Source organism: Vipera berus (genome assembly GCF_964194415.1).
Source record: "Vipera berus genome assembly, chromosome: W".
NCBI classification, from domain to species: domain Eukaryota; kingdom Metazoa; phylum Chordata; class Lepidosauria; order Squamata; family Viperidae; genus Vipera; species Vipera berus.
Window position 1 is genome coordinate 45,386,793 of NC_138210.1, and position 576,716 is coordinate 45,963,508.

At 45.6% G+C, this 576,716-nt stretch overlaps 1 protein-coding gene and 1 long non-coding RNA gene across 2 annotated transcripts; both read right to left on the minus strand.

Moving 5' to 3' along the window:
• Positions 1-71,194: 71,194 nt before the first annotated feature.
• Positions 71,195-472,561, minus strand: LOC308676264 (zinc finger E-box-binding homeobox 1-like; the record flags this gene model as incomplete). Its single annotated transcript, XM_081342078.1, has 8 exons — positions 71,195-71,706; positions 73,997-74,174; positions 118,157-119,952; positions 120,554-120,659; positions 139,185-139,387; positions 215,146-215,304; positions 222,193-222,251; positions 472,500-472,561. The coding sequence occupies 8 exons, from the start codon at positions 472,559-472,561 to the stop codon at positions 71,195-71,197; spliced, it is 3,075 nt and encodes a 1,024-aa protein (XP_081198204.1).
• On the minus strand, positions 444,387-446,230 carry LOC308676590. The gene is made up of 2 exons (XR_014028326.1): positions 446,145-446,230; positions 444,387-444,747 (listed from the first exon to the last, which is right to left on the minus strand). It is a non-coding gene; the product is annotated as an uncharacterized lncRNA (long non-coding RNA).
• Positions 472,562-576,716: the final 104,155 nt, after the last annotated feature.

Here is a 576,716-nt window from a genome sequence, read left to right on the forward strand (position 1 = left end):
GGGGGTCAACCTATTTTACAAAGCAGCAGAAGGCAAGACAAGAAATGATGAAAACTAATCAAGGAGAGAAACAACCTGGAATTAAGGAGAAACCACCTAACAGTTAACCAGTGGAACAGCTTGCCGTCATAATTTGTGGGTGCTTCAACACTGGAGGCTTTTAAGATGAGATTGGAGAGCCACCTTTCTGAAATGGTATAGGGTCTCCTGCTTGAGCAGGGGGTTGGACTAGAACAGAGTTCCCCAACCCCCCAGTCCATGGACCAGTACCGGGCCGTGGCATGCCAGCAACTGGTCCACACAAAAAAGGAAAGCCCCATCAACAGGATGCAGGCAGCACACAAAACCACACATTCTCCGGTACACGGAAAAACCTCTCTCCACGCAACCAGTCCCTGGTGCCCAAAAGGTTGGGGACCTCTGGACTAGAAGACCTCCAAGTTCCCTTCCAGCTCTATTCTGATTGATTGTAAAGATACAAAGGGCTACTCTGCATACCCAAACACCTTTGGGTCTTACATTTGGTAACCTGGTTCTTAAAATCCTGATCTCTGTCTACTTTAAGAGTAGCTAATATAAAGTAATATTGTCACTTCCAGTTCCCATTGTAGTGAGACGAGCGTAGGGAAGTGGGGCTCTGCCTCCCACATCTGATTTCGCCTTGCTGGGGGTCCAAAAAGGGCCTAAAGTCATCCCAGAGATGCGACGAAGAAGGAGGGGACCCTCGTCAATCATGGTGAGGCGGCGGCTGAACCGCTTGATACAAGGAAGCCCTCTGAACCAACAGGTGAAAGACTGGCTGCAAGCAAGCAGCCAGTCGGAAGCTACTGACAGCCGGGAAAAAAATGCACGACCAAGCAGAAAAGCATCGCCTCTGGAACTGGGTGAGATCAACCTTCCTGCTCTATAATTGTAAAAACCTTCTTTTTAAAAAAAAAAATCCCCAAAGCAAGGCTCCCAGAAGCAAGAAGGTGGGGGGGATTTCCCTTCTGGTACCCCTCCTATTAGAAGAATAGAGGCGGCTCAAAACTTTTGGGAGAAAAGAAGATACATCACAAAACTAACTTGGAAACAATTTAAAGTTGTAAGGTTGAAAAATTTGGGTGATCTAAAAGACTTTGAAAACTTTATTATTTTCTTTTTCCTTTTTTTGGAAAAAGTATCAAACAGAGCTTTCAAGAAATAAGTCCTGGTTGAAGATAGACCTTTCATGACATCTAGTGGTGGAAAAAAGGAACAGCACCAAGATTTTGTTTTTTATTCGGCCTGGAAGAAATGACCTTGGCTTGAAGTCCAGACAGAGATAGCATACTAGACTCTTTGATGTGTCTGAACTTCTCAGCCTTGCAATTGCAGCTGGAAAAGGGAGAAAAAAACCTCTTTGGCCTGTTTTTCTGCATGATGGATTATAACTATAAACTATTTTAAAGCCATCCAGCTTTCCTGGATTACAAATACTATTTGTGCTGCAGTGTGAAGAATTACCTAGAGACAGAGGAAATTGGATTTTTGGATATTTTCTTTGGAAGAGGCCATGTGGATTACTAATTTGGAATCTCAAAACCTTGAGGAGTACAAGCTTTGGCTGTTTTGGATTATTGGACTTTTGGGCAACTGTGTGGAGTTGGTGTTGAAAGACAAAGTCAAAAGAGGATTATAAACTGTTTTCTGCTATTGCCTTCCTTTTTTGGGGGGGAGTGTACTGTATAATAGATCCTTACATTCAAGAACTATTCAGAGACAGTGGAAATTTTACTCTTGGCAACCCCATTTGGGGGAGCGTTTATGGATTATTAAGCCTATATTCAGGACCTTTTGGATTACAAATCTGGGCAGAGTGACAACTTTGGACCTTTGGACAATTGTTTGAAGCTGGGACTGAAAGACAGAAGTGGACTAGAAGGTTTTCTTCCTCCTGCTTCCCCCTGTATGGGGGAGTCTATTGGATTATAAGAGGCTACAGACAAAGACTACAAGACTTATTGGAGATGAACTTAAAGGTTATATGGTAATATTGATTGTAAGATTGGAGGGTATAAAGTTGATAATAGGGGTATATATTAGAACTGAGAAAGCTTTGGAGGGTGGGAACAAAACTGAGTGTTTCTAACTTAGCTAAAGCTAGCAAAAAAAACCATCCTCAGCTCCATCTTCTACTACCCCCAGTCCTGTGTATCAGAGATCAATTGATGCAATGTTACAGCAAGAAAAAAACACTTTTCAGAAGGAAATGCAAACCACATTACAATTAATTCATGAGGCAATTACTTCACATAAAGAAGATACAAAGAGAAATCATGAAGAAACAAAAGATAAATTTGATAAAATGAAGGAAGAAATCCACAATTTGAAATCCCAACTGGAACTTTCAACAGAAGATTTCAAAGAATGAGCAAACGATCCAGACAACTGAAGACAAATCAGTAGAAACCGATCAAAACATGGAAGAAATAAAAGATGAAAACCAAAAATTGATGCAGGCAAATAGAGAATTAGAGAATTCAGTAGCAGTTTTAGAAATGGAAAAGGCATCTTATTTTTTAAGATTTCAGAATATAATGGAAGACAAGGAAGAGGACCTTGCTGATCTGATGATAGAACTGTTGGCCGGAGCGCTGTAAGTGGGGAAGCAGGAAATGGAGGGAGAGATAGACCAAATATTTAGAGTTAATTCAAGTTACACAAGAAGAAATAAAGTCCCAGACCAGGTGGCAACTAATTTAAGATATGCTAAACATAACATTTTTAATAACGCAAATAAACCTGGTAGTTGGTTAGCTTATTTATTAAGGAAAAAACAAAGATCTCGTCATATAGATAAGATAAAATATAGGGGTAAAGAAGTATTTCAGCAAAATCTCATTAAAAAGGCCTTTGTTGAATTTTATTCTAAGCTGTATGCAAGGGATAAAAGTCAAGGTTTAGACATAGATAGTTATTTGCAAGGAGTGAAGATCCCGGCGCTCACACAAGAGCAACGGGAAGAGATGAATCAATTGATAACCACTGAAGAAATTATTCTAGCAATTAAACAATTAAAAGTAGGAAAGGCACCTGGGACAGATGGATTGACTGCTACTTATTATAAAAATTTACAATTAGAGATGGTGGAACCTTTAAAAGAATTGTTTAGAATAATTCAATCCGGAGGGGAGGTACCTCCATCATGGAAAACAGCATTTATAACATTGATTCCAAAGGAAGATCAAGATCCTGTACAAACCAAAAATTATAGACCTATATCGTTGTTAAATACTGATTACAAGATATTTGCAAAAATTTTAGCAAATAGATTGATGAAGGTTATGCAACAAATGATTTATACTGATCAAACAGGATTTATAAGCGGTAGGCAAATGAAAAATAACGTGAGACACATTGTAAATATATTAGAATATTTAAAAAGAAATAACCAAGTCCCTGCAGCGCTGATTTTCTTGGACGCTGAAAAAGCTTTCAATCAATTGGATTGGCAATTCTTATTTAAGGTGTTAGAGAAGATGCAGTTTGGGGATAAGTTTTTACAACCTATTAGGGCTATATATCAAAAACAAACAGCACAAATAATAATTAATGGTAGCTTATCAGAAGTTTGTAAAATTGAAAAGGGTACAAGACAGGGTTGTCCATTATCACCATTGTTGTTTGTTTTAACATTGGAAATATTATTGATTAAAATACGTGACTCAAAGAAAATACAGGGAATCAAAATTAGAGATCAAGATCATAGATTGAGGGCGTTTGCAGATGACTTGGTTATTACGTTAAGTCAACCAATTCAATCAGTTTTGGATTTAATGGAAATAATTTTACAATATGGACAAGTTTCTGGATTTAAGGTAAATAGACAAAAAACTAAGATATTGTCTAAAAATATGACCATAGAACAAAAGGTAGCTTTAGAAAAGTTAACGGGATTTGAAATAGTTAAAAAGGTTAAATATTTGGGGGTACATCTTTCAGCTTCAAATACTAAACTATACAAGAATAATTATGAATTTTTATGGTCAAAAATACAAAAAGAGCTTGATAGCTGGAGAAAATTACAACTGTCTTTATTGGGAAGAATTGCAGCTGTGAAAATGAATGTTTTACCTAAATTTTTATTTTTATTTCAAATGATACCTATACTTAAAAAAGATTCAAATTCAGAGGAATGGCAGAGAGGTATTAATAAATTTATTTGGGCTGGGAAGAGACCGAGAGTTAAATTTAAGATAATGCAAGATGTACATGAAAGAGGTGGTCTCAAAGTGCCCAATCTTAAATTATATTATGAGGCGGCAGCATTATCGTCAATTAGTGATTGGTTTAATTTAACACAAAGGAGTTTATTGAATATTGAAGGGTGTGATTTGTTATATGGGTGGCATGCTTATTTATTGTATGATAAAAAAGTGGACAAAGTTTTTAAAACACATATATTAAGGTCTGCCTTGTTGAGAGTTTGGAAAAAATATCGATACAAGCTGAATTATAAAATTCCTATTTGGGCAATACCTAAACATGCAATAGAAAACATAAATGTGGGATTTAAACATGATGTGATAACATATAAAGAAATTCTTAGATTGGAAAAGAATGAATGGCAATTGAAGTCTTTCAATATTTTAAAAGAAGAAAAAATAGTACAAACTTGGTTTCAGTATGGGCAGTTACAGGCTAGATGGAAAGAAGATCAGAAAATTGGTATTTCAATATCAGATGGGAATTTGGTAAAGCAAATTAGAGATCAAAGTCGAGCGCATATAAGAAGGACATATAATGCATTGATAGAAATTGACTCAGAAGCGGAACTGGTTAAGGATTGTATGATAAAATGGGCCCAGAACTTTCAAGAACCAATAATAATGGATACTTGGGAGAAAATATGGGTTAGGAATGTTAAATTCACACAGGCACAAAATCTAAGGGAGAATTTTTACAAAATGTTTTATAGATGACATTTAGATCCCAAAAAATTAGCATGTATGTATCCAAATTGTCAGCCAAAATGTTGGAGATGTGGTTGTGATGATACAACATATTATCATGTATGGTGGACTTGTAAAAAAGTTAAAGCTTTTTGGATTAAAATTTGGTGGAACATGCAGAAGATTTTTAAGAAAAAGATAAGATTTTTACCACAATTGTTTTTGTTGGGTATTATCACTGATTGTACTGCTATAGAAACTAAATTGATGCTGAACTTAATAACAGCTGCAAGACTTTTGGTAGCGCAATACTGGAAGAAGGAGGACCTGCCTACAATTGAAGAATGGACTTTGAAAGTTTCGAACTTGGCAGAAATGGCTAAAATCTCGGCATATGTGAAAGATCACTCGCAACAGAGATATATAGTGGAATGGAGAAGATGGATTGATTATATTCAGAACAAATATGGGACTACAAAGTATCATTTAGTATTTGAATAGTTATTAGTTATTGTAATTAGAGGCTATATTATTTTTCTTTTCTATGGATAAGGAGAGTTAAAGTGCGATAGGGTTTAAAGAGTAATTATAGTAATTAGAATATTTTAGAGTAAGATTGTATGATGTAATACCCTGTATTCGGCTCTGGGAAGTCAGGGGGGGTGTTGGGATGGGAGGGATGGGGAGGGGGGTGGGGTAGATGGGGTATATGTTTCAAAAATGTATTTTAAAAGAAGAAATAAAGTCCCCAGAGAGATTCATGTTAGATTTGTCAAACGATCAATAAGAGATGAGGTATTGAGAAGAGTGAGAGATGACCCATTGCAATATAAAGGAAAAGAAATCCTGATTTTGAAGCAGATACCTAGGAGGATAAGGGATTCAGGAAGAGAATATCAATTTTTGACCAAAAAACTAATTAAGAATGTAGTGACTTTTAGATGGCTGATGCCGGAAGTGATACTAATCAATTGGGACACAAAAAGATACAGATTGGATTCCATCTTTAAAGCAAGAGAATTTTACGACAGATATAGAGCTTTTCTCAAAGAAGGAAACCCAGAACTTCAAGCAGAAGTGGAATTAGAAGGGGCAGCCAAACAAAGAGAAGATGAAGAAATAGAAATTACAAATTAAAAAGAAGGGGCTAAAGGGAAAGAACAGAGACAGACTAGAACAACTAGGAGAATAAAACCTAAATATATCTGAAGAAGATGGAAAAAGATAATGGGATGCTCTTAATGAATATAAATCAGACATGTCAAACACAAGGCCCGCGGGCCGGATCCGGCCCGGGGAGTGCCAAGATTTGGCTCCCAGGGGCTGTCCCAGAAATGGCAAGGAACTGGCCCGCGCTGCCTCATCCCTGGCCCACCGCAAGCCAACTGGGTGCCCTGAAACATGTACACGGAAATGGTGAGCGGTCAGGGGCTGGTGGTGTGCAGCAGCAGCTACAGCTCATTTGCCTCAGCCCGCCCCTCCCCTCCCAGCTTAACCCTGTCATACCCAGCCACGCTCCACTTTGCCGGGCTTCTCCTCCAGTCGCTCTGCTTTGCCAGGCAGCCTCCCCATGCCTGGCCCCCTTTTGCAGGGCCTTTCCTCGTTTGCCTAGCACCCCAGAGCACACCCAGCCTGTGGGATGAAAGGCGCGGAGATGTGAGCGCGCAGCTGCCGGCTCCCAGTCGCTCTTTCGACCACGTGGTAGGGCCGGAGAGGGAAATACAACAGACATGCAGCAACCTGGAACTCTGTGGTGGCTGGAGAGAGAGGGTGAGAAGAAGGAGAAAGCAGGAAGGGTTTCTGTGTGTGTTTGTGTGTGTGTGTGTGTGTGTTTGTGTTTGTGTTTGTGAGAGAAAGACAGAAAGAAAGAGCTTGGAGAAAAGGGGGAGGAGAAAGCCGTGTTACAAAAAAGGGGATTTTTCACCTTTCTTCCACCCCCTTCTCTCTTTTTTAAATCTCCTCCTGCTCCGTTCAGGAAGGGTTTCTCTCTCTCTCTCTCTCTCTCTCTCTCTCTCTCTCTCTCTCTCTCTCTCTCTCTCTCTGAGTGAGTGAGTGAGTGAGTGAGTGAGAGAGCCAGCAGGGAAGCGAAAGTGTGGAGAAGGGGAGTGTTGCAGAGTAAGCAAACTTACAAAAAGAGGGGATCTCTCTCTCTCTGTCTCTCACACACATACATACACATGCTGTGTGGGGAAGGTGGTGTGCAGACAGTGGAGAGAGCAAACTCACAGATTGGCTTTGTGGTCTATTCCTGCCTCTTTCCTTCCCTAAAATCCAGGCAATAATAGAACTCTTTGGATTGAATGGGAAGTTAAAAGGAATTGGTGTGAGCTGAAATTAAAAGGCCGAGTCAACTCCCCCTCAAAAAGTATTTTGTCAGAGACTGGAAAGTGTTTCTTGCTTCTACTTCTCCTCATCTTCTCTTTTATAATTTAATCCAGCCTTGCCCAAACTAATATCTTTTGGATGTCATGGACCACAGTTCCCATCAGCTGATCTGTATGCCCTCAGGGGGGTTTTTCCCTCCTGGGCACGACCTACCGCCTGTTTCCACACTCCCCTTAATGACGAGCCCAATTGTTGGGACTCCGAGAGGTGGCTGGGCTTAGATAGGGGCCTCGAGTTGAGACGCGCTAAGAGGCCCCTGATACATTTTTTAGCCGGTTATTTTAAAAGGTTAGGGAGGGGGAGGGATAGGAGGGTGGGGAGGGAATCTTTAACCGGCACTCAGTCTGGGCCTGTTAGGGGTCCTGACGGGATGGGGTTGGGGGAGGTGGTTGCTGGTTCTGTGAATGTTGGGGTGGGGCTTCAAACGACGATAGGGAATGGCAGCAGGTGGTTGCACGGAGGGCCATATCAACATCTGGGATCGCGCCCCCGCTGTCTCCGAGCGGTGGCGCGCTCCGACCCTCCGGTTAGCACCCTTTTACCCGGGGATGAGGGTGATCAGGTCCCTGAGCTTAGGCTGGTTTATTTTAACGCCAGATCCGTCGTTAACAAGGCTCCCCTCATTCATGATTTGATTGAGGAGGAATGTGCAGATCTGGTGTGCATTACGGAGACTTGGTTGGGCTCGGAGGGAGGGGTTCCTCTGACCGAGTTATGCCCTCCAGGTTTCCGTGTGCTACACCAGCCACGGGCTCAGGGCAGGGGTGGTGGGGTGGCGGTGGTTGTCCGGGAGACTTTATGCCCGCGGGAGGCTACCATTGTCCAGATGGCCGGGAGTGAATCCCTCCTCTTGAGACGTGGTCCTTGGGCTCAGTTGGGCTTGTTGCTCACATACCTGGCACCCAGCTGTGTGGCAACATCCCTGCCCGAGCTGCTCGACACTCTCTCAGGGTTGGCGGTGGAGTTCCCCAGGCTTATAGTTCTGGGTGACTTCAACCTGCCTTCACTGGGAGGGTCGTCTGAGTTAGCTCGGGAGTTCATGGCCTCCATGACGGCCATAGGCCTGACCCAAGTTATTGAGGGCCCGACTCATGTGGGGGATCATACTCTCGACCTGGTGTTCCTATCCGGACAGTGGTTGGATGATCTGGGAGGGGATTCACCAACCATTGCTCCCCTGTCATGGTCAGATCATTACCTCCTGCGGCTGGTCTTCCGTTATGCCACCCCCCGCCGCTGGGCTGCGGAACCGACCAGGTGGTTCCGCCCCAGGCGCCTAATGGACCCGTAACGGTTCCAGAGGGCGCTTGGGTCTATACCCATCACCCTTACCCACAGCCCAGTCGATGCCCTGGTGGCTGCCTGGGAAAGGGCGGCCGCCGGGGCACTTGACTGTGTTGTACCCTTGCGACCTGTGACCCGGCGCAGATCCCGTTGGGCTCCGTGGTTCTCTGCGGAGCTCCGTGAGATGAAGCGTCGGAGACGGGGTCTAGAGAGCGGTTGGAGGTCCAGCCGATCCGAATCTGACCGATTGCAGTTAAGAACCTTTATAAGGTCTTATCTTGCGGCGATCAGGACGGCGAAGTCTAACTACTTCGCTGCCCTCATCGCGTCCGCAGATAATCGCCCGGCCGCCCTGTTTAGGGTAACTCGCTCCCTCCTTAATCAGGAGGTGAGGGAGGATCCCTTACGGGGACGAGCTGAGGAGTTTAGTCATCATCTGGCGGACAAAATCGCTCAGATCCGGATCGGTCTAGACTCTGGGCAGAGTCTGACGTGGAGGAATCGGACGGTCTTGAGCATGTTATCTGGACTGAGTTCGATCCTGTTTCCCCTGATGATGTGGACAGGATCATGGGGAGGCTGAGCACCACCACCTGTTTGTTGGATCCGTGCCCCTCCTGGCTAGTTTATGCGGCCCGGGAGGAGACACGAGGCTGGTTCCAGGCAGTAATAACTGCTTCTTTGAAGGAGGGTGTCTTCCCTGCCGCCTTGAAGGAGGCGGTGGTGAGACCCCTCCTCAAGAAGCCTGCCCTGGACCCGGCTGTTTTAAATAACTATCGTCCAGTCTCCAACCTTCGCTTTTTGGCGAAGGTTGTTGAGAGTGTGGTGGCGCATCAGCTTCCTCTGTTCCTGGAGGAAACTGATTATCTGGACCCGTACCAATCGGGTTTCAGGCCCGGATACAGCACGGAGACGGCATTGGTCGCGCTGGTGAATGATCTCTGGTGGGCTCGGGACAGGGGTTGTTCCTCTGTCCTGGTCCTATTAGATCTCTCAGCGGCTTTTGATACCATCAACCATGGTATCCTACTGCGGCGTCTCAGGGGGTTGGGAGTGGGAGGCATCATTTTACGGTGGTTCTCCTCCTATCTCCTGGGCCGTTCGCAGTCGGTGTTGACGGGAGGGCAGAGATCTGCCCCGAGGCCTCTCATTTGTGGAGTTCCTCAGGGGTCGGTTCTCTCGCCCCTCCTGTTCAACATCTATATGAAGCCGCTGGGTGAGATCATTCGTGGTTTCGGGGTGGGGTATCATCAGTACGCTGATGATACCCAACTTTTTCTTTCCACCCCGAACCAACCCAGCGATGCCCTCGCCGTGATGTCCCGTTGCCTGGAGGCGGTCCAGGTCTGGATGGGGAGAAACAGGCTTTGTCTCAATCCCGCCAAGACTGAGTGGCTGTGCATACCGGCATCTCGGGTCAACCAGACTATTCCATCTCTAACGATGGGGGGTGAGGTGTTACCCCCCGTTGATAGGGCTCGCAACTTGGGCGTCCTCCTGGATTCACGACTCAATTTTGAAGACCATATAGGAGCCGTGACCAGGGGGGCTTTTGCCCAGGTTCGCCTGGTGCGCCAGTTGCAACCCTATCTGGACCGAGATGCCCTACGCACAGTCACTCATGCGCTCGTGACCTCTCGTTTAGACTACTGCAACGCTCACTACATGGGGCTGCCCTTGAGGACCACTCGGAGGCTTCAGCTGGTGCAGAATGCGGCCGCGCGAGTTGTGATGGGGGTTTCGCGATACTCCCATGTAACACCTCTACTCCGCGAGCTGCATTGGCTCCCGGTTGCCCTCCGGGTGAGATTCAAGGTGCTGGTGATGACCTATAAAGCCCTAAATGGCTTGGGTCCGGGATATCTGAGGGAACACCTGCTGCCGGCATCAAGTTCCCTTCGTCCAGTGCGCTCCCACAGGGAGGGTCTTCTCAGGGTGCCACCGGTAAGAGATTGCCGGCGGACGACACCCAGGGATAGGGCCTTCTCAGTGGGTGCGCCTGCCCTTTGGAACCAGCTGCCAGTGGAGCTGAGGACTGCCCCCGACCTCCGTTCATTCTGCCGGGACCTGAAGACCTGGTTCTTCGAGCTCTCTGGCCCAGGCTGAGAATTCTAATTTTAGCTCTAATCTTAATTTTAACTGGGGTTTTATTTATGCAGGGACGAATATAATTTTTTTAATCTGTTTTTAACTTTTGTATCTTTGTTTTTTAATCACCCTGTAAACCGCCCTGAGTCCTTCGGGAAAGGGCGGTATATAAATGTAATAAAATAAAAATAAATAAATAAATCATCCTGTGGCTATGTTGGCTAGAAATGCAATGCCTTATTTTCTCTGTAGTATGCGCCTAGGAGGCAGTAGGTCTGTGGGATTTAGATGTATGTAAACATTTGTTTCTTCTGCCTAATTTATTAAATCTACAAATCCAGGGTGGTTAAAAGAAAACTCTCAAAGACAACTATTGTAAAGCATCACTGACACTGCTTAAAACAATATTAAAATGTGTATATAAAGAAAGAAAAATATTTGTAGTAATGTACTTAGTGCTGTTTGACCATAAAATGTGTTGTTATTCTACATATGCCTGGCTGAACAATGTGTTTGGAGTTGCCTCTAAAAGGGTGAGGGATGCACTGTTCATATTTTCCTTGGGAGAAAGTTCTATAATTGGGGTGCTGTCTCTGAGAAGGCTCTGCTTGTGGCCACTGTTCTATAAACCAAACCAGGGGGACCATCTGGTCTAAATGGATGGTAAACAAAGATGATTAGGGAGCTGGAGGCTAAACATATCATAAATGTTTGTGGGAATTGGATATGTCTAGCTTAGTGTAAAGGACTAGGGGTGGTGACATAATAGCAGTGTTCCAATATTCGATGGGCTGCCACAGAGAAGAAGGGGTCAACGTATTTTCCAAAGCATCAGAAAGCAAAATGGAAACTAATCAAGAAGAAAAGCAGCCTAGAACTAAGGACTTGTGAAAACAACTAACCAGTGAAAAGGCTTGCCTTCAGAAGTTGTGGATGCTCCATCACTGGAGGCTTTTAAGTAGAGATTGGATATTCCATTGTCTGGAATGGTAATGAGCAGGGGCTTGGACTAAAGACCTCAAAGGGCTCTTCCAACTCTTTTTCTTTGAGAGAAGTGCTGCCAACCTCTCCCCCTCCCCTCATCCCTTCCTGGGCACAGAGAGAAGGAGGGAAGGAGGGGAGGAGAGGAGGGAAACAAGAAGAAAGAAAGGGAAGGAAGGAGATGGGAATAAAAAGGAGGGAGGGAGGGAAGGAGGGGAGGGAGGAAAGAAGGAAGGAAGAAAAGAAAGGGAAGGAAGGAAGGAAGGAAGGAAGGAAGGAAGGAAGGAGATTGGAATAAGAGGGAGGGAGGGTCTGAGGGAATTCCTGCTTTAGCACTTGGCCACCAGCAGCCCTGTTGCCCTTTCACCATCCCCTGGTGGTCTCCCATCCTATTGCTGAGGATGCTTTGGTTACAAAGCCAGGTCTCCTCGCATGGAGAGGGAGTGGACCTCCCTTTGACCCATGCACTTTGTCCTCCTGTACACACCATGAGCAACCTGGCCAAGGAGAGGGAGGACAGCAGCAGCAGCCTTGAGGAGGTAAGCACAGGTGGGCGCCCCCTTGGGGAAGTGCGGCTAGGCAAGGCAGGGCTGTGGGGTCCTGGTGCCATGGGAGCTCAAGGGTCGGGCTGGGCTCTTGACCTTCGCTGCCTGGGGCTCTGGGCAGTTCGTGCCACCGTCCAGGGGCCCCGTGCACAGCCTGAGGTTCAGTGAGCTCCTCCAATGGACCATGCCCCGATGCTCGCCCCGGTCCCACCCCACCTTCCGCCGGAGACCCTTGGATCTGCCCCAGTCCTGCCCAGGCCCGCACAGGTGCCCCCGACGTGAGTGATGTCAAGCTGGCCACGCCCCACTCAATAAGCCACGGCCATGCTGGCCACACCCACCCGGCCCCCCAATGGCAACCACAATGCTGATGTGGCCCTCAATGAAATTGAGTTTGACACCCCTGATCTAAAGTGAGAGTGTCAGAGATGGTTGAGCTGAGGTACACAAAGTCATGGATGACCTCCAGTTCTTGTGCAGAGATTGTAATACAGGGAGGTGAATCCACGTCCTGACCCATGACTTGTGTTTTTTTCAGGCTGATTGTTAGTCCAAAGTCTTGGCAGGCCTTGCTAAAACAGTCCATAAGTTGTTGAAGGTCTTTGGCAGAGCGAGCAGTAACAGCACCATCGTCAGTGAAGAGGATATCCCATAGGCATTTCAGCTGGACTTTAGACTTTGCTCTCAATCTAGAGAGATTAAAGAGCTTTCCATCTGATCTGGTCCGGAGATAAATACCATCTGTTGCAGTTCCAAAAGCATGTTTCAGCATGACAGCAAAAAAGATCCCGAATAAAGTTGGTGCGAGGACACAGCAAACTTTTGCATACTTCCCTTCATGTAGATACAGTTCCATTAAGAACTACACATTGAGTGTGGTTGGTCAGCCAGTTATGAATCCATCTGGTGGTGATGTTGCCTAACTCACATTTTTCTATCTTATCACTGCAGAAACAATTGTTGAATAGACCATAATATCTGCATATTATACCAAACCATAATCTGGTTTGTTTGATTTATGGTTTAATATGTAAAGTTTGTCAATTGTTTGTTATTCAATAAATGATATTTAGCATAGGGTTGGATGGACTTCAACTCACAGAATTGCTGGCTGGGGAACTGTGGGTGTTGGACTCCCCCCCCATCTTAAAGTTGGTAACATTGAGAAACACTGACTTAAGGGCCCCAGCAGGCTTTCTGTGTATGCTGTGTGGTGCACTCCAAAATGCACAGGGCCACAGCTCAATTTGATTTAAGGTATACAGTATCTGTTTCATGTAGTTACATTGAAAGCAATATATCTAAAGACTGGATTCTTCTGTGAAACAGCTTGGAATTCAGCATGTTCTGATGATTGAGGTGGAACACCCTGAATGAATTCATACATTTTTACATCAATGTTCCTCTTAAATACTAAAGCAATTTTCCTATTTAAACAGACAATGGCTCCTCTTGAATTGCTAAGAAAAAAGAGGACACCCACCCAATTCTCTCTCTCTCTCCCCCCACCCCACCCCAGCTTTATTTAGTTTCCCTGAGGTTAATGAGTTTCCTAACAGCAGGTCAAATCCTCTCACATGTTATTCTGATATTTTTTCCTGTCTGAGTGCAGAAAATAAGCTTCATATTGTCATGGCATTCCTTTATGTTCACATATGAATGTGAATCATTCCAAACTTTAGATTTATTTTATCTTGCTTTCACTTGTTCTTGCATCACTGAACAAGTTATAAGACAGTACTGACCGAATACAATTTATTGTAAGTTTGATAGACACATAGACAAGGGCTTTTCAACCTTTTCACACATTGTACCACTTTTAGGACAAAGCAATATCTGAGTACCACCAGTTGCCCAGCAAGGTGTCAAAAACTTGACCAAAAAAAAGGAAAAAATGATAAAGTACAGGTAGTCCTCAACTTACAACAATTCGCTTAGTGACTGTTTGAAGTTACAACGGCACTGAAAAAGTGACTTATGACCATTTTTCACACTTATGACTGTTGCAGCATCCCCAAGGTCATGTGATTTACATTCGGATGCTTGGCAACTGATTCATATTTATGACGTTCTGTGTCCCAGGGTCATGTGATCAACTTTTGCAACTTTTTGACAAGTGAAGTCAATGGCTGGGGGGAGGGGGCATGGCCAGCTCATCACTCAGGTTGCAGGGTGCTTGTGTGTGGGGGGGAAATCCATGGGTCTCTGATAGAGAGGGGTGGGACTGGGGTGGGTGCCTTCCTTCCCTCCCTCTCTCGCATTGTCCCTACATTTCTTCTTTCCTTCCTTCCTTCCTTCCTTCCTTCCTCCCTCCCTCCCTCCCTCCCTCCTGATCTGCAGGTTCGGAGGTTTTGCTTGATAACAAAATACAGGAAACCAGAATTTGCCTTCAAAAAATACATGTTTAGTCAGCTGAATAGAGACGGGCTTTTCCAAAACAAATGCAAAAAGCATCACATAGCAAAGATGTCTTATTTGTTAGATATTTAATGCCAGCCATGGCAGTTACCCAAAAGGGTCATCAGATGGAAGCAAAGAGGCTTCTTTGCTTCCACTGATGAGCCAGGGGTCTCAGACCCCTACAGCCCCATTGGCGAGAGAGTTTTATGGTCAGGGAGGGACCAAGACCCCCCATAAATACCTCTGCATGAGGGGCTGCTCTTTGTTCTAGTCTCTCTTCAGTTTAGTTCTTGTTTTGTTCCAGTTATGCTATGCTAGCTTGCTTTCTTTTCTTTTGTTCTCTCTCACATGCAGGCATGAGTGCCTTCATGCCAAGTATTTCTTTCTCTTTAATCTATCATTGAATAAAGCTAATATTATTGCATCTCTGCGTGATGCCTTTTACTTGGAAGCACTTTAACGATCCATCGACCTCATGAGAACATCTCACACGTTGGTAGCAAGAGGATGGTTTAAGGGAACGCTTCCAAGCCAGCCAGCGGCTATACTACAAGATGTCTGGAAGATCCAGCACAAATCCATTTAAAACAGATGGCAGGAGATCTCCGATTGTGACCAGAAGTCTTCAATCAAAGACCGCATCCCTGCCTACAGCCAAGCCTCCAGCCCCTGAAGCAAACTCCGTTCCAGGTGAGAGCACAGATGACCTCCATTCTCTCAGAGGATCCAGCAGAGCATCTAGGACCCTTTCACATGCCTCTCTACTCCTGAACGCCACAGAGGAAAGCATGGAAGGCTTGCAGACTGCCCAAGACTGCTCAGATGCTGCAGAAACAGACCTGGCTGAAGCCAAACGCCGCGTGGGCAAGATGACTGCACAGGAACATGAAGAGCTGCTTGTAAAGCTCCTTACAATGCAAAAGAGGGGGACACCAGCCCAAGAAACCTCTGAACACCTGGTGAGTCTTTCCCAAGCGACCATGAGGCCCCCAAATATGGCGCCCGCCACCCTTAGTGACCCCGGGACCCCAGGGCTTTTGGCGCGAAGCCCCCCGCCCAGCTGTGAGCTACAGCTTCCTGGGGCAAGCGGAAACAAGATGGCTGCTCCCAGAGCGCCCACATGGTCTGGCACAGGAAACAAGATGGCGGTCCCCAGTAACCCCACATGGTCTAATAAAGACAGGCCTCAATTAAGCCTGGAGGCCCAGCAATCCCTGGCATCCAGCCGATATAGCATGCAATCCCTGGCATCCAGCCGAAATATCATGCAATCCCTGGCATCCGGCCAAAGTAGCATGCAAATTCCTGGGTCCTCCCCACCACAAAGCCTAAAGTCCTATGATGGCAATGAGGTCTGTCCAGCCGAGGCTGATACAAATACAGCAGCACTTGAGACAGCCATCCAGGTCCTGACTGCAACCCTGGAGGCCAAAAAGACATCGGGAGTGACCAGCCTCCCTCCAAAGCCTCCTACCCTCTCCCCAGGGCCCAACTGCTGGGAGGGGTCCAGCCTGGAGCCTCCCAACAATCAACCCCCGCGGCCTCCCACCTTCTCTTCAGGTCTTCAGGACCAGCGATGGGCTTCTCAAGGCAAATCAGGCAATCCAGGCAATCCATGTGCCATCCAGCCTCCATCCTGCCGGGAGGCATCTTACAATCCTCAGGAAAAATCTTTGGAGCAAATGCAGGCTGGCAAATCTGGGCTCCGCCCCCCCCCCCATGCCTCATGGGAAGAAGAGAAAAATCCCGAGCATGCTCAGATGGATTTGCCAAATAATCAAGGAAAAATTCCCCCCACGACCACTAGAGGGATTCCTTTACCTTTTATGTCAATGGACAGCTCTGAAATGTATGCTAACGGAACTGAAAAGGATTTTTCTCCAGCATCTAATCTTCCGAATGACTTTAAAAAACTGCAACTTGGGGGGGAGAGTTACAACAGTTGGAGTAGAGATGTACAGGTATATCTCTTAAAGAATGGGACTCTAGAAATGGTTCAGAAACCACCTCCTCTCCCGTGGGGACCCCGAGAAGAGTGGAGACACCGGCAGGCTTACTCCACTCTGCTCAGTTCGCTGGACAACAACTTGTTCTCCAGCATTCCAGAAGGACTCAGAGCTGGTGAAGTTTGGCAGTTATTATACAATTTATTCAACAGCGATACCATTGGTTCGATCACCAGGCACACAACTGAGTTTTATACAGCCAGACTGAGGTTTGGTGCCAGCATGCCTGAACATCTTGCAAAATTAAAGGCACTCAGGGCAGAATTGATGTCCAGAAATTACCCAGTGACTGATGCGAACATGGTCACGGTCATTCTGGCTTCCCTGGACAGGAGTTGGAGCAATTTCATTGTTTCACTGGAAGCGGCCAGAAGGGAAGACATAAATCTGTCCTACCTCACAGGGAGACTCATCGAGGAAGATAGAAGGAGAAGAGATGCAGGAGAATACGCCAGAGTCACCACTCAGCAAGCCAGAAGGGGGCGCCACAACTCAGAGCAAATTAATGCACTACTTAAGTGTTTCATCTGTGGCTCTGAGCAGCACCTCAAGAAAGACTGCCCCCATCAACAACAAGCCCCCAAACGTGGTCCCAATCAAGTAAGGGGCAAAGGGCAAGAAAGGGGGCATGGCAGGGGCAAAGGAAATACCAAGGGAAATTTTCTGCATACTTGTTCCCTCACCCCCACAACAAAGGCTGATAGCTCCACTGACTTATGGTTACTGGACTCTGGAGCTTCTTCTCACATTACTAATATGAGTCAAGGTTTTAAAAGGTTAAAGAAAATTAACTCATCTGTCAAAGTGGCAAATGGCGATAAAGCTTTAGTTGTTGGTGAGGGCATTGTTTCTGTACCCGGACTTGGAAAAGTTGAAGGTGTTTTGCATGCTTCCTCCATTGCCAACAACCTATTAAGCATTATCAAATTATGTGACGATGACAAGGTGGAAGTTTTATTTCGCAAGGGGGGAGGTCATGTCACCCGGAACCAGAGGGTCATTGGAAATATCGCCATCATAAATGGTTTACCATATTTCTCCCCTGAGAGCCCACCCACCTCAGAAGGGGCCTCACAGCCAGCCCCAAGGCTGTTTAAAGAGCGCAAGGCTGAAGCAGTTGCACCCAAGCCCCCACAGCCTGCCCCAAGGCTTTCCAAAGGCAGTGTGGGCAAGGAACCTGAATCTCAGCAGGCACCTACAGCACCACTCAAAGCAACTAGAGCCAAGAGGGTGTCAGTGGGGAAGCCGCTCCACGATAAGTGTGCCCATCTCTTACACAGAAGATTAGGTCATGCGAGCTTCCCTGTAGTTAAAAAGATGGGAGAATTTGCTGAGGGAGTCCAGCTCAAGGATTGTGACGTGTTCCTGGACTGTGCCATTTGCAAGAAAACAAAGAGGAAGGCTGCCCCTATCCCAAAGGTGTCATTGCGTAAGGCTCAGTACCCGTACCAACTAGTACATGTTGATCTGGTTGGGCCTTTTACACCATCCCTAGGAAAGAAACAGTATTTTCTCACTGCCGTTGATGATTTTGTGTATACCCTCACAGAAAAATCCGAAGCCTTTGACGCCATAAAGTCACTGTACAACTTTGTAGAGACCCAGTACAAGACCAAGATCGCACAACTGCAGAGCGATCGCGGGGCTGAGTTCATGTCCCGAAAGTTCCAGGACTGGGTAAGGCGTAAGGGCATCCGCCATTTTCTTACTGCACCATTCACCCCCTCTCAGAATGGCGTAGCTGAGAAAAGAAATGGAATCCTGCAAACCATGATGCGTAGTCTGATTGCAGACGCTGGAGTCGCAGAATCATACTGGGGGGAGGCAGTCCACTACGCCAATTACACTTTAAACCGCACCTGGAGCAGTGTTGTGAACCAGACCCCATATTTCCTGGTTCACGGTAGGAAACCAAATCTGGGACATTTGCGTGTGTTTGGTTCCTACGCATGGGTGCACATCCCCAAGCAGCTGCGGAAGAAGGGGAGATCTGTCTCCCAGAGACTAAGGTTCTTGGGCTATGCTCCTGGCTCCAAGGCCTATCGTTTCCTGGGAGAAGGGGGCAGGCCTGTGACTTCCCAATCTGCCTCTTTCGAAGAGGGCTCCAATTGGACCCAGATCCACTCGAATGATCTGAGCCCATATGCCAACCGACCCAGCAAGGACACACCGACCACGACATCACCTGAGACGACCACATACCCTGCCACCGACGAAAGTGAGGAACAAGACGAAGATGCGTCCAGTCCCATGGAGGAAGACACGCCGTCTTCACCCCCAGCGATGCCTCAGAGACCCACGGAAGAAAAGGGCGGTGAGTGGCAGAAGGTAAGGAGGTCAAAGCGGTCCAACAAAGGAATCCCGCCAAAGAGAATTGACATTGGCCACATCGTGTCTGTCAACAGCGTTGTGGTCACCCCAAAAACCTTTTCTGACATCCAGGAGCTGCCCATCGAAGAGCAGGAGAAATGGCAGCTCGCGATGGAGGAGATGCAGAGCTTAAAGAAACTCAAAGTCTTCACCCCCCAGCAACCACCAAAGGAGAGGAAAGTCATTGGCACAAGGTGGGTTTACAAGGCCAAACCACTTGCCAATGGCCTCTACCTGTATAAGGCCCGTTTGGTAGCTCAGGGCTTCGCTCAGTGCTACATGGAGGACTACTCGGAGACCTACTCTCCAACCGTCTGGGCAGAGAGCGTCAAGGCCGCCCTCGTGACTGCAGCCACTCTGGGAGAAGAAGTCTTCCAATTCGACATCCAGACGGCTTACCTCCACGCCAACTTGGACCGGCAGATCTACGTGAGGGCTCCTCCTGGCTACCAGCAAGAAGGGGGAAATACATGGTTGCTCCACAAAGGGTTATATGGCCTCAAGCAGTCAGGGAAATTATGGTATGACTGTCTTAGAAAGAGTTTAGAACGAGTTGGTTTCACTGCATCCCATGCAGATGAATGTGTCTTCACACGCAACTCCAAGGGTACCACAGAACGGGTGTTAGTTTATGTGGACGACCTATTATATGTAGGGCCTGACAAGGAAGGGTGTGATGAATTTGCCAAGGCCCTGGAAGAAAAGTTTACTCTGAAGTCTTTGGGGGCGGGTTCACAAGTACTTGGGTGTGCATATTTTGGCCACTAAGGGGGGGTTCGCTCTATCTCAAAAAGAAAAGATAGAGGAATTATTGGCCAAATGCAAAATGACAGAATCTAATCCTACGCATAGCCCAATGCAAAGTGACTTTTACAACCACACTCATAAGGACGGTCCTGAGTTCACAGATAACACGCTTTACAGATCTGTGATTGGCTCCTTGCTATACATCAGCAATTGGAGCAGACCTGACATAGCTTTAGCTGTGAATCTATTGTCCAGGCACGTGGAACACCCAAAGGAATTCCACTGGACTGCTGTTAAAAGGGTACTTAGATACCTTAGGGGCACGGCTGATGCTCTCCTTATGCTAGAACCAGAGAAGGGGAAGACGGCCCAGCTCTCCGCTTACTCAGACGCAGACTGGGCTGACGACACCAAAAGTAGACGGAGCACCTCTGGTTTCCTCATATTGCTAAATGGCTGCCCAATACATTGGCATGTTAGGCAACAAAAATTTATTTCTTGCTCCACGGCCGAGGCTGAATATGCCAGCCTGTCAGACACGGCCAATGATTTGATTTGGTTCAATGATCTGATAACAAGTATCTGGGCATCTCCTCCTCTGCCCATCCAAATTCTAGAGGATAACACAGCCGCAATTGCAATCTCGGGTGCTTATGCAGTAGGATCTAGGTCTCGCCACATAGACATACGCTATAAAAATGTCAGGCAGCTTGCCAAAGAGGGTTTCATTCATGTTGAGCACTGTAACACAGCTGACCAGATAGCTGATCTGTTCACCAAACCTGTTCCCATTGACCGGCACAACCTTCTGTGTAAGCGTTTGTGTTTGGCCTTCTGAATGTTTTTATGCATGTCTATGACACCTGCTCGCCCCTCACACACATTCACTGGTCCCTGTCATTGGCAGGCAAGAAGGGGAATTGTTAGATGTTTAATGCCAGCCATGGCAGTTACCCAAAAGGGTCATCAGATGGAAGCAAAGAGGCTTCTTTGCTTCCACTGATGAGCCAGGGGTCTCAGACCCCTACAGCCCCATTGGCGAGAGAGTTTTATGGTCAGGGAGGGACCAAGACCCCCCATAAATACCTCTGCATGAGGGGCTGCTCTTTGTTCTAGTCTCTCTTCAGTTTAGTTCTTGTTCTGTTCCAGTTATGCTATGCTAGCTTGCTTTCTTTTCTTTTGTTCTCTCTCACATGCAGGCATGAGTGCCTTCATGCCAAGTATTTCTTTCTCTTTAATCTATCATTGAATAAAGCTAATATGATTGCATCTCTGCGTGATGCCTTTTACTTGGAAGCACCTTAACGATCCATCGACCTCATGAGATCATCTCACATTATTTTTATACTATTTTGGTTATATAAGCACTTCAACCAGCAAAGCTGGCACTCAGTAGATTAAGACTTCACCCCTTAGGGATGGCACACTATAGATAAGAAACTAGAAAGCAGAAGTAGCTAGCAGGTTCCCTTTTGGGTGTTTCCCCAGGACACCATCTGTTCACTTTGGGTGTTTCCCCAGGACACCATCTGTTCACTCTGGGTGTTTCCCCAAGACTCTATCTGTCCCCGAGTGAGTTAGAACATTGGGTGTTTCCTTTGCTGTCCTTTCATGACCCAGCATTCAGAGGCCTGCAAGTGACCAGAGAAAGAGGGGCCATCTGGACACATTCACTGTTCCCTATGTCCTGGTCATCAAACTCCCCCCTTTCATGCTGCAAGCAATGTGGAGGAGCATGACCTCCAATCTGAAGGCACAGAGGATAAACTTTTGTATTACATTGTCCACATTGCTTAGAGCAGGGGTGTCAAACTTAATTTCATTGAGGGCCGCATCAGCATTGCGGTTGCCCTCAGGGGGCCAGGTCGGTATGGCCTGGGTGGGCGTGGCCTACTGGGTGGGTGTGGCTAGAGTGCATATGGCCTACTGGGTGCGCATGGCCAGCTCTACATCGTTCGCATCAAGGGTGCCTATGGGGGTCTGGGCAGGAGTGGGACAGATCTGAGGGTCTCTGGCAGAAGTAGGGTCTCTGGGCCAGGGCCAAGGCAGTGGGGGCTGTTCCCTCACTGTTTCCAGGATGGCTTCGTGGGCCACATGAAACCACTTCACGGGCCGGATCTGGCCCCCGGGCCTTGTGTTTGACATGTCTGGCTTAGAGCAAACAGAGATAATTAGGGGCAAGCAGTGAAGGACACAGCAGGAAAGAAGAACAAGAAATACTATAAAGAGAAGACCAAGGAATAATCCCTTAATCCATCCCCATTCTGGGAGCCAGCTGGTAAGAAATGAGAACATACCATGGAAGACTGCCCATATAGCATTAGTAGAAATCTTCAAATCTTTACGGTAATTCCTAATGCCTTCTTCCATGAGATAGATAGTATGACTAATGTTAACTTGATAATTAGTTATAAATGTACAGCAGTGTGAGTGGACTAAAGCACACACCCCACCTTTTGCAGCCAGTACCATATCCAATGCTTGACGATTTTGTACCACCACTTCCCTTATTTCCCCTTGTTCCTTATTCAGTTGTGTAAATGCTTGTATGGTGTGAATAAGCATTTCCTCTGTCCAGTCACCCAATTCTACAATAGAGTTATAATTCAAACCAACTCCTATAGCTGGAATCAATGCTCGTGCAATGGCATTTCCCAGTCCATGAGGTACTGGATGGTGTTCAATATGTTGTTCATGCTCAAGGTGGTCTTCGTCCCGTTGACTGCGGATACGAAAGTTCCAATCATGATGTGGGATAACACAAACAGAGGGAAAGATAATTCCTATGGTACATGTACCAGACCAGTAAGCTGGCAGAGATTTATAGGCAAACCGACCACAAAGAAACCACCAATCTGGATGGTTAGCAAGATAAATGCCTGGTTTGCCTTCCAACCGCTCAGGCATATAGGCTCTGATACCAGACATATAAGCCATGAGTCCCATTGCTGCGAACAAACTACAGAGAACAGAGGGGTCCTTCTTATGATCGAGGCCAAAGGTCTGATGACATCTATACCAATCATCCCACATATTAGTACTGACCTTTCATGTGACTATGCAAGGTGCATAGACCCCCAATTTATATCTGGTAGAGAAATTAAAATGACTAAGGCAGGCTGCTGCAGGGTGCTGGATACGTGCCCCTAATTTAGCAATCCACAGCTTTCCTGCCCCAAACACAGGAAGTGTCCAACCCCTAATGACATTGTTCATGCTGAACATAAAAGCCCCTAAGGGTGTAGCCTCCATGACCAACCCATGTGTACCAGTGGGAGGTATATGTGTACAGATCCAACAATTGTTGGATCTGTACACATATTGTTACATTCAAAAGCTTAACCCATGCTTGCATATTCTGTATATGAGTGTTGGAGCCCCAAATCCCCAAAGAGGGACTGGGAAATTGGGGACCACCTTGGCCTTCTATTTTACTGGGAAGGACAGGAAATGATGTTTGTAATTCTCCATGTAATTCAGGCACAGGCCTAAGATCCCCAGGATCAGAGGGAGGTGGCTGCTTTGCCAAGATGTCATCACCTGGAAATGGCAGAACCCCCTCCTGATGTCTTGTTTCTTCTGGAGGCAAAATATCAGATGTCTTACTTACTTTGTTGTGCAAAGTACCCTTTTTAGGTCCAACCACATCATTATGGAAAACATCTGGCTGAAGTCCTGAAACTGACCTGCCAGAGTGGGAAACATGGGACGGGGCCTTTGGGTTGTCTTTGCCAACTTCTGGACTCTCCTGATTATGAGACCTTCTTCTCCAAAACATAATGAAAGGCCTCGAGTGTGGTAAAATATTACAGGAGTCCATGTCTGCCTGGTCTGTGCCTCCAACTGTATCACACACCTCAACCATGGCCAGAACCTGACCACCCCTGCCAAACTCCCCCAGGTAGGGGTAAATCAGGCTCCATAAAAAGAAAGAAAAACATAAAGAAAGCATGGAGTAGGGTAAGAAAAACAAGATAGAACAACAAAAAAGAAAAGACAAACAACCCAAACAAAACACCAGATGTCAACCAAGGAAGATGGGAGTGATGCCTGTGATGCGAGGAAGCAGAAAGCCAGTGAGAGGAAACCGCCAGTGTAGAAGCCCGGCGGGCACAGGTATCACAATGACCAAAATGTCCCGGCATGCAGATCAGTGTGGGCCTTCAAACAGAAGCTTCAGCCCAAGGTCTTCCTCAGCACCAGGGGCCACAGTCCCAGCAACTTGGTCCTCAGGGTCAGAAGGTGGCGAGGAAGAGCAAAGACGAGTGTGATGAATCCAAGCACAAATTCCAGCAACCTTGATCACCATGGGAGTAGTGAGAAGAACAACAAAAGGTCCTTTTCAGCGTTCAGTCAAAGGGCCAGGGTCAGTCCAGGACTTGACAAGCACCCAATCACCAGGAAGGAAAGGATGGAGTGGATGATCCAATCCAGGATGATGGAGGGCCTGAACAGCTTGAGAAATGTAATAAACATTATTAGCAAGAGAGTGCATATATTCCCTGAGGGTCTGGTCTCCAAAAACAGTGAGGGAAGTGGACAAGGAAGAATGATAAAGAAAGGGCCTACCATACATGATTTCAAAAGGAGATAGGCCAAGAGGTTGTCGGGGGGGGCAGTCCTCACACGCAAAAGAGTTGAGGGGTAGTGCCTGAACCTAAGTAAGATAAGTCTCCTATGCTAGCTTAGCAAGATGACGTTTAAGAATGCCATTAGCCTTCTCCACGCGCCCCGATGATTGGGGTCTGTAAGTGGAATGAAGCTGCCAATCAATACCGAGGGTCGTGACACCTGCTTGGTAACATCAGAGATAAAGTGGGGCCCATCATCAGAACCAATGCCCTGGTAAGGGAAGGAAAAACGTGGAATAATTTCCTTAAGAAGGGCTTTGACCACCTCACTTGCTTTGTTAGTACAACAAGGAAAAGCCTCAACCCATCCAGAGAAAGCATCCACAAAAACAAGCTAACATTGAAAACCCTGTTTCCTTGGCAACTCAGTAAAATCAACTTCCCAAAAACTGGCAGGAGCATGACCAGCCCTAAGCTTCCCCAAAGGAAACTTAATAGTCTTTACTGGATTATTACATTGACAAATGATACATTGTTTGATAGTTGTGAGGGCCTTGTCATATATCCCAGGACAAACATAATCCTTGATAAGAAATTCAGCCATGGCCCTGCAACCCCAGTGAGTGCTGGCATGCGATTCTCGTAAGAGGGCTCATAATTCATGATCTGGGAGAAGGCGTTTCCCATCTTTCACCAGCCATTCTCCCTGATAGACAGCATCCATTTTATAAGATCTGTGCCTATCCTGTAAAGTATACGTTGGAGCCGGCACAGGCAAAAGTGAAGGTACAAGTGCACCCACATACCAAGGGGACAGGGGACATGTTGCGGCAGACTTGGTACTATCATCTATAGCATTCCCCTTTCCATGTTTAGTATCATCCTTACCATGGGCCCTCACATGCATGACAGCCACCTTCCATGGGAGCAAAACAGCATCCAGAAGCCTCAAAATCTCTTGTCCATATTTTACAGGGTTACCTCGAGCAGTGAGTAAACCATGTTCTTTCCACAAGGCCCCATGTACATGTAGAACACTAAAAGTAAATTTACTATCTGTAAAAATATTAACAAACACACCTTCTGACAATTCCAAGGCCCTCGTCAAGGCAATGACTTCAGCTTTTTGAGCCGAGGTACCTGCAGGGAGAGCTGCAGCTTCCACCACCTGATCCAATGTGACCACAGCATAGCCAGCCAGCCATTCTCCCTGACTTATAAAACTGCTGCTGTCTGTATACAGGTCCCTGTCCGCGTCCTCCAATGGCCGGTCAGTTAGATCTGGTCGTCCAGAAAACACTTCCGTAATAGTTTGTACACAATCATGATCACTATCCTGTTCCAGTTGGGGAAGAAAGGTTGCTGGATTAAGCCTGCCACTGCGCTTAACATGAACTTGTGGGTTGTCAAGGAGTGCAATCTGATACTGCTCTAGTCGGGAGGCCGTAAGCCAATGGCCCCCTTGCATGCTAACAAATCTTGGATGGAATGGGGTGATTCCACCATGATAGGAGCCCCAAAGGTTAATTGTTCAGCAGCCCCCAAAAGAAGAACAACAGCTGCAGCAGCCTGAAGACATGCTGGCCATCCTTCAGCAACAGAATCCAGTTGCTTGGAAAAATAGGCTACAGGGTGAGACCAAGTACCAAGGGTTTGAGTAAGGACCCCAGCAGCCACTCCTCTACTTTCAGCCACATACAAGGTAAATGGCTTAGTAACATCAGGAATGCCAAGGGCTGGAGCATTGACTAAAGCAGTTTTAATGTTATTAAATGCCACTTGACAATCCTTGGTTCATTCAAAACTTTTTTTATCTGTGACTGTAGTGGCTTGATACAAAGGCTTAGCCATTAAAGCAAAATTTGGAATCCAAATGCAACAGAAACCTGCCATTCCCAAGAAACCCCTAAGCTGACGCTTGGTACCAGGTGGTTTAAGGAGGCACACAGCTTTGATTCTCTCTGGGGATAATTTCCTAGTCCCTTGTGACAGAATATAACCTAAATATCGAACCTCTTGTCTAACAAGTTGAGCTTTAGAATGGGAAACTTTATAGCCCCAATAACAAAGGGAATTTAACAAAGAAACTGAATTCAAAAGACAATCACCCTCAGTGGCAGCAGCTACCAATAAGTCATCAACATATTTTTTTTCCACAGGCTGCCATGTGGCCAAATCAGAGGTCAGGACAGTACCAAAAATAGTAGGGCTATTTTAAATCCTTGAGGAAGAACAGTCCAGCAAAACTGCCTATGCTGCCATTCAAAAGCAAAGAGAGGCTGGCTGACACGAGCTAAGGGGATACAAAAGAAAGTGTCTTTCAGATCAACAACAATGTACCAAGTAAGATGTGGACCCAGTTGAGAAATCACCGTATAGGAGTTAGGCACCATTTGATGCAATGTCACAGTGATAGTATTGATAACTCTCAAATCCTGACAGAAGCAGAAGGAACCATCCAGCTTTCTAACAGGCCATATTGGTGTATTATAAGGACTGACAATTTCCCTTATAAGCCCATAAACCGGACTTCCGGGTGGCAAGGCTCCGTCGATGGCGGCCGTTTCAGCCGTAAGCCCCGTTGCTTTTTGTTTGAACCGCTAAAACAGCGACGATCAGCTGTTTTGCGGTTCGGAAACCCTCTCCTCGGGAGAAGAGGGGAGGGTGAGCGTTCGGGTAGGGGTAGAGCTCCCCTAGACCCCCAGAGTTTAAATTCTGGGGGTTGAAGGGTGAGAGCCCCCCGTAGCCTGAATTTGCTCTGGACTCGGGGACTCCTCTGCTCCAAGGCTTTGGAGCGGAGCAGGACGCTGCAACCATCCCTGCAATCAACAATTAACTTTGGATTACTTGGATGCAGGTAGAGCTGTGCAGGAGAATATTGAAACAGCAAGTATTTGAACTTTAACTCTGGTTTACTTTGAAAGAAAAAGTTGTAAGTGGTGTGGAAAGTGAAAGTGTGCAACGGAAAGTAACTGGGTGTTAAGATGGCTTCTAAATCAACCAAAGCTTCAGTTCCTAGAAGTGCTGGTGCTTCACCAGTTCAGCATTCTTCATTACAGGCTTTGATGCCTCCTCCTGTGGCACCCACACCCGCATTAACATTAAAAGATTTACAAGATGCTTTAAAAATACAATCCCAGCAAATAGCTGAACTTATTGAGGAGAAGAATACTGAAATAAGAGCAGACATTTTAGCTGCATTTCAGGGGCTTGCAGTCTGTATTGAGCGCCTGGATGATCGTGTGGAAGAGCTGAATCAAAATAATTTGAGATTGGACGCTAAAATGTTGGAAGCGGAAAATAAGATGGAAAAGATTGATGATGTAGTCATGATACAATATAGAGATATGGAGTTTGCTTTGAGGATTAGAGGATTGAAAGAGGACCCAAAGGAAAATTTGAAAGAGTTATTGGCACAAGCCCTTGAAGTGATCTTGGAGCATCAAGCAGAAGATATTATGGGGGATATTGACAAAATATTTTGTGTTAATTCTTGGATTGCCAGACAAAGAAAATTACCTAGAGATGTGGTGGTTTATTTTACAAAGAGATCGATCAGAAATGTGATTATCCAAGCCTTTTATAATAATAGATTTAAAGTTGCTGAGCAAGAAGTTTTACTTTTGAAAGAGATTCCTCCAAGAATTTTAAGGAAAAGAAAAGAATTTGCTTTTTTGGCAGATGAATTAAAGAAATGGCAGCTTCAGTTTAGATGGGAGATACCAGTAGGCTTGGTGGTGAATTATGCTGGCACGAGATATCGTCTTAATACAGTTTTGAAGGCACGAGATTTTTATTCTAACATATTGAAGGCAGGTCCTCCGCCATCTCCAGAATTCAAAGGAAGAAAGGAAGAAGGAGAGCGTCAGACTCAAGTGGAGACTAAACAAGGAGATGAAGGAGTTACTTCGCAGATGGTTAAAGAATCTCAGCTAATTGTAGAAGTTGAGCAGCCCCAGACGTCGACAGAAGAGGTTAAAGAACAAAGAATGACAAGGGCTGCAATTAGACGAATGAGACAAGAACAAGAACAACAAAAAGCTGCAATCATATCTCAAGAATTTACTTATAGTGAAGCTGTGGGAGGAGCGAGACCAAAGAGGCAGGTCCAGGTGGTTCTGCAAGAGGCGCTCCGAAAGCTTCAGGTCGCAAAAGATGGCGACAAAGTTTCTAACCTGGAATGTTAATGGATTAAATTCCCCGCACAAGAGAAAGAAAGTTTTTCAGTATTTGAAACAATTTAAAAATGATGTTATTTGTTTATAAGAAACGCATATTCGTGCAGTTGATCAAAAATATCTGATAAACTCTAGATTGGGTATACAGTTTAGTGCGTCTGCTCCAGATAAGAAAAATGGAGTAGTCATTTACGTGAAGAATTTAACAGCTAATTTAATTGAAACAGATAAACAAGGAAGATATATTATAATTGAACTTTTAATAGAAGGCAAGAAAATACTTTTGGTTGGATTATATGCTCCTAATCAACAGCAAGGAGAATTTTATAAACTTTTACATAGTAAGATAATTCAATGGGATTATAAATCGTGTATTTTGATGGGAGATTGGAATGGTGTCCTGGACACACAGAAAGACAAAAAAGGTCTTTTCAAAAGCATACCAAATCATGCTAGATTGCCTAAATCTTTTTTTGAGATGAAAGATGACTTGGAATTGAGAGATGTTTGGAGAGAAAGAAATTTGGAAGAAAAAGATTTTACCTTTTTTCTGATAGACATCAATCCTTTTCCAGGATTGACTTTGTATTAACTACTAATGATTTTTTTTCTAGGATCAAGAAGATTAAGATATGTCCAAGAACTTTATCAGATCATAGTCCAGTATGGTTGGAATTAGAAAAAGAGAGTGGAGAGAGGAGGTCTTGGAGGTTGAATGAAAATCTGTTTAGATATCAAGAAAATGTGGATGAATGTAAAAAACAGATGAAAGAATTTTTTAATACAAATATGTATAAGAGTACTTCTATTGAAATGGTTTGGGATGCAAGTAAAGCTTATATGAGAGGAGTGTTAATATATTTGAATAATAAATATAGGTGTAAATTGGAATATAAGCGAAAAGAGTTAGAGGAGGAAATTAAGAGGAAAGAGAAGGCTCTAATTTTGAATCCATCTGATAAGAGGATCAAAGAAGTAATTACTTTGTTAAGAGGTCAGTTTAATATGTTGATGGCAGATCAAGTGGCAACCAATTTACGGTATGTTAAACATAATACTTTTTGTAATGCTAATAAGCCGGGTAGGTGGTTAGCTTATTTGTTAAGGAAGAAACAAAGGTCACGTAACATAGATACAATAGTATATAAGGGAAAAGAGGTGTTTCAGCAAAATCTTATTAAAAAGGCTTTTGTTGAATTCTATTCTAAGTTATATGTTAGGGATAAGATTCAAGGTATAGATATAGATAGATATTTACAAGAAGTGAATATCCCTGTTCTTACACAAGAGCAAAGGGAAGGGATGAATCAACTGATAAATGCTGAAGAAATTATTTTAGCAATTAAACAATTAAAGGTGGGGAAAGCACCAGGAACAGATGGCTTGACTGCCGTTTATTATAAAGATTTACAGTTAGAAATGGTGGAACCTTTAAAAGAATTATTTAGAACAATTCAATCTGGAGGAGAAGTTCCTCCATCGTGGAAAACAGCTTTTATATCGCTGATTCCGAAGGAAGATCAAGATCTTACCCAAACCAAAAATTATAGGCCAATATCGCTCTTAAATACTGATTAAAAGATATTTGCAAAAAATTTAGCAAATAGATTAATGAAGGTAATGCAGCAAATGATTCATAGTGACCAAACAGGATTTATAAGTGGTAGACAAATGAAAAATAATGTGAGACATATTGTAGATTTATTGGAATTTTAGGAAAGAAATAACCAGGACTCTGCAGCACTGATTTTTTTTGGATGCTGAAAAAGCTTTTGATCAATTGGACTGGCAATTTTTATTTAAGGTACTGGAGAAAATGGAGTTTGGGGATAACTTTTTGCAACCTATTAGGGCAATATATCAGAAGCAAACAGCTCAAATAATAATTAATGGTAGTTTGACAGAAGCATGTAACATTGAAAAGGGGACAAGACAGGGGTGTCTGTTGTCACCTTTGTTGTTTGTTTTAACATTGGAAATATTATTGATTAAGATAAGAGACTGAAATAAAATTAAGGGAATTAAAATAAGAGGTCAAGATTATAGATTGAGAGCGTTTGCGGATGACTTGGTTATTACATTAAGTCAACCGACTTACTCAGTTGTAGATTTGATGGAGATAATATTGTTATATGGAAAAGTTTCTGGATTTAAGATAAATACGCAAAAAACTAAAATATTGTCTAAAAATATGACTACAGAACAAAAGGTTGTTTTAGAAGAACTAACTGGATTTGAAATAGTTAAAAAGACTAAATATTTGGGGGTATATCTTTCAGCTTCAAATGTGAAATTATGTAAAAATAATTATGAATTGTTATGGTTAAAAATACAAAAAGAGTTAGATAGTTGGAAAAAATTACAATTATCTTTATTGGGAAGAATTGCAGCAGTGAAAATGAATGTTTTGCCAAAGTTTTTATTTTTGTTTCAAATGATACCTATACTTAAAAAGGATTCAAATTTGGAGGAATGGCAGAAAGGTATTAATAAATTTGTTTGGGCAGGGAAAAGACCGAGAGTAAAATTTAAGATAATGCAAGATGTACGTGAAAGAGGTGGTCTTAAAATGCCCATTTTTAAATTATATTATGAGGCTGCTGCTTTATCATCAATTAGTGACTGGTGTAATTCAACACAAGGGAGATTATTGAATATTGAGGGTTGTGATTTGTTATTTGGTTGGCATGCATATTTATTGTATGACAAGAAGGTGGATAATGTTTTTAAGACACATATATTAAGGTATGCTCTGTTGCAAGTTTGGAAAAAATATCGATATAAGTTAAATTATAAAATACCAATTTGGGCAATACCTAAACATGCAATAGAAAATGTAAATGTGGGATTTAAACATGATGTGACTACATATAAAGAAATTCTTAGGATGGAAAGGAATGTATGGCAATTGAAGCCATATAATATTTTAAAAGAAGGGAAAATAGTACAAACTTGGTTCCAGTATGGGCAGTTACAAGCTAGATGGAAGGAAGATCAGAAAGTTGGTATTTCAATAACTGATGAAAATTTGGTAAAACAAATTAGAGATCAAGGTCAAGCACATATAAGAAGGATATATAATGCATTGATAGAAATAGACTCAGAAACGGAACTTGTTAAAGACTGTATGATAAAATGGGCCCAGAATTTTCAGGAGGTTGTAACAATGGATATCTGGGAAAAGATATGGGTTAGAAATGTAAAATTTACACATGCTCAAAATTTAAGAGAGAATTTTTATAAAATGTTTTATAGATGGCATTTAGATCCTAAAATTTAGCAAGTTTGTATCCGAACTGTCAGCCTAAATGTTGGAGGTGTGATTGTGATGATGCAACGTATTATCATATATGGTGGACTTGCAAAAAAGTCAAAGCTTTTTGGATTAAAATTTGGTGGAACATGCAGAAGATATTTAAGAAAAAGATAAGGTTTTCTCCACAGTTATTTCTTTTGGGTATTATTACAGATTATACTGTTATAGATACTAAATTGATGTTGAATTTAATTACGGCAGCAAGACTTTTAGTAGCGCAATATTGGAAGAAGGAGGAACTGCCTACTATAGAAGAGTGGACTTTGAAAGTTTCAAACCTGGCGGAAATGGCAAAGATTTCAGCATATATTTTTTTTAATTCCATTTATATCCCGCCCTTCTCCGAAGACTCAGGGCGGCTTACAAGCTTAGCAGTAGCCTTCAGCCTTCGTATATGCCTGCTTATTAGGGCTTTCACACACACCCCAGAGGCATTATTACAAAGTCAGCTTAATTGCCCCCAACAATCTGGGTCCTCATTTTACCTACCTTGGAAGGATGGAAGGCTGAGTCAACCTTGAGCCTGGTGGGATGCGAATCTGCACTAATTGCAGGCAGCTGTTGTTACTTAAGGAGGCATTAGCCCACTGCTCCACCAAGGAGAACAATCGCAACAGAGATATATTGTGTAATGGAAAAGATGGATTGAGTATATTCAGAATAAATATGGGACTAAAAAGTTTCATTTAGCATATGAATAAGTATTAGTTTTATATGATGTATTATTAGGTATTCATTATTAGTTAGTTATTTAGTTATGTTGAAGGGGAGTTAAAGTGTGATAGAATTTAATGTTTTTTTTAGTTAGTTAGCATATTTTAGCTTAAGTTTGTAAAAGTTAATACCCTGTATTCAGCTCTGGGAAGTCGGGGGGGGAGGGTGAGGGAGGGTAAGTGGGGGGGAGGGTGAGGGAGGGAGTTTATGTTTTTAAAATGTATTCTAAAACTTTTCAATAAAAAAGAAGCCCATAAACCAAGAAACTAGAGATAAGGGGTTCTAATCCTTGTAAAGCCTTCAAGCTAATTGGATATTGACAAATGGAGACTGGCTGTGCATCAGGGTGCAAGGCTACTTCCACTGGAACTGCATTAACAGCAAAGCCAGGGACCCCTGAATACCATACATTAGGGTCAACAAAGCAATCTAACAGACCAGAACACTCATGTGTATCCTCAGATGAGGATAGTTGAAGGGTCAGGAGATGCCAGGCTTGTTCAGGAGGAACTGTCAATTCAACCTGGTCCCCTTTGAAAGAGATAGTTGCCTGTAACATAGCAAGCAAATCACACCCTAAAAGAGGCATAGGGCAATCTGGAAGGTAGAGAAATTGATGAGTAAGGCGAGTATCACCTAAAGAACACTCCAAAGGATCCAGTATTGCTGCTGACATAGGTTGACCACTAGCCCCAATAACCTGAAAGGTTTGTGAAGAAGAATTTCCAAGGGGTTTATTTAATACTGAACATGATGCCCCTGTATCTATCAAAAAAGGTATTGTTTTCCCTCCGACTTTAAACTTTACCAGGGGTGCAGAGGGAGAAGCATTTGAAAGGGCAGGGAGACAAAGGCCCCCCAGCCCCTGACCCCCCTAGTATTTAAAGCGTGGTTGTGGAGCAACATGCCCTATTGGACAGCTGGGAAGGGAATGTAAAGGACATTCCCTTCCCCAGTGGCCAAATTTCTTACATATACGACATTGGTCCTGTCTTATGGCAAAAGACTGCATTGGATGTTCCAGGGGTGCTTGGAATCTTGGTGGCATCATTCTACTCTTTTCCCCAGGAAACCCTACTGCTCCTCGCCCTCCTCTTCCACGAGTCCCACTTCTTCCCCCACCCACTAGGGGCGCCCTTTGTAGAGCTTGAGCCAGTAAAACAACACTCCATTTGTCATCCTTTTTAACCCCCTTGGCTGTTACCTCTGATCTGGAAACATAGGTTCTATAAGCTACTTCCAACAATTTTCCAATTGTGTCAGCTGAAGCTCCCTCCAACTTCTGCAATTTGCGCCTAATATCTGGGGCACTCTGTCCAATAAAGAGCATATTCACCAAACAGGAATTTTCTGGAGCTTCTGGATCCAAATCACTGTATTTTCTGAAGGCTTGGTAGACGTGCACAAGGAAGTCACTGGGGCTCTCAGATGCCAATTGATGAACCTCATAGATTTTGCCCAATTTCTTCTGTTTAGGGATAGCAGTCTGCAATGCAGTGACAAGAAGGTCTTGAATGTTAGATGTTTTTGTGCCAGCCATGGCAGACCGATGGTTCGTTGAGGTGCTTCCAAGCAAAAGGCAGCACACAGGGATGCAATCAGATAAAGCTTTATTTAAAGATAGAGTAAAGAGAAAGAGTTCCCTGGCATGGAGGCATCCATGCCTGGATTGAGCTCATGGATCATTCCCAGAGGGAGCTTGAACAAGAAAGCAACAAGAGAGGAACAAGAGGGAGAGAGCAGCCCCTAAGCAGAGGTTTTTATGGGGGTCCTCAGCCCCTCCCTTACCAATGAGAGTGAGGGGGCTGGAGGGCCATTAACTCTCTCCAATGGGGCTGCAGGGGCCGGAGACCCCTGACCCACCAGTGGGAGCAAAGATGCCTCTTGTTCCTCTATTGTTGCTTTCTTGTTCAAGCTCCCTCTGGGAATGATCCATGAGCTCAATCCAGGCATGGATGCCCCTGTGCCAGGGAACTCTTTCTCTTTACTCTATCTTTAAATAAAGCTTCATCTGATTTCATCCCTGCGTGCTGCCTTTTGCTTGGAAGCACCTCAACGAACCATCGGTCTCGTGAGGCCATTTCACAAATTGGTAGCAGAGGATGGTTTAAGGCAACGCTTCCAAGCCAGCAACTAGAAGCAAGATGCCTGGAGGTTCCAGCAAGAACCCATTTGAGACGGATGGCAGGAGATCCCCGATTGTGACCAGGAGTCTTCAATCAAGGACGGCAGCCCTGCATCCAGCCCCTGACGCAAGCTTTGCTCCAGGTGAGAATACAGATGACCTCTATTCCCCCAGAGGAGTGACAGGGACCCCTTCGCATGCCTCCCTACAGCTGCAAGCGACAGAGGGAAGCATGGAAGGCTTACAGTCCACCCAAGACTGCCCAGACACCGGGGAAGCGGCCCGGGCCCAGGCCAAGCGCAGCATGGACCAGATGACTAACCAGGAATGCAGGGAGCTGCTCCAAACATTCCTTGCAGCACAAAGGACGCCACAAGCCTCTCCACGAGGGATACCAGAGCAGGGGGCCTCTGGACACCGGGTAAGTCCTTCCCCAGCACCCACGAGGCCCCCTAACATGGCACCGGCCACCCTGGGGGACCCCGGGGACCCGGAGCTTTTGGCGGGAAATTTCCCGCCAAACTGTGATCTGCAGCTTCCGGGGCCAACCGGAAGCAAGATGGCGGCCCCCAGGACACCAACGTGGTTTGATAGGCCTCAGCCAAGCCTCGAGGCCCAGCAATCAGTGGCATCCAGCCGAAGCGGCACAGAAACCGCCCGGTCTTCCCCACCGGAAAGCCTCAAGGCCTATGATGGCATTGAAGCCTGTCCAGCCGAGACTGCTACAGCAGGGCTTAAAGCAGCCATCCAGGTCCTGGTTGCGGCCCTGGAGGCCAAAACGACCGCGGCCTCGACATCGGGGGTAGCCAGCCTCCCTCGCTACCCCCAGGAGCCTCCCAGAGGAGCTCTGGGGCCTCCAACCCTCTCCCTGGGGCCTAACTGCCGGGAGGCGTCTGGCCTGGAGCCTCCCAGCTACGTCTTGCAACGCCAGAGGGCCCCCATTGAACCCCCGGGTCCTCCGACCTACTTTTCGCCACCGCCCAGACGCCCTGCTTGCCAGATGGTCTTCGGGGGGCCTCTGGACGAAGCCCCCTCCTCCAGCGCCGTCTTCAGCCGCCTCCAGGGTCTACAGGACCAGCGATGGGCTCCTCCGGGCGATCCTGGGCGTCTCTGTGCCATCCCGGCCCCATCCTGCAGTCTTCGCCCCCCAGTGAGTGTTCCAGTGCCGGGGGGGCTTCAGGAGGAATCTTCGGGGCTTCTGCGGCCTTCAGCCCCTCTTCAGGTCCAAATCCCGGCCTGCAGGCCTAGGCCTGGGCCTGGCCCAGAGGCAGAGAGAGAGACATCCGCTCCCTCCGCCTCCTGGGCTCAAATGAATTCTGAGCATGCCCAGTCGGGGCCATCCAAAAATCAGAGAAAAATACCACCACCTGCCAGCAGAGGGATCCCTTTTCCATTCACCTCAATGGAGAACTCACAGATGTATAGAAATCGACAAAGAGCTAAGGAAAATTCCCTTTCATCTGCTTCTGCCCTCCCAAATAATTTTGCAAAACTGCATCTTGGAAGGGAGAATTTCAACAGTTGGAGTAAAGAAGTGCAGATATGTCTATTAAAGGAAGGGACTCTAGAGATTGTTCTGGATCCCCCACCTCTTCCCTGGGAACCCCAAGAAGAGTGGTATCATAGACAAGCATATACCACTCTACTGAGCTCACTGGATGCTAACGTGTACCCCAGCATTCCAGATGGGCTCACAGCTGGCGAAGTTTGGGGGTTATTATACAATTTATTCAACAGCGACAGCATTGGTTCGATCACCAGACTCACAACTGAGTTTTACACCACCAGACTGAGGTTTGGGGCTAACATGGCCGAGCACCTGGGAAAATTGAAGGCGCTCAGGGCAGAACTTATGTTCAGAGACTACCTTGTACCTGAGGCGAACATGGTCGCTGTCATTCTGGCTTCCCTGGAGAAAAATTGGAGCAGTTTCATTGTTTCACTGGAGGGGACAATGAAGGAAGCCATGACTCTGTCCTACGTCACAGGGAGGCTCATTGAAGAGGACAGGAGGCGAAGAGATGCAGGAGAATACGCCAGAGCCACCACCCAGCGAGCCAGCAGGAGGCACCACAACTCAGAGCAGGTTAATGCTCTACTTAAGTGTTTCATCTGTGGCTCTGAGGGGCATCTGAAGTAGGACTGCCCCCATCACCAACAAGGCCCCAAGCGTGGTCCCAATCAAGGAAGGGGCAAGGGGCAAGGAAGGGGGCGTGGTGGGGGCAAAGGTAGTGCCAAGGGCAATTTTGTGTGTACTTGTGCTCTCACCCCCACCACAAAGGCTGATAGCCCCACTGGCTTATGGTTACTGGACTCTGGAGCTTCATCTCACTTTTTTTTTCCTGCCCAAGATGGCAGCAGCTGCAGTTTGAGCTTCAGATGTCGCCGGCCTGCCGGCCTGCTGGCCTGGAGAGCAATGCTGGAATGCTGTGGAATGCTGCGGGCGTCCTTTGCTTGCCTTCCTTTTCCTGTCCTCTCGTCGTGGATACCCTCTGCTTGTTCGGAGGGGCAGCGACGACGATTCCACCGGCTGGAGATTCCATCAGGAGTCAGGATTGCTATCAGCTGGCAGGCGCCGTCTTCGGCGGCGCGGAGCCTCCCCCTCTCCTCCCGGATGGCGGCAGTGGATTGTGGGCCTGGACATCGGCCTCAGCGGATTTGTTGGTGAATGCCCGGATACTAGATTGCTGCCTTTGTTCACCGCTGGAATATCGTTTGGATTGGCGGGTGGACGCTTGGGGGAGAGGATGTTTTTGCCCTCCCCCCCAGACTGGCGGCAGTGGCCGGCGATCCAAAGATCAGCTTGCTTTCTGTGCTGGCAGGCAGGTACTATGGCTATCTCTGTCACTGCACGATTTTTTTTTGTTCGTCAGAAAGTTAATTTCTAACTGTACATTTCCCCTGCTCTCTGCACCTGTTGTGATAACTTATCTGGTAACCATAGTGAATCCCATATGACTAGTTATGTTATGGTTTCAGTCTGTTTAGTGCGCATGTCTAGAAAAAGTTCTCACAGTGTTTTCTTTATTGTCTTTCACTTTGCTGTTACTGTCTGTTACGTTAGGATATAGTCAGCTAGCTCTCTTTATAATATATATTTAGTTTTTATATTTTAGTTTTTATATTTTTGTAATTAAAAGGTATTTAGTAAGATTATGCGTCGTGTTTTATTTCCTTCCTTCATGCACATCATGCATTCTCTGAAGCACGGTCCTTCGCCCTCTACTAAGGTGATTTATACCTTAACATTTTGGTATCGAGGATGGTTTGATTTATGTTTTTAGAGATGCATGTTTCTGCGGCTGTTATCAGTTAGTTAGTGCTAGCGAGGCAGCGGTGATTAACTGCTGAAACATGTCAGGAAGGAAGCCACGGCTGAAACGGGAGGCCAGGAGCTTGTCTGTGGGGCATCTCCCTTCAACTTTAAGAACTCTGATCGCTTCAGCCACACACCTTGGAGAAGACGCACCTGCTCCTGTCGACGATGCAAGGTCAGTCACTCCTTTTTCTACTTTTCCAAGCTCCCTGGCAGCTGCTTTTGAAAATGTTCACACTCCAGGGGCTCAAGATGAATTTCAAAGGCTTGGAGCGAAACCTAACGTTAAGCCGAAGAAAATTCCTTCTGCTCCTTCAAGCCCCAAGCAAACTATGCGAGATAGGGCTATGCAAGGCTACTGTGAGCAAATTGGGGTTTTTGAAAAGCGTTTGCAGCAGGCAAAGGAATATGTGTCAATGGTTCAGCAATATGAGAGGAATTATGAGCAAGAACCGGCCATATTGCCACACCCACAAGAAGAAGCCATATTGCCTCCTTCTTCCCCAAAGCCAAAGTCACGCCCATCATTGAGTGTCATGCAAGACGAATGGGAACCGGAGGCTCCTATGTCACATGATTATGGGCTGTCCCAAAGGCCATACAGAGCTACAGTGATGCCTGAAGCAAATGTTATAGCACCATCTACTGGTGAAGCTGCATTAAGACATGAATTGGAGCTCTCACTCTCGCAACTGTCCATGCAGGAGTCTTTGCTCAGAGATACAAGATTTCTGCCGTTATCTGAGGCTCCAGCCCCTGATGGTGCTAGGATTCCTGTTACTATTGCTTCTCCTGTTAATATTGCTTCTATGCATGCCCCTCTACCTGGCAGAGCACAGCCATATTTAGCCCACATGCAATTGCCACCGGGTTCTTATATGCGAAGGCCAATGTCATCTGCAGGTTATGCTACTGCACCAGCCCCAGCACCAGTGCCTCCTGCTGGCCAGGGTGGAATAGCAGCTCAAAGACAGTCACAGCCAGCACCAAGACTACCGGCAGCTTCAATGCAACTGCCGCATGTCCAGGCACAGGCACAGACGCCACTGGTGCCCCCTGCAGGTTATGGTCGGATTGCACAACCTGCACAGCCAGTACCTCAATTGTATATTCCTCATCAAACACCTTCCATTGTACCACTGGCTGGTGACTCAAAATTAAAGAAGTCAGGACAGAATTACAGGGCATGGGTCAGTGAGGTTGGACTTTTGCTATGCAGAGAAGGTACTCACATGATGGTGTTTAATCCTCCTGCCCAGCCATGGACTCCTGACATATGGGACTTGGATAATAGAGCATGCACAACATTATTGATGTCAATGGACACTGAATTGCAGCTCACGTTTTCACAAGATGCAACTGCCCAACAAATTTGGACTCAGTTAGAGACATGTTATCGGCCTACATCAATTGAGTCTACATGTTTACTTTTGTCTGAGTTCCATGGTTCCAGATTAAAACCTGGTGCACATATTGGAGCACATTTGACTAAAATGAAAGGTATTAGAAAAGAACTGGGTGAAAAAGGCTATCATATTGATGATTTTCAAATGATCAGCATTATCATCAATTCTTTGAATCATGAGTGGAAAGATGCTATTTCCAAGATTAATCAAGTGCCTATTGCTCAACGCACAGTGGATCATGTATGCAGGATTTTAGCCGAAGAAGAGGCACTTATGCAAGCTGCGCCACATTTAAGGGAACCACCTGCATCAAGAGCTTCAGCGAGGCGTGCCTTCCGTGGAAGGACATACGTTCCAAGGATGCCAAGATGCTACATCTGCAATCGTGTGGGACATGCCACCTGGGATTGTCCCTAACGAGTTCCAGCGCCCGTCACATACCAGCCCAGAGGAACAGATTCTAGAGGAGGCAGAGGTAGAGGCGGACGACAAGGTCATGGTCGTGGTTCCAAGCGTGATCCACAAGCTCCACTTGTCACATTGGTTGTGACCAACGATCCACAGCCTCAACCAGAGTACGACAGACGACTTCTTTGGACTTTGGACAGCGGAGCAGCATTACATGTTACCTACAGAAAAGAGCTTTACACAGAGATGCACGAGCCTGAACCTGAACTTCGTGAACTTTACTCTTTTTCCAATCATCCTGTTCAGGTCATGGGAAAAGGAACTGTTTATATTGAAGAGCTTGGTGCTCTCATTCCAGATGTTTACTATGTTCCGTCTGCCAGTAGTAATTTGCTTAGTCAGAGTCATTTGTCTAGGTTTACTCATTTTCAGGTCCACCATCTTGAAAAAGCAAGTTATATAGTCAAAGACGGAGATATTCTTGCTGAAACCATGTTTATTGGTGGTGTTTATTACTTAAAACCAAAGTGTAAGCAGCAAGAGCAGGCAAGTATACACGTTCCAAAAAGCACAGGCCCAGAGAGAGACATCCCAGAGAGAGATCCTGTTGCTACTCCAAAGGTTCCTAATAATGATAAAAATACAAAAAAGACACAGGTTGCTCACAGCAAGCCTGGGGTTCCTAATAAAAATGCTAATGTTGAGAATTCACTAACAGGTAAACCTTTGCATTCCAGGTGTATCCATAAGTGGCATAGAAGATTGGGTCATGCCAGTTTCCGTGTTCTGAAGAAGATGCCAGAGTTCGCAAGAGGTTTGGATCTAAAGGGGTGTAAGGTGTTCTTGGACTGTGCTGTCTGCAAGAAAGCCAAATCCAAAGCAGCAGCAATTCCAAAACGCGCTACACGCCTGTCAACACACATTTTTGATTTGGTACACACTGACATAGTTGGTCCTTTTGCACCAACACTTGGTGGTAAAAGATATTTCTTGACAATCGTTGATAATTATTCTAGATATGGATATGTATATCCTATGAAAGAAAAATCTGAGACCTTTCAGATCTTTAGAGACTTTGCTAGTCTTGTCTATACCCAATTCGAGGTCAACATTGCCAGAATCCAGAGTGATCGCGGTGCTGAATTCATGTCTCAGCGTTTCCAGGACTGGATGCGTGAGAATGGGATAGTACATCAGACATCTGCTCCTTATACTCCAGCTGAAAATGGAGTGGCAGAACACAGAAATGGGGTTTTGCAAACCATGATGCCTTGCCTTCTTGAAGATGCTAACCTCAGTCTTCCATACTGGGGTGAAGCTATCAAATATGCTAACCATATCATCAACCGCACTTGGAGTAGTGTGATAAATCAGACCCCTTATTTCATGTTGTATGGAAACAAGCCTGATCTCTCACATCTCCATGTTTTTGGTTCCTATGCTATGGTCAATATTCCTTTAGCCCAAAGAAAGAAAGGGGGTCCTGCAGCAAAAAGGATGAGATTTATGGGCATTGATGATAATTCAAAATGGAGCAAATACATTGACTCTCATCATGTTATTGTGGTTTCACAATCTGCTACTTTTGAGGAAGAAGCTGACTGGTCCAGGATTCATTCTAACGATCCTGGAGTTTATTTTCCTAGAGATGATGTTGCTGATGCCACACAACCTGATGATCAAGATTCACAGGATAATGTTCCTTCCACGAGTTCTTCTCAACCTACTGTTCCGTCTTCGCAAGCCGCTGATGTTGCTGCTGGCGACAATGATGAAGACGAGGACGACACGGAAGAAGAATGGACGGTTGGCCCGAGACGTTCCAAGAGGACCACAAAGGGAATCCCTCCAAAACGTTATTCGTGGCAAGTAACAAAAACACCTGTACCTTTGATTTGTAATGTTACACTTCCACCTGAGAAGTTCACACAGATCAAACATCTTCCTGAATCTGAACAAGATAAATGGTTTGAGGCGATGCAGGCTGAAATGGACAGTCTAAAGAAACTTCAAGTGTTTACGCCTGCAAGCCCTCCAGCAAACAAGAAAGTTATTGGTACTCGATGGGTCTACAGGATCAAACAGAAGCCGAATGGTGAGTCGTTGTACAAGGCCAGACTTGTAGCCCAGGGTTTCGCTCAACGTTATCCTGAGGACTATACAAATACATACTCACCCACAGTGCGGACTGAAAGTGTGAAAATTGCTTTAGCCACTGCAACTATCCTTGGCCTGGAAGTTTTCCAGTTCGACGTTGAAACGGCTTATCTACACGCTGATCTTGACGAGGACATCTACGTGAAAGGTCCTCCAGGTTTCAGACAGCAAGAAGGGGATACCTGGTTTCTACACAAAAGTCTTTATGGTCTGAAACAGTCTGGTTTAATGTGGTACTTATGTCTTTCTGACAAACTAAATTCAATGGGCTTTATTAAGTCCGAAACAGATGAATGCGTGTTTACTAAAAGATCCGGTAATAGGTATGAGATAATTCTTGTTTATGTCGATGATATTGTTTATATTGGTCCAAATAAGCAGATGAGGGAGGTTTTTGCTAAAGCTTTACAAAAGTTTTTCACATTGAAGTCTTTAGGATGTATTAACACTTATTTAGGTGTTCAAATTGCCAAAACTCAGAAGGGGTTTAGTCTCACACTAGAAGATAAGATTAAACAACTGTTACATCACTGCAACATGGAGGACGCTAAGCCTGTGAGTATACCCATGCAAACTGACTTTCACATTTTGGCACATGAACCAAGTCCTAAGTTCGAAGATCAAACATTATATCGCTCAGTCATTGGGTCGCTGCTATATATTAGTAGTTGGACTAGACCCAACATTGCACTTAGTGTTAATCTTTTATCACGACATGTAGGCAAGGCAAAACAGTTTCATTGGACATGTGTTAAAATGTTATTGAGGTATCTAAAACACACCAAAGACATGAAGTTGTTGTTGGAACCAACACATACTGACTATGCAGAGTTATGTTGTTATGCAGATTCAGATTGGGCGAGTGATAAGAAGTCACGGAAAAGTACATCAGGTTACATGATGTTCTTAAATGGATGTCCTGTTTACTGGCATGTGCGTAAACAGACTTTTGTTTCTTGTTCCTCTACAGAAGCTGAGTATGCTTGTGTGTCTGATGCATGCAATTCTTTAACCTGGTTTGATGCTTTAGTCACAGATATCTGGACACATCCGATTTGACCGATCACTGTAATGGAAGATAATGAATCTGTGGTTTATATTTCTGAAACACGTTTTACAGGTTCAAGGTCCAGACACATTGACATCCGATATCAAAACATAAGGCAACTGGTTAAACAAGGTTTTGTGATGCCCGGCTGGAATCAAGACCTCCCCATTGACAGTCCAGTTTGGCCTGGGACTTGACCGTGGTGGGAGGACGGTCTTGGACTGGTCATTGACCACCTCACTGGTGTGAGAGACCAGTTGGGGTGGGCTTGGCCTAGGACTCCCTTTTCTCTCCACCCCAGATTGGACTCCTCAGCCGGAGTGAGAGGACGGCTGGGGTTTCCTTTTGATTGCCATCTCAGGTGAGAGCTGAGCTGGCCTAATGGATCGAGAGACATGCCTACTGGACTTAATATCATTTCATCTGTATAACAATACTCCATCGAACTACCCATTGGACATATCTGTAACATCTGCCCTATGTGGACATTTGATTGCTGCATGGTCTGTCTCCATTATTCTGAAGCTGATCTGTATGCCCTCAGGGGGGTTTCTCCCTCCTGGGCACGACCTACCGCCTGTTTCCACACCCCTTAATGACGAGCCCAATTGTTGGGACTCCGAGAGGTTGCTGGGCTTAGATAGGGGCCTTGAGACGCGCTAAGAGGCCCCTGATACATTTTTTAGCCGGTTATTTTAAAAGGTTAGGGAGGGGGAGGGGTAGGAGGGTGGGGAGGGAATCTTTAACCGGCACTCAGTCTGGGCCTTTTAGGGGTCCTGACGGGACGGGGTTGGGGGAGGTGGTTGCTGGTTCTGTGAATGTTGGGGTGGGGCTTCAAATCCCCACGACGATAGGGAATGGCAGCAGGTGGTTGCACGGAGGGCCATAACAACATCTGGGATCGCGCCTCCGCTGTCTCTGAGCGGTAGCGCGCTCCGACCCTCCGGTTTGCACCCTTTTACCCGGGGATGAGGGTGATCAGGTCCCTGAGCTTAGGCTGGTTTATTTTAACGCCAGATCCGTCGTTAACAAGGCTCCCCTCATTCATGATTTGATTGAGGAGGAATGTGCAGATCTGGTGTGCATTACGGAGACTTGGTTGGGCTCGGAGGGAGGGGTTCCTCTGACCGAGTTATGCCTTCCAGGTTTCCGTGTGCTACACCAGCCACGGGCTCAGGGCAGGGGTGGTGGGGTGGCGGTGGTTGTCCGGGAGACTTTATGCCCGCGGGAGGCCACCATTGTCCAGATGGCCGGGAGTGAATCCCTCCTCTTGAGATGTGGTCCTTGGGCTCAGTTGGGCTTGTTGCTCACATACCTGGCACCCAGCTGTGTGGCAACAGCCCTGCCCGAGCTGCTCGACACTCTCTCAGGGTTGGCGGTGGAGTTCCCCAGGCTTATAGTTCTGGGTGACTTCAACCTGCCTTCACTGGGAGGGTCGTCTGAGTTAGCTCGGGAGTTCATGGCCTCCATGACGGCCATGGGCCTGACCCAAGTTATTGAGGGCCCGACTCATGTGGGGGATCATACTCTCGACCTGGTGTTCCTATCCGGACAGTGGTTGGATGATCTGGGAGGGGGTTCACCAACCATTGCTCCCCTGTCATGGTCAGATCATTACCTCCTGCGGCTGGTCTTCCGTTATGCCACCCCCCGCCGCTGGGCTGCGGAACCAACCAGGTGGTTCCACCCAAGGCGCCTAATGGACCCGGAACAGTTCCAGAGGGCGCTTGGGTCTATACCCATCACCCTTACCCACAGCCCAGTCAATGCCCTGGTGCCTGCCTGGGAAAGGGCGGCCGCCGGGGCACTTGACTGTGTTGTACCCTTGCGACCTCTGACCCAGCGCAGATCCCGTTGGGCTCCGTGGTTCTCTGCAGAGCTCCGGGAGATGAAGCGTCGGAGACGGTTGGAGGTCCAGCCGATCCGAATCTGACCGATTGCAGTTAAGAACCTTTATAAGGTCTTATCTTGCGGCGATAAGGACAGCAAAGTCTAACTACTTCGCTGCCCTCATCGCGTCCGCAGATAATCGCCCGGCCGCCCTGTTTAGGGTAACTCGCTCCCTCCTTAATCAGGAGGTGAGGGAGGATCCCTTACGGGGACGGGCCGAGGAGTTTAGTCATCATCTGGCGGACAAAATCGCTCAGATCCGGACCGGTCTGGACTCTGACTGGGCAGAGTCTGACGTGGAGGAATCGGACGGTCTTGAGCATGTTATCTGGACTGAGTTCGATCCTGTTTCCCCTGATGATGTGGACAGGATCATGGGGAGGCTGAGCACCACCACCTGTTTGTTGGATCCGTGCCCCTCCTGGCTAGTTTATGCGGCCCAGGAGGAGACACGAGGCTGGTTCCAGGCAGTAATAACTGCTTCTTTGAAGGAGGGTGTCTTCCCTGCCGCCTTGAAGGAGGCAGTGGTGAGACCCCTCCTCAAGAAGCCTGCCCTGGACCCGGCTGTTTTAAATAACTATCATCCAGTCTCCAACTTCGCTTTTTGGCGAAGGTTGTTGAGAGTGTGGTGGCGCATCAGCTTCCTCTGTTCCTGGAGGAAACTGATTATCTGGACCCGTACCAATCGGGTTTCACGCCTGGGCACAGCACGGAGACGGCATTGGTCGCGCTGGTGAATGATCTCTGGAGGGCTCGGGACAGGGGTTGTTCCTCTGTCCTGGTCCTATTAGATCTCTCAGCGGCTTTTGATACCATCGACCATGGTATCCTACTGCGGCGTCTTAGGGTGTTGGGAGTGGGAGGCACCGTTTTACGGTGGTTCTCCTCCTATCTCCTGGGCCGTTCGCAGTCAGTGTTGACGGGAGGGCAGAGATCCGCCCTAAGGCCTCTCATTTGTGGAGTTCCTCAGGGGTCGGTTCTCTCGCCCCTCCTGTTCAACATCTATATGAAGCCGCTGGGTGAGATCATTCGTGGTTTCGGGGTGGGGTATCATCAGTACACTGATGATACCCAACTTTTTCTTTCCACCCCGAACTAACCCAGCGATGCCCTCGCCGTGATGTCCCGTTGCCTGGAGGCGGTCCAGGTCTGGATGGAGAGAAACAGGCTTCGTCTCAATCCCGCCAAGACTGAGTGGATGTGCATACCGGCATCTCGGGTCAACCAGACTATTCCATCTCTAACGATGGGGGGTGAGGTGTTACCCTCCGTTGATAGGGCTCGCAACTTGGGCGTCCTCCTGGATTCACGACTCAATTTTGAAGACCATATAGGAGCCGTGACCAGGGGGGCTTTTGCCCAGGTTCGCCTGGTGCACCAGTTGCGACCCTATCTGGACCAAGATGCCCTACGCACAGTCACTCATGCGCTCGTGACCTCCCGTTTAGACTACTGCAACACTCTCTACATGGGGCTGCCCTTGAGGACCACTCGGAGGCTTCAGCTGGTGCAGAATGCGGCCGTGCAAGTTGTGATGGGGGTTTCCCGATACTCCCATGTAACACCTCTACTCCGCAAGCTGCATTGGCTCCCGGTTGCCCTCCGGGTGAGATTCAAGGTGCTGGTGATGACCTATAAAGCCCTAAATGGCTTGGGTCCGGGATATCTGAGGGAACACCTGTTGTGACTCAGGGCCAGCCTGTGGGTCCGACAGCCGGCTCTGATGTATCGGATGACTCTGAGGGGGAGGAGGGAAACGAACCGGCTGATGATGGTTTGGAGGAGGGAAACGAACCGGCTGATGATGGTTTGGAGGCTTTGCAGAGTCCTCAGCCGGGGACCTCTTCTCAGCTGCGTGAGCCCGAGAGTGCGGAGGAAGATGACCCACAGCTGGCCCTGTTCAAGGACGCCCGACGCAGGAGGCAGTCAAGCAGGAACAAACAAAGAAAGGCTGCAGGACTCCTCGGGAGGAGGCACAGGGAGACCACGCCCTGAGCTCTCTATAAAAGGAGTGTTTGGGGAGGGGCTGGTTGCTGAAAGCAACTTTTCCGCTTGAGAAGACAAGCTCTAGTGTTTTTGTTAACTGCGTAATTAAATCTTGGCAGAAGCCTTTTAGCCTTGGACGCTTTCCAGTCTCTTCTTTTCGAATAGGGGTTGCGAGAAGAGGGCTGGTTCAGAACAACACCTGCTGCCGGCATCAAGTTCCCTTCGTCCAGTGAGCTCCCACAGGGAGGGTCTTCTCAGGGTGCCACCGGTAAGAGATTGCCGGCGGACGACACCCAGGGATAGGGCCTTCTCAGTGGGTGCGCCTGCCCTTTGGAACCAGCTGCCAGTGGAGCTGAGGACTGCCCCCGACCTCCGTTCATTCCGCCGGGACCTGAAGACCTGCCTCTTCGAGCTCTCTGGCCCAGGCTGAGAATTCTAATTTTAGCTTTAATCTTAATTTTAACTGGGGTTTTATATATGCAGGGACGAATATAATTTTTAAAATCTGTTTTTAACTTTTGTATCTTTGTTTTTTAATCACCCTGTAAACCGCCCTGAGGCCTTCGGGAAAGGGCGGTATATAAATGTAATAAAATAAATAAATAAATAAATAAATAAACTCATCTGTCAAGGTGGCCAATGGTGATAAGGCTTTGGTTGTTGGGGAGGGCACTGTCTCTGTACCGGGGCTGGGAAATGTTGAAGGGGTATTACATGCTCCCTCCATTGCCAACAATCTGTTAAGCATTATCAAATTATGTGACGATGACAGGGTGGATGTTTTATTTCACAAAGGGGGAGGTCATGTCACCCGGAACCAGAGGGTCATTGGAAGTATTGCCATCATAAATGGTTTGCCATACTTCTCCCCTGAGAACCCAACCACAGAGGACAGTCAACCTCAGAAGGGGCCTGCGCACAGAAAGAGAAAAAGCCCTCACGGCCAGCCCCAAGGCTATCTAAGGAGCGCAAGGCCGAAGCGGTTGCACCCAAGCCACCTCAGCCAGCCCCACGGCTTTCCAAGGGCAGTGTGGACAAGAAACCCGAACCTCAGCAAGCACCTAAAGCACCGCTCAAGGCAACCAGAGCCAAGAGGGTGTCAGTGGGGAAGCCACTGCACGATAAGTGTGCCCATCTCTTACACCGAAGATTAGGTCATGCGAGCTTCCCTGTGGTTAAAAAGATGGGAGAGTTTGCTGAGGGAGTCCAGCTCAAGGATTGTGAGGTGTTCCTGGACTGTGCCATCTGTAAGAGGGCAAAGAGGAAGGCTGCCCCATCCCTAAGGTGTCACTGCGTAAGACTCAATACCCGTACCAACTAGTACATGTTGATTTGGTTGCGCCATTCACACCATCCCTAGGGAAAAGACAGTATTTTTTCACTGCCGTTGACGATTTTTCATGGTACCGCCACGTGTATACCCTCACAGAAAAATCCGAAGCCTTTGACGCCATAAGATCATTGTACAACTTTGTAGAGACCCAGTATAAGACCAAGATCGCACAACTGCAGAGCGACCGCGGGGCTGAGTTCATGTCCCGAAAATTCCAGGACTGGGTAAGGCGTAAGGGCATCCGCCATTTTCTTACAGCGCCCTTCACTCCTGCTCAGAACGGCATGGCAGAGAAAAGAAATGGAATCCTGCAAATTATGGTGCGTAGTCTGATTGCGGACGCTGGGGTCGCAGAATCATACTGGGCAGAGGCGGTAAAATAAGCCAATTACACCTTAAACTGCACCTGGAGCAGTGTTGTGGACCAGACCCCATATTTCCTGGTCCACGGTAGGAAACCAAGTCTGGGACACTTGTGTGTGTTTGGCTCCTACGCTTGGGTGCACATCCCCAAGCAGCTGCGGAAGAAGGGGAGATCTGTCTCCCAGAGACTAAGGTTCTTGGGCTATGCTCCTGGCTCCAAGGCCTACCGGTTCCTGGGAGAAGGGGGCAGGACTGTGACTTCCCAATCTGCCTCCTTTGAAGAGGACTCCAATTGGACCCAGATTCACTCAAATGATCTGAGCCCATATGTCAACCGACCCAGCAAGGACACACCGACCACAACATCACCTGAGACGACCACATACCCTGCCACCGACGAAAGTGAGGAACAAGACGAAGATGTCATCCTACCTGGTTCAGATGGGGAGGATGAGCCGTCCAGTCCCAAGCCGTCCAGTCACCCCCAGCGACGCCTCAGAGACCCGCGATACCCAGCACCTGGGACCGAGGGTCCACATGTCCTAATTATGAAATGCCAGTGGACGTGGAACCCGCAGAAGAAAAGGGCCATGAGTGGCAGAAGGTCAGGAGATCAAAGCGGTCCAACAAAGGGGTCCCGCCAAAGAGAATCGACATTGGGCACATCGCGTCCATCAACAGCGTTGTGATCACCCCAAAATCCTTCTCTGACATCCAGGAGCTGCCCATCGAAGAACAGGAGAAATGGCAGCTCGCGATGGAGCAGGAGATGGCGAGCCTGAAAAAGCTCAAGGTCTTCACACCCCAGCAACCACCAAAGGAGAGGAAAATCAATGGCACAAGGTGGGTTTTCAAGGCCTCAAGCAGTCGGGGAAACTATGGTACGACTGCCTTAGGAAAAGTTTAGAACGAGTTGGTTTCAGTGCATCCCATGCAGATGAATGCGTTTTCACACGCAACTCCAAGGGTACCACAGAACGGGTGTTAGTTTATGTGGACGACCTCCTATATGTAGGGCCTGACAAGGAAAGGTGTGATAAATTTGCCAAGGCCCTGGGGGAAAAGTTTACCCTGAAGTCTTTGGGGCGGGTTGACAGGTACTTGGGTGTGCACATCTTGGCCACTAAGGAGGGGTTCGCCCTATCTCAGAAAGAAAAGATTGAGGAGTTATTGGCCAAATGCAAAATGGCAGAAAGGCTCCAATCAGCAAGACTTAGCTACTGTGGCCCTCCACCCACTTCTCCTTAACTTGCAGTTTTGTAGCTTTTCCCAGCAGCCTCTAGCAGTTTAAAAGCAAAGAGGGTCCAATCAGCAAGACTTAGCTTCTGTGCCCTTCCACCCACTTCTCCTTAACTTGCAGTTTTGTAGCTTTTCCCAGCAGCCTCTAGCAGTTTAAAAGCAAAGAGGGTCCTATCGAGGACTTAGCTACTGTGCCCCTCCACCCACTTCTCCTTAACTTGCAGTTTTGTAGCTTTTCCCAGCAGCCTCTAGCAGTTTAAAAGCAAAGAGGGTCCAATCAAGGACTTAGCTACTGTGCCCCTCCACCCACTTCTCCTTAACTTACAGTTGTGTAGCTTTTCCCAGCAGCCTCTGGCACTTTAAAACCAAAGAGGGTCCAATCAGCAAGACTTAGCTTCTGTGCCCCTCCACCCACTTCTCCTTAACTTACAGTTGTGTAGCTTTTCCCAGCAGCCTCTGGCACTTTAAAACCAAAGAGGGTCCAATCAGCAAGACTTAGCTACTGTGCCCCTCCACCCACTTCTCCTTAACTTACAGTTGTATAGCTTTTCCCAGCAGGCTCTGGCAGTTTAAAAGAAAAGAGGGTCCAATCAGCAAGTCTTAGCTACTGTGCCCCTCCACTCACTTCTCCTTAACTTACAGTTTTGTAGCTTTTCCCAGCAGCCTCTAGCAGTTTAAAAGCAAAGAGGGTCCTATAGAGGACGTAGCTACTGTGCCCCTCCACCCACTTGTCCTTAACTTGCAGTTTTGTAGCTTTTCCCAGCAGCCTCTAGCAGTTTAAAAGCAAAGAGGGTCCAATCAGCAAGACTTAGCTTCTGTGCCCCTCCACCCACTTCTCCTTAACTTGCAGTTTTGTAGCTTTTCCCAGCAGCCTCTGGCACTTTAAAACCAAAGAGGGTCCTATCGAGGACTTAGCTACTGTGCCCCTCCACCCACTTCTCCTTAACATACAGTTGTGTAGCTTTTCCCAGCAGCCTCTAGCAGTTTAAAAGAAAAGAGGGTCCAATCAGCAAGTCTTAGCTACTGTGCCCTCCACCCACTTATCCTTAACTTGCAGTTTTGTAGCTTTTCCCAGCAGCCTCTAGCAGTTTAAAAGCAAAGAGGGTCCAATCAAGGACTTAGCTACTGTGCCCCTCCACTCACTTCTCCTTAACTTGCAGTTTTGTAGCTTTTCCCAGCAGCCTCTAGCAGTTTAAAAGCAAAGAGGGTCCTATCAAGGACTTAGCTACTGTGCCCCTCCACCCACTTCTCCTTAACTTGCAGTTGTATAGCTTTTCCCAGCAGGCTCTAGCACTTTAAAACCAAAGAGGGTCCAATCAGCAAGACTTAGCTACTGTGCCCCTCCACCCACTTCTCCTTAACTTGCAGTTTTGTAGCTTTTGACAGCAGCCTCTAGCAGTTTAAAAGCAAAGAGGGTCCAATCAGCAAGACTTAGCTACTGTGCCCCTCCACCCACTTTTCCTTAACTTACAGTTGTGTAGCTTTTCCCAGCAGCCTCTAGCAGTTTAAAAGCAAAGAGGGTCCAATCAAGGACTTAGCTACTGTGCCCTTCCACCCACTTCTCCTTAATTCATTGTTTCCTTTAATTGGAGAATTCAATCCATTTATATTTACTGAAATAATTCCACTTTCTTTATCCATTTCAATTACTTATATTTTGGTCTAACCGATCTGGTAGTTCTTTGTTCTCTAAGAAGTCTTTCATCTTCCCCCTTTTGGAGACCTTCCTCTTTCTGTTCTTTTGTTTGTGCGTTTGCTCCTTGGATCTCCTCCTCTGTTTGTTTCTGTTCTTTACTTTCTTCTTGACCTCTTTTTACTCCTTCATCCAGAGTTGATCTATTCTTCTCTTCAAAGTCTTCTGCTTTCCAAATTGAGTCAAGTCTGTATCTTGTATTGTTCCAGTTTATTAAAATGCCTTCTGGTATCAGCCATCTAAAGTTTATGCCATTAGCCATAAGTTTCGTGGTCAAAAAATGGTATTGTCTTCGAGAATCTCTAACTCTCATGGGTATCTGTTTTAAGACCACAATTTCTTTATTTTTATATTGTATTGGTTCATCTCTTACTTTTCGTAGTATTTCATCTCTTATTGACTTCCTGTTCTGTACCAGCCTGCTACCGGCCCTGCAGAAAAGGCAACCCCTTTACAAACTGCAAGAGGCTGGAATTACGCCTGCCAAATTTATTCCTACAAAAACAAACAAGACACGAACCAAGAAACAGGAGCTTAAGAAACACTATCCTAGCAGTTGCCTTCAGCAAACCAGCCCTCCTAGACATTCCCCTTATATAGAGTTCAGTGCGTGGCTTCTCTCTGCCTCCTTCCGAGAAGCCCCATTGCCTTCCTCTGTTTACTCCTAATTGACTGCCTCCTGCATCGGGCGTCCTTGAACAGGGCCAGCTGTGGGTCATCTTCATCCACACTGTCAGGCTCACATAGCTGGGTCTCCGTGGTGACCAAGTGGGAGGGGCCTGGTTGAGGGCTATCATCAGCAAGTTCTTCAAACCCCTCAGCAAGGTCCTCAACACCCCCCTCCTCCTCTGAGTCGTCCGACCTAACTGCCGAACCCACAGGCTGACCCTGACACCCACTACTGTGCCCCTCCACTCACTTCTCCTTAACATGCAGTTTTGTAGCTTTTAACAGCAGCCTCTAGCAGTTTGAAAGCAAAGAGGGTCCAATCAGCAAGACTTAGCTACTGTGCCCCTCCACCCACTTCTCCTTACCTTGGAGTTTTGTAGCTTTTCCCAGCAGCCTCTAGCAGTTTTAAAGCAAAGAGGGTCCAATCAAGGACTTAGCTACTGTGCCCTTCCACCCACTTCTCCTTAATTCATTGTTTCTTTTAATTGGAGAATTCAATCCATTTATATTTACTGAAATAATTCCACTTTCTTTATCCATTTCAATTACTTATATTTTGGTCTAATCGATCTGGTAGTTCTTTGTTCTCTAAGAAGTCTTTCATCTTTCCCCTTTTGGAGACCTTCCTCTTTCTGTTCTTTTGTTTGTGCGTTTGCTCCTTGGATCTCCTCCTCTGTTTGTTTCTGTTCTTTACTTTCTTCTTGACCTCTTTTTACTCCTTCATCCAGAGTTGATCTATTCTTCTCTTCAAAGTCTTCTGCTTTCCAAATTGAGTCAAGTCTGTATCTTGTATTGTTCCAGTTTATTAAAATGCCTTCTGGTATCAGCCATCTAAAGTTTATGCCATTAGCCATAAGTTTCGTGGTCAAAAAATGGTATTGTCTTCGAGAATCTCTAACTCTCATGGGTATCTGTTTTAAGACCACAATTTCTTTATTTTTATATTGTATTGGTTCATCTCTTACTTTTCGTAGTATTTCATCTCTTATTGACTTCCTGTTCTGTACCAGCCTGCTACCGGCCCTGCAGAAAAGGCAACCCCTTTACAAACTGCAAGAGGCTGGAATTACGCCTGCCAAATTTATTCCTACAAAAACAAACAAGACACGAACCAAGAAACAGGAGCTTAAGAAACACTATCCTAGCAGTTGCCTTCAGCAAACCAGCCCTCCTAGACATTCCCCTTATATAGAGTTCAGTGCGTGTCTTCTCTCTGCCTCCTTCCGAGAAGCCCCATTGCCTTCCTCTGTTTACTCCTAATTGACTGCCTCCTGCATCGGGCGTCCTTGAACAGGGCCAGCTGTGGGTCATCTTCATCCACACTGTCAGGCTCACATAGCTGGGTCTCCGTGGTGACCAAGTGGGAGGGGCCTGGTTGAGGGCTATCATCAGCAAGTTCTTCAAACCCCTCAGCAAGGTCCTCAACACCCCCCTCCTCCTCTGAGTCGTCCGACCTAACTGCCGAACCCACAGGCTGACCCTGACACCCACTACTGTGCCCCTCCACTCACTTCTCCTTAACATGCAGTTTTGTAGCTTTTAACAGCAGCCTCTAGCAGTTTGAAAGCAAAGAGGGTCCAATCAGCAAGACTTAGCTACTGTGCCCCTCCACCCACTTCTCCTTACCTTGGAGTTTTGTAGCTTTTCCCAGCAGCCTCTAGCAGTTTAAAAGCAAAGAGGGTCCAATCAAGGACTTAGCTACTGTGCCCCTCCACCCACTTCTCCTTAACTTGCAGTTTTGTAGGTTATCCCAGCAGCCTCTAGCAGTTTAAAAGCAAAGAGGGTCCAATCAAGGACTTAGCTACTGTGCCCTTCCACCCACTTCTCCTTAATTCATTGTTTCTTTTAATTGGAGAATTCAATCCATTTATATTTACTGAAAAAATTCCACTTTCTTTATCCATTTCAATTACTTATATTTTGGTCTAACCGATCTGGTAGTTCTTTGTTCTCTAAGAAGTCTTTCATCTTCCCCCTTTTGGAGACCTTCCTCTTTCTGTTCTTTTGTTTGTGCGTTTGCTCCTTGGATCTCCTCCTCTGTTTGTTTCTGTTCTTTACTTTCTTCTTGACCTCTTTTTACTCCTTCATCCAGAGTTGATCTATTCTTCTCTTCAAAGTCTTCTGCTTTCCAAATTGAGTCAAGTCTGTATCTTGTATTGTTCCAGTTTATTAAAATGCCTTCTGGTATTACCTTGGAGTTTTGTAGCTTTTCCCAGCAGCCTCTAGCAGTTTAAAAGCAAAGAAGGTCCAATCAAGGACTTAGCTACTGTGCCCCTCCACCCACTTCTCCTTAACATACAGTTGTGTAGCTTCTCCCAGCAGCCTCTAGCAGTTTAAAAGCAAAGAGGGTCCAATCAAGGACTTAGCTACTGTGCCCCTCCACCCACTTATCCTTAACTTGCAGTTTTGTAGCTTTTCCCAGCAGCCTCTAGCAGTTTAAAAGCAAAGAGGGTCCAATCAGCAAGTCTTAGCTACTGTGCCCCTCCACCCACTTTTCCTTAACTTACAGTTGTGTAGCTTTTCCCAGCAGCCTCTAGCAGTTTAAAAGCAAAGAGGGTCCAATCAGCAAGTCTTAGCTACTGTGCCCCTCCACCGACTTATCCTTAACTTGCAGTTTTGTAGCTTTTCCCCGCAGCCTCTAGCAGTTTAAAAGCAAAGAGGGTCCAATCAAGGACTTAGCTACTGTGCCCTTCCACCCACTTCTCCTTAATTCATTGTTTCTTTTAATTGGAGAATTCAATCCATTTATATTTACTGAAATAATTCCACTTTCTTTATCCATTTCAATTACTTATATTTTGGTCTAATCGATCTGGTAGTTCTTTGTTCTCTAAGAAGTCTTTCATCTTTCCCCTTTTGGAGACCTTCCTCTTTCTGTTCTTTTGTTTGTGCGTTTGCTCCTTGGATCTCCTCCTCTGTTTGTTTCTGTTCTTTACTTTCTTCTTGACCTCTTTTTACTCCTTCATCCAGAGTTGATCTATTCTTCTCTTCAAAGTCTTCTGCTTTCCAAATTGAGTCAAGTCTGTATCTTGTATTGTTCCAGTTTATTAAAATGCCTTCTGGTATCAGCCATCTAAAGTTTATGCCATTAGCCATAAGTTTCGTGGTCAAAAAATGGTATTGTCTTCGAGAATCTCTAACTCTCATGGGTATCTGTTTTAAGACCACAATTTCTTTATTTTTATATTGTATTGGTTCATCTCTTACTTTTCGTAGTATTTCATCTCTTATTGACTTCCTGTTCTGTACCAGCCTGCTACCGGCCCTGCAGAAAAGGCAACCCCTTTACAAACTGCAAGAGGCTGGAATTACGCCTGCCAAATTTATTCCTACAAAAACAAACAAGACACGAACCAAGAAACAGGAGCTTAAGAAACACTATCCTAGCAGTTGCCTTCAGCAAACCAGCCCTCCTAGACATTCCCCTTATATAGAGTTCAGTGCGTGGCTTCTCTCTGCCTCCTTCCGAGAAGCCCCATTGCCTTCCTCTGTTTACTCCTAATTGACTGCCTCCTGCATCGGGCGTCCTTGAACAGGGCCAGCTGTGGGTCATCTTCATCCACACTGTCAGGCTCACATAGCTGGGTCTCCGTGGTGACCAAGTGGGAGGGGCCTGGTTGAGGGCTATCATCAGCAAGTTCTTCAAACCCCTCAGCAAGGTCCTCAACACCCCCCTCCTCCTCTGAGTCGTCCGACCTAACTGCCGAACCCACAGGCTGACCCTGACACCCACTACTGTGCCCCTCCACTCACTTCTCCTTAACATGCAGTTTTGTAGCTTTTAACAGCAGCCTCTAGCAGTTTGAAAGCAAAGAGGGTCCAATCAGCAAGACTTAGCTACTGTGCCCCTCCACCCACTTCTCCTTACCTTGGAGTTTTGTAGCTTTTCCCAGCAGCCTCTAGCAGTTTTAAAGCAAAGAGGGTCCAATCAAGGACTTAGCTACTGTGCCCCTCCACCCACTTCTCCTTAACTTGCAGTTTTGTAGGTTATCCCAGCAGCCTCTAGCAGTTTAAAAGCAAAGAGGGTCCAATCAAGGACTTAGCTACTGTGCCCTTCCACCCACTTCTCCTTAATTCATTGTTTCTTTTAATTGGAGAATTCAATCCATTTATATTTACTGAAAAAATTCCACTTTCTTTATCCATTTCAATTACTTATATTTTGGTCTAACCGATCTGGTAGTTCTTTGTTCTCTAAGAAGTCTTTCATCTTCCCCCTTTTGGAGACCTTCCTCTTTCTGTTCTTTTGTTTGTGCGTTTGCTCCTTGGATCTCCTCCTCTGTTTGTTTCTGTTCTTTACTTTCTTCTTGACCTCTTTTTACTCCTTCATCCAGAGTTGATCTATTCTTCTCTTCAAAGTCTTCTGCTTTCCAAATTGAGTCAAGTCTGTATCTTGTATTGTTCCAGTTTATTAAAATGCCTTCTGGTATTACCTTGGAGTTTTGTAGCTTTTCCCAGCAGCCTCTAGCAGTTTAAAAGCAAAGAGGGTCCAATCAGCAAGTCTTAGCTACTGTGCCCCTCCACCGACTTATCCTTACTCGCAGTTGTGGAGCTTTTCCCAGCAGCCTCTAGCAGTTTAAAAGCAAAGAGGGTCCAATCAAGGACATAGCTTCTGTGCCCTTCCACCCACTTCTCCTTAACTTACAGTTGTGTAGCTTTTCCCAGCAGCCTCTGGCAGTTTGAAAGCAAAGAGGGTCTAATGAAGGACTTAGCTACTGTGCCCCTCCACCCACTTTTCCTTAACTTACAGTTGTGCAGCTTTTCCCAGCAGCCTCTAGCAGTTTAAAAGCAAAGAGGGTCCAATCAGCAAGTCTTAGCTACTGTGCCCCTCCACCGACTTATCCTTACTCGCAGTTGTGGAGCTTTTCCCAGCAGCCTCTAGCAGTTTAAAAGCAAAGAGGGTCCAATCAAGGACTTAGCTACTGTGCCCTTCCACCCACTTCTCCTTAATTCATTGTTTCTTTTAATTGGAGAATTCAATCCATTTATATTTACTGAAAAAATTCCACTTTCTTTATCCATTTCAATTACTTATATTTTGGTCTAACCGATCTGGTAGTTCTTTGTTCTCTAAGAAGTCTTTCATCTTCCCCCTTTTGGAGACCTTCCTCTTTCTGTTCTTTTGTTTGTGCGTTTGCTCCTTGGATCTCCTCCTCTGTTTGTTTCTGTTCTTTACTTTCTTCTTGACCTCTTTTTACTCCTTCATCCAGAGTTGATCTATTCTTCTCTTCAAAGTCTTCTGCTTTCCAAATTGAGTCAAGTCTGTATCTTGTATTATTCCAGTTTATTAAAATGCCTTCTGGTATCAGCCATCTAAAGTTTATGCCATTAGCCATAGGTTTCGTGGTCAAAAAATGGTATTGTCTTCGAGAATCTCTAACTCTCTTGGGTATCTGTTTTAAGACCACAATTTCTTTATTTTTATATTGTATTGGTTCATCTCTTACTTTTCGTAGTATTTCATCTCTTATTGACTTCCTGTTCTGTACCAGCCTGCTACCGGCCCTGCAGAAGAGGCAACCCCTTTACAAACGGCAAGAGGCTGGAATTACGCCTGCCAAATTTATTACTACAAAAACAAACAAGACACGAACCAAGAAACAGGAGCTTAAGAAACACTATCCGAGCGGTTGCCTTCAGCAAACCAGCCCTCCCAGATATTCCCCTTATATAGAGTTCAGGGTGTGGCTTCTCTCTGCCTCCTTCCGAGAAGCCCCATTGCCTTCCTCTGTTTACTCCTAATTGACTGCCTCCTGCGTCGGGCGTCCTTGAACAGGGCCAGCTGTGGGTCATCTTCATCCACACTGTCAGGCTCACATAGCTGGGTCTCCGTGGTGACCAAGTGGGAGGGGCCTGGTTGAGGGCTATCATCAGCAAGTTCTTCAACCCCCTCAGCAAGGTCTTCAACACTCCCCTCCTCCTCTGAGACGTCCGACCCAACTGCCGAACACACAGGCTGACCCTGACACCCACTACTGTGCCCCTCCACTCACTTTTCCTTAACATGCAGTTTTGTAGCTTTTCCCAGCAGCCTCTAGCAGTTTGAAAGCAAAGAGGGTCCAATCAGCAAGACTTAGCTACTGTGCCCCTCCACCCACTTCTCCTTAACTTGCAGTTTTGTAGGTTTTCCCAGCAGCCTCTAGCAGTTTAAAAGCAAAGAGGGTCCAATCAAGGACTTAGCTACTGTGCCCCTCCACCCACTTCTCCTTAACTTGCAGTTTTGTAGTTTTTCCAAGCAGCCTCTAGCAGTTTGAAAGCAAAGAGGGTCCAATCAAGGACTTAGCTACTGTGCCCTCCACCCACTTCTCCTTAACTTGCAGTTTTGTAGCTTTTCCCAGCAGCCTCTAGCAGTTTGAAAGCAAAGAGGGTCCAATCAGCAAGACTTAGCTACTGTGCCCCTCCACCCACTTCTCCTTAACTTACAGTTGTGTAGCTTTTCCCAGCAGCCTCTGGCACTTTAAAAGCAAAGAGGGTCCAATCAGAAAGACTTAGCTTCTGTGCCCTTCCACCCACTTCTCCTTAAAATGCTGTTTTGTACCATTTTCCAGCAGCCTCTAGCAGTTTAAAAGCAAAGAGGGTCCAATCAAGGACTTAGCTACTTTGCCCCTCCACCCACTTCGCCTTAACTTGCAGTTTTGTAGCTTTTCCCAGCAGCCTCTAGCAGTTTAAAAGCAAAGAGGGTCCAATCAAGGACTTAGCTACTGTGCCCCTCCACCCACTTCTCCTTAACTTACAGTTGTGTAGCTTTTCCCAGCAGCCTCTAGCAGTTTAAAAGAAAAGAGGGTCCAATCAGCAAGTCTTAGCTACTGTGCCCCTCCACCCACTTATCCTTAACTTGCAGTTTTGTAGGTTTTCCCAGCAGCCTCTAGCAGTTTAAAAGAAAAGAGGGTCCAATCAAGGACTTAGCTACTGTGCCCCTCCACCCACTTCTCCTTAACTCGCAGTTTTGTAGCTTTTCCCAGCAGCCTCTAGCAGTTTAAAAGCAAAGAGGGTCCAATCAAGGACTTAGCTACTGTGCCCCTCCACCCACTTCTCCTTAACTTACAGTTGTGTAGCTTTTCCCAGCAGCCTCTGGCACTTTAAAACCAAAGAGGGTCCAATCAAGGACTTAGCTACTGTGCCCCTCCACTCACTTCTCCTTAACTTGCAGTTTTGTAGCTTTTCCCAGCAGCCTCTAGCAGTTTGAAAGCAAAGAGGGTCCAATCAGCAAGACTTAGCTACTGTGCCCCTCCACCCACTTCTCCTTAACTTACAGTTGTGTAGGTTTTCCCAGCAGCCTCTAGCAGTTTGAAAGCAAAGAGGGTCCAATCAGCAAGACTTAGCTACTGTGCCCCTCCACCCACTTCTCCTTAACTTACAGTTGTGTAGCTTTTCCCAGCAGCCTCTAGCAGTTTAAAAGCAAACAGGGTCCAATCAGCAAGTCTTAGCTACTGTGCCCCTCCACCCACTTATCCTTAACTTGCAGTTTTATATGTTATCCCAGCAGCCTCTAGCAGTTTAAAAGCAAAGAGGGTCCAATCAAGGACTTAGCTACTGTGCCCCTCCACCCACTTCTCCTTAACTTGCAGTTTTGTAGCTTTTCCCAGCAGCCTCTAGCAATTTAAAAGCAAAGAGGGTCCAGTCAAGGACTTAGCTACTGTGCCCCTCCACCCACTTCTCCTTAACTTGCAGTTTTGTAGCTTTTCCCAGCAGCCTCTAGCAGTTTAAAAGCAAAGAGGGTCCAATCATCAAGACTTAGCTACTGTGCCCCTCCACCCACTTATCCTTAAAATGCAGTTTTGTAGCATTTCCCAGCAGCCTCTAGCAGTTTAAAAGCAAAGAGGGTCCAATCAAGGACTTAGCTACTTTGCCCCTCCACCCACTTCGCCTTAACTTGCAGTTTTGTAGCTTTTCCCAGCAGCCTCTAGCAGTTTAAAAGCAAAGAGGGTCCAATCAAGGACTTAGCTACTGTGCCCTTCCACCCACTTCTCCTTAATTCATTGTTTCTTTTAATTGGAGAATTCAATCCATTTATATTTACTGAAAAAATTCCACTTTCTTTATCCATTTCAATTACTTATATTTTGGTCTAACCGATGTGGTAGTTCTTTGTTCTCTAAGAAGTCTTTCATCTTCCCCCTTTTGGAGACCTTCCTCTTTCTGTTCTTTTGTTTGTGCGTTTGCTCCTTGGATCTCCTCCTCTGTTTGTTTCTGTTCTTTACTTTCTTCTTGACCTCTTTTTACTCCTTCATCCAGATTTGATCTATTCTTCTCTTCAAAGTCTTCTGCTTTCCAAATTGAGTCAAGTCTGTATCTTGTATTATTCCAGTTTATTAAAATGCCTTCTGGTATCAGCCATCTAAAGTTTATGCCATTAGCCATAGGTTTCGTGGTCAAAAAATGGTATTGTCTTCGAGAATCTCTAACTCTCTTGGGTATCTGTTTTAAGACCACAATTTCTTTATTTTTATATTGTATTGGTTCATCTCTTACTTTTCGTAGTATTTCATCTCTTATTGACTTCCTGTTCTGTACCAGCCTGCTACCGGCCCTGCAGAAGAGGCAACCCCTTTACAAACGGCAAGAGGCTGGAATTACGCCTGCCAAATTTATTCCTACAAAAACAAACAAGACACGAACCAAGAAACAGGAGCTTAAGAAACACTATCCGAGCAGTTGCCTTCAGCAAACCAGCCCTCCGAGACATTCCTGTTATATAGAGTTCAGGGCGTGGCTTCTCTCTGCCTCCTTCCGAGAAGCCCCATTGCCTTCCTCTGTTTACTCCTAATTGACTGCCTCCTGCGTCGGGCGTCCTTGAACAAGGTCAGCTGTGGGTCATCTTCATCCACACTTTCAGGCTCACACAGCTGGGTCTCCGTGGTGACCAGGTGGGAGAGGCCTGGTTGAGGGCTATCATCAGCAAGATCTTCAACCCCCTCAGCAAGGTCTTCAACACCCCCCTCCTCCTCTGAGTCGTCCGACCCAACTGCCGAACCCACACGCTGACCCTGACACCCACTACTGTGCCCCTCCACTCACTTCTCCTTAACATGCAGTTTTGTAGCTTTTCCCAGCAGCCTCTAGCAGTTTGAAAGCAAAGAGGGTCCAATCAGCAAGACTTAGCTACTGTGCCCCTCCACCCACTTCTTAACTTGCAGTTTTGTAGCATTTCCCAGCAGCCTCTAGCAGTTTAAAAGCAAAGAGGGTCCAATCAAGGACTTAGCTACTGTGCCCTTCCACCCACTTCTCCTTAATTCATTGTTTCTTTTAATTGGAGAATTCAATCCATTTATATTTACTGAAAAAATTCCACTTTCTTTATCCATTTCAATTACTTATATTTTGGTCTAACCGATCTGGTAGTTCTTTGTTCTCTAAGAAGTCTTTCATCTTCCCCCTTTTGGAGACCTTCCTCTTTCTGTTCTTTTGTTTGTGCGTTTGCTCCTTGGATCTCCTCCTCTGTTTGTTTCTGTTCTTTACTTTCTTCTTGACCTCTTTTTACTCCTTCATCCAGAGTTGATCTATTCTTCTCTTCAAAGTCTTCTGCTTTCCAAATTGAGTCAAGTCTGTATCTTGTATTGTTCCAGTTTATTAAAATGCCTTCTGGTATCAGCCATCTAAAGTTTATGCCATTAGACATAAGTTTCGTGGTCAAAAAATGGTATTGTCTTCGAGAATCTCTAACTCTCTTGGGTATCTGTTTTAAGACCACAATTTCTTTATTTTTATATTGTATTGGTTCATCTCTTACTTTTCGTAGTATTTCATCTCTTATTGACTTCCTGTTCTGTACAAGCCTGCTACCGGCCCTGCAGAAAAGGCAACCCCTTTACAAACGGCAAGAGGCTGGAATTACGCCTGCCAAATTTATTACTACAAAAACAAACAAGACATGAACCAAGAAACAGGAGCTTAAGAAACACTATCCGAGCAGTTGCCTTCAGCAAACCAGCCCTCCCAGACATTCCTGTTATATAGAGTTCAGGGCGTGGCTTCTCTCTGCCTCCTTCCGAGAAGCCCCATTGCCTTCCTCTGTTTACTCCTACTTGACTGCCTCCTGCGTCGGGCGTCCTTGAACAGGGCCAGCTGTGGGTCATCTTCATCCACACTGTCAGGCTCACACAGCTGGGTCTCCATGGTGACCAAGTGGGAGGGGCCTGCCTGAGGGCTATCATCAGCAAGGTCTTCAACACCCCCCTCCTCCTCTGAGTCGTCCGACCCAACTGCCGAACCCACAGGCTGACCCTGAATCACAACACTATCCCGCACCGCAGGGCCCTTCCCCCCGGTCTGCCGATCCGGATGCGGTCGGGATGGAAATTGTTCATGAAAAGCGGTCACCAACGCAGGGGCATGAACGGCGGTCGCGTCTTCCCAGGTGAAGTCCTCTGGTCCGTAACCTTTCCATTCAATCAGGTACTGGAAACGACCTTTCAGCCATCGGGAATCCCTGATGCTGGCGACCTCGTACTCGGGGGTGCTGCCTCCATCACGAGGTCCTGATGGGGGAGGTTCCGCTCGGCGGAGTGGACAGGCCGGTTGCTCGGGGACCAACAGAGACCGATGAAAGACTGGGTGCACGTGCAGGGAACGTGGCAGAGTTAAGCGATAGGCGACCAGATTGATGACAGCCTCGACTGGGAACGGTCCTAAATATCGGTGATCTAACTTTCTCACCGGCCGTGTTGACGGTAGGTTCCTGGTGGACAACCAGACCCGATCTCCCACCGATAGTGGAGGCGTATCCCGTCTTGACCAATCAGCCACCGTTTTGTAATCGGCCTTGGCCTTCTCTAACTGACGTCGCACCAATTGATGGATCGCCTGTAACTCTGCCATGAAGTCGTTCGCTGCCGGCTCTGGTGAGTCCATGGGAGAAAGGGGGAAAGGGGGTGATATCCCACATTGGCCAATAACGGTGTCATCTGTGTGGAGGTGTGCTGCGAATTGTTAAATGCAAACTCAGCTATGGCCAGATAGTCCACCCAATTGTTTTGCTGCAGATTGACGTAGCAGCGCAGATATTGTTCCAGGATACCAATGACCTTCTCGGTTCCCCCGTCAGTTTGAGGATGATGCGCGGACGAGAGGCAAATCTTGATATCCAACGCATGCATCAACTCCTGCCAGAAGCGGGCTGTAAACTGGGCCCCCCTATCAGAGACGACTCTATCAGGGAGGCCGTGCAGCCGAAACACCTGCTGAATGAACATACGACTAGTAGCGCGGGCTGACGGTAAGCCGTGACAGGGGATGAAGTGCGCCATCTTGGTCAGCATGTCCACCACCACATACACTGTCGTAAAACCAGAGGATGGGGGTAAATCCGTCAGAAAGTCCATGGACACAGCCCCCCAGGGTCTTTTGGGTGTCGGCAAAGGCTGCAGTAATCCAGGCGGGTCCCCTGTCGCTGACCTGGCCTGCCTGCATGGGATGCAGGAGGTAACATAGGACTGGATGTCGTGTCGGACTCAGGGCCACCAGAAGGTACGGGAGACCAGGTTTAGAGTCTTGAACAGGCCAAAATGCCCCGCTGCCAGGTTATCGTGACACTGGCTGAGGATGAGTCCCCTGAGTGGCCCTCCCGGAACGTAGAGCCGGTCACGATAATACAAGAGTCCATCCGTGACCGTCCAAGGAGAATCTGGCCCCACCTCCTCCTTCCGCTGAGCCACCCACACCTCCTGCTGCTGTGCCTCCCGGATCCGAGCCCGTATATCAACCGGCTCCCGCACCGCAGCAAAAGACTCGACGGGGATCACTGTCCTGGGCAGAAGCTTGTCTTCCACTCGGGAATATTCGGGCTTCCTGGACAGAGCATCCGCTCTTTGATTGTGCCCGCTAGGTATGTACCGAACCCGGAAGTCAAACCTCGCAAAGAAAAGAGACCACCGGATCTGGCGTTGGTTCAAATTCCGAGCGGTCTGCAGGCTTTCCAAATTCTTATGGTCCGTCCGGACCTCGATTTGATGCCGCGCTCCCTCCAGATGATGCCTCCAGGCCTCGAACGCCACTTTGATGGCCAGCAGCTCCTTCTCCCAGATTGTATAATTGCGCTCCGAAGGGTTCAGTTTTCGTGAATGGTACGCGCAAGGGAAGAGGGTACCGCTGGGCGTCGTTGCCTGGAGTAACACCGCCCCAATGGCAATGTCGGAGGCGTCCGCCTCCACAACAAACGGCCGTTGCGGGTCAGGATGCTTCAAGATGGGCTACTTCATGAAGGCTCCCTTCAAAGTCTGGAAAGCCCGTTGTTCTGGAGCGTTCCACTGGAACCGAGTCTTCTTCTGCAGGAGCCGGGTGAGGGGGGCTGTCAAGGCAGCAAACCCAGGGATGAAAGTTCGGTAATAGTTGGCGAACCCAAGAAGTCGCTGAACATCCTTCACGCGACGCGGGGGTTGCCAACTCTGCAAAGACTCAACCTTACTCGGCTCCATGGCGATGCCCTCAGGAGAAATGCGGTGACCCAGGAAATCGATGGTCACCCGGTAGAACTGGCACTTCTCCAACTTGGCAAACAGCCGATGTTCTCGGAGTCGCTGCAGGACCTGATGGAGATGCTGATGGTGCACCTCACGCGACGGGGAGTAGATCAGGATGTCATCCAAGTAGATCACGACAAACTGATCCAACAAATCCCGGAAAATGTCATTCATGAAATGCTGAAACACAGCGGGGGCGTTGGTCAGGCCAAACGGCATCACCGTGTACTCAAAATGTCCATAGCGAGTACCAAACGCCGTCTTCCACTCATCACCCGGCCGAACCCTGACGAGGTTGTAAGCTCCACGCAGGTCCAGTTTCGTGAAGATCTTAGCCTCCCGGAGTCGGTCCAAGAGTTCGGGGATGAGGGGCAGCGGGTAACGATTGCGCAATGTGATGGCTTTGAGTTTCCTATAATCGCAGGAAAGCCGCAATTCACCCAACTTCTTTTTGACGAAGAGCACGGGTGCAGACACTGGCGAGGACGAGGGCCGGATGAAACCGCGAGCCAAATTCTTCTCCAGAAAGTCCCGCAATGCAGCCAACTCGGGGTCCGACATGGAGTACAAACACCCCACTGGGAGAGGCGCATCAGGGACTAAATCAAAGGGGCAGTCATAGGGCCTGTGCGGGGGTAATTGATCCGCCTCTGTCTCGCTGAACACATCAGCAAAGTCGGACAGTTCGGGAGGCAAGGAAACCCCTGGGGAACCCTCCACCTGGCCGGCACAGATATGGCGGGAGTGGTCCACGCACTGCAAGCTTGGGAAGGTGACCAAGTTCTGTGACCAATAGATCTGTGGGTCATGCGCCCAGAGCCACGCCAGTCCCAAGACCACGGGGAAGTGCAGATCTGAGGTGATATAGAACTGGATGGCCTCCACATGGGAACTGATGGCCATACATAATGGTTGCGTGGCGGCCGTAATTGGCCCAGACAGGAGCACTCGACCATCGATAGTCTCCACTAACATGGGCGGATCCACCGGGCACTGGGGAACAGCCCATTTGGCCACAAATGCTGAGTCCATAAAATTTGTGGTGGCCCCAGAGTCAATTAAGGCATGGACTGGAATCCCCTCTGGCTTGCCAGGAAGGATCAGACGTGCCTCCAAAATCAGATGCCGTGGAGGTCCACAGGCAGCATCGGAAAGACATCGCTCAGTGTTGTGGGACGCCCGATCTATCACACCGTCTAGATCGGGCTCGGGGCGTTTCCCGACAGAAAAGTAGGGGACTTTCTCGGGGCAGACTCGGTCACTGATGCCCGCTGTCGCTTCTTTGGGCAAAAAGCAGCCAAATGCCCAGGGTCCCCACAGTAAAAACACAACCCCCCCCGATCGTCGTCTGTTCATTTCAGTCACCGATAGACGAGACCTGGCGGCACCCAGCTCCATTGGCTCCTCCCTTTGAACTGGGGGCTCACGCACAACAGGGGCTGCAGGGGTCTGTGGGGTGGCACGGCGACTCCTTCGCTGCTGCAACCGAGCATCGATCCGCAGGCAGAGATGGATCAGCCCATTCAGGTCTGAGGGAATATCCACACGGGCCAGCTCATCCAACATCTCCTCCGACAATCCATCCTGGAAGGCATCCACGAGCGCAGCCTCATTCCAGGCGGAATCCTGGCTAAGCAGCTGGAAATTGCTGATATAGCCCTGTAGGGGGCGTTGACCCTGCCTCAGAGCTTTCAGGCGTCGAGTAGCAGTCTGCGTCTTAATAGGGTCCTCATACATCAGACGCATATGATCAAAAAACCCCACAAAGTTATCCAACAATGGGCTAGGTTGAGCCAGCAGAGGCGTGCCCCAACGAGCTGCATCACCCGAAAGAAGGCTTAACACAAACCCCACCCTATCCCAGTCAGTGGGGAAATCAGCTGCTCTCACGCTGATAAAGAGCTGGCATTGTCCCAGGAAAGCAGGAAACAGTTCTGGATTGCCAGTAAATTTATTCGGCATTGCAACTTGGCATTTTCTCCTGGGTGGGGGTGATGGTGGGAGTGCAGCATGAACCTGAGCTTGCAGTTGAGCCACCTGAGCTGCCAGCAAAGTGAGTTGCTGGGTGAGCTGGGCATTCTCAGCACGTAGCTGCTCCATAATATTAGTAAGGGGTGGGAGGCTGAAGGCAAACTGTTCTGTACCAGCCTGCTACCGGCCCTGCAGAAAAGGCAACCCCTTTACAAACGGCAAGAGGCTGGAATTACGCCTGCCAAATTTATTACTACAAAAACAAACAAGACACGAACCAAGAAACAGGAGCTTAAGAAACACTATCCGAGCGGTTGCCTTCAGCAAACCAGCCCTCCCAGACATTCCCCTTATATAGAGTTCAGGGCGTGGCTTCTCTCTGCCTCCTTCCGAGAAGCCCCATTGCCTTCCTCTGTTTACTCCTAATTGACTGCCTCCTGCGTCGGGCGTCCTTGAACAGGGCCAGCTGTGGGTCATCTTCATCCACACTGTCAGGCTCACACAGCTGGGTCTCCGTGGTGACCAAGTGGGAGGGGCCTGGTTGAGGGCTATCATCAGCAAGATCTTCAACCCCCTCAGCAAGGTCTTCAACACCCCCCTCCTCCTCTGAGTCGTCCGACCCAACTGCCGAACCCACAGGCTGACCCTGAATCACAACACTTCCTTACAAACCGTACATGTACTTCTCTTGGTAATTTATTTCTTCTTGCATAACTTGAATTGAAACAAAAAGCCCTATCGAGGTCAAGTTGAATTTCTTATCTGTCTGTTTTCAGAACGTCCTCCAGGATATCAATAATAACCTCTTCTATGTTTTCTGCTCTGTCCTCAGGAATATTTTGGAATCTCAAATAATACTCCGCATTTGCCATCTCCAAAATCTTAATTTCATTGTCTAACTTTTCATTTTCTTGCAGTAAAATTTCTATCTTTTTGTCATTATCACCTGTTTTTTCTTCAATCTTATTTATCTTCTGTTGGTTTTGTAATATCATTTGATTTTGAGATTCCAATTTACCCTTTATATCTATCATTTCTTCATTTAACTTCTTCAATGTTGCTTGTGTAATTTTATGATTCCCTTGTGTCTTCAAGCGGTGCTTCTCCACCGTCTCTTGATTCTTCAACATAAGATCCTGAATAAATTTTAATGAGGTCTGTGTTTCACTTTGAACTGTAGTCCTTTCCCTTTGCAACATAGCTTCAATGGATTCCTGTGTTGTAGGACTGGATTGACCAACTGAGGGTGCAGAGGAAGTTTTTTTTGTAAGTCTAGTAATATTAGATGAAGTCATTTTGAAGTTTACAGTCTGTAGCAAAAACAATGTCTGTTTAAACTTATTCAAATTCAACAAAAGTAGCTTAAAGTCTCAGTCTCATAACAAAGCAACTTTATCTTATTGCAGGTGTTCTTTCCAAGGTCACGCAATCAACAGAGGGAATTACAAAGCTTTCATTCTTCTTCTCTTTTTTCACCACTAGATGTCCTCCTTAGTTTATTTATCAATGTCCACTATTTTAAACGAAGAATCAATGTCCAATATTTTAAACAGAGAATCTCTTTTACCCCAAGTAGTTACCCGCCGCTCATAAATCTTCTGGGGGTCTTTGCCTTCCAGCTCTTATCATCAGGGATTCAACATTAATAATCTTCTAAGAGAAGGAAATGAAATGATCTGCTCACCCAGATTCAACACGCTGTTGGAGTTCCTCTGAATTGTGATTCTCTTCTTCCCGTTGGAGACGTCTGTGGCTGATGATAGAAAACAGCCTTTTCTCTTCGTTTAGCAGAGGGTCTTACAGTTTGCTCTGATCGGGCGCCCCCTGATCTGAGCTCCTGAAGTGCCCCTCCTCCTTCATTGCCTCTCCAAGGCAACTTTCGACCCTTTAATGGTTGTTAGACGAAGAAAAAATCAAGCTGGAAAGCCGAGCACTGACTTTTCCAGCTTGTCTCAACGCTACCAAACAGGAAGTCGGGAACATCCAACTTCTTTTGGAATTACCTTTTGAGGCTTTCCCTCCTTATGGAGGGTGTCAATTATGGTTTTTTGCACAACTGTCAGGTCAGCAGTCTTCCCCATGATTGTGATTCCTACTGAACCAGACTGAGAGACCATTTAAAGGCTCAGGAACCCTTTGCAGGTGTTATGGCTTAATTAGCTGATTAGAGTGGGACACTTTGAGCCTAGAATATTGCACCTTTTCACAATATTCTAATTTTCTGAGATTGTGGATTTGAGGTTTTCATGAGCTGTAAGCCATAATCATCACAATTATGACAAATCATGGCTTGAACTATCTTGCTTTGCATGTAATGAGTCTATCTCATATATTACTTTCCCCTTTTAAGTTGCATTACTGAAATAAATGAACTTTTGCACGATATTCTAATTTTTCAAGTTTCACCGGTATTAGTTTCCCCTTTTAAGTTGCATTACTGAAATAAATGAACTTTTCCATGATATTCTAATTTTTCGAGTTTCACCTGTAGTAACCCTTATGTAAGGCAGGAGATTGAGCATCTTGGGGGTGGTAATGGGGAAAGGAATTCTGTGGAGATTATTGTTTGGATAAAACCACAGCGATATCCCATAGAAATATGTCAAAGGATAAACTTTACTACCACAATAATGACAGTAAATCAGGCTTGTTGATGTTTTTTATTGTGAGATGGGGAGTTTGGTAAAAAAATAAATAAACCATGATGTAACAAGGTACTTAAAAAATGAAGCTTCAGATTTGTAACTCACATATATGAATACAGGAACAAATTGGCACAGAAATGTTAAATTGTCCCAACATTGTTTAGAAGAATACTCTAGCTTGGTTTCCTTAAAGAAATGAGTGGTTTTTGGTAAGGTTCATCTCTTAATAAAACTGCAGAGCATCATGCTATTTAGTCATACAGTGAATTTCAAAATTTAAGAGCTTTATATTAAAAACTGGGAAAAGGTAAAATGAATTGATTGCAACTGTAAATTGATACATTCCTGTTTTAATTCTCTTCTATAGTCCAAGGCAAGTATAAATGTTAACATAACACTGTTAAATCAAATCTCAATGCAAGAGAACCAATTGCCTCTCTACTTCGAATCTTATCAACTTTCCAACTTTTCATACTAAAATATATTGTTTTATTAATACAAGCTACAGTATTATACACTACTGTGTAATAAATAAATATAAAAATAAGACATATAAATATAAAAGTTTTCTAAACCTAAAAAGGTAAATATGTCAGTAAGAAATGTATTAATACTGCCAGGTTTGAAAACATACAGTACAAAATGTTGCACAGATCTAAAAACTAAATGAAATAATACTGATAGTTTAAAATCATCTAACATTGTAAATAAATGGAGTCCAGAATAACTAACATTTGGAAACATATGAGCCCAATGACATATCTTGTATTTGTCTGAAATAAAGTGAGCCACTATAATAGATTAGAAATTTCCCTTCATAATTCTCCAAGTAAGTAATTGAAGAAGCAACAACTAAGAGTGAAGAATTGCATTATGAAATGTACTAGTGCTTTTACTTTACTGATGGCTGGATGTTTTTGTCCCATGATTTAGTTTACTGAAATTTAATACAAATCAACAAATGCTAGTTATTGTAGGCCACACATTGGAGAAAGGCTGGTCAAAGCCTTCAAAACATTGAGAAATGGCACTTACAGCACACAGAGTCTTGCATAAGGTCAAAAGAGATTCAAAGCTTCATGTCATATCCTTCATATTTTTACTACACACTCTAGACACAATTACAAACACTGATTTTGACAACTTGGCTGTTCTTACCAGTATTAACACTGTTAGTCCCTGCAATCAGAACCCCACCACAATCTTTTTTTTCCAAACTATATTTTCAACCACATGAGTAAGAAACGTCAGCTGCTCCCTTCAGGCTAACAATACATTTTAAATGAGAATATGTTCTACTAATAACATCTAAATGTTATAAACTGTTTGGAACTGTGTCATATCTTTCTGCTTAAGGGAAGTCTGTAGTGCAGAAATTCTCACATTTTAAAATATAATAAAATACTGAAGCAGAGTTATCAGAATTGTTTCATTGATAAAATATAATAAAGAACATACATTTCTCCTGATTATACAATCAAAATATTAAACAACAAAAATAATACTAAAAGTAACAAATAGATGTCCAACACATACCAAAGAAAACATGTTTCCTACAACTTGTTAATCTATTTGCTTCCAGAGTCATCATGTTCTTCCAATCTGTTTCAAGTCACAAAGTTAAATTTGAAAACTCTGAAAAATTACTACATACATGAGATTCAGGCACACCTGGATATAAATATATCTTTTATAGTTTCTTTTTTTTCATTTTTGTTACACAGTAGCGAACAGGAATCACTGTGCACAGACTACTGTGCTTCCATAAAAACCATCTAGAACAGGAGTCTTCAAACATGGCCCTTTTATGAATTGTGGACTTCAACTCCCAGAATTCCTCAGCCAGGCATGCTGGCTGAGGAATTCTGGGAGTTGAAGTCCACAAGTTATAAAATGGCCACGTTTGAAGACCCGTGATCTAGAATATACATAGAACAACTTTCATTACTAGTTGAGATTCTTTCCCCTTGTACAAAACTTCCTCATCAATTAAATTTTATTTGTTGCTGCTTCTGACATTAGCTCCTCTTTTAATATGACTTCTGGTTTAATACTGTTTCCTTCATCTATGGCTTCTTTGTGCTTCATGCTATCTTCAGTTATTTCCTCCTCTTCCTGCTCCTCCTCCTCTTTTTCTGATCCCTGCATGTCTTTGTTTTCATCTTCTTCCTCTTTTTCACTGTCTTCCTCCTGTCTTGTGATGCTTTCTCTCTCAACAGAGTCAAGCTGTGAGGGAGAAACTGTGGCCCTTGTGTACTCATTCCCCAAGTGTTCCTGTGTGGCTCCTTCGGGTTCTGTGCTTTCATGTTCTTCAGCTTCCCTTTTACAATAGGAGTAGCGATGATTCATGTGCTGAGAGTAAGACCCTGAGTGAGAAAAGCGCTTGCCACATTTGTCACATTGATAGGGCTTCTCTCCAGAGTGCAGACGCATGTGTTCAATTAAATGATGCTTATGTTTAAATGCCTTTTTGCAGATTCCACACTCATGAGGTCTTTTACCTGAAAAATAGAAATAAGATTATTTCCAAACTCTCCAAGGTATATTTTGCTTGAACTAGATCTTGCTTACTGCATCTATACTGCTGAATTTTTTAGGGGAAATCTGAAAGACAAATTGGTTCATCAGAAGTCAAAAGTGGGGTACCATTCTCAGCAATTATTACAAGAGGTCCCTTCTAGATTTCTCATCACAAACATCAGAACTCGGTGAAAATTTACAGAATGTAAATAGGGTTTGGTGATTTGTAATTCCATCACATTTGGAAGGTACCACACTGAGATTAGCAGACTTTGTTTTCCAGAAGTTCTAAATAAGAATCTGTGAGGGTGCATATCTTATATGAACAGCTATACAACAGTTAGCAAGTTATTGACTCTGTTTTCAGACAAGACACAGTAAGTTCAGGATTGCATGTCTTTTAAAAATATAGCTGAGAGATAACCTCTTATAATTAATACTGGCATGAACTAATCATTGGCAATTAATGATAAAAGGTAACGGTTTCCCCTGTCCATTCGTATCTGACTCTAGGAGGTGGTGCTCATCTCTGTTTCTTAACCTAGGGAGCCAGCATTGTCCAAAGACATTTCTGTGGTCATGTGGCCAGCATGACTATACGCTATGGTGCATGGAATGCTACCTTCCCACCAAAGTGGCACGTATTCATCTACTCACATTTGCACTGCTATATTTGAAGGCTCAAGGTTGACTCAGCCTTCCATCCTTCTGTTCTGAACCAGCCCTCCTCTGGCCTTGTAAAGGCAAACCCCTATTTAGAAAGAAGAGACTGGAGAGCGTCCAAGGCTAAAAGGCATCCGCCAAGATTTATTACGCAGTTAACAAAAACACTAGAGCTTGTCTTCTCAAGCGGAAAAGTTGCTTTCAGCAACCAGCCCCTCCCCAAACACTCCTTTTATAGAGAGCTCAGGGCGTGGTCTCCCTGTGCCTCCTCCCGAGGAGTCCCACATTCTTTCTTTGTTTGTTCCTGCTCGACTGCCTCCTGCGTCGGGCGTCCTTGAACAGGGCCAGCTGTGGGTCATCATCTTCCGCACTATCGGGCTCACGCAGCTGAGAAGAGGGCCCCGGCTGGGAACTCTGCCAAGCCTCCACGCCATCATCAACCGGTTCGTCTCCCACACGGTCCTCCTCCCCCTCATCTGAGTCATCCGACACATCTGAGCCGGCTGCCGAAACCACAGGCTGGCCCTGAGTCACAACACCTTCCGAGGTTGGTAAAATGAGGAACCAGATTGTTGGGGGCAATATGCTGACTCTGTAAACCTCATAGAGAGTGCTGTAAAGCACTATGAAGCAGCATATAAGCCTAAAGTGTTATTGCTAGGTTTGCAGGAGCTGGGGCAAGTAACGGGAGCTCACCCCATTTCACGGTGCACGGATCTCGAACCCAGGCTGTGGGCTGTCCAGCTGACAAGCTCAGCTTATGCTGATATCTAATATGAAACTGGGTGTTACACTACACTTCATACTCCTGTGCAGAATTCAGACAAAAATTAGAATTGTGCCATGGTCCACCTTTTACAAAAGGAAGTCCATGTGAGCAAGGAGAGATGCTTCTACTCTTTGTTTTGTTGCTTCTGACATTTTAGGCTCATTTTCCTAATCCTTTCCTTGCTTTAGATGTGAATGGGTCAGACATGTGAACCACAAATGTGGATGTCCAAGTCACATCTCTGTTATCCACAACAGCTCAAAAGTTGCTTCATTTCTGTCTTACCCTCCTTAATAGAGAAATTACTTGCAATATTCTATCTCTAAAATGTAATTTAAATTGATGAATTACAGTAGATACAACATGTTCCATTTTTGAAAATGTTTCAGACCAGTAAGGAAAATCTTTGCAGCCCTCTGTATCTATCATCAATACAAATGTGTATCTGGCAAAGTCCTGCTCAACTGAGCCCAATGTGGAATAGCAGAAACTATTTTTTGACACAGAGATGCACGTTCCCATTTGAGGTTACCACCTGTTACACATGCTTATAGCAATAGCACTTAGACTTATATACCGCTTCACAGTGCTTTACAGCCCTCTCTAAGCAGTTTACAAAGTCAGCATATTGCCCCCAACAATCTGGGTCCTCATTTTACCAACCTCGGAAGGATGGAAGTCTGAGTCAACCTTGAGCTGATCAGGATCGAACTGCTGGCAGTTGGCAGAGTCAGACTGCAATACTGCATTCTAACCACTGCACCACCACAGCTCTTATATTATGCCTGCTGTTGTAATTGGACCTTAAATTGTGGTGACTTAATTTTGTGTTCACATACCTGTATGTTCATATTTATGCCTTAAAAGTGAACTACTCTTCTGGAATATTTTGTCACACAAATCACATCCATACATTCCATTTTCTGTCTTTGTCATCTTCTTCGGTGGTGTAGAATCAGAATCATTTTGATCCTCTATGTTTGATATTCTTTCTGAGCTAGTGTCTTGTCTTTTATCCTAAGAAATCAAGGAACAAAATTCTTAATCTGTTAAAATATAATGTTGGTAATAGGATGTAAAATAAAAAGCATAATCAATGTTTACTGCACATTGGTAACTCATTTAATCTCAACTGTGACATATTTTTTGAAGGCTGCAAGGCCATGAATATATGCATCTCAGAATAAGAAATGCTTATGTTCAAGATTAGCCCAATATACAGACCACTCATTAGCATAAAGAATGCTAGTGTAAAATTTAAAAAACTAAGATTTTGTAAGAAAAAATATCTAGACTGAAAAATGATGTAGGCAGCTTCACTAAATCCTCATAAAAATTCATAATATTCATGCTACAAAGATCATGAGTATGACAGGGGGTCCTCAGTTAGCAACTGCCTTGTTAAACGACCATTCATAAATACAATGATGATAAAAGGTGCATAGTAAAAAATAATTTTCCCACGAATGTGTGCAATTACACTCAAATTTCTGTGTCTGAGAACAATGCACATCAGAGTGAGAGTAATGCTAGTGTTACTGCACTTTATCTAAACCAAGTATCTTTGCAGCCCCCATCATGTGCTTTGCTTAGCCTCTGTGTTGCTTAGCAACCATTTTGCCAGAACCAATTGTTGCTAAATGAGGAGTAACTATTTTTTATCAGCTTTTTCTAATCTATTGTAAGAATTACAGTTTAACTCAAAAGTTTAGGCACCCCTGGTCAAATTGCAAGTTTCAACAAACCTCTAAGGTACCACAACCTTTTGCAAATTTGAATTCATACTTACTAATCATATGCATTTTTTATAAATTCAAAATAAGAATACTCATTATGGTAGGCACAGAAGTTTGAACATATTTTCAGTCAATATTTAGTAATAATTATTTAGCAAAACAACAACAACAACAACCCAGCACCCAAATGTTTCTTGTAGGTGTGTGTCTTTCTGTTCCTGCTTTTTGATTTTTTTTCCTCACACTTCCTTGCAGAAGTCTTTTAGCTCAGAAGTATTCTTAAGTCTCTTTGCCTGCACTGTATATTGAGATCTCTCCACAGATTTTTGGTAGTATTCATGTCTGGGTTGTGAAAACATTTACCTTTTTTTCTGCAAGTAGTTGATGGTTGATTTAGAGATATATTTTGGACTGTTGTGTTGCTGAAATAATCCATTTTTAAAAACTAAATAAAATAAATATCCAACTTCTTTTTAACTTCATTCTTCTTACCAAATAGGGAACATTTAGCTTCCATGATATGCTAATATTCTTCCTTCCATGTGTACAATATTTCCTATGCCACTAGCAACCACACAATTTCAAAGTACCTCTGTGCTTAATGTTTTGTAATGTGTTATTTTCTTCAAGCACTTTGTCTTTTTCCACCAAAGTATCTTGCATTTAAACTGCCCAGAGGTTGCTGGGAAGAGCTACAATCTGTGAGTTAAGAAGGAGGAGGGTGGAGGAGGAAAGTAGCTGAGCCCCTGCTGATTGGACCTCCATTGCATTTAAACTGCCCAGAGCTTGCTGGGAAGAGCTACAATCTGTGAATTAAGAAGGAGGTGGGTGGAGGAGGAAAGTAGCTGAGCCCCTGCTGATTGGACCTCCATTGCATTTAAACTGCCCAGAGGTTGCTGGGAAGAGCTACAATCTCTGAGTTAAGAAGGAGTAGGGTGGAGGAGGAAAGTAGCTGAGCCCCTGCTGATTGGAGCTCCATTGGACCTCCACTGCAATTAAACTGTCCAGAGGTTGCTGGGAAGAGCTACAATCTGTGAATTAAGAAGGAGGAGGGTGGAGGAGGAAAGTAGCTGAGCCCCTGCTGATTGGAACCTAGCAGGATAGGCTGTAGGCTTACTTTTTCAGAGGGTTTACCAGTGTATAAGGAGCAAAATGGAAAAGGCCAGCGTATAGCAGAATTCAGTATGTGGCTAAAGGAGTGGTGTAAAGGGAAAGGCTTTGGTTATATTAGTCATGATGTCTGTAGCTGGTCCAATGAAAAAATGTACAAAAGAGATGGTTTGCATCCATCCAAGAAAGGGACTGAGTTACTTGGCAATAAATTCACAGATTTTCTGGAGGAATATTTAAACTAAACAATGGGGACAGTGAGTTAATTGATACAGAACATCCCTGTCCCCGGCAACCTAAAAATTATAGGGTTGTCAGTGCATTTAACATAGATGTGTGTGCGGACAAGAAAATTAACCTTGCTGTCAAGCAAAATCAAGCTTTGAATAATGAGTGCCACACAAAGTGCACTAACCAAACAGGTGGCAAGAAAATAGGGGAACTCAGGCACCACACAGCTTATGTAGAAAGTAAACACAGGGTCAGTCATAAAGGACTCAAATGTCTATACACCAAAGCACAGAGTATGAACAGTAAACAGGGTGAACTAGAAATTCAGGTAAATGAGGGCAGATATGACATTGTTGCCATTACGGAAATATGGTGGGATGAAACCCACAAATGGAACACCCAGCTAGAGAGATTTAAATTATTTAAAAGAAACAGACCAAACAAAAGAGGAGGTGGAGTTGCTCTGTCTATAAGAAATAACTACATCACTACAGAAATAGAGCACAACAATGATGAAAACTGTCTTGAATGCATTTGGATCAATATAAAATGGGGAAAAATGACATTGCCATAGGTGTATACTATAGGCCGCCCAACCAAACAGAGGAAATAGATGAACTTTTTGCTAGTCAGCTAACTAAGGTATGTAGGAAGCACATCACAATAGTAATGGGAGACTTTAATTACCCTGACATCAACTGGGAGACAAACTCTGAACCAAGTGGAAGATCAAACAGATTCCTGACAAACCTAGCAGACAACTTTGTCTCCCAAAAAGTAGAGAAGGGAACTAGGGGATTAGCCATATTGGATCTAATCCTCACTAACAGAGATGAAATGATAGAAGGTGTTGAAGCCACAGGAACCTTGGGGGGGAGGGACCATGCAATATTGGAATTCAACATTATGCAAGCACAAGCAATAGAACATAGTCAAACTAGAGTCTTGGACTTTAAGAGAGCTGATTTCAATAAACTTAGAGCTTGGGAAGGATTCAATTGGTGAGAATCCTCAAGGAGAAAACAACTCAAGAAGCTTGGGAAATTTTGAAAAGTGAGATAATACAAGCCCAGTCTAGCACAATACCAACAAAGAAGAAATATAACAGCTCTCAAAAAAACCCAGCATGGCTGCATAAAGAACTCTCTGATAAATTGAAAGATAAATAGTACAAGTATAAAAAGTGGAAAGAGGGGCACATAGCTAAGGCAGAATATCAGCAAATAGCCCAAGCCTGCAAAGATGAAGTGAGGAAAGCTAATGCTCAAAATGAACTAAGGCTTGCGACCAAAGTCAAAAATAACAAAAAATGCTTCTTTCAACATGTAAAAAAGAAAAAAAAGTGAAGGAAATTATTGGTCCATTAGTGGGGGAAAGTGGCAAGAAGGTGACAAGCAACAGGGAGAAAGCAGAACTATTTAACTCATTTTTTATCTGTCTTTACACAAAGGGGAAAAAACAGTCCAACCTATCAAAAACAGTACCATAAAAACAGATTAGAAACACAAGTTAAGATAGGTAAGAAAATGGTAAGTGAACACCTGTCCACCCTAGACGAGTTCAAATCACCAAGACCAGATGGATTACACCCCAAGGTTCTCAAGGAACTGGGAGATGTGATCTCAGAACCACTGAACTATATTTTTCAAAGATCCTGGAGCACTGGGGAACTACCAGAGGACTGGAAGAGAGCTGATGTAGTTCCCATCTTCAAAAAAGGGAAAAAAATAGATCCAAGAAACTACAGACCTATCAGCCTGACCTCAATACCTGGGAAGATTCTGGAAAATATAATCAAACAACAAATCAGCAAACACTTATAGGCAAACAAAGTCATTACTAAAAGCCAACGTGGGTTTGTCAAAAACAGATCATGCCAGACAAATCTTATTGCATTCTTTGACCAAGTGACAAAATTAGTGGACCAGAGGAATGATGTGGATATATCTTACTTGGACTTCAATAAGGCATTTGATAAAGTAGACCACATCCTACTACTTGATAAGATAGAAAAATGTGGGTTAGACAGCATCGCCACCAGATGGATTCGTAGCTGGCTGACCGGCCGTACTCAGCATGTAGTCCTCAATGGAACTGCATCTACATGGAAGGAAGTGAGTAGTGGGGTGCCCCAGGGCACTGTTCTGGGCCCAGTGCTCTTCAACATCTTCATCAACGATTTGGATGAGGGGATAGATGGGGAACTCATGAAATTTTCAGACGACACCAAGCTGGCAGGAATAGCCAACACTCCGAAAGATAGGCTTAAGATACAGGAGGATCTGGACAGACTTGAACACTGGGCGCTATCTAACAAAATGAAATTCAATGGTGAAGAAATTAAGGTTCTACATTTAGGCAAGAAAAACCAAATGTACAGGTATAGTATAGGGGGTACCTTGCTCAATAGTAGTAACTGTGAGAGGGATCTCGGAGTCCTAGTAGACAATCAGTTAAATATGAGCCAGCAGTGTGCTGCAGCTGCCAAAAAAGCCAACACAGTGCTAGGCTGCATTAACAGTGAGATAGACTCAAGTTCACGTGAAGTATTAATACCACTTTACAATGCCTTGGTAAGGCCACACTTGGAATACTGCATCCAGTTTTGGTCACCACAATGTAAAAAAAGATGTTGATACTCTAGAAAGAGTACAGAGAAGAGCAACAAAGATGATCAGGAGACTGGAGGCTAAAAGATATAAGGAACGGTTGCTGGAATTGGATATGTCTACTTTCATGAAAAGAAGGATGAGGGGATGACATGATACCAGTATTCCAATATCTCAGCGGTTGCCACAAAGAAGAGGGAGTCAAGCTATTCTCCAAAGCACCTGAAGGGAGGACAAGAAGCAACAGATGGAAATTAATCAAGGAGAGAAGCAACCTAGAACTAAGGAGAAACTTCCTGACAGTTAGAACAATTAATCAGTTGAACAACCTGCTTCCAGAAGCAGTGAATGCTCCAACACTGGAAGTTTTTAAGAAGAGGTTGGACAGCCATTTGTCTGAAATGGTATAGGGTTTCCTGCCTGAGCAGGGGGTTGGACTAGATGACCTCCAAGGTACCTTCCAAGTTGTTGTTGTTGTTGTTATATTATTATTATTATTATTATTATTATTATTATTATTATTATTATTATTATTATTATTATTATTATTATTATTATTATTATTATTATTATTATTATTATTATTATTATTATTATTATTATTATTATTATTATTATTATTATTATTATTATTATTATTATTATTATTATGCATAGTTGTGGCCAAACAGATCAGTTTTTGCTTCATCAGTTCAAAGCACTTTGTTCCAAAATGTTTCAAGCTTATCAATGTTTTCTTTTGCATACAGGTGAAACTCAAAAAATTAGAATATCGTGCAAAAGTTCATTTATTTCAGTAATGCAACTTAAAAGGGGAAACTAATATATGAGATAGACTCTTTACATGCAAAGCAAGATAGTTCAAGCCGTGATTTGTCATAATTGTGATGATTATGGCGTACAGCTCATGAAAACCCCAAATCCACAATGTCAGAAAATTAGAATATTGTGAAAAGGTGCAATATTCTAGGCTCAAAGTGTCCCACTCTAATCAGCTAATTAAGCCATAACACCTGCAAAGGGTTCCTGAGCCTTTAAATGGTCTCTCAGTTTGGTTCAGTAGGAATCACAATCATGGGGAAGACTGCTGACCTGACAGTTGTGCAGAAAACCACCATTGACACCCTCCATAAGGAGGGAAAGCCTCAAAAGGTAATTGCAAAAGAAGTTGGATGTTCCCCAAGTGCTGTATCAAAGCACATTAATAGAAAGTTATGTGGAAGGGAAAAGTGTGGAAGAAAAAGGTGCACAAGCAGCAGGGATGACCGCAGCCTGGAGAGGATTGTCAGGAAAAGGCCATTCAAAAGTGGTGGGGACTTTCACAAGGAGTGGACTGAGGCTGGAGAAGAAGAAGAAGAAGAAGAAGAAGAAGAAGAAGAAGAAGAAGAAGAAGAAGAAGAAGAAGAAGAAGAAGAAGAAGAAGAAGAAGAAGAAGAAGAAGAAGAAGAAGAAGAAGAAGAAGAAGAAGAAGAAGAAGAAGAAGTTGGAAGGGACCTTGGAGGTCATCTACTCCAACCCCCTGCTCAGGCAAGAAACCTTATACCATTTCAGGCAAATGGCTGTCCAGTCTCTTCTTAAAAACCTCCAGTGTTGGAGCATTCACCACCTCTGGAGGCAGGTTGTTCCACTGGTTAATTGTTCTAACTGTCTGGAAGTTTTTCCTTAGTTCTAGGTTGCTTCTCTCCTTGACTAGTTTCCATCCGTTGCTTCTTGTCCTGCTTTCAGGTGCCTTGGAGAATAGCCTGACTCCCTCTTCTTTGTGGTAGCCCCTGAGATATTGGAACACTGCTATCATGTCACCCCTCACCCTTCTCTTCGTTAAACTACACATACCCAATTCCAGCAACCGTTCCCTATATGTTTTGGCCTCCAGCCCCCTAATCATCTTTGTTGCTCTTCTCTGTACCCTTTCTAGAGTCTCGACATCTTTTTTACATCGTGGTGCCTAAAACTGGATGCAGTATTTCAGGTGTGGCCTTACCAAAGCATTGTAAAGTGGTATTAGTACTTCACTGGATCTTGATTCTATCCCTCTGTTAATGCAGCCTAGCACTGTGTTGGCTTTTTTGGCAGCTGCAGCACACTGCTGGCTCATATTTAAGTGATTGTCTACTAGGACTCCGAGATCCCTCTCACAGTTACTACTATCGAGCAAGGTACCACCTATACTATACCTGTGCATTTGATTTTTCCTGCCTAAATGTAGAACCTTACTTTTTTCACCATTGAATTTCATTTTGTTAGATAGTGCCCAGTGTTCGAGTCTGTCCAGATCCTTCTGTATCTTAAGCCTATCTTCTGGAGTATTGGCTATTCCTGCCAGCTTGGTGTCATCTGCAAATTTTATGAGTTCCCCATCTATCCCCTCATCCAAATCGTTGATGAAGATATTGAAGAGCACTGGGCCCAGAACAGTGCCCTGGGGCACCCCAAGACACACTTCCTTCGATGTAGATGCAGTTCCATTGAGGACCACACACTGAGTACGGCCTGTCAGCCAGCTACGAATCCATCTGGTGGTGATGCTATCTAACCCACATTTTTCTATCTTATCAAGTAGTAGGTTGTGATCTACTTTATCAAATGCCTTACTGAAGTGCAAGTAAATTATATCTACAGCATTCCTCTGGTCCACTAATTTTGTCACTTGGTCAAAGAATGCAATAAGATTTGTCTGGCATGATCTGTTTTTGACAAACCTATGTTGACTTTTAATGATTACTTTGTTTGAATCAAGGTGTTCGCTGATTTGTTGTTTGATTATCTTTTCCAGAATCTTCCCAGGTATTGAGGTCAGGCTGATAGGTCTGTAGTTTCCTGGATCTATTTTTTTCCCTTTTTTGAAGATGGGAACTACATCAGCTCTCTTCCAGTCCTCTGGTAGTTCCCCAGTGCTCCAGGATCTATGAAAAATATAGTTCAGTGGTTCTGAGATCACGTCTGCCAGTTCCTTGAGAACTTTGGGATGTAATCCATCTGGCCCTGGTGATTTGAACTCGTCTAGGCTGGACAGGTGTTCACTTACCATTTTTTTGCCTATCTTAACTTGCGTTTCTATTCTTTTTTTTATGGCACTGGTTTTGGTAGGTTGGACTGTTTTTTCCCTTTGTGTAAAGACAGATGCAAAAAACGAGTTAAATAGTTCTGCTTTCTCCCTATTGCTTGTCACTGTCAAAGCTCGTCCTGCAGCAAGCAGGGCAGAGTGCCGAACACAGGAACGAGAGACCTCCGCTGCGATCTGCAAGCACTTTATTCTCCAAGGCAACAGCCGCAACAAGAAACAAAGCCAGCGTTGGCCGCTACCTGCAGCCAACGCTGTTATATACACACCCAAAACACCCACCCAGACTCCACCCAAACACGTCCACACCCTCCCATTCCCTATAACTTTCCCACCCCTCCCCTACAAGTCCCTTCGCCCGTCGCCCAACCAGGTAAGCCTCCTCCCGCGCGCTGCCGCCACCGTGCTCCACCCCCTCACCACCTCCCTGCCGCGCCCAACTCCGAAACCCCCTGTGGTCGTTCACGCCCGAGGCTCCCAGCCACCCAGGCACCGCGGCGGGAAGGGACCTGTCCCCCAACGGATCCGCCGGCTCCCAGGCCATACAGCCCTGCGCCCGACTGTCCAGTGCCCCGGCCTGCCTTGCCAAACGCAGTCCCGGTAGCCAAAGCCGGGGAAGGGCCGGCATCGTGCTGCGGGCTCCCGAAACGGCAGTCCCGCCACCAGCCGTAGCTCTTGTACCCTTCCAGGCCGCCGTGAGTGGGCCCGAGCCTCCGCCGGTCAGCTGTGGCGCGGAAGAAGACAACCGAAGCGGCGGCGCGGCCTCCTGGGCCTTCCGGGCCGCCGACACGCCGCCAGGCGAGGACAGCTGCTGTGCGGTGGTGGAGGAAGACGGCCGAAGCGGCGGCGCGGCCTCAGGAGCCTCGCGGACTGCTGGGGAGGCAGGCAAGTCCGGCGGGTGGCAGGCGGGGGTTGCTGGGGGGGTGGAGGGGCCCCCCCTCGAGTGTCGGGCTCCCGAGGCCCGACATGCTGCCCCCTCTACCAGGGGCCCACCTGGAATGCAAGGAGAGAGGGGTGAGTGCTCCGTTATGTGACCTGCAGTCTCCCCCTGGGTCCCTCCCGGCTTCCCTGGATGTTTTCGGTGGAACGCGCGGAGAAGGCGTGGTGCACACACATCCCCATCCCGCACCCAGGTGGCCTCCTCCATGGGGTATCCCTTCCAGAGCACCAAGTATTGCACCCGCCCCCTCCGTTTTCGGGAGTCCAGGATCTCTTGTACCTCATAGTGGTCGCCGTGTACAGGCCCTGGGCCGCCCTCCCCCACCGCCGCAGAGGCAGTTGTAGCAGGCTTCAGCAGGCTACTGTGGAAGACGGGGTGTATCTTCCCAAGGAGGGGGGGTAGCCGAAGCCTGACGGTGACAGGGTTTACCACCTGTATAACCCGGAACGGCCCGAGATACTTGGGCCCTAACTTCTTACAGGGCACCTGTAACCGCAGGTACTCCGTGGAGAGGTATACAAGATCACCTACTTTAGGGAGTGCAAATGGTCGTCTCTTTCTGTCTGCCTGCTCTTTGTATGTCCCTGCAGCCCGCTCTAACGCCTTCTTTGCCATCCCCCATACTTCCTCCAACCGGTGCATCCACTCCCCGGGTGTGCAGGATGCAGGGGCACCCTGGTCACAACCTGCGATGGGGACGAATTCATAACCCGAGACTACTTTAAAGGGGGAGAACCCAGTGCTGCTATGCACCGCGTTGTTGTAGGTTACTTCCGCAAAGGCTAGCAGATCCACCCATGCAGACTGCTGGTATGAGACGTAGCAACGCAGGTATCGCTCCACTGCCGCGTTCGCACGTTCCGCAGCCCCATTTGTGCTTGGGTGGTACGCCGAGCTCAGGCCCTGTGTTGCTCCGATGTAACGCACGAAGTCCTTCCAGAACCGGGCCGTGAACTGCACCCCTCGGTCCGAGATGATACGTCGTGGCACCCCGTGGAGACGGTAAATGTGTTGGACAAACAGCCAGGCCAACCGACGGGCCGAAGGCAACCCCTTGCAGGGGATAAAATGGGCCTGTTTCGAGAATAAGTCTACTACTGTCCACAAAACGTTGTACCCCTTGCTTTCCGGTAGTTCGACCACAAAGTCCATGGCAATGTCCTGCCAAGGCCGTATGGGGTCCGCCACCTGTTGCAGAAGGCCTGCCGGTTTGTGGGTGGAGGGCTTGGTGGTCGCGCAAACGCGGCATCTCTGCACGTAGCTCTCGATGTCTCGCCTCATGGTTGGCCACCAGAACTGGCGGCGAGCCAAATGTAGGGTTTTTACGAATCCGTAATGGCCTGCCTGCCTGGCGTCATGGCACTGATAGAGCGCTCGATCCCGTACCGCCGCAGGCACATACAGTCTGACCCCGTGCCAAGCTAAGCCATCCCGCAACGTGAGTGTACCGGGGTGCGCCTGCATCCACTCATCAGTTGCCAGTGCCCCCTCGCAGGCCTGCAGGAAGTTGTCTGTTAAGGCGTTGGCCTTGTGCTCCGCCCCCTCCACCGGGCGGGGTGGCGGTACCAATGCCTGCACCACCTCCTCTTTCCGGCAATCATATTGAGCTAGCCGTGACAAGGCGTCTGCCAGGAAGTTCCTACCCCCGGGCACATACTTGAGCCGGAACCGGAAGCGCCGAAAGTACTGGGCCCACCGCACGTGCTTCGGGGACAGCCGGCGAGGCGTTTGTAAGGCTTCCAGATTTTTATGGTCCGTCCATACCTCGAACTCTTGGCTAGCCCCTTCAAGCAGATGTCTCCACGTCCCCAAGGCCCAGTGGACCGCGAAAGCCTCTTTCTCCCAGATAGCCCAAGCCCTCTCCGCAGTGGTCAGTTTCTTGGAAGCATAAGCACAGGGCCGCAGCTCCCCCGTCGCATGCCGCTGCAGTAGGACAGCTCCAACAGCCACGTCACTCGCATCGGCCTGCACTACGTAGGGCAGGTCAGGGTTCGGGTGTCGTAGGACGGGCTCCTTAGCAAATTGTGCCTTGAGCATCTCAAAAGCCTGCTGGCACGCTGTGGTCCACGCCAGCTTTTGCCCTGGCCGCGGGGGTGTTGCTGAGTGCTTTGTCCGCAGCAAATCTGTGAGCGGCAAGGCGATGGAAGCTAAGTTTGGGATGAACTGGCGGTAAAAATTAGCGAAACCCAGGAAACTCTGCAACTGTTTCCGGGTTCGTGGGGCCTGCCATTGTTGGATGGCTTCCACCTTCCCTGGGTCCATCTCCACCCCGTTTGAGGACACCCGATATCCCAAATAGTCCAGCCGGGACTTGTGAAACTCACATTTAGAGAGTTTCACATATAATTGGGCGTCCCTCAGTTTGGTTAGTACACACCGAACCAGGGCGACATGCTCCTCCAGCGTTGACGTGTATATGAGGATGTCATCAAGGTAGACCAGGACCCCCCGGTACAAATGTTCATGCAGGACTTGGTTAATCAATTGCATGAAGACCGCGGGGGCTCCCTGCAGACCAAACGGCATTACCCTGAACTGGAAACTCCCCAACGGGCAATTGAAAGCCGTCTTCCATTCGTCGCCGGCTTTGATCCGGACACGGTAGTACGCCTCCCTGAGGTCTAATTTGGTGAACACCCGGCCCGTAGCCAAATGGGCCAAAAGGTCCTTCACCAGAGGGAGGGGGTACAAGTGGTCCACACACACCGCGTTAACCCCCCGGTAATCCACGCACAGTCTTAGGGTCCCGTCCTTCTTCTCCCTGAATAGGACAGGGGCCGCCATCTTGGACCGGGCAGGATGGATGAACCCCCTCCGCAGGTTCTTATCTATGTATTGTCGAAGCTCCTGCATCTCCCGGGGTGCCATTGCGTACATGCGGGGTTTCGGCAGTTTCGCCCCTGGCTCCAGTTCAATGGCACAGTCTGTGGGGCGGTGGGGCGGCAGGGCATCACACTCTTTCTCGTCGAAGAAGTCTGCTAGATCGCCGTACTCCCGTGGCACCTGTATCTCACGCCCAGCTCCCACCCCCGCGGCCCTTTCAGGCCCACCGACCCCCTTGGGACCCATGAAGGTATGCTTTGCAGGGGGCTGGGGCCCCGTCCCTAGACGAAGGTGTCGGCACCCCCCCTCCCACCAGACCGTGGGACCCCATCTGTCCAACCATGTGAGTCCCAGGATGACCGCCTCCGTCATGGACGGCACCACGACAAACCGTAGGGTCTCCCAGTGTGTACCTAACTCTATCCTCACCGGTGCCGTCACATGCGTGATGGGTGCCCCGCCCAGAAGGGACCCGTCCACCTGCTGGAACCGGAGAGGTTTGGGGAGCCGCTGAAGGGGGATGCCAGCCTCCCTTGCCGTTACCAGGCTGATAAGGCAGCACGTGCTACCTGTATCGATCAAAGCTTTACATTCCCTCCTTTCGCCTGTTTGTGGGCTTATCAACGTCACAGGCAACACAAAAGGGCACACTGGAGCACTTACCATCGGGTCCTCCTCGTACTCATGGTCCTCAGACCCGTCGGATGTATCGGTCCGCCCATCCGCCGGCCCCTCTGGGCGCGTCGGGGTTGACGTTCGGGGTGTCTTGTCGGCCACCTGGTACGCCGTTCTGGAGCGCTCTGCGGTTCTCCTGGGAGTTGGGACCCGTGCCACCGGAGGGTTGGGCCCTGGCCGGGGCGGTGGTAATGGGCAGTCCACTGCCCGGTGGCCCGGTTGGTCACATCGGAAGCAGCGAAACGTTGGACGGGGCGCCGGTAGGGGGGCGGGTTGTGACACCACCGGCCCGGGCTTCCGGCCCTCGGCTTCCGGCTCTCCCGCGGCCCTCCATGCTCCAGGGCCCGCTTCAGGCCTGCCCCGGGTGTCCTGCAAACCAATATCTAGCTCCACCGCCACCCTGAACCAGTCCTGAAGCCATGCCGGGACCCCCCTCACCACACATGCCTGCCGGAGAGCTCCATCAAGGCCGGCCCGAAAGTGGTGCACCAGCAAGCGCTCAGGCCACGAGCGCAACCTGCCCGCAACCCTGCGGAACTCGTGCACGTACTCCTCCGCTGGCCGTCCTCGCTGCCTGATGGTTAGGACCTCGGCTTCCGCACGGTGCATACGGGAAACATCTTCGAACTGGACGCGCAGGGCATCCAGGAATAGCCCAACGTCGCCGAGTTCACGGGCGTGGTCACTGTAAAGATCCGCTGCCCAGGTCGCAGCCTCTCCCTGAAGGCATGCGGTGACCGCCACCACCATCGCCCACTGTGATGTGTAGGCCTGGGCATACCCGTCCAGATGGTTAATCACCTGACCCAGGAACATAGCCAGGCGGTCGGGGTGGCCATCGTAGGTTGCGGTGAGCGGTGGGGGTCCCCATACCACACCCGGACCCCAATACCCAACAGATGAAGGGGCTTGGGCCTGGGACGCCCCCGCCAACCTGGGTGCCGGACGTCCAGGGGCCCGGTCAGGTGTTGGCCACACTTCTCGCCCCCCTTGTGCTCGTGTGGATGAGGGCCGAACGCCACCCTCCCCGGGCACCTTGAACTTCGGGCTGGCCAGTCGGAAACGAGACGTTGCTGGCTGACTGGGTGCCCCCCCAAGAGACCACTGGCCTGTGTCTCCTTCAGGGCCCATGGCCGCCCAGGAACCGCTGTCACGTGCCCCGACCTCTCCGAACCTATCCCGTAGCACGTCCATAGTCCGGCTACCCGGGGCGGTTGAATAGCTCCATTCCTCGCCGTCGTCATCGGTCAGCCGGCGCTCCCTCCAACCCAGTGGAGCCCCACTGGGCCGGCCCGTTCGCCCTTGCTCGTGTCCCGTGCGGCCCAGGACCGAGCTCAGCCACAACTCCCCCCCCAGGGTCTGGCTGCTAGCACCCTGGGACTCCACCGCGGGGTCTGCTGGTGGTGCTTCCCGCACCTTAGGCCGCACAGCTGGCTGGGCGTCCTCCACTTCCCTCTCCTCGGGTGGTGTTGCCTCCGCCCCGGCCACGCCGGCCTCCTCCAATCCAGTCTCCAAGGCGGCTCCTTGCAAGCCCTCTGCCATGGCACTCAAAGTGAAACACAGCAGAAAGGCAGAAAGGCCCCAATGCTATGGAAAACGCTGGCTTTCTGTCAAAGCTCGTCCTGCAGCAAGCAGGGCAGAGTGCCGAACACAGGAACGAGAGACCTCCGCTGCGATCTGCAAGCACTTTATTCTCCAAGGCAACAGCCACAACAAGAAACAAAGCCAGCGTTGGCCACTACCTGCAGCCAACGCTGTTATATACACACCCAAAACACCCACCCAGACTCCACCCAAACACGTCCACACCCTCCCATTCCCTATAACTTTCCCACCCCTCCCCTACAAGTCCCTTCGCCCGTCGCCCAACCAGGTAAGCCTCCTCCCACGCGCTGCCGCCACCGTGCTCCACCCCCTCACCACCTCCCTGCCGCGCCCAACTCCGAAACCCCCTGTGGTCGTTCACGCCCGAGGCTCCCAGCCACCCAGGCACCGCGGCGAGAAGGGACCTGTCCCCCAACGGATCCGCCGGCTCCCAGGCCATACAGCCCTGCGCCCGACTGTCCAGTGCCCCGGCCTGCCTTGCCAAACGCAGTCCCGGTAGCCAAAGCCGGGGAAGGGCCGGTGTCGTGCTGCGGGCTCCCGAAACGGCAGTCCCGCCACCAGCCGTAGCTCTTGTACCCTCCCAGGCCGCCGTGAGTGGGCCCGAGCCTCCGCCGAAGCGGCGGCGCGGCCTCCTGGGCCTTCCGGGCCGCCGACGTGCCGCCAGGCGAAGACAGCTGCTGTGCCGCGGAGGAAGACGTCCAAAGCGGCGGCGCGGCCTCCGGAGCCTTCCGGGCCGCCGACGCGCCGCCAGGCGAGGACAGCTGCTGTGCGGTGGTGGAGGAAGACGGCCGAAGCGGCGGCGCGGCCTCCGGAGCCTTCCGGGCCGCCGACGCGCCGCCAGGCGAGGACAGCTGCTGTGCGGTGGTGGAGGAAGACAGCCGAAGCGGCGGCGCGGCCTCAGGAGCCTTGCGGACTGCTGGGGAGACAGGCAAGTCCGGCGGGCGGCAGGCGGGGGTTGCTGGGGGGGTGGAGGGGCCCCCCCTCGAGTGTCGGGCTCCCGAGGCCCGACAGTCACCTTCTTGCCACTTTCCCCCACTAATGGACCAATCATTTCCTTAACTTTTTTCTTGTTTTTTATATGTTGAAAGAAGCATTTTTTGTTATTTTTGACTTTGGTCGTAAGCCTTAGTTCATTTTGAGCCTTAGCTTTCCTCACTTCATCTTTGCAGGCACGGGCTATTTGCTGATATTCTGACTTAGTTATGTGCCCCTCTTTCCAATTCTTATACTTGTCCTTTTTATCTTTCAATTTATCAGAGAGTTCTTTATGCAGCCATGCTGGTTTCTTTTGAGAGCTGTTATATTTCTTCTTTGTTGGTATTATGCTAGACTGGGCCTTTATTATCTCACTTTTCAAAATTTCCCAAGCTTCTTGAGTTGTTTTCCCCTTTAGGATTCTCATCCATGGAATTCTTCCCATGGTCTCTCTAAGTTTATTGAAATTAGCTCTTTTAAAGTCCAAGACTGTAGTTTGGCTGTGTTCTATTGCTTGTTCCTCCAGAATGTTGAATTCCAATATTGCATGATCACTTCCCCCCAAGTTTCCTGTGGCTTCGACACCTTCTATCATTTCATCTCTGTTTGTGAGAATTAAATCCAATATGGCTAATCCCCTAGTTCCCTTGTCTACTTTTTGGGAGAGAAAGCTGTCTGCTAGGTTTGACAGGAATCTGTTTGATCTTCCACTTGGTGCAGAGTTTGTCTCTTTTGGAGCACTTCATGCTTCCTTCCGCAGACGAGCTTTATGGGGATGCTGACTTCATTTTCCAGCAGGACCTGGCACCTGCCCACACTGCCAAAAGCACCAAAACCTGATTCAATGACCATGGGATTACTGTGCTTGATTGGCCAGCAAACTCACCTGACCTGAACCCCATAGAGAATCTATGGGGCATTGCCAAGAGAAAGATGAGAGACATGAGACCAAACAATGCAGAAGAGCTGAAGGCCGCAATTGAAGCATCCTGGTCTTCCATAACACCTCAGCAGTGCCACAGGCTGATAGCTTCCATGCCAAGCCGCATTGAGGCAGTAATTGCTGCAAAAGGGGCCCAAACCAAGTACTGAGTACATATGCATGCTTATACTTTTCAGAGGTCCGATATTGTTCTATGTACACTCCTTGTTTTATTGATTGCATGTAATATTCTAATTTTCTGAGATTGTGGATTTGGGGTTTTCATGAGCTGTACGCCATAATCATCACAATTATGAAAAATCACGGCTTGAACTATCTTGCTTTGCATGTAAGGAGTTTATCTCATATATTAGTTCCCCCTTTTAAGTTGCATTACTGAAATAAATGAACTTTTGCACGATATTCTAATTTTTCGAGTTTCACCTGTACTTTTAACAATGATCTGGGTTTTGAAGTTTCCTTCTGACAATTCCCCCATAGAGTTCACTATTGTATAAGCAACTCTACACTGTGGACAACTATCAATTAAACTTCAGAAGTTTGTCTGCAATGATCTTTCAGTTCTGTTTTGTAGTTTGGGGTGAATTCTAACCAAGTCTTCTAGAAGATCTTACCTTGACTTCAACCGTTCCAAATAATGTCAATTTCTTAGCAATATTTCACACTGAGAGAACTGCTAGCTGCAAGTGGTTAGAGATTTTTATAGCCTTCCCCTGCTTTCTTAGAATGAATTATCTCTATTTTCAAGCTCAGAAGATGCTAAGAAGAACAAATGATTGCTTGAAAAGGGACAGAACAACAATCACAACCTAAGAAGTCAGAAGTGTCAGAGTAAATTTTACCTGTATAATCATCTTCTCCTAGCTAATCATAGGCCTGTGTCAGTCACCTTTTGGGGCCTTATTAACAACTTTACAATCAAAGAAAAAGTAGAACTGAATCAGCGAGAAGGATGTTCAAACTTCTGCATCTGCCATATTCACTGCTTTTTGTATTTTGAATGTTTAAACAATTGCATATAAATACTAAGTACGTATTCAAATTTTTGGAAATATATATTTATGCCATATTTATTTTTTTATTAAACTTGTATGCTGCCCATCTTGCCTAGAGATGACTCTAGGCAGCTTATAGACATTCAATTAAAATGCACTATAAAACATTAAAATGAATAAAGATCACAAATTTAAAATTTAATTAAAAGTTTGTAAAAATATTAAGGTTGTGTCAGCTTCTGTTCATTAAGGGATTCATTCAAACAATTTGATCAAACATACAATTTGATCATATACATGTGTATTAAATTATTTACTATGTCTCTGATAAATTTATTTATAATGTTCCTATGCAAATTCATATTCAACTACTACTGTAGATTTTTTAAAGTGATTTAATTCTCTCCTATGGAAGTTTTTTTAAATACAGGGATCAGCAACCTGTGACTCCAGTCTGCATGCACTTCTGAATCCTTTTTCTTTGCCCCTCAAAGCTGTTCTGATCATGAATTCTGAGAGTTTAAAGCAATTTCTTGGCAGTTTGAGGTTGGGGAAAAATGTAATTCATGCCCTAGAGCAGTGTTTTTCAACCTTTTTTGGGCAAAGGCACACTTGTTTCATGAAAAAAATCACGAGGCACTCCACCATTAGAAAATGTTAAAAAATTTAACCGTTAATGGTTCCTGAAAATTTTACCGTTAATGGTTCCTGAAACCATAAAAGAAAATAATTCTTCTCACCAGTAATTTTCGAGCACTTCTGGGAGTTGAAGTCCATGAGTCATAAAAGAGCCAAGGTTGCCTACCCCTGCTTTAAGGCCAAGCAGAGGGAAGTTAAGAGAGGTTCCTTTTCGTTATAAACAGAAATACTGTATCTTCCCAAACAGCCCTGAGAACAAGGAAGCCCTAGTTTGCTAGCTAATCATTTTTTTAAAAAAAAAATCTAATGTAATCATTTATCATTATTATGGCGGCCTAAAGCTTTATTAGCGCTTGCGGGCGCTAATGTCATCCCGAAGCCCATCCGCCTTTCTCGGCCAGAAAAAAGTCAGCCTGGGGAAACGGAGACCATCTCCCCCTTTCCCCCCCACCACTTTCTCCCGCCCTTTTCTTCAGCGCTGAATGGGAAAGGAGGTCGATGACGTCTTCCGCCACCAGGGAAGGATTCGAGCAGAGTTCGGAGAAGCCTCGAACGATCCCACCGCCTCGCCCGATCCGTCGCGGCCGTCCTCCAGGGGGTGTTGTGGTAGTGAGCAACGGTGCCCCCTCCCCTTTTCTCCCCGGGAGCTCGAGAGAGAGTTGGGCAGAGAGGAAGGTGGCTGCAAGGTGAGAGACGCAAACAACTTTTTTTTTTTGCTTCCAGCGAGTTGCGGGCACCCGGCCCCGCCGTCCGCGGGACTTGTAACTTGAGCCTGCAAAACTGACTGGAGCGCGGCACTGCGAGGCGAGAGGGAGCTGAAAGCTGCCTGGGCAGCGGAGAGACCGAACTGAAAAGCCCGCTCGGGGAGGCAACGGCGGTGGCGGGGAGTGGGGTGCTTCCTTTCCCCGGGTCCTAGGCTCACCCCAACGCTGGGCAAGCCGGCAATGGGTAGGAGAGAAAGCTCGTGAACCTCGGGCGAACTTTTCCCCTCCAACGTGCAGGGCAGGCGGAGCGGGGCAGGCGGATGGAGGATGCGCTCTGCCCGGCGAGCTGTCTAAGAAGAAGGAGGCGGCGGTGAAGGCGGCGGCGGCGGTGAGGGAAGCACTGGGGAGGACGATGATGAAGCAGCAGCAGCAGCAGCTGCAACTGCAACTGCCGGCCTTGCCGCCTCCGAAGCACTACGGTGCGGGCTGTCCGGAGCCCCGGCCTCATGTGGCCCCGGCTTCTTCGGGCGGACATTTTTTTAAAAAATCTTTCGCATTTTTCCCACGGCACACCAGGCAACATCTCGCGGCACACTAGTGTGCCGCGGAACAGTGGTTGAAAAACACTGCCCTAGAGTACATCACAATTTTAAAAAAACAAATAATCTCCTCAGAACTCTTTCATAAGGAGATTTGTCATATGTGATGTGACTTCACCCACTTTGTGACTGTTGGAATTAAAAAAAAAGTTAAGTGAGGCCCTTGGTCAGCTCAACATTGCCAGACTCTATTCTAACAATACCAACAAGCTTAAAAAAACTTTGCAATAGTTTTTGAAGTAATGTGACCAAAGCAATTTACAAACTGAATTTTCCTTAATAAATAACTTCACATTTAGATTTATATTAGCTACATAGACTGTCAATAGACTGTCAAAAAGAGCATATGAAAATGATAAAGACATCATGAAAAACAAAAATAAAGAGTGATAAGCTATTAGAGGAGAACAGCAATTTTGAGATTAATCTATCAAATTACTTTGCTCTATTGCAAGATTTGGAAGAGATGAACATTACAGACCAAAATGAACAAATAGTCAAAAACATCCTTGAATCTACTACATCTATAGCACCACTGGAAAAGAACTTTGTATAGTCAAAAATCTCTGATGAAACTATTGATTTAATGAAAAAACAATGGACAATGAAGAATATTGGAAGTTTCACTAATAAACTGGAGTACATTGAACTTTGCAAGATCATAAGAAAATGTATCAAAGAAATGCATCCGTTTAATGTGAAGCTTGTGAAAAAGGCAATTGAAGAAAACAAAGGGATTAACAGAGCAAAATGCAAGCTTATAAACATAAGAAAGAAGGTTTTTGCATTAAAATGTGAAGATGGCTCTGTGTATAGAACAAGACAGGAAATGTTAGAAATAATTGGAAAATTCTATTCAGAGCTATACAAAGATCAAGATCACTCAAAAGTAACAACACCCATGAAAGAGGAAATGCCAGATATCCTAGTGGATGAAGTATCACATGCCATAAAATCAATGAAAAATGGCAAAGCTTCAGGAAATGACTGTGTTACAGTTGAAATGCTGAAAGCTGGTAGTCACAGTTTACTCAAGATACTAGCAAAATTATACTCGAGATGCCTCAGAAAAGAAAAAAATACCCAATGCATGGAAAAATGCTGAAGTGATTCTTATACACAAGAAAGGGGGCCAATATGATTTAAAGAACTATCACCCAATAAGCCTTCTTTCAGTCATCTACAAGGTTTTCACCAAGATAATAGCAAAAAGAATATTGAGAACATTAAATGATGCACAGCCAAAGGATGAGGCAGGGTTCAGAAGTGGCTACAGCACAATGGATCACATCCAGGTTGTTCAGCAAATCATTGAAAGGCACAACGAGTACATCATGCCTCTGTGCATGGCTTTCATTGACAACAAAAAGGCGTTTGACTCAGTATTCCAGCAAGCAATAATTAATGCATTGTTCATCCAAGGTGTAGACACTGCTTACATAAACTTACTACAATCAATATATGAAAAAACAATGGCGACAATTTGCCTTAATGGTCTTAAAGTGGAAATCAACAGAGAACGAAGTGTATGACAAGGTGATACAATATCACCTATCCTTTTCTCAGCCTGCCTTGAAGAAGTATTTTGCAAACTAGACTGGGCAAAAGATGGAATAAAAATCAATGGCACCTATTTAAATCACTTAAGATTTGCAGATGATGTTGTTATCTTCTCACAAGACCCAGAAGAGCTACAAAGACACATACAAGAGCTACACAAAGCAGGAGAACCATTTGGCTGAAAAATAAACCTGAAAAAGAGCCAGGTTATGTTTAATAAATTCACCAAAGAAAGAAACATTTTCTTATCTGGAGAAGAACTAGACATAGTAGACCACTACATATACCTCAGCCAATGGATCTCAATGGAAATTGAATAGCATGTTAAATGTGGCTGGCAGGCATTCAACAAGCTAAGTGTAATTTTCAAGGGGTCTACAGTATAACGACTCACTGCAGCCAAGTAGGCATGACTGGGTAGTTATGGCCATCTGAGTGCCGCCAGGAGGACATGGGTGAGTGGGCATGGCCAGGTCGACGCGAAGGATTAGGTGCAGCCCACTCGGGGTGGATGACTTGGGGCAGCTGACTAGAAGTGGGTGGGTAGGCATGGCCAAGTGGATGCAACCATGTTAGTGTGGCTGGCTAGGGGGCCCCAGGTGGGCATAGAACAAGTCACCGTGGGCAACTGGATGTGGAGCCAACTCGGCACCCAGCCAAAACAAAAATCACCCAGAGATGTGCTGGCAAACAGGAAGCAGGGAAGTGGCAAAATTTGAAAGGCAAAGGGTGGATTCCACCCCCCCCCTTTTAGAGAAACGCTCCTTTTTTCTTGCTGCTTCCTGAGCAGAGATTTCTCTACTATGTTTGGGGGTTGGTTCAGAACATGGAGCACGTGAGGATGATCAGTACTGGATGTAACTTCTACATTTCTTTAGAGTTATAAATCCAGAAATCTCACTGAATCAAGGAAGGGATTCATCACTCCCCATTTGGTGAAATCCACAGAAATTGGGAAGGGGAAGGTGGAAATGGAGAAGGAGGAGATAAACAGAAGGAGGGGAGGGTAGATATTTTATATTTTCAGTAGTTTGACATAGATTTTGCTGTGAGTCTTCCCCCTCCCCCCAAAAAACAAAAAAACCCACAACCCCTAACAATTTGATTTTGGATACCATCGTCCATCTCTACGTTCTAGTATTATTTTTGGAATATGAGGCAAACTAGTTTTACAGTTATATACTATGTGTTATTCTTTATCTGGGTACTAAATTTTTAGATTATCACAGTGCATTTAATAAAAGGCAATTTTTTTTCCTGGTTCTTATTTCAGCCGTTTATTTCTCTTGCCCTGCTTCCACAGGTAGTGTTGGGAAAGTCACAGTGCCTAGGAGATGTACCAGTTTCTTCTGATTTCCTGACTTTATTGGTGTATGTCTTCCTATGCACATCATTCCTTTGGACCTATCAGGCAAGAGATACTTATCTGACCATCCTGCCAAAATTACAAGCAAGAGTAGCATAAGAACATAAATCATAAGAATATAAAAAAAACAGTGATAGCCCAAGCCTTGTCCTATCCTGCATTCTAAGAGACTGGACAGTCACTTATCTTAAATGGTATAGGGTCTCCTGCTGGAGCAGGGGGTTGGACCAGAACAGGGCTTTTCAACTTTTTCACCCATTGGGGGGGTTGGGGAGAGGGGAGGGGGAGGGGGGTTTGTATTCAAAAATGTACTGTAAAACTTTTCAATAAAAAAAGGATATGGCAACATCTGAGTACCACCAGTTGCCTAGCAAGGTGTCAAAAACTTGATGACCAAAAAAAGGAAAAAAGTGATGAAGTACAGGTAGTCCTCGACTTACAACAGTTCACTTAGTGACTGTTTGAGGTTACAATGGCACTGAAAAAAGTGCCCCCCAATCCACAGCCGAGCAAGACACCTGCCTGCCTGCCTGCCTGGCAGCGCTCTTCCTCCTGTCCGAGGTTTTCATTGTTGTGAGCATTTCTGTTGAGGATTGGCAGCGGGGGTGGAGTGGGGGTGTTTGGTTTTTATTCTCCTCCCCCCCCTCTGCTGGGTGGTTGCAGCAGGTTTTGGTCACTTCACATGACCCTGGGACACTGTGACCGTCATAAATATGAATCAATTGCCAAGCAACTGTATGCAAATCACAAGATCCTGGAGATGCTGCAACATTCCAGCTGATCGGTGCTTCTTCTGGGCTCAGCAGAAGCGTCAGGATCAGAGCCAAGCTCCAGCTGGAGCCTGGAGCTGATCCTAGCGCTTCCACTGAGCCCTGACAGCCCTGCAGCTCCAGCCATCTCTCGCTCAGGCTTGTGTGGTGCTACCACCAGTTCAGCTCATTCCCCTCCCCCGCTACCACTTTTCTAGGATGGTCGTGTACCACCTGCTAGGTGCTAATGTACCACAGGTGGTACCCGTACCACTGGTTGAAAAGCCCTGGACTAGAAGACCTCCAAGGTCCCTTCCAGCTCTATTCTGATTGATTGATAAAGTGAGAACTTGGTATCTATGAGAAGGCTAGATGGCTGAATGTTTAACCATCCTTACTAACAAATATAGATAAATAAAAGCTATCTTATGTGAAGTTGGCTAGTTCCTTTTATGGCTGTTTGCTGATGGGATTTGCCACATTTTTGTTACCAGATTTCATTGTCTAACCATGCACAGTATGTGAAGAGGTACTTGCTTATGAGGGTTTTTTGGGTGGGCAGGGGAAGAAAGAATCTACCTTAATTCTTTTTAATCATATGAACTCAATTCCAGAAATAGTAAAGAGTTATCTATCAGCTGTCTCCTACATACTTGCCTAACTGAAAATGACAGAAACTTGGAGGCCTTCAGTTTAGAAAAATGGCAAACAATGGGAATATAAAAATGTATGGTTGCTTCAGCTTCTCGGTCATTTTTGCTGTCCTTTAAAAAGTTTCAGTATATAGGCAATATTATTTATCAGGTGTTGGCCATTGGAGCATGACCTAGCACCCCAATGTCAAATCTGAAAGTAACAGTTTTGGGGGGGTATATCTTAAGTTTCTTAAAATTCACTACTGGGAATTTTGTGGAAGATTAGAATATATGCTTTCAGTGAGAAAGCACAGAAACCTGTGCCTGGCAATGGGTCATTTACGTACAAGGATGTAGGCCTCATTTTCTGCAGTTGTTAGACTTGCCCTGTATGCATTTTTTCTCATCCCTGGTGAGAGGCAAACCCAGTGTCTTGCAACCTTGGCCATTTTAAGATGTGTGACCTGCAACACCCAGAATTCTGACTGAGGAATTCTGACAGTGGTCATCAGCACATCTTAAAGGGGGCAAGGTTGAGAAACACAGGAATAAACATCCAACTACTACACTGGCTCAGCAACTTGGAAAACAGAATGTTCCAGGACCAGATACTGTAATGTTTACAGTACTGTAGTAATTGAAATGCACTACTCAAATGGATCAAGGCAAAAATCTATCCATTTCTGCTATTGTCCTGCTGTACGTGCACCTGCCATAAATACTAAATACAAAAGGAAGAAAGTATGCATATTAAAAAAATCTGGGCAATGGATCCAGCTCCATTCTCTCGGCTTTCACAGTGCTCAGGCATACACACACACACACACACACACACACACACAAACTTAAGTTATTGGACAGTATATAAATATGGTATACTAACTACATTTATCAAAAGAGATCATCCTCACTACCAGAAGGAATCTGGATGTTCACATTGAGAAAAGACTTACATGCCTGTAAAATAGCTACAACCACCACCACCACCACCCCTGCCAAAGATTCTATTGTGCAACCAGGTAAAATGCTCTTCTATAGTATTTAATATGTACAGCTACATAGTACTTTGGATTGAGTTACAAAGTAGTGCTCTGAAGAATGTTAAACATGGAAATATAATACCTATAGGCAACTCTTCAAAATAGCCATGTGTTCTGGTTGCATATGGCAGTCTCAAAAAGTAGCCATCATAAATACTGGATTCTGGATTTTGATAATGTGATGACATGGATGCTGCAATGGTCATAACTGTGAAAAATGTAGTGTCGTTTGTTTTATGTAGTGAGTTGCTTCGACAGGCAAGGAACGACACAGCGTCATAGCATAGCTTTATTGTAACAGAAAGAGAACTGGCCGAACGACAGGTAATGGCCGGTACTTATACCCTTAAGCCCTCAGGTGTTCACCCAATTACCTGCCTGGAATCTCCCGCCCAAATACGAATGTTCCTGCCAAAATGGTTGGGACTAACCGTCAGGGTCCCCAGAGGGCTAGCCTTGGCTTGGCAGGAAATACTCACTTAGCTTCTCCACAATAGGCGGGGGTCCAGTGGCTTAGCATATTTACAATGCAGTACATAACACCCCTCCCCCCCTTTGATGGCCATCACCCTCAGTCTGTTCAGCACTCATAGTCCTTGAGGTAGACTGGGGGACCTCACATCCTGGTGGACCAGTGCAACGTCTGTGATGCATCCGTCTCGGGGGGTATGATCCTGTTCCAGTCTAATGTCCGTTCACGTTGCCCGCAGCTGCCAGTGACTCTCCCAGCCTTCATGCCTCCATCTCGCTGGAGGCGGCTGCGGTAGACCGGCACAGACTTGGGTAAACATCGTCACCCTGCGTGTCTGAGGAAATATCTGGTACTTCCTTGGAGTCCACCCCCTGCGCGGTCTCTATTTGCTGACGCTGTAACTGGTCAATGTGGCATCTAATCATGTGCTCATCACCTAACATGACCTTGTACAACAAGGGCCCCTTTATCTTGGTCACCCTGGCCACCACCCAAAGCACCCTGCCCCCATAGTTCCTGGCCAAGACAAAGTCACCTAGCTGCAAGTTTCTGGGTGGCTTGGGTTGAGCCATCTCTGCCGCTACTCTATCTGGATGAAGTCAGTTGAGCTTCGTCATGAGCTGGCAACCCCATCTCAGCTCCACTGGACTGCAACCCATCGCGGTGCAGGGGGTTGTGTCTTGGCACAGTAGGAAGTTCGCCAGGCGCTGATTCCAGTCCCCCGTGGTTATCCGCTTGAGCGACTCCTTTGTCATCCTGACCATCTGTTCTGCCTGGCCGTTGGAAGTGGGGTGGAATGGAGTGGATGTTGCTGGATCATGTTGGCATTTAGGAAAGCCTGAAACTCTCCTGCTGTGAATTGTGCCCTGTTGTCAGACACAATCACATCTGGCAGACCATGCGTTGCGAACAGTCGGCGCAACTCATGGATGACTCTGGTCATTGTCATCGATGAGACTGGTACCACTTCCAGCCACTTTGAGTAGCTGTCCACTACGATGAGGAATACCTGACCTTGGAACGGGCCCGCTAAGTCAATGTGCACGTGAGACCATGGGGTATGTGTGGTCTCCCAGCGATGCACTGGTGCATGTGACATCTCTGGTCGGGTTTCTTGGCATGCCTGGCAACTCCTAACTCGGTCCTCAATGTTCTTGTCCAGGCCTGGCCACCACAAGTAGCTCCTGGCTAACACCTTCATCCTCACGATTCCAGGGTGCCTTTTGTGTAAGGAATCCAGTACCCTGGAGTGCAGGCTGGGTGGAACAATGACCCTGCTCCCCCACAGCATGCAACCCTTCTGGGCTGAAAGTTTGTCTTTCCTGCACGTGTAGTGCTGGAACTCAGGGCCTGGCCAGGTTTCTGGCCATCCCTTCAACACCCAGTTGAGAACGCAACTGAGTGTTCTGTCAGTGGCGGTGTCAGCTGCTACATCCCCTGCATGTAACGGGGTTTCTGGTAAGTCCTGGATTGCCAGGATACGCAATGCCAGAGCTGGGTCTGGATCCGTCTGTGGTAGGGGCAGTCAGCTGAGTGCATCGGTTTGACCATCGCAGCATCCGCAGGGACAGGATCTGTGGAGTCTGCTTGTCAGGTGTGAAAAGACCAAGCAGCGGTTTGTAATCTGTGTAACTGGTGAAGGGTCGCCCATATAAGAAGTCATGGAACTTCTTAATACCTGCAACAATGGCGAGAGATTCTTTGTCGATTTTTGCGTAGTTCCTCTCAGCCGATGATAAGGTTCTGGAATAGTATGCAATGGGGGCCTCATGACCATCTGACGTCTGATGGTTTAGCACTGCCCCGATGCCATATGGCGAAGCGTCGTAGGCTAACGTTACTGGCAGCTTCTTGTTGACGTGGGCCAGCATGGAGCTGGAGGATAGCAGTGACTTAACCGCTTTAAATGCCCTATCATGGGTCCTCGACCAGACCCAGGGTGCCTTTTTGTCCAATAGGTGGTGAAGTGGTTCTGCCAACGCAGCCTTGTGTGGCAAGAACGAATGGTAGAAATTCAGCAAGCCCAGGAATACTTGCAGTTCCCCCTTGGATTTGGGTCTGGGGGTTTGTTGAATCGCCTTCAGCTTTGCCTCTGATGGGTGGATTCCGGCACCATCTATCCAGAATCCCAGGAACTCTGTGGATTCCACACTGATTTGGCACTTGTCCTTTTTTAGCCTTAAGCCTGCCTCACGGAGACGTTGAAGAACAGCCCTAAGCTGTTCTGCCAGGACCGCCGCTGATTCTCCTGTGATCAGGACATCGTCAAAGTATGGGCAGACGCCGGGTATGTTTTTAAGTGTCCATTCCATGATGCTCTGGAAAAACCCGGGGGCTATGCTTACCCCAAACTGCAGGCGGCGCACCTGGAACGCCCCTCTGTGTGTGACTATGGTTTGTGCCTTGGTGGTAGCGTTATCAACTGGCAGCTGTTGGTATGCCTGGGTGAGGTCTAGCTTTGCAAAGATTTGACCTCCTTGCAGTGAGTATATGGCTTACCACCAGGACTGGGTAAGCATGCTGTTACAGTGCCTTGCTTATGGTGCATTTATAATCTGCAAATATGTGCACGTCCCCATTGGGCTTGACTGGGGTCACTATTGGAGTCTCCCACTGGTTGCTGTCCACAGGCTGGAGGACTCCTTGCTGCACTAGCTTGTCGAGTTCCGCGTCTATCTTCGGCTTCAATGCGAAGGGAACTCTGCGTGGTTTTAGTCGGATGGGCGTTACCATCTGGTCAAGATTGAGGGAAATGGGTGCCCCCTTGTACTGCCCCAGCTCCAAACTGAATACGTCAGCATATTGCTGGCATACTCTGTCTAGCTCATCTATTTGGGTTCGATGGATGCCGGTCACGCTGATGCCCAGGGCATCTAACCAGTCCAGCCCCATGAGGCTGGTGCATTTTCCCTCCACAAGCACTATGCTGAGGAGACCCTCAAATCCCTTGAATTGCACGCTGATGATGGCCTCCCCTCTTATGGGGACACAACAGTGCTGAAAGTCCGTTAACACCAAACTGGATGTTTTAAGTGGGACTTGCCATCTGCTTTGCTTGCGGATGTGGTCAAAGGTTTTGGAGGAGAAAATGGACAGTGCTGATCCAGTATCTAGCTCCATGGGGCATGGGACACCTTGCAGCCTTGGCTGTAATCTGATTTATTGCTTGAGGGTGCATTTACCGTATTTTCCGGCGTATAAGACGACTGGGCGTATAAGACGACCCCCTACATTTCCTGTTAAATTATAGGGTTTGGGGTATACTCGCCGTATAAGACTACCCCTCTTCCAACGCACACCAAATAAAAATTAAAAAACATCAGATTTGATTTTAATATGGTAATTTTAATTCAAATGCTTATGACATGCAGGTACTTAGTAGGAAAACTGTCACTTATAAACATAAGGCTGTTTGTCATCAAACATGTAAACATAAAACAGTGCAAGTGGAATAATAATAATAATAATAATAATAATAATAATAATAATAATAATAATAATAATAATAATAATAAGTTGGAAGGGACCTTGGAGGTCATCTAGTCCAACCCCCTGCTAAGGCAGGAAACCCTATACCATTTCAGACAAATGGCTGTCCAGTCTCTTCTTAAAAACTTCCAGTGTTGGAGCATTCACCACTTCTGGAGGCAGGTTGTTCCACAGGTTAATTGTTCTAACTGTCAGGAAGTTTCTCCTTAGTTCTAGGTTGCTTCTCTCCTTGACTAGTTTCCATCCATTGCTTCTTGTCCTGCTTTCAGGTGCTTTGGAGAATAGCTTGGCTCCCTCTTCTTTGTGGCAGCCCCTGAGATATTGGATCACTGCTATCATGTCACCCCTCACCCTTCTCTTCGTTAAACTACACATACCCAATTCCAGCAACCGTTTCCTATTTTCCTAATTCACTTTTTCACTTTTCCTAATTCACTCTAAAGCTTTCCCTGCGCAGAGCCTTAAGTAACACCAGCTGCCTGCAATTAGTGCAGGTTCTCATCCCACCAGGCTCAAGGTTGAGTCAGCCTTCCATCCTTCCGAGGTAGGTAAAATGAGGACTCAGATTGTTGGGAGCAATAAGCTGACTTTGTAATAATGCTGCTTGTGGGGGGTGTGTGAAAGCTCTAATAAGCAGGCATATACATAGAATGAAGGCTATTGCTAAGCACATTGATTTGTGCTTTAAATTGTAAGCCGCCCTGAGTCTTCGGAGAAGGACGGGATATAAATGGGATTAAAAAAAAAAGACCAAATGGGAGATCCGCTCCAGGTTTTCCAGCCAGCCCGCCCAGTTCCTGAGTCAAATGTGTCCTTAGAGCTGGCTACGGCATTCCCCACCTGCCTTTCAAGTTGCTCTTGCATTCCCCACCTGCCTACAGCTGCTCTTCAACTTTAGAAGGAAAGATGCCCAGACCCCAGCCTGTAAAAATTCACAGACTGCAGCTTCTACTCCAATTGGTCCCGCTTTCCCTGCGCAGACTAAATGGAAGATCCGCTCCAGGTTTTCCAGCCAGCCCTGTCCCTAAAGTTTCAGCACCCGGCGTATAAGACGACCCCTGACTTTTGAGAAGATTTTCATGGCTTAAAAAGTCGTCTTATACGCCGGAAACTATGGTAGCTCCTGTGCGTTGGATCCACTGTCTTCCCAAGCAGTATTCATGTCAACGCTGCTAACATCGGACGTTCTTGCTTTGACAAAAGATGAAGAAGCAGCTATTTCATATTTCTACTTGTGTATCACTTTTAGAGTTAAAGTTAGTTGAAGAAGGGAGGGGGAAGGAAGAATGTATGAGAAATTAGTTAGACATAAACAACAGTAGCGGTATAGTTTCAAGGTTGAATGTAACAAGAGACGATAAGAAAGAACTGGGGGGTTACGCTAAGAAGGGAGAACTAACTCTGCAAACTAATTGGAGAATGTGAGTAATGACAGCAACGAAAGGAGGAGAATTGTGTTTAATATTATTGTGCTAAGGGGAGGGGAATTCAGATTCCAGCTTCTCACAAGCATTGCCGATGTTATAGGGCTCTAATAAAAGACTTTTAAGGTAAACAATGCGTCAGAGTTCTTTGAAGAGCTCATCCGTCGGAAACTTGACAAGCTGGAATCCACCAACTTTACAAACTAACTAGGGGGTCCCAAACTCCTGTCGCTGTCTCCAAGTTTGGGAGACAGGCTGACAAAGAGTTGGGGAAGATCCCATCTTGGAAGATGAAAAATTGCCTGAAGCCAGTGTTGTGATTCAGGGTCAGCCTGTGGGTTCGGCAGTTGGGTCAGACGACTCAGAGGAGGAGGAGGAGGGGGGTGTTGAAGAGCTTGCTGAGGGGATTGGACAGCTTGATGAGAGCCCTCAGCCAGGCCCCTCTCATCTGGTCACGACGCAGACCCAGCTGTGTGAGCCTGACAGCGTGGATGAAGATGACCCACAGCTGGCCCTGTTCAAGGACGCCCGACGCAGGAGGCAGTCAATCAGGAGTAAACAGAGGAAGGCAATGGGGCTCCTCGGAAGGAGGCAGAGAGAAGCCACGCCCTGAACTGTATTTAAGGGGGAATGCGTGGGAGGGCTGGTTTGCTGAAGGCAACCGCTTGAAAAGCTCCTGTTTCTTGGTTCGTGTCTAGTTCTATTTGTTTTTGTAGCAATAAATTTGGCAGGCGTAATTCCAGCCTCTTGCCTTCTTGTAAAAGGGGTTGTCCCTGCCTTTTCTGCAGGGCCGGTAGCAGGCTGGTACAGAACAGCCAGCTCCCCCAGCAGCAGCAGCCACACCAGGGTTGGAAGGGCCAGCGAAGAAGCTGGTAGGAAAAGGGATTCAGCAATCCTCCCAGCTGGGAGCTAGACCCAAACAACCAGGAGAATTAGTCTGGTCGTCAGAGTGGATTAAGCCCAGTGGAGACTCCAGATGCCTCGAAGCAGCCTTGCCATCCCCAAGGGCTTCAAAGGCAGAGGAGGTGGAGCAACAACAAAGAGAATCCTGCACATCACTTTCCCCAGACCGGTGGGGAGGTGCCAGGCCATCTGAGACTGAATACTCAGGTGAGTGGAAATATTCGTCTGCAGCCCATAGCCAATCAACTGACTATCTAGCAGAAAAGTTTGAAGAGCTAGAAGTGAGGAGCACAGAAAAGGTCCTGGCGAGAGAGGCCCCCAGCCCCCATTTTGCAGACCTAACAGCCCTACAAGCCCTGGAGTCCCCTGCTAGGGCCTTCAGTCCCACAGAGGAAGAGAACCTAGGATCCCCGCAGCAGTGGGGAGTATGGCAACCCCGACCGAAGGAGGGGTAACAACCTCTGGGCCTAAATCAGCTAATAGAGGCCTTGCAACAGCTTGGGGTGATCCAGAAGCCTGGAGAGCAACAGCTAGTTGGAGGACAACAACTCCATGGAGGCTGGTCACCACCCCCGAGCGTCAAGCAACCACTGAGGGGCCTGCAATTGAGGGAGGCGCCACAGCAATTGAGGCTAACATGTCTCCTAGTACAGGTGAAACTCGAAAAATTAGAATATCGTGCAAAAGTTCATTTATTTCAGTAATGCAACTTAAAAGGGGAAACTAATATATGAGATAGACTCATTACATGCAAAGCAAGATAGTTCAAGCCCTGATTTGTCGTAATTGTGATGATTATGGCTTACAGCTCATGAAAACCCCAAATCCACAATCTCAGAAAATTAGAATATTGTGAAAAGGTGCAATATTCTAGGCTCAAAGTGTCCCACTCTAATCAGCTAATTAAGCCATAACACCTGCAAAGGGTTCCTGAGCCTTTAAATGGTCTCTCAGTCTGGTTCAGTAGGAATCACAATCATGGGGAAGACTGCTGACCTGACAGTTGTGCAGAAAACCATCATTGACATCCTCCATAAGGAGGGAAAGCCTCAAAAGGTAATTGCAAAAGAAGTTGGATGTTCCCAAAGTGCTGTATCAAAGCACATTAATAGAAAGTTTTGTGGAAGGGAAAAGTGTAGAAGAAAAACGTGCACAAGCAGCAGGGATGACCGCAGCCTGGAGAGGATTGTCAGGAAAAGGCCATTCAAAAGTGTTGGGGACTTTCACAAGGAGTGGACTGAGGCTGGAGTCAGTGCATCAAGAGCCACCACACACAGACGGATCCTGGACATGGGCTTCAAAAGTCGTATTCCTCTTGTCAAGCCGCTCCTGAACAACAAACAAAGTCAGAAGCGTCTTACCTGGGCTAAAGAAAAACAGACCTGGTCTGTTGGTCACTGGTCCAAAGTCCTCTTTTCTGATGAGGGCAACTTTTGCATCTCATTTGGAAACCAAGGACCCAGAGTCTGGAGGAAGAATGGAGAGGCACACACTGCAAGATGCTTGAAGTCCAGTGTGAAGTTTCCACAGTCTGTGTTCATTTGGGGAGCCATATCATCTGCTGGTGTTGGTCCACTGTGCTTCATGAAGTCCAGGGTCAACGCAGCCGTCTACCAGGAGATTTTGGAGCACTTCATGCTTCCTTCCGCAGATGAGCTTTATGGGGATGCAGACTTCATTTTCCAGCAGGACTTGGCACCTGCCCACACGGCCAAAAGCAACAAAAACTGGTTCAATGACAGTGGAATTACTGTGCTTGATTGGCCAGCAAACTCGCCTGACCTGAACCCCATAGAGAATCTATGGGGCATTGCCAAGAGAAAGATGAGAGACATGAGACCGAACAATGCAGAAGAGCTGAAGGCTGCAATTGAAGCATCCTGGTCTTCCATAACACCTCAGCAGTGCCACAGGCTGATAGCTTCCATGCCAGGCTGCATTGAGGCAGTAATTGCTGCAAAAGGGGCCCAAACCAAGTACTGAGTACATATGCATGCTTATACTTTTCAGAGGTACATATTCTTCTATGTACACTCCTTGTTTTATTGATTGCATGTAATATTCTAATTTTCTGAGATTGTGGATTTGGGGTTTTCATGAGCTGTACGCCATAATCATCACAATTATGACAAATCACGGCTTGAACTATCTTGCTTTGCATGTAATGAGTCTATCTCATATATTAGTTTCCCCTTTTAAGTTGCATTACTGAAATAAATGAACTTTTGCACGATATTCTAATTTTTCGAGTTTCACCTGTAGATCAGCAGCAGAGGGCGCCACAATTCCCTGCAGTCCAACAACAGAGTAGACGACAGGAACCCCCATCTATGCAACAACCATTGATGGGCCTACAGCAGCAGGTGGTGCCACGACTTCCCACTGGCCGGCCTGCCCTGGAGTATGTGTGGGAGTTTTGCAAGATTGCTGGTCGGATGGAGAGATGGCCTGAGCAATCCATAATTCATCATTTCAGAGAACGGTTGGATGACCACCTTTCTCAGGCATGCATCTACTGAGCTGTACCTGGCCATCTGCAAGAATGGTAACAGGCAGCGGTAAAATTAGATGTCCAGCTCGCCTGCTATAAGAAGCCTCTCCCACCTGAAGCTGCGTCAAAGCCAGAACCCAAACGGAAACCACCACCCCGAAAACCTCCAACTACTGCTACTGCCGAAAGACCTAGGCCACCTACAGGCCTGCCAATCAAGTGCTTTCGATGCAGACAGCAAGGACATCGAGCAGCGAACTGTCAAGTCCCCTACCCGCAACAGCAGAGTACACCGGAACCAGCAACAAGGAGGAGACCTGCACAGCAGCCACCGAGAGAAAAGTCCAACTGGACTACCCAGGAGCCCGTTACCCAGGTTAAATCCCCCATCCAAGAGGATACTGGCCCACCAACTGGACCCACCCCCACTCTACCCACCTTTGACAGCAACGATGAAGGGGAGAACGACCCGACAGTGAGTCGACACGTCCCACTTTTTTCATTGCCTGCTAAACTCATAATCCCTAAATCATTAAATCAAGGGCACAAGTAGACTTGAAAGTACTAGTCGATACTGGCTGCTCCTGATGCATCATTAGCCTGTCATGTGCCCTGAGACTGGGCATAAGTGCTAAACCACTCTCCAAACCTGTGAGGTTTGAGCAAGCCGATGGCTCCCTAATGGGAAGGACTTTACTCACACTGTCAAGTTTCCGACGTATGGGCTTTTACCTTAAAAGTCCTTTATTTAGCTTAATGCTTGCTTGAAGGAAGCTGGAATCTGAAATCTCTGCCCCCTTGCACCATATATTAAACACAATTCTCCACCTTTCTAATTTTGTCATTAATCATATTCTCCAATTAATTTAAAGAATCAGTTTTCCTTCCAATAGAAAACCTGCCAAGTTCTTATCTTCTTTAATTTCATGGCCTTGAGGTACAATTTATTATTTATTTATTTATTAATTTAATTTCTATACCGCCCTTCTCCCGAAGGACTCAGGGCGGTGTACAGGGCAATAAAAATACAATATACAAAAGTTAAAAATGTGATTAAATAGAGTTAGCCCATTACAATAAATAATTAAAAATTACAAATTAAAATACCCCAAACCCATTAGACCAGGCCGGCTTGTTCAAATAGGTGAGTTTTCAGATCACGGCGGAAAGAGCGAAGGTCAGGAGCCATCCGGAGTTCAACCGGTAATTGATTCCAAAGGGCTGGCGCGCCCACAGAGAATGCTTTCCCCCTGGGGGCCGCCAGCCGACACTCTCTGACCGATGGCACCCTGAGGAGGCCCTCTCTGTGGGAGCGCACAGGACGAAGGGAAGTTGACGCCGGCAGCAGGTGCTCCCGTAAGTAATCCGGACCCATGCCATTTAGGGCTTTATAGGTAATCACCAGCACCTTGAATCTCACCCGGAGGGCAACTGGAAGCCAATGCAGCTCGCTGAGTAGAGGTGTTACATGGGAGTATTGGGAGACCCCCATCACAACTCACGTGGCCGCATTCTGCACCAGCTGGAGCCTCTGAGTGGTCCTCAAGGGCAGCCCCATGTACAGAGCATTGCAGTAGTCTATATGAGAGGTCACGAGCGCATGAGTGACTGTACGCAGGGCATCCCGGTCCAGATAGGGTCGCAACTGGCGCACCAGGCGAACCTGGGCAAAGGCCCCCCTGGTCAAAGCTCCTATATGATCTTCCAGGGAGAACTGTGAATCGAGGAGGACACCCAAGTTGCGAGCCCTATCTACGAGGGGTAACACCTCACCCCCCATGGTTAAAGATGGAATAACCTGAATTTCTCGAGATGCCGGCACGTACAACCACTCAGTCTTGTCGGGATTGAGCCGAAGCCTGTTCCTCCCCATCCAGACCCGAACCGCCTCTAGGCAACAGGACATCACGTCGAGGGCATCACTGGGGTGGTTTGGGGTGGAGATGAAAAGCTGGGTATCATCAGCATACTGATGATACCCGACCCCAAAACCACGAATGATCTCACCCAGTGGCTTCATATAGATGTTGAACAGGAGAGGCGAGAGGACCGATCCCTGAGGAACTCCACAAATGAGAGGCCTCGAGGCCGACCTCTGCCCTCCTGCCAGCACCGACTGCGAACGTCCCAGGAGGTAGGAGGAGAACCACTGCAGAACAGTGCCTCCTACTCCCAACCCCGAGACGCCGCAGTAAGATACCATGGTCGATGGTATTGAAAGCCGCTGAGAGGTCTAATAGGACTAGGACAGAGGAACAACCCCTGTCCCGAGCCCGCCAGAGATCATTCACCAGCGTGACCAATGCCGTCTCCGTGCTGTACCCGGGCCTAAAGCTCGATTGGTACGGGTCCAGACAATCAGCTTCCTCCAGGAACAGAGGGAGCTGATGTGCCACCACGCTCTCAACAACCTTCGCAAGAAAGCGAAGGTTGGAGACCGGACGATAGTTGTTCAAAATAGCCGGGTCCAGGGCAGGCTTCTTGAGGAGGGGCCTCACCACCACCTCCTTCAAGGCGGCGGGAAAGCTACCCTCACTCAAAGAAGCAGTTATCACTGCCTGGAGCCAGCCTCGTGTCCCCTCCCGAGCCGCATAAACCAGCCAGGAGGGGCACGGGTCCAATAAACACGTGGTGGAGCTCAGCCTCCCCATGATCCTGTCCACATCTTCCAGAGTCACAGGGTCAAACTCTTCCCAGATAACATCACCAAGACCGCTCGTGTCACCTCCGTCAGACTCTGCCCAGTCGGAGTCCAGACCAGTCTGAATTCGAGCAATTTTGTCCGACAGATGTTGGCTAAACTCCTCGGCACGACCCTGCAAGGGCTCCTCCCTCACCTCCTGATTGAGGAGGGAGCGGGTCACCCTAAACAGGGCGGCCGGGTGATTATCTGCGGACGCGATGAGGGTAGCAAAGTAGTTAGACCTTGCCGCCCTCATCGCCATGAGATAAGACCTCGTAGAGGACCCTAGTCACAATCGGTCGGATTCAGACCGGCTGGATCTCCAACAGCTCTCTAGGCCCCGTCTCCGACACTTCATCTCCCGGAGCTCCGCAGAAAACCATGGAGCCCATTGAGATTTGCGCTGGGTCAGGGGCCGCATGGGTACAACGCGGTCGAGTGCCTCCGTGGCTGCCTTTTCCCAGGCTTCCACCAAGGCATCGGCCGTGCTGTGAGCGAAGGAGGCAGGCGGGGACCCGAGCGCCATCTGAAACCACTCAGGGTCTATTAAGCGCCTGGGACAGAACCATGTTGTTGGTTCCGTAACTCTGCAATGGGGAGTGGCGAAACGGAAGGCCAGCCGCAGGAGAAGATGATCGGTCCATGACAGGGGAATAATAATTGGAGAACCCCCACCCAGATCATCTAACCACCGTCCAGATAGAAAAACAAAATCAAGCGTGTGACCCCCCCATGAGTCGGGCCCTGAATTACTTGCATCAGGTCCATGGCCGTCATGGAAGCCATGAACTCCCGAGCCAACTCTGATGATCCCCCCAGGGATGGCAGATTGAAGTCCCCCAAAATCATAAGTTTGGGGAACTCAATCGCCAACCCCGAGAGGATATCGAGAAGGTCAGGCAGGGCTGCTGCTACGCGACTAGGCGAAAGGTACACCAGCAGCAAGCCCAACTGAGCCCTAGGGCCACATCTCAGGAGGAGTGACTCACACCCGGATATCTGGACAACGGTGGCCTCCCATGGACATAAGGTCTCCCTCATAACCACCGCCACACCCCCGCTCCTACCCTGAGCCCGAGGCCGGTGAAGCACCCGAAAACCTGGTGCGCAGAGTTCAGTCAGAGGAACACCACCCTCTGGGCCCAACCAGGTCTCTGTAATGCAAGCCAGGTCCGCACGCTCCTCCTCAACCAAATCACAGATGAGAGGAGCCTTATTAACTACGGACCTGGCGTTAAAATACACAAGCCTGAGCTCAGGTGGCTGCTCACCCTCGTTCCCGGAACCACGGGTTGAAACCAGAGAGTCAGAGCTCTCCTCCTCTTCCCTCCTCCCAGCCTTAATCGTATCTCTTAAAGCAATACACAAGTTTAACATATGAAATAGCTGCTTCTTCATCTCTTGTCAAAGTAAGAACATCCAATGTTAGCAGCGTTGACACACGCAATTAACAGAGCCCTTACCCCTAGAAATAGGGAAGCACTGGGAGTTTATTTGCTTCCTGGTGGCTCCAAAAATGACTGAGGCTGTGATCCTAGGACTAGCCTGGTTAGACAAATGGAAGCCATTTATCTGGTGGGAGAAAGGAATGAGAACTGTGAGACTACCCATAGGGCCCAATCCCTCCATTGATTCAACAGATGTTACAGGGGATTTTAGCCCACCCAATGAACGAGCGCACATGGCTGCCTTATGGCCACTAGGTGAGCCGCTCATCCTCAGTGAGTATCGGGACCTAGCGGAGGCATTTAGTGAGAAAGAATGTGATACCTTGCCTCCTCACTGGCCCAATGATTGTTCCATTGAACTGTTGCTGGGGGCCAAACTTCCATGACCAAGAATGCACGCTATGTCCCCCCTTGAAATGGAGGAGATGCAGCGATATGTGGATACAAACCTAGCGAGGGGATTCATTAAGCGGGCCAAATCAACAATGGGTGCCCCTGTGTTGTTCAAAGAAAAAATAGAATGGTCTCTCCATCTCTGCATAGACTATAAGGGCCTTAACACTGTGAGTGTGGAAAATAAATACCCTATTCCCCTCCTGAAAGACTTACTAACCCACCTGGCGAAGGGGAGTGTCTTCACTAAATTAGACCTGAGAGAAGCATATTACCGGGTGAGAATAAAGGAGGGGGATGAGTGGAAAACTGCCTTCAACTGCCCCTTGGGAAGATACCAATTCAAAGTCATGCCATTTGGACTGCAGGGGGCCACAGCCGTATTTATGCAGCTGATTAATGAGGTCCTACTTGGTCATTTATACAAAGGGGTTCTGGTGTATCTTGATAACATCCTGATATACAGTACGATTATGACTGACCACATAAGACTGGTCAGAGAAGTGTTAAAGAAAATATTGAAGGCCAAACTTTATGTCAAATTGTCGAAATGTGAATTTCACCAAACCCGATTAGATTATCTCGGCTATAGAATTTCCAATGAGAGCATTGAAATGGACCCAGGCAAAGTGAAAGCTATAATTGAATCGCAGCCCCTGAATACTCGCAAACAGCTCCAGAGCTTCCTAGGGTTTGCCAACTTCTACCGCCAATTTATTCCCTCTTTTGCCGAGATTGCTCTACCCCTTACAGAACTACTCAAAGGTAAGGGAGGGGGAAAACCACAACCTGGCCAACCACTAGCATGGACTATGAGTTGTCAGACAGCTTTTGAGAATTTAAAAAGACTATTTGCTGCTGAACCGGTTCTAAAGCACCCCTGCCCCGGGGAGCCCTTAGTAATTCAAGCTGACACCAGCAACGTGGCAGTCGGAGCTGTGTTACTGCAAAACAATAAAAGTGCGGTCCTGCAACCTTGTGCCTACACCTCTAAGAAATTCACTGAAAGCGAGAGAAGATGGGCAGTCTGGGAGAAGGAGGCCTTCGCAATTGGGTGGGGGCGATTAAACTAGCAACACTATCTAGAAGGGAGCAAGATGCCTTTTGAAATATGAACAGATCACAAAAATTTAGAGGCACTAAAAACTCCCCTCAAATTGTTCCCAAAGCAAGTGCGATGGGCACAGTACTTTAGCCGTTTTAATTTTACTCTAAAGTACATACCAGAAGGAAAAAACTTCCTAGCTGATGCACTATCAAGATTGCCCCAGTACAAAAATGAATGCAAAGAAGTTAACGAGGCAATTATCTCCAGTCCACAAACTGCTGCCCAACTCACGCCTCACAGGACCCCTAATCCTGATGACCCTGGGGTAAAGAAAATAAAATGAGAACTCCTCACCGATCAATGGTTCAAAGTCAATCAGACGTCCCTAACATGCAGGGATGGTCTGGCTTACAAGGGGGGGAAATTGTACTTGCCTGAAGCCCTCCATCTTAACTCTCTCAAACACAGCCATGATGTCAAACAGGCTGGACATTTTGGTTATCTAAAAACTCTACATCTCATTCGCTGGCAATTCGCTGGATTGTGGATTTGGGGTTTTCATGAGCTGTAAGCCATAATCATCACAATTACGACAAATCACGGCTTGAACTAACTTGCTTTGCATGTAATGAGTCTATCTCATATATTAGTTTCCCCTTTTAAGTTGCATTACTGAAATAAATGAACTTTTGCATGATATTCTAATTTTTTGAGTTTCACCTGTAAGCTAATTTAGTCCCAGAATTTAAAAGGCCACAAATTTCTCACCTGGCTATAGAGATTTCATGAAGATGGCAGCTTAACTATACCCCAAATCAGTCTAAATGGGGGGGCATACTCAGTGGTGGGATTCAGCCAGTTCGCACCAGTTCTGCAGAACTGGTAGCTAATTTTTTGTTGCCCAGGCCCAGAATGGACTTCTGGAAGTGGCATCCACACAGAGAACTGGTTGTTCACATATTTAAATCCCACCACTGGGCATACTTCACCAACGTACACCATATTGGGATATCTATGACACATCTTACCAATCATCTTGTTACATCCCATTTAACACAATTACATTTACTGGTCCCTACATTTGATTTAATTCAGCCTTATTGACATGTTTTTATCTGATTGGGAAGACTAGAACACAGTGTTGTTGGTAAAATCACAATGCTAAGCCTACTGTGAAAACACTGTATTTTTTAATGTTCAATAATGAGGCCTACTGAAAAGTATTAAAGGGCAATATATGGTACATATAGCAATGGAAGCAAAGAATAATAAAGGGGAAGATGAAGGAGAGAACTCTGAGCAGAGAAAAACAGCAACTAAAGGATTATTACACTACCGAAAAGGTGTTAATACACTGCAACTATTCAAATGGAAATACCTTCCAATCATTTGTTCCAGTAGGACAAATAGGCAATATTTGTGATAAATATCTTTAAAAATATTAAATATAGTCTTAACTGGTACATCACTTGCATAAAGATCAAAAAAGTAATAGCATGCATCCTCAAAGTTTCATTTATATCCTTTCAAAAATATATTACAATGCATTCCAAACAGCATTCGGAAGGTTCAGGTGGTGTAGACTGCAGCAGTGTGGGCAGTCTTTGGGGCCCCTAGACTGGCCCATGTTACACCACTGTTCCATGAGCTGCACTGGCTGCCAGTTTGCTTCCAGGTGCAATTCAAGGTGTTGGTGATCACCTTTAAAGCCCTGCATGGCATGGGTACAGGTTACTTGAGAAATCGTCTTACCCCTATGGGACTGGCCCGCCCCACCCATGCTGGCAGAGAAGGCATGCTGCACATCCCATCAGTGAAGGAATTCCAGTTGACGGGGTTCAGGAGAAGAGCCTTCTCTGCTGTGGCCCTGGCTCGTTGGGACATCTTGCCCCAAGGTGAGATTGGTTCCCACCCTCCTGACCTTCTGCAAAAGCCTGAAGACCTGGCTCTGCCAGATGGCTTGGGGCCCCAATGGGAGAGTACCACAGTGGAGGTAGTTGATCAACTAATAGCAGTTCCCACTTCTCCCCCCCAATACAGTATGCTCCTTTCCTCCTTGTCTTTTAGTTTTAGTTATAATTTGTATTTTTATTACTATTTTATTGTGATTTTATATGTTTATACAGTATATATATTTATGATTTTATTTTGATGTTGTAAGCCGCCCAGCCCCTTCATGGATTACTACCTTGTCGTGGCGAAGGGGCTTGCGTAATTCAATGAAGCTATGAGCTATGCCGTGCAGGGCCACCCAAGACGGAAAGGTCATAGCAGAGAGTTCTGACAAAACGTGATCCACTGGAGAAGGAAATGGCAAACCACTCCAGTATCTTTGCCATGAAAACCCTATGGACAGTACCAAAAGGCAAAACGATATGACGCTGGAAGATGAGCCCCTCAGGTCGGAAGGCGTCCAATATGCTACTGGGGAAGAGCAGAGGGCTAGTACTAGTAGCGCCAGAAAGAATGAAGCGACTGGGCCAAAGCCGAAAGGACGCTCAGCTGTGGATATGTCTGGTGGTGAAAGGAAAGTCCGATGCTGTAAAGATTCTTTCTCCATAGGAACCTGGAATGTAAGATCCATGAATCAAGGAAAGCTGGACGTGGTCAAACAAGAGATGACAAGACTAAACATCGACATCTTAGGTATCAGCGAACTAAAATGGACAGGAATGGGTGAATTTAATTCAGATGACCATCAGGTATACTACTGCGGGCAAGAATCCCTCAGAAGAAATGGAGTAGCCTTCATAGTCAATAAAAAAGTAGGAAAAGCAATACTGGGATACAACCCTCAAAATGACAGAATGATCTCAGTTCGAATCCAAGGCAAACCATTCAATATCACAGTAGTCCAAGTCTATGCCCCAACCACCAGTGCTGAAGAGGATGAAGGCTACTGCTAAGCTTGTAAGCCGCCCTGAGTCTTCGGAGAAGGGCGGGATATAAATGGAATTAAAATAAATAAATAAATAAATAAATAAATAAATAAATAAATAAATAAATAAATAAATAAATAAATTGACCGGTTCTATGAAGCCCTACAGCACCTTATAGAACTAACACCCAAAAATGATGTCCTTATCATCATGGGAGATTGGAATGCTAAAGTAGGAAGCCAAAAGATAACTGGAATAACAGGCAAGTTTGGCCTTGGAGTACAAAATGAAGCAGGGCACAGGCTGATAGAATTTTCTCAAGAGAATACGATGGTCATAGCAAACACTCTTTTCCAACAACCCAAGAGACGGCTTTACACATGGACATCACCAGACGGTCAACACAGAAATCAGATTGACTAGATGCTCTGCAGCCAAAGATGGAGAAGCTCTATACAGTCAGTAAAAGCAAGACCAGGAGCTGACTGTGGCTCAGACCATGAGCTTCTTGTTGCAAAGTTTAGGCTTAAATTAAAGAAAGTAGGGAAAAGTGCTAGGCCAGTCAGGTATGAATTAAATCATATCCCTGTTCAATATACAGTAGAGGTGACAAATAGATTTAAGGAATTAGATCTGATAGACAGAGTGCCTGAAGAACTATGGACAGAGGTTCGCAACATTGTACAACAGGTAGCAACCAAAACCATCCCAAAGAAAAATAAATGCAAGAAAGCAAAATGGCTGTCTGAGGAAGCTTTGCAAATAGCTGAGGAAAGGAGGGAAGCGAAAGGCAAGGGAGAAAAAGAAAGATATGCCCAATTAAATGCAGAATTCCAAAGAATAGCTAGAAGAGATAAGAATGCCTTCTTAAATGAACAATGCAAAGAAATAGAAAAAAATAATAGAATAGGGAGGACCAGAGATCTTTTCAAGAAAATTGGAGAGATGAAGGGAACGTTTCATGCAAAAATGGGCATGATAAAGGACCAAAATGGCAGGGACCTAACAGAGACAGAAGAGATTAAGAAGAGGTGGCAAAATTACACAGAAGAACTATACAAGAATGAGCTTAATGTCCCTGATAATCACAATGAGGTGGTCACTGACCTCGAGCCAGACATCCTAGAATGTGAAGTGAAGTGGGCCTTAGAAAAGCTGAGCAACAACAAAGCTAGTGGAGGTGACAGTATTCCAGCTGAGCTATTCAAAATCTTAAAAGACGATGCAGTAAAAATGCTACACTCAATTTGCCAGCAAATTTGGAAAACTCAACAGTGGCCACAGGATTGGAAAAGATCAGTTTACATTCCAATTCCAAAGAAAGGCACTGCCAAAGAATGTTCAAACTATCGCACCATTGCACTCATTTCTCATGCTAGTAAAGTTATGCTTAAAATTCTACAAGCTAGATTCCAGCAGTATGTGGATCGAGAACTACCAGAAGTACAGGCAGGATTTCGAAGAGGCAGAGGAACTAGAGATCAAATTGCTAACATATGCTGGATCATGGAGAAAGCTAGAGAGTTCCAGAAAAACATCTACTTCTGCTTCATTGACTATGCTAAAGCCTTTGATTGTGTGCTGAAAGTGAAGAGGAACTAAAGAGCCTCTTGTTGCGAGTGAAGAAGGAGAGTGCAAAACTTGGGTTGAAACTAAACATTAAGAAAACCAACATCATGGCATCCGGCCCTCTCAATTCCTGGCAAATAGATGGGGAAGAAATGGAGGTAGTGACAGATTTTATTTTCCTGGGCTCCAAGATCACTGCAGATGGGGACTGTAGCCAAGAAATTAAAAGACGCTTGCTCCTGGGGAGGAAAGCCATGGCAAATTTAGACAGCACACTAAAAAGCAGAGACATCACCCTGTCAACAAAAGTGCGTATAGTCAAGGCTATGGTCTTCCCAGTTGCAATGTATGGCAGTGAAAGCTGGACCATAAGAAAGGCTGAGCGCCAAAGAATTGAAGCCTTTGAACTATGGTGCTGGAGAAGACTCCTGCGAGTCCCTTGGACTGCAAGGCGATCAAACCGGTCAGTCCTAGAGGAGATCAACCCTGACTGCTCTTTAGAAGGCCAGATCCTGAAGCTAAAACTCAAATACTTTGGCCATCTAATGAGAAGGAAGGACTCAATGGAGAAGAGCCTAATGCTGGGAAAGATTGAGGGCAATAGAAGAAGGGGACGACAGAGAATGAGGTGGCTGGATGGAGTCACTGAAGCAGTAGGCGTGAGCTTAAATGGACTCCAGATGATGGTAGAGGACAGGAAGGCCTGGAGGAACATTGTCCATAGGGTCGCGATGGGTCGGACACGACTTCGCAACTAACAACAACAAAGCCACCCAGAGTCACCTTGCAGCGAGATGGGTGGCAAACAAATTTAATAAATAATAATAAAATGCATGCTAGACATGTGTAATATACTATTAAATACCACACATTAGACAAGTCCATAGACAGAACTGAAACAATGGCAACACCACTCACAGATTTCTGACTTGAGCTGTCTGCTCTTGGTACTAGGCTATGTGATATAATTAAAGAACATCTAGGAAGTGATATGAAAGACCCTTGCTTATACAGTATTCAGTATGAAAAAATACACAGCAATTAAAAAATGTTTTAAATTTAATCAGCCACATATGATCACTCAAAGTGACATATAATATTAGCAAAACTAACATTACATTTTCCACATCATATCTGGTATTTTTTTAATGACACTACTTCATATACTGAAATATTCAAACATAAATGGTTATAAGTTTAGATACCTGACTTCCATTGGCCTGCATCTGTTTCGGTGTTTCTTGAATTGTAGGGTTAACTGTGGCTGAATAAGTATAAGCTACCTGTGGGATAAGAATGGTTTGCTTTTTGGCAGCAAGAGCTCTTAAGCATGGAACAGTCTTTTGGTTAGCAATGGCGAGAATTGTAGGTAACTGGGCAGTAACTGTAGGAATAGCAATATTAATAGGATTGGCATTTGGTGGGATTACATTTACAACTGGTTCAGAGTCTGTAATACTGCTGTCCTTTTGTGGTTCTTTTTTTGCATAAGTTAAGTTCAAAGGTTCTTCCTGAACAGAATATGCACTGTTCTGGTAAACACTAGATCGTTCCAATGATTCTCCATGTTGCTTTGGTAATGACAGGTCAAGAGGTTCTATTTGTGGCTCTTCCTGGACACCCTCATTAAGGTACAAGAAACCCTGTGCATTTATAGATGAAGAGAGGTTAAGGGGTGATTGGGGTGGTATGTTATGCTGCAAGCCATTGTGAGCTGATCCTGTTGATACAGTCAGTGGTTTATCAGTCTTAAGAGGACTTACAGCTTTAGACTGGTTCTCTTGGTGTTCATATGCAGTTGTAGGTCCAGTGTGGTCATCATCATTATTAATAGAGTTTTTTAATTTGTCAGGTTCGGGGGAAGCTAGTCCAGATGATGTTATAGAAATCTGGCCAGTCTGCATTTTTTCAAACCACTTTTTAACTGCATCCAATGGCAAATTTACTGAATCAGCAATTTTTGAGAGCTTGTCTGAGCTTGGTTGTGCATTTAATGCGTAATAGGTTTTAAGGAGGGATAAAAGGCTTTTTAAAGGAGGTTGACCATGAGATGGGTTAACCTTCCCTGCTTCTGATAAAACAGAGGATTCAGACTTCTTAACTTCTGCACCACTGAGCTGAGGTGGCTGAGTTGAATTTTTGATATCATGGTGCTTTGATTCTTGCAGTGCATTAGGTTCCCCTGGACAGTCATCACAAAGAAGGCAAGTGCTATTATTGGTCTTTCCTTCAAAACATTTTTCTTTTTCAGATTTCACTCTGAGATCTAGTAGTTTCTCAGTTTTGCAGCTGTTATTTGGGGCAGAGTTTTCTTTTTTCAGATTCTGTGGTACAACCTGAAGAGGGCTAGGTTGCTCCAAACTATAATTAATGATAATTTTGGTTGTCCCTTCTTGATCAATCAAAGGAAGACTAATAGCTGAAATGAGGGAATGTGCAGCTTGTTGTAGAGGTGCAGTGTTGATTGTTTCTTGTTCTTTGGATGTAAGATTGGTGTGACTGTTCTCCAATACTTGCCTTATAACATTACCATCCACTGCAACTTCAAGTACATTTTGAATATCACTTAAGTTGATGCTTATTGGAGATACCAAACCAACAGTTGGCAAAACAACAGCTTGCACCACGCCCTGAGTAGAACTGGTTGCCTGTAATGGGCTACCACCACTAAATACCCCATTTTGCAAAGGGTCTGAACAGTTGATTCCTGATGCAACCACTATAGGCTTGAATTCATAATCCACAGGTTCAGTTTTGATTTGGTTTACAGGGAGCTGTTCTTCTAAGGACTTATTTTCTATCTTTTGTTGTACTTGTGGTCTTGTTGTGCTACCAGGAGATGCAGAACAAGGAGAAGAGCACTGAGATGTCTTGATCCCTGATCGTGCTCGGCCATTCACAGCCACCATACCAATACATTTCTTACTGCTTATGTGGGAGCTGTAGGAACCAGAATGGGAAAAACGTTTCTTGCAGTTTGGGCACTCGTATGGCTTCTCTCCTGGATACATACATATATAGAAAAGAAACATCATTATAATGTAGAAATCTTACAAGAGGTTATAGAGTGGATTTACAAGACCAACACTGAAATAGTTCTATGAATAAAAGATAGAAGGAAACCTCTGTCCACCCTGATACCTATAAAACAACTTGTTCAGATTTCCAGATACAAAATTAATATAGACTTATTGATATGTTTGTAATGGACACTGTTTGTTTTGTAATGGACACAATCGAACTCCCACCCTCTGAAAGGAATGGTATTTATACATTCATGGTTCACCCTCTTTCTACTGACTATGAAAGGGTTCCCATTTTTTCTGCAAATGATCTTGATTTCTTGTGTACATACAATTTGTACATTGCATAGAATATTTTCAATGCAATTGCCACTTCACAATTTAACCTATAGCGTAGTTATAAGGTTGAACTGCTTCAGTATTGTTCAGTGAATCTGAACACTAACACCCTGCTTAGTTTTGTTTATGGAATGTACTTACTGAGAAATCATATTCAATATCTCAAAATAGACAAAATTTATACTATGACCAAAAAGTAAAAAACATGTACACTGACAAGCAAAATACTAGGATACTTACCACTGTGGATTCTTAAGTGTTCCTTTAAGTGATGTTTATATTTGAAAGCTTTTCCACATTCAGTGCACTTGAATTTTCGATGTCCACTAGATTGTGCCACATGTCTCTATACGACAAACATGAAGATTAATGAGAAGACTGAACAGGAATAATGAAGCTTGTATGTGTGAGAAATTTCTTATTTTTAATAAGACACAGTGAAAATTAACACAGCTAAAAATCATTAGATGATTGAAGAGATTGTGAAAAAAGGAAGAAAAGAAGGAAAATAGGTGAGACATATTAGAAAAAAGTCACAAAAATCACTTTATCCTCTATCTGAATTTCAGGCAGAGACGGTTTTGCAATTTTACCTACCTAGGAAATTCCATAAGGGATTCTGTTATATACAGGTGAAACTCGAAAAATTAGAATATCGTGCAAAAGTTCATTTATTTCAGTAATGCAACTTAAAAGGGGAAACTAATATATGAGATAGACTCATTACATGCAAAGCAAGATAGTTCAAGCCGTGATTTGTCATAATTGTGATGATTATGGCGTACAGCTCATGAAAACCCCAAATCCACAATCTCAGAAAATTAGAATATTACATGCAATCAATAAAACAAGGAGTGTACATAGAACAATATCGGACCTCTGAAAAGTATAAGCATGCATATGTACTCAGTACTTGGTTTGGGCGCCTTTTGCAGCAATTACTGCCTCAATGCGGCGTGGCATGGAAGTTATTAGCCTGTGGCACTGCTGAGCTGTTATGGAAGACCAGAATGTTTCAATAGCGGCCTTCAGCTCTTCTGCATTGTTTGGTCTCATGTCTCTCATCTTTCTCTTGGCAATGCCCCATAGATTCTCTATGGGGTTCAGGTCAGGCGAGTTTGCTGGCCAATCAAGCACAGTAATCCCACTGTCATTGAACCAGTTTTTGGTGCTTTTGGCCGTGTGGGCAGGTGCCAAGTCCTGCTGGAAAATGAAGTCAGCATCCCCATAAAGCTCGTCTGCAGAAGGAAGCATGAAGTGCTCCAAAATCTCCTGGTAGACGGCTGCGTTTACCCTGGACTTCATGAAGCACAGTGGACCAACACCAGCAGATGACATGGCTCCCCAAATCAACACAGACTGTGGAAACCTCACACTGGACTTCAAGCATCTTGCAGTGTGTGCCTCTCCATTCTTCCTCCAGACTCTGGGTCCTTGGTTTCCAAATGAGATGCAAAAGTTGCTCTCATCAGAAAAGAGGACTTTGGAGCAGTGAGCAACAGACCAGATCTGTTTTTCTTTAGCCCAGGTAAGACGCTTCTGACGTTGTTTGTTGTTCAGGAGCGGCTTGACAAGAGGAATATGACATTTGAAGCCCATGTCCAGGATCCGTCTGTGTGTGGTGGCTCTTGATGCACTGACTCCAGCCTCAGTCCACTCCTTGTGAAAGTCCCCAACACTTTTGAATGGCCTTTTCCTGACAATCCTCTCCAGGCTGCAGTCATCCCTGCTGCTTGTGCACCTTTTTCTTCCACACTTTTCCCTTCCACATAACTTTCTATTAATGTGCTTTGATACAGCACTTGGGGAACATCCAACTTCTTTTGCAATTACCTTTTGAGGCTTTCCCTCCTTATGGAGGGTGTCAATGATGGTTTTCTGCACAACTGTCAGGTCAGCAGTCTTCCCCATGATTGTGATTCCTACTGAACCAGACTGAGAGACCATTTAAAGGCTCAGGAACCCTTTGCAGGTGTTATGGCTTAATTAGCTGATTAGAGTGGGACACTGAGCCTAGAATATTGCACCTTTTCACAATATTCTAATTTTCTGAGATTGTGGATTTGGGGTTTTCATGAGCTGTACGCCATAATCATCACAAGATGATGGTAAACTCGCCCTTATGCTGTGAGTGACAAAAAAGACTTGCAGGCAGCAGACATCAGAAACAAACATACACAGAGGCGATCTGTTGGCTTGGTCTCTTGCTAGTTCTCCCAGGGGTTGCCAAACCCTCCACCTAAAACCTGCTGCTCACTCCTCCCCACACCTTATGACGCAAGTTGACTAGAGAGGCTGCCACCAGGTACTTCACTTGAGAAAAGTCTTCTCTGCCACTGATTTACTAGGGAGAAGGTAAGTGGCAATCTCCTTCCTCCAGTAACCTGAACACTCAGTGTACTTAGAGGCTAGATCCCTTAACCAGCACCAGCACCTCATTAAGAATTTAGCTTGCTACCCGTACCTCAATTCACCAGATTTCAGCCTGGCTGCTGTTGGCTGAGGCTTTGCCCTTACATGGTTTTTATAACCTTGAAAGAGAAAAGACAAATGTACAACAACAAAGATAAAATGGGGCCCAGCCTGCACTCTTATCAACATTCATCTGCGAGGTGAAACCCACCTCCTGATTGTGTCTTCATTGCTTGCTTTTCCCAGACTTCTCTGCCAGTTTTCTTAATTAACCTTTGCATTTCTGAACATCCTAAAATGGAACACCTTAACATTCACTATAGAAGTGTACTCCTTTCTAGGGCTGTATGGTATCGTTTATATCTGTATCACATTATCCCAGTGTAAATTTGTATTTTACATTTTAGTGTATTGCCTCTCTCCCTATATTTTAAACTACTCCAATGTTATTCAAATTTGTTAGTCTCTCTTGTGTATATTGGTACAGTACACAAGACCAATAATATTAATTGTTCTTGGTAATAATATTACTAAATATCTAGTAGAACTATCATAGTTTGCCATTTCTGGATTGTCTGGTTTATGTTCTATGTTCTAACCGTGTTTTATTTTTTTATTTTTTTCTTAGTTTATAATATAAAATACAAAAATACAACTGGTGGACTTATGGTCAAATAATATATTTGAATTTTGGTGATCCTATCCTCAAATCTAAAGGGGAGTTAGAATCAGAAGGACGTATCTGCCATTAGTTTACATATTTACAATTGAAAGAAAGATTTAAATCAGACAAAAAGAGTTATGGGTTTGACTTTGTGAAAAATGAATTAGAAATGCTATTGCGTGGTAGTGATGAATATATTATTGCTAGGTCTATAAATTATTGAATTTGAATTTGGAAAATGAATATGTAAAGCATTGTATGATTCAGTGGGTAAAGAACTTTGAATATAATGTAATGCTTGAACAATGGGAGAATATGTGGATGAAAGGTTTTAAAATTTACACCAAATTATAATTTAAGAGAAAACTTCTATAAGATGATGTATCATTGGTATTTAACACCAGATAAAGTGTCAAGAATGTATAAAGGTATTTCAAATGAACATTGGAAATGCAAATGTAAACAAGGGACCTTTTATCATTTATGGTGGACATGTGACAAAGCAAATAAATATTGGAGTAGGATCCGCATCCTAATACAGAAGATTCTCAAAGTGAATATAAAGATAAAACCAGAAACTTTTCTTTTGGTTTTAATGGAAAAAGACTTGGGAAAAATCGGAACTTTGATGCTATACTGTATATGTTGATGGCAGCAAGATTACTTTATGCACAAAAATGGAAGGACACTTTGATTCTCACAATGGATGAATGGCTGCAAAAATTGATGGAGTTAGCAGAGATGGTTAAATTGACTGCTTTGATTAAGGAAATTACATAGAAACAGCTTCTGGACTTTGTGCTTGAGGTGGAAAAAATGAAACTTTGATTTGGGGTTTTACTGATTAGATAGGTTTGCTGTTATAGAAATGGCTAGTTTATAGTATTATCTGAAAATAAAATAGGTTTGATGTTATCTTATTCTACTGCACCAAAGGTATTCATAAGTCAACGCCTTTTCTTTCTTTTTCCCCTTTTCCCTACTCTAACCCTGTCCTAGACCTTCTGGGATACAGATCAACTTGACTTATCAGAAAATGTACTAGGGTGTATAGATCAGTAAACTTCTCTTCAAAAATTAGCAACAGTTGATTAATTTGGATTACAGCTATTGAGCAAGTTTCTTCCTAATTTACCTTCCATAGGAATATCTAAAATGTTATTCTCAGAATACTTTGACCGGTGAGACTGAAAATACAGGTGAAACTCGAAAAATTAGAATATTGTGCAAAAGTTCATTTATTTCAGTAATGCAACTTAAAAGGGGAAACTAATATATGAGATAGACTCATTACATGCAAAGCAAGATAGTTCAAGCCGTGATTTGTCATAATTGTGATGATTATGGCGTACAGCTCATAAAAACCCCAAATCCACAATCTCAGAAAATTAGAATATTGTGAAAAGGTGCAATATTCTAGGCTCAAAGTGTCCCACTCTAATCAGCTAATTAAGCAATATCACCTGCAAAGGGTTCCTGAGCCTTTAAATGGTCTCTCAGTCTGGTTCAGTAGGAATCACAATCATGGGGAAGACTGCTGACCTGACAGTTGTGCAGAAAACCATCATTGACACCCTCCATAAGGAGGGAAAGCCTCAAAAGGTAATTGCAAAAGAAGTTGGATGTTCCCAAAGTGCTGTATCAAAGCACATTAATAGAAAGTTATGTGGAAGGGAAAAGTGTGGAAGAAAAAGGTGCACAAGCAGCAGGGATGACTGCAGCCTGGAGAGGATTGTCAGGAAAAGGCCATTCAAAAGTGTTGGGGACTTTCACAAGGAGTGGACTGAGGCTGGAGTCAGTGCATCAAGAGCCACCACACACAGACGGATCCTGGACATGGGCTTCAAATGTCGTATTCCTCTTGTCAAGCCGCTCCTGAACAACAAACAACGTCAGAAGCGTCTTACCTGGGCTAAAGAAAAACAGACCTGGTGTGTTGCTCAGTGGTCCAAAGTCCTCTTTTCTGATGAGAGCAACTTTTGCATCTCATTTGGAAACCAAGGACCCAGAGTCTGGAGGAAGAATGGAGAGGCACACACTGCAAGATGCTTGAAGTCCATTGTGAAGTTTCCACAGTCTGTGTTGATTTGGGGAGCCATGTCATCTGCTGGTGTTGGTCCACTGTGCTTCATGAAGTCCAGGGTCAACGCAGCCGTCTACCAGGAGATTTTGGAGCACTTCATGCTTCCTTCCGCAGACGAGCTTTATGGGGATGCTGACTTCATTTTCCAGCAGGACTTGGCACCTGCCCACACTGCCAAAAGCACCAAAACCTGGTTCAATGACCGTGGGATTACTGTGCTTGATTGGTCAGCAAACTCGCCTGACCTGAACCCCATAGAGAATCTATGGGGCATTGCCAAGAGAAAGATGAGAGACATGAGACCGAACAATGCAGAAGAGCTGAAGGCCGCTATTGAAGCATCCTGGTCTTCCATAACACCTCAGCAGTGCCACAGGCTGATAGCTTCCGTGCCAGGCCGCATTGAGGCAGTAATTGCTGCAAAAGGGGCCCAAACCAAGTACTGAGTACGTATGCATGCTTATACTTTTCAGAGGCCCGATATTGTTCTAGCTACACTCCTTGTTTTATTGATTGCATGTAATATTCTAATTTTCTGAGATTGTGGATTTGGGGTTTTCATGAGCTGTACGCCATAATCATCACAATTATGACAAATCACGGCTTGAACTATCTTGCTTTGTATGTAATGAGTCTATCTCATATATTAGTTTCCCCTTTTAAGTTGCATTACTGAAATAAATGAACTTTTGCTCGATATTCTAATTTTTTGAGTTTCACCTGTAAACCTACTATAGATATTCAATTTTAGATCAGATTTACTATGTCCCCCCATATTCATATGTGTGCATTACATGACTGACTCTTATGCATGTGAATATTTGTATTAAACTTGCTATACTTATTATTGTATGAAAATGTAATTATCTTCTATTTTAAGACATTTCTTTAAACATATTGAAATGCATTTAACTAAATTCATTGTATTCTAACAATTATTCCATAAACCATCTTTATTCTTTATATCTGAAGAAAATGACAACAATGTATCAAGTGGCTTTCCAGCTCAAAAATTCATTATTATCTTAATCAATAAACTTAGCGTTTCTCCAAATGCAAAGATCCCCCCAGGGATCAGATATGTATTTTCTGTGGTCTGATATATATTAGAATGAAGGACTGCATGAAGTCCATGCACTAGATGCAGTTTTATTTTCCAGTGTATGGCAATTACACTCCAACTGCAGGATATACTCAAAAAGATCTATTTGTAGAGAGAGTAATGGAGTACTACATAAAGAAAAGCTATTCAATTCATGTCAGTAGTCAGAAACAGATTGCACTTAAATGTTCATATAGCAGTGATGGTGAACCTTTTAGACACCGAGTGCCCAAACTGCAACCCAAAACCCAGTTATGTATCGTCAGGCGCCAGGTGGTCGTGGCCAATTGCGTGGGTGTGGCCAATTGCATGGGTGTTGTCCATTGGTGGGCATGGCTGCAGTGGTAACAGCAGACTGGGTGGGACTAAAAAGTTCAATCAATCAATTCCAACTTTGTGAGATCTTTTTTTCCCACCAGAAGTTGAAATTAATTGATTGATTGAACCTTTTTTTGCACACGGTGGCGGAGTCCTAAAGTGAAAAGTTTTTATAAAACCCAGCTGAAGGCCTAGGACTGGGGCGACGGCGCATGTGCCCACAGAGAGGGCTCGGCGTGCCACCTGTGGCACCCGTGCCATAGGTTCGCCACCAGGGATATAGGGGAATAATATGGATAACTGTTGGTTACAGTAATTACTTTTCTTATACAGATACATTTAGTTCCTCTAGTTAATATGTAGTAGAAGTTCAAATTGGTACGACATTTTAACTGATTAGTTATTCTCTTCAACGAAACCTCTCAATTCATATGATGATTTCAAACAACGGATATTTTGAATAAGTCTTCATGTGAAGATGGGCATTTGCTTCTTCCAGTCCTGCCTAGGATGTGTATACAAATCTGGACACTGGGGCCAGAGGGCACTGGCAAGGTTTTTTTTTATTGAAAAGTTTTATTGAAGTTACAATATTATCCCCTCCCCAACCCACTCCAGAGCCCCCCTCCCCCTCCCCCACTTCCCAAAGCTGAATACAGGGTTACAAATACAAAATAAACATAATCTATCTAACATTAACCAACTATGTAAATAACCAAATACATAATGCACTTTAACCCATCTATGACATCATTACAAACAATCTACAAGTATCCAACTTATACTAATACAATAACAATACCATATGATATATGCATTATTGTAAGTAATAATAATAATAAAAAAGACTTAAGTTATAGCAATCTTACTCATAGGCTAAATGGAACTTTTTGGTCTCATACTTTTTCTGAATATAATCTATCCATCTTCTCCAAACCGAAATGTATCTTTCTTGTGAGTGATCCTTCAGGTAAGCCGAGATCTTAGCCATTTCTGCTAAGTTTGACACCTTAAGCGTCCATTCTTCTATAGTAGGCAGGCAGTCCTTCTTCCAATATTGCCCTACCAATAACCTCGCTGCTGTTATGAGGTTCAACATCAAGTTAATTTCTTTAGTGTCACCATCTGTAATAACACCCAGTAAAAATAATTGTGGGGTAAACTTTATCTTTCTCTTAAAAATCTTTTGCATGTTCCACCAAATTTTGATCCAAAAAGCTTTTATGTTTCTACAAGTCCACCAAATATGAAAGTAGGTAGCATCCAAACTACCACATCTCCAACATTTGGGCTGTAAATTAGGATACATGCAAGACACTTTTTAGGGTCCAAATGCCATCTAAAAACATTTTGTAGAAATTTTCTCTTAAATTTTGGGCTTGAGTAAATTTCACATTTCTAACCCAAATTACCTCCCACACAGCCAATGGAATCGGCTCTTGAATACTTTGAGCCCATTTCACCATGCAATCTTTGACCAATTCCGTTTCCGAATCTAATTCTATTAAGGCATTATAAATTCTCTTTATATGCACTCGAGTTTGATCTTTAATCTGTTTTACCAAATTTTCATCCATCAGCGTCAAACCAACCTTCTGGTCCTATTAGACCTCTCGGCAGCTTTCGATACCATCGACCATGGTATCTTGCTGCGGCGTCTCAGGGGATTGGGAGTGGGAGGCACAGTTCTTCAGTGGTTCTCCTCCTATCTCCTGGGACGCTCACAGTCGGTGTTGGCAGGGGGGCAGAGATCGGCCCCTAGGTCTCTCGTTTGTGGAGTTCCTCAGGGGTCGGTTCTCTCGCCTCTCCTGTTCAACATCTACATGAAACCGCTGGGTGAGATCATTCGTGGTTTTGGAGTTGGGTATCATCAATATGCTGATGATACCCAACTTTTCCTTTCGACCCCAAACCACCCCAGTGATGCCCTCGCTGTGATGTCCCGTTGCCTGGAGGCGGTTCGGGCTGGATGGGGAGGAACAGACTTCAACTCAACCCTGACAAGACTGAGTGGCTGTACATCCCGGCATCCCGGGACATTCAAAATGTTCCATCTCTTTCTATGGGGGGTGAGCTCTTACCCCCCGTGGATAGGGCTCGCAACTTGGGAGTCCTCCTAGATTCACGGCTTACCCTGGAAGATCATATAGTGGCCGTGACTAGGGGGGCTTTCGCCCAGGTTCGCCTGGTGCGCCAGTTGCGGCCCTATCTGGACCGGGATGCCCTGTGTACGGTCACTCATGCGCTCGTGACCTCTCGCCTGGACTACTGTAATGCTCTCTACATGGGGCTTCCCTTGAAGACCACTCGGAGGCTCCAACTGGTACAGAATGCGGCCGCGAGAGTTGTCTTGGGAGTTTCCCGGTGCTCCCATGTTACACCCTTGCTCCGCGAGCTGCATTGGCTACCAGTTGTCTTCCAGGTGAGGTTCAAGGTCTTGGTTATGATCTTTAAGTCCTTACATGGCATGGGTCCGGGTTACCTCAGGGACCACCTGCTGCCAGCGTCAACTTCCCTCCACCCAGTACGTGCCCACAGAGAGGGCCTCCTCAGGGTGCCTCCGATCAGGGAATGCCGACTGGTGGCCCCCAGGGGGAGGGCCTTCTCTGTGGGCGCTCCGGCATTATGGAACCAACTGCCGGTGGAGCTCCGGATGACATCAGACCTCCGAACCTTCCGTCGCGGCCTGAAGACCCACTTGTTTGAATTAGCTGGTCTGGCCTGATGGGGGATTATGGGTTTTTTAAATTGGTGTTCTTAGTATTGTATTATTGTTTTTTAACTGGGCATTGGTTTAATTTCTTTTTAACTTTTGTATCGTTATTTATATATGCCCTGTGAACCGCCCTGAGTCCCTAGGGAGAAGGGCGGTATACAAATCAAATAAAAACTAAACTAAACTAAACTAACTTCCACCTGGCTTGCAATTGAGTGTACTGAAACCAGGATTGTACAATATTTTCTTGTTTTAGCTCAACTAGCGACCTTAATTGCCAGTCGCTCCCTTCCAATCTAAGTAGTTGCTTGTAAGAAATCACATCCAAATTCACACCCATAGATATCCCCTCTATTGCGTGTCCAGGAATCCCCCAAATTGGTATTTTATAATTTAACTTGTAATAATACTTTTTCCAAACACGCAATATAGCACTTCTTAAAATGTGGGATTTAAAAGTCCTATCAACTTTTTTATCATAAATCAAATATGCATGCCACCCATATAATAAATCCCATCCCTCAAGATAAAGTATACTTTTATTAGTTAAATTAAGCCAATCACTAACCAATGTTAAGACCACTGCATCATAATATAATTTCAAATTAGGCACCTTAAGTCCTCCTCTTTCCCAAGCGTCTTGCAAAATCTTAAGTTTAACTCTCGGTTTTTTCCCCGCCCAAATAAATTTATTAATACCCTTCTGCCACTCATCCAAATTGGCATCTTTTTTCAAAACAGGTATCATTTGAAACAGAAAGAGAAACTTTGGTAAAACATTCATCTTAACAGCTGCAATTTTTCCCAACAAAGATAATTGTAGTTTTTTCCAATTATTTAAATCCTTTTGTACTTTTAACCATAACGTCTCATAATTATTCTTGTATAATTTCACATTAGAAGCTGTAATATATACCCCCAAATATTTAACCTTTTTCACAATTTCATAGCCCGTCAGTTTTACTAACATATCCTTCTCCTTCATCGTCATATTTTTAGATAATATTTTAGTCTTATTATTGTTCACTTTAAAGCCCGACACTTTCCCATATTGTTCTATAATTCCTATCAAATCTGTAACCGATTGAATCGGTTGAGATAATGTAACAACCAAGTCATCTGCAAACGCTCTTAATCTATAATCATTCTGTTTTATTTTTATTCCCTGAATTTTAGTTGATTCCCGAATTTTAATCAATAAAATCTCCAATGTTAAAACAAACAATAATGGTGACAGAGGACACCCTTGTCTTGTACCTTTTTCAATTTTAAAAGCATCTGTTAGTCCCCCATTAATTATAATTTGTGCTGATTGTTGTTGATATATAGCCTTAATAGATTGAAAAAATTCATCCCCAAAATTCATTTTCTCCACAACTTTCAATAAAAATTGCCAATTCAGTTGATCAAAGGCTTTTTCAGCATCCAAAAATATCAACGCCGCGGAGACTTGGTTGTTCTTATCCAAATACTCAATTAGATTAACTAGTTGTCTTACATTGTATTTCATATATCTTCCAGTTATAAATCCAGACTGATCTGTATGAACCATCTGTTTCAAGACTGACATTAATCTGTTAGCTAATATTTTGGCAAAAATCTTGTAATCTGTATTTAAAAGTGATATGGGTCTATAGTTCTTAGGCTGAGTAAGATCTTGTTCCTCCTTTGGAATCAATGATATAAAAGCCCTTCTCCAAGATGGAGGCACCTCTCCTCCAGCCTGGATAGCTCCTTTAAAGGTTCAACCATCTCTATAGATAAAGTTTTATAATAAATTGCTGTTAAGCCATCTGTACCCGGAGCCTTACCCACTTTTAGCTAAACAATTGCTGAGAAAATTTCTTCAGAAGTAATTAAACAACTCATCCCTGCCCTTTGCTCATGTGAGAGCTTAGGAATATTCACTTCTTGTAAATATTTATCTATGTCTAAGGTTTGTACATTCTCACTAGCATATAACTTTTGATAAAAATCCAAAAAACCCTTTTTGATCAAATTTCGTTGATACGTTTCTTTACCCTTATATTCTATTTTCTCTATTGTACGTAACCTCTGTTTTTTCCTTAGTTGATAGGCTAACCACCTCCCAGGCTTATTTGCATTACAAAAAGTATTATGCTTCGCATATCTCAAATTAGTTGCAACCTGATCCGCCATTAACATATTAAATTGTTCTTTCAACAAATTTATTGAGGTCCTTAATCTCTTATCCAATGGGTTCAAAATAAAAGCTTTCTCCTTCAATTTAATCTCTTCTTCCAATTCTTTACGTTTTTGCATCTGCTTACATCTATGACCATTATTCATATGAATCATAATCCCCCTCATATATGCTTTACTGGCATCCCAAACCATATTAATCGGTGTTCCTTTATGCATATTCAGAACAAAAAAACTCTCTCAAATAATCTTTACATTTTTCTGAAAGTACATCATATCTAAATAAATTTTCGTTCAGTCTCCAAGATCTTCTTATTCCATCTTCACTAAATAATTCCATCCATACAGGACTATGGTCTGATAACGTTCTTGGAAAAATCTTGACATTCTTAACCCTGGAAATAAGATCACCAGTAACCAAAAAGAAATCAATTCTAGAAAACGACTGATGCCTATCTGAGAAGAAAGTAAAATCTCTATCCTCCGAGTTCCGCTCCCACCAGATGTCTCTTAGTTCAAAGTCTTCTTTCAAATAAAAAAAACTTTTAGGCAATCTAGAATAGATAGGAGAGTCTTTAGATGACCTCTTCTTATCCTTATTTGAGTCCAAGACACCATTCCAATCACCCATCAAAATAACTGATTTGTAGTCCAATTGAGTTAGCCTATCGTGTAAAAACTTGTAGAATTTTCCTTGCTGCTGGTTAGGAGCGTATAATCCAATAATGAGAATCTTCTTACCTTGTAATAATAATTCAATAATAACATATCTTCCCTGTGGGTCAGATTCAATTAACGTAGCAGATAAGTCTCTTCTCAAATAGATAACCACTCCACTCTTTTTATCTTGAGCAGATGCTATAAAATGAGGTCCCAATTGGGAGTTAATCAAGTATTTTTGATCTTTTGCACAAATTTGAGTTTCTTGCAGACAAACAATAACATTTTTATGTTGCTTCAGATAATGAAACACTTTCCTTCTTTTTTGTGGTGAATTCAAGCCATTAACATTCCATGTCAAAAGCTTTATCACCATCCTCAGCGACCTGGAACCTCTGGAACGCCACCTGGAGGTCCGCAGTTGGTCTCTTCGGTCGCGCCCCTCCCACTAACAGGGCCTTGTATTATAGGCTCAGAATCCATCTTCTGTTTCTGTTGTCCCTTTTCTCTCCGTTTGTGTGCCGCACGTGTCATTCTCTGATCTTTTGGATCAGCCTTTAACATCAATCTCTGTTCAGTAGATTCAGCCAATTGTGCCTCACCAACAAGCTGTGCTGATACACCTTCAACTTGTTGCTTATCTTCTTCCACTCTCTTAAGCGATGGAGATGGTGGTGAACCTGCTTTCAGGACATACATATAAAATTCCTTAGCCTTGGCAATCGTATTAAGCCTGTATCGTGTCCCTGCATGACTCACCACTATTCCAATAGGGATCTCCCATCTGAATTGTATTTGTTGATTTTTAAGTTCATCAGACAAGAAACCAAACTCCTTCCTTTTTCTCAGCATCTTAGGAGGTATTTCTTTCAAAATCATAATATCTTGTCCCGCAATTTGAAATTTCTGGTGATAAAAGGCCTGGATGATCTCATTTCGAAGTGACCTCTTAGAAAAATAAATCACCACATCCCTGGGTAAGTTCTTCTGTCTCGCTATCCAGGAGTTAACCCTGAAAATTTTTTCCACCTCTCTTGATAACTCTTTAGGGTCCCATCCCAAGATGGGAGCAGTAACCTTGATCACCTCTTCCAGTAAGTCCTCACGTGGGTTTTGTCTCAACCCCCTTATTCTCAGAGCAAATTCCATCTCTTTAAACTGAGAAACCATCAACTCTTCCTCAGTTTTATCAATTTTATTTTCTACTGTAGTAATTCTATTTTCAAGTTTGTCAGTCTTTTCCACAACCTCATCCACGCGATCATCTAGACGTTCAACATGTGCAGCCAGCCCTTGAAATGCAAACAAAATGTCTTCTCTCATCTCTCTATTTTTAAGTTCAAGAAGATCAGCTACCTCTTCCTTTATTTGTAAAGTAATTTCTTTCAAAGCATCCTGCAGGTCTTTAAGTGTAAGTGCTGGTGGTGGAGGAGAAGGTGGAGGGGATCTGGGTTTTACATTAGACTGAGTGACAGGAGAGGAAATTGAAGTTTTAGAAACAGAAGGAACTGCCTGCCTTCTTGAAGCCATTTTCACTTGCTACAAATCACTTTCTCTTATCACTTTCGCTTTCCCTCTGTACTCCGGAGGAAAAAGAAAGGGGTAAAAATAGAATCCAAAAAAAGAAAAGGAAATAATCTTAATAATAAAAAAGGGAGAAAGAAATTCCAATATATTAGTTAAATTGTAACAAAGTCCTTGTACTTATTCTTTTAGAAAAAAAAACATTTCAGCGCCATTTTCTTTTCCTTCTTCAAAGTCTGATTTATAAATGGAGAAGATTAATGCAGCTCGGGTTAAAGTTCTAAATACTTGCAGCTTAACTCCTCCTGGTCAGCTCTGTCTGCTTTAAAGGTACACATAAGTCAATATAATCCGCAGATGTGGTTGCCACGTCTAGCTTCTCTCCTACATGGAGAGAAGATGTCCTGGGCTTGGAGAAGCCTCGGACTCCGTGGGAGCTCTCACCCTCCGATCCCCAGATAATTCTGGGATATTGGGGAGCTCTACCACTAACCGAGGGGACTCACCTCCCCTTCTTCTCCCGAAGGGAAAGTCTACGAGCTGCGGAACAGCTGATTTTTACAGTCTCTGTGGCTCCAACAAAGCCTCAGGGCGAGCGGCTAGGAAAAAGCCACCATTTGGCACGGCGGAGCCACCGGAAGTGGCAAGGTTACAGTATAGTGAAAGAAGGAAGTGAAGCAGTGAAGTGGAAAAGTAGGACAGAGGCTTTCGAGGCTGGTGGTAAATTGGGGAAGGAATAAAGGGGGTGTGTTTGGATCAGAGACTATTGTGATTTTGAGGATGAGGCAAGAGATTGGAATTTGGAAGGCAAGGCCGGAGTCCAGACATTGAGGGAGAGGCTGTGGTGGAATGGATAAGAACACCAAAGCTGGGAATTTGGGAAAAAATGAAAAGAATGTGAGGATGGAGTGGGAAAGGCAGATGGATGGAGGAACGTGGAAGAAAGTTATTGAAGGTTATAAGAAGTAGTAGTGTAGGAAGCATAAGATGTAGGATTCATTTAATTAAGTGGAGGAGTGGAAGTGTAATTGTGTAGTGAAGAGCACAGTAATGAAGGTGTAGACAAGATTAAAGGCATTCAAATGTGGTTACTGGGAGTGAATTCATCTTTTTTATTTATTTATTAAATTTTTATGCTGCCCATTGTCCCTATAAGGTGACTCTGGGCAGCTTGCAAGTTATAAAAGAGGTAGAAAAATAATTAAAATATTAAAACATTAAAACTACACAAAACTACACATGGGTATGAGGTCTTCTTACCCTGTCCACCACCTCCAGCAGTGAATGCCCCCCTTGGCCCCCAAGCCAACTGGCAAAGCCATGTTTTAATACCCTTCTGGCAGACCAAAAGAGTGGGAGCAGTTCTCACCTCTGATGGTAGAGTCTTCCACAGGGTTGGGGCCACAGTGAAAAAGGCTCTTCTCCTTGAACACACCTGCAGGAATTCTTTAGTAGACAGGATCCATAGCAGGCCTCTTCTGCTAGCACAAGTGGGGTGGGCTTGTCCCATTGGGGAGAGACAGCTCCTCAGATACCATGGACCCATGCCATGTAGGGCTTTAAAGGTAACAACCAACACCTTGAATTGGATCCAGAAGCAAACTGGTAACCAATGTAGCTCACACAGTAGTGGTTTAATATGTGCAGCTCTAGGGGCTGCCAGGACTGTGTGCACCACTAGATTCTGCACCAGCTGCAGCTTCTGAATACTCTTCAAGGGTAGCTCCATGTAGATCGTGTTGACTAGGGCATGAGTGACCATGCGCAGGGACTCACGATCCAGGTAAGGGTGCAACTGGTGCACAACATGAAGTTGCACAAAGACGCTCCTACCCATGACTACCACCTGCTCTTTAAGCAGAAGCTGTGACTCCAGGAGGACCCCCAAGTTACACACCAGATCTGTCTGGGGTACTGCATCCCCATAGAGAGTTAACAATGATGAACAACCAGATCCTGAGGTCCCTTGCACCCACAACCACTCTATCTTGCTTGGGTTCATCTGAAACCTGTTGTCCCCCAACCAGATCCCTACAGCCTCCAGGCACACAGAGAGGGCAGCCACAGGATTGCTTAGATCAGCAGGGATGGAGATGTAAAGCTGTGTATCATCAGCATACTGATGATATTTCATCCCATGGTGTTGGATGATCTCATCCAGCAGTTTCATGTAGATGTTAAAAAGGAATGGAGAAACTACAGACCCCTGTGGTACCCCACAAAAGAGTGGCCATGAGCTGGACCTCTCACTCCCTATTAACACTAACTGGAATCAGCCTTGGAGAAAGGAGCTGAACCAGCACAATACTGTGCTACCCAGTCCCAAACCCCATAGCTGCCCCAAAAGGAAACCATGGTCTATGGTATCAAAAGCTGCTGAGAGGTCAAGGACAGCAAGAATGGATGCATTACTCCTATCTCACTCTTGCCAGAGATCATCCACAAGCACAACCAATGCTGTTTCTGTCTCATAACCTGGCCTGAAACCGGACTGAAAGGGGTCCAGGAAATCGGTTTCTTCCAGGACCCTCTGAAGCTGCAAGACAACATTTTCCACCACCTTCCCTAGAAAGGGGAGGTGGGAAACTGGACAAAAATTGTCCAGAGAGCTTGGGTCCAATGATGGTTTCTTGAAGAGGGGGTGCACCACAGCCTCCTTAAATGGTGCCAGAAACACCCCTTCCTGTAGTGATGCATTAATCACTGTTTGGACCCACCTGCAGGTCACTGTCCTGGAGGTTCCTGTCTACTTCCTCAGGTCCAACAGAATCAAACCGTTCCCAAATAATCTGGCAAGTCTGTTCCTCAGGCATCTCCAATGGACCTGCTCCACACTTTGATTCAAACTGGAGCATAGTGGGCTGGTGGACAGGGTGAGCAGCAGTCAGAGCCAAGCCATTTGGCCAGAATGATAGTGATGGATGGGTATGGGAACTGAGGAGCTTAAAGGAGGCACCCTGTGGCCAGAAAGACTCCTAATGAGAATCTTGTTGGCTGCATATGGCACAATGCAGCCTCAGGATAGCTGCCTGGACTATTGCCTTGGACCAGATCTGAGTCATTCACTGGGTTTATTGGAGATGTGCACCCTTAGTGAGTTTCAGCCCCACTAGATAGACCAGATCAGGAAATCTATTCCACAGGAAGGCTAAAACTACTTTTATTGAGATTGGCTGTAATAACACACTTGTATGTTTTTATTATATGATCTTCCATGACTACAGAGCATCTCAAGGCTTCCAGATCAACAACTACTGTCATTTCTTTACAAAAGATCTGCATACCAATATTTGAGGCCAGGTCTATTTATACACCATAATTCCTCTTGAACCCTGAATTAACCTGCACAATCACTAAACCAGTTGAAAGGGTCAATGAAGTAGAGACAAGTCACTAAATCATCGGCCACTTTGCTCCTTTCCTGCTCTTTCCACATATACCCCCCCTCCAATATGGAGGAATCCATGGCATGTGCATATATCAAATTTTAGAGATGCTCTGGCAGTGTATAAAAATAGAAACAATATACAATGTTATTCAGATTATGTAAACTTGTGCACATTGCTATCCATTCAACATTTCCACTGTTTATTAAAATAGTCATATTCTGTCTTTCATGGCAAAGCCTTTTTAGTGGACATTTCGCTTCTAAAAGGTAATAGTTTAGAGCAATTATGAAATACTGTACGTGAAGACCACTGGACTCCTGTGACAGGATATTTGAAATTCTATACTCATGATTACAAGCAATATTACAAGCCATTATAATCTGCCATGTGTGTTTTACTCTTCATCTTGCCATTTCAATTGTTTCTGCTTCACAAAATGTAAACTTCTAACTGAAAAATAAAATTCATCAATACTGCAACGTTAAATGGCAATAGCACTTAGACTTATATACTGCTCCTTAGTGCTTTACAGCTTTATAGCAGTCTCTGACCGGTTTACAAAATCATTACAAAATCAGCATATTGCCCCCAACAATCTGGGTCTGCATTTTACCAACTTCAGAAGATAGAAGGCTAAGTCAACCTCAAGCTCATCGGGATCAAACTCCAGACTGTGGGCAGAGTTAGCCTGCAATACTGCATTCTAACCACTGTGCCACCAGGCTTAAAAATGGACTAATTAATAATTGTTCCAAAATATTTCATCAATAAGAAAATACAATATGTAATATGTAAAGTTATGGGAAGAACCAGAATACATAATACAGATTTCCCTTGTTTTATGCTAGGGATACATTCTCTGAAAATCTTGCATGAAGTGAATTCAAATAAAGGAAGAAACTGATCCAGAGGACAAAAAGGAAGGTTTGGGGGTATAGCATCAAATTTTATAATCCAAACACTTTGACAAATATGCTCATACATTTAGAGCCTTGCTCTTAAACATTACATTATTCAAACAAGTTTTCTTCCTTGTTTCATGACCTACTGTATGTAAAGTGAAAGCATTTTCTTCATCTTTTCTATAGCTGGATTTCTAATGTTAACATAGTAGACAAAGGTAGAATGTATCACAGCACTACAAATTTTATTAGCATTCTTTGTGATGTTGCACAGGTTAAATATTTTCCCAAGTTAAGAGCTCATCTGTAGGGCTCAGTGTATTGAGCCCTAGATGAGCTCTCAATATTATGTCCACCTTTGTTTTTACTGTTAAGAGGTCTTCTTCCTTTTGGATAAGGACATTGGACAAGATGTTGATGGTCATTTTGGACCCATAGTAACAGTGGTAACTACTGTAGGTAGAGAAGTAAGTAGAAAATAGATAAAACAACCACACAACAATGTGGTAAATGTGTGAGTGCAGACAGAAGGGTTTTGGTAGGGACTGTTCAAGCAGTTTTGGTGGCAAGAAGACTTGGCATATTTCCAGACCTTTAGTACAAAATGATTATGCTGGGATAAATCAAGCAATAGTGACTTTTTTTGTTTGCCTAAAGCAAATTCTTGGATGAAAATGGTTAATCAAATAATAGTGATTTCATAGAAAGCAAGATAAACTTTTACAGTATAGTGAATTGGCTCAGTGGATTTACATTGACTGAAGCTTGGCAGCTGAAAAAGTTGGCATATCACTGACTGAAAACACCTGTGCATAAAATATAAAATATTGTAAGAAAAAACCTTTTTGTAAGAAGTAAAATTCAAATGTAAACAAAATGAAATTTATCTAAAGCAATTAATAGTATTGAACAGAATGATCACAGAATTCATTACTCACTTGATCTCTTCCTGATTTATGTGATGTCATATGGTGTTCAAGTTGTGTTTTATATGCAAATGTGTAACTGCATAAGGAGCAACCAAAGTTATCTTCATTTTTTTCATGGCGATATTTTATGTGTTCTTTCAGAGAGGAAAAGCGTTTATACCCTCTATCACAGTAAGGGCATGTCAGTAGCTGCGAAAATGCATCTGGTGTGCCTGAGTGAGAATAAGAAAGTATTATTTTGTTGGTCATTATTAAAGCATTGTATTTTGAAATTGGCTTTTTCTTTTCATTAGTACACCTCCAGTCAGTTTATAAGATGGTAAGCATATCTATTCATGTTACACAGATATACTAAAGCCCCCTGCCATTTATTTCAGTTTAAAAGCCTAAACCAATCTTTTGCAAATAAAATAGCAAAATCAGTGACAGCTAATGCCTGATAGAATATAAGTGAATAACTGCCTGATTAGCCTCTTTGGTCACCAGTCTCAATTTCTTCTCTAACAGCTGAACAGATTGATTTGAACTACTTTCCATGCTGTTCCGAAGAAAACTATAAGATTATCTGCTTGTCACCAGTGGTCAAAATTGACTTAACATGAAATCCCCCAAGATGGCTGCTGAACAGTAGGAATTTTTCCCTTTCCTGCCAACAAGCTGCTGATTCTGCTGCCAGAGCTGACTCTCTGGCAGTGCTGCTCCCTGGATTTCAATGGGAGCACTCACAAATGACCCAAAGCAACTTTTGGACAGCTGTGGACCCATTTGGGGAGTCTTGAATATTCCAGTTCCCTCTGGAAGTGGTAGGAAAGTCACTGAGTGTATCCATCTTCCTGTCAGCATTTTGTTTTCTTAAGCATGCATGGGCTTTTAACTTTCACTTTTTGAATGTATTGTTTTACTTTGTTTTTTGTTCTTAAAAGTTGAATGCTGATTTATTTCAACCCCTTTCTGGACTCTGGTTTGTTTTTTTCCCTTTTTCTTTCCCTTTGAGTTATGCTGCTTTCAATAACCATTGTTCTTTCCATATGGAAGCACAGCTGTGTTTCTGGATGGTGAAGTGCTTTCATTTGATTTAAATTAATAGCAGACTCTTACCACAGGATTTTTGTACTTTTTGAATTTGCAAAATATTTGGAGTTTATCTCTTTTAAATTTTTCTTCTAACCTTGGATTGAAATATCCAGAAAATATTTTGTTACCTTTTGCTTCAGTGTTTTGTTCCCTGATCAAGTTACACAAAGTAACAATGTATATGTCATTTTCAATAAAGTTTTACAAAAGAAACTTGATAAGACAGTTGCAGACCAAAGAGATATCCCCAGAGGTGGAGAACTGACTGAGTTGATCCCATGTATTTCTCTGAAATTCAAGTCTGCATATCCTTGCAATACTAGGAGCCTGACGGAATGGGGAAGTGATTCCTACAAAGACTGAGGGAGATTCAAGAATGGATTTATTACATCTACAGTAACTGGAAACCACTTCTATTTGGACTTTGTTATGTAGACTAAATTTATTATATTTAATTATACAACAATTGATAAGAGATGGCATTAAGAAAAAATGTGGATATTTGATCCAGGATGAATTACTTTTAACTTTTGGGGTGATTTGGGATAGACAGGATGCTATGGCAAACTTTCTATGAGTGGATTACAATAATAGCTTGTTAACAGTTTTGAAATCTTGTCTTTTCTTCTTCTTCCTGTTAACTATCTTGTCATTAATATAATATATAGAAGACAGGTCATTAATTTGCGAGGGCTAATTACTTCGCTGCCCTCATCGCGTCCGCAGATAATCGCCCGGCCGCCCTGTTTAGGGTGACTCGCTCCCTTCTTAATCAGGAGGTAAGGGAGGATCCCTTACAGGGACGGGCCGAGGAGTTTAGTCATCATCTGACGGACAAAATCACTCAGATCCGGGCTGGCTTGGACTCTGACTGGGCGGAGTCTGACGTGGTGGAATCGGACGGTCTTGAGCATGTTATCTGGACTGAGTTCGATCCTGTTTCCCCTGATGATGTGGACAGGATCATGGGGAGGCTGAGCTCCACCACCTGTTTGTTGGATCCGTGCCCCTCCTGGCTGGTTTATGCAGCTCGGGAGGGGACACGAGGCTGGTTCCAGGCAGTAATAACTGCTTCTTTGAAGGAGGGTGTCTTCCCCGCCGCCTTGAAGGAGGCGGTGGTGAGACCCCTTCTCAAGAAGCCTGTCTTGGACCCGGCTGTTTTAAATAACTATCGTCCAGTCTCCAACCTTCGCTTTTTGGCGAAGGTTGTTGAGAGTGTGGTGGCGCATCAGCTTCCTCTGTTCCTGGAGGAAACTGATTATCTCGACCCGTACCAATCAGGTTTCAGGCCCGGATACAGCACGGAGACGGCATTGGTCGCGCTGGTGAATGATCTCTGGCGGGCTCGGGACAGGGGTTGCTCCTCTGTCCTAGTCCTATTAGATCTCTCAGCGGCTTTCGATACCATCGACCATGGTATCCTTCTGCGGCGTCTCAGGGGGTTGGGAGTGGGAGGCACCGTTTTACGGTGGTTCTCCTCCTATCTCCTGGGCCGCTCGCAATCGGTGTTGACTGGAGGGCAGAGATCCACCCCGAGGCCTCTCGCTTGTGGAGTCCCTCAGGGGTCAGTTCTCTCTCCCCTCCTGTTCAACATCTACATGAAGCCGCTGGGTGAGATCATTCATGGTTTCGGGGTGGGGTATCATCAGTACGCTGATGATACCCAACTGTTTTTCTCCACCCTGAACCAACCCAGCGATGCCCTCGCCGTGATGTCCCGTTGCCTGGAGGCGGTTCAGGTCTGGATGGGGAGAAACAGGCTTCGTCTCAATCCTGCCAAGACTGAGTGGCTGTGCGTATCGGCATCTTGGGCTAACCAGATTATTCCACCTTTAACGATGGGGGGTGAGGTGTTACCCCCCGTTGATAGGGCTCGCAATTTGGGCATCCTCCTGGATTCACGGCTCAATTTTGAAGATCATATAGGAGCCATGACCAGGGGGGCTTTTGCCCAGGTTCGCCTGGTGCGCCAGTTGCGACCCTATCTGGACCGAGATGCCCTACGCACAGTCACTCATGCGCTCGTGATCTCCCGTCTAGACTACTGCAATGCTCTCTACATGGGGCTGCCCTTGAGGACCACTCGGAGGCTTCAACTGGTGCAGAATGCGGCCGCACGAGTTGTGATGGGGGTTTCCCGATACTCCCATGTAACACCTCTACTCCGCGAGCTGCATTGGCTTCCGGTTGCCCTCTGGGTGAGATTCAAGGTGGTGGTGATGACCTATAAAGCCCTGAATGGCTTGGGTCCGGGATATCTGAGGGAACACCTGCTGCCGGCATCAAGCTCCCTTCGTCCAGTGCGCTCCCACAGGAAGGGTCTTCTCAGGGTGCCACCGATAAAAGATTGTCGGTGGATAACAACCAGGGGAAGGGCCTTCTCTGTGGGTGCGCCTGCCCTCTGGAACCAGCTGCCCGTGGAGCTTAGGACTGCCCCCGAACTCCGCACATTTCGCCGGGACCTGAAAACCTGGCTCTTTGAGCTTTCCGGCCCAGGCTGAGAATTTTTAACGGGGGTTTTTAATTCTAGGGATGATTTAATCTTTTTTAATTTGTTTTTAACTTTTGTATTGGTTGTTTTAAATGCCCTGTAAACCGCCCTGAGTCCTTCGGGAAAGGGCGGTATATAAATTTAATAAAATAAAAATAAAAAAAAAATAGATTTACTACCCCCCAAAATAGATTTTTGGGGGGCCTGTTTCGCAAGGGTTGGGAACCAACATTTTAATAATGTATTAATCAGTATTCAATTAGGGGATAATATGTATATATATATGTGTTGGATTTTCTTTTTCTTTTTGATGCACTTTTTAAATGTCTTGATTGTTTTGTATTTTTTGTTGTCCTTTTTTGGATTCTTTTGGAGTTTTGTATTTTTATTTTGAATAAAATAAACATTATAGGAAAAATATTGACTTAACATGCTACTTTTTGATATATACTTGGGGCAAAGCTCAAGGCTACCACTGTACCTGGATCATGATGCTCTGTACACAGTAACTCTTGTCCTGGCCATCTCCCAGTTGGGTTACTGCAACACACTCTACATGGGCCTACCTTTGAAGAGTGTTTGGAAGGTATTACTGGTACAGAATGCAACAACATGGACAATTCTGGAGGCACCTTGGGTGATACATGTGACACTGCTGTTATGTGAGCTGCACTGGCTGCCAGTTTGATTCCAGGTCCAATTCAAGGTGTTGGTCATCACCTTTAAAGCTCTTTATGGCAGGAGTCCAGGGTATCCGAGAAGCCTCCTTATCCTGATGGGACTAACCCAGCCCACTCGTTCCAGCATAAAAGGCCTATTTTAGATCCTGTTGGCCAAGGAATTTCACCTGGTAAGATCCAGGAGAAGAGTCTTTTCTGCTGCGGCACCCACCCTCTGGGATATTCTCCCATCAGAGGTGAGATCTGCCCCCACACTCCTGGCCTTCTGCAAGAGCCTAAAAACCTGGCTCTGTTACTTGGCCTGGGGCCCCAATAGGGGCCTGCTACATTGGGAGCACCTGACAGGGTAGAGAAGATTCTCATCTCCCCAGGCTGCCCATCATCTTGGTTCTTAACTTTTTATCTTTTTATTCTAATGCAGGGGTGTCAAACTGCCAGCCCGCAGGCCGGACACGTCACCAGAAAACCGCACCCACCCCATTGCTGGCAATGGGGAAAAAGCTCTGATACGTTGCGCAACGTCATGTGGCATTGCGAGTTTGACATGTCTGTTCTAATGTAATTTTTTTAGCACTTTTAAACTTCATATATATACAGATTTTCTTTATATGCAGTTGACATTGTCAATTTATAATTTCTCTCCCATATTTTTTGCTATTCTTCTAACTCTATAGTATAACCAAAATTCTCCGCCCATCTTGTCATTGTCCCTTTAATTTGTTTACTTTCTATCTCTAAAGTTAACAAAAAATTATACAAGTTTTTAATTAATTTCTCATCAGACGTTAGTAATATCTTATCAAACATGTTTTGTTCTTTATAAAATCCATACATTTTCATATCTTTTTCATATCTATTTTGTATTTGTAAACGTACCCACCATGACATGTTGATACCCTGATGTTCCAGTTCTTGCTTCGATTTTAATGTCCCATCAATATTTAAAATATCTTTATATGTCCACTTTTTTCAAAATCTAACAAGTTTACATGTGAAAAAGCTTCAATTGTTGATAACCACCCTGGAATTTTTACATATATTTTCATTTTGATTTTTTCCCATACAGTTATCAAAGCATTTCTAATACAGTGGTTTTGAAAATATCTATGAATTTTGTTTTTCCCATACCATAAAAATGCGTGCCATCCCGAGTGTAAGTCATGTCCCTCCAAGCATAACAACCTTTTATTCCTAAGCATTATCCATTCTTTCGCCCATGTCAATACTGATGCTTGATAATACAAAGTCCACTTAGGTAAACCAAAACCCCCATTTTCTTTAGTATCTTGCAAAGTTTTCTTTTTTATTCTAGCTTTTTTTCCCTGCCAAATAAATTTCAAAACTAAAGAGTCCAACTCTTTAAAAAAAAGTCCCCCAAGTTTTATCGGGATTGTCTGAAACAAAAATAGAATCTTAGGCAATATATTCATTTTAATTGTAGCTATCCTTCCTAGTAAGGACAATTTTAAATTCTTCCATTTTTCCAGGTCTAACTTTATTTGTTTCAATAGTCTTATATAGTTGTCTTCTTTTAATGTTGAACATTTAGCTGATAAATATATACCCAAATATTTTACCTTTTTCACTATCTGTACCTCTATCACCTCTGATATTCGATTTTTTTGCTTATCCGTAACATTTTTCACTATTATTTTAGTTTTTTCCTTATTAATTTTTAATCCCGCTACTTCACCATATTGTTCCAATTTCTTCCACAATTTTGGAATCTTCTTCAAAGGATCTTCCAAAATGAATACCAAATCATCAGCAAATGCTTGTAATTTATATGTTTCACCTTTTAACTCCAAACCTCTAATTTCTGTATCTTGTCTTATATTTCAATTTAAAACCTCCAAAGTAAAAATGAATAGCAGAGGGGACAGAGGAGGACATCCTTGCCTTGTGCCTTTCCTTATTTCAAAACTTTCAGTACAATCTCCATTCACAATTACTTTGGCAGTTTTTTACTATATATTGTTTTTACCATATTTATGAAGTTCTGTCCGAAATCCATTGCTTGTAATTGATAAATTAAAAACTGCCATGAAAGATTATCAAATGCCTTTTGAGCATCTAAAAATACTAATGCCATTTGTTTCCCTGGATGTAATTCGTAGTATGCTGATCTCACCCAGTGGCTTCATATAGATGTTGAACAGGAGAGGCGAGAGGACCGACCCCTGAGGAACTCCACAGACGAGAGGCCTCGAGGCCGACCTCTGCTCTCCTGTCAGCACCGACTGCGAACGTCCCAGGAGGTAGGAGGAGAACCACTGCAGAACAGTGCCTCCCACTCCCAACCCCGAGACGCCGCAGTAAGATACCATGTGTTGTGACTCAGGGCCAGCCTGTGGGTCCGGCAGCCGGCTCAGATGTCTCGGATGACTCAGATGAGGGGGAGGAGGTGTGTGTGGAAGACGAACCGGCTGATGATGGTTTGGAGGCTTCGCAGAGCCCCCAGCCGGGGCCCTCTTCTCAGCTGCGTGAGCCCGATAGTGCGGAGGATGATGACCCACAGCTGGCCCTGTTCAAGGACGCCCGGCGCAGGAGGCAGTCGAGCAGGACCAAACAGAGAAAGGCTGTGGGACTCCTCGGGAGGAGGCACAGGGAGGCCACGCCCTGATCTCTAAATAAAAGGAGTGTTTGGGGAAGGGCTGGTTGCTGAAAGCAACCCTTCCGTTTGAGGATTCAAGTTCCAGTGTTTTTGTTTCTTGTTCTGTTATTTGAGTAATAAATCTTGGTAGACGCTTTCCAGCCTCAGACGCTCTCCAGTCTCTACTGTTTGAACAGGGGTTTGCCTTATTGCAAGGCCGGTAGCAGGCTGGTTCAGAACACCATGGTCGATGGTATCGAAAGCTGCTGAGAGGTCTAATAGGACTAGGACAGAGGAACAACCCCTGTCCCGAGCCCGCCAGAGATCATTCACCAGCGTGACCAATGCCGTCTCCGTGCTGTACCCGGGCCTAAAGCCCGATTGGTACGGGTCCAGATAATCAGCTTCGTCCAGGAACAGAGGGAGCTGATGCGCCACCACGCTCTCAACAACCTTCACAAGAAAGCGAAGGTTGGAGACCGGACGATAGTTGTTCAAAATAGCCGGGTCCAGGGCAGGCTTCTTGAGGAGGGGCCTCACCACCACCTCCTTCAAGGCAGTGGGAAAGCTACCCTCACTCAAAGAAGCAGTTATCACTGCCTGGAGCCAGCCTCGTGTCCCCCTCCTGAGCCGCATAAACCAGCCAGGAGGGGCACGGGTCCAATAAACACGTGGTGGAGCTCAGCCTCCCCATGATCCTGTCCACATCTTCCGGAGTCACAGGGTCAAACTCTTCCCAGATAACATCACCAAGACCGCCCGTGTCACCTCCGTCAGACTCTGCCCAGTTGGAGTCCAGGTCGGTCCGGATCTGAGCGATTTTGTCCGACAGATGTTGGCTAAACTCCTCGGCATGACCCTGCAAGGGCTCCTCCCTCACCTCCTGATTGAGGAGGGAGCGGGTCACCCTAAACAGGGCAGCCGGGCGATTATCTGCAGACGCGATGAGGGTAGCAAAGTAGTTAGACCTTGCCGTCCTCATCGCCACAAGATAAGACCTCATAGAGGACCTTAGTCGCAATCGGTCAGATTCAGACTGGCTGGATCTCCAACAGCTCTCTAGGCCCCGTCTCCGACGCTTCATCTCCCGGAGCTCCGCAGAGAACCATGGAGCCCACTGGGATCTGCGCCGGGTCAGGGGCCGCATGGGTACAATGCGGTCGAGTGCCTCCGTGGCTGCCTTTTCCCAGGCTTCCACCAAGGCATCGGCCGAGCTGTGAGCGAAGGCGGCAGGCGGGGACCCGAGCGCCACCTGAAACCGCTCAGGGTCCATTAAGCGCCTGGGGCGGAACCATCTTGTTGGTTCCGTAACCCCGCGATGGGGAGTGGCGAAACGGAAGACCAGCCGCAGGAGATGATGATCGGTCCATGACAGGGGCATAATAATTGGAGAACCCCCACCCAGATCATCTAACCACCGTCCAGATAGAAAAACAAAATCAAGCGTGTGACCCCCCCCATGAGTCGGGCCCTGAATTACTTGCATCAGGTCCATGGCCGTCATGGAAGCCATGAACTCCCGAGCCAACTCTGATGATCCCCCTAGGGATGGCAGATTGACGTCCCCCAAAATCATAATTTTGGGGAACTCAATCACCAACCCCGAGAGGATATTGAGAAGTTCAGGCAGGGCTGCTGCTACGCGACTAGGCGAAAGGTACACCAGCAGCAGGCCCAACTGAGCCCTAGGGCCACATCTCAGGAGGAGAGACTCACACCCGGATATCTGAACAACAGTGGCCTCCCGCAGGCATAAGGTCTCCCTCACAACCACCGCCACACCCCCGCCCCTATCCTGAGCCCGAGGCCGGTGAAGCACCCGAAAACCTGGTGCGCAGAGTTCAGTCAGAGGAACACCACCCTCTGGGCCCAACCAGGTCTCCGTAATGCAAGCCAGGTCCGCACGCTCCTCCTCAACCAAATCTCGGATGAGAGGAGCCTTATTAACTACAGACCTGGCGTTAAAATACACAAGCCTGAGCTAAGGTGGCTGCTCACCCTCGTTCCCAGAACCATGGGTCGAAACCAGAGAGTCGGAGCACATCACCGCTTGAAGACAGCGGGGGCGCGCTCCCGGGTATCGATACGGCCCTCTGTTCGATCGCCTGCTGCCATTCCCAAACGTCATGGGGATAGATAATCCCACACCCCGCTCTGGGGCCCCGGAGGCACCCAGCCCAGGCCCCATCCCACCGTGATCTGTCCCGAGCCTGGACTGAAAAGCGGTTGGTGGATACCCCCCAAATTCCAACCAAGACCGCAATCACTCCCCCCTCCCTAACCCTTTAAAATGTTTGCATAGAAAACAAACCAGGGGCCTCTTATTAAATTTATATCGAAGGCTCCTATCCCTGCCCGACCATCTCTCAGGGTCCCAATAATTGGGCCCATCATCAAGAGGAGAGATAAAAACAAAGCCGGGTCGCACCCAGGAAGGGGGGGCACCCCTGACAGCGAATAAGTCCGTGCTAGAATAAAAAAGGCGAGCCATTGTCCAAGTAGGTCCAGCAAAGGCAGTCCCATAATCAATAAGGAGGATCTAAAAACCGAAGGTAAATGAATATCCAGTCCGCCAGCTCATCTGCCACTTGAGCTGGGTAACCTCCTGGGTAACCTTCGAAACAGGTCGGCCACCGCCCTCTCACGGCGGTCACAGGCCTATCAGGGAGCGGAACAAGATACACACCCTGGGTAAAGCATACCCCCCATAGATCTCTCACCTCTAGGGAGGATAGCAGGTGGTATAACTGAGCCACTCTCTCACAGTGACTCAACACCCGGGACCTTCTGAGTCCTTTGGGGTCATGGAAGAAAGGAGGAGTTGAGCAGCAATTAACCACAGGCATAAAAAGCCTGCTGGATAACATGATAAAGAGATGTTCCGGCTGCAGAAATTCTTCTCCATAACAAGAAAGGGTTAGATAACAAACGGGTCCAGCACCAGCCGGCGAAGTACCAACAGCTCGAGTGGGTCCAGCTGGCCTCACGAAACACGGGCGACACGAAGGTGACCTGTGCCGCCCGCCGGTCAGCGACATGAACCGCCAGCACTCTGACTCCAGGCCGTGGGTCCCCATGTCGGAACGGCCACGGAACGGCTGCAGAACAGCCGCAGCACTCCAGCTCACCTCCCCGCCAGTCGCTCCAAACATTAACGCCATTCTTCCTCCATTTGCCGATCTTCCGCCATTCCAGAAACCGTTCTAAGCCGCAGCTCTATCAGCTCTGAAAATCAGCTGATCGGAGCCCTGCAAGCCATGGCTCTTCTGGCCTCAACAGAGGCCCTTCCGAAGGTTGCCGGAACTCACAAGGCCCGTTTCAGGAAAGGAGGGCTGTGCCGCTAAGAACAGCGTCAGCAGCCTTTCTTCTATCCATCCGACCCAGCCCCAACACAGAGGGCAAAGCATCAGCGCCAGAACCTCTGTAGGTGTTGTGTACCAGCCTACTACCGGCCCTGCAGAAAAGGCAGGGACAACCCCTTTACAAAAAGGCAAGAGGCTGGAACTAAGCCTGCCAAATTTATTGACACAAAACAGAGCAAACAGAGCAAAACAAAAACACGAACCATGAAACAGGAGCTATTCAAATGGTTGCCTTCAGCAAACCAGCCCTCCCACACATTCCCCTTTTAAACAGTTCAAGGTGTGGCTTCCTCTGTTTACTCCTGATTGACTGCCTCCTGCGTCGGGCGTCCTTGAACAGGGCCAGCTGTGGGTCATCTTCATCCACGCTGTCAGGCTCACACAGCTGGGTCTTCCTCGTAACCAGATGGGAGGGGCCTGGCTGAGGGCTCTGCGAAGCCTCAGAGCTGTTCTCTGCAGGCTCTCCAACACCCCCCTCCTCCTCCTCTGAATCGTCCGACCCAACTGCCGAACCCACAGGCTGACCCTGAATCACAACAGTAGGACTCCCGAAGACTCCAGGGATGCCACAATAGCTGAACTCTTCGCGGAGCTCAGCCGAGCACATCCGCCATCTTGGGCATGCGCAGTACAAATTGTAAACTGCTTAGAGCTGCTGTATTAGAGATATGGGTAGCATAGAAATTTAATAGAACAAAATAGTATTGGATTAAAGGTAATGCTAACCCTAACCCTTGCTTAATGACTGGTCTCTTAGAAACCACTCAGAACTATGATAGACTCCCCCCCCAAAAGATACTTACAACCCAGATTTAAAGTTCCTATGGCCAGCTCCTGCCCCCCAGTCACATGTTCATGCAGTATTTTGGGCACTTGGCAACTGGCCAACATTTATGGCCATTTGCAGTGTCCTGCAGTCACATGAGCACAATTTATGACATTGTTTTGCCAGGAACCAGCATTTACTTCCTTAACGACCATAGTATTTGCTTGACCACCACAAAAAATGTCATTAAATCAGGTTGGTCACATGATCACCTGCTTAACAACTGGCATGACTTATGACTGTAATTCCAGGCTGAATTATGGTTGTAAGTTGATGACTACCTGTAGCTGGCTGGTAATGTTGCCAGTACTTCTATTGTCCATGCTAGTTTTGTGCAAAACTACAAAAGTATAACAGTTCAATGACAGGACAAAACCTTCTCTCAGGAAATATGGCAAATGACCCAGTTCTTTTTTTAAAAAATCCTTATCTGGTTTTTGAAAACGTATATCTGTGTTAAACCATAATGCTGTGTGGGAGCACAAGGACACTAAATAGCTTAGAGCCATGCTTTTCAACCTTTTCACAGATTGTACCACTTTTAGGACATGACAATATTCAAGTACCACCAGTGCTTAGCAAGGTGTCAAAAACTTGATGACCAAAAAAAAGGGAAAAAATACCGGTTTTAATTTTTTCAGTGGCGGTTCCTTTGCTGAACCACTTTCCCTTTGCACTGATGAACGTATGACAAATTTATCCATATTTATTAATGTGCACCACTACCTTGGTGGTCAGGTGGCTGGTTGGCCCTTCTTCCTCTCTCCCTCTCCTCTCTTTCTGTCACAGTCTGCACTCCTTCGTTGATCCCTCTACTTATCTCACAGAAGCCTCTCCTCTTCTCTCTCTTTCTCCTCACTGCTAGTCTCACAAAAGCCTCTCCTCTTCTCCTCTCTTTCTCCTCTACTTGTCTCACAAAAGCCTCTCCTCTTCTCCCTCTCTCTTTCTCCATCCCCTTCTCTTTCCCCGTCATCTTTTTTTCTCTCCCTCTCCCACCAAAACCTCCTCCTTTTTTATATCTTCTCCTCTCTTTCATCTCCTCCTCCTTTTCTCTTCTGGGTGCGCCACTCTCTAAGGCTCAGGGAGAGCTCCAGCATCGGTCGCTACCCCAGTCTCGCTCCCCCATGCAGTCACCCACTCCCTGGCTTGCTATTGCACACAGCACTGATCAGCTGGAGCTGTGCACGCCGATCCTGGGGCTTCTGCAGCTCCAGATGACTCTCTCACCCCAAGGCCTGTCAGCTGCTCCCAGTGATAGCAGAGGCTGCCAGAAGTGCCAATCAGCTGGAGCCACACGCACCAATCCTGGGCCCTCAGAAGAGCCCCAGCAACACCACAGCTCCACCTGACTCTCTGCCCAAAGATTGCATGTGGCTGCCAGCCACCCCCCAGGCCGCCAGAAGTGCCAGTCAGCTGGAGCGGCATGGGCCAATCCTGACCCCTCAACAGAGGCCCAGCAACACCAGAGCCTATAGGCCAGTGATGGTGAACCTTTTAGAGACCAAGTGCCCAAACTGCAACCCAAACCCCACTTATTTATTGTCAGGTGCCGGGTGAGCAGGGCCACTGGGTGGGCGTGGATGCAGTGGTCATGGCAGACTGGGTGGGCGTGGCCACCTCGATGTTGCTCATGGGGAGGGAAACCGGTATACCGCTTTCTTACCGCCGCCTGGCTTGTTCTGCGGCCTCATGGCAGCGGCATTGGGCAGAAGGCGGCAAACGGCCAGTTTTAGTGTGACACGGTTGTTTGCCGCCTTATGTATTGCGCCCAATGCTGCTGTCGAACAAGTGGGGCAGGTTCCCTCCTCACCTGCCCATTCAGCTTTAGCAGGGGTCATCAAACTTTTTAAACATGGGGCCAGTTCATTGCCCCTCAGACTGTTGGGGGGGGCAGACTATAGTTTGAAAAAAATAATGACTATAGAACAATGTAAAATCAAGTATAAAATGAAAAAATGAAACAAGAAAAATGAATTGGTTAATTATTTGAATGAGTTTTTAAGTGAAGAAAATATACAACATTTCCAGTGAATTCACACATGTTTTGTTTGGGAATGTAACTGCTGGTTTTTCCACAAATAGCTTTTGAGTTGTGGGAAGATGGCAGTTTTCCTCCCTCACTTGTTTAATGAGTATGTCCAATTTTACTTCAAATGCTTTCACATGTGAATGCATATCACAGATGAGCTTCTCCTTTCCTTGAAGTTGCACATTGAAACTGTTGAGTAGCTCTGTTACATCTGTCAGAAAGGCAAGGTGCCATTTCCATTCAGCATTTCTTGCAGACGTCTCATGACCCAAACTAGGTAGCATCAGCAATGCCAGAAGAGAGGGGGGTTGTGGAATAAATGAGGAGAAGAGGAGAAGAGGAGGAGGAGGGTGGTTGTGGGTTCCTTGGTCCTCTCTGAGCTTTGTGGCTTTCTTGTAGACGTCTCATGACCCAAACTAGGTAACATCATTAGTTCACTTATTATCCCACTTTGGGTCCTGAAACATCTGCAAGAAAACCACCAGATAAGGCAGGCCAGATTAAAAGACAGGTTGGGCCGCCTATGGCCTGCGGGCCATAGTTTGAGGACCCCTGAGCTACAGCTTTGGTGGCTCTGTAAGCAGAGCTGCAAAGTTCTCTTTCCTTACCTGACTCCCAGCCCCATGCCGTTTCTCCTTTACGATCCGCCACCACCGTGTGCAAGGAAACAAAGGAAGTTTTGTTTTGGGGGGGGAAGGTCAATCAATCAATTCCAACTTCACGATCTTTCATGACAAGTTGGTATTGATTGATTCACCTTTTTCCCCCAAAAAAACTTCCTTTGTTTCCTTGCACGTGGCAGCGGTGGATCGCAAAGGAGCAATGGCACAGGGCTGAGAGTCAAGTAAGGAAAGAAAGGCAATTTCTGGAGGCAGCGAGGATTTCTTTCCTTACTTGCCCCACTTGTTCCAAGGCGCTTTCTGCTCAGACGTGTTGCTCTTGCCAATGGCTTAACTGTCCACTTCAGCACCCTCCCTCCCCGAGCCTCCAGCACTTCACATGCTGCTTTGGTAGGCCTGCACGACTGCCCTGGGGCTGCAGGGGCTGGACTGGCACAGGAAGGACACACGCCCCACCCTCCTGCCACCATACAGGGTAAGGTTGTCACGCTCGCCCTGGCCCAGATGCCCTCGCCTCCCCCAAGCATTTTTTTACTAACCTGCCTTTCAGATGCATTTCGTTTCTGCGTTCGCTTCTCAGCCTTCACCGTGTGTAGTTAGAAAGTCTGATGATTTTTTTTTTACCGAAAGGCCCACAAACATGTGGCGAAGGCTGAGAAGCGGAGAAACAGAATGCAGCTGAAAGGCAGGTTAGTAAAAAAAACACTTGGGGTAGGCGAGGGCATCTGGGTGGGGGCGGGCATGGCAACCTTACCCTGCATGGCTTCGGCAGGTGTCTGGCAAGGGGACGGAAGCAACTGGTCTACCACCATGCTATTGCTGCTGCGTTGCACAGGCCCTACCCCACCCCTTGCATGGAACACCCTGCTCTCGTCACTCCGCTCCATGCCCCCGCACGGAGCGCCCTGCTACTACTGCCCCACCCCACCGCACAGAGCCCCCTGCTCCCGCACGGAGAGCCCTTCTCCCGCTGCTCCCCCCCACCCCCATGCGGCACCTTCTTTCCAGCTCCGATGCGTCACTTCCTCTGCCCCTGTGTGGGACTAAAAATAAAGTTCAATCAATCAATTCCAACTTGGCAAGATCTTTTTTTTCCCTGCGAGAAATTGAAATTGATTGATTGAACTTTTTTTTTTTGCACACGGCAGCGGAGGCCTAAAGCAAAAAGGGTTTATAAAACCCAGTTTAAAAAGCCACTTGCGGACTTCCGGTGGCGGCGGAGCGCCGGAGACAGCCTTTTCGGGCTGCCCGCGGCTCAGCTGTGTAGATTTCACCCAAAACAGCGCCGATCAGCTGTTCGGGTGAATTTGAAGCCCCCTCCTCGGGAGAAGAGGAGGGGGTGAGGCCCCAGGTAGGGGTCGAGTTCTCCGGGGCCGCCTGAGTTTAAAGCTTGGGCGGCTGAAGGATCGAACTCCCCCGTAGCCTGGGTTGCTCCCAGCTGGTCAGCGTCTCTGCTCCGGATTTCTTGGAGCAGAGCCAGGCGTTTACGACCACCCCTGCCAAAAGGAAAGACCCTGGAATAAAAGGAGCAGGCAGAGCGGTACAAGAGGAAAAGGTGAAGAGGATCTTTATTTTTACTCTCGAGCTTAATGGACTTTTTAAACTTAAAGTGAAAGTGCGTCACAAGTGAAAGTAAAAGATGGCGGCTAAACCTCCCTCAAAAACTCTTCGGAGTGCTGGAACTTCTCCGGTGCAACAGACATCGTTGCAAACCTTGCTTCCTCCTGCTGCATTGACATCGAAGGATTTACAAGATGCCCTTGAAAAACATGCCCAGGTAATTTTAGTAACATTGGGTGATAAATTGGCAAAAATGGAGGAGAGAATAGAAGAGAGGATGGAAGAGAAATTTAGTGCGATGAGGGTAGACATTTTGTCTACAGTGGAAAGTGTGGCTGAATGTGTGCAAGGTCTGGAAGAAAAAGTGGAAGATTTGACTCAAAAAAATGCTGTACTAGAAGTAAAGGTATTGGAGAATGAAGACTTAAGAGACAAAATGGACAGAGAGTTAAGCCTTGTTCAGTTTCACCAGATGCAGTATGCTGTTAGAATCAGAGGCTTAAAAGAAAATATTAAAGAAGATTTAAAGCAGCTGATTTCTGAAGCCCTGGAAGCAGTATTGGGTCAGCCAGCATCTGAAATAAAGGGATGTATGGATAAAGTTTTTCGTGTTAACTCATGGATTGCCAGACAGAGGAAGTTACCTAGAGATGTGGTGGTTTACTTTACAAAGAGAGAAATCAGAGATGAAGTTATTCAAGCTGCCTACGATACTAAAGTAGTGGTTGCTGACCAAGAAGTTTTGGTCCTAAAGGAAATTCCTCCAAAGATTTTAAGGAGAAGAAAGGACTTTGCATTTATTGTGCAGGAACTTAAGCAACGTGATATAAGGTTCAGATGGGAGATTCCAGTTGGGCTGGTGGCGATGTATGAAGGTAAAAGATACCGCCTGGTTACTGTGGCACAGGCGCGTGATTTCTACAACAATGTTTTAAAAGCAACCCCACTATCACTTTTGGAAGCGGCAAAGGGATCTGGTGAAGAAAAACCTCATGAGGCTGAAGATGGTCAGACAGAGGAGGATGGTGCTGGAAGGGATCAATTCACAACTTTGTTGGCTGATGCTGGAGAGCTAAGGGTGACGCGTGCTGCTTTAAAAAGAGCAAAACAAATAAAAGAACAAGACCAGCAGAAGTTTATGGAACTTTCAAAGCGTACTTACAGCGAGGCAGTGGGAGGAGCGCGGCCCAAAGAAGATAGGGCCATTGGAGAGGTGCTCCAGAAGCTTCGGGGGGACAAGAATGGCGACTAAATTCTTAACTTGGAATGTTAATGGACTAAATTCGCCTCAGAAGAGGAAGAAAGTTTTTCAATACTTAAAACAATTTAAGACTGATGTTATATGTTTGCAAGAAACGCATATTAGGGCTATGGACCAAAGGTTTTTACTGAATTCAAGATTGGGTACGCAATTTGTTGCCTCTGCAATGAATAAGAAAAATGGAGTGGTTGTTTATGTTAAAAGTGCTATAACAGCGGACTTAATTGAAGCAGATAAGCATGGAAGATACGTAATGATAGATTTGTTGTTAGAAGGTAAAAAAACGCTTTTAGTTGGACTGTATGCTCCTAATCAACAACAACAACAGGCTGACTTTTTTAGCTCACTTCATACAAAGCTTACTCAGTTGGATTACAAATCGTTTATTTTTATGGGGGATTGGAATGGCGTTTTGGACGTACAGATGGATAAGGCTGGTTTTTTTAAGCGTATTCCGTGCCATGCCAGATTGCCTAAGTCTTTTTTTGAAATGAAGGACGATTTGGAATTGCGAGACATTTGGCGTGACACACACCTGCATGAAAAGGATTATACTTTTTTTTCTGATAGACATCAATCTTTTTCTAGGATTGACTTCATTTTGCTGACTAATGACTTTTTTTCTAGGATTAAGAAGGTAAAGATCTGTGCAAGAGCTATTTCTGACCATAGTCCAGTATGGTTAGAGATCAATAAGGACAATAGAGATAGGCGCTCGTGGCGCGTAAATGAGAACTTGTTTAGAAATCAGAAAAATGTGGAAGAATGTAAACAACGGATGAAGGATTTTTTTGAAATTAATATGAATAAGGATACGTCTATGGACATGGTTTGGGATGCTAGCAAGGCATATATGAGAGGGGTGCTGATATACATGAATAATAAACACAGACGTACTTTGGAAGCTAGAAGGAAAGAATTGGAGAATGAAATTAAGGAAAAAGAGAAGGCCTTGATTTTGAATCCATTGGATGTGAAGACTAAGGAGGCTATCAAGCTATTAAGAGGACAATTTGATAAATTAATGGCTGATCAAGTGGCAACTAACTTGAGGTTTGCCAGGCATAATACTTTTTGCAATGCTAATAAGCCAGGTAGATGGCTGGCTTATAGACTAAGGAAAAAGCAGAGGGCTTCTAACATAGACAAAATTGAACATAAGGGGAAGGTAGTGTTTCAACAGGATTTTATTAAGGAAGCCTTTGTGGATTTTTATTCTAAATTATATGCTAAGGAGAAGATTAATGAAAAAGATATTGATGAGTATTTGGAGAATGCTAGCATCCCGGTTCTTACGCAAGTACAAAAAGAGGAGATTAATCAATTGATTACAGAAGAAGAAATATTTACAGCAATTAAGGAGTTGAAGGTCGACAAAGCGCCAGGTACAGATGGTTTGACTGCGGCTTACTACAAAAATTTACAATTAGAGATGGTTAAACCGTTAAAGCAATTGTTCCAGACAATCCAGAGAGGGGGAAAGGTGCCTCCATCTTGGAGAACTGCTTTCATCTCTCTGATCCCGAAGGAAGACCAAGATGCTACTCAAGTAAAAAACTATAGACCGATATCACTATTAAATACAGACTATAAGATATTTGCTAAGGTGCTGGCTAATAGACTGATGAGGGTTCTGCAACGGGTGATTCATGGGGATCAAACTGGGTTTATTAGTGGTAGGCAAATGAAAAATAACGTGAGGCATATAGTTGATGTGTTGGAATTTTTGGAAAGGAACAACCAGATCCCTGCGGCGCTAATTTTTTTAGATGCTGAAAAAGCTTTTGATCAATTGAATTGGCAATTTTTGATGAAAGTTTTAGATAAAATGAACTTTGGGGATAAATTTTTGCAACCAATTAGGGCATTATATCAAAAACAAACAGCTCGAATAATAGTTAACAATAGTTTGTCAGAAGTATGTAGTATTGAGAAGGGTACAAGGCAAGGGTGCCCGCTATCGCCTTTACTATTTGTGTTAACATTGGAGATATTATTGGTAAAAATACGAAATTCGGAAAGAATTAAGGGTATACGGATTAGAGATCAGGATTATAGATTGAGAGCGTTTGCAGATGATCTGGTTGTTACAGTGACCCAGCCGGAGAGCTCTGTTGTGGACCTGATGGAGATAATAATGCAATATGGGAAGGTTTCTGGATTTAAAGTTAATGTACAAAAAACTAAAATCTTGGCCAAAAACATGACAGCATCGCAAAAGGCCCTTCTAGAAGGGTTAACTGGATTTGAGATTGTCAAAAGGGTCAAATATTTGGGGGTGCTTTTGTCGCCCTCGAGTACAAAATTATATAAAAATAATTATGAAAAATTATGGGGAAAAATTCAAAAAGAAATGGAGAGTTGGGAAAAATTGCAATTGTCTTTACTGGGAAGAATTGCAGCAGTGAAAATGAATGTCCTGCCTAAATTTTTGTTTTTATTTCAAATGATACCGATTCTTAAGAAAGATTCTAACTTGGAGGAATGGCAGAGAGGTATCAATAAATTTGTTTGGGCAGGGAAAAGACCACGAGTCAAACTTAAGATTATGCAGGATACTCGTGAAAGAGGTGGTCTTAAAATGCCTAATCTTAAATTATATTATGAAGCTGCTGCGTTAGTAGGTATTAGTGATTGGATTAATTTGACACAAGACAGATTATTAAATCTTGAGGGCCACGACTTGTTGTTTGGTTGGCATGCATATTTGTTGTATGATAAGAAGGTAGATAATGTGTTTAGAGTGCATATTTTAAGACAGGCATTGCTGAGAGTTTGGAAGAAGTACAGACATAAGCTAGACTGCAAGATACCATTGTGGGCAATTCCAAAACACGCAATAGAAAATATACATGCTGGTTTCAAACATGATGTGACTACGTACAAGGAGATTCTAAACTTGGAAAGAAATGTCTGGTGTTTGAAACCATATAGTCTCTTGCGAGATGAGAAGATTGTTCAGAATTGGTTTCAATATACTCAGCTACGGGCCAGGTGGAAAGAAGATCAGAAAAATGGTTTTACAATGACTGATGAAAATCTGATAAAGCAAATCAGAAATCAGGGTCCAGCACATATTAAACGGATATATCTTGCATTGATAGAGATTGACTCAGAAACAGAACTTGTTAAGGATTGTATGATAAAATGGGCCCAAAATATTCAAGAAGTTATTACAATGGACATGTGGGAAAAGATTTGGGTGAGGAATGTAAAATTTACACAAGCTCAAAATCTAAGAGAGAACTTTTATAAAATGTTTTATAGATGGCATTTAGATCCTAAAAAGCTGGCAAGTATGTATCCGAATTATCAACCAAAATGTTGGAGGTGTGGTGATGAAGATGCAACATATTTTCATGTATGGTGGACTTGTAAAAAGGTTAAGGCCTTTTGGATAAAAATTTGGTGGAATATGCAGAAGATTTTCAAGCAAAGGATAAAGTTTTGTCCGCAACTCTTCTTGCTGGGAATAATTACAGATGCTACGGTTGTGGACACTAAGCTGATGTTGAATTTAATCACGGCAGCAAGACTTTTAATAGGTCAGTATTGGAAGAAAGAGGAACTGCCGACTATAGAAGAATGGACTTTAAAGGTTTCCGACCTGGCAGAGATGGCAAAGATTTCGGCTTACTTGAAAGATCACTCGCAAGAACGTTATATTATGGAATGGAGAAAATGGGTTGAGTACATTCAGAACAAATATAGGGTTAAAAAGTTTCATGTAGCATTTGAATAAGTCTTCCTTCGTTTTTTTCTTTCTTTATTTCCTTTTTTTCCTTTCTTTTTTCTTTTCTATATATATTTAATATCATTAAGATTTGTATTATCCTGTATAAGCTAGAGAGTGATGGATTTTAGAGTTTATGGTTGTTAGTATATGGTTGCTTATGATTGGTTTTCTTTTCTATACCTTGTATTTAGCTCTGGGAAGTCGGGGGGGGAGGGGGGAGGGGTAGGGAGGGAGGGAGAGGGGAGGGGGAGGGGGGACTGTTAAAGATAAACTGTATGTTAAAACTTTTCAATAAAAAAAAAAAGCCACTTGCCCGGGGAGATTTTGATGCAGGTTGCTCATGGACGGGACTGAAGGCCTAGGTTTGGGGCAAAGGCGCACATGCCCACAGAGAGGGCTCTGCGTGCCACCTGTGGCACACGTAGGTTCGCCATCACGGCTATAGGGCATCTTGATTCCTTCAGTTTTCACAATTTTTCCACATTTGATTGCAAGCATGGCATATCTTGGCTGTATATACATGAAGTGGGTTAGTCTGGCAGATGTGTTTGATGTTTTTTTTGGTTTTTTTTTAAAAACAAGTTTTATTAGTTATTCAAATTACAACCTATACATTTAGAAAGCATCATGATACCTGGGTAGTCATCAATTGAGTAACAGAGTTTTCAATACATAGTTCAGGTTACATTATCATAGCATCCTTCTCTATTTCCCTCAACATTCGATACAACGTATTTAAACTAACAAATTTCTAGGAATAGCATACTGAATTAAAGAAGATTTTGTCAATCCAATTTTGATAAGATATATCTATATCCTGTTATTAAATTTTATCTAATTTTGGTGTTAATTATAGTATCCAAGTTTAACCTTTAACATCTCAAATAGTATTCACAACCCAAAGTTCCCTTATCTTATTACACCAAAAATTGTATCATCTAACATACACCCAATATTTAAATAGCTAGCTTCTACCTAACAAACATTGTTTATTTCATATCCTAATATATCACAAGTTACCAATCAGAGAGTCTATATTTATCAATCTACTTCTACTTATATATAACCAAAATTTTAACATCAAACATAGGATCCATAAGCCAAATTTTCATTATATCAATATATAAATTTATAATATTTGAAATAAGCTTAGTAAATACTTAAACACATTTTAATTCTATCTCATAAATATTTTCTATTTCAGATGCTAATAAGTCACTAATTGCTAACAAAATGACCTACGATAATTCTCTAGGAATTCATATTTTAAATCTAACTCTAGGTTTCTTTTTTTGCCAGTCGGGTTTCCAGACCCAGGGCTTTAAATTGCCATGTAGGTCTTCATTTGCTCGCATGTATATTATTTGCAGCAGAGGAGGCCATCCAACCATCAGCAATATACAAAGGCTGAACCATTTATAGTCATTATATTGTTGCCATGTTAATTCCACTCTTTTTATTTGCTCTGACATCTCTGTCTGCAGTTCAGTTTGGATTCTTCTTCCATCTGGGTTGATATGTTTTGACTAGAAAATCTTATCCAGTTTTATAGTTAGTAGTTGACTGTCCAAGCTTTCCACAGGTTGTCTTTGTTGGTCTTCGGCTTCCTCTATACTGGTATCACTGTCTTGCATGTAGTGTACTTCTGAAATTGTAGGCTCCTTAGAGAGGGTCAGAAGTTGAGTATTAAATTTTTCCCTAGTTTGTAGTTGGTCTTTAAGATTGTCTGTCATAGTAGTGGTTCCTTGTACTTTAAAAATTGTAGGTTCTTTGAGTAAAGTCAGGTTTTGGATATTAGTTTTTTCAGTACTTTGTTGTTGTTGCTTATATTCCTCTGTCTCACTAGTAATATTTTCCAATTTTGTTGTATTCTGAAGTGTAAATTCTTTAGTTGCAGTCTGGGTTTCAATTTGTGAGTTAAGGTTGGCATGTAAATTATTAAATCTGGAGATAGACATCTCAGTAACTCTGAAGATTGTTTCAAGTATAAGGTTATAGTCAAGCGAGGTTTGTGGCTGATCCTTCTGCATTTTGTAATAATTATAAATAGTCCTTGGTGGAGGCTATTTTTCAAACAAAAATCAGTCAGTGTCCACCTCCACAAGTCTAAGCCAAATTCATCTCCAGCTGTTTCAGGTCTTTATCTGAATGCCAAGGTCAGTCCAAAATGTAAGCAAGCTTGTTTGCCAATAATATTCACTAGATATCCCCAGAGTACTTCAAATCCTTTTCAGACGGTGTCTTTTTATTTATTTATTTATTTTGTCCCCTTTTTTAGACTAATAGGTAAAATAGTCCATTTCTGTAAATATTTGTCCCAATGTAGACAAAGGCCGCTATTAAGGAGGGTGGGGGAAAAAAATCCCTTCCCTCTCTCCTCATAAGGGGAAGCAAATTCAGAAAGCTTTTGGCAGGGAAAGTAGACGATTAGGAAAAGAAGAAGGCAATTCTCACACAGTTTTCAAGTGCTTTCAAGTGCTTTGTTGTGCCTTTGGCTTTGGCAGGAAATGGCTAAATGATGGGCCATGAGAGTGGCGGATCCTTTCTTCTTTGGTTCGGAGAGTAGCTCCAAGCCGATGGGAGGGCTGCCGCCCTTCTACCGCTGACTGGAGAGACCTCTCCCCCACTCATCGCCCCTCCAGGGCGACTTTCGACCCCTTTACAGGGGGCCCCCGATGAAGAAATCCAGGTAACACAAGGAGTGATTCCCTCGCACATCTGGCTGCACCGAAATCCGGAACTGGAAGCCCAGATGTGTTTGAAGTTTGATAGCCATGGTCTGAGTTATTCAGTATTGTTGACAGAGGAATCAGTGCAATGAAAAACAGTAGTACTGATAGTGAGTTTCTTTGGAAGATTCCTCTCTTGATATTAACATCTCCCATTCTATCAACATTGACCACCAACTGTGTCTTTCATTGATCTTTGCACAAAGCTTCTGATGTTTCTACTGATTCCTGATATTTCTAGGCACTTGACAGGGAGTCAAATGCCTTCTTGTAATCAATCCATGCTACATTGAAGTTGGACTTCCTTCTCTTGCAGTTTTCCAAAATCATATTGTCACTTAGGAGTTGTTCTTTTGTTCCTCTGCTGTTTGGGTGGTTTCCTTTCTGCTCAGGGGGAAAGAGCTTGTTTTCAACTAGATGCTGTTGGACTGCATCAGCTACAACATCAATTAGCAATTTTAAAGTTGTTGATAAGCAGGTAATTGACTTGTAGTTGCCTGATGCTGCCCCTTTTACTGGATCTTTTATCAACAGGTAGGTTTTGCCAAATGTTAGCCACTGTTCAATTTCACCTCCTTGGAGTTGTTGTTGTTGTTAGCTGCGAAGTCGTGTCCGACCCATCGCGACCCTATGGACAACATTCCTCCAGGCCTTTCTGTCCTCTACCATCTTCTGAAGTTCATTTAAGCTCACGCCTACTGCTTCAGTGACTCCATCCAGCCACCTCATTCTCTGTCGTCCCCTTCTTCTATTGCCCTCGATCTTTCCCAGCATTAGGCTTTTCTCCAGTGAGTCCTTCCTTCTCATTAGGTGGCCAAAGTATTTGAGTTTTAGCTTCAGGATCTGGCCTTCTAAAGAGCAGTCAGGATTGATCTCCTCTAGGACTGACCGGTTTGATCGCCTTGCAGTCCAAGGGACTCGCAGGAGTCTTCTCCAGCACCATAGTTCAAAGGCCTCAATTCTTTGGCGCTCAGCCTTTCTTATGGTCCAACTTTCACTGCCATACATTGCAACTGGGAAGACCACAGCCTTGACTATACGCACTTTTGTTGACAGGGTGATGTCTCTGCTTTTTAGTGTGCTGTCTAGATTTGTCATGGCTTTCCTCCCCAGGAGCAAGCGTCTTTTAATTTCTTGGCTACAGTCCCCATCTGCAGTGATCTTGGAGCCCAGGAAAATAAAATCTGTCACTACCTCCATTTCTTCCCCATCTATTTGCCAGGAATTGAGAGGGCCAGATGCCATGATCTTGGTTTTCTTAATGTTAAGTTTCAACCCAAGTTTTGCACTCTCCTTCTTCACCCGCAACAAGAGGCTCTTTAGTTCTTCTTCACTTTCTGCCATTAGAGTGGTATCATCTGCGTATCTTAGGTTGTTGATATTTCTTCCGGCAATCTTAATTCCAACTTTTGATTCATCTAGCCCTGCCTTTCTCATGATGTGCTCTGCATATAAGTTAAATAGGCAGGGCGACAGTATACAGCCTTGCCGGACTCCTTGCCCAATTTTGAACCAATCAGTGGTTCCGTGTCCAGTTCTCACTGTTGCTTCTTGACCCGCATATAGGTTTCTCAAGAGACAAATAAGATGGTCTGGTACTCCCATCTCTTTAAGAACTTGCCACAGTTTGTTATGATCCACACAATCAAAGGCTTTAGCATAGTCAATGAAGCAGAAGTAGATGTTTTTCTGGAACTCCCTAGCTTTCTCCATGATCCAGCGTATGTTGGCAATTTGATCTCTAGTTCCTCTGCCTCTTCGAAATCCTGCCTGTACTTCTGGTAGTTCTCGATCCACATACTGCTGAAGTCTAGCTTGTAGGATTTTAAGCATGACTTTACTAGCATGAGAAATGAGTGCAATGGTGCGATAGTTTGAACATTCTTTGGCACTGCCTTTCTTTGGAATTGGAATGTAAACTGATCTTTTCCAATCCTGTGGCCACTGTTGAGTTTTCCAAATTTGCTGGTAAATTGAGTGTACCACTTTTACTGCACTGTCTTTTAAGATTTTGAATAGCTCAGCTGGAATACTGTCACCTCCACTAGCTTTGTTGTTGCTCAGCTTTTCTAAGGCCCACTTCACTTCACATTCTAGGATGTCTGGCTCGAGGTCAGTGACCACCTCATTGTGATTATCAGGGACATTAAGCTCATTCTTGTATAGTTCTTCTGTGTAATTTTGCCACCTCTTCTTAATCTCTTCTGCCTCTGTTAGGTCCCTGCCATTTTGGTCCTTTATCATGCCCATTTTTGCATTAAACGTTCCCTTCATCTCTCCAATTTTCTTGAAAAGATCTCTGGTCCTCCCTATTCTATTGTTTTCTTCTATTTCTTTGCACTGTTCATTTAAGAAGGCATTCTTATCTCTTCTAGCTATTCTCTGGAATTCTGCATTCAATTGGGCATATCTATGTTTTTCTCCCTTGCCTTTCGCTTCCCTCCTTTCCTTAGCTATTTGCAAAGCTTCCTCAGACAGCCATTTTGCTTTCTTGCATTTCTTTTTCTTTGGGATGGTTTTGGTTGCTACCTGTTGTACAATGTCGCGAACCTCTGTCCATAGTTCTTCAGGCACTCTGTCTATCAGATCTAATTCCTTAAATCTATTTGTCACCTCTACTGTATATTCAACAGGGATATGATTTAATTCAAACCTGAGTGGCCTAGTGCTTTTCCCTACTTTCTTCAGTTTAAGCTTAAACTTTGCAAGGAGAAGCTCATGGTCTGAGCCACAGTCAGCTCCTGGTCTTGTTTTTACTGACTGTATAGAGCTTCTCCATCTTTGGCTGCAGAGCATATAGTCAATCTGATTTCTGTGATGACCGTCTGGTGATGTCCATGTGTAGAGCCGTCTCTTGGGTTGTTGGAAAAGAGTGTTTGCTATGACCATCGTATTCTCTTGACAAAATTCTATCAGCCTGTGCCCTGCTTCATTTTGTACTCCAAGGCCAAACTTGCCTGTTATTCCGGTTATCTTTTGGCTTCCTACTTTAGCATTCCAATCCCCCATGATGATAAGGACATCATTTTTTGGTGTTAGTTCTATAAGGTGCTGTAGGGCTTCATAGAACCGGTCAATTTCATCCTCTTCAGCACTGGTGGTTGGGGCATAGACTTGGACTACTGTGATATTGAATGGTTTGCCTTGGATTCGAACTGAGATCATTCTGTCATTTTGAGGATTGTATCCCAGTATTGCTTTTCCTACTCTTTTATTGACTATGAAGGCTACTCCATTTCTTCTGAGGGATTCTTGCCCGCAGTAGTATACCTGATGGTCATCTGAATTAAATTCACCCATTCCTGTCCATTTTAGTTCGCTGATACCTAAGATGTCGATGTTCAGTCTTGTCATCTCTTGTTTGACCACGTCCAGCTTTCCTTGATTCATGGATCTTACATTCCAGGTTCCTATGGAGAAAAAATCTTTACAGCATCGGACTTTCCTTTCACCACCAGACACATCCACAGCTGAGCGTCCTTTCGGCTTTGGCCCAGTCGCTTCATTCTTTCTGGCGCTACTAGTACTAGCCCTCTGCTCTTCCCCAGTAGCATATTGGACGCCTTCTGACCTGAGGGGCTCATCTTCCAGCGTCATATCGTTTTGCCTTTTGGTACTGTCCATAGGGTTTTCATGGCAAAGATACTGGAGTGGGTTGCCATTTCCTTCTCCAGTGGATCACGTTTTGTCAGAACTCTCGGCTATGACCTGTCCGTCTTGGGTGGCCCTGCACGGCATAGCTCATAGCTTCATTGAATTACGCAAGCCCCTTCGCCACAACAAGGCAGTAATCCATGAAGGGACTCCTTGGAGTATTGTAGGGAAATTATTGCAGGCTGCAGAAGGGCAGCTGAAACAATTGTTTTTCAGTCTCCTGAAAACAAGCCATGATAAACCACCTGTTCAGCACAAGGTCAATCAGTTAATTGTTGGCTATTAAAATGCAGCTGACATAACCAAGCCGGGGGAATATCATGCAGGTTCAGAGCCAATGGGAAGGTGGGATTTTTTGTTGTACACGAGCTCAATCCAATGAGTGTATTTCCTTGTAAATAAAAGAGAGCTTTGGACATTGCTCTGGGCTCTCTCATCCCGAGGCAGGAAAGACTCTGTCTTATTTTCATGAGAGACCACCACATGTGGTGACCCCGACGTGATTCTTTGAGACCCTCAGACTTACGCCTGGCATAGGCATAGTGCACTTCATCGGATCTTGCAGGACGGGACCAAATATTCAGTAGGTATGGGGAATGATTTTTCAGCGTCACAAAAACTCCATGCGAAGGAGTTACGCCAGATCTTAAAGAATACGTTTCCTGCTTTTTGTCAAGTAGGTTTAGGAGACATAGAAAACTTACTCAGGGTTATTTCAGCTCAATGTCCCTGGTATCCTGAACAAGGTACTTTAGAAGTTCAGGATTGGAAAAGGATAGGGAAAATTTTACATGAGGAACCAAGAGCCTCAATTAATCATTTGCTTCTTTGGGGAAAAAATTTGGAAGCTTTAATAGCACATTCTAATCCTTTGTTCCTTTCACCAGAACTGTCCGCTCTGCTACCTTATGTGTTAACTCCGATGCCTCGTTTAGTAACCCCAAAGGCTCCAGAGGAGATTAAGTTAATATCCAAGTCGTATACATCATTACCTGAAATTAACAATTTGGAGGGGTCCAAAAAAGTTGATGAAGCAAGTACAAAAATTTTAAAGTGTCAAGGGGCAGTTGGGGTAGTTAGAGCAGGATTTGACGAAGCTCAAGGGAAAGCGTTATTGTCACCGGAGGAATTGGTAGAAGGTTTGGAGGCTTTTCCCGTAACAGTGGAGATAGATGGTCAAGGAAATAGGCAATATCGTTGGCAGCCATTGCCTTTTTCTATTTTGAGAGAAATTAGGAAAAGTATAACTGAGACAGCATTGCATTCCTCCTTTGTGCAAGGAACTATAGAAGGGATATCTACAGGATATAATATGGTACCACAAAAACCCTATGGACAGTACCAAAAGGCAAAACGATATGACGCTGGAAGATGAGATGAGATGTATAAAAAAAAAAACTAAAATAATAAAAAAAAAAAAACGAAGGAAGACTTATTCAAATGCTACATAAAACTTCTTAACCCTATACTTGTTCTGGATAAAATCAATCCATTTTCTCCATTCCATAATATAGCGTTCTTGCGAATGATCTTTCAAATAGGCCGAAATCTTCGCCATCTCTGCCAGGTCGGAAACCTTTAAAGTCCACTCCTCTATGGTCGGCAGTTCCTCTTTCTTCCAGTATTGGCCTATCAAAAGTCTTGCCGCCGTAATTAAATTCAACATCAACTTGGTGTCCACAACTGTGGCATCTGTAATTATTCCCAACAAAAAAAATTGCGGACAAAACTTTATCCTCTGTTTAAAAATCTTCTGCATGTTCCACCAGACTTTTATCCAAAAAGCCTTAACCTTTTTACAAGTCCACCATATGTGAAAATATGTTGCATCTTCATCACCGCACCTCCAACATTTAGGCTGATAATTCGGATACATACTTGCAAGCTTTTTGGGATCTAAATGCCATCTATAAAACATTTTGTAAAAATTCTCTCTTAAATTTTGAGCTTGTGTAAATTTTACGTTCCTCACCCAAATCTTTTCCCACGTGTCCATTGTGATAACTTCCTGGATATTTTGGGCCCATTTTATCATACAATCCTTAACAAGCTCTGTTTCTGAGTCAATCTCTATCAATGCAAGATATATCCGTTTGATATGTGCTGGTCCCTGATTCCTGATTTGCTTTATCAAATTTTCATCAGTCATTGTAAATCCATTTTTCTGGTCTTCTTTCCACCTGGCCCGTAACTGAGTATATTGAAACCAATTTTGAACAACCTTCTCTTCTCGCAAGAGGCTATATGATTTCAAACACCAAACATTTCTTTCCAAACTGAGAATCTCCTTGTACGTAGTCAAATCATGTTTAAAGCCAGCATGTATATTTTCTATTGCGTGTTTTGGAATTGCCCACAATGGTATCTTGCAACTTAACTTATGTCTGTACTTCTTCCAAACTCTCAGCAATGCCTGTCTTAAAATATGCACCCTAAACACGTTGTCTACCTTCTTATCATACAACAAATATGCATGCCAGCCAAACAACAAATCGTGGCCCTCAAGATTTAATAACCTCCCTTGCGTCAAATTAATCCAGTCACTTATTCCTACTAATGCAGCAGCTTCATAATATAATTTAAAATTAGGCAATTTAAGGCCACCTCTCTCACGAGTATCCTGCATAATCTTAAGTTTAACTCGTGGTTTTTTCCCTGCCCACACAAATTTATTGATACCTCGCTGCCATTCCTCCAGATTGGAATCTTTCTTAAGAATTTGTATCATTTGAAATAAAAATAAAAATTTAGGCAGGACATTCATTTTTACTGCTGCAATCCGTCCCAACAAAGACAATTGCAATTTTTTCCAACTCTCCAATTCTTTTTGAATTTTCCCCCATAATTTTTCATAATTATTTTTATATAGCTTTGTATTAGAGGGCGACAAAATCACCCCCAAATATTTAACCCTTTTAACAATCTCAAATCCAGTTAATCCTTCTAAAAGGGCCTTTTGCGATGTTGTCATATTTTTGGCCAAAATTTTTGTTTTTTGTACATTAACCTTAAATCCAGAAACCTTCCCATATTGTGTTATTATCTCCATCAGGTCCACAACAGAGTTCTCTGGCTGGGTCACTGTAACAACCAGATCGTCTGCGAATGCTCTCAATCTATAGTCCTGATCTCCAATTTGAATCCCCTTAATTTTTTCCGAATTCCGAATTTTAACCAATAATATCTCTAATGTTAACACAAATAACAAGGGCGATAACGGACACCCTTGCCTTGTGCCCTTCTCAATATTACATGCTTCTGTCAAGCTATTATTAACTATAATTCGGGCAGTTTGTTTTTGATATAATGCCCTAATCGGTTGTAAAAATTTTTCCCCAAAATCCATTTTGTCTAAAACTTTCAACAAAAATTTCCAATTCAATTGATCAAAAGCTTTTTCAGCATCTAAAAAAATTAGCACCGCAGCAATCTGGTTGTTCCTTTCCAAAAACTCTAACACATCAACTATATGCCTCACATTATTTTTCATTTGCCTACCACTAATAAACCCTGTTTGATCCCCATGAATCACCTGTTGCAGAACCCTCATCAGTCTATTAGCCAAAACCTTAGCAAATATCTTGTAATCTGTGTTTAAAAGCGATATCGGTCTATAATTTTTAACTTGAGTAACATCTTGGTCTTCCTTCGGAATCAAAGAGATAAAAGCTGTTCTCCAAGACGGTGGCACCTTTCCCCCCCTCTGGATTGTCTGGAACAGTTCCTTTAACGGTTTTATCATTTCTAATTGTAAATTTTTATAATAGGCCGCAGTCAAGCCATCCGTACCTGGTGCTTTATCCACCTTCAATTCCTTAATTGCTATAAAAATTTCTTCTTCTGTGATCAGTTGATTAATCCCTTCTCTTTGTACTTGCGTAAGAACCGGGATGCTAGCATTTTCCAAATATATATCAATGTCCTTTTCATTAATTTTCTCCTTAGCATATAATTTAGAATAAAAATCCACAAAAGCGTCCTTGATAAGGTCCTGTTGAAACACAACCCTTCCTTTATGCTCAATCTTGTCTATATTAGAAGCCCTTTGTTTTTTCCTCAATCTATAAGCTAACCATCTGCCTGGTTTGTTAGCGTTACAAAAAGTGTTATGCCTGGCAAACCGCAGATTGGTTGCCACTTGGTCAGCCATTAATTTATCAAATTGTCCTCTTAACAATTTAATAGCCTCCTTAGTCTTCACATCCTCTGAATTCAAAATCAAAGCCTTTTCTTTTTCCTTTATTTCATTCTCCAGTTCTTTCCTCCTAGCTTCCACAGCACGTCTATGTTTGTTATTCATATATATCAACACCCCTCTCATGTATGCCTTGCTAGCATCCCACACCATGTCCATAGAAGTACCTTTGTTCATATTAGTTTCAAAAAAATCCTTCATCCGCTGTTTGCATTCTTCCACATTTCTCTGATTTCTAAACAAATTCTCATTTACGCGCCACGAGCGCCTGTCTCTTTTCTCCTTATCAATCTCTAACCACACTGGACTATGATCAGAAATAGTTCTTGCACAAATCTTCACCTTTTTAGTCCTCAAAAAAAAGTCATTAGTCACCAAAATAAAATCAATCCTCGAAAAAGATTTATGTCTATCAGAATAAAAAGTATAATCCTTTTCCTGCAGGTGTCTCTCGCGCCAGATATCTCGCAATTCCAAGTCAGCCTTCATTTCAAAAAAAGATTTAGGCAGTCTAGCATGACTTGGAATGCGCTTAAAAGCTCCAGCCTTATCCATCTGTACATCCATAACACCATTCCAGTCCCCCATAAAAATAAAAGATTTATAATCCAATTTGTATAAAGTAAACTAAAAAAGTCAGCCTGTTGTTGTTGTTGATTAGGGGCATACAGTCCAACTAGAAGCGTCTTTTTGCCTTCTAACAACAAGTCTATCAATACGTATCTTCCATGCTTATCTGCTTCAATTAAATCCGCTGTTATGGCACTTTTAATATAAACAACCACTCCATTTTTCTTATTCATTGCAGAGGCAATAAAATGCGTACCCAGTCTTGAGTTCAATAAAAACTTTTGGTCCATAACCCTAATATGCGTTTCTTGCAAACATATAACATCTATCTTAAATTGTTTTAAATATTGAAAAACCTTCTTTCTCTTCTGTGGTGAATTTAGTCCATTAACGTTCCAAGTCAAAAATTTAGTTGCCATGCATATCCTCCCAAAGCTCTTGAAGCACTGCTTTGATAGGACTATCTTCTTTAGGCCGTGCTCCTCCCACTGCTTGGCTATGAGTACGTTGTGAAGATTCTGAAGACTTTTGCTGATCTTGTTCTTTTATTTTCTTTGCTCTTTTTAAAGCAGCACGCGTTACCCTTTGCTCTCTAGGATCATCCAAAGAGGTTGTAGCTTGATCTCCTCCAGCACCATTTTCCTCAGTTTCATCCTCTTGATGTTCTCCTTCTCCTTCTCCCGATCCCTTTGCAGCTTCCAGAAGTGTTAATGGGGTTGCTTTTAAAACAGTATTGTAGAAATCACGCGCTTGCTTCACAGTAATCAACCGGTACCTTTTGCCTTCATACATCACCATCAGCCCGTCTGGAATCTCCCATCTGAACCTTATATCTCGTTGCTTGAGCTCTTGCACAAGAAATGTAAAATCCTTCCTTCTCCTCAAAATCTTTGGAGGGATCTCTTTTAAAACCAAAACTTCTTGATCAGCAATCACAACTTTAGCATCATAGGCAGCTTGTATAACTTCATCTCTGATTTCTCTTTTTGTGAAGTAAACCACCACATCTCTAGGCAACTTTCTCTGTCTGGCAATCCATGAGTTTACACGGAACACTTTATCCATAGCTGCTCTTATTTCAGATGCTGGCTGATTCAATACCACTTCAAAAGCCTCAGAAACCAGCTGCTTTAAATCTTCCTTAATGTTCTCTTTTAAACCTCTGATTCTAACAGCAAACTGCATCTGGTAATATTGGGCAAGGCTTAACTCCCTTTCCATTTTGTCTCTTAAATTTTCATTCTCCCGTACTTTAACTTCTAATATTTGATTCTTTTGAGTCAAATCATCCAATTTTTCATCTAAATCTTCCACACATTCCGCCACTTTATGCACTGAAGACAAAATGTCTACCTTCATAACGCTGAGCTTCTGTTCCATCCTCTCTTCCATTCTCTCCTCCAGTTTCTCCAATTTCTCCTCCATCTGTGCAAATTTATCAGCCATTGATTGATTAATTGATTCCAAAAGTTTATCCAGAGCATCTCGTAAGTCCTTCGGTGTCAATACATCAGGAGGATGCAACGCCTGTAATGATGATTGTTGCACCGGAGAAGATCCACCACTCCGAAGAGTTTTAGGGGGAGGTTTAGCCGCCATCTTTTACTTTTCAATTGTGACGCACTTTCACTAAAAGTTTAAAAAGTCCATCAAGCTCGAGAGTATAATAAAATAATCCTCTTCACCTTTTCCTCTTGTACCGCTCTGCCTGCTCCTTTAATCCATAGTCCTTTCTTCAGGCAGGGGTGGTCGCAGACGCCTGGCTCTGCTCCAAGAAGTCCGGAGCAGAGACGCCAGCCAGCTGGGAGCAACCCAGGCTTCGGGGGAGTTCAATCCTTCAGCCGCCCAAGCTCCAAGCTCAGGCGGCCCCGGAGAACTCTACCCCTACCTGGGGCCTCACCCCCTCCTCTTCTCCCGAGGAGGGGGCTTCAAATTCGCCCGAACAGCTGATCGGCGCTGTTTCGGGCGAAAAAACAACAGCTGAGCCGCGGGCAGCCCGGGAAGGCTGTCTCCGTTGCCGCGGAGCCACCGGAAGTCTCCTCAAATATAAAACTTCTTAACCCTATACTTATTCTGAGTAAACTCAAGCCATTTTCTCCCTTCCATAATATAGCGTTCCTGCGAGTAATCTTTCAAATAGGCCGAAATCTTCACCATTTCGACCAGGTCGGCTTTCCAGTACTATCCTATCAAAAGTCTTGCTGCCGTAATTAAATTCAACATCAACTTAGTATATTCCATCAGACTTTTATCCAAAAAGCCTTAACCTTTTTACAAATCTACCATATATGAAAATATGAAAATATATTACGTCTTTATCACCGCACCTCCAAGATTTAGGCTAATAATTCAGATACATGCTTAGCTTTTTAAAATCTAAATACCATCTATAAAACATTTTATAAAAATTCTCTCTTAGATTTCAAACTTATATAAATTTTACATTCCTCACCCAAATCTTTTCCCACCTCCCACTACTTGGCTGTAAGTACGTTGTAAAAGTTCCATAGACTTCTGCTGATCTTGTTCTTTTATCTTTTTTGATCGTTTTAAAGCAGCACGCGTCACCCTCTGTTCTCTGGGATCATCCAAAAGTGTTATAACTTGATCTCCTGCAGCACCATTCTCCTCTGTCTGTCCACCTTCAGCCTCTTGATATTCTCCTTCTCCAGATCCCTTTGCAGCTTCCAGAAGTGTTAATGGGGTTGCTTTTAAAACATTATTGTAAAAATCACGCGCTAGCATCACAGTAACCAGACGGTACCTTTTACCTTCATGCATCACCATCAACCCAGCTGGAATCTCCCATCTGAACCTTATATCTCGTTGCTTGAGCTCTTGCACAAGAAATGTAAAATCCTTCCTTCTCCTTAAAATCTTTGGAGGAATTTCTTTTAGAACCAGAACTTCTTGATCAGCAATCACGACTTTAGTATCATAGGCAGCTTGTATAACTTCATCTCTAATTTCCCTTTTTAAAAAATAAACCACCACATCTCTAGGCAACTTTCTCTGTCTAGCAATCCATGAGTTCACACGATACACTTTATCCATGCCTCCTTTTATTTCAGATGCTGGCTGATTCAATACCACTTCAAGAGCCTCAGAAACCAGCTGCTTTAGATCTTCCTTAATATTCTCCTTTAAACCTCTGATTCTAATGGCAAACTGCATCTGGAAATATTGAGCAAGACTCAATTCTCTATCCATTTTATCTCTTAAATCTTCATTCTCCAATACTTTTGCTTCTAATATGGCATTCTTTTGAGTCAAATCTTTGACTTTTTCATCCAAATCTTCCACACATTCAGCCACTTTATACACTGAAGACAAAATGTCTACCTTCATCACGCTGAACTTCTGTTCCATCCTCTCTTCCATTCTCTCCTCCAGTTTCTCCAATTTCTCCTCCATCTGTGCAAATTTATCACCCATTGATTGATTAATTGATTCCAAAAGTTTATCCAGAGCATCTCGTAAGTCCTTCGATGTCACTACATCAAGAGGATGTAATGCCTGCAATGATGATTGTTGCACCGGGGAAGTTCCAGCACTCCGAAGAGTTTTAGGGGGAGGTTTAGCCGCCATCTTTTACTTTCAATTGTGACGCACTTTCACTTAGAGTTTAAAAAGTCCATCAAGCTCGAGAGTAGAATAAAATAATCCTCTTCACCTTTTCCTCTTGTACCGCTCTGCCTGCTCTTTTTATTCCATAGTCCTTCCTTCAGGCAGGGGTGGTCGCAGACGCCTGGCTCTGCTCCATAAAGTCAGGAGCAGAGGCGCTGGCCAGCTGGGAGCGACCCAGGCTACGGGGGAGTTCGATCCTTCGGCCGCCCAAGCTGCAAGCTCAGGCGGCCCCGGAGAACTCAACCCCTACCTGGGGCCTCACCCCCTCCTCTTCTCCCGAGGAGGGGGCTTCAAATTCGCCCGAACAGCTGATCGGCGCTGTTTCGGGCGAAAATCACTCAGCTGAGCCGCGGGCAGCCCGGGAAGGCTGTCTCCGTCGCCGCGCAGCCACCGGAAGTCCCCCATTGCACTCATTTCTCATGCTAGTAAAGTCATGCTTAAAATCCTACAAGCTAGACTTCAGCAGTATGTGGATTGAGAACTACCAGAAGTACAGGCAGGATTTTGAAGAGGCAGAGGAACTAGAGATCAAATTGCCAACATACGCTGGATCATGGAGAAAGCTAGGGAGTTCCAGAAAAACATCTACTTCTGCTTCATTGACTATGCTAAAGCCTTTGATTGTGTGGATCATAACAAACTGTGGCAAGTTCTTAAAGAGATGGGAGTACCAGACCATCTTATTTGTCTCTTGAGAAACCTATATGCGGGTCAAGAAGCAACAGTGAGAACTGGACACGGAACCACTGATTGGTTCAAAATTGGGCAAGGAGTCCGGCAAGGCTGTATACTGTCGCCCTGCCTATTTAACTTATATGCAGAGCACATCATGAGAAAGGCAGGGCTAGATGAATCAAAAGTTGGAATTAAGATTGCCGGAAGAAATATCAACAACCTAAGATACGCAGATGATACCACTCTAATGGCAGAAAGTGAAGAAGAACTAAAGAGCCTCTTGTTGCAGGTGAAGAAGGAGAGTGCAAAACTTGGGTTGAAACTTAACATTAAAAAAACCAAGATCATGGCATCTGGCCCTCTCAATTCCTGGCAAATAGACGGGGAAGAAATGGAGGTAGTGACAGATTTTATTTTCCTGGGCTCCAAGATCACTGCAGATGGGGACTGTAGCCAAGAAATTAAAAGACGCTTGCTCCTGAGGAGGAAAGCCATGGCAAATCTAGACAGCACACTAAAAAGCAGAGACATCACCCTGTCAACAAAAGTGCGTATAGTCAAGGCTATGGTCTTCCCAGTTGCAATGTATGGCAGTGAAAGTTGGACCATAAGAAAGGCTGAGCGCCAAAGAATTGAGGCCTTTGAACTGTGGTGCTGGAGAAGACTCCTGCGAGTCCCTTGGACTGCAAGGCGATCAAACCGGTCAGTCCTAGAGGAGATCAATCCTGACTGCTCTTTAGAAGGCCAGATCCTGAAGCTAAAACTCAAATACTTTGGCCACCTAATGAGAAGGAAGGACTCACTGGAGAAGAGCCTAATGCTGGGAAAGATCGAGGGCAATAGAAGAAGCGGACGACAGAGAATGAGGTGGCTGGATGGAGTCACTGAAGCAGTAGGCGTGAGCTTAAATGGACTCCAGAAGATGGTAGAGGACAGGAAGGCCTGGAGGAATGTTGGCCATAGGGTCGCGATGGGTCGGACACGACTTCGCAGCTAACAACAACAACAACAACCACAAGATTGGAAGGATCTGTGGAGAATGCTTTTAACACCTGCAGAGTATGTAGTTTGGGATTCTGAATATCAGCGTAATGCTATTGTAGCTGGAAACAACTCTGGAGGGGCTTATGCTCCAGATCAAGTTTATGGTTCTGGTCAATTTACCACTGTTCTACAACAAGTAGGAGGAATTCCTGATGCCGCTTATCCTGTAATTGGCCGTTGTGTGATAAGCGCGTATAAAAAAGTACCTCAGTCAGGCAAACCCACTAAGTCTTTTACTAATGTCCGACAGGGGCCAACTGAGCCTTATCCAGAATTCATTGATAAATTGAAAGAGGCTATTGAGAAACAAATTGATAATGCAGAAGCAGTTCAAGAACTTTTGTTGAAATTGGCTTATGAAGCTGCAAACGCAGACTGTAAAAAAGCTCTAACTAATATAGTGAGTCAACCAACTTATGGAATAGCAGATATGTTAAGAGCATGTTCCTCTGTGGGAACAGGGGTGTGGAATATGAGTGCTTTAGCTAATGCTTTGCAAAAAGGAAAATTTGATCAACAAACGGGTAATTGTTTCAAATGTGGGAAACCAGGTCATTTTAAGGCACAATGTTGAGCTCCAGGAGGAGGGAATAGTGTTGGAAGTAGACACGGAAATAATAAATCTGGAGTTCGCCCGAAACAGCCTTGTCCAAAATGCAAGAAGGGATTTCATTGGGCAAACCAATGTAGAAATGTTAAGACTTCGGGAAACTGGGATGCGGGCTAGCAGCTAGCCCAGGAAGTAAAGCTGCTTGTTGCCAAAATGAACAAAGTTATAAGGGCAACACTATTTGTGAAAAATTGCCTATTCAGAACGTTCCCACAGCCACCAAGGGTAGTGCAGGTATAAATTTGATTAATCAGCAAGATATTAATTTGGATTTTCCTGACGTTGTGACTTGTATGCCAACTCAACTTTGGGGACCATTGCCTAAAGGAACAGTAGGTTTAATCCTTCCTCATTCCTCAGCAGCAAAAAAAGGGTTTCACATAATTCCTGGAGTAATTGATTCAGACTATTTAGGACAGATTATGATTCAAATAATAGTGAAAATTCCTCAATTGGCAAGAAAAGGGGACGCCGTGGCTCAATTAAAATTACTTTCTTATGTAACACCTGGAGGGAGTTCTGATCGGATTCGAGGAACTGGAGGGTTTGGCTCTACAGATACTGTGGATCCTCAAATCTTAGCTATTATAAAAAATTTACAAAAGGAGAAACCTAGGCAAATTTGTTTTATTAACGGGAGGCCTTTTTCTGGAATTTTAGATTCTGGAGCTGATGTGTCAGTCATAGCTTCATCTGACTGGCCCCCGGAGTGGCCAGCCATTTCTGCACCGTCTGTGTGGGGTATGGGTGGCTCTCAAGCTGCTCGCCAAAGTCAGCGTTGGTTGCAAGTGACAACAGAAAGAGGAAACAGAACAGCTAAATTAAGACCAGTGATTTTGCCAATTCATGTTATGTTAGATTACAGCAATTACTGGGATGTATTAATTGGATTAGGCCTTATTTGGGTCTTCCCACATCTGTATTACAACCGTTGTTTAGTGCCTTGAAACTGGGTAGACAACCAACAGATCAAATAGTTTTAGACGAAGCTCAACTACAGGTGTTTCAAACAGTTTCTAATTCTTTGAGTCAAATTTGGGTTGACCGATGTCAAGATAATATTCCTTTGTCTTTAATTATTTTAAATACCTGTAAATTGCCTACTGGGATTTTATGCCAAGTTTCAGATGTCAATGACAAATTGTTTATTATAGAATGGATTCATTTGAGCAATTCTCAGCCAAAAACGATCAGTTTAATTAACACTTTATATGCTCAACTTATTGTTAGAGGAAGACATCACAGTACGCAAATGTTAGGCTTAGACTTGGTGGTAATAGTAGTTCCTCATTCTTTAAAACAGTGTTTTTCAACCTTTTTTGGGCAAAGGCACACTTGTTTCATGAAAAAAATCACGAGGCACTCCACCATTAGAAAATGTTAAAAAATTTAACTCTGTGCCTATATTGACTATATATAAAGTAATTCTCTTGAATAGGAATCAAATAAACACAAAGAAAGTATTTTATAATTACTTTTCAATTTTTCCCACGGCACACCAGGCAACATCTCGCGGCACACTAGTGTGCCGCGGAACAGTGGTTGAAAAACACTGCTTTAAAAGACTGGGAAAATAGTCTATCTTTTTTGTCTGAATTACAATTAGCGCGGGCAGATTTTGTGGGTAAGTATCGATATCACATTCCAATTGACCCGAGAATATCTTTGTTACAACAAGAGCATTTTTCTTTTCGTTCCTTAATTTCAGTGTGGCCTCTTTCTGATGCTCTTACAGTATTTACTGATGGAGGTAAACAGTGGGGTGCTATAGCCTGGCAAGAAAAAGGTCAATGGAAAACGAAAATTACCCCTCCTCAGAAGTCTGCGCAAAGGGCAGAGTTAGCCGCAGTAATTTTGACTTTGCAATTGTTTAAAGATCAAGCATTTAATTTAATTACTGATAGTTTGTATGTTGCTAATGTTATTCAGAATCTTTCTCATGCTTATGTTTCTCCCAGTGTGGAGGACAATTTATTTTCTCTTTTTCTTACACTGCAGCAGTTATTAGCTAGCCGAAGATATTATTTACATGTGTCTCATATTAGAAGTCATCAACCATTTCCTGGATGGCTTTCAGAAGGCAATGCAGTGGCAGATGCGGCTACAGCAGGAGTTGCTTTGGCGGCCACGATTACGCCATGGGAGAGTCATTCTTATTTTCATCAAAATGTGAAAGCCTTGTGTAAGCAATTTGGAATCTCTATGTCAGAAGCCACAGCCATCATTAAGCAGTGTACATCCTGTGGTCAGAATGTTTTCGGTCCTTCTATGGGTGTCAATCCCAGAGGATTGAAAGCAAATGAAATTTGGCAAATGGATGTTATATATTTACATGTTTCTATTGATACGTGTTCTGGGTATATTTTTGTTTCTCCTCAAAGAGGAGAAAAAGTGAAACATGTGATCAATCATTGTATTAGAAGTTTTTCAATAATGGGAAAACCTGTACAAATTAAAACGGACAATGGATCTGCATATTGCAGTGCGGCTTTTGCGGAATTTTGTAATAAATGGGATATTTTGCATAAATTTGGTATTCCTTACAATTCTCAAGGTCAAGCAATAGTAGAAAGAGCAAATAGGACATTAAAGGAGGCTCTTGACAAACATAAAAACAAAAAAGGAGGAGATGTAGGAAAATTATTGCAGGCTGCAGAAGGGCAGCTGAAACAATTGTTTTTCAGTCTTCTGAAAACAAGCCATGATAAACCACCTGTTCAGCACAAGGTCAATCAGTTAATTGTTGGCTATTAAAATGCAGCTGACATAACCAAGCCGGGGGAATATCATGCAGGTTCAGAGCCAATGGGAAGGTGGGATTTTTTGTTGTACACGAGCTCAATCCAATGAGTGTATTTCCTTGTAAATAAAAGAGAGCTTTGGACATTGCTCTGGGCTCTCTCATCCCGAGGCAGGAAAGACTCTGTCTTATTTTCATGAGAGACCACCACAAGTATGTAGTTAAACTACTTGGCAATGAGTGGGTATAGACAAGTCAGATGTTTCAACCAAAGAGCATGTAGTTCATCTTTATCTGGTGCTGACCAATTCTTAATCTTCCTTGCTCTTTTCTCCACCATTTCTGCTATTATTACAAGTTCTTTCATTTCAACATCTTTTTTATTCTCATCCACCTCTTTAACCAATCTGCATTCTGGTTGTATTTCTTTGGTTTATCCCAGGGGTGTCAAACTGCCAGCCCGCGGGCCAGATGCATCATTCGGAAGCCGCGCCCACACCATTGCCGGCAATGGCGAAAAGGTTCTGATACATTGTGCGACGTCACGTGACGTCGCAAGTTTGACATGTCTGGTTTATCCCATATATATGCCCAGAACTGCACTGTTTCTTCCTTGTCAGGTGTTGACTGATTCATTGCAGTCTCTCTGTTGATGGATTGGTAAAAATGTTTGATTGGATTGGAATTTCTGCCTATAATTTCCAATTTGAGCTTCCTATCTGCTGATCATCTTGGCTATAGCTGTTATTTACTGCTTTATTATTTCCAGTGCTTCCTTGATCCTCCTTGTTTCTAAGTGCTATTTCTTGATTAGCTATTCTTTGGTCTTCTTGTTCAGCTTTTCTTTCATCTGTTCTACCTTGCTTGCATCTGATCTCAGCTATTCTCATTTCTTTTTAAGATACAAACTGGCAGCTCGATAGTACTGTAGCAGCGATGAAATGCCACAACTCAGCCATGTAACTACAATGCTTCTGCAATATACAGTGCAAATCTTATAAACTATTATTTTTATAGTGCATAACAAGAAATGCTACCCTTTAATAGTAAAATTAGTCAATCCATTTAAAAGTAATGTTACTTTCATAATACCTTATGACAGTTAATCACTATTTCATTATGACATCCATACAAAGTGCTGAATTTTTTAGCGAAATGTATTGCCATAAGAAATCATTAATTTTAATAATACCCAAAATATAGTAGATGCAGCATTTGACAAGCACTATGCCTATAATCTTATAGCTAAGAGCCAAAAGATGTGAAACTGAATTTCCTAACAATCTCACCCTTTAAAGTAACAAAGGGAAATAGGAGCTTAGTTTTCACCAGAACATTAGCATTGATGGACATAGTGTTTCCAGAGCTAATTTGACAAATTAAGATATCAATTGTGCTATTTACTATTCAGTGGGGTGAAGAGCAATATCATTGGAACAAGTAAATGAAGCAGTTAAAATAACAAAATAACAGAGTTGGAAGGGACCTTGGAGGTCTTCTAGTCCAACCCTCTGCTTAAGCAGGAAACCCTATACCATTTCGGAACAAATGGTTGTCCAATCTCTTCCTAAAAACCTACAGTATTGGAGCACCCACAACTTCTGGAGGAAAGTCGTTCCATTGATTGTTCTAACTCTCAGGAAATTTCTCCTTAGTTCTAGGTTGCTTCTCTCCTTGATTAGTTTACATCCATTGCTTCTTGTCCTGCCTTAAGGTGCTTTGGAAAATAGGTTGACCCCCTCTTCTTTGTGGCAGCCCCTTAGATATTGGAACACTGCTATCATGTCACCCCTAGTCCTTCTTTTCATTGAACTAGACATACCCAATTACTGCAACTGTTCTTTGTATGTTTTAGCCTCCAGTCCCCTAATCATCATTGTTGCTGTCCCAAACGTGCTGTTCAAAAGGCAACTGTCAACTCTACAATGAACCTGTCTGCAGCCATCTTGCTCGTTCAAGGTTGCCACATGAATGGGAGGGGTGCAGAGCATCTTTGCTACTCTAAACAGTTCTCTGTGTCGTGGGAACCAAGGTCAATCAGTTATGCTAAGGCAGGCATGTCAAACTCGCAACATCATGTAACGTCACGTGACATATTGCGACTTTTCCCCCACTGCCGGCAATGGGGTGGGCGCAGTTTTAGTATGATGCATCTGGCCCGTGGGCCGGCAGTTTGACATGCCTGTGCTAAGGGGTTGGGCAGTATGTTAGAAAGCCCACCAAACTATTCTATTGGGGAATGTAGCTGATTACATAGCACTGGGATGGGAAGTTTAACTTTGTAATAGTGTAACTCTTTGGAGGGACTTTTAGACTTGGTTTCACTTTTGATCATGGCAATATTTTGTATCCAATAAATATGTTCTTTGAGGAAGCTTCTAGCCTTGGAGTTCTGATTTATTTGGCTCTATCTGTTCTGTACCAGCCTGCTACCGGCCCTGCAGAAAAGGCAGGGACAACCCCTTTTACAAGAAGGCAAGAGGCTGGAATTACGCCTGCCAAAATTATTACCACAAAAACAAACGGAACAAGACAAACCAAGAAACAGGAGCTTTAAGAAACAGGAACTATCCAAGCGGTTGCCTTCAGCAAACCAGCCCTCCCACACATTCCCCTTATATAGAGTTCAGGGCGTGGCTTCTCTCTGCCTCCTTCCGAGAAGCCCCATTGCCTTCCTCTGTTTACTCCTAATTGACTGCCTCCTGCGTCGGGCGTCCTTGAACAGGGCCAGCTGTGGGTCATCTTGAAACTAAGGTACCAACTCAGGTGTAACCTTTTTACCCAAAGATTGGACAGAAGGTCCGATGGCCTGATGGATTGTAACTTGGGTTTAGGCTGTGGCAGAGCTCTCAAAGCTAAGGCCTCTGACTTTTGCCCTACTTCCCCTTAACTTGCAAGCTAGCAAGTAAGTAGCTGTGCTAAGCCGTTAGTATTTTTATCTTGACCCAGACATATGCATCCTGTTGTTCTCTTCCTGGGCTGACATTTATCACATGTATACTCCCTTTTGCTGACAACTCCTTTTCTTCTGTTCTAGGCATATTTCACTTCTCTATATGATGTTACTTACATTACCATATATTATTCCTCCCTTTGTAACGCCTATAATATGACGTATGAATACCAGATGAATGTAACTGTATAAATGTATGTTGATTTGAACCTTTCGGGGTTCAGACTCTTTCATGCTAAGTGCAGTCTGAACCTGCGCAAATAAACTTCCTACATTGAAGAGCTTGGCCTGGTCTCTGTCATTTTTTTCCTACTTCAGATGGCGACCGCGGCAGGACTATAGGTCAAGGCAATATTTTGCTGAGGGCCGTTCAACCCCTCGGGCCCATCGGGCAGTCACTCCTGAACATTCTCCAGGCGCCACGGGGGATCCAGCCTCCGGGAGACAGCAGTGACAACTCTTTGGTACCGACGGTGCTCTGATCGAGTCCAAGAACCCTGCAGTGTAGGAACGGTGGTCTGAACAATTCCTGGCCAGGATGGGGAAGTGGACAACGCGTTTCAGGCGAGTATCTGTTAAACTCTGGTGTGCCTGTCTCATTTGAAGACAGAAGAGGGGGACTGATCACCCTCCTGGACTCAGGACAACGTCGTCCCTAAAGCAGTCCGTGTTAGGTTGTGTGGGAGGTTAAGCCATTGCAATTCCTATTGGTGACCGTTGGAACGTCTGGCACCGTAGGTCAGTGGCAGTGTATTAGTATGGGGGGGCATCAGAGTGTGCCCAACACACCGTTGGCATGCATGTTGAAAGGATTTGATGATTATTTTAGTGATCCTAAATATCCAAAGGGGAATAGGATTCAATTGAAATTTCTGTGTGAACAAGCATGGCCTCCACAAGGTTCTTTTAGACGTGAGACTGTGGATGCATTATGAGGAATCCTAGCTGGGGATTGTGGGTTTGAGTCCCATCTGGGTCCTAGCTGGGGATGATAAGAAATATGGTGACCAGTGCATTGTACATTGACCAGTGGGAGAATGCATTGGATGAGAGAAGTGATGATTTGTTACAGTGTCAGGCAGAAATGGTTCGTCTTTGTGTTGCCAGACCTATGGGAAAGAAGTTGAGTGTTGTGTCTAAACGGTTTAAGGATATAAACATATCTGAAACTAAAGTGTCAGATGCTAAGAAAGAAGTGTTATTTGAAGAAGAGGAAGTGATTCTCAGACCCCCTCCCTGTGTGCCTCAACCACCCCCTTTGCCTCCACCAGCAGCTGCGGCTGCAGGCTGCAGCGTCTGGAGAGGCACAGCCTGTAGTGAGAAGAAAGTTTAAAGGAAAAGTGCCGATGGCTCCCAAGGATGAGGAGGAGAGCTCAGTAGCTGAAAGTGGTGAACCAAGTGAAGGTGAGGAGGATGAAAGGGAGGAAGAGTTAGTAGCTGGGGTAGATGTTTCGGTAGGAGTGACAACAAGGTCAGCCGCAGCTGGTGCAGTAGCTGCAAAGCGGGAGTTTTTGGCTCCCTTAAGACAAACTGACTGACTTAGGGAGCAGATGAAAGTCCAGAAGGGTTTTTGCGAAGATTGCTTGACAATGTGTGAATGTTGAATGAGAGGTGCATAGCACAAAGTTATGATGATATTAGAAAGAAGTTGCGGAGGTTGGAAGGTGCTTTGGGGAAGAATTGTAATTCCATTTATTGTAATTCCATTTATATCCCGCCCTTCTCTGAAGACTCAGGGCGGCTTACAAGCTTAGCAATAGCCTTCATTCTATGTATATGCCTGCTTATTAGGGCTTTCACACACCCCAAGCGGCATTATTACAAAGTCAGCTTAATTGCCCCCAACAATCTGGGTCCTCATTTTACCTACCTCGGAAGGATGGAAGGCTGAGTCAACCTTGAGCCTGGTGGGACTCGAACCTGCACTAATTGCAGGCAGCTGGTGTTACTTAAGGAGGCATTAGCCCACTGCTCCACCAAGAATACCAGTGAATTATTGGAGGAAGCATGAAAAGTGTAGGGACAAAGTCAAAAAGAGAGAAAATGCCCGAGGCGAGAGATACGAGGACAAGGCTGGAGGGGCAGACCTGGGTTAGGGTGAGGCAGGTCTGTTAGGATAATGCCTCCCAGGTTCCCCTACAGGGGATGAGGGGCAAGAGGAAATCAAGGGAATGAAGGGGGAAGAGACAGTGTGCGTGACATTGAAGGAATTGGGTTGGCAGGAAAAAGTTGGACTGACTGACGGGGACCAGGCTTGGAGAAGACCCCCCCTGAGCTCTTGGTTACAATGAGTGTTGGGGGTCATCAGACAACGTTTTTGGTAGACACAGGAGCTGGGCGATCTGTTGTAAATAGTCCAGTATCAGCACCTGGACCACATAAAATACAGGTCCAAGGGGTGTCAGGACAAGTATTGGGAAGACAGGTCCTGACACCAGTAACATGTCTGTTTAATGGGACTCAGATCCAACATGAGTTTCTCTATATTCCTGAATGCCCCTCCCCCATGTCCCTGTGTATCACCCTGTGCCTCAAGCCCCACCACCAGTGGTTCCAGTCCAGCAGCCAGTGGTGAGTCCAGTTCAACCCGCAGATGTTGATAATGACACTAATCGAGTTCCAGGGATTAGGAGCCCAAGGAACTCATTGAGAAATCCTATTAAAAGCACTAGAGCATTTTGTTCAAAATATCGAAGTTTTTTACAAATTGGCTATGTCAAGTACTAACCATATATGTTAATAAAAGAAATTTATGTGCCTGATGGATCCTAGACACTATATAGTCCATTTTTGTTAGAGGAGTGTGGAGGTAGTGTCTTGTCTGTGTATCTGTATTGTATCTAGTAATAAAATGAAAAGGCCTTATTATTCAAAGAAAGAAAAAACAACAACCAACAAACAAGGGAGCTCATTGGCTTCTGAACAGCTCCTTGTAATTATAATATCAGTTATTGATTTGTCAGAAGAAAGTATGAAATGAAATATCTGTATGTGAAATTGTTTATGCAAGCAGTTTGAATGGATGTGAATGTATGGATATGCTAATCCTCTGTGGGTGAGAGAGAGTTTCACCCCCACCACAGACTGTGAAGGAAGCAATAGACTGCAGAATTTCTTTTGTTTGTTTATTAAAAAGTAAAGAAATGATATAAGCATTTGCATGAAAAGTTTCATGAAGGATGTGTGAGAGGATTCATAGAAATGTATGTGAAAAAGAGGAAACTATTTTGTTAGTGGTGAGATTTTTGTGTAATTCTTTTTCTGTCTCCTTGCCCTTGCTAATTGTGTTGCTTTAAGAGCGAGAGGGACAGACAGGAAAAGGGGGGGGGTCTAATCTTTTTAACTATTTTTTTCCGGTGTAGAATTCTGGTTTGAGGAAGCTGGGATGCATGTGAAGTTTAATGTTTTAACCTACTTAATGGAAATTTGTTTTCATCTGAATGGAATCTGATTAAATTGGAATTTGACTAAATTTATATTAGGAGCGAAGAGTTGGTATTATTTATTTATTTATTTTATTTATTTTAATTCCATTTATATCCCGCCCTTCTCCGAAGACTCAGGGCGGCTTACAAACTTAGCAGTAGCCTTCATTCTATGTATAAGCCTGCTTATTAGGGCTTTCACACCTCCCCCAAGCGGCATTATTACAAAGTCAGCTTAATTGCCCCCAACAATCTGGGTCCTCATTTTACCTACCTCGGAAGGATGGAAGGCTGAGTCAACCTTGAGCCTGGTGGGATGCGAACCTGCACTAATTGCAGGTAGCTGGTGTTACTTAAGGAGGCATTAGCCCACTGCTCCACCAAGGCTCTTATTAGGTATTAGACTTTGATACGAAACTATTTCAGTAACTCGGAGTATCTTATTAATCTTGTTTATTTTATTTATTTTTCTGGAGTTGCTTTTTGTTGTTGTCATTTTATTTTTTTATTGTTTTTATGCCTGTGTGGGGGACACACTGATAGAAAATAATATCTAGGAGAATTGAAGGAATTGTACTTCAACACTTGAGAAAAGTTTGGGGATTATATATACCGTATATATGAGCTGTGCTGTTTGATTAAGAAAGGTTGTATTGAAACCTGTTAGAAAAGCAGCTTTAACAGAGTTTGGTGAGCGCTCCTTTGTTGGCTTTTCACTAGGTAATTTGTTTGTAAATGTAGTCAGCGAAATGGCATGGAGGAGGTTTTGACCCAGAAGTGGGAAAAAGAGGCAGCCAGTAGTATTTTTGTCTAACATTGACATTTGGGGAAGTCTTGGTGGTTAGCATTTTTTTAATTAAGTGTGGTTAATTTTAAATGGACTCCAGAAGATGGTAGAGGACAGGAAAGCCTGGAGGAACGTTGTCCATAGGGTCGCGATGGGTCGGACACGACTTTGCAACTAACAACAACAACAATTTTGTATCAGAAAGGCGAAAAGAGGTAACCGTTTGTTCATAGCAAAGTGGTTGGGAAAACAAAAAGGACATAATGAAGGTGTGATAGTAGATGGGGAGGGAGAAAATGTGAGTGGAAGTTGGGAGAATTTCCCTCCCTTGGTCAGCATTAACCTGTGAATTTTATGCCGTTCAGCAAGTGCTGCAGTTGTTAATAAGGGAAAAGGAGAATATGCTTATGGAGTCTTCAATACTTTTGGAGAAGAGAAATGTAGAGGACTGGTTAATAACTAAGGGAAACAGTTGGCTCGTGTAAAAAAGACAGACGTTGGGCCAGAGTGACAGAAGGGCAATGAAGGAATGGATAATAGAAGGAAGGTTGCTTTTAAGTTGGTTTGCACAGACTTGTGAATTACATGCATTACTGCTATTAATGGGGTCAGCACAAACGTGTGCACTGTATGCTTTAAAACACGTCTTAGAATGTTGAAGGAACAAGAATGTACAATAAGAAATATGGGAGGAGAGACAAATAGGCAGTAGCAGAAAGTGTGCAGTGAATGTTGCCAGATGGGAGGCAGAAGTTGAATACAGCAATGTGGATACTCATGGTAACTAGGGAAACAATGAGAAGAAATGGAGGAAATTTGAAGTTTCAGGAATATGGGCAGAAAATAACCCTCCCGGATTTGCAACTCATCACCTTCCGATAATAATGGAGGTGAAGCCTTTAGTGATGCCAATTCATATTCGTCAGCACCCATGCTCTAATGAAGCCACCGCTGCGATATATGAAAGCATTCAAAAATATCTTAAAGCAGGGATTTTGCTGCCTGTTCATTTTGGCTTGATTCCGCCGACTGCTAGGTGATTCTCAGTAATAGACTTAAAGGATGTCTTTTTCATGATCCCAATCCACAAGGTTAGTCAGATCTTGAATGCTATGTGCCATGTCAGCAGGGGGATATTATTTTGCAATATGTGGACGATGTGTTGGTTACTGGCAACAGCAAAGATGCCTGTTGGAGTAATACTAGGAGTCTCTTGAACTTACTATTAAGATGTGGATACAGAGTATCCAGGAAAAAGGCTCAATTGGTGCAACCGGGGGTGAGGTATTTAGGATATGACATTCAGACGGGGCGCCGGTCTTTAGGTCCTGAGAGAAAGCAAGCAGTTCTTATGTTGGCAGAGCCTCGCACAAAACGACAACTGAGGGGTTTTCTGGGGATGGCAGGCTTCTGCAGGATTTGGATCCCGAATTTTGCTTTCATGGCTGCCCCTTTATGTGCAGCCACTAAAGGTGCTAATGCTGAACCATTGGAATGGGGAAAGGAACAAAAGAATGCTTTTGTTAATATTAAATTTGCATTGACTCAGGCCCCCGCATTGGCATTACCGAACTTGCAGAAACCTTTCAATTTATATGTAGATACTAGCAAGAACATAGCTCTTGGGGTCCTTAACCCAGCAGTTGGGAGTTGGCTACAACCTGTAGCGTATTTATCTAAGCAATTGGATGGAGTTGCTAAAGGGTGGCCTCATTGTGTAAAGGTTCTGGCAGCTATAGTAGAGCTGATACAGGATTGTAATAAATTGACATTCTCCAGTCCCATTAATGTGCATACTCCTCACTCTGTACAGTCAATGTTAGATACTAAGGGACATCTCTGGATCAGTGGACAGAGATTAGCGAAGTATCAGGCTATTTTAATTGAAAATCCTCAGATCAGGTTGATTGTATTGAATAGGTTGAATCCTGCTACCTTGCTGCCCACAGAGACTGAGGTTGAGCATAATTGCTTGGAAGTGTTGGAAAGTGTGTATTCTAGTAGACCAGACTTGATTGATGTACCTTTGCCTGATGCCATCTCAAATGGGTGGATGCTTTACCTTTGGCTTTATTTGCAATTCGCAATTCACCCTGTGATCGGTATAAACTATCACCATTTGAGTTAATGTTTGCCTGTCCGCCTAATCTACTAAGAAGAAACCTGATGGGGTGGCCTGATTTGGGACATAAGGGGTGTGTGTGTGTGGACCTTGGAGATGGTACAAGACCTAAATAAAGCAGGTTGAAAAGCTTCGCAATTATGTGACTAAGCAAACCCCTCCTAAATTAGAAACATAGTTAACGTTTCCTTTTCAATCTGGAGACAAAGTCCGGGTGAAACATTGGAAGCGGGAACAATTAGAAGACAGATGGAAAGGACTGTATGTTGTTATTATGTTTTCTCCTCTTGCTGTAAAGATTGCAGAATCCAAATCTTGGATCCACTGGACAAGGGTCAAAGCAGCGGATGAACCTGAATGGGTAATGTTTAAAGATCCAGTGGCTCCTGCAAAGTTAATGTTTAAATGAAAATGATATAGGATTTGTTAGTGAAATTGGACTTATTTAAGAAACTTTAGTATATTCACTAAAAGGCTACTCTGCTAGAACCTTACCGGCAATAGGTTCTTCTACGCACAGTAGTGAAGAACCCTTGCTAAGTCACTCTGGAAGCTGACTTTCTACGCACGGGAGAAAAATGGAGAAAAGTTTATTTCTGCTATGGGTGTATTGTGTTGTACCACATGTAACAATGTTTGTATTTACAATTATTGACTTTGGAGTAAGTGAAAGGAAACACTTCAGATTGTTCAATCATTCCTTGTAGGCATTGGAAATTGTAATGGAAATCATCCACTTAGTTTTTATCCTGAATATTGGAATTACAGTTTACCACATCCCTGTCAGTATCCACAGGTGTTTGATAGAATTGCTAAGGATGCTTGTCAAGCCAGGCAACCAGCCACTTTTGAAGCTTGTAAGTATGTGGGTTATGTGTACAGAAAGGGAATGTGTGCAAAAGCCCCATATAATGGAACACCCCCTCCTCTAATTTTGGAGTGTAGTATCCCAGTATTTTCAGGATATGAATGCATAAAAATGATCCCTCAGTGAGGCCTAGAACTTGTGTTTTGTATCTATCGGAGGATGGTTACAGAACACCAATAATTAGGCTGCAGGCTGTTGTGGATTTGGCAGGGCAATGCCTAGATAATGTCTTAAACCTGTTAGCTGAAACTACTGATAAAATCCGGACAGCTGTCTATCAGAACTGATTGGCTTTGGATTACCTATTAGCAAAAGAAGGTGGCGTGTGTGGAAAATTCAATCTTTCAAATTATTGTCTTCAACTTGTTAGAACTGGACAAATAATCAAACAATTAACCTCTGAAATGAGGCAACTAACACACAATGCAGATCAAACCTGGAAGGGTTTTAATTTCCAAAAGATTTTCAGTGGATGGTTTCCCAAGCTTCCAGGGTTACGAGCAATTGTGGCTTGCATAGGACTGATGGCTGCAGGTTGTGTGTTGATTCCTTGTATTTTGCCTATCTTTATTAAAGCAATTTCCAATAGGTTGTCCTTATTGGCAGAACGAAGGGCCATCGCACAGGTAATGGTGATGTGGGACTTTCACAAGGAACAGCTTGACACACAGGGTGGCGAATATGTGGCCCTCCTGGTAGATTCAGAAGGGCCACAAAGGGGGGAATATGAGATAGTGCAAACTAAGGTACCAACTCAGGTGTAACCTTTTTACCCAAAGATTGGACAGAAGGTCCGATGGCCTGATGGATTGTAACTTGGGTTTAGGCTGTGGCAGAGCTCTCAAAGCTAAGGCCTCTGACTTTTGCCCTACTTCCCCTTAACTTGCAAGCTAGCAAGTAAGTAGCTGTGCTAAGCCGTTAGTATTTTTATCTTGACCCAGACATATGCATCCTGTTGTTCTCTTCCTGGGCTGACATTTATCACATGTATACTCCCTTTTGCTGACAACTCCTTTTCTTCTGTTCTAGGCATATTTCACTTCTCTATATGATGTTACTTACATTACCATATATTATTCCTCCCTTTGTAACGCCTATAATATGACGTATGAATACCAGATGAATGTAACTGTATAAATGTATGTTGATTTGAACCTTTCGGGGTTCAGACTCTTTCATGCTAAGTGCAGTCTGAACCTGCGCAAATAAACTTCCTACATTGAAGAGCTTGGCCTGGTCTCTGTCAATTTTTTCCTACTTCATCTTCATCCACACTGTCAGGCATGTCAAACTCGCAACATCATGTAACGTCACGTGACATATTGCGACTTTTCCCCCACTGCCGGCAATGGGGTGGGCGCAGTTTTAGTATGATGCATCTGGCCCGTGGGCCGGCAGTTTGACATGCCTGTGCTAAGGGGTTGGGCAGTATGTTAGAAAGCCCACCAAACTATTCTATTGGGGAATGTAGCTGATTACATAGCACTGGGATGGGAAGTTTAACTTTGTAATAGTGTAACTCTTTGGAGGGACTTTTAGACTTGGTTTCACTTTTGATCATGGCGATATTTTGTATCCAATAAATATGTTCTTTGAGGAAGCTTCTAGCCTTGGAGTTCTGATTTATTTGGCTCTATCTGTTCTGTACCAGCCTGCTACCGGCCCTGCAGAAAAGGCAGGGACAACCCCTTTTACAAGAAGGCAAGAGGCTGGAATTACGCCTGCCAAAATTATTACCACAAAAACAAACGGAACAAGACAAACCAAGAAACAGGAGCTTTAAGAAACAGGAACTATCCAAGCGGTTGCCTTCAGCAAACCAGCCCTCCCACACATTCCCCTTATATAGAGTTCAGGGCGTGGCTTCTCTCTGCCTCCTTCCGAGAAGCCCCATTGCCTTCCTCTGTTTACTCCTAATTGACTGCCTCCTGCATCGGGCGTCCTTGAACAGGGCCAGCTGTGGGTCATCTTGAAACTAAGGTACCAACTCAGGTGTAACCTTTTTACCCAAAGATTGGACAGAAGGTCCGATGGCCTGATGGATTGTAACTTGGGTTTAGGCTGTGGCAGAGCTCTCAAAGCTAAGGCCTCTGACTTTTGCCCTACTTCCCCTTAACTTGCAAGCTAGCAAGTAAGTAGCTGTGCTAAGCCGTTAGTATTTTTATCTTGACCCAGACATATGCATCCTGTTGTTCTCTTCCTGGGCTGACATTTATCACATGTATACTCCCTTTTGCTGACAACTCCTTTTCTTCTGTTCTAGGCATATTTCACTTCTCTATATGATGTTACTTACATTACCATATATTATTCCTCCCTTTGTAACGCCTATAATATGACGTATGAATACCAGATGAATGTAACTGTATAAATGTATGTTGATTTGAACCTTTCGGGGTTCAGACTCTTTCATGCTAAGTGCAGTCTGAACCTGCGCAAATAAACTTCCTACATTGAAGAGCTTGGCCTGGTCTCTGTCAATTTTTTCCTACTTCATCTTCATCCACACTGTCAGGCTCACACAGCTGGGTCTCTGTGGTGACCAAGTGGGAGGGGCCTGGCTGAGGGCTCTCATCAGCAAGATCTTCAACCCCCTCAGCAAGGTCTTCAACACCCCCCTTCTCCTCTGAGTCGTCTGACCCAACTGCCGAACCCACAGGCTGACTCTGAATCACAACACTATCTATTGGAATCATGACATTAAACCAAGTCTCCTAAAAACTTTGTTTTCTCTGGGGTGCTGAACCCCAGCCACCTACCCACTGCCTTTGGGAGGACAGCAAAGACTAAGTGAAGATTTTGAGATGGAGAAGAAAGATGAATCCACCACTGGTCGCAGCAGCTTTTCAGGTGTCAGAGTGCAGGTGGCTGCTCTGGCTACTGAAGAAGTGCTACTGGCGGGGGCTCGGCTGAAGGCCCGGATCATCCAACCTGCAAAGTTGGTACTGCAGGAGGGATCTACAATACTGGCAGACCTCTATCAGCCAGAGGTAGCCCCACAGTGCAGAAGCACCCCTAAGACTGCTGAAGAGAAGCTCTTACTGATTCTGTCCCACGGTACTTCATCCGCAGTGCCTAAGAAGGGGAAGGGGTCGACTGTATGGAATGACTCTGTGGAGTTGGAAGTACCAGATGGCAGTCTACAGCCTCCCAGTGGAACAGCTGAAGGAGAAATTTGATTGTCTGGAAGTCAAAGAAATGGCTCCTACCATACAGTCCATGTGTTCGATGATGGGAAGGCAAAATCCTACCCGTCACTTCAACCCCCTTGCCGGAGCCCCTGTCCCATTCCTGAAGCCCACACTGCGTCTCCCACTCCCCAGTTGGCAGTGATGTTAAGCCCTGGGTCCCAACCAAGCCTTCAGCAGTAGCAGCGGCCTGCGAGCCCAGGGGTCCAGCAGAGAGGATTCCGGAAAGTGGTACGGCCACGGCTCCAGGATCGACAAGCTGCCCCACAACCAGTGTACTTGGCACCGCAGCCTATGGAGCCATTTCCTATCAAGCCCATGTTTGAGGGGGATCCTGAGAAGCTGCCTTTCTTCTTGAATCAAGTGTGGGTCCACTTCGACTGATACACTTATGTGTACCTTGATGATGCCACGATGGTGAAAACAGTGGTGGCCAATTTAGAGGGAAAAGTGGCTGAGTGGCTGACCAACCTTCACGTGTTTCAGATGTGGACAGCAAGGTCACCGTGCCACTGAGTGCCTGGCTCCTGCTCCCCAAGTTAAGAGCACACCTACTTCAATCGTTAAGACCAGGAAACCCCCACAGGCAGGACGAGAAAAGTCAAATTGGGCTCACCAGGAGCAGACCATCCAGATCTCCTCTCCTTTCCAGGCAGAAGCAACAGCTTCGCCTGAACACCTGCCGATGCTGGCTCCTTACGACAGTGATGAGGAAGGCAAAGCCGATCTGATGGCAAGACAAACCATCCCACCATTTGCTATTCCCACCAAGATTATAGTGCCAAAAGCAGGCGCCCAAGAAGATTTAAAAGTTCTAATAGATTCGGGTTGCACCAGGTGCCTAATCAACCTCCCCACAGTACTTAAACTGGGGACTCATGCCAAACTGTTGCCCCTAGCCATAAAATTTGAACAGGTGGATGGGTCTCTTATCGGAGGTTCCCCTACAATGCATCTGACCGAGCCAGTGCAGTTAGAAATGGGACAGCACTGGGAAATCATCTGTTTTGTGATGATCCCCAAAATGACAAGAGACTGTGATTTTAGGTTTGGCTTGGCTCGATAAGTGGCGTCCCACCATTTGGTGGGAGAAAGGTGTGAGAACTTTGAAGTTAGTGATGGGACCCCTTCTACCTACTGAGACCAGTGAGATAAAGGGAGCTGCTGCAATAGGGACCCAGGGGGAACCTCTTGAGATGTTATTCGTCAAGCGAATACCGGGTCTTTAGTGAAAAGGAATGTGACACGCTTCCACCTCACTGAGCCACCGACTGCGCAATTGAGATCCTACCAGATACCAAATTCCCAAAGCCCAAGATGTACTCTATGACACCCAGGGAGATGAATGAACTGACAGAATACATCAACAAGAACCTGGCCAGAGTGTTTATCCAGCCTGCTAAGTTTCATGTGGCTGCCCCAGAAAAGAAAGATGGATCTTTGAGATTGTGTTTGAACTTTAAAGGGTTAAATGATGTCAGCATGGAAAATATGTACCCCCTCCCCCTGATGATAGACATGCTAGCCCACCTAGCAAAAGGGAAGATCTTCTTGAAACTAGACTTAAGGGAGGCTTATTACCATGAATTAAGGAGGGGGATGAATGGAAGACAGCCTTCAATTGCCCATTGGGAAGTTTCCAGTTCAAGGTGATGCCTTTTGGCCCCCAAGGGGCTCCTGCAGTGTTTATGCAGTTGATTAACCAGGTGCTACATGATCACCTATACAAGGGAGTTTTAGTTTACCTTGAGGATCTCCTCATCTACACTGAAACCATGGATGAGCACGTTAAATTAGTTCACAAAGTGCTCAAAAAGCTGCTACATGCTAAACTCTATGCTAAGCTTTCTAAATGCAAATTCCATCAGATGAGCCTCGACTACCTGGGATACCTAATCTCTAGCGAGGGGGTGGAAATGGACCCTGCCAAAGTCAAGGCAGTGCTAGAATGGCAGCCTCCATGGACCTACAAGTTTTTTGGGGTTTGCAAACTTTTACCGGCAGTTCATCCCCTCCTTTGTGAAAATAGCTATGCCAATTACTGAGGGGGGGGGGAGCCCAGACCTTGTCAACATTTACAATGGACCATGGAATGCCAGGTGGCATTTGAGCAACTAAAAAGACTGTTTGCCACTGAACCAGTTCTAAAACACCCTGATCCTGAGGAACAATTCATTCAAGTTGACACAAGTGATGTCGCAGTGAGCACTGTCGTCCTACAAAGGAACAATAAGAGGGACCTACAACCTTGCATCTATACTTCAATAAAGCTCACAGGAGGTGGGCTGTTTGGGAGAAGGAGGCTTTTGCAGTAAGATGGGCATTACTTAACTTGGTGCCATTTCCTGGAGGGGAGCAAAGAGCTTTTTGAAGTATGGACTGGGCATAAGAACTTAGAGGCATTAAAGACCCCTCAAAAGTTATCCACTAAGCAAGTTTGCTGGGCACAGTATTTGAATCGTTTTAATTTTACTCTCAAATACTTCCCTGCGGGGAAAAACCTTCTGGTGGATGCCTTATCTAGAATGCCCCAATATAAGAGTCACGGGGAGGAAGTTATTAATTCCATCATTCCTCTAACACAGTCATCCTTTGAGGTAACCTCAAGATGTCAAACACAGAGGAAATCTGACGAGCCTGATAGTCATTTAATGCAGAAGTTCAAGGAAGAACTAAAAACAGACCCCTGGTTCAGTGACAATAGACCTATCGAGATGGGCTAGCCTGGACAGGGTCTAAGCTGTATCTTCCAATTTCCCTCAGAATTCAAGCACTTCAACATAGTCACAATGCCAAGCAAGCTGGTCATTTTGGTTTTCTAAAAACTTTGCATTTGGTGCGGTGGCAGTTTTGGTGGCCAGGAATGAAAAAAGACATTGAAAATTATGTAAAAAGCTGTGCTACCTGTGCAGCTATGAAAAAAATGCCCTGATAAAAATGCCCTGCAAGTAGTAGATCCTTCCCAACCCTTGGAGGAGACAGCAATGGATTTTATTGTGGAATTGCCTGAGAGCAAGGGAAACACAGTAATTTGGACTGTCATTGACCTTTTTTCAAAGCAAGCCCATTTTGATGCTTCTTTGGGGCTTCCATCTGCCCCAAAACTACTGTGGATATTTTTGAAGCACATCTATTGACTCCATGGAGCCCCAAAAAGAATTATATCAGACAGGGGGTTCACTTTACCACAAAATTCTGGAGTGATTTTGTAAAATTGATTGGGTCCACCCAGGGACTTTCATCTTCTTTTCATCCGAGTACAAATGGATTGGCAGAACGTCCAAATGCAATGATAGAACAATACCTCAGATGCTATGTTAACTACCAACAGACTAACTGGGCGGACCTCCTACCTTTCACCAAAGTGGTGTACAACAATACAGTACACAGTAGCACTGGATTTACTCCATTTAAAATAGCTACTTGTCAGGATTTTGTTCCAATGCCTGAATACCTCCAGTAGCCTCCCACTTCGCAGACCCTTGATCAATGGGTGACCTCTTTGCAGAATCTTTGGGCAAACATAAAAAAAGCTTTAGCCCAAGCCACTAAGACTTATAAAGAGAAAGCTGATAAGAAGCGATCTCCCCAGAGGCCATTTCATGTGGGGAAGAAGGTTTATCTCTCTACTAAATACCTAAGACTAAAATTGCCTAGAAAAAAATTGGGACCTAAGTTTCTTGGTTCTTTCCCTATAGTCAGAATCATAAATCCTGTCACAGTTTAATTAAAGCTCCCACAGCTTTTAGGGAAAGTTCACTCCATTTTCCATTGTACTTTGTTAAAGCCAGTCACAGAGTCATCCTTGAGAACCATTACCAAGAAGGTGCCTGGTCCCATTCTCATAGAAGGAGAAACTCACTATGAGATAAAACACATTCTTGATTCTAGATTGTATAAAAGAAAATTACGGGGGCGCAGCTAGCTTGAATGGACAACGGACGCTGAATTTCTGCCTCCTCTGGACCATTGCAGATAATTAAGAAATATAACACCCAATTAAGGACTATGAAAATTTAAGAGATTATGAAAGATGAGTTACTTCCCATGCTTTCCTCCTGAAGTTTGGATTGTATTTGATTCAGTTTGGGACATTCTCCCAGACAAGCTTTGAATTTGGATGTTTGACTAAGAGACTTGAGAGGCTTTTGAAGGCTGATGGGGAGAGGAGGGGCCCTATGATTGAAGACTGATAGGAGAAAGAATTTGGAGAGAGTTTAAAGGAGTATAGCTGAAAAGATATTTATAAGTGTACAGTGTAAAGGCTCGTTACTCCCTCCTTCCAGTCAAAGTGTTGAGATCTGGAGACAGTGAAAATATTAAACACCTTTAAGACAGAGCCTTGATAAGGCGTGTGTAATAAAGATAGTTGCTGCCTTTGGATTTTTTTATTTCCATCATGCTGCTTTCACAGAGATAAGTTGATAAGGACAAGACAAAGGGAGGAAGTGACATGTATGGACTATAGACAGTGCAAAAATTCTTAGAAGGTTAAGAGCTCTTTTTGGTGGTTGGATGTCAAAACACAGCCAAAGTGCAGAAAGTGTTTGGCAAAGACCCAAAGCAGGCCGTAGACCTTCAGATTTACGTCTGATTCGAGTGGAAAAAGCCTTAGAAATGGATGTGAGGAAAGAATTGCCTGAGAAGTCACTGACACAACCAGATAAACTTGATATTCTCTTACAAGAGTTAAGAGAAATGAAGATAAATAAAAAAGAAATGAAGACAAATATAAAGGAGGATTTGAAGCAAATAAAAGATAAAATGAATAATATGGATGTAACAATAACAGATCTGGCGAAACAAAGTCAGGATATGACACAAAATATTACAGAAGTGAAGACTCAGATGGGAGAACATGATAAGGTATTAAAAAGTCAGACAACTATGATGCATCAGGTGAAAAAGGATTTGATTGAGATATGTGATTGTCAGCACCGATCAAATTTATGTATACGTAGATATCTGGAGAAAAGTGAAGAAAATGAAGCAAAATTGATTCAAGCAGTACTGGATTGGGCTACCTTGATCCTCCCAGATGTCCCCTTTACAAGATATGATATTGATGCAATACATAGAGTCAGCCCAAAAAGGTTGGGAAGAAAATTGCCGAGAGATATTGTGGTGCGACTCTGGTCATACGCAACAAAAGAGCAATTGATGCGCAAATTGTGAAACATGTCATCTATAATGTTTGGGGGGCATCAGATACATGTTTTTCCAGATTTCTGCAATGAGACTTTACAATGGAGGAAAGAGATGCATCACGTTTGTCAAATATTGAAGAAAAATAACATTCACTACAGCTGGGGATATCCGTTTATTTTTTTTAGATTTTCTTATGGTGGAAGGTTTTACAGAGTTGAAACAAAGGAGGAGGTGATGGAGAAATTAAGGGAGCACGGAATCATTAATAAAGATCTACAGGAGAAAGGGAAGTTGGATGAAGCAACAGGAGTTACAAGTTCCTTGTACAGATAGTATATAAGTATTTGTAATTTTACAATATATGTTTGGGTGTAGAAATTAAGGGTAAAGATGGTCAAGGGAGGTGGGGTGTGTGACCAAAGTCCATCCAGGGATGGCTCCTCTTCCCCCCCACCCCCGGAGGCCCAAAGCGGAGGAGAGGAGGAAGATCTCCTGAAGAAGGGAAGGGGGACAATATATATGTATATGGGTGGGTAAGAGGTTATTTATGTTTTGGGACAATATGCTTACTTTGTAGTTTTAGTTTTGTAAGATTTATGTTATCGCACATATGGAGACCAAAGGGAATACAGGTGAAACTCGAAAAATTAGAATATCGTGTAAAAGTTCATTTATTTCAGTAATGCAACTTAAAAGGGGAAACTAATATATGAGATAGACTCATTATTTATTAATTTATTTATTTATTAATTCAATTTGTATACCACCCTATTCCCGAAGGACTCAGGGCAGTTTACAGGGCAAAATTTAAAAACAATACAGTATAAAATTAAGTTAAAATAAAATAAAATTAAATATGGCCCCAAGAATTAAAATCCCAAGTTAAAATCATTAAAACCCCTCAGTCCAGGCCTGATAGCTCAAAGAGCCAGGTTTTTAGGTCCCGGCGAAACGAACGAAGGTCAGGGGCAATCCGGAGTTCCATTGGCAATTGGTTCCATAGGGCAGGCACGCCCACAGAGAATGCCCTCCCCCTGGGGATCGCCAGCCGACAATCCTTGACCGGTGGTACCCTGAGGAGGCCCTCCCTGTGGGAGCGCACAGGACAATAGGAAATTGACGCTGGCAGCAGGTGCTCCCTCAGATAATCCGGGCCCATGCCATTTAGGGCTTTATAGGTCATCACTAGCACCTTGAATCTCACCCGGAGGGCAACTGGAAGCCAATGCAGCTTGCGAAGAAGAGGTGTTACATGGGAGTATCGGGAAACTCCCATCACAACTCACGCGGCTACATTCTGCACCAGCTGAAGCCTCCGTGTGTTCCTCAAGGGCAGCCCCATGTAAACAGCATTGCAGTAGTCTAGCCGGGAGGTCATGAGCGCATGGGTGACTGTGCGTAGGGCATCTCGGTCCAAATAGGGCCGCAACTGGCATGTCGGGCCCGGCACGCCCGACATTCAGAGAGGCCGCGGAGTGACCCACCGGCCCCCGAGACCAGCCGCCGGTGCCCGCCGCCTCCCAAAGAGCCGGTAAAGCGTGCAGCCGCCGTAACAGCCCAGCGGCCGCCCGCCCGACGCCTGGGGAAGCCGCGGAATCCCTTACCGGCCCCCGAGACCAGCCGCCGGTGCCCGCCGCCTCCTGAAGAGCCGGGAAAGCGCGCGGCCGCCGTAACAGCCCAGCGGCCGCCCGCCCGACGCCTGGGGAATCCGCGGAATCCCTTACCGGCGCCAGAGACCAGCTGCCAGCGCCCGCCGCCTCCCGAAGAGCCAGGGAAGAGCGCAGCCGCCGACGAGCCGGAGGAGAGTGCAGCCGGCGAGACGGCCCTGCAACCACCCGCCCATCAGCTGGAGGGGCCGCGGAGTGACTCGCCGGCCCTCGGGAACAGCCACCGGCGCCCACAGCAAGCCGGGGAAGAGCGCAGCCGCCGACGCGGCCCAGCAGCCTCCGGGGCCGTCCGGAAGGCCGGGGTGTGGCCGTACGGTGGCGCGGCCGGCGGATGCCCAGCACCCGAGCAGCCGCCGAGGAGGGGTGCCAGGGTGGACCTGGGGGCGGCAGGACCTACCGGCGGAACGGGGAGGGACTCAGGACAAGCACTGGCGCTGCATTCCCCTGGGAACCCGTTCTCGGTCTCCTCGCCTGCCAGGGGACTGCGTGACAGGCACCAGCGGCGGATGGTCCGAGCGGCGCAACTCACGGCGGTCTGGGGACCTGAGGGGGGAGGCGAGGGTGTGTGGGGCTCTGGGGAAAGGGAGGGCGGCTTGAGCTGGGGGGTGGCTTACCGGCTGCAATGGTGGTGGGATGGGGACAGGGAGGATACATACCTGGGACCGGGTGCCAAAGGGCGGGAGTCACGGGGGGCGGTAGCTAAGTAGGGTGAGGGCGTAGTTAGGCGATTAAGGGTGTGGTGGTGGGTGTCGGCTTTGCCGGCTATTTAGCAGCGTTGATTGTGCTGGGGAATCAACGCTGACTTCGTCTGTCTTCGAGTGACTGTTTGTGAGGATAATAAACGTGACTCAGGAGAACCAGCTCTCGTACCGGACTCATTCTTTTTGGTGATTCGTCGGACGAGGCTGAAAGTAAGTCAGCGTTCCTTTACTTTTGGTGGAGAGCATTCTCTGGGAGATTGCTATGGCGGAAGGCACGGAGGATGCTGCACCGCTGGCGGAAGCGCAGGAGGAGGCTGGAGCTACGGCTGGGCTCCTTGAGTCGGTAGAGGTGGGGGAGGAGGCAGTGCCCTCAGTGCGGCGGAAGGAAAAGCCCCCCCTCTCGAAGGCCCTGGTCTGGGGCCTCAGGAGACTGGAGAGCGGGGCCGCAGCGGCGACTGGTGGACACACTCCGCTGGGGAACACAAAGGACCCAGTCAGGGCCAGACGACCCGGCCCAAAGGTGCGTCTACGGAGTGGAGAGAGCGGTGCTACACGGAGGACAGCGGTGAGGAATGGAGCTACTCCACTGCCCCGGGCAGCCATACCATGGAGGTGCTCAGGGAGCACTTTGGGGAAGTGAGGGGTCGGGAGCCTGGGTTCTGGTCTGTTCCAGACGAGTCAGACCAGGGGCAGTGGTCCCTCCCAGGTGTCCCTCCACGGCGGTCCAGCCCGCCCCGCTTCCGTATGGACAGAACGCCTCCTAGTGCATCACTTCAAGGCCGGGCTCGACAGTGCCCTGCGGCGGGCTTGCGTGGTACGGGGGGTGCCGGCCCGTTTGCAGGACTGGTTCCGGGTGGCTGTCGAGCTGGACATTGGATTACAGGATACTCGAGGAAGGCCTGAGGGGGTGACCGGAGCCCGGCGGCCTGCCGATAGAGCGAAGCTGGAGGAGCGGCCCAGCCTATCGGTGGCCAAAACCCCCTCCGTACAGCCAACACGGCCTGGCATCAGGTGTTTCCGGTGTGACCAGCCGGGTCATCGGGCGGCTGAATGCCCGCTTCCGCCGGCCCGGATGGTTCCCCCCACGACCTCGACACGGGCCTTGTCCGCTAGGAGGACCACGGAGCGGTCCCGAACTGCTTATCAGGCGGCCGATGACACTGGCCGGGTGACGACTTCTCCCTTGGCGACCGGACCAGTAGCCGCCCAGCCCACGCCGACAGAAGACCTCGAGGATCTGGAGCTGGAGGAGGATCCCATGGTAAGCGCCCCGGTGTGTCCCTTTGTGTTCCCAGTGGTACTGGTGAGCCCCCTGTCGGGGCAAAGACGGGTGGTTAGGGCTTTGATCGATTCAGGGAGCACCCGGTGCCTTATCAACCAGGTAACAGCGGCCACAGTGGGTATCCGGTTGCGACGCCTGAGAACCCCTTTTCGCTTCCAGCAAGTGGATGGGTCGCTCCTCGGGGGGGCTCCTATTACTCATGTCACTGAACCAGTCCGGCTGGAGTTGGGGGCCCATTGGGAGACCTTGCGCTTTGTCGTGGTGCCCTCCATGACTGAAGCCGTTATCCTGGGGCTCACCTGGCTGGAAAGATGGGGCCCCACGATTTGGTGGGAGGGGGGGTTGCCGTCATCTTCGCTTGGGCCTGGGCCCCGAGCCCCTTCTCCACCATTCCTTCCTGGGCCCGGATGACACGGGGAAGCGGGAGAAAGCTTGCGGGGTTGTGGAGGATCCGAAGGTGCACGTGCCTCGAGTTTACTCTGACCTAATGGACGTTTTCGACGAGCGGGAATGCGACTCGTTACCGCCCCACCGGCCCACGGATTGTGCCATCGAGTTCGAACCCGGTGCCAGATTGCCTAAGCCCCGCATGTACGCCATGTCTCCAAAAGAGATGCAGGAATTACGGCGGTACATCGATAAAAACCTGGAGAGGGGGTTCATCCAGCCAGCACGGTCTCGAGTGGCAGCACCGGTGCTCTTCCGTGAGAAGAAGGATGGGGGCCTGCGGTTGTGTGTGGACTACCGGGGGGTTAACGCGGTGTGCGTGGAGCACCTCTATCCCCTTCCTCTGATGAAGGACCTGTTGGCCCATTTGGCGACGGGCCGGATATTCACCAAGTTGGACCTGAGGGAGGCCTACTACCGGGTTAGGGTCAGAGCCGGGGACGAGTGGAAGACTGCATTTAATTGTCCCCTTGGTAGTTTCCAGTTCCGAGTGATGCCGTTCGGTTTGCAGGGAGCCCCAGCCGTGTTCATGCAGTTGATCAACCAGGTCCTGCATGAATTCTTGTACCGAGGGGTCTTGGTGTATTTGGACGACATCCTCATTTACTCGGACACCTTGGACGAGCATGTCATCCTTGTGCGACAGGTATTAACAAAACTGCGGGAAGCGCAGCTTTACGTTAAACTATCCAAGTGTGAGTTCCATAGGGCCCAGCTGGACTACCTTGGGTATCGCATATCGGCCGCCGGAGTGGAGATGGACCCCAAAAAGGTACGCGCCATTCAACAGTGGCAGGCTCCACGGACCCGTCGACAGTTGCAAAGTTTCCTCGGCTTTGCCAACTTCTACAGACAGTTCATCCCACGCTTCGCGGCCATCGCCCTGCCGTTAACAGACCTTCTTCGGACACGACAACTGAAGATACACCCACGGCCTGGGCTTATATTGGAATGGTCCACAGCGTGTCAGCGGGCTTTCGAGGAATTGAAGTCCCTCTTCGCTAAGGAGCCCATTTTGGGGCACCCAAACCCCGACCTGGCCTACGTAGTGCAGGCGGATGCGAGCGAGGTTGCTCTTGGCGCCGTCCTCCTTCAGCGGAGCAGTTCCGGGGTTCTGCAGCCGTGCGCTTATGCCTCCAAGAAACTGACTCCCACTGAGCGGGCCTGGGCGGTGTGGGAGAAGGAGGCCTTTGCGGTACGTTGGGCCTTGGAGACTTGGCGGCACCACTTGGAAGGGGCCTCCCATCCATTCGAGGTGTGGACGGACCATAAAAACCTGGAGGCCCTACAGACCCCTCGACGCTTGTCGCCTAAGCACGTCCGATGGGCGTTGTACTTCCGTCACTTTCGGTTTGTGTTGAAGTATGTGCCAGGCGGACGGAACTTTCTGGCAGATGCTTTATCCCGCATGCCGCAGTTTGACAGCAAAAGGGAGGAGGTGGTGCAGGCACTTATCCCAACACTGATGGGAGTTGGAGCAGAGAGCGCTGGACATGTGACGGAGGAGGGTTTGGACCAGGCAATCCAAAGGGCCCTGCAGGAGGACGCTTGGTTGCGGAGTAATCCGGGACTGTTGACTATGCGGGAAGGCCTGGCGTGGCATGGGTCACGATTGTATGTACCCGAAACTGTCCGGCCACGGGTTCTTTTTGGCTGTCACGACGCCAAGCAGGCCGGACATTTCGGGTTCGTGAAGACTTTACATCTGGCACGCCGACAATTCTGGTGGCCCCGCATGAAGAGCGACGTCGAGGAATATGTACGGCGTTGCCATGTTTGTGCTACTACAAAACCCCAGGTTGGAAAGCCATTGGGGCTGCTGCAGCAGGTGGCTGACCCGACTCGACCATGGCAAGACATAGCCATGGACTTTGTCGTGGACCTCCCGGAGAGCAAGGGTCATACAGTCATTTGGACAGTGGTCGACCTGTTTTCCAAACAGGCACATTTTGTTCCTTGTAAGGGATTGCCATCAGCTCGTCGGCTGGCATGGCTGTTTGTTACACAGGTGTACCGATTGCACGGGGTGCCGCGCCGTGTGATCTCGGACAGAGGGGTGCAGTTCACGGCTCGGTTTTGGAGAGAATTCCTGCGTCATATCGGCTCGTCGAAGGGACTGAGTACGGCCTACCACCCCAGCACCAACGGGGCCGCAGAACGAGCCAACGCCGCCGTTGAACGATATCTACGAAGCTACGTTTCTTTCCAGCAGACGGACTGGGTGGACCTGTTGGCGCTTGCTGAAGTGGCGTACAATAATGCGGTTCATAGCAGTACTGGCTTCTCTCCATATCAGGTGGTCACCGGCCACGAATTCGTCCCCTTCGCTGAATGCCCCCAGGAGGAGGGGCCTCCATGCTCACCGCGGGACTGGATGCGACAAATCGCGGCCGCATGGGGGGCAGCGAAAGAAGCATTGGATCGGTCCGCCGTTGCGACCAAAGCACAGGCAGACAAGAAACGAAGGCCCTTTGTTATACCGCGGGTGGGGGACCTGGTTTACTTGTCCACCAAGTATTTACGGTTACAGGTCCCGTGCCGCAAGCTAGGACCCAAGTACCTCGGGCCGTTCCGGGTGCTGCAGGTGGTAAACCCGGTGACGGTGCGACTGCGGTTGCCAAAGTTCTTGGGTAAGGTCCACCCGGTGTTTCACAGTAGCCTGCTAAAACCTGCTCCCGCAGCTACCGCAGCGGCAGGGGAGGGGGGCCCCGGGCCAGTTCACGCCGATCAGTACGAGGTGCAGGAGGTATTGGACTCCAGGGTGCGGAGGGGCACCATACAGTACCTTCTTCGGTGGAAGGGGTACCCGGTGGAGGAGGCAACGTGGGTGTCGGGGAAAGACGTCCACGCTCCACGCTTAGTTCGGGCGTTCCACCGTGCTCACCCTGACAGGCCGGGAGGTCGGGGAAATGGTGGTGTATGCGGGGTGAGTGATTGTGTGATTTTGCCCTCTACATCTACAGGAGGACCCTTGGTAGGGGGGGCGGCATGTCGGGCCCGGCACGCCCGACATTCAGAGAGGCCGCGGAGCGACCCACCGGCCCCCAAGACCAGCCGCCGGTGCCCGCCGCCTCCCAAAGAGCCGGTAAAGCGCGCAGCCACCGTAACAGCCCAGCGGCCACCCGCCCGACGCCTGGGGAAGCCGCGGAATCCCTTACCGGCCCCCGAGACCAGCCGCCGGTGCCCGCCGCCTCCTGAAGAGCCGGGAAAGCGCGCGGCCGCCGTAACAGCCCAGTGGCCGCCCGCCCGACGCCTGGGGAAGCCGCGGAATCCCTTACCGGCGCCCGAGACCAGCTGCCAGCGCCCGCCGCCTCCCGAAGAGCCGGGGAAGAGCGCAGCCGCCGACGAGCCGGAGGAGAGTGCAGCCGGCGAGACGGCCCTGCAACCACCCACCCATCAGCTGGAGGGGCCGCGGAGTGACTCGCCGGCCCTCGGGAACAGCCGCCGGCGCCCACAGCAAGCCGGGGAAGAGCGCAGCCGCCGACGCGGCCCAGCAGACTCCGGGGCCGTCCGGAAGGCCGGGGTGCGCCCGTACGGTGGCGCGGCCGGCGGATGCCCAGCACCCGAGCAGCCGCCGAGGAGGGGTGCCAGGGTGGACCTGGGGGCGGCAGGACCTACCGGCGGAACGGGGAGGGACTCAGGACAAGCACTGGCGCTGCATTCCCCTGGGAACCCGTTCTCGGTCTCCTCGCCTGCCAGGGGACTGCATGACAGGCACCAGCGGCGGATGGTCCGAGCGGCGCAACTCACGGTGGTCTGGGGACCTGAGGGGGGAGGCGAGGGTGTGTGGGGCTCTGGGGAAAGGGAGGGCGGCTTGAGCTGGCGGGTGGCTTACCGGCTGCAATGGTGGTGGGATGGGGACAGGGAGGATACGTACCTGGGACCGGGTGCCAAAGGGCGGGAGTCACGGGGGGCGGTAGCTAAGTAGGGTGAGGGCGTAGTTAGGCGATTAAGGGTGTGGTGGTGGGTGTCGGCTTTGCCGGCTATTTAGCAGCGTTGATTGTGCTGGGGAATCAACGCTGACTTCGTCTGTCTTCGAGTGACTGTTTGTGAGGATAATAAACGTGACTCAGGAGAACCAGCTCTCGTACCGGACTCATTCTTTTTGATGATTCGTCGGATGAGGCTGAAACTGGCACACCAGGCGAACCTGGGCAAAAGCCCCCCCTGGTCAAGGATCCTATATGATCTTCCAAACTGAGCCGTGAATCCAGGAGGACGCCCATGTTGCGAGCCCTATCAACGGGGGGTAACTCCTCACCCCCCATAGTTAACGATGGATGCAGGTACGCACAGCCACTCAGTCTTGGCATGCCGTCTCCGTGCTGTACCCGGGCCTGAAGCCCGATTGGTACGGGTCCAGATAATCAGTTTCCTCCAGGAACAGAGGGAGCTGATGCACCACCACGCTCTCAACAACCTTCACAAAAAAGCGAAGGTTGGAGACCGGACGATAGTTATTCAAAATAGCCTGGCCCAGGGCAGTTTTCTTGAGGAGGGGCCTCACCACCGCCTCCTTAAAGGCGGCAGGAAAGGTACCCTCCCTCAAAGAAGCAGTTATTACTGCCTGGAACCAGCCTCGTGTCTCCTCCCGAGCTGCATATACCAGCCAGGAGGGGCACGGGTCCAATAAACACGTGGTGGAGCTCAGTCTCCTCATGATCCTGTCCACCTCATCAGGGGTCACGGGATCGAATTCACTCCAGATAACATTCTCAAGACTACTCAATTCCTCCCCGCCAGTCTCTGCCCAGTCAGAATCCAAACCGGCCCGAATCTAAGCGATTTTGTCTGCCAGATGATAACTAAACTCCTCGGCCCGCCCCTGCAAGGGCTCCTCCCTCACCCCCTGATTAAGGAGGGAGCGAGTCACCCTAAACAGGGCGGCCGGGCGATTATCTGCGGATGCGATGAGGGCAGCAAAGTAGTTAGACTTCGCTGTCCTCATCGCCGCGAGATAAGGCCTTGTAAAGGTTCTTAACAGCAATCGGTAAGATTCAGACTGGCTGGATCTCCAACAGCTCTCTAGACCCTGTCTCCGACACTTCATCTCCCGGAGCTCCACAGAAAACCATGGAGCCCACCGGGATCTGCGCCGGGTCAGGGGTCGCAAGGGTACAACACGGTTGAGCGCCTCGGTGGCAGCCCTTTCCCAGGCATCCACCAAGGCGTCGGCCAGGCTGTGAGTGAGGGGGATAGGTATAGACCCAAGCGCCGAATGGAACTGTTCCGGATCCATTAGGTGCCTGGGGCAGAACCACCTGGTCGGTTCCGCAGCCTAGCAGCGGAGGGTGGCATAGCGGAAGACCAACCGCAGGAGGTGATGATCGGACCATGACAGGGGGACAATAGTTGGCGAGCCCCCTCCCAGATCATCAAACCACTGCCCAGATAAGAAAACTAGGTCAAGAGTGTGTCCCCCCCCATGAATCGGACCCTGAATTACTTGGGTCAGGTCCATGGCCGTCATGGAGGCAATGAACTCCCGGGCTAACTCAGACAACCCTCCCAGAGAAGGCAGGTTAAAGTTGCCCAGAACTATAAGTCTGGGAAACTCAACCGTCAACCCTGAGAGGGCGTCGAGAAGCTCGGGCAGGGCCGTTGCCACACAGCTGGGCGCCAGGTATGTCAGCAACAAGCCCAACTGAGCCCCAGGGCCACACCTCAGGAGGAGGGACTCACTCCTGCCTATCTGTACAAAAGTGGACTTCCGCAGACATAAGGTCTCCCGTATAACTACCGCCACCCCACCACCCCTGCCCTGAGCCCACGGCCGATGCAACACACAGAAACCTGGAGGGCAAAGCTCAGTCAGAGGGACACCTCCCTCTGAGCCCAACCATACTAGGGGCCTCTTAATACATTTCCACCAGAGGCCCCTATCCATGCTCAACCACCTCTTGGGGTCCCAACAATTGGGCCCGTCATTAAGGGAATTACAGGAAAAGGCGGCAGGTCGTACCCAGGAGGGAGGAGCCCCCCTGAGGGCGTACAGGTCAGCACTAGAGTAACGCAGACAAGCCATATAGTGCTAAAAATATCCACATAGGGCAATTGTAAACAAATGGGTAGTCAGATGGTATTAAATTAATATCAAGATGACATTGATATTGAGTCCGGAAGTACCTCAAGTCCACCAATCCGGCTCCGCTCTCACCCGAGCCGGTAACCAGGCAAAAGAAACCCCAACCGCCCTCTCACTACAGCTGAGGCATCCAACCTGGGGTGGAAAGAGTACAAACTACCGGGGTAAACCTACCCCATCTGGTCTCTCACACCAGTGGGGTGGTTGATGGCCAATCCAGAACCGCCCTCTCACCACGGTCAGGTCCCAGGTCGATTCCGAAGCAAAGCAAGATAGTTCAAGCCGTGATTTGTCATAATTGTGATGATTATGGAGTACAGCTCATGAAAACCCCAAATCCACAATCTCAGAAAATTAGAATATTACATGCAATCAATAAAACAAGGAGTGTACATAGAACAATATCGGACCTCTGAAAAGTATAAGCATGCATATGTACTCAGTACTTGGTTTGGGCCCCTTTTGCAGCAATTACTGCCTCAGTGCGGCGTGGCATGGAAGCGATCAGCCTGTGGCACTGCTAAGGTGTTATGGAAGACCAGGATGCTTCAATAGCGGCCTTCAGCTCTTTTGCATTGTTCGGTCTCATGTCTCTCATCTTTCTCTTGGCAATGCCCCATAGATTCTCTATGGGGTTCAGGTCAGGCGAGTTTGCTGGCCAATCAAGCACAGTAATCCCATGGTCATTGAACCAGGTTTTGGTGCTTTTGGCAGTGTGGGCAGGTGCCACGTCCTGCTGGAAAATGAAGTCAGCATCCCCATAAAGCTCGTCTGCGGAAGGAAGTATGAAGTGCTCCAAAATCTCCTGGTAGACAGCTGCGTTGACCCTGGACTTAATGAAGCACAGTGGACCAACACCAGCAGATGACATGGCTCCCCAAATCAACACAGACTGTGGAAACCTCACACTGGACTTCAAGCATCTTGCAGTGTGTGCCTCTCCATTCTTCCTCCAGACTCTGGGTCCTTGGTTTCCAAATGAGATGCAAAAGTTGCTCTCATCAGAAAAGAGGACTTTGGACCACTGAGCAACAGACCAGGTCTGTTTTTCTTTAGCCCAGGTAAGATGCTTCTGACGTTGTTTGTTGTTCAGCAGTGGCTTGACAAGAGGAATATGACATTTGAAGCCCATGTCCAGGTTCCGTCTGTGTGTGGTGGCTCTTGATGCACTGACTCCAGCCTCAGTCCACTCCTTGTGAAAGTCCCCAACACTTTTGAATGGCCTTTTCCTGACAATCCTCTCCAGGCTGCAGTCATCCCTGCTGCTTGTGCACCTTTTTCTTCCACACTTTTCCCTTCCACATAACTTTCTATTAATGTGCTTTGATACAGCACTTTGGGAACATCCAACTTCTTTTGCAATTACCTTTTGAGGCTTTCCCTCCTTATGGAGGGTGTCAATGACGGTTTTCTGCACAACTGTCAGGTCAGCAGTCTTCCCCATGATTGTGATTCCTACTGAACCAGACTGAGAGACCATTTAAAGGCTCAGGAACCCTTTGCAGGTGTTATGCCTTAATTAGCTGATTAGAGTGGGACACTTTGGGCCTAGAATATTGCACCTTTTCACAATATTCTAATTTACTGAGATTGTGGATTTGGGGTTTTCATGAGCTGTATGCCATAATCATCACAATTATGACAAATCACGGCTTGAACTATCTTGCTTTGCATGTAATGAGTCTATCTCATATATTAGTTTCCCCTTTTAAGTTGCATTACTGAAATAAATGAACTTTTGCACGATATTCTAATTTTTCGAGTTTCACCTGTATATGCAAATACGTTAAGGCTGATGTTCTTGTTTTGTTTGAACTTGCTGTAAATATGTTTCTTGACAGCAACCAGGAATTGGATACCACTCCAATCGAGTTTCTTGGGAGGCATTCTAAATACCTTTGTTATTCTGTGGGGATTATGATCTACCGGGTTCAACACTCGCGTCACACTCCATATGAAGCATTTGTTGTCATTCTTCATGTGTAATGTACAGTTTACCCTTTAGTGGCCTGTAGGTGGCGATGTTTATCTCCAACCTTTGCATGGCCTTTGAGCCTCCAGTTACTACCCTGCATCTGGAACGTCGCCATTGACTCCATCATCTTGTCAACGGCTTTGTCATACACTTCATCAAGGTTGGCCACTTCTAAAATAGGTTCTTATTTTTTTTTATGAAAATGCAAAATCGAGGTTGATAACTTTTCTGCTTTTGATGTCAACGTGCTCCATCCTGTCGTTTCTTCCCTGTCTTAGAAACGTAATAGTGTCTACTCCATTGATGACTTCGATAACATATTGCTTTATGAGTCCTTTGAACCTCGACTTGTTTTCTCTAACTCAAGGTTTGTTTTTGTAATAGCTGTCAAAGATAGGCTTGAGCTCTTCATTCACAACTCTCTTTGGTTCTTCAGGCGTATGGTTAATAATCCAATCAATACATTTGCCAATGGTGGATTTGGGCTTGTCCCAAACATTTTTGGGTGTTGGTTTGTAAGGTGTTGTCGTTAGAGGAGCAACCTGTATGTCTGGAACCAGCTTGTAGAGTAGAGTATCACCAAGTAGAGCAATCAGCTCATCCTTTCTCAGTTTATAGTAGCCCATCACTCCTTGTTGTTTTGCAACGGCATGCAGTTCATGAAGAGTTTTGTTATCCATTTTTTATTGTTATAAGAGAAAATTTTAATATGAATTCACTTTTACATTTTGAAGCTCCACTGTTGCTAATGCTTGTATGTGAAAATGAGTGGGTGTGGGGGATTTCCCATGATGGGTGGGGCTTATACCATGTGACCAATGGGTGGAGCTAATTCTCAAATGGGTGGGTCTAATGTGTGTGTATGGGTGGGGCTGATGCATGTATGGGCAGGGCTAAAGTCTCTTCCCATAGACTTTAATTGAGTGGGTGGGGCTTCCAAACTGTTCCAGAATAGCCATTCCCTATCTACTAGTGTGTGTGTGTAAGAGCAAATAGATACATTTTATGATCAGTAAAGGTTTGCTGTCATTTTAAATTCACTGGGTCTCCATGTAGTTTAAAGAACCATTTGTGCCTCAATGTTCAGTTGAAAGTGATTTGAGTGTGGCAATTTTCCAGGACTGTGTGTGAGTGACTGACCATAAGCTGAACCTGAGAGCACACTTGTGTAATGGCAGCCCCTCAAATACTGGAACACTGATATCATGTCACCTCTAGTCCTTCTTTTCTCTAGAGTAGCCATAGCCAATTCCTGCAACCGTTCTTCATATGTTTTAGTCACCATGCCCTTAATCATCTTAGTTGCTGTTCTCTGCACTTTTTCCAGAGTCTCAATATCTGTTTTGTAATGTGACCAAAACTAGATGCAGTGTTCCAGGTGTGGTCTTACTAAGGCTTTATAAAGCAGTAGTAATACTTCATGTGATCTTGGCCAGGGCTTTTCAACCAGTGGTACGGGTACCACTGTGGTACATTGGCACCTGGCAGGTGGTACGCGACCATCCTAGAAAAGTGGTAGCGGGGGAGGGGAATGAGCTGAACTGGTCACAGCACCGCACAAGCCTGAGCAAGAGATGCCTGGAGCTGCAGGGCTGTCAGAGCTGTCAGTGCCAGGATCAGCACCAGACTCCAGCTGGAGCTCGACGCTGATCCTGATGCTTCTGAGCCCAGAAGAAGTGCCAGTCAGCTGGAATGTTGCAGCATCTCCAGGTTCTTCTGATTTACATTCAGATGCTTGGCAACTGATTCATATTTATGATGGTCACAGTGTCCCAGGATCATGTGAAGTGACCAAAACCTGCTGCAACCACCCAGCAGATGGGGGGAATAAAAACCAAACACCCCCCCACCCCACCCCCGCTGCCAATCCTCAACAGAAATGCTCACAACAATGAAAACCTCGGACAGGAGGAAGAGCGCCGCCAGGCGGGCAGGCAGGTATCTTGCTGTGCTGTGTTTTGGGGAGCAATTTTTTCAGTGCCATTGTAACTTCGAACAATCACTAAGCGAACTGTTGTAAGTCGAGGACTACCTGTACTTCATCACTTTTTTCCTTTTTTGAGGGGTGGGGTGTCATCAAGTTTTTGACACCTTGCTAGGCAACTGGTGGTACTCGGATGTTGCCATATCCTAAAAGTGGTACAATGGGTGAAAATGTTGAAAAGCCCTGATCTTGACTCTATGCTTCTGTTTATGCAACCAAGAATTGCATTAGCTTTTTTGGCTGCTGCCGCACACTGCTAGCTCATGTTTAAGTGATCGTCCACTAGGACTCCAAGGTTCCCCTCACAGTTATTATTTTTGAGCCAGGTTTTACCTAATCTGTACTTGTACCTTTGTTTTTTCCTGCCTAGGTGTAAAACCTTGCTTTTCTCCACATTAAATTTCATGTTGTTGGATAGGGCCCATTGTTCAAGTCTGTCAAGATCCTTTTGGATCCTTAACTTATCTTCTGCGGTATTGGCTATTCCTGCAAGCTTATTGTCATCTGCACATTTGATGAGTTCCCCTTCTAGTCACCCATCTAAGTCATTTATGAAGATATTGAAGAGTACTGGGCTTAAGACAGAACCTTGTGGTACCCCACTGCTTACTTTCCTCCATGTAGATTTAGTACTATTAAGGACTACTCGTTGAGTATGGTTTCTAATCCAGTTACAAATCCATCTGGTGGTGATGCTGTCTATCCCACATTTTTCTGGCTTACTAAGAAGTAGGTTGTGGTCTACTTTGTCGAATGCCTTACTGAAATCTAAGTCGACAGCATTTCGCTGGTCCACTAATTTAGTCACATTGTCAAAGAATGAAATAATATTGGTTTGGCATGATCTGTTTTTGAAAAACCCATGCTGGCTTCTGGTTATAACTTTTATTTGCTTCTAGGTGTTCACAGATGTTTTTTGATTAACTTTTCCAGTGTCTTCCCATGTATTGATGTTAGGCTGATTGGTCTGTAGTTTCCTGGGTCTGTTTTTCCCCCCCTTCTTTGAACCTGGGAACCACATCAGCTCTTTTCCAGTCCTCTGGTAGTTCCCCGGTGCTCCAGGATCTTTGAAAGATATGGTATAATGGTTCTGAGATAACATCTGCCAGCTCCTTCAGAACTTTGGGATGTAATCTATCAGGTCCCAGTGATTTGAACTTGTCAAGTTCAGGCAAGTGTTCTCTTACCATTTTCTTCCTTATTTTAATTTTTATTTCTAGACTGTCTTTTACAGTTATGTTTTTGGTAGGTTGGGCTATAATTTCTTTTTGCATGAAGACTGGTGCAAGAATTAGTTAAGCAGTTCTGCTTTTTCTCTGCTGCCTGTTACTGTCATGGTTCTGACTAATGAGACAGATCAAAGAACATTCAGGCATTGCTTATTCTAAAAAGTCTATAATAATGAGAACGAAATATCGGCAGTCATGGATGGATGCCAGCATCTGAATTCTCCTCCCCTGAATACATCGTATCAAACACAATTCCCTCCCTTAATTTACACGTCATAAATCACATTCTCCAATTAGTTTAACATGCAAAGCTTCACTTCCTTTCTATAGCGCGCCATTCAGGAGCTCAGATCAGGGGGCACCCGATCAAAGCAAACTGTAGGACCCTCTGGAAGAATGAAGGAAAAGGCTGTTAAAATCTACCAGCCATAGTCGTCTCCGGCAGGAAGCAAAAAGGACCATAAATCAGTGGAATTTCAACTGCGTGCTGAAGCTGGGTGAGCAAGATTTTCTCTTTTCTTCTCCTTGAGGATTATAAATGTTGAGCCCCTGATTGGAAAGGGCTGGAAAGTAAAGACCCCCAGAAGATTTACGAGCGACGAGTAATTACAACAGGGGGAGAGACTCTTTGTTAAAAAAATATTGGACATTGATAAATAAGCCAAGGAGGACATCTAGTGGTGAAAGAAGAACGAAATTTCTGATATACTGTTGTTGTTGATTAAAATTAGCCTTGACAAAAGACACCTGCAATGATAAGACTGCCTTGTTGTGAGACTAAGATTCAAAGCTACTTTTATTGACTTTGGCTAAATTTAAACAGACGTTGTTTTGGCTCTAGATTGTAAGCTGTAAAATGACTTCATCGAATATTACTAGACTCATGAAGAAAACTTCTTCTGCACCCTCAGTAGGACAATCCAGTCCTACACCACAGGGATCTATTGAAGCAATGTTGCATAGTTTCACCTGTATATTTCCTCTTGTGAAGTATTCATTGTTTCTTGATAAGTATTTTCTATAAGTCTATGATTTTCCATAATGACCAAAAGTCCAGATTTTTTCCTTTTCCCCCCTTTGGAAATGGCTTTGAAGTCAGAATTAAATAGATGCGTATAGTCCAGAGAGTTCATTTAGAAAAAGGTCTTTTCTTTGTTTCTGTTCCCTCAGATTTGTAAGTCTCACTTTATCTAAACAGCTGTGTTTATTGAGAACTTTGAAGATCAGAGGCAGAAATTTGTCCCCAGATAATCCTCATCCATCAGTAGGTGTCAGCATTGGTTCATTTTTCAGATCTTTCTAATCTTTTCCCTCCCTAAAGGGACTACCTTCCTTCATTGCCACCTCCCCAGGGCGGCTCCTGGCCCATTTAGGGTCCCCAAACAGAAAGAAACTCAGTTGAAGGGCTCGGCATTCTGAATCCCTCAACTGCTTCGCTGCTCAACAGGAAACCAGAAGTCAAGCCCACCAAACTATTCTATTGGGGAACGTAGCTGATTACATAGCACCGGGGTGGGAAGTTTAACTTTGTAATAGTGTAACTCTTTGGAGGGACTTTTAGACTTGGTTTCACTTTTGATTGTGGTGATATTTTGTATCCAATAAACATGTTCTTTGAGAAAGCTTCTAGCCTCGGAGTTCTGATTTATTTGGCTCTATCTACTGGAACCATGACAGCAACTGGACTTTCTTGGGTTTTTTTTCCTTGAAAACGTTTTACTTCTCATTCAAGAAGCTTCTTCAGTTCTGAATTTTGTCACTTTATCAAAGAATCCAATAAGTTTTGTCTGGCATGATCTGTTTTTGACAAACCAATGTTGGCCTTTGGTTATGACTTTGTTTGCCTCTAGGTGTTTGCAGAATCATTGCTTCATTATCTTTAACTTGGCAACTTTAAAATGTGTGGCATACTGGCTGGAGAATTGAAATCCATACATTTTAAAGTTGCTAAGTTTAAAAAACAATGATCTCTACAGCTCCTGCTTCTAATGACTCCATTTTAGAAATTAAAGAAAAAACTGAACAGTGCTTACCATTTTCATCCTGACCACCAGTCTCAGGTGTGCCTTGCTGCTGATTCTCCTCAGGTGCTTCAGGGTAAATAATTGCTGTATCTTCTTGTTGCAGAAATTCTTCAACATTCAGGTCACAATTATCTTCATTTTCTTCATCAGAATCACGTTCATCTTTTACTAGAAATAAGGATTGATAATATTCTTTACTTTATTTGCATTATGCCTTTAAGCTGAGTATGCAAGGTAAAGGTATGCAAGGTAACAAGGTAAAGAAACAACAAAATAGTATTTAACATTAAGCAGGGCTGGCTGTGGGTTGTGTGTCAAAAAAGTAAAGATGTTAGCCTTCATCATGGAATCAAAGTTAAAATGGGGAGGGGCTGTCAAAGATCCAGCTGATGATCCCAACAAAGTAAGCACACCTGAGACATTACACTGTCTAATGCAAAACTTTATTGAGCACAGCATACCGGCACTAATGAATGGAAAACCAGCCTTGGCAATATGGTGCCAGAAAGATAGTTAAAAGAGTAAATCCTTCCCTTCCCTCTCTGACACTTCAGGTCACCTGTGCATTCCATACATTCCCCTCCCCCCTTGGAATTCTTGGCAAGCTAGAAGCAGCATGGCCGTCCTAGCACAAGCAATCTTTGTAGCTTGACAGGCTGGCCCACTTACAGAGTTGGGAGAACCTCCTCCTCTTCTTTTCTTCTCCTCCACTCCACAAACCCCATTCTCTTCTGGCACTGCTGATGTTACCTAGTTTGGGTCATGAAATGTCTTCAAGAAAGCCACCAAGCTCAGAGAGCAGCAAGGACTCCACAGCCGCCCTCCTTCTCCTCTTCTCCATTCTACAAACCACCTCTCTTCTGGCATTGCTGATGCTACCTAGTTTGGGTCATGAGACGTCTGCAAGAAATGCTGAATGGAAATGGCACCTTGCCTTTCTGACAGATGTAACAGAGCTACTCAACAGTTTCAATGTGCAACTTCAAGGAAAGGAGAAGCTCATCTGTGATATGCATTCACATGTGAAAGCATTTGAAGTAAAATTGGACATACTCATTAAACAAGTGAGGGAGGAAAACTTCTGCCATCTTCCCACAACTCAAAAACTATTTGTGGAAAAACCAGCAGTTACATTCCCAAACAAAACATGTGTGGATTCATTGGAAATGTTGTATATTTTCTTCACTTAAAAACTCATTCAAATAATTAACGAATTCATTTTTCTTGTTTCATTTTTTCATTTTATACTTGATTTTACATTGTTCTATAATCATTATTTTTTTCAAACTATAGTCCACCCCCCCCCAACAATCTGAGGGGCAATGAACTGGCCCTCTGTTTAAAAAGTTTGAGGACCCCTGCTGTAGCTGAATGGGCAGGTGAGGAGGGAACCTGCCCCACTTGTTCCATGGCAGCATTGGGTGCAATACGCGAGGTGGCAAACAGCTGTGTCACACCAAAACTGGCCGTTTGCCACCTCCTGCCCAATGCCGCTGCCATGAGGCTGTGGAACAAGCCAAGTGGCGGTAAGAAAGCGGTATACCGGTTTCCCTCCCCACGAGCAACATCGAGGTGGCCACACACCCACAGTCTGCCATAACAACTGCAACTATGCCCACCCAGTGGCCACGCCCACCCAGTAGCACTGTGTTGTGATTCAGGGTCAGCCTGTGGGTTCGGCAGTTGGGTCGGACGATTCAGAGGAGGAGGAGGAGGAGGGGTTTGGAGAGCCTGCAGAGGACAGTTCTGAGGCTTCGCAGAACTCTCAGCCAGGCCCCTCCCATCTGGTCACGACGCAGACCCAGCTGTGTGAGCCTGACAGCGTGGATGAAGATGACCCACAGCTGGCCCTGTTCAAGGACGCCCGACGCAGGAGGCAGTCAATCAGGAGTAAACAGAGGAAGGCAATGGGGCACCTCGGAAGGAGGCAGAGAGAAGCCAAGCCTTGAACTGTTTAAAAGGGGAATGTTGGCAGCTCAGGTGGCTCAACTGCAAGCTCAGGTCCATGCTGCACCCCTACCATCACTACCACCCAGGAGAAAATGCCAAGTTGCGATGCCGGATAAATTTAATGGCACTCCAGAACTGTTTCCTGCTTTCCTGGGACAATGCCAGCTCTTTATCAGCGTGAGAGCAGCTGATTTTCCCACTGACCGGGATAAGGTGGGGTTTGTGTTAAGCCTTCTTTCGGGTGATGCAGCTCGTTGGGGCACGCCTCTGCTGGCTCAACCTAGTCCATTGTTGGACAGCTTTGTGGGGTTTTGTGATCATATGCGTCTGATGTATGAGGACCCTATAAAGACGCAGACCGCTACTCGATGCTTGAAAGCTCTGAGGCAGGGTCAACGCCCACTACAGGGCTATATCAGCGATTTTTGGCTGCTTAGCCAGGATTCCGCCTGGAATGAGGCTGCGCTTGTGGATGCCTTCCAGGATGGATTGTTGGAGGAGATGTTGGATGAGCTGGCCCGTGTGGATATTCCCTCACACCTCAGTGGGCTGATCCATCTCTGCCTGCGGATCGATGCTCGGTTGCAGCAGCAAAGGAGTCGCTGTGCCACCCCACAGACCCCTGCATCCCCTGTTGTGCGTGAGACCCCAGTTCAAAGGGAGGAGCCAATGGAGCAGGGTGCCACTAGGTCTCGTCTCTCGGTGACTGAAATGAACAGACGACGGTCGGGGGGGTTGTGTTTTTACTGTGGGGACCCTGGGCATTTGGCTTACTTCTGTTCTGTACCAGCCTGCTACCGGCCTTGCAGAAAGGCAACCCCTGTACAAACGGCAGAGGCTGGAGAGCGTCTGAGGCTGGAAGGCATCTGCCAAGATTTATTACACAAACAACAGAACAAGAAACAAAACACCGGAACTTTGATCCTCAAACGGAGCGGTTGCTTTCAGCAACCAGCCCTTCCCCAAACACTCCCTTTATTAGAGTTCAGGGCGTGGCCTCCCTGTGCCTCCTTCCGAGGAGTCCCACAGCCTTTCTCTGCTTGTTCCTGCTTGACTGCCTCCTGCGTCGGGCGTCCTTGAACAGGGCCAGCTGTGGGTCATCATCATCCGCACTGTCGGGCTCGCGCAGCTGAGAAGAGGGCCCTGGCTGGGGGCTCTGCGAAGCCTCCAAGCCATCATCAGCAAGTTCGTCTGCAACACCCTCCTCCTCCCCCTCGTCTGAGTCATCCGAGACATCCGAGCCGGCTGCCGGACCCACAGGCTGGCCCTGAATCACAACAACTTCCAGCCTTTTGCCTTTTGTAAAGGGGTTGTCCCTGCCTTTTCTGCAGGGCCGGTAGTAGGCTGGAACAAAACACCCTGCTCACCCGGCACCCGACGATAAATAAGTGGGGTTTGGGTTGCAGTTTGGGCACTCGGTCTCTAAAAGGTTCACCATCACTCTCCTAGAGCTCTGAAATGGTTTCAGTAGGCTGCAGTGGAATATTGGATGTATTTTACCCAGTATTCTGGGCAGTTTGAGTTCTACTGGATTGATGACTTTCACAATAGCAGAAGACCCTATGTACTTTGGACCTAGCTCTTTGCAAGATTGTTTCAACTTGCTGTATTTTGTGGACAGATACATTTTATCTCCTACATGAAACGTCCCTTGGGAAGCTCGCTTTTTATCTGCCTGCTTTTTCTGACTCTCAGCTGCTTTGGCCAATGCTTTCTTCATGTTGTGCCAGACATTCTGGAATGAATCTACCCACTCAGTTAAAGTACCCAAGGAGGGAAACTCCTGAGGGCATTCTGGCATGGGCATGAACTCCACCCCCGTAGCCACCTTAAATGGAGTGAAACCTGTACTGCTGTGTACCATGTTGTTATATGCTACCTCCACAAATGGCAGAAGCCCTGCCCAGTTGGTTTGCTGGTAGTTTACATAGCAATGCAGGTACTGTTCCACCATTGCACTGGCTCGTTCCGCGGCTCTGTTCGTACTTGGATGAAAAGCTGAATTAAGCCCCTGGGACAACCCAATCATCCTGACAAATTCCCTCCAGAACCTAGCAGTAAACTGGTCTGATGCATTTAGCACCCTGTGCAGTCGATACATGTGCTGTAGGAACAGCTTTGCTAGCTAGTGGGCTTGCTTGGAGAATCACGGTGTTCCCCCCACTCTCAGTCAATTCCACGATAAAGTCCATAGCTATCTCCTCCCAGGGTCTGGCTGGGTCAGCAACTTGCTGCAGCAATCCTGGGCTCTTCCCTGGCAGTCTCTTGCTGGCTGCACAAGTTGTACAGCTTTTTACATACTGTAGCTCTCAATATCTTTCTTCATCTTTGGCCACCAGAACTGGCAGTTGGCCAAATGTAGAGTCTTTAAGAACTCAAAGTGGCCAGCTTGCTTGGCATCATGGCTGTGCTGTAAGACTTGCACTTGCAGGCTGTCTGGGACATATAAATTGTCCCCTTTCCATGCCAACCCCCCCCCCAATGTTAAATCTCTTTGGTGAGCTCCAAACCACATGTCAGATTGCAGCTTTTGCTTCAATTGTTGGGCAAAGGCATCCGTGGGGGGTGAACTCCTTTTATTCTCTTGCTGCTTGTTGTCTTGTGGGAACGATGGAACTCGCCACCTCTTCTTCTTTGCTTTTGTACTGGAGCATGCGGGACAGAGCACCTGCCAAGAAATTCTTTCCCCCAGAATGTATTTCAAATCGAACTCAAATCATTTAAAGTACTGCGCCCATTGGACTTGTTTGGGGGAAAGCTTATGGGGAGGTTTCAGGGCTTATAAATTTTTATGGTCAGTCCACACCTCAAACAGGTTTTTACTCCCCTCTAGAAATTGCCTCCAGGTCAATAGCGCCCATCGTACTGCAAAAGCCTCTTTCTCCCACACAGCCCACTGTCATTCAGTCTTGTTCAGCTTACGGGATGTGTATGCACATGGTTGCAGGGTCCCCTCCTTGTTCCTTTTCAGAACTGCTCCCACAGCTACATAACTGGCATCCACTTGAATCATAAACAGTTCCTCTGGGTCTGGATGCTTTAAGACTGGCTTGGCTGCAAACAGTCCCTTCAATTTTTCAAATGCTGCTTGGCATTCCATTGTCTAATTTAAGGGTTGATTTGGCTGGGGCTTTTCTCCCCCTCCCTTCGTTCTCACCAACTCTGTGATTGGTAGGGCAATCTGGGCAAAAGAGGGGATAAATTGCCTCTAAAAGTTCGCGAACCCCAGGAAGCTTTGTAGTTGCTTCTGGGTCTGGGGAGCTTGCCACTCCAACATGGATTTCACCTTTTCTGGATCCATCTCTACTCCTTCACTTGACACTCGGTAGCCCAGGTAATCTAGGCTGAATTTGTGGAACTTGCATTTTGACAGTTTGGCCTATAGCTTAGCGTCCAAAAGTTTTTTCAGCACCTGTTGTATGAGTTTCATGTGTTCGTCCATCGTCTCAGAGTAGATGAGGATGTCATCCAGGTACACTAAGACCCCCTTGTATAAGTGCTCATGCAGCACCTCATTTATGAGGTGCATAAATACAGCTGGGGCTCCTTGCAGTCCAAAAGGCAACACTCTAAATTGATAGCTCCCTAGCTGACAGTTGAAGGCAGTTTTCCACTCATCTTCTTTGATCCTCACTCGATAATATGCCTCCCTCAGGTCTAACTTGGTGAAGACCTTCCCCTTGGCTACGTGTCACAACATATCTTTCATGAGGGGGAAGGGGTACATATTTTCCACACATACTGCATTAATTCCTCTAAAATCCATGCACAATCTCAGTGACCCATCTTTCTTCTCCTTAAACAAGATGGGGGCTGCCACTCAGGATTTTGCTGCTTGGATGAAACCCCTCACCAAGTTCTTGTCTATGTAGTCTCTTAGCTCTTTCATCTCCTTGGGTGTCATGGAATACATTTTCGGCTTTGGGAGTTTAGCTCAGGGCAAAATCTCTATCACACCGTCCGTGGGGTGGTGAGGGGGCAGCACGTCACTCTCTTGCTAAACACCTCCATGAGGTCTCAGTACTCTTTTGGGACGGGCTGCTGCTCCTCCCCCTGCTCTGATGCTGCTTTACTGTGTTGAAGGGGTTTCCTTGCCTCCTCCCCGGCTTGGCCTTTTCTTTCTCCCCCTTTGGGAGGAGAATGGGACAACTCACTGCAGCCAGGTGGGTGTGACCGGGTAGGCATGGCCATCTGAGTGCCACCAGGTGGGTGTGGGTGAGTGGGCGTGGCCGGGTTGACATGAAGGATTAGGTTCAGCCCACTCGGGGCAGATGACTTGGGACAGCTGACTTGGGGCAAGTGGGTGGGCGTGACTAGGTGGATGCAACCACATCAGTGTGGCTGGCTAGGGGGTGCCCGGTGGGCGTGGCCAGATGGGCACAGAACAAGTCGCCGCGGGCAACTGGACGTGGAGCCAACTCGGCAACCTGCCAAAACAAAAGTCACTCAGAGACATGCTGGCAAACAGGAAGCAGGGAAGCGGCAAAATTTGAGAGGCAAAGGGTAGATTCCCCCCCCCTTTAGAGAAATGCTCCTTTTTTATTGCTGCTTTCTGAGCAGAGTTTTCTCTTCTATATCTGGCAGGGAACGGAGGGGCTGAAGGGATTCCCCCCCCAATTTGATTCTATGCCTGTTTACAGTATGCAACCAAGGATTGTATTAGCTATTTTGGCATCATCAGTTAACTGATTTTATGTACATAGCTGAGGACAAATCTAATACAAAAAGAATGCACTGTTACCTCTGCTGTGCCCCATCGTAATCTTGTATTATAATCTTGCAACAGACCCATACTTCATCCACTGTTCTGCTAAGAATAACAGCTAAGAAATTGCGGTGGTACTGCAGTCAGGGGAAGGAGCTGTTGTGCATAATTTATCAGCAACATTTCCATCTATTGTGGTCATTTTCAGTAACCATATAGCCATAGTCTAATACCTTAAGTACAGTGTATGTACAAAGCCACCAGAGAGAAAAAAAGGTTAGAAGTAAGAGATATGGTAGTAGAAAAGGAGTAATTTCCTTTTTCAAGAATGCAGGGTTATACTAACCTGAAGTCTATTCTAAATACTAGAAACACAATTAAGGAATTTGATGACAAATTACCTGGACATCCAGATTCATCTATTTGAGCTTCAGGCCCCAGGATTTCCTTTGCTTCTTTACTACCTAAAATATAATAGGATACAAATGAAGACCATTTGTCTTTAGTTAACCAAACTTTAGTTAACTTATTTAATTGAAACAGTTCAATTTCCTGTCATCTGAGTCATACTGAAAATGTTCATAATATTTTAATATATTATTGTTGCTTGTACTTGAATTGCTATACCACCTTGTAGAATATGATATAAATGCCATATACATTGATAGAAGTAAATGAAAGGTCTCCAAATTTTAATATTGAAAGAGAAATTTAAAACTGAATATGCTGCAGTGGAAATTTACTAGGTGGGTGGAGAAGATGAGAACCAGGAAAGGAGAGCACAAAGAAAGGATGTTAAGTGAAACACGTAGGCAAAAATTAGCTGGGTCTTATGAGTGGGAAAGGAAGAAGACAAGCTATGAAAACGTCTGTAAGAGAAGATAACTAGCAAAAGAGGAAAGAACCTATTTTTTTCTAAGAGGTCACAAAAAGGGGGCTAGAACTCAAGCAACTGCGCATGTGCAATTAGTTGATTAATATTAACTGACACACCTTGCATAAATTATCTCTTAATTTTAATGTACATGGGATGTATAACTTAGTATGTAGCAAGAAATATGTAGGAGGCGGTCGGAAAGAGTGTAACCTTATAGTACCTCAGCCAATGGGGAAAGAGGAGGGATGTGCGGCCAGGGCCAGGGATCTATAAAAATGGGAATATTTTGGGTTGAAACTTTGGAGAGAACCAAGCTTTGATAACTTCTCTCCCCGCTTATTGCAATAAACGAAACAAAAGGCCTTCACTGTGTCTTGGCTGGTTATTGGTCAGGGGAGCTTGCCTCTGGTCATGAAGGAAAGTAGCCAGGAGTGCATAACATACATGATGTGAACAAATTTTACAGTAATGCTAGAGAATGAAATAACACTGAAAATCCCTGTCCTATATACTTATCTCACTTAAAATGGGAGCTATCATGAGGAAGGCTTCTAATGAAGATTGTAATAATTGGCTAAATTTACAAACTAGAAGATTTTCCTTCAGCTACCCCAGTCCCCACCTGTTCAAGTCTTTTATAAACCAAGGAGATTGGCTCATAAATTAAGTACTAGTTGTCAGTCTTCCTACTGACTTCTGAACAACCATGAAAGACATCTTTACATAATGCACTACAGTGTGCCAGTTTGCTCATTAATAACATTAATAACTCCAGCCAGGTTATACATTATTGATAGTGAATTAAAAAAAGAGATCGCTGCAAAAGAGAATATACAGGTGAAACTCGAAAAATTAGAATATCGTGCAAAAGTTCATTTATTTCAGTAATGCAACTTAAAAGGGGAAACTAATATATGAGATAGACTCATTACATGCAAAGCAAGATAGTTCAAGCCGTGATTTGTCATAATTGTGATGATTATGGCGTACAGCTCATGAAAACCCCAAATCCACAATCTCAGAAAATTAGAATATTACATGCAATCAATAAAACAAGGAGTGTACATAGAACAATATCGGACCTCTGAAAAGTATAAGCATGCATATGTACTCAGTACTTGGTTTGGGCCCCTTTTGCAGCAATTACTGCCTCAATGCGGCGTGGCATGGAAGTTATTAGCCTGTGGCACTGCTGAGCTGTTATGGAAGACCAGAATGTTTCAATAGCGGCCTTCAGCTCTTCTGCATTGTTCGGTCTCATGTCTCTCATCTTTCTCTTGGCAATGCCCCATAGATTCTCTATGGGGTTCAGGTCAGGTGAGTTTGCTGGCCAATCAAGCACAGTAATCCCACTGTCATTGAACCAGGTTTTGGTGCTTTTGGCAGTGTGGGCAGGTGCCAAGTCCTGCTGGAAAATGAAGTCAGCATCCCCATAAAGCTCGTCTGCGGAAGGAAGCATGAAGTGCTCCAAAATCTGGTAGACGGCTGCGTTGACCCTGGACTTCATGAAGCACAGTGGACCAACACCAGCAGATGACATGGCTCCCCAAATCAACACAGACTGTGGAAACTTCACACTGGACTTCAAGCATCTTGCAGTGTGTGCCTCTCCATTCTTCCTCCAGACTCTGGGTCCTTGGTTTCTAAATGAGATGCAAAAGTTGCTCTCATCAGAAAAGAGGACTTTGGACCACTGAGCAACAGACCAGGTCTGTTTTTCTTTAGCCCAGGTAAGACGCTTCTGACGTTGTTTGTTGTTCAGGAGCGGTTTGACAAGAGGAATATGACATTTGAAGCCCATGTCCAGGATCCGTCTGTGTGTGGTGGCTCTTGATGCACTGACTCCAGCCTCAGTCCACTCCTTGTGAAAGTCCCCAACACTTTTGAATGGCCTTTTCCTGACAATCCTCTCCAGGCTGCAGTCATCCCTGCTGCTTGTGCACCTTTTTCTTCCACACTTTTCCCTTCCACATAACTTTCTATTAATGTGCTTTGATACAGCACTTGGGGAACATCCAACTTCTTTTGCAATTACCTTTTGAGGCTTTCCCTCCTTATGGAGGGTGTCAATGATGGTTTTCTGCACAACTGTCAGGTCAGCATGATTGTGATTCCTACTGAACCAGACTGAGAGACCATTTAAAGGCTCAGGAACCCTTTGCAGGTGTTATGGCTTAATTAGCTGATTAGAGTGGGACACTTTGAGCCTAGAATATTGCACCTTTTCACAATATTCTAATTTACTGAGATTGTGGATTTGGGGTTTTCATGAGCTGTACGCCATAATCATCACAATTATGACAAATCATGGCTTGAACTATCTTGCTTTGCATGTAATGAGTCTATCTCATATATTAGTTTCCCCTTTTAAGTTGCATTACTGAAATAAATGAACTTTTGCACGATATTCTAATTTTTCGAGTTTCACCTGTACATTGAACAAAGATTGATGTGTGTTTTTTGGTTGGCGACTTCAGGATCATTAACTCCAAACAGTCTAAAAAACACACTAGGATTATAGGAAGCTCTACACCAGGGGTGTCAAACTGCCGGCCCATGGGCCGGATGTGTCATGCCAAAACTGCATCCACCCCTTTGCCGGTAATGGGGGAAAAGTCGCAATATGTTGCGACACATCACGTGATGTCGTGGGTTTGACACCTGTGCTCTAGACCTTGATATTGATGCTGATGTCACTTGGAAGGTTTCATCTAAAAAATTCACAGCCCTTCTATAATAATGTTTACTTTAAAAATACATCTAAAAATTAAGCTAAAGTAAACATCTGAACATACTGAAGACCATTAAATTATTAGATGTGTTCTCTATTGCCAAAGTTCAGATTTCTTTGGAAGATAAACTATCCACTACATGTATGCATACTGTTATGTATTGATGTAAATTACTTGGAAACAGTTATAAATGGGTAACTGCTGTGTCCCTTTAAACTCCAGACTGCCTGTCTGCAGAATTGTTAGTTTGTATTTTGGGCAGGAATAACTGCTTGAATTCCATTGGCAGTCCGTATAAATATCGGCAGTCCGTATAAATAGAAGCTAAGCAGCAGTTAATGCTGCTTCTGTGTTAACCAAATATACGTGTTGTTACTTACTCCTTCGCCTCATCAATGCCTCAAAGATCTCAGTACTTAACACATACTTCTGTTAACCACTGCTTAGAGTTAATTGCAGATGGCATATAAGCAGCAGAAACAAATGCCATTATTGAAATACTGCTTTTTTCACAGAAAATCAAATTATAAAAAGGTAGCATCTGATTTCTCTACTGAAACAGTTAATTTATTACATGTAAAGCAGCATTTGCTTTAGTTGCATATAACACATCTGGCATATTACTGATCGAAAGTTATTTAAAACAATATCTGAAATTAGTAATGGAAATAAGGGTACTTCCGCATTAAGAGTTTTATTCTGCAAACATTTGCTTCATTCAGCAAATTTTATGAAGGGTCTAATCTTCTTGCAATAAGCTCATTCTTACATTTATTCTAACCACACCCAAAAAAAACAGATAAGGAAGCAATGCGTAGAACAGGAGAAATGGATCAGAACATGTATACTTGAAGGAGAATGAGGAGAGTTTTCTCTGAAGAAAGTAGAAGACATATTAGACATCTTCTTTCTTTGGTGCTTGTTACTGTAAGGTTTTCCACTTAGCCTCACAATTGTCCCAGCGCTACTCAGGAATTTAAAAGAGCCAAAAGAAACTCCTGAGCCAAGGTTTCAGCAAAGAATTACAACTTTATTTTGATCAAAACAGAGAGGAGTGGCCTTATTCCTCTTCATGGCTGGTAGAGGAATGAAGCAGCAACCAGGAAAGATGTCTTCCACCTTATATACCTTTTCAGAACAAAAAGATCAGGTCTTTGTATCAGGAATGAAAAGGTACAGAAAAATAATTCCAAGATGATGACTCATACACAGCAACCCAGGCTCCATCCATAACTCCTTTCCCCCCTCCCCTTACCATGCTCTTTTCATGTAAGCAATGCTGTGCATTGATGTGAATTCATAAGAGCAGTTATAAATAGTTAACTGTTGTATTCATTCAAATCCCTAACTGTCTATTACTTTGCAAGCTTGTGTTTTGAGTGGGAACGTTGCTTTAAATTCATTGGCTGCTGCCTATCGGTGGTCCGTATAAATTGATGTCAAGTGGCTGTTAGAGCCGCTTCTGTGTTAACTCAATAAACAAACTGTTACTTGTTAATCTCGCCTCTTCATTGCCTCAACGATCCTAATATATAACAGTGATGACGAAGGTGGGATATGCTGCAAAGAAAGAAAGAGTTAAGAGTCACTAGGGGTAAGACCAGGCATCAGCGTCCTGGTAGGAACAGTGTTCCCCCCTCGGCCTGCCAGCAAGCCACGCTGGAGGCATTCCTATCCTAAGGGATCTGTCCCTAGGATTAGCACAGAAGCCCTTAGCAGCATAAGGCATTGAAAGGCTAGTAACAGTTAGCCATGGCAAAGGTTGGCAAGCTTTCAGAATTCGATGTATCGTACCCAGAGCAATGGAGCTTGTACATCTCACAGGTCGAAAACTACCTGAGAATGAACCAGGTCAGGGAAGATGGCTTAAAGGCTGCCACGTTGCTTTGCGTGTGTGGCCAGGTGACTTTTGACATAGCAGACAATCTAGTTGCCCCAGCAAGTTTGGAGTCAATCACCTACCCTGAGTTGAAGAGGAAACTTAAAGAACACTTTGAACCGAAGCTCTCCATCATTGCCTGGAGACACGCATTTGAACAGAGGGAACAGCAATCTGGAGAGACAGCTGCAGAGTTCATGGCTGCCCTGAGACTGGCGTCCAGGCTCTGTGACTTCCCAGAGTTAGAAGATCGGCTCAGCGACCGACTGGTATGTGGTCTGAGAAACAGAGACTTACAGCAGAGGCTGTTTGCGAAGGAGACCTTGATGTTCCAGGATGCCTTGAAAGAAGCAATGGCAGAAGAGGCCACTGGGGGAGCCGTCAGAGCCTTACGACCCTCAAAGAATTCCCCCAGCCAGGTAGCCATCCACCATGAAGACTCTGAAAGCGCCGATGAACTGGACAAGAACAATGAGATCGACCAGGTGCAGAAGTTCCCATAAAGAGGGCAGTGGCCATTTGAGAAGGGAGTTCCCTTCACTAGCTGTGCGGGCTGTGGAGATTGGCACCGGTGCTCTGAGTCCCGGTTTTGTACGGCAGTGTGCTGAGCGTGAGGCAAACAGGGCCACATCGCCATCATCTGTAAAGGTCGCCGGAGGGAATCTCCACTAGAAGACTTCCCCAGGAAAGGTACAGGGCCCCCGGGGCAAAACAGAGTAGGCTATTGCTCCGGACGAAGGAGCATTCTGAGAACAGGAGCCTATGACCCCCTTAAAGAAAAGCTTAGGCTAAAAGTCAAGCTTCAAGGAATTCCATGCTCAATGGAATTGGACACCGGGTCAGCCCTGTCCATAATTTCCCAAAGAACTTTCAATTACATTTGCAGTCGCGGCAGAAAGAGTTAAACTCAAGCCGTCAAATCTAATTTTGACAGATTTTCAAAACTCTCACGTAGAGGTTAAAGGGGAAGCTACACTAAAAGTACAATTCAAAGAGTTTGAGGGTCCCCTCAACATCGTAGTAGTCAAGGGCCAGCGCACAAGCCTCATCGGCTTAGACTGGTTTGATGCCCTGGGCATCCATGTGACTGGCATTAACAGAATGCAAGCAGTGGACCTGATGACTGTCTGCCAGGAATATGCTGATGTTTTCAGCCCTAGCTTAGGCAATTACAAGGGAGCTCCAATTGCCCTCCACCTTGACCCAACCGTAACCCCAATCAGGATCAAGCCTCACAGAGTGCCTTTTGCCCTTAAACTCAAGATTGATGGAGAGTTAGATTAAATGGTGCAGCAAGGTGTGCTGCAACTGGTAGATAGCAGTTTGTGGGAAACTCCCATAGTCACACCAGTTAAACCCAACGGTGAGGTGCGCATCTGCGCTGATTATAAGTGCACCATTAATAAAGCACTTCAGCAGCATGCATATCCGTTACCTGTAGTTAGCCACATCTTGGCATCACTACAGGGAGGTCACATGTTTGCCAAGTTGGACCTGGCACAGGTATACCAGCAACTGCCTGTGGATGATGCCACAGCACAAGCTGAAACAATAGTGACCCATAGGGGAGCATTCAGGGTTTGTCGCCTGCAGTTTGGGGTCAGTGTGGCCCTAGGTCTTTTCCAGAGCATGATGGAATGCATGCTCAAAAATATTCCAGGTGTGTGCCCTTATTTCAATGACATCCTCATAGCTGGGGAGTCAGCAGAAATATTGGCTGAACGGCTTAGAGTCGTCCTTCAGCGCTTCCGCAAAGCAGGGCTAAAGCTCAAGAGAGACAAATGTCAAATAGATGTGAACTCTACAGAGTACCTTGGATTTCGCATTGACACCGCAGGAATCCACCCTGCTGACTCTAAGCTCAAGGCTATTCAGCAGGCTCCCAGACCTAAGTCAAAGGGGGAGCTGCAGGCATTTTTAGGGATACTCAATTTCTACCATGCATTCCTTCCACATAAGGCTGCATTGGCAGAGCCTTTACTCAGGCTCTTGGATAAGAGGGCACCATGGCAGTGGACGAGTGTCCACGAGAAAAGTTTCAAAGCAGTCAAATCACTGCTGTCTTCAAACTCTGTGTTAACACATTTCAATGAGAAACTGCCTAATCAGTATTGCATGTGATGCTTCATCATACGGGATAGGAGCAGTTTTGAGCCATTTAATGGATGACGGGAGGCAAGCTCCCATAGCATATTATTCAAGGACACGTTCACCGGTGGAAAGGAATTACGCCCAAATTGATAAGGAGGCATTGGCCATTGTGGCAGGAATAAAAAAATTCCCCGATTTCCTTTATGGTCGCCCAGTTACGGTCTTTACAGACCACAAGCCTCTTCTAGGTCTGTTTACTGCAGACAGAAAAACCCCTCAGATCCTCTCTCCCAGGATGCTGAGGTGGTCAATCTTTATGGAAGCCTACAGTTACAGGCTAGTCCATAAGCCGGGCAAGGAAATGGGCCATGCTGACGCACTCAGCAGGCTGCCCCTGTCTCACTCGGGACCAGACCCTGCACCTGCTGCACGCATCCTGGCAATCCAGGTCCTGCCAGAGTCCCCCCTTCATGCGGGGAATGTGGCTGCTGAAACAGCCACTGACAAAACACTCAGTCGTATTTTGAACTGGGTGCTGAGTGGGTGGCCAGAAGCCACACATGGCTTACCCGATGTAATAATGTCAGACAACGGGGCACAATTTACCACTGCTGAATTTCAGTCCTTTTTAAAGGCTAACATGATTAGACATGCCACTTCAGCCCCCTTTCACCCAGCTTCAAATGGCCAAGTGGAGCGCATGGTCAGAACGACCAAGGAATTGCTTAAGAGAATCGTGTCCGGCAATTGGCATCATCGGTTGGCAGACTTTTTGCTCTGCCAGCATACAACCCCATGCACATCTATGGGCTGCAGCCCAGCGGAACTCAGATGGGGATGTTGGCTAACTATGAAGCTGGACTGTCTCCATCCAGACCAAGTTGCGTCAGACACAGCAAAGCCAAAGCCCCCAAGGAACTTGCAGGTTGGCGACCAAGTTTGGGCAAAGAACTATGGTCAAGGGGCACTGTGGGTGGTAGCTGTGGTTTGTAAGGTGTCAGGACCACTGTCATACGAAGTGGTACTGAAAGATGGCCGGGTGATTCATTGACACATCGATCAATTGTGTCGGCAACTGGTGAGTCAGACCCAGGCCACTGACAGAGATGAGAGCCAAGACCAGCTTGACAGCAGCATCGCGATGGAGTCTCAGTGTGCTTGCGAGACTCACGGAGTCGTGGAAGGTGTGTTAGCTGGGAGTGAGTCACCCCTGAGTGGAGAGACTGCACCCACAAAGCTGGACTTGCAGATGGACCTGTTTCCCAGCTTGTCTGGGATGGCTCCATCCACAGACATTGGCACGGGTCTACCCAGCCAGACCAGTCAAAGGAACACTGGTCTACCCAAAGCGAGCGGGTCCAAGAGCCCCGGTCTACCCAGCCAGGCAAGGGAGCTGGTGGTGGCGTGGTGTTTGGAGCAGTCGCAGAAGCCACCAGCATATTTGGAGGACTATGTACATTTTCTTGATATGTGAGCTACCTAGCGGGGAGGGGTGTTGTGTATTGATGTGAATTCATAAGAGCAGTTATAAATAGTTAACTGTTGTATTCATTCAAATCCCTAACTGTCTGTCTATTACTTTGCAAGCTTGTGTTTTCAGCGAGAACGTTGCTGTAAATTCATTGGCTGCCGCCTATTGGCGGTCTGTATAAATTGATGTCAAGCGGCTGTTAGAGCTGCTTCTGTGTTAACTCAATAAATGAGGCCTCTTCAATGCCTCAATGATCCTAGTATATAACAAGGAATCTCCTGTATATAGAGCATGAGACATTTGCTTTTATGTAAATAATTTCCCTATATAAGGCACCTACAAAGCTGCTTGCACATGAACGGAGATATATATAAAATGATTGCAAAGTATCACTGCTAATATCAAGCTTAAGCATAATAAAATCATAAGCATAATAAAATCCCTTCATTACTAATTTCCATATATTGTGTTTTGCATTCTGCAAAATAGTCTCTCACCCCCCCAACACTAAGGCTTTCCTGAGATTACAAACAGAGGAAAGTAGTGATTACTTTTGAATAGCCACTAGAAGGATCAGACTGAAGGCCACAATTTTCTTATTAGTCCAATATAATTCATGCTGTGATTAAGCAGATATTACCTCAAAGAGGTTATCTCTGCAGTAGGTAACTACTCAGTAAATATGCATTCACTGTGAGTATAAAGTCTACCTAAAACATTTGAATTAAAAAATACCTAGTGAGAATAAACTTTAAGGCCAACTCTTCCCAAATGCAATAGCATTAAAAAAGTACCTAGCTAATGACAAGCTTCAAGGCTAGCTCTTTCCAAATGCACTATTTTTAATTTTCTCGTAAGACTTCTGTATCTCTGAAAGCTAGATAGCAGATAAACTACTGGAGCTCTATGAATTAGTACAATGCAGTGAGAGAACTTCATAAGGCCTGTATTTTTCCATCTTTCTTGCCACTAAAGTATTAGTAGGGAAGGGAGGGACACTTACATGTTCAGTGAGTCTTATATTCCCACTACTGTTGCTATTGTAATATTGTGTTAGTGTGTGCTGAGAAACAAATGTCACTGAGCTGAAGGATAAAAGATCCACAAAGAAAAGGTTTGTGCAATCAATTTATGAACAAGAGGCAAAAAGAGTTTGAAAGTAATAGACTAAATCAGGGGTGTCAAACTGGATGTGTCATGGCGAAACCGTGCCCAGCCCATTGCTGGCAAAGGAAAAAAAAGGTGAAGGGATTTTATTATGCTTAAGGTTGATGTTAGTAATATTGATATTAGTAGTGATACTTTGTAATCATCTTTGTTTATGTGCAAGCAGTTTTGTAGGTGCTTTATATTGGGAAATTAGTTATATAAAATCAAATGTTTCATGCTTTAGGTACAGGGGATTGCTTACATGAAAAGAGCATGATAAGGGGAGGGGGGGAAAGGAGCTGTGGTGGAGCCTGGGTTGTTGTGTATGAGTCATCATCTAGAAATTATTTTTCTGTACCTTTTGGTTCCTAGTACCAAGACCAGATCTCTTTGTTCTGAAGGGGTATAAAAGGTGGAAGACATCTTTCCTGGTTGTTGCCTTCATCTCTCTACCAGCCACGAAGAGAGATGTGGTCACCCAACTCTATTTTGATCAAAATAAAAGTTGTTTGCTTGCTGAAACCTCGGCTCAGGAGTTTCTTTTGGCTCTTTTAAATTCCTGAATAATGCTGGGGCAATTGTGAGGCTAAGTGTAAAACCTTACATCCTGGCGCCCAAATGTGGGGGCAAGTTTCAAAGGCTCTCTCTCCCCACATCTGGAGATCCCTGTTAGGATCCCAAAGAAGCTTTCATTTCTCAGAGGGAGGAAACCGACAGCAACTGAAGCGTGAGTCTTAGAGCGCTCCTGGGCATTTGACCTAGAAGACTCCAATGCTTCATCTTTGCCGGTGGATCCATGTCTGAAGAACCTGAATGCCTGAATTCAACGAGGTTTCATGCTTCTCTACTGACGGGAAAAATTGCAACAGGCTCCTTGGTGAGTAAAAGAGATAAAAAAAGCTTTGGAAATCCTGGAATAAGGCAGGAGGTTGATCGCTCCGACTTGTCCTCTAGAGATAAGCATAAAAATAAATGAATACATGAGTAAGAAAAGAGGAAGCTGAGAAACTGCCTTGTAATACAGGATAGAGAGTGATTTAAGGAAAGTAATTGAATTGGAATGTAATTTTTTTGCAGAGGTTTTGGTAATTTTGAAATCTCCCTGACTGGTCCTCCAGAGAAAAAATTAATTACTAAATTACAAATTAACTAAGTGAAAAGGGAGGAAGCTGAGAAAACCATCTTGAAAAGAAAATATATATATATATGGGGAATCGTAATTTAAAGAAATAAATCAAAATGTACTCCTCTGCAATTTTGTTTTGAACAATTCAAGGTTTTAAAACCAAGTGGCTATGTTTAACCCTGTCAGACAAAGTCTGGTGGTGCTTTTTTTTGGTTGTTGTTGTTATTGTTGTTGCTGTATAGCAGTAAAAATCATCTTCAAGAAGGCAACTTTGAAAAACTTTGTAAACCTCTGGTTGGCTAGTTTATCTGATAACAGCTAAAGCCATGGAAGAAAAGAAAAGAAGATTCAAGGAAATGAAAACAAGTTTTTTTCTCTCTCTCTTTTTCTTTTAATCTGGCTCTTTGGACTATTCAATTCCCTTTTGTGGGACGTGAAGAGAGGAGGCTGCTACTTTTCCCATACCTCTTCACACCTGCACAAGACCCCAGGTTCAATATTCCTTTTAGTCTTTCCCCACTGTCTTTTGAAGTTGGTGGGATAAATTGGAAGTAACCATAAATGTCCCCCTCCTTTTTAATTAAAAGGGGAGGCCTGTTTTGGCTTCAAACTCCAAATTGATGTGTGTTTTGTTTTGTTTTATATATGTTTGGACATTTGGAACATTAAGCTTGGACTTGGAATGGTGAGAAAAATGGGAGATAGTTAAAGGGCCTTATAAAACCATGTTTTGGTTGGAATCACCTCCTGATTTTTCTCACTTCTTGCGGGACAAGCCATATTTATTTATTTATTTATTTATTTATTTATTTATTTATTTATTTATTTATTTATTTGCTTTTATATACTGCCCTATTCTCGAAGGACTCAGGGCAGTTTACAGGGCGAATTAAACAATACAAATAAATACAATTAAAATAGAATTAAATTAAGACTAGCCCACAATTAAAACAAATTAAAATTTAAAATTTAAAGTTAAATTAAAACCCCCTCAGTCCAGGCCAGAAAGATCAAATAACCAAGTTTTCAGGTCCCAGCAAAACAAGCGAAGGTCCGGGGCAGTCCGAAGTTCCACCGGCAGTTCATTCCATAGGGCAGGCACGCCCACAGAGAATGCCCTCCCCCTTGGAATCACCCCCCCGGCATTCCCTAACCGGCGGAACCCTAAGGAGGCCCTCCCTGTGGGAGCGCACAGGACAATGGGAGGGTGATGCTGGCAGCAGGTGCTCCCTGAGATAATCTGGACCCATGCCATTTAGGGCTTTATAGGTCATCACCAGCACCTTGAATATCACCCGGAGGGGAACTGGAAGCCAATGCAGCTCACAGAGAAGAGGTGTTACATGAGAGTATCGGGAAACTCCCATTACTACTCACGCGGCAACATTCTGCACCAGCTGAAACCTCCGAGTGGTCCTCAAGGGCAGCCCCATGTAGAGAGCATTGCAGTAGTCTAACCGGGAGGTCACGAGCGCATGAGTGACTATGCGTAGGGCATCTCGGTCCAAATAGGGTTGCAAAAGCCCCCCTGGTCACGGCTCCTATATGATCTTCCAAACTGAGCTGTGAATCCAGGAGGACGCCCAAGTTACGAGCCCTATCAGTGGGGGGTAACACCTCACCCCCCATCGTTAACGATGGACAAAAATGGTTCACCCGAGATGCTGGTATGCACAGCCACTCAGTCTTGGCAGGATTGAGTCGAAGCCTGTTTCTCTCCATCCAAACCCGAACCGCCTCCAGGCAATGGGACATCACGACGAGGGCATCACTGGGTTGGTTCGGAGTGGAAAGAAAAAGCTGGGTATCATCAGCGTACTGATGATACCCCACCCCGAAACCACGAATGATCTCACCCAGCAGCTTCATATAGATGTTGAACAGGAGGGGAGAGAGGACCGACCCCTGAGGAACTCCACAAACGAGAGGCCTCGGGGCGGATCTCTGCCCTCCAGTCAACACCGACTGCGAACGGCCTAGGAGGTAGGAGGAGAACCACTGTAGAACAGTGCCCCCCCACTCCCAGTCCCCTGAGACGTCGCAGTAAGATACCATGGTCGATGGTATCAAAAGCCGCTGAGAGATCTAAAAGGACTAGGACAGAGGAACAACCCCTGTCCCAAGCCCGCCAGAGATCATTCATCAGCGCGACCAATGCCGTCTCCATGCTGTACCTGGGCCTGAAACCCGATTGGTACGGGTCCAGATAATCAGTTTCCTCCAGGAACAGAGGGAGCTGATGCGCCACCACACTCTCAACAACCTTCGCAAGAAAGCGAAGGTTGGAGACCGGACGATAGTTATTCAAAATCGCTGGATCCAGGGCAGGCTTCTTGAGAAGGGGTCTCACCACCGCCTCCTTCAAGGCGGCAGGGAAAACACCCTCCCTCAAAGAAGCAGATATTACTGCCTGGAACCAGCCTCATGTCTCCTCCCGAGCTGAATAAACCAGCCAGGAGGGGCACGGGTCCAATAAACAGGTGGTAGAGCTCAGCCTCCTCATAATCCTGTCCACCTCATCGGGGGTCACAGGATCGAACTCAGTCCATATAACACTCTCAAGACCACTCGCTTCTTCCACGTCAGACTCTGCCCAGTCAGAGTCCAAACCGGCCCGAATCTGAGCGATTTTGTCCACCAGATGATGACTAAACTCCTCGGCCCGCCCCTGTAAGGGCTCCTCCCTCACCTCCTGATTAAGGAGGGAGCGAGTCACCCTAAACAAGGCGGCCGGGCGATTATCTGCGGACGCAATCGGTCAGATTCAGACCAGCTGGATCTCCAACAGTTCTCTAGTCCCCGTCTCCGACGCTTCATCTCCCGGAGCTCCACAGAAAACCATGGGGCCCAGCGGGATCTGCGCCGGGACAGGGGTTGCAAGGGTACAACACGGTCGAGCGCCTCAGTAGCAGCCCTTTCCCAGGCATCCACCAAGGCGTCAGCCGGGCTGTGACTGAGGGAGATAGGTATAGACCCAAGCACCGTCTGGAACCGTTCCAGGTCCATTAGGCACCTGGGGCGGAACCACCTGGTTGGTTCCGTAGCCCAGAAGTGGGGGGTAGCATACCGGAAGACAAGCCGTAGGAGATAATGATCGGACCATGACAGGGGGACAATAGTTGGCAAACCCCCTCCCAGATCATCAAACCACTGCCCAGATAGGAAAACCAGGTCAAGAGTGTGACCCCCTCCATGAGTTGGACCCTGAATTATCTGGGCCAGGTCCATGTCTAAATGAATGTTGTTTTACTAGTATCTGTGTATATATTTATTTTCCTCTGTTCCAAGACTTCTTATTAACTATGGGTCTGCCCTGCTGGACTCTCATAGACGATTACGGCTCGACTACGCTACTCCAGCAAGGATTTGTTTGCTCTCAGGGGTGCCCCCCCCTTCCTGGGAGCGACCCGCCTGTCTTCTGATTTCTCCTCTTGATGACGGGCCCAATTGTTGGGACCCCGAGAGATGGCTGGGCAGGGACAGGAGCCTCTCTTCCAAATTTAACAAGAGGCCCCTGGTGTGTTTTTTAGCCAAATGTTTTGAGGGGTTAGGGAGGGGGGTGGGTTTACCGGTTCGGTTGGAAACTAGGGGGGTTCCACCAACCGTTTCTCAGACCAGGTCAGGGACTGATCGCACCGTGGTGGGGGCTGGGCTGGGGGCCTACGGGGCCCCGGGGCGAGGTGTGGGATTATCTATTCCCACGGCGGTTGGGAATGGCCGCAGGTGTAGGAACAGAGGGCCACATCAATACCCGGGGGTGCGGGTGTGTCTTCAAGCGGTGATGCGCTCCGACCCTCTGATTTCAGCACGTGGTACCGGGAGCGAGGATGAGCAGCCACCTGAGCTCAGGCTCGTGTATTTTAACGCCAGGTCCGTAATGAATAAAGCACCTCTCATTCATGATCTGATTGAGGAGGAGCATGCGGACCTGGCTTGCATTACGGAGACCTGGTTGGGCCCAGAGGGCGGGGTCCCCCTGGTTGATCTTAGCCCATCAGGTTTCCGGGTGCTGCACCAGCCTAGGGCTCAGGGTAGGGGCGGTGGAGTGGCAGTTGTTGTGAGGGAGACCTTATGTCCGCGGGAGGCCACCACAGTCCAGATAACCGGGTGTGAGTCCCTCCTCCTGAGATGTGGTCCCAGAGCTCAGTTGGGCTTGCTGCTGGTGTACGTTTCACCTAGACACGTGGCAGCAGCCCTGCCTGAGCTTCTCGATATCCTCTCAGGGTTGGTGGTTGAGTTCCCCAAACTTATAGTTTTGGGTGACTTCAACCTACCATCCCTGGGGGGATCATCTGAGTTAGCTCGGGAGTTCATGGCTTCCATGACAGCCATGGACCTGAAGCAGGTTATTCTGGGCCCAACTCACGGGGGGGGGGGGTCACACGCTCGATCTGGTTTTTCTATCCGGACGGTGGTTAGATGATCTTGGGGGGGGGTTCCCCAATTAATTCACCCCTGTCATGGACCGATCATCATCTCCTGCGGATGGTCTTCCGTTTTGCCACTCCCTGTCGTGGGGTTGCTGAGCCAACAAGATGGTTCCGCCCTAGACGCCTTATGGACCCTGAGCGGTTCCAAACGGCGCTTGGGCCCCCACCTGCCTCCTTTGCTCACAGCTCGGTCAATGCCCTAGTGGAAGCCTGGGAAAGGGCAGCCACAAAGGCACTCGACCAAGTTGTACCCATGTGGCCCTTGACCCGACGCAGATCCCAACGGGCCCCATGGTTCTCCATGGAGCTCCGCGAGATGAAGCGTCGGAGACGGGGCCTAGAGAGCTGTTGGAGGTCCAGCCGATCCGAATCCGACCGGTTACGACTAAGGTCATTTACGAGAACTTATCTCGCAGCGTTGAGGGTGGCTAGGTCTAACCACTTTGCCACCCTCATCGCGCCCGGCCGCCCTGTTTAGGGTAACTCGCTCTCTTCTTAATCAGGAGGTGAGGGAGGAACCCTTGCAGGGTCGAGCCGAGGAGTTTAGTCGAATTCTGTCGGACAAAATCGCTCGGATCCGGACCGGTTTGGACTCCGACTGGGCAGAGTCTGACGAAGAGGATACGGGCGGCCTTGTCGATTTAATCTGGGAAGAGTTCGATCCTGTGACTCCTGAAGAAGTGGACAAGATCATGGGGAAGCTGACCTCCACCACGTGTTTGTTGGACCCGTGCCCCTCCTGGCTGACTTATGCAGCCCGGGATGGGACACGAGGCTGGCTCCAGGCAGTGATTACTGCCTCTTTGAGTCAGGGTAGTTTTCCCGCCGCCTTGAAGGAGGCGGTGGTGAGACCCCTCCTCAAGAAGCCTGCCTTGGACCCAGCAATTTTAAACAACTATCGTCCGGTCTCCAACCTTCGCTTTTTGGCGAAGGTTGTTGAGAGCGTGGTGGCGCAGCAGCTCCCTTTGTTCTTGGATGAAGCTGACTACCTAGACCCGTACAAATCGGGTTTCAGGCCCGGGTACAGCACGGAGATGGCATTGGTCGCGCTGGTGAATGATCTCTGGCGGGCTCGGGACAGAGGTTGCTCCTCTGTCCTAGTCCTTTTAGACCTCTCAGCGGCTTTTGATACCATCAACCATGGTATCCTGCTGTGACGTCTCAGAGGGTTAGGAGTGGGAGGCACAGTTCTCCAGTGGTTCTCCTCTTACCTTCTGGGACGTTCGCAGTCGGTGTTGGCAGGGGGGCAGAGATCGACCTTGAGACCTCTCATTTGTGGAGTTCCTCAGGGATCGGTTCTCTCGCCTCTCCTGTTCAACATCTATATGAAGCCGCTGGGTGAGATCATTCGTGGTTTTGGAGTTGGGTATCACCAATATGCTGATGATACCCAGCTTTTTATTTCGACCCCAAACCACCCCAGTGATGCCCTCAACGTGATGTCCCGTTGCCTGGAGGCGGTCCGGGTCTGGATGGGGAGGAACAGGCTTCGACTCAACCCTGACAAGATTGAGTGGCTGTTCGTGCCGGCATCCCGGGAAATTCCGATTATTCCATCATTGGCCATGGGGGGTGAGCTATTACCCCCCGTAGATAGGGCCCGCAACTTGGGGGTCCTTCTAGATTCACAGCTCTCTTTGGAAGAGCATATTGGAGCTGTGACTAGGGGGGCCTTTGCCCAGGTTCGCCTGGTGCGCCAGTTGCAGCCCTATCTAGACCGGGATGCCTTGCGCACAGTCACTCATGCGCTAGTGACTTCTCGTCTAGACTACTGTAATGCTCTCTACATGGGGCTGCCCTTGAGGTCCACCCGGAGACTCCAACTGGTGCAGAATGCAGCCGCGCGAGTTGTCTTGGGAGTTTCCCGATACTCCCATGTTACACCTTTGCTCCATGAGCTGCATTGGCTACCGGTTGCTCTCTGGGTGAGGTTCAAGGTGTTAGTGATGACTTACAAAGCCCTTCATGGCATGGGTCCGGATTACCTACGGCAACACCTGCGGCCGGCGTCAACTTCCCTCCGTCCAGTGCGCTCCCACAGAGAGGGCCTCCTCAGGGTGCCGCGGATCAAAGAATGCTGATTGGTGATCCCCAGGGGGAGAGCGTTCTCTGTGGGCACGCCAGACCTTTGGAACCGCTTACCGGTTGAGCTCCGGATGGCCCCCGACCTTCGCTCCTTCCAGCGCGATCTCAAAACTTTCTTTTTCGAACAAGCTGGCCTGGTCTGACGGGATGGGTTTGGGTTTTTATAAATAGTTTTAATTTTAATATGTATTAATTTTATGGGCATAATGTTTAATAGCTTTTTAATTTTTGTATTCTATTTTTACTGTGTATTGCCCTGTTCACCGCCCTGAGTCCTTCGGGAGAAGGGCGGTATACAAATTAAATTATTAAATTAAATTATTAAATATATGTCTGCCTGTGTTTTTCTGTGTTATTCCAAGACTTGGAAGAGGTTCAATACCCCCTCTGATAACACCAAACAAAAAGGCCTTATTTAAAAATGTATGGTTTGCCTGGAGAAAGTATGAAATGAAATTTTTGTATGTGAAATTGTTTGCTTTTTTTGAGTGCCAGTGCCGTGGTGGGACGACATCCTTTGGAAGCTCCCGAAGGATTGTCGCTTTTCAGCTGTTTGGGGGATCTGTCTGAGTTTCAGACAGATCAGAGCTGTCCTGTAGGGATGGTGAAGAAGGGAGGCACAGTTTTGGCAGCACAGGAGAGATCACAACCTCCTGGAGAGCCGACAGAAGCTTCCCGGACCAGCAGCTGTCAGACGGCCATTGTGAGCCATCACAAGCCAGGGCGGCCACTTGGAAGATCTTGAAAGTAAGTTTGGAGGATTGCCTGGGTGAGAAGATTGAGAAGCCTTAAATGCTGGAAAGTGTGAGGGGGGGAAATAAGAAGAATTTGAAGCCGTGGAGAAGTGGGGGAGGGAAGCGGATTTTTTTAAACTGCTCCTCTCCTGGAACTGCAGCAGTGGACAACAATGGAAGGCAAAAGAAGGCAATGAATTAAGTATCTCAGCTGAGAATATCCTTGAAGCTTGAGAAAAAAAGGGAGAGCAAGTGACCTTGAATGACAGCTGCTGAACTCACTGATAAGAAGTTTACAGAGTCTGTTTTTTTTTTAGTTTGCAGAATGGTGGATTGTTTTTTACTTTGATTTTTTTTCTTTTGGACTAAGGCACAGAGACTCTGAAACGAACAAAGAGCATAACCTGGATGGATTAATTTCTTTTTTTTTAGATATAAGGATATTTGGCTTTTTCCTTCTCTTTGTTCTGTACCAGCCTGCTACCGGCCCTGCAGAAAAGGCAGGGACAACCCCTTTTACAAGAAGGCAAGAGGCTGGAACTAAGCCTGCCAAATTTATTAACATAAAAACATAAACAGAGCAAACAGAGCAAAGAGAGCAAACATGAACCATGAAACAGGAGCTATTCAAACGGTTGCCTTCAGCAAACCAGCCCTCCCACACATTCCACTTTTAAACAGTTCAGGGCGTGGCTTCTCTCTGCCTCCGTCCGAGGTGCCCCATTGCCTTCCTCTGTTTACTCCTGATTGACTGCCTCCTGCGTCGGGCGTCTTTGAACAGGGCCAGCTGTGGGTCATCTTCATCCATGCTGTCAGGCTCACACAGCTGGGTCTGCGTCGTGACCAGATGGGAGGGGCCTGGCTGAGGGCTCTGTGGAGCCTCAATATTATTCTCAGCAAGCTCTCCAACACCCCCCTCCTCCTCCTCTGAATCGTCCGACCCAACTGCCGAACCCACAGGCTGACCCTGAATCACAACACTCTTTTTCTTTCCTTTTCCCTTTGTACTCACCTTTACTTGTCGCTGAAATTTTTTGTACTCCTTTTTTTTTAGTACATTTGTATTAAAATACCCCATCAACATTTGGATTACAAACTATTGGAGAAAATGAAGAAGACCACAACACACCCAGCAACAGCTGCCCTAATATCACAGAGTCCAGTGGTACAGAAATCACTGGACAACACAACTCAGCAAGATAGATCCAACATGGAATTGAAAAATATGATACTGGCTCTACACACAGACTTCAAAGAAGGGATTGGCAAACTAGAAGAGGACCTAAAAGAGGTCAAAGAACTGATGGAGAAAAATGAACAAAGATTGCAACAAGCGGAACAAAGAATTGAATTAACAGATAAGAGACTAGAGGAGATTGATAACCGACTTACATTAACAGACAGGAACCAGGAGAAAATGATTATTGCTTTAGAGATGGATAGAGCTGATTATTATTTAAGATTCCAAAATGTTGAAGAAGAAAAGGGAGAGAACCTAGCAGATGTAATGGCGGGAATATTAGCAGAAGCATTGGAGGAAAGCAAGGAAAAGATAATTAACGATATAGATGAGATATTTAGAATATACACTAAATATGCAACAAGAAATACTCTCCCCAGAGAGGTGCATATACGATTTACTAAAAAAGCATTAAGGGTAGATATACTACAGAAGCTGAGAAATGTTAAAATAAAATATAAAGGAAGAGAGATAGTGATGTTAAAACAGATCCCAAGAAGAGTGACAGACCTGAGAAAGGAGTATCAATTTCTGACAAAATGCTTCATTAAAAAAGGGATAAATTTTAGATGGTTAATACCAGAAGGAGTAATGATAAATTGGCAAGAACAGAGACATAGACTGGACACAATAGAGAAAGCAGAACTTTTCTATGATCAATATTTTGGGCAGCAAGAAGAAGAAAGGCTGAGAGGAGAAAGAGTAATCAGACAGCAAGGAGACGAGACAGAGAAGCAACGTAGTAAGTATAGCATAGAACAGGAAGAAAGGATGTTGAGAGAAGGGACAAGAGCAAAAGAGGCAAAAGAGCAAAGAGAGATGAGAATAACGAGAGCAACTAAAACTTCAAATAAATAATCATGGAAGAAGAAATAAAAGCAATTTTGATAAATGTAAATGGACTGAATTCGGCTATAAAAAGAAAAAGAAAACTAAATAAATTGGGGAAATTAAAAATGGATATAATTTGTTTACAAGAAGTTCATATTAAGAAACAACATAACAATCTACTAGAATATCCAAAATTATGAGAATTATATACCTCACTTGCAGATCAGAGTAAAAGAGGTGTGGTATTATATATTCAAAAAAACAATACAAACTACATTGTTATATTCAGATGAAGAAGGGCGAATTTTAATGGTGGAAGTAATTATGAATTGTAAAAAAACTTTATTGGTAGCGATTTACGCCCCAAATGAAAATCAAGAAAATTTTTATTCAAAATTACACCAGAAAATAATAGAATTGGAATTCAAAAGCATATGTATGATTGGAGATTTCAATGCTATTGTAAAGGCCAGGCTGGATTATAATACGACAAAAAAAAAAATAAGACCCTAAGGAGAACACTTCCAAAATCTTTTCATAATATGGTGGACGAATTAAATATACTAGATGTTTGGAGAGAAAAATATCCGGAAAAGAAGCAATATACATTCTATTATAACAGACACCTTACCTGGTCGAGATTAGATATGATATGGACATCAATAGACTTATTTAGAAGTACACAAAATATAAACATAGAAACAAGCACATGGGCTGACCACAACCCAGTCACAATTACATGGAAAGGACAAAAAAAAGAGAACAAGATGGACATTAAATCAAAATGTATTGAATGAAAAAGACTTCCAGCAATATATGGAAAAAGAAATGACTTTCTTCTTTAAGGAAAACAAAACAGAAGATACCTCACTTAAAAATGTTTGGGATGTGGCGAAAGCATACATGAGAGGACTTGCTATATCTTACATGGGGAAAAAGAATAAACAGAAAAGACAAATTAGGGAAAAATTGGAGGAAGAATATAAGACTCTTGAGAAAGAATTACAGAAAGATACACAAAACAAAAAGATTAAAAATTTAATGGAGTTGAACAAGCATAAAATGAACTTAATAAAAAATGAAGAGGTGGCAAGGAAAATAAAGGCAGCTAAACAAACCTTTTTCGAACATGCAAACAAACCAGGCAGATGGTTGACATATAAAGTTAAAAAGGAGAAAGAGAAGAGATGGATTAAACAACTGGAAGATGCCGAGGGGACTTTACAACACCGGAATGAAGAAAAGAAAAAAGTAGCTTGGGAATATTATGAGAATTTATATAAGCAACAAGTAGTTTCAGATGATAGGATAAAACAATTCTTGGAAAAAACAGAGATACCTAAAGTACCAGAGAAATTTAAAAAGCTACTAGAAGAGAAAATAACAATGATGGAATTAACAGAAGAAATTAAAAAACAAAAGAATGGCAAAACACCAGGAGCAGATGGGCTGCCAGCGGAACTACATAGAACATTGCAGGAACTGTTAGGCAATGTAATGCTGGAACTCTATAATGAACTCCTCTCTGAAGATAAGATACCCAATTTGTGGTCAGAAGCACTTATTACCCTGATACCAAAGGAAGAAACAGAGATACAGAAAACAAAGAACTGTAGACCGATTTCCTTGCTGAATGTGGACTATAAAATATCCGCATCAATCATGGCCAAAAGGCTTAAAAAGTTCCTAAATGAATTTATACATATGGATCAAAATGGGTTCCTGCCCAAAAGACAGATTAGAGACAATATGCGAATTATATTAAACACATTAGAATACTATGAAACACATCCCGAAAAACAGATGGCATTGATGTTTTTGGATGCACAGAAAGCATTCGACAATGTGAATTGGCAATTCATGATAAGACAACAACAGATTATGGATTTTGGGGAGAAGTTTATAAATGTAATTAAAGCAATTTACAATAAGCAAATAGCCAAAATAATGATAAATGGAGATATGACTGAAAAGATTAACATTATAAAGGGAACAAGGCAGGGATGCCCTTTATCCCCATTATTGTTTGTATTGACACTAGAGATACTAACTAGAACTATAAGACAGAATAAGGATATAAAAGGTATGAAAGTTAAGAGAGAAGAATATAAGCTACAAGCTTTCACAGATGATTTAGTATTTATCTTGGAGGAGCCACTAGAGACAGGACCTGTATTAATAGAACAAATAGAAAAATATGGTGAGGTAGCAGGTTTGAAGATTAATAAAGATAAAACAAAAATGTTACTGAGAAATATTACTGTAAAACAAAAAGAAGAATTGATGGGAAAGTTAGATATACAGATTATAAAGAAGGTAAAATATCTGGGGCTTCACCTGACAGCAAGATGTACAACAATTAAAGAAGATAACTATTACAAATTGAAAAGACAAATCGAAGTAGATTTGGATAAATGGAAAAAGGTACAAGTATCATTAATGGGCAGGATTGCAATAATAAAAATGAATATATTACCACGATTGTTGTTTTTGTTTTCAACAATACCAATAAGATTGGAAAAGAAATATTTTGAGGGGCTAAATAAAATAATTTTGAAATATATTTGGCAGGGGAAAAAGGCAAGGATTAATTTAAAAATGTTATAGGATGCAAGACTCAGAGGTGGGTTTAGCTTACCTAATTGGGAATTATATTACCAGGCTGCAGTAATGTCATAGATGAGAGAATGGATTTTACTGAGGAATACTAGATTATTGACATTAGAGGGACATGATTTACAGTTGGGATGGCATGCGTTCATATGGTATGGGAAAAATAGAATACACAGCTATTTCCAGAGGAATTCTTTATTGATGGTTTGGGAGAAAATAAAGAGGAAGCATTATTTGAGGATTCCAGATTGGCTCTCAACGATGGAAGCGTTAATACACCCCAATATGTTTAACATGGGAAACATTATAAGATATACAGGTGAAACTTGAAAAATTAGAATATCATGCAAAAGTTCATTTATTTCAGTAATGCAACTTAAAAGGGGAAACTAATATATGAGATAGACTCATTACATGCAAAGCAAGATAGTTCAAGCCATGATTTGTCATAATTGTGATGATTATGGCATACAGCTCATGAAAACCCCAAATCCACAATCTCAGTAAATTAGAATATTGTGAAAAGGTGCAATATTCTAGGCTCAAAGTGTCCCACTCTAATCAGCTAATTAAGCCATAACACCTGCAAAGGGTTCCTGAGCCTTTAAATGGTCTCTCAGTCTGGTTCAGTAGGAATCACAATCATGGGGAAGACTGCTGACCTGACAGTTGTGCAGAAAACCATCATTGACACCCTCCATAAGGAGGGAAAGCCTCAAAAGGTAATTGCAAAAGAAGTTGGATGTTCCCCAAGTGCTGTATCAAAGCACATTAATAGAAAGTTATGTGGAAGGGAAAAGTGTGGAAGAAAAAGGTGCAAAAGCAGCAGGGATGACCGCAGCTTGGAGAGGATTGTCAGGAAAAGGCCATTCAAAACTGTTGGGGACTTTCACAAGGAGTGGACTGAGGCTGGAGTCAGTGCATCAAGAGCCACCACACACAGACGGATCCTGGACACGGGCTTCAAATGTCGTATTCCTCTTGTCAAGCTGCTGCTGAACAACAAACAACGTCAGAAGTGTCTTACCTGGGCTAAAGAAAAACAGACCTGGTCTGTTGCTCAGTGGTCCAAAGTCCTCTTTTCTGATGAGAGCAACTTTTGCATCTCATTTGGAAACCAAGGACCCAGCGTCTGGAAGAAGAATGGAGAGGCACACACTGCAAGATGCTTGAAGTCCAGTGTGAGGTTTCCACAGTCTGTGTTGATTTGGGGAGCCATGTCATCTGCTGGTGTTGGTCCACTGTGCTTCATTAAGTCCAGGGTCAACGCAGCCATCTACCAGGAGATTTTGGAGAACTTCATACTTCCTTCCGCAGACAAGCTTTATGGGGATGCAGACTTCATTTTCCAGCAGGACGTGGCACCTGCCCACACTGCCAAAAGCACCAAAACCTGGTTCAATGACCGTGGAATTACTGTGCTTGATTGGCCAGCAAACTCGCCTGACCTGAACCCCATAGAGAATCTATGGGGCATTGCCAAGAGAAAGATGAGAGACATGAGACCAAACAATGCAGAAGAGCTGAAGGCCGCTATTGAAGCATCCTGGTCTTCCATAACACCTCAGCAGTGCCACAGGCTGATAGCTTCCATGCCACGCCGCATTGAGGCAGTAATTGCTGCAAAAGGGGCCCAAACCAAGTACTGAGTACATATGCATGCTTATACTTTTCAGAGGTCCGATATTGTTCTATGTACACTCCTTGTTTTATTGATTGCATGTAATATTCTAATTTCCTGAGATTGTGGATTTGGGGTTTTCATGAGCTGTATGCCATAATCATCACAATTATGACAAATCACGGCTTGAACTATCTTGCTTTGCATGTAATGAGTCTATCTCATATATTAGTTTCCCCTTTTAAGTTGCATTACTGAAATAAATGAACTTTTGCACAATATTCTAATTTTCCGAGTTTCACCTGTACGATTGAATTAGATAGATGGCAGCAATTGTGGGAATACAGAAAGTGGGGGGCGGGGCTGGTCGTTTTAACTGGTTTTTTTTCTCTGCTTAGAATTCCGGTCTGAGGAAGGGGAGTGGATGTGAAATTTAATACCCACACTTGCAATTTCAGCTTGCAATTTTTTTTTTCTGGAAAGAGGAGACAGTACTTGTTGGACAATTTTTTTTTGAAATCTTTGAGTTTTAAAAGAAATTACTCTGCGTTGTTTTGTTTAGATTTGTAAGTTTTAACCTACTTAATGGAAATTTGTTTCCATCTGATTGGAATCTGATTAAATTGGAATTTGACTAACTTTATATTGAAAGCAATACTAAAGTTTGATATAAAACTGTTTCAGTGGCTCAAAATTTCTCATTAAGCTTTTTGTGGAGTTGCAGGACACATTGATGAAGGGTGATATCTGGGAGAATTGAGAAAATTGTGGTTCGATCCTTGTTTGTAACAAGGAAGGAGTTGAGTAGATTTTTAGGATTGTAAATGGCTATGCTGTTTTGATTAAAGATTTGTATGCAAAACTGTTAGAAAAGGAGCCTAATGTTAACAAGCTCTAACAGAGTTTGGTGAGCACTCCTTTGTTGACTCTTCACTAGGTAATTTGTTTGTAAATATAGGCAAAGGAATGGCTTGGAGGAGGTTTTGATCCAGAAGTGGGGGAAAAGAGGCAGCCAGTAGCATTTTTGTCTAAAATTGAAATTTGGGAAGTCTTGGTGGTTAGCATTTCTTTTTATTATTATTATTAGTTTTCCAATATTACAATAGTATCTTAAAAAAGCAACGTGGTGTCTGGGTTACAATAGTTCCATTTCAGACAAATACATATTATTATTATTATTATTATTATTATTATTATTATTATTATTATTATTATTATTATTATTATTATTATTATTTATTAAATTTATATGCCGCCCTTCTCCCTAGGGACTCAGGGCGGCTCACAACAATAAAAAATTAAAAAACATAGAATACAAAGATTAAAAAAAGAATTAAACAATAAATAAAGAAATAAAGGACAATTTAAGCCAGTAAAAACCAAATTTAAAAACCATGATCAGTCCAGGCCCGCTTGTTGGAACAACCATGTCTTCAGGTCACGGCGGAAGGATCGAAGGTCAGGGGCCATCTGCAGCTCCGGAGGCAGTACATTCCAGAGGGTCGGCAGGCCCACAGAGAAGGCTCTCCCCCTGGGGGTCGCCAGCCGGCATTGCCTGGCCGACGGAACCCTGAGGAGGCCGACTCTGTGGGAGCGAATCGGGCGATGGGAGGTTGACATTGGCAACAGGTGGTCTCGCAAGTACCCCGGGCCTAAGCCATTTAGGGCTTTAAAGGTAATTACCAGCACCTTGAATCGCACCCATAGGGCAACCGGAAGCCAATGCAGCTCACACAGGAGTGGTGTAACATGGGAGTATCGAGATACTCCCATAAGCACCCACGCGGCCGCATTTTGCACCGGTTGAAGCCTCCGGGTGCACCTCAAGGGCAGCCCCATGTAGAGAGCATTGCAGTAATCCAGGTGAGAAGTGACAAGGGCATGGGTGACCGTGCATCTCGGTCCAAAAAGGGGCGCAACTGGCGCACCAGGCGAACCTGTGCAAAGGCCCCCCTGGTCACAGCAGTTAGATGATCCTCCAAATTAAGCCGTGAATCCAGGAGGACACCCAAGTTGCCGGCCCTTTCTGAGGAGGGCAATAGCTCCCCCCCATCAAAAGAGATGGAGCATGTTGGACAATACGAGATGCCGGTATCCACAGCCACTCAGTCTTGGAGGGGTTCAGCCTGAGCCTGTTCCTTCCCATCCAGACCCGCACCGCCTTCAGGCACCAGGACATCACGTCAAGGGCATCACTGGGTTGGCTCGGGGTGGAGATAAACAACTGGGTATCATCGGCATATGGGTGATACCTCACCCCAAAGCCACGGATGATCTCACCCAGCGGCTTCATATAGATGTTAAAAAGGAGGGGGGAGAGAACCGACCCATGAGGTACCCCACAAGAAAGGGGCCTCGGGGTAGATCTCTGCCCCCCTGCCACTACGAACTGCAAACGTCCCAAGAGGTAGGAGGAGAACCACCGTAAAACAGTGCCTCCAACTCCCAACCCCTCGAGCCGTCGCAGCAGGATACCATGGTCGATGGTATCAAAAGCTGCTGAGAGGTCAAGTAGGACCAGGACAGAGGAGCAACCCCTGTCCCGGGCCCGCCAGAGATCATCTACCAGTGCGACCAATGCCGTTTCCGTGCTGTAACCGGGTCTGAAACCGGACTGGTACGGGTCCAGATAGTCCGCTTCATCCAGGAATTGCGGAAGCTGATGCGCCACAACACTCTCAACAAACTTCGCTACAAAGCGAAAGTTGGAGACAGGACGATAGTTATTCAAGGAGGCCGGGTCCAGAGCAGGCTTCTTGAGAAGGGGCCTCACCACCGCCTCTTTTAAGGTGGAGGGGAAGACACCCTCCATCAATGAAGTGTTGACAACTGCCTGGAGCCAGCCCCCTGTCACTTCCCCGGCGGCCGAAACCAGCCAGGAGGGACATGGGTCCAATAGACAAGTTGTAGCGCTCAGTCTACACATAATCCTGTCCACATCATCCAAAGACACAGGGTCAAACTCACCCCAAATGGTATAACCAAGACCTGCCCTCTCCACCCCACCGGATTCCGCCCAGTCGGAGTCCAAACCAGTCCAGATCTGAGCGATTTTGTCCTGCAGATACTGTACAAATCCCTCAGCCCTACCCTGCAAGGGGTCATCCCTCGGTCGCTGGTTGAGCAGTGAGAGGGTCACTCTAAACAGGGCGGCTGGGCGGTTATCTGCGGACGCAATGAGAGCGGAAAAGTAAGCACACGTTGCCGCTTCCATCGCCACTAGGTAAGACTTACGATACTGTAAGTTCTTAGCCATGTTCGATCAGATTCAGATCTGCTGGACCTCCAACAGCTCTCTAGGCGTCTTTTCCGGTGCTTCATCTCTCGGAGTCCCTCGGTAAACCAGGGGGCCACCTGGAATCTGTGCTGGGTCAGAGGCCGCAAAGGCACAACTCGATCCAAGGCCCCAGCAGCAGCCCTATCCCAGGCTACCACTAGGGCCTCGACAGAGTCGTGGGCAAGGGAAGCAGGAAATGTCCCAAGCTCCGTCTGGAACCTCTCAGGGTCCATCAGGCACCTGGGGCGGAACCACCTGGTCGGTTCCACCTCCCAGCGGCAGGGGGTGGCGTACTGAAAGTCTAGCCCGAGAAGAAAATGATCGGACCATGACAGAGGTTGGATAGTTAAATCCCCCCTACCCAGATCATTAATCCACTGCCCAGAGATAAAAACCAGGTCGAGTGTGTGCCCTCCATTATGGATCGGGTCTTGAATTATTTGAGTCAGGTCCATGGCTGTCATGGAGGCCATGAACTCCCGGGCCAACTCAGATGCCTCACCCGCGGACAGATTGAAATCCCCCAGAACTATAAGCCTGGGGAACTCAATTGCCAACCCGGGCAAGACATCGAGGAGCTTGGGCAGGGCTGATGACACGCAGCTGGGAGACAGGTACGTAATCAATAGGCCCAACTGAACTCTAAGACCCAACTTCAAAAGGAGAGACTCACACCTGCCTATCTGAGGGACAGTGGCCACTTGCGGACAAAGACTCTCCCTAATAATAACTGCCACCCCACCACCCCTGCCCTGGACCCGCCGCTGGTGAAGCACCCGGAAGCCCTGGTCTCCGTGATGCAGGCCAGGTCCGCGTTCTCCTCCTCAATAAGATCATATATGAGGGGAGCCTTGTTCACCATGGACCTGGCGTTGAAATAAACCAACCTGAGCCCAGGGTCCTGCAATCCAATGCCCCTGGGGAGGTGAGAAGAGCAACGAGGGCGGGAACAGGCAACCGCTTGAAGACAGCGGTGGCCCGTTCCCTGATAGCGATAGATCCCTCTGCTCCCACACTCTCTGCCCCTCCCAATCACTGTCAGGATAGAGAGACCCTCCGCACTCAGAGCTGAGTCTGTCCTCAAACCCCTACTCCCCCCCGTGACCATCCGATGGTCTGGACTGCTGTCCAGGTCAAACTCCCCCAAGTTCATTCCGGATCCCTAGAGCCTCCCCCCTCCCGGGTCCCCTTAAAATTTTATATAAAAATCTTAATAAAAATCCCCTCAGCCTCTTCTTTGAAGCAAGCCATCTCTCAGGGTCCCACAACCCGTCATCAAGAAAGTTCTTATGTAGGACAGATGGGCATTCCTGCGAGAGGGGGGAATCTCGCAGCAAGTAAAGATCTCCAAAGGTGTACACTGGCATACAAAGGAAAGCGGTGGTATCCGACAATGAAGGGTGCCAGCAGACGAAGTCAATGGAAAATTCAGTAGACATGTGGCAGTTCCCAAAGCCACAATCGTGGTAACAGTGGAGTAGTCTACGGCGGCAACAGGAAAAGCCATAACAGGTGGTGATGATGGGTCCAAAAAAAGGAGGGAGGGTGGCCTGATGACAATGGCGATGGACCCAAAGCAGCAAGATTCAAAGACAGCCATAAGGGCAGCTGCAACCTCCGCAGCGGCAGGGAAAGCAGCAACAACAGCAGACCCCACAGCCGCAGCCACAGCGCCAGCAGGACCAGGTCCACTGCACTCACGGAGCTGAACTCGCCAAGTGGCAGAGGGGGAGGGGGGAAACAACATCGAAGCTCCCTTCCCCCTGCCACAACCCTGGTCTCGATAAAACAAACAGGCACGAGCAGAGCCCAGAAATTCTGACAAAGATCACTTGTCACAGCTCCGCTCGGCTTGGATGAGCAGGGAAACAGTCGAGTTGGCCCCGCCCAGCTGCCAGCGTCCTCTCACCAGTGAGGTAGAAAGTCGGCTTCTCCAGCTTCTCCTCCCCCGTCCTCAGCCATTCCAAGATATATCCCAAGAGGTGAGGGAGTTAACGCTCCACCAGCAGTTCCACCAACGAAACGGGGACCAAAACGATGACAAAAAGCCCCATGGCACCCAGCAGAGCCGAAAAACCGCTCGACACTAAAAGCTCAGAAGCCAGCGAGGAACCATCTTGGACATGCGCAGAAATCTCCAAATCTCCAAATTGTTGTAACCAATACTCCCTCTCTCTTTTTTCCTTTAATACATATTATCTCTTATCTAAATTAACATACTTCTCATTGCTATCCATCAGTCATTTAATAGTTTTCTTATATTTATCAATACTTTAGTATATTTTATATTTTAACATTCCATCTTTAAAACATCAAACACCTTATATATTTTTCTAGCTTTAATTTTACATTGATATTAAAATTAAATGTTTGAAATTTCTCATTTTCATATTGCTAAATAACCTCCTTTCCCTTTACACAATTTTCTACAATACCTAGTAATGTAATGCACTTCTTATTTATCTCATTTCCATATCAATATTAGTAGTACAATATTAGAATAGTAGTCATTAGAATACCAATTGCAAGGAGGAGAAAGAGGAGGAGGACAATATAATATTCTTGTTTCTCATTTATAGTTTCCACATATTAAAAATTAACCAAAATTTCTTCCATTTCAACATTTAATACATCCTCTCATGTCACTACATCCAAGTATATTAGTTACATTCTATCATTTTTAACATATATACATCTTAATCCATATCATTTAAGGAACTCAATATTTCAATGTTAGTATTCATACATCTGTGTTTTATTTTTATTTTTTTTAATTAGTATTTTTATCTACTCATCAAAACAATCTCTCGTAATCCAACTACAATCCTGTCTATTTTGGTATTATCTATTTCAGGCCTCTTAAGAATGTCCATATTTCTTCAATCTTATTCTTGCTTTCTTCCTTTGCCATGTCATTTTTCGCTTCTTTGCCTCAGGATCATCAAAGCATTCTTGTGTTGTTATATCATATTGAAGTGGCCCTAAAGTCTCCACTTTTGAAGGATTGAGGAGTCTGTTAACAGCACCAAATCTTCTCATTATTTTCGCCTCTTGATATAATTGTCCTGGTCTGAATAGATTTTTTTCCACCTATTTTCCATTATAATCTTCAAAAGTCTGTATTTGTTGAATATTTAATTCTTCTGCCAATGTATTTGATTGTTCAATTTCTTCTGTTAAGTTCTGTCCCAATAAAATATTAGTTGTAGTCACAGTTTGAGTTTGTTTCTTCGAGATGCTTTCTAGTTCTTTTCCAAAAGCTCTTATTTCATCGCCAGCTGAAGAAAGGAACTGATAAGTTTGGTAAGATATTTCCCACATAGCATAGATTTGTTTTTGAAACTCTTCCATAGTGAAGTTTCACATCTGGTGTTCAAGGTTAATCTTATCTTGTTTTTCTTAAATATTTTCTTGATTTTTTTAAAGAGAAAGTCAGATTGCAATTTCAGGTTTAGCCACTGGGTGTCCCCCAAGTACTTTGAAAATTCTTTTCTTTTAGTCCATTTCTTTTTTCAATTTTTTAAAAAAAAAACACCACTGGGCTTGCTCGCCGCTTATTTGAAGGGAGGGTTGAATTCCCCCCTCCCTCTCCACAGGGGGAAGGTACTTAGCAGCTTATTTAGGTGAAAAGAAGATTAAGGTATAAGAGAGGAATCTTACCCCTGTCTCTTCCACGCTGCTTTAATGTTGCCTGATGGTAAGTTTGACTTTGGCTGTCTGCAGCCTAGAAACTGGCCATATTACTATGGCCAGTCTTTCATCCACCAGTATGAAGGGAATGCAGGCACTAATGGGGGGGTTGCAGCTCCCCCGTGTTTCTGCAAAAGCCCCTTCTATCTGGTCGCCCCTCCAAGGTGGCTCTTTGGCCCTTTTAGGACCCCCCAGCAATGCAAAACTGGACGTGGAAGATGAGAGCCGTCCTCCAGGTGTCTATGTTGACTGACTTGGCAAACCGGAAGCCGGTAGTTAGCATTTCTTATTAAGTATGGGTAATTTTAAATCAGAAAGCCAAAAGGAGGTAACCACTTGTTCATAGCAAAGAAGTTGGGAAAGAGAAAAAGAGGGACATAACGAAGGTGCGATTGTAGATGGGGAGGAGAAAATGTGAGTGGAAGCTGGGAGAATTTCCCTCCCTTGGTCAGCACTAACCTGTGGATTTTATGCCTTACAGCAGGCTCTGAGGTTGTTAGTAAGGGAGAAGCAGAATATATACACTGACTCCAAGTATGCTTATGGATTCTTGAATACTTTGGAGAAGAGAAATGAAGAAGATTGATTAATAGTAAAGGGAAAGAGTTGGCTTATGTAAAGTTGATAGAAGATGTGTACTTGTGGAAGACGAAAAGACAGAAGTTAGGCCAGAGTGGCAGAACAGAAGGGAAAGAATGGATAATAGAAGGAAGAAACAGGAAAGTTGTTTTTAAGTTGGTTTGCACAGATTTGTGAATTGCATGCATTAAAATTGTTGGCAGCAGGGAGACTGCCACTAACGGAATCAGCACAAATGTGTGAATTGTATGCCTTAACACAAGCCTTAGAATGTTGAAGGAACAAGAATGTACTATAGAAATATGGAGAGAGAGAAACATGGGAAGTAGAAGACAGCAAGAGGTGGATGTTGCATGATGGGAGATGGATGTTGAAAAGACAGACGGAAAGGAAAGAAAGAAAACAAGCAATAGTTAGAACACAGAAGCAGCCACTTACAGGGGGTAGCAAGGGATCAATGCTGATGGTACTAAGCAATGAACACTCAACACCTCATAGGATGTGTAATAAATGAAATACTGGTTTGTTTTATCAGAAATTTCTGGGATTTTTGCCATGAAGAATGTGAATTTCAAATTGTGTTGGAAAAGTGGAAATATCTGTATGATACTTGTCATTCTATTCTTCGTTCACAGTTTCTCTCATTTCTACAATAGAAACGGTGACGCAACTCTTAAAAAAGTATGGTTGTATTTATATTTTAGTTAAACAAATCTGTGATAAATACAAGTAAATAAAAAGCTTTGCAAACTTTGGCGGTGAGGCCATTTCAATATAGGCCTCAACTGGAAAGCTGTCTTTGTCCCTTTCAAATGATGTATGGGAGACTTTTGTTACATGAAGGTTCAAGAATGTCAATGAGGAAGAGTATAAAGTTATTCAATATTTAATCTGGCGCAGGTTTTGTCTTCTATCTCAGTACAGGCCCAGGCTGCCCTACCACCTGTCTCTGCCCATTGTTGTTCCTGGAGAGTGGGTTCAGGTGAAAAGAACTGTCACCTAGAAATACCAGTCCTGAGTGGTCTCAACCATGCCAAGTCGTCCTGATTTAAGGAATCAAGGCGTGAGTCCATGGAAAGTCCCATCATTCCCTCTCCAGTGACAAGCTCCGCAGCTGGACAGCCTGCAAATGAAATTTCAACCTGCCTCACCTGTTGAACTGTTTCCATCTACGTACGAGAAAAACCTCAATGGATTGGACTATCTTGGAAATCGTGTTCCTGGAACCTGGACTATGTATTGCAATATGTTTTTTCTTCTGCTACTGTTGTTTCCCTCGTACCTTCTTTGGTAGAAGGAAGGACCATGGGCCCAATACTTTATGGAAGAAAAGGGAGTTGTGTTTCTAACAAGACTACATATTCCACTTGCAAAGGGGCAACAGGGTCACTTGTTATGCTCCTGTCAATACAGTGCAGCTTTACCTACAACTTTAAATCTGTACATATGGAGGAACATACAGACATTACCTTTTGGGGAAGAATAACATGAGATTTATGGACAAGTGCCAGAAATTTTTTTTTATGCATGTAAAGCTATTGACTGTAATCAAGCTAAATGGACTAAGTGTGGAGACAGGCCTACTCATTAAATGCCAAATATGTTTGCACATCCTACCCAACCTGGCATAATCAAAGGATTCCTGCAACCCGGTGTGCTTCAAGATAACCAGACCAATGGATTTTTCAGCATCATTTGAACTTGCTATCAATTGAACCAGATACAAATATGGGTCCAAGTTGATCTTCCTGAACTGGAAAACACAACTGAGATTCCCTCAGTATTAAAGACACTTTTTTAAATTGATCTGGCCCAAAAGAATTGTTTCATTTTTAAATGTGAAGCTTGAGAGAACATCACTTCTTATTTTCATTTGATTTGGAAAGACAAGGACAGTCCTACCAAGTGGGTCCTCTATTTCATCATTGTGGCCCTACACTGTATTATTAGACCCCAGTCTGACATTACACATAAGGAATATGTCAAAGAAGTCACTGACAAGCTGCGAAAGTTGACTCATGTCCCTGTCCAGACATGGACAGGAGCACTGGTTGTTGGAGGATGGTTTTTGGGAATGTTTGATAACTGGAAAAGAATATTATTCATTGTGGTTTTGCCCTTAGGAGGATTGTTGTGTTTATCCCATTTAGAGAATTGTTAGATCCACTCTATCCAGACCAATTTTTGCTGCCACTTCTATCTATAACGATAAGCCAGCTGAAGCAATGATTTTGAAACCTTTACCTTCTGACTATATTCCCCTCTTCAAGAGTCCCTAAGCCTATTCGGCTTTTATATTAAAAAGGGAGGAATGTGTTCTGTTCCAGCCTACGACCTGCCCTGTTTGTGTGTCAGGGACAACCCCTTTTTCCTTTTTACAGTCAACAGGCTGGAAAAAACCAACCAAATTTATTTACAGTTCAAACAAAAAACCAACAGAATATTTCCTTCAATAAATAAATCAAAATATCAAACAAGAGTCAACAGACAAGAGTTAAACAAAAGTATCAAGAACAGACCAGGACTCTTTCAGAATGTCTTCAAATGGTTGCCTTCAGCAACCAGCCCCGCCCACACCTTCCCCTTTTATTAACAGTCCCAAGGCATGTCTTCTCACTGCCTTCTCCTCCTCTCACTGAGTTGCCTCATTGATTTTCTCTGCTCTGCTCTGCTGGATTGCCTTCTGCTTCTAGCGTCTCGGAACAGATTCAGCTGTGACTCATCTAAGTCAGACACCTCGTGCTCACACAGCTGAGTCTCATGAGGAACATGACTGGAGGGGCCAGGCTGAGAGTCTTGCAGTGCATCAGAGCCTCCGTCTGACACCAAAGGCTCTCCAAACCCCTCCTCCTCCTCCTCAGATTCATCAGACTCAGCTGCTGGGACCACAGGCTGACACTGAATCACAACAGAATGAAGGGATTTTATTATGCTTAAGGTTGATGTTAGTAATATTGATATTAGTAGTGATACTTTGTAATCATCTTTGTTTATGTGCAAGCAGCTTTGTAGGTGCTTTATATTGGGAAATTAGTTATATAAAAGCAAATGTTTCATGCTTTAGGTACAGGGGATTGCTTACATGAAAAGAGCATGGTAAGGGGAGGGGGGAAAAGGAGCTGTGGTGGAGCCTGGGTTGTTGTGTATGAGTCATCATCTAGGAATTATTTTTCTGTACCTTTTGGTTCCTAGTACCAAGACCAGATCTCTTTGTTCTGGAAAGGTATAAAAGGTGGAAGACATTTCGCCTAGTCACGCAGCAGCAGCCCTGCCTGAGCTTCTCAACATCCTCTCGGGGTTGGTGATTGAGTTCCCCAAACTTATAGTTTTGGGTGACTTCAATCTACCATCCCTGGGAGGATCATCTGAGTTAGCTCGGGAGTTCATGGCTTCCATGACGGCCATGGACCTGACGCAAGTAATTCATGGACCGACTCATGTGGGAGGCCACACCCTTGACTTGGTTTTCTTATCTGGACGGTGGTTAGATGATCTTGGTGGGGGCTCCCCAATTGTTATGCCCCTGTCATGGACCGATCATCATCTCCTGCGGCTGGTCTTCCATTTTGCCACTCCCCGCCGTGGGTGTGTGGAGCCAATTAGATGGTACCGCCCCAGGCGCTTAATGGACCCTGAGAGGTTCCAGGCAGCGCTGGGGTCCCCACCTTCCTCCGTTGCTCACAACTCGGCGGATGCCTTAGTGGAAGCCTGGCAAAGGGCAGCCACGGAGGCACTTGACCGAGTTGTACCCTTGCGGCCCCTGACCCGGTGCAGATCCCAGCGAGCTCCATGGTTTTCTGTGGAGCTTTGGGAGATGACGCGTCGGAGACGGGGCCTAGAGAGCTGTTGGAGATCCAGCCGATCCGAATCCGACCGATTGCGACTAAGAACCTATATTAGGTCTTATCTTGCAGCGATAAGGGCGGCGAGGTCTAATCACTTCACTACCCTTATCGCGTCGGCAGATAACCGCCCGGCCGCCCTGTTTAGGGTGACCCGCTCCCTCCTTAATCAGGAGGTGAGGGAGGAACCCTTGCAGGGTCGTGCCGAGGAATTTAGTCAACATCTGTCGGACAAAATCGCTCGGATTCGGACCGGTCTGGACTCCGACTGGGCAGAGTCTGACGATCAGGACGTGGGCGGTCTTGTCGATATTATCTGGGAGGAATTTGATTCTGTGACTCTGGAGGAAGTGGATAGGATTATGGGGAGGTTGAGCTCCACCACATGTTTATTGGACCCGTGCCCTTCCTGGCTGGTTTATGCGGCTCGGGAGGGGACACGAGGCTGGTTCCAGGCGGTTATATCTGCCTCTTTGAGTGAGGGCAGTTTCCCCGCCGTCTTGAAGGAGGCGGTGGTGAGACCTCTCCTCAAGAAGCCTGCCTTGGACCCAACTGTGTTAAATAACTTTCGTCCGGTCTCCAACCTTCGCTTTCTTGCGAAGGTTGTTGAGAGTGTGGTGGCGCATCAGCTCCCTCTGGTCCTGGATGAAGCGGATTATCTAGACCCGTACCAATCAGGTTTCAGGCCCGGGTACAGCACGGAGACGGCATTGGTCGCTCTGGTGAATGATCTCTGGAGGGCCCGGGACAGGGGACATTCCTCTGTCCTAGTCCTATTAGACCTCTCAGCGGCGTTCGATACCATCGACCATGGTATCCTGCTGCGGCGTCTCAGGGGATTGGGAGTGGGAGGCACAGTTTTTCAGTGGTTCTCCTCCTATCTCCTGGGACGTTCGCAGTCGGTGTTGGCAGGGGGGCAGAGGTCGACCTCGAGGCCTCTCGCTTGTGGAGTTCCTCAGGGGTCGGTCCTCTCGCCTCTCCTGTTCAACATCTACATGAAACCGCTGGGTGAGATCATTCGTGGTTTTGGAGTTGGGTATCATCAGTATGCTGATGATACCCAGCTTTTTGTTTCGACCCCAAACCACCCCAGTGATGCCCTCGACGTGATGTCCCATTGCCTGGAAGCGGTTCGGGTCTGGATGGGGAGGAACAGACTTCAACTCAACCCCGACAAGACTGAGTGGCTGTGCATACCGGCATCCCGGGATATTCAGAATATTCCATCTCTTTCTATGGGGGGGTGAGCTATTACCCCCCGTAGATAGGGCTCGCAACTTGGGAGTCCTCCTAGATTCACGGCTTACTTTGGAAGATCACATAGTGGCTGTGACTAGGGGGGCCTTCGCCCAGGTTCGCCTGGTGCGCCAGTTGCGGCCCTATCTAGACCGGGATGCCCTGTGTACAGTCACTCATGCGCTCATGACCTCCCGTTTAGACTACTGCAATGCTCTCTACATGGGGCTGCCCTTGAGGACCACTCGGAGGCTCCAACTGGTACAGAATGCAGCCGCAAGAGTTGTGTTGGGAGTCTCCCGATACTCCCATGTTACACCTCTGCTCCGTGAGCTGCATTGGCTCCCAGTTGTCTTCTGGGTGAGATTCAAGGTACTGGTAATGGTGTTCAAGGTCCTACATGGCATGGGTCCGGAGTACCTCAGGGATCACCTGCTGGCGGCATCAACTTCCCTCCACCCTGTGCATTCCCACAGAGAGGGCCTCCTCAGGGTGCCACCGGTCAGAGAATGTCGTCTGGTGGCCCCCAGGGGGAGGTCCTTCTCTGTGGTCGCCCCGGATTTATGGAATCGGTTGCCGGTCGAGCTCCTTCGCTCCTTCCGACGCGATCTGAACTCACTTATTCGAACAAGCCGGCCTGGCCTGATGGGGGATGGGTTGGGATTTTACTGTTGTTTTTAATATATCTATTTATTGTTTTAGCTTGGGCATTGTGTTTAATTCTTTTTTAACTTTTGTATCTTTGTATTTTTATATGTTTGCCCTGTTCACCTCCCTGAGTCCTTCGGGAGAAGGGCGGTATATAAATAAAATTATTATTATTATTATTATTATTATTATTATTATTATTATTATTATTATTATTATTATTATTATTATTATTATTATTATTATTATTATTATTATTATTATTATTATTATTATTATCTTTCCTGGTTGTTGCCTTCATCTCTCTGTTTTAGTCCCTGGGCTGGGTACCTTAGCATTCCAAACATCGTTGTGGCCTGCCCAGGACGATACATGGTCTTAATTTCTCGGTTTGATAAGTAGTATGAAATCCATTGGAACAGGTGCATTGAACCGTTGTTTGGCAAAGCTACAGCATTGTCGTCTACATATGCTCCATTGTCGTTTTTGTTCAGACATCCCTCAAACAGCCTGCCTTATAACTCGCCATTCATAAACTAAGCATTTCAATCAGCAATTTTGGATCCAAAGGCATCAACTTAATTCCCTTTCCGGTCACTATGAGGCTTTAAAATACTCATTGTATATCGCCTTAATAATTTGCATGTATTTTTCACCAGAACTAGACTTAACCTTTCCAGTGGACAGATTGACGATGGCATTTGTTTCCAGTAAAATGTCCTTGTAGTTTTTCAAGTTCTTCTGAAGTGTATACTCCTCTATAAGGACTCTTTGATGTTATTAATTCCCATAATCCTGGTGTTTGATCCGATGAAGATATCATCCCCCAAAATAACAACTTTGGTGTCACTGATATAGAACTTTCCATCTCTGTTGTACAACCCGAATGTTTTTCCCGTTGCTGCTTTGCTCGCCATTGATCTCAGGTAATGGGTGGCTATTGGTCCTATTTTTAATAGGCTTTCTTCTATGGGCAGACCTTCATCCATTTCTGCTTTTATGCTTGGGTAATTAGGAAATATTACCACCAGCAGTGCCGTCGATGTTAAAGCATTCATTAGTGTCACTGTTTGAGCCGATTGCGACTCGGTTATGGGTTTGTAAAGCTTCGCTAGCTCTCTTTGTAACCCAATATTGCCTAATCTTTCAGATAAAATTTTTTGTTGAATGTTCCTCTTTGTCTTTAGAAACTCCTCCATGATAAAGTCTCTCTTTGACGGATCCGATATATCTAAGAACGACATTTTTAAGTAACATAATGTTTCAACATAACATCATGTTTAACATGTGTTTAATATAGTTTTAACGTCCATCAATGTCATAGTTTTTAACGTTTCATGTTTGCAATCAAACATATTTTGAAACGACGCGATGGCATCTTCATGACCTCGATTGCTTTGTCTCTTCATCGATACCGGTCTTGATTTTAGACCTGATTTCTTCCTTCATTCAGTTAAACTTTTCTAGCTCGCTCAGGATAAGAGTATTCCTCATCTGAAATTAGGGTGTCGTTTAGCGTTTTGGAAATGTGGTTGCTTATCATATTAAGCTTTGCATCTGTGAGCATTTTGATCTTTTTATGCTTTTCTGCCTTTAGTGATAGCTTTTTGTTGACCAGACTTCCTATAATCGCCAACAAACCTGTTCTTAAAGCAACTCCCTCCATCGTAATTGCCACTGCTGTACCAACTGTTGTGCTTAAAAATCCAATGCCTGATGCCCAGACACATCAAAGTCTCAACAAGACCATCGTCTAGTCCATTGATAACTTTAACCACTCTGTGATACTTTTTCAACAATGCCGTGTGCTTTTCTCATTCCGATAGAATCTCTTTTTGGATTTCATTAATCTTTTAAAGTCTGCATGTGTGAGCCATTCCATCCATGTTTTTTATTTACTGGTGAAAAACATAACATAAAGAATCACCCGCGGCAATGTTTACTGCAACTTCTGAGTTGTTTTGAATCATTATAATTATGTTTTTTACAGACTCGGCGACAAAACCATCTTGTAAACTGCAGCACATCTCTTTTATGGCTTGCCTGAGAGAAACTGAGGAAATGCCTCACATCAAGTGAACACCAAATCCTAGCGATAGAGTAACTACCAATCTAGGTTGAATCAACAATGGTTGCTGCATAAAAATCTCCCGTCACCTGTTTAATCGACTCGGCAGATGCCTGCGTCCTTCATGTGGTGGCCATCTGACTGGGGTCAGCAGTGGGCATTTGTTTTTATGAATAAACTTGTGTATTGGCATTTTATTAATATTTTTTAAAAAATATCATTGAAAGCAATGGACCTATCAGCAGCATGTTCAAAATAGCTCTTGAAATTTGTGAATCGCCGGTGATCAAACCAGATGTAGTAACTGGAACAAAACCACTGCTCCCAGATTTGAGGTAGAGTCTGCTGCCTGTTATTCCTGATCCCTTCTGGTACAGCTGAAGATACAATCCAGAACCATGCAGGACAATCTTACATACAGAACCTCCCTTTTTGATGTAAATTGCAGATCCGTTAATGGGTTTATTGCTACTGGCGGCTCCTATACCCGTTAATGCTCTGGTAGCAAGCAACCCTAACCCTAACCCTAACCCTAACTTGCCCACGGTAGCTAGCATAGGTAAAATAGCTCCGATAAATCCTCCTTCAACTTTTGCATTGTGCATTAGCTGCATTTTAGACATTTTAATCATCATGCCTTTGCCAGTTTGTTAACTTGCACTTGAGTTAATGCCAACATACTGTATGCTCTACTGTCAAATCCGAATACGATAGGCAAATAGACACAGCTGATCCTGATTGAATAGCGTGTTTGATCTTATCCTTTTGTCCTTTGCTAACATTTACTTTCACGTTTACATATCAACTCATTTTATATGTGTAAAATATTAAACTTCTCTTATGGATAGTTCTTCACCATGTAGGTTGATGAGTTTCCCATCTTGATCGATGAGCTTTGTTTCCATCGTTGAAATCCTGCTCACGATGATCGGAAGGTATATCAAGTTAGCCGGTTTCTCAATGATATTGTACCCTGGCCCTACATGTGGGAAGAAGCTATATATAATATTTTCTGTTACGCTGTTAGTGTACGATGACCCGATTATATCACTGGTTATTCTCAAGCTGTTTATATTCAGTATGTTAACAATATTCTCTGACTCATGGTAGCCTTCCGCGTACACTCGCGAGTTGAAGCCTAAGATGGTTCTGATTGAATTTGTCATCATAAAGTCGAGTTTGTATCAAGGCGCTATATCGAGAACAGACTTGAGCGTGTTGTTTGGCTCTATGGATATGCAATTCTCATTTACAATAGAGTTATTGTACCTGTTCTCTCTCATAATTCTCTGTATGTAATCATTTATGTCATCGATTTCATACGACCCTTTCGGCAAGTTTATTTCAACCCATGTTGTACCATTGTCTGACAAGTACTTAACGTTGTTGCTTGCGTCGATGTTCAGGAACGAATAGTACATTTCAAGGTTCACTAGAGCCATTTTGTACTTTTTGTTTTTGTCCAACTGGATAAGCAGCCTAAACCTGGTTCTAATTTTAGCCCTTTTTTCACTCAGCAATATGTAGAATGAGGATTTCGGTTCGGTGTTGTGGGCTGTTCTTTCTGTATTCAACGCAATCTTTTTCAGAAGCAAAGTATCCATTTTTATTTTATTTTTTTGTAATATATTTTATTAATTTTTTTAAAAAACATAAGTCACTTAATAATTGGTGAACAGTATGTTGTCTGGGTTACATTTGTAAAACAATCATTAACAATTAATTTCTATAATCCATATTCCATATAATAATTTTAGTTGATTTCCTCTTTCCCCAAAATATCCTCTTTTGCAAACATTGAGTTAATACAATTCTTATTGTTTTCATAAATAACAATTGAATATACAGGTGAAACTCAAAAAATTAGAATATCATGCAAAAGTTCATTTATTTCAGTAATGCAACTTAAAAGGGGAAACTAATATATGAGATAGACTCATTACATGCAAAGCAAGATAGTTCAAGCCGTGGTTTGTCATAATTGTCCTCCTAGACTTTCTTATTCTTTTTAACCATAATTAAGAATATATTTAATCTTTAAACATTCCATTCAATACATCTAGTCATCTAGTCCTTTAACTCTAATTCAAAACATTTTTATCCATTATAATTTTCTTAAATTCAGTCACATTTAAGTATCTAAAAAATTTCCTTTTTTTAAGTCATTTCACCTTTTTTTATTACTCATATCAAGAAAAAGAACACAAAAGAGAAAAAGCATACTATATTATTTAGAGAATTCATCCCTCTTAGAATAGCATATATATTCCATTTTTTATTTCTTTAACCATATTCAAACAAATGTTTCTTTTTAAAGTATTTTCTCTGATAAGTCCCATCATCTATTTTCTTGGTTTCCACCTTAGTCTTTTTCCTTTGCCCTGTATCTTTCTTAATCAATGTATTTTGCTGAATCAAAATGTTTTTCCATATGTTTGTAAATGTTGCTGTAGATATAAAAAGTAAATCAGTATCTTTTTTAGGGGCATTTGCCCACTCATTTTTATTGGGAATCTTTTTCCTTCTTTTTCTCTCTGCTTCTCTTGTCGCTTTTTGTCTCTCCAGTTCCAGTGTTTTCCCTGGTATCTCTGTAGTACGTTTTTATTTATTTATTTATTTATTTATTATTTAATTTAATTTGTATACCGCCCTTCTCCCGAAGGACTCAGGGCGGTGTACAGGGCAATAAATACCAAAAATACAAAATACAAAAGTTAAAAACAAATTAAACAATTATGCCCGAATACAATAAATTAATTAAAAACAGCAATTAAAACCCCAAACCCATCAGGCCAGGCCGGCTTGTTCAAATAAATAAGTTTTTAGATGACGTCGGAAGGAGCAAAGGTCAGGAGCCATCCGGAGCTCAACCGGTAAACGGTTCCAAAGGTCTGGCATGCCCAGAGAGAATGCCCTCCCCCTGGGGGCCATCAATCGGCATTCTCTGACCGGTGGCACCCTGAGGAGGCCCTCTCTGTGGGAGCGCACTGGGCGGAGGGAAGTTGACGCCCGCCGCAGGTGCTCCCTTAGGTACTCCGGACCCATGCCATGTAGGGCTTTATAGGTCATTACCAGCACCTTGAATCTCACCCGGAAGGCAACTGGAAGCCAATGCAGCTCACGGAGCAAAGGTGTAACATGGGAGTATCGGGAGACCCCCAACACAACTCGCGCGGCTGCATTCTGCACCAGTTGGAGCCTCCGAGTGGTCCTCAAGGGCAGCCCCATGTAGAGAGCATTGCAGTAGTCTAACCGAGAGGTCACGAGCGCATGAGTGACTGTACGCAAGGCATCCCGGTCTAGATAGGGCCGCAACTGGTGCACCAGGCGAACCTGGGCGAAGGCCCCCCTAGTCACAGTTACTATATGATCTTCTAAGGAAAGCTGTGAATCTAGGAGGACTCCCAAGTTGCGAGCCCTATCTACGGGGGGTAATAACTCACTTATCTTATCCAGTCTTTTTCTTGTCCTCAAGTTTGTTTTGTAGTGTTGAAATATAAGTTGTCTTTTTCCAAATCTAGTATTTCTTGTAAATTTTTTCCCACTTGGATTAAATCATACTCCTTTGTTTTGTAGAATTCCATCTTTAATTCTCTATCCTCAAATTTATGTTCAGTTATCTGTTTTGTCTGTTCCTTCTCTGTTGTGTTTTCCTGAGGGGTTTTTTGGTATAAAATTGAATTGGTGATGAGTTGATACATATTTTCAAAGTTATTCTGAATTTCTTTGTGATTTGAGATCATTGTTATTTGAATTAGTTGCAACATATCATATATCTCCTCTTGAAAAATATTCATTTTTTCTTGATAAGTATTTCCTATAAAACTCTGATTTTCCCTGATGACCAAAAGTCCAGATTTCCCCCCCCCTCTGGAAATAGCTTTGGAGTCAGAGTTGAATAAATACTTATAGTCCAGAGAGTTCAAAAAAGTTCTCTTTTTTTTGGTTCCCTCAAGTTTGTAAGTCTCACTTTATCTACACAGCTGTTCTCTATTGTTAAAGCTTTGAACGTGACAAGTAGAGATTAGTCCCCCACCCCGATTTTACCATGACTGTCATAATCCTCATCCACCAGTAGGTGTCAGCATTGGTTCATTTTTCAGATTTTATTCCTCCATGAAAGGTTCAATTCGCCACTTCTGTTAGCAAAAGGGTGGGGCAAAAAAAACCTTCTTCACTCGGAGTTTTTTTTTGCTTCTTGGGAATTTCTCCCCTTCAGGAAAGTTGATAGGTAGGATAGAGAAAACCAATGTTCTTACCCAGATTCAAGCACGCTGTTTACATTCAGCTTGAAATAGTGCTTTTGACTTTGGTTGCTCACAGCTTGGGCTAGACTCTGCAGTTAGGCTAGCCTTTCTCCTGTTGGTTTCTGGAAGGCTTCTCCTGGGCCAAACTGGTCAACCGCTGTCTCTCCAAGGTCCCTGGGACTTCCTTCCTTCATTGCCACCTCTCCAGGGTGGCTTCTGGCCCATTTAGGGTCCTCTAACAGGAAGAAACTCAGCTGGAGGGCATGGAGTCCCGAACCCCTCAACTGCTGTGCTGCGCGCAAGACTGGAAGTCACAAAGTATCCATTTTTAATGGGGTATATAAAATGTATTGAATCCCGATCTGTATTTACCCCTGCCTTTCTCAATTGATAAATCTATAACGACAAACCCGTACGGCTGCTCCCACGTGGTTTTACAAAGCCTTCTAAACTCTTCAATAGGCATGTCTGCTGACGCATGACCGTAATAGATATGATTAACATTTTTTCGGTCTTGCGTAAATAGGCAGATGAAATTAGCATTTTCCCTGATGGTCTGCCTCACAGGTTTGAAGTAGTTTGCATGAGGTAAAAGCAGTCTGTGTTGTTGTGTCAACCTCTGGTATAATACGCTTCACACTTGTTTTGCTTTTCCAGCAGAAGATCATCAAATATCATCAGGTTCTTCTTTGCACTGTCTAGGTCTCTCAGGTCTGGCACATCATCTGCCGTTTCAAAGAACTTGCATTCGATGTTGGCCGGGCTACTCATGTCTTTTGCCATTTCTTCAATTAGCCACAATGGGGGTACATTAAGTCTCATGATCTCATCATAGTATGCAAACTATCTAACGATTGGTTCTTTTGGCAGTTTCTTTTCAAACCCTTTCTTAATGATCCTGTACACTGGTTGATATAGAGACTTACCAAATACTTGTACATTGTTGTAGTCTAACCATCAGGGGCATAAGAAAAGATTCAACAAAAGAGTTGTTTTTCCACAACCACAACCGCTCTTTTTGATGATGAGACCTCTTATCGATCCCAGAAGAAGAGGGCTATTAAACCTTTTTGATAATACATCATTCCATGACAGATCTTTTACTTCCATTATTAATATAATTGCATTTAAAATGACAATGTTGTATTGTGTAAGGTGTAAAAGCAAGACCACAACAAATGACATTCAAAATGTTGTGACCAAAACCAAAAGACATATGCTTCGCAGAAAGTGCACTGTGTGCAGCTCGACAAAGACACAGCTAACCCCAACCGGGGCATATAAAGACTGGTCAAAGCCCATTGACAAAGTCACTAAAGCCGCGTATCATCATGACTTGGTGTACCAGCATTTTCCTGATACAGCTTGTAGAAACACTGCTGACTGATGATTGAAAAGATGGATGCAATTAAAGATCCTACTATGCGGAAAAGACCGTGCAATTATCAAACTGATTATAAACATGAAACAGCAATTTGGTTTGGGTTTAAAAAAAGTCTGAGGTGGACGAACGAACTAACTGAAGAACTACATAAAGCGGTTATCCACCGTTTTGCTAAAAGACGCATCGAAGTAAGAGGGATCGACGATACTTGGGCCACTGACTTGATTGGTATGCAAGCGTTTGCTAAAGATAACAAGAATGTTAAATACCTGTTGACAGTCTTCGACTTGTTCTCAAAATACGGTTGGATCATTCCGTTGAAAAATAAAACCAGCAAAAGCATTAGTAGGGCATTTAGGGATATCATTAAAAGAAGCAGTTGTAGATCTGAAAAATGAACGATGGATGAACGAAGAGAATTTCATAACAAGGACATCGGGTCATTGGGATTTGAGATGTATACAACCGAAAATGAGGAAAAGAGTTGTGTAGTAGAAAGGTGGAATAGAATGATGAAAGAAATTATGTTGAAATACTTTACCACTAATAGCACCTGTCGATATATCAATGTGTTGGATCAAATGGTCGATTTGTACAATAACCGTAAACATTCCTCTATAAAGATGATGCTGGTTCAAGCCAGCCTCAAGGAAAAAGAGTGGACAGTCAGCTTAAATTTGTACGGTTCAAAGCTGGCTGTTGAAATAAATCCCATGTTTAAAGTCGGGGTTCGTGTTAGAATTTCCAAATTTAAGAGCCGATTTGAGAAAGGATATACAACGTGATGGCAAAGTGAATTGTTTACTGTATCCAAAGTGCAATATACAGATCTGCCTACCTATAAAATAATCGATGCTAACGGCAAAGAAATCGTCAGCAGCTTCTATGAGCCAGAACTGCAGAAGGCGTCACAACCCTAACCTTTTTTTTTTGGTCATCAAGTTTTTGACACCTTGCTAGGCGACTGGTGGTACTCGGATGTTGCCATATCCTAAAAGTGGTACAATTGGTGAAAACGTTGAAAAGCCCTGACCTACAGCAGGGGTTGGCAACCTTAAACACTCAAAGAGCCACTTGGACCTGTTTCCCAGAAAAAAAAACACTGGGAGCAACACAATGTGTGTGCACGCATGCGAGGGTGGGAACTTGATTGAAGAGGCTGCTGTGCATGAGTTCTTTCTCTTTCTCTCTCTCTCTCTCTCTCTCTCCCTCCCTCCCTCCCTCTCTCTCCCTCTCTTTCTCTCTCCCCCCCTCTCTTCCTCTCCCTCTCTCCGATCTTCTGCTCACCTGGGAATCTGGCTTCACGCTGTTCGTGGACAAGCTGACACACATTCTTATTGGGCTGGCTCTCCTGCCCTGCTTTCTGCTGCTTCCTGCTTCCTGTGGAGATGCAGCAAAGGCAGAAGCCCCACCCAATAAGCTTGTCAGCTTCTCCGAGAACAACGTCAGTTACACAGAGAGAGAGAGAGAGAGAGAGAGTGAGAGAGAGAGAGAGAGGAAGCGCAAGTGCCTCTCTCTGTCTCTGTCTCTCTCTCTTTGCAAACTGGGAACCGAAGGAGAAGCCTGAAAGAGCCGCATGTGGCTCCAGAGCCACGGGTTGCCGACCCGTGCCCTAGGGGCAAACAAAGTCATTACCATAAGACAACATGGGTTTGTCAAAAACAGATCATGCCAGGCAATTTTTTAAAAAATATATTTTATTGATTTTTTTAACATAATCATTAATATTTGGTATTATATTAATATTTAATATATTATATTAATATTAATATTTGTTGTCTAGGTTTATATTTACAATCAATAACAATTAATTTCTATAATTCCATACTTCACATAATAGCTTTCCTTGATTTTATCTTCTTCCAATAATATTTTCTTTTATCAACCTTAAATTATTACATTTCTTAGTAATGTTAGTAGATAAGAATTGAATATAGACATTTTTCTAGTATTTCTACAAGTAACAACCACATCAGTATAAATCTTCTTTTCTAATTAATCATCTTAATCACCTTGTCATAGATCCTGTTTTTAAAGTTCTCATTTAAATTTGTTCCCCCCCAGTGTTCAAAAGACATTTTTCCCTGTTAAAATTTTCTTAGAGTTAATTACACTTAACTCTTTTTCCTCATACAAGCCATTCCAACACTTTTACGTTTCTCATATCTTAAAAAAAAAACAAAAAAGAGAAAAAAGGAATAATATACTATTTGAAAAACATGTCCCTCTTAAGCTAAAATACATTTATGTCCAAAAAATTCTATTATTTTAAAACATATTTAAGCCAATATTTAATCTTTAAGTATTCCATCTAATAAATCCACAGCTAATCTTTTAAAACTATTCAAAGCATTCTTAATTAAAATTTTCTCAAAATCCAATATCCTTAAGTGTTTAAAACATTTCCCTCATATAAATCATCCCAACATTTTTATATTTATCATCTCATAAACAAAGAATACTATATTGCTTAAAAAGCCTATCCCTCTTAAACTAAAATTCATTTATATCCAAAATTTTATTTCTTTAACCATATTCAAACAAGTGCTTAATCTTTAAATATTCCATCTGATAAGTCCCATCATCTAATTTCTTAATTTTAACTTTAGCCTTTTTTTGCCAAGTATCTTTCCTAATCAGTGTGCTCCGCTGAACCAAAGGATCATCCCATAGTTTTGTAAATATTGTTGTTGGTACTAGAGATAAATCAAGTAAGGTGTTTTTGTGGGGATGCTTTGCCCCATCACATTCCTTGAAAATCTTTTTCTTTCTTTCTGCAGTTTTGTGCAGTAGCGCAAGTAGCCAAGGGATTGTGGGGCTCCGCACCCTACGGCTGATTCTTCTCTGTTTGGGGATCCTAAATGGCCCAAAAGTCACCCCAAAGAGGTGGCAAAGAAGGAAGGAAGCCCCACTGACCATGGAGAGATGGCGATCAATCTGGTCGGTTGGGGAAAGCCCTCCAGAAACCAACAGAAGAAAGGCTAGCGTCACTCCAGAGTCTAGCCCAAGCTACAAGCAGCGAAAGCCAAAAAGCACTAAGTTAAGCTTGATCATAAAGAAAATGTCTGGAACTGGGTAAGAATATTGATTCTCTCTCTTCTACCTGATTGATCTCCTGGAAAAAAAACCCAAGAAAACAAAAATCCTCCGAAAGTGGATGCTTCCTGTTCCCGTGTTCAGTGAGCCAGCCGGAGACCTTGATCCTCCGGCTGAAATTTCTTTTTGTTGGGAACCCTAAGGGGCCAGAATCCACCCTGGAGGGGTGGACTGAAGGAAGGAAATTCCAGGGATCTAGGAGAGATGGTAATCTCTCTGAACAACCCAGGAGAACCCTCCCAAAAACCAACAGAAGAAAAGGCTGGCTAACGTCGTGTCCAGTCACAGCTGAAATACCAACAGGGGTCAAAGCGATCAAATAAGCAAATAATAAACAGCACGCTTGAATCTGGGTAAGAATATCGATTTTCTTTATCCTACCTACTTTTCCTGAAGAAGAAATCCCCAAGATAAAATCTCCAAAGAGATTTTGTTCGGGCGGCACTTTTTTTTTTTTTGGAGATGGAACAAACAGAAAGACATGATAACTGAGTAAATGCTGACACCTGCTGGCGGATGAGGATCTCTTTTTTTTCCTTCTCTTCTTTTGTCTTTGAACTCTTAAGCTCTTAAACTGCACCTGTGTAAACAATAACATGGCTGAAACAATGAGTACATTACAAAAAGAAGTATGCGATGAGCAACAACAACTTCAAAGGACAATGACTTTAAACTACATAGAGATGCAGAATAATTTTGAGAGGATGAATCAACTTATTCTCAACTTAATTTCACTTCAAGAAATTTCTGAAAATATAGAAGAAAAGATCAAAATGCTTACTCTACAAAAGATATATAATAAGCAGCAAAGCTTCCAAAGGACAATGACCTTAAACTACAAGATAATGCAGAAGAACCTTGAGAGTATGAACCAAGTTACTTTCAACTTAACTTCATTTCAAGAACTTCCTCAGGGGAAGATAGCAGAGATGATTAAATGTAACCCTGAGGAAAGAGACTGGAGGATGGAACTATATAAAATAAAAAACCATGACTTAATTCAAAAGGGAATATTTTAATATGTCTAAACAAGTTGGAATATAGGGGAAAGAAGATACATATGTTTGAATTTGGCTGAATAACGGGAAAATCTTGAAATATATTACTTTTATAGGGATTTTTTTCTCCTTTTCCTTTTCCTTTTTTGTTTTATTCTTTCATGTTGGAACGATGTAAACAGGAATAAAACTCATTTAAAACATATCTTTTATATTTTATTCCTGTTTACATCGTTCCAACATGAAAGAATAAAACAAAAAAAAGGAAAAGGAAAAGGAGAAAAAAATCCCTTTTATAGGGATTTTTTTCTCCTTTTCCTTTTCCTTTTTTGTTTTATTCTTTCATGTTGGAATGATGTAAACAGGAATAAAATATAAAAGATATGTTTTAAATGAGTTTTAGAGGATTAGATGACTGGAAATATTAAAGGGAATGTTTAAAGTTTAAATAGATTAAATATATTTTTAGTATAGGTTGAGAAGAGTAGAAATTGAGGAAATGGATATATTTTGAACTGGAAGAAATGTATATCTTTTCCTCTTTTTTCTCTTTTTTTTCTTTTCTTTTTTCTTTTTCTTTTTCTTTTTCTTTTTACTTTCCCTCTCTTTAATTTTGTATTTGCCTCTCTTTTGTCTCTTTATTAAGAAATATAAAAGTATAGAGGGTATATATATATATATATATATATATATATATATATATATATATATATATATATATATATATATATATATATATATATATATATATATATATATATATATATATATATATATATATATATATATATATATATATATATATATAAAATTAAATTCATAAATGTAAATATAGCTGAATGTTGAAATGATTGTTATTTGTAAGAACATTTAGAATGTAAAGGGAGAAATAAGTTGTTCTTGTTCTTTGTTTTTTTTCCTTTTTTTCTTTTTTATATTTTTACATTGATTGGAAAATACAAAAGTATGAGAAGGTTTGCATGAAGGGAGAAAAAAAAGATGAAATCCATCAATGTAAATATAGTTGAGTGTTAGAAAAAGACTGTTATTTGTAAATGTTTTTTTCTTTTTGGGGGGGGGAAATAAACTGAAATAAATATAGTGACAGGATTTACGATAAGGCAACTAAAACGATATATAGGACCATTGAGGTTATATATTTAACTGTTGTTAAACAAACAAAATTGACTTCCGGTGGCGACGCGACGCTGAAGACAGCCATCTCCGGGCTGTCCGCTCCACGGCTTCATAGAAGTGCTGAAAACAGCGCCGATCAGCTGTTTCAGCAGTTCGGAAGCCCCCTCCTCGGGAGAAGGGGGTGAGGCCCCAGGTAGGGGTTGAGCTCTCCAAGGCTGCCTGAGCTTCTAGTTCGGGCGGCTGAAGGATCGAGCCCCCCCGAAGCCTGGGTTTGCTCCGAGCTGCGCAGCGTTTCTGCTCCGTGCTTTTGGGAGCAGAACTAAGCGTTAGCAACCACCCCTGCCAGAAGGAAGGACTTTGGAGTGTGAAGAGGCAGGCAGAGCGATACAGGAGGTCAAGGTGAAGTGGATTTTTGTTCTCTAGTTCAAGGGATTTTATGGACTTTAAAAGTGAAACTGCGTAGCAAGTGAAAGTGGGGGAAGATGGCGGCTAAAACTATTAAAGTTCTCCGGAGTGCGGGGGCTTCCCCGGTGCAACAGTCCTCGCTGCAAGCCTTATTGCCACCTGCACCTGCTCCGGCACTGACGGTTAAAGATTTACAGGATGCTTTGGAAAAGCACTCACAACAAATAGCAGATATTATAGATGAAAAGATGGAAAAGCTGGAGGAAAAGCTGGAGGAGAAGATGGAAAAGCTGGAAGAGAAGTTTACAGCAATGAGGGCAGACATTTTGCCTGCACTTCATGGTGTGGCTTCATGTATTCAATGCTTGGACGAAAAAATGGAAGATCTTAGCCAGAAGAATTCCAGATTAGAAGCAAAAGTGTTAGAGAATGAAAATGTGATGGATAAAATGGACGGTGATTTGACTCTGGTCCAGTACCACCAGATGGAGTTTGCTATCAGAATCAGAGGTTTAAAAGAGAATCCTAAAGAAGATTTAAAGCAGATAGTCTCTGAGGCTTTGGAAGTGGTACTGGGACAGTCAGCAGCTGAAATTGAGGGAAATATAGACAAAATCTTTCGTGTGAATTCATGGATTGCAAGACAGAGGACGTTACCTAGAGATGTGGTGGTTTATTTCACAAAGAGAGCAATCAGGAATAAAGTTATCCAAGTTTCTTATGATACTAAGCTTGTGGTTGCTGAGCAAGAAGTTTTGGTTTTAAAAGAGATTCCTCCAAGAATTTTAAGGAGAAGGAAAGATTTTGCTTTTCTGGCACAGGAACTTAAGAAACGCGACATCAAGTTTAGATGGGAGATACCAGTGGGCATGGTGGTGATGCATGAAGGCATAAGACACCGTTTGGTCACAGTGATCCAGGCACGTGATTTTTACAGCAATGTTTTAAAAGCAACCTCTTTACCACCTTTGGAATCTGCAAAGAAAAATGGTGAGGGAAAGCCTCAAGATGCTGAAGGAACACAGACAGATGAGAAAGCTACTGGAGGGGATCAAATTACAGTTTCATCGGAAGATGCCAGAGAGCAGAGGATGACGCGTGCTGCCTTGAGACGAGCGAGACAAGAACAAGAGCAAGACCAGCAGAAAGTTATGGAACCGCCAAAGCGTACCTATAGCGAAGCTGTGGGAGGGGCACGGCCTAAGGAAGTTAAGGGACTCTTGACAGACGTGTTCCAGAAGCTTCAGGCCGCTAAGGATGGCGACTAAGTTTCTAACTTGGAATGTCAATGGCTTAAACTCACCACAGAAGAGAAAGAAAGTTTTTCAATACTTAAAACAATTTAAAACTGATGTTATTTGCTTGCAAGAAACACATATTAGGGTTATGGATCAAAAGTACCTATTGAACTCTAGATTGGGTACACAATTTAGTGCTTCAGCAATGAATAAGAAAAATGGAGTGGTTATTTATGTCAAGAATACTGTGACAGCGGAGCTAATAGAAGCAGATAAAAAAGGAAGATTTGTTATAATAGATTTGCTGTTAGAAGGCAAAAAACGCTTCTGGTTGGATTGTACGCTCCTAATCAACAACAAGCTGACTTTTATAGTTTATTACACAGTAAGATTACTCAGTTGAATTATAAATCTTTTATTTTTATGGGATATTGGAACGGAGTCTTGGACGTACAACTGGACAAGGGTGGCTCTTTTAGTCATATTCCGAGCCACGCTAGATTGCCTAAATCTTTTTTTTAAATGAAGGATGATTTGGAGTTGCGAGACATTTGGAGAGAAATACATTTACAAGAAAAGGATTATACTTTTTTTTCTGATAGACATCAATCTTTTTCCAGGATTGATTTTATATTATTGACTAATGATTTTTTTTCCAGGATTAAAAAGATAAAGCTTTGTCCAAGAGCTATGTCTGATCATAGTCCAGTTTGGTTAGAGATTGACAAGGATAATAGAGATAGGCGCTCTTGGCGCTTAAATGAGAACTTGTTTAGAAATCAGAGAAATGTGGAAGAATGTAAAAAACAGATGAAGGACTTTTTTGAAACTAACATGAATAAGGGCACTTCTATGGACATGGTCTGGGATGCTAGTAAAGCTTATATGAGAGGGGTGTTAATATATATGAATAACAAATACAGACGTAACTTGGAATTTAGGAGGAAGGAATTGGAGAATGAAATTAGAGAAAAAGAAAAGGCCCTAATTCGGAATCCATCGGATGTGAAGATTAAAGAGGTTATTAATCTATTAAGAGGACAATTTGATAAGTTGATGGCTGATCAGGTGGCAATTAATTTACGGTTTGCTAGGCACAATACTTTTTGCAATGCCAATAAACCAGGCAGATGGTTAGCTTACAGGTTAAGGAAGAAGCAAAGGGCTTCTAACATAGATAAAATAGAACATAAGGGTAAGGTTGTGTATCAACAGGATCTTATTAAGGAAGCCTTTCTGGACTTTTATTCTAAATTATATGCTAAAGATAAGATTAATGAAGCAGATATTGATGTATATTTGAGGAATGCTAACATCCCGGTTCTTACACAAGAACAAAATGAAGAGATTAATCAACTGATAACAGAAGAAGAAATCCTTTTAGCAATTAAACAATTGAAGATGGATAAAGCGCCAGGCACGGATGGACTGACTGCGGTGTATTACAAAAACCTACAATTGGAGATGATAAAGCCACTAAGGGAATTGTTTCAGACAATTCAAAGGGGAGGAAGGGTGCCTCCGTCTTGGAGAACTGCCTTTATTTCTTTGATTCCGAAGGAAGATCAGGACGTCACTCAAGTAAGAAATTATAGACCAATATCACTTTTGAATACAGACTACAAGATATTTGCTAAGGTTTTAGCTAACAGATTGATGAGGGTTCTGCAACAGATAATTCATGGGGACCAAACTGGGTTTATCAGTGGTAGACAAATGAAAAATAATGTGAGGCATATAGTAGACTTGTTGGAATTTTTGGAAAGGAACAACCAGATCCCTGCGGCGCTGATCTTTTTAGATGCCGAAAAAGCCTTTGATCAATTGGATTGGCAATTTCTGATGAAAGTTTTAGATAAAATGAATTTTGGGGATAAATTCTTACAACCAATTAGGGCAATATATCAAAAACAAACAGCCCGAATAATAGTAAATAATAGTTTGACTGAAGTATGTAATATTGAAAGGGGCACAAGACAAGGGTGTCCGTTGTCACCTTTATTATTTATCTTAACATTGGAGATATTATTGATTAAAATACGGAATTCGGAAAAAATTAAGGGAATTCAAATTAGAGATCAGGATTATAGACTGAGGGAGTTTGCAGATGATCTGGTTGTTACGGTGACCCAGCCAAAAAAATCTGTTGTGGACCTGATGGAGATAATAATGCAATATGGGAAGGTTTCTGGATTTAAGGTTAATGTACAAAAAACTAAAATATTAGCCAAAAATATGACAGTGTCGCAAAAGGCCCTTCTAGAAGCGTTAACTGGATTTGAGATTGTTAAAAGGGTTAAATATTTGGGGGTGTATTTGTCACCCTCAAATGCAAAGTTATATAAAATAATTATGAAAAATTATGGGGAAAAATTCAAAAAGAATTGGAGAGTTGGAAAAAACTGCAGTTGTCTCTACTGGGAAGAATTGCAGCAGTGAAAATGAATGTTTTGCCTAAATTTCTATTTTTATTTCAAATGATACCTATTCTTAAAAAAGACTCAAATTTGGAGGAATGGCAAAAGGGTATCAATAAATTTGTATGGGCAGGGAAAAGGCCACGAGTCAAATTTAAAATTATGCAGGATATGCGTGAAAGAGGTGGTCTTAAAATGCCCAACTTTAAATTATATTATGAAGCTGCTGCATTGTCAGCGATAAGTGATTGGATTAATTTAACACAAGGGAGATTATTAAATCTTGAAGGCCACGACTTGTTATTTGGCTGGCATGCATATTTATTGTATGATAAGAAGGTAGATAATGTGTTTAAAGTGCATATTTTAAGACAGGCATTGTTGAGAGTTTGGAAAAAGTATAGACATAAGCTAAACTACAAGATACCTTTGTGGGCAATTCCGAAACATGCAATAGAAAACATAAATGTTGGCTTCAAACATGATGTGACTACATATAAGGAGATCTTAAGTTTGGAGAGGAACGTATGGTGTTTGAAGCCGTATAATCTTTTAAGAGATGAGAAGATTGTTCAAACTTGGTTTCAATATGGTCAATTACGGGCCAGGTGGAAAGAAGACCAGAAAATTGGTTTTTCAATGACTGATGAAAATTTGGTAAAGCAAATTAGAAATCAGGGTCCGGCACATATCAAACGGATATATCTTGCATTGATAGAAATTGACTCAGAAACAGAACTTGTTAAAGATTGTATGATAAAGTGGGCTCAGAATATTCAAGAAGTTATCACAATGGACACTTGGGAAAAGATCTGGGTGAGAAACGTAAAATTTACGCAAGCTCAAAATTTAAGAGAGAACTTTTACAAAATGTTTTATAGGTGGCATTTAGATCCTAAAAAGCTTGCAAGTATGTATCCGAACTACCAACCTAAATGTTGGAGATGTGGTGGCGAAGACGCAACGTATTTTCATATATGGTGGACCTGTAAAAAGGTTAAAGCTTTTTGGATTAAAATCTGGTGGAATATGCAGAAGATATTTAAGCAAAGGATAAAGTTTTGTCCGCAGTTGTTCTTATTGGGCATAATTACGGATACTACTGTTGTGGATACCAAGTTGATGCTGAACTTAATTACGGCAGCAAGACTTTTAGTAGGTCAATATTGGAAGAAGGAGGAACTGCCGACTATAGAAGAATGGACTCTAAAAGTTTCTGACCTGGCGGAAATGGCAAAGATTTCGGCCTATTTGAAAGACCATTCGCAACAACATTATATTATGGAGTGGAAAAAGTGGATTGATTATATCCAGAACAAATATGGGACCAAAAAGTTTCATTTAGCATTTGTATAAGTTTTTTTTATATGATATTATTATTGTTTGTAGTCATTTCATATGAGCTAAAGTGCGATAGACTTAATAGTTTATTATTGTTAACATATGGTTGTTTATGATTGTTTTTACTTTTATACCTTGTATTTAGCTCTGGGAAGTCGGGGAGGGGGGAGGGGGGAAGAGGAGGGAGGGTTAGGGAGGGTTAGGAAGGGTTGGGTGGAGGGAGGGGGGAAGGGATTGTTAAAGATAAAATGTATTGTAAAACTTTTCAATAAAAAAACAAACAAACAAACAAACAAAATTGCTTTAATCTAATGTTTTGCAAGGAACGATACGCTAGGGATAGGGGAAATCAAATGAAATTAACAGATGGAATATAGATTATAGAAATTAACTGTTAAGGATTGTTTTATAAATGCCACCCAGATAACATTCTGTTTTATAATGATTTATGTTATGTTAAAGAAAAAAAATTCTAATAAAATATATACAAAAAAAACCCCAAACTCCTCCAAAAATGAGAGGAGGGGGATTTTTGCTCCACCCTCCTACAGACAGAAGCGGCAAATTAAATTTGCATGGGGGAAAGAAACATATTGAAATGAAATAAATATAAGACTTAAAGATGGATAAGTGTGAAATTGGTGGAAATAGTTAAGATTTTCCTGGCAAAAGATAATTAATGAAAATAGAAGACAATTGCCTGTTTTGAAAATTGAAAAATGAACTGGTGCTGACATCTAGTGGTGGATGAAAATACATAATTATGGCTGACCTAAATACAGGAATTGGCAAGCCTATAAAAAGATAACGTGTTATTGTGACCTTCAACGTTTTAACTAAACAAAGAACAGCCATAATAAAGAGAAGAAAACATTTAGAGCTATCTATAAAGCGAGAACTATAAAACTGAAAAAAAATGACCTTCCTGGATTATAAATACTTATTGAACTGTGACTTTAAAGCTGTTTGCAGAGAAAGGAAAACTTTGATTTTTGGCTATCATGGAACATCAGAGGTCTGCAGAAAAAACATATCAAGAAAAGACAAATACTTTTTAGGAGGAAATGTATGCTATGTTACAACTAATACAAATTACAATGACTTCAAATAACGAGGAAATCAAAAATAATTTTGAAAATTTAAATGAACATTTAACTTCACAACAAACAAACTCTCAGAAAACAACAAAAGAGAGCGATCAAGTAAAGCAGATAATTGAGCATAAACCAGAGGAAAGAGGCTTAAAGATTAAATTTAATAATAGAAGGAACTATGATGTAACCCAGGTGGAGAAAAACTTTCAGGAAATATTGGACATGGAAAAGACAACTTATACTTCAAGATTGCAAAATAAGTCTAAGGACAAGAAAAAAGATTCAATAAAATGGATTACAGAGCTTTCAGGAAAACTACGAGAACTGGAGAGACAAAAAATGATAAGAGAAACTATGAGAGAAAAAATGCCAGACAAAACTTATTGCATTCTTTGACCAGGTGACAAAATTAGTGGACCAGAGGAATGCTGTGGATATAATTTACTTGCACTTCAGCAAGGCATTTGATAAATTAGACCACAACCTACTTGATAAGATAAAAAATTTTGGTTAGACAGCATCACCGCCAGATGGATTCATAGCTGGCTGACCGGCCATACTCAGCATGTGGTCCTCAATGGAACTACATCTACATGGAGGGAAGTGTGTAGTGGAGTGCCCCAGGGCTCTGTTCTGGGTCCAGTGCTCTTCAACATATTCATCAATTATTTGGATGAGGGGATAGATGGGCAACTCATCAAATTTGCAGATGACACCAAGCTGGCAGGAATAGCCAACACTCCAGAAGTTAGGCTTAAGATACAGAAGGATCTTGACAGACTGGAACATTGGGTGCTATCTAATAAAATAAAATTCAATGGTGAAAAAAGTAAGGTTCTACATTTAGGCAACAAAAACCAAACACACAGGTATAGTATAGGTTCGTGGTGATGAACCTATGACACGCGTGCCACAGGCGCCACATAGAGCCATCCATGTGGGCACACACGCCATCGCCTTGGAGGGAGGCAGGGACAGGCTGCTCCCCTCTGCCTCTCCACATGGGCCTGAGCTCTCGCTCTCTTTCTGTTGTGATTCTGTGCCAGCCAGTGAACCCGGAAGCTGAGTCTGGAGAATCAGAGGAGGAGAAGGAGGGGCCTGGAGAGCCATCAGAGTCAGAGGAAGGCTTTGATGAGCTCCAGGACTTACAATCTGATGAAGACCCTGGCCCCTCCACTTGTGCTCAGGCTGAGACCCAGCTGTGCTTGGAAGCTGAGTCAGACTCTGAGGACTCACAGCTGGAAGACATCATAGATGCTCGCAAACGCCAACAGGCAACAAGAGTAGGACAGAGGGAAGCAATGGGGTGGCTCCAAGGGCAGAGGATAAGGCATTGAGAAGCCAGGCCTTGGGGCTGCATAATAAAAATGGAAGGTGTGGGCAGTGCTGGTTGCTGAAGGCAACCATTTGCAAAGGACTCAAGTTTCATGGAATCATGTTCTGTTTGCCTTGCCTGTGAACAATTCTCTGTTTGAATCGTGTTCTGTTTGCCTTTGGACAATTCTCCATTTGAATCGTGTTCTGTTTGCCTTTGAACAATTCTCCGTTTGCATCGTGTTTTGTTTGCCTTTGCTTTTGGGACATTTTGCAGGTCTGTAAATAATAATAAAAGGGGTTTGTGTTTCCTGCATTTCTAGCCTACTTGTGAAAAGAGGGGTTTGTCCTTGTGAGTTAACAAGGACTCATATAGGCTGGGACAGAACACTTTCTCTCTGCACTGAGAGTCAGAGAGCAGCTGCAAGAGCTGGGCAGATCTGGGCTGGATGGTGGAGGCAGCGAGTCCAGATATCCCTGCAGAGTGATTTTTGCGGTGCCCCAGTGACCTGATCCGGGCTCCAGAGGTCTGGAAAAGGCCTCTGCCACCCAGATCTATGGCTGCAGAGCACTTTTGCGTGCTCCCCACGGCCAATCCGGGCAGCAGAGGCCTTTTGCAAGCCTGCTGAGCTCAGACCAAGGCCGCGGGATGATTTTGCGGTGCCACAGCGGAGGGCTGGAAAAGGCCTCTGCTGCCTGGATCGGCCATGGGGGGTGCGAAATCACTCTGCAGCCATAGATCCGGGCACCAGATCCGGGCACTTTCCCTTTTCCAAGTGGTGGCAGCAGCAGGGCAATCCATGCGGGGGGTGGGGGGAGAAACAGCGCCGGCGGCAGGGCAATCCGTGCAAGGGGGGGAAACAGCGCTGGTGGCAGGGCGATTGGTGAGGCGGCTCGGCCAGGGCTCGGGGGACCATTCACTCCACTCTTTCCATTCCTTGGGGCACCAATCTTCTCTCCCCCCGCCATGGCAGGCTGCTACTCCCTGTGCTGTGCACTGCCCTTACAGCTCCCAGGAGTCAAAGGCCACCCCCAGTCAGAAGGCGCCGGCCACCCGGACCATGGGGGCAGACGGGGGTTCTGCTCTCCCAAAAGGTCGCCAACTCCTGGCTGACAACCTGCTCGGAAGCCCCGCCCTGTCAGTGCCTGGTCGGGGCTGGAAGCGGAGAGGCCATACCAGGGATCTGGCCATCGCTGCCCAGGCAGCTCTGCTCTGCTCTGCGCAGAGGACGGAGCCCCATCAGAGGCTTCCTGGCCGAGGCTGCGGAGGTGCACCCAGCAGGGCAGGCAGCCACCTGTGCCCGGAACCCCCTGCCTGCCTGCTCTTCCTCCCAACCTGGCATCCTGCTTGCTTCTTTCAGAGCTGGCCCGGCCACAGCCGCCAATGCAGAGCCGGCGAAGCACCGCCTGCCTTGCCCGGAGCCGCACCCAGCCTCTGCCTCGGCCCCTCCACCATGGGAGGCGAGTGCACCACCAGGGTTGAGGCTGGAAGGGGCCAGGTGGGACGGCCATGGGGCAGCCAGCGCTGGAGTTCAGCGACTGCTACCTGGACAGCCCAGGCTTCTGCGAGTGGCTCCAGTGCACCAAGCAGGAGCAGAAACACAACAAATTCCTGAAGGACGTGGTCAAGGATGGCAACATGCTCATCGGGGCCATCAAAATTAAGCAGCAGTCCCACTGCGCAGAACCCCCCTGCCCACTCAGGCTGCAGTGTACCACACGGCAGCGATGGCAGGGCAATCCGTGCGGTGGGTGGGTGGGTGTTCTGAACCAGCCCTCTTCTGGCCTTGTAAAGGCAAACCCCTATTTAAGAAGAAGAGACTGGAGAGCTTCGAAGGCTAAAAGGCATCTGCCAAGATTTAATTACGCAGTTAACAAAAACACAAGAGCTTGTCTTCTCAAGCGGAAAAGTTGCTTTCAGCAACCAGCCCCTCCCCAAACACTCCTTTTATAGAGAGCTCAGGGCGTGGTCTCCCTGTGCCTCCTCCCGAGGAGTCTCACAGCCTTTCTTTGTTTGTTCCTGCTCGACTGCCTCCTGCGTCGGGCGTCCTTGAACAGGGCCAGCTGTGGGTCATCTTCCTCCGCACTCTCGGGCTCACGCAGCTGAGAAGAGGTCCCCGGCTGAGGACTCTGCAAAGCCTCCAAATCATCATCAGCCGGTTCGTTTCCCTCCTCCCCCACATCTGAGTCATCCGATACATCGGAGCCGGCTGTCGGACCCACAGGCTGGCCCTGAGTCACAACACTATCCCGCACCGCAGGGCCCTTCCCCCGGGTCTGCCGATCCGGATGCGGTCGGGATGGGAACTGTTCGTGAAAAGCAGTCACCAACGCAGGGGCATGAACGGCGGTCGCGTCTTCCCATGTGAAGTCCTCCGGCCCGTACCCTTTCCACTCGATCAGGTACTGGAAGCGACCTTTCAGCCAGCGGGAATCCCTGATGCTGGCGACCTCGTACTCGGGGGTGCTGTCGCCATCACGAGGTCCTGATGGGGGAGGTTCCGCTTGGCGAAGTGGACAAGCCGGTTGTTCGGGGACCAACAAGGACCGATGGAAGACGGGGTGCACGCGCAGGGAACGTGGCAGAGTTAAACGATAGGCGACCGGGTTGATGACGGCCTCGACTGGGAACGGTCCAAGGTAACGGTGGTCCAGCTTCCTCGCCGGCCGAGTGGATGGTAGGTTCCTGGTGGACAGCCAGACCCGATCCCCCACCGATAATGGAGGCGTATCCCTTCTCGACCGATCGGCGAACCTCTTGTAGTCGGCCTTGGCCTTCTCCAGCTGCCGTCGCACCAACCGATGGATCGCCTGTAACTCCGCCATGACTTCGTTCGCTGCCGGCTCCGGTGAGTCCACGGGAGAAAGGGGGAAAAACCGGGGGTGATAACCCACGTTGGCCAAGAACGGTGTCATCTGCGTGGAGGTGTGCTGCGAGTTGTTAAAGGCAAACTCGGCTATGGCCAAATAGTCCACCCAATTGTCCTGCTGCAGGTTAACGTAGCAGCGCAGATACTGCTCTAAGATGCCGATGACCTTCTCGGTACCCCCGTCGGTCTGAGGATGATGCGCGGACGAGAGGCAAACCTTAATGTCCAACGCCCGCATCAACTCCTGCCAGAAGCGGGCTGTAAACTGGGCCCCCCTATCGGAGACGACTCTATCGGGAAGGCCGTGCAGCCGGAACACCTGTTGGATGAACATGCGACTAGTGGCGCGAGCTGACGGTAAGCCGCGACAGGGGATGAAGTGCGCCATCTTGGTCAACATGTCCACCACCACAAACACTGTCGTGAAGCCGGAGGATGGGGGTAGATCCATCAGAAAGTCCATGGACACAGCCCCCCAGGGTCTCTTGGGCGTTGGCAAAGGTTGCAGTAAACCAGGCGGGGCCCCTGTCGCTGACTTGGCCTGCCTGCATGGGACGCAGGAGGTGACATAAGACTGGACATCGTGTCGGACTCGGGGCCACCAGAATGTACGGGAGACCAGGTTCAGAGTCTTGAACAGGCCAAAATGCCCCGCAGCCGGGTTATCATGACATTGGCTGAGGACGAGTCCCCTGAGTGGCCCTCCTGGAACATAGAGCCGGTCACGATAATACAGGAGTCCATCCGTGACCGACCAAGGCGAATCTGGCCCCACCTCTTCCTTCCGCTGAGCCACCCACGCCTCCTGCTGCTGCGCCTCCCGGATCCGAGCCCGTATATCCACCGGCTCCCGCACCGCAGCAAAAGACTCGACGGGGATCACTGTCCTGGGCGGAAGCTTGTCTTCCACTCGGGTGTACTCGGGCTTCCTGGACAGAGCATCCGCTCTCTGGTTGTGCCCGCTTGGTATGTACCGCACCCGGAAGTCAAACCTCGCAAAGAAGAGGGACCACCGGATCTGGCGTTGGTTCAAATTCCGAGCGGTCTGCAGGCTTTCCAGATTCTTGTGGTCCGTCCGGACCTCGATTTGATGCCGCGCCCCCTCCAGATGATGCCTCCAAGCCTCGAACGCCGCCTTGATGGCCAGCAGCTCCTTCTCCCAGATGGTATAGTTGCGCTCCGAGGGATTCAATTTCCGAGAGTGATACGCGCAAGGGAAAAGGGTACCGTTGGGCGTCGCTGCCTGGAGTAACACGGCCCCAATGGCAATGTCGGAGGCGTCCGCCTCCACGACAAACGGCCGTTGCGGGTCAGGATGCTTCAAGATGGGCTCCTTCATGAAGGCGTCCTTCAAAGCTTGGAACGCCTGTTGTTCGGGGGCGTTCCACTGGAACCGAGTCTTCTTCTGCAGGAGCCGGGTGAGGGGGGCTGTCAAGGCAGCAAAGCCAGGGATGAATGTCCGATAGTAGTTGGCAAATCCAAGAAGTCGCTGAACATCCTTCACGCGACGCGGGGGTTGCCAACTCTGCAACGACTCAACTTTACTCGGTTCCATGGCGATGCCCTCAGGAGAAATGCGGTGGCCCAAGAAATCAATGGTCACCTGGTAGAACTGGCACTTCTCCAACTTGGCAAACAGCCGATGTTTCCGGAGGCGCTGCAGGACCTGACGGAGATGCTGATGATGCGCTTCACGCGACGGGGAGTAAATCAGGATGTCGTCCAGGTAAATCACAACAAACTGGTCCAACAGATCCCGAAAGATGTCATTCATAAAATGCTGAAACACAGCGGGGGCGTTGGTCAGGCCAAACGGCATCACCGTGTACTCGAAATGTCCATAGCGAGTACCAAACGCCGTCTTCCACTCATCACCCGGCCGAACCCTGACGAGGTTGTAAGCTCCACGCAGGTCCAGTTTCGTGAAGATCTTAGCCTCCCGGAGTCGGTCCAAGAGCTCGGGGATGAGGGGCAGCGGGTAGCGGTTACGCACCGTGATAGCGTTGAGTTTCCGGTAGTCACAGCAAAGCCGTAACTCGCCCGACTTCTTTTTGACGAAGAGCACGGGCGCAGACACTGGCGAGGACGAGGGCCGGATGAAACCACGAGCCAAGTTCTTTGTCAGGAAGTCCCGCAATGCAGCCAACTCGGGCTCCGACATGGAGTACAAACGCCCCACTGGGAGAGGCGCATCAGGGACTAGGTCAATGGAGCAGTCGTAGGGCCTGTGCGGGGGTAATTGGTCCGCCTCTGACTCGCTGAACACGTCAGCAAAGTCGGACAGTTCGGGAGGCAAGGAAACCCCTGGGGAACCCTCCACCTGGCCGGCACAGATATGGCGGGTGTGGTCCACGCACTGCAAACTTGGGAAGGTGACCAAGTTCTGAGACCAATAGATCTGTGGATCATGCGCCCGGAGCCACGCCAGTCCCAAGACCACGGGGAAGTGCAGTTCCGAAGTGACGTAGAACTGAATGGCCTCCACATGGGTACTGATGGCCATACACACGGGTTGCGTGGCGGCCGTAATAGGCCCGGACAGGAGCACTCGACCATCGATGGTCTCCACAAGCATGGGCGGATCCACTGGACACTGGGGAACAGCCCATTTGGCCACAAAGGCCGAATCCATAAAGTTAGTGGTAGCCCCAGAGTCAATTAAGGCATGGACCGGAATCCCCTCTGGCTTGCCAGGAAGGATCAGACGTGCCTCCAAAATCAAATGCCGTGAAGGTTCACAGGCACCGTCGGAACGGCATCGCTCGGCGTGGTCGTTGTGGGTCGCCCGATCTTTCACACCGTCTAGATCGGGCTCGGGCCGTTTCCCGACAGCAAAGCAGGGGACTTTCTCAGGGCCGGCTTGGTCACTGATGCCCGCTGACGCTTCTTTGGACAAGAAGCAGCCAAATGTCCAGGGTCCCCACAGTAAAAACACAACCCCTCCGATCGTCGTCTGTCCATTTCCGTCACCGATAGACGGGACCTGGCGGCACCCAGCTCCATTGGCTCCTCCCTCTGGACTGGGGGCTCACGCACAACAGGGGCGGCAGGGGTCTGTGGGGTGGCACGGCGACTCTTTCGCTGCTGCAACCGGGCATCGATCCGCAGACAAAGATGGATCAGCCCATTCAGATCTGAGGGAATGTCCACGCGGGCCAGCTCATCCAACATCTCCTCTGACAAGCCATCCTGAAAGGCATCCACGAGCGCAGCCTCATTCCAGGCGGAATCCTGGCTAAGCAGCCGGAAATCGCTGATATAGGCCTGTAGAGGGCGCTGACCCTGCCTCAAAACTTTCAGGCGTCGGGTGGCAGTCTGCGCCTTAATCGGGTCCTCGTACATGAGGCGCATATGGTCACAAAACCCCCCAAAGTTATCCAACAAAGGGCTAGGCTGTGCCAACAGAGGCGTGCCCCAACGAGCTGCATCTCCCGACAGAAGGCTCAACACGAATCCCACCTTATCTCGGTCAGTGGGGAAATCAACTGCTCTCACGCTGATAAAAAGCTGGCATTGTCCCAGGAAGGCAGGAAACAGTTCTGGATTACCAGCAAATTTATCCGGCATAGCTATCTGACATTTCCTCCTGGGTGGGGGTGCAGCATGTACCTGAGCTTGCAGTTGAGCCACCTGAGCTGCCAGCAAAGTAAGTTGCTGAGTGAGCTGGGCATTCTCGGCAAGAAGCTGCTCCATCGTAGTAATAAGGGGTGGGGGCTGAAAGCAAACTGTTCTGAACCAGCCCTCTTCTGGCCTTGTAAAGGCAAACCCCTATTTAAGAAGAAGAGACTGGAGAGCTTCCAAGGCTAAAAGGCATCTGCCAAGATTTAATTACGCAGTTAACAAAAACACAAGAGCTTGTCTTCTCAAGCGGAAAAGTTGCTTTCAGCAACCAGCCCCTCCCCAAACACTCCTTTTATAGAGAGCTCAGGGCGTGGTCTCCCTGTGCCTCCTCCCGAGGAGTCTCACAGCCTTTCTTTGTTTGTTCCTGCTCGACTGCCTCCTGCGTCGGGCGTCCTTGAACAGGGCCAGCTGTGGGTCATCTTCCTCCGCACTCTCGGGCTCACGCAGCTGAGAAGAGGTCCCCGGCTGAGGACTCTGCAAAGCCTCCAAATCATCATCAGCCGGTTCGTTTCCCTCCTCCCCCACATCTGAGTCATCCGATACATCGGAGCCGGCTGTCGGACCCACAGGCTGGCCCTGAGTCACAACAGTGGGAAACGGCGGCGATGGCAGGGTGATCTGTGCGGCAGGTGGGGGGGGAAACCTGCCCCACTTGTTCCACGGCTGAGCCGCATTGCAGCAGCATTGGGCACAATACGTGAGGTGGCAAACAGCTGCGTCAAGCCCAAACCGGCCGTTTGCTGCCTCCTGCCCAGTGCCGCTGCCATGAGGCCGTGGAACAAGCTGGGCGGAGGTAAGGAACTGGGTCAGGGCTCTGCAAGGGTTGAGTCAGGGTGGCAGGAGAACAGCACTTTGCGAGGGTTGGGTCGGATGCACGTGGGGCTGCTGCCTCGCTTTCCTTGCCATGCCTGGGCTTGACTGGGCACAGAGCCTCCTCGCTGCTTCTTCCCCCACGGACATCGGGAGCGCCCACCCCACCTACCACTCTTCCTGGGCCACCTGCCACCATCCTGCACTATCCAGCCCGTCACCGGCCAGCCGGGCGCACCGAGCTCGGGCCTCGGGCAGATAGAGGCCAGAAGGGAGTGAGAGCCATGGCTGCTCAGCTCCCCCACCTGAGGACAAGTGCAGGGAAAGGGGCCACCCGGCTCAGTAATCCGCGGTCCACACACTCTGCCATGACCACTGTAGCCACGCCCACCCAACAGGCCACACCCACCCAGCGGGCCACGCTCACCCGGCAACCGGTGAAACATAAGTGGGTTTTGGGTTGCAGTTTGGGCACTTGGTCTCTAAAAGGGTTGCCACTCAATAGCAGTAACTGTGAGAGCAATCTTGGAGTCCTAGTGCAGGGCTTTTCAACATTTTCACCGATTATACCACTTTTAGGATATGGCAACTTCCGAGTACCACCAGTTGCCTAGCTAGCAAGGTGTCAAAAACTTGATGACCAAAAAAAAAAAGGAAAAAAGTGATGAAGTACAGGTAGTCCTTGACTTACAACAGTTCACTTAGTGACTGTTTGAAGTTACAATGGCACTGAAAAAAGTGCCCCCCAAGCCACAGACGAGCAAGACACCTGCCTGCCCACCCGGTGGTGCTCTTCCTCCTGTCCGAGGTTTTCATTGTTGTGAGCATTTCTATTGAGGATTGGCAGCGGGGGTGGGGTGGGGGGTGTTTGGTTTTTATTCCCCCCATCTGCTGGGTGGTTGCAGCAGGTTTTGGTCACTTCACATGACCCTGGGACACTGTGACCGTCATAAATATGAATCAGTTGCCAAGCATCTGAATGTAAATCACAAGACCCTGGAGATGCTGCAACATTCCAGCTGATTGGTGCTTCCTCTGGGCTCAGAAGTGCCAGGATCAGCGCCGAGCTCCAGCTGGACACTGGCGCTGATCCTGGCGCTTCCACTGAGCCCTGACAGCCCTGCAGCTCCAGCCATCTCTCGCTCAGGCTTGTGCACTGCAGCTTATTCCCCTCCCCCGCTACCACTTTTCTAGGATGGTCACGTACCACCTGCCAAGTGCTAATGTACCACAGGTGGTACACGTACCACTGGTTGAAAAGCCCTGCTCTAGATGTTCACTAATTCATTGCTTGATTATCTTTTCCAGAATCTTCCCAGGTATTGAGGTCAGACAGATAGGTCTGTAATTTCCTGCATCCATTTTTTTTCATTTTTGAAGATGGGAACTACATCAGCTCTTTTCCAGTCCTCTGGTAGTTCCCCAGTGCTCCAGGATCTTTGAAAGATATAGTTCAGTGGTTCTGAGATCACATCTGCCAGTTTCTTCAGAACATTGGGGTGTAATCCATCTGGTCTTGGTGATTTGAACTCGTCTAGGGTGGACACGTGCTCACTTACCATTTTCTTGCCTATCTTAACTTGTGTTTCTGATCTGTTTTTTATGGTACTGTTTTTGATAAGTTGGACTGTTTTTTCCCTTTGTGTAAAGACGGATGCAAAAAATGAGTTAAGTAGTTCTGCTTTCTCTCTGTTGCTTGTCACCTTCTTTCCACTTTCTCCCACTAATGGACCAATCATTTCCTTAACTTTTTTCTTTTTTACATGTTGAAAGAAGCTTTTTTGTTATTTTTGACTTTTGTCACAAGACTTAGTTTATTTTGAGCCTTAGCTTTCCTCACTTCATCTTTGCAGGCTCGGGCTATTTGCTGATATTGTGCATTTCCACTTGTTATACTTGTCCTTTTTGTCTTTCAATTTATCAGAGAGTTCTTTATGCAGCCATTCTGGTTGCTTTTGAGAGCTTTTATTTTTCTTCTTCATTGGTATTGTGCTAGACTGGGCTTTTATTATCTCACTTTTCAAAATTTCCCAAGCTTCTTGAGTTGTTTTCCCGTTGAGGATTCTCATCCATGGAATCCTTCCCAAGCTCTCTCTAAGTTTATTGAAATTAACTCTCTTAAAGTCCAAGACTCTAGTTTGACTATGTTCTATTGCTTGTGCTTGCATAATGTTGAATTCCAAAATTGCATGATCACCCCCTCCCAAGGTTCCTGTGGCTTCAACACCTATCATTTCATCCCTGTTAGTGAGAATTAAGTACAATATGGCTGATCCCCTCGTTCCCTTCTCTACTTTTTGGGTGACAAAGTTGTCTCCTAGGTTTGTCAGGAATCTGTCTGATCTTCCACTTGGTGCAGAGTTTGTCTCCCAGTTGATGTCAGGGTAATTAAAGTCCCCCATTACTATTGTGATGTGCTTCCTACATACCTTAGTTAGCTGACTAGCAAAAAGTTCATCTATTTCTTCTGTTTGGTTGGGTGGCCTATAGCAGGGCTTTTCAACCTTTTCACAGATTGTACCACTTTTAGGACATGACAATATTTGAGTACCACCAGTGCTTAGCAAGGTGTCAAAAACTTGATGACTAAAAAAGGGGGGATTTTGGGTTTTACTGATTATGTTCATTTGTTGTTATAGAAATGTCTAGTTTATAATATTATGGAAAAGTAAAAAGTTGAGGTTCAATGTTAATGCTTCCTTCTACTGCAACAGAGGAAGTCTGTTCTTTTTCCCTTCTCCCCCTCACTTTTTCCCCCTATTTCCTGCCCACTGTGTTCTATTACCGTAGTTTCCGGCGTATAAGACTACTTTTTAACCCATGAAAATCTTCTCAAAAGTCAGGGGTCGTCTTATACGCCGGCTGCTGAAAATTTAGGGACAGGGCTGGCTGGAAAACCTGGAGCGGATCTCCCATTTAGTCTACGCAGGGAAAGCAGGACCAATTGGAGAAGAAGCTGCAGTCTGTGATTTTTTACAGGCTGGGGTCTGGGCGTCTTTCCTTCTAAAGTTGAAGAGCAGCTGTAGTATATCCCAACTTGAAAGGCAGGTGGGGAAGGCAGCAGCCAGAGCAGCAGCTTAGCTCTAAGGACACATTTGACTCAGGAACTGGGCGGGCTGGCTGGAAAACCTGGAGCGGATCTCCCATTTGGTCTTTTTTAAAAAAAATCCCATTTATATCCTGCCCTTCTCCGAAGACTCAGGGTGGCTTACAATTTAAACCACAAATCAATGTGCTTAGCAATAGCCTTCATTCTGTGTATATGCCTGTTTATTAGGGCTTTTACCACCCCACCCCCCAAGCAGCATTATTACAAAGTCAGCTTATTGCCCCCAACAATCTGGGTCCTCATTTTACCTACCTTGGAAGGATGGAAAGCTGAGTCAACCTTGAGCCTGGTGGGATGCGAACCTGCACTAATTGCAGGCAGCTGGTGTTACTTAAGGCTCTGCGCAGGGAAAGCTTTAGAGTTAAGTTTAAGTTTAAGTTTATTTGATTTCTATACCGCCCTGCTCCCGAGGGACTCAGGGCGGTTCACAGGGCATATATAAATAGCAATACAAAAATTAAAAAGAAATTAAACCAATGCCCAATTAAAATACAACAACAATAAAATAGTAAAAAACCCATTAAAAAACCCATATTCCCCCATCAGGCCAGACCAGCTAGTTCAAATAAGTGGGTCTTCAGCCCGCGGCGGAAGGAGCGAAGGTCTGATGCCATCCAGAGCTCAACCGGCAGTTGGTTCCATAATGCCGGAGCACCCACAGAGAAGGCCCTCCCCCTGGGGGCCACCAGTCGACATTCCCTGACCGGAGGCACCCTGAGGAGGCCCTCTCTGTGGGCATGCACAGGGCGGAGGGGAGTTGACGCCGGCAGCAGGTGGTCCTCGAAGTATCCCGGACCCGTGCCATGTAAGGACTTAAAGATCATAACCAAAACCTTGAACCTCACCCGGAAGACAACTGTTAACCAATGCAGCTCGCGGAGCAAAGGTGTAACATGGGAGTACCGGGAAACTTCCAAGACAACTCTCGCGGCCGCATTCTGTACCAGTTGGAGCCTCCGAGTGGTCTTCAAGGGAAGCCCCATGTAGAGAGCATTGCAGTAGTCCAGGCGAGAGGTCACGAGCGCATGAGTGACCGTACACAGGGCATCCCGGTCCAGATAGGGCCGCAACTGGCGCACCAGGCGAACCTGGGCAAAAGCCCCCCTAGTCACGGCCACTATATGATCTTCCAGAATAAGTCGTGAATCTAGGAGGACTCCCAAGTTGCGAGCCCTATCCACGGGGGGTAAGGACTCACCCCCCATAAGAAGAGATGGAATATTTTTATTGAAAAGTTTTAAAATACAGTTTTCCTTTAAAAAACCCCCCCTTTCCCCTCCCTCCTCCCCTCCCTACCTCCCCCCTATCTCCCCCCTCCCCCTCTCCCTCCTCCCTCCCCTGCCTCCCCCCCCTACTTCCCCTCCTCCCCCCCTCCCCCCCCCCGACTTCCCAGAGCAAAATACAAGGTATATATCTAAAAAGCAATCATAAACAATCATATACTAACAATTATAAACTCTAAAATCCATCACTCTCTAGCTTATATAGAGTAAACCAATCCTTAATAATACTAAATATGTATAAAAAACTAAAATAAAAGAAAACTAGCGTCATTCCCATCTATGTTCTTCCACAATTCACTATTTCCTAAACATATTCTCATTTACACATCACAAACACCTATCCCTATTAACCTCTCTAGCCAAAATAGGCTATAATAGATAATTCTTACACAAATTAACCCACATTAACCCACAAAACTTTCTTCCTCTTCCTCTGTAGTAAATTGTCCATTAATTCCAAATTAAAGATTCTGTTACCATACATATCATCCCAAAACTCTTAAAAACACAACTACCCCTTGACTATCAGTATGTTGTGGAAGTTCCATAGATTTCTACTAGACCTATCTTCTTTTCTTTTTTGAGCGTTTTAAGGCAGCACGCGTCACCCTCTGTTCTCTAGGATCATCCAAAAGAGTTGCAGCTTGATCTCCTCCTGTACCATTCTCGTCTATCTGTCCATCTTCATCCTCTTGATGTTCTCCTTCTCCAGATCCCTCTGCAGCTTCCAAAAGTGTTGATGGGGTTGCTTTTAAGACATTGTTGTAAAAATCATGCGCTTGCTTCACAGTACCCAAACAGTACCTTTTGCCTTCATACATAAAGCTCAACCCAGCTGGGATCTCCCATCTGAACCTTATATCCCTTTGCTTGAGCTCTTGCACAAGAAATATAAAGTCCTTCCTTCTCTTTAAAATCTTTGGAGGAATTTCTTTTAAAACCAAAACTTCTTGACCAGCAATCACAACTTTAGTATCATAGGCAGCTTGTATAACTTCATCTCTAATTTCCCTTTTTACAAAATAAACCACCACATCTCTAGGCAACTTTCTCTGTTTAGCAATCCACGAGTTCACACGAAACACTTTGTCCATGCCTTGTTTTATTTCAGATGCTGGATGGTTCAATACCACCTCAAAAGCCTCAGAAACCAGCTGCTTTAAATCTTCCTTAATATTCTCTTTTAGGCCTCTAATTCTAACAGCAAACTGCATCTGATAAAATTGGGCCAAACTCAGTTCGCTATCCATTTTGTCTTTGAAATCTTCAATTTCCAATACTTTTGCTTCTAATATAGCATTCTTTTGAGTCAGTTCTGCCACTTTGTCATCCAGCACCTCCACACATTTAGCTATTTTATGCACTGAGGACAAAATGTCTACCTTCATCTCTCCAAGTTTCTGTTCCATCCTTTCTTCCATTCTCTGCTCCAATTTCTCCAATTTCTCCTCCATCTGTGCAAATTTAACACCCATTGACTCCAAAATTAACTGGGTATGTTTTTCAAGATCCTTCGATGTCACTACATCTGGAGAATGCAACACCTGCAGTAATGATTGTTGTTGCACCGGAGAATTTCCAGCACTCCGAAAAGTTCTAGGGGGAGGTTTAGACGCCATCTTTTACTTACAATTGTGTCGCACTTTCACTTTAAGTTTTAAGCAAAGTCCATCAAGCTCGAGAGTAAAATAAAATAATCCTTTTCATCTCTTCATCTTTCCCTCTTGTACTGCTCTGCCTGCTCTTTTCCTTTCATAGTCTCTCCTTCAAGCAGGGATGGTCGCAGACGCCTGGCTCTGCTCCATGAAATCCGGAGCAGAGACGCACGCCAGCTGGGAGCAGCCCAGGCTGCGGGGGAGTTCGATCCTTCAGCCGCCCAAGCTCCAAGCTCAGGCGGCCCCGGAGAACTCAACCCCTACCTGGGGGCTCACCCCCTCCTCTTCTCCCGAGGAGGGGGCTTCAAATTCGCCCGAACAGCTGATCGGCGCTGTTTCGGGCGAAAAATCACACAGCTGGGCGGCGGGCAGCCCGGGAAGGCTGTCTCCGGCGCCACGGAGCCACCGGAAGTCCCAAGAAGAGATGGAATATTTTGAATGTCCCGGGATGCCGGAATGCACAGCCACTCAGTCTTTTCAGGGTTGAGTTGAAGTCTGTTCCTCCCCATCCAGGCCCGAACCGCCTCCAGGCAACGGGACATCACATCGAGGGCATCACTGGGGTGGTTTGGGGTCGAAATAAAAAGTTGGGTATCATCGGCATATTGATGATACCCAACTCCAAAACCACGAATGATCTCACCCAGCGGTTTCATGTAGATGTTGAACAGGAGAGGCGAGAGGACCGACCCCTGAGGAACTCCACAAGCGAGGGTCCTAGGGGTCGACCTCTGTCCTCCTGCCAACACCGACTGCGAGCGTCCCAGGAGATAGGAGGAGAACCACTGAAGAACTGTGCCTCCCACTCCCAATCCCCTGAGACGCCGCAGCAGGATACCATGGTCGATGGTATCGAAAGCCGCCGAGAGGTCTAATAGGACAAGGACAGAGGAATATCCTCTGTCCCGAGCCCTCCAGAGATCATTCACCAGAGCGACCAATGCCGTCTCCGTGCTGTACCCGGGCCTGAAACCCGATTGTGAATTAGGAAAAGTGAAAAAAGTGAATTAGGAAAATAGGGAACGGTTGCTGGAATTGGGTATGTGTAGTTTAACGAAGAGAAGGGTGAGGGGTGACATGATAGCAGTGATCCAATATCTCAGGGGCTGCCACAAAGCAGAGGGAGCCAAGCTATTCTCCAAAGCACCTGAAAGCAGGACAAGAAGCAATGGATGGAAACTAGTCAAGGAGAGAAGCAACCTAGAACTAAGGAGAAACTTCCTGACAGTTAGAACAATTAACCAGTGGAACAACCTGCCTCCAGAGGTGGTGAATGCTCCAACACTGGAAGTTTTTAAGGAGAGACTGGACAGCCATTTGTCTGAAATGGTATAGGGTTTCCTGCCTTAGCAGGGGGTTGGACTAGGTGACCTCCAAGGTCCCCTCCAACCTCTTCTTCTTCTTCTTCTTCTTCTTCTTCTTCTTCTTCTTCTTCTTCTTCTTCTTCTTCTTCTTCTTCTTCTTCTTCTTCTTCTTCTTCTTCTTATTATTATTATTATTATTATTATTATTATTATTATTATTATTATTATTATTACTTAATCCACTTGCACTGTTTTATGTTTACATGTTTGATGACAAACAGCCTTATGTTTATAAGTGACAGTTTTCCTACTAAGCACCTGCATGTCATAAGCATTTGAATTAAAATTACCATATTAAAATCAAATCTGATGTTTTTTAATTTTTATTTGGTGTGCGTTGGAAGAGGGGTAGTCTTATACGGCGAGTATAGCCCAAACCCTATAATTTAACAGGAAATGTAGGGGGTTGTCTTATACGCCCAGTCGTCTTATACGCCGGAAAATACGGTATTTGCTTTTGTATTTTGCATTATATATTTCATTCTATAATCTAATAAAATATTACCAACTATAGCAGGCATGTCAAACTTGCGACATCATGTGATGTCACGCGACGTATCGGAACTTTTTCCCATTGCCGAAAATGGGATGGGCACGGTTTCTCTGTGACGGGCCGGCCCGCGGGCCGGCAGTTTGACACCCCTGAACTATAGGAAAAAAGTAAAAAAGTACCAGTTTTAATTTCTTCGGTGGCTGTTCCTTTGCTGAATCACTTTCCCTTTGCACTGACAAATGTATGATGAATTTATCCATGTTTATTAATATGCACCACTACCAGCTAGCTCAGGGGTCTTCAAACTTGGCACTTTTAAGACTTGTGGACTTCAACTCCCAGAATTCCTCAGCCATCATGGCTGGATGAGGAATTCTGGGAGTAGAAGTCCACAGGTTTAAAGTTGCTAAGTTTGTAGACCCCTGAGCTAGCTGGTCAGCCCTTCTTCCTCTCTCCCTTCTGAGCTCTTTCCACAGTGTAGTAAGAATGCACCCCCCAATCCCTTCCCTGTACCCTTAAAGACACAGGAATCAAGTGCAAAGCAAGAAAGGCTCACAAAATAAAGACATAAACTCCATTTTTTTTCTTTAAACTTCCTCAGGCGTGTCACGGGTCACAATGTTGCAATCCGAGACTGAAAGGCTCCAGCAATTGTGAAAGGCTTTAGCTTTAAATTAAGCCTGTTTACCTTCAAAGAAAACTTTCTAAAAGCCACAGACAGACACAATTAAAGGGGGTAAAACTAATTACATTTGTTTAAAGGGATTAAACCTTTCCCTGCTGTCTTTTTTTCCCTTTCCCGCCCAAACCACCTCCTTTTATACTCTCTCTCTCTCCTCCCCCCCCTTTTTTTCTTCAGTTCACCTCAAGCTCTGAGGTGCTTCCGGAAGCACCAATCAGCTGGAGCCAATCAGCTGGAGCCCTGCCGGCTCCTGGGGCTTCTGCTGAGCCCAGACAGTCCTGCAGCTGCAGCTGCATCTCCCTCAGGCTTCGGTTGCTTCGGCTCATTCCCCTCCCCTGCTACACTTCTCTAGGATGGTTGCGTACCACCTGCCACATGGCAAAGTACCACCATGTACCACCGGTTGAAAAGCCCTGGCCTATAGTATATACACCTATGGCAATGCAATTCCCTCCCCCCCATTTTTACAGGTGAAACTCGAAAAATTAGAATATCGTGCAAAAGTTCATTTATTTCACTAATGCAACTTAAAAGGGGAAACTAATATATGAAATAGACTCATTACATGCAAAGCAAGATAGTTCAAGCCGTGATTTGTCATAATTGTCATGATTATGGCATACAGCTCATGAAAACCCCAAATCCACAATCTCAGAAAATTAGAATATTACATGCAATCAATAAAACAAGGAGTGTACATAGAACAATATCGGACCTCTGAAAAGTATAAGCATGCATATGTACTCAGTACTTGGTTTGGGCTCCTTTCGCAGCAACAATTACTGCCTCAATGCAGCGTGGCATGGAAGCTATCAGCCTGTGGCACTGCTGAGGTGTTATGGAAGACCAGGATGCTTCAATAGCGGCCTTCAGCTCTTCAGCATTGTTCGGTCTCATGTCTCTCATCTTTCTCTTGGCAATGCCCCATAGATTCTCTATGGGGTTCAGGTCAGGCGAGTTTGCTGGCCAATCAAGCACAGTAATCCCACGGTCATTGAACCAGGTTTTGGTGCTTTTGGCAGTGTGGGCAGGTGCCAGGTCCTGCTGGAAAATGTAGTCAGCATCCTCATAAAGCTCATCTGCAGAAGGAAGCATGAAGTGCTCCAAAATCTCCTGGTAGACGGCTGCGTTGACCCTGGACTTAATGAAGCACAGTGGATCAACACCAGCAGATGACATGGCTCCCCAAATGAACACAGACTGTGGAAACTTCACACTGGACTTCAAGCATCTTGCAGTGTGTGCCTCTCCATTCTTCCTCCAGACTCTGGGTCCTTGGTTTCCAAATGAGATGCAAAAGTTGCTTTCATCAGAAAAGAGGACTTTGGACCACTGAGCAACAGACCAGGTCTGTTTTTCTTTAGCCCAGGTAAGACGCTTCTGACGTTGTTTGTTGCTCAGGAGCGGTTTGACAAGAGGAATACGACATTTGAAGCCCGTGTCCAGGATCCGTCTGTGTGTGGTGGCTCTTGATGCACTGACTGCAGCCTCAGTCCACTCCTTGTGAAAGTCCCCAACACTTTTGAATGGCCTTTTCCTGACAATCCTCTCCAGGCTGCGGTCATCCCTGCTGCTTGTGCACCTTTTCCTCCACACTTTTCCCTTCCACATAACTTTCAATTAATGTGCTTTGATACAGCACTTTGGGAACATCCAACTTCTTTTGCAATTACCTTTTGAGGCTTTCCCTCCTTATGGAGGGTGTCAATGATGGTTTTCTGCACAACTGTCAGGTCAGCAGTCTTCCCCATGATTGTGATTCCTACTGAACCAGACTGAGAAACCATTTAAAGGCTCAAGAACCCTTTGCAGGTGTTATGGCTTAATTAGCTGATTAGAGTGGGACACTTTGAGCCTAAAATATTGCACCTTTTCACAATATTCTAATTTTCTGAGATTGTGGATTTGGGGTTTTCATGAGCTGTAAGCCATAATCATCACAATTATGACAAATCACGGCTTGAACTATCTTGCTTTGCATGTAATGAGTCTATCTCATATATTAGTTTCCCCTTTTATGTTGCATTACTGAAATAAATGAACTTTTGCACGATATTCTAATTTTTCGAGTTTCATCTGTATAGTATTTAATTCACAGGAATGCTGGTGTATAAAAAATGACTGTTAGGGTTTGTAATGAATGCCAATCATGTTGACCAGGAATCAGGGGAAATCATAGAAAGCATAAATTGTGAATATGTGGAGATGGCCCTGCTGTCTTTGGGTACTTGCAGAGTCATGGATGCAGAGTCATGGAAGGTCACTTTCAGGCCCCGTCCGACGAGTCACCAAAAAGAATGAATCCGGAACGGGAGCTGGTTCTCCTAAGCCACGTTTATTAGCCCCATAAACAGTTGCTCGAAGACAGACGAAGTCAGCGTTGATTCTACAGCATAATCAACGCTGTTAAATAGCCGGCAAAACCAACACCCTCCACCACACCCTTAATTATTCCACCACGCCCACACCCTACTTGACTACCACCTCCCACGATGTCCACCCTTTGGCACCCGCCCCACCACCATTGCAGCCGGTAAGCCACCCCCCAGCCCAAACCACCCTCCTTCCCCCCAGAGCTCCGCATATTTTCATCTCCCCCCTCAGCTCTCCAGTCCGCCGTGAGCTGTGTCCTGAGCCCCTCCCTGACCCGCTGGCAGTCTCCACCACCCCCTGAGTCATCCTGGCGCCCGTCCTTGTCCTGCCGCTTGAGCGCTGGGTGTCCACCGGCCGCCCCACCGTACAGCCGCTCCCTGGTCCTCTGGTCGGCCTCGGAGGTTGTCAGGCCGCGTCGGCATTTACGCCCTCCCCTCCAGCCCCCGAAAGCCAGCTGGCCGCTCCATGGCCGTACACGCCAGCCGCGCTCCTTCCCGACTCGTTGGTCGCTTTCGGGAGCCGGCAAGAGCGGCGCGGCGCTGTGGGGCGTGTTGGCGGGCGGCTCCCAGGCTGGGAGGCTGCAGTTGGTGCCTCGACGTCGCCGCTCTCCGTTCCGGGCGCCACCGAGGGAGGAAGAGTCCGCAAGAGGCCGGCGGGAGTCCCTGGAGGCCGGTAGGATGCTTTGCTGTTTCTCCGGCTGTTGGGCGAGCGGTTGCTGAGGCGAGGCGACGGCCGAGCATTGTCCCGGCCTTCCAGGAAGACGCGGGCGCCGGCGGGAGTCCCTGGAGGCCGGTAGAATGCTTCGCGGCTTCTCCGGCCGTTGGGCGGGCGGTTGCTGAGGCGAGGCGACGGCCGAGCATTGTCCCGGCCTTCCAGGAAGACGCGGGCGCCGGCGGTTGGGTTCGGGGCCTGGCGGGGCTCTCCGTGGGCGCCGGCAGTGATTTTCGGGGCCTGGCGGGTCGCTCCGCGGCCCCTCTGAATGTCGGGCATGCCAGGCCCGACAGTCACAAGGGAAAACACCCAATGTCCCAGGTCACATGAGAACATGCAGTGTCTTTAGGGAAACACCCACAAGGAACATTTTAGCTATTTCTCCTTTCTTATCTATGGTGTGCCAGCCTTTGTAGGTGAAGTCTTTATCTTATGTGTGTCAGCTTTACTTCTTCTTGGCATCCTTCAGTCTCAAGAGACTATGGTATCGTGCTCTGGAAAGGGGTCCTAAAGCAGCATCTGGTGTGGCTAAAAAGGCCAATTCGAGAGTGGCAGTCCCTTCCACACTGAGGGAAGATACAGTCTGTCCCCTGTCCAGCCCCCAGATTTCACTGGTTCCGGGACTGCCTCTTTGCCTCAGCCTGCCACACAAGTGTCTCTTTGAATTGGAGAAGGCCATGCTGCGTCTTTAGCCTCCAAGCTGAACCATCAGAGGTCAAGGTTTCCCAGCTGTTAATGTCCATTCCCAGGGCCTTTAGATCCCTTTTGCAGATATCCTTTTTTTTTTATTGAAAAGTTTTAACATACAGTTTATCTTTAACAGTCCCCCCTCCCCCTCCCCCCTCCCTCCCTCCCTACCCCTCCCCCCTCCCCCCCCGACTTCCCAGAGCTAAATACAAGGTATAGAAAAAAAAAACAATCATAAACAACCATATGCTAACAACCATAAACTCTAAAATCCATCACTCTCTAGCTTATACAGGATAATACAAACCTTAATGATATTAAATATATATAGAAAAGAAAAAAGAAAAAAAAGGAAATAAAGAAAGAAAAAGCGAAGGAAGACTTATTCAAATGCTACATGAAACTTCTTAACCCTATATTTGTTCTGGATGTACTCAACCCATTTTCTCCATTCCATAATATAACGTTCTTGCGAGTGATCTTTCAAGTAAGCCGAAATCTTTGCCATCTCTGCCAGGTCGGAAACCTTTAAAGTCCATTCTTCTATAGTCGGCAATTCTCTTTCTTCCAATACTGACCTATTAAAAGTCTTGCTGCCGTGATTAAATTCAACATCAGCTTAGTGTCCACAACCGTAGCCTCTGTAATTATTCCCAACAAGAAGAGTTGCGGACAAAACTTTATCCTTTGCTTGAAAATCTTCTGCATATGCCACCAAATTTTTATCCAGAAGGCCTTAACCTTTTTACAAGTCCACCATACATGAAAATATGTTGCATCTTCATCACCACACCTCCAACATTTTGGTTGATAATTCGGATACATGCTTGCAAGCTTTTTAGGATCTAAATGCCATCTATAGAACATTTTATAAAAGTTCTCTCTTAGATTTTGAGCTTGTGTAAATTTTACATTCCTCACCCAGATCTTTTCCCACGTGTCCATTGTAATAACTTCTTGGATATTTTGGGCCCATTTTATCATGCAGTCTTTAACAAGTTCTGTTTCTGAGTCAATTTCTATCAATGCAAGATATATCCGTTTAATATGTGCTGGACCCTGATTTCTGATTTGCTTTATCAGATTTTCATCAGTCATTGTAAAACCATTTTTCTGATCTTCTTTCCACCTGGCCCGTAGCTGAGTATATTGAAACCAATTCTGAACAATCTTCTCATCTCGCAAGAGACTATATGGTTTCAAACACCAGACATTTCTTTCCAAGTTTAGAATCTCCTTGTACGTAGTCACATCATGTTTGAAACCAGCATGTATATTTTCTATTGCGTGTTTTGGAATTGCCCACAATGGTATCTTGCAGTCTAGCTTATGTCTGTACTTCTTCCAAACTCTCAGCAATGCCTGTCTTAAAATATGCACTCTAAACACATTATCTACCTTCTTATCATACAACAAATATGCATGCCAACCAAACAACAAGTCGTGGCCCTCAAGATTTAATAATCTCTCTTGTGTCAAATTAATCCAATCACTTATACCTACTAACGCAGCAGCTTCATAATATAATTTAAGATTAGGCATTTTAAGACCACCTCTTTCACGAGTATCCTGCATGATCTTAAGTTTGACTCGTGGTCTTTTCCCTGCCCAAACAAATTTATTGATACCTCTCTGCCATTCCTCCAAGTTAGAATCTTTCTTAAGAATCGGTATCATTTGAAATAAAAACAAAAATTTAGGCAGGACATTCATTTTCACTGCTGCAATTCTTCCCAGTAAAGACAATTGCAATTTTTCCCAACTCTCCATTTCTTTTTGGATTTTTCCCCATAATTTTTCATAATTATTTTTATATAATTTTGTATTAGAGGGCGACAAAAGCAACCCCAAATATTTGACCCTTTTGACAATCTCAAATCCAGTTAACCCTTCTAGAAGGGCCTTTTGCGATGCTGTCATGTTTTTGGCCAAAATTTTAGTTTTTTGTACATTAACTTTAAATCCAGAAACCTTCCCATATTGCATTATTATCTCCATCAGGTCCACAACAGAGCTCTCCGGCTGGGTCACTGTAACAACCAGATCATCTGCAAACGCTCTCAATCTATAATCCTGATCTTTAATCCGTATACCCTTAATTCTTTCCGAATTTCGTATTTTTACCAATAATATCTCCAATGTTAACACAAATAACAAAGGCGATAGCGGGCACCCTTGCCTTGTACCCTTCTCAATACTACATACTTCTGTCAAACTATTGTTAACTATTATTCGAGCTGTTTGTTTTTGATATAATGCCCTAATTGGTTGCAAAAATTTATCCCCAAAGTTCATTTTATCTAAAACTTTCATCAAAAATTGCCAATTCAATTGATCAAAAGCTTTTTCAGCATCTAAAAAAATTAGCGCCGCAGGGATCTGGTTGTTCCTTTCCAAAAATTCCAACACATCAACTATATGCCTCACGTTATTTTTCATTTGCCTACCACTAATAAACCCAGTTTGATCCCCATGAATCACCCGTTGCAGAACCCTCATCAATCTATTAGCCAACACCTTAGCAAATATCTTGTAGTCTGTATTTAATAGTGATATCGGTCTATAGTTTTTTACTTGAGTAGCATCTTGGTCTTCCTTCGGGATCAGAGAGATAAAAGCAGTTCTCCAAGATGGAGGCACCTTTCCCCCTCTCTGGATTGTCTGGAACAATTCCTTTAACGGTTTAACCATCTCTAATTGTAAATTTTTGTAGTAAGCCGCAGTCAAACCATCTGTACCTGGCGCTTTGTCGACCTTCAACTCCTTAATTGCTGTAAATATTTCTTCTTCTGTAATCAATTGATTAATATCCTCTTTTTGTACTTGCGTAAGAACCGGGATGCTAGCATTCTCCAAATACTCATCAATATCTTTTTCATTAATCTTCTCCTTAGCATATAATTTAGAATAAAAATCCACAAAGGCTTCCTTAATAAAATCCTGTTGAAACACTACCTTCCCCTTATGTTCAATTTTGTCTATGTTAGAAGCCCTCTGCTTTTTCCTTAGTCTATAAGCTAGCCATCTACCTGGCTTATTAGCATTGCAAAAAGTATTATGCCTGGCAAACCTCAAGTTGGTTGCCACTTGATCAGCCATTAATTTATCAATTTGTCCTCTTAATAACTTGATAGCCTCCTTAATCTTCACATCCAATGGATTCAAAATCAAGGCCTTCTCTTTTTCCTTAATTTCATTCTCCAATTCTTTCCTTCTAGCTTCCAAAGTACGTCTGTATTTATTATTCATATATATCAGCACCCCTCTCATATATGCCTTGCTAGCATCCCAAACCATGTCCATAGACGTATCCTTATTCATATTAATTTCAAAAAAATCCTTCATCCGTTGTTTACATTCTTCCACATTTTTCTGACTTCTAAACAAGTTCTCATTTACGCGCCACGAGCGCCTATCTCTATTGTCCTTATTGATCTCTAACCATACTGGGCTATGGTCAGAAATAGCTCTTGCACAGATCTTTACCTTCTTAATCCTAGAAAAAAAATCATTAGTCAGCAAAATGAAGTCAATCCTAGAAAAAGATTGATGTCTATCAGAAAAAAAGGTATAATCCTTTTCATGCAGGTGTGTGTCACGCCAAATGTCTCGCAATTCCAAATCATCCTTCATTTCAAAAAAAGACTTAGGCAGTCTGGCATGGCACGGAATACGCTTAAAAAAACCAGCCTTATCCATCTGTACGTCCAAAACGCCATTCCAATCCCCCATAAAAATAAACGATTTGTAATCCAACTGAGTAAGCTTTGTATGAAGTGAGCTAAAAAAGTCAGCCTGTTGTTGTTGTTGATTAGGAGCATACAGTCCAACTAAAAGCGTTTTTTTACCTTCTAACAACAAATCTATCATTACGTATCTTCCATGCTTATCTGCTTCAATTAAGTCCGCTGTTATAGCACTTTTAACATAAACAACCACTCCGTTTTTCTTATTCATTGCAGAGGCAACAAATTGCGTACCCAATCTTGAATTCAGTAAAAACTTTTGGTCCATAGCCCTAATATGCGTTTCTTGCAAACATATAACATCAGTCTTAAATTGTTTTAAATATTGAAAAACTTTCTTCCTCTTCTGAGGCGAATTTAGTCCATTAACATTCCAAGTTAAGAATTTAGTCGCCATTCTTGTCCCCCCGAAGCTTCTGGAGCACCTCTCCAATGGCCCTATCTTCTTTGGGCCGTGCTCCTCCCACTGCCTCGCTGTAAGTACGCTTTGAAAGTTCCATAAACTTCTGCTGGTCTTGTTCTTTTATTTGTTTTGCTCTTTTTAAAGCAGCACGCGTCACCCTTAGCTCTCCAGCATCAGCCAACAAAGTTGTAATTTGATCCCTTCCAGCACCATCCTCCTCTGTCTGACCATCTTCAGCCTCATGAGGTTTTTCTTCACCAAATCCCTTTGCCGCTTCCAAAAGTGATAGTGGGGTTGCTTTTAAAACATTATTGTAGAAATCACGCGCCTGTGCCACAGTAACCAGGCGGTATCTTTTACCTTCATACATCGCCACCAGCCCAACTGGAATCTCCCATCTGAACCTTATATCACGTTGCTTAAGTTCCTGCACGAGAAATGCAAAGTCCTTTCTTCTCCTTAAAATCTTTGGAGGAATTTCCTTTAAGACCAAAACTTCTTGGTCAGCAACCACTACTTTAGTATCGTAGGCAGCTTGAATAACTTCATCTCTGATTTCTCTCTTTGTAAAGTAAACCACCACATCTCTAGGTAACTTCCTCTGTCTGGCAATCCATGAGTTAACACGAAAAGCTTTATCCATACATCCCTTTATTTCAGATGCTGGCTGACCCAATACTGCTTCCAGGGCTTCAGAAATCAGCTGCTTTAAATCTTCTTTAATATTTTCTTTTAAGCCTCTGATTCTAACAGCATACTGCATCTGGTGAAACTGAACAAGGCTTAACTCTCTGTCCATTTTGTCTCTTAAGTCTTCATTCTCCAATACCTTTACTTCTAGTACAGCATTTTTTTGAGTCAAATCTTCCACTTTTTCTTCCAAACCTTGCACACATTCAGCCACACTTTCCACTGTAGACAAAATGTCTACCCTCATCGCACTAAATTTCTCTTCCATCCTCTCTTCTATTCTCTCCTCCATTTTTGCCAATTTATCACCCAATGTTACTAAAATTACCTGGGCATGTTTTTCAAGGGCATCTTGTAAATCCTTCGATGTCAATGCAGCAGGAGGAAGCAAGGCTTGCAACGGTGTCTGTTGCACCGGAGAAGTTCCAGCACTCCGAAGGGTTTTTGAGGGAGGTTTAGCCGCCATCTTTTACTTTCACTTGTGACGCACTTTCACTTTAAGTTTAAAAAGTCCATTAAGCTCGAGAGTAAAAATAAAGATCCTCTTCACCTTTTTCTCTTGTACCGCTCTGCCTGCTCCTTTTATTCCAGGGTCTTTCCTTCTGGCAGGGGTGGTCGTAAACGCCTGGCTCTGCTCCAAGAAATCCGGAGCAGAGACGCTGACCAGCTGGGAGCAACCCAGGCTACGGGGGAGTTCGATCCTTCAGCCGCCCAAGCTTTGAACTCAGGCGGCCCCGGAGAACTCGACCCCTACCTGGGGCCTCACCCCCTCCTCTTCTCCCGAGGAGGGGGCTTCGAATTCACCTGAACAGCTGATCGGCGCTGTTTCGGGTGAAATCTACACAGCTGAGCCGCGGGCAGCCCGAAAAGGCTGTCTCCGGCGCTCCGCCACCACCGGAAGTCCCTTTTGCAGATATCCTTATATTGCAGCTCTGGTCTCCCTCTGGGGTGCTTTCCCTGCACTAGTTCTCCATACAGGACATCTTTCGGAATCTGACCATCAGCCATTCTCACGACATGCCCAAGCCAGCGTAGACGTCGCTGTTTCAATAGTATATACATGCTAGAAATTCTGGCACATTCCAGGACTGCGCTATTTGGAACTTTGTCATGCCAGGTGATGCCAAGAATATGTCGGACATAGCGCATATGAAAGGTGTTCAACTTTCTCTCCTGCCATACGTGAAGGGTCCAAGACTCACTGCAGTACAAGAGTGTGCTCAAGATGCAGGCTCTATAGACCTGGTTCTTTGTATGTTCTGTCAGCTCCTTATTAACCCATACTCACTTTGTGCATCTGGAAAATGTGGCTGCTTTACCAATACATTTATTCAGCTCAATATCTAAAGAGAGAGGGTCAGATATAGTTCAGCCGAGGTACACAAAGTCATGGACGAACTCCAGATCTTGTGCAGAGATTGTAATACAGGGAGGTGAATCCATGTCCTGACCCATGACTTGTGTTTTTTCAGGCTGATTGTTAGTCTAAAGTCTTGGCAGACCTTGCTAAAACAGTCCATAAGTTGTTGAAGGTCTTCGGCAGAGTGAGCAGTAACGGCAGCATCGTCAGCGAAGACGAAATCCCGTAGGCATTTCAGCTGGACTTTAGACCTTGGTCTCAATCTGGAGAGATTAAAGAGTTTTCCGTCTGATCTGGTCTGGAGATAGATACCATCTGTTGCGGTTCCAAAAGCATGTTTCAGCATGACAGCAAAAAAGATCCCAAATAAAGTTGGCGCGAGGACGCAGCCCTGGTTCACTCCACTTTGAATGTCAAAGGAATCTGATGTTAAGCCATCAAAAACTACAGTGCCCTTCATTTCCTCATGAAAGGACCTGATGATGTTGAGGAGCTGAGGTGGACATCCAATCTTGGGGAGAATTTTATAAAGGCCGTCCCTACTAACCAGGTCAAAAGCCTTTGTAAGATCTATGAAGGCTACAAAAAGTGGCTGTCTTTGTTCCCTGCATTTCTCCTGCAACTGTCTAAGGGAAAATACCATGTCAGTAGTGGACCTGTTGGCTCGGAATCCACACTATGATTCTGGATAGACTCTCTCTGCAAGCACCTGGAGCCTCTTCAGTATGACACGGGCAAGCAGCTTCCCTACAACACTGAGAAGAGAGATGCCACGGTAGTTGTTACAGTCATCCCTGTTGCCTTTGTTCTTATATAGTGTGACGATATTTGCATCCTTCATGTCCTGTGGTATTCCACCTTTCCTCCAAAAAATACAGAAGATTTCATGCAGTTCAGTGGGGATGTTCTCTTTGCAGCACTTCAGAATTTCGGCAGGGATGTTATCTTTCCCGGGTGCCTTGCCGGAGGCAAGGGAATCCAGGGCCACGTTTAGTTCTTCTAAAGTTGGTTCACTATCAAGCTCCTCCAAGACAGGCAGGCACTCAATATTATTTAATGCTTCTTCAGTTACCCCATTTTCTCTTGAATATAACTCAGAGTAGTGCTGCACCCAGTGTGCCATCTGCTGTGCTCGGTCCTGGATAACCTCGCCTGTAGCAGACTTCAGAGGGGCAGATTTCTTCTGTGTTGGACCTAAGGCCTGCTTGATGCCATCATACATCTCCTTGATGTTGCCTGTGTCAGCTGCTATCTGGATCCGAGAGCAAAGCTGCAGCCAATAATCATTAGCACATCTCCTGGCGGTCTGTTGGGCTTTGCTATGAGCAGCTCACAGAACCTGTAGGTTGCGCTCACTGGAACAGGCTTTATATGCAATTAAAGCTGTCCTTTTTTCCTCGATGGCTGGCGTCAGCTCCTCCGAATGGGCTTCAAACCAATCTGCTGTCTTTCTGATCTCTTTACCAAATACTGACAAGGTGGTGTTATAAACAGCATTCTTGAAATATTCCCATCATTCAGATGCATTTGCTTCAGCTGGGCCTGGGAGTTTCCTTGAGTGCTTGTGCAAATTCCTCCACTTTGGCCTGATTGCGGGTCTTGCTGATGTCGATTCATGGTCTTCCTTCCTTCTTCAAGTGATGCAATCTCTTTGTTTTCAGTTTTATTTTGCTGCACAGCAAGGAGTGGTCTGTATCGCAATCAGCACCCTGATAGCTGCATGTGATTGTGATACTTGGAAGGTTGGAGCCAATGCTTCGATCTTTGATGTCTCCAAGACACTCTGTGTTGAGGCTTTGTTTTAAAGAATGTATTGCTAACACAAAAACCATAGTAGCAGCAAAACTCCACCAGGCGTTGGCCATTTTCATTCACCTTCCCAACACTGAACTGACCTAAACAAGTGGGCCAAGAGCTATAATCAGCTCCAACTCTGGCATTAAAATCACCAAGGATAAACAGTAGTTCTTTCTGAGGGATTTTCTTGATAGTAGCAGCCAGATCATCGTAGAATTTGTCTTTGGATTCTACTGAGGCTGATAATGTCGGTGCATATGCGCTAATAAGAGTGACCAGCCCTGCTGATGAGTGGAGCTGCAAGGACAGAATTCTTTCACTTCCTGCAGCAGGTGGAGTAATGAATCCTAGTAGGGTGTTTCTGACCGCAAAGCCAACCTCATATTCCCTAGTCTCATTCGATGGTTTTTCCTGCCAGAAGAACGAGAAGTTTCTCTCCTTAACAGATCCCGAGTCTGACAGCCTTGTCTCTTGAAGGGCAACGATGTCTATCTGCAGTCTGCTCAGCTCCATGTCAATGACAGCTGTCTTACGTACGTCATCTATTTCTTGCAAATCATCAGAAAGGCAGGGGGTCATTGTCCTTTACTGGGACAATGTCCTTTACTGGGTGAATTATTTATGTAACCAACAAATATAAATATAAGGATTTCCTGTCATTCAAGGCTTCTCTCTTTTAGAGGGGCCCGTCTTTGTTCATCTGGATAAAAACGTAATCCTTAAAAAGGCAACTTCTGGTTACCTGTATTTCTTTACCAAGCAACACCTCAGATCCTGCACAATAATCACAAAACAATAATGTGTAAGGAAAGCCTCCTACTTCAGGCTATAATCAGTAAGTAGTATTTACTGTAACGAATGTGAGAAGACAATGCCTCCTTGCTGTACTTTCCTTACAGAATGGTGGAATGGCCAGATGCATGCTAAATTCCCAAGGGCCACTGTTTCACAAGAAGCTCATTGGGGTGGTGAACCACAACCGAACACTACACATGGCACCAGGGAGGAGCAGGAACAGGAAATGGAGCAGCATCCATCCACAACATATGGAACACAAGACAGGGAAATGCAAGGTAGGGCATGTAATTCACATAAATATTGACTATTTTAGAAATCCATGTTAATATGAATTTTGATGAGGTTTGCCCCCAACCCCCTCCAAAATAATTGAAATGTAAGCCTGGCCTCCTTTTTTCAATCTGCATTCAATATGTTCTTTGTACTATAATTAGTAAGAATCCTAACAACAATTTGTTTGTGTACCTTCAGAAGGGGAAGTGACCAGTTGTTTGAGGAATTTCCAATGCCTACTGTTTCACAACAAAGCTCAGCAAAGTATGGAACCTCAACCGTCCATATCATATGATGCACGGGAGGAGCAGGGCCAGGAAATGGAGCCACAACTGTCCACTTCCTGTGACATACATGGGGAGAAAGGAGGAAGCTCCCCTTTTTTGTAACACCTCAGCTTCCTCTTCCTCTTCCCTTTCCCTCCCCTCTCTCTCTCTCTCTCTCTCTCTCTCTCTCACACACACACACACACACACAGAGAGAGAGAGAGAGAGAGAAACCCTTCCTGCTTTCTCCTCCTTCTCACCCTTTTTCTCCAGCTGCCACAGAGGCTCACACGTTGCCAGCCACCGGCAGTTCCAGACTGCGGCTCTGCATCCAGCGTGAGTGCTGCATTCCCCTCTCTGGCCCAGGAGCCGGCCAATGCTTGGCTTGTGCCACTGCATGCTCCCACAGGCTGGCCATGCCCTGGGGCGCTAGGCTTACAGAACGGCATGACCCGAGCAAGGAAAGTCGCGGCCCCGCAAAGCAAAGCCAGACGAGGAGAGGCACAGCAAAGCGGGGTGTGGCCAGGCCTGATGGGGTTAGGCTGGGAGGGGCGAGGTGGGGTGAGGCAAATGAGCTGCAGCTGTTGTTCACCACCAGCCCCTGAGCGCTCTCCATTTCATGAGTTTGTGCCAGGGAGGCACCCAGCCGGGTTGGGGTTGGGCCAGGGCTAGGGGAGTGGGAGCCCTGGCCCAATCAAGATTATGATTATGAGGGACCACTGCCAGATGCCAAGTATTGTAGTCCTGAAACCATGATGCCCGGTGAGACAGAAGAATTTGAGAAATGGTATGCTGCTAATAAAGGTACAGTATTTAAGCTCAAAAAAGACCTTGCTTACTACTGCAAACAAGATGTTAAGATATTGAGAGAAGCCTGTAATCCACTCAGGGAACAAGTGATGCAAATGACAGAACCGGGGTTTTTCACCGGGAAGGGTGGAGAGATTATTGAAGAGTGTGAGATTCGATGCATTGACCCCTTCCAGTATGTTACATTAGCATCTATTTCCATGGGTCAGTACCGTTTCATGTTTTTGAAGAAGGACACAATCGCACTAACTCCTTTGGACAATTACCAGAAGACCCAAGAAAAGCTATTCTGCTTGTGCTATACAGTGGCTGATGTATATAGCACAAACCAAGAAGCTCAATATTCAGTATGCTGTGCAAGGAGGTGAAAAGCAAGTAGGTGTTTACTTTATGGATGGAGTTGCTATCATAAATGATATCCCAATGGCCTTTGAATTTAAGGGTTGTTTTTTTCATGGTTGTCCTATATGCTACAATGCCCATGACTTCAACTCGTGGGGTAAATTTGGACAGTGCACCAATCAATTGACTACATCTGTGGTGATAGAACCTGAGGAATTGTTCATGTATCTTTTTGTACCCTATTATGAAGTATCCTGATGTGAATTTTTGATGAAGCAGCTGTTGTCACATGGAAATCAGCCAAAAGTCAACTTACAAAGTCAATGTGTACTAATGTGTTCATTGCCAGTTTTACAACAGCTTATGCCCAGTTAGAATTATACAGGGTGTTGGATCGGTTGGGGGACAGGTGCCTCTACCATGACACTGATTCTGTCATTTTTATTAGCAGAGAGGGGGCATGGACACCGACCTTAGGTGATTATTTAGGGCAGCTGACAAGTGAGATTCCACCAAACACATCAATCACCAAGTTTGTGGCAGCAGATCCCAAAACATATGGGTATGCTTTGTCAAATGGGATGACGGTGTTAAAAGTGAAGGATATTATGCTAAACAGCGCAAATTGTGTTAAAGTCAACTTTGAAAGCCTGAAAGACTTGGTTGATGAGTACTGTCTATTTGGGGAGGAGGAAAAGAAAGAGATCAAAGTAGAACAGCCAGGTATTGTTAGGATTAAGAAACAATGGGCGCTGGAAAGACGGGTGCTCAGAAAAACTCTAAAAGTGGTCTATAATAAAAGGGTGCTCAAAACTAAAAATTATTGTATGCTACCTTACGGTTATTAAGCATGATAAAAAACAGTGCACAGTTTGTATATCCTTTCTCTTGTATTATAACTGGGCCGTCCAATTCTGGAACATCTTATTTTATAAAGCAAATGTTAAGAACATGGTGAGTCTGCATTATCTCAAATGCCTCAAAACATTGTATGGTTTTATAACTGTTGGCAACCTCTGTACAAAGAATTGCTTAATAAATTTCCTAATATAAAGTTTATGGAGGACCTTCCAGACTCTTTTTGTTGACCTGGAATTAGGAGACAGCATAGGACAGTGATGTCAAAACTTTTAGAGACCAAGTGCCCAAACTGCAACCCAAACGCCACTTATTTATTGATGGGTGCCAGGTGGTCATGGCAGACTGGGTGGTCATGGCCAGGGTGGGCGTGGCCACCTCGATGTTGCTTGTGGGGAGGGACGCCTGTGGCGGCCGGGCATGGTTGGGGGAGATCCAGGGGGTCTCTGGCAGGTGGGATGGTGGGCAGGAGGCTCATCCTGTGGGGTGAGGTGAGGCAAGGCAGGGGCCAAGGCAGGGGTACCATTTCCATTCAACATTTCTTGCAGACGTCTCATGACCCAAACTAGGTAACATCAGCAGTGCCAGAAGAGAATGGGGTTTGTGGAGTGGAGGAGAAGAAAAGAAGAGGACGGTTGTGGGTTCCTTGCTCCTCTCTGAGCTTTGTGGCTTTTTTGTAGACGTCTCATGACCCAAACTAGGTAACATCATTAGTTCACTTATTATCCCACTTTAGGTCCTCAAACATCTGCAAGAAAACCACCATCCTCAGAGACACCCCCCCTCAAGGATCCTTCATTTTAACTCTAAGCCAGAAATATTCTACTTGATTGGCATTCCGGACCATCTCAGGGCAGGAGAATCTGCCTGGCAGGACCTCATTCCTCTTTCCCATGGGGCACATCCCAATGCCCCCATCCTTCCTCCACCATTTCCTGGACCCTAAAGGCCAATGAAGTTTCTCTCAACCACCAGCACTGGCACTTCCGGTTCCTCCGAGCTGCTACACCACCTCCAGCTTTGCCTACCTCTCGGGGCTTCACCTGGATGTGGCACCACGACCCCCATTCATGGATCGGGATGCTCCTCCAAAGGCCGACTGCATCCTCCCTCCCAGTGGCTCCCCTGACCTTTCATCGCCTCAGCTCCACACAACCCCTCACAACCCCGAAATAACCTTCCAGGAGCAAATTCTCCTTTTTGCTTGCTCACCCCAGCCGCCCCTCACAAATACCTCGCCCTTTGCCCGCTCCCCTCAGACCTATAACCAGCATCTGACTCCAGCAGCCCCACTCCAACCGCCGGTGGGGCTGGGTCCCTCGGCGATGGTGGGGGTGATGTTGAGGGCCGGCGGCACCAGTTTCCTTTTGGCCGGCATGGCAGCAGCGGCAGAGGCTGGGGGTCATGTTCCATAGTGCCTAGCGAGGGACCTGCCTCAGAAGCAGCAGCAGTAGTGGCATCGTCATTACCAGGCTTGGCTGCCCTAAGCGAGCCCAAGGCTGCAAGGCCTAAACCTCTCAGCCTGGCCTTGAGGTAAAAACGTGAATAGGTGAGAGGAGGAGAGGAAGGGGCTGTGGCCAAAGCGCTAGCATGCCCTTGGGCACACAAGGGAGAAAATGGGAAAAAAAATCTTCTCCCAACTCGCCATCCCGCCACTGGCTGGGGCTCTCATCACCATCCACCCACACTCTCCTCACGATTGGACGGCTTGCCCAGGAGACAGGCTGGATAAAAAGACCAGTCGGGCCATAATTTGGTGGCACTCTAGGTAGAGCTATGAAGTTCTCTTCTCTGACAGAGAAGAGAACTTCGCAGCTCTGCCTACAGAGTCGCCAAAGCAGCAGGTGGAGCACCCAGCGATCTTTCACAAGAAGTTGGAATTGATTGACTGACCTTTTTTTTCCCCAAAAAAATTTCCTTTGTTTCCTTGCACGCGGCAGCAGCGGCGGATCATGAAGGAGAAATGGCCCGCGCCTGGGAGTCAGGTAAGGAAAGAAAGGCAGTTTCTGGGGGGAGCAAAGATTTCTTTCCTTACCTGCCCCACTTGTTCTGAGGCTGCTTTCCATTCAGATGTGTTGCTTTTGCCAATGGCCTGACCGCCTACTTCAGCACCCTCCCTCCCTGAGCCTCCGCGGTCCAAATTGAAACTCTAATTAAGTACAATGCCCTCTGTCACCAGGACATGCCCACTGTTTGGCCCACAGGGGGATCCATAGATTTAAGAGTTTTTGAAACCATGGGAGACTAGGATTAAAGAGGCATGGATTATGATCAGCAAGCTTAATATGCACTTTTTGGACCTTACAAAAGAATAAGCACGTGCTTAAAGACTGTGGGTTGTGTGACCTTCCCCAGCACCACCTTTTCCTACTTTAGCTTCTCCTCCACCACCCTATAAGGGGACCTACTCCCTCACAGGGCAGGTAGCCATTGGAAGGGGTGACACTAATAAGGTCCTGGTTCATACCCCCTTCTCCACATCTAACCTTTATGCATGGAAGAACCAATTAGGTTCTTACACTGAAACCCCACTCAAATATTCTGAATTGGTTCTGTCCATTATTCAAACTCATAACACTAACTGGGCAGACTTCCAAGCCATGCTGGATGTTTTTTCTTAACATCGGAGGAAAGGTGTATGGTAGAAAATGCTGCTAAAAAGTTAGCTGAAGAAAGGAAGGTCCTTTGTCCTGAAACTGACCCTAGATAGGTTATTGATACTTATGAAAGCAGAGACTATGAACACTTAAAAGGTTTCCAAGACATTATTGTCACTGCATTGCAAACTGCCCTCCCTAAACAGAAAAAACGGGCAAAATTTATGATGTTCATCAGTTGCCAGTTAAAAGCCCCAGTGACTTCCTTGAGCCCTTATGGATGATTCTTCTTCTGCACCCCTGGTAAAGTTCAAAGTCAGAGGAAAACAATACCCTTTTTGATTGTTACAGGGGCATCACATTCAGTATTAAATAAGCACCTTGGAAAACCTTCCTCACAAATGTTCCAGGTCTTTGGAGCCAATGGCCAATCTATGTCAGCTGCAATACTCAACCCTTTGGAATGCTTTATGGGTGGTATTTGCCTTACTCATCAATTTCTTTACCTTCCAGACTGCGCTATGCCCCTTTTAGGATGTGATTTGCTTGCTAAGTTACAAGCAACCATCTTTGCTCTAATGGCTAAGCCCTTGTATCAGGCTACCACAGGAAACCGTTCACCTTATATGTGGCTGAAAGCAAAGGGGTGGCTGCTGGAGTCCTTACTCAGACCCTTGATACTTGATCTCACCCAGTAAACTGTTTCTCCAAACAACTTGATCCTATTGCTCAAGGATGGCCAGCATGCCTTTGGGCTGCAGCAGCTGCTATTTTCCTTTTGGAGGCTGCTGAACAATTAACTTTTGGGGCTCCTATCACAGTGGAAACACCTCATTCCATCCAGTACCTATTAGCATCCAAGGGGGGCCGCCATTGGCTTATAGCCTCCCATCTGGAGCAGTATCAGATTGCTCTCCTTGACAACCCACAAGTTCATATCAAGTGCAGTGGCAGGTTCAATCCAGTGACCCTTCTTCCCGAACTGGAACAGGATGGTGATCATGATTGTGTGCAAACTATTACTGTGGTGTTTACTGGCCAGCTGGATTTAACTGACCAGCTGCTAGAGGATGCGGACAGGGACCTATATACAGATGGCAGAAGTTTTATGACACAGGGAGAAAGGCTAGCTGGCTTGCCATGGACACATTGGATCAGGTAGTGGAAGCCGCAGCTCTCCCTGCAGGTGCCTCAGCTCAGAAAGCGTAACTCATTGTCTTGACAAAGGCTTTGAAAAAGTCAGATGGTGCGGTTGTTAATATATTTACAGACAGTAAATTGTGTTTGTGTGTGTGTGTATGTGTGTGTGTGTTATACATGCACATAGGGCCTTATGGAAGGGGTGTGGTTTGCTCACCACTCAAGGCACTCCTGTTAAATATGGACAGGACATTTTAAGGCTACTGGATGCTGTTTGCTCCTGCATAAGTTGGCTGTCATTAAGGTGTTAAGGTTGATACTAAACATGGAAGGGGAAATGCCTTGGCTGACCGTACCACAAAGTTTGCCACTTCAAGTCCCCTGTCCCCTTGGTATGTGGGTGCACTTGTACCTTCACATTTGCCTGTGGTGGCTCTGACATATATTTCACAGGATGGGCACAGAGTTTATAGACTGGATGCTGTTTATTATGGATGTACAGTTGCAAGAAAAAGTATGTGAACCCTTTGGGATTACGTGGAGTTTTGCATGAATTGGCCATAAAATGCACTCTAAACGTCATGTAAGTCACAACAATAGAAAAACACAGTCTGCTTAAAATAATACTACACAAACATTAGCTGTTGTCATGTTTTAATTGAACATAAGATGGAAACATTCACAGTGCAGGGTGGAAAAAGTATGTGAACCTTTGGACTTAATAACTGGTTGACCCTCCTTTGGCAGCAATAACCTCAACCAAACGTTTCCTGTAGTTGCAGATCAGACCTGCACAACGATCTGGAGTAATTTTGGACCACTACTCTGCACAAAACTGTTTCAGTGTAGCAATATTCTTGGGATGTCTGGTGTGAATCGCTCTCTTAAGGTCATGCCACAGCATTTCAATCGGGTTGAGGTCAGGACTCTGACTGGGCCACTCCAGAAGGCATATTCTGTTCTGTTGAAGCCATTGTTTTGTTGAATTACTTGTATGCTTTGGGTCATTGTCCTGTTGCATCACCCATCCTCTGCAGAGCTTCAGTTGGCGGACAGATGGTCGTACGTTTTCCTGCAAAATGTCCTGATAAACTCTGGAATTCATTTTCCCATCAATGACAACAATCCGTCCAGGCCCTGAGGCAGCAAAGCAGCCCCAAACCATGATGCTCCCTCCGCCATGTTTTATAGTGGGGATGAGGTTTTGATGTTGGTGTGCTGTGCCTTTTTTTCTCCACACATAGTGTTGTGTGTTTTCCCCAAACAACTCAATTTTGGTTTCATCTGTCCACAGTATATTTTGCTGGTAGTGCTCTGGAACATCCAGGTGCTCTTTTGCAAACTTCAAATGTGCTGCAATATTTTTTTTTGGACAGCAATGGCTTCCTCCGTGGTGTCCTCCCATGTACTCCATTCTTGTTTAATGTTTTCCTTATTGTAGATGTGTCAACACAAATGTTAGCATGTGCCAGAGATTTCTGTAGGTCTTTAGCTGACACTCTAGGATTCTTCTTTACCTCATTAAGCATTATGCGCTGTGCTCTTGCAGTCATTTTTACAGGACGACCACGCCTAGGGAGAGTAGCAACACTGCTATACTTTCTCCATTTGTAGACAGTCTGTCTTACCATGGACACATGAACATCAAGGCTTTTGGAGATACTTTTGTAACCCTTTCCAGCTTCATGCAAGTCAAGAATTCTTGATCGTAGGTCTTCTGAGAGCTCTTTTCTGCGAGGCATGGTTCACATCAGACAGTGCTTCTTGAGACCAGTAAACCCAAAACAGGTGTGTGTTTTTAAAGGGCAGGACAGCTGTCAGCAACACATCCAATATCATCACACTGGTTGGAGTCAAGGTTGGCTCACTCCTGGCTCCCATTAGCTCTTGGAGAAGTCATTAGGCTAGGGGTTCACATACTTTTTCCACCCTGCACTGTGAATGTTTCCATCTTATGTTCAATTAAAACATGACAACAGCTAATGTTTGTGTAGTAATATTTTAAGCAGTCTGTGTTTTTCTATTGTTGTGACTTACATGACTTTTAGAGTGCATTTTATGGCCAATTCATGCAAAACTCCACGTAATCCCAAAGGGTTCACATACTTTTTCTTGCAACTGTAGGCTGGAGAAGGACAAGAAATGCCTTCTCCAAAAACATGAATTACGGACCCTCTTACGAAAATTGCATGCCAGCACTCTTTGGTGTTACTAGGCCATGGCTGAGTTTCTTATAAAGGACTATATTTGTCCTCGGATCTATAACAAGGCCCTCATGATGATCAAGCAATGTGTGATTTGTCGATGTAATAATCCTGTGGAAATTATTAAGTTCCCCTTGGGGAGGCTTGGGGCTGGCCAGGCTTCTGCTAGTTTTGGGGAAGTTGATTTTACTGGGTTGCCATGGACGCTGGGTTTTAGGTACTTGCAAGTTTTTGTGGGTTCTTTCTCTGGATAGAATGAGGTCTTTCCCTGTCATACTAACAAGGGACATGAGGTGGTTAAGGCCCTCTTGAAAGAAATTATTCCACATTTTTCCTTCTCATACCAAGGCATTGGCTCTGATGATGGACCCCACATTATCTCTGACATTACCCAGAAGGTGTCTCAGGCCCTAGGTATTGCTTGGCAGCTTCATTTGGCCTACAGGCCTCAATCTTCGGCACACGTGGAAAAGGCCTGTCCCCTTTTGAGATCATGTATGATCGGCCCTTTCTTTACTATTCTTCCTTATCTCTCTTCTCTTTTTGGAGACCAGGCCCTCGGAATATATGCACTCTCTTGCTTGTAATGTTTCTTCCATTTCTCAAGGTGTTCAGGCCCTCCATTATCCAGGATTGGATCATTCACTCCATCCTTTCCTTCCTGGTGGTTGGGTGCTTATCACATCCTGGTCTGATTCTGGCCATTTGGCTGAATGCTGGAAAGGCTCCTTCGTTGTTCTTCTCGTTACTCACACAGTGGTCGGGATTGCTGGGCTTCGTACTTGGATTCATCACACCTGCCTTCACTCTTCTTCCCCACCACCCAATGCTAAGGACCACTGAGTTGCTTGGACTGTTGCCCCTGGTGCTGAGGATGACCTTGGGCTGGAGCATTTGTTTCACGGACTACATTGACCTGAATGCCAGGACATTTTGGTCGCTGCAATACCTGTGCCTTCCAGGCTTCTTCTCCAGCTTTTTTATTTCACCAGCTCCCTGCTTACTTGTGTCGCAGCTGTTGCTCCTCTCTGCCTTGGTTTCCATTTAGTACAAGGGTGTCAAACTCCCAGCCCACAGGCTGGATGCATCATCTGGAAGCCACACCCACCCCATTGCCGGCAATGGCAAAACTGTCCCAATATGTTGCATGACGTCACATGACATCACGAATTTGACATGTCTGATCTAGTACATTGTTTAAATTGTTCATTTCTTTTCTGTTATCCTATGTTGTTTTCCTCTTCATACTCTGAGTTTCTCTTTCTTCCTTTTTTCTTCTGTGAGGCTTGCTCTGCACTTACTGGGGGGGGTTATGGGAAGGGTGGTCAAGTTCATGGTCAGGTTCTGGTCATAGTCAAGGTATGTGACATGACTATGGGGACAGCTGCTGTGGACTGGGATGGGTCAGATTGTACAATCTGACACACCCTCCAAGCATGAACTCTCCTCTTGCTTGGCCATAACCCGTGCCCCCCCACTATATGTCGGCAAGGACAGTTTCTCCTTACCCATTGTTGGGAGAGTCCGAACACTGGACAGGAAAAACCAAAAGCCCCTTCTCGAGTATCCCAACCTGAAAAGACAGCTCTAGGATTTAAGCCAGATGCTCCCCAAAACACTGATGCTGGACCTAGGTTCGTGCCTGAAAAGCCTAAGGAGCTACAGACATCCTTCTCCATCTTTCCTAGTAACATGGAGGGGCAGAATAGTTCCCAATTCCCCACCCCCTCTTTAGGAATTTGGGGTTCCAACACACATATGCAGAATGCACCGGCTTGGGTTAAACTCTTGAATGTAATAAGACTGTTGGATTTCCACCCACATACCCCCAACTGGTACCCATGGATTGGTTATGGAAGGTACACCTCTGGGAGCCTCTATGTTCAGCATGATCATTGTCACAAGGGACTGGGCACTCCCTGGGTTTGGGGACAGGAAAGCTGCAGATTGCTCAACTATACAGCACCCTGCAGCAGCTTGCCTTAGTCATTTTACTTCTTCCACATATAAGTTAGGGATTTATGCACCTTGCATGGTCATATGGAAGGTGAGTACTAGTATGTGGGATGGATGGCATAAATGTCATCAGACCTTTGGTCTTGACTACAAAAAGGACCCCTGAGCTCTTTGTAGTCTGTTTGCAGCAATGGGACTTATAGCTTATATGTCTGGTGTCAGAGCTTCTGTGCCTGAGGGGTTAGAAGGCAAACAAGGCATTTATCTGGCTAACCACCCGGACTAGTGGTTCCTTTGTGGTCTGTTTGCCTACAAGACTTTGCCAGCTTACTGGTCAGTTACATGTACTGTAGGAATGATCTTTTCCTCAGTTTGTATCATCTGACATAATGATTGGAACTTCCGCATCCACATCCGCAATCGATGGGACGAGGACCACCTTGAGCATAAAGAATATATTGAACACCATCCTGTACCTCATGGCCTAGGAAATGCCATTGCCCAAGCAATAATCCCAGATATGGGGGTTGGTTTGAATTGTAAATTTATTATAGATTTAGGTGACTGGACAGAGGAAATGTTTAACCACACCATACAGGCATTTACACATTCCAATAAGGAACAGGGAGAAATAAGGGAAGTAGTGTTACAGAATCGCCAAACGTTAGATATGGCACTAGCAGCAAAAGGAGCGGTGTGTGTGCTTTGGTCCACTCAGATTTTTTTCAATGATTATCAAGTTAATATTAGTCACACCATCCATCTCATGGAAGGAGGAATCAAGAATCGCCCTAAGGATCTGGAGATTTTCACTGATGCTGTATGGGGAGTCTTCAGTAGTATATTCTCATTCCTTACCGGTTGGCTCCCGGGATGGGGATGGTTTAGGGAACTAGTTATTGGTTTTCACTTTGTGGTGTTCCTTATCTTTTTCTGTTATATCTTTCACTACTTGCCCCTACTCACCTCTGCCTGTCCTCAAGAATGTGACCCACATACTGCAGAAGCTTATCTTGTGTCTCTCCAGTTTGATGATCATACTTCTGTGCACTGCTCAAAGTATGAAAGGGGGGATTATGTTGACCCGGAGTTAGGAGACAGCATAGGAAGTATCAATTGTGAATATGTGCAGATGGCCCTGCTGTCTTTGGGCACTTGCAGAGTCATGGATGCAGGGTCATGAAAGGACAGCAAGGAAAACACCCAATGCCCTAACCCACCCGGGAATGTACGATGTCTTTAGGGAAACACCCAAAAGGGAACATTTTTAGCTACTTCTGCTTTCTCCCTTCTTATCTACAGTGTGCCAGACTGACTGGGTGAAATCTTTATTGTATGTGTGTCAGCTTTGCTGGGTGGATTGCTTATGTAATCAGAAAGAATAAATACAAGGATTTCTTGTCATTTGGGGGCTTCTTTCTTTTAGAGGAGCCCATCTTTGTTCAGCTGAATAAAAATGTACAGCTTAAAGGCAACTTCTGGTTTCCTGTATTTTTTATCAAGCAAAACCTCAGAACCTGCACAACATTTTGAAGATACTGACTTGTTTCCTCAGAATCAAAACAATTTAGCAGTGGCAGATGACCTCATTGCTTCTGCCGGTGACAGTGAGCAAATAGAGAAGATCTTTACACAGTATGTTCATCACAGAAATCTCAGCATTATTCTCATACTTCAAAACCTGTTTTTTCAAGGTAAGAAAATGAGAACAATAGGTCTGAATGCTAAATATTTGGTGTTATTCTGATGCCCCCATGACCAGATGCAAATTGTCACACTGGCATGGCAAATGTACCCAAAACCCAGTAATTTTTAGAAGTTTTTCAAGATGCCACTAGCAAGATCCATGGTTACCTTTTGGTTGATCTGGTAGCCACTACTCCAGAAACCTTTAGGTTGAGAACAGGACTCTTATTGGCCAGTAGTTTACAATATAAAAAAGAAGGGTAAAAAGTAGCAGCCTGAACCGCTGTGTGTCAGTTCATCTTCTAGGTTGTCTGAGAGGGTGCACAGAAATTGAGGGGGGGGTTTTAACATTTTTAGTAAAGGCCGGGCCAAAACAGAGAAAAGCCATATTATGCAATGCTAATAATGACCTGGTGGGGGCAATAGCTGAAATAGCCCTGAACACTTTAAAAGGTAACCTGCCTCTGAAGCCTTCACAATACCAGAATTTAAACAGAAAGAAAGACTGTATTAAAAAGCTGAGCGATAGAAAACTCTCACTCAAAAAGAAAAAACAGATTATTCTTCAGTCGGGGAGGGTTATCAGTCCATTACTAGGGGCTGCTGACTAACCTATTAGTCAGGTAACATGAAGCATGTCGAGAAAATGTATTTGGTGTCACGTCATCAGATGGAGCAGTTACAAGACAGGACTCCTACGACAGGGACTACTGCACCTAGCCATTTGGATGATGACATGTGGTCCATTCTTCAGAGATTGGCTCTAAGTGAGGACATCAAGATAAAGTGCTACAATTCGGTGCTGCAGAGGTTTCTAAGGCTGTTCAGACAAAATGAGTCTCAGAAGAACACTCTGAATCTTATTCATCTCCCAGAAGACTTTAGACAGCTCCCCGCGTTAGTGGAACCATCTGTGCAGCCCCCACCATATGTGTTGTGATTCAGGGTCAGCCTGTGGGTTCGGCAGTTGGGTTGGACAACTCAGAGAAGGAGGGGGGTGTTGAAGACCTTGCTGAGGGGGTTGAAGATCTTGCTGATGAGAGCCCTCAGCCAGGCCCCTCCCACTTGGTCACCACGGAGACCCAGCTGTGTGAGCCTGACAGTGTGGATGAAGATGACCCACAGCTGGCCCTGTTCAAGGACGCCCGACGCAGGAGGCAGTCAATTAGGAGTAAACAGAGGAAGGCAATGGGGCTCCTCAGAAGGAGGCAGAGAGAAGCCACGCCCTGAACTCTATATAAGGGGAATGTGTGGGAGGGCTGGTTTGCTGAAGGCAACCGCTTGGATAGTTCCTGTTACTTAAAGCTCCTGTTTTTTGGTTTGTCTTGTTCCGTTTGTTTTTGTGGTAATAAATTTGGCAGGTGTAATTCCAGCCTCTTGCCTTCTTGAAAAAGGGGTTGTCCCTGCCTTTTCTGCAGGGCCGGTAGCAGGCTGGTACAGAACAGTTTGCCTTCAGCCTCCCACCCCTTACTAATATTATGGAGCAGCTACGTGCTGAGAATGCCCAGCTCACCCAGCAACTTACTTTGCTGGCAGCTCAGGTGGCTCAACTGCAAGCTCAGGTTCATGCTGCACCCCCACCATCACCCCCACCCAGGAGAAAATGCCAAGTTGCGATGCCGGATAAATTTACAGGCAATCCAGAACTGTTTCCTGCTTTCCTGGGACAATGCCAGCTCTTTATCAGCGTGAGAGCAGCTGATTTCCCCACTGACCGGGATAAGGTGGGGTTTGTGTTAAGCCTTCTTTCGGGTGATGCAGCTCGTTGGGGCACGCCTCTGCTGGCTCAACCTAGCCCATTGTTGGACAACTTTGTGGGGTTTTGTGATCATATGCGTCTGATGTATGAGGACCCTATTAAGACGCAGACTGCTACTCGACGCCTGAAAGCTCTGAGGCAGGGTCAACGGCCACTACAGGGCTTTATTGGCGATTTCCGGATGCTTAGCCAGGATTCCGCCTGGAATGAGGCTGCACTTGTGGATGCCTTCCAGGATGGATTGTCGGAGGAGATGTTGGATGAGCTGGCCCGTGTGGATATTCCCTCAGACCTTAATGGGCTGATCCATCTCTGCCTGCGGATCGATGCTCGGTTGCAGCAGCGAAGGAGTCGCCGTGCCACCCCACAGACCCCTGCAGCCCCTGTTGTGCGTGAGCCCCCAGTTCAAAGGGAGGAGCCAATGGACCTGGGTGCCGCCAGGTCTCGTCTATCGGTGACTGAGATGAACAGACGACGATCGGGGGGGTTGTGTTTTTACTGTGGAGACCCTGGGCATTTGGCTGCTTTTTGCCCAAAGAAGTGACAGCGGGCATCAGTGACCGAGTCTGTCCCGAGAAAGTCCCCTACTTTTCTGTTGGGAAACGCCCCGAGCCCGATCTAGACGGTGTGATAGATCGGGCGTCCCACAACAACACTGAGCGACGTCTTTCCGATGCTGCCTGTGGACCTCCACGGCATCTGATATTGGAGGCACGTCTGATCCTTCCTGGCAAGCCAGAGGGGATTCCAGTCCATGCCTTAATTGACTCTGGGGCCACCACAAATTTTATGGACTCAGCATTTGTGGCCAAATGGGCTGTTCCCCAGTGCCCGGTGGATCCGCCCATGTTAGTGGAGACTATCGATGGTCGAGTGCTCCTGTCTGGGCCAATTACGGCCGCCACGCAACCATTATGTATGGCCATCAGTTCCCATGTGGAGGCCATCCAGTTCTATATCACCTCAGATCTGCATTTCCCCGTGGTCTTGGGACTGACGTGGCTCCGGGCACATGACCCACAGATCTATTGGTCACAGAACTTGGTCACCTTCCCAAGCTTGCAGTGCGTGGACCACTCCCGCCATATCTGTGCCGGCCAGGTGGAGGGTTCCCCAGGGGTTTCCTTGCCTCCCGAACTGTCCGACTTTGCTGATGTGTTCAGCGAGACAGAGGCGGATCAATTACCCCCACACAGGCCCTATGACTGCCCCATTGATTTAGTCCCTGATGCGCCTCTCCCAGTGGGGCGTTTGTACTCCATGTCGGACCCCGAGTTGGCTGCATTGCGGGACTTTCTGGAGAAGAATTTGGCTCGCGGTTTCATCCGGCCCTCGTCCTCGCCAGTGTCTGCACCCGTGCTCTTCGTCAAAAAGAAGTCGGGCGAATTGCGGCTTTGCTGCGATTATAGGAAACTCAACGCCATCACGGTGCGCAATCGTTACCCGCTGCCCCTCATCCCCGAACTCTTGGACCGATTCCGGGAGGCTAAGATCTTCACGAAACTGGACCTGCGTGGAGCTTACAACCTCGTCAGGGTTCGGCCGGGTGATGAGTGGAAGACGGCGTTTGGTACTCGCTATGGACATTTTGAGTACACGGTGATGCCGTTTGGCCTGACCAACGCCCCCGCCGTGTTTCAGCATTTCATGAACGACATTTTCCGGAATTTGTTGGATCAGTTTGTCGTGATCTACTTGGATGACATCGTGATCTACTCCCCGTCGCGTGAGGTGCACCATCAGCATCTCCATCAGGTCCTGCAGCGACTCCGAGAACATCGGCTGTTTGCCAAGTTGGAGAAGTGCCAGTTCTACCGGGTGACCATCGATTTCCTGGGTCACCGCATTTCTCCTGAGGGCATCGCCATGGAGCCGAGTAAGGTTGAGTCTTTGCAGAGTTGGCAACCCCCGCGTCGCGTGAAGGATGTTCAGCGACTTCTTGGGTTCGCCAACTATTACCGAACTTTCATCCCTGGGTTTGCTGCCTTGACAGCCCCCCTCACCCGGCTCCTGCAGAAGAAGACTCGGTTCCAGTGGAACGCTCCAGAACAACAGGCTTTCCAGACTTTGAAGGAAGCCTTCATGAAGGAGCCCATCTTGAAGCATCCTGACCCGCAACGGCCATTTGTTGCGGAGGCGGACGCCTCCAACATTGCCATTGGGGCGGTGTTATTCCAGGCAACGACGCCCAGCGGTACCCTCTTCCCTTGCGCGTACCATTCACGAAAACTGAACCCTTCGGAGCGCAATTATACAATCTGGGAGAAGGAGCTGCTGGCCACCAAAGCGGCGTTCGAGGCCTGGAGGCATCATCTGGAGGGAGTGCGGCATCAAATCGAGGTCCGGAAAGACCATAAGAATTTGGAAAGCCTGCAGACCGCTCGGAATTTGAACCAACGCCAGATCCGGTGGTCTCTTTTCTTTGCGAGGTTTGACTTCCGGGTTCGGTACATACCTAGCGGGCACAATCAAAGAGCGGATGCTCTGTCCAGGAAGCCCGAATATTCCCGAGTGGAAGACAAGCTTCTGCCCAGGACAGTGATCCCCGTCGCGTCTTTTGCTGCAGTGCGGGAGCCGGTTGATATACGGGCTCGGATCCGGGAGGCACAGCAGCAGGAGGTGTGGGTGGCTCAGCGGAAGGAGGAGGTGGGGCCAGATTCTCCTTGGACGGTCACGGATGGACTCTTGTATTATCGTGACCGGCTCTACATTCCGGGAGGGCCACTCAGGGGACTCATCCTCAGCCAGTGTCACGATAACCCGGCGGCGGGGCATTTTGGCCTGTTCAAGACCCTGAACCTGGTCTCCCGTACCTTCTGGTGGCCCCGAGTCCGACACGACGTCCAGTCCTATGTTACCTCCTGCATCCCATGCAGGCAGGCCAAGTCAGCGACAGGGGCCCCGCCTGGATTACTGCAGCCTTTGCCGACACCCAAAAGGCCCTGGGGGGCTGTGTCCATGGACTTTCTGACGGATTTACCCCCATCCTCTGGTTTTACGACAGTGTATGTGGTGGTGGACATGCTGACCAAGATGGCGCACTTCATCCCCTGTCGCGGCTTACCGTCAGCCCGCGCCACTAGTCGTATGTTCATTCAGCAGGTGTTTCGGCTGCACGGCCTCCCTGATAGAGTCGTCTCTGATAGGGGGCCCCAGTTTACAGCCCGCTGCTGGCAGGAGTTGATGCATGCGTTGGATATCAAGATTTGCCTCTCGTCCGCGCATCATCCTCAAACTGACGGGGGAACCGAGAAGGTCATTGGTATCCTGGAACAATATCTGCGCTGCTACGTCAATCTGCAGCAAAACAATTGGGTGGACTATCTGGCCATAGCTGAGTTTGCATTTAACAATTCGCAGCACACCTCCACACAGATGACACCGTTCTTGGCCAATGTGGAATATCACCCCCGGTTTTTCCCCCTTTCTCCCGTGGACTCACCAGAGCCGGCAGCGAACGACTTCATGGCAGAGTTACAGGCGATCCATCGATTGGTGCGACGTCAGTTAGAGAAGGCCAAGGCCGATTACAAAAGGTTTGCTGATCGGTCAAGACGGGATACGCCTCCACTATCGGTGGGAGATCGGGTCTGGTTGTCAACCAGGAACCTACCGTCAACACGGCCGGTGAGAAAGTTAGATCACCGATATTTAGGACCGTTCCCAGTCGAGGCTGTCATCAATCCGGTCGCCTATCGCTTAACTCTGCCACGTTCCCTGCGCGTGCACCCAGTCTTTCATCGGTCTCTGTTGGTCCCCGAGCAACCGGCCTGTCCACTCCGCCGAGTGGAACCTCCCCCATCAGGACCTCGTGATGGAGGCAGCACCCCCGAGTACGAGGTCGCCAGCATCAGGGATTCCCATTGGCTGAATGGTCGTTTCCAGTACCTGATTGAATGGAAAGGTTACGGAACAGAGGACTTCACCTGGGAAGACGCGACCGCCGTTCATGCCCCTGCGTTGGTGACCGCTTTTCATGAACAATTTCCATCTCGACTGCATCCGGATCGGCAGACCCGGGGGAAGGGCCCTGCGGTGCGGGATAGTGTTGTGATTCAGGGTCAGCCTGTGGGTTCGGCAGTTGGGTCGGATGACTCAGAGGAGGAGGGGGGTGTTGAAGACCTTGCTGAGGGGGTTGAAGATCTTGCTGATGAGAGCCCTCAGCCAGGCCCCTCCCACTTGGTCACCACGGAGACCCAGCTGTGTGAGCCTGACAGTGTGGATGAAGATGACCCACAGCTGGCCCTGTTCAAGGACGCCCGATGCAGGAGGCAGTCAATTAGGAGTAAACAGAGGAAGGCAATGGGGCTCCTCGGAAGGAGGCAGAGAGAAGCCACGCCCTGAACTCTATATAAGGGGAATGTGTGGGAGGGCTGGTTTGCTGAAGGCAACCGCTTGGATAGTTCCTGTTACTTAAAGCTCCTGTTTCTTGGTTTGTCTTGTTCTGTTTGTTTTTGTGGTAATAAATTTGGCAGGCGTAATTCCAGCCTCTTGCCTTCTTGAAAAAGGGGTTGTCCCTGCCTTTTCTGCAGGGCCGGTAGCAGGCTGGTACAGAACAATATGACCCAACAAAACAGGAGATATTAGATGGGGTGAGCACACATTACAAGAAAAATGCTGAACTTTTGTTGAACAAAATGAGACAGCATCGGGACATTTTGGACTGGGATGAACATGGAATGGTTTTATACAAGCGGACCCCAGTTCTTGGAACTAACATTGTAGACCTGGTCAAAGGGGCTTCTCAACACCGAGCACATACTGTGAACCACTATCCTAAAGGCTGGAACAAATTTATGAGTGCTATGGCAGGGATGTATGTTCCAACAGTATTGCTGAGGTCTAACTCTGTTAAAGAGCAATGAGAAAAGCTGAAAGAGGCTGGGAGTTTTAAGGTTGTAAGTGTTACTAGCCTCCTTCTGTTACATCTGCACCTGTTGAGATGCCTATAGTATGTCAACTCCAAAAAGTGTTCTAAAGTTTGGTGACTGGCTCCAATTGTAAATGAATAAAAACACTGTAAAACAGGCAATGAGTTTAACGTTTTGTGTTTATTTTATAATAGGCCATACATGTTTGCATACATTGATAACTGCTACATGTTCTATGACTCCTTCCCTGCATCATATTTACTACAAAATGCTTCACCATTTGATCATTTTTGACATCATTTTCAGAGTACAGCTTTAAAAAATCTTTGTAAAGTAACCATTTAAAACATTTAAGTAGAAAAAAAACACAGTGCTGGCTGCAGATTATTGTCTGGGGATGTTGCAATTGAAGTGGATGAAATGTGTACTTCTTAGCTTGCGGCTCTAAAAATTTCACAATGTCACTGGGAAAGGCAGTTATCCGCAACTCTTCCACAGGAGACAGAAAATTCACCGTTGCTGTGACTTGGAAAGTAGAGTGCCAACCAGTGTTCATGGAGTACAGTATGAGGGTGGGTATTTACCATTAACCCGAAAGGCCTTTTGGGGATTTTTCTCTTGGGCAGCAGATCACAGGGATAGACACCTAGAAAGGCAGCATTTCCAGAGAACACATGGAGTATCTGCATGGTGTCCATTCTCACATATATTCAAACAACACATTCCTTGTGTGACTTATTTCAATAAGGTTTTCAAAGATTGCATAAAGAATCATGTTGACAGTATTGGGGAGGGGCAATGGAAATCTAATTTCTGCCCTGAGGTTGCCATTCCTGATCAGAGAATAGTGCTCAGAGCACCCCTGATTGGGGCTCAAGTCAAAGCAGTATAAATTATAGCCATTGTTAAACTCCTCACGGCTAATTAGCATTGCTTTCATTGCTTTTCCAGACATTTGTAGCATCTGCATATATTTCCTCACAAAGATTATGTTCATAAATCAGGCTGAAGGGGCTTAGCGGGAATCTGCTCGCCATCACAATACAGGGCACAAAAGTTGATATTATAGTGTTGAAAATTGAAAGGGCTTCTTTCATAATCTCAGCTAAAGGCAGTGTTGTCCACAAAACCAATCACTAATTGCTTAGGTAACTGTCCCAGAAATAGGTTTTCCTGATTACACACAAGGCTGCTTGCAGGAATGCTGTAAACCTTCATCCCCACACAGTCAATGGGGTATTTGGCATTGGAGGTAAGCAAAGCTTCTGCATGAGCTAAATGCATACCAGCTGATACTTTTACACGTTTTACAAAGAGAGTCGCTGATAGGATCTGCACTTTGTAATTCTCCTTGTGCTGTCACGTCAGAACTATGTAATGCATATCATGCTGCCACCATGTGGTTGTTTGGGGGAATTGCAACATTATGCTAATGTGGTCAGCCAATCCCTCCCATTTTGTGACGTACTTCCTCCTCTTTCTTAACTCCGTACTTTCACCCCTCCCATTCTGGGATGTACTTCCTGCTTCTCCTTCTTCCATGCTTCACCTCCCACCATAACATGCGGACACAGTAGGTCCCATTACTGTCTTTTGACCTTGGAATACCGTCCATTCATCATCTACCACATCTTGTTTGCTGTAATCTTCTCTGCATGCAAATAAAGGTACTTCTGGATGAAAAAAGGTACTTTCATGAGTTCTGCTATCTGGCAAAGGCTGTTAACAGTGATAGTATCTGCTTATACAGGCCAGGCACAGGGGTATTAGCAAGGGGATAAATCATTAAACGACAGTCAGAGTCAGAATAGTCAAAAGACAGTAGAATTCCTACAGCCTGCAATCCATATGTGTGTGTTTTATCTGCAAGCAATCTCAGTGCAATCCACCATCTTGTGAAAGCACATGGTCGCACAAGCTTACTGAACATCTCCTGTGCATGCTGAAAACTGTTTCTGTACATTGGACTTTGTTATAAACCCTGTCTAAGCTGCATTTGTCTGCTTAAAGAGACAGTACCATTTTTTACAAAACTTGAAAAATGTCTAGACAAGGCTCTGAACACTTTTTTATCGCTGAATCAACACAGATGCATCATGCTTCTGACCACACAGATATACAGGGAGCTGATTCTGCTGTAAAACCCAAGCGCACAATAAGACCAACCCAGAAACTCAGAGAAAACTATGAGGCAATTAGAGATGAATTCTCCAGTAATCTGTCAGACCTATGGGACAGAACTGCACACTGCATGTCAGTTTTGCTGCACTCTAATGATAATCGTGCTGAATTAAGAGACTCTATAGATCGTCTATCTGCAGCTTATGAACGTTACCAGCGGCTGTCTGCAAAATACACAATTTTCTTAAAGGACTCTAATATAGATGACTCCTCAGCAGAACTAACCATAATTGATGCAATAAACCAGCAAAGAGATCTCCTAGTGCAAGATGCAAGGGATAGGGCAGAACTCCATATTGCTGAACTGCAGGAGACCAGATCCCATAGATCCACATCAAGTAAAGTCACAGCACGTTCTTCTAGATCCTCTCGCTCCAGGGCTTCAACATTAAGTGACAAGCTGGTAGAGGCCCGTGCACTTCTAGAAGCAAAGAAAGTGCATGTTTCCTTTGCCAGAAAGGAAGCTGAAATAGAAGCTCAGAGCAAAGCCCGTCAAGCAGAGGTGGAAGCTCAGAGCAAGGCCCGCCAAGCAGAGATGGAAGCTCAGAGCAAGGCCCGCCAAGCAGAGATGGAAGCTCAGAGCAAGGCCCGCCAAGCAGAGATGGAAGCTCAGAGCAAGGCCTGCCAAGCAGAGATGGAAGCTCAGAGCAAAGCCTGCCAAGCAGAGTCGGAATCCAAAATAAAGATTCTGCAAATTGAAAGGGAAGAAGCAGCTGCCCTAGCAAAGCTGAAGGTCTATGAACAAGCAGTGAAGGAAAGCACCGATTCAGATTGTTCCATCCCAATAGAAGTGGAAGATCCAATGGAACACACCAGTAAATATGTGCTAAAGTATAATATTTGCAACGATGCAGAGCCATCTTCTGTACTTCCTACGAACAGCACTGTTCTGACTCTCACCACAGAGACCCCAAACTTGCAAAGGCCTGCACCTCTTCAACACCACAACATGGTGTCAATCCAGTGGTGTTAAAACTGCCATACAACCTGCAGGAGAAATGGACACAGCAAGGCTCAAAAAACAAAAGACGCTATGATGTTTTTCCCCCCCATTCTCATATCTTTGCAGGTTCATCAGCGAACAAGCCTGGACAAGAAATGATCCTAGCTTCAACTTCAGTGAATCCAGTGTGCCTGCTCCATCATCATCACCAAGGTATGATAACACCACAGCTAAACACAGAGACTTACGTGGAGCTGTGTTTACAAAAAAACCAGACATCTCACCTCCTGTACCATCTCCTGCTCAACGGAGTGGTTCAGGTGGTGGAGATGAAGACCCTAATCGTCAGTGTCCTATTCACAAAAAACCTCACCCTCTTAGGAAATGTCAGGAGCTTAGAGCAAAGACTATACAAGAGTGGAAAGAGGTTCTCCAAAAACTTGGAATATGCTACAGGTGCTGTGCTTCACATGACCATTTTGTTGTAAAGCCTTTGTCAAGTGCACAGAATGCAATAGCGACAAGCACGTTACAGCTATGCATCCTGCTCCACTTCCAGGCAATCCACAGCAACCACCTGCATCCAACCCCAAATCATGGCGGGGAGCAACAAAGTCATGCTCCAGTCACAAATGTCTCATCTTCATGTACTGAAGTGTGTGGGAGAGATTTCAGTCACAAATGCTGTGCCAAGATATGTCTAGTCAAAATATATCCAGAGGGTCAGCCTGAAAAGGCTACCAGGATGTATGCCATAATAGATGAGCAGAGCAACAGATCCCTGGTTAAACCCAAATTCTTTGATATCTTTGGCATACAGGGACATGCAACACCATATACGCTCAATACCTGTTCTGGTCGTGTAGAGACCTCTGGCAGAAGAGCTGATGGGTTCATGATCTCTCATATCAAATCAAAGGAGGGCATACCATTGCCATCATTGGTTGAGTGTGACCAAATACCAGACAACAGGGAAGAGATTCCCACTCCAGAAGCTGCATATCACCATCCCCACTTAAGACACCTGGCTACTGAGATTCCTCCAATGGACATGGATGCTGACATCTTAGTTTTGCTGGGAAGAGACATTCTCAGAATTCATAAAATACGCCAGCAGTGCAATGGAACTGATGATGCCCCATATGCACAAAGACTTGACCTAGGGTGGGTAATAGTGGGAGATGTATGCTTAAATAGGACGTGCACACCATCGGAGATCAACTCCTTTAAAACTCACATTTTAAGGAATGGGCGCGCATCTCACTTCAGACAATGTCCTCATCACTATGAAGTAAAGGAGAAGCCTATCGACATCATCCCGAGGGACGTGGTGGCTCAGTGGGTTAGGATGCTGAGCTTGTCAATCAGATGGTCGGCAGTTTGGCTGGTCGAATCCCAAGTGCCGCGTAACAGAGTGAGCGCCTGTTACTCGTCCCAGCTTCTGCCAACCTAGCAGTTCGAAAGCACGTAAAAATTCAAGTAGAAAAATAGGGACCACTATGGTGGGAAGGCAAACAGCGTTCCGTGCGCCTTTGGTGTCTAGTCATGCTGGCCACATGACCACGGAGATGTCCTCGGACAAGCGCTGGCTCTTCGGCTTTGAAATGGAGATGAGCACCGGCCCCTAGAGTTGGAAACGACTAGCATGTGTGGGGGAACCTTTACCTTTACCTTTACCTTTACCTTTACCTTTACCTTTATCGACATCATCCAGGTACCTGATGCTACTCCTGTCACCTGTGATGATAACTTAGGCAGCACAGTGTTTTATACTACACGTGATGACAACAAAATAGCCATGTCAGTTGAAGACAGAGAATTCATCAACACGATGGACACTGAATTCTCCAAAGATATGTCTAACAGCTGGGTTGCACCATTACCTTTTCGTACTACCAGAGCCAGACTCCCAAACAATCGCGATCAAGCTTTATCTAGACTCAACTCACTCCAACGAGCATTAAAGAATAGGTCTGAAATGAAGGACCACTTCATTGCCTTTATGAAAAGGATCTTCGACAATGACCATGCTGAGTCAGCTCCACCTCTTCAAAAACACGATGAGTGCTGGTATCTGCCTTTCTTTGGTGTGTATCATCCACACAAACCAAAACAAATCAGGGTAGTATTTGACTCCAGTGCCAAGCATCAACGTCCCTGAATGACGTTCTCCTCACAGGTCCTAACCTAACCAACAACCTTGTAGGTGTACTCATGAGGTTCAGAAAGGAACCCATTGCCATAACTGCTGACATTGAACAAATGTTTCATTGCTTTAAAGTAAGGGAAGACCATAGGAACTTCCTAAGGTTTCTGTGGCACCATAACAACAACATGGACAATGAAGTGATTGAATACCGCATGAAGGTGCATGTCTTTGGAAACAGTCCCTCACCTGCTGTTGCAACGTATGGTCTGCGAAGGACTGCTCTTGAAGGTGAGGAGTATGGTGCAGATGCTCGACAATTCGTTGAGAGAGACTTCTATGTGGACGACGGACTCAAATCCTTACCCACAGATGAAGAAGCCATAGACCTGCTCCAAAGAACACAAGGTATGTTTTCTGAAGCTAATCTCAGACTCCACAAATTTGCCTCAAACAGTGCTGCAGTTATGAAAGCTTTCCAGCCCGGTGATCATGCCACAGGGTTTAAAGACCTTAATCTGGGAATGGACACGCCCCCTGAACAGAGAAGTTTGGGCCTACGGTGGAATCTATCAAAGGACACCTTTGGCTTTCATGTCAGCTCTGCAGATAAACCATTCACCAAACGTGGTGTTTTGTCAGTTGTGAACAGCCTATATGATCCGCTCGGATTTGTGGCTCCCATCACCATACATGGTAAATCTTTACTAAGACAGCTATCAGAGACTATTAAAGACTGGGATGCCCCACTACCAAAAGATAAGCTCTCAAAATGGGAGTCCTGGAAACAATCTCTACATGCCTTAGATGGGATTGACATACCACGCTGCTATACTCCAGCTTCCCTTGCTGCAAGTCAGACCAGGGAAATTCACATCTTCTCAGATGCATCTACTGAGGCCATAGCAGCTGTTGCCTACCTCAAGGTAAGAGACTCTTTCAATCGGACCCATGTAGGCTTTCTGTTTGGCAAACCCAAGTTGGCACCCAAGCCTGAGCACACAATCCCTAGGCTTGAACTTTGCGGGGCTGTACTGGCTGTAGAGATTGCAGAATTCATATTGCGTGAGCTGGACATTCAGATAGATGACATCAAATTTTACACAGACAGCAAGGTTGTCTTAGGCTACATATACAACAAGACAAAATGTTACTACGTCTGTCAGCAACCGTGTGGAAAAGATCAGGAAATCCTCAAAGCCTGAACAATGGCATTACATTCCATCAGACCTTAATCCTGCAGATCATGCCACAAGGCCACTGTCAGCACGTGCCTTTGCAAATTCCTCTTGGTTAACAATTCCTAAGTTCCTGCTTGATCATGCAGAAGAAAGCGCAGCTGAGGTCTTCAATCTTCAAGATCCCGACAACGATCCAGAGATTCGTCCTGAAGTCAAGACCCTTCTCACCAGATCTGAGCAGAGAACCATCATGGACTGTCAACGCTTTGAATGGTTCTCTAAGTGGACAAGGCTTGTACGCACCATTGCAAGGTTAGTCCACATTGCACAACGCTATCACACCAAGTCTAGTGACACTGAATGTCAAGGCTGGCACTTATGCCAAAACCCTCTATCTGCAAAGGACATTGCTGAAAGTGAGCTGATCATTATACGCAGTGTACAACAGAATGTCTTTGGTACAGAAATCAAATGTATCCATGACAAGCAGAACTTTCCAAAAAACAGCCCAACCTGAACCCATTTATAGACATTCACGGCATGCTAAGGGTTGGTGGACGTTTAAACAAGGCCAAAATGGGAGAGCGAGAACAGAATCCTCTTATTATACCTAGTCGCCATCATCTCTCCACCTTGCTCATACGGCACTACCACAAAAGGCTTAAGCACCAAGGCAGACATTTCACAGAAGGTGCCATAAGAGGGGCAGGCCTTTGGATTGTAGGGGCAAAAGACAGATTATAGCTATACTACACAGCTGTATTCAATGCCGCAAACTAAGAGGAAAGCATCAGCAACAGCAAATGTCAGATTTACCAGCCGACAGGCTAAGTATTGACCCACCATTCACTCATGTTGGTCTGGATGTTTTGGGGCCATGGTCGGTAACAGCATGTAGAACACGTGGTGGCCAAGCAAATAACAAACGTTGGGCAGTGCTATTCACCTGCATGAGTGTGCGTGCAGTACACATTGACGTTTTAGAATCCATGGATGCTTCATGTTTTATTAATGCTCTAAGGCAATTCCTTGCCATCAGAGGACCAGTAGAGTCATTAAGATCTGACTGTGGAACTAACTTCATTGGAGCCTGCAGAGAATTAGAAATCAGTTCTAAGCCAGCCCGGGACTTTTTAGCTGAAAAACGCTGTACGTGGATCTTCAATCCTCCACACTCTTCCCACATGGGTGGCTCTTGGGAGAGAATGATAGGAATTACACGTAGGATATTGCACTCTATGCTAATGGACTTGAACTCTACAAGGCTTACTCATGAGGTCTTAACCACCTTCTTAGCAGAAGTGTCTGCTATAATCAATTCAAGGCCACTTGTTCCAGTGTCTACAGATCCAGAATCCCCAACCATCCTCACTCCAGCTACTCTTCTCACTCAGAAGCTCAGATCTGTTCCTGTTCCACCTGGAGATTTTAAAGCAGGAAATCTACAGTATACCATGATCAGTGGAGGAGAGTACAACACCTCGCCAACTGCTTCTGGAATCGATGGAAGATGGAGTATCTTTCTCTTTTGCAAGGACGCAGAAAATGGCAACATCAGAACCCCAATCTCCAAGTTGGAGACCTTGTTCTGCTCAAGGACCAATAAGCTCAAAGAATTGAATGGCCCAAGGGACTCATTGTGAAAGCCATTCCCAGTGATGATGGGAAGGTACGTAAGGTGGAAGTAAAGGTTGCAAGGCAAGGCACCATAAAAACTTTCATCAGACCCATCACAGAACTTGTCTTGCTTTTTCCCCTTGGAGACTGAACTCTTCGCTTTTCCTGGTTGGATCCTGACTTCAAGAAAAAAAGTTATTTGAACTTTAATCTAGACTATTGAGGCCTGAAATGGCAGTCGTTATTATTGCAATATATATGCATGTTCCTCCTTTATGTCTTTCAGGTCTTGAAGACAACAAGCAAATTACAAACATGTATTTGCATTTGAATAACTACTGTTATATGATTTATAGTGGTATTTCATGATACCAGACGGGGAGTGTACTGTCACGTCAGAACTATGTAATGCATATCGTGCTGCCACCATGTGGTTGTTTGGGGGAATTGCAACATTATGCTAATGTGGTCAGCCAATCCCTCCCATTTTGTGACATACTTCCTCCTCTTTCTTAACTCTGTACTTTCACCCCTCCCATTCTGGGACGTACTTCCTGCTTCTCCTTCTTCCGTGCTTCACCTCCCACCATAACATGCGGACACAGTAGGTCCCATTACTGTCTTTTGACCTTGGAATACCGTCCATTCATCATCTACCACATCTTGTTTGCTGTAATCTTCTCTGCATGCAAATAAATGTACTTCTGGATGAAAAAAGGTACTTTCATGAGTTCTGCTATCTGGCAAAGGCTGTTAACAGTGATAGTATCTGCTTATACAGGCCAGGCACAGGGGTTTTTAGCAAGGGGATAAATCATTAAACAACAGTCAGAGTCAGAATACTCCTTGCCATCCTTCATCAGGCAGAACTCATTTTTGCTTCTTGAGAGTTTGACTTTCACATCCACGCCATTAATCAGTAGTTTGTCTTGAAAAAAAAGATTGCTATGCGAAGGGCCGAGCAGGGTGCTCTCCATGAGTGATGCATCATCTTTGTAAAATCTTCTGGCTGAAAATTGGGTACCCAGGGCATCTCCACCAAAGTTCAGAATCAGTTTAGTAATGGCTCGGTAAGAATAGCAATGGTGGCTCTGTGTAATCACATGATCTCCTAATGTGACATCCACCTGATTAAACAGCAAGACTTGAGGACTCCCACACTTTATCTTCACTTTTCTGTGATCTGAAAGGAAGCTTGACAACCACCTTACCATGGTTAAAAGCAATGTTTTTGTTCTGATCCGATTTGATTTCTATAGTAATTGTGTCAATATAATGTTTGCTGACAGGGATATAATGTGGCTGCTATAGGTTACTGTGATTATTTCATTGTTGTGACCCTGTACAGGTAAACAGCGCAGTAACGGTACATAGAAGTCGCCCACTATCTGCGGACTTATGCTGTATAAATATATAGTGTGTTGAATCCTCCTGTAATGTCTGTGACAAAGTTGACTTTTTTGGTACAGAACTGGTGCTGTATGCCTTATATTCCCAAGCCCTTCAGCGACTAGAATGCTGTATGACCCCTCTCCTTTAAGTCTGATTTTTTGACTAATTGTATCATACTTCAGGACCAGTTCTGGAGGGTCTTTGGTATCTGCCATAAGCTTGTTCATATTTTCTGTCACTTGCTGGATGGCTGCATAGTGTCTAGGTTTTAAAGAAAAATGCCACTTCTTTCTCTCATTAGCAATTTCAAAACATCCCCTTGAAGTTATTGTATTCCAAGTGTGTGGGTACTGTATCTCTACCAGACCCACTTCCCATGATCCAGGAAGCTCCAGTGTCCTTGCTAATAGTAAAGTTGGAACTTTTGTTGTTGGGAAATGCAGCCGCAGATGCATTGCTGGGGAGTGTAGTATAAAACCCTGACATGTCAAAAATGACACATTTTGGCCTCCTTAACCCAACTGCTGAACTTCTCTGGCTAGCCAACCCATTTAAGTAGAAGTTCTCTTTGTTTTCCCCTCCCTCTTTTCCAGAGTACTTTTTCAATTCTATAGACATGTTCTTGGTCACTAGGATTCTTTTGCAGCTCTTCTGGGTAAAAGGTACCCTGTACCGGGTCATCTGCATAATTCTTTAATCTATATACCATTCTTTCACCCCTCCTTCCCAGCTCTTTGATGATAAATATTTCATCTGTAAAGGTTTGTTGATACCCCTTTTCAAACTTTCCCTTCAGTCTGAATATCCTAACATGGACACCCACCTTGAGACTTTTTAACTTTCTGGTAGTTTTTTAGGATTTTTCCATAGAGTCTTGTCCACACATCTCTTTCGTTAGATAGACTTGCAGTATTTGGAGCAACCTGGATGCTGCGATGGTAAGTGCTATTTTAGCCCTGACGGAGAGGTGGTAAAATATCTACATAACAGTGAGTATTTTTAGCTGTAAAATATCTCCAGAGTTTATTTTTCAGAGTGCGATTAAACCTCTCTATAACAGCCACTTTAGTCTCACTATGTGTGACAAAATGGTATATGCCATAACGTGTTAAAAGCTTCTTCAGAGGCTTTTTAAAGAACTCTTTCCCTGCATCTGTCTGTAACTTTCTGGGTGCTCGCTCTGTTTTTAATTCACAGGGCAGACAAAAGGGCCTCTATGATGGCTTCAGAGCATCATAAGATAAGATAGATAAGATAACCTTTATTGTCATTTTTTTTACTGTGGGCACAACGGCACCCATCAAAAATGAAATTTACATGACACACACCTAACCATACTATATACACAAATGTATAGACCCATACCCCTACATATACATACGAAATAAATATTAAATACTGTCCATCTTAAATATATGACAGAAGAAGGAAGCTTGAGAGTTCACCAGGTTAATGCTGTATGGAATTAAACTATGGCTGAATCTGGATGTTCTGCTGCAGATACCACGAAGCCTCCTGCCAGAAGGTAACAAGGAAAACAGGTTGTGAAGAGGATGTGTAGTGTCCCAGATAATCTTACGGACCCTGCTCAAGCAACGTTTCTGTGCTATGTCCTGGATGGAGGGGAGAGAACTGCCAATGATCTTTTCGGCCATCCTTTCCACTCTCTCCACCGCCTTCCTGTCTGAAGCAGTGATGCTTCCAAACCAGACTGTGATACTGTATGACAGGATGCTCTCGATCGTTCCCCTGTAGAAAGTGGTCAGGACAGGGGAAGGAAGATGTGCTTTTCTCATGCAATGCAGAAAATTATTATTATTATTATTATTATTATTATTATTATTATTATTATTATTATTATTATTATTATTATTATTATTATTATTAATTTTATTTGTATACCGCCCTTCTCCCGAAGGACTCAGGGCGGTGAACAGGGCAGTACATGTTAAAAGACAAAATACAAAAATTAAAAGAGATTAAACAAAATGCCCACAACTCTTACAATAAGTTAAAACACATTAAAAATAGGTTAAAACACATTAATAAAACCCAACCCCATCCCATCAGGCCAGGCCAGCTTGTTCTAAGAGGTAAGTCTTTAGATCACGCCGGAAGGAGCGGAGGTCGGGCGCCATCCGGAGCTCAACCGGAAGATGGTTCCATGAATCTGGCGTGCCCACAGAGAACACCCTCCCCCTGGGGGCCAACAATCGACATTCTTTGACCGGTGGCACCCTGAGGAGGCCCTCTCTGTGGGAGCGTACTGGGCGGAGGGAAGTTGACGCCAGCCGCAGGTGCTCCCTAAGGTATTCCGGACCTATGCCATGTAGGGCTTTGTAGGTCATTACCAACACCTTGAATCTCACCTGGAAGACAACTGGAAGCCAATGCAGCTCGCGAAGCAGAGGTGTAACATGGGAGTATCGGGAAACTCCCAACACAACTCTCGCGGCTGCATTCTGTACCAGTTGGAGCCTCCGAGTGGTCTTCAAGGGCAGCCCCATGTAGAGAGCATTGCAGTAGTCCGAACGAGAGGTCACGAGTGCGTGAGTGACCGTACGTAAGGCATCCCGGTCTAAATAGGGCCGCAACTAGCGCACCAGGCAGACCTGGGTAAAGGCCCCCCCTAGTCACAGCTACTATATGGTCTTCTAAAGAAAGCTGTGAATCACTTCCGGGTGGCAAGGCGACGCCGAAGACAGCCATCTCCAGGCTGTCCGCTCCGCGGCTTTGTTGAACCGCCGAAAACAGCGCCGATCAGCTGTTTCGGAGGTTCGGAAGCCCCCTCCTCGGGAGAAGAGGAGGGGGTGAGTACCCAGGTAGGGGTTGAGCTCTCCGGGGCCGCCTGAGCTTAAAGTTCGGGCGGCTGAAGGATCGAGCCCCCACGAAGCCTGGGTTTGCTCCGGGCTGCGCAGCGTTTCTGCTCCGTGCTTTTGGGAGTAGAACAAGGCGTTAGCAACCATCCCTGCCAGCAGGAAAGGATTTTGGAGTGCGAGGATGCAGGCAGAGCGATACAGGAGATCAAGGTGAAAGTGGACTTTTGTTCTTTAGCTCAAAGGACTTTGTAGACTTTGAAAGTGAAAGTGCGTAGCAAGTAATAGTGGGGGAAAATGGCGGCTAAATCTTCCAAAGTTCTCAGGAGTGCGGGGGCTTCCCCGGTGCAGCAATCTTCGTTGCAAGCTTTATTGCCCCCTGCACCTGCACCTACTCCTGCACTGACAATCAAAGATTTGCAAGATGCTTTGGAAAAGCACTCACAGCAAATAGCTGAAATTATAGATGAAAAGCTGGATGAGAAGCTGACAGAAAAGTTAGTTGAAGTTATGGATGAAAAGCTGGATGAGAAGTTAACAGAAATGAGGGCAGACATCTTGCTTGCACTTCAAGGCATGGCTATATGTATTGAACGCTTGGATGAAAGAGTGGAAGATCTTAGTCAAAACAATTTCAGATTAGAAGCAAAAATGTCAGAGACTGAAAATGTGGTGGATAAAATTGACAGCGACTTGACCTTGGTCCAGTACCATGAGATGGAGTTTGCTATCAGGATCAGGGGCTTAAAAGAGAATCCTAAAGAAGATCTGAAGGAAATAGTCTCTGAGGCTTTGGAAGGGGTACTGGGACGGCCAGCAGCTGAAATTGTGGGAGATATAGATAAAATCTTTCGTGTTAATTCGTGGATTGCAAGACAAAGGAAATTACCTAGAGATGTGGTTGTTTATTTTACAAAGAGAGCAATCAGGAATGAAGTCATCCAAGTTTCTTACAATACAAAGCTTGTAGCTGCTGAGCAAGATGTTCTGGTTTTAAAAGAGATCCCTCCGAGAATTTTAAGCAGAAGAAAGGACTTTGCTTTTTTAGCACAAGAGCTCAGGAGACGTGATATTAAGTTTAGATGGGAGATACCAGTGGGTATGGTGGTGATGTATGAAGGCACGAGACATCGTCTTATTACAGTGGCGCAGGCACGTGATTTTTATAGTAATGTCTTAAAAGCAATCCCCTTACCACTTTTGGAATCTACAAAGAAGAATGGCGAGGGAAAGCCTCAAGGTGCTGAAGGAACAACGCAGACAGATGAGAAAGTTACGGGAGTGGATCAAATTACAGTCTCATCGGAAGATGCCAGAGGATGACGCGTGCTGCTTTGAGACGAATGAGACGAGAGCAAGAACAGGACCAGCAGAACGTCATGGAACCTCCAAAGCGTACCTATAGCGAAGCTGTGGGAGGGGCGCGGCCTAAGAACGTCAAAGGGATTCTGGAAGACGCGCTCCAAAAGCTTCGGGTCGCCAAGGATGGTGACTAAGTTTTTAACTTGGAATGTTAATGGTTTAAATTCACCACAGAAGAGAAAGAAAATTTTTCAATATTTAAAACAATTTAAGACTGATGTTATTTGTTTACAAGAAACACATATTAGGGCTATGAACTCTAGACTGGGTACACAATTTATTGCCTCTGCAATGAATAAGAAGAATGGAGTGGTTATTTATGTCAAGAATACTATGATAGCGGAGTTAATAGAAGCAGATAAACAAGGAAGATATGTTATAATAGATTTGCTGATAGAAGGCAAAAAAACGCTTTTGGTTGGACTATACGCTCCTAATCAACAACAAGCAGATTTTTATAGTTTATTACACAGCAAGATCATTCAGTTGGATTATAAATCTTTTATTTTTATGGGAGACTGGAATGGTGTCTTGGATGTACAAATGGACAAGAGTAGCTCTTCTAGGAGTACTCCAAGTCATGCTAGATTGCCTAAATCCTTTTTTGAGATGAAGGATGATTTGGAGTTGCGAGACATCTGGAGAGAAAGAAATTTACAAGAAAAGGATTATCCTTTTTTTCTGATAGACATCAAACTTTTTCCAGGATTGACTTTATATTAATCACTAACGATTTTTTTTCTAGGATTAAGAAGACAAAGATTTGTCCAAGAACTATGTCGGACCATAGTCCAGTTTGGTTAGAGATCGATAAGGATAACAGAGATAGGCGCTCTTGGCGTCTAAATGAGAACCTGTTTAGAAATCTGGAAAATGTGGAAGAATGTAAAAAACAGATGAAGGTCTTTTTTGAAACTAATATGAATAAGGGTACTTCTATGGACATGGTTTGGGATGCTAGCAAGGCTTATATGAGAGGGGTGTTAATATATATGAACAATAAATACAGACGTAATTTGGAACTTAGGAGGAAAGAATTAGAGAATGAAATTAGGGAAAAAGAAAAGGCCCTAATTTTGAATCTATCGGATGCGAAGATTAAAGAGGTTATTAACCTATTAAGGGGACAGTTTGATAAGTTGATGGCTGATCAGGTGGCAATTAACTTACGGTTTGCTAGACATAATACTTTTTGTAATGCCAATAAACCAGGTAGATGGTTAGCTTATATGTTAAGGAAGAAGCAGAGGGCTTCTAATATAGACAAAATAGAACATAAGGGTAAGGTTGTGTATCAACAGAACCTTATTAAGGAAGTTTTTGTTGATTTTTATTCTAAATTATATGCCAGAGATAAGATTAATGAAGTAGATATTGATGCATATTTGAGGAATGCTAATATTCTGGTTCTTACACAAGAGCAAAAGGAAGAGATGAATCAACTGATAACTGAGGAAGAAATTCTTTTGGCAATTAAACAATTGAAAGTGGGATAAAGTTTTGTCCGCAATTGTTTTTACTGGGCATAATTACTGATACTACTGTTGTGGACACTAAGTTGATGTTGAACTTAATTATGGCAGCAAGACTTTTAGTAGGTCAATATTGGAAGAAGGAGGAACTGCCGTGTTGTGATTCAGGGTCAGCCTGTGGGTTCGGCAGTTGGGTCGGACGACTCAGAGGAGGAGGGGGGTGTTGAAGACCTTGCTGAGGGGGTTGAAGATCTTGCTGATGATAGCCCTCAGGCAGGCCCCTCCCACTTGGTCACCATGGAGACCCAGCTGTGTGAGCCTGACAGTGTGGATGAAGATGACCCACAGCTGGCCCTGTTCAAGGACGCCCGACGCAGGAGGCAGTCAAGTAGGAGTAAACAGAGGAAGGCAATGGGGCTTCTCGGAAGGAGGCAGAGAGAAGCCACGCCCTGAACTCTTTATAAAGGGAATGTGTGGGGAGGGCTGGTTTGCTGAAAGCAACCGCTCAGATAGTGTTTCAAAGCTCCTGTATCTTGGTTCGTGTCTTGTTTGTTTTTGTAGTAATAAATTTGGCAGACGTAATTCCAGCCTCTTGCCGTTTGTAAAGGGGTTGCCTTTTCTGCAGGGCCGGTAGCAGGCTGGTACAGAACATGCCGACTATAGAAGAATGGACTTTAAAAGTTTCTAACCTGGCGGGAATGGCAAAGATCTCGGCGTATTTGAAAGACCATTCGCAACAACGTTATATTACAGAGTGGAAAAAATGGATTGATTATATCCAGAATAAATATGGGACTAAAAAGTTTCATTTAGCATTTGAATAAGTATTGATGTGATATTTGTATTGCTTGTAGTCACTCTATAAGAGCTAAAGTGCGATAGACTTAATAGTTCATTGATGTTAGCATATGGTTGTTTATGATTGTTTTTACTTTTATACCTGGTATTTAGCTCTGGGAAGTCGGGGACGGGGAGGGGGGAAGGGGAGGGGGGGAGGGTTGGGTAGGGCTGGGAAGGGGGTGGGTGGGGAGGGGTTGTTAAAGATAAAATGTATTGAAAAACTTTTCAATAAAAAATAAATAAAGAAAGAAAGCTGTGAATTTAGGAGGACTCCCAAGTTGCGAGCCCTATCTACGGGGGGTAATAACTCACCCCCCATAGAAAGAGATGGGATATCCTGAATATCCCGAGATGCCAGTACGCACAGCCACTCAGTCTTGTCAGGGTTGAGTCGAAGCCTGTTCCTCCCCATCCAGACCCGAACTGCCTCCAGGCAGCGGGACATCACGTCGAGGGCATCACTGGGGTGGTTTGGGGTCGAAATGAAAAGCTGGGTATCATCAGCATACTGATGATACCCAACTCCAAAACTACGAATGATCTCACCCAGCGGTTTCATGTAGATGTTGAACAGGAGAGGCGAGAGGACTGACCCCTGAGGGACTCCACAAGCGAGAGGCCTCGAGGTCGACCTCTGCCCCCCTGCCAACACCAACTGCGAACATCCCAGGAGATAGGAGAACCACTGAAAAACCGTGCCTCCCACTCCCAATCCCCTGAGACGCCCCAGCAAGATACCATGGTCGATGGTATCGAAAGCCGCTGAGAGGTCTAATAGGACTAGGACAGAGGAATATCCCCTGTCCCGAGACCTCCAGAGATCATTCACCAGAGCGACCAATGCCGTCTCCGTGCTGTACCCGGGCCTGAAGCCCGATTGGTACGGGTCTAGATAATCCGCTTCATCCAGAACCAGAGGGAGCTGATGCGCTACCACACTCTCAACAACCTTCGCAAGAAAGCGAAGGTTGGAGACCGGACGAAAGTTATTTAACACAGCTGGGTCCAAGGCAGGCTTCTTGAGGAGAGGTCTCACCACCGCCTCCTTCAAGGCGGCAGGGAAACTACCCTCACTCAAAGAGGCAGATATAACCGCCTGGAACCAGCCTCGTGTCCCCTCCCGGGCTGCATAAACCAGCCAGGAAGGGCACGGGTCCAATAAACATGTGGTGGAGCTCAGCCTCCCCATAATCCTGTCCACTTCCTCCGGAGTTACAGGATCGAACTCCTCCCAGATAACATTGACAAGACCACCCGTGTCCTGATCGTCAGACTCTGCCCAGTCGGAGTCCAAACGGGTCCGAATCCGAGCGATTTTGTCCAACAGATGTTGACTAAACTCCTCGGCACGCCCCTGCAAGGGTTCCTCACTCACCTCCTGATTAAGGAGGGAGCGGGTCACCCTAAACAAGGCGGCCAGGCGATTATCTGCGGACGCGATAAGGGTAGCGAAGTAATTAGACCTTGCCACCCTTATCGCCGCGAGATAAGACCTAATATGGGTTCTTAGTCACAATCGGTCGGATTCAGATCGGCTGGATCTCCAACCGCTCTCTAGGCCCCGTCTCCGACGCGTCATCTCCCGGAGCTCCGCGGAGAACCATGGAGCCCACTGGGATCTGCGCCAGGTCAGGGGCCGCAAGGGTACAACTCGGTCAAGTGCCTCTGTGGCCGTCCTTTCCCAGGCTTCCACTAAGGCATCTGCCGAGCTGTGAGCAGAGGAGGCAGGTGGGGACCCCAGCGCTGCCTGGAACCTCTCAGGGTCCATTAAGCGCCTGGGGCGGAACCATCTAATTGGTTCAACACACCCACGGCGAGGAGCAGCAAAGCGGAAGACCAGCCGCAGGAGATGATGATCGGTCCATGACAGGGGCATAGCAATTGGAGAGCCCCCACCAAGATCATCTAACCACCGTCCAGATAGAAAAACCAAATCAAGGGTGTGGCCTCCCACATGAGTCGGTCCATGAATTGCTTGCGTCAGGTCCATGGCCGTCATGGAAGCCATGAACTCCTGAGCTAACTCAGAAGGCTCTCCTGTGCCCGCTTCACCAGTTTCTCACTGTTGAGCGACCAAACCAGCCTACTCGTTAGCTGTACACCCAGGAATTTGATGCTGGTAACCATCTCCACAGGTGAATTATTTATGCACAGAGAAGTGTGGCTGTGCCTTCCTTTTCTGAAATCGACAATGATCTCTTTGGTTTTTCTGGCATTTAAAACTAGGCTGTTTTCCTTACACCAGTTCACCAACCCCTCAACCTACTTGCAGTAAGCTTCCACCTTGTCATCATGAATAAGGCCCACCCCTGTTGTATCATCTGTGAACTTCACAATATGGTTGGTGGCAAACCTAGCACAACAGTCATGGGTCAACAGAGTGAACAGCAGCGGACTTAGGATGCAGCCCTAAGGAGAACCTGTGCTCAAGAAAATGGTATTAGAGGTATTTGTTCCAACTCACACATATTGGGGCCTGTTGGTAAGAAAATCAAGAATCCAGTTGCACAAAGGAGTGTTTAAGCCTAGAAGGCCCAGTTTGTCTACTAGATGCTGGGGAATGATTGTGTTAAATGCCGAACTGAAGTCGACAAACAACAAACACACATATTTCTTTCCTCTAAGTGCTTCAAGCTCAGATGGGGCACAGCTTTCCTAGCAGGAGTGCTATTTGATGCCTCAAATCTTCCAAAAAATGTATTCAGTTTGGTTAGGAAGTCTGTATCATTCTTGCATCTCGATGGAGTCACCTTGCAATCTATAATGGCCTGGATCCCTTGCCACATTCGCCTGGTGTTTGTTGGGTCCTAAAAAAAGTTCTGAATTTTCTGGCAATAGGCTTGCTTAGCACCTTTTATGGCACTTTTCAGATTTGCTCTGGCTGTTCTAAGTGCCAGCATGTCACCAGATTTAAAAGCCAAATTCCGTGCTTTCAGCATCTTGCGGACCCCATAAGTCAGCCATGGTTTTTCATTCGCCCTCACAACAATGCTTTTCAGGACACAGACATCTTCTATGCACTTTTGGATATATGCAGACACTGTGGTGGCATACTCCTCAGCATTTGTATGTTGGTTATCAGTAGCTGCTTCCTTAAACATGCCCCAATATGTGCACTCAAAGCAGTCTTGTAATGCTTCTATAGCTCCCTCTGTCCAAACCCTCACCTGCTTTACTATAGGTTTCACTCTGACTAATAAAGGTTTATATGCTGGAATAAGCAGCACTGAGAAATGGTCAGAGGAGCCCAGGTGAGGGCAGGGGATAGCTTTGAAAGCCTTCTTGATGTTGGAATAAGCAAGATCCAGTGTATTGTCCCCTCTGGTTGCAAAGTCCACATATTGATGGAAATGTGGCAGGGTAGCTTTCAAATCCACTTGGTTAAAGTCACCCACTGCAATAAATGTGCCCTCTTGGTGAGTAGTTTGTAAGTCACTGATGGTATGACAGAGAGCCTTCAGGGCCTGTTCTCTGTTTGTATCAAGGGGGATATACACAGCTGTGATAATGGTAACAGAGAATTCTCTAGGCAGATAGAAGGGTCTGCATTTGGTGGTCAGAAGCTCCACATCTGGGGAGCACAGACTTGAAACCACCTTGGCATTATTATACCATCTGTCATTTATATAAAAACAGACACCCCCTCCCTGGGGTTTGCCACTAAGAGTAAAGCTCCTGTCCAGCCGAAATGTTGAAAATCCCATCAAGTTAACAGCACTATCTGGGACAGAGGGCTTTAACCAAGTTTCTGTTGCAATGATGACACAGCAATTTCTCACCTCCCAGTTAGTTGTTAAATCCAGCCTCAAGTAATCCATTTTGGTTCCAAGGAGTGAGCATTGGCAAACAAAATCGATGAAAGAGACACTCTGTAAGGTCTAGCTTTTAGCCTAGATGTTAGGCCTCCTCGTTTGCCACGCTTCCTCTTACAGTCAAACCTCCTCCTTTTTTTCTTCTGAAGATGGTCAGCAACTGAGGGAAACTTCCCAGCTGCAATGGCTGCTCCTCCATTCTGCCCCTGCAGCCTGAAACACTGCCTTTGCTGCCCAAAACATTGAGCACGCTGCTGTTCTCACCTCCAGCAATTTCCTTTCTTCCTCCCCGCTCCTCCAGACATTGCAGCTGATCTCTCACCCTCCGTGTCAGCAGCCGGCATCTCCGTCCTTGATTTTATCCTCTGAAGTAATCCAAGGCCATGCAGACTCTCCTGAACAGTTTTCTCCACCGTTCATTTCACGCTGAATTTCTTCATCTCCAGTATGGACTGACATTCGTATGAAAGTTTAGCAGCCCAACTCTGCTTAGTTGTCCCTATTTCTGAAAAGTGGTTCAGTCCGGATCGTTCATTTCCCTCCCTAACCTCCACACTTTTGAGAGCTGAAGCAGCCACAGCCAAGCAAGGTGCCGCCATTATCATCATCAGTAAGTATGCTGCAAATACACTTTGTAGGGTACAGATCACTGCCAAAGACATCTGTAGATTCCTCATCACTTGAGATGTATCTTAAAAATAATACATCCATGTCACGGTTATATCCAGAACGGAGTCTGCATAAATATAAAAACATAACCTATTACTGTACTGCAGCCACCAGCAAGTATTTTACTGCTTAATATATACAGTAAAATTATCATCAACATTACCATAATCTTTATTATTAGTAGGTAAAGTAAAAAACATGATGTATTCCTAGATTACCTCCACAGGTGTCTGCAGACTCTTCATCACTTGAGATGTATGTTATTAAGGAGGGATTGATGTTAGGGCCATAGCCCAGAACAGGACCTGTAAAATGTATTAAATCATTACCTGTCACTGGGCTATCAGCATCATCATGTACTTACTGTTGAATGCATAAAAAAAGTTTACTTACTCCTACCAGTTCCTTGGACAGGAGATAAAGACTGTTAAGGAATTTGTTGTGCAGAGGTCTCCTTGTGCTACCAAAGAGTTGCACAGACAAGGAAGGGTACTAAGAGCAGTAAGAGTCACACACAGGAGAACACTGAGTTGTAAAAACAAAAAGTATTTTACTTTGCCAACATACGCTGGATCATGGAGAAAGCTAGGGAGTTCCAGAAAAACATCTACTTCTGCTTCATTGACTATGCTAAAGCCTTTGATTGTGTGGATCATAACAAACTGTGGCAAGTTCTTAAAGAGATGGGAGTACCAGACCATCTTATTTGTCTCTTGAGAAACCTATATGCGGGTCAAGAAGCAACAGTGAGAACTGGACACGGAACCACTGATTGGTTCAAAATTGGGAAAGGAGTCCGGCAAGGCTGTATACTGTCGCCCTGCCTATATAACTTATATGCAGAGCACATCATGAGAAAGGCAGGGCTAGATGAATCAAAAGTTGGAATTAAGATTGCCGGAAGAAATATCAACAACCTAAGATACGCAGATGATACCACTCTAATGGCAGAAAGTGAAGAAGAACTAAAGAGCCTCTTGTTGCAGGTGAAGAAGGAGAGTGCAAAAGTTGGGTTGAAACTTAACACTAAGAAAACCAAGATCATGGCATCTGGCCCTCTCAATTCCTGGCAAATAGATGGGGAAGAAATGGAGGTAGTGACAGATTTTATTTTCCTGGGCTCCAAGATCACTGCAGATGGGGACTGTAGCCAAGAAATTAAAAGACGCTTGCTCCTGGGGAGGAAAGCCATGGCAAATCTAGACAGCACACTAAAAAGCAGAGACATCACCCTGTCAACAAAAGTGCGTATAGTCAAGGCTATGGTCTTCCCAGTTGCAATGTATGGCAGTGAAAGTTGGACCGTAAGAAAGGCTGAGCGCCAAAGAATTGAGGCCTTTGAACTGTGGTGCTGGAGAAGACTCCTGCGAGTCCCTTGGACCGCAAGGCGATCAAACCGGTCAGTCCTAGAGGAGATCAATCCTGACTGCTCTTTAGAAGGCCAGATCCTGAAGCTAAAACTCAAGTACTTTGGCCACCTAATGAGAAGGAAGGACTCACTGGAGAAGAGCCTAATGCTGGGAAAGATCGAGGGCAATAGAAGAAGGGGACGACAGAGAATGAGGTGGCTGGATGGAGTCACTGAAGCAGTAGGCGTGAGCTTAAATGGACTCCAGAAGATGGTAGAGGACAGGAAGGCCTGGAGGAATGTTGTCCATAGGGTCGCGATGGGTCGGACACGACTTCGCAGCTAACAACCACAACATTTTACTTTGAGGTGGTGTAAAAACAAAAATGCACAGTCAAAAATAAACAGTCCAAGTCATACACAATAGCAACAGTCCAAGGAGTAATCCAAAATACAAAGTCTTCTTACTGGTCCAGAGGTCAATACACAGTTCAGGTTTACAACAGTAGTAAACCAACAGCAGAGCAAAAAAAGTAATAGTAGAGATCAGTGAATTCAGAGAGAGAGAGAAGCTACGTTCCTAGCTTCCTCTTATGGCCATGAGAACACTTACACACCCATTGGCCAATTAACTTCTTAAAGTCATAGCATTATGGTTAATATATTTTCAACCCAACATTGTAGGCTAACACCATATGCCTAACAAGTTGATGTTAGGGCCATAGCCCAGAACAGTACCTGTAAAATGTATTAAATCATTACCTGTCACTGGGCTATCAGCATCATCATGTACTTACTGTTGAATGCATAAAAAAAGTTTACTTACTCCTACCAGTTCCTTGGACAGGAGATAAAGACCATCTCTTCACCATCTCACAGGCTGCCTGGTAAGTATTGTCGAGTCCATCCGCATCTCCCCATTCCCCATCATGTACATTACAACAAGGTAGGCAGCATCCAAACAAAATAGGTCTGAAGTAACTCAATTCTTTATCATAAATAAAACAACATGCTTTACTGCAATCTGTCAAAAGAGGTCTTTGTTATGTATCCAGGTGAAGGGAACACAGACACACGTTCATAGCAGTCACCACCAGGGGGTGTTGGACTTTTGGCGGGAACCCAGTGTTGGCGGGAAACAGAGGTTCAAACCGATTGGCTGGCTGCTCACCTGGCCAGATAGACAAGGAGGCCCTGGCAATAGTGGCTGGGGTCAAGAAATTCCACGACTACCTTTATGGTAGGGAATTCACTATATTCACAGATCATAAGCCTCTATTAGGGTTATTCACCACGGACAAACAAAACCCCCAAATTCTCTCCCCAAGGATGCTCAGGTGGTCCATATTCTTATCAGCGTACACCTTTAAGCTGGTTCACAAACCAGGGAAAGAAATGGGCCATGCGGATGGGTTAAGTAGGCTACCCCTGAGTAACACAGAACCTGATCCGGTGCCTGCTGCACAGATACTGACAATCCAAGAGCTATCGGAATGCCCTCTTCATGCTAGGGACATAGCAACTCAGACTGCATCAGATAAAATCCTGAGCAGGGTCCAGTCTTGGGTATTCACAGGGTCGCAAGATAAGAGTCCAGGCCTGGAATTCCAGGCTTATTTCATAAGAAGACATGAATTGTCTGCCCATAAGGGATGCCTGCTGTGGGGTAGTAGGGTCATCATACCAGAAACACTGAGGGATAGAGTCCTGAAATCCTTACATGAGGGACACCCTGGTATAGTGCGAATGAAGGCGTTAGCTAGGAGTTACCTTTGGTGGCCAGAGCTAGATAAGGCAATAGAAGAGCAGGTACACGGGTGTTACAATTGTCAAAGGTCCAGACCTGAGATGCCCCAAGCACCTGTCCACAAATGGGAGGCCACACACACACCCTGGTCCAGGGTCCACATAGACTACGCGGGCCCATTCCAGGGACAGCTCTTCCTATTAGCGGTAGATAGCCACTCCAAATGGTTGGAGGTAGTGCCAGTCCCCAATATGACCACAGCCAGGACAATCCAAATGCTCAGGAGACTTTTTGCCACACATGGCCTGCCTGACGTATTGGTATCAGATAATGGGGCTCAATTTACCGCTGTCGAATTTCAGGCCTTCATGAAAGGGAATCTGATTAGACACATCACATCTGCGCCCTTCCACCCGTCGACTAATGGACAAGCAGAGCGCATGGTGAGAACGACCAAGGACGTACTGGCATCACAGGTTGCAAGACTTCCTATTATCCCAACACACCACACCCTGCACAGCAACGGGGAAGAGCCCGGCGGAACTCCGTTGGGGCAGACACCTCATCACCAAATTGGACAGACTGCGCCCCAACAGAGTGGCTTCGGAGACTGAGCAACCCAAACCCCCTAGGGAGTTACACCCTGGTGACTTGGTCTGGGCCAGGAACTATGGGTCCGGACATTTGTGGATTCCGGGGTTGGTTGTTGACAAAACCGGGCCTTTATCCTTTTTTTTTATTGAAAAGTTTTACAACACATTTTATTTTTAACAAAACAAAACCCCTCCCAACCCCCTCCCCTCTCCCCAACCCTCCCCAACACCTCCCTCCCTTCCCCCTCCCCCCTCCCCGACTTCCCAGAGCTAAATACAGGGTATAAAAATACAAACAATCATAATCTACCTTATGCAAACAACAATAAACTATTAAATCTATCACACTTTAACTCTTATAAAATAACTACAAGCAATATAAATATCACATCAATACTTATTCAAATGCTAGGTGAAACCTTTTAGTCCCATATTTATTCTGAATATAATCAATCCATTTTTTCCACTCCACAATATATCTCTGTTGCGAATGGTCTTTCAAGTACGCTGAGATCTTTGCCATTTCCGCCAGTTGGAAACTTTTAAAGTCCATTCTTCTATAGTTGGCAGTTCTTCCTTCTTCCAATATTGCCCTACTAAAAGTCTTGCTGCCGTAATTAAATTCAACATCAACTTAGTGTCCACAACAGTAGTATCAGTAATAATACCCAGTAAAAACAATTGCGGACAAAACTTTATCCTTTTCTTAAATATCTTTTGCATGTTCCACCATATTTTAATCCAAAAAGCTTTAACCTTTTTACAGGTCCACCATATATGAAAATACGTTGCATCTTCACCACCACACCTCCAACATTTAGGCTGGCCGTTCGGATACATACTTGCTAATTTTTTAGGATCTAAATGCCACCTATAAAACATTTTATAAAAGTTCTCTCTTAAATTTTGAGCTTGCGTAAATTTTACATTTCTCACCCAAATCTTTTCCCAAGTATCCATTGTAATGACTTCTTGAAAATTCTGAGCCCACTTTATCATACAGTCTTTAACAAGTTCTGTCTCTGAATCAATTTCTATCAATGCAAGATATATCCTTTTAATATTTGCTTGACCTTGATCTCTAATTTGCTTTACCAGATTTTCATCAGTCATTGAAAAACCAATTTTCTGGTCTTCTTTCCACCTGGCCTGTAATTGCCCATATTGAAACCAAGTTTGTACAATCTTTTCTTCTCTTAAGATATTATACGGCTTCAAATACCATACATTCCTTTCCAAGCTTAAAATTTCCTTATATGTAGTCACATCATGTTTAAACCCAACACTTATATTTTCTATTGCGTGTTTCGGTATTGCCCATATAGGTATCTTATAATTTAACTTATGTCTATACTTTTTCCAAACTTGCAACAGAGCATGTCTTAAAATATGTACCTTGAACACATTATCCACCTTCTTATCATACAATAAATATGCATGCCAACCAAATAACAAATCATGGCCTTCAAGATTTAATAATCTCACTTGTGTTAAATTAATCCAATCACTTATCGCTGACAAAGCAGCAGCTTCATAGTATAGTTTAAAATTAGGCATTTTAAGACCACCTCTCTCACGCGTATCCTGCATAATCTTAAATTTAACTCGTGGCCTTTTCCCCGCCCAGACAAATTTATTAATACCCTTTTGCCATTCCTCCAAGTTTGAATCCTTTTTAAGAATAGGTATCATTTGAAATAAAAATAAAAATTTCGGCAAAACATTCATTTTCACCGGGCCTTTATCCTACGTAGTAGGGGTGGAGGAGGTTCGCCAGGTCAGACGGCACATAGACCAGGTCAGGAAACGGTTTCCTGAACGGTCACAGAGTGATCACCCGGAAAACTACCCATCATCAAGCTCAAATCATCACTACCAACCCCACCAACAAACAACAGAACCTGAGCCCGAAGAAGACCTATCTGACCTAGTATTGTTGCCAGTAAGCCCTGTTCGACCGGGACAACAACATGACCAGGGCCACAGAGACAACCCTGCCACAAGGTCAGACTCTGGGGAGGGTCAACCAGAAACGGTCAACCAGGACTCAAACACTGACTCTGCCGTCCAAGACATGGGGGAAGTTCCCCTAAGACGTTCATCCCGGGTTCATCGGCCACCTGCGTACCTGTCGGACTATGTGCGTCAATAGGGACCATTGTTGAGGGGATTGTTTTGTCTTTTAAGGGGGAAGGGGCATTATGTATCCAGGTGAAGGGAACACAGACACACGTTCATAGCAGTCACCACCAGGGGGTGTTGGACTTTTGGCGGGAACCCAGTGTTGGCGGGAAACAGAGGTTCAAACCGATTGGTTGGCTGCTCACCTGGCCAGATAGACAAGGAGGCCCTGGCAATAGTGGCTGGGGTCAAGAAATTCCACGACTACCTTTATGGTAGGGAATTCACTATATTCACAGATCATAAGCCTCTATTAGGGTTATTCACCACGGACAAACAAACCCCCCAAATTCTCTCCCCAAGGATGCTCAGGTGGTCCATATTCTTATCAGCGTACACCTTTAAGCTGGTTCACAAACCAGGGAAAGAAATGGGCCATGCGGATGGGTTAAGTAGGCTACCCCTGAGTAACACAGAACCTGATCCGGTGCCTGCTGCACAGATACTGACAATCCAAGAGCTATCGGAATGCCCTCTTCATGCTAGGGACATAGCAACTCAGACTGCATCAGATAAAATCCTGAGCAGGGTCCAGTCTTGGGTATTCACAGGGTCGCAAGATAAGAGTCCAGGCCTGGAATTCCAGGCTTATTTCATAAGAAGACATGAATTGTCTGCCCATAAGGGATGCCTGCTGTGGGGTAGTAGGGTCATCATACCAGAAACACTGAGGGATAGAGTCCTGAAATCCTTACATGAGGGACACCCTGGTATAGTGCGAATGAAGGCGTTAGCTAGGAGTTACCTTTGGTGGCCAGAGCTAGATAAGGCAATAGAAGAGCAGGTACATGGGTGTTACAATTGTCAAAGGTCCAGACCTGAGATGCCCCAAGCACCTGTCCACAAATGGGAGGCCACACACACACCCTGGTCCAGGGTCCACATAGACTACGCGGGCCCATTCCAGGGACAGCTCTTCCTATTAGCGGTAGATAGCCACTCCAAATGGTTGGAGGTAGTGCCAGTCCCCAATATGACCACAGCCAGGACAATCCAAATGCTCAGGAGACTTTTTGCCACACATGGCCTGCCTGACGTATTGGTATCAGATAATGGGGCTCAATTTACCGCTGCGGAATTTCAGGCCTTCATGAAAGGGAATCTGATTAGACACATCACATCTGCGCCCTTCCACCCGTCGACTAATGGACAAGCAGAGCGCATGGTGAGAACGACCAAGGACGTACTGGCATCACAGGTTGACAGACTTCCTATTATCCCAACACACCACACCCTGCACAGCAACGGGGAAGAGCCCGGCGGAACTCCGTTGGGGCAGACACCTCATCACCAAATTGGACAGACTACGCCCCGACAGAGTGGCTTCGGAGACTGAGCAACCCAAACCCCCTAGGGAGTTACACCCTGGTGACTTGGTCTGGGCCAGGAACTATGGGTCCGGACATTTGTGGATTCCGGGGTTGGTTGTTGACAAAACCGGGCCTTTATCCTTTTTTTTATTGAAAAGTTTTACAACACATTTTATTTTTAACAAAACAAAACCCCTCCCAACCCCCTCCCCTCTCCCCAACCCTCCCCAACACCTCCCTCCCTTCCCCCTCCCCCCTCCCCGACTTCCCAGAGCTAAATACAGGGTATAAAAATACAAACAATCATAATCTACCTTATGCAAACAACAATAAACTATTAAATCTATCACACTTTAACTCTTATAAAATAACTACAAGCAATATAAATATCACTGCTGCTCACCTGGCCAGGTATAAAAGGAGGGCAGGTAACCCCTATTCCCCAGTACAGTCACTACCACCGAATAAAGATCTGCCATGCTGTACTCATCGTCTCGGCGTCTTTCCTGCTGCTCAGAACCCACTACACAATAGTCTTGACTTGCCCCATGATGTAGAAAGGTTAGCATCTCTTTTATTAAGCCCTTCTGAGGGATCCATGTTATTATTAAATGGTGGCTAGGCTTTAAACGGCTGAAATTCACAACTGCCTACGGACTCTCCTTTTATCAGACCGTGAAAACCAGGACACACCTGAGACAAGCCCAAACATGCACTGAGCACGCCTGTCACATATGTGGCTACACGCTTCATGAGTATGCATGCTAACACACCTCTACAGCACTTGCTCAGAATGCTATCCTGGGGCAAGTCCAAACATGACCTGTGCACAGTTGTGATAAACACACATGCGTGTAAGTCCCACAGCCCTGCTCTGACATGTATTTATGTCATTTTACGTTTAGCTCCTAGCACCTCAAACCCCTCCCAATAGTCTTTTTTTCTTGTTAAGGGCCTTTTTGGCTGCAGCTGTATTTGATGATTTACTGTGAGCTAGTGTGACAGTGCAGTCACATTCCCTCCCCCCTCCCCCCTCCCCCCTTTATTTTCCTGCCTTTTAATGCTACACCTGAAGCCTTCTGAAAAAGCAAAACACAAAAAGGCTTTTTGCAAAATAGGATTTATTTTTACATCTATTCAGTGTAAAACACCCTAGAAAAGAAGAGGAGACAAGGTTCAAATTCCTTGCATTAGAACAGCAAACAAGGGCCAGGGTTGCTTAGTTTGTTTTGGTATTGCTTAAAAACCTTCCTGGTTTATATAAACAAGCAGGCAGTTTTGGGTCACATATGGCTCCTGCCAGCTGCTGCTCAATAAAAAACACTTCTGGGTTTTGTATTGGGGGACATGTGCTCAGGCTGTCATTCATTTTGATTTAGCCAATGGGAAGCCCTTCTGAGGCAGAGCAATAGCATCATAGTTGGCTGCTGTCAATCATCGCCCCTGCAGATATGGACCAATGAGAAATACTTCAGGTCAATAATCAATATGTGGCAATACTTCTGGGTAAAAGGGCTTGTGGGACAGGGAGGGGTGGAGTGGAATGATGTCACAGTACTTCCAGTGAAAGGGCTTGTGGGACAGGGAGGCTGGAGGGGAGTGACATCACAGTGAAGAGATCTTCTTCTGCTTATGATTTTATTATGCTTAAGCTTGACACTAATAGTGTTATTTTGTAGCCATCTTATATAAAGTAATCATGTTATATTGATATTAGTAGTGTTAGTTTGTAGCTATTTTATATAAATTTTCTTACATGCAAGCAGCCTTACAGGTTGAGCAACAGACCAGGTCTGTTTTTCTTTAGCCCAGGTAAGACGCTTCTGACGTTTGTTGTTCAGGAGCGGCTTGACAAGAGGAATACGACATTTGAAGCCCATGTCCAGGATACGTCTGTGTGTGGTGGCTCTTGATGCACTGACTCCAGCCTCAGTCCACTCCTTGTGAAAGTCCCCAACACTTTTGAATGGCCTTTTCCTGACAATCCTCTCCAGGCTGCGGTCATCCCTGCTGCTTGTGCACCTTTTTCTTCCACACTTTTCCCTTCCACATAACTTTCTATTAATGTGCTTTGATACAGCACTTTGGGAACATCCAACTTCTTTTGCAATTACCTTTTGAGGCTTTCCCTCCTTATGGAGGGTGTCAATGACGGTTTTCTGCACAACTGTCAGGTCAGCAGTCTTCCCCATGATTGTGATTCCGAATGAACCAGACTGAGAGACCATTTAAAGGCTCAGGAACCCTTTGCAGGTGTTATGGCTTAATTAGCTGATTAGAATGGGACACTTTCAGCCTAGAATATTGCACCTTTTCACAATATTCTAATTTACTGAGATTGTGGATTTGGGTTTTTCATGAGCTGTACGCCATAATCATCACAATTATGACAAATCACGGCTTGAACTATCTTGCTTTGCATGTAATGAGTCTATCTCATATATTAGTTTCCCCTTTTAATTTGCGTTACTGAAATAAATGAACTTTTGCACGATATTCTAATTTTTCGAGTTTCACCTGTATATCTAAAGTTTCTTGACCACCGAGTCATGCAATGCTTTACATATTCATTCTCCAAATTCAAATTCAATAACTATTTATAGACCTTAGTAATAATATGTTCATTACTACCACTCAGTAGTATTTCCAATTCATTCTAACTCCTCTTTAGATTTGAGGATAGGATCACCAAAATTAAAAGATCTTATCTGACCATAAATCCACCATTTCCTTCCTAAAAAAAGCTTCCTTGGGGGGACACCCAGAGAGGCATCTTCACAGAGTACCTTGTTTTATATTTATTCCAAACTCTTAGGATGGCACATCTAAAAAAAAATGGTTATTAAAATCAACATTTACTTTAACCTTGTCATACCATAAATAGTGGTGCCATCCAAAACTTATTTCATGGCCCTCTAAATCAAGTAACCTTTTATTCTGGAAATTAATCCACTCTTTTAGCCAGACCAAACAGCAAGCAGCGAAATACAATTTCAAATCTAGTAAACCCAAACCTCTTCTTTCCTTAGCATCTTGCAGTAATTTCTATCTAATTCTTGTTTTTTTCCCTTGCCATATAAACAAGGGAAGTAATGGTAGTAATGGTAACATCTGAAACAGAAAAAGCATATTTGGTAAAAGATTGATCTTAATTACAGAAATTCTACCCATTAATGATATTTGCAGTCCTTTTTGATATCATTCCAAAGAGGCACATAGTTATTTTGAAATAGTTTTGCATTTGTATTTGCCAATATAACCCCCAGCTATTTCACCTTTTTCTCAACCTTAAAGCCAGACTTTTTAGTCAATATGTCACCGTCCTGAGAGGTCATATTGTTAATAAGCATTGTTGTTCTCTATTTATTTTAAAACCTGCTAAAACCTCAAACTCATTTGATTTCCTCATCATTCTATATTATTTGGGGGTCCTGCAAATATATAACCGAGTCATCAGCAAATGCCCTCAGTTTATAAACTTCCTTTTTAATATTTATACCTGTTATTTTCTCATCTTGCCTAATACCTCTATTCAAAACTTCCCACATGATAAATACAGTTGCAAGAAAAAGTATGTGAACCCTTTGGGATTACGTGGAGTTTTGCATGAATTGGCCATAAAATGCACTCTAAACGTCATGTAAGTCACAACAATAGAAAAACACAGTCTGCTTAAAATAATACTACACAAACATTAGCTGTTGTCATGTTTTAATTGAACATAAGATGGAAACATTCACAGTGCAGGGTGGAAAAAGTATGTGAACCTTTGGACTTAATAACTGGTTGACCCTCCTTTGGCAGCAATAACCTCAACCAAACGTTTCCTGTAGTTGCAGATCAGACCTGCACAACGATCTGGAGTAATTTTGGACCACTCCTCTGCACAAAACTGTTTCAGTGTAGCAATATTCTTGGGATGTCTGGTGTGAATCGCTCTCTTAAGGTCATGCCACAGCATTTCAATCGGGTTGAGGTCAGGACTCTGACTGGACCACTCCAGAAGGCGTATTCTGTTCTGTTGAAGCCATTGTTTTGTTGAATTACTTGTATGCTTTGGGTCATTGTCCTGTTGCATCACCCATCCTCTGCAGAGCTTCAGTTGGCGGACAGATGGTCGTACGTTTTCCTGCAAAATGTCCTGATAAACTCTGGAATTCATTTTCCCATAAATGACAACAATCCGTCCAGGCCCTGAGGCAGCAAAGCAGCCCCAAACCATGATGCTCCCTCCACCATGTTTTACAGTGGGGATGAGGTTTTGATGTTGGTGTGCTGTGCCTTTTTTTCTCCACACATAGTGTTGTGTGTTTTTCCCAAACAACTCAAATTTGGTTTCATCTGTCCACAGTATATTTTGCCGGTAGTGCTCCAGGTGCTCTTTTGCAAACTTCAAACGTGCTGCAATATTTTTTTTTGACAGCAATGGCTTCCTCCGTGGTGTCCTCCCATGTACTCCATTCTTGTTTAATGTTTTCCTTATTGTAGATGTGTCAACACAAATGTTAGCATGTGCCAGAGATTTCTGTAGGTCTTTAGCTGACACTCTAGGATTCTTCTTTACCTCATTAAGCATTATGCGCTGTGCTCTTGCAGTCATTTTTACAGGACGACCACGCCTAGGGAGAGTAGCAAAAGTGCTAAACTTTCTCCATTTGTAGACAGTCTGTCTTACCGTGGACACATGAACATCAAGGCTTTTGGAGATACTTTTGTAAACCTTTCTAGCTTCATGCAAGTCAAGAATTCTTGATCGTAGGTCTTCTGAGAGCTCTTTTCTGCGAGGCATGGTTCACATCAGACAGTGCTTCTTGAGACCAGTAAACCCAAAACAGGTGTGTTTTTAAAGGGCAGGACAGCTGTCAGCAACACATCCAATATCATCACACTTGGTTGGAGTCAAGGTTGGCTCACTCCTGGCTCCCATTAGCTCTTGGAGAAGTCATTAGGCTAGGGGTTCACATACTTTTTCCACCCTGCACTGTGAATGTTTCCATCTTATGTTCAATTAAAACATGACAACAGCTAATGTTTGTGTAGTATTATTTTAAGCAGTCTGTGTTTTTCTATTGTTGTGACTTACATGACGTTTAGAGCGCATTTTATGGCCAATTCATGCAAAACTCCATGTAATCCCAAAGGGTTCACATACTTTTTCTTGCAACTGTATGTATCAATATGATGAATCTTCAGAGACAGTTAAATCTATAATACAATGGAAACTAACTGAATAGAAAAACAAGTACAATTCATGGAAATTAGGGAGAGATAACCTAAAAGGAGAAAGTAAGATAAACACATAGGCAAAAATTAGCTGAGTCTTAAGAGTGGGAAAAGGAAGAAAACAAACTATAAAAAAACAGCTGTAAGAGGAAGTGGCTAGCCAAGGAAGGCATGCTGAATTGAAAAACAGGAAAACGAGCTGAATAAGATAAGAGGAAAGGTATCATGAATTGAAAAACAGGAAAGAACCTATTGTTCTTAAAGGGGGACAAAAATATCTACAGAGTTCAAAATAACTATTTAAATGTCTAATTTTTGTCATTATTATTGTATAAGAATATGATTTAATATGTTAGCAGGAAATGTGTAAGAAGCGGACGGAAAGAGTGTAACCTCATAGTACCTCAGCTAATGGGGAAAGAGGAGGGATGTGCAGCTGGGGCAAGGGTTCTATAAAAAACCCCATATTTTGGGTTAGAACTTTGAAGAGAACCAAGCTTTGAAAGCTTCTCTTCCACTTATTGCAATAAACAAAACAAAAAAGGCCTTCACTGTGTCTTGGCTGGTCATTGGTCAGGTGAGATTGCCTCTGGTCACGAAGGAAAGTAGCCAGGAACACATAACACAACACCAATATAAAAAATAAGGGAGATAAGGGACATCCTTGTCTCATATTTTTTTGAATTTCACAGCAGTTGGTTAAGTCCCCATTAATAATAATCTTTGCTTGCTGTGATGTATAAACTGCTTTAATCCCTTAGATAAAATTCTCGTCTTCCAAAACTTTAAGCATAAAAGCCCAATTTACATTGTCAAAGGCCTTCTCTGCATCCAAGAATATTAAAGCTGCCTGTTTCTTTTTGTGATATTGTAAATATTCAATAATGTTCTGAAGGGATTTTATTGTGCTTATGATTTTATTATGCTTAAGCTTGATATTAGTAGTGTTATTTTGTAACCATTTTATATTGATAGTAGTAGTGATACTTTGTAATCATTTTATATATAACTTTGTTTATGTGCAAGCAGCTTTGTAGGTGCCTTATATTGGGAAATTAGTTACATAAAAGCAAATGTCTCGTGAAATATACAGAAGCAAGGTAGGATTCAGTGTGTCAAGCCCCATGGGCTTGCCACTTCAGGGAAGGGAAAGGGAGACAGCTGAGGGAGCCCGCGGTTGGACAGCAAGCTGCTGATGTCATTGCCTGACGACCAGGGAATCCCCCTTTGCCTGGGAATCCCTCCGCCTGACCACCAAGCAGCTGGAGCTCCTGGCTGCATGCTGACTGCTCTCTCTCCGGCCGCCAAACAGCTGAGGCTCCTGGCTGCATTTTGGACTACTGGAGATGACGCTGGAGGGGGGAGGCGGAGGCCAGCAATGCTGGTTTTAGGGACGGGCGCCGGATGCTGGCTGGTTGGATGGGGGGTGGAGCTAAGGGGATTGCCTGTATATAAAGCACTGGGAGCAAGTCACTCCCAGTGCTGACTTTATTTGCTGTTATTTGCCATCAATAAACACTGGTCAGAACCTTCCTGGCTAGCCAGCTACCTTATTGACCATCATTTATCATTTGTGGAACCAGGGCTGGTAAGGACTCTGACAGAAAAGTCAGCACTCCTCTATTTGTTCCTCCCCATTACCCTTGTGCTTCTTTAGGGAATGGCTGAAGGGACACAGGAGGTGGCACCTCTGGGTGACGGAGGAGAGACAGCTGAGGTGGCAGCACCAAGTCCTGCTGAGGGAAATGGAGGTGATGAACCAGTGCTGCGGCCCAAAGTGCGTGAGGCTTGACCTGCAGGTCCGGTGAGCGATACCCAGACATCTGCAGGTGTGGCACAGGATGCAGGGGCCTCAGGGGAATGGTGGCACAGTTCAGCTGTCACTGGCTTGGCTACTGGCCTGGGAAAACCACCAGGTGCTATAGGCCCCATGATGGAATGGAGAGAGAGGCGTTTGACTGAGGATGACAACGATGATTGGAACTATTCCACGGCTCCCGGACGATCCATGCTGGATGCGCTAAGAGACTGGTTTGGTGAGGCTGGGGTTCAGGATCCCCCCTATGGCCAAGGGTGGAGACGGGATCCGAGACAGCTTCGTGGCCACAGATACTGATACAGCCAACCCAGGCAGGGCCAACCCATTTCCGATTGGCTAGTCCAAGGTTGAGAGTAGGGGCCAGCCACACTCCTCAGGGGCCTCTAACCAGGGCATGCAGACAGGACAATCACGGCCACCATGGGATGGCAGGTCACCGATGGCTCCAGGCAGAGCCCCTACCAGGCAACCAGTCCCAGCAGATGGATCCTCAGCCCAGCGTTCTACACCTGCGATGGACCCTCTGCATGGTCCGGGTTGGCCCTTGGGGCCATGGGGTCAAGGGATGGCCTGGGGCCCTCCACCGTTGAAGGCAACCTTTGATGGAGACCCGGATCAGTTGGCCATGTTTCTCTGCCAGGTTATTAGCCATGTGGACCAATATGCCTGCTTTTACCCATCCCACTGGGCATTGGTGGTGGTGATAACAGCAGGGCTACAAGGTGAAGCCACAGAATGGGCAGCGGATCTATATAGCAACCACGCCAGAGAGCTGGCTGATGCCGGTTTATTTCTGGATGCTCTGCGGTCCCGTTTTGAAGACGTCTCACGCACCCAGTGGGCTGAAGGGGAACTGCTGGCGCTGAAGCAGCGGGGCCGGTCAGCAGTCGAGTACGTGTGTGAGTTCCGGAGAGTGGCTGGTAGGCTACGGTCATGGCCTGAACGTTTGCTGATCCACCACTTCTGGGCTGATTTGGACTGAGACCTGAGCCAGGCATGTGTCTTCCAAGGTGTCCCAAGTCGGCTACAGGACTGGTTTCATGTGACGGTGGACCTGGACGCAGGCCTGCGGGAATTCCACGCAAAGGGGGAGGGTCCACCAGCATTGTGTAAGGCTACGGAGAAACCAAGGGATGATGGACGAAGGACCCAGGGTCCTGGTCTGGGTTCCCCTGGGGTCAAATCCTGGCTGTCGATTAGATGTTTTCGTTGCAACCAGCCGGGACATCGGGTAGCGGAGTGCCCTGTCCCCATCAACCAGGGGGCCCCCAGGAAATCCGGGGCCACACCCAAGCGGATCCCAGACAAGCTGCGGGCAGTGCGTCACGCGGAGGGGTCCACCCCTCGAAGGGGTATCCCAGAGGAGGAGGCGACTACTGCCACATGATACCAACTGGTGGCCCATGACAGTGAGGACGAGCCAACGGAGGATCCAATGGTGAGTGAACCCATACGACCATTTGTCATCCCCATCATTTTGACGAGTCCACAAACGGCATCGTGGGGAGTACAGGGCCCTGATAGATTCCAGTTGCACCTGTTGCCTGATCAGCAAATCCATAGTGGTGGAGGTAGGGATCAGAGTAAGGCAGCTGGCCAAACCCGTTCGGTTTGAGCAGGTGGAGCGGCACCGGCTACCCTTATAACAGAGCCAGTAAGGCTAGAGATGGGGGCCCACTGGGAAGTCCCCCGATTCATCGTGGTCCCCTCCATGACTGAGGCTGTTATTTTGGGGCTAGCATGGCTAGACAAGTGGGGTCCCACGATTCGGTGGGAAGGGGGCTACCGTAAGCTACGGATTGGTGTTGGCCCTCAACCAACCGCCTAGGAACAATCAAACAAGGGCGGAGAGAGAGCCAGGGAGGCACCTGACAGGGTTTGTGCAGAATATCTCCTGAGCCAACAAGGAGAATGCACAGAAGTGGTACTGAGAGTAGTCAGGTTTTGCACAGCAACCACACTGATACACTGAGGTGTGTAAAAAAGGAAAAAGTTTACTTTTAGGAGTAGCACAAGTGAAGAATTAACAGTCCAGGTCATACACGGGTACAGAGAAGATATCAACAGTTCAAGAGTTATCCAATACAAAGTCGTCTTACCAGTCCAAAAGTCAAAAACACAGTTCTTCGGGTTTAGCAAACAGTAGCAAAACCACAATCAACAATAATCAGCAAGCAATGTAACAGAGTAACTAACACAGAGAGAGAGAAGCTATGTCTCTAGCTCCCTCTTATGGCCGTTGAAAGAACACAGCGTTGGCCAATCATTACACATTTAAAGGGATACAATACATTACAAATCATGGCTTATATATTGCCAACCCAACTAGTTAGGCTGTAATCATATGGCTAACATTCTCCCCTTTGGGTAGGACAATATCTTATTTTTATAATCGTAGACCATAACCTTCACAACTAGCTTTGTGCTTAACAGCACCCTGAACTTTGGTGAAATGATCTCCAATGTTAACGTCGGTTGCACAGTATTCCAACCGTATTAGTTTCTCTTTTATACAGTCTAACATTCAAGTATCGTAGATCAGTATGCTTAGACCGTGTTCTGATGGCTGCATTTGTTGCCATCTTAACTGCAGACTGGTTGTCTTCATACATGAGAAATGGACTTTCTACAGTTAATCCCATGTCAATTAAGACTTGTTTATAAAATAATAATTCAGTACACAAAACAGATAAACAGGAAAACTCAGCTTCCATAGTGGATAGACTGATATGTTTCTGCCTGATGGATTTCCACCCTATGAGCGAACCACCTAACATAATCACTAAACCTGATGTTGATTTTCGAGTGGTTGCATCAGTAGCAAAACTCGCATCTGCATAAGCAGTTAGAACTAAATCACGACTGGGCTCCAAATATAAGGAGTAATATATGGTTTGTTTTAGATATCTCAATATTCGCTTAGCTGCCTGCCAGTGCCTAACAGTAGGTTCAGCATTATATCTGGCTAATTGGTTCACACTGTAAGAAATATCCAGCCTTGACCAATTACTGAGATATGAAAGGCTACCAATCAAAGATTGATACACTGTTTTGTCAAAAGCAGGACTTGCTGTATTAGCGTGTTTAAAGTTCTGTGCCATTGGAGTCTTTGCAGGCTTACACAGCTCCATGTTGTACCGCTTCAGCAGTTGGCTTATCTTTCCAGCCTGTGAAATCTTATAACCTGTATCAGTCTTCACAACATCCAGACCTAAATAATGATTAATATCTCCTAGATTCCTAATCCTGTACTTCTTTTTTAAACGTGAAACAATGTTTATTGCTTCTTGGTCAGTCTTAGTAACGATTGCTATGTCATCAGTGAATAGCAATAATAAAGAAAATACACCATCCTTCTCCTTCTGAAATAAACATGGATCTGCGATACTGTCAACAAAGCCCATTTCAACCAATTCGTCTACTATACACCTGTTCCATTCAAAACCTGATTGTTTCAAGCCATAAAGACTCTTTTTTAGTTTCCAACAATCATTCTTCTGAGTTTTGTTAATCCCTGGTGGTTTTGTTAGGTAGATAGTGTGATGTAAGGGAGCATGCAGATATGCTGTTTCTACGTCTACATGGTTTATTTTATACCTGTTTCTAGCTGCCCAAGCTAACGCTGCTCTCAACGTAGTAGCCCTCAGACTAGGTGCAAACACTTCATCATAGTCTTTGTTTGACTGAGCAAACCCTTGAGCAACTAAACGTGCCTTATGGGTAACAGTCCCATCTACACCCTTCTTCAGTTTATAGACCCACTTACAACCAATTGCACGCTCACCTGGTGGGAGTCTAACATTTTCGTATACTTCTAACTCCTGCAAGGATTGTAACTCCTTATCCATTGCTCCCTTCCATGCTCTTTGTTCTTTTTCGGGATACAATTTAATCTCCTCAAAATTATACGGTTCTACATTCACCTGACATACAACACTAGCCTGGTATCTATCAGGTGGATGCCTATCCTGTGTCGAACGTCTAGGCAGTACAGGACTTGGCGTTGGACTCTCCTCTTCTGCTTCCTCTACCTCCCCTATCGATACCTCCTCTTTCACAGCTACGGAAGGTTTATCATTACATCTTTTTACAGTAACAGGGGTGTCACTAAACACAATAGGATCAACACCAACGCTTTCCTGCTCTAGCTTGTTCCAACCTACATGCTCTAGAAACTTAGCACTAGCACTACAATACACAGTAGTGGTACCTTGTTCCCAAAACCTAAAAGACCTGTGGTTGGAGTCGTAGCCTACAAAAAACAATTGTCTTGCTCTATGCTGTCCTTTTCGCCTCAGTTGTGCTGGAATATGAACCCATGCTGGGGCTCCAAATGTGTGTAAGTAACCTAGATCAGGTTTTCTACCATGCCAACGAGTGTATGGTAGTTCACCAGGTGTGGAATGAACCACAACGTTTAAGATGTGGCTGGCACACATTGCCGCCTCTCCCCACAGTTTCTCGGGTAATCCGGAATTGGACAACAATGTTCTTATCATAGCTTGCAGCGTTTGCCCTCATCGCTCAACAAATGCGTTGTGTTGGGGTCTGTAAGGGGCAGAACGCTTATGTTCAATGCCGGCTGTCTGTAACATGGCTACAAAACATGTATTGGTAAACTCAGTACCATTATCTGTTACAATACACTGAACCTTCTTTTTCGTTTTTCTTTCAACAAACTTCAGCCAGTTTGCGAAATTCTGAAATGTGTCTGCTTTTGTTTTCATTAAATAACAAAAACCATAACGTGAATAATGGTCTATGATACTCAGAATATAGCATGCTCCACCAATACTAGGTTTCATAGGGCCAATGATATCTGCAAACACTACCTCTAAAGGTACAGTGGTCTTAAAACCATTAGTCCTGTTTGCAGGGGTTGCCTTGCTTTTCTCCTGGCTACACACATTACAATTCAAATACTTCTGACACGGTTCCAGTTTTATCCCTTTAGCCAGTTCAACAGTCTTCCGTAGTGTATTGAAATTCACATGCCCTAAACGTCTATGAAGCAGATGGATACAATCATCATGTGGTTTTTTGTTCTCATAGATAGAACCAGCATGAGCCATAATTCCTGGGTTGCCAGTGAAAACAAATAAATCGTTCTTCAGGTTAGCGGTAGCTCTGGTACCATTCTTTTCAATAATACATTTATCTCCCCTGAAGGTCACTACAAACCCAGCCTGTACCAATGCCTTCACAGATAACAAATGAAACTTTAGTTTAGGCACATATAACATTGGTAAACATTCATTAATATGTGGACAGTATGCACTACCTTCACCAGAGGCTTTCATTCTCCAGCCATTTGCTAAAGACACATACTAGCGTGCTCCGACCCTCCGGTTGCTACCCGTTTATCCGGGGGTGAGGGAGATCGGGTTCCTGAGCTTAGACTGGTGTATTTCAATGCCAGATCCGTGGTGAACAAAGCTCCCCTCGTCCGAGATTTGATCGAGGAGGAACACGTGGATCTGGCATGCATTACGGAAACCTGGTTGGGCCCAGAGGGAGGTGTCCCTCTGACTGATCTTTGCCCTCCAGGTTTCTGTGTGCTACACCGGCCTCGGGCTCAGGGTAGGGGCGGGGGTGTGGCGGTGGTTATACGGGAGACCTTATATCCGCGGGAGACCACTGTCGTACAGATTGGTGGGAGTGAGTCGCTCCTCCTGAGGTTTGGCTCTGGGGTTCAGTTGGGCTTGTTGCTGACATACCTGGCACCCAGCTGTGTTGCAATGGCCCTGCCCGGGCTTCTCGACACCCTTTCAGGGCTGGTGGTTGAATTCCCCAGACTTATGGTTCTGGGTGATTTCAACCTTCCATCCCTGGGCGGGTCATCAGAGTTAGCTCGGGAGTTCATGGCCTCCATGACGGCCATGGACCTGACCCAGATAATTCAGAGTCCGACCCATGGAGGGGGTCACACTCTCGACCTGGTTTTCCTATCTGGGTAGTGGTTTGATGATCTGGGAGGGGGCTCGCCAAATATTGTCCCCCTGTCGTGGTCCGATCATCACCTCCTGCGGCTGGTCTTCCAATACGCTACCCCTCGCTGCTGGGCTGCGGAGCCGACCAGGTGGTTCCGCCCCAGGTGCCTGATGGATCCAGAACGGTTCCAGACGGCGCTTGGGTCTATACCTATCTCCCTCACTCACAGCCCGGCCGATGGCTTGGTGGAGGCTTGGGAGAGGGCCGCCACCGAGGCACTTGACCGTGTTGTACCCTTGCGACCCCTGACCCGGCGCAGATCTCGTTGGGCTCCATGGTTTTCTGTGGAGCTAAGGGAGATGAAGCATCGGAGACGGAGTCTGGAGAGCTGCTGGAGATCCAGCCGATCTGAATCTGACCGATTGCGGCTAAGATCTTTTATTAGGTCTTATCTCGCGGCGATGAGGATGGCGAAGTCTAATCACTTCGCGGCCCTCATCGCGTCTGCAGATAATTGCCCGGCCGCCCTGTTTAGGGTAACTCGTTCCCTCCTTAATCAGGAGGTGAGGGAGGAGCCCTTACAGGGGCGGGCCGAGGAGTTCAGCCAGCATCTGGCGGACAAAATTGTTCAGATTCGGACCGGGTTGGACGCTGACTGGGCAGAGTCTGACGGGGAGGAATTGAGCGGTCTTGAGAGTAGTATTATCTGGACTGAGTTTGATCCTGTGACTCCCGAGGAGGTGGACAGGATTATGGGGAGGCTGAGCTCTACCACCTGTTTATTGGACCCGTGCCCCTCCTGGCTGGTTTATTCAGCTCGGGAGGAGACACGAGGCTGGTTCCAGGCAGTGATATCTGCCTCTTTGAGTGAGGGTGTCTTTCCTGCCGCCTTGAAGGAGGCGGTGGTGAGACCCCTTCTCAAGAAGCCTGCCCTGGACCCGGCTGTTTTAAATAACTACCGTTATTTTGGCGAAGGTTGTTGAGAGTGTGGTGGCGCATCAGCTTCCTCTGTTCCTGGAGGAAACTGATTATCTGGACCCGTACCAATCGGGTTTCAGGCCCGGGTACAGCATGGAGACGGCATTGGTCGCGCTGATGAATGATCTCTGGCGGGCTCGGGACAGGGGCTGCTCCTCTGTCCTAGTTCTTTTAGATCTCTCAGCGGCTTTTGATACCATCGACCATGGTATCCTGCTGCGACGTCTCGGGGGGTTGGGAGTGGAGGGCACTGTTTTACGGTGGTTCTCCTCCTACCTCCTGGGCCGTTCGCAGTTGGTGTTGACGGGAGGGCAGAGGCCTCTCATTTGTGGAGTTCCTCAGGGGTCGGTCCTTTCTTCCCTCCTGTTCAACATCTATATGAAGCCGCTGGGTGAGATCATTCGTGGCTTCGGGGTGGGGTATCATCAGTATGCTGATGATACCCAACTTTTTCTTTCCACCCCGAACCAACTCAGTGATGCCCTCGACGTGATGTCCCGTTGCCTGGAGGCGGTTCAGGTCTGGATGGGGAGAAACAGGCTCCGACTCAATCCTGCCAAGACTGAGTGGCTGTGCATATCTGCATCTCGGGAAAACCAGTTTTGTCCATCATTAACTATGGGGGGTGAGGTGTTACCCCCCGTAGATAGGGCTCGCAACTTGGGTGTCCTCCTGGATTCACGGCTCAGTTTAGAAGATCATATAGGAGCCGTGACCAGGGGGGCTTTTGCCCAGGTTCGCCTGGTGCGTCAGTTGCGACCCTATCTGGACCGAGATGCCCTACGCACAGTCACTCATGCGCTCGTGACCTCCCGTTTAGACTACTGCAACGCTCTCTACATGGGGCTGCCCTTGAGGACCACTCGGAGGCTTCAACTGGTGCAGAATGCGGCCGTGCGAGTTGTGATGGGGGCTTCCCGATACTCCCATGTAACACCTCTACTCCGTGAGCTGCATTGGCTTCCGGTTGCCCTTCGGGTGAGATTCAAGGTGCTGGTGATGACCTATAAAGCCCTTAATGGCTTGGGTCCGGGTTATCTGAGGGAACACCTGCTGCCGGCATCAAGCTCCCTTCGTCCTGTGCGCTCCCACAGGGAGGGCCTTCTCAGGATACCGCCGGTTAGGGAATGCCGGCGGGTTATTCCTTGGGGAAGAGCGTTCTCTGTGGGCGCGCCTGCCCTCTGGAATGATTTACCCGTGGAACTTAGGACCGCCCCCGATCTGCGTTCGTTTCGCCGGGACCTGAAAACCTGGTTTTTCGATCTATCAGGCCTGGACTGAGGGGGTTTTAGCTTTTTTAAAATGTTGTTTTAATTGGGGTTAATTAATTTAATGTATTTTAATTCTATATTATTTTTATATTGTATTTTATGCTGCCCTGTAAACCGCTGTGAGTCCTTCGGGAATAGGGCGGTATAGAAATTTAATTAAATAAAATAAATAAATAAACATACTGTTTACTCTTAGTCATATGGGCAAATCTCTCTTTAGTCTTGGTTATACACTGAGAAGCCCCACTGTCAACCACCCACAAATCATGGTTTAAGGATGTTGGAGAACCAGAAACAGCTAAACCAACATCTTTTCTTATTCTCCTATTGCTATCTGCATTCTGTTTCTTGCCCTTCTTACAAAATCTAGCAATATGCCCTTTAGCCCCACAAGAATAACATTTCTTAACAATATAAGCAGTAGTAGATAGTTGTTCCTCTTGTGGTTGTGTCTCTCTCAGCTGGTCTCTGTCTTGCCTTCTTCTGGACTCTTCCAGCAATCTCCCAGTTATGTTTGATAGCTCTCATCCAAAGATGAAAGAATGATATACACCTGATGCAGCTCCGAGAAAATCAGCTCCTTTTCACGTAGCTCTTGCAAAATTTTCTTCATGAATGCCAGATGAGCTAACATGTCCCCATCCTTCTGAAGTTGAGCCCTAAACAGTTTGCGCGTAAGGTGTATATGTGCACCCACACTATCACGAACATAGATTCTTCGCAAAATGTCCCAACACCTAGCAGCAGACTCCTCACCACGGATATGGACAAGCTGCTGGTCATCCAGTGTTAGTCCAATTAGGCAAAGAGCTCTTTCGTTGTCTCGGTTAAATTTCTCTATTTTCTTTGCATCGTCCTCTTCTGGATCCCAAGCGGTCGCATCTGGTGGGTCATGAACTACAGCCCATAGTCCTTCCTTGTGCAGAAGCAAGCAGCATTTTGTGGACCAGGAAACATAGTTTGTCCCATCTAACCGGGTTATCCAGGAAATACCTGTTGCTTGTTCTTGTGCCATTTTTCCAGTTGAAGAGGTAACAAAAAACTCAGCTATTATGATATGGTACTGTGTATGCTAACTCTCAGTACGTCTCTGGGCCCATAACCAATGACAGGGTTTGTGCAGAATATCTCCTGAGCCAACAAGGAGAATGCACAGAAGTGGTACTGAGAGTAGTCAGGTTTTACACAGCAACCACACTGATACACTGAGGTGTGTAAAAAAGGAAAAAGTTTACTTTTAGGAGTAGCACAAGTCAAGAATAAACAGTCCAGGTCATACACGGGTACAGAGAAGATATCAACAGTTCAAAAGTTATCCAATACAAAGTCGTCTTACCAGTCCAAAAGTCAAAAACACAGTTCTTCGGGTTTAGCAAACAGTAGCAAAACCACAATCAACAATAATCAGCAAGCAATGCAACAGAATAACTAACACAGAGAGAGAGAAGCTATGTAATAATAATAATAATAAAGTTGGAAGGGACCTTGGAGGTCATCTACTCCAACCCCCTGCTCAGGCAGGAAACCTTATACCATTTCAGGCAAATGGCTGTCCAGTCTCTTCTTAAAAACCTCCAGTGTTGGAGCATTCACCACCTCTGGAGGCAGGTTGTTCCACTGGTTAATTGTTCTAACTGTCAGGAACTTTCTCCTTAGTTCTAGGTTGCTTCTCTCCTTGACCAATTTCCATCCGTTGCTTCTTGTCCTGCTTTCAGGTGCCTTGGAGAATAGCCTGACTCCCTCTTCTTTGTGGTAGCCCCTGAGATATTGGAACACTGCTATCATGTCACCCCTCACCCTTCTCTTCATTAAACTACACATACCCAATTCCAGCAACCGTTCCCTATATGTTTTAGCCTCCAACCCCCTAATCATCTTTGTTGCTCTTCTCTGTACCCTTTCTAGAGTCTTGACATCTTTTTTACATCGTGGTGACCAAAACTGGATGCAATATTCCAGGTGTGGCCTTACCAAAGCATTGTAAAGTGGTATTAGTACTTCACTTGATCTTGATTCTATCCCTCTGTTAATGCAGCCTAGCACTGTGTTGGCTTTTTTGGCAGCTGCAGCACACTGCTGGCTCATATTGAAGTGATTGTCTACTAAGACTCCGAGATCCCTCTCACAGTTACTACTATTGAGCAAGGTACCACCTATACTATGCCTGTGCATTTGATTTTTCCTGCCTAAATGTAGAACCTTACTTTTTTCACAATTGAATTTCATTTTGTTAGATAGTGCCCAGTGTTCGAGTCTGTCCAGATCCTTCTGTATCTTAAGCCTATCTTCTGGAGTATTGGTTATTCCTGCCAGCTTGGTGTCGTCTGCAAATTTGATGAGTTCCCCATCTATCCCCTCATCCAAATCATTAATGAAGATATTGAAGAGCACTGGGCCCAGAACAGAGCCCTGGGGCACCCCACTACACACTTCCTTCCATGTAGATGCAGTTCCATTGATGACCACACGCTGAGTACGGCCTGTCAGCCAGCTATGAATCCATCTGGTGGTGATGCTATCTAACCCACATTTTTCTATCTTATCAAGTAGTAGGTTGTGATTTACTTTATCAAATGCCTTACTGAAGTCCAAGTAAATTATATCTACAGCATTCTTCTAGTCCACTAGTTTTGTCACTTGGTCAAAGAATGTAATAAGATTTGTCTGGCATGATCTGTTTTTGACAAACCCATGTTGGCTTTTAGTGATGACTTTGTTTGCATCAAGGTGTTGGCTGATTTGTTGTTTGATTATCTTTTCCAGAATCTTCCCAGGTATTGAGGTCAGGCTGATAGGTCTGTAGTTTCCTGGATCTATTTTTTTCCCTTTTTTGAAGATGGGAACTACATCAGCTCTCTTCCAGTCCTCTGGTAGTTCCCCAGTGCTCCAGGATCTTTGAAAAATATAGTTCAGTGGTTCTGAGATCACGTCTGCCAGTTCCTTGAGAACCTTGGGGTGTAATCCATCTGGTCCTGGTGATTTGAACTCGTCTAGGCTGAACAGGTGTTCACTTACCATTTTCTTGCCTATCTTAACTTGCGTTTCTATTCTGTTTTTTATGGCACTGGTTTGGGTAGGTTGGACTGTTTTTTCCCTTTGTGTAAAGACAGATGCAAAAAACGAATTAAATAGTTCTGCTTTCTCCCTATTGCTTGTCACCTTCTTGCCACTTTCCCCCACTAATGGACCAATCATTTCCTTAACTTTTTTCTTGTTTTTTATATGTTGAAAGAAGCATTTTTTGTTATTTTTGACTTAGTTCATTTTGAGCCTTAGCTTTCCTCACTTCATCTTTGCAGGCACTGGCTATTTGCTGATATTCTGACTTAGTTATGTGCCCCTCTTTCCAATTCTTATACTTGTCCTTTTTATCTTTCAATTTATCAGAGAGTTCTTTATGCAGCCATGCTGGTTTCTTTTGAGAGCTGTTATTTTTCTTCTTTGTTGGTATTGTACTAGACTGGGCCTTTATTATCTCACTTTTCAAAATTTCCCAAGCTTCTTGAGTTGTTTTCCCCTTTAGGATTCTCATCCATGGAATTCTTCCCATGGTCTCTCTAAGTTTATTGAAATTAGCTCTTTTAAAGTCCAAGACTGTAGTTTGGCTGTGTTCTATTGCTTGTGCCTCCAGAATGTTGAATTCCAATATTGCATGATCACTTCCCCCCAAGGTTCCTGTGGCTTTGACACCTTCTATCATTTCATCTCTGTTAGTGAGAATTAAATCCAATATGGCTAATCTGTTAGGTGATTAGTGCCAGCCATTGGCAGTTCCCCAAAAGGGTCATCAGATGGAGGCAAAGAGGTTTCTTTGCTTCCACTGATGAGCCAAGGGTCCCAGACCCACAGCCCCATTGGCGAGAGAGTTTTATGGTCAAGGAGGGGCCAAGACCCCCCATAAATACCTCTGCACGAGGGGCTGCTCTTTGTTCTCCATTTTCCAGTCTCCAGTTCTATCTCTACTCCTAACCTCTATTTTAGTCATGTAATCCTAGCTTGTTTTGTTTTATTTTATTTCTCTCTCACATGCAGGCATGAATGCTTTCATGCCAAGTATTTCTTTCTCTTTGATCTATCATGAATAAAACTAATATGATTGCATCTCTGCGTTCTGCCTTTGCTTGGGAGCTCCTTTAACGATTCATTGTGAGTCCACCTCACAAGTTGGTAGTCAGAGCATGGTTTAAAGGAAAGCTTCCAAGCCAGCCAGGAACTAGCCAACGAGATGTCTGAAAGGCCCGGCACCAATCCATTTATAACAGATGGCAGGACTTCTACTATCGTGACCAGGAGTCATCGATCAAAGACAGCCTCCCTGCCTACATCCAAGACTTCAGTCCCTGAAGCAACCTCAGCTGCAGATGAAAGCACAAATGGCCTTCATCCCGTCAGAGGATCCAGCAGAGCGTCTAGGACCCCTTCACATGCCTCTCTACAACTGAACGCCACAGAGGAGAGCATAGAAGGATTACAGACTGTCCAAGGCTGCTCAGATGCTGCAGAGACGGACCTGGCTGAGACCAAACGCCGCGTGAGTAAACTGACTGCACAGGAACGTGAAGAGCTGCTTAAAGAGATCCTTGCAATGCAGGAGGAGGGAGGGGCAGCCCAGGGAACAGCTCAGAAAGCCTCAGAACCCCTGGTGAGCCTCTCCCTAGAGACCACGAGGCCCCCAAATATGGCGCCCGCCTCCCTTAGTGACCCCGGGACCCCAAGGCTTTTGGCGCGAACCCGCCCCCCCAGCTGTGAGCTACAGCTTCCTGGGGCAAGCGGAAACAAGATGGCTCCGCCCACGTGGTCTGGAACAGGAAACAAGATGGCAGCCCCCTATAAGCCCACACGGTCTAACAAAGACTTGATTTCTTTAAGTCTGGAAAGCCAGCAATCCCTGGCTTCCAACCAAAATAGCCTGCAGTCCCTGGCGTACAGCAGAAATGACATGCAATCCCTGGCTTCCAGCCAAGACAGCATGTATATTACTGATTTCTCCCCCCCACAAAGCCTAAAATGCTATGATAGCAATGAGATCTGCCCAGCCAAAACTGTTACAACGGCTCTCCAGACAGCAATGCAAGCTCTGGCCACTGCCTTAGAGGCTAGCAAGACAGCGGCCAAGCAGACGTCGGGGGTGCCCACCCCCCCTCCAAGGCCTCCCATCCTCTCCCCAGGGCCCAACTGCCGGGGGGAATCCAGCCTGCAGCCTCCCAACAATCAACCCCCGAGGCCTCCCACCTTCTCTTCAGGTCTTCATGACCAGCGAGGGCAAAGAAAAACAGACAATGATGAAAATCCATGTGCTTGCAGCAACAAGAAAGGGATGCCGGCCGGCAAATCTGGGCTCCGCCCCCCCAATGCCTCATGGGAAGAAGGGAGAAACCCTGAACAACGCCCTCCCCCGGGTCACGTGGTTCCCGGGCACGCCCACCTGGAGTCAATAAGTAATCAAGAAAGGATTCCCTCCTCGACCACTAGAGGGAACCCTTTCACTGAAGGACTCACTTCAGACTTAAGCATTTTTCCGCTTCCTTTTACATCAATGGACATATCAAAAAATTTTGAAAGTGGGTCTGATAAGGACTCTATTCCTGTAACAAATTTGCCAAATGATTTTAAAAAACTACAGCTGGATGGGGAGAATTATAGCAGTTGGAGTAAAGATATACAGCTACATCTCTTAAAGAATGGGATTCTACAAATGGTTCGGAACCCCCCCCTCCCCCATGGGGACGTCAAGAAGAGCTGCGACACTTGCAGGCTTATTCTGCTCTACTCAGTTCTCTGGACAATAACTTGTTCCCAAGCATTCCAGCTGGTCTCAGAGCTGCTGAGGTCTGGAAACTGTTATACAATTTATTCAACAGCAATACCATTGGTTCCATCACCAGATATACAACTGAGCTTTATACAACCAAACTGAAGTTTGGTGCCAGCATGCCTGAACATCTTGCAAAATTAAAGGCACTCAGGGCAGAATTGATTTCCAGAGATTTTCCTGTGTCTGATGTGAGCATGCTCTCCATAATTTTTACTTCTCTAGACAGGAGTTGGAGCAATTTCATTGTTTCACTCGAAGCGGTCAAGAGGGAAGACATAAATCTGTCCTACCTCACAGGGAGACTGATCGAAGAAGATCGGAGAAGGAGAAATGCTGGAGAATACGCTAGAGTCACCACTCAGCAAGCCAGAAGGGGGCGCCACAACTCAGAGCAAATTAATGCTCTGCTTAAATGTTTCATCTGTGGCTCTGAGGAGCACCTCAAGAAAGACTGCCCCCATCAACATCAAGCCCCTAAACGTGGTCCCAATCAAGTAAGAAGTAAAGGGGGAGGAAAGGGGCGTGGCAGGGGCAAAGGAAATTCACTGCATACTTGTTCCCTCACCCCCACAACAAGGGCTGATAGCTCCACTGACTTATGGTTACTGGACTCTGGAGCTTCTTCTCACATTACTAATATGAGTCAAGGTTTTAAAAGGTTAAAGAAAATTAACTCATCTGTCAAGGTTGCAAACGGTGACACTGCTCCAGTTGTTGGGGAGGGTTTTGTTTCTCTACCTGGACTTGGCAAAGTTGAGGGTGTCTTGCACGCCCCTTCTATAGCCAACAACCTTTTGAGCATCACCAAATTGTGTGACGATGACAAAGTGGAAGTCCTATTTCGCAAGGGGGGAGGTCATGTCACCCGAGACCAGAAGGTCATTGGAAATATTACAATAATAAATGGCTTGCCATATTTTTCTCCCAAGGCACCACAACCTGCCCCAAGGCTTTCCAAGGGCAGTGTGGGCAAGAAGCCTGAATCTCAGCAGGCACCTGCAGCACCACTCAAAGCAACCAGAGCCAAGAGAGTGTCAATAGGGAAGCCAATTCACGATAAGTGCGCCCACTTATTGCACAGAAGGCTGGGTCATGCAAGCTTCCCTGTAGTTAAAAAGATGGGAGAATTTGCTGAGGGAGTCCAGCTCAAGGACTGTGACGTGTTTCTGGACTGTGCCATTTGCAAGAAAACAAAGAGAAAGGCTGCTCCTATATCAAAGGTGTCATCCCGTAAGACTCAACACCCTTACCAACTAGTACATGTTGATTTGGTTGGGCCTTTTACACCATCCCTAGGAAAGAAAAGGTATTTTCTCACTGCCGTTGATGATTTTTCACGTTACGGTCACGTGTATACTCTCACAGAGAAATCTGAAGCCTTTGACGCCATAAAGTCGCTGTACAACTTCGTAGAGACTCAGTACAAGACCAAGATCGCACAGTTGCAGAGCGATCGCGGGGCTGAGTTCATGTCTCAGAAGTTCCAGGACTGGGTAAGGCGTAAGGGCATCCGCCATTTTCTAACTGCACCGTTCACCCCGTCGCAAAATGGTGTAGCTGAGAAAAGGAATGGAATCCTGCAAACCATGATGCGTAGTCTGATTGCAGACGCGGGTGTCGCAGAGTCATACTGGGGGGAGGCAATTCATTATGCCAATTACACTTTAAACCGCACCTGGAGCAGTGTCGTGAACCAGACCCCATATTTCCTGGTTCACGGTAGAAAACCAAATCTGGCACATTTGCGTGTGTTTGGCTCCTATGCATGGGTACACATCCCCAAGCAGCTGCGGAAGAAGGGGAGATCTGTTTCCCAGAGACTAAGGTTCTTGGGCTATGCTCCTGGCTCCAAGGCCTATCGTTTCCTGGGAGAAGGGGGCAGGCCTGTGACTTCCCAATCTGCCTCTTTCGAAGAGGACTCCAATTGGACTCAGATCCACTCAAATGATCTGAGCCCATATGCCAACCGACCCAGTAAGGACACCCCGACCGCGACATCACCAGAGGCGACCTCGTACCCTGCCACCGACGAAAGTGAGGAACAAGACGAAGATGCGTCCAGTCCCATGGAGGAAGACACACCGTCTTCACCCCCAGCGACACCTCAGAGACCCGCGGAAGAAAAGAGCGGTGAGTGGCAGAAGGTAAGGAGGTCAAAGCGGTCCAACAAGGGGGTCCCGCCAAAGAGAATTGACATTGGCCACATCGCGTCTGTCAACAGCGTTGTGGTCACCCCAAAATCCTTCTCTGACATCCAGGAGCTGCCCATCGAGGAGCAGGAGAGATGGCAGCTCGCGATGGAGAAGGAAATGCAGAGCTTAAAACAACTCAAGGTCTTCACCCCCCAGCAACCTCCAAAGGAGAGGAAAGTCATTGGCACAAGGTGGGTTTACAAGGCCAAACCACTTGCCAATGGCCTCTACCTATACAAGGCCCGTTTGGTAGCCCAAGGCTTCGCTCAACGTTATATGGAGGACTACTCGGAGACTTACTCTCCAACCGTCCGGGCAGAGAGCGTCAAGGCCGCCCTCGTGACTGCAGCCGCTCTGGGAGAAGAAGTCTTCCAATTTGACATCCAGACGGCTTACCTCCACGCCAACTTGGACCGGCAGATCTACGTGAAGGCTCCTCCTGGCTACCAGCAAGAAGGGGGAAATACATGGTTGCTTCACAAAGGGTTATATGGTCTTAAGCAGTCAGGGAAATTATGGTATGACTGTCTTAGAAAGAGTTTAGAACGAGTTGGTTTCTCAGAATCTCATGCAGATCAATGTGTTTTCACACGCAATTCCAAGGGAACCACAGAACGGGTGTTAGTTTATGTGGACGACCTATTATATGTAGGGCCTAACAAGGAAAGGTGTGATGAATTTGCCAAGGCCCTGGAAGAAAAGTTTACTCTGAAGTCTTTGGGGCGGGTTGACAAGTACTTGGGTGTGCATATTTTGGCCACTAAAGGGGGGTTCGCTCTATCTCAAAAAGAAAAGATAGAGGAATTACTGGCCAAATGCAAAATGACAGAATCCAATCCTACGCATAGCCCAATGCAAAGCGACTTTTACAACCACACCCATAAGGACGGTCCTGAGTTCACAGATAACACGCTCTACAGATCTGTGATTGGCTCCTTGCTATACATCAGCAATTGGAGCAGACCTGACATAGCTTTAGCTGTGAATCTATTGTCCAGGCACGTGGAACACCCAACGGAATTCCACTGGACTGCTGTCAAAAGGGTGCTCAGATACCTAAAGGGCACAGCTGATGCTCTTCTCATGCTAGAACCAGAGAAGGGGAAGACGGCCCAGCTCTCCGCTTACTCAGACGCAGACTGGGCTGGCGACTCCAAAAGTAGACGGAGCACTTCTGGTTTCCTCATATTGCTAAATGGCTGCCCAATACATTGGCATGTTAGGCAGCAAAAATTTATTTCTTGCTCCACGGCCGAGGCTGAATTTGCTAGTCTGTCAGACACGGCCAATGATTTGACTTGGTTCAATGAGCTGATAACAAACATCTGGGCATCTCCCCCTCTGCCCATCCAAATTCTAGAGGACAACACTGCCGCAATTGCAATCTCGGAGGCTTATGCAGTAGGCTCCAGATCTCGCCATATAGACATACGCTATAAAAATGTCAGGCACCTTGCGAAAGAGGGTTTTATACATGTTGAGCACTGTAATACAGCTGACCAGATAGCTGATCTGTTTACCAAGCCTGTTCCCGTTGACCGGCACAACCTTCTGTGTAAACGTTTGTGTTTGGCCTTCTGAATGTTTTCATACATGTCTATGACACCTGCTCGCCCCTTACATACATTCACTGGTCCCTGTCATTGGCTGGCAAGAAGGGGAATTGTTAGGTGATTAGTGCCAGCCATTGGCAGTTCCCCAAAAGGGTCATCAGATGGAGGCAAAGAGGTTTCTTTGCTTCCACTGATGAGCCAAGGGTCCCAGACCCACAGCCCCATTGGCGAGAGAGTTTTATGGTCAAGGAGGGGCCAAGACCCCCCATAAATACCTCTGCACGAGGGGCTGCTCTTTGTTCTCCATTTTCCAGTCTCCAGTTCTATCTCTACTCCTAACCTCTATTTTAGTCATGTAATCCTAGCTTGTTTTGTTTTATTTTATTTCTCTCTCACATGCAGGCATGAATGCTTTCATGCCAAGTATTTCTTTCTCTTTGATCTATCATGAATAAAACTAATATGATTGCATCTCTGCGTTCTGCCTTTGCTTGGGAGCTCCTTTAACGATTCATTGTGAGTCCACCTCACATAATCCCCTAGTTCCCTTCTCTACTTTTTGGGAGAGAAAGTTGTCTGCTAGGTTACTGTTACTGCTAGGTTACCCTGCTTACTGTTCATACTCTGTGCATTAGACATTTGAGTCCTTTATGACTTACCCTGTGTTTACCTGCTGCATAACTTGTGTGGTGCCTGGCTTCCCCTATTTTCTTAGATTGCCGGGGACAGTGATGTACTGTATCAATTAACTCACTATCCCCATTATTTAGTTTAAATGTTCCTCCAAAAAAGCTGTGATTTTATTGCCAAGTAACTCAGTCCCTTTCTTGGATGGATGCAGACCATCTCTTTTATACATTTTTTCATTGGACCAGCTACAGACATCATAACTAATATAACCAAAGCCTTCTCCTTTACACCACTCCTTTAGCCACATATTAAATTCTGCTATACGCTGGCCTTTTCCATTTTGCTCCTTATACACTGGTAAAACTTCTGAAAAAGTAAGCCTACAGCCTATTCTGCTAAGTTCCTGCCCCAAGCTCTGGAAATCATTCTGCACAGAGAGTACATCTTTTTGGGACAGATCATTAGTGCCAAGATGTACAATAGCCTCCACATCACAGTCCTTGCTGGCATTCTTGATTATTTTAGAAATACGCTTCTTGTCCCTACTGGCAGTAGCACCTGGAAGACACCTGACCTCTTTCAAAACCTCTGTGTCCTTTCCTAAATTTACATCCCTTATAATTGAATCACCAACCAGAAGGTGGCTTCTCTTTTTGGATGCCTTTCTGTTCTTGCATGACTGGTGTGTAATACCAGATTCACACTTTTCCCTGTCGAAAACAAGTTTTTCATCTTGGACCACGATCCCCTGCTTATTTGAGTTATTATCACAGATACCTTTACCTGTCTCCTTAATGTCCTTATTAAGGTCAGAAAGGGCACTGTATCTGTTGTGCAGGGACACAGTGAAAGCTTTGGGTTTATGGTTCACAGATCTCACCCTGCCAGATCCCACGGTTGTCCACACTGCCCTTCTCCTGCAGGATCTTTGTGGTAGAGGGGGCTGATAGCACGGAGGCTCAATAGGGTAGAAGGGCTGAACTGGACACCTAATTTCGGCCTGAAGAGCACAGATTACAGACCCTAGATAAATAATCTGTCCTTGTAGACTAGTGATTTGTTTACAGATAGGACAGTTTCCAAGTTTGAAAAGGGTACTGCGAAAGACAGCTGCAAAACAGGTGTTGCACTGAACTAAGCCAGACATGCTGAGTTACAACGAATCTCAGATGCACTTGCCCTGAATGTACCACTGCTGTTTTTGATATTTAGTTATATAATTCGCGCGCTGTTAGGTGCGCGGGCCGCTCCTTTTTTGGTAAGCCCTTGCAAAACTTACAGCATGGAGCACTTCCCAGCAGCTCTGAAAGTTGAAATTCTGCTGAAAAGTGATGGAGATCCAATGAGGACCCCAAATACAGTTCAAATACAATGCAAACCAATCAGGGCTCTAGCTCCTTTTTTGGTGCAGTCCTTGCAAAACATACAGCATGGAGCACTTCCCAGCAGCTCTGAAAGTTGAAATTCTGCTGAAAAGCGATGGAGATCCAATGAGGACCCCAAATACAGTTCAAATACAATGCAAACCAATCAGGGGTCTAGCTCCTTTTTTGGTGCAGCCGTTGCAAAACTTACAGCATGGAGCACTTCCCAGCAGCTCTGAAAGTGGAAAATGAAAATGTCTCTAGCTCCCTCTTATGGCCGTTGAAAGAACACAGCGTTGGCTAATCATTACACATTTAAAAGGATACAATACATTACAAATCATGGCTTATATATTGCCAACCCAACCAGTTAGGCTGTAATCATATGACTAACATGAGAGCATAAGGTGGAAGGTCCCCTTCCCGGAGGTGTACGCCGACCTTCCTGAGGTGTTCAGCGAGCATGAATGTGATGCACTACCTCCTCACCAGCCAACCGATTGTGCCATTGTGCCATTGACATCCTGCCGGGGGGCAAACTGCCAAAGCCCCGGATGTATGCCATGACACCAAAGGAGATGAAGGAACTGAGACATATATTCATAAGAACTTGGCAAGGGGTTTCATCCAACCGGTAAGATCACGGATTGCAGCTCCAGTGCTCTTCAAGGAGAAGGATGGATCCCTACGCCTGTGTGTAGACTTTCGCGGCATTAACGGGGTTTGCGTTGAGAACATGTACCCCCTACCTTTGATGAAGGACCTATTGGCCAGGAAATAGGGAGGGGGAAGGTGAGCTAGCCTGGATTGATGTGTATGAGTCATCACCTTGGAATTTGTTTTTCTGTACTTTCTTGCTCCTGGTACAGAGACTTGGATCTCTTTGTTCTGAAAAGGTATAAAAAGTGGAAGGAATCTTTTCTGGGTGTGCCTTCATCCCTCTAAGCAGCCACAAAAAGGGAAAAGGTTATCTGACTCTGTCTTGGCCAAAAATAAAGTTGTTTTCTTGCTGAAACCTTGGCTCAGGAGTTTCTTTGGCTTTTTAAAATTCCTGAGTAGCCCAGAGAAATTGGTGAGGTTAAGAGGAGTTCAAAACAGTCCTCACATTATCCCTTAACTGTGTTTTTGGTAGAAAGCCATGATATAAGCCTGTAGCACCTTCTTTAATCTTTCTGCCAAAATTGCAGCTGAGTTTATAGTCATTGTTAGTAATGAAATTGGTCTATAGCAACTGTTACGCTAATAGGGGAGAAAAACCCAACATGCCAAAGCAAACAAGCCAAGGAACACATGTTTGCTTCCGCTTTCAGAAGAGAGGGTTTCAACTTACAAAAGCAAAAGCTTTTTTTTCTCCCAAAGTTTATCTGCTAATGCCTTGGGAGGTAAAGCAAACTTGCTGGCTCTCTCTCCCAAAATAGCTGGTTTTCAGCTTACAAGAAAGGGCAGCTTGTTCCCCCTCCCCCATGCTAATGCTTGGGAAAGAAGCTGGGGGTTTATCTCAGAAAAAGCTGCCTAGTTTCTGGAACGCTGCCACATGGCTCAGCAATTGAGTGGCCTTCTCTTTTCGTAGCTCAGCCTCTGGAGATCTTGGAAAGATAAGTGAGCCATCAGTGATCAGGGTGGGGAGTAGGCCCAAGCAGCTGTGGGGACCCCAAGTGGTGGGAAGCAGAGTATGGGGTATCTCGGGGTGGAGGGAGGCCTTCAGAGGCTGGAGGTAGAGGCAAACCGACCATGAGGTACCCCATATTTGACCTAATGACCAACACATTTGTTTTACGAATGCATGGGTGAAGGAGGCATGTGGGCTCATTCATTTAACATGATCCAATTAACGAATCCTCAAAGTACAAATATAATTAACAGGCTCTATTACATTTGTAACTCAAGGATTACCTTTATTTCCTTAATCTTTTGAAAAAAGTTTTGTAATAGAGCTAGTACTCTGGTTATGTCTATTTGTTCAGCAACTGTTCAAAGTCAACACAGCACTGACAATATGGACATATGACGGGTCCTCATAGTTCTGGCTGTTGCAGCTCCTCTGCAATTGTGATCAAAATTTGGATTGGCCTCTATTTACTCATCTCCTTCACAGTGTGACATATATACTCATGGATAAGCCCATGACCCTTGAAAGTTTTGTATGTTTTAATTTTCACAATAGGCTTATGTGTGGGTGGTACACTTTTCATAGTTATTTGAGTTAAAAATTCAAGGGTCATATTATCTGCAGCCCCTTCATGGATTACTGCCTTGTTGTGGCGAAGGGGCTTGTGTAATTCAATGAAGCTATGAGCTATGCCATGCAGGGCCACCCAAGATGGACAGGTCATAGCAGAGAGTTCTGACAAAACATGATCCACTGGAGAAGGAAATGGCAACCCACTCCAGTATCTTTGCCATTAAAACCCCATGGACAGTACCAAAAGGAAAAAAGATATGACGCTGGAAGATGAGCCCCTCAGTTCGGAACGCGTCCAATATGCTACTGGGGAAGAGCAGAGGGCTAGTATTAGTAGCACCAGAAAGAATGAAGCGACTGGGCCAAAGCCGAAAGGACGCTCAGCTGTGGATGTATCTGGTGGTGAAAGGAAAGTCCGATGCTGTAAAGATTTTTTCTCCATAGGAACCTGGAATGTAAGATCCATAAATCAAGGAAAGCTGGATGTGGACAAACAAGAGATGACAAGACTGAACATCGACATCTTAGGAATCAGCAAACTAAAATGGACAGGAATGGGTGAATTTAATTCAGATGAACATCAGGTATACTACTGCGGGCAAGAATCCCTCAGAAGAAATGGAGTAGCCTTCATAGTCAATAAAAGAGTAGGAAAAGCAATACTGGGATACAATCCTCAAAATGACAGAATGATCACAGTTCGAATCCAAGGCAAACCATTCAATATCACAGTAGTCCAATTCTATGCCCCAACCACCAGTGCTGAAGAGGATGAAATTGACCAGTTCTATGAAGCCCTACAGCACTTTATAGAACTAACACCAAAAAGTGATGTCCTTATCATCATGGGGCATTGGAATGCTAAAGTAGGAAGCCAAAAGATAACCGGAATAACAGGCAGGTTTGGCCTTGGAGTACAAAATGAAGCAGGGCACAGGCTGATAGAATTTTGTCAAGAGAATACAATGGTCATAGCAAACACTCTTTTCCAACAACCCAAGAGACGGCTCTACACATGGACATCACCAGACGGTCAACACAGAAATCAGATTGACTATATGCTCTGCAACTAAAGATGGAGAAGCTCTATACAGTCAGTAAAAACAAGACCAGGAGCTGACTGTGGCTCAGACCATGAGCTTCTAGTTGCAAAGTTTAGGATTAAACTGAAGAAAGTAGGGAAAAGCACTAGGCCACTGAGGTATGAATTAAAACATATCCCTGTTGAATATACAGTAGAGGTGACAAATAGATTTAAGGAATTAGATCTGATAGAGTGCCTGAAGAACTATGGACAGAGGTTCGCAACATTGTACAAGAGGTAGCAACCAAAACCATCCCAAAGAAAAAGAAATGCAAGAAAGCAAAATGGCTGTCTGAGGAAGCTTTGCAAATAGCTGAGGAAAGGAGGGAAGCGAAAGGCAAGGGAGAAAAAGAAAGATACGCCCAATTGAATGCAGAATTCCAGAGAATAGCTAGAAGAGATAAGAATGCCTTCTTAAATGAACAATGCAAAGTAATAGAAGAAAACAATAGAATAGGGAGGACCAGAGATCTCTTCAAGAAAATTGGAGAGATGAAGGGAACGTTTCATGCAAAAATGGGCATGATAAAGGACCAAAAAGGCAGGGACCTAACAGAGGCAGAAGAGATTAAGAAGAGGTGGCAAAATTACACAGAAGAACTACAGGTGAAACTCGAAAAATTAGAATATCGTGCAAAAGTTCATTTATTTCAGTAATGCAACTTAAAAGGGGAAACAGAAATATGAGATAGACTCATTACATGCAAAGCAAGATAGTTCAAGCCGTGATTTGTCATAATTGTGATGATTATGGCGTACAGCTCATGAAAACCCCAAATCCACAATCTCAGAAAATTAGAATATTACATGCAATCAATAAAACAAGGAGTGTACATAGAACAATATGTATGGTGAATGATATCTGGCGGGCTCGGGACAGGGGTTGTTCCACTGTCCTAGTCCTATTAGACCTCTCAGCGGCTTTCGATACCATCGACCATGGTATCCTACTGCGGCGTCTCAGGGGGTTGGGAGTGGGAGGCACTGTTTTGCGGTGGTTCTCCTCCTATCTCCTGGGCCGCTCGCAGTCGGTGTTGACGGGAGGGCAGAGGTCCGCCCCGAGGCCTCTTGTTTGTGGAGTCCCTCAGGGGTCGGTTCTCTCGCCCCTCCTGTTCAACATCTATATGAAGCCGCTGGGCGAGATCATTCGTGGTTTTGGGGTGGGGTATCATCAGTACGCTGATGAGACCCAACTTTTTTTCTCCACCCCAAACCAACCCAGCGATGCCCTCGTCGTGATGTCCCGTTGCCTGGAAGCGGCTTCGTCTTAATCCTGCCAAGACTGAGTGGCTGTGCATACCGGCATCTCGGGTCAACCAGACTATTCCATCTCTAACGATGGGGGGTGAGGTGTTACCCCCCGTTGATAGGGCTCGCAACTTGGGCGTCCTCCTGGATTCGCAGCTCACTTTTGAAGACCATATAGGAGCTGTGACCAGGGGGGCTTTTGCCCAGGTTCGCCTGGTGCGCCAGTTACGACCCTACCTGGACCGAGATGCCCTACGCACAGTCACTCATGTGCTCGTGACCTCCCGTTTAGACTACTGCAACGCTCTCTACATGGGGCTGCCCTTGAGGACCACCCGGAGGCTTCAACTGGTGCAGAATGCAGCCGCGCGAGTCGTGATGAGGGTCTCCCGATACTCCCATGTAACACCTCTACTCCGCGAGCTGCATTGGCTTCCAGTTGCCCTTCGGGTGAGATTCAAGGTGCTGGTGATGACCTATAAAGCCCTAAATGGCGAGGATCCGGGATATTTGAGGGAACACCTGCTGCCAGCATCATGTTCCCTTCGTCCAGTGCGCTCCCACAGGGAGGGTCTCCTCAGGGTGCCGCCGGTTAAAGGCGGGTAACACCCAGGGGTAGGGCCTTCTCAGTGGGTGCGCCTGCCCTGTGGAACCAGCTGCCTGCGGAGCTTAGGACTGCCCCCAACCTCCGTTCATTCCGCCGGGACCTGAAGACCTGGCTCTTCGAGCTCTCTGGCCCAGGCTGAGAATATTTTTAATTTTAATTTTAACTGGGTTTTAATTTTCTCAGGGTTCTATTTAATCTCTTTTAATTTGTTTTAACGTTTGTATTGACTGTTTTTTAAATGCCCTGTAAACCGCACTGAGTCCTTCGGGAAAGGGCGGTATATAAATCTAAATAAATAAATAAATAAATAAATAAATAAATAAATAAATATGGGACCTCTGAAAAGTATAAGCATGCATATGTACTCAATACTTGGTTTGGGCGCCTTTTGCAGCCATTACTGCCTCAATGCGGCCTGGCATGGAAGTTATCAGCCTGTGGCACTGCTGAGGTATTATGGAAGACCGGGATACTTCAATAGCGGCCTTCAGCTCTTCTGCATTGTTCAGTCTCTTGTCTCTCATCTTTCTCTTGGCAATGCCCCATAGATTCTCTATGGGGTTCAGGTCAGGCGAGTTTGCTGGCCAATCAAGCACAGTAATCCCACGGTCATTGAACCAGGTTTTGGTGCTTTGGGCAGTGTGGGCAGGTTCCAAGTCCTGCTGGAAAATGAAGTCAGCATCCACATAAAGCTCGTCTGCGGAAGGAAGTATGAAGTGCTCCAAAATCTCCTGGTAGACGGCTGCGTTGACTTAATGAAGCACAGTGGACCAACACCAGCAGATGACATGGCTCCACAAATCAACACAGACTGTGGAAACGTCACACTGGACTTCAAGAATCTTGCAGTGTGTGCCTCTCCATTCTTCCTCCAGACTCTGGGTCCTTGGTTTCCAAATGAGATACAAAAGTTGCTCTCATCAGAAAAGAGGACTTTGGACCACTGAGCAACAGACCAGGTCTGTTTTTCTTTAGCCAGGGTAAGACGCTTCTGATGTTTGTTGTTCCGCAGCGGCTTGACAAGAGGAATACAACATTTGAAGCCCATGTCCAGGATCCGTCTGTGTGTGGTGGCTCTTGATGCACTGACTCCAGCCTCAGTCCACTCCTTGTGAAAGTCCCCAACACTTTTGAATGGCCTTTTCCTGACAATCCTCTCCAGGCTGCGGTCATCCCTGCTGCTTGTGCACCTTTTTCTTCCACACTTTTCCCTTCCACATAACTTTCTATTAATGTGCTTTGATACAGCACTTGGGGAACATCCAACTTCTTTTGCAATTACCTTTTGAGGCTTTCCCTCCTTATGGAGGGTGTCAATGATGGTTTTCTGCACAACTGTCAGGTCAGCAGTCTTCCCCATGATTGTGATTCCTACTGAACCAGACTGAGAGACCATTTAAAGGCTCAGGAACCCTTTGCAGGTGTTATGGCTTAATTAGCTGATTAGAGAGGGACACTTTGAGCCTAGAATATTGCACCTTTTCACAATATTCTAATTTTCTGAGATTGTGGATTTGGGGTTTTCATGAGCTGTAAGCCATAATCATCACAATTATGACAAATCACGGCTTGAACTATCTTGCTTTGCATGTAATGAGTCTATCTCATATATTAGTTTCCCCTTTTAAGTTGCATTACTGAAATAAATGAACTTTTGCACGATATTCTAATTTTTTGAGTTTCACCTGTATACAAGAACGAGCTTAATGTCCCTGATAACCACGATGAGGTGTTCACTGACCTCGAGCCAGACATCCTAGAATGTGAAGTGAAGTGGGCCTTAGAAAAGCTGAGCAACAACAAAGCTAGTGGAGGTGACAGTATTCTAGCTGAGCTATTCAAAATCTTAAAAGACAATGCAGTAAAAGTGCTACACTCAATTTGCCAGCAAATTTGGAAAACTCAACAGTGGCCACAGGATTGGAAAAGATCAGTTTACATTCCAATTCCAAAGAAAGGCAGTGCCAAAGAATGTTCAAACTATCGCACCATTGCACTCATTTCACATGCTAGTAAAGTTATGCTTAAAATCCTACAAGCTAGACTCCAGCAGTATGTGGATCGAGAACTACCAGAAGTACAGGCAGGATTTCGAAGAGGCAGAGGAACTAGGGATCAAATTGCCAACATACGATGGAACATGGAGAAAGCTAGGGAGTTCCAGAGAAACATCTACTTCTGCTTCATTGACTATGCTAAAGTATTTGATTGTGTGGATCACAACAAACTGTGGCAAGTTCTTAAAGAGATGGGAGTACCAGACCATCTTATTTGTCTCTTGAGAAACCTATATATGGGTCAAGAAGCAACAGTGAGAACACGGCACGGAACAACTGATTGGTTCAAAATTGGGAAAGGAGTCTGGCAAGGCTGTATACTGTCGCCCTGCCTGTTTAACTTATATGCAGAGCACATCATGAGAAAGGCAGGGCTAGATGAATCAAAAGTTGGAATTAAGATTGCCGGGAGAAATATCAACAACCTAAGATATGCAGATGATACCACTCTAATGGCAGAAAGTGAAGAGGAACTAAAGAGCCTCTTGTTGCGAGTGAAGAAGGAGAGTGCAAAAGTTGGGTTGAAAGTAAACATTAAGAAAACCAAGATAATGGCATCTGGCCCTCTCAATTCCTGGCAAATAGATGGAGAAGAAATGGAGGTAGAGACAGATTTTATTTTCCTAGGCTCCAAGATCACCGCAGACGGCGACTGCAGCCAAGAAATTAAAAGACGCTTGCTCCTGGGGAGGAAAGCAATGGCAAATCTAGACAGCACACTAAAAAGCAGAGACATCACCCTGCCAACAAAAGTGTGTATTGTCAAGGCTATGGTCTTCCCAGTTGCAATGTATAGCTGTGAAAGTTGGACCATAAGAAAGGCTGAGCGCCAAAGAATTGAGGCCTTTGAACTATGGACTGCAAGGCGATCAAACCGGTCAGTCCTAGAGGAGATCAACCCTGACTGCTCTTTAGAAGGCCAGATCCTGAAGTTGAAACTCAAATACTTTGGCCACCTAATGAGAAGGAAGGACTCACTGGAGAAGAGCCTAATGCTGGGAAAGGTTGAGGGCAAGAGAAGAAGGGGACGACAGAGAATGAGGTGGCTGGATGGAGTCACTGAAGCAGTAGGCGTGAGCCTAAATGGACTCCAGAAGATGGTAGAGGACAGGAAGGCCTGGAGGAACTTTGTCCATGGGGTCACGATGGGTCGGACACAACTTCGCAACTAATAACATTCTCTTTTGTTTTCTATTCTTTTGGGGCCTGCCATTCTGTTGGGGGGAGGGGGTGCATTGGGGATTATGTTGGTAACTTTTGCTTTCCTCTTTCTTTGTCTGGCCTCCTCCCTTTGAGTATGTAATGCGTCTCCTTATCTAGGAGACAGTCGCAAGGAAATGAAAGCTGGAGAAGACCTTGAGATGTGCGTTTACCATACCAGTCAGCCGGCCATCAAGCCACCTGTGGATTGGCTGGAGTTCAAATGGACATTATGACTTTGGTGGGAGGGGGCATATTGCTTGCTTTAATTATATCATTCACGCGGGCATTTCTTCAGATCTCGCCTTACACTCCCTACTGTCACTAGTCCCTAATAAAAGTTCGTTTTGAGACAATGCCTGTTTCAAGAGTTCTGCTTTCTTGGGTGATTAGTTTAAGTGGGTCCTGACAGAAGGCGAGATCTGCATAGTACTCAACCCAGACAAGTAAACTGCTCTACCGGGGGAGTCGCGACCGAATCTGTGATGGAGTTCCAGGCAGCGCAATGAGCCGAAGACCTCCTCAGCTTTGAAGCCAGCAAAAGCCTCTCCAGAGACCTGGAAGCGACTGGACCATCTGGTGAAGAAGATTGAGCCAGATGGTCACTCAGAGTTGGGAAAAAAGGAAGGCTGGGAGGTGAAAGCCCTGAAAGTCACCTTAACCTGAGGGGCATGTAAGAAAAAAGCCAGGAAGAAGAATCCAGAGCCTGCCCCACCCCACCCCCGACAAAGATGAAGTGAAAGAAGAACCCAAACCGGGATCTATGGAAGCTATAATGGAGTATGTGAAGAAAACCCTCGATGACTTTAAAATGCAAATGAAAGGGGGCCATGAATCCGAAGAAGAGTCAGAGGAGGAGGAATCCGAAGAGGGAGAGGGAGAGACTTGAGAGGCAGCAGCTGCCAAAGCCCAAGGTGCAGCACAATCCCAAGGGCGCCCACTACAATCTGCCAGGGCTAGACCCCCCCCCGCCAGCTGAAGTGAAGCCGATCCCAATCGGGGCAAAGTTTGATGGAGACCCAAAAAAGCTGGGGTATTTCCTGGTGCAGGTGTTCACCTACATGCAAATCTATGGGAGACCCCTGCCTTCGGATGTGGATAAGGTACGTGTGGTCACTTTGGCGCTGGAAGGGCCAGCGGCCAATTGGATGGTGACTCTTTACAACTGCAATGCCCCCAAGCCAGAGAAACTGCCATGAAGTCCGTGGAGGCTGTGGAGCTCCATTGGGACAGCAGTCCGGTAGGTTGAGTCCTGGCCCTACGAGTCAGTGACCCTGGAGAGACAGATGACGGTGAGGACAACCCACTGGTGAGTGGGCCAATTGACTCCATAACAGTGCCCCTAGAACTGTCCATTCCTGGCACTGGAAAGACAGTAAAACTAGCTGCCCTTATGGACTGAGGGTGTACCCGATGCATGGTGAGCCCAGAACTGGTGGGGAAGATGGGAATACCTCTCAGGAGATTAAAGACTTCCATTACATTTTGCCAACTGGATGGATCCGTTGTGGGAGGGGTGCCTGCTAGTTTTGCCACCAGACACTTACGCACTGACCTAGGGAACCACATAGAGACTTTGGCTTTCATTATGGCTCCTGGAATGGAGTGGCCATTAGTCCTGGGGCTGGCATGGCTAAAGAAATGGAATCCTGCAGTTAATTGGAAGGAGGGGCAACTCAAATTTGCAGATGAGGACACCTTTCCCATTGTTAAAGAAACTGGTGGGAAATGGGGATTACGTCGTGAATTTGCCTCCGCCCTTAATGAGTCACAGCTGCAAAGCCTTCCAATGGAATACCGAGATTTAGCTGAGGCGTTCAGTGGGCAGAAGGCAGTTGAACTCCCCCCTCACCACCCCACAGACTGTGCTATTTAAATCATCCCAGAAGCGAAGCTACCAAAACCAAAAATGTACTCAATGGCTCCTAGAGTACTGAATGAACTGGAAAAGTTTATAAGGAAAAATTTACTAAGGGGTTTTATTGAACCAGTTAAACCCCGAGTAGCTGCCCCAGTCCTGTTTAGGGAAAAGAAAGGTGGATCTATTCATCTCTGCGTAGACTATAGAAGTCTCAACACTGTGTGTGTGGAGAACATGTACCCCTTACCTTTAATGAAGGACATGTTAGCACACCTGTCAAAAGGGAAAGTTTTCTCAAAACTGGACCTGAGGGAAGCTTACTACTGCATAACGATTAGAAAGGGAGATGAATGGCAAATGGCTTTTAACTGCCCATTAGGATGTTTCCAATTCAAAGTACTCCCATTTGGACTGCAGGAGGCACCTGCTGTCTTTATGCAGTTGATAAATGATGTGTTGAGGGAACACTTTGATAAGGATGTGCAGAGTACCTCTTGAGCTAACAAGAGCTTGCACAGAAAAAGAGGATACTGAGAGTAGTCAAGTTTATGCAGCAACCACACAGATACACTGAGGTGTGTAAAAAAGTTTTACTTGTGGAATAATACAATAGCACAGTCCAAGAAAATATCAGTCCAGGTCATACACGAGTGAAGAGATGATAGCAAATAACAATAGTCCAAGGATTATCCAGTACATAGTCTTCTTACCAGTCCGTAAGTCAAAACACAGTTCTTCAGGTTCAGCAAACAGTAGCAAACCCACAAACCAGAATAATCAGCAAGTAACAGCAAACGTAACAGAGAGAATAACAGAGAGAAAGAAGCTATGTCTCTAGCTCCCTCTTATGGTCGTTGGAAAAACAGCGTTGGCCAATCATCACACATTTAAAGTGATACAATACAGTTTCTATTACAACAACACATCATAAGACACTTGTATAAAGGGGTTCTGGTCTACCTGGATGATATCCTCAGGGTCAGTCATAAAGGACTCAAATGTCTGTACACCAATGCGCAGAGTACGAACAGTAAGCAGGGTGAACTAGAAATTCAGGTAAATGAGGGCGGATATGATATTGTTGCCATTACAGAAACATGGTGGGACGAAACCCACAAATGGAACACACAGCTAGAGGGTTTTAAATTATTTAAAAGAAATAGACTAAACAAAAGAGGAGGTGGAGTTGCTCTATATATAAGAAATAACTTTATCTCTACAGAAATAGAGCACAACAATGATGAAAACTGTAAACTTGAATGTATTTGGGTCAATATAAAAGGGAGAAAAAATGACATTGCCATAGGTGTATACTATAGGCCGCCCAACCAAACAGAGGAAATAGATGAATTTTTGCTAGTCAGTTAACTAAGGTATGTAGGAAGCGCATCACAATAGTAATGGGGGACTTTAATTACCCTGATATCAACTGGGAGACAAATTCTGCACCAAGTGGAAGATCTAACAGATTCCTGACAAACCTAGCAGACAACTTTCTCTCCCAAAAAGTAGAGAAGGGAACTAGGGGATTAGCCATATTGGATTTAATTCTCACTAACAGAGATGAAATGATAGACAAGTGTCAAAGCCACAGGAACCTTGGGGGGAAGTGATCATGCAATATTGGAATTCAACATTATGGAAGCACAAGCAATAGAATACAGCCAAACTAGAGTCTTGGACTTTAAAAGAGCTAATTTCAATAAACTTAGAGAGAACTTGGGAAGAATTCCATGGATGAGAATCCTAAAGGGGAAAACAACTCAAGAAGCTTGGGAAATTTTGAAAAGTGAGATAATAAAGGCCCAGTCTAGCACAATACCAACAAAGAAGAAAAATAACAGCTTTCAAAGGAAACCAGCATGGCTGCATAAAGAACTCTCTGACAAACTGAAAGATAAAAGGGACAAGTATAGGAAGTGGAAAGAGGGGCACATCACTAAGGCAGAATATCAGCAAACAGCATGTGCCTGCAAAGATGAAGTGAGGGAAGCTAAGGCTCAAAATGAACTAAGGCTTGCGACCAAAGTCAAAAATAACAAAAAAAGCTTCTTTCAACATATAAGAAACAAGAAAAAAGTTAAGGAAATGATTGGTCCATTAGTGGGGGAAAGTGGCAAGAAGGTGACAAGCAATAGGGAGAAAGCAGAACTATTTAATTTGTTTTTTGCATCTGTCTTTACACAAAGGGAAAAAACAGTCCAACCTACCAAAACCAGTGCCATAAAAAACAGAATAGAAACGCAAGTTAAGATAGGCAAGAAAATGGTAAGTGAGCACCTGTCCAGCCTAGACGAGTTCAAATCACCAGGACCAGATGGATTACACCCCAAGGTTCTCAAGGAACTGGCAGACGTGATCTCAGAACTACTGAGCTATATTTTTCAAAGATCCTGGAGCACTGGGGAACTACCAGAGGACTGGAAGAGAGCTGATGTAGTTCCCATCTTCAAAAAAGGGAAAAAAACAGATCCAGGAAACTACAGACCTATCAGCCTGACCTCAATACCTGGGAAGATTCTGGAAAAGATAATCAAACAACAAATCAGCGAACACCTTGATGTGAACAAAGTTATCACTAAAAGCCAACATGGGTTTGTCAAAAATAGATCGTGCCAGACAAACCTTATTGCATTCTTTGACCAAGTGACAAAACTAGTGGACCAGAGGAATGCTGTAGATATAATTTACTTGGATTTCAGTAAGGCATTTGATAAAGTAGATCACAACCTACTACTTGATAAGATAGAAAAATGTGGGTTAGATAGCATCACCACCAGATGGATTCATAGCTGGCTGACAGGCCGTACTCAGCGTGTGGTCGTCAATGGAACTGCATCTACATGGAAGGAAGTGTGTAGTGGGGTGCCCCAGGGCTCTGTTCTGGGCCCAGTGCTCTTCAACATCTTCATCAACGATTTGGATGAGGGGATAGATGGGGAACTCATCAAATTTGCAGATGACACCAAGCTGGCAGGAATAGCCAATACTCCAGAAGATAGGCTTAAGATCCAGGAGGATCTGGACAGACTCGAACACTGGGCACTATCTAACAAAATGAAATTCAATTGTGAAAAAAGTAAGGTTCTGCATTTAGGCAGAAAAAATCAAATGCACTGTTATAGTATAGGTGGTACCTTGCTCAATAGTAGTAACTGTGAGAGGGATCTCGGAGTCCTAGTGGACAATCACTTAAATATGAGCCAGCAGTGTGCTGCAGCTGCCAAAAAAGCCAACACAGTGCTAGGCTGCATTAACAGAGGAATAGAATCAAAATCACGTGAAGTACTAATACCACTTTACAATGCCTTGGTAAGGCCACACCTGGAATACTGCATCCAGTTTTGGTCACCACAATGTAAAAAAGATGTCGAGACTCTAGAAAGAGTACAGAGAAGAGCAACAAAGATGATTGGGGGACTGGAGGCTAAAACATATAGGGAACGGTTGCTGGAATTGGGTATGTGTAGTTTAATGAAGAGAAGGGTGAGGGGTGACATGATAGCAGTGTTCCAATATCTCAGGGGCCGCCACAAAGAAGAGGGAGCCAAGCTATTCTCCAAAGCACCTGTAAGCAGGACAAGAAGCAATGGATGGAAACTAGTCAAGGAGAGAAGCAACCTAGAACTAAGGAGAAACTTCCTGACAGTTAGAACAACTAGCCAGTGGAACAACCTGCCTCCAGAAGTGGTGAATGCTCCAACACTGGAAGTTTTTAAGAAGAGACTGGACAGCCATTTGTCTGAAATGGTATAGGGTTTCCTGCCTTAGCAGGGGGTTGGACTAGATGACCTCCAAGGTCCCTTCCAACTACTTCTTCTTCTTCTTCTTCTTCTTCTTCTTCTTCTTCTTCTTCTTCTTCTTCTTCTTCTTATTATTATTATTATTATTATTATTATTATTATTATTATTATTATTATTATTATTATTATTATTATTATTATTATATTAAATTGGTCAGAACTGTTTTGAAAAAGTTACGCTCTGCAAAACTGTTCACCAAGTTATCTAAGTGTGAATTCCACAAAGAGCATATTGATTACCTGGGGTATCACATATCCCATGAGGGGATAGAGATGGATCCAGGAAAGGTGAAGGCAGTGCTGGATTGGGCTATCCCAAGAACCAGGAAACAACTCCAAAGTTTTCTGGGGTTTGCCAATTTCTATAGACAATTTATTCCATCATTTGCTCAGATTGCCCTCCCTATCATCAATCTGTTAAAAACCAAAGTGGGGGGGGGGGGATAAACCGAAACCTAGCCAAACATTAAAATGAACAGGTGAATGTCAAGCAGTGTTTGAGAAACTTAAAAAATTGTTCTCCATGGAGCCAGTCCTGAAGCATCCAGACCCAGACCAGCAATTCATCATCCAAGCTGATGCCAGTGATGTGGCTGTGGGAGCTGTTCATACAAAGGAATAAGGAAGGGAGGTTACAACCTTGTGCATACACCTCTAAGAAACTGTCAGACACTGAACAGAGATGGGCAGCATGGGAAAAAGAAGCCTATGCAGTACAGTGGGCTTTACTTACTTGGAGGCATTTTCTTGAGGGACATAAAATATCATTCCAGGTATGGACTGATCATAAAAACTTTGAAGCTATGAAAACACCCAGGAAGCTTTCCCCAAAACAAGCAAGGTGGTCGCAGCATTTTCACAGATTTAATTTCACAATCCAGTACCTGCCAGGGGCGAAGAATTTTTTACAGTAGCTGATGCCCTATCAAGACTACCTCAATACAACAGTAAGAAACCTGAGATAACTAAACCATTCCTGCAGCCTCATCAACTAGCTGCTCCGGTCACTACCAGGGCTCAAGCTAGAGCAAAAGAACCAGAAAATAAAACCTTACTGCTGGAATTCAAACAGGCTTTAAATACCGATGAACAGTTTCATAATCAAAACAATCTATGTGTACTCAAAGACGGATTAGCATGGATTGGGTAGAAAATATATGTCCCAGCTAGCTTGAGACTTAAAGTGATGGCAGCTGGTCATGATTCAAAGACTGCTGGGCATTTTGGATTTGTGAAAACCTTGCACCTAATTAAAGGGCAATTTTGGTGGCCTGCATTAAAAAAGGACATTGCAAGCTATGTAGCCAGTTGTCCCATATGTGCAGCCGCCAAACGACACCAAGGGAAATCCCTAGGGTTACTACAACTGGTAGCAAGCCCGTCAGCACCATGGAGAGATTTTTCCATGGATTTTATTGTTGAACTGCCTGAAAGTGCTGGGAATACAGTCATCTGGGTGGTTACTGAGCTCTTTTCTAGTTGGAAAAAAGGGACTGTCTACGCCTTCTTCAGCTTCTGCAAGTCCAGTCTATCAGAGATCAATTGCTACAATGTTTCAACAAGAAAAGACTGATACCTTCCAAAAGGACACTCAAGTGACCCTACAAGCAATTCAAGAGGCAATCACTACTCACATGGCGGTCACATCGAAAAACCATGAGGAGGTGAAAAGTGATTTTGATAAAATGAATAAAAAAATTAACAATATGGACTCTCAATTTGAAAATTTTAAAGAGATGATCACAGATAATCAACAAAGAATCCAAAAAATGGAAGATAAATCAACTGAGGTTGACCAGAAACTAGAAGTCCTAAAAGATGATAATCAGAAGTTGATCCAAATAATGAAGAACTAGAAAACTCGATCATGGGGATCGAGATGGAAAAAGCCTCATACTTTTTAAGATTTTTTTAAAATTCCATTTATATCCCGCCCTTCTCCGAAGACTCAGGGCGGCTTACAAGCTTAGCAGTAGCCTTCATTCTATGTATATGCCTGCTTATTTCAAAATATAACAGAAGATAAGGAAGAGGATCTCCTAGGCTTCATAACCGAACTATTGGCAGACGCATTAGGAACTGGGAAACAGCAAATGGAATGAGAATTACAACAGATCTATTGAGTCAACTCAAACTATGCTAGAAGAAACAAAGTACCCAGGGAAGTGCATGTTAGATTTCTTAAAAGATCTACAAGAGAGAGATTTTGAGAAAAGTAAGAGACGAACCTTTGAAATACAATGAAAAAGAAATTGTAGTCCTCAAACAAATTCCTAGGAGAATAAGAGAATCCTGAAGAGAATATCAGTTTCTAACAAGGAAACTAATTGAAAAAGGAGTGAATTTCAGATGGCTGATTCCAGAAGGGATTTTAATTTACTGGGATACGAAAAGATATAGACTGGACATGCCACTTAAAGCAATGGAATTCTTCGACAACCACAGAACATTTTTGGAAAGAGGTGACCCTGAAACAAAGAAACAAGAAGAAATGGCAGTAGAAGGAGCAGTTAAACAAAGAGAGGAGGAAGAAATTAAAAACACATATACAGAAGAAGGAGCAAGACCAAGAAATCAGATACAGATAAGATCAACTAGAAGATTAAGACCTAGATAAAACTGAAAGAGATGGAGGAGAATGGGATTTTATCAATGAATATAAATGGACTAAATTCTCCTTCAAAAAGGAGAAAAATCTTTACACAATTACAAAAATTAAAAATGGATATAATTTGTGTTCAAGAAACACACATTAAGAGACATTATAAATTGTTAGAAGAACCGAAAATAGGTAAACTTTACTTTGCATTAGTACTTCAAAAGAAAAGAGGAATAGCTCTATACATTAAAGAAACGATGAATCCCAAACAAATTTATATGGATGAAGCGGGGAGAATATTAACGGTGGAAATGGGGCATTGTCTTACCTGAACGCCTTTTCTCAGCATGACTATGGAGAATCCACAACAGAATGGGTTAATCCTTGTCTTCCTGCCCTGAGACCAAGTCAATCAAACTTTTGCCCCGCCTCTTCCCCTAGGCTACAATCCCAGTCTTGACGAAGGCGGAGTCGATGACCTCACAATATGGTGGCTCAAGAAAAAAAAAAGTCCCTGAACACAGAACTCGACGGACCTAATGGGGGGGGGGGAGTGGATTCTCCATAATCAAGCTGAGAAAAGGCATTCAGGTAAGACAACGCCCCTTCTCCAGCATGATCGATGGAGAATCCACAACAGAATGGGACATACCAAAGCCTCACTGTCCCTACGGGTGGGAAGCAGTCTGGGCCTGTGTTCCACTATCTGGCACTGCTCCTTCGAGAACTCTCCTACCAAACGAGGCATCTGCTGAGGCAAATCGATCTAGCTTATAATGCCTCAAAAAAGGAGAAGGCAACAACCACGTCGCTGCCCTACAAATCTCCTCGATCGACGCTTGCATCGCCCACGCTGCTGAGGTCGCCGCACTGCGAGTGGAGTGCACGGTGATCTGACTAGGAACTGGTGAGGAGTGCGCCTTATACGCCTCCGCTATACATGCCCTAATCCACCTGCCAATGGTAGAGGCAGACACTTTCTGGCCCATTGAAGAGGTTTGGAATGAAACAGAGGGCCTCAGATTTGCGGAAGGAAGCCGTTCTCTTAATGTAATGACATAAGGCTCTGCGGACGTCCAGGGTGTGCCATTTACGTTCCAAGTCGTGAGACGGCTGAGGACAAAAATCTGGCAGCACAACCTCTTGTGACCTGTGAAACAAGGAATTGATCTTGGGAACGAAAGAGGGATCCAACCACAGGACCACCCTGTCGGCGTGAAAGATGCACAAGTCGTCCCTGATAGATAGGACTGCCAGCTCAGAAATACGCCTAGCTGATGTGACGGCCACTAGGAAGGCCACCTTAAGCGTCAGGAACCGCAGGGAACAGGTTCTGATGGGCTCGAAGGGAAGAGAAGTAAGAGCCCGTAGGACCTTGGACAGATTCCAAGAGGGATATCTGTGAACCGTGGGCGGCTTGATGTTAGTCGCTCCCTTAACAAAGGAACACACCATGGGATGCTGAGCCAAGGACGCTGAATTGCCACATGTAATCATCATGGACAGAGCAGCCACTTGCCTGCGTATCATATTGGGTGACAAACCCTTCCTTTTTTTTTTTTTTTTTTTTATTGAAAAGTTTTAAAATACAATTTTCCCTTGAAAAACCCCCCTTCCCCCTCCCTCCTCCCCCCCTACCTTCCCTCCTCCCCCCTCCCTCCTCCCCCCCCTACCTCCCCCCCTCCCCCCCCCTACTTCCCAGAGCTGAATACAAGGTATATATATATAAAAAAAGCAAACCTAAGCAACCATATACTAACAACTATAAATTCTAAAATCCATCACTCTCTAGCTTATATAGGATAAAACAAACCTTAACAATATTAAATATATATATAAAAAAAAACTAGAATAAGAAAAGGACACTCTCTAGCTTATATAGAATGGAACAAACCTTAATAGTATTAAACATATATTAAAAACAAAAAAAAGGAAAAAGAAAAAAAAAAAAAACCTTCTCAACCCTATACTTATCCTAAATAAACTCCATCCATTTTATCCATTCCATGATATAACATTCTTACAAATAATTTTCCAAATTAACCAAGGATCCCAAATCAAAAAACTTTAAAGTCAACTCTTCTGTAATCGACCGTTCCTCTTCCCATACCACATCTATAATTATTCCAAACACAACAAAAAAGAAAAAAAAAAAATTGCAAACAAAACTTGAACTTTAATCCAAAAAAGCTCACCCTTTCCACAAAACCACCAAATATAGAAATATATTGCGTCTACACCCAAATCTTTTCCCCCCTCCCCTACTTGACTACTTGACTATATCGTAAAAGTTCCAAAGACTTCTGCGATTCCTGCTACTTTCTCTTCTTAGATCGTTTTGCAGCAGCACGCGTCACCCTCTGTTTTATAGATTCATCCAACGAGGTTGTATCTTGATCTCCTCCAACACCGTTGTCTTCTATCTGACCATCTTCGGCCTCTTGATGCACTCCTTCTCCAGATCCCTTTCCAGCTTCCAAAAGTGTTAATGGCGTTGCATTTAAAACATTATTGTAGAAATCACGCGCTTGCATCACAGTAACCAAACGGTACTTTTTACCTTCGTGCGTCACCATCAACCCCACTGGGATCTCCCATCTGAACCTTATATCTCGTTGCTTGAGCTCTTGCACAAGAAATGTAAAATCCTTCCTTCTCCTTAGAATCTTTGGAGGAATTTCTTTTAAGACCAAAACTTCTTGATTAGCAATCATAACTTTAGTATCATAAGCAGCTTGTATAACTTCATCTCTAGTTTCCCTTTTTGCAAAATATACCACCACATCTCTAGGCAACTTCCTCTGTCTGGCAATCCATGAATTCACACGAAACACTTTGTCCATGCCTCCTTTTATTTCAGATGCTGGCTGTTTCAACACTATTTCAAAAGCCTCAGAAACCAGCTGCTTTAGATCTTCCTTAGTATTCTCCTTTAAGCCTCTAATTCTAATGGCAAACTGCATCTGGAAATATTCAGCAAGACACAGTTCCTTTTCCATTTTATTTTCATTCTCCAATACTTTTGCTTCTAATATAGCATTCTTTTGAGTCAAGTCTTCTAGCTTTTCCTCCAATTCTTCCACACACCGAGCCACTTTACACACTGAAGTCAAGATGTCTACCCTCATCGCTTTGAGCTTCTGTTCCATCCTCTCCTCCATTCTCTCCTCCAATTTCTCCAATTTCTCCTCCATCTGTGCAAATCTAATATTAATTGATTCCAAAATTACCTGGGTATGTTTTTCAAGAGCATCTTGTAAGTCCTTTGATGTCAATACATCAGGAGGATGCAGCGCCTGCAATAATGATTGTTGCACAGGAGAAGTTCCAGCACTCCGAAGAGTTTTAGGGGGTGGTTTAGCCGCCATCTTTTACCAAATATGACGCACTTTCACTTCAGATTTATAATCCAAAAAAGTCCATCAAGCTGGAGAGTAAAACATAGTAATCCTCTTTACCATTTCCTCTTGTATCGCTCTGCCTGCTCCTTTAAATCATAGTCATTCCTTCAGGCAGGGGTGGTCGCAGACGGCTGGCTCTGCTCCAAGAATCAGGAGCAGAGGCGACGGCCAGCTGGGAGCAGCCCAGGCTACGGGGGAGTTCAATCCTTCAGCCGCCCAAGCCATAAGCTCAGGCGGCCCTGGAGAACTCTACCCCTACCTGGGAGCTCGCCCCCTCCTCTTCTCCCGAGGAGGGGGCTTCAGATTCGCCCGAACAGCTGATCGGCGCTGTTTCAGGCGAAAAAAAACAACAGCTGAGCCGCGGGCAGCCCGGGAAGGCTCCCTCCGTCGCCGCGGAGCCACCGGAAGTCAGGTGACAAACCCTTCCTAAGACCTTCCATCAAATAGTCCAAAATCTGTGGGATGGTGATCAACGCTGGGCTTAGCTGTTGCTGCATACACCAGGTGCAGAAATTTTTCCACGTGGAATCATAGATCCTGTTAGTAGAGGGTCTCCGAGATGCCTGCATCATAGTAATGACGTCTGAAGAGTAGGACGCCTGTGAAAGGAGTTGCCGCTCAAATGCCAGGCGGTTAACTGGAGCCACTGGGGCTCTGGGTGATGTAGAATCCCCTGGCTGAGTGATATTTGGTCTGGAGGAATCCTCCACAGAGGAGAGACCGATAGGCCCACGTGGTCAGCATACCACAGCCATCTTGGCCAGTGTGGAGCAACTAGTATTACCTCCACCCGTTCCTGCAATATCTTCCGCATAACTGCCGGGATCAGGGGGAAAGGAGGAAAGGCGTATAGCAGCCCTCTGGGCCACGGGCTGTGGAGAGTATCTACCCTTTCCACCCCTGGAGACAGGAACTGTAAAAAGAACCTCAGGAGCTGGGAGTTTGCTGGAGTAGCGAATAGGTCCAGCACCAGATGACCCAACCTCTCCGATATCTTTTTGAAGATAGCTGGATGCAGGCGCCACTCGGAGGGATCCACTGTCGCCCTGCTCAAGAAATCCGCCTGGTGATTCGCCTGTCCCGAGATATGTTCGGCCTTGAGGGAGGAGAGGTTGGTTTCTGCCCAGGATCCCAACAACTGAGCCTCGGCCATCAGGGACCTGGAACGGGTACCCCCTTGGCGGTTTACGTGGGCTTTTGCCGCCACGTTGTCCATGAGGACTAGCACGTGTTGACCCTCCACTGTGTAGCGGAAGTGGTGTAGAGCTAGATGTATGGCCCTGAGCTCCAATAAATTTATGTTGTGCCGTAGATCCGACCGGGACCACCGGCCCTGAGCCATCTGAGATTGTAGGTGCGCTCCCCAGCCAAACAGGCTGGCATCTGAAGTCAGGGTGAGCCTGATGGATTTCTTGAACAAGGTCCCCTTGGCCATCGCAAGGGAAATCAACCACTGGAGGGATGTTAGGACCCATGACGGAATCTGCACCCTCTGGTTGGAAGAACTGGTACCCAGTCTCTGGAATGGAAGCAGGAACCATTGCAAGGGCCTGGAGCACGGGTCGGCAACCCGCGGCTCCAGAGCCGCATGCAGCTCTTTAAGCCGTCTCCTGCGGCTCCCAGTCCTCCTCTGCCATTCTGGAAAAAAAAGTGGGAGTAAAAAAGTCCCATTGAGAGAATGGGGCGGCGGAGGTTTGGAGAGCTGGTGTCTTTTGGGGCCAAAAGAAATGCGAACGAAGGCAGCAGCTCTCCAAACGGGCGGCGGAGGTTTGGGGAGCTGTGCGCGCAGCTCTCCAAACCTCCACCGTCCCGTTTGCAGAGCTTCCGCTTTCGTCCATGTTTGACGGAGGCGGCAGCTCTCCAAACAGGGCGGCGGCGGTTTGGAGGCCCTGGGGGGCAGGGTGCTCGGGTGGCTCCGGCGGCACCTGGGCTGAAGGCAGCGCCACGACCCAGCGCCCGTCACCAGGGAGACCCGCCACCGCTGCCGCGCAGGTGCCTCCCGGCTCGGGGGAGCCGTGCTGCGGGAGACGCTCGCAAGGCTTCCTTCGGCCGGGGAAGGGCCTGTTGCCTCTGAGGGGGGACCTTCCTCGTCTTCGCGCGGCTCTCCGCGGTCGTCTTGGCCTGCGAGTCCCCCCCCCGGTAAGTTGGTGGCACCGGGCGGCAACAGGTGCACGTGGCTCAGGATGCGGCAAGCGATCCAGGGCAGGAGCTGATACCAAAGTTTCACAAAAGGCTAAAGGTGGACGGAGGCAGGGCTGGTGCACGTTTTGCTTTGTTCTGCACATGCGTGTGCGTGCACGCAGGCACGCACACATTTTGCGGCTCCCACTTTTTTGTGTATGTGACGGAACCGGTTCCGAGTGGCTCTTTTGCTGTTTCAGGTTGCTGACCCCTGGCCTGGAGTGTAGTCTGGCCCAAGGGACAATTGCTATGCAGGAAATCATCTTGCCCAACAGTTGAGAAAGCAACTCCCTTTGGACCTGGAGAATCAGGGACCGGATGCTGTCCTGATGTTCCCGAGAGAGGAAAACCTCGCATTTCTTTGTATCTATTACCGCCCCCAAGTGAAGGAGGTGGGTGGAGGGAACTGTCTGGCTCTTCTTGAAATTGACAGAAAAACCGTGGTCTTGAAGAGTATTGAGAACCAAATTCAGGTCCACATGAGCCAACTGAACCGAGGAGGATTGAATGAGGATGTCGTCCAGATAACATTGGATATGAACCGTAACGGATCGCAAATGTGCGTCTATCGCTGCCAGGACCTTTGTGAACACCCTGGGAGCTGATGATAGACCGAAGGGTAGGGCCCTGTACTGAAAATGGCAGCCTGCATAGCAGAACCTGAGAAATTTTCGGTGACCAGGGAGAATGGGAATGTGTAAATATGCCTCCCCCTTCATGGATTACTGCCTTGTCGTGGCGAAGGGGCTTGCGTAATTCAATGAAGCTATGAGCTATGCCGTGCAGGGCCACCCAAGACGGAAAGGTCATAGCAGAGAGTTCTGACAAAACGTGATCCACTGGAGAAGGAAATGGCAACCCACTCCAGTATCTTTGCCATGAAAACCCTATGGACAGTACCAAAAGGCAAAATGATATGACGCTGGAAGATGAGCCCCTCAGGTCGGAAGGCGTCCAATATGCTACTGGGGAAGAGCAGAGGGCTAGTACTAGTAGCGCCAGAAAGAATGAAGCGACTGGGCCAAAGCCGAAAGGACGCTCAGCTGTGGATGTGTCTGGTGGTGAAAGGAAAGTCCGATGCTGTAAAGATTTTTTCTCCATAGCAACCTGGAATGCAAGATCCATGAATCAAGGAAAGCTGGACGTGGTCAAACAAGAGATGACAAGACTAAACATCAACATCTTAGGTATCAGCGAACTAAAATGGACAGGAATGGGTGAATTTAATTCAGATGACCATCAGGTATACTACTGCAGGCAAGAATCCCTCAGAAGAAATGGAGTAGCCTTCATAGTCAATAATAGAGTAGGAAAAGCAATACTGGGATACAATCCTCAAAATGACAGAATGATCTCAGTTCGAATCCAAGGCAAACCATTCAATATCACAGTAGTCCAAGTCTATGCCCCAACCACTAGTGCTGAAGAGGATGAAATTGACCAGTTCTATGAAGCTCTACAGCACCTTATAGAACTAACACCAAAAAATGATGTCCTTATCATCATGGGGGATTGGAATGCTAAAGTAGGAAGCCAAAAGATAACTGGAATAACAGGCAAGTTTGGCCTTGGAGTACAAAATGAAGCAGGGCACAGGCAAATAGAATTTTGTCAAGAGAATACGAAGGTCATAGCAAACACTCTTTTCCAACAACCCAAGAGACGGCTCTACACATGGACATCACCAGACGGTCAACACAGAAATCAGATTGACTATATGCTCTGCAGCCAAAGATGGAGAAGCTCTATACAGTCAGTAAAAACAAGACCAGGAGCTGACTGTGGCTCAGACCATGAGCTTCTTGTTGCAAAGTTTAGGCTTAAATTAAAGAAAGTAGGGAAAAGCACTAGGCCAGTCAGGTATGAATTAAATCATATCCCTGTTCAATATACAGTAGAGGTGACAAATAAATTTAAGGAATTAGATCTGATAGACAGAGTGCCTGAAGAACTATGGACAGAGGTTCGCAACATTGTACAACAGGTAGCAACCAAAATCATCCCAAAGAAAAAGAAATGCAAGAAAGCAAAATGGCTGTCTGAGGAAGCTTTGCAAATAGCTGAGGAAAGGAGGGAAGCGAAAGGCAAGGGAGAAAAAGAAAGATATGCCCAATTAAATGCAGAATTCCAAAGAATAGCTAGAAGAGATAAGAATGCCTTCTTAAATGAACAGTGCAAAGAAATAGAAGAAAACAATAGAATAGGGAGGACCAGAGATCTTTTCAAGAAAATTGGAGAGATGAAAGGAACGTTTAATGCAAAAATGGGCATGATAAAGGACCAAAATGGCAGGGACCTAACAGAGGCAGAAGAGATTAAGAAGAGGTGGCAAAATTACACAGAAGAACTATACAAGAATGAGCTTAACATCCCTGATAATCACAATGAGGTGGTCACTGACCTCGAGCCAGACATCCTAGAATGTGAAGTGAAGTGGGCCTTAGAAAAGCTGAGCAACAACAAAGCTAGTGGAGGTGACAGTATTCCAGCTGAGCTATTCAAAATCTTAAAAGACGATGCAGTAAAAGTGCTACACTCAATTTGCCAGCAAATTTGGAAAACTCAACAGTGGCCACAGGATTGGAAAAGATCAGTTTACATTCCAATTCCAAAGAAAGGCAGTGCCAAAGAATGTTCAAACTATCGCACCATTGCACTCATTTCACATGCTAGTAAAGTTATGCTTAAAATCCTACAAGCTAGACTCCAGCAGTATATGGATCGAGAACTACCACAAGTACAGGCAGGATTTCGAAGAGGCAGAGGAACTAGAGATCAAATTGCTAGCATACGCTGGATCATGGAGAAAGCTAGAGTTCCAGAAAAACATCTACTTCTGCTTCATTTACTATGATAAAGCCTTTGATTGTGTGGATCATAACAAACTGTGGCAAGTCCTTAAAGAGATGGGCGTACCAGACCATCTTATTTGTCTCTTGAGAAACCTATATGCGGACCAAGAAGCAACAGTGAGAACTGGGAAGAATTGCAGCAGTGAAAATGAATGTTTTGCCTAAATTTCTATTCTTATTTCAAATGATACCTATTCTTAAAAAAGACTCAAATTTGGAGGAATGGCAAAAGGGTATCAATAAATTTGTATGGGCAGGGAAAAGGCCACAAGTTAAATTTAAGATTATGCAGGACACGCATGAAAGAGGTGGTCTTAAAATGCCCAACTTTAAATTATATTATGAAGCTGCTGCGTTGTCAGCGATAAGTGACTGGATTAATTTAACACAAGGGAGATTATTAAATCTTGAAGGCCACGACTTGTTATTTGGCTGGCATGCATATTTATTGTATGATAAGAAGGTAGATAATGTGTTTAAAGTGCATATTTTAAGACAGGCATTGCTGAGAGTTTGGAAAAAATATAGACATAAGCTAAACTACAAGATACCTTTATGGGCAATACCGAAACATGCAATAGAAAACATAAATGTTGGGTTCAAACATGATGTGACTGCATACAAGGAAATCTTAAGTTTGGAGAGGAACGTATGGTGTTTGAAGCCGTACAATCTTTTACGAGAAGAGAAGATTGTTCAAACCTGGTTTCAATATGGTCAATTACGGGCCAGGTGGAAAGAAGACCAGAAAATTGGTTTCTCAATGACTGATGAAAATCTGGTAAAGCAAATTAGAAATCAGGGTCCAGCACATATCAAACGGATATATCTTGCATTGATAGAAATTGACTCAGAAACAGAACTTGTTAAAGATTGTATGATAAAGTGGGCTCAGAATATTCAAGAAGTTATTACAATGGACACTTGGGAAAAGATCTGGGTGAGGAACGTAAAATTTACGCAAGCTCAAAATTTAAGAGAGAACTTTTATAAAATGTTTTATAGGTGGCATTTAGATCCTAAAAAGCTTGCAAGTATGTATCCGAACTATCAACCTAAATGTTGGAGATGTGGTGGCGAAGACGCAACATATTTTCATATATGGTGGACCTGTAAAAAGGTTAAAGCTTTTTGTATTAAAATCTGGTGGAATATGCAGAAGATATTCAAGCAAAGGATAAAGTTTTGTCCGCAATTGTTTTTATTGGGCATAATTACGGATACTACTGTTGTGGACACTAAGTTGATGTTGAATTTAATTACGGCAGCAAGACTTTTAGTAGGTCAATATTGGAAGAAGGAGGAACTGCCGACTATAGAAGAATGGACTTTAAAAGTTTCTGACCTGGCGGAAATGGCAAAGATTTCGGCTTATTTGAAAGACCATTCGCAACAACGTTATATTATGGAGTGGAAAAAGTGGATTGATTACATCCAGAACAAATATGGGACTAAAAAGTTTCATTTAGCATTTGTATAAGTTTTGATGTGATATTAGTATTGCTTGTAGTCATTTTATATGAGCTAGAGTGCGATAGACTTAATAGTTTATTGTTGTTAACATATGGTTGTTTATGATTGTTTTTACCTTTATACCTTGTATTTAGCTCTGGGAAGTCGGGGAGGGGGGAGGGGGGAAGGGGTGGGGGGAGGGTTAGGGAGGGCTAGGAAGGGTTGGGTGGGGGGAGGGGGGAGGGATTGTTAAAGATAAAATGTATTGAAAAACTTTTCAATAAAAAAATAATAATCTAAGAATGATTCTTGATGTGTTAAAGCAGGGGTGTCACACTGCCGGCCCGCGGGCCGGAGGTGTCATGCGGAAACCGCACCCACCCCATTGCCGGCAAAGGTAAAATTGTCCCAATACGTTGCGCAACATCACGTGATGTCGCAAGTTTGATATGTCTGTGTTAGAGTATTATGAAATTCATTCAGGGAAACAGATGGCTTTAATATTCCTTGATGCACAGAAAGTGTTTGACAACGTAAACTGACAATTTATGTTTCAATAATTTGCAGAAATGGACTTTGGAAAAAACTTTATAAATGTAATCAAAACAATTTATTGTAAACAAACTGCCAAAATAATTGTAAATGGAGATCTTACAGAAAACTTCAATATCAAAAAGTGCACAAGGCAGGGATGCCCACTATCTCCATTACTATTTATACTAACTTTGGAAGTATTGAATAGAAACATTAGACAAGATATAAAAATTAAAGGACTGGAGATAAAAGATGAAAAATATAAATTACAAGCATTTGCAGATGACGTGGTTTTTATACTGGAAGATCCACTTGAAACAAGCACTAAACTTTTGGAGAAAACAGAAAAATTTGGAGAAGTGGCAGGGTTGACAATAAACAGAGAAAAGAGGAAAGTGCTAACAAAGAATTTAACAGAAAAACAAAAAAATCAACTAACAAAAAAAAAATCTCCAAATAGTTAAAAAAGTCAAGTACTTGGGAATTTATCTAACAGCAAGATGTGTAACAGTAAAAAAAGATAACTATGTAAGACTGCTAAAACAAATAAAATTGGATTTGGAAAAGTGGAAAAACTTCAAACTTTCATTGTTGGGGAGAATAGCAACAGTGAAAATGAATATCTTACCAAAAATACTCTTTTTATTTCAAACAATTCCTGTAAGGCTGGGAAAAGCCTTTTTTGATGAACTGAATACAGTAATATTGAAATTTATCTGGCAAGGAAAAAAAAGCTAGAATTAAAGTGAAAATGCAACAAGAAGCAAAAGACAGTGGAGGATTTGGACTCCCGGACTGGAGGTTATACTACCAAGCAATCATCCTAACATGGCTTAAAGAATGGATAATGCTCAGAGATAAAAGACTATTGTACCTAGAGGGGCATGACCTACAAATCGGTTGGCATGCCTTTCTGTGGTATGGAAAGAATAAAATACATAGATACTTTCAAAACCATCTTATAAGGAATACACTTCTTTCAAAATGGGAAAAAATAAAAGAAAAAATTTATATTAAAATACCTGAATGGCTTTCAACAATGGAAGCTTTTGCTTACCCAAATTTAATTAACTACGATAAAGTTGTGACTTATAAAGATATTGAAGGGATTTTATTATGCTTAAGGTTGATGTTAGTAATATTGATATTAGTAGTGATACTTTGTAATCATCTTTGTATATGTGCAAGCAGTTTTGTAGGTGCTTTATATTGGGAAATTAGTTGTATAAAAGCAAATGTTTCATGCTTTAGGTACAGGTGATTGCTTACATGAAAAGAGCATGGTAAGGGGAGGGGGAAAGGAGCTGTGGTGGAGCCTGGGTTGTTGTGTATGAGTCACCATATAGGAATTATTTTTGTGTACCTTTTGGTTCCTAGTACCAAGACCAGATCTCTTTGTTCTGAAGGGGTATAAAAGGTGGAAGACATCTTTCCTGGTTGTTGCCTTCATCTCTCTACCAGCCACGAAGAGAGATGTGGCCACCCAACTCTATTTTGATCAAAATAAAAGTTGTTTGCTTGCTGAAACCTCAGCTCAGGAGTTTCTTTTGGCTCTCTTAAATTCCTGAGTAATGCTGGGGCAATTGTGGGGCTAAGTGTAAAATCTTACATGCCTGGCGTCCAAACGTGGGGGCAAGCTTCAAAGGCTCTCTCTCCCCACATCTGGAGATCCCTGTTAGGATCCCAAGCTTCCATTTCTCAGCAGGAGGAAACCGACAGCGACTGAAGCATGAGTCTTAACAGTGCTCCTGGGCATTCGACCTAGAAGACTCCTGTGCTTCATCTTTGCCGGTGGATCCTTGTCTGAGGAACCTAAACGCCTGAATTTAACGAGGTTTCATGCTTCTCCACTGATGGGAGAAATTGCAACAGGCGCCTTGGTGAGTAAAAGAGATAAAAAAAGCTTTGGAAATCCTGGAATAAGGCAGGAGGTTGATCGCTCCAACTTGTCTCTAGAGATAAGCATAAAAATAAATGAGTACATGAGTAAGAAAGAGCAAGCCGAGAAACTGCCTTTTAATACAGGATAGTGATTTAAGGAAAGTAATTGAATTGGCATGTAATTTTTTACAGAGGTTTTGGTAATTTTGAAATAAGATAGGGGGATGATCTCCTCAACTACCCCTCCAAAGGTAAAATTTATTACGAAATTACAAATTAACTAAGTGAAAAGGGAGGGAGCTGAGAAACTATCTTGAAACCCCCCCCCCAAAAATATGGGGAATCGTCAGAGTAATTTAAAAGAAATAAATCAAAATGTACTCCTCTGCAATTTTCTTTTGAACAATTCGAGGTTTTGAATCAAGTGGCTCTAAGTTTAACCCTGTCAGACAATGTCTGGTGGTGCTTTTGTTATTGTTGTTGCTGTATAGCAGTAAAAATCATCTTCAGGAAGGCAACTTTGAAAAACTTTGTAAACCTCCATTTGGCTAGTTTATCTGATAACAGCTAAAGCCACGGAAGAAAAGAAAAGAAGATTCAAGGAAATGAAAGCAAGTTTTTTTTCTGTCTTTTTCTTTTAATCTGGCTCTTTGGACTATTCGATTCCCTTTTGTCAGAGGTGAGGACACCTCCCACTTCACACCTGCAAAAGACCCCAGGTTCAATATTCCTTTTAGTCTTTCCCCACTGTCTTTTGAAGTTGGTGGGATAAATTGTAAGTAACCATAAATGTTCCCCTCCTTTTAATTAAAAGGGGAGGCCTGTTTTGGCCTCAAACTCCAAATTGATGTGTGTTTTGTTTTGTTATATATATGTTTGGACATTTGGAACATTAAGCTTGGACTTGGAATGGTGAGAAAAATGGGAGATGGTTAAAGGTAAAGGTAAAGGTTCCCCCGCACATGCGTGCTAGTCGTTTCCGACTCTAGGGGCCGGTGCTCATCTCCGTTTCAAAGCCGAAGAGCCAGCGCTTGTCCAAGGACGTCTCCGTGCTCATGTGGCCGGCATGACTAGATGCCAAAGGCGCACGGAACGCTGTTACCTTCCCACCGTAGTGGTCCCTATTTTTCTACTTGCATTTTTACGTGCTTTCGAACTGCTAGGTTGGCAGAAGCTGGGACGAGTAACAGGCGCTCAATCTGTTACGTGGCACTCAGGATTCAACCTGCCAAACTGCCGACCTTCTGATTGACAAGTTCAGCATCCTAACCCACTGAGGCACCGCGTCCCTAGGAGATGGTTAAAGGGCCCTATAAAACCATGTTTGGTTGGAATCACGTCCTGATTATTCTCGCTTCTTGCGGGACAAGCCATATGTCTAAATGAATGTTGTTTTATTAGTATCTGTGTATATATGTCTGTTTGTGTTGTTGTGTTATTTCCAAGTCTTGGAAGAGGGTTAAAATCCTCTCTGATAACACCAAACAAAAAGGCCTTATTTAAAAATGTATGGTTTGCCTGGAGAAAGAATGAAATGAATTTTTTTTTTATTGAAAAGTTTTACCAAATTTTAATAACCCCCCCATCAACCCTCCCCTCTTCCCTCCCCCCTCGGACTTCCCAAAGCAGAATACAGGGTATTACATATAGCAATTTTATGCAAACATATGCTAAATATCTATTACAACGTTAACAAACCTTCCACCCATTAACTCCCTTATAACATAACTAAAGTAATTATAATAACACTTCTATAATTGTTAAGAATTATTCATATGCTATTTGAAACTTTTTAGTCCCATATTTGTTCTGAATATAATCAATCCATCTTTTCCATTCCAAAATATATTTTTCTTGTGACTGTTCTTTCAAATATGCTGAAACTTTTGCCATTTCAGCTACGTCCATTACTTTAAGTATCCATTGTTCTATTGTAGGTAAATCTTCTTTCTTCCAATTTTGCGCCACCAACAGTCTGGCTGCCGTTATGAAGTGTAACATTAATTTAGTTTCTATAACAGTACAATCCGAAATAATCCCCAATAAGAATAGCTGCGGAGTAAATCTTATTTTTTTCTTAAAAACTTTCTGAAAAATCCACCATATTTTTATCCAAAAGGCTTTAACATTTTTACATGTCCACCATATATGATAATAAGTTGCCTCTTCACTACCACATCTCCAACACCTAGGTGGTTGATTTGGATACATACATGCTAACTTTTTAGGATCTAAATGCCATCTATAAAACATCTTATAAAAATTCTCTCTTAGGTTTTGTGCTTGTGTAAATTTTACATTTCTAACCCAATTTTTCCCCCAAGTATCCATCATTATGGGCTCTTGAATATTCTGAGCCCATTTTTTCATACAATCTTTAACTCCGATTCTGAATCAATCTCTATAAGAGCATTATATAACCTTTTTATATGCGATTGACTTTGATCTCTAATTTGCTTTATCAAATGTTCATCAACTTTTATTATACCAATTTTCTGATCATCTATCCATCTAGCTTGTAATTGTATAAACTGAAACCAAGTCTGTACTATCTTTTCTTCCTTTAAAACATTTAAAGGTTTCAGTTTCAAAATATTCCCTTCCATCCTAAGAAGTTCTTTATAAGTAATCACATCTTCTTTCTGCTCCACATTTATATTTCCTATTGCATGTCTAGGTATTGCCCATATACAGTAGGTATTTTATTATTCAATATATATTGGTACTTTTTCCACACGTGAAGAGTTAATTTGCTGATGTGTAAATGTGTGTTAGCCCTCAAAAACCCCGCACCCCCCCACCCCCCACCACCCCCACCCCCCCGTCCCAGGCTGTGAAAGGAACAGTAAATTGCTGGTTTTATTGTTGTATTTGCATGAGAAGAGTTTTATGGGGGATCTGTGAGTGAATTTATGGAAAATGCATGTGAAGGAGAGCAAGCTATTTTTTTTAGTGGTGAGATTTTTTGTAAAATTTCTTTTACTTTCCCCCCCCCCTCTTTCTCTCCCCCTCACCGCTGTGTTACTTTAAGAGTGACAGAGAGACAGAAGAGGGGGGGCTGGTCGTTTTAACTGTTTTTTTTCCTCTGCTTAGAATTCTGGTCTGAGGAAGGGGGGTGGATGTGAAATTTAATACCCACTCTTGCAGTTTCAGCTTGCAGTTTTTTTTCTGGAAAGAGGAGACAGTACCTGTTGGACAATTTTTTTTGAAATCTTTGAGTTCTAAAATAAATTACTCTGCATTGTTTTGTTTAGATTTGTAAGTTTTAACCTACTTGATGAAAGTTTGTTTGGAATGATTGGAATCTGATTAAATTGGAATTCGACTAACTTTATATTAAAAGCAATACTAGCATTTAATATAAAACTATTTCAGTGGCTCAGAATGTCTCATTGGGCTTCTCTAACTTTTTCTGGAGTTGCAGGACACATTGATGAAGGGTGATATCTGGGAGAATTGAAAAAAATGTGGTTCGATCCTTGTTTGTAACAAGGAAGGAGTTGTGAACATTTTTAGGATTGTGAATGGCTATGCTGTTTTGATTAACGATTTGAATGCCAAACTGTTAGGAAAAGAGGCAGCCAATAGCATTTTTGTCTAAAATTGACATTTGGGGAAGTCTTGGTGATTAGCATTTCTTAATAAGTGTGGGTAATTTTAAATTACAAAGCCGAAAGGAGGTAACCACTTGTTCATAGCAAAGGAGTTGGGAAAAAGAAAAAGAGGGACATACAGGTGAAACTCGAAAAATTAGAATATCGTGCAAAAGTTCATTTATTTCAGTAACGCAAATTAAAAGGGGAAACTAATATATGAGATAGACTCATTACATGCAAAGCAAGATAGTTCAAGCCCTGATTTGTCATAATTGTGATGATTATGGCGTACAGCTCATGAAAACCCCAAATCCACAATCTCAGTAAATTAGAATATTGTGAAAAGGTGCAATATTCTAGGCTGAAAGTGTCCCACTCTAATCAGCTAATTAAGCCATAACACCTGCAAAGGGTTCCTGAGCCTTTAAATGGTCTCTCAGTCTGGTTCATTCGGAATCACAATCATGGGGAAGACTGCTGACCTGACAGTTGTGCAGAAAACCATCATTGACACCCTCCATAAGGAGGGAAAGCCTCAAAAGGTAATTGCAAAAGAGGTTGGATGTTCCCAAAGTGCTGTATCAAAGCACATTAATAGAAAGTTATGTGGAAGGGAAAAGTGTGGAAGAAAAAGGTGCACAAGCAGCAGGGATGACCGTAGCCTGGAGAGGATTGTCAGGAAAAGGCCATTCAAAAGTGTTGGGGATTTTCACAAGGAGTGGACTGAGGCTGGAGTCAGTGCATCAAGAGCCACCACACACAGACGGATCCTGGACATGGGCTTCAAATGTCGTATTCCTCTTGTCAAGCCGCTCCTGAACAACAAACAACGTCAGAAGCGTCTTACCTGGGCTAAAGAAAAACAGACCTGGTGTGTTGCTCAGTGGTCCAAAGTCCTCTTTTCTGATGAGAGCAACTTTTGCATCTCATTTGGAAACCAAGGACCCAGAGTCTGGAGGAAGAATGGAGAGGCACACACTGCAAGATGCTTGAAGTCCAGTGTGAAGTTTCCACAGTCTGTGTTGATTTGGGGAGCCATGTCATCTGCATGTGTTGGTCCACTGTGCTTCATGAAGTCCACGGTCAACGCAGCCGTCTACCAGGAGATTTTGAAGCACTTCATGCTTCCTTCCGCAGACGAGCTTTATGTTGTGATTCAGGGTCAGCCTGTGGGTTCGGCAGTTGGGTCGGATGACTCAGAGGAGGAGGGGGGTGTTGAAGAGCTTGCTGAGGGGGTTGAAGATCTTGCTGATGAGAGCCCTCAGCCAGGCCCCTCCCACCTGGTCACGACGGAGACTCAGCTGTGTGAGCCTGACAGCGTGGATGAAGATGACCCACAGCTGGCCCTGTTCAAGGACGCCCGACGCAGGAGGCAGTCAATCAGGAGTAAACAGAGGAAGGCAATGGGGCACCTCGGAAGGAGGCAGAGAGAAGCCACGCCCTGAACTGTATAAAAGGGGAATGCGTGGAAGGGCTGGTTTCCTGAAGGCAACCGCTTGAAAAGCTCCTGTTTCTTGGTTCGTGTCTTGTTCCGTTTGTTTTTGTATCAATAAATTTGGCAGGCTTAATTCCAGCCTTCTTGTAAAAGGGGTTGTCCCTGCCTTTTCTGCAGGGCCGGTAGCAGGCTGGTACAGAACACTTTATGGGGATGCTGACTTCATTTTCCAGCAGGACTTGGCACCTGCCCACATTGCCAAAAGCACCAAAACCTGGTTCAATGACCGTGGGATTACTGTGCTTGATTGGCCAGCAAACTCGCCTGACCTGAACCCCATAGAGAATCTATGGGGCATTGCCAAGAGAAAGATGAGAGATATGACACTGAACAATGCAGAAGAGCTGAAGGCCGCTATTGAAGGATCCCGGTCTTCCATAACACCTCAGCAGTGCCACAGGCTGATAGCTTCCATGCCACGCCACATTGAGGCAGTAATTACTGCAAAAGGGGCCCAAACCAAGTACTGAGTACATATGCATGCTTATACTTTTCAGAGTTCCAATATTGTTCTATGTACACTCCTTGTTTTATTGATTGCACGTAATATTCTAATATTCTGAGATTGTGGATTTGGGGTTTTCATGAGCTGTACGCCATAATCATCACAATTATGACAAATCAGGGCTTGAACTATCTTGCTTTGCATGTAATGAGTCTATCTCATATATTAGTTTCCCCTTTTAAGTTGCATTACTGAAATAAATGAACTTTTGCATGATATTCTAATTTTTCGAGTTTCACCTGTAGATGGGGAGAAGAAAATGTGAGTGGAAGCTGGGAGAATTTCCCTCCCTTGGTCAGCACTAACCTGTGGATTTTATGCCTTACAGCAAGCTCTGAGGTTGTTAATAAGGGAGAAGCAGAATATATACACTGACTCCAAGTATGCTTATGAAGTCTTGAATACTTTTGGAAAAGAGAAATGAAGAGGATTAATTGTAAAGGGAAACAGTTGGCTTATGTAAAGTTGATAGAAGATGTGTACTTGTGGAAGCAGAAAAGACAGATGTTAGGCCAGAGTGGCAGATGAGCAGTGAATTACTGGATAATGGAAGAAACAGGAAAGTTGTTTTTAAGTTGGTTTGCACAGATTTGTGAATTGCATGCATCAAAATTGTTGGCAGCAGGGAGACTGCCACTAACGGGGTCAGCTCAAACATGTGAATTGTATGCCTTAACACAAGCCTTAGAATGTTGAAGGAACAAGAATGTACTATAGAAATATGGTAAGAGAGAAACATGGGAAGTAGAAGAAAGCGAGAGGTGGATGTTGCATGATGGGAGACGGATGTTGAAAAGACAGAAAGAAAGGGGGAAAAAAGAAAGCAATAGTTAGAACACAGAAACAGCCACTAACAGGGGGTAGCAAGGGATAAATGCTGATGGTACTGTCAGAAGAATTTCCCTGTTCGTTTCCAGCTGGGGAAAGCCGACGATGAAGACATTTGAGGACAGCAGCTACCGCAAAGCAGGTCTTTATTTCAGGAAGAAAAAAACAAAACAAAACACAATGAATGACAGAGAAGTGACTTCAGCGTTCCTGCCTTGCAAGGTGGTCTCCTAGTCCTGAGTTGTGATTTTTATATGCTTTTTTTCTGCCCTAGGGCTGTGGGTTTGCTGGTTCCTTTTTGTGTGTGTGTTTTAATGGTTGTCCAATATTCCCTTTCTTGTCTTAAGTGATATTTCTTTTGTCCAGTTTCTATTTTGGGAGTTAATCCCATCAGGGGCAGGGCAAGGAGTTCTTGGTGGTTTTGCAACATTTTATGAGGTGTCACAGAAGTTCAGCAAAAGGCTTTTACAGAAAAAAAAGTGTGCCTGCATGTTTTTCTAATGGGGATGAGAATATGGGAGTTTTGTCAGGGTAAATCTTCCAACAGTACTAAGCAATGAACACTCAACACCTCATAGGATATGTAATAAATGAAAGACTGGTTTGCTTTATCAGAAACTTCTGGGATTTTTGCCATGAAGAATGTGAATTTCAAATTGTGCTGAAAAAGTGGAAATATCTGTATGATATTTGTCATTCCATTCTTTGTTCACAGTTTCTCTCATTCCTACAATAGAAACTGTGACGCAACTATTATGGTTGTATTTATATTTTGGTTAAACAAATCTGTGATAAATACAAGTAAATTAAAAGCTTTGCAAACTTTGGCGGTGAGGCCATTTCAATATAGGCCTCAATTGGAAAGCTGTCTTTGTCCCTTTCAAATTATGTATGGGAGGCTTTTGTTACATGATGGTTCAAGAATGTCAATGAGGAATAGTATAAAGTTACTCAATATTTAATCTGGTGCAGGTTTTGTCTTCTGTCTTAGTACAGGCCCAGGCTGCCCTACCACCTATCTCTGCCCATTGTTGTTCCTGGAGAGTGGGTTCAGGTGAAAAGAACTGTCACCTAGAAATACCAGTCCTGAGTGGTCTCAACCATGATTTAAGGAATCAAGGCGTGAGTCCATGGAAAGTCCCATCATTCCTTCTCCAGTGACAAGCTCCGCAGCTGGACGGCCTGCAAATGAAATTTCAACCTGCCTCGCCTGTTGAACTGTTTCCATCTATATACGAGAAAAACCTCAATGGATTGGACTATCCTGGCAATCGTGTTCCTGGAAACTGGACTATGTACAGTATCTACTATTTTTAATTTATATTTTTCTTTCAATACCTCCATTTCTTCGTTACTATGGTTATATAACATCATTTCTGATTTTTCCCAGTTTATTTGCAATCCACTATATTTCCCAAATTCATTCAAATGTGAATAGGCCCTCTCTATAGTAGCTATGGGATTTTGAAATGTTAGTTATGTATCATCTGCAAATAAATTTATTTTCATTTTTTATGTACACCAATTCCTTCAATCAATGAAACTTTCCTTTTTTAAAAAAACCAAGTTTTATTAGTTTTCCAATTTAACATCAAAATATTTAGAAGGCATCATGGTGACTGGGTTATCAAAGGTTCAATAACAGAGTTTTTAGTACCTATATCAGGTTACATTATCAGAACATCCTTCTCTATTTCCCTTAACATTTAATATAACATGTTTAAACTAGAAAATTTCTAACAATAACTTGTTTGTTGTTAGTTGCGAAGTCGTGTCCGACCCATCGCGACCCTATGGACAATGTTCCTCCAGGCCTTCCTGTCCTCTACCATCTTCTGGAGTCCATTTAAGCTCACACCTACTGCTTCAGTGACTCCATCCAGCCACCTCGTTCTCTGTCGTCCCCTTGTTCTATTGCCCTCAATCTTTCCCAGCATTAGGCTCTTCTCCAGTGAATCCTTCCTTCTCATTAGGTGGCCAAAGTATTTGAGTTTTAGCTTCAGGATCTGGCCTTCTAAAGAGCAGTCAGGGTTGATCTCCTCTAGGACTGACCGGTTTGATCGCCTTGCAGTCCAAGGGACTCGCAGGAGTCTTCTCCAGCACCATAGTTCGAAGGCTTCAATTCTTTGGCGCTCAGCCTTTCTTATGGTCCAGCTTTCACTGCCATACATTGCAACTGGGAAGACCATAGCCTTGACTATACGCACTTTTGTTGACAGGGTGATGTCTCTGCTTTTTAGTGTGCTGTCTAGATTTGCCATGGCTTTCCTCCCAAGGAGCAAGCGTCTTTTAATTTCTTGGCTACAGTCCCCATCTGCAGTGATCTTGGAGCCCAGGAAAATAAAATCTGTCACTACCTCCATTTCTTCCCCATCTATTTGCCAGGAATTGAGAGGGCCGGATGCCATGATCTTGGTTTTCTTAATGTTTAGTTTCAACCCAACTTTTGCACTCTCCTTCTTCACTCGCAACAAGAGGCTCTTTAGTTCCTCTTCACTTTCTGCCATTAGAGTGGTATCATCTGCATATCTTAGGTTGTTGATGTTTCTTCCGGCAATCTTAATTCCAACTTTTGATTCATCTAGCCCTGCCTTTCTCATGATGTGCTCTGCATATAAGTTAAATAGGCAAGGCTACAGTATACAGCCTTGCCGGACTCCTTTCCCAATTTTGAACCAATCAGTGGTTCCGTGTCCAGTTCTCACTGTTGCTTCTTGGCCCGCATATAGGTTTCTCAAGAGACGAATAAGATCGTCTGGTATGCCCATCTCTTTAAGGACTTGCCACAGTTTGTTATGATCCACACAATCAAAGGCTTTAGCATAGTCAATGAAGCAGAAGTAGATGTTTTTCTGGAACTCTCTAGCTTTCTCCATGATCCAGCGTATGTTAGCAATTTGATCTCTTGTTCCTCTGCCTCTTCGAAATCCTGCCTGTACTTCTGGTAGTTCTCGATCCACATACTGCTGGATCTAACAATAACATGCTCAGTTAAAACAATTTTCAGTCTATTTTTAGTTATTCATATCCATATCCTGTTTTTAAATTTTTCATAATTTTTAATTTTGATTATAGTATTCAAGTTTAGCTTCTAACATCCATAATAGCATCCATAACCCAAATTTCCCTTATTTCACTACACAAAATTTATAACATGTCGCGCCCCGTGGGCCCGACATTCAGCGGGGCTCCGACGACCGGCGCTGCACCCCTGAACCCTCGCCTTGAGCCACCCGCACCCCACCCCTCTCCCTGGTGAGCCTGACCTGAGGCGGGCGGCTCCTGCACCTCGCCCTTCGCCGGAGCAACAGCGGCGGCGACGAGGGGATGCACGGCCATCTGGGAGCTGCGCGCGTGCGCACGAGTCTGTTGTTGCTGCGGAAGCACGCGCATGCGCAGAATGGCCCGTTCGGTTCCACTCGGTGCCGGCAGGTCCCGTGGCCTCGTCGGGGCATGGGCCTGAGTCTGCCATGGGGCCTGCAACCGAGGCGATGCCGGAGCCGGTGGAAGGACTTGGCCTTGGCAGGCCTGCGGGGAATTGCTTTCTGCCTCCCACCCTCCTGTGTGCGGGACGAAGGGTTGTGGCTTGTGGACCGGCTAGTGCGGCTGAGAACCTGACAGGCTTACGTACCCGGGGTCCGTGGTAGGGCAGGGAGGTGTCTGGTAATCGGGGGTGGGTGGCGCCGGCCCAGGGGAGGGGTGAAGGGGTGATACATGATGGTGGTGGGTCAGGGTTTTGGGGGGGCTTACCTGGGTGATGGAGGGTGCCGGGTGCCAGGGCAGGAATCGAAAGGAGTTTCCGGGGAGGGACGGTCTTTAAGTATGGGATGGGCGGATATGGGTGTGGTTGGGTGGGGTGTGGGCGTTTACGTTCGACAAGTATTTAACAGCGTTGGTTGCGGGTAGCAGCCAACGCTGGCTTTGATTTCCTTGGATTTGCTGTTTGTCGACAATAAACCTTTCCCTGAGGACTTGGCGCTCGTTTCGGTTGCTTTGTTCCCTGCTCTCCGAATGAGGGCTGAGATAACATCTAAAATAAACCTAATACCTATATAGGTAAATTCTAGCTTTATTTCATAAACATTTTCTATTTCTCATCCTGATACATCACAGCTTACTAATACAATAACCTAGATTTGTCAATCTATTTTTACTTATGCATATCCATCTTCTCTTTTGAATTCTGTCTAATTCTTAATTTTTAGTTAAAGTATTCAAATTTAACCTTTAACATCCATAATAGAATCCACAACCCAAATTTCCATTGTTTCATTACACAAATTATAATATCTAACATAAGCCTAGTAAATAGATAAACATATTCTAGTTTTATCTCATAGACATTTTCTATTTCATAACCTAATAGATCACACCTTACTAAAAGAATAGCCTTTAGTAGCTCTCTAACAGTTCTTTTTTAAAAAAAACTAACTCTAGCTTTCTTTTTCTTCCAACCAGGTTTCCAGACCAAAAACTTTGGGTTGTCAGATAGGTGTCCCTTCATTCCAGCACATATTGCTTGAATTGAGGGAGACTATCTACCGATCAATGATCCAGAAAAGCTAAACCATTTATAATCACTGAGTTGTTGCACTGATGGTTCAAATCTCTGTATTTGCTCTAATATCTTTATCTTCTCTTCAGTCTGGTCTCTTCCTTCCTCTGGTATCTTCTGATTTAAGTAGAAGGTCGTATCCGATTTTGTAATTATTGCTTGGTTGTCCAGGTTTTCAATAAGCTGTCTTTGTTGATCTTTAGCATCCTTTATTTTGGTATTACTTTTTTCCGCTTCATGTACTTTTGGAGTTGTAAGTTCTTTAGCTGGAGTCAAAATTTGGATATTAAGTTTTTCAATATCTTGTTGTTGTTCCTTAGAGTCCTCTGTCTTAGTGGTGGTTACTTCCAGTTTTGTTGTTTTCTGGGTTATAAGTTCTTTAGTTGGGGTCTGGGTTTCAATTTGTGGTTTCAAGCTAGCACCTTTATCTTTCAGTCTACAATTAATTTGTCAATGCTGTGCCTGCATTTTGTTTGAACTGTCTCATTTATCGGAACCATGACATAATTATCTCAGATGAAGTACAGGTAGTCCTCGACTTACAACAGTTTGCTTAGTGACTGTTCAAAGTTACAATAGCACTGAAAAAGTGCCCCCCAAGCCACAGCCGAGCAAGACACCTGCCTGCCCGGCGGCGCTCTTCCTTCTGTCTGAGGTTTTCATTGTTGTGAGCATTTCTGTTCAGGATTGGCAGCGGGGGTGGGGTGGGGGGTGTTTGGTTTTTATTCCCCCAGTCTGCTGGGTGGTTGCAGCAGGTTTTGGTCACTTCACATGACCCTGGGACACTGACCATCATAAATATGAAGCAGTTGCCAAGCATCTGAATGTAAATCACAAGACCCTGCAGATGCTGCAACATTCCAGCTGATCGGCGCTTCTTCTGGGCTCAGCAGAAGTGCCGGGATCAGTGCTGAGCTCCAGCTGGAGCCTGGCGCTGATCCTGGCGCTTCCACTGAGCCCTGACAGCCCTGAAGAACCGCTGATCCTGGCATTTCCGCTGAGCCCTGACAGCCCTGCAGCTCCAGCCATCTCTCGCTCAGGCTTGTGCGGTGCTGCCACCAATTCAGCTCATTCCCCTCCCCCGCTACTTTTCTAGGATGGTCACGCATTTGTCAGGAACAAACGCTGAATTATTGGAGGTTTGTGTGCCGTTGCCGTTGTTGGAAACAACCCTCTGATCTCCTGTTCTGTGTTGTGATTTCTACTTGTAAACCCTGAAACTCTGACCATCGGACTGGCTGACAAATTTGATTTGGTGCTCCAAACCTCAGATTGAATTTTGGCTTCTCTTCTGAAACTACTCAGGCAAGTTTGTATTTCCACATACTAGTTAGATTTTGATGTATGTTCCTTTCTTTGTTATCTACTTGGCTTTGAGTAAATTGCTGTTCTAATCCAGCAACTGTGTGTGAGTCGAAACCTGAAAAAGGACTGCTTGTTCCATACACACACTTTTCCTGCCTGAGAGAGTGAAAAACTTTTGAAACTACTTGCAGCCAGAGGCTGCTGAAGGTGTGTGAGTGTCGTTACTTGCTGTGGGACTTGCCAGAAATGTGGGAGTGTTTGGGGAACATTTGGAGCAATAAAGGGGCAGTATGAACTGTCAGCTGACTGTGTTGCCTCTGTGCCATGCCCTGGGTCATCACACCAACTCTGCTGCCAAATGGGCACTTCCACTTATAGAAACCAACAACACCATCCAGGATAGTTACCCAAACTTCCTGTCATGGCCCCATTGCAGCCTGGTTCAGAGAAGGAGGAGTTGGAACCGGGACCATCTGACAGGGATAGTACTTCGCCCTTGGCCTGTTTGGAGAGGCCAGGGGCTGAGGACAATGCTGTCCCAGGCCCCTCAGGCATTGAGGGAGGTGGTCGACCAGACAGAGTTGACTGCCTTCACACATACAGGGGATGATCTGTTGCTGACAGGCAGTGGTGCTGATAGGCAGCAGATTCCTTCTGATGAGGAACAGCTGCTTCCCCAACTCAATCCAAGGGCACAGAGAGCGGAGCATAGGCAAGCTCAGAAAAGGGCTGCAAGGCTATTTGGGAGAAGGTCACCCCACCCCTTCTCACAAGGAACACCTGGAGTGGAGTCACTTAAGGAAAGGCCATGGGGAGGTAGATAGTCTTTGCCAGGAACAATTGTTTGTTTTGGCTTATACTCCCCCGGCGTTGACTTGTGCCTTTTTCCTTTTGCTTTTCCTTGCCTTGAAGACAGCTCTTTGCCTTTTGATTTGCCTGGCCGTGAGGACTGCCTTCTCCCTTGGACTTGGTCCTTTTCTTGCGGACTGCTGTTTGCACTTTGCTTTGCTTTGCCATTAGAACTGCCTTTTGCTTTGTACTGGTCTTTGCCCTGAGGACTGCCATTTGTCTTGTGCCTGAACTTTACCTTGTGGACTACAGTTTGATTCATGGACTGACTTAGCCGGGTGCACTGGACTTGGAGCTCTGGACCTTGCCCTGTGAGTGTGCTCCTACTCTATGGACTTTGTAATATAGGGGCTGTTTTTTGGGGACTGAGGTTAGCTGCCTTCGGGGTAGCGTGGGGTGGAGCTTTACCAGTGTGTGTATGGAACAAGCAGTCCTCTTTCAGGTTTCGACTCACACACAGATGCAGGGCCATTGGTTGCAATGTTTATTGAGAGCAATAAAGGACTCTCTAGAGGACTGCCTTGCCTTGACCACCTGGGTCATAACACTTCCCCACTAGATTTAGAGAGCATTTTGGAGATAATATTTGGATAGAAACTGCCAAACAGCACATCCTCCAACTCCGCCAGGGCAACAACTCTGTGACAGCATATGTTGAAGATTTCAAGCTCATTGCAGCAGCAGCCTTAAGGGCAAAATTCAAAAGGAGGCTCAACAAGGCCATAATGACACAACTGATACAACAAGGTATTCCCCAGGGTCTACAAGACCTCTATCTAGCCACTATAACAACTTGAGTATCGACTCACAGAACTTAAAACATTTTTTGGCAGCCCCAGCCAACTGCTTCCAAAGCTGATTCCACCTGTCACTACCCCTGGCCTCACTACCCCTTTGGATTTGGACGCTTAAGAGCCAATGCAAATTGGAGCAGCCAGACAAGACCCTGGAGCAGAAGAACGGCAATGGTGCAGAAAGCTCACCCTGTGTTTCTATTGCAGAGAGCCTGGCCACATGGTCAAAAATTGCCCTACTAAACCACCCAGGAGAGACAACAGACACTCTGGCAATGTCTCCACTACTCACCTCCTGACAACAAGGCCCAAGGCCAGGAAACAAGAAATGCCCTCCCTCCACAAGATCACAGGGGAACCAGCCAAGCAGCAAACAGAGCTCAACTACCTCCATGCTCAGGTATGTTAATAACATTTGATTCTACCTTGACACTTTCCAGTGGTCAAGAAACCAGCATCCCTGTTTTGATAGATTCTGGGTCAACCTCTGACTTCATTAGGCTAGCCACAGTTCAGAAACTTAAGATACCTACAGTTCCCCTGAAGTCTCCCTTGCCAGTGATAACTATAATACTACTACTGCTACTACTACTAATAATAATACTAATAACAATACTACTACTGCTAATAATGATAATAACAACATGTGGCTGGGCCTAGACGGCTATCGGGTGCAGTCCCTATGGTTATGGGATTACCGGTCTTCGGATCGGTAGTGGCCTAGCCACCGTGAACCAACCCAGGCACCTCCCATCACCATTGATGAGAAGAAATTAAAAAAATCCCATACTGGATCGGTCATCGCCTGGGTCAACAAGGACCGCGTCAGATGCTATGGCTCCTGGACATCTGTCGGAAAATGGGTGACAGGCCTCAGTTGTTACTGCTGGAGAACCAGAGCGTACAACTGTAAAGCGACTGTAACAAAAGCGCAAAACTTGGACAATCAGAAGAAAATCGAGAAATTATCCAATGCTACTACCAGGCAGAACCAACAGCCAGGGGATTTCAAAAAAGAATGATGCATCTGTGGAAGGAAAAACATCCGGAAAGTGACGTAACTGAACGATTAATGGATCAAAGACGTTACATCATCCATAATAAAGTTTTTACAGATGTGGAAATGCAACATCTAGAAACATTGGCTAAAAAGAAAACAACAAGTAATGATGATGAACAGGCTGAAAAAAATGTTCCAACACCTGAACAAACTGACCAACAAACTGACCAACCAGCGGAAAAAGCTACCACACAGGATGAAGATTCCCCAGTGCAACAACTCAAAAGTGTACAGCTAAGTGAACTAGCGAAAATGCTGAAAGAAAAGATTGAAAACCACATCAAAGAAAACACAGAAAGCAAAAGACTGCCTGCCATTTGTGAAGTGCATAGCAAACGAGTGAAAGATTTACTAAATGCTGTGAACAACATTTTAACTTCCATCCCATCCAGCACACTGTATGAAACAAACCAACTAATGTACAGTATAGCCGCCGTTATAACTGCAGAATTGGGTTATAAAATGCCAAAAAGAAACCCACTGGAACACCAAAGTGGAAAATCTGACTTGAAAATAAAACAAAAAAACGAGGAGATGTCAGCAAATTGAAATACCTGAAAGAAGGAAAACTAAAGAATGAAAAGCTGAAAAATAGTTTATACAAAAAATATAACCTGGAGGAAGAAACAATAACGGAAATCATGGAAAAACTAAAACAGCGTGTAATAGCAACAGCAAAGAAAATTGAAAGATATGAAGGCCGAATAAAACAATATCATGAAAATGTCCAGTTCAGAAGAAACCAGCACCTCTTCTATCGGTCACTTGACAAAAATCAAGTCCAAATTACTGTTTTCCCATGTAAAGAAAAAACGTTAAACTTTTGGAAAGAACTGTGGGAAAACCCAGTGGAACATAATAAAACTGCCTCCTGGATCAAAGATATCCAAAAACAAGCAACACGAAACAAAATGGAGAATACTGTAATAACCACAGATATGTTTGCAAAACAAGTAAAGAAGGTCAAGAACTGGAGTGCACCTGGCCTGGATGAGCTGCATGGATACTGGTTGAAACACCTCACCAGCCTCCATCACTGCATGGCCACTCAGCTTAATGAAATGCTTCAAAATGCCACAAGTGAAGAATGGTTAACAGCTGGTCAAACATACTTGATAATGAAGGACCCAGAAAAGAGCACAGAACCAAGCAACTACCGCCCTATTACTTGTCTTCCAGCAGCGTTCAAACATTTTACAAGACTACTAGCAAATTCAGTATTCAATCATCTGATGGAAAACAGTGTGTATATGGTAGAACAAAAAGGAAATTATAAAAAATCAAGAGGAACAAAAGATCCACTGCTCATTGACAAAATGGTACTCAAAAATGCAAAACGACAGAAAACTAACTTAAATTTGGCTTGGATTGATTACAAGAAAGCATTTGACTCACTACCCCACAGTTCGATAAATGCATGTTTGGAAAACTTTGGAATCAGCAAAAACATCTGTACATTTTTGAAAGCAAATATGCAAAAATGGAAAACAGTCCTAACAGCAAATGGGGAGAACATTGGTGAAATCAACATCAGACGAGGAATCTTCCAAGGGGACTCACTCTCACCACTACTGTTCAACATCGCATTAATTCCATTGACAATAATATTACGAAACACAAAACTGGAATACCACATCTCAAGCCAGCATGGCAAGATAAACCATCTATTATACATAGATGACTTAAAACTGTATGCAAAAAGCCACACTGAACTTGAATCAATACTCAACCCAGTTCAACTGTTTAGCAGCGACATCAGAATGGACTTTGGACTTGGAAAATGTGCTATATTATCCATGCAGCGAGGAAAAATGGGAAAAATAGAAGGAATAGAACTGGGAAACGGAAGTATTATGAAAGCACTAGCAAAGGATGATGGTTACAAATACCTAGGCATATTGGAAGCAGATAACATCTTGAATGGAAAAGTCAAAGAGTCAACACAAAAGGAATACATCAGGAGAGTCCGCAAAATATTAAAATCAAAGCTGAATGCTGGAAACATAATTAAAGCCATTAAGACATGGGCAGTCCCAGTGATACGCTACCCAGCTGGAATTATCAACTGGACTTTGGCTGAATTGGAATACCTAGACCAGAAAACGTGTAAACTTTTGAATATGCACCACGCTCTACATCCATGAAGTGACATCGACAAGTTGTACCTGCCAAGAAAAATAGGGGGCAGAGGGTTACTGCGAATCCACCAAACTGTAGAAGAAGAAAAATGAAGTTTGAATGACTATGTGAATCAAAGTACAGAAAAATTGCTGCAGGCTGTGAAAACAGAGCATTATAAAAATAACAGAAACAAAGGCAGAATATAAGGAAAAACGGCTGGATGACAGATTAAATAGATGGAAAAACAAAGCTTTGCATGGACAGCATTTGAAAAATATTGAAGGAAAATGTGATAACAACTTGACATGGGCATGGCTTAAGATGGGAACCATCAAGAAAGAAACGGAAGGCTTAATACTGGCTGCTTAAGAACACGCACTAAAAACTAATGCCATGAAAGCAAAGATACAAAAATCCACTGACAATCCAAATTGCCGACTTTGCAACGACAAAGTTGAAACTGTTTCACATCTAATAAGTGAGTGCAGCAAAATCACGCAAGCTGATTACAAAGCTAGACATGACCAAGTTGCTAAATTATTCCACTGGGCTTCGTGTAAAAAATATGACTTGCCTGTGTCCGAAAAGTCATGGGAACATAGGGTGGAAAAGGTTGTTGAGAATGAGAGGGTGAAGACCTTGTGGGACTTTTGAATACAGACAGATCGCCATTTGGAACACAACACACCAGATATCGCAGTTGTAAAGAACCGAAGCGTACAGCTGATTGATATTGCTGTAACAGGAGATGCCAGAGTCGAAGAAAAAGAACTGAAAAAAATTACAAAATATCATGACCTGGCCATTGAAATTCCATGATTATGGATGAAACGTGTAACAGTGATACCCATTGTCATTGGGGCACTGGGAACTATGTCCAAAAACTTTGCAAAATACATCAAGAAACTGCAGCTTCCTGCAATAACTCCAGCAATGCTACAAAAAAACTGTGCTACTCAGAACATCTTACATTTTAAGGACGTACCTGGTTGATACCTAGTATGCTGGCAGCAACCCGTGTCAACCATCAGCACCAGTCAATTTGAATGTTCAGTTGACTAAGGTTCATGTTTAATGAATAAAAGATAATAATTTTTTTTTAATTCCATTTATATCCCGCCCTTCTCCGAAGACTCAGGGCGGCTTACAAGCTTAGCAGTAGCCTTCATTCTATGTATATGCCTGCTTGTTAGGGCTTTCACCCCCCCCCCCCAGCGGCATTATTACAAAGTCAGCTTAATTGCCCCCAACAATCTGGGTCCTCAATAATAATAATAATAATAATAATAATAATAATAATAATAATAATAATAATAATAATAATAATAATAATAACAACAACAACAACAATAATAATAATAGTTGGAAGGGACCTTAGAGGTCATCTAGTCCAAACCCCTGCTCAGGAAAGGTTGGGGAGCTATGCCCTATACCATTTCAGACAAATGGCTGTCCAGTCTCTTCTTAAAAACATCCAATGTTGGAGCATTCACAACTTCTGGAGGCAGGTTGTTCCACTGATTGATTGTTCTGTCAGGAAATGTCTCCTTAGTTCTAGGTTACTTCTCTTTTTGGTTAGTTTCCATTCGTTGCTTCTTGTCCTGCCTTCAGGTGCTTTGGAGAAAAGCTTGACTCCCTCTTCTTTGTAGAAGCCCCTGAGATATTGTAACACTGCTATCATGTCACCCCTCGTCCTTCTCTTCATTAAACATACCCAATTCCAGCAACTGTTCTTTATATGTTTTAACCTCCAGTCCCCTGATCATCTTTGTTACTCTTCTCTGCACCAGAATCTTCCCAGGTATTAAGGTCAGGCTGATAGGTCTGTAGTTTCCTGGATCCATTTTTTTCCTTTTTTTAAAGATGGAAACTACAGCAGCTCTTTTTCAGTCTTCTGGTAGTTCCCCAGTGCACCAGGATCTTTGAAAGATATAGTTCAGTGGTTCTGAGATCACATCTGCCAGTTCTTTCAGAACCTTGGGGTGTAATCCATCTGGTCCTGGTGATTTGAACTCATCTAGGGTGGACACGTGCTCACTTACCATTTTCTTGCCTATCTTAACTTGTGTTTCTAATCTTTTTTTTACAGTATTGTTTTTGATAGGTTAGATTGTTTTTTTCCCTTTGTGTAAATACGGATGCAAAAAACGAGCTGAGTAGTTCTGCTTTCTCCCTGTTGCTTGTCACCTTCTTCCCACTTTCTCCCACTAATGAACCAATCATTTCCTTTACTTTTTTTTCTTTGTTACATGTTGAAAGAAGCTTTTTTTGTTATTTTTGACTTTGGTCACAAGCTTAGTTCATTTTGAGCCTTAGCTTTCCTCACTTCATCTTTGCAGGCTTGGGCTATTTGCTGATATTCTGCCTTAGTTATGTGCCCCACTTTCCACTTTTTATACTTGTCCTTTTTGTCTTTCAATTTATCAGAGAGTTCTTTATGGAGCCATGCTGGTTTCTTTTGAGAGCTCTTGTTTTTCTTCTTTGTTGGTATTATGCTAGACTGGGCTTTTATAATCTCACTTTTCAAAATTTTCCAAGCTTCTTGAGTTGTTTTCCCCCTGAGGATTCTCATCCATGGAATCCTTCCCAAGCTCTCTCTAAATTTATTGAAATTAACTCTCTTAAAGTCCAAGACTGTAGTTTGACTATGTTCTATTGCTTGTGCTTGCATAATGTTGCATAATGTTGAATCCCACCCAAGGTTCCTGTGGCTTCAACACCTTCTATCATTTAATCTCTGTTAGTGAGAGGGACACTAAGCTTGTCGATCAGAAGATTGGCAGTTTGGCGAGTCGAATCCCGAGTGCCGCGTAGCAGAGTGAGTGCCTGTTACTCGTCCCAGCTTCTGCCAACCTAGCAGTTTGAAAGCACATAAAAATGCAAGTAGAAAAATAGGGACCACTACGGTGGGAAGGTAACAGCGCTCCGTGCGTTTTTGGCGTCTAGTCATGCCGGCCACATGACCACGGAGACATCCTTGGACAAGCGCTGGCTCTTCGGCTTTGAAACAGAGATGACCACCGGCCCCTAGAGTTGGAAACAACTAGCATGCATGTGCGGGGGAACCTTTACCTTTACCTAGTGAGAATTAAGTCCAATATGGCTGATCTCCCAGTTCCCATCTCTCTTTTTTGGGTGACAAAGTTGTCTGCTAGGTTTGTCAGGAATCTGTTTGATCTTCCACTTGGTGCAGTTTGTCTCCCAGTTGATGTCACGGTAATTAAAGTCCTCCATTACTATTGTGATGTGCTTCCTACATACCTTAGTTAGCTGACTAACAAAAAGTTCATCTATTTCCTCTGTTTGGTTGGGTGGCGTATAGTATACACCTATGGCAATGTCATTTCCCCCCATTTTATATTGACCCAAATGTATTCAAGACAGTTTTCATCATTGTTGTGCTCTATTTCTGTAGAGATGTAGTTATATCTTATATAGAGAGCAACTCCACCTCCTCTTTTATTTGGTTTGTTTCTTTTAAATAATTTAAATCCCTCTAGCTGTGTGTTCCATTTGTGGGTTTCATCCCACCAATTTTCCGTAATGGCAACAATATCATATCTGCCCTCATTTACCTGAATTTCTAATTCACCCTGTTTGTTCCTCATACTCTGTACATTGGTGTATAGACATTTGAGTCCTTTATGACTGACCCTGTGTTTACTTTCTACATAACCTGTGTGGTGCCTGAGTTCCCCTATTTTCTTACCACCTATTTGATTAGTGCACAGAGAGTACATCTTTTTGGGATAGATCATTAGTGCCAAGATGTACAATAGCATCTACATCATAGTCCTTGCTGGCATTCTTGACTATCTTAAAAATACGCTTCTTGTTCCTGCTGGCAGTAGCACCTGAAAGACACCTGATCTCTTTCGAAACCTCTGTATCCTTTCCTAAATTTACATCCCTTATAATTGAATCAACAACCAGAAGGTGGCTTTTCTTTTCAGATGCTGAATTTATTGATGCCTGAATTTTAAAAGCAGACCCTATTACTCATGCCACAGTGCCTTTGAAGTTAAGAATAGATCAGCATTCTGAAGAGTTAACCCTCTTTGTAGCTGATCACATCGACCTTCCACTAGTGCTTGGAACCGCTTGGTTACAATACCACAACCCCACTATGAAGTGGAAAAACCATGCTATTGCTTTTGAAAGTCCTGAAAGCCTTTTTTATTGCAATCAGCCCTGCCAAGCCCCCACCCAGCCTCCCCTAATGGTTCAGAGAGTGATTCCCAATCTGCCAAGTAAATATGCAGACTTTGCTGATGTATTTGGGGAGGAGGAATCCTCAGCACTCCCTCCACACAGAGACTGCAATTGCACCATAAACATGGTCCCTAGCGCCATAAACATGGTCCTAGTAGTGGAAAAATTCCTGCCAAGAGACAATACCAAATGTCTACTACAGAATTAGAAACTTTAAAACAATATTTGGACTCTAATTTGAAAAAGGGATTCATAAGACCCTCCCAGTCTCCTGCCTAAGCTCCCACTTTCTTTGTACCCAAGAAGCCAGCAAGACTTTTGCAACGGCTACCTACACCCCACACACCCCTTTGGCATATGGTCTCTCTGGACTTCCATTACGGTTTTACTACCATATTACTGGTGGTAGATCTTTTCACCAAGATGGCCCATTTCATACCCTGCAAGGGATTGCCCAATGCCAAAGACACAGCCCAACTTTTTCTAGACCACGTCTTTCACTACCATGGCATGGTCTCAGCACTCATGTCAGACAGAGGTGCACAATTCCAATCTAGATTTTGGAAAGCACTTTTCCAGCTACTAAAAGTCAGGGTCAGCCTCTCAGTTCACCATCCTGCCATGAATGGAGAGGCTAAGAAGACTAATCAGCTCCTTGAACAGTATTTGAGGTGCTACTGCACCTACAGCCAAGACAACTGGCCATTGTTACTGCCACTTGCAGAATTTTCTTGTAAGTCGCTGCACTCATCGACTTCAATGGCACTATTTCAAGCCATGTATGGCACACACCCTAAAGTAGGGGTGTCAAACTGCCAGCCCGCAGGCCGGTTTCATCATACTGAAGCCACGCCAACCCCATTGCCAGCATTGCAAAAAGAGTCGCGATCCATTGCGACACGTCACGTGACAAGTTTGACACCCGTGCCCTAAAGCGTTGCCAGACCATCCTGCACTGGACTCAACTGTCCCAGGGGTGGTTGACTTCTTACAAAAGCAACTTGCAACCCAAGACCTGTTGAAGCAACAACTTGACCAAGCACAACACGCTTAAAAGAAGGCAGCAGATGCACATCAGTGGGAGGGGCCACCCATAGCAGTAGGAGACAAAGTTTGGCTGTAGACGCTAAATTTGTGGGCCCATTCAAAGTTCTCTGACAAAACAACCCTGTAGCCTTCCACCTACATTTACCCCCTTCAATGAAGGTGCATCCAGTATTTCACCAAGCATTACTTTCCAAAGATGCCCCCCCAAAGCACAATAAGATCCCAGCAACACCCTTCACCACCAGTCATAGTAGATGGAGAACCAGAATACTATGTGGAAGAATTCTTAGACTCTAGGAAAAGAGGCAAAGGCATCCAATACTTGATTCATTGGAAAGGCTACCTGGTTTCTGATCACTCCTGGTAGAATGCACAGTATGTACATGAGCCTGATTTAGTTCATCAGTTCCACCAGTGCTTCCCTGACAAGCCAAGACTAACAAAGATGCCAGCACCCCACCAGGTTTCGCCTGAGGAACCCTTCGAAGGAGAGGTTAACTAGACCCTCTGCATTCATCAGGGGGGGAGAGGAGGGAGACTTGCCTAAGATGGGCCAACCACATCGGGCCTTCAATTCCCGAGAAGGGGAGGGAACCTCTAACAGTATTTGTATGTTACAGCAACCACCACCTGGTGTCAAGTTTCCGACTGTTGAGCTCTTCAAAGGACTCTGAGGCATTGTTTACCTTAAGTCTTTTATTAGAGCCCTATAACATCGGCAATCCTTGCTAGGAGAAGCTGGAATCTGAATTCCCCTCCCCTTAGCACAATATGTTTAACACAATTCTCCTTTTTATTGCTTTCATAAATCACATTCTCCAATTAGTTTGAAGGGTCACTTTTCCCTTCTGTTAGACAACCCACCAAATTCTTATCTTCTCTTATTTTGAGACAGCCTTGAGACACATTCTTCCTCCCCCCACCCCCAGCAACAACTGATTATAGCTCTTAAAGTAACACATAAGTTTAAATATGAAATAGCTGCTTCTTCATCTTTTGTCAAAGCAAGAACATTCAATGTTAGCAGTGTTGACATCCAGCCCCCCTTACAAAAAGGACAGATCCTGTAATGTAAACAAAACAGAAGTTAGGAGCTGGCTTTTGGTTTGTTAGGGTGTTTCTCATAAAACTTTTTGATAAGTCTATCAGCTTTTACATCGCTAGATTTCACCCAACTGGCTTCAGACAATGGGTATCCCTTCCATTGTACTAGGTATTGCAATTTTCCCTTAAAGATTCTAGAGTCAAGAATACGTTTCACTTCATAATGGGTCTCACTCGCTACTACGAGGAGTCCAGGTGCCTTCTTAGGGGGAGGTCTTAAAGTGGAGGCCCGAAAAGGTTTCAGTAAGCTACAATGGAAAACCGCGTGAATTTTTCCCAAAAGTCTAGGGAGGTTCAATTCTACTGTGACCGGGTTGATGATTCTCACAATGGGGAAAGGCCCCAAGAATTTCGGTCCTAATTTCTTCTTGGGTAGTTTAAGGCATAAGTATTTGGTTGACAAATAAACCTTTTCCCCAACTTGGAATGTCCTTTGAGGAGCTCTCTTTTTATCAGCCTGCTTTTTGTAGGTCTCAAAAGTCTTTTTTAAGGCCATCTTTGTATTTTTCCAAACTTCTTCCCAACCCCTCACCCATTCATCAAGTGTCTGGGAAGCGGAGGGCAACTGAGGGTATTCTGGTATGGGGTTGAATTCTTTCCCTGTGGCTACCCGGAAAGGAGTGTAGACAGTGCTGCTGTGTACTGAATTATTGTAAGCCGCCTCTGTGAAAGGGAGGAGGTCGGTCCAGTTTGTTTGTTGGTAAGAAATGTAGCATCTAAGATATTGTTCCATCATTTTGTTGGCGGATTCTGCAGCCCCATTAGTAACTGGGTGAAAAGCAGTTAATAGGCCTTGAGATGATCCAATTAATTTAAGAAAATTCCTCCAAAATTTGTGAACTGCACCCCTCTGTCTGAAATTATTCGCTTAGGGGTGCCATGTAGCCGGTAGATATGTTTTAGGAACAGTTTAGTCAGGCATCGGGCCAATGAGAGTCATTTGCAGGCAATAAAATGAGCCTATTTTGAAAACAGGTCTATCACAGTCCAGATGACAGTATTCCCTCTACTGTCAGGTAGGTCTACTATAAAGTCCATAGCTATCTCTTCCCATGGTTGAAAAGGGTCTGCCACCAGCTGCAGTAGCCCAGGGGTTTTCCCTGGGATTCTTTTCATGATGGCACATACAGTACAGCTCCTGACATACTTTTCCATGTCTTGTTTTAGTCCCAGCCACCAGAATTGCTGGTGAGTGAGATGTAGAGTTTTTAAATATCCAAACTGTCTAGCCTGTTTGACATCATGACTGTGTTTGAGAGCGTTGAGACGGAGAGCTTCAGGAAAGTACAATTCCCCCCCCCCCCCGGTAAGCCAGACCATCCCTGCATGTTAGGAATGTCTGATTGTCTTTGAACCATTGATCGGTGAGGAGTTCTCGTTTTATTTTCTTTACCCCGGGGTCATCAGGATTAGGGGTCCTGCAAGGTGGGAGTTGTGCCGCAGGTTGTGAACTGGGGATAATTGCCTCATTGACCTCTTCGCGTTCGCTTTTGTACGGGGGCAATCGAGATAGCGCATGAGCTAAGAGGTTTTTTCTTCCTGGTATGTACTTTAGAGTAAAATTAAAACAGTTAAAGTACTGTGCCCATCGCACTTGCTTTGGGGACAGTTTGTGGGGAGTTTTTAGTGCCTCTAAATTTTTGTAATCTGTCCATACTTCAAAAGGCACCTTGCTCCCTTCTAAATAGTGTCGCCAGTTTAATAGCCCCCACCTATTTGCGAAGGCCTCCTTCTCCCAAACTGTCCATTTCCTCTCGCTTTCAGTGAATTTCTTAGAGGTGTAGGCACAAGGTTGCAGGACCCCACTTTTATTCTTTTGCAGAACGACAGCTCCGACTGCCACATCACTGGCGTCAGCTTGAATTATGAAGGGCTCCCCTGGGCAGGGGTGCTTTAGAACCGGTTCAGCTGCAAATAGTCTTTTTAAATTCTCAAAAGCTGTCTGACAACTCATAGTCCATGTTAGTGGTTGGCCAGGTCGCAGTTTTCCCCCTCCCTTGCCCGTTTTGAGTAGTTCTGTAAGGGGTAGAGCAATCTCGGCAAAAGGGAATGAATTGACGGTAGAAGTTGACAAACCCTAGGAAGCTCTGGAGCTGTTTGTGAGTCTTTGCGGGCTGCCATTCAATTATAGCTTTCACTTTGGCTGGGTCCATTTTGATGCCCTCATTGGAAATTCCATAGCCAAGATAATCTAATCGGGTTTGGTGAAATTCACATTTCGACAATTTGACATAAAGTTTGGCATTCAATAGTTTAACACTTCTCTGACCAGTCTTATGTGGTCAGTCATATTCGTACTGTATATCAGTATGTCATCAAGATACACCAGAACCCCTTTGTATAAATGATCATGTAGGACCTCATTAATCAACTGCATAAATACGGCTGGGGCCCCCTGCAGTCCAAATGGCATGACTTTGAATTGGTAGCTTCCCAAGGGGCAGTTGAAGGCCGTTTTCCACTCATCCCACTCCTTTACTCTCACCCGATAATATGCTTCTCTCAGGTCTAATTTAGTGAAGACACTCCCCTTTGCCAGGTGGTTTAGTAACTCTTTCAGGAGGCGGAGAGGGTATTTATTTTCCACACTCACAGCATTAAGGCTCTTATAGTCTACGCAGAGACGAAGAGACCCATCTTTTTTTTCTTTGAACAACACAGGGGCTCCCATGGTAGACTTGGCCCGTTCGATGAATCCCCTTGCTAGGTTTGTATCCACGTATCGCTGCATCTCCTCCATTAAAAGGGGGGACATAGCATACGTTCTTGGTCGGGGAAGTTTCGCCCCCGGCAACAGTTCAATGGAACAATCATTGGGTTGGTGAGGAGGCAAGGTATTGCATTCTTTCTCACTAAATGCCTCCGCTAGGTCCCAGTAGTCACTGGGGATAAGTGGTTCGTCTCGTGGCTGTAAGGCAGCCATCTGCGCTCGCTCATTGGGTGGGCTAAAATCCCCTATAACATCTGTTGAATCAATGGGGGGATCGGGCCCTATGGGTAATTTCACAGTTCTCATTCCTTTTTCCCACCAGATAAATGGCTTCCATTTGTCTAACCAGGCTAGTCCTAGGATCACAGTCTCAGTCATTTTTGGAGCCACCCGGAAGTGAATAAACTCCCAGTGCTTGCCTATTTCTAGGCGTAAGGGCTCCGTTAATTGCGTGACTAAGTTCCCTCCCATTAGCGAGCCATCGGCTTGCTCAAACCTCACAGGTTTGGAGAGTCACTGTCAAAGCCGCGTAGAGCGGGGTCGGGTCCAGTCAGTGGGCCAGCGTCCTCCTGGGTGGGGGATGTAACCTGGGCAATGGGCTCCTAGGTAGCCCAGTTAGACTTTTCTCTCGATGGTTGCTCTGCAGGTCTCCTCCTCGTTGCTGGTTCCTGTCTACTCTGCTGTTGCGGGTAGGGAACTGGGCAGTTCGTTGCTCAATGTCCCTGCTGTCTGCATCGAAAGCACATGATTGGCAGGCCTGTAGGTGGCCTAGGTCTTTCAGTAGTCATAGTAGTTGGAGGTTTTGGGGGTGGTGGTAGCTGTTTGGGTTCTGGCTTTGGCGCAGCTTCAGGTGGGAGAGGCTTCTTATAGTGGGCGAGCTGGACATCAAATTTCACCACTGCCTGGTACCATTCTTGCAGCTGGTCAGGCACAGCTCGGTAGATGCATGCCTGAGTAAGGTGGCCGTCTAACCCAGGGCTTTTCAACAGGTGGTACGTACCACTTGTGGTACATTAACAAGTGGCAGGTGGTACGCAGCCCTGCCTAGCCAAGTGTAGTGGGGGAGGGAAAGAGCCACCGCAGGCAAGGACTTACTGTGAGAGAGTCCTCTGGAGCTGCAGAGTGGCTGGGGCGAGGCAAAGGCCCCAGGCTCACTTCTGGCTCACCCTCCCCCATGAGAAAGGAGGAGTGGGGGTGGAGACAGGAGAGGCTATAAAAGGAGGCAGTTTGGACAAGAGAGAAAAAAAGCAGCAGCCTTGGGAGGAGGTGGAGTCAGCTCTAGCTACACCGAAGGGGAAGAAGAAGGAGGAGGAGGAGGGTGGGGGGAGAGGAGAGGAGATCAAGCAGGCTGGCCATGAGCTGATCTACAACTTCTGTGGCAGCCACCTGTGCTGGTAGCAACAAACAGGCAAGAAATGCAGCAGAGGAGGGGTTGCCCTCCACAAGGAATGAAGAAAGGTAGCATCAGCTGGAGGTGAGACACAGAAGGAGGGAGATGGAGAGTGGAAGGATTCCTATGTGCTTTTGTGACTTTGAAGTTCTGGGATTTGTGCAATGGGGGCTTTGTGTTCTTAAGGAGTGTTTTGCAATTTCTATTTGGCTGATGGCTGATGTCTTGTGTTAGCTTCTATTGCTCTGCTATTGTTAGCTGTAAGTTTTGCTGCAAGGGATTTTGAATTATTTTTATCCTGAATGGATTTTGCCTGTAGCATTCCTTTACTTATGAATGGAGCCATTTGGGGAGCCAATACTTACTACATTTTTTTTTCTTCCTTAAGTGTGGCTGCGCTTCTTAACTTTCCTTTCTAGCCAGTAGCTAATTCTTAAAGGGGAATGTGCCTTTTTAAGCTAGTTCACTCAGCAGCTTGTCTTTTCTGTCTCTTGAGGCTTTTCCTTGTTTGATGAATATATGGAAGAGAGAAAATATGGGGGGGGGGGTTTCAAATTCTTCCTTCAGAAGGAGGTGGGCATGAGAAAGAGGGAGGCAGGGAAGGAAGTCCCGCCTTAGCACTTGGCCACCAGCAGCCCTGCCATTGACTTTGCTTGTCAAAAGGTTGCAAAAGGGGATCACATGATCCTGGAACATTGTGATCATCATAAAAATGAATCTGTTGCCAAGTATCCAAATATAAATCACATTATTATTATTATTATTATTATTATTATTATTATTATTATTATTATTATTATTATTATTATTATTAATTTTATTTGTATACCGCCCTTCTCCCATGACCCTGGGCATGCTGTAATGGTCATAAGTGTGAAAAATGGTCATAAGTCATTTCAGTGCAATTGCAACTTTGAACAGGCTTTTCTTTTTGGTCAAGTTTTTGACACCTTGCTAGGTGGTACTCGAATACTGCCATATCCTAAAAGTGGTACAATCGGTGAAAAGGTTGAAAAGCCCTGGTCTAACCCTTTTCTAAAATGATGAATTATGGATTGCTCAGGCCATATCTCTATCCAACCGGCAATCTTGCAAAATTCCCGCACGTACTCCAGGGCAGGCAGGCCAGCAAGTTTTATCTTGTGGATTTGTTCTTCTGCATTGAGGGCAACGGATGGGTCCTCAAATCTTTCTCTCTGGCCTAGGAGGAAAAGGTGGGGGGTCCTCCAATTCAGGGGCTTGCTGGTTATATAAATTGTTTAACCATTTGGATGCTTCTCCCTCTAGGTTGGACGCAATCACATCAACCATAGCACCTGGGTCCGGGTAAAGATAGGCCCAGCGATTCAAGTGAGAGCGTACTTGGTTGTGGAAAAAAATCAGTTTCTCTGGGTCCCCATCAAAGGTTGCTCTAAAGGGTGGGCTCATCATTGGTTGCTGGGGCCCCCATTGCTGCTGTCCCCACCCTGGTTGTTGGTTCAACAGCTGCCGGGGCCTCCACTGCTGCTGGCCCCATCCTAATTGTTGATTCAATGGCTGCCAGGGCCCCCACTGCTGTTGCGCTCCCAGTTGCTACTGGCCCCATCCTGGTTGTTGATTCAACGGCGGCCAGGGCCCCCACTGCTGCTGTTGGACCCCCAGTTGCTGGCTACCCCATTGGTGCTGCTGTATGCCCAGGGGTTGCACGTTTGGGCCCTGCTGCTGCTCCCCTTGCTGTGGTTCTCTGACGGGAAGTTGTTGTTGGCCGGTGGAAAGTCGTGGCACCACCTGCTGCTATAGGCCCCTCAATGGTTGTTGGATAGATGGGGGCTGCTGTCGTGTACTCTGGATTTTGTCTGCAGGGAATTGTGGCACCCTCTGCTGCTGATCTACTAGGAGACGTGTTAGCCTCAAGTGCTGTGGCTCCTCCCTCAATTGCGGGCCCCTCAGTGGTTGCTTGGCACTCGGGGGTGGGGACCAGCCTCCATGGAGTTGTCGTCCCCCAACTAGCTGTTGCTCTCCAGGCTTCTGCATCACCCCAAGCTGTTGCAAGGCCTCTATTAGCTGATTTAGGCCCAGAGTTTGCTGCCCCTCCTTCTGTGGGGGTTGCCATACTCCCCACTGCTGCGGGGGCCCTAGGTTCTCTTCCTCTGTGGGACTGGAGGCCCTATCAGGGAACTCCAGGGATTGGAAGGCTGTTAGCTCTGTGAAAGGGGGCTAGGGACCTCTCTTGGCAGGAGCTGTTCTGCGTTTCTCACTACTAGCTCTTGAAACCTTTCTGCTAGATTGTCAATTGATTGGCTATGGGCTGCAGACGGATATTTCCACTCACCCGAGTATTCAATCTCAGATGGCCTGGCTGCTTCCCACCGGTCTTGGGAATGCGATGTGCAGGAGTCTCTTTGTTGTCGCCCCACCTCCTCTGCCTTTGAAGCCCTCAGGGATGGCAACGCCGCTTTGAGGCACCTGGAGTTTCTGCTGGGCTTAATCCACTCTGACGACCAGCCCAATTCTCTTGGTTGTTTGGGTCTGGCTCCCAGCTGGGATGATTGCTGAAATTCTTTTCCTACCGGCTTCTTCGCTGGCCCATCCCGCCCTGGGGTGGCTGCTGGTGCCGGGGAGCTGACTTCAGGCAACTTTCCTTCTTCCATGATGGGATCTTCCCCAACTCTTTGTCAGCCTGTCTCCCAAACTTGGAGACAGCGACGGGAGGTCGGGACCCCCTAGTTTCTAAAGTTGGTAGATTCCAGCTTGATGTCAAGTTTCCGACAGTTGAGCTCTTCAAATGACTCATTTATGAAGATATTGAAGAGTACTGGGCCTAAGACAGAACCTTGTGGTACCCCACTGCTTACTTCCCTCCATGTAGATGTAGTACCATTAAGGACGACTTGTTGAGTATCGTTTGTCAGCCAGTTACAAATCCATCTAGTGGTGATGCTGTCTATCCCAAATTTTTCTAGTTTACCAAGAAGTAGGTTGTGGTCTACTTTGTTGAATGCCTTGCTGAAGTCTAAGTATACTATGTCCACAGCATTTCGCTGGTCTACTAATTTAGTCAAAGAATGAAATAAGATTGGTTTGGCACGATCTGTTTTTAACAAACCCGTGCTGGCTACTAGTTATAACTTTATTTGTTTCTAGGTGTTCACAGATCTGTTTTCTGATTATTTTTTCCAGTATCTTCCCAGGTATTGATGTCAGGCTGATTGGTCTGTAGTTTCCTGGGTCTGTTTTTTTCCCCTTTGTTGAAGATGGGAACCACCTCAGCTCTTTTCCAATTCTCAGGTAGTTCCCCAGTGCTGCAGGATTTTTGAAAGATATGGGACAATGGTTCTTAGATAACATTTGCCAGCTCCTTCAGAACTATGGGATGTAAACCATCAGTTCCCAGTGATTTATATTCATCAAGGTCAGACAGGTGTTCTCTAACCATTTTCGTGCTTATTTTAATTTTTATTAGGTTTTTGTAGATTGTGCTAGGAGGGATGCGGTGGCTCAGTGGGTTAGGATGCTGAGCTTGTCGATCAGATGGTCAGCAGTTTGGCGGGTCGAATCCCAAGTGCCGCGTAACAGTGAGCGCCTGTTACTCGTCCCAGCTTCTGCCAACCTAGCAGTTCGAAAGCACGTAAAAATGCAAGTAGAAAAATAGGGACCACTACGGTGGGAAGGTAACAGCGTTCCGTGCGCCTTTGGCGTCTAGTCATGCCGGCCACATGACCACGGAGATGTCCTCAGACAAACGCTGTCTCTTCAGCTTTGAAACGGAGATGAGCACCGGCCCCTAGAGTCGGAAATGACTAGCACGCATGTGCGGGGGAACCTTTACCTTTACCTTTACCTAGATTGTGCTATTTCTTTTTGTGTGAAGACTGATGCAAAGAATGAGTTAAGCAGCTCTCCTTTCTCTCTACTGCCTGTTACTTCCTTGCCATATTCTCTTAGTGCACCAACTGTTCCTTTGACTTTTTTCTTGTTATACATATGTTAAAAGAAACTTTTTTTATTATCTTTGACTACTGTTGCAAGTCTTTGTTCATTCTGAGCCTTTGCTTTCCTGACTTCATATTTGGAGATTTGGGCTATCTGCTGATATTCTGCCTTAGTTATGTGTCCTTCTTTGCTTTTTTTGTACTTGTCATTTTTGTCTTTCAGTTTATCAGACAGATCTTTGTGCAACCATGCTGGTTTGTCCTTGGATTTCTTGTTTTTCTTTTTCAGTGGTATTGTGTTGGACTGGGCTTTTATGGTCATATTTTTCAGTGTTTCCACGCTTCTTGATTTGTTTTCCTCTTTAGGATTTTTATCCATGAAATTTTACTTAGGCTCTGAGTTTCTTAAAATCAACTCTTTTAAAGTTTAAGACACTGGTTGGATTATATTCAATTGCTTGTGTTTGCACTATATTGAATTCCAATATGACGTAGTCATTCTCAGCCAATGTTCCGGCAACTTCAACTCCCTCTATTACTTCTTCTCTGTTAGTAAGAATTAGGTCCAGTATAGCTTTTCCCCTAGTTCCCTCCTCTACCTTTTGGATGACAAAGTTGTCACCTAAGTTGGTTAGGAATCTGTTTGATCGCCCACTTGCTGCAGAGTTTATCTCCCAATTAATATCAGGGTAGTTAAAGTCTCCCATTACTACTATGTTTCTTACATACATTTGTTAATTGTAGTTAGGATTTTGGTGAGATTAAACTTCTTTGGAGGCACTGCTTTTTTGATGGTGCACAATTTTACTTTAATCTTTGCCACCAACAATTCATGATCTAAACCACAATCAGTACTTGGATATGTCGTAACAGCAAGGACTGAGCTGGTCCATTGACGACTGCATAGGACATGGTCATTCTGATTACGGTGAAGTCCATTTGGTGAGGTCCAAGTTTATAAGTGGTGCTTGTGTTGTTTGAACCATGTATTCATGATCCTAAATCTGTTTTCTTGGCATAATTGTACGAAACAATCACCTGCATTGTTCCTCTCACCTAGTCCAAAATGCCCAGTGACGCCTGTCTCCACTTGTTTGCCAACCTTTGCATTAAAGTTGCCCAGGATGTAAAGTATGTCTTTTTGGGGCACTTGTTTCAGAGTTTCTTGGACCATGACATAAAAGCCCTCTATTTCAAGCTCTGTTGCAGCAGTTGTTGGAGCATAGACTTGGAGAACTGTGATGTTGAGGGGCTTGGCATGAATTCTGATGGTCATAATTCTGTCACTGACAGTGGAGAAGCTTTCCACTGCTCTGGTAAGTTTCTTGCTTACAATATACGCCACTCCATTTGTTTTCCTGGTATCATGTCCTGAATAATAGACAGTGAAGTCCTCAGACTGAAAGAGCCACTGTCCAACCCGTGTAGCTCACTGACACCAAGAAGATCAATTTCCAACCTGATCATCTTCCGTTTGATAATATCTAATTTACTCTCATTCCTCTGACATTCCATGTGGCTATCTGATGTACAGTATCTCTGTACAACAAAGACATTTGTTTCTGCCACTGGCTGCCTTAGCAACTGAGATTCCTGTTGTCCTACAGTTGGGCACCCTATCTGATATGTGTCAAGGTTCTGACTAATGAAACAAAATAAATCAGAATTCTGAGGCTTGAAATTTCCTCAAAGAACATGTTTATTGGATACATAATATCAGCATGGTCAAAAGTGAAACCAACTCTAAAATTCCCCTTAGGGATTCAATGTAACTAAATATAAAAATTCCCTCCTCTTTACTATGCTATTGATCACACTACCCAATAAAAGCAATTGGCAGGCTCCGTGAAACTTCTTCTCTCCACCTTCCAGTTCCTATGGGAATGACCTTGGTTCCCACAGGACTTCTCTGTGTTTAGTCCAGCAATGCTGTCATTTTCTTCCTTCCACCCAACCTTTGGCAACTTAGAATGACAAAGATGGCTTCAGCCAGGTTTGTTTCAGAAGTTAACAGTCGGACTCCCCTAAAGAGAAAGCAGTTCCTGAAAAATAACAAGCACACATACACATTAGTGTTTTGCTAATCCTCTATTCTATCGTCTGGAGGTTCCCTAGGTTTTTGGGGATGTTTATCATGAAACTTCTGTATTAGTCTATCTGCCTTTACATCTCTACTCTTCACCTATGTAGCTTCGGACAAAGGATAACCTTTCCATTGAACTAGGTAGTGTAATTTCCCTTTATACCATCTAGAATCAAGAATTTGTTTTATTTCATAATGGGTGTCACCCTCCACCATAATGGGTCCTGGGGCGGTTCAAGGTATTGGTCTCAATGTTGATTCTATAACTGGTTTCAGCAAACTTCAGTGAAAAACTGGATGTATTTTCCCCAAGAGTCGTGGGAGCTTTAGCTCCACTGTGACAGGGTTTATGATTTTTACGATAGGGAAAAGACCAATAAATTTAGGTCCCAGCTTTTTACTTGGTAGTTTTAATCTTAAGTATTTGGTTTAGAGACTTTCTCTCCTATATGAAACAGTTTCTGGGGGGAATCATTTCTTATCTGCTTGCACCTTTTGAATCTTTGTGGCTTTGGCTAAGTCATGTTTGACACTTGCCCAAGCGTTCTGCAGCGAGTTTACCCACTCGGACAGTGTTTGTGAGGAGCGGGGTTCTTCAGGGTATTCAGGCATGGAAATGAACTCCTTGCCTGTAGCTACTTTAAAGGGAGTAATTCCAGTACTGCTGTGCACAGTATTGTTGTATGCCACTTCAGCAAAAGGCAGGAGATCTGCCCAATTAGTTTGCTAATATTTAACATAGCATCTCAGGTATTGTTCGCTCATTCAGCAGCTCCATTTGTACTTGGAAGAAAAGCCAAGGTGAGTCCCTGGGTGGATCCAATGAGCTTCACGAACTCCCTCCAGAATTTTGCTGTGAACTGGACCCCTCAGTCTGATATGATTCTTCTTGGTGCTCTGTGGAGTCGGTAGATATGTTTTAAAACAGTTTCGCCAGTTTCTGGGTGGAGGGAAGACCAGGACAGGATATAAAGCGAGCCTGCTTTGAGAAAAGGTCATTAGCAGTCCAAATTACGGTATTTCCACTATTTTCAGGGAGTTCTACAATGAAGTCCATTGTGATTTCCTCCCAGGGCTGGGATGGTTCCACTACCTGCTGTAACAGTCGAGGGAGCTTTCCTGGTCTTTTTTTCATGGCAGTACAAACTGCACAGCTCTTAACATAGCTTTCAATGTCTTTTTTCATTCCTGGCCAGCAGAACTGATGTTTTACTAAGTGTAAAGTCTTTAAGAAACCCAAAGTGACCGGCTTGCTTGGCATCATGGCTTCATTGCACGGCTTGGACCCTGAGGGTGCTAGGAAGGTACAATTTGGAACCTTTCCATGCTATTTCATCTATATGTGTCAACAATTACCTGTTGTCTCTGAACCAGGGCTCAGATTTCAGTTTGGTTCTAAGTCTCTGGGTCAAGCTGCTGTCAGGGCCAGTGGATTGTCTTTCAGCTTGTTGTCTACTGGTGACTTGAGAGGCTTTTTGTGGTGAGTGGATGATAGCATTGACCAATTCCTCGCGATGGCTCTTGTACTGTGGCATTCTAGATAAGGCGTCAGATAGGAAGTTCTTCCCTCCAGGAATGTACTTTAGAGACAAGTTGAAATGATTGAAATATTGCACCCATCGAACCTGCTTGGGGAATAACTTCCATGGGGTTCTAAGTGCCTCAAGGTTCTTATGATCAGTCCACACTTCAAATGGCATCTTACTCCCCTCTAGGAAATGGCGCCAGGTTAGCAATGCCCATTGCACAGCAAATGCTTCCTTCAACCATACAGCCCATTGTTGCTCTGTGTCAGTGAGTTTCCTGGAGGTGTAAGCACATGGTTGCAGGTCTCCCTTGTTATTTTTATGAAGAACTGCACCCACTGCAACATTGCTAGCATATGCCTCGATGACGAACTGCTCCTAGGGGTTAGGCTGTTTGAGGACTGGTTCTCCTGCGAACAACCTTTTGAGCTGCTCAAATGCTGCTTGGCATTCCATAGTCCATTTTAAAGGTTGGCTAGGACCGGGTTTTGCCCCCTTTACCCATTTTCAAAAGTTCAGTAATCAGTAGGGCTATTTTAGCAAAGGAGAGGATGAATTGCTGGTAAAGGTTAGTGAACTCCAAAAAGCTGTGTAGCTCAGAGCTTTTCAACCAGTGGTACGGGTACCACCTGTGGTACATTGGCACCTGGCAGGTGGTACGCGACCATCCTAGAAAAGTGGTAGCGGGGGAAGGGAATGAGCTGAACTGGTGGCAGTACCACACAAGCCTGAGTGAGAGATGGCTGGAGCTGCAGTGCTGTCAGGGCTCAGTGGAAGCGCCAGGATCAGCGCCAGGCTCCAGCTGGAGCTCGGCACTGATCCCGGTGCTTCTGCTGAGCCCAGAAGAAGCGATGATCAGCTGGAATGTTGCAGCATCTGCAAGGTCTTGTGATTTACATTCAGATGCTTGGGAACTGATTCATATTTATGAGGGTCACAGTGTCCCAGGGTCATGTGAAGTGACCAAAACCTGCTGCAACCACCCAGCAGATGGGGGGGAATAAAAACCAAACACCACCCCACCCCCGCTGCCAATCCTGAACAGAAATGCTCACAACAATGAAAACCTCAGACAGGAGGAAGAGCGCTGCCGGGCGGGTGGGCAGGTGTCTTGCTCAGCTATGGCTTGGGGGGCACTTTTTTCAGTGCCATTGTAACTTCGAACACTCAGTAAGCAAACTGTTGTAAGTCAAGGACTACCTGTACTTCATCACTTTTTTCCTTTTTTGGGGGGGGGTCATCAAGTTTTTGGCACCTTGCTAGCTAGACGACTGGTGGTACTCGGATGTTGCCATATCCTAAAAGTGGTACAATGGGTGAAAAGGTTGAAAAGCCCTGTCTTATCTATCCCAAATCATCTCAAAAGTTTATAAAAAAATCATCCTGGGTCAAATATCTATGTTTGTTTCTTAATATATATATATAGCCAATTGTTTAATTAAATATAGTAAATTCTGTCTTCAAAATAGGTCTTTCTTTCGATCAAAGTGCAAACAGAAGTAATTGCCAATTAACTGTAATAAATCCATCGTTTCCCTCAGAACTCATAGATGTCTGGAATCTGTCTTTCCCTTTCAGTCAAAGCTATAATGTTGAAATAATGTACAGACTTAACATGAGAACAGCAGATGAAATCCACTTTGCTGGTTCTCCAGCTGTGACTCTCTCTTTGATCTGGAGTCCTTTTGTGTATCTTTGTCCACATCCAAAGATAAATCTTCTGATTACCATTCTTTTAAGAATCATTATAGTTTGATCAAGCTTTTGAGAGAGAAATCCAGCTAGGAGCTGCACATCTCCCCACCTTCTTTTCTTAGGTTTCAGAGACTGTTCATCCATCTTAATCTGTGAAATTTAGCCAGGGAACAAACAACAAAAAAGTATGTTTGCCTCTGTATTTCAATCCAAGATTATAAGAAAAGTTCAATGGAAATAAACTCCAGGTGTTTTGCAAATTCCAAAAATACAGAATCCATTGGTGAGAGTCTGAGAACTTTTCTCACACACACACACACACCGAAGTTGCCATGATTTCCATACGGAAAGGACAGAGGTTATCCAGAACAACATATATAAAAAGAGAAAAAGCAATTAGAGTCCACCAAGGGATTGAAATAAATCAGCATCCAACCATTAATCAACTTTTAAAACAATAAGCAAAATAAAACAATGAAGTCAAAAAGTGAAAGTTAAAATTCCACTGTGCTTAGATAACGAAACTGCTTGACAGGAAGATGGATATACGCTTCCAGAGGGAATTGGAATGTTCAAGATCCCCCTCTTTGCCCACTGGGTCCATGATCGATCTTCAAAAGTCATCTTGGGTCACTCCTAAGTGCTCCCATTCAAAACCAGGGAGCAGCACAGCTAAACAACCAGCTTTAGCAGTGAAATCAGCAGATCGTTGGTAAGAGAAAAAAAACTCTTTCTCTGCACCAGCCATCTTGAAAGGGAGGGCAAACCTAAGGAGTTCTAAAATGGTACACAAAGTTTTCCAATGAAACTTTATTCAACTTGAAGCATGTCATTGCATTCAGTACAATGCACAGAAAAAATTGTGCATTTAGAATCCCTTATTACAGATAGTCAACTTACAACCATTGATTTAGTGACTGTTCAAAGTTACCATGGAACTGAAAAAAGTGACCTATGACTGTTTTTTACACAACTGTTGCAGCATCCCCATGGTCACATGATCAAAATTCCAACACTTGGCAACTGGTTCATGTTTATGACGATTACAGTGTCCCAGGGTCCTTCTGAAAAGCAAAGTCAATGGGGAGGCCAGATTCACTTTACAACTGTGTTACTAACTTAACAATTGCAATGATTCACTTAACAACTGTGGCAAGAAAGGTTGTAAAATGGGGCAAAACTCACTTAAAAACTCTCACGTAGGAATAGAAATTTTAGGCTCAATTGTGGTCATACGTCAAGGACTACCTGTACAAACCATGTTTTTCACAACTTTAAATGAAAACTGGAACAAGAACATATGACAAAACTACAGGTGAAACTCAAAAAATTAGAATTCGCGCAAAAGTTCATTTATTTCAGTAATGCAACTTAAAAGGGGAAACTAATATATGACATAGACACATTACGATTACATGCAAAGCAAGATAGTTCAAGCCGTGATTTGTCATAATTGTCATGATTATGGCTTTGTTGTTGTTGTTAGTTGCGAAGTCGTGTCCGACCCATCGCGACCCTATGGACAATGTTCCTCCAGGCTTTCCTGTCCTCTACCATCTTCTGGAGTCCATTTAAGCTCACGCCTACTGCTTCAGTGACTCCATCCAGCCACCTCATTCTCTGTCGTCCTCTTCTTCTATTGCCCTCAATCTTTCCCAGCATTAGGCTCTTCTCCAGTGAGTCCTTCCTCCTCATTAGGTGGCCAAAGTATTTGAGTTTTAGCTTCAGGATCTGGCCTTCTAAAGAGCAGTCAGGGTTGATCTCCTCTAGGACTGACCGGTTTGATCGCCTTGCAGTCCAAGGGACTCGCAGGAGTCTTCTCCAGCACCAGAGTTCAAAGGCCTCAATTCTTTTGCGCTCAGCCTTTCTTATGGTCCAACTTTCACTGCCATACATTGCAACTGGGAAGACCATAGCCTTGACTATACGCACTTTTGTTGACAGGGTGATGTCTCTGCTTTTTAGTGTGCTGTCTAGATTTGCCATGGCTTTCCTCCCTAGGAGCAAGCGTCTTTTAATTTCTTGACTACAGTCCCCATCTGCAGTGATCTTGGAGCCCAGGAAAATAAAATCTGTCACTACCTCCATTTCTTCCCCATCTATTTGCCAGGAATTGAGAGGGCCGGATGCCATGATCTTGGTTTTCTTAATGTTTAGTTTCAACCCAACTTTTGCACTCTCCTTCTTCACTCGCAACAAGAGACTCTTCAGTTCCTCTTCACTTTCTGCCATTAGAGTGGTATCATCTGCATATCTTAGGTTGTTGATATTTCTTCCAGCAATCTTAATTCCAACTTTTGATTCATCTAGCCCTGCCTTTCTCATGATGTGCTCTGCATATAAGTTAAATAGGCAAGGCGACAGTATACAGCCTTGCCGGACTCCTTTCCCAATTTGGAACCAATCAGTGGTTCCGTGTCCAGTTCTCACTGTTGCTTCTTGGCCCGCATATAGGTTTCTCAAGAGACAAATAAGATGTTCTGGTACTCCCATCTCCTTAAGAACTTGCCACAGTTTGTTATGATCCACACAATCAAAGGCTTTAGCATAGTCAATGAAGCAGAAGTAGATGTTTTTCTGGAACTCTCTAGCTTTCTCCATGATCCAGCGTATGTTGGCTATTTGATCTCTAGTTCCTCTGCCTCTTCGAAATCCTGCCTGTACTTCTGGTAGTTCTCGATCCACATACTGCTGGAGTCTAGCTTGTAGGATTTTAAGCATAACTTTACTAGCATGAGAAATGAGTGCAATGGTGCGATAGTTTGAACATTCTTTGGCACTGCCTTTCTTTGGAATTGGAATGTAAACTGATCTTTTCCAATCCTGTGGCCACTGTTGAGTTTTCCAAATTTGCTGGCAAATTGAGTGTAGCACTTTTACTGCATCGTCTTTTAAGATTTTGAATAGCTCAGCTGGAATACTGTCACCTCCACTAGCTTTGTTGTTGCTCAGCTTTTCTAAGGCCCACTTCACTTCACATTCTAGGATGTCTGGCTCGAGGTCAGTGACCACCTCATTGTGATTATCAGGGACGTTAAGCTCATTCTTGTATAGTTCTTCTGTGTAATTTTGCCACCTCTTCTTAATCTCTTCTGCCTCTGTTAGGTCCCTGCCATTTTGGTCCTTTATCATGCCCATTTTTGCATTGAACGTTCCCTTCATCTCTCCAATTTTCTTGAAAAGATCTCTGGTCCTCCCTATTCTATTGTTTTCTTCTATTTCTTTGCACTGTTCATTTAAGAAGGCATTCTTATCTCTTCTAGCTATTCTCTGGAATTCTGCATTCAATTGGGCGTATCTTTCTTTTTCTCCCTTGCCTTTTGCTTCCCTCCTTTCCTCAGCTATTTGCAAAGCTTCCTCAGACAGCCATTTTGCTTTCTTGCATTTCTTTTTCTTTGGGATGGTTTTGGTTGCTACCTCTTGTACAATGTTGCGAACCTCTGTCCATAGTTCTTCAGGCACTCTGTCTATCAGATCTAATTCCTTAAATCTATTTGTCACCTCTACTGTATATTCAACGGGGATATGATTTAATTCATACCTGACTGGCCTGGTGCTTTTCCCTACTTTCTTCAGTTTAAGCCTAAACTTTGCAACAAGAAGCTCATGGTCTGAGCCACAGTCAGCTCCTGGTCTTGTTTTTACTGACTGTATAGAGCTTCTCCATCTTTGGCTGCAGAGCATATAGTCGATCTGATTTCTGTGTTGACCGTCTGGTGATGTCCACGTGTAGAGCCGTCTCTTGGGTTGTTGGAAAAGAGTGTTTGCTATGACCATCGTATTCTCTTGACAAAATTCTATCAGCCTGTGCCCTGCTTCATTTTGTACTCCAAGGCCAAACTTGCCTGTTATTCCGGTTATCTTTTGGCTTCCTACTTTAGCATTCCAATCCCCCATGATGATAAGGACATCATTTTTTGGTGTTAGTTCTATAAGGTGCTGTAGGGCTTCATAGAACCGGTCAATTTCATCCTCTTCAGCACCGGTGGTTGGGGCATAGACTTGGACTACTGTGATATTGAATGGTTTGCCTTGGATTCGAACTGAGATCATTCTGTCATTTTGAGGATTGTATCCCAGTATTGCTTTTCCTACTCTTTTATTGACTATGAAGGCTACTCCATTTCTTCTGAGGGATTCTTGCCCGCAGTAGTATACCTGATGGTCATCTGAATTAAATTCACCCATTCCTGTCCATTTTAGTTCGCTGATACCTAAGATGTTGATGTTCAGTCTTGTCATCTCTTGTTTGACCACGTCCAGCTTGCCTTGATTCATGGATCTTACATTCCAGGTTCCTATGGAGAAAAAATCTTTACAGCATCGGACTTTCCTTTCACCACCAGACATATCCACAGCTGAGCGTCCTTTCGGCTTTGGCCCAGTCGCTTCATTCTTTCTGGCGCTACTAGTACTAGCCCTCTGCTCTTCCCCAGTAGCATATTGGACGCCTTCCGACCTGAGGGGCTCATCTTCCAGCGTCATATCGTTTTGCCTTTTGGTACTGTCCATAGGGTTTTCATGGCAAAGATACTGGAGTGGGTTGCCATTTCCTTCTCCAGTGGATCACGTTTTGTCAGAACTCTCTGCTATGACCTGTCCGTCTTGGGTGGCCCTGCACGGCATAGCTCATAGCTTCATTGAATTACGCAAGCCCCTTCGCCACGACAAGGCAGTAATCCATGAAGGGGGATTATGGCTTACAGCTCAGGAAAACCCCAAATCCACAATCTCAGTAAATTAGAATATTGTGAAAAGGTGCAATATTCTAGGCTCAAAGTGTCCCACTCTAATCAGCTAATTAAGCCATAACACCTGCAAAGGGTTCCTGAGCCTTTAAATGGTCTCTCAGTCTGGTTCAGTAGGAATCACAATCATGGGGAAGACTGCTGACCTGACAGTTGTGCAGAAAACCATCATTGACACCCTCCATAAGGAGGGAAAGCCTCAAAAGGTAATTGCAAAAGACGTTGGATGTTCCCCAAGTGCTGTATCAAAGCACATTAATAGAAAGTTATGTGGAAGGGAAAAGTGGAAGAAAAAGGTGCACAAGCAGCAGGGATGACCGTAGCCTGGAGAGGATTGTCAGGAAAAGGCCATTCAAAAGTGTTGGGGACTTTCACAAGGAGTGGACTGAGGCTGGAGTCAGTGCATCAAGAGCCACCACACACAGACGGATCCTGGACATGGGCTTCAAATGTCGTATTCCTCTTGTCAAGCCGCTGCTGAACAACAAACGTCAGAAGCGTCTTACCTGGGCTAAAGAAAAACAGACCTGGTCTGTTGCTCAGTGGTCCAAAGTCCTCTTTTCTGATGAGAGCAACTTTTGCATCTCATTTGGAAACCAAGGACCCAGAGTCTGGAGGAAGAATGGAGAGGCACACACTGCAAGATGCTTGAAGTCCAGTGTGAAGTTTCCACAGTCTGCGTTGATTTGGGGAGCCATGTCATCTGCTGGTGTTGGTCCACTGTGCTTCATGAAGTCCAGGGTCAACGCAGCCGTCTACCAGGAGATTTTGGAGCACTTCATGCTTCCTTCCGCAGACGAGCTTTATGGGGATGCTGACTTCATTTTCCAGCAGGACTTGGCACCTGCCCACACTGCCAAAAGCACCAAAACCTGGTTCAATGACCGTGGGATTACTGTGATTGATTGGCCAGCAAACTCGCCTGACCTGAACCCCATAGAGAATCTATGGGGCATTGCCAAGAGAAAGATGAGAGACATGAGACCGAACAATGCAGAAGAGCTGAAGGCCACTATTGAAGCATCCTGGTCTTCCATAACACCTCAGCAGTGCCACAGGCTGATAGCTTCCATGCCACGCCGCATTGAGGCAGTAATTGCTGGAAAAGGGGCCCAAACCAAGTACTGAGTACGTATGCATGCTTATACTTTTCAGAGGTCCGATATTGTTCTATGTACACTCCTTGTTTTATTGATTGCATGTAATATTCTAATTTTCTGAGATTGTGGATTTGGGGTTTTCATGAGCTGTACGCCATAATCATCACAATTATGACAAATCACGGCTTGAACTATCTTGCTTTGCATGTAATGAGTCTATCTCATATATTATGGTGCATTACTGAAATAAATGAACTTTTGCACAATATTCTAATTTTTCGACTTTCGCCTGTATATGACAAGCACTATTAGAAGCTGCCAATTATCCATATAACAAATTAATACAGAGATCTAATTATAAGAAATCAAGATTTGTGCTACATTAAAACTTGTATGTGTAACCCTACAACCCCTGTATTTACACATTCTACATAGGGGGAATATAAACTCCACCTTCCCAACCACCTCTAAAAATTGCTATGAAATTATGTTTATGTGACAGAATGAGAGTCATGTATGGTCAAAAATATGATTACAAACTTATTTAAATCATATTTAGTTTTTCTCCTGGTCCTGTCCATTTTCTGAAGTACGGTTCCTAAATCACTGAAAGAGCATGTATGGACCTTAGCATTAAAAAGGTTGCACTCTCATTTTCTAGCAAGAACAATGCTGTTTTTTTTTCTTTTTAAAAATGACAAGTATCCCCTAGGAGAGTCATCTGTCTAGAAAGCCTAGGCAATTACAGTACTGTCCCACCAAAGGTTAGCAACTTAAGTTTTGAAGCATAATTATAATTATTTGTGTGATTTTGCAACAATGCAGTTGAAACCTCTCAAATAAACAGTTCATTTCCATAAATCTGCCTGATCCCAAATGATGTGCTAACTTTAGTTTTTCTAATAAGGTATTGTTGCCAGAATCTAAAACACTAAACCATAAACCACAGCTTATAAACCATAATGGCTGGTTGTGTTTCCATATATAATGAGGAGTGAACACAAGTATAGAAAGCCAATCCCAAACTCTAATTAATCTCCCTTAAACGACCCTTAAACCCCACCGAAACGGTAGCCTCCCCCCTTACCTTGACCGGCAAATTCGGGAGGGCGGTCAGGGCTAAATTTGTAGGCCGTAATTTAATCCGCTGCTTGCTCCGGCTATTAATATAGTTAAGGGTCGCATCCGAAATGATGGAGACCGCGGATCCGGAGTCAAGCTCCATGCTGCAAGGAACGCCTTGCAAGCGGACTGTTAACCTAATTTTGGGGTTGAGCAGCCGGCGGCTACCCGTGTGGTTAATGGCCAGCCGGCTCTCAACATAGCCAATTCGCATTTTGGTCGGGGCCCCAGTACCTTCGAACGGCGATTCCTCCGGTTGTAGCTCGTGGATCTCTTCTCGGGGGCGGCGGCTACGACAGACCGCAGCTATGTGGCCTGTTTTCTTGCAGGCCCGACACGTGGCCGACCGGAACTTACAGAGGCTGCGCACATGGTTCCCACCGCACCCTGTGCACTTCTGAGGGTTGGTGGCGTTGCTAGGAGGCCTGGGCTTGTCTGGGTGTCTGACTCGCTGGTCGGGGGTCGACCTCTGCTGGAGGAGGTCGATGCTCTGCTCGTCCTCGGCTGTGGCAACCTGCCGGTGGATGCTGGCCGCCTGGCTGCCGGTCCGGGTCTCCTGGACTGCTTGGACGGCCCCGCAGGCCGCTTCGTGGGCCAGGATGGCGTCTTCGGCTTCCTGGAGCGAAACCTCCTCTCTTTCGAACAGGCGCTCTTGCAGCCGCCTGTCTCGTAGGCCGCAAATCAGCCGGTCTCGTAGCCGCTCCTCCAAGTTTGAAAACTTGCAGGCGACGGCGGCTTCTCGTAGGGCGGCGAGGAATTCGGCACCGGACTCGTCGGGGCGCTGGTCCCTTTTTTCAAACTGTGACCTCGCGGCCACTTTGGAGCGCCGGGGCCGGAAGTTGGCGTTGAGCTTGGCCACGAGGTCCCGGTACGCGACGGTACTGATGGCCTCTGGGGCGAACAGGTTCGCTCTGATCTCCAGGAGTGCTGGTCCCCCGATGCAGAGCAGGGCCGCCGCCTTCGCGCCTGTTGTGATTCAGGGTCAGCCTGTGGGTTCGGCAGTTGGGTCGGATGACTCAGATGAGGGGGAGGAGGGGGGTGTTGAAGAACTTGCTGATGATGGCTTTGAGGCTCCGCAGAGCCCCCAGCCAGGCCCCTCCCACCTGGTGGAGACCCAGCTGTGTGAGCCTGACAGCGTGGATGAAGATGACCCACAGCTGGCCCTGTTCAAGGACGCCCGGCGCAGGAGGCAGTCAAGTAGGAGTAAACAGAGGAAGGCAATGGGGCTTCTCGGAAGGAGGGAGAGAGAAGCCACGCCCTGAACTCTTTATAAAGGACTTGTGTGGGGAGGGCTGGTTTGCTGAAAGCAACCGCTCAGATAGTGTTTCAAAGCTCCGGTATCTTGGTTCGTGTCTTGTTTGTTTTTGTAATAAATTTGGCAGACGTATTCCAGCCTCTTGCCGTCTGTAAAGGGGTTGCCTTTTCTGCAAGGCCGGTAGCAGGCTGGTACAGAACAGTTTGCTTTCAGCCTCCCACCCCTTACTAATATTATGGAGCAGCTACGTGCTGAGAATGCCCAGCTCACCCAGCAACTCACTTTGCTGGCAGCTCAGGTGGCTCAACTGCAAGCTCAGGTTCATGCTGCACCCCCACCATCACCCCCACCCAGGAGAAAATGCCAAGTTGCAATGCCGGATAAATTTACAGGCACTCCAGAACTGTTTCCTGCTTTCCTGGGACAATGCCAGCTCTTTATCAGCGTGAGAGCAGCTGATTTCCCCACTGACCGGGATAAGGTGGGGTTTGTGTTAAGCCTTCTTTCGGGTGATGCAGCTCGTTGGGGCACGCCTCTGCTGGCTCAACCTAGCCCATTGTTGGACAACTTTGTGGGGTTTTGTGATCATATGCGTCTGATGTATGAGGACCCTATTAAGACGCAGACTGCTACTCGACGCCTGAAAGCTCTGAGGCAGGGTCAACGCCCCCTATAGGGCTATATCAGCGATTTTCGGCTGCTTAGCCAGGATTCCGCCTGGAATGAGGCTGCGCTTGTGGATGCCTTCCAGGATGGATTGTCGGAGGAGATGTTGGATGAGCTGGCCCGTGTGGATATTCCCTCAGACCTTAATGGGCTGATCCATCTCTGCCTGCGGATCAATGCTCGGTTGCAGCAGCGAAGGAGTCGCCGTGCCACCCCACAGACCCCTGCCGCCCCTGTTGTGCGTGAGCCCCCAGTTCAAAGGGAGGAGCCAATGGAGCTGGGTGCCGCCAGGTCTCGTCTATCGGTGACTGAAATGAACAGACGACGATCGGGGGGGTTGTGTTTTTACTGTGGGGACCCTGGGCATTTGGCTGCTTTTTGCCCAAAGAAGCGACAGCGGGCATCAGTGACCGAGCCTGCTCCGAGAAAGTCCCCTACTTTTCTGTCGGGAAACGCCCCGAGCCCGATCTAGACGGTGTGATAGATCGAGCGTCCCACAACAACACTGAGCGATGTCTTTCCGATGCTGCCTGTGGACCTCCACGGCATCTGATTTTGGAGGCACGTCTGATCCTTCCTGGCAAGCCAGAGGGGATTCCAGTCCATGCCTTAATTGACTCTGGGGCCACCACAAATTTTATGGACTCAGCATTTGTGGCCAAATGGGCTGTTCCCCAGTGCCCGGTGGATCCGCCCATGTTAGTGGAGACTATCGATGGTCGAGTGCTCCTGTCTGGGCCAATTACGGCCGCCACGCAACCATTATGTATGGCCATCAGTTCCCATGTGGAGGCCATCCAGTTCTATATCACCTCAGATCTGCATTTCCCCGTGGTCTTGGGACTGGCGTGGCTCCGGGCGCATGACCTACAGATCTATTGGTCACAGAACTTGGTCACCTTCCCAAGCTTGCAGTGCGTGGACCACTCCCGCCATATGTGTGCGGGCCAGGTGGAGGGTTCCCCAGGGGTTTCCTTGCCTCCCGAACTGTCCGACTTTGCTGATGTGTTCAGCGAGACACAGGCGGATCAATTACCCCCGCACAGGCCCTATGACTGCCCCATTGATTTAGTCCCTGATGCGCCTCTCCCAGTGGGGCGTTTGTACTCCATGTCAGACCCCGAGTTGGCTGCATTGCGGGACTTTCTGGAGAAGAATTTGGCTCGCGGTTTCATCCGGCCCTCGTCCTCGCCAGTGTCTGCACCCGTGCTCTTTGTCAAGAAGAAGTCGGGCGAATTACAGCTTTGCTGCGATTATAGGAAACTTAACGCCATCACGGTGCGCAATCGTTACCCGCTGCCCCTCATCCCCGAACTCTTGGACCGACTCCGGGAGGCTAAGATCTTCACGAAACTGGACCTGCGTGGAGCTTACAACCTCGTCAGGGTTCGGCCGGGTGATGAGTGGAAGACGGCGTTTGGTACTCGCTATGGACATTTTGAGTACACGGTGATGCCGTTTGGCCTGACCAATGCCCCCGCCGTGTTTCAGCATTTCATGAATGACATTTTCCGGGATTTGTTGGATCAGTTTGTCGTGATCTACTTGGATGACATCCTGATCTACTCCCCGTCGCGTGAGGTGCACCATCAGCATCTCCATCAGGTCCTGCAGCGACTCCGAGAACATCGGCTGTTTGCCAAGTTGGAGAAGTGCCAGTTGTACCGGGTGACCATCGATTTCCTGGATCACCGCATTTCTCCTGAGGGCATCGCCATGGAGCCGAGGAAGGTTGAGTCTTTGCAGAGTTGGCAACCCCCGCGCCGCATGAAGGATGTTCAGTGACTTCTTGGGTTCGCCAACTATTACCGAACTTTCATCCCTGGGTTTGCTGCCTTGACAGCCCCCCTCACCCGGCTCCTGCAGAAGAAGACTCGGTTCCAGTGGAACGCTCCAGAACAACGGGCTTTCCAGACTTTGAAGGAAGCCTTCATGAAGGAGCCCATCTTGAAGCATCCTGACCAGCAACGGCCGTTTGTTGTGGAGGCGGACGCCTCCGACATTGCCATTGGGGCACTGTTACTCCAGGCAACGACGCCCAGCGGTACCCTCTTCCCTTGCGCGTACCATTCACGAAAACTGAACCCTTCGGAGCACAATTATACAATCTGGGAGAAGGAGCTGCTAGCCATCAAAGCGGCGTTCGAGGCCTGGAGGCATCATCTGGAGGGAGCACGGCATCAAATCGAGGTCCGGACGGACCATAAGAATTTGGAAAGCCTGCAGACCGCTCGGAATTTGAACCAATGCCAGATCCGGTGGTCTCTTTTCTTTGCGAGGTTTGACTTCCGGGTTCGGTACATACCTAGCGGGCACAATCAAAGAGCGGATGCTCTGTCCAGGAAGCCCGAATATTCCCGAGTGGAAGACAAGCTTCTGCCCAGGACAGTGATCCCCGTCGAGTCTTTTGCTGCGGTGCGGGAGCCGGTTGATATACGGGCTCGGATCCGGGAGGCACAGCAGCAGGAGGTGTGGGTGGCTCAGCGGAAGGAGGAGGTGGGGCCAGATTCTCCTTGGACGGTCACGGATGGACTCTTGTATTATCGTGACCGGCTCTACGTTCCGGGAGGGCCACTCAGGGGACTCATCCTCAGCCAGTGTCACGATAACCCGGCGGCGGGGCATTTTGGCCTGTTCAAGACCCTGAACCTGGTCTCCCGTACCTTCTGGTGGCCCCGAGTCCGACACGACGTCCAGTCCTATGTCACTTCCTGCATCCCATGCAGGCAGGCCAAGTCAGCGACAGGGGCCCCGCCTGGATTATTGCAGCCCTTGCCGACACCCAAAAGACCCTGGGGGGCTGTGTCCATGGATTTTCTGACGGATTTACCCCCATCCTCTGGTTTTACGACAGTGTATGTGGTGGTGGACATGCTGACCAAGATGGCGCACTTCATCCCGTCGCGGCTTACCGTCAGCCCGCGCCACTAGTCGTATGTTCATTCAGCAGGTGTTTCGGCTGCACGGTCTCCCTGATAAGAGTCGTCTCTGATAGGGGGCCCCAGTTTACAGCCCGCTTCTGGCAGGAGTTGATGCATGCGTTGGATATCAAGATTTGCCTCTCGTCCGCGCATCATCCTCAAACTGACGGGGGAACCGAGAAGGTCATCGGTATCCTGGAACAATATCTGCGCTGCTACGTCAATCTGCAGCAAAACAATTGGGTGGACTATCTGGCCATAGCTGAGTTTGCATTTAACAATTCGCAGCACACCTCCACACAGATGACACCGTTCTTGGCCAATGTGGGATATCACCCCCTGTTTTTTCTCCTTTCTCCCGTGGACTCACCGGAGCCGGCAGCGAACGACTTCATGGCAGAGTTACAGGCGATCCATCGATTGGTGCGACGTCAGTTAGAGAAGGCCAAGGCCGATTACAAAAGGTTTGCTGATCGGTCAAGACGGGATACGCCTCCACTATCGGTGGGAGATCGGGTCTGGTTGTCCACCAGGAACCTACCGTCAACATGGCCGGTGAGAAAGTTAGATCACCGATATTTAGGACCGTTCCCAGTCGAGGCTGTCATCAATCCGGTCGCCTATCAGGGATTCCCGTTGGCTGAAAGGTCGTTTCCAGTACCTGATTGAATGGAAAGGTTACGGACCAGAGGACTTCACCTGGGAAGACGCGACCGCCGTTCATGCCCCGGCATTGGTGACCGCTTTTCATGAACAATTTCCATCTCGACCGCATCCGGATCGGCAGACCCGGGGGAAGGGCCCTGCGGTGCGGGATAGTGTTGTGATTCAGGGTCAGCCTGTGGGTTCGGCAGTTGGGTCAGATGACTCAGATGAGGGGGAGGAGGGGGGTGTTGAAGAACTTGCTGATGATGGCTTTGAGGCTCCGCAGAGCCCCCAGCCAGGCCCCTCCCACCTGGTGGAGACCCAGCTGTGTGAGCCTGACAGCGTGGATGAAGATGACCCACAGCTGGCCCTGTTCAAGGACGCCCGACGCAGGAGGCAGTCAAGTAGGAATAAACAGAGGAAGGCAATGGGGCTTCTCGGAAGGAGGGAGAGAGAAGCCACGCCCTGAACTCTTTATAAAGGACTTGTGTGGGGAGGGCTGGTTTGCTGAAAGCAACCGCTCAGACAGTGTTTCAAAGCTCCGGTATCTTGGTTCGTGTCTTGTTTGTTTTTGTAATAAATTTGGCAGACGTATTCCAGCCTCTTGCCGTCTGTAAAGGGGTTGCCTTTTCTGCAAGGCCGGTAGCAGGCTGGTACAGAACAGCGCCGTCCTCCGAGATCTGATTGAAGCGCATGTATAGTTCGGCGTGAGCCAGGTACTAGGCCCATGTCTCGGGGTGGCGGGTGTCGAATTCGCGGGGTTGGCCGGCCCTTGCCATCGCGATGTTGGGTTCGGGTCTTGAGTCACGGATGCGGTGACCGGCGTGGTCCGGTTGGCTGGCGGTCGCGTTGGGAGGAAGGGAAGATTCCTCCTTCCTTCAGCGTGCGGTGCGCTCCCCAAGTGACTTCAGCTCTTTGTCGGCAGCAATCCCACCTTCGTCGCCACTGTTGTGTAGTGGGTCCGACGCAAGGAAGAGACGCCAGCCGGAGTACGTGTTCAGCTCTTTATTGGAGGGGTTAGCGTACTGAGGGATGAGGGTTACCTGGCCTCCTTAAATACCTAGCCAGGTAGGCGAACAGCCAATGGGGTTGGCCCTAGGTTTCCCGCCAAAACTAGGTTTCCCGCCAAAACCGTTCAGGCCAACGCCCCATGGTGGCTGTTGCTATGCAGGTGCCTGCATACATAACAGTTACAACCAATCATACCAAATATCTTTTTATTTATTTATTTATTTATTTATTTTATTAGATTTATATACCACCCTTCTCCCAAAGGACTCGGGGCGATGTACAGGGCAATTAAAACATGGCATACAAAGTTAAAAATAAATTAAATTAAATTTAGCCCCAAACCAAGTAAATCAAATTCTAAAGTTTAAAATCCCAATCCTTCAGTCCAGGCCGGCAAGCTCGAATAACCAGGTTTTCAGGTCACGGCGAAAAGAGCGAAGGTCGGGAGCCATCCGGAGCTCAACAGGATATTTGATATTTCCTTTCCCTTTTACCTAATACCCCATGCCTGTCAGACTGCACACCTGAGCTGGACAATAAAAGACCAATCTTCTTACACTTCACCCTTAGTTCAGCTTCTCAGTTTATCTTACCAAAAGATTTACAGACACATCCTGGCTAGATTAGAATTATTACTGCAGACAAGAATGAAGCCACAAACACAAGAGCTGCCTGCCCACTACAATGCAAAGACATCAGGGTCTTCTATATTTTTTGCAAGGATTTAAACTCAAAGGATTTTTCCTCCCACACTTTCAAATTAACAGTAACTAATGCAGTTAGTTAGTTAATGCAGTCAGAAGAAATGGAGTAGCCTTCATAGTCAATAAAAAAATAGGAAAAGCAATACTGGGATACAATCCTCAAAATGACAGAATGATCTCAGTTCGAATCCAAGGCAAACCATTCAATATCACAGTAGTCCAAGTCTATGCCCCAACCACAGGTGCTGAAGAGGATGAAATTGACCGGTTCTATGAAGCCCTACAGCACCTTATAGAACTAACACCCAGAAATGATGTCCTTATCATCATGGGGGATTGGAATGCTAAAGTAGGAAGCCAAAAGATAACCGGAATAACAGGCAAGTTTGGCCTTGGAGTACAAAATGAAGCAGGGCACAGGCTGATAGAATTTTGTCAAGAGAATACGATGGTCATAGCAAACACTCTTTTCCAACAACCCAAGAGACGGCTTTACACATGGACATCACCAGACGGTCAACACAGAAATCAGATTGACTATATGCTCTGCAGCCAAAGATGGAGAAGCTCTATACAGTCAGTAAAAACAAGACCAGGAGCTGACTGTGGCTCAGACCATGAGCTTCTTGTTGCAAAGTTTAGGTTTAAATTAAAGAAAGTAGGGAAAAGCGCTAGGCCAGTCAGGTATGAATTAAATCATATCCCTGTTGAATATACAGTAGAGGTGACAAATAGATTTCAGGAATTAGATCTGATAGACAGAGTGCCTGAAGAACTATGGACAGAGGTTCACAACATTGTACAACAGGTAGCAACCAAAACCATCCCAAAGAAAAAGAAATGCAAGAAAGCAAAATGGCTGTCTGAGGAAGCTTTGCAAATAGCTGAGGAAAGGAGGGAAGCAAAAGGCAAGGGAGAAAAAGAAAGATACGCCCAATTAAATGCAGAATTCCAAAGAATAGCTAGAAGAGATAAGAATGCCTTCTTAAATGAACAATGCAAAGAAATAGAAGAAAACAATAGAATAGGGAGGACCAGAGATCTTTTCAAGAAAATTGGAGAGATGAAAGGAATGCTTCATGCAAAAATGGGCATGACAAAGGACCAAAATGGCAGGGACCTAACAGAGGCAGAAGAGATTAAGAAGAGGTGGCAAAATTACACAGAAGAACTATACAAGAATGAGTTTAACGTCCCTGATAATCACAATGAGGTGGTCACTGACCTCGAGCCAGACATCCTAGAATGTGAAGTGAAGTGGGCCTTAGAAAAGCTGAGCAACAACAAAGCTAGTGGAGGTGACAGTATTCCAGCTGAGCTATTCAAAATCTTAAAAGACGATGCAGTAAAAGTGCTACACTCAATTTGCCAGCAAATTTGGAAAACTCAACAGTGGCCACAGGATTGGAAAAGATCAGTTTACATTCCAATTCCAAAGAAAGGCAGTGCCAAAGAATGTTCAAACTATCGCACCATTGCACTCATTTCTCATGCTAGTAAAGTTATGCTTAAAATTCTACAAGCTAGACTCCAGCAGTATGTGGATCGAGAACTACCAGAAGTACAGGCAGGATTTCGAAGAGGCAGAGGAACTAGAGATCAAATTGCTAACATACGCTGGATCATGGAGAAAGCTAGAGAGTTCCAGAAAAAACATCTACTTCTGATTCATTGACTATGCTAAAGCCTTTGATTGTGTGGATCATAACAAACTCTGGCAAGTCCTTAAAGAGATGGGCATACCAGACCATCTTATTTGTCTCTTGAGAAATCTATATGCGGGACAAGAAGCAACAGTGAGAACTGGACACGGAACCACTGATTGGTTCAAAATTGGGAAAGGAGTCCGGCAAGGCTGTATACTGTCGCCTTGCCTATTTAACTTATATGCAGAGCACATCATGAGAAAGGCAGGGCTAGATGAATCAAAAGTTGGAATAAAGATTGCCGGAAGAAACATCAACAACCTAAGATATGCAGATGATACCACTCTAATGGCAGAAAGTGAAGAAGAACTAAAGAGCCTCTTGTTGCGGGTGAAGAAGGAGAGTGCAAAACTTGGGTTGAAACTAAACATTAAGAAAACCAAGATCATGGCATCTGGCCCTCTCAATTCCTGGCAAATAGATGGGGAAGAAATGGAGGTAGTGACAGATTTTATTTTCCTGGGCTCCAAGATCACTGCAGATGGGGACTGTAGCCAAGAAATTAAAAGACGCTTGCTCCTGGGGAGGAAAGCCATGACAAATCTAGACAGCACACTAAAAAGCAGAGACATCACCCTGTCAACAAAAGTGTGTATAGTCAAGGCTATGGTCTTCCCAGTTGCAATGTATTGCAGTGAAAGCTGGACCATAAGAAAGGCTGAGCGCCAAAGAATTGAAGCCTTTGAACTATGGTGCTGGAGAAGACTCCTGCGAGTTCCTTGGACTGCAAGGCGATCAAACCGGTCAGGCCTAGAGGAGATCAACCCTGACTGCTCTTTAGAAGGCCAGATCCTGAAGCTAAAACTCAAATACTTTGGCCACCTCATGAGAAGGAAGGACTCACTGGAGAAGAGCCTAATGCTGGGAAAGATTGAGGGCAATAGAAGAAGGGGACGACAGAGAATGAGGTGGCTGGATGGAGTCATTGAAGCAGTAGGAGTGAGCTTAGATGGACTCCAGAAGATGGTAGAGGACATGAAGGCCTGGAGGAACATTGTCCATAGGGTCGCGATGGGTCGGACACGGCTTCGCAACTAACTGTTCTGAACCAGCCCTCTTCTCGCACCCCTAATCAAAAGAAGAGTCTGGAAAGCGTCCAAGGCTAAAAGGCTTCTGCCAAGATTTAATTACGCAGTTAACAAAAACACAAGAGCTTGTCTTCTCAAGCGGAAAAGGTTGCTTTCAGCAACCAGCCCCTCCCCAAACACTTCTTTTATAGAGAGCTCAGGGCGTGGTCTCCCTGTGCCTCCTCCCGAGGAGTCCCATAGTCTTTCTTTGTTTGTCCCTGCTCGTCTGCCTCCTGCGTCGGGCGTCCTTGAACAGGGCCAGCTGTGGGTCATCATCCTCCGCACTCTCGGGCTCACACAGCTGAGAAGAGGTCCCCGGCTGAGGGCTCTGCAAAGCCTCCAAATCATCATCATCAGCCGGTTCGTCTCCCTCCTCCCCCACATCTGAGTCCTCCGATACATCGGAGCCGGCTGTCGGACCCACAGGCTGGCCCTGAGTCACAACACTAACAACAACAACAATGCAGTGCTTAGTGGCCTTGAAGTCAGGCTGTTGTGACATGTTTATATATAAGTTATTGATAATCTGAGAACTGCTTGGTTCCTGCCTCTTCAGCCTCAGTACTTAAAACACCTTCTCATAATAAATGTAGCTATACTCTAAGATTCTCCATTGGTGCCCTGTAGTAATCAACAGCGAGGTGCCATAAATGGAGATAAAAGGCAAAGATTTTCAGTAGTATAACATCAACTTTGGAAAGGAGTCTTTGACTCCTTGTCATTTGTTTTTAGGTTCACAACATTCTTTTTGCCTGAATACTTGGCTGTGAGGTGTTAATGTCATAGTTGCTCAAATCAAAGCACTGGTTATTATACATTCAGTGTTGTTTGGACTGGATTATTAATGTATTTGTTAATATTATTTCCCTTATAAGCTGAACCAAACTGAAATTCCCTTTGGGCTAAAGTCAGATAAGAGGAATTAGAGTGAGTTGTGATTTGCTTGTGGTTAGATAGAGAACGCATGGTATAGTATTCTTCTATACTGTATATGAATTTCATACAACATAATATGGCAGCATAGCAAAATGTATAGTTGAGTTAGACAAGTAGTTGTTTGTTAAGGGTTCAGGGAGGTCAGCTAGAGTAAAAGAGATTACTAACCTACATGCAAAGAAATATACAGTTATTCCTTCCCTGGCCTAGGAAGTTTCTCAAAGTCTTGTTGAAACTCACTCAGATATAAAGAAGACTTCCTCTTCTATGACTTCTCTTATGTTTAGGCCTAGTCTAAGCAAATGAAATACTCAAGATGGATTATATAAAATACAGTATGAGTTCAGGATCTGGAATCAAGGCTGAAGTTATTATTTAGATTTCTATTAAGGTTAACAAGCATATATGCAGACCTATATGTATGTTCGCTGCATTGAGTTACTTATAAAGTAATAAACTCAGAATAAAAATATAATAAAATAAATAATATTACTGCCATCAAGCCGGCTATCTACAGAAAGAACTCTGCTTTACACGTAGTACAAACTTAAACACTGCATCAATTCTACTACTAAATGTGGCTGAGAAAAGTGAGATAACTCTAAAAGGAGGACATGCTTTGCCCCACTACCAAGGCCAAGACAGTGTGACTTGAATCTGTGTAGACATTAGACAGCTCCCTTGGGGACAAGAGAAATACACCTATATTTGGAAGTTCAAAGACCGTAACAACATTAGTTTGTTAGTTATGGTATCTGAATATGTACAGGTTGAACAAAGCAATTCCAGTCCATCTCAGTTAAAAAAATCAAGGACTCAACAGGAGACAAACTATACAGTTTATCATCTATACATGAAAAGTGACTTTCATATAAAATGAGTGAAAAAGTCATACTTAGATGCTATTTGTATTTTGTCTGAATTAGTACACAGATTCTAAGATGAAAAATAATTCCCAAATTATGAAAATTTTCTAACTCAAGTGGTCACACTTCCTACTATTCAAAAGTACTGAAACTACTGAGGAAAAATATAGATACCAAATTTGGTTCAGCAACTTCTGGTCTTTTGGCTTTTGCTATGTGTAGCCTATGCCTGTTCAAACAAATTACATAAAGCAACTTCCAGATAGTCTACAATATCTAAAGAACGTTCACATTTGTACACATAATCCATAAAATATTTATACAATATTTAAAATTTTAGTTCTTGAATACATGACAATACTTTCCTGATATTTTACTAACAATACAACAGGCTACAATGTGAAAGCAAGAAAAAAAAACTTGTATTATTCAATTTTCATTGAAACTTCTGCAAAAAATTTTTCCATCTGAATAAATTTATGACTTTCAAAACAAGTTTGCTTAAGAACTTTCTTAAACATTGCAGATAGTTATGGTTTGATCATAACTACATGGGGTTACATTTTTATCAAGATTATGGAATGAGTATAATTTAACAGAAAATAGACACTTTTGTATATGTCTCTGACAGTATTAAAGTATTTTTATTAACATGCTCTGCTTACCAATCAAGAGAATATCTATTATATTTACAGATTAAAATGAGAAAGGGATAGTCTTTTATTTGTTAAGGGAGTAAGAAAAAAATAGAAAACTTGTGACATCAATTTACCATCAACAGCGGCAAATATGAACATTTTTTAAAAACACCTTTAAACTTATATTCTATCTAGTCCATTAAAACAGCAGCAGTTTTTAATCCATGATGCAGCTAAGCAATAACTGTACTTTTATAAGTCTGTATTCCTTAAGATTAATGACAAGAAAATTAAAACACAAGGTTAGCAGCAGACATGGTAGCCAATTCAGGGCTTTTTTTCTCATAGAACGCTCAGAACGGAGTTCCGGCACCTTTTTTGGATGGAACCTTGTAGGGTAGGCAAGGCGGGTTGTATGACATGTGAGAGTTCCAGCACCTTTTTCTTTTACAAAAAAAGCACTGGTAGCCATCAATGGCATCTTTATAGAAGACATACAGGTGAAACTTGAAAAATTAGAATATCGTGCAAAAGTTCATTTATTTCAGTAATGCAACTTAAAAGGGGAAACTAATATATGAGATAGACTCATTACATGCAAAGCAAGATAGTTCAAGCCGTGATTTGTCATAATTGTGATGATTATGGCGTACAGCTCATGAAAACCCCAAATCCACAATCTCAGAAAATTAGAATATTGTGAAAAGGTGCAATATTCTAGGCTCAAAGTGTCCTACTCTAAATCAGCTAATTAAGCCATAACACCTGCAAAGGGTTCCTGAACCTTTAAATGGTCTCTCAGTCTGGTTCAGTAGGAATCACAATCATGGGGAAGACTGCTGACCTGACAGTTGTGCAGAAAACCATCATTGACACCCTCCATAAGGAGGGAAAGCCTCAAAAGGTAATTGCAAAAGAAGTTGGATGTTCCCCAAGTGCTGTATCAAAGCACATTAATAGAAAGTTATGTGGAAGGGAAAAGTGTGGAAGAAAAAGGTGCACAAGCAGCAGGGATGAGTGCAGCCTGGAGGCCTGGAGAGGATTGTCAGGAAAAGGCCATTCAAAAGTGTTGGGGACTTTTTTTTTAAATTCCATTTATATCCCGCCCTTCTCCGAAGACTCAGGGCGGCTTACAAGCTTAGCAGTAGCCTTCATTCTATGTATATGCCTGCTTATTAGGGCTTTCACCCCCCCCCCCCAGCAGCATTATTACAAAGTCAGCTTAATTGCCCCCAACAATCTGGGTCCTCATTTTACCTACCTCGGAAGGATGGAAGGCTGAGTCAACCTTGAGCCTGGTGGGATGCGAACCTGCACTAATTGCAGGCAGCTGGTGTTCCTTAAGGAGTCATTAGCCACCACAAACAGACGGATCCTGGACATGGGCTTCAAATGTCATATTCCTCTTGTCAAGCCGCTGCTGAACAACAAACAATGTCAGAAGCGTCTTACCTGGGCTAAAGAAAAACAGACCTGGTCTGTTGCTCAGTGGTCCAAAGTCCTCTTTTCTGATGAGAGCAACTTTTGCATCTCATTTGGAAACCAAGGACCCAGAGTCTGGAGGAAGAATGGAGAGGCACACACTGCAAGATGCTTGAAGTCCAGTGTGAAGTTTCCACATTCTGTGTTGATTTGGGGAGCCATGTCATCTGCTGGTGTTGGTCCACTGTGCTTCATTAAGTCCAGGGTCAACGCAGCCGTCTACCAGGAGATTTTGGAGCACTTCATGCTTCCTTCCGCAGACGAGCTTTATGGGGATGCTGACTTCATTTTCCAGCAGGACTTGGCACCTGCCCACACTGCCAAAAGCACCAAAACCTGGTTCAATGACCGTGGGATTACTGTGCTTGATTGGCCAGCAAACTTGCCTGACCTGAACCCCATAGAGAATCTATGGGGCATTGCCAAGAGAAAGATGAGAGACATGAGACCGAACAATGCAGAAGAGCTGAAGGCTGCTATTGAAGCATCCTGGTCTTCCATAACACCTCAGCAGTGCCACAGGCTGATAACTTCCATGCCAGGCCGCATTGAGGCAGTAATTGCTGGAAAAGGGGCCCAAACCAAGTACTGAGTACATATGCATGCTTATACTTTTCAGAGGTCCGATATTGTTCTATGTACACTCCTTGTTTTATTGATTGCATGTAATATTCTAATTTTCTGAGATTGTGGATTTGGGGTTTTCATGAGCTGTACGCCATAATCATCACAATTATGACAAATCACGGCTTGAACTATCTTGCTTTGCATGTAATGAGTCTATCTCATATATTAGTTTCCCCTTTTAAGTTGCATTACTGAAATAAATGAACTTTTGCATGATATTCTAATTTTTTGAGTTTCATCTGTACAGAATGGAAATAATTTAAATTGCCTATTTGCAGCAAAGGATTAAGGGTCAACTTCTCCTAGTAATTTTGATCAGTATATATTTGCACGTCAAACAGGATTCTACTGCTGGGAAATCTCTACTATCCAGTATCTATTATGTAGCCTTTTCCAGTGATTACTGTATATAGCAGCTTAAGTTGTTTTAAAATATTATAATTAGAGGTAACAATAGATGGAAGCTTTGTTCTAAAATCTGAACACAAAGTGAGATATTTTCAATCAAAAATCAGGTTTAATATACATGGAATAGTACATACCCTACACCTTTGTTTTTTACAAATCATGAATGCTGCAGACAAAATGTTTGTGCTAAACAACTGCAAATCTGGTTTTCTAGTATTAAGCAAAAAGGAAAAATACAGACAAGCATGGTAAATAAACCCCTCCCTTGAGAATGAAACTAGTAGACAGGGCTGACATGCATGCTAGAGAAACTTCACACATTTTTTTTCTACCTCCACATTTTGCCATTTGCTGCAGCCCTCAGAATCCTTTTTCCCCACCTGATCTCAAAAGCAAAATATTCAGGCACTGTCTCAAGGCATCTGTTGATAAGCTTTAGAAGTACAATATTCCAATAAGAGTATGTTTGATAGAAAATGCATTTTCTTTCCTGCTCAGGTAAACATGTTTACAGATCCTGCCCAGAGACTGGGTGGTTCAGACTGCATGTCACACACATGTCATCAGCAAGATAAACCCCCTTTTCTCTATCATTAACATTTTAAATAAGGTAACAGAGAGGCTCTTTCCAAACTTACCTTTAATAGAGACTCAACATGAAGCACACACATAAAACAGGAAAATATCTACACACACACATACACACTTGTGCTATAAATAAACCCACCAACAACAGAGCAGGGACCCACTACTTCAAAATGAACACCAGGTCAACTTGTTAGTCAGTTAGAAGACCGATGTTTATGTGTGCATTTCGCAAGTTAAGATTCCTAACCAATGCAGTCCTCCCGCCCAGAGAACGATAATTCCGTCTCGGAGATATCAAAAACACGTGCAAAACGTCACGATTTGAACCAACCGCTAAAACCCTATCCAGAACCGTATACAGAAAATACTTAACTAGACGAACACAAAACACTGCCAAGAAAGGTTACAAAACCTTCCGTTTGACATCTTATGAAGTCACCAGGTTTCCAGTTATTTTCTAGAAAAAAGTAAGAGAATCCAACAACACAGAACTTTCGTTTATTTCCCCCTTTTCAACTCATTTCTAAAAAAAAAACACGAGAAAGAAGACAAAAGGGAGAAGTAAGCCTCATTCCTTATATAGGCTGTAATCGTTCAATGCGAAGAAGCGGGGGAAAGAAGAAAGGAGGGCGCGCGCAGTGGCCAAATCGTTACCACCCTTTATTATACAAATAGGTACCTCGAAATCCAAGAAGAGGGTGACAAAGAGAAACTTGGCTGATTCACGCTCCCTCCCTAACCCACAGCGAAGAAAGCTTTCCTTTCCCATCGTGTCGATAAAGGAGAGAAGATTTTAGGTAAAGGAGAAAAGGGGGAGGGAGAGCAAACTTCTAATACTGCTGCCTAGATCTGGAGGCTGGCGAAGGCGTAAGAGGAGAAACAATATGTTCAATGGCTACGAAGATAAATCAACATGCACTGCAGGCACTAAAAGAGGCGGAGGCGAAAGTAAGGGGAGGGGAGAAGAGGGGGGAAAAGCAGAAGAGGGAGGGGAGGAAAGTGAGAGCAAAAGGGGAGGTCCCTTTCAAGGCAATGTCAGGGATGCGCACGTAGCGCGTTTCCCTTGCAAAGAAAAAACAAATCGATGCACACTGCAGCAAGCAACAGTACTTCCATCGCCTCCTACCCCGTCGGGGCCAAAACACGACACCCTCCCAGACACGAAGTCCACATTACAGTTCAGTTTCGACGTTTCGTTGTCCGAAGAGTTTGCTAGTTACGCGCACTCCTTCCCACGTTCCGACAAGCTAAAAAGTGCCCAAACCTCATCGAGCCGCCCCATCCCAAGCACCCCAAATATGAGGGAAGAGGGCGAGTAAGGGTAGCGCAAAAGCGCCCCCCCCCCGCAAAGCAGTGCGTTTTTCTCCGACTTTCCCGGAGTGAGAGGAAGAGACGGGAAGCGAGTCCCTTTCCTTCATCAACCTCGACTAGAAAAGTTTGGGGAGCGGGGCGAAGCGGCCTCCCCCTTTCACAACCGCCGAGACCCTCAGATAAGTTTGCAACTTGGAGCTGCAGACGTCTCCGAGAGGCGAAGGATCGGCATTTGCTGCCGCTCGTGAGGACCGGAACGCCCAGCACCCCATTAGTTCTCCCCCTCTCCTATCGGTGCGAGAGGAGCCGGAGGCCAGCGAAGCTAGAAGTAGGGGAGGACGAGGCGGACGCGGGCAGCGAGTAACGGTCCCCGGGCAGGCGAGAGGCACAGGGCAGCAGCCGGCTGAGCGAGGAGGCACAGATAGACGGAAAAGCAGCAGCCAGGTGGGGAGGAAGCGCGGAGCGGGCGAGAGGCAGGCGGTTGGGCGGGCAGCAGATAGCGGATCTAACGGTGCAGAGGGACCGGGCTCCTAGGGACGAACTCCCGGGCAATTACTTTCTACTTCTCGCCTCCTTCCCTTTCTCTTCCCCGTCTCTCCGTCCACCCCTGCTCCACAACTTAGCCCTACCCCGGCCCGACGCCCTGAGAAACCCCAGCCTAGCTCGAGCCGCTGCCCGGCGGAGCTGACTGACCGTTATTGCGCCTCGGGTTCGCCTGCTTCCTACGCTTCCACCTGGGGCCATCCGCCATGATCCTCTCGCTTGTGTCTAAATTCTCCAGTCACCACCTCCCCCCTCCCCCTGGTCTCCCCCCTCAACCCCCGCCCGGACCTCGTTTACGACACTGGGTGGTTTGCTGTGTGTATGTATGTATGTGTGTGCATGCGTGCGCGCATGGTAGGTTTTTTTTTTACTTTTTTACATCACCTTCCTACACCTAGAGCTCGGGCGCCGGAACCTTGTTGCCAGGGGAGACGGTCGCTTTACGGCAGCATGGTTGAGCCGGCAGGAAGGAAAAGTTGTCTCGGCTCGTCCGCAGGGAGGTAGTGTTTAGCGCGGGGTGGGGGGTGGGGGCTGGCGTGAGGGAGCAGGGTGGGAACGAAGGGTTACGAGGCAGCTCACTTTCACTTTCCTCTCCAGGCTGCCGTGATTTGTCATAATTGTCATGATTATGGCATACAGCTCATGAAAACCCCAAATCCACAATCTCAGAAAATTAGAATATTACATGCAATCAATAAAACAAGGAGTGTACATATAACAATATCGGACCTCTGAAAAGTATAAGCATGCATACGTACTCAGTACTTGGTTTGGGCCCCTTTTCCAGCAATTACTGCCTCAATGCGGCCTGGCATGGAAGCTATCAGCCTGTGGCACTGCTGAGGTGTTATGGAAGACCAGGATGCTTCAATAGCGGCCTTCAGCTCTTCTGCATTGTTCGGTCTCATGTCTCTCATCTTTCTCTTGGCAATGCCCCATAGATTCTCTATGGGGTTCAGGTCAGGCGAGTTTGCTGGCCAATCAAGCACAGTAATCCCACGGTCATTGAACCAGGTTTTGGTGCTTTTGGCAGTGTGGGCAGGTGCCAAGTCCTGCTGGAAAATGAAGTCAGCATCCCCATAAAGCTCGTCTGCGGAAGGAAGCATGAAGTGCTCCAAAATCTCCTGGTAGACGGCTGCGTTGACCCTGGACTTAATGAAGCACAGTGGACCAACACCAGCAGATGACATGGCTCCCCAAATCAACACAGAATGTGGAAACTTCACACTGGACTTCAAGCATCTTGCAGTGTGTGCCTCTCCATTCTTCCTCCAGACTCTGGGTCCTTGGTTTCCAAATGAGATGCAAAAGTTGCTCTCATCAGAAAAGAGGACTTTGGACCACTGAGCAACAGACCAGGTCTGTTTTTCTTTAGCCCAGGTAAGACGCTTCTGACATTGTTTGTTGTTCAGCAGCGGCTTGACAAGAGGAATATGACATTTGAAGCCCATGTCCAGGATCCGTCTGTTTGTGGTGGCTAATGACTCCTTAAGGAACACCAGCTGCCTGCAATTAGTGCAGGTTCGCAACCCACCAGGCTCAAGGTTGACTCAGCCTTCCATCCTTCCGAGGTAGGTAAAATGAGGACCCAGATTGTTGGGGCAATTAAGCTGACTTTGTAATAATGCTGCTGGGGGGGGGGTGAAAGCCCTAATAAGCAGGCATATACATAGAATGAAGGCTACTGCTAAGCTTGTAAGCCGCCCTGAGTCTTCGGAGAAGGGCGGGATATAAATGGAATTTAAAAAAAAAGTCCCCAACACTTTTGAATGGCCTTTTCCTGACAATCCTCTCCAGGCCTCCAGGCTGCACTCATCCCTGCTGCTTGTGCACCTTTTTCTTCCACACTTTTCCCTTCCACATAACTTTCTATTAATGTGCTTTGATACAGCACTTGGGGAACATCCAACTTCTTTTGCAATTACCTTTTGAGGCTTTCCCTCCTTATGGAGGGTGTCAATGATGGTTTTCTGCACAACTGTCAGGTCAGCAGTCTTCCCCATGATTGTGATTCCTACTGAACCAGACTGAGAGACCATTTAAAGGTTCAGGAACCCTTTGCAGGTGTTATGGCTTAATTAGCTGATTTAGAGTAGGACACTTTGAGCCTAGAATATTGCACCTTTTCACAATATTCTAATTTTCTGAGATTGTGGATTTGGGGTTTTCATGAGCTGTACGCCATAATCATCACAATTATGACAAATCACGGCTTGAACTATCTTGCTTTGCATGTAATGAGTCTATCTCATATATTAGTTTCCCCTTTTAAGTTGCATTACTGAAATAAATGAACTTTTGCACGATATTCTAATTTTTCAAGTTTCACCTGTATGTCTTCTATAAAGATGCCATTGATGGCTACCAGTGCTTTTTTTGTAAAAGAAAAAGGTGCTGGAACTCTCACATGTCATACAACCCGCCTTGCCTACCCTACAAGGTTCCATCCAAAAAAGGTGCCGGAACTCCGTTCTGAGCGTTCTATGAGAAAAAAAGCCCTGAATTGGCTACCATGTCTGCTGCTAACCTTGTGTTTTAATTTTCTTGTCATTAATCTTAAGGAATACAGACTTATAAAAGTACAGTTATTGCTTAGCTGCATCATGGATTAAAAACTGCTGCTGTTTTAATGGACTAGATAGAATATAAGTTTAAAGGTGTTTTTAAAAAATGTTCATATTTGCCGCTGTTGATGGTAAATTGATGTCACAAGTTTTCTATTTTTTTCTTACTCCCTTAACAAATAAAAGACTATCCCTTTCTCATTTTAATCTGTAAATATAATAGATATTCTCTTGATTGGTAAGCAGAGCATGTTAATAAAAATACTTTAATACTGTCAGAGACATATACAAAAGTGTCTATTTTCTGTTAAATTATACTCATTCCATAATCTTGATAAAAATGTAACCCCATGTAGTTATGATCAAACCATAACTATCTGCAATGTTTAAGAAAGTTCTTAAGCAAACTTGTTTTGAAAGTCATAAATTTATTCAGATGGAAAAATTTTTTGCAGAAGTTTCAATGAAAATTGAATAATACAAGTTTTTTTTTCTTGCTTTCACATTGTAGCCTGTTGTATTGTTAGTAAAATATCAGGAAAGTATTGTCATGTATTCAAGAACTAAAATTTTAAATATTGTATAAATATTTTATGGATTATGTGTACAAATGTGAACGTTCTTTAGATATTGTAGACTATCTGGAAGTTGCTTTATGTAATTTGTTTGAACAGGCATAGGCTACACATAGCAAAAGCCAAAAGACCAGAAGTTGCTGAACCAAATTTGGTATCTATATTTTTCCTCAGTAGTTTCAGTACTTTTGAATAGTAGGAAGTGTGACCACTTGAGTTAGAAAATTTTCATAATTTGGGAATTATTTTTCATCTTAGAATCTGTGTACTAATTCAGACAAAATACAAATAGCATCTAAGTATGACTTTTTCACTCATTTTATATGAAAGTCACTTTTCATGTATAGATGATAAACTGTATAGTTTGTCTCCTGTTGAGTCCTTGATTTTTTTAACTGAGATGGACTGGAATTGCTTTGTTCAACCTGTACATATTCAGATACCATAACTAACAAACTAATGTTGTTACGGTCTTTGAACTTCCAAATATAGGTGTATTTCTCTTGTCCCCAAGGGAGCTGTCTAATGTCTACACAGATTCAAGTCACACTGTCTTGGCCTTGGTAGTGGGGCAAAGCATGTCCTCCTTTTAGAGTTATCTCACTTTTCTCAGCCACATTTAGTAGTAGAATTGATGCAGTGTTTAAGTTTGTACTACGTGTAAAGCAGAGTTCTTTCTGTAGATAGCCGGCTTGATGGCAGTAATATTATTTATTTTATTATATTTTTATTCTGAGTTTATTACTTTATAAGTAACTCAATGCAGCGAACATACATATAGGTCTGCATATATGCTTGTTAACCTTAATAGAAATCTAAATAATAACTTCAGCCTTGATTCCAGATCCTGAACTCATACTGTATTTTATATAATCCATCTTGAGTATTTCATTTGCTTAGACTAGGCCTAAACATAAGAGAAGTCATAGAAGAGGAAGTCTTCTTTATATCTGAGTGAGTTTCAACAAGACTTTGAGAAACTTCCTAGGCCAGGGAAGGAATAACTGTATATTTCTTTGCATGTAGGTTAGTAATCTCTTTTACTCTAGCTGACCTCCCTGAACCCTTAACAAACAACTACTTGTCTAACTCAACTATACATTTTGCTATGCTGCCATATTATGTTGTATGAAATTCATATACAGTATAGAAGAATACTATACCATGCGTTCTCTATCTAACCACAAGCAAATCACAACTCACTCTAATTCCTCTTATCTGACTTTAGCCCAAAGGGAATTTCAGTTTGGTTCAGCTTATAAGGGAAATAATATTAACAAATACATTAATAATCCAGTCCAAACAACACTGAATGTATAATAACCAGTGCTTTGATTTGAGCAACTATGACATTAACACCTCACAGCCAAGTATTCAGGCAAAAAGAATGTTGTGAACCTAAAAACAAATGACAAGGAGTCAAAGACTCCTTTCCAAAGTTGATGTTATACTACTGAAAATCTTTGCCTTTTATCTCCATTTATGGCACCTCGCTGTTGATTACTACAGGGCACCAATGGAGAATCTTAGAGTATAGCTACATTTATTATGAGAAGGTGTTTTAAGTACTGAGGCTGAAGAGGCAGGAACCAAGCAGTTCTCAGATTATCAATAACTTATATATAAACATGTCACAACAGCCTGACTTCAAGGCCACTAAGCACTGCATTAGTTACTGTTAATTTGAAAGTGTGGGAGGAAAAATCCTTTGAGTTTAAATCCTTGCAAAAAATATAGAAGACCCTGATGTCTTTGCATTGTAGTGGGCAGGCAGCTCTTGTGTTTGTGGCTTCATTCTTGTCTGCAGTAATAATTCTAATCTAGCCAGGATGTGTCTGTAAATCTTTTGGTAAGATAAACTGAGAAGCTGAACTAAGGGTGAAGTGTAAGAAGATTGGTCTTTTATTGTCCAGCTCAGGTGTGCAGTCTGACAGGCATGGGGTATTAGGTAAAAGGGAAAGGAAATATCAAATATCCTGTTGAGCTCCGGATGGCTCCCGACCTTCGCTCTTTTCGCCGTGACCTGAAAACCTGGTTATTCGAGCTTGCCGGCCTGGACTGAAGGATTGGGATTTTAAACTTTAGAATTTGATTTACTTGGTTTGGGGCTAAATTTAATTTAATTTATTTTTAACTTTGTATGCCATGTTTTAATTGCCCTGTACATCGCCCCGAGTCCTTTGGGAGAAGGGTGGTATATAAATCTAATAAAATAAATAAATAAATAAATAAATAAAAAGATATTTGGTATGATTGGTTGTAACTGTTATGTATGCAGGCACCTGCATAGCAACAGCCACCATGGGGCGTTGGCCTGAACGGTTTTGGCGGGAAACCTAGTTTTGGCGGGAAACCTAGGGCCAACCCCATTGGCTGTTCGCCTACCTGGCTAGGTATTTAAGGAGGCCAGGTAACCCTCATCCCTCAGTACGCTAACCCCTCCAATAAAGAGCTGAACACGTACTCCGGCTGGCGTCTCTTCCTTGCGTCGGACCCACTACACAACAGTGGCGACGAAGGTGGGATTGCTGCCGACAAAGAGCTGAAGTCACTTGGGGAGCGCACTGCACGCTGAAGGAAGGAGGAATCTTCCCTTCCTCCCAACGCGACCGCCAGCCAACCGGACCACGCCGGTCACCGCATCCGTGACTCAAGACCCGAACCCAACATCGCGATGGCAAGGGCCGGCCAACCCCGCGAATTCGACACCCGCCACCCCGAGACATGGGCCTAGTACCTGGCTCACGCCGAACTATACATGCGCTTCAATCAGATCTCGGAGGACGGCGCTGTTCTGTACCAGCCTGCTACCGGCCTTGCAGAAAAGGCAACCCCTTTACAGACGGCAAGAGGCTGGAATACGTCTGCCAAATTTATTACAAAAACAAACAAGACACGAACCAAGATACCGGAGCTTTGAAACACTGTCTGAGCGGTTGCTTTCAGCAAACCAGCCCTCCCCACACAAGTCCTTTATAAAGAGTTCAGGGCGTGGCTTCTCTCTCCCTCCTTCCGAGAAGCCCCATTGCCTTCCTCTGTTTATTCCTACTTGACTGCCTCCTGCGTCGGGCGTCCTTGAACAGGGCCAGCTGTGGGTCATCTTCATCCACGCTGTCAGGCTCACACAGCTGGGTCTCCACCAGGTGGGAGGGGCCTGGCTGGGGGCTCTGCGGAGCCTCAAAGCCATCATCAGCAAGTTCTTCAACACCCCCCTCCTCCCCCTCATCTGAGTCATCCGACCCAACTGCCGAACCCACAGGCTGACCCTGAATCACAACACTATCCCGCACCGCAGGGCCCTTCCCCCGGGTCTGCCGATCCGGATGCGGTCGAGATGGAAATTGTTCATGAAAAGCGGTCACCAATGCCGGGGCATGAACGGCGGTCGCGTCTTCCCAGGTGAAGTCCTCTGGTCCGTAACCTTTCCATTCAATCAGGTACTGGAAACGACCTTTCAGCCAACGGGAATCCCTGATAGGCGACCGGATTGATGACAGCCTCGACTGGGAACGGTCCTAAATATCGGTGATCTAACTTTCTCACCGGCCGTGTTGACGGTAGGTTCCTGGTGGACAACCAGACCCGATCTCCCACCGATAGTGGAGGCGTATCCCGTCTTGACCGATCAGCAAACCTTTTGTAATCGGCCTTGGCCTTCTCTAACTGACGTCGCACCAATCGATGGATCGCCTGTAACTCTGCCATGAAGTCGTTCGCTGCCGGCTCCGGTGAGTCCACGGGAGAAAGGAGAAAAAACAGGGGGTGATATCCCACATTGGCCAAGAACGGTGTCATCTGTGTGGAGGTGTGCTGCGAATTGTTAAATGCAAACTCAGCTATGGCCAGATAGTCCACCCAATTGTTTTGCTGCAGATTGACGTAGCAGCGCAGATATTGTTCCAGGATACCGATGACCTTCTCGGTTCCCCCGTCAGTTTGAGGATGATGCGCGGACGAGAGGCAAATCTTGATATCCAACGCATGCATCAACTCCTGCCAGAAGCGGGCTGTAAACTGGGGCCCCCTATCAGAGACGACTCTTATCAGGGAGACCGTGCAGCCGAAACACCTGCTGAATGAACATACGACTAGTGGCGCGGGCTGACGGTAAGCCGCGACGGGATGAAGTGCGCCATCTTGGTCAGCATGTCCACCACCACATACACTGTCGTAAAACCAGAGGATGGGGGTAAATCCGTCAGAAAATCCATGGACACAGCCCCCCAGGGTCTTTTGGGTGTCGGCAAGGGCTGCAATAATCCAGGCGGGGCCCCTGTCGCTGACTTGGCCTGCCTGCATGGGATGCAGGAAGTGACATAGGACTGGACGTCGTGTCGGACTCGGGGCCACCAGAAGGTACGGGAGACCAGGTTCAGGGTCTTGAACAGGCCAAAATGCCCCGCCGCCGGGTTATCGTGACACTGGCTGAGGATGAGTCCCCTGAGTGGCCCTCCCGGAACGTAGAGCCGGTCACGATAATACAAGAGTCCATCCGTGACCGTCCAAGGAGAATCTGGCCCCACCTCCTCCTTCCGCTGAGCCACCCACACCTCCTGCTGCTGTGCCTCCCGGATCCGAGCCCGTATATCAACCGGCTCCCGCACCGCAGCAAAAGACTCGACGGGGATCACTGTCCTGGGCAGAAGCTTGTCTTCCACTCGGGAATATTCGGGCTTCCTGGACAGAGCATCCGCTCTTTGATTGTGCCCGCTAGGTATGTACCGAACCCGGAAGTCAAACCTCGCAAAGAAAAGAGACCACCGGATCTGGCATTGGTTCAAATTCCGAGCGGTCTGCAGGCTTTCCAAATTCTTATGGTCCGTCCGGACCTCGATTTGATGCCGTGCTCCCTCCAGATGATGCCTCCAGGCCTCGAACGCCGCTTTGATGGCTAGCAGCTCCTTCTCCCAGATTGTATAATTGTGCTCCGAAGGGTTCAGTTTTCGTGAATGGTACGCGCAAGGGAAGAGGGTACCGCTGGGCGTCGTTGCCTGGAGTAACAGTGCCCCAATGGCAATGTCGGAGGCGTCCGCCTCCACAACAAACGGCCGTTGCTGGTCAGGATGCTTCAAGATGGGCTCCTTCATGAAGGCTTCCTTCAAAGTCTGGAAAGCCCGTTGTTCTGGAGCGTTCCACTGGAACCGAGTCTTCTTCTGCAGGAGCCGGGTGAGGGGGGCTGTCAAGGCAGCAAACCCAGGGATGAAAGTTCGGTAATAGTTGGCGAACCCAAGAAGTCACTGAACATCCTTCATGCGGCGCGGGGGTTGCCAACTCTGCAAAGACTCAACCTTCCTCGGCTCCATGGCGATGCCCTCAGGAGAAATGCGGTGATCCAGGAAATCGATGGTCACCCGGTACAACTGGCACTTCTCCAACTTGGCAAACAGCCGATGTTCTCGGAGTCGCTGCAGGACCTGATGGAGATGCTGATGGTGCACCTCACGCGACGGGGAGTAGATCAGGATGTCATCCAAGTAGATCACGACAAACTGATCCAACAAATCCCGGAAAATGTCATTCATGAAATGCTGAAACACGGCGGGGGCATTGGTCAGGCCAAACGGCATCACCGTGTACTCAAAATGTCCATAGCGAGTACCAAACGCCGTCTTCCACTCATCACCCGGCCGAACCCTGACGAGGTTGTAAGCTCCACGCAGGTCCAGTTTCGTGAAGATCTTAGCCTCCCGGAGTCGGTCCAAGAGTTCGGGGATGAGGGGCAGCGGGTAACGATTGCGCACCGTGATGGCGTTAAGTTTCCTATAATCGCAGCAAAGCTGTAATTCGCCCGACTTCTTCTTGACAAAGAGCACGGGTGCAGACACTGGCGAGGACGAGGGCCGGATGAAACCGCGAGCCAAATTCTTCTCCAGAAAGTCCCGCAATGCAGCCAACTCGGGGTCTGACATGGAGTACAAACGCCCCACTGGGAGAGGCGCATCAGGGACTAAATCAATGGGGCAGTCATAGGGCCTGTGCGGGGGTAATTGATCCGCCTCTGTCTCGCTGAACACATCAGCAAAGTCGGACAGTTCGGGAGGCAAGGAAACCCCTGGGGAACCCTCAAAGCCATCATCAGCAAGTTCTTCAACACCCCCCTCCTCCCCCTCATCTGAGTCATCCGACCCAACTGCCGAACCCACAGGCTGACCCTGAATCACAACAGGCGCGAAGGCGGCGGCCCTGCTCTGCATCGGGGGACCAGCACTCCTGGAGATCGCAGCGAACCTGTTCGCCCCAGAGGCCATCAGTACCGTCGCGTACCGGGACCTCGTGGCCAAGCTCAACGCCAACTTCCGGCCCCAGCGCTCCAAAGTGGCCGCGAGGTCACAGTTTGAAAAAAGGGACCAGCGCCCCGACGAGTCCGGTGCCGAATTCCTCGCCGCCCTACGAGAAGCCGCCGTCGCCTGCAAGTTTTCAAACTTGGAGGAGCGGCTACGAGACCGGCTGATTTGCGGCCTACGAGACAGGCGGCTGCAAGAGCGCCTGTTCGAAAGAGAGGAGGTTTCGCTCCAGGAAGCCGAAGACGCCATCCTGGCCCACGAAGCGGCCTGCGGGGCCGTCCAAGCAGTCCAGGAGACCCGGACCGGCAGCCAGGCGGCTAGCATCCACCGGCAGGTCGCCACAGCCGAGGACGAGCAGAGCATCGACCTCCTCCAGCAGAGGTCGACCCCCGACCAGCGAGTCAGACACCCAGACAAGCCCAGGCCTCCTAGCAACGCCACCAACCCTCAGAAGTGCACAGGGTGCGGTGGGAACCATGTGCGCAGCCTCTGTAAGTTCCGGTCGGCCACGTGTCGGGCCTGCAAGAAAACAGGCCACATAGCTGCGGTCTGTCGTAGCCGCCGCCCCCGAGAAGAGATCCACGAGCTACAACCGGAGGAATCGCCGTTCGAAGGTACTGGGGCCCCGACCAAAATGCGAATTGGCTATGTTGAGAGCCGGCTGGCCATTAACCACATGGGTAGCCGCCGGCTGCTCAACCCCAAAATTAGGTTAACAATCCGCTTGCAAGGCGTTCCTTGCAGCATGGAGCTTGACTCCGGATCCGCGGTCTCCATCATTTCGGATGCGACCCTTAACTATATTAATAGCCGGAGCAAGCAGCGGATTAAATTACGGCCTACAAATTTAGCCCTGACCGCCCTCCCGAATTTGCCGGTCAAGGTAAGGGGGGAGGCTACCGTTTCGGTGGGGTTTAAGGGTCGTTTAAGGGAGATTAATTAGAGTTTGGGATTGGCTTTCTATACTTGTGTTCACTCCTCATTATATATGGAAACACAACCAGCCATTATGGTTTATAAGCTGTGGTTTATGGTTTAGTGTTTTAGATTCTGGCAACAATACCTTATTAGAAAAACTAAAGTTAGCACATCATTTGGGATCAGGCAGATTTATGGAAATGAACTGTTTATTTGAGAGGTTTCAACTGCATTGTTGCAAAATCACACAAATAATTATAATTATGCTTCAAAACTTAAGTTGCTAACCTTTGGTGGGACAGTACTGTAATTGCCTAGGCTTTCTAGACAGATGACTCTCCTAGGGGATACTTGTCATTTTTAAAAAGAAAAAAAAACAGCATTGTTCTTGCTAGAAAATGAGAGTGCAACCTTTTTAATGCTAAGGTCCATACATGCTCTTTCAGTGATTTAGGAACCGTACTTCAGAAAATGGACAGGACCAGGAGAAAAACTAAATATGATTTAAATAAGTTTGTAATCATATTTTTGACCATACATGACTCTCATTCTGTCACATAAACATAATTTCATAGCAATTTTTAGAGGTGGTGTTCTGTACCAGCCTGCTACTGGCCCTGCAGAAAAGGCAGGGACAACCCCTTTAGAAACGGCAAGAGGCTGGAATTACGCCTGCCAAATTTATTGACATAAAACATTGTAAGACAAGACACCAACCATAAAACACGAGCTAAGAAGCAGGAACAATCCAAGCGGTTGCCTTCAGCAAACCAGCCCTCCCACACATTCCCCTTAAATACAGTTCAGGGCATGGCCTCTCTGTGCCTCCTTCCGAGGTGCCCCATTGCCTTCCTCTGTTTACTCCTGACTGACTGCCTCCTGCGTTGGGCGTCCTTGAACAGGGCCAGCTGTGGGTCATCTTCATCCACGCTGTCAGGCTCACACAGCTGGGTCTGCGTCGTGACCAGATGAGAGGGGCCTTGCTGGGGGCTCTCATCAAGCTGTCCAATCCCCTCAGCAAGCTCTTCAACACCCCCCTCCTCCTCCTCTGAGTCGTCCGACCCAACTGCCGAACCCACAGGCTGACCCTGAATCACAACAGGTGGTTGGGAAGGTGGAGTTTATATTCCCCCTATGTAGAATGTGTAAATACAGGGGTTGTAGGGTTACACATACAAGTTTTAATGTAGCACAAATCTTGATTTCTTATAATTAGATCTCTGTATTAATTTGTTATATGGATAATTGGCAGCTTCTAATAGTACTTGTCATATACAGGTGAAAGTTGAAAAATTAGAATATCGTGCAAAAGTTCATTTATTTCAGTAATGCACCTTAAAAGGGGAAACTAATATATGAGATAGACTCATTACATGCAAAGCAAGATAGTTCAAGCCGTGAACTTGAACTGAACTTTCACATTCAGGCAGTGACTTCTTTGACATATTCCTTATGTGTAATGTCGGACTGGGGTCTAATAATGCAATTTAGGGCCACAATGATGAAATAGAGGACCCATTTGGTTGGAGAGTCCTTTTCTTTTCAAGTCAAATGAAAATAAGAAGTGATGTTCTCTCAAGCTTCACATTTAAAAATGAAACAATTCTTTTGGGCCAGATCAATTAAAAAAATGTTTTTGATACTGAGGGAATCTCAAATGTGGTTTCCAGTTCAGGAAGATCAACTTGGACCCATATTTATATCTGGTTCAATTGATAGCAAGTTCAAATGATGCTGAAAAATCCATTGGTCTGGTTATCTTGAAGCACACCGGGTTGCAGGAATCCTTTGATTATGCCAGGTTGGGTAGGATGTGCAAGCATATTTGGCATTTAATGTGTAGGCCTGTCTCCACACTTAGTCCATTTAGCTTGATTACAGTGAATAGCTTTACATGTATCAAAAAGAAATTCTTGCACTTCTCCATAAGTCTCATGTTATTCTTCCCCAAAAGGTAATGTCGGTATGTTCCTCCATATGTCCAGATTTAAAGTTGTTGGTAAAGCTGCACTGTATTGACAGGAGCATAACAAGTGACCCTGTTGCCCCTTTGCAAGTGGAATACGTAGTCTTGTTAGAAACACAACTCCCTTTTCTTCCATAAAGTATTGGGCCCATGGTCCTTCCTTCTACCAAACAAGGTATGAGGGAAACAACAGTAGCAGAAGAAAAATATTGCAATACATAGTCTAGGTTCCAGGAACACAATTTCCAGGATAGTCCAATCCATTGAGGTTTTTCTCGTATGTAGATGGAAACAGTTCAACAGGCGAGGCAGGTTGAAACTTCATTTGCAGGCCGTCCAGCTGCGGAGCTTTTCAGTGGAGAGGGAATGATGGGACTTTTCATGGACTCATGCCTTGATTCCTTAAATCAGGAGGACTTGGCATGTTTGAGACCACTCTGGACTGGTATTTCTAGGTGACAGTTTTTTTCACCTGAACCCACTCTCCAGGAACAACAATGGGCAGAGACAGGTGGTAGGGCAGCCTGGGCCTGTACTGAGATAGAAGACAAAACCTGTGCCAGATTAAATATTGAGTAACTTTATACTCTTCCTTATTGACATTCTTGAACCTTCATGTAACAAAAGTCTCCCATACATCATTTGAAAGGGACAAAGACAGCTTTCCAATTGAGGCGTATATTGAAACGGCCTCACCACCAAATTTTGCAAAGCTTTTTATGTACTTGTATTTAACATAGATTTGTTTAACTAAAATATAAATACAACCATACTTTTATATTTTTAATAGTTGCATCACAGTTTCTATTGTAGGAATGAGAGAAACTGTGAATGAAGAATGGAATGACAAGTATCATACAGATATTTCCACTTTTCCAACACAATTTGAAATTCACATTCTTCATGGCAAAAATCCCATAAGTTTCTAATGAAGCAAACCAGTCTTTCATTTATTACACATCCTATCAGGTGTTGAGTGTTCATTGCTTAGTACCATCAGCATTTATCCCTTACTACCCCATTAGTGGCTGCTTCTGTGTTCTAGCTATTGCTTTCTTTTTTTCCCCTTTCTGTCTTTTCAACATCCGTCTCCCATCATGCAACATCCACCTCTCACTTTCTTCTACTTCCCATGTTTCTCTCTCTCCATATTTCTATAGTACATTCTTGTTCCTTCAACATTCTAAGGCTTGTGTTAAGGCATACAATTCAGACATTTGAGCTGACCCCGTTAGTGGCAGTCTCCCTGCTGCCAACAATTTTAATGCATGCAATAATAATAATAAGTTGGAAGGGACCTTGGAGGTCATCTAGTCCAACCCCCTGCTAAGGCAGGAAACCCTATACCATTTCAGACAAATGGCTGTCCAGTCTCTTCTTAAAAACTTCCAGTGTTGGAGCATTCACCACTTCTGGAGGCAGGTTGTTCCACTGGTTAGTTGTTCTAACTGTCAGAAAGTTTCTCCTTAGTTCTAGGTTGCTTCTCTCCTTGACTAGTTTCCATCCATTGCTTCTTGTCCTGCTTTCAGGTGCTTTGGAGAATAGCTTGGCTCCCTCTTCTTTGTGGCAGCCCCTGAGATATTGGAACACTGCTATCATGTCACCCCTCACCCTTCTCTTCATTAAACTACACATACCCAATTCCAGCAACCGTTCCCTATATGTTTTAGCCTCCAGTCCCCCAATCATCTTTGTTGCTCTTCTCTGTACTCTGTACTCAATTCACAAGTCTGTGCAAATCAACTTAAAAACAACTTTCCTGTTTCTTCCTTCTATTATCCAGTAATTCACTGCCCTTCTGATACTCTGGCCTAACATCTGTGTTTTCTACTTCCACTATCAACTTTACATGAACCAACTGTTTCCCTTTACTATTAATCAATCTTCTTCATTTCTCTTCTCCAAAGTATTCAAGACTCCATAAGCATATTTGGAGTCAGTGTATATTCTCCTTCTCTTTTATTAAGAACCTCAGAGCCTGCTGTAAGGCATAAAATCCACAGGTTAGTGCTGACCAAGGGAGGGAAATTCTCCCAGCTTCCACTCACATTTTTCTTGTCCTCCATTTACTATCGCACCTTCATTATGGCCCTCTTTTTCTTTTCTTTTTTTTCCCAACTACTTTGCAATGAACAAGTGGTTACCTCCTTTCGGATTTCTGATTAAAAATTACCCACACTTAACAGCAAGACTTCTCAAATGTCAACTTTAGACAAAAATGCTACTGGCTGCCTCTTTTCCTAACAGTTTTCCATACAAATCATTAGTCAAAACAACATAGCCATTCACAATCCTAAAAATCTTCTCAACTCCTTCCTTGCTCCAAACAAGGATCGAACCACAATTTTCCCAGTTCTCCCAGATATCACCCTTCATCAATGTGTCCTGCAACTCCACAAAAGGGTTAATGAGATATTCTGAGCCACTGAAACAGTTTTATATCAAACTTTAGTATTGCTTTTAATACAAAGTTAGTCAAATTCCAATTTAATCAGATTCCAATCAGATGGAAACAAATTTCCATTAAGTAGGTTAAAACTTATTTATATGAGAGGGGTGTTAATATATATGAACAACAAATACAGACGTAACTTGGAATTTAGGAGGAAAGAATTAGAGAATGAAATTAGGGAAAAAGAAAAGGCCCTAATTTTGAATCCATCGGATGTGAAGATCAAAGAGGTTATTAATTTGTTAAGAGGACAGTTTGACAAGCTGATGGCTGATCAGGTGGCAACTAACTTACGGTTTGCTAGGCATAATACTTTTTGCAATGCCAATAAACCAGGCAGATGGTTAGCTTACATGTTAAGGAAGAAGCAAAGGGCTTCTAATATAGATAAAATAGAACATAAGGGTAAAGTTGTGTATCAACAGGATCTTATTAAGGAAGCTTTTGTGGACTTTTATTCTAAATTATATGCTAAAGATAAGATTAATGAAGCAGATATTGATGTATATTTGAGGAATGCCAACATCCCGGTTCTTACACAAGAACAAAAGGAAGAGATTAATCAATTGATAACAGAAGAAGAAATTCTTTTAGCAATTAAACAATTGAAGGTGGATAAAGCGCCAGGCACGGATGGACTTACTGCGGTGTATTATAAAAATTTACAATTGGAGATGATAAAGCCATTAAGGGAATTGTTTCAGACAATTCAAAGGGGAGGAGGGGTGCCTCCGTCTTGGAGAACTGTTTTTATTTCTCTGATTCCGAAGGAAGATCAGGATGTCACTCAAGTAAGAAATTACAGACCAATATCACTTTTGAACACGGACTACAAGATATTTGCTAAGGTTTTAGCTAACAGATTGATGAGGGTTTTGCAACAGATAATTCATGGTGACCAAACTGGGTTTATTAGTGGCAGACAAATGAAAAATAATGTGAGGCATATAGTAGACTTGTTGGAATTTTTGGAAAGGAACAACCAGATCCCTGCGGCGCTGATCTTTCTAGACGCCGAAAAAGCCTTTGATCAACTGGATTGGCAATTTTTGATGAAAGTATTTGATAAAATGAATTTTGGGGATAAATTTTTACAACCAATTAGGGCATTATATCAAAAACAAACAGCCCGAATAATAGTAAATAATAGTTTGACTGAAGTATGTAATATTGAAAAGGGCACAACACAAGGGTGTCCGTTATCACCTTTATTATTTATTTTAACATTGGAGATATTATTGATTAAAATACAGAATTCGGGAAAAATTAAGGGAATTCAAATTAGAGATCAGGATTATAGATTGAGGGCGTTTGCAGACGATCTGGTTGTTACGGTGACTCAGCCAAAAAATTCTGTTGTGGACCTGATGGAGATAATAATGCAATATGGGAAGGTTTCTGGATTCAAGGTTAATATACAGAAAACTAAAATATTGGCTAGAAATATGACAGTATCGCAAAAGGCCCTTTTAGAAGGGTTAACTGGATTTGAGATTGTTAAAAGGGTTAAATATTTGGGGGTGTATTTGTCACCCTCAAATGCAAAGTTATATAAAAATAATTATGAAAAATTATGGGGAAAAATTCAAAAAGAATTGGAAAGCTGGAAAAAATTACAATTGTCTCTATTGGGAAGAATTGCAGCAGTGAAAATGAATGTTTTGCCTAAATTTTTATTCTTATTTCAAATGATACCTATTCTTAAAAAGGACTCAAATTTGGAGGAATGGCAAAAGGGTATCAATAAATTTGTATGGGCAGGGAAAAGGCCACGAGTTAAATTTAAGATTATGCAGGATACGCGTGAAAGAGGTGGTCTTAACATGCCCAATTTTAAATTATATTATGAAGCTGCTGCGTTGTCAGTGATAAGTGATTGGATTAATTTAACACAAGGGAGATTATTAAATCTTGAAGGCCACGACTTGTTATTTGGCTGGCATGCATATTTATTGTATGATAAGAAGGTAGATAATGTGTTTAAGGTGCATATTTTAAGACATGCTCTGTTGAGAGTTTGGAAAAAGTATGTTGTTGTTGTTAGTTGCGAAGTCGTGTCCGACCCATCGCGACCCTATGGACAATGTTCCTCCAGGCCGAACTTCCGGTGGCTCCGCGGCGACGGAGGGAGCCTTCCCGGGCTGCCCGCGGCTCAGCTGTTGTTTTTTTCGCCCGAAACAGCGCCGATCAGCTGTTCGGGCGAATCCGAAGCCCCCTCCTCGGGAGAAGAGGAGGGGGCGAGCTCCCAGGTAGGGGTAGAGTTCTCCAGGGCCGCCTGAGCTTATGGCTTGGGCGGCTGAAGGATTGAACTCCCCCGTAGCCTGGGCTGCTCCCAGCTGGCCGTCGCCTCTGCTCCTGATTCTTGGAGCAGAGCCAGCCGTCTGCGACCACCCCTGCCTGAAGGAATGACTATGATTTAAAGGAGCAGGCAGAGCGATACAAGAGGAAATGGTAAAGAGGATTACTATGTTTTACTCTCCAGCTTGATGGACTTTTTTGGATTACAAATCTGAAGTGAAAGTGCGTCATATTTGGTAAAAGATGGCGGCTAAACCACCTCCTAAAACTCTTCGGAGTGCTGGAACTTCTCCCGTGCAACAATCATTATTGCAGGCGCTGCATCCTCCTGATGTATTGACATCAAAGGACTTACAAGATGCTCTTGAAAAACATACCCAGGTAATTTTGGAATCAATTAATATTAGATTTGCACAGATGGAGGAGAAATTGGAGAAATTGGAGGAGAGAATGGAGGAGAGGATGGAACAGAAGCTCAAAGCGATGAGGGTAGACATCTTGACTTCAGTGTGTAAAGTGGCTCGGTGTGTGGAAGAATTGGAGGAAAAGCTAGAAGACTTGACTCAAAAGAATGCTATATTAGAAGCAAAAGTATTGGAGAATGAAAATAAAATGGAAAAGGAACTGTGTCTTGCTGAATATTTCCAGATGCAGTTTGCCATTAGAATTAGAGGCTTAAAGGAGAATACTAAGGAAGATCTAAAGCAGCTGGTTTCTGAGGCTTTTGAAATAGTGTTGAAACAGCCAGCATCTGAAATAAAAGGAGGCATGGACAAAGTGTTTCGTGTGAATTCATGGATTGCCAGACAGAGGAAGTTGCCTAGAGATGTGGTGGTATATTTTGCAAAAAGGGAAACTAGAGATGAAGTTATACAAGCTGCTTATGATACTAAAGTTATGATTGCTAATCAAGAAGTTTTGGTCTTAAAAGAAATTCCTCCAAAGATTCTAAGGAGAAGGAAGGATTTTACATTTCTTGTGCAAGAGCTCAAGCAACGAGATATAAGGTTCAGATGGGAGATCCCAGTGGGGTTGATGGTGACGCACGAAGGTAAAAAGTACCGTTTGGTTACTGTGATGCAAGCGCGTGATTTCTACAATAATGTTTTAAATGCAACGCCATTAACACTTTTGGAAGCTGGAAAGGGATCTGGAGAAGGAGTGCATCAAGAGGCCGAAGATGGTCAGATAGAAGACAACGGTGTTGGAGGAGATCAAGATACAACCTCGTTGGATGAATCTATAAAACAGAGGGTGACGCGTGCTGCTGCAAAACGATCTAAGAAGAGAAAGTAGCAGGAATCGCAGAAGTCTTTGGAACTTTTACGATATAGTCAAGTAGTCAAGTAGGGGAGGGGGGAAAAGATTTGGGTGTAGACGCAATATATTTCTATATTTGGTGGTTTTGTGGAAAGGGTGAGCTTTTTTGGATTAAAGTTCAAGTTTTGTTTGCAATTTTTTTTTTCTTTTTTTTTGTTGTGTTTGGAATAATTATAGATGTGGTACTGGAAGAGGAACGGTCGATTACTGAAGAGTTGATTTTAAAGTTTTTTGATTTGGGATCCTTGGTTAATTTGGAAAATTATTTGTAAGAATGTTATATCATGGAATGGATAAAATGGATGGAGTTTATTTAGGATAAGTATAGGGTTGAGAAGGGTTTTTTTTTTCTTTTTCCTTTTTTTTTGTTTTTAATATATGTTTAATACTATTAAGGTTTGTTCCATTCTATATAAGCTAGAGAGTGTCCTTTTCTTATTCTAGTTTTTTTATATATATATATTTAATATTGTTAAGGTTTGTTTTATCCTATATAAGCTAGAGAGTGATGGATTTTAGAATTTATAGTTGTTAGTATATGGCTGCTTAGGTTTGCTTTTTTTTATATATATATACCTTGTATTCAGCTCTGGGAAGTAGGGGGGGGGAGGGGGGGAGGTAGGGGGGGGAGGAGGGTGGGGGGAGGAGGGGAGGTAGGGGGGGAGGAGGGAGGGGGAAGGGGGGTTTTTCAAGGGAAAATTGTATTTTAAAACTTTTCAATAAAAAAAAAAAAAATGTTCCTCCAGGCCTTCCTGTCCTCTACCATCTTCTGGAGTCCAGTTAAGCTCACGCCTACTGCTTCAGTGACTCCATCCAGCCACCTCATTCTCTGTCGTCCCCTTCTTCTATTGCCCTCAATCTTTCCCAGCATTAGGCTCTTCTCCAGTGAGTCCTTCCTCCTCATTAGGTGGCCAAAGTATTTGAGTTTTAGCTTCAGGATCTGGCCTTCTAAAGAGCAGTCAGGGTTGATCTCCTCTAGGACTGACCGGTTTGATCGCCTTGCAGTCCAAGGGACTCGCAGGAGTCTTCTCCAGCACCAGAGTTCAAAGGCCTCAATTCTTTTGCGCTCAGCCTTTCTTATGGTCCAACTTTCACTGCCATACATTGCAACTGGGAAGACCATAGCCTTGACTATACGCACTTTTGTTGACAGGGTGATGTCTCTGCTTTTTAGTGTGCTGTCTAGATTTGCCATGGCTTTCCTCCCTAGGAGCAAGCGTCTTTTAATTTCTTGACTACAGTCCCCATCTGCAGTGATCTTGGAGCCCAGGAAAATAAAATCTGTCACTACCTCCATTTCTTCCCCATCTATTTGCCAGGAATTAAGAGGGCCGGATGCCATGATCTTAGTTTTCTTAATGTTTAGTTTCAACCCAACTTTTGCACTCTCCTTCTTCACTCGCAACAAGAGACTCTTCAGTTCCTCTTCACTTTCTGCCATTAGAGTGGTATCATCTGCATATCTTAGGTTGTTGATATTTCTTCCAGGAATCTTAATTCCAACTTTTGATTCATCTAGCCCTGCCTTTCTCATGATGTGCTCTGCATATAAGTTAAATAGGCAAGGCGACAGTATACAGCCTTGCCGGACTCCTTTCCCAATTTTGAACCAATCAGTGGTTCCGTGTCCAGTTCTCACTGTTGCTTCTTGGCCCGCATATAGGTTTCTCAAGAGACAAATAAGATGTTCTGGTACTCCCATCTCTTTAAGAACTTGCCACAGTTTGTTATGATCCACACAATCAAAGGCTTTAGCATAGTCAATGAAGCAGAAGTAGATGTTTTTCTGGAACTCTCTAGCTTTTTCCATGATCCAGCGTATGTTGGCAATTTGATCTCTAGTTCCTCTGCCTCTTCGAAATCCTGCCTGTACTTCTGGTAGTTCTCGATCCACATACTGCTGGAGTCTAGCTTGTAGGAAAAAGTATAGACATAAGCTAAATTACAAGATACCTTTATGGGCAATACCGAAACACGCAATAGAAAATATAAATGTTGGGTTCAAACATGATGTGACTACATACAAGGAAATCCTAAGTTTGGAGAGGAACGTATGGTGTTTGAAGCCGTATAATTTTCTACGAGAAGAGAAGATTGTTCAAACCTGGTTTCAATATGGTCAATTATGGGCCAGGTGGAAAGAAGATCAGAAAATTGGTTTTTCAATGGCTGATGAAAATCTGGTAAAGCAAATTAGAAATCAGGGTCCAGCACATATCAAACGGATATATCTTGCATTGATAGAAATTGACTCAGAAACAGAACTTGTTAAAGATTGTATGATAAAGTGGGCCCAGAATATTCAAGAAGTTATCACAATGGATACTTGGGAAAAGATCTGGGTGAGGAACGTAAAATTTACGCAAGCCCAAAATTTAAGAGAGAACTTTTATAAAATGTTTTATAGGTGGCATTTAGATCCTAAAAAGCTTGCAAGTATGTATCCGAACTATCAACCTAAATGTTGGAGGTGTGGTGGCGAAGACGCAACGTACTTTCATATATGGTGGACCTGTAAAAAGGTTAAAGCTTTTTGGATTAAAATCTGGTGGAATATGCAGAAGATATTTAAGCAAAGGATAAAGTTTTGTCCGCAATTGTTTTTATTGGGCATAATTACGGATACTACTGTTGTGGACACTAAGTTGATGTTGAACTTAATTACGGCAGCAAGACTTTTAGTAGGTCAATATTGGAAGAAGGAGGAACTGCCGCCTATAGAAGAATGGACTTTAAAAGTTTCTGACCTGGCGGAAATGGCAAAGATATCGGCTTATTTGAAAGACCATTCGCAACAACGTTATATTATGGAGTGGAAAAAGTGGATTGATTACATCCAGAACAAATATGGGACCCAAAAGTTTCATTTAGCATTTGCGTAAGTTTTGATGTGATATTAGTATTGCTTGTAGTCATTTTATATGAGCTAGAGTGCGATAGACTTAATAGCTTATTGTTGTTAGCATATGGTTGTTTATGATTGTTTTTACTTTTATACTTTGTATTTAGCTCTGGGAAGTCGGGATGGGGGGAGGGGGGAAGGGGAGGGGGAGGGTTAGGGAGGGTTAGGAAGGGTTGGGTGGGGGGTGGGGGGAGGGATTGTTAAAGATAAAATGTATTGAAAAACTTTTCAATAAAAAAAACTTACAAATCTAAGCAAAACAATTCAAAGTAATTTCTTTTGGTTTATATATATATATATATATATATATATATGTGTGTGTGTGTGTGTGTGTGTGTGTGTGTGTGTGTGTAAATTACTAACAAAGAATTTAGGGAGGCTGATATGCATTTCGGACTCATTAGTCTTCATCAGTCAGTCATACCCTTCTGAGATTCGAACCTGGGCTGCTTGCACGTTAGGCAGTGTTTTTACTTCTTGAGCCACAGGTTCTCTCTTGCTTTGTTAGCTTTTTTGCAAGGGGAGAAATATGTGTCATATGTTAACTCTTAGATTACCTTGCTAGGCCCCAAACATGGGGCAAATCTTTATTTCCTGTTTTCAGCCTTATCTCAAAGGCCATCGAACAGGCTGTAGTCACACCGGACAGTTCATATATTTGTGTAAATTACTAACAAAGAATTTAGGGAGGCTGATATGCATTTCGGACTCATTAGTCTTCATCAGTCAGTCATACCCTTCTGAGATTCGAACCTGGGCTGCTTGCACGTTAGGCAGTGTTTTTACTTCTTGAGCCACAGGTTCTCTCTTGCTTTGTTAGCTTTTTTGCAAGGGGAGAAATATGTGTCATATGTTAACTCTTAGATTACCTTGCTAGGCCCCAAACATGGGGCAAATCTTTATTTCCTGTTTTCAGCCTTATCTCAAAGGCCATCGAACAGGCTGTAGTCACACCGGACAGTTCATATATTTGTGTAAATTACTAACAAAGAATTTAGGGAGGCTGATATGCATTTCGGACTCATTAGTCTTCATCAGTCAGTCATACCCTTCTGAGATATATATATGTCTAACTAAAACTCAAAGATTTCCCCTCCCCAAAAAAATTGTCCAACAATTAATCTCTCCTCTTTTGAGTAAAAAAAAAAAGCAAGCTAAAACTGCCAGAGTGGGCATCAAATTTCACATCCACCCCCCTTCCTCAGACCAGAATTATAAGCAGAGGGGAAAAAAACAGTTAAAGCGACCAGCCCCCCCTTCTTCTGGCTGTATCTCTCACTCTTAAAGTAACACAGCCGGGGGGGGGGGGGCGGGAGACCGGAGGGGGGAAAAAGGTAAAGGAAATTTTACAAAAATCTCACCACTAAAAAAAATATAGTTTGCTCTCCTTCGCATGCATTTTCCATAAATCCACTCACATATCCTTGCTATTGCTTTTCCATTTACAACAATAAAATCAGCAATTTACTCTTGCTTTCACAGCCTGGGATGGGGGTGGGGTGGGTGGGTTTTGAGGGCTAACACACACATTTACACATCAGCAAATTAACTTATTCACGTCCATTCCAACTGCTTGCATAAACAATTTCACATACAAAAATTTCATTTCATACTTTCTCCAGGCAAACCATATATTTTTAAATAAGGCCTTTTTGTTTGGTGTTATCAGAGGGGATTTTAACGCTCTTCCAAGTCTTGGAATAACACAGAACAACACAGACAGACATATATACACAGATACTAGTAAAACAACATTTATTTAGACATATGGCTTGTCCTGCAAGAAGCAAGAAAAATCATGAGGTGATTTCAAGCAAACATGGTTTTTATAGGGCCCTTTAACCATCTCCTACCTCTGCGAAGATCTGACCTGGAAAGTTAATACAACCCAGGTGGCCAGAAAGGCCCAACAGAGACTTCACTTTCTCAGGGTCTTGCGGAAGAACAGGGTAGAACAACGGCTTATGACCCTCTTTTACCGGTCTACTATAGAGAGCGTCCTCTTGTATGGTATTGTGGTTTGGTATGCTGGTCTGACAGCCGCAGATAGGAAAGTATTACAGAGGGTGGAGAGCACAGCACAAGACATTGTGGGCTGTCCCCTGACACCACTGGATGACATTGCCAGGGCTCGCTGCCTTGGAAGAGTGAGGAAAATTCTCAGGGATGACTCACACCCTGGACGGTATCTCTTTACTCTCCTACCATCGGGTAGGAGATATAGGAGTATAGCCAGCTGCACCAACAGGCTGAAAAACAGCTTTTATCCATGAGCTGTTAGGCTTTTGAACGGGAAATAATTTTTATAAATTTTATGCATAATTGACTTGCGAGGCCGGTGTGTTGTGCAATTAGTTCACATGGTGTAATAAGATGGAGGGTTTGTGTCACTGTAAGTTGGGGGGTGGGGGCACGAAGGGAGGCTCAGCCAATCTCAATGTATACATGGTTGTACTTTGACAATAAAGGTTCATTCATACCTAGTTTTTTCACCATTCCAAGTCCAAGCTTAATGTTCCAAATGTCCAAACATATATAAAACAAAACAAAACTGTTAGGGAATTTGTTGTGCAGAGGTCTCCTTGTGCTACCAAGGAGTTGCACAGACAAGGAAAGGTACTGAGAGCAGTAAGAGTCACACAGTAACCACAAGAGTACACTGAGTTGTGAAAGCAAAAAGTACTTTACTTTTGAGGTGGTGTAAAAACAAAAATGCACGGTCAAAAAGAAAACAGTCCAGGTCATACACAATAGTAACAGTTCAAGGAGTATTCCAAGTACAAAGTCTTCTTACCGGTCCAGAGGTCAAATACACAGTTCAGGTTTATCACAGTAGTAAACCAACAGTACAGCAAAAAACAGCAACAGTAGAGAGAGCAGTGAATTCAGAGACAAAGAAGCTACGTTCCTAGCTTCCTCTTATGGCCATGAGAACACTTACACACCCATTGGCCAATTAACATCTTAAAGTCACAACATCATAGTTTATATATTTTCAACCCAACTATGTAGGCTATCACCATATGCCTAACATTCTCCCCTTTGGGTAGAATAATATATAACCTCTTCCAATCTTATGCCAATTCTTTCACAACTAGTATTGTGTTTCACAGCACTTTGGACTTTAGTGAAATGATCTGCGATATTCACATCAGATGAACAATATTCCAGTTGTATCAATTTGTCTTTGACACATTGTCTTACATTCAAGTAACGAAGATCCATATGTTTGGATCTTGTTCTGACTGCAGCATTGTTTGCCATCTTTATCGCAGCTTGATTGTCCTCATATACAATAAATGGATCTTTTACACTTAAACCCATATCCAACAATAATTGTTTGTACACTAGCAGTTCTGTACATAACACTGATAGACATGAGAATTCAGCCTCCATTGTAGACAGGCTTATGTGCTTTTGTCTGATGGACTTCCATCCAATTAAAGCATCACCCAACATTATAGCCAACCCTGAGGTTGATTTACGAGTGCTTGTCTCAGAGGCAAAACTCGCATCTGCATATGCTGTGAGGATTAACTCATGATTTGGCTCTAGATATAATGAGTAGTGAATAGACTGCTTCAAATACCTCAATACCCTTTTAGCTGCGTGCCAGTGTCTAACAGTTGGTTCATTATTGTATCTGGCTAATTGATTAACACTATAAGAGATATCAGGTCTAGTCCAATTACTCAGATACATAAGACTACCTATCAAAGATTGGTACATAGTCTTATCAAATACAGGACTCTCAACATAAGTGTCCTTAAAATCCATAGCCATTGGAGTTTTTGCTGGTTTTCAAAGCTCCATATTATATCTCTTTAATAACAGAGATATTTTACTGGCTTGCGAAACCTTAAAACCTCTATTTGTCTTTACAATATCTAACCCCAAGTAGTGGCTTATTTCACCAAGGTTCCTAATTGTAAATTTGTTTTGCAACCTTGAAATAATGTTCTGTGCTTCTAGCTCAGTTTTCGTTATGATTGCAATATCATCTGTGAATAATAGAAGCAAAGATAACACTCCATTGTGTTCTCTCCTAAACAAACATGGATCAGCATCACTGGCTACAAAACCTATCGCACTCAACTCGTTGACTATACATTTATTACATTCGTAACCTGATTGTTTTAATCCATATAGGCTTTTCCTTAATTTCCAACAATCATGGTCTCTATCATTGGTCAATCCTGGTGGAGTTTTTAAATAAATAGTATGTTGCAATGGAGCATGTAGGTATGCAGTTTCCACATCCACATGGTTAACTATATATTGGTTTTTAGCCACCCACACTAAAGCCGCTCTTAAAGTAGTTGCCCTTAGACTGGGTGCAAATACCTCATCATAAGCCTCAGTAGTTTGGGCAAAACCTTGCGCAACCAAAGGTGCCTTATGGGTTACAGTTCCATCGACACCCTTCTTTATCTTATATATCCATTTGCAACCTATAGCTTGCTCACCAGGTGGCAGTTTTGGTTTTTCGTATACCTTAAGATCCTGCAAAGACTTTAACTCCCTGTTCATTGCAGCTTTCCATGACTTCTGTTCTTTTTCAGGGTACATCATGATTTCATCATAGTTAGAAGGCTCTAACTCAATTTGGCATATTACACTGGCTTCATAACGATCTGGTGGACGTCTTTCGCGCGTTGAACGCCTAGGTAGTACAGGGCTTTGTACTGGTGTTTCCTCTGTTTCCTCCTTTATCTCCCCTATCGCATCTTCCTCTTTTATAGGTACAGAAGATGTCTTATTATTTCTAGCTATGTCATCAGAGGAGTCCTCAAATACCAGAGGATCTGTGTTAACTGTTTCTTGTTCTAACCTATCCCAACCAATGTGCTCAAGGAATTTGGCACTTGCACTACTATATACATTGGTGGTGCCTTGTTCCCAGAAATGATAGGATCTATGATTAGATTCATAGCCCACAAAGTATAATTGCCTAGCCCTGTGTTGGCCTTTACTCCTGAGTTGTGCAGGAATGTGGACCCATGCTGGGGTGCCAAACGTGTGCAGGTAATCAAGCTTTGGTTTTCTACCATGCCATAGCGTATATGGCATTTTACCAGTAGAGGAATTAACCACTACATTTAAAACATGGTTTGCACATTTTGCTGCCTCCCCCCACAGTCTATCTGTTAAGCCAGAATCTTTTAGCATAGTTCTCATCATGGCTTGTAACGCTTGCCCACGTCTCTCAACATATGCATTATGTTGAGGCCTATAAGGGGCTGAACGTTTATGCTCAATGCCAGCTGATTCTAGCATATCTACAAACCGTTTGTTTGTAAATTCAGTGCCGTTATCAGTTAATATGCACTGAACCTTTCTCTTTGTTTTCCTCTCAACAAACTTAAGCCAGTTTGAAAATTGTTGGAAAGTGTCTGCCTTTGACTTAAGCAGATAACAAAAACCATAACGAGAGTAATGGTCAAGAATACTTAAAATATAACATGATCCTCCTTAACTAGGCTTCATGGGTCCAATTAAATCTGTAAATACAACTTCCAAAGGGACAGTGGTCTTTTTTTTTAATTGAAAAGTTTTACAGTACATTTTATCTTTAACAATCCCCCCCTCCCCCCACCCCTACCTAACCCTCCCTATCCCTCCCCCCCCTTCCCCCCTCCCCCCGACTTCCCAGAGCTAAGTACAAGGTATAAAAACAAAGAACAATCATAAACATCCATATGCTAAAAACAATAAACTATTAATTCTATCGCCCTCTAGCTCATATGAAATGACTACAAGCAATACTAATATTACATATAAAAAGAAAAAAGAAAAAGAAAAAAGAAAAGAAAACTTATTCAAATGCTAAATGAAACTTTTAGTCCCATACTTGTTCTGGATATAATCAATCCACTTTTTCCACTCCATAATATAACGTTCTTGCGAGTGATCTTTCAAGTAAGCCGAAATCTTTGCCATTTCCGCCAGGTCAGAAACCTTTAGAGTCCATTCTTCTATAGTCGGCAGTTCCTCCTTTTTCCAATATTAACCTATTAAGAGTCTTGCTCTGTGATTAAGTTCAACATCAACTTAATGTCCACAACAGTAGCATCTGTAATTATGCCCAATAAAAACAATTGCGGACAAAACTTTATCCTTTGCTTGAAGATCTTCTGCATATTCCACCAAATTTTTATCCAAAAAACCTTAACCTTTTTGCAGGTCCACCATATATGAAAATACGTTGCATCTTCGCCACCACACCTCCAACATTTAGGTTGATAATTCGGATACATACTTGCAAGCTTTTTAGGATCTAAATGCCATCTATAAAACATTTTATAAAAGTTCTCTCTTAGGTTTTGGGCTTGCGTAAATTTTACGTTCCTCACCCAAATCTTTTCCCACGTGTTCATTGTAATAACTTCTTGAATATTCTGGGCCCATTTTATCATACAGTCTTTAACAAGTTCTGTTTCTGAGTCAATATCTATCAATGCAAGATAAATCCGTTTGATATGTGCTGGACCCTGGTTTCTAATTTGCTTTATCAAATTTTCATCAGTCATTGAGAAACCAATTTTCTGATCTTCTTTTCACCTGGCACGTAATTGAGTATATTGAAACCAAGTTTGGACGATCTTCTCATCTCGCAAGAGATTGTACGGCTTCAAACACCAGACGTTCCTTTCCAAACTTAAGATCTCCTTATACGTAGTCACATCATGTTTGAAGCCAACATTTATGTTTTCTATTGCATGTTTCGGAATTGCCCACAACGGCATCTTGTAGTCTAACTTATGTCTATACTTCTTCCAAACTCTCAACAATGCCTGTCTTAAAATATGCACTTTAAACACATTATCTACCTTCTTGTCATACAACAAATATGCATGCCAGCCAAATAACAAGTCGTGGCCCTCAAGATTTAATAATCTCCCTTGTGTCAAATTAATCCAGTCACTTATTCCTGACAACGCAGCAGCTTCATAATATAATTTAAGATTAGGCATTTTAAGACCACCTCTTTCACGAGTATCCTGCATAATCTTAAGTTTAACTCGTGGCCTTTTCCCTGCCCACACAAATTTATTGATACCCCATTGCCATTCTTCCAAATTAGAGTCTTTTTTAAGGACCGGTATCATTTGAAATAAAAATAAAAATTTAGGCAGGACATTCATTTTCACTGCTGCAATTCTTCCCAGCAAAGACAATTGCAGTTTTTCCCAGCTCTCCAATTCTTTTTGAATTTTTCCCCATAACTATTATTTTTATATAACTTTGCATTGGAGGGTGACAAATACACCCCCAAATATTTAACCCTTTTAACAATCTCAAATCCAGTTAAGCCTTCTAAAAGGGCCTTTTGCGGTGCTGTCATATTTTTGGCCAAAATTTTTGTTTTTGGTACGTTAACCTTAAATCCAGAAACCTTCCCATATTGCATTATTATCTCCATCAGGTCCACAACAGAGTTTTCTGGCTGGGTCACCGTAACAACCAGATCGTCTGCAAACGCCCTCAATCTATAATCCTGATCTCTAATTTGAATACCCTTAATTTTTTCCGAGTTCCGTATTTTTATCAATAATATTTCCAATGTTAAAACAAATAATAAAGGTGATAACAGACACCCTTGTCTTGTGCCCTTCTCAATATTGCATACTTCAGTCAGGCTATTGTTAACTATTATTCGGGCAGTTTGTTTTTGATATAATGCCCTAATTGGTTGTAAAAATTTATCCCCAAAATTCATTTTATCTACAGGTGAAACTCGAAAAATTAGAATATCGTGCAAAGGTTCATTTATTTCAATAATGCAACTTAAAAGGGGAAACTAATATATGAGATAGACTCATTACATGCAAAGCAAGATAGTTCAAGCCGTGATTTGTCATAATTGTGATGATTATGGCTTACAGCTCATGAAAACCCCAAATCCACAATCTCAGAAAATTAGAATATTGTGAAAAGGTGCAATATTCTAGGCTCAAAGTGTCCCACTCTAATCAGCTAATTAAGCCATAACACCTGGAAAGGGTTCCTGAGCCTTTAAATGGTCTCTCAGTCTGGTTCAGTAGGAATCACAATCATGGGGAAGACTGCTGACCTGACAGTTGTGCAGAAAACCATCAGTGACACCCTCCATAAGGAGGGAAAGCCTCAAAAGGTAATTGCAAAAGAAGTTGGATGTTCCCCTAGTGCTGTATAAAAGCACATTAATAGAAAGTTATGTGGAAGGGTTAGCCTGGAGAGGATTGTCAGGAAAAGGCCATTCAAAAGTGTTGGGGACTTTCACAAGGAGTGGACTGAGGCTGGAGTCAGTGCATCAAGAGCCATCACACACAGATGGATCCTGGACATGGGCTTCAGATGTCATATTCCTCTTGTCAAGCCGCTCCTGAACAACAAACAACGTCAGAAGCGTCTTACCTGGGCTAAAGAAAAACAGACCTGGCCCGTTGCTCAGTGGTCCAAAGTCCTCTTTTCTGATGAGAGCAACTTTTGCATCTCATTTGGAAACCAAGGACCCAGAGTCTGGAGGAAAAATGGAGAGGCACACACTGCAAGATGCTTGAAGTCCAGTGCGAAGTTTCCACAGTCTGTGTTGATTTGGGGAGTCATGTCATCTGCTGGTGTTGGTCCACTGTGCTTCATTAAGTCCAGGGTCAACGCAGCCGTCTGCCAGGAGATTTTGGAGCACTTCATGCTTCCTTCCACAGACGAGCTTTATGGGGATGCTGACCTCATTTTCCAGCAGGACTTGGCACCTGCCCACACTGCCAAAAGCAACAAAACCTGGTTCAATGACTGTGGGATTACTGTGCTTGATTGGCCAGCAAACTCGCCTGACCTGAACCCCATAGAGAATCTATGGGGCATTGCCAAGAGAAAGATGAGAGACATGAGACCGAACAATGCAGAAGAGCTGAAGGCCGCTATTGAAGCATCCTGGTCTTCCATAACACCTCAGCAGTGCCACAGGCTGATCGCTTCCATGCCACGCCGCATTGAGGCAGTAATTGCTGCAAAAGGGGCCCAAACCAAGTACTGAGTACATATGCATGCTTATACTTTTCAGAGGTCCGATATTGTTCTATGTACACTCCTTGTTTTATTGATTGCATGTAATATTCTAATTTTCTGAGATTGTGGATTTGGGGTTTTCATGAGCTGTATGCCATAATCATCACAATTATGACAAATCACAGCTTGAACTATCTTGCTTTGCATGTAATGAGTCTATCTCATATATTAGTTTCCCCTTTTAAGTTGCATTACTGAAATAAATGAACTTTTGCATGATATTCTAATTTTTCGAGTTTCACCTGTAAAACTTTCATCAGAAATTGCCAATCCAATTGATCAAAAGCTTTTTCAGCATCTAAAAAAATTAGCGCCGCAGGGATCTGGTTGTTCCTTTCCAAAAACTCCACCACATCAACTATATGCCTCACATTATTTTTCATTTGTCTACCACTAATAAACCCAGTTTGATCCCCATGAATCATCTGTTGCAGAACCCTCATCAATCTGTTAGCTAACACCTTAGCAAATATCTTGTAGTCTGTATTTAAAAGTGATATTGGTCTGTAGTTTTTTACTTGAGTAGCATCTTGATCTTCCTTCGGAATCAAAGAGATAAAAGCAGTTCTCCAAGACGGAGGCACCCTTCCCCCCCTCTGAATTGTCTGAAACAATTCCCTTAATGGTTTTATCAACTCCAATTGTAAATTTTTGTAGTAGACCGCGGTCAGACCATCCGTACCTGGCGCTTTGTCCACCTTCAATTCCTTAATTGCTAAAAGAATTTCTTCTTCTGTTATCAATTGATTAATCTCCTCCTTTTGTTCTTGTGTAAGAACCGGGATGCTAGCATTCTTCAAATATACATCAATATCTGTTTTATTAATCTTCTCCTTAACATATAATTTGGAATAAAAATCCACAAAGGCTTCCTTGATAAGATCCTGTTGAAACACAACCTTTCCTTTGTATTCAATTTTATCTATATTAGAAGCCCTTTGTTTTTTCCTTAACCTGTAGGCTAACCACCTACCTGGTTTATTGGCATTGCAAAAAGTATTATGCCTAGCAAACCGTAGGTTAGTTGCCACCTGATCAGCCATCAACTTATCAAATTGTCCTCTTAGCAGGTTAATGACCTCCTTAATCTTCACATCCGATGGATTCAAAATTAGGGCCTTTTCTTTTTCCCTGATTTCATTCTCCAGTTCTTTCCTTCTAACTTCCAAATTATGTGTATATTTATTATTCATATATATTAACACCCCTCTCATATAGGCTTTGCTAGCATCCCAAACCATTTCCATAGAGGTATCCTTATTCATATTAATTTCAAAAAAATCCTTCATCTGCTTTTTACATTCTTCCACATTTCTCTGATTTCTAAACAAATTCTCATTTACGCGCTTGGAGCGCCTATCTCTATTGTCCTTATTGATCTCTAACCAGACTGGACTATGGTCAGATATAGTTCTTGCACAAATCTTTATCTTCTTAGTCCTAGAAAAAAATCATTAGTCAATAATATAAAATCAATCCTAGAAAAAGATTGATGTCTATCAGAAAAAAAAGTATAATCCTTTTCATGTAAGTGTGTATCTCGCCAAATGTCTCGCAATTCCAGGTCGTCCTTCATTTCAAAAAAAGCTTTAGGCAATCTAGCATAACTCAGGGAACGCTTAAAGAAACCAGCTTTATCCAGCTGTACATCCAGGACACCATTCCAATCTCCCATAAAAATAAAAGATTTATAATCCAACTGGGTAATCTTTGTATGTAGTAAACTAAAAAAATCAGTTTGTTGTTGATTAGGAGCATACAGTCCAACTAAAAGCGTTTTTTTGCCTTCTAGCAGCAAATCTATCATAACATATCTTCCTTGTTTATCTACTTCAATTAGTTCCGCTGTCAGAGTACTCTTGACATAGATAACCACTCCATTTTTCTTATTCATTGCAGAAGCAATAAATTGCGTGCCCAGCCTTGAGTTCAACAAATACTTTTGGTCCATAACCCTAATATGCGTTTCTTGCAAACAAATAACATCAGTCTTAAGTTGTTTTAAATATTGAAAAACTTTCTTTCTCTTCTGTGGTGAATTTAATCCATTAACATTCCAGGTTAGGAACTTAGTCGCCATTCTTGGCCTCCCGAAGCTTCTGGAGCACGTCTGCCAGGACCCCTTTAACTTCCTTAGGCCACGCCCCTCCCACAGCTTCACTGTAAGTACGCTTTGGAGGTTCCATAACTTTCTGCTGATCTTGCTCTTGCTCTTGCTCTTGTCTCACTCGTCTTAAGGCGGCACGCGTTATCCTCTGCTCTCCAACAGCTGCCGATAAAACTGTAATTTGATCCCCTCCAGCACCGTTCTCCTCTATCTGTATTCCTTCAGCATCTTGAGGCTTTCCCTCGCCATTTCCCTTTACAGATTCCAGAAGTGGTAGAGGGGTTGCTTTTAAAACTTTACTGTAAAAATCACGTGCCTGAGTCACTGTAACCAGACGATATCTTTTACCTTCGTGCATCACCACCATGCCCACTGGAATCTCCCATCTAAACTTGATGTCACATTTCTTAAGTTCCTGTGCTAGAAAGGCAAAATCTTTCCTTCTCCTTAAGATCTTTGGAGGAATCTCTTTTAAGACCAGAACTTCTTGCTCAGCAACCACAAACTTAGTATCATAAGCAACTTGAATAACTTCATCCCTAATTGCTCTCTTTGTAAAGTAAACCACCATATCTCTAGGTAGCTTCCTCTGCCTTGCAATCCATGAGTTCACACGAAAGATTTTATCTATACTTCCCTCAATTTCAACTGCTGACTGACCCAGTACCACTTCCAAAGCCTCAGAGACCTGCTGCTTTAAATCTTCTTTAGGATTCTCTTTCAAGCCCCTGATTCTGATAGCAAACTCCATCTGATGGTACTGGACGAGGCTCAAGTCTCCATCCATTTTATCCCTTATATTTTCATTCTCTAGTACTTTTGCTTCTAATATAGAATTCTTTTGACTAAGATCCTCCACTTTTTCATCCAAGCATTGCACACATACAGCCACACCTTCAATTGTAGACAAGATGTCTGCCCTCATTGCTTTAAACTTTTTTTCCATCTTCTCCTCCAGTTTCTCCTCCAGCTTTTCCATCATATCTGACATTAATTGTGAATGCTTTTCGAAGGCATCCTGTAAATCCTTAAGCGTCAATGCCGGAGCAGGTGCAGGAGGAAGCAGAGCTTGCAATGAAGTCTGTTGCACCGGGGAAGCCCCCGCACTCCGAAGAACTTTGGAGGCTTTCGTCGCCATCTTCCCCCACTTTCACTTGCTGCGCACTTTCACTTTAAAGCCATAAAATCCATTGAGCTAGAGAGTAAAGATAAGAGTCCACTTCACCTTGACCTCCTGTACCGCTCTGCCTGCGTCTTCATACTCAAGAGTCTTTCCTTCTGGCAGGGGTGGTTGCTAACGCTTGGCTCTGCTCCAAAAATCACGGAGCAGAGACGCTGCGCAGCCCGGAGCAAACCCAGGCTTCGGGGGGGCTCAATCCTTCAGCCGCCCAAACTTAAAGCTCAGGCGGCCCCGGAGAGCTCAACCCCTACCTGGGGCCTCACCCCCTCCTCTTCTCCCGGGGAGGGGGCTTCCGAATCACCAAAACAGCTGATCGGCGCTGTTTTCAGTGATTCAACAAAGCTGCGGAGCGGAAAGCCCGGAGATGGCTGTCTTCAGCGTCGCATCACCACCGGAAGTCCAAAGGGACAGTGGTCTTGAAACCATTTAACCTGTTTGCAGGAGTTGCCTTACTTTTTTCCTGATTACAGGCATTGCAATTCAGGTATTTCTTACATGGCTTCAGTTTTATGCCTTGTACTAACTCATCTGTTCTACGTAGTGAGTTAAAGTTCACATGCCCTAACCGCCTATGCAGTAAATGTATGCACTCGTCATGCGGCTGCTTGTTCTCACATATAGAGTTAGCATTAGTCGTACTAACCGGGTTACCAGTGAGAACAAACAAACCATTTTTTAGGTTAGCAATTACACAGGTTCCATTCCTTTCTATCATACATTTCTCCCCTTTGAACGTTACCACAAACCCAACCTTAACCAATTCCCTTACGGATAAAAGGTTAAATCTTAGTTTAGGTATATACAGCATAGGTAACTGTTCATCAATGTATGGACAATAGGAATTACCTTCACCAGAGGCCTTCATCCTCCAACAATTGGCCAGTGAAACATGTTGATTGCTGTTTTTCATATGAACAAACCTCTTTAACTTTGGTGATACATTGTGAAGCCCCACTATCAACCACCCACAGCTCATTTATTTCTGGATGTTGGTTCACCAGAAACAGCTAAACCAATGTCCTTCTTTGCTTTCCCACCACTATTCAAATTCTGTTTTCTACTCTTTCTACAGAATTTGGCTATAAGCCCTCTAGCGCCACAAGAATAACATTTCTTGATGTTGTAAGCAGTGGTAAATTGCTGCTCCTCTAGTGGCTGTGTCTCTCTCAGGTGGTCTCTGTCACGCCTTCTTCTGGACTCTTCCAGCAGTCTCCCAGTAATGTTAGTCAATGTCAGTTCCTCTCTGGTCAGGACTTCCAAAGAAGAAACATACTTGTCATAACTGTCATCCAAAGAGGACAGAATAATATAGACCTGATGCAACTCTGAAAAAATCAGCTCTTTTTCATGAAGCTCTTGAAAAGTTGCCTTCATGTAGTTCAAATGGGTCAACATATCTCAATTCTTTTGCAGATGAGCTCTAAACAGCTTACGTGTAAGGTGTATATGTGCACCCACACTGTCGCGAACATAAAGCCTTCGCAAAATGTCCCAGCACTTAGCAGCAGACTCCTCACCACGAATATGGACAAGCTGCTGGTCACTCAGTTTTAGTCCAATAATGCAAAGTGCCTTTTCGTTGTTACGTTTAAAGTCGTCTATCTTCTTTGCATCATCCTCATTGTCTGGATTCCAAGCAGTAGTATCTGGTGGGTTGTTAACTGCAGTCCATAGTCCTTCCTTGCGCAAAAGCAAGCAACATTTTGTGGACCAGGTAACATAGTTTGTCCCATCCAACCGGGTTATCCAGGAGATGCCAGTTGACTGTTCTTGTGCCATTGTTACATCAGATACTTAACACAAACTCAGCTACGATACTTTGTGTACTAACTCTCAGTACAGGGCTGGGCCCATAACCAGTGTTAGGGATTGGTGTGCAGAGGTCTCCTTGTGCTACCAAGGAGTTGCACAGACAAGGAAGGGTACTGAGAGCAGTAAGAGTCACACAGTAACCACAAGAGTACACTGAGTTGTGAAAGCAAAAAGTACTTTACTTTTGAGGTGGTGTAAAAACAAAAATGCACGGTCAAAAAGAAAACAGTCCAGGTCATACACAATAGTAACAGTTCAAGGAGTATTCCAAGTACAAAGTCTTCTTACCGGTCCAGAGGTCAAATACACAGTTCAGGTTTATCACAGTAGTAAACCAACAGTACAGCAAAAAACAGCAACAGTAGAGAGAGCAGTGAATTCAGAGAGAGAGAAGCTACGTTCCTAGCTCCCTCTTATGGCCATGAGAACACTTACACACCCATTGGCCAATTAACATCTTAAAGTCACAACATCATAGTTTATATATTTTCAACCCAACTATGTAGGCTATCACCATATGCCTAACAAAAACACACATCAATTTGGAGTTTGAGGCCAAAACAAGCCTCCCATTTTAATTAAAAGGAGGGGAACATTTATGGTTACTTCCAATTTATCCCACCAACTTCAAAAGACAGAGGAGAAAGACTAAAAGGAATATTGAACCTGGGGTGTTTTGCAGGTGTGAAAAGGTAGGGGAAAAATAGCAGCCTCCTCTCCTCACCTCTGACAAAAGGGAATCGAATAGTCCAAAAAGCCAGATTAAAAGAAAAAGAGAGAGAAAAAAACTTGCTTTCATTTCCTTGAATCTTCTTTTTTTTTCTTCCGTGGCTTTAGCTGTTATCAGATAAACTAGTCAACCGGAGGTTTACAAAGTTTTTCAAAGTTGCCTTCTTGAAGATGATTTTTACTGCTATACAGCAACAACAACAACAACAAAAGCACCACCAGACATTGTCTGACAGGGTTAAACGTAGCCACTTGTGGTTTCAAAATATCCCAGTTCTTCAAAACACATTGCAGAGGAGTTGTCAAATCCCGTCCATGAAAAGCAGGAAGAACGCACAACAGGAACGGGAGATGACCCACAAAAGAAATGCGTTTATTGCAGGAACACAGCAAATCCAAGCAGGAGCAAAGTCAGCGTTGGCTGCTCACTGCATCCAACGCTGTTATTATAGCCGCCCGGCGCACACACCCACACCCCGCCCAAACAAACCAACTTCCGCCTCTTCCCCTATATACACTCCACCCCTCCCCTCATGCTCCCTTTGGCTCCTGCCTTTCCCCGAGGCACAGCATGCCCCTCCCGCCAGGTACGTAGCCCACCAAACCCTAACACCGCGGTCCCGCACCCCATCACCATTCGCAGCAACCACCTCCCACCTAAGGACGTTCCCTTCACGACCCCAGGCCCCTGGAACCCCACCACCCACAGTCCCTGGTACCGCCGCATTCCCAATCAGACAGGCCCATTCCGCCAGTCCGGGTTCCGTCCCCCACGCAGTATGGGAGGCCTGGACCAACAGCCGTGCTTCTGTTTCCTTGCCGGCAAGGCACCCTCGTGCCGGCGCGGCCTCCAATGCCGGTCACGTTGGTGTGGCCTCCAGCGCCGGGCAAGGGCCTGCATGAGAGTCCTGCGCAGGCGCGCCTTCCTCAGCCAGCCGGGGCCGCGCATGGTGGGTCAGCGCAGGCGCGGCTCCCAGGGACAGCTGGGAACCCACGAAGCAGTTCAGCGCAGGCGCAGCACTGCAGAGCAGCTGGGAGCATGCAGGTTGCCCGGGCTCGACGGGCGGTGCGTCCGCAGCAGGAACGGTGAGGTCGGGTGGACGGGGTGTGTCAGCTGGCGGCGACCCCCCTGCTGAGTGTCAGGCCTGTGTTCTGGGCAAGTCGGGCGACGCGGCCGCAGCTAGAGTGGAGACGTCCCGCGGGCGGGGTGTGCCAGCCGGTCTCAACCCCCCCGCTGAGTGTCGGGCCTGCGGGGCTCGACATGCCGCCCCCCCTACCAGGGCTCCTCCTGGAAGAGAAGAAGCAAAGGGTGAGCAGTCGTCCACCCAGCCCGCAGCCTCGGCCCGCCCCCCACCCGGTTTCCCGGGATGTTTGTGGTGAGAGGCCCGAACCAAGCAGGGAGCGTGGACGTCCCCCCCTGCCACCCACGAGGCCTCCTGTATGGGGTAGCCCTTCCACAGGATAAGGTACTGTTCGTTAACCCTCTGCAACCTTGAGTCAAGGACCTCTTGTACCTCAAAGTGCTCTCCATGGACAGGCCCAGGACCCCCCTCTCCCACCACCATAGCAGCCATTGTGGCGGGCTTCAGCCGGCTACTGTGGAAGACCGGGTGGATCCTGCCCAGGAACTTCGGCAGCCGGAGCCGTACTGTCACGGGATTGATCACCTGTACCACCCGGAAAGGCCCAAGGTACTTGGGGACCAGCTTCTTGCAGGGTACCTGTAGCCGCAGATACTTGGTGGACAGGTATACAAGGTCTCCCACCTTAGAGGTGCCGAAAGGCCTTCGTTTCTTGTCTGCCTGCTCCTTGCTCGTTGCTGTGGCTCATTCTAACGCCTCCTTTGCCGCGTCCCAGACCTCCTCCATCTGTTTCATCCATTCCCTGGGTTGACAGGGGGGACCTTCCCCCTGGTCACACCCAGCAATGGGTACAAAGTCGCATCCGGATACCACTCTGAAGGGGGAGAATCCGGTACTGCTGTGGACGGCATTGTTGTAGGCCACCTCGGCGAATGCCAACAGATCCACCCAGTCGGTCTGTTGGTAGGACACGTAGCACCTTAGGTATCGTTCCACTGCGGCGTTCGCGCGTTCCGCTGCTCTGTTGGTGCATGGGTGATATGCCGAACTCAGGCCCTGAGATGATCCGATGTAATGGACGAACTCCCTCCAAAAGCAGGCCGTGAATTGCACCCCTCAGTCTGATATGATGCGCCGGGGCACACTGTGCAATCGGTAGATATGTGTAACAAACATCCATGCCAACCGCCATGCCGTTGGACACCCCTTGCAAGGGATGAAATGTGCCTGCTTGGAAAACAGGTCAACGACCGTCCAGATGACGTTGTAGCCCCTACTCTCAGGCAGCTCAACGACAAAGTCCATGGCTATATCCTGCCAGGGCCGGGTGGGATCAGCCACCTGCTGGAGGAGCCCTAACGGCTTACCGACAAAAGGTTTGGCAGTGGCACAGATGTGGCACTCCCGCACATAGTCCTCAATGGCACGCTTCATGTGTGGCCACCAGAATTGCCGGCGCGCCAAATGTACGGTCTTCAGGAACCCGAAATGCCCTGCCTGCTTGACGTCATGGCAGTGGTACAGTATTCGTTTTCTCATGGACAAAGGCACGTACATCCTCGCCCCATGCCAGGCCAGACCGTCCCGTGTTGTCAGTGGATTCGGGTGGGCTTGTAGCCATTCGTCCACCCTGAGGGCCTCCCTAAGGTCGTTGTTCTGTACCAGCCTGCTACCGGCCCTGCAGAAAAGGCAGGGACAACCCCTTTTACAAGAAGGCAAGAGGCTGGAACTAAGCCTGCCAAATTTATTGACACAAAAGCAAACAGAACAAGACACGAACCATGAAACAGGAGCTATTCAAGCGGTTGCCTTCAGCAAACCAGCCCTCCCACGCATTCCCCTTTTATACAGTTCAGGGCGTGGCTTCTCTCTGCCTCCTTCTGAGGTGCCCCATTGCCTTCCTCTGTTTACTCCTGATTGACTGCCTCCTGCGTCGGGCATCCTTAAACAGGGCCAGCTGTGGGTCATCTTCATCCACGCTGTCAGGCTCACACAGCTGGGTCTGCGTCGTGACCAGGTGGGAGGGGCCTGGCTGAGGGCTCTGTGGAGCCTCAATATTATTCTCAGCAAGCTCTTCAACACCCCCTCCTCCTCCTCTGAGTCGTCCGACCCAACTGCCGAACCCACAGGCTGACCCTGAATCACAACAGTCGTGGAGCAGACTATCCACCGCCACCTGGGCTGTCTCCCCCACCTGGGCCTGCACCACCTCCTCCCTTTTGCTATCATACTGCGGCATGCGTGACAAGGCATCCGCCAGAAAGTTCCTCCCGCCCGGGACGTACTTCAAATTGAAACGAAAGCAGCAGAAGTATTGTGCCCACCGGACGTGTTTAGGCGACGACCGCCGGGGCGTTTGTAGGGCCTCCAGGTTCTTATGGTCCATCCACACCTCAAACGGATGGTTGGCCCCCTCCAGGTGATGCCGCCACGATTCCAAAGCCCAGCAAACAGCGAAGGCCTCCTTCTCCCAGATCGCCCAGGCCCGCTCGGTGGGGGTCAGTTTTTTGGAGGCATATGCACAAGGCTGGAGGACCCCTTTGTTGTTTCGTTGAAGGAGAATGGCCCCAACGGCAACGTCGCTTGCGTCCGCCTGGACCACAAAAGGCAGGTCGGGGTCCGGGTGCAGCAGGATGGGTTCCTTGGCGAACAGAGCCTTTAGTGCCTCGAAGGCCCGTTGGCATGTCGTGGACCATGCCAGTTTGTGACCCGGACGTGGCTGCACAGCTGACTGTCGTGTGCACAGCAGGTCCGTAAGCGGCAAGGTGATGGTTGCAAAGCATGGGATAAACTGCCGATAAATATTAGCAAACCCCAGGAAGCTCTGCAACTGGCGACGGGTCCGTGGGGCCTGCCATTGCTGAATGGCCTCCACCTTTTTGGGGTCCATCTCTATTCCGGCTGCGGATATCCTATATCCCAAGTAATCTAACTGCAACCTGTGAAACTCGCATTTGGAAAGTTTGACATACAACTGAGCCTCCCTTAGCTTGGTCAACACCTGCCGCACCAGGATGACGTGTTCCTCCATCGTCGTGTAAATGAGGATGTCGTCCAGGTAGACCAGGACACCGTGGTACAAGATCGCCAGGCTTGATCCTTACCCGGTAGTATGCCTCCCTCGGGTCCAGTTTTGTAAACACCCGACCCTTGGCCGGGTGTGCCAGCAAATCCTTCATCAAAGGGAGGGGGTACAGGTGTTCCACACACACCGCGTTGACCCCCCCCCGGTAATCAACACACAAACGAAGGGTCCCATCTTTCATTTTTTTAAAAAAAATCCCATTTATATCCCGCCCTTCTCCGAAGACTCAGGGGGCTTACAATCTAAAGCACAAAGTGCTTAGCAATAGACTTCATTCTATGTATATACCTGCTTATTAGGGCTTTCGGAGGCCCCAAGCGGCATTTTTACAAAGTCAGCTTATTGCCCCCAACAATCTGGGTCCTCATTTTACCTACCTCGGAAGGATGGAAGGCTGAGTCAACCTTGAGCCTGGTGGGATGCGAACCTGCACTAATTGCAGGCAGCTGGTGTTACTTAAGGAGGCATTAGCCCACTGCTCCACCAAGGCTCTTTTTACGGAACAGGACAGGCTCTTTTCACGGAACAGGACAGGCTCTTTTCATGGAACAGGACAGGCGCCGCCATCCTGGACCGTGCAGGCTGAATGAAACCCCTCTCTAGGTTTTTGTCAATGTATCTCCGGAGCTCCTGCATCTCCCTTGGCGTCATGGCATACATGTGGGGTTTGGGTAGCCTGGTGCCTGGCTCCAGTTTGATAGTGCAGTCCGTGGGCCGGTGTTGTGATTCAGTGTCAGCCTGTGGGTTCGATAGTTGGGTCGGACAATTCAGAGGAGGAGGAGGAGGAGGGGTTTGGAGAGCCTGCAGAGGACAGTTCTGAGGCATCGTAGAGCTCTCAGCCAGGCCCCTCCCATCTGGTTACTACTCAGACCCAGCTGTGTGAGCCTGACAGCTTGGATGAAGATGACCCACAGCTGGCCTTGTTCAAGGACGCCCGAAGCAGGAGGCAGTCAAGCAGGAGTAAACAGAGGAAGGCAATGGGGCACCTCGGAAGGAGGCAAAGAGAAGCCACGCCTTGAAACTGTTTAAAAGGGGAATGTGTGGGAGGTGCTGGTTGCTGAAGGCAACCGTTTGAACAGCTTCTGTTTTAGTGGTTCATATTTTGTTTTGCTCAGTTTGCTCTGTTTTGGATCTGTTTTGTGTAAATAAATTTGGCGGGCTTACTTCCAGCCTTTTGCCTTTTCAAAAAGGGTTGTCCCTGACATTTCTGCAGGGCCGGTAGTAGGCTGGAACAGAACAGTTTGCCTTCAGCAACCCACCCCTTATTATTATTATGGAGCAGCTACGTGCTGAGAATGCCCAGCTCACCCAGCAACTCGCTTTGTTGGCAGCTCCTGTGGCTCAATTGCAAGCTCAGGTCCATGCTGTACCCCCACCATCACCACCACCCAGGAGAAAATGCCAAGTTGCGATGCCAGATAAATTTAATGGCAATCCAGAACTGTTTCCTGCTTTCCTGGGACAATGCCAGCTCTTTATCAGCGTGAGAGCAGCTGATTTCCCCACTGACCGGGATAAGGTGGGGTTTGTGTTAAGCCTTCTTTCGGGTGATGCAGCTCATTGGGGCACACCTCTGCTGGCTCAACCTAGTCCATTGTTGGACAACTTTGTGGGGTTTTGTGATCATATGCGTCTGATGTATGAGGACCCTATAAAGACGCAGACCGCTACTCGATGCTTGAAAGCTCTGAGGCAGGGTCAATGCCCCCTACAGGGCTATATCAGTGATTTTTGGCTGCTTAGCCAGGATTCCGCCTGGAATGAGGCTGCCCTTGTGGATGCCTTCCAGGATGGATTGTCGGAGATGTTGGATGAGCTGGCCCGTGTGGATATTCCCTCAGACCTGAATGGGCTGATCCATCTCTGCCTGCAGATCGACACTCGGTTGCAGCAGAGAAGGAGTTGCCGTGCCAACCCAAAGACCCCTGCAGCCCCTGTTGTGTGTGAGACCCCAGTTCAAAGGGAGGAGCCAATGGAGCTGGGTGCCACCAGGTCTCGTCTATCGGTGACTGAAATAAACAGACGATGATCGGGGGGGTTGTGTTTTTACTGCGGGGACCCTGGGCATTTGGCTGCTTTTTGCCCAAAGAAGCAACAACGGGCATCAGTGACCGAGTCTGCCTCGAGAAAGTCCCCTACTTTTTCTGTCGGGAAACGCCCCGAGCCCGATCTAGACGGTGTGATAGGTCGGGCATCCCACACCACTGAGTGACGTCTTTCCGATGCTGCCTGTGGACCTCCACAGTGTCTGATATTGGAGGCATGTCTGATCCTTCCTGGCAAGCCAAAGGGGATTCCCGTCCATGCCTTAATTGACTATGGGGCCACCACAAATTTTATGGACTCAGCATTTGTGGCCAAATGGGCTGTTCCCCAGTGCCCGGTGGAACCGCCCATGTTAGTGGAGACTATCGATGGTCGAGTGCTCCTGTCTGGGCCAATTAAGGCCGCCACGCAACCATTATGTATGGCCATCAGTTCCCATGTGGAGGCCATCCAGTTCTATATCACCTCAGATCTGCATTTCCCCGTGGTCTTGGGACTGGCGTGGCTCCGGGCGCATGACCCACAGATCTATTGGTCACAGAACTTGGTCACCTTCCCAAGCTTGCAGTGCGTGGACCACTCCCGCCATATCTGTGCCGGCCAGGTGGAGAGTTCCCCAGGGGTTTCCTTGCCTCGCAAACTGTCTGACTTTGCTGATGTGTTCAGCGAGTCAGAGGCGGATCAATTACCGCCACACAGGCCCTATGACTGCCCCATTGATTTAGTCCCTGATGCGCCTCTCCCAGTGGGGCGTTTGTACTCCATGTCGGACCCCAAGTTGGCTGCATTGCAGGACTTTCTGGAGAAGAATTTGGCTCGAGGTTTCATCCGGCCCTCGTCCTCGCCAGTGTCTGCACCCGTGCTCTTCGTTAAAAAGTATGGCGAATTGCGGCTTTGCTGCGATTATAGGAAACTCAACGCCATCACGGTGCGCAATCGTTACCCGCTGCCCCTCATCCCCGAACTCTGGGACCGACTCCGGGAGGCTAAGATCTTCACGAAACTGGACCTGCGTGGAGCTTACAACCTCGTCAGGGTTCGGCCGGGTGATGAGTAGAAGACGGCGTTTGGTACTCGTTACGGACACTTTGAGTACACAGTGATGCCGTTTGGCCTGACCAACGCCCCTGCCGTGTTTTAGCATTTCATGAATGATATTTTCTGGGATTTGTTAGATCAGTTTGTCGTGATCTACTTGGACGACATCCTGATCTACTTCCTGTCGCGTGAGGTGCACCATCAGCATCTCCATCAGGTCCTGCAGCGATTCCGAGAACATCGGGTGTTTGCCAAGTTGGAGAAGTGCCAGTTCTACCGGGTGACCATCGATTTCCTGGGTCGCCATGCAGCTGAGTAAGGTTGAGTCTTTGCAGAGTTGGCAACCCCCGCGTCGCGTGAAGGATGTTCAGCGACTTCTTGGGTTCGCCAACTATTACCGAACTTTCATCCCTGGGTTTGCTGCCTTGACAGCCCCCCTCAGCCGGCTCCTGCAGAAGAAGACTCGGTTTCAGTGGAACGCTCCAGAACAATGGGCTTTCCAGACTTTGAAGGAAGACTTCATCAAGGAGCCCATCTTGAAGCATCCTGACCCACAACAGCTGTTTGTCGTGGAGGCGGATGCCTCCGACATTGCCATTGGGGCGGTGTTACTCCAGACAACGATGCCCAGCGGTACCCTCTTCCCTTGCGCATACCATTCACGAAAACTGAACCCTTCAGAGCGCAATTATACAATCTGGGAGAAGGAGCTGCTGGCCATTAAAGTGGCGTTTGAGGCCTGGAGACATCATCTGGAGGGAGCACAGCATCAAATCGAAGTCCGGACGGACCATAAGAATTTGGAAAGCCTGCAGACCGCTCGGAATTTGAACCAACGCCAGATCCGGTGGTCTCTTTTCTTTGCGAGGTTCAACTTCCGAGTTAAGTACATACCTAGTGGGCACAATCAAAGAGCGGATGCTCTGTCCAGGAAGCCCGAATATTCCCGAGTGGAAGACAAGCTTCTGCCCAGGACAGTGATCCCCATCAAGTCTTTTGCTGTGGTGCGGGAGCCGGTTGATATACGGGCTCGGATCCAGGAGGCACAGCAGCAGGATGTGTGGGTGGCTCAGCAGAAGGAGGAGGTGGGGCCAGATTCTCCTCGGACGGTCACAGATGGACTCTTGTATTATCGTGACCGGCTCTACGTTCCGGGAGGGCCACTCATCCTCAGCCAGTGTCACGATAACCTGGCGGCGGGGCATTTTGGCCTGTTCAAGACCCTGAACCTGGTCTCCCGTACCTTCTGGTGGCCCCGAGTCCAACATGATGTCCAGACCTATGCCACTTCCTGTATCCCATGTAGGAAGGCCAAGTCAGCGACAGGGGCCCCGCCTGGATTACTGCAGCCCTTGCCGACACCCAAAAGACCCTGGGGGGCTGTGTCCATCGACTTTCTGATGGATTTACCCCCGTCTTTTGGTTTTACGACAGTGTATGTGGTGGTGGACATGCTGACCAAGATGGCGCATTTCATCCCGTCGTGGCTTACCGTCAGCCTGCACCACTAGTCGTATGTTCATTCAGCAGGTGTTTCGGCTGCACGGCCTCCCTGATAGAGTCATCTCTGATAGAGGGTCCCAGTTTACAGCCCGTTTCTGGCAGGAGTTGAGGCATGCGTTGGATATCAAGATTTGCCTCTCATCCGCGCATCATCCTCAAACTGACGGGGGAACCAAGAAGGTCATCGGTATTCTGGAACAATATCTGCGCTGCTACGTCAATCTGCAGCAAAACAATTGGGTGGACTATCTGGCCATAGCTGAGTTTGCATTCAACATTTCGCAGCACACCTCCACACTTATGACACCGTTCTTGGCCAATGTGGGATATTACCCCCGGTTTTTCCCCCTTTCTCCCGTAGACTCACCGGAGCCGGCAGCAAACGACTACATGGCAGAGTTACAGGCGATCCATCGATTGGTGCGAGGTCAGAGAAGGCCAAGGCCGATTACAAAAGGTTTGCTGATCGGTCAAGGCGGGATACGCCTCCACTATCGGTGGGAGATCGGGTCTGGTTGTCCACCAGGAACCTACCGTCAACACGGCCGGTGAGAAAGTTAGATCACTGATATTTAGGACCGTTCCCAATCGAGGCTGTCATCAATCTGGTTGCCTATCGTTTAACTCTGCCACCAGAGGAGTTCACCTGGGAGGACACGACCACCGTTCATGCTCCTGCTTTGGTGTCTGCTTTTCATGAACAATTTCCATCCCGACCGCATCTGGATCGGCAGACCCAGGGGAAGGGCCCTGTGGTGCGTGATAGTGTTGTGATTCAGTGTCAGCCTGTGGGTTCGGTAGTTGGGTCAGACAATTCAGAGGAGGAGGAGGAGGAGGGGTTTGGAGAGCCTGCAGAGGACAGTTCTGAGGCATCGCAGAGCTCTCAGCCAGGCCCCTCCCATCTGGTTACTACTCAGACCCAGCTGTGTGAGCCTGACAGCTTGGATGAAGATGACCCACAGCTGGCCTTGTTCAAGGACGCCAGAAGCAGGAGGCAGTCAAGCAGGAGTAAACAGAGAAAGGCAATGGGGCACCTCGGAAGGAGGCAAAGAGAAGCCACGCCTTGAACTCTTTATAAAGGACTTGTGTGGGAGGTGCTGGTTGCTGAAGAGGGGTGGCCCCCTGGGTTGGAGGAGTAGAAGGGGCTGGCCGGGCCGGTGGCAGTGGGCACTCAGCTGCTCGATGACCCAGCTGGTCACATCTGAAGCATCGGATCGTCGATCGTGGCACCTGAGAAGGGGGTCTTGGCGATGCCATCACGGGTTTCTGCTCCTCCGATCTTGCCCTCTTGGCAGGCCTCCGACCTCCGGGCACGGTCTCAGGCCTTCCCCGTACATACTGTAGCTCGATGTCCAACTCCATGGCTACCCGAAACCATTCCTGCAACCGGGCTTGAACACCACGCACCACACACGCCCTATGAAGAGCCCCGTCGAGCCCTGCCTTGAAGTGGTGCACGAGAAGGCGCTCCGGCCACAAGCGCAGTCTCCTGGCTACCTTACAGAAGTCACCGATATAGTCCACCACCGGTCTGCCCCATTGGCGAAGGGTCAGCACGTCGGCTTCAGCGCGGTGTACTCGCGAGACATCCTCGAAACGGGCCCATAGGGCCTCTAGGAAGAGTCCGACGTCCCCCAGCTCACGGGCGTATTCACTATAAAGGTCGGCAGCCCAGGCTGCGGGCTCCCCCTGCAAACAAGCCGTCACCACCACCATTGCCCACTGGGATGGGTAGGTCTGGGCGTACCTGTCCATATGGTTTATCACCTGTCCCAGAAACATCGCCAAGCGATCGGGGTGGCCGTCGTATGCCATCGGCAGAGGTGGTGCGCCCCACACCACACCTGGCCCCCAGGGCCCCGCCTGTGCAGCCAGGGCCCTAGTGCCCCGGCTGGTCGTGTTGTTTGCTGGCTGGGGCCTCCGTCCTTTCCTGGCCAGGATTCCGGACCACTCCACACCATGGCCCCTGGGGGTTGAGCTTCAGGGGCCCTCATTTGGGACGCGCTCGGGCTGGGTGGACCTCGGAACCTCGGGCTGGCCACCCGGAAACGAGACGGACCTGACCGTACCGACTGGGTCCCCGCGAGGGACCAGCGTCCCGCATCTTGCTCAGGGTCTGCGACCATCCAAGGAGTGGGCTCGTGGCATCCAACCTCCCTGAACCTGTCCCTTAGTACACCCATGGTTTGGCTGCCTGGGGCGGTGGAGTAGCTCCAGTCTTCTCCGTCATCATCCGTCAGGCGCCGCTCCCTCCATTCTTGCAGTGCCCCACTTGCCCGGGCTGCCTGTGCCCGGTCGGGCTCTCTGCGCCCCAGGGCAGGGCTCAGCCACCACTCCCCTCCATGATCCCGGCTACCAGTTTCCTGGGGTTCAGCCGCAGACGCCACCGGTGGAAGGGTCCGCACCTTAGGCCTTGTTCTGAACCAGCCAACTACCGGCCTTGTAATAAGGCAAACCCCTGTTCAAGCAGTAGAGACTGGAGAGCGTCTGAGGCTGCAAAGCGTCTGCCAAGTTTAATTCACAAGCAAAACAACAGAACAAGAAACACAGGAACTTGAATCCTCAAGCGGAAGGGTTGCTTTCAGCAACCAGCCCCTCCCCAAACACTCCTTTTATTTAGAGTTCAGGGCGTGGTCTCCCTGTGCCTCCTCCCGAGGAGTCCCACAGCCTTTCTTTGTTTGTTCCTGCTCGACTGCCTCCTGCGTCGGGCGTCCTTGAACAGGGCCAGCTGTGGGTCATCATCCTCCGCACTATCGGGCTCACGCAGCTGAGAAGAGGGCCCCGGCTGGGAGCTCTGCCAAGCCTGCAAGCCATCATCAGCCGGTTCGTCTTCCACACCCTCCTCCTCCCCCTCATCTGAGTCATCCGATACATCCGAGCCGGCTGCCGGGCCCACAGGCTGGCCCTGAGTCACAACAGGCCTCACCATTGGTTGAGCCTCCTCTACCTCCACCACGTCAAGGGGCTTTGCAGCAGCACCAGTCGCCTCTTCCATGGCAGCCACTGGAACAGCCCCTTGCGTCCCCTCTGCCATGTCCAACTCTCACTGGAGGGTGCACAGCAACGAAAATAAGCAACGCTGACTTACTGTCAAATCCCGTCCGTGAAAAGCAGGAAGAACGCACAACAGGAACGGGAGACGACCCACAAAAGAAATGCGTTTATTGCAGGAACACAGCAAATCCAAGCAGGAGCAAAGTCAGCGTTGGCTGCTCACTGCATCCAACGCTGTTATTATAGCTGCCCGGCGCACACGCCCAAACAAACCAACTTCCGCCTCTTCCCCTATATACACTCCACCCCTCCCCTCATGCTCCCTTTGGCTCCTGCCTTTCCCCGAGGCACAGCATGCCCCTCCTGCCAGGTACATAGCCCACCAAACCCTAACACCACGGTCCCGCACCCCATCACCACCATTCGCAGCAACCACCTCCCACCTAAGGACGTTCCCTTCACGACCCCAGGCCCCTGGAACCTCACCACCCACAGTCCCTGGTACCGCCATGTTCCCGGTCAGACAGGCCTGTTCCACCAGTCTGGGTTCCATCCGCCATGCAATATGGGAGGCCTGGGCCAGCAGCCGCGCTCCCGCTTCCTTGCCGGCAAGGCACCCCCGTGCCGGCGCGGCCTCCAGCGCCGGTCACGTTGGTGTGGCCTCCAGCACCGGGCGAGGGCCTGCACGAGAGTCCTGCACAGGCGCACCCTCCTCAGCCGGCCGGGGCCGCACATGGTGGGTCAGCGCAGGCGCGGCTCCCAGGTACAGCTGGAAACCCACGAAGCAGTCCGGCGCAGGCGCAGCACCACAGAGCAGCCGGGAGCGTGCAGGCGGCCCGGGCTCGACAAGCGGCGCGTCCGCAGCAGGAACGGTGAGGTCAGGTGGATGGGGTGTGTCAGCGGGCGGCGACCCCCCTGCTGAGTTGCGGGCCTGCATTCCGGGCAAGTCGGGCGACGCGGCCGCAGATAGAGTGGAGAGGTCCCGCGGGTGGGGTGTACCAGCCAGTCTCAACCCCCCCCCGCTCAGTGTCGGGCCTGCAGGGCTCGACAGGAGTATTTTTTAATTTAATTTGTTTCTTTAAATTACTCTGACAATTCCCCATATTTTTTCTTTTTTTCTTTTTCTTTTTCTTCAAGGTAGTTTCTCGGCTTCCTCCCTTTTCACTTAGTTAATTTGTAATTTAGTAATTAATTTTTTTTCTCTGGAGGACCAGTCGGGGAGATCAGCCCCCTATCTTATTTCAAAATTACCAAAACCTCTGCAAAAAAATTACATGCCAATTCAATTACTTTCCTTAAATCACTCTCTATCCTGTATTAGAAGACAGTTTCTCGACTCCCTCTTTTCTTACTCATTTCTTCATTTATTTCTTTATGCTTCATTTATTTTATTATTTTTATGCTTATCTCTAGAGGACAAAGTCGGAGCGATCAACCTCCTGTCTTATTCCAGGATTTCCAAAGCTTTTTTTTATCTTTTACTCCCCAAGGCGCCTGTTGCAATTTCTCCCTTTCTCCCATCAGTGGAGAAGCATGAAACCTCGTTGAATTCAGGCGTTCAGGTTTCTCAGACATGGATCCACCAGCAAAAATGAAGCACAGGAGTCTTCTAGGTCAAATGCCCAGAAGCTCTCTAAGACTCACGCTTCAGTTGCTGTCGGTTTCCTCCCGCTGAGAAATGAAAGCTTCTTTGGGCTCCTAACAGGGATCTCCAGATGTGGGCGGAAAAGAGCCTTTGAAGTTTGCCCCCACGTTTGGGCGCAAGGATGTAAGGTTTTACACTTACCATCACAATTGCCCCAGCATTACTCAAGAGTTTAAAAGAGCCAAAAGAAACTCCTAAGCCGAGGTTTCAGCAAGCAAACAACTTTTATTTTGATCAAAATAGAGTTGGGTGGCCACATCTCTCTTCGTGGCTGGCAGAGAGATGAAGGCAACAACCAGGAAAGATGTCTTCCACCTTTTATACCCCTTCAGAACAAAGAGATCTGGTCTTGGTACTAGGAACCAAAAGGTACAGAAAAATAATTTCTAGATACTCATACACAACAACCCAGGCTCCACCATATCTCCTTTTCCCCCCTCCCCTCACCATGCTCTTTTCATGTAAGCAATCCCCTGTACCTAAAGCATGAAACACTTGCTTCTATACAACCAATTTCCCAATATAAAGCACCTACAAAACTGCTTGCACATTACAAAGTATCACTACTAATATCAATATTACTAACATGAACCTTAAGCATAATAAAATCCCTTCAGTTAAAAAAATTGGCCACCTGATATGTAATTGTAGGGTTAGTATCCCTTAAAAGATAATGAACATAAAAATTACCTGCATGGCCCTCATATTTGATGATGATTGGTGCAATCAAGACATGTCTTGGGGCATAGTAGAAGGGGTACCATATGAGAATGTAGGCAAGAGTTTCTACCTCCCTAGAACCATGAGCAAAATCTCTGAATAAGCAGTCATGTGAAATCTTCCCTCCAGTAGGGCTGATGGGAGGGTATCAGTGCAGGCTCTAGAAAAGACCCATCTATATTTGCTTAGTGTTAAATTGTTTAAGTACCCCGCAATGGAGGGCTTGTGGCTGTCTGAGAATTGGTGATAGGATTCAGGGGCATTTGTGATATCATTTTGTTGATCAATGCCCCTGATTCATTCTTTTATTATTGATTTGACCTTTTCCAGGGTTAATTGGCCTAAGTATTTGGGAGAAAGGCCAAAACTGCAGAGTTCTGCTGTGCAGGTATGATGCCAATGGGATTGGTAATTGTCTGACAGCAGCAAAGGCATCAGGCCTGTAGGCTCAAACATAATTCTAAGGCCTGAGATTAGGATCCTAGTCCAGGCCTGAGCCTTAATACTTGGTACACTGGCTTCAAGCCTTGGTAGTGCATTAGAGGTGGATTTTGGGGTGCCAAACAAGGTCCTGAGAAAATTTGATTGAATGGCTTCATAAGCCTTCAGGTTTGTGTATGGTCTGAGTTGTATGTCATATAATAGTTGGGCAGCTGTTTTTGCTGTAAACAATTTAACTGCTTCTGGGATATAATTTGCCCCTTGTCTATGAAATTTAAAAGAGCTTGTGAGCTCTTTTGGGCAATAGAAGAGACATAATTTACTTGGGCTATTAATTTTTTTGAGGCCACAAATGCAATGCCCAAGTATTTAAAGCATTTAACCTGTTCCAGTTCACAGGAATCAATTGTCCATTTGTACTTTTGTCTTTTGTTAGAAAAGACTAGTGCTTTAGATTTGTTGTAATTGATTGTTAATTGTTCCTCACTACAGTAGGATGCCAGGGGTTCTCAGTGCCCGCTTCAGGCCTACAAAAGATAGGGAGAGGAGAACTGCATCATCAGCATGAAGTAAAGTTCAGAGATGTCTGTTGGCTAATCTAGGAGCATGGATATTCACTCTCTGGAGGGTTTTGATCAGAGAGTTGATGTATATGTGAAGGGATTTTATTATCCTTAAGTTAGTAATATTGATATTAGTAGTGATACTTCGTAATCATCTTTGTTTATGTGCAAGCAGCTTTGTAGGTGCTTTATATTGGGAATTTTTATTTTTCTGTACCTTTTGGTTCCTAGTACCAAAACCAGATCTCTTTGTTCTGGAAAGGTATAAAAGGTGGAAGACATCTTTTCTGGTTGTTGCCTTCATCTCTCTACCAGCCACGAAGAGAGATGTGGCCACCCAACTCTATTTTGATCAAAATAAAAGTTGTTTGCTTGCTGAAACCTCGGCTCAGGAGTTTCTTTTGGCTTTTTTAAATTCCTGAGTAATGCTGGGGCAATTGTGAGGCTAAGTGTAAAACCTTACAACCTGGCACCCAAACGTGGGGCAAGCTTCAAAGGCTCTCTCCCACCACATCTGGAGATCCCTGTTAGGATCCCAAAGAAGCTTTCATTTCTCAGCGGGAGGAAACTGACAGCGACTGAAGCGTGAGTCTTAGAGCGCTCCTGGGCATTTGACCTAGAAGACTCCTATGCTTCATCTTTGCCAGTGGATCCATGTCTGAGGAACCTGAACACCTGAATTCAATGAGGTTTCATGCTTCTCTACTAACGGGAGAAATTGCAACAGGCACCTTGTTGAGTAAAAGAGATAAAAAAAGCTTTGGAAATCCTGGAATAAGACAGGAGGTTGATCGCTCCGACTTTGTCCTCTATAGATAAGCATAAAAATAAATGAATACATGAGTAAGAAAAGAGGAAGCTGAGAAACTGCCTTTTAATACAGGATAGAGTGTGATTTAAGGAAAGTAATTGAATTGGAATGTAATTTTTTTTGCAGAGGTTTTGGTAATTTTGAAATAAGATAGGGGGCTGATCTCCTCGACTGGTCCTCCAGAGAAAAAATAATAATTACTAAATTACAAATTAACTAAGTGAAAAGGGAGGAAGTCGAGAAACTATCTTGAAAAGAAAAAAAAATAAGAAATATATATGGGGAATTGTCAGAGTAATTTAAAGAAATAAATCAAAATGTACTGCTCTGCAATTTTGTTTTGAACAATTTGAGGTTTTGAAACCAACTGGCTAAGTTGAACCCTGTCACACAATGTCTGGTGGTGCTTTTTTTTCTTGCTGTATAGCAGTAAAAATCATCTTCAAGAAGGCAACTTTGAAAAACTTTGTAAACCTCCAGTTGGCTAGTTTATCTGTTATCAGCTAAAGCCACGGAAGAAAAGAAAAGAAGATTCAAGGAAATGAAAGCAAGTTTTTTTTTCTCTCTCTTTTTCTTTTAATCTGGCTCTTTGGACTATTCAATTCCCTTTTGTGGGACATGAAGAGAGGAGGCTGCTACTTTTCACCTACCTCTTCACACCTGCACAAGACTCCAGGTTCAATATTCCTTTTAGTCTTTCCCCACTGTCTTTTGAAGTTGGTGGGATAAATTGGAAGTAACCATAAATGTTCCCCTCCTTTTTAATTAAAAGGGGAGGCCTGTTTTGGCTTCAAACTCCAAATAGATGTGTGTTTTGTTTTGTTTTATATATGTTTGGACATTTGGAACATTAAGCTTGGACTTGGTGAGAAAAATGGGAGATAGTTAAAGGGCCCTATAAAACCATGTTTGGTTGAAATCACCTCATGATTTTTCTTGCTTCTTGCAGGACAAGCCATATGTCTAAATAAATGTTGTTTTATTAGTATTTGTGTATATATGTCTGTCTGTGTTGTTCTGTGTTATTCCAAGACTTGGAAGAGGGTCAAAACCCTCTCTGATAACACCAAACAAAAAGGCCTTATTTAAAAATGTATGGTTTGCCTGGAGAAAGTATGAAATGAAATTTTTGTATGTGAAATGGTTTATGCAGACAGTTGGAATGGACGTGAATAAGTTAATTTACTGATGTGTAAATGTGTGTGTAAGCCTCAACCCCCCCCTCCCAGGCTGTGAAAGGAACAGTAAATTGCTGATTTTATTGTTGTAAAAGAAAAAGAAAACCGATAGCAAGTGTTTGCATGTGAAAGAATTTTATGGGGGGATCTGTGAGTGAATTTATGGAAAATGCATGTGAAGGAGAGCAAGCTATTTTTTTACTGGTGAGATTTTTGTAAAATTCCGTTTACCTTCTCTCCCCCCTCTCTTCCTCCCTCCCTCCCCGCTGTGTTACTTTAAGAGAGAGAGAGAGAGACAGAAGAGGGGGGGCTGGTTGTTTTAACTGTTTCTTTTTCTCTGCTTAGAATTCTGGTCTGAGGAAGAGGGGTGGATGTGAAATTTAATACCCACTCTTGCAGTTTCAGCTTGCAATTTTTTTTTCTGGAAAGAGGAGACAGTACCTGTTGAACAATTTTTTTTATTATTTTTGAAACCTTTGAGTTTTAAAAGAAATTGCATTGTTTTGCTTAGATTTGTAAGTTTTCATCTACTTAATGGAAGTTTGTTTCCAGCTGATTAGAATCTGATTAAATTGGAATTTGACTAACTTTATATTAAAAGCAATACTAGAATTTGATATAAAACTGTTTCAGTGGCTCAGAATATCTCATTAAGCTTTTTGTGGAGTTGCAGGACACATTGATGGAAGGTGATATCTGGGAGAATTCTGTCATTGGAACAGGGAAGGAGTTGAGAAGATTTTTAGGATTGTGAATGGCTATTTGTTGTTTTGACTAACGATTTGTATGCAAAACTGTTAGAAAAGGAGCCTAATGTTAACAAGCTCTAACAGAGTTTGGTGAGCACTCCTTTTTTGGCTCTTCACTAGGTAATTTGTTTGTAAATATAGGCAAAGGAATGGCTTGGAGGAGGTTTTGTTCCAGAAGTGGGGGAAAAGAGGCAGCCAGTAGCATTTTTGTCTAAAATTGACATTTGGGGAAGTCTTGGTGGTTAGCATTTCTTAATAAGTGTGGATAATTTTAAATCAGAAAGCCAAAAGGAGGTAACCACTTGTTCATAGCAAAGAAGTTGGGAAAGAGAAAAAGAAAAAGAGGGAAACAATGAAGGTGCGATAGTAGATGGGGAGGAAGAAAATGTGAGTGGAAACTGGGAGAATTTCCCTCCCTTGGTCAGCACTAACCTGTGGATTTTATGCCTTACAGCAGGCTCTGAGGTTGTTAATAAGGGAGAAGCAGAATATACAGGTGAAACTTTTGCATGATATTCTAATTTTTCGAGTTTCACCTGTACATTTGGTTTTTCTTGCCTAAATGTAGAACCTTAGTTTTTTCACCATTGAATTTCATTTTGTTAGATAGCGCCCAGTGTTCAAGTCTGTCCAGATCCTCCTGTATCTTAAGCCTGTCTTCTGGAGTGTTGGCTATTCCTGCCAGCTTGGTGTCGTCTGCAAATTTGATGAGTTCCCCATCTATCCCTTCATCCAAATCGTTGATGAAGATGTTGAAGAGCACTGGGCCCAGAACAGAGCTCTGGGGCACCCCACTACACACTTCACTCCATGTAGATGCAGTTCCATTGAGGACCACACGCTGAGTATGGCTGGTCAGCCAGCTATGAATCCATCTGGTGGTGATGCTGTCTAACCCACATTTTTCTATCTTATCAAGTAGTAGTTAGTGATCTACTTTATCAAATGCCTTACTGAAAACCAAGTAAATTATATCCACAGCAGTCCTCTGATCCACTAATTTTGTTACTTAGTCAAAGAATGCAATAAGATTTGTCTGGCATGATCTGTTTTTGACAAAGACATGTTGGCTTTTAGTAATGACTTTGTTTGCCTCCTGGTGCTCGCTGATTCATTGTTTATCTTTTCCAGACTCTTCCCAGGTATTGAGGTCAGGCTGATAGGTCTGTAGTTTCGTGGATCCATATTTTTTCCTTTTTTGAAGATGGAAACTACATCAGCTCTTTTCCAGTACTCTGGTAGTTCCCCAGTGCTCCAGGATCTTTGCAAAATATAGTTCAGTGGTTCTGAGATCACATCTGCCAGTTCCTTGAGAACCTTGGGGTGTAATCCATCTGGTCCTGGTGATTTGAACTCATCTAGGCTGGACAGGTGCTCACTTACCATTTTCTTGCCTATCTTAACTTGTGTTTCTATTCTGTTTTTTATGGCACTGTTTTTGATAGGTTGGTCTGTTTTTTCCCTTTGTGTAAAGACAGGTGCAAAAAACAAGTTAAATAGTTATGCTTTCTCCCTGTTGCTTGTCACCTTTTTGCCACTTTCACCCACTAATGGACCAATCATTTTCTTAACTTTTTTCTTGTTTTTTACATGTTGAAAGAAGCTTTTTTGTTATTTTTGACTTTGGTCGCAAGCCTTAGTTCATTTTGAGCCTTAGCTCTCCTCACTTCATCTTTGCATGTTCGGGTTATTTGCTGATATTCTGACTTAGTTATGTGCCCGTTTCCACTTTCTATACTTGTCCTTTTTATCTTTCAATTTATCAGAGAGTTCTTTATGCAGCCATGCTAGTTTCTTTTGAGAGCTGTTATTTTTCCTCTTTGTTGGTTTTGTGCTAGACTGGGCTTTTATCATCTCACTTTTCAAAATTTCCCAAGCTTCTTGAGTTGTTTTCCCCTTGAGGATTCTCATCCATGGAATCTGTCGAGCCCCGCAGGCCCGACATTCAACATGGGGCAGTGTGCCATGCCCGTGGGACTCCCCCAGCACTCACACCCCTCTCAGCCAGCTGACCGGCAGCTCCGACGGCCGGGGGGACAGCCCGGCGGTCGCTAACACCCACTGGCGACCTACCGACTCCCATCCGAGCCAAAACGAATGCCGGCCTTCACCAACGCCTCCGGAAGCCGCGCCGACGCAGAGGGACCTGGCAGCCCAGCAGGACGCTCAGCCTGCCGCCATTGCCACATCTGCGCGGAACAGTTCTGCAGGAAAAAGGGCTGGAATGGCCGGTGCCGTTCTGCCCGCCAGTGGCCTGCCTGACATAAGCTGCCAGCATACGGGCGTCGGCCCGGGAGCCCCTTCCTCGCCAACGGACGAATATTCTGGGGCCTCCCGCCGGACAGACAGAGGGGGGGGCGCATGCAGACCAAGCGTGTGCATGGTGGGCCGCTGGGGCCTTTTGGCTGGGCTGGGGTGAGAGGACAATGGCGGGCTGTGTTGGGGTCGGGGTCATGGGGGAAACGGTTGACGGCGGGGAACAGCTGAGAGGGGGGAGGGCTTTCAGGGTAGGGAACGGGACGAGGGGAATGTACCTGGGAGGCCGGAGTGTTCCTGACAGGAGAGGGCATGCTGTGAGACGCTGGGCAGCGGGATCAAAGAAAGGAATGGGTGGGGAGGAACGGGATACTTATGTGGAGGCGGGCGGATGCTGGTTTAATGGGCGTGGTGATAATTACTGTGTCGGATAGCTATTTAAGCAGCGTTGGGTGCACCGAGCAGCCAACGCTGACTTTTTTCCTGCTTTGGTTAGCTGTATTTCAAAATAAACCGCATTTCCTTTGTGGGTCGTCTCTCGTTCCTGCTGCAAGAACCGTTGTTCCATGTACTACAGGACGGGCCTTTGACAGTAAGTCAGCGTTTCAAACCAACAACTTCAGCCGTTTGGCCTTACTGCTGTGTGCCTCAACAGTGCATGGGACATGGCAGAAGGGACGCAAGGGGCTGCTCTGGAGGCTGCGGTGGAGGAGGTTGCTGGGGCTGGGGCTGTGACGAAGCCCCTCGAAGAGGTGGAGGTGGAGAAGGCCCAGCCAGCGGTGAGGCCCAAGGTGCGGGAGTTGCCACCAGTGGCCTCTGTGGTGGAATCCCAGGGGGCCAGCGGCCAGGCCCATGGAGGGGAGTGGTGGCTGAGCCCCGCCCTGGGGGTCACAGGCCTTGACCAGAGACAGACGGGCCGGCCTAGTGGGGCTATGATGGGATGGAGAGAGCGTTGTTTAACAGAAGATGATGGAGAGGAATGGAGCTACTCCACCGCCCCTGGCAGTCAGACCCTGGACATCCTATGGGACAGGTTTGGAGAGGTTGGCGGCCAGGAACCTGGCTCCTGGGTGGCCACAGGCCCTGAGCCGGACACGGGACGGTGGTCTCTTGCAGGCGGCCCCTCCCTGCGGACAGGAATGTCCCGCTTTAGGCTGGCCAGCCTGAGGTTCAAGGGGCCGACCGGAATGAGCACAGCCCACCCAGGGGTCTTTGCAGCACAACCCCCAACGACATTGGTGCCGAGTGGTCCGGAATCTTGGCCAACGCCGGATAGGGGCTCTAGATGGCAAGCACCAAGGCCAACTGGAGGTATCCGAGGTCCCGGCCCACAAGCTGGCTACTGGGGACCGGGCGTGGTGTGGGGCCCACCACCCCTAGTAGTGACATATGATGGCCATTCCGACTGCCTGGCCATGTTCCTGGGACAAGTGATCAATCACCTGGATGGGTACGCCCAGGCCTACGCATCCCAGTGGGCAATGGTGGTGGCGGTAACCACTTGCCTACAGGGGGAGGCTGCAACCTGGGCTGCGGACCTCTATAGTGAACATGCCCGTGAACTGGGCGACGTCGGGCTGTTTCTGAATGCCTTACGGGTCCGGTTCGAGGATGTTTCGCGGGTGCATCGTGCCGAAGCTGAGGTCCTCAACGTCCGTCAGCGGGGTAGGCCAGTGGTGGATTACGTAAGCGACTTCCGCATGTTAGCCGGCAAGCTACGCTCATGGCCGGAGCATCTCTTAGTACACCATTTTAAGGCCGGGCTCGACGGGGCTCTCCGTAGAGCCTGTGTGGTGCGTGGTATTCCTGCTCGGTTACAGGACTGGTTCCGGGTGGCCGTGGAACTGGATATTGGGTTACAAGACGTATGGTGGAGGCCGGAAGCGGGTCCTGGAGGTTGGAGGATTACCGAGGGGACAAGAGTGGAGGAGTGGAAACCCATGACGGCGGTACCGAGGGGTCCCGTGCAGGCATCACGGTCGTCATTCCGGTGCTTCCGATGTGATCAGCCGGGTCACCGAGCGGCGGAGTGCCCATTACCACTGTCCCGAGCGGCACCTACCTCTCAGGCAACGCGGGCCCCGACTCCCAGGAGGACTGCAGAGCGCTCCAGGGCAGCACATCAAGTGCCCACCGAGGTACCCAGGGTTTCGGCCCCTTTGCGCCTGGAGCTGCCTGCAGACGGGCGGCTTGAATCCTATGACAGTTCCGAGGAACAAGAGCAAGATGAGGACCCGATGGTAATTGCCCAGGTGTGCCCCTTTGTACTGCCTGTGTCCTTGGTAAGCCCACAGACGGGGGAAAGGAAGGAATATAAGGCGCTAATCGATTCAGGGAGCACACGTTGCCTTATCAGCCAGGCAGTGGCGTCGGAGGTGGGGGTTGCACTTAAATGGTTAGCCACCCCCCTTAGGTTCCAACAGGTGGATGGGTCTCTTCTGGGTGGGGCACCAATTACACATGTGACAGTGCCAGTCAGGCTGGAACTGGGTACGCATTGGGAGACCCTGAGATTTGTGGTAGTACCCTCCATGACGGAGGCGGTCATCTTAGGGCTCACGTGGCTGGATAAGTGGGGTCCCACGATCTGGTGCGAGGGGGGATGCCGTCACCTCCACTTGGGGACAGGACCCCAGCCCCCCTCGGAGCATTCTTATATAGGACCAGAGTGTTCTGAACCAGCCAACTACCGGCCTTGTAATAAGGCAAACCCCTGTTCAAGTAGTAGAGACTGGAGAGCGTCTGAGGCTGCAAAGCGTCTGCCAAGTTTAATTCACAAGCAAAACAACAGAACAAGAAACACAAGAACTTGAATCCTCAAGCGGAAGGGTTGCTTTCAGCAACCAGCCCCTCCCCAAACACTCCTTTTATTTAGAGTTCAGGGCGTGGTCTCCCTGTGCCTCCTCCCGAGGAGTCCCACAGCCTTTCTTTGTTTGTTCCTGCTCGACTGCCTCCTGCGTCGGGCGTCCTTGAACAGGGCCAGCTGTGGGTCATCATCCTCCGCACTATCGGGCTCACGCAGCTGAGAAGAGGGCCCCGGCTGGGAGCTCTGCCAAGCCTGCAAGCCATCATCAGCCGGTTCGTCTTCCACACCCTCCTCCTCCCCCTCATCTGAGTCATCCGATACATCCGAGCCGGCTGCCGGGCCCACAGGCTGGCCCTGAGTCACAACACTATCCCGCACCGCAGGGCCCTTCCCCCGGGGCTGCCGATCCGGATGCGGTCGGGATGGGAACTGTTCGTGAAAAGCAGTCACCAACGCAGGGGCATGAACGGCGGTCGCGTCTTCCCATGTGAAGTCCTCCGGCCCGTACCCTTTCCACTCGATCAGGTACTGGAAGCGACCTTTCAGCCAGCGGGAATCCCTGATGCTGGCGACCTCGTACTCGGGGGTGCTGCCGCCATCGCGAGGTCCTGATGGGGGAGGTTCCGCTTGGCGAAGTGGACAAGCCGGTTGTTCGGGGACCAACAAGGACCGATGGAAGACGGGGTGCACGCGCAGGGAACGTGGCAGAGTTAAACGATAGGCGACCGGGTTGATGACGGCCTCGACTGGGAACGGTCCAAGGTAACGGTGGTCCAGCTTCCTCGCCGGCCGAGTGGATGGTAGGTTCCTGGTGGACAGCCAGACCCGATCCCCCACCGATAGTGGAGGCGTATCCCTTCTCGACCGATCGGCGAACCTCTTGTAGTCGGCCTTGGCCTTCTCCAGCACCAACCGATGGATCGCCTGTAACTCCGCCATGAATTCGTTCGCTGCCGGCTCCGGTGAGTCCACGGGAGAAAGGGGGAAAAACCGGGGGTGATAACCCATGTTGGCCAAGAACGGTGTCATCTGCGTGGAGGTGTGCTGCGAGTTGTTAAAGGCAAACTCGGCTATGGCCAAATAGTCCACCCAATTGTCCTGCTGCAGGTTAACGTAGCAGCGCAGATACTGCTCTAAGATGCCGATGACCTTCTCGGTACCCCCGTCGGTCTGAGGATGATGCGCGGACGAGAGGCAAACCTTAATGTCCAACGCCCGCATCAACTCCTGCCAGAAGCGGGCTGTAAACTGGGCCCCCCTATCGGAGACGACTCTATCGGGGAGGCCGTGCAGCCGAAACACCTGTTGGATGAACATGCGACTAGTGGCGCGAGCTGACGGTAAGCCGCGACAGGGGATGAAGTGCGCCATCTTGGTCAACATGTCCACCACCACAAACACTGTCGTGAAGCCGGAGGATGGGGGTAGATCCGTCAGAAAGTCCATGGACACAGCCCCCCAGGGTCTCTTGGGTGTTGGCAAAGGCTGCAGTAAACCAGGCGGGGCCCCTGTCGCTGACTTGGCCTGCCTGCATGGGACGCAGGAGGTGACATAAGACTGGACATCGTGTCGGACTCGGGGCCACCAGAAGGTACGGGAGACCAGGTTCAGAGTCTTGAACAGGCCAAAATGCCCCGCAGCCGGGTTATCATGACACTGGCTGAGGACGAGTCCCCTGAGTGGCCCTCCTGGAACATAGAGCCAGTCACGATAATACAGGAGTCCATCCGTGACCGACCAAGGCGAATCTGGCCCCACCTCTTCCTTCCGCTGAGCCACCCACGCCTCCTGCTGCTGCGCCTCCCGGATCCGAGCCCGTATATCAACCGGCTCCCGCACCGCAGCAAAAGACTCGACGGGGATCACGGTCCTGGGCGGAAGCTTGTCTTCCGCTCGGGTGTACTCGGGCTTCCTGGACAGAGCATCCGCTCTCTGGTTGTGCCCGCTTGGTATGTACCGCACCCGGAAGTCAAACCTCGCAAAGAAGAGGGACCACCGGATCTGGCGTTGGTTCAAATTCCGAGCGGTCTGCAGGCTTTCCAGATTCTTGTGGTCCGTCCGGACCTCGATTTGATGCCGCGCCCCCTCCAGATGATGCCTCCAAGCCTCGAACGCCGCCTTGATGGCCAGCAGCTCCTTCTCCCAGATGGTATAGTTGCGCTCCGAGGGATTCAATTTCCGAGAGTGATACGCGCAAGGGAAAAGGGTACCATTGGGCGTCGCTGCCTGGAGTAACACGGCCCCAATGGCAATGTCGGAGGCGTCCGCCTCCACGACAAACGGCCGTTGCGGGTCAGGATGCTTCAAGATGGGCTACTTCATGAAGGCGTCCTTCAAAGTTTGGAACGCCTGTTGTTCGGGGGCGTTCCACTGGAACCGAGTCTTCTTCTGCAGGAGCCGGGTGAGGGGGGCTGTCAAGGCAGCAAAGCCAGGGATGAATGTTCGATAGTAGTTGGCAAATCCAAGAAGTCGCTGAACATCCTTCACGCGACGCGGGGGTTGCCAACTCTGCAACGACTCAACTTTACTCGGTTCCATGGCGATGCCCTCAGGAGAAATGCGGTGACCCAGGAAATCGATGGTCACCTGGTAGAACTGGCACTTCTCCAACTTGGCAAACAGCCGATGTTTCCGGAGGCGCTGCAGGACCTGACGGAGATGCTGATGATGCGCTTCACGCGACGGGGAGTAAATCAGGATGTCGTCCAGGTAAATCACGACAAACTGGTCCAACAGATCTCGAAAGATGTCGTTCATAAAATGCTGAAACACAGCGGGGGCGTTGGTCAGGCCAAACGGCATCACCGTGTACTCGAAATGTCCATAGCGAGTACCAAACGCCGTCTTCCACTCATCACCCGGCCGAACCCTGACGAGGTTTTAAGCTCCACGCAGGTCCAGTTTCGTGAAGATCTTAGCCTCCCGGAGTCGGTCCAAGAGCTCGGGGATGAGGGGCAGCGGGTAGCGGTTACGCACCGTGATGGCGTTGAGTTTCCGGTAGTCACAGCAAAGCCGTAACTCGCCCGACTTCTTTTTGACGAAGAGCACGGGCGCAGACACTGGCGAGGACGAGGGCCGGATGAAACCACGAGCCAAATTCTTTGTCAGGAAGTCCCGCAATGCAGCCAACTCGGGCTCCGACATGGAGTACAAACGCCCCACTGGGAGAGGCGCATCAGGGACTAGATCAATGGAACAGTCATAGGGCCTCTGCGGGGGTAATTGGTCCGCCTCTGACTCGCTGAACACATCAGTAAAGTCGGACAGTTCGGGAGGCAAGGAAACCCCTGAGGAACCCTCCACCTGGCCGGCACAGATATGGCGGGTGTGGTCCACGCACTGCAAACTTGGGAAGGTGACCAAGTTCTGAGACCAAAAGATCTGTGGATCATGCGCCCGGAGCCACGCCAGTCCCAAGACCACGGGGAAGTGCAGATCCGAAGTGATGTAGAACTGGATGGCCTCCACATGGGAACTGATGGCCATACACACTGGTTGCGTGGCGGCCGTAATAGGCCCGGACAGGAGCACTCGACCATCAATAGTCTCCACTAGCATGGGCGGATCCACCGGACACTGGGGAATAGCCCATTTGGCCACGAAGGCCGAGTCCATAAAGTTAGTGGTAGCCCCAGAGTCAATTAAGGCATGGACTGGAATCCCCTCTGGCTTGCCAGGAAGGATCAGACGTGCCTCCAAAATCAAATGCCGTGGAGGTTCACAGGCACCGTCGGAATGGCGTCGCTCGGCGTGGTCGTGGTGGGTCGCCCGATCTATCACACCGTCTAGATCGGGCTCGGGCCGTTTCCCGACAGCAAAGCAGGGGACATTCTCGGGGCCGGCTTGGTCACTGATGCCCGCTGACGCTTCTTTGGGCAAGAAGCAGCCAAATGTCCAGGGTCCCCACAGTAAAAACACAACCCCCCCGATCGTCGTCTGTCCATTTCCGTCACCGATAGACGGGACCGGGCGGCACCCAGCTCCGTTGGCTCCTCCCTCTGGACTGGGGGCACACGCTCAACAGGAGCGGCAGGGGTCTGTGGGGTGGCACGGCGACTCTTTCGCTGCTGCAGCCGGGCATCGATCCGCAGACAAAGATGGATCAGCCCATTCAGGTCTGAGGGAATGTCCACGCGGGCCAGCTCATCCAACATCTCCTCTGACAAGCCATCCTGGAAGGCATCCACGAGCGCAGCCTCATTCCAGGCGGAATCCTGGCTAAGCAGCCGGAAATCGCTGATATAGGCCTGTAGGGGGCGCTGACCCTGCCTCAAAGCTTTCAGGCGTCGGGTGGCAGTCTGCGCCTTAATCGGGTCCTCGTACATGAGGCGCATATGGTCACAAAACCCCCCAAAGTTATCCAACAAAGGGCTAGGCTGTGCCAGCAGAGGCGTGCCCCAACGAGCTGCATCCCCCGACAGAAGGCTCAACACGAATCCCACCTTATCTCGGTCAGTGGGGAAATCAGCTGCTCTCACGCTGATAAAAAGCTGGCATTGTCCCAGGAAGGCAGGAAACAGTTCTGGATTGCCAGGAAATTTATCCGGCATAGCTATCTGACATTTCCTCCTGGGTGGGGGTGCAGCATGTACCTGAGCTTGCAGTTGAGCCACCTGAGCTGCCAGCAAAGTGAGTTGCTGGGTGAGCTGAGCATTCTCGGCAAGAAGCTGCTCCATCGTAGTAGTAAGGGGTGGGAGGCTGAAAGCAAACTGTTCTGAACCAGCCAACTACCGGCCTTGTAATAAGGCAAACCCCTGTTCAAGTAGTAGAGACTGGAGAGCGTCTGAGGCTGCAAAGCGTCTGCCAAGTTTAATTCACAAGCAAAACAACAGAACAAGAAACACAAGAACTTGAATCCTCAAGCGGAAGGGTTGCTTTCAGCAACCAGCCCCTCCCCAAACACTCCTTTTATTTAGAGTTCAGGGCGTGGTCTCCCTGTGCCTCCTCCCGAGGAGTCCCACAGCCTTTCTTTGTTTGTTCCTGCTCGACTGCCTCCTGCGTCGGGCGTCCTTGAACAGGGCCAGCTGTGGGTCATCATCCTCCGCACTATCGGGCTCACGCAGCTGAGAAGAGGGCCCCGGCTGGGAGCTCTGCCAAGCCTGCAAGCCATCATCAGCCGGTTCGTCTTCCACACCCTCCTCCTCCCCCTCATCTGAGTCATCCGATACATCCGAGCCGGCTGCCGGGCCCACAGGCTGGCCCTGAGTCACAACACTGAGAGGACAGGGAAGCCAGAGAAGGCTGGTGGGGTTGGAGCCGGACCTGAGATCCAGGTACCTCGGGAATATGCCAACCTAACAGACGTATTCAACGAAGGGGAATGCGATGTACTACCACCTCATCGGCCCACGGACTGTGCTATCGAGCTGGAGCCAGGAGTGAAACTGCCAAAGCCCCGTATGTACGCAATGGCACCCCGGGAGATGCAGGAGCTCCGGCGATATATAGATAAAAACCTTAAGAGGGGATTTATCCAGCCAGCTCGGTGAAAGATGGCGGCGCCTGTCTTGTTCAGGGAAAAGAAGGACGGGACTCTTCGCTTATGTGTTGACTACCGGGGGGTCAACGCAGTGTGTGTAGAACATTTGTACCCCCTCCCTTTGATGAAGAACTTGTTGGCACACCTAACCAAGGGCCGAGTGTTCACCAGATTGGATCTTAGGGAGGTGTATTATCGGATAAGAATAAAGGCCGGGGATGAGTGGAAGATGGCCTTTAATTGCCCCTTAGGTAGCTTCCAGTTCAGGGTGATGCCGTTCGGCTTGCAGGGGGCCCCTGCGGTCTTTATGCAGTTAATCAATCAGGTCCTACATGACCATCTGTACCGGGGGGTCCTAGTCTATTTGGACGACATCCTCATTTACACAACAACAATGGAGGAACATGTCGCCCTAGTATGGCAAGTGTTAGCCAAGTTGAGGGAAGCCCAATTGTACGTGAAGCTCTCCAAATGCGAGTTTCACAGGTCCCGGTTGGACTATTTGGGCTACCGGATATCTTCGGTCGGGGTGGAGATGGACCCCAAAAAGGTCGAGGCCATTCAACAGTGGCAGGCCCCGCAGACCTGGAGACAGCTTCAGAGCTTTCTGGGTTTTGCGAATTTTTATCGGCAGTTCATCCCGTGTTTTGCGTCTATTGCCCTACCGTTCACGGACCTTCTATGCACAAAACAGATAACGGTACAACCACGCCCGTGACACAAGCTGGCATGGTCCACAGCGTGTCAACAGGCCTTCGAGACGCTGAAGGCCCAGTTTGCCAAGGAGCCCATCCTGAAACACCCAAACCCCGACCTGCCCTATGTAGTGCAAGCTGACACAAGCGATGTTGCTGTTGGGGCCGTCCTCCTCCAGCAACACGAGAAAGGGGTACTTCGGCCCTGTGTGTATGCTTCCAAAAAATTAATCACCACTGAACGAGCCTGGGCGATCTCGGAAAAGGAGGCCTTTGCGGTCCGTTGGGCTTTAGAGACATGGAGACATCTCCTGGAGGGGACCAGCCAGCCATTCGAGGTATGGACGGACCATAAAAATTTGGAGGCCTTACAAACGCCCCGCCGTTTGTCGCCCAAGCATGTTCAGTGGGCCCAGTGCTTCCAGTGGTTTCGGTTTCAGCTAAAGTATGTACCGGGGGGTAGGAATTTTCTGGCAGGCGCCCTATCGCATCTGCCGCAATACGATTGTAAGAGGGAAGTGGTGCAGGCGCTGCTGCCATCTTGCCGTGCAACGGGAGAGGGGAACGTGGCCCGAGCGTTGGCGAATGACCTACTGCAGGACTGCAGGGAAGCACTGAAGACGGATGAGTGGTTACGAGCACACCCCTCTACACTAATGATACGAGACGGCCTGGCCTGGCATGGGGCTAAGCTGTACGTATCGATAGCAATGCGAAACCGGGCGTTATACCAGTGCCACGAGGCCAGACAGGCAGGGCACTTCGGGTTTGTAAAAACCCTGCATTTGGCTCGCCAGCAGTTCTGGTGGCCACACATGAAATGTGACATCGAAGACTATGTAAAGAAATGCCACGTGTGCGCAACCACCAAGCCCTCTACTGGCAAACCGTTGGGGCTGCTTCAGCAGGTGGTGGACCCTGTTCGGCCCTGGCAAGACATAGCCATGGACTTTGTGGTTGAATTACCCAACAGCAGGGGCTACAATGTTCTGTGGACAGTGATTGACTTGTTTTCGAAACAAGCGCACTTTATACCCTGCAGGGGGTTGCCTTCGGCTCGCCGGTTAGCCTGGATGTTTGTGCAACATATATACCGCCTACATGGGGTGCCTCGGCGCATCATCTCGGACCGTGGGGTGCAATTTACGGCCCAGTTTTGGAGACACTTCATCCAGTATATCGGGTCATCACAAGGCCTTAGCTCAGCATGTCACCCTTGCACCAACGGGGCTGCGGAACACGCAAATGCAGCAGTGGAGCGGTACCTGCGTTGCTACGTCTCCTATCAACAATCCAATTGGGTGGACCTGCTGGCATTTGCGGAGGTGGCTTACAACAACGCGGTTCATAGCAGTACTGGGTTCTCCCCATACAAGGTGGTGTCTGGATATGACTTTGTGCCCATCTCTGGCTGTGACCAGGGAAACCCTGCACCTTGCCCACCCAGGGTGTGGATGCAGCAGATGGAAGAGGTATGGGGGGTGGTGAAGAAGGTGTTGGAGCGGGCTGCTAAAGTGAACAAGGAGCAGGCAGACAGGAAACGGAGACCTTTTTGCACCCCCAAGGTGGGGGACCTTGTTTATTTATCCACCAAATACTTGCGGTTGCAGGTGCCCTGTAAAAAACTGGGGCCCAAATACCTTGGGCCGTTCCGGGTGGTGCAAGTAATAAACCCCGTCACGGTCAGGCTCCGGCTGCTGACACTATTGGGCAAGATCCAACCCGTCTTTCATAGTAGCCTGCTGAAGCCTGCAACGACATCCGCCACAGCGGTGGGAGAGGGGGGTCCAGGGCCTGTCCACGGCGAGCACTATGAGGTGCAAGAGATCCTGGACTCAAGGAGACGTAGGGGTCGGATACAATACCTGGTTCTCTGGAAGGGCTACCCCATGGAGGAGGCCTCATGGGTGGGGGGCGGATGTGCACGCTCCTCGACTGGTACAGGCATTCCATCGCAGGCATCCAGGGAAGCCGGGTGAGGACCAGGGGGAGACAGCAGGTCAGATGAACGCCCCTTGCGTTCCCGGTAGGGCGCTGGTAGGGGGGGCAGCGTGTCGAGCCCCGCGGGCCCGACATTCAACACGGGGCAGTGTGCCACACCCATGGGACTCCCCCAGCACTCACACCCCTCTCAGCCAGCTGACCGGCAGCTCCGACGGCCGGGGGGATGGCCCGGCGGTCGCTAACACCCACTGGCGACCTACTGACTCCCATCCGAGCCAAAATGAATGCCGGCCTTCACCAATGCCTCCGGAAGCCGCGCCGACGCAGAGGGACCTGGCAGCCCGGCAGGACGCTCAGCCTGCCGCCATTGCCACGTCTGCGCGGAACAGTTCTGCCAGAAAAAGGGCTGGAACGGCCGGTGCCGTTCTGCCCGCCAGTGGCCTGCCTGACATAAGCTGCCGGCATACGGGCGTCGGCCCGGGAGCCCCTTCCTCGCCAACGGACGAATGTCCTGGGGCCTGCCGCCGGACAGGCAGAGGGGGGGCGCACGCAAACCAAGCGTGCGCATGGTGGGCCGCTGGGGCCTTTTGGCTTGCTGGGGGGAGAGGACAATGGCGGGCTGTGTTGGGGTTGGGGCCATGGGGGAAACGGTTGCCAGCAGGGAACAGCTGGCGAGGGGGGAGGGCTTTCAGGGTAGGGAACGGGACGAGGGGAATGTACCTGGGAGGCCGGAGCGTTCCTGACAGGAGAGGGCATGCTGTGAGATGCTGGGCAGCAGGATCAAAGAAAGGAACGGGTGGGGAGGAACGGGATACTTATGGGGAGGCGGGCGGATGCTGGTTTAATGGGCGTGGTGATAATTACTGTGTCGAATAGCTATTTAAGCAGCGTTGGGTGTACCGAGCTGCCAACGCTGACTTTTTTCCTGCTTTGGTTTGCTGTATTTCAAAATAAACCGCATTTCCTTTGTGGGTCGTCTCTCGTTCCTGCTGCAAGAACCGTTGTTCCACGTACTACAGGACGGGCCTTTGACAGAATCCTTCCCAAGCTCTAAGTTTATTGAAATTAGCTCTCTTAAAGTCCAAGACTCTAGTTTGACTGTATTCTATTGCTTGTGCTTCCATAATGTTGAATTCAAATATTGCATGATCACTTTCTCCTAAGGTTCCTGTGGCTTCAACACCTTCTATCATTTCATCTCTGTGAGTGAGAATTAGATCCAAAGTGGCTAACCCCCTAGTTCCCTTGTCTACTTTTTGGGTGACAAAGTTGTCTGCTAGGTTTGTCGGGAATCTGTCTGATCTTCCACTTGGTGCAGAGTTTGTCTCCCAGTTGATGTCAGGGTAGTTAAAGTCCCCCATTACTATTGTGATGTGTTTCCTACATACCTTAGTTAGCTGACTAGCAAAAAGTTCATCTATTACCTCTGTTTGGTTGGGTGGCCTATAGTATACCCCTATGGCAATGTCCCAAATGCATTCAAGTTTACAGCTTTCATCATTGTTGTGCTCTATTTCTGTAGAGATGTAGTTATTTCTTATATAGAGAGCAACTCCACCTCCTCTCTTATTTGGTCTGTTTCTTTTAAATAATTTAAATCCCTCTAGCTGTGTGTTCCATTTGTGGGTTTCATCCCACCATGTTTCCGTAATGGTGACAATATCATATCTACCCTCATTAATCTGAATTTCTAGTTCACCCTGTTTATTGCTCATACTGTGTGCATTGGTGTATAGACATTTGAGTCCTTTATGACTGACCCTGTGTTTACTTTCTACATGACCTGTGTGTTGCCTGAGTTCCCCTATTGTCTTACCACCTATTTGGTTAGTGCACTTTGTGTGGCACTCGCTATTAGAAGCTTGATTTTGCTTGACAGCAAGGTTAATATTCTTGTCCACACACACATCTATGTTACATGCACTGATAGCCCTATAATTTTTAGATTGCCGAGGACAGGGATGTTCTGTATCACTTAACTCACTGTCCCTGCTGTTTAGTTTAAATATTCCTCCAGAAAGTCTGTGAATTTATAGCCGAGCAACTCTGTCCCTTTCTTTCTTTGCTGGTAGTTGGTAGTGATTACAAATGCTGGACTTCTTGAGGTGTGAATTAACAAACTATTTTTCTAGATTATAGTTTTGGTTGAAGTTAGAATTTAAATTACATTACTTTCTCATATTACAGAGATATGATGAAACTAGGGCTATGTACCAATGTAATTAAGTCCAAATTGGGTCAAACAGGATGGCTTGTATGAGATTTGGACTATTTGCAGAGAAAAAGTATTTGTAAAATGTGAGGTTGCTGAGCCAGCAGTTTCTGCTGAAGGTGGAGAGGCCCAGCCAGTGGTGAGGCCTAAAGTGCGAGAGGCATGACCAGGAGCCCCGGTGAGTGAAGGCCAGGGAGCAGCGGCCCCAGGGCAATCCAGCAAATGGTGGCACAGCTCAGCGCTCACCAACCCAGACGCTGGCCAAAACCACATGCTGGGCCCTCCAAGACCCCTGATGGAGTGGAGAGAGAGGCATGTCACTGATGAGGATGTTGGGGATTGGTGTTGTGGATAAGTTGTGAGTCGGATAATTCTGAAGAGGAGGAGAAGGAGGAGTTTGGAGAGCCTTTGGTGTCAGAGGAAGGTTCTGATGCACTGCAGAATTCTCATCCTGGCCCCTCCCGTCTTGTTCCTCCTGAGACTCAGCTGTGTGAGCATGAGGAATTGGAAGAAGACGATCCACAGCTGGCTCTGTTCAGGGATGCTAGGAGCAGGAGGCAATCTAGCAGAACAGAACAGAGGAAAGCAATGAGGCAACTCGGGAGAAGGCAATGAGAAGCCATGCCTTGGGACTGCTGATAAAAGGGGAAGGTGTAGGAGGTGCTGGTTGCTGAAGGCAACCGTTTGAAGAACTTCTGCTAGAGTCCTGGTCTGTTATTCTTGTTTAACTCTTGTTTAACCTTATGGTTTAAGTCTTGTTTGAACTTTTCATTTAACTTTTGTTTGAACTCTTTGTAAATAAATTTGGTTGGGTTTTTTCCAGCCTGTTGATTATAAAAAGGGGTTTTCCCTGACATTCAAACAGGGCCGGTCATAGGCTGGAACAGAACAATTGGAGTTACTCCACACCACCTGGCCAAACCACCATGGACATCATAAGAGAGAGGTTTGGCGAAGCCGGGTTTCAGGATCCACCGTCATGGTCTAGATGGGAGGCAGTGTGTGAGACGGCTTCATGGCCCAGCATGGAAGCACCGTCATCCAGGTCAGGCCTGTCCCGGTTTCAGTTGGCCAGTCCCAGACTCTGGGTGGGGCCCCAGATTGGTGTCTCCAGATCGGGCGGGCCAGCAGAGCAGGCAAGGCCTCTTTGGGGAGGTAGAATGGCAACAGACACAGGCAGAGAGGCCATGGGGTCAACGACCAGGCTCCTTTGGCCTTCAGGCCACAGGCCAATGCCCCGCCCCTGTGGATACCACTCTACGGGGCCCAGGGGTATTTGGAGCTCCACGGGGTCCAGGAATGGCCTGGGGTCCCCCGCCATTTCCAACCACATTTGATGGGAATCCAGAATGCTTGGCGATGTTTCTGAGCCAAGCTGTAAACCATCTGGATCGTTACACCAACCTCTACCCGTCCCAGTGGGCCATGGTGGTGGCTCTGACAGCAGGACTGCAGGGTGAAGCAGCAGACCGGGCAGCTGACCTGTACACCAAACACGCCAGGGAATTGGCTGATGCTGGTCTGTTCCTAGAAGCACTGTGTTGTGATTCAGGGTCAGCCTGTGGGTTCGGCAGTTGGGTCGGACGACTCAGAGGAGGAGGGGGGTGTTGAAGAGCTTGCTGAGGGGGTTGAAGATCTTGCTGATGAGAGCCCTCATCCAGGCCCCTCCCACCTGGTCATGACGTAGATCCAGCTGTGTGAGCCTGACAGCGTGGATGAAGATGACCCACAGCTGGCCCTGTTCAAGGACGCCCGACGCAGGAGGCAGTCAATCAGGAGTAAACAGAGGAAGGCAATGGGGCACCTCGGAAGGAGGCAGAGAGAAGCCACGCCCTGAACTGTATAAAAGGGGTATGTGTGGGAGGGCTGGTTTGCTGAAGGCAACCGCTTGAATAGTTCCTGTTTCATAGCTCCTGTTTCATGGCTGGTGTCTTGTTTTGCTGTTTTATGTTAATAAATTTGGCAGGCTTAATTCCAGCCTCTTGCCGTTTGTAAAGGGGTTGTCCCTGCCTTTTCTGCAGGGCCAGTAGCAGGCTGGTACAGAACACACTGAGGTCCTGATTTGAGGATATCTCGAGGGTCCAGCAGGCCGAGGCGGAGCTCCTGACAATGAAGCAACAGGGCCGGCCTGCAGTGGAGTATGTACGAGACTAGGCGAGCCACTGGCAGATTGCGCTCCTGGCCGGAACAGTTGTTGATTCATCAGTTCTGAGCAGGCCTAGACCGGGACCTACTCCAGGCATGTGTTGTCCGGGGGGTCCCAGGTAGGCTTCAGGAGTGGTATCATGTGGTGGTGGACCTTGATGTGGGACTGCATGAGTTCTGAGGAAAAGGGGAGGAACAGGCTGTGCCCCATAGGGAGAAATCGAGGGACGAAGGATGCAAGATCCCGGTTCCCGGTAGGGGCTTCTCTGGGCTTCCTTCCCAGACATTGTTTAGGTGTTTCTGGTCTGAACGGCCTGGTCATCGGGTGGCAGAATGCCCTCTTCCCATCCCGTGGGGACCCCTACCTACTCCAGGGAAGGGTGGGCCCACACCAACACCTAAGAAGGGACAGGAGAGATCAAGGGCAGCCAAACAAATGGAAGTGGTCAGCCCCCAGCAGAGAATCCAGGAGAAGGAAGAGTCACCGTCAGTTACCAAAAGCTGACTAGTGGAGTACGAAAGTGAGGATGAGTCGGTGGACAACCCCATGGTGAGCCCATATGGCCTTTTGCACTCCCGATCATCTTGACGTGTCCCCAAACAGGCCAGCGGTGGGAATATAAGGCCTTGATTGATTCCGGATGCATCTGTTGCCTGATCAGTAAGGCCGTGGTGGCCGAGGTCAGAATCAAAGTTAAAAAGCTGACCAACTCCATTATGTTTGAACAGGTGGATGGGTCTCTTCTGGGAGGGGCTCCAGTTACCCATGTGATGGAACCTGTCCAGTTGGAGATGGGGGATCATTGGGAGGTCCTCTGGTTTGTTGTGGTTCCTTCTATGACCGAAGCTGTGATCTTAGGGCTGGCGTGGTTGGATAAATGGGGCCCTACCATTTGGTGGGACAGGGGTTATCAGAAGTTGCAGATCGAGATCGGTCCCCAGCCCCCAAATGGAGAAAAAGAAAAGAACGGTGGGACGAAGGGTGAGGTAGCAAATGGGAGTCAGGAGTGTGTAGAGGGGAGGGGCTCCTATCCTGCCATGTATGCAGATCTCGCAGAGGTGTTCAGTGAACAGGAATGCGATTTCCTGCCGCCACACCAGCTGACCGATTGTGTAATTGACATTGTGCCCAGCACCAAGCTGCCAAAACCGCGTATGTACGCTGTGACGCCTCGAGAGATGGAGGAACTACGTAGGTACATAGACCGGAACTTGGCAAGGGGCTTTATTCAGTCAGCTTGTTCCCGGATAGAGGCTCCTGTTCTCTTCAGAGAAAAGAAGGATGGCTTGTTGATGTTATGTGTGGACCTCATGATTCACTCATGATTCAAAGAATTGATGATAATGCTGATCATTTGAAAATCATCAATAGGATAGCCTTTTTCACCCAGTTCTTTTCTAATACCTTTCATTTTAGTCAAATGTGCTCCAATATGTTCACCAGGTTTTAATCTGGAACCATGGAACTCAGACAAAAGTAAACATGTAGACTCAATTGATGTAGGCCGATAACATGCCTCTAACTGAGTCCAAATTTGTTGGGCAGTTGCATCTTGTGAAAACGTGAGCTGCAATTCAATGTCCATTGACATCAATAATGTTGTGCATGCTCTATTATCCAAGTCCCATATGTCAGGAGTCCATGGCTGGGCAGGAGGATTAAACACCATCATGTGAGTACCTTCTCTGCGTAGCAAAAGTCCAACCTCACTGACCCATGCCCTGTAATTCTGTCCTGACTTCTTTAATTTTGAATCACCAACCAGTGGTACGATGGAAGGTGTTTGATGAGGAATATACAATTGAGGTACTGGCTGTGCAGGTTGTGCAATCTGACCATAACCTGCAGGGGGCACCAGTGGCGTCCGTGCCTGGACATGCGGCAGTTGCATTGAAGCTGCCGGTAGTCTTGGTGCTGGCTGTGACTGTCTTTGAGCTGCTATTCCACCCTGGCCAGCAGGAGGCGCTGGCGCTGGGGCTGGTGCAGTAGCATAACCTGCAGATGACACTGGCCTTCGCATATAAGAACCCGGTGGCAATTGCATGTGGGTTAAATATGGCTGTGTTCTGCCAGGTAGAGGGGCTTGCATAGAAGCAATATTAACAGGAGAAGCAATAGTAACAGGAATCCTAGCACCATCAGGGACTGGAGCCTCAGATAACGGCAGAAATCTTGTATCTCTGAGCAAAGACTCCTCCATAGACAATTGCGAGAGTGAGAGCTCCAATTCATGTCTTAATGCAGCTTCACCAGTAGATGGTGCTATAACATTTGCTTCAGGCATCACTGTGGCTCTGTATGTCCTTTGGGACAGCCCATAATCATGTGACATAGGAGCCTCCGGTTCCCATTCGTCTTGCATGACACTCAATGATGGGCGTGACTTTGGCTTTGGGGAAGAAGGAGGCAATATGGCTTCTCCTTGTGGGTGTGGCAATATGGCCGGTTCATGCTCATAATTCCTCTCATATTGCTGCACCATTAACACATATTTCTTTGCCTGCTGCAAACGCCTTTCAAAAACCCCAATTTGTTTACAGTAGCCTTGCATAGCCCTATCTCGCATAGTTTGCTTGAGGCTTGAAGGAGCAGAAGGAATTTTCTTCGGCTGAACTTTAGGTTTCACTCCAAGCCTTTGAAATTCATCTTGAGCCCCTGGAGTGGGAACATTTCCAAAAACAGCTGCCAGGGAGCTTGGAAAAGTAGAAAAAGGAGTGACTGACCTTGCATCGGCGACAGGAGCAGGTGTGTGGCCGAAGCTATCGGAGTTCTTAAAGTTGAAGGGAGCTGGCCCACAGAAAGACTCCTTTTCAGCCGTGGCTTCCTTCCTGACATGTTTCAGCAGTTAATCACCGCTGCCTCACTAGCACTAACTAACTGATAACAGCCGCAGAAACATGCATCTCCAAAAACATAAATCAAACCATCCTCGATACCAAAATGTCAAGGTAAAAATCACCTTTGTAGAGGGCGACGGACCGTGCTTCAGAGAATGCATGATACACTTGCAGGAAGGCAAGAAAAACACGACGCATAATCTTACTAAATACCTTTTACTTACAAAAATATAAAAACTAAATATATATTATACAGAGCTAGCTCACTACATCCTAACGTAACAGACAGTAACAGCAAAGTGAAGAAAACAATACAGATAACAACTCAGAACTTTCTCTAGACATGCGCAATAAACAGACTGAAACCATAACATAGCTAGTCATATGGGATTCACTATGGTTACCAGATAAGTTATCACAACAGGTGCAGAGAGCAGGGGAAAATGTACAGTTAGAAATGAACTTTCTGACGAACAAAAAAAACGTGCAGTGACACCTGTGGACTCAGCTCTCGTTCCGGCTGTGGACGGGCTGAGAGTAAGTCAGCGTTTCCCCCCCTTTTTCCTTTTGGTTTGCAGTGAAAACGTTCGGCATGGCGGAAGGCTTGCAAGGAGCCGCACCAGCGAGTGCCTCGGAGGACGTGGTTGAGGCCGCTGCAACACCATCCGAGGCAGTGGAAGTGGGGGAGGAGGTGCTTCCCTCCGTACGGCCGAAACGGCGGCCTCCTCTGCCCGTGGACTCTGCGGTGGAGCCTAGGGAGGCCGTTAGGCGTGAACGCAGAGGGGAGTGGTGGCTGGGCTCCACCCTGGAGCATAAAGGCCTCGGTCGAGGCCGGGAGGCCCGGTTGAAGGGACCCTCAATGGAATGGAGAGAGCGGTGCCTGATGGAGGACTATGGTGAGGAATGGAGTTACTCCACTGCCCCAGGCCGTCACACAATGGATGTGCTGCGGGACAGATTCGGGGAGGTTGGCGCCCAGAAGCCCGCCCCATGGATGGCCGCTGAGTCCGGGGTGGAGCCAGGCCGGTGGTCTTCTGCTGGGACCCATTCAGGACGGTCCGGCCCGTCTCGTTCCCGCTTGGCCAGTCCACGGTTTCGGAGCCCGCCCTGCCTTGATGTGTCACAGGAAGGCCTGCCCCCCCTCCTGCGGCCCCCGCTCCAGGTGTCTCGGGGCCTTGGCCAGGAGCCGACGGAGGACCTGGTCAACATTCAACACGGCCAGCCGGGGGACCCCGGGTTTTGGGATCACAGGTGGGACATTGGGGTCCTGGAGTGGTGTGGGGCCCGCCACCCCTTTCTGTATCGTACGATGGCCACCCTGATCGTCTGGCGATGTTCATAGGGCAGGTGATAAATCACATGGATCAGTACGCCCAGACCTATGTTTCCCCTTGGGCGATGGTGGTGGCCGTAACAGCTTGCCTGCAGGGAGAGGCCGCAGCTTGGGTGGCCGACCTATATAGTGACCACGCCCGTGAGCTTGGGGATGTTGGCCTCTTTTTGGAGGCCCTACGGGGATGCTTTGAGGATATCGCCCGGGTGCATCGTGCCGAGGCCGACGTGTTGACCTTGCGGCAACGAGGCAGGCCGGCCGTGGACTATGTAGGAGACTTTCGTAAAGTGGCCGGGAAACTACACTCGTGGCCGGAGCGCCTTCTTGTCCACCACTTTAGGGCTGGCTTGGACGGTGCTCTTCGCCGGGCTTGCGTGGTGCGCGGTGTCCCGGCTCGATTGCAGGAATGGTTCCGCGTGGCCGTGGAACTGGATGTCGGGCTGCAAGACGTTCGAGGACGGCCTGAGGCTGGGCCTAGTGGACGGCATCCCGCCGAGAAGGCAAGACCGGTAGAGCATCCCGTGGCGGCGTCGGCAAGACCCTCTGCCCAGCCAGCACGGGCTGCTATACGGTGCTTCAGGTGTGACCAACCGGGCCATCGAGCGGTCGATTGCCCGCTGCCTCCCGCCCGGGCAGCCCCTTCTGTTCCCTCAGCACGGGGGTCGACTCCTAGGAGATCTGCAGAGCGAACACGGGCAGCTCATCAACTCACCGGAGAACCGCCCAGGGCGGCAACCCCCTTCCGGGTGGATGTTCCGGCGGCTGCTCAGCCCATGCAGTACGACAGCTCTGAGGAACAGGAGCAGGAGGAGGACCCAATGGTAAGTGCTCCGGTATGCCCTTTCGTGTTCCCCGTGCTGCTAGTTAGCCCGCGTACGGGGCGAAAGAGGGCATACAAAGCCCTGATTGACACAGGTAGCACTCGATGCCTCATGAGTCAGGCCACGGTGGCTGAGGTGGGGATCACAACAAGGCGTCTGGCGGTTCCTCTGTGGTTCCAACAGGTGGATGGGTCTCTCCTGGGGGGGCGCCCATCACCCATGTGACAGAGCCAGTCAGAATGGAGATAGGTGATCATTGGGAGACCCTACGATTCATTGTAGTGCCCTCCATGACGGAGGCGGTGATCCTGGGGCTTACATGGCTGGACAGCTGGGGCCCCACAATCTGGTGGGAGGGGGGTTGTCGCCATCTTCGCCTGGGGCTGGGGCCCCAGCCCCCTCCCAGGCATGCCTTCATGGGACCAGCCAATACAGGGGATCCGGAAAAGGCTTGTGGGGGTGGGTTGGACCGGGACGCCTGGGTGCCCCGTGCTTACTCGGATCTAATGGATGTGTTTGATGAGCGCGAATGCAACACGCTGCCTCCCCACCGCTCAACGGACTGTGCTATCGAGTTGGAGCCCGGTGCCCAGCTACCGAAACCCCGTATGTACGCCATGTCGCCAAAAGAGATGCAAGAGCTGCGGCGATACATCAATAAAAACCTAGAGAGGGGTTTCATACAACCAGCACGGTCCAGGCTGGCGGCGCCAGTTCTGTTTCGCGAGAAGAAAGATGGAGGGCTTCGGCTGTGTGTGGACTACCGGGGGGTTAACGCGGTGTGTGTCGAGCATCTTTATCCTCTCCCGCTGATGAAGGATCTACTAGCACACCTGGCCAAGGGTCGGGTGTTCACCAAACTAGATCTGAGAGAGGCATACTATCGCATCAGGATCAAGGCCGGGGACGAGTGGAAAACAGCATTCAACTGTCCCTTGGGAAGCTTCCAATTCCGGGTGATGCCCTTTGGGCTGCAGGGAGCCCCTGCTGTTTTCATGCAGCTTATCAACCAGGTGCTGCATGAGTTTCTCTACCGCGGGGTCCTGGTCTACCTGGATGACATCTTAATCTACACGGAGACAATGGAGGAACACGTCACCTTGGTGTGGCAGGTACTGACAAAATTACGGGAGGCACGACTCTTCGTGAAGCTGTCTAAATGTGAATTTCACAAGACCTGGGGTATAGGATATCCGCAGGGGGGAGTGGAAATGGACCCTAAGAAGGTGGAGGCCATCCAACAATGGCAAGCCCCACGGACGCGACGCCAGCTGCAAAGCTTCTTAGGCTTTGCTAACTTCTATCGGCAGTTTATACCGTGTTTCGCAGCCATTGCCCTGCCGCTCACAGACCTCCTCCGAACGCGGCAGCTGTCGGTACAGCCACGACCCGGTCTTAAACTGGCGTGGTCGTTGACATGCCAACGGGCTTTTGAGACACTCAAAGGCCTCTTCGCCAAAGAACCGATTTTGCTGCACCCAAACCCCGACCTACCCTATGTGGTCCAGGCGGATGCGAGTGATGTCGCTCTCGGGGCCGTCATCCTCCAACAGAACAGTAAAGGGGTGCTCCAACCATGCGCCTACGCGTCCAAAAAGCTTACTCCCACGGAACGCGCCTGGGCGATTTGGGAGGAGGCTTTCACAGTCCGCTGGGCCCTCGAAACATGGCGACATCACCTGGAGGGGGCTGTCCACCCATTCGAGGTGTGGACAGACCATAAAAACTTAGAAGCCCTACAAACACCCCAGCGGTTATCTCCCAAACATGTCCGGTGGGCGCTCTATTTCCGCCGTTTCCGGTTTGTTCTAAAGTACGTCCCGGGGGGAAGGAATTTCCTAGCAGACGCATTGTCTCGTATGCCACAATACGAGAGTAAGAGGGAGGAAGTGGTCCAGGCGCTCGTACCAACAGAGACAGAGAGTACAACCTGGGAGGGAGACAAGGTCCTAGCAACCCACGATGATCTTCGCTTCGAGCTCCGAAAGGCCCTTCAGGGGGATACATGGCTACAAGCCCACCCAGGCCTCCTGACAATACGAGATGGCTTAGCGTGGTACGGAACACGTTTGTACGTGCCATTGTCGTTACAAGAAAAAATATTGTACCGGTGCCATGACACCAAGCAGGCCGGGCATTTTGGGTTCCTGAAGACCCTGCACCTGGCACGCCGGCAATTTTGGTGGCCCCACATGAAGAAAACCATTGAGGAATACGTGCGAAGGGGCCATGTCTGTGTCACTACCAAACCCTCCGTCGGAAAACCATTGGGCCTCCTCCAGATGGTGGCCGACCCCACCAGGCCGTGGCAAGACATTGCTATGGACTTTATCGTGGAGCTGCCTGAGAGTAGGGGCCATAACGTCATCTGGACCGTGGTAGATCTGTTCTCTAAACAGGCTCATTTCATCCCCAGCAAAGGCTTGCCTTCTGCTCGGGGGCTGGCTTGGCTTTTTGTGACCAACGTTTACCGATTACATGGCGTCCCACGATGGATAATATCTGATCAGGGGGTACAGTTCACGGCACGCTTTTGGTGGGAGTTCGTCCGTTTCATTGGGTCGTCCCAAGGACTAAGTACGGCGTATCACCCCAGCACCAATGGGGCGGCGGAACGAGCCAATGCTGCCGTAGAATGGTATTTGAGATGCTACGTGTCCTACCAGCAGACCAACTGGGTGGACCTTTTAGCGTTCGCGGAGGTGGCATACAATAATGCCGTCCACAGTAGCACAGGGTTCTCCCCGTTCAAAATAGTGTCTGGCAGTGATTTCGTTCCTATCGGCGAATGTGCCTCCGAGGATGGGGCACCCTGCCAGCCCCAGGAGTGGATATGGCAGATAGAGGAGGCCTGGGGAGCAGCGAAAAAAGCATTAGAGCGAGCCGCGGTAATGTATAAGGAACAGGCCGATAAAAAGCGGAGGCCATTTGCCGTTCCAAAAGTGGGGGACCTGGTCTACCTGTCCACCAAATACCTGCACACACAGGTACCATGTAAGAAGCTGGGGCCGAAATTCCTTGGGCCATTCCGGGTAGTCCAGATAATCAACCCCGTAACGGTGCGTCTCCAATTGCCCAAGCTCCTAGGCCGGATACACCCGGTCTTTCATAGCAGCCTTTTGAAGCCTGCTACAACAGCCCCTACTCCGGGAGGGGGAAAAGAACCTGGGCCTGTCTATGGGGACCACTTCGAGGTACGGGAGGTCCTTGACTCCAGAATACGTAGGGGCCGTGTACAGTACCTAATCCAGTGGAAGGGATACCCTGTGGAGGAGGCCACGTGGGTGCAGGGGGAGGATGTTCACGCTTCCCGGTTGGTTCGGGCTTTCCACCAACGGCACCCTGGTAAACTGGGCGGGGGTCGAGTGGAGGCCACGCATCGGGTGGATGGTCACTTACCTCTTGCTTCTTCCCTTTCAGGAGGGATCTTGGTAGGAGGGGCGGCATGTCGCGACCCACAGGCGCGACATTCAGCGGGGCCCCTCTTTGCAGCATGGCGCACGGGCCGCACCCGTCACACCGCGGACGCACCTCCCTTGCTACAGGAGACACCCCCACCCTCCCTACTCGTTACAGGCATGGACCCACCTCGACGAGTCGCGAGCACGCCTTCTGCGCATCGGCTGCCACCTTCAACTGTCCGGAGCGGCCACGAAGCTTCCCCGTCAGCTGGCTGGCGCGCGCATGCGCGGGACGACTCTGCCGGGCCCCGCCCGGTGCCAGCCGGCCCCGTAGCGTCTTCGTGTGGTGCCGGGCCCGTCTGTGCTGCAACGAGCCTGGACGTGGTGTGGACTGGGGGACACGGCAGTGACAGACTGGCTGGGAGGTGGTTTCGGAGCGCGTTGCTGGGGGTTACATCCAACGGCCCCGCCAGCATGGCTGGAGACGTGGCGGTGCCAGGGTCCATGGGGGACGAAGAGGGGGCCAAGGACTGGGGCTGGGTGGGGGCCATGCACGGGTGGGAGATGGGCACGGTGAAGGGAGGTGACGGGCCGCGAGGTGGTGGTCCCGGGGTCCAATGGAGGCTTACCTGGCGGGCGGAAAGCGTCGGGAGGCAGGGGCCGAGGCAGAAGACATCGTCAGGGAAGGGTGGGGTGAAATCAGGGAGTGGCCGGGTGTAGGGTGAGGTGAAACCAGGGAGTGGCCGGGTGTAGGGTGGGGTTGGGCGTTGGCGTTGGGAGGGTATTTAGCAGCGTTGGTTGCGGGTAGCAGCCAATGCTGACTTCGTTTTCTTTGGGATCGTTTTTTGGCTGTTTGCTTTGCAGTAAACACGTTCCTGTGGACTCAGCTCTCGTTCCGGCTGTGTTTTTTTCGTCACGCTTCCAGACGGGCTGAAAACTAGCTGGTAGTGGTGCATATTAATAAACATGGATAAATTCATCATACATTTGTCAGTGCAAAGGAAAAGTGATTCAGCAAAGGAACAGCCACCGAAATTAAAACTGGTACTTTTTTTCTTTTTTTTCTACAGTTTGTAATAGTTTATTAGATTATAGAATAAAATACAAAAATACAAAAGCAAATAGTAGGACACAGTGGGGAGGAAAAGGGGGGGAAGTGAGGGGGAGAAGGGAAAAAGAACAGACTTCCTCTGTTGCAGTAGAAGGGAGCATTAATATTGAACCTCAACTTTTTAGTTTTCCATAATATTATAAACTAGCCATTCCTATAACAAAAGATGAATCTAATTAGTAAAACCCCAAATCCCTCCCCCCCCTTTTTTAGTCATCAAGTTTTTGACACCTTGCTAAGCATTGGTGGTACTCAAATATTGTCATGTCCTAAAAGTGGTACAATCTCTGAAAAGGTTGAAAAGCCCTGCTTTAAGAGCCCATAAGCCGTGGTGGCGCATTGGTTAGAATGCAGTACTGCAGGCTACTTCTGCTAACTGCCAGCTGCTAGCAGTTCAATTCTCACTGGCTCAAGGTTGACTCAGCCTTCCATCCTTCCAAGGTTGGTAAAATGAGGACCCAGATTGTTGGGGCCAATATGTAAACTGCTCTGTAAACTGCTTAGAGAGGGCTGTAAAGCACTGTGAAGCGGTATATAAGTCTAAGAGTTTTTTTTCTCTGCCAGTCCTTTATATATATATAAAGTGTGTTTTGTGAGGGAATGAAACTTTTTGATAAAGATGGGACATGATTGGATGAGAAAAACCTTTGAACTGCCTTTGCCTTGTTGTATTTAAGTGCCAGCACAGTGTTAGCCACAAAAGGGAGCAAAAGACTAACTTGTTGCTAAAGTTTGCAGAAGTCTGAATAGAATAAATTCTCTTGACACAAGAGGGAGCTAAAGATCACAAGATTGGAAAATTAGTACTGTGTTGAAAGGAGTTAAAAGAATGTAAAACTGTCTATATAATATACCGTGTTTCCCCAAAAATAAGACATAGCCTGATTTTTAAGCCTGCACCTACCCCCAAAATAAGCCCTAGTTAAGAGCGTCAGCCCTGGGGGGGAGGGTTGGTGGGTGTGGCCAGCACAGGCTGCAGCATGGCGCCACACCTGCCCCGCCCCCTGCCTTGCCTGATCCATTCAGTGGTAGCGCTGCACAACCTCATCAACAACAAGATTGCTGACAGAGATGCCGAGAAGGAGGAGGGGCAGGAGAAGAAGAGTAAGAAGGAGAGGAAAGATAACATCTTACCTTATGGCAAGCTGGGTGGCCAATAAATTTTATAAATAAACAAGAATGTAAATATTTTTGTGGTTATTTGGGAACTTCTTGACTTTCTGTGTGAAAGAGGGTTTTGACAATTAAGAGGGTTATTATTATAGAAATGGCTAGTGGTTATTATTTGGCATAAGTAAAAAAGTTGATACTATAGCTTTATTATGTATCTTACTGCACCCAAAAAAGTCACTGCTTTTTCTTTTGAAGAGGGCATCAAACTATTCTCCAAAGCACCATAGGGCAGGACAAGAAACAACGGCTGGAAACTGACCAAAGTGTTAAGGAGAAACTTCCTAACAGTGAGGACAATTAACCAGTGGAACAGCTTGCCATCAGAAATCGTGGGCGCTCCATCACTGGAGATTTTAAAGAGGATGTCATGTCTGTAACGGTCCTGGCCTCCTCCAACACCAACACAGGAAAAAGAACGCAGGTACCTGAGAAACAGGAACGCAAACCAAACAGATGCTGAAACGCAAACAAAGTTAGCACTGGGAGAGGTCCCCTCGCCTTATGCGGACCCGGTAGTACGCCTCCCGTAAGTCCAGTCTGGTGAATATTTTTCCTTTCGCTAGGTGGGCCAGCAGGTCTTTCATAAGAGGCAGGGGATACAGGTTCTCCACACAGACCCTGTTGATTCCACGGAGGTCCACACATAACATCAACAAGCCATCCTTCTTTTCTCTGAAGAGAACAGGAGCCTCTATCCGGGAACAAGCTGACTGAATAAAGCCCCTTGCCAAGTTCCGGTCTATGTACCTACGTAGTTCCTCCATCTCTCGAGGCGTCACAGCGTACATACGCGGTTTTGGCAGCTTGGTGCTGGGCACAATGTCAATTACACAATCGGTCAGCTGGTGTGGCGGCAGGAAATCGCATTCCTGTTCACTGAACACCTCTGCGAGATCTGCATACATGGCAGGATAGGAGCCCCTCCCCTCTACACACTCCTGACTCCCATTTGCTACCTCACCCTTCGTCCCACCGTTCTTTTCTTTTTCTCCATTTGGGGGCTGGGGACCGATCTCGATCTGCAACTTCTGATAACCCCTGTCCCACCAAATGGTAGGGCCCCATTTATCCAACCACGCCAGCCCTAAGATCACAGCTTCGGTCATAGAAGGAACCACAACAAACCAGAGGACCTCCCAATGATCCCCCATCTCCAACTGGACAGGTTCCATCACATGGGTAACTGGAGCCCCTCCCAGAAGAGACCCATCCACCTGTTCAAACATAATGGAGTTGGTCAGCTTTTTAACTTTGATTCTGACCTCGGCCACCACGGCCTTACTGATCAGGCAACAGATGCATCCGGAATCAATCAAGGCCTTATATTCCCACCGCTGGCCTGTTTGGGGACACGTCAAGATGATCGGGAGTGCAAAAGGCCATATGGGCTCACCATGGGGTTGTCCACCGACTCATCCTCACTTTCGTACTCCACTAGTCAGCTTTTGGTAACTGACGGTGACTCTTCCTTCTCCTGGATTCTCTGCTGGGGGCTGACCACTTCCATTTGTTTGGCTGCCCTTGATCTCTCCTGTCCCTTCTTAGGTGTTGGTGTGGGCCCACCCTTCCCTGGAGTAGGTAGGGGTCCCCACGGGATGGGAAGAGGGCATTCTGCCACCCGATGACCAGGCCGTTCAGACCAGAAACACCTAAACAATGTCTGGGAAGGAAGCCCAGAGAAGCCCCTACCGGGAACCGGGATCTTGCATCCTTCGTCCCTCGATTTCTCCCTATGGGGCACAGCCTGTTCCTCCCCTTTTCCTCAGAACTCATGCAGTCCCACATCAAGGTCCACCACCACATGATACCACTCCTGAAGCCTACCTGGGACCCCCCGGACAACACATGCCTGGAGTAGGTCCCGGTCTAGGCCTGCTCAGAACTGATGAATCAACAACTGTTCCGGCCAGGAGCGCAATCTGCCAGTGGCTCGCCTAGTCTCGTACATACTCCACTGCAGGCCGGCCCTGTTGCTTCATTGTCAGGAGCTCCGCCTCGGCCTGCTGGACCCTCGAGATATCCTCAAATCAGGACCTCAGTGTGTTCTGTACCAGCCTGCTACTGGCCCTGCAGAAAAGGCAGGGACAACCCCTTTACAAACGGCAAGAGGCTGGAATTAAGCCTGCCAAATTTATTAACATAAAACAGCAAAACAAGACACCAGCCATGAAACAGGAGCTATGAAACAGGAACTATTCAAGCGGTTGCCTTCAGCAAACCAGCCCTCCCACACATACCCCTTTTATACAGTTCAGGGCGTGGCTTCTCTCTGCCTCCTTCCGAGGTGCCCCATTGCCTTCCTCTGTTTACTCCTGATTGACTGCCTCCTGCGTCGGGCGTCCTTGAACAGGGCCAGCTGTGGGTCATCTTCATCCACGCTGTCAGGCTCACACAGCTGGATCTACGTCGTGACCAGGTGGGAGGGGCCTGGATGAGGGCTCTCATCAGCAAGATCTTCAACCCCCTCAGCAAGCTCTTCAACACCCCCCTCCTCCTCTGAGTCGTCCGACCCAACTGCCGAACCCACAGGCTGACCCTGAATCACAACACAGTGCTTCTAGGAACAGACCAGCATCAGCCAATTCCCTGGCGTGTTTGGTGTACAGGTCAGCTGCCCGGTCTGCTGCTTCACCCTGCAGTCCTGCTGTCAGAGCCACCACCATGGCCCACTGGGACGGGTAGAGGTTGGTGTAACGATCCAGATGGTTTACAGCTTGGCTCAGAAACATCGCCAAGCATTCTGGATTCCCATCAAATGTGGTTGGAAATGGCGGGGGACCCCAGGCCATTCCTGGACCCCGTGGAGCTCCAAATACCCCTGGGCCCTGTAGAGTGGTATCCACAGGGGCGGGGCATTGGCCTGTGGCCTGAAGGCCAAAGGAGCCTGGTCGTTGACCCCATGGCCTCTCTGCCTGTGTCTGTTGCCATTCTACCTCCCCAAAGAGGCCTTGCCTGCTCTGCTGGCCCGCCCGATCTGGAGACACCAATCTGGGGCCCCACCCAGAGTCTGGGACTGGCCAACTGAAACCGGGACAGGCCTGACCTGGATGACGGTGCTTCCATGCTGGGCCATGAAGCCGTCTCACACACTGCCTCCCATCTAGACCATGACGGTGGATCCTGAAACCCGGCTTCGCCAAACCTCTCTCTTATGATGTCCATGGTGGTTTGGCCAGGTGGTGTGGAGTAACTCCAATTGTTCTGTTCCAGCCTATGACCGGCCCTGTTTGAATGTCAGGGAAAACCCCTTTTTATAATCAACAGGCTGGAAAAAACCCAACCAAATTTATTTACAAAGAGTTCAAACAAAAGTTAAATGAAAAGTTCAAACAAGACTTAAACCATAAGGTTAAACAAGAGTTAAACAAGAATAACAGACCAGGACTCTAGCAGAAGTTCTTCAAACGGTTGCCTTCAGCAACCAGCACCTCCTACACCTTCCCCTTTTATCAGCAGTCCCAAGGCATGGCTTCTCATTGCCTTCTCCCGAGTTGCCTCATTGCTTTCCTCTGTTCTGTTCTGCTAGATTGCCTCCTGCTCCTAGCATCCCTGAACAGAGCCAGCTGTGGATCGTCTTCTTCCAATTCCTCATGCTCACACAGCTGAGTCTCAGGAGGAACAAGACGGGAGGGGCCAGGATGAGAATTCTGCAGTGCATCAGAACCTTCCTCTGACACCAAAGGCTCTCCAAACCCCTCCTTCTCCTCCTCTTCAGAATTATCCGACTCACAACTTATCCACAACACCAATCCCCAACATCCTCATCAGTGACATGCCTCTCTCTCCACTCCATCAGGGGTCTTGGAGGGCCCAGCATGTGGTTTTGGCCAGCGTCTGGGTTGGTGAGCGCTGAGCTGTGCCACCATTTGCTGGATTGCCCTGGGGCCGCTGCTCCCTGGCCTTCACTCACCGGGGCTCCTGGTCATGCCTCTCGCACTTTAGGCCTCACCACTGGCTGGGCCTCTCCACCTTCAGCAGAAACTGCTGGCTCAGCAACCTCACATTTTACAAATACTTTTTCTCTGCAAATAGTCCAAATCTCATACAAGCCATCCTGTTTGACCCAATTTGGACTTAATTACATTGGTACATAGCCCTAGTTTCATCATATCTCTGTAATATGAGAAAGTAATGTAATTTAAATTCTAACTTCAACCAAAACTATAATCTAGAAAAATAGTTTGTTAATTCACACCTCAAGAAGTCCAGCATTTGTAATCACTACCAACTACCAGCAAAGAAAGAAAGGGACAGAGTTGCTCGGCTATAAATTCACAGACTTTCTGGAGGAATATTTAAACTAAACAGCAGGGACAGTGAGTTAAGTGATACAGAACATCCCTGTCCTCGGCAATCTAAAAATTATAGGGCTATCAGTGCATGTAACATAGATGTGTGTGTGGACAAGAATATTAACCTTGCTGTCAAGCAAAATCAAGCTTCTAATAGCGAGTGCCACACAAAGTGCACTAACCAAATAGGTGGTAAGACAATAGGGGAACTCAGGCAACACACAGGTCATGTAGAAAGTAAACACAGGGTCAGTCATAAAGGACTCAAATGTCTATACACCAATGCACACAGTATGAGCAATAAACAGGGTGAACTAGAAATTCAGATTAATGAGGGTAGATATGATATTGTCACCATTACGGAAACATGGTGGGATGAAACCCACAAATGGAACACACAGCTAGAGGGATTTAAATTATTTAAAAGAAACAGACCAAATAAGAGAGGAGGTGGAGTTGCTCTCTATATAAGAAATAACTACATCTCTACAGAAATAGAGCACAACAATGATGAAAGCTGTAAACTTGAATGCATTTGGGACATTGCCATAGGGGTATACTATAGGCCACCCAACCAAACAGAGGTAATAGATGAACTTTTTGCTAGTCAGCTAACTAAGGTATGTAGGAAACACATCACAATAGTAATGGGGGACTTTAACTACCCTGACATCAACTGGGAGACAAACTCTGCACCAAGTGGAAGATCAGACAGATTCCCGACAAACCTAGCAGACAACTTTGTCACCCAAAAAGTAGACAAGGGAACTAGGGGGTTAGCCACTTTGGATCTAATTCTCACTCACAGAGATGAAATGATAGAAGGTGTTGAAGCCACAGGAACCTTAGGAGAAAGTGATCATGCAATATTTGAATTCAACATTATGGAAGCACAAGCAATAGAATACAGTCAAACTAGAGTCTTGGACTTTAAGAGAGCTAATTTCAATAAACTTAGAGCTTGGGAAGGATTCTGTCAAAGGCCCGTCCTGTAGTACGTGGAACAACGGTTCTTGCAGCAGGAACGAGAGACGACCCACAAAGGAAATGCGGTTTATTTTGAAATACAGCAAACCAAAGCAGGAAAAAAGTCAGCGTTGGCAGCTCGGTACACCCAACGCTGCTTAAATAGCTATTCGACACAGTAATTAATACATAGAATGAAGGCTACTGCTAAGCTTGTAAGCCGCCCTGAGTCTTCGGAGAAGGGCGGGATATAAATGGAATTAAAATAAAAATAAAATAAAAATAAAAATGTGGCAAGTCCTTAAAGAGATGGGCATACCAGACCATCTTATTTGTCTCTTAAGAAACCTATATGCAGGCCAAGAAGCAACAGTGAGAACTGGACACGGAACCACTGATTGGTTCAAAATTGGGAAAGGAGTCCGGCAAGGCTGTATACTGTCGCCTTGCCTATTTAACTTATATGCAGAGCACATCATGAGAAAGGCAGGGCTAGATGAATCAAAAGTAGGAATTAAGATTGCCGGAAGAAACATCAACAACCTAAGATATGCAGATGATACCACTCTAATGGCAGAAAGTGAAGAGGAACTAAAGAGCCTCTTGCTGTGGGTGAAGAAGGAGAGTGCAAAACTTGGGTTGAAACTTAACATTAAGAAAACCAAGATCATGGCATCCGGCCCTCTCAATTCCTGGCAAATAGATGGGGAAGAAATGGAGGTAGTGACAGATTTTATTTTCCTGGGCTCCAAGATCACTGCAGATGGGGACTGTAGCCAAGAAATTAAAAGACGCTTGCTCCTGGGGAGGAAAGCCATGACAAATCTAGACAGCACACTAAAAAGCAGAGACATCACCCTGTCAACAAAAGTGCGTATAGTCAAGGCTATGGTCTTCCCAGTTGCAATGTATGGCAGTGAAAGCTGGACCATAAGAAAGGCTGAGCGCCAAAGAATTGAAGCCTTTGAACTATGGTGCTGGAGAAGACTCCTGCGAGTCCCTTGGACTGCAAGGCGATCAAACCGGTCAGTCCTAGAGAAGATCAACCCTGAGTACTCTTTAGAAGGCCAGATCCTGAAGCTAAAACTCAAATACTTTGGCCACCTAATGAGAAGGAAGGACTCACTGGAGAAGAGCCTAATGCTGGGAAAGATGGAGGGCAATAGAAGAAGGGGACGACAGAGAATCAGGTGGCTGAATGGAGTCACTGAAGCAGTAGGCGTGAGCTTAAATGGACTCCAGAAGATGGTAGAGGACAGGAAGGCCTGGAGGAACATTGTCCATAGGGTTGCGATGGGTTGGACACGACTTCGCAACTAACAACAACAACAACAAACTTGGCGGAAATGGCAAAGATTTCAGCATATTTGAAAGAACAATCGCAACAGAGATATATTGTGGAATGGAGAAGATGGATCGAATATATTCAGAATAAATATGGGACTAAAAAGTTTCATTTAGCATTTGAATAAGTAGTGGTTTTATATGATGTATTATTAGTTATTTGTTATTTGTTAGTAATATGGTTATATTTACGGAGAGTTAAAGTGCGATAGAATTTAATGTTTTATTTTGTTTGTTAGCATATTTTAGCTTAAGTTTGTAAGTTTATACCCTGTATTCAGCTCTGGGAAGTCAGGGAAGGGGGGAGGGGAGGGGAGGGTTGGGGGGAGGGGAGGGGGAGGGAGGGAGTTTTTCTTTTTAAAATGTACTGTAAAACTTTTCAATAAAAAAGTGCCAAGTTTGAAGACCCCTGAACTAGCTGGTAGTGGTGCATATTAATAAACATGGATAAATTCATCATACATTTGTCAGTGCAAAGGAAAAGTGATTCAGCAAAGGAACAGCCACTGAAATTAAAACTGGTACTTTTTTTCTTTTTTTTCTACAGTTTGTAATAGTTTATTAGATTATTGTCGCGACCCACAGGCGCGACATTCAGCGGGGCCCCTCTTTGCAGCACGGTGCACGGGCCGCACCCGTCACACCGCGGACGCGCCTCCCTCGCTACGGGAGCCACCCCCACCCTCCCTACTCGTTACAGGCACGGACCCACCTCGACGAGTCGCGAGCACGCCTTCCGCGCATCGGCTGCCACCTTCAACTGTCCGGAGCGGCCACGAAGCTTCCCCGTCAGCTGGCTGGCGCGCGCATGCGCTGGACGACTCTGCCGGGCCCCGCACATGATCCACGCACAGTGGATCATGTATGCAGAATTTTAGCCGAAGAAGTGGCACTTATGCAAGCTGCGCCACATTTAAGGGAACCACCTGCATCAAGAGCTTTAGCGAGGCGTGCCTTCCGTGGAAGGACCTACGTTCCAAGAATGCCAAGATGCTACATCTGCAATCGTGTGGGACATGCCACCCGGGATTGTCCCCAACGAGTTCCAGCGCCCGTCACATACCAGCCCAGAGGAACAGATTCCAGAGGAGGCAGAGGTAGAGGCGGACGACAAGGTCGTGGTCGTGGTTCCAGGCGTGATCCACAAGCTCCACTTGTCACATTAGTTGTGACCAACGATCCACAGCCTCAACCAGAGTACGACAGACGACTTCTTTGGACTTTGGACAGTGGAGCAGCATTACATGTTACCTACAGAAAAGAGCTTTACACAGAGATGCACGAGCCTGAACCTGAACTTCGTGAACTTTACTCTTTTTCCAATCATCCTGTTCAGGTCATGGGAAAAGGAACTGTCTACATTGAAGAGCTTGATGCTCTCATTCCAAATGTTTACTATGTTCTGTCTGCCAGTAGTAATTTGCTTAGTCAGAGTCATTTGTCTAGGTTTTCTCATTTTCAGGTCCATCATCTTGAAAAAGCAAGTTATATAGTCAAAGATGGAGATATTGTTGCTGAAACCATGTTGATTGGTGGTGTTTATTACTTAAAACCAAAGCCTAAGCAGCAAGAGCAGGCAAGTATACAAGCTCCAAAAAGGGAAAGCACAGGCCCAGAGAGAGACGTCCCAGAGAGAGATCCTGTTGCTACTCCAAAGGTTCCTAATAATGATAAAAAGACAAAAAAGACACAGGTTGCTCACAGCAAGCCTGGGGTTCCTAATAAAAATGCTAATGTTGAGAATTCACTAACAGGTAAACCTTTGCATTCCAGGTGTATCCATAAGTGGCACAGAAGATTGGGTCATGCCAGTTTCCGTGTTCTGAAGAAGATGCCAGAGTTCGCAAGAGGTTTGGATCTAAAGGGGTGTAAGGTGTTTTTTGGACTGTGCTGTCTGCAAGAAAGCCAAATCTAAAGCAGCAGCAATTCCAAAACGCGCTACACGCCTGTCAACACGCATTTTTGATTTGGTACACACTGACATAGTTGGTCCTTTTGCACCAACACTTGGTGGTAAAAGATATTTCTTGACAATCGTTGACAATTATTCTAGATATGGATATGTATATCCTATGAAAGAAAAATCTGAGACCTTTCAGATCTTTAAAGACTTTGCTAGTCTTGTCTATACCCAATTCGAGGTCAATATTGCCAGAATCCAGAGTGATCGCGGTGCTGAATTCATGTCTCAGCGTTTCCAGGACTGGATGCGTGAGAATGGGATAGGACATCAGACATCCGCTCCTTATACTCCAGCTGAAAATGGGGTGGCAGAACGCAGAAATGGAGTTTTGCAAACCATGATGCGTTGCCTCCTTGAAGATGCTAACCTCAGTCTTCCATACTGGGGTGAAGCTATCAAATATGCTAACCATATCATCAACCGTACTTGGAGTAGTGTGATAAATCAGACCCCTTATTTCATGTTGTATGGACACAAGCCTGATCTCTCACATCTCCATATTTTTGGTTCCTATGCTATGGTCAATATTCCTTTAGCCCAAAGAAAGAAAGGGGGTCCTGCAGCAAAAAGGATGAGATTTATGGGCATTGATGATAATTCAAAATGGAGCAAATACATTGACTCTCATCATGTTATTGTGGTTTCACAATCTGCTACTTTTGAGGAAGATGCTGACTGGTCCAGGATTCATTCTAACGATCCTGGAGTTTATTTTCCTAGAGACGATTTTGCTGATGCCACGCACCCTGATGATCAAGATGCACAGGATAATGTTCCTTCCACGAGTTCTTCTCAACCTACTGTTCCGTCTTCGCAAGCCGCTGATGTTGCTGCTGGCGACGATGAAGACGAGGACGACACAGAAGAAGAATGGACGGTTGGCCCGAGACGTTCCAAGAGGTCCACAAAGGGAATCCCTCCAAAACGGTATTCGTGGCAAGTAACAAAAACACCTGTACCTTTGATTTGTAATGTTACACTTCCACCTGAGAAGTTCACACAGATCAAACATCTTCCTGAATCAGAACAAGATAAATGGTTTGAGGCAATGCAGGCTGAAATGGACAGTCTAAAGAAACTTCAAGTGTTTACGCCTGCAAGCCCTCCAGCAAACAAGAAAGTTATTGGTACTCGATGGGTCTACAGGATCAAAAAGAAGCCGAATGGTGAGTCATTGTACAAGGCCAGACTCGTAGCCCAGGGTTTCGCTCAACGTTATCCTGAGGACTATACAAATACATACTCACCCACGGTGCGAACTGAAAGTGTGAAAATTGCTTTAGCCACTGCAACTATCCTTGGCCTGGAAGTTTTCCAGTTCGACGTTGAAACGGCTTATCTTCACGCTGATCTTGATGAAGACATCTACGTCAAAGGTCCTCCAGGTTTCAGACAGCAAGAAGGGGATACCTGGTTTCTACACAAAAGTCTTTATGGTCTGAAACAGTCTGGTTTAATGTGGTACTTATGTCTTTCTGACAAACTAAATTCAATGGGCTTTATTAAGTCCGAAACAGATGAATGCGTGTTTACCAAAAGATCCGGTAATAGGTATGAGATAATTCTTGTTTATGTCGATGATATTGTTTATATTGGTCCAAATAAGCAGATGAGTGAGGTTTTTGCTAAAGCTTTACAAAAGTTTTTCACATTGAAGTGTTTAGGATGTATTAACACTTATTTAGGTGTTCAAATTGCCAAAACTCAGAAGGGGTTTAGTCTCACACAAAAAGAGAAGATTGAACAACTGTTACATCACTGTAACATGGAGGATGCTAAGCCTGTGAGTATACCCATGCAAACCGACTTTCACATTTTGGCACATGAACCAAGTCCTGAGTTCGAAGATCAAACACTATATCGCTCAGTCATTGGGTCGTTGCTGTATATTAGTAGTTGGACTAGACCCGACATTGCACTTAGTGTTAATCTTTTATCACGACACGTAGGCAAGGCAAAACAGTTTCATTGGACATGTGTTAAAAAGTTATTGAGGTATCTAAAACACACCAAAGACATGAAGTTGTTGTTGGAACCCACACATACTGACTATGCAGAGTTATGTTGTTTTGCAGATTCAGATTGGGCGAGTGATAAGAAGTCACGGAAAAGTACATCAGGTTACATGATGTTCTTAAATGGTTGTCCTGTTTACTGGCATGTGCGTAAACAGAATCTTGTTTCTTGTTCCTCTACAGAAGCTGAGTATGCTTGTGTGTCTGATGCATGCAATTCTTTAACCTGGTTTGATGCTTTAATCACAGATATCTGGACACATCCGATTCGACCAATCACAGTGATGGAAGATAATGAATCTGTGGTTTATATTTCTGAAACACGTTTTACAGGTTCAAGGTCCAGACACATTGACATCCGATATCAAAACATAAGGCAACTGGTGAAACAAGGTTTTGTGTCATTACAGTATGTGCCTACACGTGATCAAATTGCTGACATGCTGAACAAACCACTTTCTACAGCCCAGCATGAGTATCTGCGTGAGAAGATGTGCCTTACTTGAGTCTTCACTTTGCTGACGAAAGAAGGGGAATGTCACTGCACGTTTTTTTTGTTCGTCAGAAAGTTCATTTCTAACTGTACATTTTCCCCTGCTCTCTGCACCTGTTGTGATAACTTATCTGGTAACCATAGTGAATCCCATATGACTAGCTATGTTATGGTTTCAGTCTGTTTATTGCGCATGTCTAGAGAAAGTTCTGAGTTGTTATCTGTATTGTTTTCTTCACTTTGCTGTTACTGTCTGTTACGTTAGGATGTAGTGAGCTAGCTCTGTATAATATATATTTAGTTTTTATATTTTTGTAAGTAAAAGGTATTTAGTAAGATTATGCGTCGTGTTTTTCTTGCCTTCCTGCAAGTGTATCATGCATTCTCTGAAGCACGGTCCGTCGCCCTCTACAAAGGTGATTTTTACCTTGACATTTTGGTATCGAGGATGGTTTGATTTATGTTTTTGGAGATGCATGTTTCTGCGGCTGTTATCAGTTAGTTAGTGCTAGTGAGGCAGCGGTGATTAACTGCTGAAACATGTCAGGAAGGAAGCCACGGCTGAAAAGGAGTCTTTCTGTGGGCCAGCTCCCTTCAACTTTAAGAACTCCGATAGCTTCGGCCACACACCTGCTCCTGTCGCCGATGCAAGGTCAGTCACTCCTTTTTCTACTTTTCCAAGCTCCCTGGCAGCTGTTTTTGGAAATGTTCCCACTCCAGGGGCTCAAGATGAATTTCAAAGGCTTGGAGTGAAACCTAAAGTTCAGCCGAAGAAAATTCCTTCTGCTCCTTCAAGCCTCAAGCAAACTATGCGAGATAGGGCTATGCAAGGCTACTGTAAACAAATTGGGGTTTTTGAAAGGCGTTTGCAGCAGGCAAAGAAATATGTGTTAATGGTGCAGCAATATGAGAGGAATTATGAGCATGAACCGGCCATATTGCCACACCCACAAGGAGAAGCCATATTGCCTCCTTCTTCCCCAAAGCCAAAGTCACGCCCATCATTGAGTGTCATGCAAGACGAATGGGAACCGGAGGCTCCTATGTCACATGATTATGGGCTGTCCCAAAGGACATACAGAGCCACAGTGATGCCTGAAGCAAATGTTATAGCACCATCTACTGGTGAAGCTGCATTAAGACATGAATTGGAGCTCTCACTCTCGCAATTGTCTATGGAGGAGTCTTTGCTCAGAGATACAAGATTTCTGCCGTTATCTGAGGCTCCAGTCCCTGATGGTGCTAGGATTCCTGTTACTATTGCTTCTCCTGTTAATATTGCTTCTATGCAAGCCCCTCTACCTGGCAGAACACAGCCATATTTAACCCACATGCAATTGCCACCGGGTTCTTATATGCGAAGGCCAGTGTCATCTGCAGGTTATGCTACTGCACCAGCCCCAGCGCCAGCGCCTCCTGCTGGCCAGGGTGGAATAGCAGCTCAAAGACAGTCACAGCCAGCACCAAGACTACCGGCAGCTTCAATGCAACTGCCGCATGTCCAGGCACGGACGCCACTGGTGCCCCCTGCAGGTTATGGTCAGATTGCACAACCTGCACAGCCAGTACCTCAATTGTATATTCCTCATCAAACACCTTCCATCGTACCACTGGTTGGTGATTCAAAATTAAAGAAGTCAGGACAGAATTACAGGGCATGGGTCAGTGAGGTTGGACTTTTGCTACGCAGAGAAGGTACTCACATGATGGTGTTTAATCCTCCTGCCCAGCCATGGACTCCTGACATATGGGACTTGGATAATAGAGCATGCACAACATTATTGATGTCAATGGACATTGAATTGCAGCTCACGTTTTCACAAGATGCAACTGCCCAACAAATTTGGACTCAGAGGCATGTTATCGGCCTACATCAATTGAGTCTACATGTTTACTTTTGTCTGAGTTCCATGGTTCCAGATTAAAACCTGGTGAACATATTGGAGCACATTTGACTAAAATGAAAGGTATTAGAAAAGAACTGGGTGAAAAAGGCTATCCTATTGATGATTTTCAAATGATCAGCATTATCATCAATTCTTTGAATCATGAGTGGAAAGATGCTATTTCCAAGATCAATCAAGTGCCTATTGCTCAACGCACAGTGGATCATGTATGCAGAATTTTAGCTGAAGAAGTGGCACTTATGCAAGCTGCGCCACATTTAAGGGAACCACCTGCATCAAGAGCTTTAGCGAGGCGTGCCTTCCGTGGAAGGACCTACGTTCCAAGAATGCCAAGATGCTACATCTGCAATCGTGTGGGACATGCCACCCGGGATTGTCCCCAACGAGTTCCAGCGCCCGTCACATACCAGCCCAGAGGAACAGATTCCAGAGGAGGCAGAGGTAGAGGCGGACGACAAGGTCGTGGTCGTGGTTCCAGGCGTGATCCACAAGCTCCACTTGTCACATTAGTTGTGACCAACGATCCACAGCCTCAACCAGAGTACGACAGACGACTTCTTTGGACTTTGGACAGTGGAGCAGCATTACATGTTACCTACAGAAAAGAGCTTTACACAGAGATGCACGAGCCTGAACCTGAACTTCGTGAACTTTACTCTTTTTCCAATCATCCTGTTCAGGTCATGGGAAAAGGAACTGTCTACATTGAAGAGCTTGATGCTCTCATTCCAAATGTTTACTATGTTCTGTCTGCCAGTAGTAATTTGCTTAGTCAGAGTCATTTGTCTAGGTTTTCTCATTTTCAGGTCCATCATCTTGAAAAAGCAAGTTATATAGTCAAAGATGGAGATATTGTTGCTGAAACCATGTTGATTGGTGGTGTTTATTACTTAAAACCAAAGCCTAAGCAGCAAGAGCAGGCAAGTATACAAGCTCCAAAAAGGGAAAGCACAGGCCCAGAGAGAGACGTCCCAGAGAGAGATCCTGTTGCTACTCCAAAGGTTCCTAATAATGATAAAAAGACAAAAAAGACACAGGTTGCTCACAGCAAGCCTGGGGTTCCTAATAAAAATGCTAATGTTGAGAATTCACTAACAGGTAAACCTTTGCATTCCAGGTGTATCCATAAGTGGCACAGAAGATTGGGTCATGCCAGTTTCCGTGTTCTGAAGAAGATGCCAGAGTTCGCAAGAGGTTTGGATCTAAAGGGGTGTAAGGTGTTTTTTGGACTGTGCTGTCTGCAAGAAAGCCAAATCTAAAGCAGCAGCAATTCCAAAACGCGCTACATGCCTGTCAACACGCATTTTTGATTTGGTACACACTGACATAGTTGGTCCTTTTGCACCAACACTTGGTGGTAAAAGATATTTCTTGACAATCGTTGACAATTATTCTAGATATGGATATGTATATCCTATGAAAGAAAAATCTGAGACCTTTCAGATCTTTAAAGACTTTGCTAGTCTTGTCTATACCCAATTCGAGGTCAATATTGCCAGAATCCAGAGTGATCGCGGTGCTGAATTCATGTCTCAGCGTTTCCAGGACTGGATGCGTGAGAATGGGATAGTACATCAGACATCCGCTCCTTATACTCCAGCTGAAAATGGGGTGGCAGAACGCAGAAATGGAGTTTTGCAAACCATGATGCGTTGCCTCCTTGAAGATGCTAACCTCAGTCTTCCATACTGGGGTGAAGCTATCAAATATGCTAACCATATCATCAACCGTACTTGGAGTAGTGTGATAAATCAGACCCCTTATTTCATGTTGTATGGACACAAGCCTGATCTCTCACATCTCCATATTTTTGGTTCCTATGCTATGGTCAATATTCCTTTAGCCCAAAGAAAGAAAGGGGGTCCTGCAGCAAAAAGGATGAGATTTATGGGCATTGATGATAATTCAAAATGGAGCAAATACATTGACTCTCATCATGTTATTGTGGTTTCACAATCTGCTACTTTTGAGGAAGATGCTGACTGGTCCAGGATTCATTCTAACGATCCTGGAGTTTATTTTCCTAGAGACGATTTTGCTGATGCCACGCACCCTGATGATCAAGATGCACAGGATAATGTTCCTTCCACGAGTTCTTCTCAACCTACTGTTCCGTCTTCGCAAGCCGCTGATGTTGCTGCTGGCGACGATGAAGACGAGGACGACACAGAAGAAGAATGGACGGTTGGCCCGAGACGTTCCAAGAGGTCCACAAAGGGAATCCCTCCAAAACGGTATTCGTGGCAAGTAACAAAAACACCTGTACCTTTGATTTGTAATGTTACACTTCCACCTGAGAAGTTCACACAGATCAAACATCTTCCTGAATCAGAACAAGATAAATGGTTTGAGGCAATGCAGGCTGAAATGGACAGTCTAAAGAAACTTCAAGTGTTTACGCCTGCAAGCCCTCCAGCAAACAAGAAAGTTATTGGTACTCGATGGGTCTACAGGATCAAAAAGAAGCCGAATGGTGAGTCATTGTACAAGGCCAGACTCGTAGCCCAGGGTTTCGCTCAACGTTATCCTGAGGACTATACAAATACATACTCACCCACGGTGCGAACTGAAAGTGTGAAAATTGCTTTAGCCACTGCAACTATCCTTGGCCTGGAAGTTTTCCAGTTCGACGTTGAAACGGCTTATCTTCACGCTGATCTTGATGAAGACATCTACGTCAAAGGTCCTCCAGGTTTCAGACAGCAAGAAGGGGATACCTGGTTTCTACACAAAAGTCTTTATGGTCTGAAACAGTCTGGTTTAATGTGGTACTTATGTCTTTCTGACAAACTAAATTCAATGGGCTTTATTAAGTCCGAAACAGATGAATGCGTGTTTACCAAAAGATCCGGTAATAGGTATGAGATAATTCTTGTTTATGTCGATGATATTGTTTATATTGGTCCAAATAAGCAGATGAGTGAGGTTTTTGCTAAAGCTTTACAAAAGTTTTTCACATTGAAGTGTTTAGGATGTATTAACACTTATTTAGGTGTTCAAATTGCCAAAACTCAGAAGGGGTTTAGTCTCACACAAAAAGAGAAGATTGAACAACTGTTACATCACTGTAACATGGAGGATGCTAAGCCTGTGAGTATACCCATGCAAACCGACTTTCACATTTTGGCACATGAACCAAGTCCTGAGTTCGAAGATCAAACACTATATCGCTCAGTCATTGGGTCGTTGCTGTATATTAGTAGTTGGACTAGACCCGACATTGCACTTAGTGTTAATCTTTTATCACGACACGTAGGCAAGGCAAAACAGTTTCATTGGACATGTGTTAAAAAGTTATTGAGGTATCTAAAACACACCAAAGACATGAAGTTGTTGTTGGAACCCACACATACTGACTATGCAGAGTTATGTTGTTTTGCAGATTCAGATTGGGCGAGTGATAAGAAGTCACGGAAAAGTACATCAGGTTACATGATGTTCTTAAATGGTTGTCCTGTTTACTGGCATGTGCGTAAACAGAATCTTGTTTCTTGTTCCTCTACAGAAGCTGAGTATGCTTGTGTGTCTGATGCATGCAATTCTTTAACCTGGTTTGATGCTTTAATCACAGATATCTGGACACATCCGATTCGACCAATCACAGTGATGGAAGATAATGAATCTGTGGTTTATATTTCTGAAACACGTTTTACAGGTTCAAGGTCCAGACACATTGACATCCGATATCAAAACATAAGGCAACTGGTGAAACAAGGTTTTGTGTCATTACAGTATGTGCCTACACGTGATCAAATTGCTGACATGCTGAACAAACCACTTTCTACAGCCCAGCATGAGTATCTGCGTGAGAAGATGTGCCTTACTTGAGTCTTCACTTTGCTGACGAAAGAAGGGGAATGTCACTGCACGTTTTTTTTGTTCGTCAGAAAGTTCATTTCTAACTGTACATTTTCCCCTGCTCTCTGCACCTGTTGTGATAACTTATCTGGTAACCATAGTGAATCCCATATGACTAGCTATGTTATGGTTTCAGTCTGTTTATTGCGCATGTCTAGAGAAAGTTCTGAGTTGTTATCTGTATTGTTTTCTTCACTTTGCTGTTACTGTCTGTTACGTTAGGATGTAGTGAGCTAGCTCTGTATAATATATATTTAGTTTTTATATTTTTGTAAGTAAAAGGTATTTAGTAAGATTATGCGTCGTGTTTTTCTTGCCTTCCTGCAAGTGTATCATGCATTCTCTGAAGCACGGTCCGTCGCCCTCTACAAAGGTGATTTTTACCTTGACAACAGGAACGTGTTTATTGCGAAGCAAACAGCCAAAAAACGATCCCAAAGAAAACGAAGTCAGCGTTGGCTGCTACCCGCAACCAACGCTGCTAAATACCCTCCCAACGCCAATGCCCAACCCCACCCTACACCTGGCCACTCCCTGGTTTCACCTCACCCTTCCCTGACGATGTCTTCTGCCTCGGCCCCTGCCTCCTGACGCTTTCCGCCCGCCAGGTAAGCCTCCATTGGACCCCGGGACCACCACCTCGCGGCCCGTCACCTCCCTTCACCGTGCCCATCTCCCACCCGTGCATGGCCCCCACCCAGCCCCAGTCCTTGGCCCCCTCTTCATCCCCCATGGACCCTGGCGCCGCCACGTCTCCAGCCATGCTGGCGGGGCTATTGGACGTAGCCCCCAGCAACGCGCTCCGAAACCACCTCCCAGCCAGTCTGTCACTACCGTGTCCCCCAGTCCACACCACGTCCAGGCTCGTTGCGGCACGGACGGGCCCGGCACCAAACGAAGACGCTACGGGGCCGGCTGGTGCTGGGCGGGGCCCGGCAGAGTCGTCCAGCGCATGCGCGCGCCAGCCAGCTGACGGGGAAGCTTCGTGGCCGCTCCGGACAGTTGAAGGTGGCAGCCGATGCGCGGAAGGCGTGCTCGCGACTCGTCGAGGTGGGTCCGTGCCTGTAACGAGTAGGGAGGGTGGGGGTGGCTCCCGTAGCGAGGGAGGCGCGTCCGCGGTGTGACGGGTGCGGCCCGTGCACCGTGCTGCAAAGAGGGGCCCCGCTGAATGTCGCGCCTGTGGGTCGCGACAATAATCTAATAAACTATTACAAACTGTAGAAAAAAAAGAAAAAAAGTACCAGTTTTAATTTCAGTGGCTGTTCCTTTGCTGAATCACTTTTCCTTTGCACTGACAAATGTATGATGAATTTATCCATGTTTATTAATATGCACCACTACCAGCTAGTTCAGGGGTCTTCAAACTTGGCACTTTTTTATTGAAAAGTTTTACAGTACATTTTAAAAAGAAAAACTCCCTCCCTCCCCCTCCCCTCCCCCCAACCCTCCCCTCCCCTCCCCCCTTCCCTGACTTCCCAGAGCTGAATACAGGGTATAAACTTACAAACTTAAGCTAAAATATGCTAACAAACAAAATAAAACATTAAATTCTATCGCACTTTAACTCTCCGTAAATATAACCATATTACTAACAAATAACAAATAACTAATAATACATCATATAAAACCACTACTTATTCAAATGCTAAATGAAACTTTTTAGTCCCATATTTATTCTGAATATATTCGATCCATCTTCTCCATTCCACAATATATCTCTGTTGCGATTGTTCTTTCAAATATGCTGAAATCTTTGCCATTTCCGCCAAGTTTGTTGTTGTTGTTGTTAGTTGCGAAGTCGTGTCCAACCCATCGCAACCCTATGGACAATGTTCCTCCAGGCCTTCCTGTCCTCTACCATCTTCTGGAGTCCATTTAAGCTCACGCCTACTGCTTCAGTGACTCCATTCAGCCACCTGATTCTCTGTCGTCCCCTTCTTCTATTGCCCTCCATCTTTCCCAGCATTAGGCTCTTCTCCAGTGAGTCCTTCCTTCTCATTAGGTGGCCAAAGTATTTGAGTTTTAGCTTCAGGATCTGGCCTTCTAAAGAGTACTCAGGGTTGATCTTCTCTAGGACTGACCGGTTTGATCGCCTTGCAGTCCAAGGGACTCGCAGGAGTCTTCTCCAGCACCATAGTTCAAAGGCTTCAATTCTTTGGCGCTCAGCCTTTCTTATGGTCCAGCTTTCACTGCCATACATTGCAACTGGGAAGACCATAGCCTTGACTATACGCACTTTTGTTGACAGGGTGATGTCTCTGCTTTTTAGTGTGCTGTCTAGATTTGTCATGGCTTTCCTCCCCAGGAGCAAGCGTCTTTTAATTTCTTGGCTACAGTCCCCATCTGCAGTGATCTTGGAGCCCAGGAAAATAAAATCTGTCACTACCTCCATTTCTTCCCCATCTATTTGCCAGGAATTGAGAGGGCCGGATGCCATGATCTTGGTTTTCTTAATGTTAAGTTTCAACCCAAGTTTTGCACTCTCCTTCTTCACCCACAGCAAGAGGCTCTTTAGTTCCTCTTCACTTTCTGCCATTAGAGTGGTATCATCTGCATATCTTAGGTTGTTGATGTTTCTTCCGGCAATCTTAATTCCTACTTTTGATTCATCTAGCCCTGCCTTTCTCATGATGTGCTCTGCATATAAGTTAAATAGGCAAGGCGACAGTATACAGCCTTGCCGGACTCCTTTCCCAATTTTGAACCAATCAGTGGTTCCGTGTCCAGTTCTCACTGTTGCTTCTTGGCCTGCATATAGGTTTCTTAAGAGACAAATAAGATGGTCTGGTATGCCCATCTCTTTAAGGACTTGCCACATTTTTATTTTTATTTTATTTTTATTTTAATTCCATTTATATCCCGCCCTTCTCCGAAGACTCAGGGCGGCTTACAAGCTTAGCAGTAGCCTTCATTCTATGTATTAATTACTGTGTCGAATAGCTATTTAAGCAGCGTTGGGTGTACCGAGCTGCCAACGCTGACTTTTTTCCTGCTTTGGTTTGCTGTATTTCAAAATAAACCGCATTTCCTTTGTGGGTCGTCTCTCGTTCCTGCTGCAAGAACCGTTGTTCCACGTACTACAGGACGGGCCTTTGACAGAATCCTTCCCAAGCTCTAAGTTTATTGAAATTAGCTCTCTTAAAGTCCAAGACTCTAGTTTGACTGTATTCTATTGCTTGTGCTTCCATAATGTTGAATTCAAATATTGCATGATCACTTTCTCCTAAGGTTCCTGTGGCTTCAACACCTTCTATCATTTCATCTCTGTGAGTGAGAATTAGATCCAAAGTGGCTAACCCCCTAGTTCCCTTGTCTACTTTTTGGGTGACAAAGTTGTCTGCTAGGTTTGTCGGGAATCTGTCTGATCTTCCACTTGGTGCAGAGTTTGTCTCCCAGTTGATGTCAGGGTAGTTAAAGTCCCCCATTACTATTGTGATGTGTTTCCTACATACCTTAGTTAGCTGACTAGCAAAAAGTTCATCTATTACCTCTGTTTGGTTGGGTGGCCTATAGTATACCCCTATGGCAATGTCCCAAATGCATTCAAGTTTACAGCTTTCATCATTGTTGTGCTCTATTTCTGTAGAGATGTAGTTATTTCTTATATAGAGAGCAACTCCACCTCCTCTCTTATTTGGTCTGTTTCTTTTAAATAATTTAAATCCCTCTAGCTGTGTGTTCCATTTGTGGGTTTCATCCCACCATGTTTCCGTAATGGTGACAATATCATATCTACCCTCATTAATCTGAATTTCTAGTTCACCCTGTTTATTGCTCATACTGTGTGCATTGGTGTATAGACATTTGAGTCCTTTATGACTGACCCTGTGTTTACTTTCTACATGACCTGTGTGTTGCCTGAGTTCCCCTATTGTCTTACCACCTATTTGGTTAGTGCACTTTGTGTGGCACTCGCTATTAGAAGCTTGATTTTGCTTGACAGCAAGGTTAATATTCTTGTCCACACACACATCTATGTTACATGCACTGATAGCCCTATAATTTTTAGATTGCCGAGGACAGGGATGTTCTGTATCACTTAACTCACTGTCCCTGCTGTTTAGTTTAAATATTCCTCCAGAAAGTCTGTGAATTTATAGCCGAGCAACTCTGTCCCTTTCTTTCTTTGCTGGTAGTTGGTAGTGATTACAAATGCTGGACTTCTTGAGGTGTGAATTAACAAACTATTTTTCTAGATTATAGTTTTGGTTGAAGTTAGAATTTAAATTACATTACTTTCTCATATTACAGAGATATGATGAAACTAGGGCTATGTACCAATGTAATTAAGTCCAAATTGGGTCAAACAGGATGGCTTGTATGAGATTTGGACTATTTGCAGAGAAAAAGTATTTGTAAAATGTGAGGTTGCTGAGCCAGCAGTTTCTGCTGAAGGTGGAGAGGCCCAGCCAGTGGTGAGGCCTAAAGTGCGAGAGGCATGACCAGGAGCCCCGGTGAGTGAAGGCCAGGGAGCAGCGGCCCCAGGGCAATCCAGCAAATGGTGGCACAGCTCAGCGCTCACCAACCCAGACGCTGGCCAAAACCACATGCTGGGCCCTCCAAGACCCCTGATGGAGTGGAGAGAGAGGCATGTCACTGATGAGGATGTTGGGGATTGGTGTTGTGGATAAGTTGTGAGTCGGATAATTCTGAAGAGGAGGAGAAGGAGGAGTTTGGAGAGCCTTTGGTGTCAGAGGAAGGTTCTGATGCACTGCAGAATTCTCATCCTGGCCCCTCCCGTCTTGTTCCTCCTGAGACTCAGCTGTGTGAGCATGAGGAATTGGAAGAAGACGATCCACAGCTGGCTCTGTTCAGGGATGCTAGGAGCAGGAGGCAATCTAGCAGAACAGAACAGAGGAAAGCAATGAGGCAACTCGGGAGAAGGCAATGAGAAGCCATGCCTTGGGACTGCTGATAAAAGGGGAAGGTGTAGGAGGTGCTGGTTGCTGAAGGCAACCGTTTGAAGAACTTCTGCTAGAGTCCTGGTCTGTTATTCTTGTTTAACTCTTGTTTAACCTTATGGTTTAAGTCTTGTTTGAACTTTTCATTTAACTTTTGTTTGAACTCTTTGTAAATAAATTTGGTTGGGTTTTTTCCAGCCTGTTGATTATAAAAAGGGGTTTTCCCTGACATTCAAACAGGGCCGGTCATAGGCTGGAACAGAACAATTGGAGTTACTCCACACCACCTGGCCAAACCACCATGGACATCATAAGAGAGAGGTTTGGCGAAGCCGGGTTTCAGGATCCACCGTCATGGTCTAGATGGGAGGCAGTGTGTGAGACGGCTTCATGGCCC